Source organism: Megascapheus bottae, chromosome 7, assembly GCF_031878675.1.
Source record: "Megascapheus bottae isolate mThoBot1 chromosome 7, mThoBot2.hap1, whole genome shotgun sequence".
Classification (NCBI taxonomy): domain Eukaryota; kingdom Metazoa; phylum Chordata; class Mammalia; order Rodentia; family Geomyidae; genus Megascapheus; species Megascapheus bottae.
This window is the reverse complement of record NC_143515.1, coordinates 66,651,345-67,222,601: the sequence shown is the minus strand read 5'-3', so window position 1 is coordinate 67,222,601 and position 571,257 is coordinate 66,651,345. Positions and strand designations below refer to the sequence as shown.

At 45.7% G+C, this 571,257-nt stretch overlaps 13 protein-coding genes, 1 long non-coding RNA gene and 2 pseudogenes across 28 annotated transcripts; 11 read left to right on the top strand and 5 right to left on the bottom strand.

Annotated features, from left to right (window-relative positions):
* Positions 1-21,755: 21,755 nt before the first annotated feature.
* Positions 21,756-80,452, top strand: Rab10 (RAB10, member RAS oncogene family). The gene is made up of 6 exons (XM_090337340.1): positions 21,756-22,389; positions 55,439-55,499; positions 66,838-66,976; positions 69,526-69,615; positions 70,821-70,922; positions 77,957-80,452. Exons 1-6 carry the CDS (start codon positions 22,263-22,265, stop codon positions 78,038-78,040), a joined length of 603 nt encoding a protein of 200 aa, XP_090193466.1. The 5' UTR covers positions 21,756-22,262; the 3' UTR covers positions 78,041-80,452.
* On the top strand, positions 62,000-63,416 carry LOC150061007 (large ribosomal subunit protein eL42-like; annotated as a pseudogene).
* Positions 80,453-93,165: 12,713 nt separating the features above from the next.
* Garem2 (GRB2 associated regulator of MAPK1 subtype 2) lies at positions 93,166-104,973 on the top strand. The gene is made up of 6 exons (XM_090336200.1): positions 93,166-93,277; positions 96,084-96,224; positions 100,524-100,654; positions 101,227-102,276; positions 102,951-103,120; positions 103,510-104,973. Exons 1-6 carry the CDS (start codon positions 93,166-93,168, stop codon positions 104,495-104,497), a joined length of 2,592 nt encoding a protein of 863 aa, XP_090192326.1. The 3' UTR covers positions 104,498-104,973.
* A 1,690-nt stretch (positions 104,974-106,663) lies between these two features.
* Hadha (hydroxyacyl-CoA dehydrogenase trifunctional multienzyme complex subunit alpha) lies at positions 106,664-144,705 on the bottom strand. The gene is made up of 20 exons (XM_090337337.1): positions 144,446-144,705; positions 138,757-138,798; positions 138,594-138,664; positions 136,662-136,795; positions 133,121-133,259; positions 131,258-131,377; positions 129,859-129,961; positions 122,170-122,292; positions 121,672-121,790; positions 121,006-121,062; positions 119,566-119,675; positions 117,441-117,575; positions 115,082-115,253; positions 111,581-111,667; positions 109,955-110,095; positions 109,605-109,673; positions 108,589-108,784; positions 107,848-107,962; positions 107,261-107,406; positions 106,664-107,171 (listed from the first exon to the last, which is right to left on the bottom strand). The coding sequence occupies exons 1-20, from the start codon at positions 144,510-144,512 to the stop codon at positions 107,026-107,028; spliced, it is 2,292 nt and encodes a 763-aa protein (XP_090193463.1). The 5' UTR covers positions 144,513-144,705; the 3' UTR covers positions 106,664-107,025.
* Positions 144,706-144,811: 106 nt separating this feature from the next.
* Positions 144,812-182,269, top strand: Hadhb (hydroxyacyl-CoA dehydrogenase trifunctional multienzyme complex subunit beta). The gene is made up of 16 exons (XM_090337339.1): positions 144,812-144,918; positions 149,088-149,162; positions 149,247-149,291; positions 155,541-155,640; positions 157,958-158,002; positions 160,417-160,516; positions 166,986-167,073; positions 170,155-170,342; positions 170,757-170,937; positions 173,710-173,831; positions 175,518-175,597; positions 175,679-175,726; positions 176,909-176,996; positions 178,126-178,200; positions 178,355-178,519; positions 181,750-182,269. Exons 2-16 carry the CDS (start codon positions 149,096-149,098, stop codon positions 181,783-181,785), a joined length of 1,428 nt encoding a protein of 475 aa, XP_090193465.1. The 5' UTR covers positions 144,812-144,918; positions 149,088-149,095; the 3' UTR covers positions 181,786-182,269.
* On the bottom strand, positions 151,348-151,871 carry LOC150061003 (large ribosomal subunit protein eL6 pseudogene; annotated as a pseudogene).
* A 420-nt stretch (positions 182,270-182,689) lies between the features above and the next one.
* Positions 182,690-195,907, bottom strand: Adgrf3 (adhesion G protein-coupled receptor F3). Its single transcript, XM_090336199.1, has 14 exons — positions 195,824-195,907; positions 194,335-194,395; positions 193,870-194,010; positions 193,283-193,450; positions 192,582-192,800; positions 190,191-190,403; positions 189,611-189,754; positions 189,288-189,484; positions 188,766-188,945; positions 186,341-187,732; positions 185,179-185,220; positions 185,027-185,089; positions 184,536-184,589; positions 182,690-183,830 (listed from the first exon to the last, which is right to left on the bottom strand). The coding sequence occupies exons 1-14, from the start codon at positions 195,905-195,907 to the stop codon at positions 183,828-183,830; spliced, it is 2,961 nt and encodes a 986-aa protein (XP_090192325.1). The 3' UTR covers positions 182,690-183,827.
* A 14,711-nt stretch (positions 195,908-210,618) lies between these two features.
* On the top strand, positions 210,619-251,337 carry Selenoi (selenoprotein I). Its single transcript, XM_090337336.1, has 10 exons — positions 210,619-210,767; positions 224,082-224,150; positions 225,311-225,419; positions 227,415-227,489; positions 233,057-233,319; positions 234,327-234,435; positions 239,467-239,515; positions 241,583-241,763; positions 242,927-243,109; positions 247,102-251,337. Exons 1-10 carry the CDS (start codon positions 210,711-210,713, stop codon positions 247,198-247,200), a joined length of 1,194 nt encoding a protein of 397 aa, XP_090193462.1. The 5' UTR covers positions 210,619-210,710; the 3' UTR covers positions 247,201-251,337.
* A 4,837-nt stretch (positions 251,338-256,174) lies between these two features.
* On the top strand, positions 256,175-292,667 carry Drc1 (dynein regulatory complex subunit 1). Its single transcript, XM_090337335.1, has 17 exons — positions 256,175-256,385; positions 261,978-262,065; positions 263,272-263,384; positions 264,403-264,586; positions 266,313-266,450; positions 267,512-267,598; positions 268,574-268,696; positions 276,813-276,952; positions 281,726-281,860; positions 282,163-282,395; positions 283,562-283,674; positions 284,596-284,685; positions 285,675-285,761; positions 288,935-289,377; positions 290,706-290,849; positions 291,145-291,247; positions 292,451-292,667. The coding sequence occupies exons 1-17, from the start codon at positions 256,228-256,230 to the stop codon at positions 292,505-292,507; spliced, it is 2,436 nt and encodes an 811-aa protein (XP_090193461.1). The 5' UTR covers positions 256,175-256,227; the 3' UTR covers positions 292,508-292,667.
* A 1,115-nt stretch (positions 292,668-293,782) lies between these two features.
* Otof (otoferlin) lies at positions 293,783-369,160 on the bottom strand. 7 transcript variants are annotated; one of them, XM_090336195.1, is made up of 47 exons: positions 369,082-369,160; positions 358,401-358,459; positions 346,182-346,270; positions 340,806-340,905; positions 338,243-338,424; positions 333,904-333,948; positions 327,378-327,451; positions 326,029-326,155; positions 325,516-325,570; positions 320,175-320,306; positions 316,773-316,835; positions 316,337-316,421; positions 314,698-314,857; positions 313,942-314,128; positions 313,189-313,375; positions 311,796-312,019; positions 311,270-311,378; positions 310,656-310,836; positions 310,452-310,572; positions 310,084-310,184; positions 309,893-309,983; positions 309,617-309,733; positions 309,219-309,371; positions 308,820-309,009; positions 308,601-308,725; positions 308,228-308,362; positions 307,262-307,423; positions 306,944-307,063; positions 306,302-306,463; positions 306,043-306,205; positions 305,435-305,505; positions 304,421-304,450; positions 303,934-304,065; positions 303,545-303,611; positions 302,716-302,852; positions 302,484-302,618; positions 302,171-302,308; positions 301,821-301,948; positions 301,561-301,731; positions 300,610-300,770; positions 299,649-299,791; positions 299,256-299,344; positions 297,819-297,917; positions 297,463-297,704; positions 296,713-296,891; positions 296,527-296,627; positions 293,783-294,104 (listed from the first exon to the last, which is right to left on the bottom strand). In XM_090336195.1, exons 1-47 carry the CDS (start codon positions 369,158-369,160, stop codon positions 293,924-293,926), a joined length of 5,982 nt encoding a protein of 1,993 aa, XP_090192321.1. In that variant the 3' UTR covers positions 293,783-293,923. The 7 variants fall into 7 exon arrangements, with proteins under 7 accessions (XP_090192321.1, XP_090192320.1, XP_090192319.1 ...); XM_090336192.1 differs by lacking the exon at positions 293,783-294,104 and adding an exon at positions 296,012-296,192 and having other exon boundaries at positions 305,435-305,565; XM_090336194.1 differs by lacking the exon at positions 333,904-333,948 and having other exon boundaries at positions 305,426-305,565.
* Cimip2c (ciliary microtubule inner protein 2C) lies at positions 344,235-386,453 on the top strand. Of its 2 annotated transcripts, none has more exons than XM_090337327.1 (4): positions 344,235-344,322; positions 382,869-383,124; positions 384,563-384,675; positions 386,235-386,453. In XM_090337327.1, exons 1-4 carry the CDS (start codon positions 344,294-344,296, stop codon positions 386,377-386,379), a joined length of 543 nt encoding a protein of 180 aa, XP_090193453.1. In that variant the 5' UTR covers positions 344,235-344,293; the 3' UTR covers positions 386,380-386,453. The 2 variants fall into 2 exon arrangements, with proteins under 2 accessions (XP_090193453.1, XP_090193452.1); XM_090337326.1 differs by lacking the exon at positions 344,235-344,322 and adding an exon at positions 373,099-373,200.
* A 1,435-nt stretch (positions 386,454-387,888) lies between these two features.
* On the bottom strand, positions 387,889-481,695 carry Cib4 (calcium and integrin binding family member 4). Of its 6 annotated transcripts, XM_090337331.1 has the most exons (8): positions 480,501-480,733; positions 468,460-468,636; positions 437,060-437,094; positions 426,552-426,648; positions 395,994-396,135; positions 389,784-389,893; positions 388,901-388,989; positions 387,889-388,043 (listed from the first exon to the last, which is right to left on the bottom strand). In XM_090337331.1, exons 4-8 carry the CDS (start codon positions 426,582-426,584, stop codon positions 388,013-388,015), a joined length of 405 nt encoding a protein of 134 aa, XP_090193457.1. In that variant the 5' UTR covers positions 426,585-426,648; positions 437,060-437,094; positions 468,460-468,636; positions 480,501-480,733; the 3' UTR covers positions 387,889-388,012. The 6 variants fall into 6 exon arrangements, with proteins under 6 accessions (XP_090193457.1, XP_090193460.1, XP_090193458.1 ...); XM_090337334.1 differs by lacking the exons at positions 468,460-468,636; positions 480,501-480,733 and adding an exon at positions 481,306-481,695; XM_090337332.1 differs by lacking the exon at positions 437,060-437,094.
* On the top strand, positions 481,177-518,772 carry Kcnk3 (potassium two pore domain channel subfamily K member 3). The gene is made up of 2 exons (XM_090337328.1): positions 481,177-481,534; positions 517,707-518,772. The coding sequence occupies exons 1-2, from the start codon at positions 481,252-481,254 to the stop codon at positions 518,708-518,710; spliced, it is 1,287 nt and encodes a 428-aa protein (XP_090193454.1). The 5' UTR covers positions 481,177-481,251; the 3' UTR covers positions 518,711-518,772.
* Positions 518,773-539,728: 20,956 nt separating this feature from the next.
* Slc35f6 (solute carrier family 35 member F6) lies at positions 539,729-553,083 on the top strand. Of its 2 annotated transcripts, none has more exons than XM_090337323.1 (6): positions 539,729-539,862; positions 547,758-547,830; positions 548,527-548,698; positions 548,956-549,168; positions 549,815-549,925; positions 552,095-553,083. In XM_090337323.1, the coding sequence occupies exons 1-6, from the start codon at positions 539,786-539,788 to the stop codon at positions 552,562-552,564; spliced, it is 1,116 nt and encodes a 371-aa protein (XP_090193449.1). In that variant the 5' UTR covers positions 539,729-539,785; the 3' UTR covers positions 552,565-553,083. The 2 variants fall into 2 exon arrangements, with proteins under 2 accessions (XP_090193449.1, XP_090193450.1); XM_090337324.1 differs by lacking the exon at positions 539,729-539,862 and adding an exon at positions 546,697-546,864.
* Positions 553,084-553,089: 6 nt separating this feature from the next.
* Positions 553,090-557,679, top strand: LOC150060993 (uncharacterized). Its single transcript, XR_016536285.1, has 3 exons — positions 553,090-553,266; positions 557,106-557,336; positions 557,446-557,679. It is a non-coding gene; the product is annotated as an uncharacterized LOC150060993 (long non-coding RNA).
* Positions 557,680-561,389: 3,710 nt separating this feature from the next.
* On the top strand, positions 561,390-567,738 carry Cenpa (centromere protein A). 2 transcript variants are annotated; one of them, XM_090337322.1, is made up of 4 exons: positions 561,390-561,514; positions 565,243-565,340; positions 565,786-565,863; positions 566,133-567,738. In XM_090337322.1, exons 1-4 carry the CDS (start codon positions 561,406-561,408, stop codon positions 566,265-566,267), a joined length of 420 nt encoding a protein of 139 aa, XP_090193448.1. In that variant the 5' UTR covers positions 561,390-561,405; the 3' UTR covers positions 566,268-567,738. The 2 variants fall into 2 exon arrangements, with proteins under 2 accessions (XP_090193448.1, XP_090193447.1); XM_090337321.1 differs by lacking the exon at positions 561,390-561,514 and having other exon boundaries at positions 565,175-565,340; positions 566,133-566,295; positions 566,711-567,738.
* Positions 567,739-571,257: the final 3,519 nt, after the last annotated feature.

Below are 571,257 nucleotides of genomic sequence, written 5' to 3'. Positions count from 1 at the left end.
GTGGTTAATTAGAGATGAGCCTCACAGACTTTTTTTTTTTGCCAGTCCTGGGCCTTGAACTCAGGGCCTGAGCACTGTCCTTGGGCTTTCTCAAGGCTAGAGCTCTACCACTTGAGCCACAGCACCACTTCCGGCTTTTTCTATATAAGTGGTACTGAGGAATTGAACCCCGTTCTTTGTGCTTGCTAGGCAAGCACTCTACCACTAGGCCAAACTCCCGGCTACCTCTTATGGACTTTTTAGTGCCTGGGCTGGTTTTTAACCTTGATCCTCAGATCTTAGCCTCCTGAGTACCTAGTATTATAAGCATGAGCCACTGAACGTGGCTGCGGACATGGTTTTTGTCTTTCTCAGTCTGGCTTATTTCACTTAATATGAGGATACCTAGTTCCATTCACCTTTATGTAAGTAACATACTTTCTTCTCTCTTTCTGAATGATCTTCCATCTTGTGTGTGTCTGTGTATCACATTTTCTTTATTGCATTTTCTGTCTCATGGTATGAATTAGGTGCTGGTGGCTCACGTCTGTAATCCTAGTTACTCAGGAGTCTGAGATCTGAGGATCATGGTTCAAAGCCAGTCTAGGCAGAAAAGTCTGTGAGACTATTTTCTCCAATAAACAACTCAGAAAATCTGGAAGTGGAGCTGTGGCCCAAGTAGCAGTACATTAGCCTTGAGCAAAGAGAAGCTCAGGGACAGTACCCAAGCCTTGAGTTCAAGCCCCAGGACTGGCAAAAAAAATAATTGGGGGGGGGGGGAGCAGGAGTTTGGCTTAGTGGTAAAGTGTTAGCATGCATGAAGACTTGGGTTTGATTCCTTGGCAGCCCATACATAGAAAAGCCAGAAATGGTGTTGTGGTAGCTCAAGTGGTAGAGCTCTAGCCTTGAGGAAAGCCTAAGGACAGTACTCAGGTCCTGAGTTCATACCCCAGGACTGGAAAAAAAAAAAGAAAGAAAAAGAAAAAAGAAAAGAAAGAAAGAAAACATGAGTGTCTGAGTGTAAAATAAGGTGGGGGTGAACTGTTAAGGGGTAGAAGCCAGTGGAGTGTTAAAAAAGAGGGTAAAAAGAAGAGTATAAATATAACCAAGGATTTTCAGACACATATATGAAAATAGAGTAGTGAGATGGGCACTGGTAGCTTATGCCTATAATCCTAGCTACTTAGGATGTTGAGATCTGAGAATCAAAATTTGGACCCAGTAAGAGCAGACAAATGGGAAAGACTCTTATCTTCCATTGACAAAAAACTGGAAGTAGAGGCTTAGGTCAAGAAGTAAAGTGCCAGCCTTGAGCAGAAAAAGTTAAGAAACAATACTCAGACCCTGAGTTCAAGTCCAAGTACTGGCACACACACACACACACACAATAACAAAACCCATTAAATTGGGGCCAGAGGTGTGGTGTAGTCATAGAGTGCTTACCTAGCATACAGCAAGCCCTGGGTTCAATTCTTCAGTACAAACCAAAGTGGTGCTGTGGCTCAAGTGGTAGAACAGTAGTCTTGAGAAAGGACAGTAGTCAGGCCCTTAGTTCATGCCCAGGACTGGCAAAAAAAAAAAGAGAGAGAGAGAGAGAGAGTGAGAGAGAGAGAAGTTGCAGCAGGCAACAGTGATACTCACAAGACACTAGGTTGGAAATAAACTTTACAACTTTAGGGGAGGGGAGTTAGAGGGAGGGACAGTGGAAAAAAATATTTGACAGATTTACTCATTACCTTACTTATATAACTGTAACGCCTCTATATATCACCTTTACAATAAACCTGAATTAAATTAAAATTTAAAAATATAAAAAAGAAGCAAACAGAAAAACCCAACCACTAAATTGTTTTAAAAGGAAGGAAGAAGGATTTATAAAAAGTAATTTGGGGATGAATTTGATCAGAGTAGATTATATGTATGTATGGAAACATCACAATGAAACCCCTTGTCCAATTAATAAACACTAAGAAAAGAGAGAAGAAAACAAAGCAAATAGAAATAGCAGAATGGAAAGTGTGTACACACCACCAAATTGTTATCAATGGAGGCTTTATGGATGGTTAGAAATGCCTTTTGTTTTCTGTAGTTCCAAAATTTCAGTTTCCTTGTTCTTGTAAGGAAAGGAACTGCAGAAATGGCTTCAAGACCCTAAGTTTAACTATCCCCTCCTCAGGGAAACTTGCATAACCCTTTCTCTTCAGTCTGCCCCAAGGATCCCTCCGCTGTCCATTCCAGGTGTTAGTTCTCGCCTCATCTATGAGATGAGCCCAGAGACTGCTTTCCTAGAGCTGGGCCCTTCGGTCACATCTTACTCTCTTCTGAATCCAAGCCCCTAGTCCAATGCTTGGTTCATGGGAGGAGCTCAGGAAGTGAGTCAAAGGCAGGAATGGATAAGGTTATCAAGTCCTAAATCAACACAAAGGCCCAGGGCTATATCTGCAGAAGCAGAGTCAGGGGTCTTAAGGAAACTCAGGGTTTTTTTTTGTTTTTTTGTTTTTTTTTGCCAGTCCTGGACTTGAGCTCAGGGTCTGAGCACTGTCCTTGGACTTTCTCAAGGCTAGTGCTCTACCACTTGAGCCTCAGCATCACTTCTGGCTTTTTTTCTATGTATGTGGTACCAAGGAATTGAACTCGGGTCTTTGTGCATGCTAGGCAAGCACTCAACCACTAGGCCAAACTCCCAGCCCTGAAATTCAGTTTGTTTTGTTTTGTTTTGTTTTTTAATGCCAAACGGAAACACCAGGATACATGCCCCAAGTCCACTAGGATTCCATTACAGGTGCGTGTGTGTGCGTGTGCATGTGCGTGTGCGTGTGTGTCTGTGTGTCTGTGTGTGTGTACTGAAGCTTGAACTCAAGGCCTGGATTCTATCCCTAAGGGTTTTTCTTTTTTTCTTTTTTCCTTAACACTGGCACTATATCACTTAAGCCACACCTCGACTGGCTTTGAATCTCCATCTTCAGATCTCAGCCTCCTGAGAAGCTACAATTATAGGCATGAGCCCCAGACACCTCGAGGGTTACAGATTTTTAAATCTTTCTGGCAAGGAGGAGATGGGAGGTCTTGTACCCTGGTGTGGAACTCACACTTGGAGACAATCGATTGATTTGTCTCTCCCCCGTTCCCCTCCCTCCCCCTCATTTTATTTTTCATTACGAGTCACCAGTGTGGGCCCTCTCTGCAGACAGGAATTTTATCTAAGTCACAAGGGCTCTAACCAATGACTGGCACACAGAGAAAACTCAATAAATATTTGTTGAATCAACTCACTTAAACCAAACCCATGAGGGAGAAGCCAGATGCAGCGTTACGCATTCATTCTGTAAAATATAACTGACAATCAGCCTGAAGAAAGCTGGTCAGCACATTCTTTGCTCTGTGGGAAGTCAGACTTCAGAAGTTGACCATGGATCCAAGCCTTGCTTGGTTAACCCAGAGTCAGGCTGAGGGACTTGGGAGATTTTAAGAGACTGTGTCACTTTTTTGAGCTGTGGCACCCAGATGAGTCATGATTTCCCACATAGGGACAGACATCCTTTGCCAAACAGGATCCTGTCTTGCCCAGTGCTGGCATCTTCCCGCTCTCTGTGGGCAAAACACTGGCGGTCTGTCCTCTCCTACTCCCCTTCCCAGGGCTCCTTATCAGTCACAACCTTGTAGTCCTTTGTCTTCGTGTGTGGGCTTACTGTGTCCCTCATTCGTTACATTTTCCTTGTGGCTTCTCAATGAGATTTTCATCACCATTTCACTTATTCTGCTGAAGATAAACCCTTTAGGTTCCAGATGAAGACCTCTCACTATCTGAATTGTAAAGGCACTCAGCCACCTTCATTTCCCAATTTTTTTTTCCAATTTCCCTATCTTTTAGAAAACATGCTAACATTCTTCCTTCTATCACCTAGGGCTACAACACCTAAGAAACTGGAGATGTGAACTTGTCTCAGAAGTTGTGATTCAGAAATGGTGCTGTGGCTTGGGAGAAGAGTTCTCTAACATGTTTGAGGCTTTGGGTTCAATCTTCAGCACCAAAAACAGGCAAAAAAAAAAAAAAAAGGTGTGATTTGTCCAGGCGTCAGCAGCTCACGCTTGTAATCCTGGCTTCTCTGGAGGTGAGATCTGAGGTACGAGGTTCGAAGCCAGCCCAGGCAGGAAAGGTCATGAGACTCAGTTACTCAGAAAAAGCTGAAAATGATGCTATGGCTCTAGTGGTAGAGATCTAGCCTTGAGCATAGAGGCTCAGGGACAGTACCCAGAGCCCTGAATTCAAGCTCCAGGACTATACTTTTTTTTTTTTAATGTGATTTAATTCATAATTAAGGTTCTAGGGCCAGGCGCATAGCCTAGTGGTAGCGTGCTCATGTTGCATGCACGAAGCCCTGTGTTCGATTCTCTGGTACCACACACACAGAAAGAGCTGGGAGTGCTGCTGTGGCTCAAGTGGCAGAGCGTTAGCATTGAGCAAACAGTGTCCAAGGACAGTGCCCAGGCGCTGAGTTCAAGCCCCAGGACTGACAATCAATAAATCAAACAAAATTAAAGTTCTATACTAGGTAAGAATCCCCTTCCTCCTTCTTCTTCTTTTTTTTTTTTTTTTTGCCAGCCCTGGGCTTGAGCTCAGGGCCTGAGCATTGTCCTTGGGCTTTCTCAAGGCTAGCGCTCTACCACTTGAGCCTCAGCACCACTTCCTGCTTTTATCCATGTATGTGGTACTGAGGAATCGAACCCGGGTCTTGGTGCATGCTAGGCAAGCACTCTACCACTAGGCCAAACTCCTGGCCCCCTTCCTCCTTCTTTGTGTTCTTCTTCATCATTATTTGTGTGTGTGTCTCTGTATGCTCATGTGGGTGGTGCCAGTACTCAGGCTTGAACTTAAGGCCTCAAACTCTCACATAACTTTTTCCACTTAAGCCTGACACTTTACCACTTGAGCCATGCCTTCACTGGCAGCTTCTTGCCGGCTAATAGGAGTCTCACAGATTTGTCTGCCTCAGCTGGCTCTAAACCTTGATACTCACATTTTAGCCTCTTGAGTATCTAGGATGACAGTAGGTGTGTGTAATCACCATTGCCTGGCCATTTTTTTTTTTTTTTTTGCCGTCCTGGGGCTTGATCTCAGGGCTTGGATACTGTCCTTGGACACTTTTTGCTCAAGGCTAGTGCTCTGCCACCTGAGCCACAGTGCCACTTCCAGCTTTTTCTGTGTATGTGGTACCAAGGAATCAAACCCAATGCTTCGTGCATGCAATGTGAACACTTTACCACTAGGCTATGCTTCTGGTCCCCCAAGGTTGTTTTTTATTTATTTATTTATTTATTTTTTTTGCCAGTCCTGGGCTTGGGCTCAGGGCCTGAGCACTGTCCTTGGACTTTCTCAAGGCTTAGCACACTACCACTTGAGCCACAGCACCATTTCCAACTTTTCTACGTATGTGGTACCAAGGAATTGAACCTGGGTCTTCATGCATGCTAGGCAAGCACTCTTACCACTAGGCCAAACTCCCAGCCCTTTTTTTTTTTTTTAATTTTTATTGTTATTATAAAGATGATGTACAGATCGCTTACAGTTTCAAAATTCAGGTAAAGAGTACATTTCAATGTTTTGTTTTTAATAGCATTTAGGAAATATTTATTATGGATAGTGCTCCTTCACCATGAGATAAGCTGAGGTCCTTCCCCACAATCCCCAAGGAAAAAACAGTTGCTTTTAAGTAACTGGTTCTTTTGTTTTCTTTAATACAATATATACCTGAGACTAGACCTGAATATTTGGGCAGAAAAGAGAACTTTAGAAGTTATGTAGGGGGAGAGACAGAGAGGATACTGCAAGGAGAAAGCCGTTCGAGGGAACAGGTCAGGCTAGTTTGATAGAGGGATCTAATTAAATTTTGCTTGATACAGTAAGACATAATCTTTTCGATCTTCCTATGAAGTCTTTCGTAAATCACCTGAGTTATGAAAACTTTTACATTTGATTGAATGGGAACTGAGGGATTTGGACAAAGTGCTCTGTCTGGTCTTAAGGTGTAAAAGAGAAATAGAGGGGCCAGGAGTTTTGCCTAGTGGTTAAAGTGCTTGCCTAGCATGCACGAAGACCCGGGTTCGATTCCTTGGTACCACATACATAGAAAAAAGCGGGAAGTGGTGCTGAGGCTCAAGTGGTAGAGCTCTAGCCTTGAGAAAGTCCAAGGACAGTGCTCAGGCCCTGAGCTCAAGCCCAGGACTGGCAAAAAAAAAAAAAAAAAGAGAAATAGAGCCAAGACCAGTTAGCTTCTCATTATATTACCCACTGAGAGCTGGAGAGGTGAATGAAATGAGTTCCAGGGCACTTCCATCTCTATTCTAGAAATCGATTTATGGAACAGCTAGAATGTTGCTGGGAAATTCTTACAGGGTAAACTCAGCTGGGGCTTAGGGATCTTTTTGTTCTTGCTGTTGTCTGTCCTGGAGCTTCAACTCAAAGCCTGGATGCTGTTCTGAGATTGCTTGTTTAGTTTTTGATATTGCTCAAGGTTAGTGCTGTACCACTTGAGCCACAGAACTACTTATGGCTTTTTCTCCGGGCGGGGGGAGTTAATTGGAGATGAGTCTCCAGACTTCCCTGCCTGGACCAGCTTTGAACTGTGATCCTTAGATCTCAGCCTCCTGTGTAGTTAGGATTTACAGACATGGGCTACCAGTGCCCAGCTTGGGAAATCTCTATTTTAAAACATTTCCCTAGATGATTGCAAGACCGTCATTGTAAAAACATAGTCATTCCTTCCATAGTAAATTTAAATTTCCAAGAAAAGCACTCCTCTCTCTAGTATGCAATATTTCTGAATCAGTGATTAGGGTGTGCCTAGATAATATAGACTCATTAATATTATTTCAAGTAAATCTGTTTAGGAACAATCATGAGGAGCTAGGCACAGGCTTCAACTACAACATTTTAGGTTGTACATTCTATTGCTCAACCAACAGCACACAATACATTCCTTAGAATTTCTTTTGCAAGGGACAGAAATTCAGTTTAGAGTAATTTAAGCAGAGAAGACAATATATTGTCTTGCATAGCCAAAAAAAGACTTAGGTCATTGACTTTTTAGTTCAGAGTTTAATCTAGAGGCTCAAGTGATGTCATCCAAGAATCCCTTTCTTTCCATCCTTCAGGTCTACTTTCCACCATGTTGGCATCAGTTTCCAGCAGACTACTAGTGGTGACAAGATGGCCACCAGTTTCTATTAGCTTACATCCTTCCATTTGAACAGTAAAAGAACATGTCATTCCTAACAAAAACTCAGGACTAGACTCTGTGGCCTGGCTGGCCTGAGCCTGTGTGTGACTGTGGCGATATGGCGATCTTATTGACCAAGGCAGTATACAGAGAACATTTGATGTTGATGCTATAAATGTCAAAATTAGGCTATTTAAAATATGGGACCACGCCAAGTACCTGTGGTTGATACTTGCCCAGAGATCAGGAGGCTGAGATTTGAGGATTGAGGTTCAAAGCCAGCCCGGGCACTAAAGTCCAAGAGATTCTTATCTTCAATTAACCCTTAAAAAACCGGAAGTGGTGCTGTGGCTCAAGGGGTAGAATGATAGTCTTGAGCTGAAGAGCTCAGGGACAACACCTAGGCCCAGAGTTCAAGCCCTACAAATGACAAAATTAAAAAAAAAAATACAGAGGGAGATGTAGACTGCTTGCCTAGCATGTCTGAGCCAAATACAGGTTTCGCTCTTAGCACTGCTTGCGGAGGGGGGGAGGGGAGTGTTGCTGGGGTGGAGATCCCATCCCGGAGAGTGCCAGGTGAAGGTAATGCTAAGAACTTTGCATCCTGGCTTTTGCAAGGCACTGTGCAAGTCTTTCATGAGGTCTTTGTAAACAAAGATCAGATCATTGGATTGGGTGGAGTTGAAGTTCATTGACCAGAGCACTGGCTAATGGGTAAATATTGTGGATGTTGGTGGACTGGAGAGATCTGCTCTCAAGATTGCCCTGGGTGATCTGTTTATTAACACAGGCAAGATAGCAAATAACTTTTTTTTTTTTTTTGCCAGTCCTGAGGCTTGGACTTAGGGCCTGGTCACTGTCCTTGGGCCTCAAGGCTAGTGCTCTACCACTTGAGCCACAGTACCAGTTCTGGCTTTTTCTGTGTATGTGGTACCAAGGAATTGAACCCAGGGCTTTGTCCATGCTAGGCAAGCACTTTACCACTGGGCCAAACTCCCGGCCCACTTTTTCTATTATTTATATTGGATAATTTTGGACATTCACAAATGCAGACACTGTAGTAGAATAAGTCTTACATGAGTCTTACATGATGATCTTCCAACTTCAGTTCTTAATTCATTCCTCATCTTGCCTCTCCTCTACTCCCAACAATACTCCATGCCTCCCATTTTAAAGCAAATTTCTCTCTCACTTGCGCTCTCTCTCTCTCTCTCTCTCTCTCTCTCTCTCTCTCTCTCTCTCTCTCTCTCTCTCTCTCTCTTTCCTTTCGGTCTCTTTCTCTCTGTCTTTCTCTCTGTGTCTGTCTGTCTGTCTGTCTGTCTGTCTCTCCCTCCCTCTCTCTTTGTCTCTTGCTTGTGCCAATCCTGGAGCTTGAATTCAGGGGCTTGAACCTAGGCACTGCTTCTGAACTGTTTTTGCTCAAGTTTAGCATTCTGCCACTTGGGCTACAGTTCCACTGAGGACTTTTTGGTCATCAACTGGAGATTAGAGTCTCAAAGACTTTCTTACCTATGCTGACTTTAACCCACGGTCGTTTCATAAATGTAAAATGTGTTTTTAATGGTTATTGGTTTAACAGTATCCAACAAGTCCACTTCAACAGTTAAATTTCTTATTCTAGTAAGGGTCCCCTTTTTCTTTGCAGCTTTTTCAGGTTGGAGATATGGCTCAGGGTGAAAGCACCAGCCAATGAGCAAAAGCATCAGATACCAGGTTCAAAGTAGTAGGGGGGCTGATGAGGGAAAAATGAACCAGGACAATATTAAACTATTAAAGTTAGATTCTTTTTTTTTTTTTTTGCCAGCCCTGGGTTTGAGCTCAGGGTCTGAGCACTGTCCTTGGACTTTCTCAAGGCTAGAGCTCAATCACTTGAGCCTCAGCACCATTTCTGGCTTTTTTTTCTATATATGTGGTACCAAGTGTGGGGCACGTCACATCAAGGGTAAAAGGCCTATCTCGTGGCCCAGTGCTCACTTCCTGGTTTTGGAGATCCAACCATGCTGTCTCCTGGTTGGGAGGTTTGGCTGTGGGTTGTGATGTAAAATAAGGCTACCTCGAACCCATGGATTGGCCTCGCTGCCCTCTCTGACCGCACCTACCTCCCCCTGTCCTGCCTACTTTTATGCTAATAGATTCCTGCTTCTTACTTTAGCCCCTTGTATTTTCCCATTAAACGAGTCTGCTGTGACATTCTCCCTGGTGCGTCTGTGTCTTCCCTCTGGAGAGGGAGGGCTGGGTGAAGGCGGCCAGCAGGCCCTATCCTTTCTCAGTCTTAGTCGGGGCGGGCGTGTTCTCTTTGGCCTTCCTGCTGGTCAGGAGGCAAAGAGTGCTAAAAACCCCTACACCAAGGAATTGAACCCGGGTCTTCATGCATGCTAGGCAAGCACTCTACCACTAGGCCAAAGTCCTGGCCCATAAACTATTAAAGTTAGATTCTATAAAGCTGGTTGTGATGTACAAAATGTGAGAGACTTATATACAGTCTGTACTCCATAGAAAAGATCTAGGATTCTACTTTATCTCAGACCTGAGTTAACACTGACACAGGACTTTTCTTTCTTTTCTTTTCCTTCCTTCTTTCCTTTTTAAAAAAATGTTACAGGGGTTTGAACTCAGGGGCTTAGACTTGTTAGGCAACAATTTATTACTGGAGCCCTCTATGCACTTAGCTTGCATGTATTAGGACATGCATGTATTAGGAAATGCGCTTTCCTTTTATTATACTAAGCCAAACCATACCTGATGTATTGTGCCAGATCATGGCTCCTATACTTCAACTGAAGTATAGAAAACCTGGAGTACTTAGACAAAGCTTTATTTTCATGCGGGACATTCAAGTCAATGGGTTTTTAGACAAAGGCTAGACATAGAAAATTGTGATGTGAGAAGGGGTCTTGGAGCACATATTTAGGAGTCTGGTGGCAAAGAGCAAGGTAATGAGTTAGAATGCATAGACATGCCGAGTGTGTAGAATCATGAAGTCAGTACACTGGTGTGGAATGGTGTGGGCCAGCAGAAGAGACAATATGGGTACCTATGGGAAGTTAAATAAGATCATCTTGTTCCATCAAAACATGGGAGCTGGGGAGTACCTTGTCTCAGACCTGAAGGCTTGGAGGAAGAGCCAATCCCAAGGCAAGGTAAAGGATACTGATGTTTATTGAGCACTTACTGTATGCTCACATTACTGTGACCCTGTGACATTACTGTGACAACACTCCTGAAAGGTAGTCAATGTGTTCCTACATAACAGTCTACCAAAACCAGGGCCTGAGAGGTTACTAGCCCAGGGTCACAGAGGCCAAGAATCAGACCATGCTGGCCTGCATCTAAGAGAGGAGGTGTTATCAGGGAGAAGGTCTGGGGATGGGCACCAGGCCATCTGGGTCCTCCAGTCCCCAGTGACAGCTGGAGAATATGTATGTCAGTGATCAACTGTAGCTTCATGTGTAGACCTAGTAAGGGTGTAATAAACCAACCTATTAAAAACACAGCGAAAACAAACGGAGCAAAAATTTGATTTGTAGCTGGCTGTGGTGGTTGATTCCTGTAATCCCAACACCTAGGAAGAGGAGTCAGGAGAATCAAGAATTTGAAGCTATCTGGGTGTGAAGGCTCAAGCCTATAATCCCAGCTACTTGGGAGGTGGGGCTTGTGGTTCAAGGCTAGCCCAGGCATAAACTAATGCTCAGTGTGGTGGCCTTTGCTTGTCACCTTAAACCATGGGGAAAGCACAGTGGCGGTGCCGCCTGGGCTACATAGCAAGTCCTTGTCTCCAGGAATAAAAAAAGAAAGAAAGAAAGAAAAAGAAAAAAGAATCTGCTCTCCATTTGGTCTCATTTTCTTATTGCCCCAGTTCTAATCTCTTTCAGGACTGAACCTGGGACAGGAAGCAACTTGACATTTACTCCTGTTTTTCCTCTTAAAATGAATCCCAGAGACACCCAGAGATGGAAGGCTGGCAGATGGCGGGAGATGCTGATGTATCTGGTCTGTTTTTCTCCATTCCAGAACCCTGTCTATGTCTGTAAGGACTAGAGTATGATCTTCTAGCTCTTTTTCAGAGCTCAAGTTTAAGGCATGAGGTCACTGCTGTGGATGAGAAGGCCAGTACTGGGGTGGGAAGCCCAGGTGAGAGTCAGAGTAGAAGTTGCCTCTGGGGACCATGCTGGGATAGGGTAGGGCTGGGCTCATCCAACTGGTTTCGCTCAGCCAGCCAAGGGCAAGTCAGATCTGGCTGTTGGGAGGAGGATAGTGCTGACTCAGGGCCTGGCAGGTCAGGTGACAACTCAGGACAGCTGTTGCCTGGGTGTTTTTAGAAAACTCTGGCTTGCCAAGCACCCTCTCCTGGGCTGCCTCTGCACGTCCTCCAAAGCAGGCAGAGAAAACCAGGGCACACTCTCTACAATCAGCTCTGGCTGAGGAGAGGTACTATCTGGCTATATTGTATTGATCCCTCCTGCTAAGAATCCAGAATAAATGAGCAAGAAGTTTAGTCCAGGCTTCTGAATCGCATTTGAATTCTCTGAACATTACTTTTTTTTTTTCTGCTTAGACTTTGTAAGGCATCCTTCCAAAACTCAGTGTGGAAAGAAGCTAGGAAAGCAAGCAAAGGAAAAGTCCAAATATAGACAAATTATACATATTAGTACCAGGAACCTCCACATATCCATTATGTAACTTATCATCATCAACTCCTGGCCAATCTCATTTCAGCACTGAGCTACTACTCATCCTTCTTCCCACCAATTAGGTTGAAGGAGGACCCAGGAAACAGCTTTTCCCAACTGGAAATTGGGGATCAAAAGAGTTTCTACCTCAAAGTCTTCTTGTGGGGATCATGCCTAAGAGGACCAGAACAATGCTGGAACTTAGTAAATAAAAATTAGATGAGATATAAAATGAGAAGTCTTCTTGGGGCCGGGAGTTTGGCCTAGTGGTTAAAGTGCTTGCCTAGCATGCATGAAGACCTGGGTTCGATTCCTCGGTACCACATACATACAAAAAAGCTGGAAGTGGTGCTGAGGCTCAAGTGGTAGAGCTCTAGCCTTGAGAAAGTCCAAGGACAGTGCTCAGGCCCTGAGCTCAAGCCCAGGACTGGCAAAAAAAAAAAAAAAAAAAAAAGAGAAGTCTTCTTTATCCTCCTGTCTCTCTGCCTGTCTCCTTTCCCTCTTGGTGATTCTGAGAACCCTCTTCCCTGCTAGCACCTAGCCCTGTGTTGAGACCTCAGGCTGAATACAGGGTTCCTGAGGTCTGATGGGGGCCATTGTGAAGTAGTGGAGTCCCAGGAAAAGAAGGGAGCTGCTGTAGTCTTAGGGGAGAGAATGGCACACAGAAACCAAGTGTGAGCCCAGGTACAGTAATTCTAAAGGCCAATGGACCCTTCCATTTAGAAGCACAATATGCATTTATTGGAAAGCTACTAGAGTTGGGCATCAGTGGCTCATGCCTATAATCCAATTACTCAGAAGCCGAGATCAGCAATCAAAGTTTGAAACCAGACTGGGCAGAAAAGTCCTTGAGACTCTTATTTCCAGTTAACCTGCAAAGAGCCTGAAGTGGAGCTGTAGTTCAAATGGTAGAGCACTAGCCTTGATCAAAAAAGCTGGACAGCTCTCAGGCCCTGAGTTCAAGCCCCAGTATTGGCCCAAAGGGGAGGAAAAAGAATTGTTGAGCAGAATCAGGACAAAAATTTTGTGTTAGGTCAAAGGATGTACTCATCACTTTCCTGGCTTGATGTCGGGGGACGCTGCACAGAACCATGGCTCTCAGTACTGGGTCCAGGAAGCTGCTGCCTTACCACTCTGGCCCTCCATCTTCTTCTTCATAATACTTGGGTTTGCCAGGCAGGTGCTCTACTACTTGAGCTATCCTCACTTTTAGTTGGGTCTCATTTTCTTTCCCCTGGGAACCTCACACTTTAATATTTCTCTCCCTCTGCCTCTTCCTTCTCTTCTTCCTCCTGTTCCTTTTTCCTCTCCTCCTTTTCCTTCTTTCTCTCTCCTTCACTTTTCTTTCTCCCTCCTTATTTATTTATTTATTTATTTATTTATTTATTTATTTATTTATTTATTTTGCCAGTTCTGGGGCTTGAACTCAGGGTCTGGGCTTTTTCCTCAAGGATAGCACTCTGCCACTTGAGCCACAGCACCACTTTTGGCTTTTCTATGTATGTGGGACCAAGGAATTGAACCCAGGTCTTTGTGCATGCTAGGCAAACACTCTACCACTAGGTCAAACTCCCAGCCTCCCTCCTCTTTTATAAAAGAGGGTCTTAAGTTGCCAAGGTTGGTATGAACCCCTGTGTTCAACCCCTGTGTTTTCAACCTGAACCTTATGAGTAGCTAGGATTACAGCTGAATGCTGCTCTGCAAGGCTGAGCTGATGCTTCTAATTAGTAGAGCTCAGCTCATGTCCCTAAATCCTAGATGTGGGGTAGAGTTGAGGAGTGGTACTGGGAAAGCAAATATACTGGGCTCTGAATCCTGAAAACTCATGATGGAGAGTTTTCTACTCAAAGAAAAAGGGTTTGAACCTGGACAGCCAAAGATTTCACAGACTTCTAATATACAATGAATATAAATCAGAGAATAGCTCCTAGAGGACCAAAACAAAGAAACAACTTTCTATTGGACTATCAAGGACACTGGGCAGGCTTGCCTTGTGGGCACCAGCATACAGTGGCAAAGGGCAGACCCTGAGTTCAGGAACGTGGTCCAAGGGCTGGCTTGCTCTTAGGGTGTTCAGGTAAATAGAGATGGCTCTTTTGAAATATTCTCTAGCTCAACTGGCATGCAGTGTGAGGGCTTTTACCCACCTGCAAGCTCCAGGAAAGTGATCAGGAAGCTACATACAGCTGCATGCTTATTCCAAAAAGCTGGAACCAGACCGGGCAGGACAAGAGCTGACAGCTGTCAGCTGGAAGTTGAGCACTAAACTTAAGGAACACACAATTCCGTGAAGTCATGTGATCAAATAAATCTGCCATATTTTAAATTTTGTGTAATGGCTATTATACAATATGGCAATTAGACATAAAGAAACTTTGGTACCATACCTATGCCAGATTATCTGAACCAAAGAAATGTTTGATATAAACTTGTCTACAGGTTTACAAGGCACCATTCAAGCTGGAAGAGAAGCATTATATGTATTTCTTGGAGTTCTCCATTGTCTAAATGTCATAAATTGAGCAGTGATTAATAGTTGAATAGCTAACATAGAAAATATGTAATAATTTTTTTTGCCTGTTGTGGGGCTTGAACTCAGGGTCTCAGCACTGTTCTTGGACTGTTTTCTCAAGGCTAGAGCTCTACCACTTGAGCCACAGCACCACTTTAGCTTTTTCTATGTATGTGGTACCAAGGAATCGAACCAGGGCCTTCGTGCATGTTAGGCAAGCACTCTACCACTAAGCCAAACTCCCAGCCTAGATAACAATTTTTTTTTGTCTTGGATAATTCTGTTTTCTTAGATATTGAAGAAGAAGTTAATTTATAATGCAATGTCCTATGCAGTCTCTAGCCTGGTTAGGGTTCTTTTAGAGGAGATACAAAGTTGCAAAGTTGGATTTTAGGAGTCTGTTCTTCTATAGTATATGAGATATGTACCCCATGGATTAGTAGAATGCTTTCTATTTCTCTCAGTAAGTGACTTTCAAAATAAACAAATATACTATGTTGAAAATGAACTGTACAACTTGTGAGTGGGGATAGTAAGGAAAAACGGGGAGAGAGTGAGGGAAGGCGTCACAGTGTCCAAAAAGAAATGTACTCTTTACATGACTTATGTAATTGTGACTTTATGTAACATTAAAAAATAAACAAATAACCAAATTTGTATCCCTCCAGATTAGATTTTTCTAATGACCCTAAAATAGAAAAAAAATTAGTCAATGAGCCTGAACTAGAAACAATTTTATGGGTAGGCACAACAGTAGGTTACTTGCCTAGTATATGTGAGGCCCGCATCATTAAAAAAAAGAATAATTAAAGCCAAACACTACATTTAATTTAATCTTCACATATTACTATGACAGATTTTATTTTGTTCCCACTTCAGAGATCGCAAAACAAGTACAGACTGAATAGAGAGGTTAGGTAACTTACTCAAGGTCTCCTCAGTCAATGACAGATATAGAACCTTAGGTCTAATACACTCAAAAGCCCCCTCCCCCTCCCACCCCTCCTTCCTTCCTTCCTTCCTTCCTTCCTTCCTTCCTTCCTTCCTTCCTTCCTTCCTTCCGGTAGCATAAGATCCTGAGGGTTTTTTGTTTTGTTTTGTTTTGTTTTTTTGCCAGTCGTGGGCATGAGCTCAGGGCCTGAGCACTCTCACTGAATTTTCTCAAGGCTAGGGCTCTACCACTTGAGCCACAGCACCACTTCTGGCTTTTTCTGTACTGAGGAATTGAACCTGGGTCTTCGTGCATGCTAGGCCAAACTCCCAGCCCTGATCCTGAGGTTCTAATTCAAGGCCTCAATCAAGCCTTCAACCACTTCTTGAGCCTTCAACCACTTCCCCAGCCTTTTTTGCTGTATTTTTATTTTTTGTTTTTGTTTCTTAGATAGGGTCTGGAGCTTTTGCTCAGGTTGGCCTTGGACTCTGTTTTTCCTACCTTGGATCACAGGCATGAGCTCCCGTGCCCAGCTGGGTGTAGATATCTTCATTGTTGAATTCTGCTGCCTTCATTGAATTTCTTTCTTTTGGTCGCACTACCCCACCCTTTTTTTTTTTTGCCAGTCCTGGGCTTCAACTCAGGGCCTGAGCACTGTCCTTGGGCCCTTGGGCTTTCTCAAAGTCAGAGCTCTACCACTTGAGCCACAGCACCACTTCTGGCTTTTTTCTATGTGGGACTGAGGAATCAAACCTGGGTCTTCGTACATGCTAAGCAAGCACTCTACCACTAGGCCAAACTCCCGGTCCCTGGATTTTTTTTTTTTTTTTTTTTTGCCAGTCCTGGGCTTCAACTCAGGGCCTGAGCACTGTCCTTGGGCTTTCTCAAAGTCAGAGCTCTACCACTTGAGTTTCAGCACCACTTCTGGCTTTGTTTTTTCCATGTATGTGGTACCAAGGAATCGAACCTGGGTCTTCATGCATGCTAAGCAAGCACTCTACCACTAGGACAAACTCCCGGCCACTACCCCTTTTTTATTTTTCATTTTTCAGTGGTGAGGATTGAATCCAGGTTTTCTAGTATGTGAAGCAAATGTAATCTCAAGAGTGGTGCCTCAGCCCTCTCATTACTGTTTTTAAGGGTACTGGTAGATTTTTGCAAGTCAAGTCAATTTTAATTCCTGCTACTCCCACTTCAAGTAATTCTCTACCTCTTCTGACCTGTTTCTTTAGTCAGCTTCCTTTGGCATTGTTATTCCTCCAGAATGACTTGTTGCTTTGATAATGTATATGTTCTAACTTTACTAGTAATTTTGCTTTTTTGTTTTATTTTGTCTTATGTTGGTCCTGAGGTTTGAATTCAGGGCCTGGATGTTGTCCTTGGCTAGTGCTCTACCATTTGAGCCACAGCTCCACTTCTGCCGATATTTGGTGGCCTATTGGAGATAAGAATCTTATGTTTTTTGCCTGCCTGATCTTGTCTTTGAACTGCAGTCCTCAAATCTCAGCGTCTTAAGTAGCTAGGATTACAAGTGTAAGCCACCCTTGCCTAGCTGGCCTTAATTTTATGATCCTTCTGCTCAGCTTTCCCAGTACTGGAATTATAGGCATGTATCGTCATTCTTGACAAACTTGTGACTTTTCTGTTCTCTCCCCTCCCCACTTGGTCTTGTAATTCATTGGTGCTCAGTAAAAGTAAAAATGTTTATTTACATAATGTTTGCATTATACATTTACATGCATGCATTACCTTCTTTAATTTTTGAAACAGTTCTGTGAAGCACAATGCCCTTTGACACACAAGGAAAATAGGCTTAGGGAGGTAAAATGAATCACCCATTGTCAAAGAGCCAGTCACTAGCAGAGCTGGTTCTTGAAGCTAATTTATCTGACTTCAAGTTTAGTGTATTCCACTGTATCCCAGTTGCCCTATTAACCTTAACAGTATTTCTTGTTTACAGAAATCAATTGAGCTTTTCATGTATGTACTAAAATTAATGAATAATGGTTCAAAGATGTTATTATCTTTCCACTTGCTTTTCTTGAATTTTTAACATTTTAAAAACTTACTCAAACACCATAGGATGGCATACACAACAACAACAAAATAATAATCTAGTGTCTGTTTCAAGCTGGATATATGGCTTTGTGGGAGATCATGTGTTGAGCACATGTGAGATCTTAGGTTTGATCCCCAGCACAAGAGAAGAAAGGAGAAGGAGGAAGAGAGAAGGAGGAAGGAGAATAGTCTTCAAAATCAAGTACTCTAAGAAGAAAAATATCCATGTGGTTGTTCACAAAAATGCTAATGAATACTAATTACCTCTGAGGATACAGTTTAATTATTTGGGGATAAATAATGGAAGATATTATTGAGTTTTGAAAGTACTAAGGAGGCCAAGTGTGGTAGCTGACCCCTGAAATCCTAGCTATGTAAGAGGCAGACATCAGGAGGATTAAGGTTTGAGGTCAGTCTGGCTAGGAGTTTCTGGAATCCCACCTCAACCAATATCTATGGCTGATGGCACAGTTTGTCATTTTAGCTAAGCAGAAAGTGTAAATAGGAGGCTAGGTCCGAGGTTACCTGGACAATAAAGTAAGACCCTATTTGAAAAGTAACAAAAACAAAAAAGAACTGGAATTGTGGGCCAAGTGGTAGAGTTGCTGCCTAACAAGTACAAGACCCTAAGTCCAAACTCCAGTATCTCCCAAAACAACAGCAGCAGCAACTAAAATACCAGGGAGAAATAAGCTGTTATTTCTCAGCTGAAGGCTGAAGGGATGGTGCATGCCTTCATACATACAACCAGCCTTGACATCGGGAATTGTGGGAAAGAAGAATTCAGGTAGTCTACAGGGAAGTGTGAGGAAGCTTGGGCAGGACAAATATTGCTAGGGCCTGGAGTCCCTTAAGTGCCAACTGCTGCCATAATTTCAGAACTGAGGCAACCCTCGCAATGGACAAGAAAACATACATCCAGGGCAGGGAGTTTGGCCTAGTGGTAGAATGCTCGCCTAGCATGCATGAAGACCCGGGTTCGATTCCTCAGTACCACATACATAGAAAAAAAAGCCAGAAGTGGTAGAGCGCTAGCTTTGAGAAAGTCCAAAGACAGTGCTCAGGCCTTGAGCTCAAGCCCAGGACTGGCAAAATAAATAAATAAATAAATTTTAAAAAGGAAGAAAAAAGAAAAAAGAAAGCACACAAGGGACTGGCAGATTTATCGGCAATACTTTTACAGCAGGAGGAAACTTCATTTAGGATATATAGGCAGAACAGAAATTTGGGAGGCTACCGCACTGAGAACAGTGTTAACCTCTAAGCTGTCAGGTGTTTGCCTCCTGACAGCCTAACAAAGACCTTCCTCAAGGAAGTTCAGGCAAGAGATTGTGGGTTTGAAAAGCGGAAGTATGCAGGAAATAGGCAAAATTCCAGAGACTGGAATCCAATAGGTTTTACAGTAAGGTGATGACACAGCAGTCCTTGCCCTTTAAGGAAAGACTCTATTTCTATGAAAAACAAAAGAGAGCAAGGCTGGAAAGGTGGATAAAAGAGCAAGCACTTGGTACTAAACTGTAATGAAGGAGAGAACAATGGTAAAGATGATACTTCAGTTTTTGTTGTTGTTGCTTTGTTTTCCTTGGATCAGGTTCCAGCTAAAAGCTCAGGCTGGCTCTGAACATATGATCCTCCTGCTTCCATCTCTCAAGTGCTGGATTACAGGCATATTCTACTATGCCCAGCTAAAACTATTTCTTTCTCTCTCTTCCTACTTGCTTGCTTACTTTCTCTTCTTTTGATGCCAGTCCTGGGGTTTGAACTCAGGGCCTGGGCACTGTCTTTGAGCCTCTTTTACTCTAGGCTATCCCACTGCCACTTGAGTCACAGCTCTACTTCTTGCTTTTTTTGTGGTGCTTAATTGGTGCTCAGGCTGGCTTTGAATTGTGATCTTCAGATCTCAGCCTACTGAATAGCTAGGATTACGTGTGAACCACTCCCCACTTTAGCTACGTCCCTAGCTCCTACATACCTTTCTTGGCTTGAGCTATTTTTGGGAAAAAGGCATAAACCCTAAGCTATTACTAGATTTACTGAGTAAATACTAAATGCCAAACACTAAGTACTATTGACTGACTCAGTTCTTACAGACTTTATGAATTTAGTACTTATGCCATATATTCCTGGTTCTGCCAATAATAGTGTGATCTCTTGCAAATGCCTGACTTCTCTTAGCCTCAAATTCATCTGTCAATTACATGAAGAGGTTGAATTACGATTTCTAAGATAAGTTAGCTCTAAATTTCAATTTTTAGTTCCTATTGTTTCTCAAATTTGTGTGATGGTATTATTCCCCAAATTAAGCTTCTTACATTAAAAAAATCATAGCTGGACATTGTGGTCCATTGCTATAATCCCATCATGAAAGAGGTGGAGGCTAGAGAATCACAAATCGCAGGTCAGCTTGGGCTAGGTAGTCAGACCTTGTGGGAGGAAAAAAAACCCAAAACAAAAAACATTCTAACCCTTTAAAATGCTTTACAGCATTGGGGCTCAAGTGAAGCAAATTTGTTTTGAAAAAAAAAATCAAGCTAAAATTAATTGACAACAAACCAGAGAAGTCCTGACAATAGTTCACCTGTGATTTGTATAGCTAGTCTATTTTAGAATTGTTGCTGTGTGTGTGTGTTTTCATGTTCTGGGCGCTCTCTCTCTCTCTCTCTCTCTCTCTCTCTCTCTTCCCTCTCCCCCTCCCTCCCTCTCTAGCATTCTACCTCCTGAGCCACAGTTCTACTTCTGGATTTTTGGTGTTTAATTGAAGAGCATCTCATAGCCTTTCCTGCCTGGGCTAGCTCTGAATGGGGATACTCAGATCTGTCTTGAAAATAGCTAAGATTACAGGAATGAGCCATCCGGCACCAGGCTAGAATTGTTGCTTTTTATGAGGAAATTCACATTGGAGTAAAAAATGATTCAGAGGAGAGAAGGCTTAAACGGTAAGACTAAGAGGGGCCATCAGAGAACCAACGGAAGATAGAGAAGAATTAGGGAACATAAACATCTTCAGTAATTGAAGCTTCAGGAATGCTTGGTAAAGGAACACAGTGTAAGGCAAGTCTTTAGAGAACTTGAAACTGAAACATGATAACCAGAACTACCTCAAAGACTCATTTTAATTACATATCAAATACACAAACCTTGTGACAATGCTTGGTGTGCATGTAAAAAGGTAGACTTGACTTTGTTAATCTTTCTCTCCAGATGTCTCAAGGTTTTCTGCTGTGTCTTGTCTAAGCAGCTCACTAGGTCCAATCCCCAGGCAACACATCTTACCTACATTTACAGGCGCGATGGAGCACTTGGAGAATGCCAGGTCAGAAGCCTGTGCTGCCTTTCAACCAAAGAAGAGAAAAAGGGGGTGCAAATAAGATTGACGGTGTAAGAGAAAGGAAAAGCGGGTGATGAAAAGAAAATGTAAATACGAGTTTGGAATACAGAGTGACAATTATCCCAGCACAGGAGAGAGGGAAGCACGACGGTCCAGAGTTGGAAATCAACTTGGGCCACACAGCAACTGCCTCTCTGGATTTAAACTAAACGCACGTTATGCGGGCAGGAAGAAGCCGGCTGGGGTGCCGCAGCGTTCGGCACCTTTCTAGGTACGGCCCTGGCAGCGTGACTGTCACCGCGAGGGGAACCAGCGTGGAGCTGGGCATCCCAGGCCCGCCCGCCCCGGGGGGAGACCGCCGTGCATCCGAGGTTCCGCCTGTGCCCAGGAACTCCCCGGGAAGGCCGATTACATCACGGCAACCCCAGCAGCGAGGCCCGGTTTTCCATTTCGAACTTCTGCTCTGTCAAACGCCATCAGTCGTCCCCGAAGGCGTCGGGGACGGACTGCCTCGGTTTTCCCCGTCACGGCGCGCCCACTAGAGAGAGGGCCCTCCATCCGAGAGGCTTCGGTTAGGATTAAATGGCCCTGGGCGCTACTGTTCCCGGCATCTACGAGCTGCACCTATTCAGTCGCCAGCCGCTGCGCCAAGATCCGGCCCTCCACACCCTTGACAAAGACAGTGCGGGAATCCCGGCGCAGCCCGCGGGGGCCGCGGCCGCCAGGAACGCACTGGAGACCCGGCGGGGGGGGGGGGGGGGCCGGTCCGCTGTGCTGCGCCTGCGCAGTCCCTCTGCCAGCGCCTCCCGCGGGTAAACTCGCCGCGCACCCTATCAGGCGGTGGCAGGGAGCGCGCCCGCGGCCTCGCCCTCTCTAGTTCCGCCCCTCGCCCCTCCGGGTCGCGCCGCAGACTGGAGTGTGATCTCTACAGTCCTCGCCCCCGCGCGCACCCACTCCCTCCCGCGCGCGTGCGCAGAGGCGGCCCGCAGGACGGAGGCGCGAGGGAAGGGCGGGCGTACGTCCTTGCGTGCGTCTCAGGCAGCGCGCACGCCGGCGTGAGAGGGCACGGGGAAAAGGTGGCTCTGGCCGGGGCGGCTCGGCTTCCTGAGGCTATGTAGCTAGGCTCGCCGGCTCGTGGTCCTTGTTGGTTGCCCTCGCCGCGTCCTAGCGCTGAGCTTCTGTGGGGCAGAGGCAGTCCTCACGCCCGCCGCGCTCCCTGGACGGCAGAGCTCTCTCGCTTGCCCGTGGGAGCGTCCCGGCCGAGCTGCTCTGAAGGGGGAGGGGAGGCCATTTTGTCCCGACCGACTCCCCGGAACCGGGCGGAGCGGCGAGGAAGAGGCTGCGGAGCCTCGGTCGGAGCCGCCCTCGGAAGGCACGGACGCGGCCGCCACGGTCGGGGCTTCCTCGGCGAGGCCGTTCGCAGGTCTGCCGCTCCCTCTCGAGCCTGCCTTCTCCCCACGCCTCCCCAGTCCTCCGGCCCCAGAACGCCCGGGTGAGGAGTTGGCTGTAGTGAGAGGGACCGATCCCTTGGGGCCGCCGGCGGCGAGAGCCCGAGCCGCTCCTCCCAATGGCGAAGAAGACGTACGACCTGCTTTTCAAGCTGCTCCTGATCGGGGACTCGGGAGTGGGCAAGACCTGCGTCCTTTTTCGTTTTTCGGATGATGCCTTCAATACCACCTTTATTTCCACCATAGGTAAGACTCTGTGGGAGGAGGATGAGCCGGGCGGGCTCAGCAGCTGCAAGCCGTTTTCTTGTATTCCAGACATCTTGCTTCCCGTAATACACGCCTTTGTTCCGGGGATTCCGATTCCAGACGACAGACAGCTCTAAGTTACTGGTGGAATCGGCCTCGAGCTTGCTGGGGCGGGGTCTTCCCATGCTTTCCATCCGGTCCTTTCCGCTTTAAGTCTCCCACTCTGCTCAGTGCTTGCTGGTACAAAAGATGAAGCATTTAAACCACGTTCTAGAATCCTGTTTCTTTAAGCGACTTACTATTTTTTTTAATCTCTCCCCCCCCCCCCATATGTGTGTGGAGTTACTATACGTGTGCTATTGGTAAGGGCCATGTTTTAATGGCTGGGATTGGAGCAGTACTAACTGGGTGTGAAGGCCTGATTGATGAGGGGGGGGCGCAAAGAGACGATTCCATACGGTCTAACTTAGTAAACTTGAATGTATGCGAATGTGAAGGGTAATTAAAGCAGATTAGAGGGGAGAAGTGAGTTGGCAGCATTGACTGATGCACTGATGTGTCAGACAATCGGAGGCTCTTGGTGTTGGGGTGGCAATCTGTGGCACAGGCTTCAAAAGCTTCAGAGCTTTCGAAGACCTTACCAGAAGCAGTAATCTGAGGAAGATGATCAGTTTCTGTCCTCTGTGTGTCGGAATGAAGTCAGGTTCCCTTCTGTCTTACTTGACTAGAATTTACAGAAAAGTGTTTTGCTAGTCATAGCCATAGGGACTTCTTTCTTTTTTCATATTTTTTTATTGTAATTAATAGAAGGGTTACATTATATTTGCCAGATAGAAGGTGCATTACTTCACATACATTGAGGACGACTTTCTAATTTACTTTCACCACATGTTTTAAAATTACTTGGTGTGGAAGAACTAGTGATTGACCTTTTCGTTTGGTTTCCTGTTTCACAAAAGAAAAGGGAAGATTCCAAGAAAGTCCCTTTTGATTCTGGCATAAACATCAATTTTGCTGAAGTAATTGTAGGTGAAACCCACAGCCCCTCCCCCAACACTATTTCCTTAAAGGACACCTGATTGTTATTTGAAGCCCAGCTCTAGCATTGGGAGAGTGCAATAAAACCTGTTTAATTGTAACCAGTTTTATCATGAGAGTATTTAAAGGAACAAGTGTCATTTTCCTTGGAAATAGCTAAACCTATTTTAACCAATTTATAACATATGGAAATAGTTTGGATTTCTTTCTTTTTCCTTCTTTTTCCCTCCGACAGGATCTCACTGTGTGTCTCAAACTGTCTGGAACTGGCTTTGTAGCCCAGCTCTTCATCCTCCTGCCTCTGCCTCCTCAGTGCTGGGATTGGTTACAGAGCTGCACTAACACACCTGAATTGGTGTAGAGCTCTTGCAACATTGCGCCCCAGTCTAATTCATTCTCGTAATCCAAGTCATTGAAATTATCTTGAACAAATGATTCTTTAGGTTTTTATTTTACACACTGTTAGAGTAAGAAAAGTATGAGTGTTCTCTGGGATGCTTAAAATTTCATGAAACTTAGAATTTGTTCTCTGCCTTGTGGGTTAGCACTTCCTAGCACGAAGTTGCTTTTATTATTTCATTTTCTGCTATAACGGGGTGGGGTCAGGTCATTAGATAGGCAAATATTTATTGAGCACCTAATGCTAGGCACTGTTACAGGCGCTGGGGATAAGTGGTGGACACAATAGACCCCTTGAACATTCTGTTGAAGACAATTACAATATTGTGCAAAGTGTTACAATAGTAAGCACAGGGAGGAGGGGACTAGTCTAAATTGTAGGACGTCTGAGTAGCCTTGCTTGGCCTTGATGTGTAATGTGTAGTCTAAAGGACAAGTAGGAATTGGACCAGAAGGCTGGGATGTGTGTATAACATTTTTGGAAGAGGAAAGATTTGATTCATTGTGGTTAGTTTTAACCATTGAGAAAAGTGGTGTGAAATAGAGTTGAAAGCAAAGCTTGAACTCTGTTAGACTGTATGTGCATGCGTACGTATGTCCGTGTGTGTGTACGTATGTGTGTGTGTGTGTGTGTATGGAGGGAAATGTGAGGGGAAAACTTGTAATCCTGTAAAACAATTAGGAAATCTTAGTATAGGATTTCCTTTACTTAGGTAATTAATGGTGGTTTTGGATCGATTCTAGATTGGGATCCTTGGTTCCACTAGCTCTGTGACTGAGGCAAGTTACTTTACCTCCGTTTGCTCCAGTTTCTTTTAAAAAATATGATTGCATCTACCACATAGAGTAGTTGGTGAGTATTTTATGAGTCAGTAAAAGTAAAGCACTTAATATGGTGCTAGGCACTTGGTAGGAGCATAGTGTACACCAGCTGTAAATGGAATACAAATCCTATGCTTCTGAAGTGTAATAACATGTTGCTTTATAGAGAGAATGCCTGCACACATGATCACTCAAGTAGTGATGCTTTGTTGAACAACATCACTTCGGTCTCTGACATTTACTTTTTCAAAAAAAAAGATTATTGTAATGTATAGAGGGGTTACAGTTACATTTGCCAGATAGTAGGTGCATTACTTCTCACACATTGATACTACTTCTCATGTTTTTTCCCCATTTCCCTCCCCCCAAACATTTACTTTTTTTGACATAAGATTTTGAGTGTAAACTAAGAAAGTGAACATAATTGTGAGTGCAACTTAAAACACATGTATTAGCTTGATTTAGAAGTTTTCTATTGTCTTAAACTAGTGTTATCTGAAAGATGAGCTACCTGAAAGATGAGCTACAAACATTAACTTTGATAATCATATACAAATAGGATGTTAGATACAACTTTTTTTTTTTTTCCCTGGGTCATGGGGCTTGAACTCGGCCTGGGCACTGTCCCTGAGCTCCCTGAGCTCTTCAGCTCAAAGCTACTGCTCTAGCCCTAAGCCAAGCCCCACTTCCCATTTTCTAGTGGATAATTGGAGATAACAGTCTCACTGTCTTTAGTGCCTGGGCTGGCTTTGAACCTTGATCCTCAGATCTCAGACTTCTGAGTAGCTAGGATTACAGGTGTGTGCTACAACTCATGTGTGTGTGTACCAGTTCTGGGGCTGGAATTGAAGGCCCTGAGCCCTGTATTTGAGCTTTAGTGCTCAAAGCACATGAGCCTCAGCTCCATTTCTGTTTTTTTGGATGGTTATTTGCAGTCTCTCAGACTTTCCCTGCCCAGGGGGAGTCTACAATCCTCAGATGTCAGACTCTTAAGTAACTATGATGACAGGGGTGAGTCCCTAGTGGTAGGCCAAAAAGAAATTCAGTTACATATTTTAGCTTACATCTTAGATGTTACAATGTAGTCAATTTTAAGCAGTTGAGATATTAATAGTTTACTTCTAGTATGCCAGCATGCCAGTCATATCTACCACAGCTCATCTAAGTTTATATTAGGCATGTGACTAGTGGCTACCATATTGAATATTGAATGTCTAAACAATCTAGCCTGTTGATATGCAATTAACTAGAAATACTTTGTATACTTTTAAATAATCAGTTGACTAGAGGGCTTTTCCTTTTTTTTTTTTTGGTGCTGGGGTTTGAACATACGGTCTTGTACTTACAACACAGGTACTTTACTACTGAGGTACGTGTTTTTGTTGTTAATATATAGAGCCTTCTCTGATTACTTATAAAAATGTATGAGTTGTCATTTAGTTCTTACTGCTGCTTTTTTACGTGCTAGGGATTGAGCTAAGAATCTTGTACATGCTAAGCATGTATACTATCACAGAGCTCTGTGATAGCCCTAACATCTGAAGTTTGTATAGAAGTTACTATTTCACAGATATTATGAAGAGCCAAACCCAAAGTGAGCCTTCACTGCTTGTGTCACATTTTGGCCCTTGCATTTTTTTGGGGGGGGGCAGGTCATGGGGCTTGAACTTGGTCTGGGCACTGAGCTCTTCAGCTCAAGGCTACCGCCCTAACCTTGAGCCAAGCCCCACTTCCCATTTTCCAGAGGTTAATTGGAGATAAGAATCTTAGGTCCTTTTGTGCCTGTGCCAGCTGCCTTTGAACCTTGATCTTCAGATCTCAGCCCCTTGAGTAGCTAGGATTACAGGCGTGAGCCACCCTGCCCAGCTAACTTTTGACTTTTTGAAGGAAAAATTTTTATAGATTTATTGTGCTTGTACCACTCACTAAAATTACTATATTGAAAATTTTCTGTATATTTTCAATTCTCACTTATCCTTATGCAAGATATTTGTGATCAGATTTATTATATTTGAGTTGCAAAACCCAGTTACTGAAAAGTCCTATGTTTAATATCTAAGATGGTAGAATATATGAGGTTCCCCTGCCCAAACTTGTATGCCTATGCACTTAAAAGAATCCCTGCATTTAATGGGTGCACGTTGCATAGAAAAGAAGGGAGGGAAGGAAAGAAGGAAGAAAAGAAGGTGAGTTGGTAGCACAATCAGGATCCACTTAATATAGGACTGGGCCAAGTTCATTTTAATACTTCCTCTTTTTACCTACTTTCTGAATATTATAAGAAGTGAATATTAGCTGTTTGACAACCTGAGTAATTTTAGGGCAAAAGTGGTCTTAGAAATTCAAAGATTGTGCTGTGTAGTGGTGGTTTCCACCTGTATCCTAGCTACTCAGGAGGCTGAGATCTGATGATCATGATTCGAAGCCAGCTCAGGCAGCAGGAAAGTTTGTGAGAGTCTTATCTCCAGTTAATTACTAGAAAACTGGAAGTAACGTTGTGACTCAAAGTGATAGAGTGCTAACCTTGAGAGAAAAATCTCAGGATGAGAGAGAGGGAGGGGAGGGGGAAGGGGGATTTGTATATGTGTGGTGTGGAATTGAAAAGTAATTATTAGTCTATTACCCGGACACAGTTGCTCATGCCTGTAATCTAGCTACTCAGGAGGCTGAGATTCGAGAAGGATTCCAATTCAAAGCCAGCCTGGGAACTAAAGAACGTGAGACTCTCATCTCTAATTAATTACTAGAAAACGGGAAATGGTGCTATGGCTCAAGGAATAGGTAGCCTTGAGCTACTGGCCTATCCCTTGAGCTAAAGAGTTCAGGGACAGTGTCCAGGCCCAGAGTTCAAGCCCCATGGACCCTCTCCCCACTCCAAAAAAAAAAAAAGTATTTAAGAAAGTTACTCGTTTTCCATGTGTTTCAGTAATTGATTCGATCTTAACTCTTGACTGGCATTCCAGTCTCAGAAAAGCTTATCATTGTTATCAGAACTTTCCCCCAATGCACTATATCATCTATTTAGTGGTCTGCTTCTCCAGGATTTTTTTCTTTTTCTGTTTCTTTTTGCTTACTGGCGCTTGAACTCAGGGCCTGGGCACTATCTCTGTGCTTCTTTTACTTAAGGCTAGCACTCCAGCACTTGAGCCACAGCACCACTTCTGGCCTTTTCTGCTTATGTGGTACCAAGGAATCGAACCCAGGGCTTTGTGCATGCTAGACAAGTACTCTTCTAGGCATACTCCTGGCTTCTTCTCCAGGATTTTCTATGATGTGGTGGTGTTAATTCTATCTCCATCCCTAGATGGAGTAAAAAAAAGTAATAACTTTTTCCATAACAGATATCTTTCATTGGGAAATGGAGCCTTTGGGCTCCATATAGAGTCTCTTGTCCCTGGGAGAGATGTAATGCATTTTTTATATAAAAAAATTAATTTGGAAGTGTAGTTTGGTTCCACTAATCTACATGATTTAAGAACCAGGAGATCAACTTTTTAGAACTGAGCCCATTTTATGTAGAGTGCCTATGTTTTAGGAGAAACCAAACCTTAGTCATTAAATGTGTCTGAGCTGTGCTGTGATGCTCAAGCAGCAACTCATGCTGCAGGAATGCCAGAGTGCCTAAGGAATTTTTCTCCTTGGAACATGTACTTGCAGAGTCAATTAAAACTATACTTTCTCTAAAAAATCATGTGCAAATGGACAGTAAGTGTGTGAAAATTGATAACAACAATAATTAGGAAAATTAAATCAAAACTACAATGTGGCCAAGCACAGTGGTTCCTACCTGTAATCCTAACTAATGAGGAGGCTGAGATCTGAGGATCTCCATTCCAAGCTAGCCAGGCCACTAAACGGGAGACTCTTACCTCCAATTAACACAAGAAAACAGTAAGTGGGACTGTGGCTCAAGGGGTAGGGCGGAAGTCTTGAGCTGAAGAGCTCAAGGACAGTGCACAGGTCCGGAGTTCAAGCCCTATGTCTGTCTCTGTAATAAAATTTACCATATATATATATATATATATATATATATATAACACTATGGAATAATCAACCTTAAAAATAATGAAATTCTGGTAGGTGCTATAGCATAACCTTGAAATTATAAAATGTAATAGAAAAAAAAAACAAATGGGGGCTTGGAATTTGGTCTAGTGGTAAAAGTGCTTGCCTACCATGCACAAAGACTCAGGTTTGATTCCTTGGTACCCCACATATAGAAAAGCCAGAAGTGATGCTTTGGCTCAAGTGGTATAACTTTAGCCTTGAGAAAGCCCAAGAACAGTGCTTAGGCCCTGAATTCAAGCCACAGGACTAGAAAGAAAAAGAACAAATGCTCAGTGAAGTGTTAGAATAGAACATTTCATAGAGAATGTAGAATAGTGATTACTGGAGTATAGATGACAGATGAGGGAAGTTATTGTTCATTGGGCACAAAATTTTAGTTCATGAGAATGTTACGGAAGTAGCTAATGGTGAATATTGTATAATAGTGTGAAGATACTTAATGTTATTGAATTGTACTTAAACAGTTCTTGAAATGGTTAAAATGCACAAGAAGAGAAATACTGTATAATTTCACTTACATGCGTCATCTAAAGATGTTACTCATGGAAACAAAAGTGGTAAATAAGTTGTTTAATGAATATAAAACTTAGTTGGGTAAGTTCTGGAATCCGTTTCACAACTGGATTGGTTCCAGGATTCCACCCTTTCAGGACATTAAAATCTATGGATAAAGTCCCTTACATAAAACGTCATAGTATTTGCATGTAACTTACTGTACCTCCCATATTTTTAAGATGTCCCCAGTCTTTGTCTCTTCCCCTCCACGACCTCTGAAGCTCCATCCATCCTTACATTACTTTTAATGCCTAGTACTTTGTAAAGTGCTTTGTAAAGTTGCTATACTGTATTGTTTATGGAATAATGATAAGAAAAAAATCAGTTACTGAAGCATTCTTTTTTTTGCAGGAGGCCTGGGCGCTGTCCCTGAGTTCTTCAGCTCAAGGCTACCGCCCTACCTTTGAGCCAAGCCCCACTTCCCATGTTTTCTAGAGCTTAATTGGAGATAAGAGTCTTCAGGTTCTTTTGTGTCTGGGCTGGCTTTGAACCTTGATCCTCAGATCTCAGCCTCCTGAGTAGCTAGGATTACAGGCGTGAACCACCATGCCAGGCATGAAGCCCCCCCCCCCCCCCCCCCCCCCCCGTTTGTGGGGCTTGAACATTGGGCATGGGCACTTTGCCTAAGCTCTTCAGGTCAAGGCTACTGCCCTGTCTAGGCAGGAAAGTCTGTGAGACTGTGTGTGTGTGTGTGTGTTGTATCTCAGTCATGGGGCTTGAACTCTGGGCCTGGGTGCTGTCCCTAAGCTCTTCAGCTCCAGACTCTTTAGCTCAAGGCTACTGCCCTACCCCTTCCAGTTTTCTAGTGGTTTGGAGATGAGTGTCACTATCTTTAGTGCCTGGGCTTTGAACTGAGATCCTCAGATCTCAGCCTCCTGAGTAGCTAGGATTACAGGCATGAGCCACTGGGCCCAGCCTGTCGTTGGTCTTTCTTAAAGCTGGAGTTCTACCACTTGAGCCCAGCACTACTTCCAGCTTTTTCTGTGTATGTGATACTGAGGAATTGAACCCAGGGCTTCATGCATTCTAGGCAAGCACTTTTTTTTTTTGCCAGTCCTGGGCTTGAGCTCAAGGCCTGAGCACTGTCCTTGGACTTTCTCAAAGCTAGCACTCTACCACTTAAGCCTCAGCACCACTTCCGGCTTTTTGCTATGTATGTGGGGTACCGACGAATTGAACCTGGGTCTTCGTGCGTGCTAGGCAAGCCCTCTACCACTAGGCCAAACTCCTGGCCCTAGGCAAGCACTCTTTAACAGTAGGCCACACTCCCAGCCAAGTCTATGAGACTGTTATCTGTAATTAAACACCAAAAAAGCTGAAAGTGGAACTGTGGTTCAAGTGGTAGAACACTAGCCTAGAGCACAAAAACTTAGGTACAGTGCCTGGGCCCTGAGTTTAAGCCCCAGGACCTGAGGACTGGCAAAAAAAGAAAAAAAAATCTATTAGAAAATGGACAGAATTTATTCTGGAGATCAGAAGAGTACAATGTATCAGAATCAAAGTAGAAAACACTTTGATTCCATAGCAGAATACTGGATTTTGAATTTAACTCTGCCTTGTACATGCTAAGAAGTTGCTCTGTCGCTTAAACCATTCCTCCATCTGGCCTCTTTTTTTGCTTTAGTTCTTTTTGGATTAGAGTCTCAATGCTCTTTTCACCCCCATTTCCTTGAAGGGCTAGCCTCCTGTAGCTTGTAAGCTAATACCACCAAAATTTAATTTGAGATGAGAATGTCGCCAACTGTTTTGATGAACTGGCCTCCATCTATATGTATATGTATATCTCTACTTTGAGTTGCTAGAATTGCAGGATACTAAGTCGCTGAGACCTTTTTTAATGGAAGTTTTCATTAGGATAACTGAGATCCTTATGCAGCTGTAAAAAGATAATATAGGGAGCCGGGTGAGGTGGCTCACACCTGTAATCCTAGCTACTCAGGAGGCTAAGATCTGAGAATCACTGTTCAAAGCCAGCCCAGGCACTAAAGTCCAAGAGACTCTTATCTCCAATTAACCACCAGAAAACTGGAAAGTGGCACTGTAGCTCAGAGGGTAGGGTGGTAGTCTTGAACTGAAAAGCTCAGGGACAGCACCCAGGCCCAGAGTTCAAGCCCCACAACTGCCCCCACGCTACCCCAAAAAGAAAAGAAAGATAATATGAGGGATCTCTAATGTACTTTAACCAATTTTTACAAATGGTAACTTTTTAAGCTATAGTAAAATAATAAGACACTAGCAATATACCAATCTTATTATTAAACTTTCTGTAGTTTTGTCTTCATTTGTATGTGTTTGTGTTAACTCAATTCTTTGACACATAACCTGCCTGCAATCATCAACTTGCAAGGAAGAAAGATTTATTTTTACTTAAAATAAAATAGATTTCAGGGATTTTAGTTCATGATTGTTTGGCCCTCTTGCTTAAGAATTATAGTAGCCTAGGGCATCATGGCTAGAACCATGGCAGAGGAGGTCTGATCTGTTTATGTCACAGTAGAGAAAGGAGCTAAGTTCCCCTGTATCCCCCCTTTTTTTTTTGCGGGTCCTAAAACTTGAACTCTGGGCCTGGGAATTGTCCCTGAGCTTTTGCTAAAGGCTACTACTCTACTACTATACCACTCAAGCCACAGCACCACTTCCAACTTTTCATGAGTAGTTTATTGGAGGTAAGGGTCTCAGGACTTTCCTGCTCTGGCTAGTGTTAAACCCCAGCCCTCATATCTCAGCCTCCTGAGTAGCCAGGATTAAGAGTGTGATCCACTGATGCCTAGCTGTTCAGTGATTTTTTTTTTCTGTGGCGGGGGAGTCCTGGGACTTGAACTCAGGTCCTGTGTACTGTTCTTGAGCTTTCTCAAGGCTAGCACTTTACCACTTGAAATACAGCACCATTTATGGCTTTTTTTTTTTTTTGGCTAGTCCTGGGCTTGAGCTCAGGGCCTGAGCACTGTCCTTGGGCATTCTTCAAGGCTAGAGCTCTACCACTTGAGCCTCAGCACCACTTTTGGCTTTTTTCTGTGTATGTGGTACCAAGGAATCGAACCCAGGTCTTTGTGCATGCTGGGCAAGCACTCTACCACTAGGCCAAACTCCCAGCCCTATTTCTGGCTTTTTCTGTGTATGTGGTATCAGGAATTCAACCCAGGACTTCCTGCATGCTAGGCAATCACTCTACCAATACAGTACACTCCCACTCCTGGCCCTTCCTCAGTGACTTTTTTTTTTTTTTTTTGCCAGTCCTGGGCTTGGGCTCAGGGCCTGAGCACTGTCCTTGGGCATTCTTCAAGGCTAGAGCTCTACCACCTGAGCCTCAGCACCACTTCCGGTTTTTTTCTATGTATGTGGTACTGAGGGTCTTTGTGCATGCTAGGCAAGCACTCTACCATTAGGCCAAACTCCCAGCCTCCCTCAGTGACTTTTATAGTCAATGAAGACAAGATGAAACACAGGCTGTGTGGCCTGATTCTTTTTTTTTTTTTTTTTTTTTTTTAATAGTTGTGATTGTTACAAAGAAGTAGAATTTTTTTTTTGGTTGCATCATGGAGCTTGAACTTGGTCTCAGTGCATGCAGTCTCTGAGCTCTTCAGCTCAAGGCTACTGCCCTACGCCTGGAGCCACAGCACCACTTCTGGGTTTCTAGAGGTTAATTGGAGATGAGAATCTCATGGTCTTTAGTGCCCTGGCTGACTTTGAACCTTGATCCTCAGATCTCAGACTCCTGAATAGCTAGGATTACAGGTGTGAGGCACCGCACCCGAGTAAGAAGTAGAATTTTAATTGCTGAATTTAGAAGTAACATCTCATGTAAAGCTAAATAAGTCTTCTATTAATTTTTTACTTTACTACAGTATACAGAGTGTATTCAGAAATCCTCTAAACACATGTAGTAATTATTTTTTAAAAATGTGTTAATGACTGACTTTTAACTTGATATTATTAAGCTCAATTAGAAGAATCAAACTTTTGCTATCACATGGGTAAATGTCCACCTGATGGAAATGACACTAAGTAGTAATTTAGGGAGAAAATTTGCAAACATGAAAATTCAAGTTGTACTGCTTTATTATACAGTTACATATTTAAATTTATACTTATGATTAATGGTAAGAATTCTTTTTATTCAGTAGGTTTTGTAAAGGAAAGATTGTCTGATGTACTTTGAAGGCACAACAAGAACTACATAAATACTTCAAGGGTAATCAGTTTGATTTGTATAGAATAGTTTTATAAAATGTTATATAGGCCGGGAGTTTGGCCTAGTGGTAGAGTGCCTGCCAGCACGAAGACCCGGGTTCGATTCCTCGGCACCATGTACATAGAAAAAAGCCGCAAGTGGTGCTGAGGCTCAAGTGGTAGAGCTCTAGCTTTGAGAAAGTCCAAGGACAATGCTCAGGCCCTGAGCTCAAGCCCAGGACTAGCAAAAAAAAAAAAAAAGTTATATAAATGATTATAAAATATTGATTTCTTTCTTAAAAAAGAGAAAAAATGGGATGCCTCAGTGGAAAAGTGAAGCCTAAGCATGAATATAATACAACTATTATGAACTTCCATAAGGTAAACTTTAATACTTAATTCTTTTTTTTTTTTTTTTTTTTTGCCAGTCATGGGTACTGAACTCAGGGCCTGAGCACTGTCCTTGGACTTTTTCTAGGGGCTAGAACCCTATCACTTGAGCCTTAGCACCACTTCTGGCTTTTTGCTATGTATGTGGTACCGAGGAATCGAACCTGGGTCTTCGTGAATGCTGGGCAAGCACTTTTACCACTAGGCCAAATTCCTGGCCCCTTAATACTTGATTCTTGTTCTGAAGTACTAGGATCTTTAGAGGATTAGCAGATAAATTAGAATTTTATTGACTAATACGTTTTTTGTTTTGTTTTGTTTTTTGCCAGTTCTGGGCTTGAGCTCAGGGCCTGAGCATTGTCCTTGGTCTTTCTCAAGGCTAGAGCTCTACCACTTGAGCCTCAGCACCACTTCCGGCTTTTTTCTATGTATGTGGTACCGAGGAATCGAACCTGGGTCTTCGTGCATGCTAGGCAAGCACTCTACCACTAGGCCAAACTCCCGGCCTGACTAATATGTTTTAAGAAGTATTTTCTGTGTATTAAATGGTTCCAAAAAAGGGTCGGCAGAGATGTGTGAATGTCAGAGCCATAAATAGTGTCTTAGTGAAGCTGGCTTATACCTGACCTTTAAGATAGACTTCCAGGAAGTCAGTTATGCCTCCCTCAAAATAGTGTGCTTTTGGACGGTAAATCAGACAGGGTTTGGCAGTCTGTATAATAAATATTCTAGTAAAATACTAAATAAAATCTTAGTGTAGGTAATTATAAATTAAGTAACACATGGGCTATTTACTTTGTGGGGTTACTTGTGGCCAAAGGTTAATGTGTACTTAAAGGAGTGCATAATTTCATTATTACCCTGATAAATTCAGTATGTTAATTTTAGACTATAATATCATAGCATCCTTTAATTTCCTGTATACTTCCTGAAAATTTTCTCTTATTAGCCAAGTGCTGGTGACTCATGCCTGTAATCCTAGCTACTCAGGAGTCTGAGATCTGAGGATCTTGGTTCCAAGCCAGCTCAGTCAGGAAAGTCTAAGAGACTTTTTTTTTTTTTTTTTTTTGGTAGTCCTGGGACTTGAACTCTGGGCCTGGGCGCTGTCCCTGAAATCTTCAGCTTAAGGTTACCACCCTACCGATTGTGCCACAGTGCCACTTCTGGTTTTCTTGTAATGAATTGGAGATAAGAGTCTCAAGGACTTTTTAGTGCTGGGGCTTGTTTTGAACTGCGATCCTCAGATCTCAGCCTCTGCTCCCCACCAGTCTGTGAGACTTCTATATCTACTAAACTACCAGAAGAACAAAAAGTGGAGCTATGGCTCAAGTGGTAAAGTACTAGACTTGAGCCAGAAGCTGAGGACAGCCCCCAGACCTTGAGTTCAGCCCCACTACCAGCACATTTTTTTTTTCTCATGAGTACATTTTTCTTGGATTTTGAGTTTAATTAATTGGTAGAGTGTGTGAAGCCCTTGGTTTGATTTCTAATGCTGCTCCCTCTAGAACAAGTAAAAACAAACAAACTTCTATGTAAGAGTTGCAAATTACAAATTAAACTTTTTATATTTTTATTTTTTTGGCATCACTGGGCTTGAACTCAGGGCATGGGCCCAGTCCCTGAACTCTTTTGCTCAAGGCTATTGCTCTACTACTTTGAGCCATAGCTCCACTCTGGTTATCTGGCAGTTAGTTGGAGAAAAGTCTCATAGGGACTTTTGGACTTTTCTGCCCTGGCTGGCTTTTAACTGCAATCCTCAGATTTCAGCCTTTTGAGTACCTAGAATTACAGGTGTGAGCCACTGGCACTTGGCTAGTTTTGACTTCTTTATATAGCCCCCAACATGTACTTGCTTGAACTGATTTGCCTGTTTACTTGGTTGTGCTTTTTAGCAGGCAATATTAGCTATTAGGCCATTGGTAATTAAGTGTGTGCTGTGTGTGTGTATGTGTGTATGTGTATGTGTATGAATACGAATTCTTTTACCCCCCCCCTTTTTTTTTTTTTTTTTTGGACAGTCCTGGGCTTGAGCTCAGGGCCTGAGCACTATCCTTGGAGTTGGACTTTCTCAAGGTTAGAGCTTTACCACTTCAGCCTCAGCACCACTTCCAGCTTTTTTCTATGTATGTGGTATGGAGGATTCGAACCTGGGCCTTCATGCATGCTAGGCAAGCACTCTACCACTAGGCCAAACTCCCGGCCCGAATCCTTTTACATTTTTGTTGTAGATTGTGATCTTCATTATTGATAATGATTTCAAGCAACACAGACACACATAACAGCATCAGTAAAAATTTTTTTCTATTCTGTGAGCTATTGTTTCCAAACATTTTACTTTTATTTGTTAGTCATGGGGCTTGAACTCTGGGTCTGGGCCTGTCTCTGAGCTCTTCAGCTCAAGGCTACTGCCCTCCCTCTTGAGCATAGTGCTGCTCCTTGTTTTCTAGTGGTTAATTGGAGATAAGAGTCTCATGGTTTTTAGTGCCCGGGCTGGCTTTGAACCTTGATCCTCAGATCTCAGTCTCCTAGCTAGGAGTGCCACTTCCGGTTTTCTGGTGGTTAATTGGAGATAAGTGACTCATGGGATTTTTGTGCCTGGGCTGGCTTTGAAACTATTCTCAGATCTCAGCCTCCTGAGTAGCTAGGATTACAGGTGTGAGTTACCAGAGTCTGGCTTGCTTCCAGCTTTTTTTGTGTATGTGGTACCAAGGAATCGAATCCAGGGTTTCATGCATGCTAGGCAAGCACTTTACCACTAGGCCACATTCCTGGTCATATATATATATATATTTTTTTTTTAAATGACACATTCATCAGACTTAATGAGGCTAAGTCTAAGATTACATTTGATTTGATGTTTACAAAGGGCTCTATTTCTCTTTTTTGGTTTGTCATGAGGCTTGAATTCTGGGTCTGGCCAAATTTTTTTAATTTTTGTTTATTATTTGTATTGATCTGGGGTTTGAACTCAGGGCCTGAGCATGATCTGCATGATCCCTGAGGCTTTTTTGCCTGTCACTAGTGCTCTACTTCAGCCACAGCTCCTCTTCTTGTTGGTTAATTGTAGATAAGATTCTCTTTTCTGCGTAGACTGGCTTTGAACCGTGATTCTCAGATCTCTGCCTCCTGAGCTAGGATTACAATCATGAGCCACTAGTTGCCTGGCTTGGCTTTGTTTTTGTTGTTGTTTCTTTGTGCTTTTTGCCAGTCCTGGTGCTTGAACTCAGGACCTGGGCTCTGTCCCTATGTCTCTGTGCTCAAAGCTAGTACTCTACCACTTGCGCTGCAGCGCCACTTCTGGCCTTTTGTTTACGTGGTTCTGAGGGAGGGCTTCATGCATTTAAGCAAGCACTCTACCAGTAAGCCACATTCTCAGCCCTTGGCATTTATTTCTAATAGACAATAATTAGACAATAGTTGTGTGTGTGTGTGTACATACAGTGTAATTTGATGCTTTTATTCACATACATGTAGAATAGTAATAGTTAATTAACATTATTTTACAACTTAACATATTTTGTACTGAGAACATTAATGATCTGTTCTTGCAAGTTTGATCTCTCCATTATTATTGACGGTGGTCCCCTTAAACTGGGAATGCATTACTAGAACTGGTTCAATCTAACTGAAACTTGGTGCCCTTTTATCACATCCTCTCTTTTCCTACATTCACTTCTCCTTTTTACTCCTAGCCTTTAATAAACACTTTACTATGAGTTCTGTTACTTTTTTTTTTTGCCAGACCTGGGGCTTTAACTCAGGGCCTGGGCCCTGTCCTTGGACACTTTTTTTTTTTTTTTTTTTTTTTGCTCAAGGCTTGTGCTCTGCCACAGCACCACTTCTGGCTTTTTGTGAGTATGTGGTACTGAGAAATGGAACTCAGGGTTTTGTGCATGCTAGGTAAGCACTCTACCACTCACTACGCTATGCTCCTGGCCCCAGTTTTGTTTGTTTTTTTGTCAGGTGTGGGAGTTGAACTCTGGGCCTGGGTGTTGTCCCTGAGCTGTTCAGCTCAAGGCTAGCGCCTTACCCTTGAGCCACAGTGCCACTTCTGGGGTTTCTGGTGATTAATTGGACTTTTTAGTGCCTGGGCTGGCTTTGAACCGAGATCCTCATAACTTAGCCTCCTGAGTAGCTAAGATTACAGGCATATATCCGGCCAGTTATTACTTATTAAAATTACACATTGAGATTATGTACTATTTATCTTTCTGTGACTTGTTTATTTTACATGCCATAATATCTTCCAGTTTTATCCATATTATCATGAGTGACAGAATTTCTTTTTAAAATGCTATATGGTATTCCATTGTGAGGATACACCCCATCTTCTGAGTATACAAAACATTTTCTTTACCTTTTTTTTTTTTTTTTTTTTTTTTTGCCAGTCCTGGGCTTGAGCTCAGGGCCTGAGCACTGTCCTTGGACTTTCTCAAGGCTAGAGCTCTACCACTTGAGCCTCAGCACCACTTCCCGCTTTTTTCTACGTATGTGGTACCGAGGAATCAAACCCGGGTCTTCATGCATGCTAGGCAAGCACTTTAACCACTAGGCCAAACTCCCGACCCTTCTTTACCTTTTTGTACATTGATGTATACTTAGGCTGCTTACATATCTTGGCCATTGTGAATAATGTTGAAATGAATATGGAAGTGCCAGTATCTCTTTCATGTACTGATTTCAGTCCTTTGGATATATACTTTAGTGTGTGTGTGTGCGTGTATGTAACAGAGTTTGAACTTACCTGTAGCTTTTTTTTTCTTTCATGTCTAGAGCTCTACCTCTTGAGCCACAGTTCCATTTCTTTTTTTTTTAATTCAAATAATATATTTAAATTAGTATACTTGTTTATGCAGAGCCAGGACTTTTTTGTGTGTGTAACTAATAGAAGGGTTACAGTTATATTTGCCAGATAGAAGGTGCATTACTTCACATACATTGATACTCCTTCTCATGTTTTTGTCCCTATTTCCCTACCCCGAAACCCCCACAGTTCCATTTCTGGCTTGTGTGGTTGTTTGTGGAGATACAAATCCAACCTGCTCCTTCCCTCATTAGCTTCAGAGATTTGCAGATCTTAACCTCCTTGTAGCTATGTGCTTTAGCAGCACTTTGTTTAGACCTTTTTGTTTTTTAAGTTGCATCTGTTGTACAAGGAAGTTTAATTTTCACATGTCCATGTATGAATACAATGTGCCTTGATCAGACTTGCCTCCTCCATCACTTTTGTCCTCTTCCTCTTTTAATATACATGCCATAAACTTTAAAGAAAGCATCAAATCCAATTTTACTTTTTGGTCAATTATGTGTCTTAAACTTAGGTGCTGCCCTTGAGCAGAAAAGCTCAAGGATAGTGTTCTACTTATATGTGGTACCAAGGAATCAAACCCAGGTCTTGGTGCATGCTAGGCAAGCACTCTACCACTAGGCCAAACTCCTGGCCCTTGTTAAAGCCTTTTTGGGGGGAGGACAGGGGTTGGGGTGGTAGGTGGAGGGGAGAGGTGGTTGACTCTTCTGTACGACACATATTCCTGATGCGGTGGTTCCATGAGCCTGTTTGGTGTTATATGATATGTGATGTTTTGTGTATTTTGAAATGGACCTTGGAATAGTGTTACAGCTTGGCTATTTTCCTTTGCAATTTTGTCAGTTAACTTGTCTCATATAACTTGTCATGATCTGGGTCAGTGGTTGATTTTAGGCAGTATTTAGCCTTTCCTAAAACCATTGTGTAATTTAGTCTTTATGGTTTTACTCTTATTTGTTTTTTTGAAAGATGGCAAAGAATAAATACATTTTTTGAAATGTATTTCACTAAAGACAGTGAAACCTCTACCAGAAGAAGGACCTGGGAAGTGGCTGGAAATGCACAGTCTCTGGTTTCCCTTTGATCTGTTGAACAAAAAAACTCCGGCCATCTGCCCTCCAGGTGATTTGTTATAAAACTAAACTTTGCAAATCAAGGCTGATTAAATACAACCACATAAATAGTTACTACTAAGAGAAGCTTGACTATTGGACGTGTATTTGTTTTTCTAAAAATCTTCAAAATAATAAACACTACCTGTTAATATTTTAAGTTTAAGATTTTGATAAAAACTATAATTAGAGCTGGGCATTGGTGGTTCATGCCTGTAATCCTAGCTACTCAGAAAGCTGAGATCTGAGGATAACAGTTCAAAGCCAGCCCAGTCACTAAAAAGTCTGTGAGACTCTTATCTCCAATTAACCACCATAAAACGGGAAATGGCGCTGTGGTTCAAGGGGTAGGGCTGTAGCCTTGAGCTGAATAGCTCAGGGACAACACCCAGGCCCAGAGTTCAAGTCTCATGACCGACCCCCCCCTAAAAAATGTTATTATAAAATGTTATTAAAAATGTTATTATAAGGCCAGGAGTTTGGCCTAATGGTAGAATGCTTGCCTATGCATGAAGACCTGGGTTCGATTCCTCGGTACCACATACATAGAAAAAAGCTGGAAGTGGTGCTAAGGCTCAGGTGGTAGAGCTCTAGCCTTGAGAAAGTCCAAGGACAGTGCTCAGGCCCTGAGCTCAAGCCCAGGACTGGCAAAAAAAAAAAGTTATTATATGTACAGAGGGGTTACAGTTACATAAGTCAGGTAAAGAATATATTTCTTTCTTCCTTCTTTTTCCTCCTGCTCTCCCCTCCTTTCTCTCTCTCCCTTCCTTCCTCCCTTTCTCTTTCTCCCTCTCTCCCTCTCCCTTCCTTCCTCCCTTTCTCTTTCTCCCTCCCTCCTTCCCTCCCTCCCCTCCCCTTCCCTTCCCCTCCCTCCATCCTTCCCTCCCTCCCTCCCTCCTTCTCCCCCCCTTTCTCTCTCTCTCTTTTCTTGCCAGTCTTGGGGCAAAATCTCAGGGCCTGAGCCATTGTCCTTGGATTTCTGAAGGCTAGAGCTCTACCACTTGAGCCACAGTGCCACTTTCAGCTTTTGCTATGTAAGTGGTACCAAGGAATCAAGCCTGGGTCTTCGTACATGCTAGGCAAGCACTCTTACCACTAGGCCAAATTCTTATCCCCATGAACACATTTCACCCATCTCTTCTAGTTATGAGGTAGTTCCTTAAAGGCTCCAAAGTATAGTTAATGACATGTAACTGAAATCAAATGCTGTCATTTGTGTATTTCAAGATATGTAACATATTCATTCATGTATATGTAAATAAATCACTAGATTACAAATTTTATGTTGTGGTATACTATTGTAGCTTTTTTGCATGTAGTTATAAATAAAAAATATTCTGCATCATTCTAAGCCCATTTTTGTTCCATACGTTTTTTTTTGTTTGTTTTTGGTAGATGAATACCTTTTTCCCATGACACTGCTTTGCCTGAATTTTTATTTTCATTATTGTTAAAGCAGAAAATTTCAGTGGTATATGTTTTAAAAGTTAGGGAATGAGAGAGGAGAGGAAAAAGATTAGTTAAGATAAATGAAATAATGTGAAAGGGTATCAATGTATGTGAATTAATGCACCTTCTATCTGGCAAATATCATGTAACCCTTTTACTAATTACAATAAAAAAAATGAGTAAAAAAAAAAAGATAAATGAAATAGCCAAAAAATTTTCTTAGTGAAGAAGTTTTATCACCAGTCACCAGTGGCTCCCGCCCACAATCCTTGCTACCCTGGAGGCTCAGATCTGGGGATTGCAGTTTGAAGCTAGCCCTGGCAAGAAAGTCGGTGAGATTCTAATTTCCAATAAATTACTCAGAAAAGGCTGGAAATGGTGCTGTGGCTCAAGTTGGTAGCATACTAGCCTTGAACAGAAGAGAAGCTTGGGGTTAGGGCATTAGCCATGAATTCAAGCTCCAGAACTGGCATAAAAACAAAAACAGAAAGCAAAATTTATCAGGTTCAAAGAATTGGAAGAGTGCTTGTTTTGCAGGTGTGGCTGGAACAAGGCAGAAGTAATAGATATTGAAGAAGTAGGTTTTAGGCTAGGTCAGACAATCCATGTTCAAGATTAGGCTTCCATTAAAGTTGGAATAGGGATGTAATATGGTTGTATTCGGTTTTAGAAAGGTGGCTGAGCTGGTGGCTTATATCTGTAATCCTAGGTTGAAATCATAGACCTGGCCCATGCAAAAAAGTCTGACTCTATCCCAAAAATAACCAGAAAAAAGCTGGGCTGGAAGTGTGTCTCTAGTGGCAGAAGCATCAGTTGAGCAAGCTGAACAAGCATATGAGATACTGAGTTCAGATCCAAGTACTGCAAAAAAGGGAGGGAAAATAGTTCTAGACAAGATATGAAATGTATTTGAATTGGAGTTTTTCAACTAAAGGCCTGTCAAAGCTATGTTTAAACTCTGAGTGATATAATGCCAATAAATGATTTGTAGCAATGAAGTTTTAATATTTTTAGTGATTTTTTAGCGCCAAATATCTTAGGCAGAGTGGACCAAATTTTGATTACAGTTAATTTGTGTTTTAGTTTGATCAAGTTATTTAGCCTCTGATCCTCTTTATCTGTAAATTGGGCATGTTTAAGAAACATGTGTTTAACCTTAATTGTGTTAATCGCTTAACTCTAGTTCACATATGGGCTGAGTCTTTGCTGAGTCATTTTCTCAGACTATGTGGGTGAGGCCTAATTAAAATCAGCTAAACAGACTTAATGACACTGCGTGCCTTTTTTGTAGAATTTAGAACAAGGACTTGTTTCATGTATTGTGGTTTTCCTTTCTTAATTTTTTTCTTCCACATTTTAATTTAGTTTTAGAAATTTCTTGATTACTTCATGTATCTTTTGTAGAATTTAATTTTATTGTAAGGGTAATGTTAAAGGAGGTTGTAGTTACATAAATAAGGTGATGAGTACATTTCTTCCACCTCTTTTTTTTTTTTTTTTTTTTTTTGGTGAGTCATAGGGCTTGAACTTGGCCTGGGCGCTGTCCTTGAGCTCTTCAGCTCAAGGCTACCGCCCTATCCTTAAGCCAAGCTCCACTTCCCAATTTTCTAGAGGTTAATTGGAGATAAGAGTCTGGTCCTTTTGTGCCCTAGTTGGCTTTGAACATTGATCCGTAGATCTCAGCTTCCTGAGTAGTTAGGATTACAGGTGTGAGCCCCTAGCTCTCTTCCACATTTTTGAAACAAGATTATTAGGGCTAGCCTGAAATTTGAGGTCCTCCTGCCTCCTGAGTGATGTTATAGGCACCATTTCAATTTCTGCAGTAGAACCATGGTTAAAGTCCGTGGTCTTGTCAACAGCAACAGACAGGGGCCTGTAGCTGGCATCAGTAAAACTACATTCTGGCTTTGTATTTCTTTTTTCTTTTCTTTTCTTTTTTTTTTTTTTTTGCCAGGCCTGGGGCTTGAACTCAGGGCCTGAGTACTGTCCTTGGACTTTTCTCGAGGGCAGAGCTCTACCATTTGAATCATAGCACCACTTCCAACTTTTTCTATGTATGTGGTATTGAGGAATTGAACCCAGGTGTTTGTGCATGCTAGGCAAGCACTCTACTGCTAGGCCAAATTGCCGGCCCTCTAGTTTTTGTTTTTTTTTTTAAATTTTTATTATTATAAAGGTGATATACAGAAGGGTTACAGTTACATAGATCAGGTAATGAGTACATTTTTCTTTTTTGGGGAGGGGAGTCATGGAGCTTGAACTCAGCCTGGGCTCGGTCCCTCAGCTTTTTAGCTCAAGGCAATCACCCTACCCATGGGCCTGGGCATTGTCCCTGAGCTCTTCAACTCAAGGCTACAGCCTTACTCTTGAGCCAAGTCCCACCTCCAGTTTTCTAGAGGTTAATTGGAGATAAGAGTCTCAGGTCCTTTTGTGCCCGGGCTGGATCTCAGCCTCCTGAGTAGCTAGGATTACAAGCGTGAGCCAGTGAGCCCCGAGCCTGGCTTAATGAGTATATTTCTTTTTGAACAATATCACCTCTTCCTTTTCTCCCATTTTTTTTTTTTTTCTCTTCTGTTGGTGGGGTTTTCTTTTGGCAGTACTGGGTTTTGGACTGAGGACTTTGTGCTTGATAATCTTTGTGTTTAATGAGCCAGGCTCCACCTTGGATTCAGCCTTCTTGGCCACAATATTCTCTTGAGTTAGTTAGGCTTTCTGGATTTTTCACAGAGGACTTGGTTTTGCTTTTCTGAGTAGTTTTGAAATTAAAGTTTGTTACAGAATGACAAGCTTGAGAGCATTATGTTTTGAGCAGAGTAATATTAAATCTGGTTTAATCTGTTTTAAAACTGAACTATGTAAACTTTCACAATCATTTAAAGTGATTGTGTATTTTTTGAATGCCAAGGATGGTTTCTTCCTAGAACTGGTTTTTGCTTGTTTCAGAACACCACGTAAAATTTGTAAAAAATTTTAGAGTCCTTTGTTCTTGTGGACCTTTTACAATGTGATAAAGTGGGCAAGGTAGGTTAATTATGATAATTTTCTAGGTAAGGAAGCAAACTCTTGCCCTTGATTTTATGCCAAGTGTATTAGAGCCAGGACTTAAGCATGGTGGTGGGAAGCTTTGGAATTGGATTTATTTTTGGTTCTACTTTACATTTCTTCATCTGTTAAAAAAAATTGTCTTTTAGGGCTGGGATATAGCTCAGTGGCAAAGTGCTTACCTAGCAAGTACAGCATCCTGGGTTGGATCCCCAGTGCCAAAAAAGAAAAGACAAAAAAAAAAAATTGTCTTTTAAAGATTAGTGTAATGATGATGACCGAAGCCTGTTATCCTTGTTAAGAAAAGATAAGGTAGATTTTCTTTCTAGACTAATCCTGGGCAAACGTAAGTTTGTGCAATTCCACCTGAACCTGTAGTTGGGTGCTGTAGTACTCATCTGTTAACCTACTGCCTAAAACAGGCAAAAGTAGGATGACCACCTGGGGATAAAGTGAGATTCACTTTGAAAAAAAAAATCACTGTGAAAAGGGGCTGGAGGGGCTGGGAGTGTAGCCTAGTGATAGAGCATTCACCTAACATGCATGAAACCCTGGGTTTGATTCCTCTGTACCAAATACACAGGAAAAAAACTGGAATGGTGCTGGGGCTCAAGTGGCAGAGTGCTAGCCTTGAGCAAGAAGTAGCCATGGACAGTGCCCAGGCCCTGAGTTCAAGCGCAACACTGGCAAAAAAAAGTGTAATGCAAGTAGTAGAACACTTGCATTACAATGTAAGTAAGAGGCCCCAAGTTTAATCCTCAGAATCACAAAAAAATATAGCAAATAAATTAAATGCATAATGGAAACATCAATGTATTGTATGGCAAACAGATTCTTTTTCTTTGGCCAGTCCTTTCTCAAGGCTAGAGCTCTACCACTTGAGCCACAGCACCACTTCTGGCTTTTTTCTATGTATGTGGCACCGAGGAATCGAACCCTGATCTTTGTGCATGCTAGGCAAACACTCTACCACTAGGCCAAACTCCCAGCCCCGATTCTTATGTTAATGTATATTGGCTTTCTTCCTGTGGCTCCTTACAGATTCCAATATATATTCACATTTGCATTAATGGTATAGAGGCAACCTTTTGTAATTACTGGTATTAGCATGAATTAAGTCATTGATACCTAGCTGGACTAATAGTCATATTAAAACTAAAGATATAGGAAAAGAAACCCAAAAATTTCAGTCAAGAGTGGTCTTTGATTGAAGGCTAGATAGAGGCATGTACCTAAGTGGTGGAGTACTTACTTAGCTTGCTTGGTTCTCAGTTCAGTTTCCAGCACTACAAAAAGATAGGGGGAGACAGACACACATACTATAGGGAGGAGCATAGACAGATACTCATACACTCCCCTGTTTTTATTGAAACAGAAAAAATGACAAAATCTTGATTCTTAAGCACATATCTTTTTCTGTGACAAGATAAGTAAAGGTAAAATACTTATGCTCATTATGACACTAATGTTTCTCAAGGGAACAAAACACATGAAATTGTTTGAATTGGCCTTTTTTGTGAAACATCATTTATCTTTGAAAGAACATCTGGCAAACAATGGTTGTTTAAACTCAAGGACTTGGCAGCTGCTTTCTGAGTTGAAATAACAGTATTTATTGTAAGAAAAATCCATGGTTTTTATTATTTTTATTATTATTCCAGTTCTGGGACTTGAACTCAAGGCCTTGCAGTGGTTCATGTCTGTAAAACTAGCTTAGATCAGAGGATGGCATTTCAAAGCCATCTTGAGCACTAAAAGGTCCGTGAGACTCTTATCTCCAATTAATCACCAGAAAACCGAAAATGGCACTTTGGCTCAAGAAGTAGAGGGGGTAGCCTTAGCTGAAGAGCTCAGGGACAACATCCAGGCCCAGAGTTCAAGTCCCATGACTGATGAAAAGAAAAAGGAGGGGGGAGGGGAAAATTAGTGTTTCATCACAAGCCACTGCTCCATTTCCAGCATTTATTTATTTACTTATTTTATTTTTTGGTCTTGAACTCTGGGCCTGGATGTTGTCCCTGAGCTCTTCAGCTCAAGGCTAAAACGCTCTATCTCTTTTTGTTTTTTTTTTTTTGTTTTTGTTTTTGCCAGTCCTGGGCTTGGGCTCAGGGCCTGAGCACTGTCCTTGGACTTTCTCAAGGCTTAGCACTCTACCACTTGAGCCTCAGCACCACTTCTAGCTGTTTTTCTATGTATGTGGTACCGAGGACTCGAACCCGGATCTTCGTGCATGCTAGGCAAGCACTCTACCACTAGGCCAAACTCCCAGCCCAAAACGCTCTATCTCTTGAGCCACAGCACCACTTCTAGTTTTCTGAAAGTTTAATTGCAAATAAGAGTTTCACAGACTTTCATGCCCCCAGCTGTCTTTGAATCTTGATCCTTAGATCTCAGCCTCTTAAAGTAGACAGTATTCCAGAACGAGGCATCAGGTGTCACTGAGCTTCTTTTGCTCAAGACTGGCATTCTACCACTGGAGCCACAGTGTCACTTCTGGCTTTTTCTGTTTATGTGGTACTGAGGAATTGAGCCCATGGCTTCATGAATGCTAGGCAAGCACTCCACTACTAAGCCACATTCCCAGAGAGGAGAGGAAGAAAGAAAGGAAAAGAACTTTGAGTATTTTTTTTTTAACTTCAAGGATTTTTACATAAGCTGCTATAAAGTAGTTAGTACCAGACTAGTTCTTTGGCCATAAACTGCTAGGAAACTGGACAAACCACGTGAGACACTGGTTTTAGATATTTGGCGATAGCCTGAGTATAAATGTTCTCTTTGAAAGGAAAAAATGAATAAGTTGAAGACCTGTGACCTTTCTGTATTTCTGTCTGAAATTGAATTCCAGTTTTGATCCAAACTGAAAAAAATCAGTCTTGCAGGGCCAAAGAAAATCAGTACAAGTAAGATGATGGGATGGATAAAGTGGGTAGAGTTGACTACCATTAAAAATGGAATTGCAGGCCGGGAGTCTTGCCTAGTAGTAGAGTGCTTGCCTAGTATGCATGCAGACCTGGGTTTGATTCCTTGGTACCACATACATAGAAAAAAGGCAGAAGTGGCACTGTGGCTCAAGTGGTAGGGCTCTGGCCTTGAGAAAACTGCAAGGACAGCGCTCAGGCCCTGAGCTCAAGCCCAGGACTGGCAAATAAATAAATAAATAAATTAATTAATTAATTAATTAATTAAAAAATGGTACTGCACACTGTAAAATTTATCAATTTGCAGAATAGTCTCTTTAAATCTTTGGCCAAAAACAGTGAGGCTCCGTACCTTAAGCAGGTGACTATTAAGAAATTGGTAGAAGTATTTGAACTCACATATTAAGAGGCAGTTTACTTTTGATTAATTACAGTGGAGCGCCCCTATTAAATACTGAGCTATTTGAAAGGGCTGTAAAATACAGTCTTTAGCAGTGGAACTGAAATAACTATAGGGCTGTAGTTCACTTGTAGGTCATTTTCTTACCATGATTTTTGATCCCCAGTACCACAAAAAGAAAAAAAAAAAGGTATGTCAGTGCTCAGTTAATTAAAAAATCCATGTACATAAAATTTGTGATGGTATATATATATATACACATATATATGTATATATGTGTATATATATATATTCCTGTAATCCCAGCATTCCAGATTCTGAGCCATGAGAATCCTGCCTGAATTGCAGAGTGAGACTGTTTCAAAACAAAATGAGGGTGTGATGGGAAAAGAAAGAGCAATAAAAGGGATTAATCTGATCATATTACAATGTATACATATATGAAATGCTATGGTTATACATCTTTGTACAATATATACTAATAAAATGAAGTTACATATTCATCAATAATCTGTAAAATTTTAAGCATCCAATATCAAATTATTAACGAAGAAATGAGAAAATGTAAAACCTTAAGAAATAACAGATGGCCTGGTGTGATGGCTCACATCTATAATACTAGGTACTTGGGAGGCTGAGATCTGAGGATCACGATTCAAAGCCAGCCTGGGCACTAAAGACCATGAGACTCTTCTCTCTAGTTAACCACTAGAAAACTGGAAGTGGCGCTGTGGCTCAAAGGGTAAGGCGGTAGCTTACCTGAAGAAGAGCTCAGGGACAGCGCCCAGGCCCATAGTTCAAGCCCCATGACTGACAAAAAAAGAACAGATGTTAGGTTACAAGATAGGGATGGGTTGAAGTATTTTAAGTAAAGTATAACTTCAAGGAGACAAATATAAGAAGTGAAAAAGACCCAGTAGAACTTTTCGACTGAAAAATAGAGGATCTGAAATGAAAGTTCCAGTCAGGCCAGGTGCTGGTGGCTCATGCCTGTAAATCCTAGCTATTCAGGAGGCTGAGATCTGAGGATTGCAGGTCAAAGCCTGCCCAGGCATGAAAGCCCGTGAGATACTTATCTCCAGTTAACCACAAGAAAACTGGAACTGGCGCTGTGGCTCAAGTGGTAGAGCATTAGCCTTGAGCTGAAGAGCTCAGGGACAGTGCCCAGGCCCAGAGTTCAAGCCTTATGAGTGACAAAAAAATAAATAAAATAGGTAAATAAAATATAATTGGAGTCTAGGGAAAAAGGCAGTTTAGAAAAAAGTATTTGAAAAATCTCCTATTATGAAAGCTATAAGCCTAATGAATTTACATTAAAATAAAATAACACTGAAGCATCATATTGAAGTTATTAAAAGCCAGAGTTTAAAAGGAAAAATATTCAGAGGGACAAAGATAAGAACAGCTCCTGGCCAGCATCATCCTTATTGCATTAGAAATGAATAATATAACCACACTGAAGGAGCAGAAAATGGTTGTATTAAGGGTCCTTATAGACAGTACAGATAGGCTATTTTTACATAATTATAAGGGGGGGGATTTAGTAGATTGGCTTATATGATTAGGCAGACCCACACTGGCTGTCTGTTAGCTGGAGAAGTGAGAAACTAAGAGCTCCTCAACTGAAGAAGCCTCAGAACAAGAGAGAGTAATTTCCCTGGAGAGTTGCTATGTGAACATGTTTACCTGTGTGAGATACTTTCTGCTATCTGTGGGCAGTGGCAACAGCCAGAAAGAAGAAATCACAGTGCTTTCTCACCTCAGCAAGTATAGAGCTTGGACTGTATGGATGAGCTTCTACCCTTCACTTCTTATTTCATTTGGGGTTCCTATCTTATTAGACAGTATTGTCCATATTTGGAGTCTTTTCCCTTTAATTTGCTAACCCACACCTCTTATAGATGGACCCAGAAGTAGTATGCTTTGCAAGTAAGGAAAGTAGGAAGGCTGGAATGCACTCTGTTGTTGGATTGGAGTTCTTAGTACAAGCATATGAACAGGGTTTCCGGGAGCTAGGAGATAAATGCAGGATGATCCTGGAATATATTGTGATACTAAAACATAAAGTTGTTCTTTAGTAAAGCATGGAAGCCAACCTGAAGGCACTTCTTTCCAGTGGTCAAGGCCATTGAATGACTTGAATGGAATAATAATAGTTTTGGCTTATAACGAAAAGAACATAGTATTCTAAGTCTTTACTGGTAAAAATTAACAGTTAAATAAATGAAAGAGGTAGAAGGGACAGATCACAAAAGAATTTTAGTTGGGTGCCAGTAGCACATACCTGAAATCCTAATTACTTAGGCTGAGATCTGAGGATCATGGTTTGAAGCTACCCTGGTCAGGAAAATTGTGAAACTAGCAAAAGTGGAGCGCCAACTCAAGTAGAGCACCAACCTAGAGCAAAAATGCCATTTTATTTAGTTCATTCATTGTAGGCCATCTGAGCTGTTTCCGTAACTTAGCTATTGTATTGTGCAACAGTGAACATAGATGCTTCAGGTCTCTTTATAATATCCTGACTTATAATGATTGATCTGGATAGATTTGACCTTCCTATTGAGGTGATGAGAATATTTTGAAATTATGTAAAGGTTGTTGGTTGTTATAAAACATTGTATATTGCTAGTTCTGCCATCTGTTTTTCCTGTGACCTTAGATAGATTATCTCTTATGTTCTGTTTTGTAAAATAAGCATATCGGTATTTATTATCTTAGAGGATTTTTATGCATACTAAATGAAATTACTGACTGGGCATTGGTGGCTTACTTCCTGAGCTCTTAGAAGATTAAGGTTTGAAGCCATATCATATGGGCAGAAGCCCATAAAACTTCATCTCTGGTTAACCAGGAAAGGCTGTGGTGGAGGTGTTTAAGTGGTAGAGCACTAAACATGAACAAGTTCTGAATTCAAGTAGACCCTGAGTTTAACTAAGTGCTGGTAGCAGTTAAAAAAAATTATATATGAAGCACTTAGCATTCTTAGCAATTATCTAATAAATATTAGTCTTACTACTGTTTTTTGCTTGTAAAAAAATTTATTTCAGTGAAGTTTTGGATTGAACCAGGAGTACCAGTTCAGCATATACTCTACCATTGAGTCACACAACTAATGTCATTGTTCCTCATTTGTAGAATGGAAATAATAGAATGAAGATTACACTTACAATTGAGTGTTAACTAAGCTATATATAGGAAAGGAACTAGGATTGAGGCATTGATCAAGTCTGTAGAATACTTGCCAGCAAGTATGAATAAGTCCCAGTACTGGCTCCCTCATCAGGAACTTTATCATGTGTGCAGATAAACAGACACACACAGACAGAGATACATAGATACATATGTACATATATAGATAGATGTACTGATTGGCAAAAAGATGGACGTACGTTTGTACGTACGTGCATACCTGTTGGCAGCACTGCCTTTTCAAGATTTGTTAAGTTACAAAGCCAAGACTGGAACTTGGTTTCTTAAATTTCAGAATAAGACGAATTCAGAAAATGTAGATAAATCATTTTTATTTGTTTTATTGCTGGTACTCAGGGCCTGGGAGCTGTCCCTTAGTTTTTTCATTCAGGGGTATACTCATCCACTTGAGTCACAGCTTCATTCCCTACTTTTTTGGTAGTTAACTGAACATAAGAGTTTCAGTAGACCTTCCTGCCCTGGCTTTTTTGGGGTTGTGAGGGTAATACTGGGATTTAAATTTTTCTTGGTAGGTAGGCTGGCTATCTACTACTTGAGCGGTACCCCTGCCCTTTTTGCTTTTATTATTTTTTCCAATAGGGTCTCACTTTTTGCCAAGGCCGGCTTGGGCTGCAGTCTTGTGTAGCTAGGATAACAGGCACATGCCAATGAACCTGGCATTTATTGATTGAGATGGGATCACCTAAACTTTGCCTGGAGTGGTTTCCAACCATGCACATCCCAGGCTCTATTTCCTAAGTACCTGAAATTGCAGACATGAGCCACTGCACCCAGCTTGTGCTTCGTGATTTCTCTCTGGATAAGGTTTTCAGTTGGCCAAAGATATAGGTATTGGTCATTTCTAAAATGATAAAACTTTGTCAGAGTAGTTGTTTTACTCTGTGGCTACAGGTTGCAGTTAGCCCTCTTGCCACTGGATGGTGCTTGTGCAACATCATTAAGTCAAATAGGTTATCTCTTGAGCAGTGGTAGGTTTTTTCTGACTTGTCAGCTGAGTTAATGATTTTGTCTCATCCCTAAATTTTATCATACCATTTTTTTTCTGATTTTAGTTAGTGCTACTACTAGGCTTGAACTCAGTGCCTTACACTCTTGCTTGCGTTGCTTGTTCAGAACTAATAATTGGGCCACACTTGTAGTTTTGCGGGTTAAATGTAGATGAAAATTTGAAGATTTTTCTACCTGATCTTACTTTGCACCTTGATCTTCCACATCTCAGCTTAATGAGTAACTAGGAGTATAGATGTGGTTCTGTGTTTATCTTAATTAAAAAATTCCATACTGAGGAAAATGTGTATGGAAGGTATATGTTATTATATTGAAGGTATTTACTGTAAAAGGATCATAAACTGTAGGGACTGGGAGTTTGACCTAGTGATAGAGTGCTTGCCTAGCATGTGCGAAGTCCTGGTTTCGATTCCTTGGTACCACATACATAGAAAAGAGAGAGAGAGAGAGAGAGAGAGAGAGAGAGAGAGAGAGAGAGGGAGGGAGGGAGGGAGGGAGGGAGGGAGGGAGGGAGGGAGGGAGGGAGGGAGGAGAGGGGAAAGGGGAAAGGGGAAAGGGGAGAGGGGAGAGAGAGAGAGAGATGTGGTATTCTACCACATGAGCCATATATATGTACCTCCACGCCTGCTTTTTTAGATGGTTATTTTGGTGGTTGAGTCTTCCCAGGCTAGCTTCAAACTGTGGTCTTCCTGATGTCAGTCTACTGAATAGCTAACTTGGATTGCAGGCATATGCCACTAACGCAGCTTGACATTGTGTTTTGCTTGTGTCAATACTGTGATTTGAATTTAGAATCTTGTGTTTTTACTTGGCTTTTTTGTTAAAAAATGGTGCTCTACTACATGGGGTATATCTTTACTTTCAGCTTTTTGCTGATTATGGATAAGCATCTCATGGACTTTGCCTACCTGGGCTAAGTAGCTTTGAACTAGAATCCTCTGATTCTTGAGTAGTTATGATTAAAGGTATAAGCCACCAGCATGACATTGTCTACTTGTTTTCTGGATTCTGGAGCTGTGTTCAAAGTCTTAGTGCCCAGGCCCTGAGTTCAAGCCCCATAACTAATCAAAAAAAAAAAAAAAAAGAAAAGAAAAGAAAAGAGAAAGAAAAAGTTCTTCCTTAATAACTTTAATTACATCAAATAGTTGTTTTGTAGTCTGAAAATTTGGGTTTGGCTTATATTTGTGTGTGTTGGCTTGTACTCTGTTGGATTATATATGTTTACCGTTTATTTTCAATTACTAGTTTTTGTTCAGTAAGATTTTATTTGTGGAAATCCTATACAATCTGGTATGAACTGTAACTTTGCAGAGATCTTACATTTATTATTAATAAATGGACCTTCTCTCTTTTTTTTTTAATTGGTTGTAGGACTTGAACTTGGAGCCTGGGCATTGTTCCTGAGCTCTTTTGTTCCAGGCTGGCTGGCACTCTACCACTTTGAACCACCTTCTGGTTTTCTGATCATTAATTGGAGATAAGAGACTCACAGGGCTGGGAGTGTAGCCTAGTGGTAGAGTGCTTACCTAGCATGCAGGAACCACTGGGTTCAAGTTCTTGGTACCACATGTACAAAAGAAAGCAGAAGTGGTGCTATGGCTGGAGAGATAGAGCACCAGCCTTGAGAAAGCTCAAGGACAGTGCCTAGACCCTGAGTTCAAGCACCAAGACTGGCAATGAATGAAAAACAAAACAAACTTCATAGAGTTTCCTACTGGAACCATCATCCTGTTTTTAGCCTCCTGAAAAGCTAGCATGACAATCATGAGCCACCAGCATCTGGCTTAGGACCATTTTTTTTGTTTAGGATCACAGACTTGAAAGAAGCACAAGAGTTAGGTATTAGAGGCTTCCTTATGTCTCCCTTTCCTGGTGAGTAGATTTTGATTTTCTAGCAGACTGTCATTAAGATTGTAGTTCTTCTGGACACTTGTGGCTCATGCCATAATCCTAGCTACTCAGGAGTGTGAGAGCCAGAGGATCAGGGTTCAAGGATAGCCTGGGCAGAAAATTTCACCTCCAGACTTACCAGAAAAAAACAAGGTTGGGGGCTGGGAGTTTGGCCTAGTTGGGAGTGTTTGCCTAGCATGCACAAAAGCCTGGGTTCAATTTCTTGGTACCGCATACATAGAAAAGTCAGAAATGGTACTGTGGCTCAAGTGGCAGAGCACACACCTTGAGGAAAAAGCCCAAGGACAATGCTTAGGCCTTGAGTTCAAGCTCTAGGACTGACCCCCCCCCCCCAAAAAAAAAAAAAAGCAAGGCTGGTTGAGTGTCAGCTGACTGAGCAAGCTTGCTTAGCAAGGGTTAGATACTGAGTTCAAAACCAGTATGTCATGGTGGATTAGAAATAACAGTTAGATACTGTGACAAAACATGGTAGGACTTTGGCGTTTCATTTAAAGTTCTGAATTACAGTGTTCTGTGCTTAAAGGCTTTTAGGACCTTTCCTGTCTTTCCAGTATGGCTGTTACAAAATGGAACTCTACTACCTCTACAGTACAATTCAAGCCTGGTTTTTTGTTTGGTTTTGTTTTTCTTTTTGGTTGGTTGTGGGGCTTGAACTCAAGGCCTGGGTGCTGTCCATAAGCTCTTCAGCTCAAGGCTAGTGCTCTACCACTTAGAGCCACCATACCACTTCCAGTTTTCCAGTGGTTAATTGGAGATAAGAATCTTACGGACTTTTGAACTTTCGTGCCTGGGCTGGCTTTGAACCAAGATCCTCTGAGTCTCTTGAGTAGCCAGGACTATAGATGTGAGTCACAGGTGGCAAATCCTGTTTTGTTTGTCTGATTTTTGTTTTTGTTTCCCAGTCCTAGGGCTTTAACTCAGGGCCTGGGCATTGTCTTTGAGCTTTCCCAAGGCTAGCAGTCTACCCTTAAGCCACAGTGCCACTTTTGACTTTTTCTGTTTATGTGGTACTGAGGAACCGAACCCAGGACTTCAGGCAAGTTCCCTGCTACTAAGCCACATTCCCAGCCCCTGTATTGTTCATTTTCTTTTCATACTTTTAAAATAAATTACTGAGTGGGGTGTTAGAATGTTCCAACTATTAAGTTTTATTTTCTTAGACTTTCTTAGATTTTACTTTAATACCACTTTCTCTCTTTTTTTTGGGGGGGGGGGGGCAGTCCTGGGGCTTGAACTCAGGGCCTGAGCACTGTCCTTGGGCTTTTTTCTAAAGGCCAGACCTCTACAACTTGAACCACAGCACCATTTCCGGCTTTTTCTATGAATGTGGTACCGAGGAATTGAACCTGGATCTTGGTGCATGCTAGGCAAGCATTCTTAATACTATGCCAAATTCCTGGCCCTAATAACTCTTTGTAGCTGTTTCTATCATCCTAGATCTCATTACTCAGGCATATATTTACTCAAATTTACGTTCTTACTGATACCGCAAACTCTGTTCTGTTAGGACCTTCTTACATATGTTGTTGATCTTCTCAGTCCTCAAGCTTCTCGCAGCTTCCCATAGCTAGACTGAGCATTCTAAAGTACCAGTTCATCTTTGAACTCTAGCTTCTGGCTACTGTTCTCTTTGACCTCATCCCTCACTGTTTTAGTCCCATCTCTGTGGCCTTTTTACTCTGATAGATTTCATTATAGCCAAGCACAAAGCTATAGTTAGAATTTACCTTTCTTTCTTTTTTTGTTACAGGAATAGATTTCAAGATCAAAACAGTTGAATTACAAGGAAAGAAGATCAAGTTACAGATATGGTAATATTAATTAATTTATTTTATATATAGCAAAATTCCTTGTTAGTTAAAATTTGGCAATGTCATTCTTCCTTATTGTTTAGATTGTGTTATACTTCCATTTTTCAGTGGAAAAAATAATTGTTATGGACTTTGGACTCATGAGATCTATTTTTCCCCTTTGCTCTATAATCTTGGGCAAGTAATTTGCTCACTATTAGGCTTTATTTCATCCTATGTAAAATAGAACTAGTACCACCTGTCTGAATGTAGATTGCATGAAATGATGTGTGTAAAAGCGTTTAGTACTATATTTTTTGTTTTGTTTTTGCCAGTCCTGGAGCTCGAAGCACTGTCCTTGGGTATTGCTCAAGACTAGCACTCTACCACTTGAGCCACAGCACCACTTCCGGCTTTTTCTGTGTATGTGGTACTGAGGAATTGAACCCAGGTCTTTGTGCATGCTAGGCAAGCACTCTCCTGCCAGGTCACACTCTCTGCCCTGATACTATGGGCTTTCTGTTTAGTTGTTTGTTTTTTGGTTGTGGGACTTGAACTTTGGGCCTGGACGTTGTAACTGAATTCTTCAGCTCAAAGTTACCGCCCTGCCTCTGGAGCCACAGTGCCACTTCCAGTTTTCCGGTGATTAATTGGAGATTAGAGTCTCACAGACTTTTTAGTGCCCAGGCTGGCTTTGAACCACGATCCTCAGATCTCATCCTTCTGAGTAGCTAGGATTACAGGCGTGAGCCACCCTGCCCAGCTTTCCTTATTTATTTATTTATTTATTTATTTATTTATTTTGGGGGCGGCTTGTCAGGTGCTTGTACTCAGACCCTGAGTGCTGTCCCTGAACTCATGGCTGGCATAAAGAGAAATAAGCATTTTCCCTGCACATGATATATAGATTTGTGATGCATTCCATATTTTTAACTGCCAGGTGAAAAATTATGATGTTGGGAATAAAATGATTGTATCAGTGCTAAAATTGCTCAAGTAGATTGTAGTTTGGTTATTCAAAAGAGGCTTTTAATTTTGGTAAAAAACATAAATGATATACATAATTATAGGACATTGTAACACAGTGGTAAACTTTCTTATGTAGATAGATCTTTTTTTTTTTTGGTTGTGGGGCTTAAACTCTAGGCCTGGGCACTATCCCTGAGCTCTTCAGCTCAAGGCTGTTGCCTTAACCCTTGAGCCACAATGCTGCTTCCAGTTTTCTATTGGTTAATTGGAAATAAGAGTCTCTTGGATTTTTAGTGCCGGGGCTGGCTTTGAAACGTGATCCTCAGATCTCAGCCTCCTGAGTAGCTAGCATTACAGGTGTGTGCCACCATGCCCAGCTCATGTAGATCTTCTTTAAAAGGTGCTTCCTTGTAAGTCTTCCAGAGGCCTTTAAAGACTGATCTAGGCAGGCCGTGTGCCTAGCAAGTATGAAAGAAACTTTGAATTCAAATCATCATACTGTCCAAAAACAAAAATGCTGATCTATAAGAAGTTTCTACCATGCCTGAAAAACCAAAGCACAACACAGAAATGACATTTCTTAAAAGTTATTTTAGACCTTTTGTTTAATGCTGATCTGGGGGCTTGAATTTAGGGACTGGGTGCTGTTCTGAATTTCTGAGTTGTTGCCCCCTCTCCTTCAGGCTAGAGCTCTATCATTTAATACACAGTTCCATTTTCAGCTTTTTGATGATTGATACAAGATAAGGGTCTCCCAGTTTTTGTGCCTGGAGTGGCTTCAAACAGTGATCCTCATGCCTCCACCTCATAATCACTGGGATTACAGACATGAGCTACCAGTGCCTAGCTAATTTTAAGCGTTTTTAACAGAGTTCCCTGAGATAAACTACTTTTGCATGCTAACATTTCAGAGAAAAACCATGTTGCTCAAAATTAAAGACACATGAGAGAAACCCATAATAGTTCAGTAAGTCTAGTAAGCATAAAAATGCTAGTTATTCTAAATTTAGGATACCTTTAAATTCAAAACTTTTATCTTCAGGGGCCGGGAGTTTGGCCTAGTAGAGTGCTTGCCTGAATGCATGAAGACTTGGGTTCAATTCCTCGGCATTACATACATAGAAAAAAGCCAGAAGTGGTGCTGTGGCTCAAGTGGTAGAGCCCTAGCCTTGAGAAAATCCAGGGGCAGTGCTCAGGCCCTGAGCTCATGCCCAGAACTGGCCAAAAAAAAAACCTTTATATTTAGTGCTTTGCTTCCAATTGTTACCAAAAAGCTCAGCGATTTTCATCTAATTCAGATACATTCCTGTTCTCATTTCAGCATGAAAAAAAATGCCTGTTCAATAATAAAATATTGAACAGGAAACTTTTCAATTTGGGACAAAGGTTTATCTTTTTTTTTTTTTGCCAGTCTTGTGTTTGAACTGAGGGCCTAGGCACATTTTGGACACATTTTGCTCAAAGCTGACACTCTGCCACTTGAACTACGGTGCCACTTCGGGCTTTTTCTGTGTATGTCATATCAAGGAATGGATCCTAGGGGCTTTGTGCATGCTAGGCAAGCGCTCTACCATTAGGCTACACTCCCAGCATATGTTATTTTTCTTTATTTGAATTGTATTCAGGTCCTTTTCCCTCAGGAATCTGTCCACCTAACTAGGCCTAAATTTTTCCATAGCAAAGTAACCATGCTAGGTCACTTCATACTGACCTTTACATTGTTTATTAAAAACATGTTTTGGTTTTTGAAGGAGTGTCAGCATTTGTGTTTTGTATCAGCAGCAAAATTTACATCATTTAGTCACATAAATCCTTTGGGCAAGGATTAACCATATATCTCTGTAAGGTGCCATGATTTTTTTTTTTTGGTGGGGGTGGGTGGGGGTCCAGTCCTGGGGCTTGAACTCAGGGCCTGGGTACTGTCCCTGAGTCTCTCTGTGCTCAAGGCTAACAGTCTACCACTTAAGCCATAGTGCCACTTCTGGTTTTCTCTATGTGGTACTGAGGAATCAAACCCAGGACTTCATACATGCTAAGGAAGCACTCTGCCACTAAGCCACATTCTCAGCAGAGCCATGATTCTTCCTGTTCCCGTAATTCGCACACCCCATTCATTAGCAAAAGTCCTATTGATTCTCTCCCATAGAATGTATCTAGAATCCATAGATAGGGGTTTGTTTGCTTTTTTTTTTTTCCCCCCTATGGGACCAGTCCTGGGATCTAGGTACTGTCCTTGAGTTAGGCTAGCACCCTGCCAATTGAGCCACAGGAATTGAACTCAGGGTTTGATGCATGCTAGATAAGCACTCTACTACTAGGCCACACTCCCAGCCCTCATATACTTTTCTTATCTTTAATGTAACCCCTCGTCCTTGCCGCCTTTACCTCTTCCTTGAACTTTGTGGAGATTATTATATCCTAACAAATCTGAGCTCTCATTCTTCTTGTTCTTTCTTTCCTTTTTTTTTTTTTTGAATGGGTCATGGGGCTTGAACTCGGCCTGGGCACTGTCCCTGAGCTCTTCAGCTCAAGGCTACCACCTTACCCTTGAGCCAAGCCCCACTTCCCATTTTCTATAGGTTAATTGGAGATGAGTCTCAGGTCCTTTTGTGCCCGGGCTGTCTTTGAACTTTGATCGTCTGATCTCAGCCTCCTGAATAGCTAGGATTACAGGCATGAGCCACCACGCCCAGCTCTTTCTGTTCTTTCATTGCTTTCCCACATAACAGCTATATTTCTCTTACCCAAAGCAGTGTGATTGTAGCTGTCATTACTTCCCTTATGTAAGTAACCCATTTGATTGTTGCGTTTCAAATGCAAATTAGATTTTTTCCCTATAGTTTATAGTGAGTTGCTACCCAGCTTTCTGACCTCAGCTTTGTGTGCTGCTCGCTGTCCCCGTGTATACGATTTCTACCTCCCAACTGGTAACTTTTTTCATTTTGGCAGTACTGGAATTTGAACTCAAGGTTTCATAATGCTAGACAGGTGCTTTGTCACCAAAGTCATGCCACCAGCTAGTTTGCTTTAGTTATTTTTTTGATTAAGTGTTACTTTTTGCCCAGAGATAGTCTCAGACCTTGATCCTTCTACTCCTTCTACCTATGGCCTCCTTAAACCTTGATCCTCCCAATATCTTAGTCTTAAGTTGCTGAGGTTACAAGCAAGCACTTACTATGTCTGACCTACAACATATTCCTCTAATTCTGTTTACAGTATACCCTACAGATCCTTAAGCCACCCCTATGCTCCCATAGGTACACCAAACATTACAGAGCACTCCAGTCCATGTCAGATGCTCCAGGTTTTGCCTACTGTCCTCTTTGGTCTCATCTCTCACTGCTTTGCTCCAGCTATTATGGCCCTTTTTTCTTTCTTTTTTCATTCTCCTGATTATGCCAACGTATTTTTTTCTACTTGGGATACTTCTCATTAGATCATTACCTTGCTTGCTACTCATTCAGATATCAACTCCTATTACTTTCAGTGTGACCTTACATGATGCCTAGCTAGAGATCTAGTTCTTCCAAGTACCTATCACATTTTCTCTAACTTATCATTGCCATAGGACTTTGCAAGATCAGAAATTGCTGTTAAAAAAAAAATGTGTTTATTGAGTCTAGGCATTTGGCCTAGTGGTAGAGATGCTTGCCTAGCACGCACGAAGACCCCGGTTCGATTCTTCAGTACCACATACATAGAAAAAGATGGAAGTGGTGCTGTGACTCAGGTGGGTAGAGCTCTAGTCTTGAGAAAGCCTAAGGAGATTTCTCAGGCCCTGAGTTCAAGCCCTAGGATTGGCCAAAAAAAATATTATTTCCCCTTTAGAATGTAAATCTCACCATACAGAACATATCCAGGAAACTTTAGATGCTTAGTAAATATCTGTTGACTGAGTGACTTTGACTGGTTTCTCATCTTAAGCATCTCTTCTGTAGACAGGATCTTCCCTCCCTTTCTATCTAAATTACTTCTTCCCTCCTCTGCATCCCATTCTCTATCATTCCCTACTAACTTGCTAGAGATATAGTGCAAATTTTGATTGTGTATTTATTTTCTTGCTCTCCTGACCTCACTGAAGCTCTGAATGGGCAGGCTTTAATACTCCTGGGGCTGGGATGTAGCTCAATGGCAAAGCACTTGTCTAGGAAGAGCAATAGCCTGGGTTAAATTCCCAATACCCAAAACAAACAAACAATATATATATATATATACATATATATATACATATACATATATATATACATATATATACATATACATATATATATATATAAAATCTTTAAAGAAATCCAGGTTTTGTTAAACTGTACTCTAGGCCTGGCACTGGTGATTCATCTATAATCCTATCTACTTGGGAAACAGATTTTAGGATGGCAGTTAGTTCAAAGGCAGTCCACGCAGGAAAATCCATTAGACATATGTTCTATTAACCACAAGAAAACAAAATGGAGCTTTAACTTAAAGTAGTAGAGAAATAGTCTTGAGCAAAAAAATGCTCAGGGCCCTGAGTTCAAGCTCCAGGACCAAACCGCTCCTCCCCCTCCACAAACTAAAAAAACTAGGCACATGAAATGACATCCTTTTTTTTTTTTTTGCCAGTCCTGGTTTAGCTCAGGGTCTGAGCACTGTCCTTGGGCTTTCTCAAAGCTAGAGCTCTACCACTTGAGCCTCAGCACCATTTCTGGCTTTTTTTTCTATATATGTGGTACCTAGGAATTGAACCTGGGTCTTCGTGCATGCTAAGCAAGCACTCTACCACTAGGCCAAACTCCCGGCCCGAAATGAGATCCTTTTATAAAGTAATGAATAACATACTTTGTTACCCCCAGGACAAAACAAAACCCCCAAAAGTTACTAAGTTGTGGACTTTGACTTGCAAAACAGATTTTGTCCTGTTCAGTGTTGTCAGTGCCCAGACTAAAAATAACTGACATAACAGAGCCAGAGTATACAGCTTCCCTGACCCCACATGTGAGACTGATAAGGAAACAATCTATTTTAGTTCCAGGGGACATATCACACCTATAACATGTCACAGGGAAAAGTAGTATTTCACAACATTCAGCTGTAGCTCTTATTTTATATAATGAAAATTCTGCCATTTCTTTTCTTTTTTTTTTTTGTAGAGGTCATGGGGTTTGAACTCGACCTCTGGGCATTGTCCCCGAGCTCTTCAGCTCAAGGCTACTGTCCTACCCTTAAGCTAAGCCCCACTTCCCATTTTCTAGTGGTTAATTGGAGATAGGAATCTCAGGTTCTTTAGTGCCAGGCTGGCTTTGAACCTTGATCCTCAGATCTCAGCCTACTTAGTAGCTAGGATTACAGGCATGAGCCACAACACCCACTTTCCGCCATTGGTTTATAAAATTTTAGAAACCTGATCACATTAAGTAGATTGGGAAGAAATAATAGCAGACAACTGAATGGTTTTAAAAACAAGCATTGAAACCTGTATTGTGGCAGAAAAGGAAGTTGTAAAGGTATATAATTGTTCTTCAGACATTTAGCATGTGTTCAGGGCCTACTAATTTGAACTTACTGCTTGGATTAGGTTTGGACATATGTGTGGTACAGACTTAAAACCAATTTGTCCAGTATGCAAGCAGCTGTGGCCCTGAGATCAGGGTTACCAGATATCTAGAGGTAGTAAAGCAAGGACCCTTGTTTATTGGTTCAAAATAAGTTGTTGCCTTAACAACTGATGGAGGATGGCATAATGAGAGTTCAGGCACATGATTCAAAAGGATTATTTGAGCCTCTTCCTCAGAGAGATGAGGGGAGCAGCAGATGGTCAACGTACCTAAAACCAGAAGGGCTTTTTATAAGAAGTGTGGCAAGCATCAGCCTTACAAGGTGACCCAGTGCAAGAAGGGCAAAGATTCTCTGTATGCCCAGTGGAAGAGGCGCTATGATTAGAAGCAGAGCGGCTACGGTGGGCAGACCAAGGCAATATTCCGAAAGAAGGCTAAAACCACCAAGAAGATCGTGCTGAGACTTGAATGTGTTGAGCCAAACTGCAGATCCAAGAGGATGCTGGCCCATCAAGAGATGCAAGCATTTTGAACTGGGAGGAGACAAGAAGCGAAAGGGCCAAGTGATCCAGTTCTAAGCTTTCGTTTTTTCGTTTGTCTTAAATTTGAAAGGGGAAGATCTTGAAGCGATAGAATTACCTGATGGAAAACTAATAAATGACAGAAAATACTCCCTCCCCCCCAAAAATAAAAGGATTATTTGAGATCAAGAAAGTTCAACGAGGGCCGGGAGTTTGGCCTAGTGGTTAAAGTGCTTGCCTAGCATGAATGAAGACCCGGGTTCGATTCCTCGGCACCACATACATAAAAAAAAGCCAGAAGTGGTGCTGAGGCTCAAGTGGTAGAGCTCTAGCCTTGAGAAAGTCCAAGGACAGTGCTCAGGCCCTGAGCTCAAGCCCAGGACTGTTAAAAAAAAAAAAAAGAAAGTTCAACGTTATGTTGTGGGGCAGACACAGTTATGCTGAAAAGTATGCAAGTGTGAAATCTACAAGTGAAAATGGGATACAGAACAGTAAAAACAAAGGGGGTTGGTCATAGAAAAAGAGGGAAAATGATTAGGTGTAACGAGATTCTGAGAGATGGAGACAGCAGTTAAGGGATAGAGAAAGTAGTGTGCATGGATCAAAACAAACTTATGCTGAACACAAAATAGTCATTGCCTTTTCTGAGGAGCCAGTTTTAATACTTTTATATTGGTGTTTCATAACTCTTGGGATAGAAAACTAACTAGGTGCTATTGATGTAGCTTTAACTGAGTAACCATTTTTTTCAGTATCTACAATATAGTGGAGAATTTAGATGTAGATTTCACACAGAAATATGTATATAATTTGTTAATTGTGTGATGCGAGTGAGTGGGGAAGAAGAAGCATTTAACAGCCAGTAAGTGTTGGGATATCATATTCAGATTCAAGTTCTCTCCAAATACTTAATGCTTGGAACGAAATCAAAATGAAAATTGTCTTACACGTCTCGCACTAAAGTTGTTAGATACTACAGAAGCCTGGATCCTACACATTCTGTTTTAACTTGGTATGTTTCCAGCCACCATTGTAAATAGGAGAGTTGAGGCCGTCTCTCAAGAAGTAAACTCAAGGCCTAGGCGTTGTCTCTTGGTTTTTTGCTCAAGGCTGGTGGTGGTGTACTACTTAAATTACAGCTCCACTTTTAGCTTTGAACTGCTATCCTCAGATCCCAGCTCTTTTAATGTCATGAGCCACTGGCACCTTTGCTTATTTTAAAATTTGGCCATTTTACCATTGTTGTTGAGTTTAAATGTTCCTTGTATGCAAAACTTTCTTCTCTTCTGTGAGTCTTTTTTTTTTTTTTTTTTTTTTTGGTACTGGGGATTGCTCTTACTAGGCAAGCACTTCCCAGTGAGCTACATCCCACCCCATGAGCCTTGCAGAAGAGGTGATTAAGAAGTCTACTTGCATACCTGGGGAATGTATTTGTAAACTACATATCCAACAAAGGGCTGGCATATAAAACTTCTTACCAGGCATTGGTGGCTCATGCCTGTAATACTAGCTACTCAGGAGGCTGATATATATCAGTGTTGGAAGCCAGCTGGAGCAGGGAGGTCCCTGAGAATCTTATCCCCACCCAGTTAAGCAGCAAAAAAGCCAAAAGTGGCGCTGTAGCTTACCTGATAGAGCACTAGCATTGAGCAAAAAAACTCTGGGAGGTATCTGGGTCTTGGGGTCAAGCTCCAGGACTGACAAAAAAAATCCTTAAAAGTTACAAAAAGGAAATAATCCAGTTAGAAAATGGGTAAAATATATAAACAGACAGTTCTACAGAGCACAGATTATATAGATGTTAAATAAACACAGTATTCAGCATTTTCGGAGGAAATGTAAATTAAAATGATGGCATAAGCTGCGTGTGGCTCACTCCTGTAATCCCAGCTACTCTGAAGGCTGAGATCTGAGGATGAGGGCTCAAAGTCATCCCTGGCACAAAAGAACCAGAGACTCTTATCCTAGGGAAGTGGGGCTTCGAGGTAGAGCAGTAGCCTTGAGCTGAAGAGCCCAGGGACAATACCCAGGCCCAGGGTAGGGTGGTATCCTTTAGCTGAAGAGCTCAGGGACAGCGCCCAGGTCAGGCCGAGTTCAAGCCCCAAGACCCACAAAAACAAGCAAACAAAACAAGATGTGATACTGGCTAGCAGCCAGCCCTGTTCAAACAATTTTAAAAAACGACCATCTTGGTGGTGGTGTAGCCACAGAAGGACCTCACACATTGCTGGTAAAGTTGAGCACAGCTGCCATGAGGGCATGTTTCTTACGGCAGTTTCTTATGAAATTAAATACATACTGTGTGACTTAGATTATTCTTGAACATTTAGTCCAGAGTAACAGAAACATGTCCATCCAGAAACCTGTATGTGAATGTTCATAGAACTTCATCTGTAGGGCCAGGAGTTTGGCCTAGTGGTAGAGTGCTTGCCTAGTGTGCACGAAGACCCAGGTTCAATTCCTTGGTACCACATACATAGAAAAGCCAGAAGTGGTGCTGTGGCTCAAGTGGTAGAGCCTTGAGGAAAACCCAAAGACAGTACTCAGATGCCAAGTTCAGTCCCCAGGACTGGCAAAAACCAAAAAAAATCTGTAACTGCCCAGAACCGGAAACAGTGCATTTCCCATGGGAAATGATTAAATAAATTGTGATATGTTCATACCATATAGAATGCTGCTCAGCAATTAAATGTACTACTCATATTACATATACCACCACAGATAGTCTCTCAAGAGTACTCTGCTGCAAAATGGCTAAGTACCAGCGGTAAGGTAATGCCTGTAATCCTAGCTACTCGGCAGGCTGAGATTTGAAGATCAAGGTTCAGAACCAGGCACTAAAGAATACGAGACTTTTATCTCAAATTAATCATTTGAAAATGGGAAGTGGGAATGTGGCTCAAGGGTAGGGAAGTACCCTTGAGCTGAAGAGCTCAGGGACAACACCCAGGCCCTGGTGTAGGGTAGTAGCATTGAGCCGAAGAGCTCAGGGACAGCGCCTAGGCCGAGTTCAACCCCCATGACCCACAAAAAAGAAAAGAAAAAAAATTGCTAAGTACCATTTTGTATAGATAGCCTGCTATATGATTCCATTTGTATGACTTTCTGACACAACAAACAGACACAAAAATCTGACTAACTTGGAAACTATGGGGTATTGAGGGTGATGGAGCAGTTCTCTTTATTATGTTTGTAGACAAAAAGTAGGTGAGATAAAATTGCAGAGAATTATATATATATGAGTACATTGTTGTGTTTGTTTTTTTGTTTTGTTTTGTTTTTTAAAGAAACCTGGTCAGCAATGGTGGTGTATTCCTGTAATCCTAGCATTTGGGAGGTTGAGGCAGGAAGAGCATGGGTTTGAAGACAACAAAAGCCAGTGTATAATTACAGGAGCAAACTATTAAACTAAGACTTTAAAGCATTGAGCCATGTGAAAAATAAATACCATTTGCATACTTCTTATTTATAAATGTAGTTATATTTATAATTTGTTTTCAATGACTAAGGGTTGTTACACATTTTTTAAAATACTATTTGAACTTTTTTTTTTTAAACCCAGTCCTATGTGGTACTGAGGAATGGAACCCAAGGCTTCATGCATGCTAGTCAAGCACTCTACCATTGGGCCACTTGGTACAGTTTTTAATTGTTCCAAAAATTCTATGTTTTCATGTACCATATGCAATTAAATCACTAAAATGGATTTGTATGTTTTTTATTTTTGTTTTGTTTTTATGCTAGTTCTGGGGCTTGAACTCAGGACGGGGTGCTGCCCTGAGCTTTTTTGCTCATTCCTAGTGCTCTGCTATCTGAGACATAGCTCCACTTCAGACTTTTCAGGGGTTGTTTGGAGATAAAAGTCTCATGGACTTGCCTACCTGGCCTGGGTTTTGAACCATGATCCTCAGATCTCAACTTCCTAGATAGGATTATAGGTGTGAGGCAGTGATACCAACAATTCTAAGGATTTTTGTGGTGCTTATTGTATTTATTACATTTTAAGAGTTTTCTGTCATGTTTTGCAGTTTTCCTTTTCAAATTTTCATTCAATGTGATTAGGTTATTAGTTTATTCTCTCTATCATGTGTAGTCATACATGGTGTTTATGTCTGTAATTGCAGTATTCAGGAGCTTGAGGTAGGAGATTTCATGAATTTGAGGCTATCCAGGCCTCCAGAGACAAACTTTCTCAAAACAGAGATAAACTAGTGATTATGCTTTGATTTTGTAGTAGGTTTAATCTATTTCACTAAGGTTGTATTCTATTTTGTCTTTCCTGTGGAATACACTGATGTAAAAATGCTTAATACAGTTATTGGCTATTTATTTCAGGGACACAGCAGGCCAGGAGCGATTTCACACCATCACAACCTCCTACTACAGAGGAGCAATGGGTATCATGCTAGTATATGACATCACCAATGGTAAAAGTTTTGAAAACATCAGCAAATGGCTTAGAAACATAGATGAGGTAAGACCTAGAAACAGTAAATACTTCCTCAACTTTTGACAGTCTATCTAAAAATTCTGTTCAAGACAGTTACTAAGATATCTAAAAACTATCCAGCCATCTACCATGGCCTAAAGAAAAGTACTGACAGTGCTCTTTGCAATGCTTCTTGCTAAATGAATTATTTCTGAGTTTTTATTGCGTAACTAACTGGATGAAAATTACTACAGCATTATAAAAATGATCAAGTTACAGCAATGCAAAGTGCTTCAAGACAGTTTTAAAGAGAACTAATATAAAAAATTCTACAAAAAAAGTAGTGCTATGATTTTGCATGTGAAGATAATGGTTTTATATAAGGTAAAGTTGTCAAGTGTGTCTTTAAGCTTTTGCTGTAGTTAGTCCTTGTGCCTGTTGCTGCCTCTGCCCTACCATTTCCCTGGGACCAGCCCTTTGTCTGCTTTTACTGGATACATGAGTAGTGCACCTAACTACATTGTTAAATACTGTGAGATCTTAAGGGAAAGGTACTTTAAAGCCGGGCACGGTTGCTCATGCCTGTAATCTTAGCTGCTCAGGAGGCTGAGATTTGAGGATCATGGTTCAAAACCAGCCCAAGCACTGAGAAGTCCATGAGACTCTTATCTCCAATTAACCACTAGAAAACCAGAAGTGGCACTGTGGCTCAAGGGGTCCACCAGTAGCGTTGAGCTGAAGAACTCAGGAACAGCACCCAGGCCTAGAGTTCAAGTCCTTTGACAGACCAAAAAAAAAGATACTTTGCATCAGAGATGGTGTTAGTTGGCTATAGACAAATCCTTAAGAAACTTGTTCTCTTGTCCATTCTCAAATATCTTCTTGTACTCTTTTTGCTCTGATTTTTACCATGTAAGGCTTAAAAAAAAATTAACAGATTCTTGTTTGTATATCAAAACAACTCAATCCTGTGTTTGTTTCTATGGTAAATTATTGAAAGTATTGAAAATTTTGTTTGGAATTACTCAAAGTCTGTCTTGTTTAATGATGGACAGCACCCCTATCGAAAATAGTAGTCTCAGGGAGAATATTTGGCATCAGGGAAGTTATTTTTGTTTGTCACACTTGGGCTAAAAGGAGAACATTACTTGAATCGAATGCTGCTACATACCTTCCATGTAACAGTGTCCTGAAGTTACCTGGCCTCAACTGTCAGCAATGTAGAAACAGGAATTTTGCCATCTAAACTCATCTCCCTGCATAGTACCTTGGGAAATGAGCTGATTTTTCCACAGTCTGGAAAAATTTTTCACACTTCTACATAAGCATACTTCTTTATGAATCAAATCCAGGTCTTCATGTATGCTAGGCAAGCACTCTTACCACTAGGCCAAACTCCTGGCCCTATGCTCCTGGCCCTATGCTGTGTGCGTGTGTGTGCCTGCTTGCACTTTGGTCCTGAGCGCTGGCGCTGTCCCTGAGCTCTTCAGCTCAAAGGCTACCACCCTACCCTTGAGCCATGCGCCTGTTTTCTAGAGGTTAATTGGACAGAAGATTCTCAGGTCCTTTTGTGCCTGGACTGGCTTAAAACCTTGATCCTCAGATCTCAGCCTCCTGAGTAGCTAGGATTATAGGCGTGAGCCACTGGCAGCTATGCTCAGTTTTTATTGGATTGTTCTTATTAATCCCCTATCAAATGTATGATCTGTTTTCTCCTATTTTATGAGTTGCTTTTTTGCTCTCTTGATAGCATACTTGTACAAAAGAATGTATTAATTTGCATACATTTGTTATACAAGGCATTTCATTGTGACACTTTGCATGTTTATAATGTATTTTGATCAGTTTTGTCCCCTCTATTCTCTCCTGTTGCATAAAAGCTTTAAATTTTGATGAGGAGTAGTTCATTAATTTTTAGTGCCAATTCTGTAGCCTGAAGTCAAGGCCTGGGTGCTTCTCTTAAGTGTTTTTGCTCAATGCTAGTGCTGTACCACTTGAGCCACAGCTCCACTTCCAGGGCCCCCCTCATCCCTGTTAATTGGAGATAGGAGTATTACAGACTCTCATACTAGGGCTGGCTTCAAACCACAATCCTCAGACTTAGCCTCTTGAGTAGATCAGGCAGACATAAGCCACCAGTACCCAGTGCAATTTATCTTTTATTGCCTTTATTTTTTTTATTGCCAGAGCAGTGTAATGAAGCTTTTTCTGTCCATTTCCTTCTAAACAGCATATAATTTTGTGCCTTTTACCATTTAGGTCTGTGGTTCCTTTTTTCATTTGTATATACTAGTACTGGGGCTTAAGTCCATGGCTTAGGTGCTGTCCCTGAGCTTTTGTGCTCAAGACTGGGACCCTGCCACTTGAGCCATATCTCCATTTCTGGCTTTTGGGTGGTAATTGGAGATAAGAGTCTTATAGAGTTTCCTGTGTGGGCTGGCTTCAATCATCACCTCAGATTCCAGTCTGTTGGGATTGCAGGCATGAGATACCAGTGCCTAGTTGTGAGCCCTTTTTTTTTAATTAATTTTGTTCAGAGAATATTGACCTACAATTTAGGACCGTGTGCAAAAAATAATTTTCTTCTGTTTTAGCATGCCAATGAAGATGTGGAAAGAATGTTACTAGGAAACAAGTGTGACATGGATGATAAAAGAGTCGTTCCTAAAGGAAAAGGAGAACAGGTAAAAATGTCTGAAATTGTAATAGCAGTTATTTAATTATTTTGATAGTTGTGTAGCAGTTGAGTAAATACTTTTCAGTGAATACCCAACATGTATGGGGAATAAAAGCTGTGACAGGTATGTGTTTTTTTGTTTTTGTTTCTGTTTTTTGTTTTGGTCAGTGATGGTGCTTGAACGCTGGACCTGGGCACTATCCCTGCGCTCTTTAGCTCAAGGCTAGCGCTCTACCACTTGAGCCCCGGTGGCACTTCAGTTTTCTGGTGGTTAACTGGAGATAAGAGTCTCATGGAGGGCCGGGAGTTTGGCCTAGTGGTTAAAGTGCTTGCCTAGCATGCATGAAGACCCGGGTTCAATTCTTCGGTACCACGTATAGAAAAAAGCCGGAAGTGGTGCTGAGGCTCAAGTGGTAGAGCTCTAGCCTTGAGAAAGTCCAAGGACAGTGCTCAGGCCCTGAGCTCAAGCCCAGGACTGGCAAAAAAAAAAAGTCTCGTGGACTTTAGTGCCTAGGCTGGCTTTGAACCTTGATTCTCAGATCTCTGCCTCCTGACTAGCTAGGATTACAGGTGGGAGCCACTGACACCTGGGCTGACTTTGAACCTCAATCCTTAGATCTCAGTCTCCTGAGTAGCTAGGATTGTTGGCATGAGCCACCAGTGCCAAGCTGTGACAGGAATTTTTTTTTTTTTGTTTAGTTTTCAGGTTTGATTGTTTTTTCAGTCTATAAGTGAAAAATATATAAACAATTGATTCTAAGATTAAAACTACATGTTTTGATGAAATGTATCAATTAGTATGATTGCCAAACTTTAATAAGGAAACCTGTGAAACAGAAATTAAGTCAGTCATAGTAAGCTTCCCATTTTTCCCTCAGAATGAAATATCTGCTTTAGAATTTTTCTTTTCTTTTCTTTTTTTTTTGTTTGTTTGTTTTTTCCCGTCATGGGGCTTGAACTCTGGATCTGGGTGCTGTCTCTGAGCTCTTCAGCTAGGTTTACAGCCGTGAACCACCAGCGCGCAGCTTGCTTTAGAATTTCTGAATAAACTCTTGGAGTAAGGAGAGAATTATTTATAATTTCTGTTTTTTTGTTTTGTATTCTAGTTGGGTCACTACCTTTAGAATGAAAATGGCTATTTTTTCCTCAGATTTTACAGTCATTATTTGGTTACCCATTCTCGAGTTTATAATTTATTTGTTTTCATTTTAGATTGCAAGGGAGCATGGCATTAGGTTTTTTGAAACGAGTGCAAAAGCAAATATAAACATTGAAAAAGCATTTCTTACATTAGCTGAAGATATTCTTCGGAAGGTAAGCTCCTATTTTACTTTCTTGTAGACTGTCACAGTAGTATATTTTGTCTCTTCTTAAATACTAAATTTACATGTAAAATTTATGTTTGGGTGTCAGTGTCCCTAAAAGGTTAACCATTTGTTGTAGATAATCTAATCCTTCACTGGGACTTAAGGTATTTATAGCAAGAAGCCAGCTAGCTAAGGACATAGTCTGGGGAAATGGTTAGCATTCTCATCTGCACAGTTCCAGTTCCATGGTCCTGTCTCACTTACCTATCTACTTATCTGCCTTTGTCTGTCTGTCCATCCGTCCGTCCCTGTTCCCCTCCCTCCCTTCCTGTACTGGGAATCAAATCCAGGGTTTTCTAGGCAAATACTCTACCCCTGACATACATCCCCTGCTTCTTAATCTGCTTTTTCATTCTTGGGCTCATTTCTTTTCCAACACATAATTTAAGGTAAGAAGTGAATCTCTTTTGTGAGAAGCAGTCTGTGCTCACACCTGTAGTCCTAGCTACTCAAGAGGCTGAGATTTGAAGATTCCAGGCAGGGCAGAAAAGTCTGTGAAACTCTTGTCCATTTAATCACAGAAAAAGCCAGAAGTGGAGCTGTGGCTCAAGTAGAAGGGCGCTAGTCTTGAGCTGGAAAAGCTCAGGGACAGTGCCCAGGTCCCAAGTTCAAGTCTCAGGACACACACACACCTATAAAGACACATATGTAGAAAACATAAACTGTTAATAGACATGAAAAATGAAATATAAATCCAGCCAGGCGTTGTAGTAAATACCTGCAATCCCAGCTACTCAATAAGCAGAAATTGAGAAGATGATCTGAAGACAGCCTCAGACAAACCTAACTACCAAATTTGAGGCTCCGAGTTTAAATCACAGTACTTAAAAATATGCATAAAATGCTGTAAGTTTATGAGCAGTTACAAGAAGTTTAGTTTGGATATTTACATGGAAGTAAATTAAATTATGGAATCATAAAAATCAAACAACTTCAGTTTTTAGAATGAAAAATAGGTATTTTATTTGTAAATTATAATTAAATATTCAAACAGAACAAATAGTCACTTATTCAGAATGATCATGTTTCTAGTTCTGACAGCTTATATACGATGTTTAGAAAGTTGTCACTTCAGGAAATGCATGCTTGCCTGCCTTCTTTCCCTGATTCCCTTCTTCCCACTCCTCCATCTCACCTTCCCTTCCTGCATCCCTTCTCCCTCCTCCCTTCCCCTTCTCTCCTTTCCTTTTCCCCTTCACCTCTTCTTCCTTAACTTTCTTCTCTGTCACAAGGTTTTTCTACCATTATACCAAACTCCTGGCCCCATTATGACCTTTTCATGTATGAATACAGCATAATTTTCTCCTCATCTTGCCCTCTCTTCTCCACATCTTGCCTTTCCAAATAATCCCGTTTAGTTCATGTCCAATTTCCCCTCTTTTAGAGTTTTCTGAATCTGGCATACAGATTTTTTTTTTCCCTATGAGAATCTGGTGAGGTCAGAAAATAGATTTAAGGGCCGGGAGTTTGGTCTAGTGGTAGAATGCCTGCATAGTATGCCTGAAGACCCAGGTTCGATTCCTTAGTACCACATACATAGAAAAAAACGGAAGTGGTGCTATGGCCTAAGTGGTAGAGCTCTAGCCTTGAGAAAGCTCAAGGATAGTGTTCAGGCCCTGAGTTCAAATCCCAGGGCTGGCAAAAAAAAAAGTGAATTTGATTGGATTAGAAGGCTGAGATTGTGTTTAAAAACTAGCCCAAACATGGGGTCAGGGTTTGTCTCAGCGGAAGGCCCTTGCCTGGCAAGTGCAAGGCCCTGAGTTCAGGTCCCGGCTCTGGAAAAAAAAGCTATAAAAGACCAAAAAATTAAAAAAAAAAAAAACTAGCCCAAACAGAAAATGTCATGATACCCCCTTTTAAACTGAGAGCTGGAGCCAGTAGTGTACATTCCTGTTATCCTAGCTGTGACAGGAAACCTAAGATAAGGGATTGTGGCCCAGGCATACATGCATGCAAAGAGTGAGACCCTATCTCAAAAATAACCTGTATAAGCCAAGTGCTAGCTTACAAAAAAGAAAAGAAAAAATACAACCAGTGCAAAAACAGGAGGTGTGACTCCCAGACGCCATGGCTCACGCCTGTGATCCTTAACTACTCAGGAGGCTGAGATCTGAGGATCATGGTTCCAGCCCGGTCACAAAAGATTCTTATCTCCAGTTAACCACTGGAAAACCAGAAGTGGAGCTGTAGCTCAAGGGGTAGGCTGGCAGCCTTGAGCTCAGGGACAATGCCCAGGCCCAGGGGTAGGGTGGTAGCTTTGAGTTGAAGATTTCAGAGACAGAGCCCAGGCCCAGAGTTCAAGCCCCACAGCTGCCCCCCCCACGAAAAAAAGAAAGAAAGAACCTTCCCCATCAAAAAAGAATTATTATGGTATCATTAGAGAGCCGAGTATATAGCTCATAGATATACTACTTGCTTAGCACAAGGCTACCTAGATTCCTGTGTCCTTCCTCCCGCCCCCCTCCCCCCAAATTTAGACCTTGGTATGATAATGCCCTTCTGTGATCTCAGTTCTTCAGGGGCCTGCCATATGTGAGATCTTGGGTTCAATCTCCACCACTACTAAGAAAAGAAATTTGTTTTTCTAGAAAATGAGGGAATAATGATCATGTTTTTTTAAATTTACAACTAGGCCTGGTACAGTGGGTTATGTTTATAATCCCACCTAGTCTAGAAACAGAGATTATGAGGATCAAGGCTTGGACCAACCTTGGTAAAAGTTATGAGAACTATACATCTCAGTGCATAATCTGGGTGTTCATGTCTGTAGTCCTAGATGTATGGAAGCATAATTAAGAGGGTTATGTTCTGACACTGATCTGTGGGCAAAGATACCCTACCTTTAAAAAATGACTATAAAATGTAAAAGAAGGACTGAGAATGCCTGCCAAACAAGCATGAAATCTTGAGTTCAAACTGCACTGCTGCCAAGAAGATAAGAAGACAACCAAACACACCATGCATCCTCACATTTGGTTACATTTAGCATATAAGGATCTGGAAGGATAGACTATAAACAGAAACTACTCGGTTTAGCAATGTCTAAGGGCACGGACTGTACTACTTAAAAGTGTTAGTTTGGGACAACATTGTTTGAAATCCTACTCCACGTAGTAGATTGTGGAGCTGGGAGTACAGCGCGATGGAAAAGAACTTGTTTAGCAAGCAAAGGCCCCTGAATATTAAAAAAAAAATCTGCTTGAGCAGTGAAAAAGAGATACGTTTAATTAAATTAAAAAATGAAAAAGAGTGCCCAATGGTGTGTAGGTACTTTATATTTCAGAGATTAGTGGGTCAAGAAAAAAACAAATTTTTTATGTGTAGCTACTTTAGCTTTTTTATTCAAGGCTAGTGCTCTACCTCTACAGCTCAACTTCTCAATTCTTATTGGTCAATTGGAGCTAAGAGTCTCACAGACTTTTCTGCGCAGGCTTTTAACTGTGATCCTCAGATCTCAGCTTCCTAAGTATCTAGGATTACAGACATGATCCACAGACATTTGACTCACCAAGAAAATGTATTCGAGTTTTCAAAGTCGAGGTAGAAGACCAGGCAGTTATCTGTTTGTTTGTTTGTTTGTTTGTTTGTTTGTTTGCACTCTTGGGGCTTAGACTCGGTGTGAGCATTGCCTTGGGCATTCCTCAAGGCTAGGGCTCTACCACTTGAGCCACAGTACCACTTCTGGCCTTTTCTGTCTATGTGGTACCGAGGAATCTAACTCCAGGTCTTTGTGCATGCTAGGCAAGCACTCTACCACTAGGCTGTGCTCTTGGCCCCTTGTCTAGTTTTCTTTAACAAAGAGTTAAAGAAAAAAAAAAAAAGATCAAAGCACCTTTGTTTCCGGGTCTTCTGATATTCTCTGGTTTCCAAGTTTTGGGGCTTAAACTATGTATTTTACCTTTCACCAGTCTTGGCATTTTTTTTTAAAGTAGTGCTATTTATAGTCATTATATAATTTGAATCTAATTGACATAGAGCCTCTCTATTATCATATAACTTCTGAGTAGACCAGTAAATTCTCCTAGGTAAACAGGTCTACATAGTAGGTAGTGTTTTTATTATTTTTTGTGTATATCTTTTGGTTCAATATGGATTTTTAAAATATCATGTAAATTTGTTTTGCTCTAGAGTTAAACTGGGCACTAGTGTCTTATATCCATTTGGGAAAGCTAACTTCTAAGGATCAAGATTGGGAGCCAGGGGCCGGGAGTTTGGCCTACTGGTAGAGTGCTTGCCTAGCGTGCACAAAGACCCAGGTTCGATTCCTCGGTACCACATACATAGAAAAAAGCCGGAAGTGGTGCTGAGGCTCAAGTGGTAGAGCTCTAGCCTTGAGAAAGTCCAAGGACAGTGCTCAGGCCCTGAGCTCAAGCCCAGGACTGACCAAAAAAAAAAAAAAAAAATATATATATATATATATGTATATATATATATATGATAAATTAAAAAAATAAAAAGATTTGGAGCCATCTTGGGCACACAAGTGCAAGAGAATCTTCTCTCCCCTAAGCCTGCAAAAAGATGCAACTGGTGGAAGCATGGCTCAAGTGGTAGAGCACCAGCCACAAACAGTAAATGAACCTCAAGTGTTAGCTGGAGACAAAATTTAAACCCAAGTACTGATACCAAAAATAAATTAAGAAAGTGATTTTATAATTTTTTTATTATTATAAAGATGATTGGGACCAGGAGTTTGGCCTAGTGGTTAAAGTGCCTGCCTAGCATGCATGAAGACCCAGGTTCGATTCCTCGGTACCACATACATAGAAAAAAGCCAGAAGTGGTGCTGAGGCTCAAGTGGTAGAGCTCTCTAGCCTTGAGAAAATCCAAGGACAGTGCTCAGGTCCTGAGTTCAAGCCCAGGACTGGCAAAAAAAAAAAAAAGATGATTTACGGAGTTGCAGATATATAAGTCAGGTAAAGAGTATAATTTTTTTTGTACACTAATCCCTCCCCTCTCAGTTATTCCTTCCCTCCCCACCCACAAGTTGTATAGTTCATTTTCAACATATTGTCCAGTGAGTACTGTTGATATATTGTTCACCCTTTATGAGAGAGATTTTATTATATCAGGGCTGGAATATAACTTGATGATAGGATGCACTAAATATAGTAAGCCCAGAAAAGCAAAAAAAAAAAAAAAAAAGGATAATCTTAAATTATTTGCATAGATAATTAATTCCACAAAGATAAAGTATAAAGACTGTACTTGCTTAGCATGCATGAAACCTGGGGATTAATACCCAACTAAAAAAAAAAGTGAAATTAAAGTACAGAAAAGTTTGTCTAAGCCTTTCAGTTGCCATTAGTTTATCCATCTCTCCATCCATCACCAGTGTAGCTAATTTTTTTTGGGGGGGGGGGTGGTCATGGGGCTTGAACTCTGGGCCTGGGCCCTGTCTCTGAGCTTTTCAGCTCAAGGCTAGTGCTCTACCCCTTGAGCCATGGTGCCTCTTCCAGTTTTCTGGTGGTTAATTGGATATGAGTCTTACAGACTTTAGTTCCCTGGTTGGCTTTGAACCTTGATCCTTGATCTTCAGATCTCAGCCTCCTGAGTAGCTAGGATTACAGGCATAAGCCACTGACGCCTGGCTTGTAGTTAATGTCTTAATTTTTACTGTGAGTAATTAGACATGTTAAAGCTCACAAACTTACCCTAGTCCAATAGCATGCTGGTGCTGTGTTCTTCATGTGTGTAGATTTTATTTTCAGTAGTATAAACTCTATTGTAGTGCATATAATCATTTTGTATGAGCAAGTACAAAATATTCAGGACAGGTTTCTAGCAATGGCCAAAGAGCACAAATCATTTTAATAGGTGTTGTCATATTCTGTCCCACAGCATCTGAAAATGCAGGTTACTCATAAACATCCCCAGGATAGCATTCTACAAATCTCAGATCTTACCCGATCTTTTTTTTTTTTTTTAATGTAGGTCTAATGTGTGGCTTCCTTTTTTTTTTGGTCAGTGCGGGTCCTGAGCTCAGGGATGCACACTGTCCTTGGGGCTTTCTCAAGGCTAGAGCTCTACCATTTGAGCCATAGCACCACTTGTAGCTTTTTCTATGTATGTGGTACTGAGGAATAACAACCCAGGTTTGATGCATGCTAGGCAAGCACTCTCCACTAGGCCAAACTCCAGGCACCTGTGGCTCCCTTTATGAGTAAGGCTGAAACGTTTTTTTTTCTCTCTCCTCTATTGTAGGTCTTGAACTCTGGGCCTGGGCACTGTCCCTGAGTTTCTTCAGCTCAAGGCTACTGCCCTACCCCTGAGCCACAGGCCCACTTCCCATTTTCTAGTGATTAATTAGAGATGAGAATCTCACATTTTTAGTGCCTTAGTGCCCGGGCTGGCTTTGAACAGTGATCCTCAGATTTCAGCCTCCTTAGTAGCTAGGGTTACAGGTGTGAGCCTGCTCCTGGCTTAGGCTGAAACGCTTTTAAGATACATATGTAAGATAATTACTTGAAACCAGGCAGCCACCAGTGGCTCACTTGTGTAATCCTAGCTAGCTATTCCAAAGGCTTGAGATCTGAAGGTCACTGTTCAAAGCCACCCCAAGCAGGAAAGTCTATGAAACTGTTCTTTTCCTCCAGTTAACCAGGGTGATAGGGGTGGGCAGAAGTGGAGCTTCGTCTCAAGTGGTAGAGCGCTGGCCTTGAACACAAAAGCTAAGGGACAGACCCAGTCCCTGAATTCAAGCCCTGTGACTGCTGTGCATACATAAAAAAGGAGTTGCCAGGAAATGTCTATATTCATATTCACATTGACAGCTAGTAAAAGTAAAAGATTAAAAATTAACTAACAACTGAACATTAAAAACAGTGTCCACATCTTGACTCTGTACGGAGAGATGGCAACCTGTTTCATGTGATGATAATACTGTTTGTTGCATGAATGAATGTTGTGAATATTTCTGCTGAATCGTGGTTTATCGGTGGCATTGTTTTTATGGTTACTTTCCTTGTGTGTTTGTTCCAGACCCCTGTAAAAGAGCCCAACAGTGAAAATGTAGATATCAGCAGTGGAGGAGGCGTGACAGGCTGGAAGAGCAAATGCTGCTGAGGGCTCCCCTTTCCATCCGTTGCCATCTACCACCCGTTTCTCTTCTTGCTGCAAAATAAACCACTCTGTCCATTTTTAACTCTTAAGCAGATGCTTTTCTTCCTCATCTTAATTTCAGTCCACCTGTTTTATTTGTTCTTTCATCTGTGACTGCTTGCTGACTTTATTATTTTCTTCAAACAAAAAAATGTATAGCAAAATCATGTCTGTGACTTCATTTTAAATGTACTTGCTCAGCTCACCACTGCATTTCAGTTGTATTATATCTGGTTCCTCTTATCAACATTAAACCTATAGCAATCATTTCAACTCTATTCTGCAAATTGTATAAGAATAAAAGTTAGACTTAACAATTTTATTTTGTACAACAGTGGAATTTTCTGTCATGGATAATGTGTTTGAGTCCCTATAGTCTATGGACATGTGATAGCAAAGGAAGCAAACAAAAGCCAGAAAACACTCATTTTCGCCTTGAATCTGTAAGTGGGGTTAATTTTGTCCTGTGCCTTATGTGGAAAGGAACTTCTTTGTTTTTTCCTTTTTTGTTCTGGTGGAAGCATGTGCAGGAGACATATCATCTAAACATAAACCATGAAAATGTTTGTGGTTTGCTTGGCTGTAATTTTCAAAGTAGTTAATTGAGGACAAAGGGTGTTGCAGAAATGATAGCTTCGGTTTGCTGAGTCTCATTTACAGTGGCCTTGATATCTAAACTATTCCTGCCACCACTTCTCCTTCTTGGCCACTCACCCCGAGTCTCATCTTCCTGCATGCTGCTTTATTTCTCTCCCCTACACCAGTCTCCCCTCCCACCCCCTGCCATGGTCAGAGTTATTTAAAATGAAAGGAGCAAACTTGTAGCTTTGTCAAATTTAATATAAAGCACTGATTTAACTTACTAAGTAAACAGAAAGATAAATTCTAACTGCCTACTATCAGATGTCAGTTAGCTCGTGTCTTCCTCTCATTTCCTCCCCCTCAAACCTCTGCCCTGCTGTCTTCCTTCTTCCTTTTCCTTCCCTTTGCTCCCTTCCAGTCTATCCATCCAGTTTATGAAATGGAAGAGTTAATTGCATGCACTAGTGTTTGGAGGGTGTTGTGGTTTGTCTTTCTAATTAGGTATATATCCTATTCACTTTCCTAGAATAAATCTCTGAACCTGAATTTGAGTAGTCTCCATTTTGACAACTCCTCTGGCACTTTGGTAGCCCAGTAATGAGTTTAAAAAAATAAAAATAAAAAGGAGTGGATTTTATTAACATGGTTGCCAAATGTATTGAGATTTGGCCTCTGATGAACACTTATTCAGTGTTAAGTTGTCTTTACCTTAAGATTTAGAAACACTTTATAATATTAATTTTTTGTCCTATCCTTACATTTCTTGGAAAACTTGTATTACCATGGATCTACAAAAAGGACAAGAAAGGCTTCTCCTGTAAAGATAAGCTCTTCTAGCTACTTCTAACCCTGTCCTTCCTCCTCTTCATCTTTCTAGTTTTGCTTCATTGCTTATTGTTAGGATAGGGTAGGTTAAGTTTGCTGTGCTGCTGGCATCCTAAGATGATACCTTTGTTGAAATAATTGTGAATAGCATGATTCATTTCAAGCAGAGGCTGAGTTTAGGACAGCAGCATCCATTGAAAAGTCTTTCTGTGCCGTCATGCGCATTTTAATGACCTCTTGGCTCACATAAACAACAGCATGGGGACATATCTGCTACAAAAACCCATGAATTTTTCAGATAGTGCCCTAAAGACAATTTTCTATGCCTCACAGGTGGTTCTTAGATCTTTCCCACACTTGACTCTTATCATTGTTTACTAGTAAAAGCAGCATTGCCAAATAATCCCTAGTTTTCCACTAAAAGGAATAATGAAATGATGTTAAAGCTTTTCAAAAAGCTTTAGGGTTAACCTTACTGTTAATGTATTTGTTGCTTCCCTTTATCTGGAATGTGGCAGTAGTTTTTTGGTTTTGATTTTTTTTTTTTTAACCCTCTAATCCTTATTCAATGACTTAAGGTTTGAGAGCTGAACACTGGGATTTTTTGGGTAACAGACTGACCATTTTGTTGTTTGCATAATTATAATCGGCATTGTACATAGAAAGGATATGGCTACCTTTTGTTAAATCTGCACTTTCTAAATATCAACAAAAAGGGAAATGGAGTATAAATCAATTTTTGTAAAATCTGTTTGAACATGAGTTTTATTTGCTTAATATTAGGGCTTTGCCCCTTTTCTGTAAGTCTCTTGGGATCCTATGTAGAAGTTGTTCTCATTAACACCAACAGTTAAGTCCATTCTCTGGTACTAGCTACAAATTCGGTTTCATATTCTACTTACCAATTTAAATAAACTGAAATATTTCTAGATGGTCTACTTCTGTTCATATAAAAATAAGACTTGGTTTCCATCTGTGTGGCTTGGTTTTCATTTATTTGTGGAGTTGGAGGATATCTTCTGAAAGCTATCGAAGTATGAATTCAGCCTATAGAAAACTGGAAGACAATTCCAGGATTGTCTTTCATATTAAAAAAAAAATTTAATAGAAGACTGAAAATAGTTCCCAGACACTAACGCAGTCATCCTAGGATGAAATAATAGGCGTCCTGGCCTACCCGCCTCCCGCTGATGCTAGTTGAGTGTGCCAAAGCCAGCTGGATACCCAGGACACCCAGGGAGGCTTGCCACAGTGCTGCGAATGTTGACTCTGTCCTGGCTTTCTCTTTCCTGGAAACACTATTTCCTCCTCTCCTACCTTGTATATATTGGCAAATGTGTAATCCCATAGTAAGGCCTTAGTAGTTAATAAAGGAGAAACTTGTGGCTAAGACTGCTGGAAGGTTGATGTACACAGGTTGTCTTGTTACGCAGTTGTAATCGTCACATGCGTGTTTATTGCTGACCATTCCCATTTCTCCCACCCCATCACATACCTGTTGTGTGTGCAGGGAGAGACATGATTTGGCCTTTGAGACTAACAGAGGAAAATAGGATATGACCATAAATTTAACATCTGGCTTAAAAAAGCAAAAACCAACCAATTGAGCATGTATGCGAGCCAAGTAATCATGAGCCAAATTCTCAGTGCTACATTCCTAGAAGAGCAAATTTGGGCAGGGAGAGTAGCTGTATGGCTTTGAAAAGGAAGAAACACTCAGATTGGTTCTTAGGTGTGTGGACTGTTGAGCCAGGGCAGAGTAAAAGCATTGTAAGAAGCAAGACGGCAGAAGACCAGCTGGAGGGTATGATGGGCGCTTGGAGGGTCCTGGTAATCTCTTGAGACTGGGAGCAGTATATGTTTGAGGAAGACATCCAGATATGTTGGAAATAGAAAAACTGACAGGTTCCCCAGGTAAAGGCAGGTTGAATGGGCCTGTATGAGATGGTTGAGAGATAAGAGGCTGGGATGGTAAAGGAGTTGGGGGAGAGTAGTTTGTAAGCCTGCTATGGGTCTGCTGCACCTCGGTTACCCCTCACCACCTAGCTCATCTTGCTGTGACAGACTCCCATTTAGACCATTTTTCAGCTGTTCTTCACAGTTCTCTTGGCTCTTCAAGGCCAGCCCAGAGTCAGGCATATTCAAACTCCTGAGCAGAACCTTCTTCCTAGTAAGCATTGGGCTGCATAGTGTCATTCCCTAGTTTAACTTGTCATCTGGATGGTTTATCTCCTTAGCAGACTACAACTGTGTGGTGGGCAAGGACTCTCCTGCCGTCACTGTATCTTCACAGGTGTTGCTGCATGTCTGTCCACAGAGCAGAAGAGTAACAACTTAGCAGTGTTCTCCCCCTTCAGTCCAGCAGGGGGTGCATTGGTCTTGTTTTCTTCCCTTTCATGCGCTTTTTTGTGTGTGTGGCTTATGGGACTTGAACTCTGGGGCCTGGGTGCTGTCCTTGAGCTCTTCAGCTCAAGGCTATACTGCCCTACCCCTGAGCCACAGCCCCACTTCCTATTTTCTAGTCATTAATTGGAGATAAGAGACTCACGGTCTTTAGTGCCGGGACTGGCTTTGAGCAGTGATCCTCAGATCTCAGCCTCCTGAGTAGCTGAGATTACTGGTGTGAAACTCCCTGCGCAACTCACCTTTTATACATCTTTTTACTTAAGATCCTGGACCCAATCAGTCGTTCCACTTCAGAACTATATATAGTTTGTTTGCTTTGTTTTTTGTATTTTGTCGGTGGGCTGTGGGCCTCAACTCAGGGCCTGGCCACTCACTGTCCCTGATCATCTTTTGCTCAAGGCTAGTGCTCTTCCACTTAAACCACCGCACCCTTTCTGGCCATTTCCAACAACTGTATTGGAGATAAAAGTCTCATAGCCTTTTCTACCCAGACTGGCTTCAAGCTGAGATCCTCAAGTATTCAGCCTCTTGAGTAGGATTACAGGTGTGAACCACCATACCCAACCTAGGTTGTATTTTTATTTAATGACAACTTCAATTATGACTCTGAAGTTGAAGCCCAAGTCCATTCTTACTTTCTCCCAATATTGAATAAACTGGTTGATTCCTTACTATCTCAATTTCTTGTCTCTACAAATATGGACCAGGGACCAGGAGTTTGGCGTGCTTCCCTAGCACGGATATAGACCTGGGTTTGATTACTTGGTACCACATATGTAAAAAAAAAACCAGAAGTGGTGCTGAGGTTCAAGTGGTAGAGCTCTAGCCTTAAGAAAATGCAAGGAGGGGCCGGGAGTTTGACCTAGTGGTTAAAGTGCTTGCCTAGCATGCATGAAGACCCGGGTTCGATTCCTCGGTACCACATACATAGAAAAAAGCCAGAAGTGGTGCTGAGGCTCAAGTGGTAGAGCTCTATCCTGGAGAAAGTCCAAGGACAGTGTTCAGGCCCTGAGCCCAAGCCCAGGACTAGCAAAAACAAAACCAAACAAAAACAATAATTTAAAAATACGGACTAAAAAGCCTTTTGAGGCTCTGGCTAATGGTCTCAGTTCTGTGGATCTCAATGCAGAATTAGGGAGAATTTTTTGTGTTTTTTAAAAATATATTGTCGGGGGCTAGGAGTTTAGCCTAGTAGTAGAGTGCTTGCCTAACATGCACAAAGACCTGGTTTCAAATCCTTGGTACCAAATACATAGAAAAAAGCCAGAAGTGGTGCTGAGGCTCAAGTGGTAGAGCTCTAGCCTTGAGAAAGTCGAAGGACAGTGCTTAGGCCCTGAGCTCAAGCCCAGATTAGCCAAAAAAATAATAATAAAATTGTCAGGGTGATGTATAGTTACATATGTAAGGCAGTGAATACATTTCTTTTCAAACATCGTTACCCCTCCCGTGTTTTTCTCCTACTTCCCCTCCCCCTCAGCCCCTCTGGGCAGCACTCTTAATTCTTATCGGAGTGCATCACTATATGAAATGGAAATTAAATATAGGGTCACTGCGCCACCTTGTGATCCTTCTGGGTAGGTGCACTTCATTGTGCTGTGAAAGTTGACATAAATGCATCAAGAATTTACGTAGGGGGATGGGAGTTTGACCTAGTGGTAGAGTGCTTTGCCTAGCATGCACAAAGACCTGGGCTCGATTCTTCAGTCCTATATATGTAGAAAAGCCAGAAGTGGTGCTGTGACTCAAGTGGCCGAGTGCTATCCTTGAGGAAATAGCCCAAGGACAATGTTCAGGCCCGAAGTTCAGTGCCCAGGACTGGCAAAAAAAAAAAAATTAGGTAGGGCTGGGGTGGGGCTCCAATGGTAGAGCCCTGCTAAACAAGCTTAAGACCCTGAGTTCAAATCCCACAACTGGAAATTAGTGAAGAACTGGGATTGTATCTCGTGTTATGCAAAAATTGAGTATATATATATATATATATATTAAATGGAAAAAATGGATGATAATTTACTACCTTATGTTTTCGAAGAGGACACCAGAGAGTGAACAGATTTGCCCAGAAGGTCCCCAGGACTTTCAGGATTACTGGCACTAGACACTGGGAAAGCTAGGTGTGTGGAGGTTTAAGTGGAGACTGATTGAAATCTTACAGGAAGCAGTGGAGTCCCTTGGATTCCTCTTCAGAGTCTGGAGAATGGACCTCTAAAAGCTCCAGGCTTGAAGACTGTGGACAGGGAAAGGGATAGTAAGCCAAGATCACACACAAAGGGGTCTACTAGACCCCACCTGAGCCATGTCTCTAGCATGGGTTAGCATTATTTGTGAGAGGGCCCAGCCTAGGCTGAGATCTTCCTTCTTGTGCTCCCCTGTGTACTGGGGTGGTATGCGTACACCACCATGTCCAGTCATTATGCTCCCTCATACCCAGAAAAACATGATCATACCATTGTAACTATTAATTGAGATGGAGTCTCACGCTACTCCTGAGTCGAGATTCCCAGATCTCCATCTCTCAAGTAGTTTAGATTATAGGCTTGGGCCATAATGGTTAACTAGAATATCCTTTAAAAAGGGGATGGAGGGTGGAGGGGGAAATACAAGAATGAAAAACAGAAGAGAAACAACAATAAATACAAATGAGAACTTCTCTGACCTTAATACTCATTCAAGACCCACAATAGCCTCTAATCTTAGCTACTCAGGAGGCTAAGATCTGAAGACCAAGGTTCAAAGCCAGCCCAGGCACAAAAGAACCTGAGACGCATATCTCCAGTGAACCTCTAGAAAACAAGAAGTTGGCCTCGGCTCCAGAGTAGGGTGGTTGCCTGGAGCTGAAGAGCTCAGGGACAGCACCCAGGCCAAGTTCAAGCCCCATGATCCCCCTGCAATAAAAAAAAAAAAGACCCCACAAAATAACTGTCAGAAACCATCACCTAATTCCACAGTCCATTCTAGATGACTCACATTTTATTTAAGTTGCTCAATGAACAAACAGAATGAATCGTATCCTCTGTATGAGCACTTAAGCCATCACTGTAAGAGATATGAGCCATGATACTAGTTGACCTGCGATTCCAGGCATGATTCCCTTTGTAACTGGTACCTGTTTCTGTGCCCATTGTGTGCCAGAGTAGCGGGACTGCTGTGTTCACGAGCCCAGCTGCTCAAAGAACATAAGCAAATAGTGGGGACAAATGTTAAAACTATGTGGAAATTAGGAATTATAAGTGAAGTGAGAGTCAACTGTAAGCAAATCAAAAGGCTAAAAATGTTCCATGCAAATAATAAATGTCTCAATTTGAAATGCTGCCTAGAAACATACTTAAAACATTAAGTACACAGAATGAAAACTGAAAAGGAGACGAAACAAGTTATAATAACAGGCTACTAGAATAACAAAGGATTTCTCAAAATCTAAATGTAAGGAGAGCATAAAGGACATAATTCAAACCCTGAATAATAGTTGTCAACCTATCTAGGGTACCTCGCAAAGCTATCCATAATTACTGGAGGAATAAAATTCTCCCATGATATGCAAAAGTTAAAAGGATTCATAAGGGCCCGGGAGTTTGGCCTAGCGGTTAAAAGTGCTTGCCTAGCATGCACAAAGACCCGGGTTCGATTCCTCGGTATCCCACATACGCAACCAAGCCGGAAGTGGCAGAGACGAGACTGCAACAAGCGACAGAGAGCGAAAGCAAGCAAGCGGAGCCCAACCGAGTGGTGGCCGGAGCGAGCGGGGCCGGAGCGAGCAGGGCCAGAGCCAGCGAGGCCGGAGCGAGCGGGGCCAGAGCAAGCGGGGCCGGAGCGAGAAGGGGCCAGAGCGAGCAGAGCCAGAGCCAGCGAGGCCGGAGCGAGCGGGGCCGGAGCGAGCGGGGCCAGAAAGAGAAGGGGGCCAAAAAAAAAAAAAAAAAAGGATTCATAACTTCTAAACTAGCACTGTAGAAGATACTTAAAGGAATCCTAGCCACAGAACAAAATCAAAACCTCAAAAACGCAACTTGGTTTAAAAAGCTGGGCGCAGTGATTTATGCCTATAGTCCTCGCTACTAAAGAGGCTGGGATCATAGTTTGAAGCCAGCCAGGGGAGGAAAGTCCATGTGACTCATTTCCAATAAACTACTCTGAAAAAGCCGGAAGTGGTGCTATGACTTAAGTGGTAGAGCACTAACTTTGAGCAAAAGAAGCTTGGGGACAGAGCCAAAGCCCAGAGTTCAAGCCCCAGGACTGGCAAAAAAAACAAACAAACAACTTTTGTGCCTGGGAGTTTGGCCCTAGTGGTAGAGTGCTTGCCTAGCATGCACGAAGACCCGAGTTCAATTCCTCGGTACCACATACATAGAAAAAAGCTGAAGTGGTGCTGAGGCTCAAGTGGTAGAGCTCTAGCCTTGAGAAAGTCCAAGCATAGTGTTCAGGCCTTGAGCTCAAGCCCAGGACTGGCACAAACAAAAAAGCAACTTTTATTAAAAAGCAAGACTCAACCATTTGTTAACTACAGAACATCTCACTGCCGAAGACAAAGAGTTAAGATAAGAAGCTAGTCACCAGTGGCTCAAGCCTGTAATCTTAGCTACGCAGGAGGCTGAGATCTTAGGATCATGGTTCAAAACCGGCCCAAGCAGGAAAGTCCATGAAACCTTTCTTTTTTTTTTTTTTGGTTGGTTGGTTGGTTGTAGGTCCATGGAATGCTCATCTTCAATTCACCAGCATAATCTGGAAGTGTAGGTATAGGTATGGCTCAAGTGGTATAGCATCATCCTTGAATAAAAACGCTAAGGGGGCCGGGAGTTTGGCCTAGTGGTTAAAGTGCTTGCCTAGCATGCACAAAGACCCGGGTTCGATTCCTCAGTACCACATACATAGAAAAAAGCCGGAAGTGGTGCTGAGGCTCAAGTGGTAGAGCTCTAGCCTTGAGAAAGTCCAAGGACAGTGCTCAGGCCCTAAGCTCAAGCCCAGGACTGGCAAAACAAAAACAAAAACAAAAACACTAAGGGACAGTATCCAAGCCCTGAGTTCATGCTGCAGGACCAGCACACTCAACATGAAATAAATAGGAAAGTACATTTGTTAGCACATAGGCACTAAATAGCAGTGCACACACAACACAGACTCACTAAACAAACACTTTGATACTTTGAAACATAGAACTTACCCTGACCAATGGATAAGTCATCCAAACAAAAGCTCAACAAAGAAACCTCAGAACTGAAGTCACCAGAGATCATAAGGACTTAACAGATATCTTCAGCACCTGCTCACTACAAATTCTTATCAGCTCATGGAACATTTTCCAAAATTATATTTTAGGACATAAAGCAAATCTTACTAAAAACCAAAAAATTGAAATGACTTCCTGTATTTTCTCAAACCATATAGCACTTAACTAGAACTCAACAGCAAAAGACACGACAGAAAACCATCAAGTGTATGAAGAATGAAGAAACTGTTGGATTTCAAGTGGGTCACTGAAGAAATAGAGAAATCAAGAAACTTTTTTTTTTTTTGCCAGTCCTGGGCTTGAGCTCAGGGCCTGAGCACTGTCCTTGGACTTTCTAAAGGCTAGAGCTCTACCACTTGAGCCTCAGCACCACTTCCGGCTTTTTTCTATGTATGTGGTACCAAGGAATCGAACCCGGGTCTTCATGCATGCTAGGCAAGCACTTTAACCACTAGGCCAAACTCCCAGCCCTCAAGAAACTTTTATAACAATGAAAATGTACATGCAACCTACTAGAACCATTAGGATCTAGCAAGGCAGTGAAATTTACAGCTATGAGTTCCTATATTAAAACAAAACAACTGGGTGAGGTAGCTCACACCTGTAATCCTAGCTACTCAGGAGGTTGAGATCTGAAGATCAAGGTTCAAAGTCAGCCCTGGCACAAAAGGACCTGAGATTCTTATCTCCAGTTAACCTCTAGAAAATGGGAAGAAGACCTTGGCTCAAGGGTAGGGCGGTAGCCTTGAGCTGAGTGCCCTACCCTTGACCTGAAGAGCTCAGGGACAGTGACCAGGCCAAGTTCAAGCCCCATGACCCACAACAACAACAACAACAAAATAAAAACAAAAGCAAAAATACACCCAGCATAGGAATACACCTCAAGCTGGGTGCCAGCGGCTCATGCTATAATCCTTACTACTAAGAAGACTGAGATCTGAGGAGTGCAGTTTGAAACCAGACTAGGCTGGTAAGTTCATGAGGCTCTTATCTCCAGTTAGCCACTAGAAAACCAGAAGTGAAGCTGTGGCTCAAAGTGGTAGAATGCTAACTTTGAGCAAAAAGCTCATGGACAGCCTTCAGGCCCTAAGGTCAAACCCCATGATAAACACACACACACACACACACACACACACACACACACACACACACCATCTCAAGCTTCTAGAAAAACATAAACAAGCCAAACCCAAAAATGATAGAAAGCAATAATAAATGTCAGTACAGATATTTGTGAAATGGAGACTAAATGACTATACAAAGAATCAATGAAGCAAAAATTGGTTCTTTGAAAAGTAAATAAAATTAATAAACCCCTAAATAATTTCAGTAAAAGGAGAGACAAGATGCAAATGAATAAAATCAGAGATGAAAAAGGAATATCACTACAGATACCAGAGCTCTCCAAAGGATCATGAGAAAATATTTAGAAAACCTAAAATCAAATAAAATGCAAAATTTAGAAGAAATGGTGGCACTGTGGCTCTAGTAGAGCACTAGCCTTGAGCTGAAGAGCTCAGAGACAGCACCCAGGACCAGAGTTCAAGCCCCATGATCGACAATAAATAAACTAATAAGCAAACATATAAATAAATAAATTTACAAGAAATGGATGTTTTCTAAGTACAGTTGGCCTACCAAAATTTAACCAAGAAGATATAAACCACTTCAACACATCTACAACAAGCAATGTCATTGATGCATTAGAATCTCAACAAAGAAAAGCCCAGGACCCGATGGATCCACACTAGATTCTCTTTGATCTTGGAGAAGGACTAACTGATTCTCCTCAGGTTCTCTTCTGAACACTGTCAAAATCATTCTGTGAAGCAAGAACACTCATTCCAAAATGAGACAGGAGTGCAACAACAAAGGAATCACTGACTATCCTCACTGATGAACAGTGATGCAAAAAATTTTCAATGAAATTATTGCAAACAACACATTCAAAAGATACTAAGATCAAGTTGGTTTTACCCTAGGAATGCAAGTATGGGTTCAAGTACATAAATCAACAAAATGTAATATTACAGAAATTGGACCAAGGAGAAAAACATTCATGACCATCTCAATGAAGAAAAAGTCTTTAACAGAAGTAAGCACCTTTTTATGAGGAAAGCTCTGAAGAACTGAGGAACAGAAGAAATGTATCTGAACTTACCAAGGGATATTTATGACAAACCTGTAGACAACATCATAGTAAATTGGGGGAAAAGTGAAATTATTTCCCCTAAAGTCAGGTACAAGGCAAGAATGTTCACTCTCCTTATTGAATTCATAGCCAGAGCAGTAACATAGGAAAAAAGGTACTGAATAAATAAGGAAAGAAGAAGTCAATTTTTTCCAATTTGCAGACAATATGATCCTTTATAGACTCCACACACTCTATAAAAAACACTTCTATATTAGTTAGACACTTTCTGAAATATAGCAGGATATAAAACTGGCACTCAAAAATCAGGGCCAGGAGCGTGGCCTAGTGGTAGAGTGCTTGTCTAGCATGCATGAAGCCTTGGGTTCGATTCCCCATATCATATACACAGAAAAAGCCAGAAGTGGGGTCAAGAGTTTGGCCTAGTGGTAGAGTGCTTGCCTACCATACACGGAAGACCCTGGTTCAATTCCTCGATACCACATACATAGAAAAAGAAAAGCTGGAAATGGTACTCAAGTGGTAGAGCTCTAGCCTTGAGAAAGTCCAATGACAGTGCTCAGGCCCTGAGCTCAAGCCCAGGACTGGCAAGAAAGAAGAAAAGAAAGAAAGAAAGAAAGAAAGAAAGAAAGAAAGAAAGAAAGAAAGAAAGAAAGAAAGAAAGAAAGAAAGAAAAGAAAGAAAGAAAGAAAGAAAAAGAAAGAAAGAAAGAAAGAAAGAAAGAAAGAAAGAAAGAAAGAAAAGAAAGAAAGAAAAGAAAGAAAGCAAGCAAGCGAGCCAGAAGTGGTGCTGTGGCTCCAGTAGTAGAACACTAGCTTTGGAAAAGCCCAAGGACAGTGCTCAGGCCTTGAGTTCAAGCCCCAGAACTGGTCAAAAAAACAACAAGAAAGAACAACTCAGTAGCTTATCAGAGGATGGGATGAGCAGGGAAATTCCTAAAGTAATACATGCTACTTCCTTATTTCTTGGGGAAGGAGACCCACGTAGCTAGCTGGTAGAGATGACCACGTGTCCTCTAGCTGGGTGGAGTGGTGTTTACATGTAACTTGAGCCTGCTCACATCTTTTGCTGTGCCTTGCTCCAGTGACCACTGTGTGTCACACACAGGCAGCTCAGCCACCTCTGCCCTATGTGACCCATCTTCCAGGCCTCCAGATCACTGTTTTTTTTCTTGTGTTCTCTCCAACCAGTAGAGGACCACATTGTCCTTGTGGTTACATCCCTGTCAGAGCACATAGCAGAGCAGTGGCCTAGGTGCCAGTGGTCCAGCTGCTCCATTGGCCTTCAACCCTGCCTAACCATCCACAGAACTTCCTGGAGGGGCAAGCCCAGGCTCAGCTAATCACCATCAAGCTCCCTGGCTCTCTTATTACCACACCTGCCTGCCCACTCTGGCATTTCTGCCAGCAACTTCCTGCCTCATAGTGTCTTCCAGATCCTCCTTCTTGCCCAGCTGTCTCCCAGAAGTCTCAGTGAATGGAAGGGTTCCTGACTCGGATTGATGCTGACTTCCTTCCCATCAGGCTCCAGTACCACCAGTAAATCAAAGGCTGTCTGGTCCTTGTATCAAGGCCCTGGGGAATCTCCAACTGTTAAGTCCTTAAGAGGCTCTGGAATGTTCGACAACAGTGAGGACCATCTAGTTAAGTGGTCCACTTTGGTGTTTCTCATCTGGCTCCTAACCCAGCAAGGGTACAGGGTGTAATAAAGCAGAAAGGGTCGCCTGGAGGAGAGCAGGTGGAAGGAGAAGCCACTAGCAGGCTGGGAAAGCAGCTTTGAAGACAAGGGCTCCAGAACACAGTTGCCTGGATTTGAGACAGGTTAGGGAGAAGATCTGAGCTAGAGACCAGGAAAACAGTGATGTCTTCAGCTGGAGATGGAACCCAAGTGTGGCTGTTGAAATGAAAAATATCTGGGAATGCTTTGGTGGAGATACAGGTAAGCAGGAGTTGGGGTTCAGTGCTGAGGACACTGACCACAAGTGCGGTGTTGCATCCAGGGTTCAGAGACAAAGGGACTACAAGATTCATCCTGTTACACCCGCTGTCTAGGCTGGGTTATACCTACTGTTCTGGCCCAGCATGGAGGTGGTGAGCACCTTTTTCAGTTTCAAAAATGTCATTTGGGTCAGGCACAGATGCCTCACACTTTGTAATCCTAACTACTCTGGAGGCTGAGATGTGGAGAGGGCAGCCAATTTGTAGGCCAGTCAAGGCAGAAAAGTCAGAGACTTCATCTCCAAAAAGCAGGGCTGGAAAGGCATGGTTCAAGTTGTAAATTGCCAGCCAAGAAAGCAAGACCCTGTGTTGAGTACTGACAAGCAAACTAAATTAAAGGTCTCTATTTTGATAACATATGGCCATGTTACTCAAAAGAAACTCCATGGGCCGCGGCTGTGAGTATGGCCTAGCTGTACAGGGCTTGCCCAGCATTCATGAAGCCCTGGGTTCGATTCTTTGGTACCACATACACAGAAAAAGCCAGAAATGATGCTGTGGCTCAAGTGGTAGAGTGCTAGCCTTGAGAAAGTCCCAGGACAGTGCCCAGACCCTGAATTCAAGCCCCAGAACTGGCAAAAGAAAGAGAAATAAAGCAAGCAAGCAAGCAAACGCCTAGGGTAGGAAATACATATAATCATCCTCAGGCAAAATCCTTTTCATTCACCTGCTTTACCCTCTTTCCATTCCCTTCTTAGATAACTACACTTTCACCTTCGCTGGTTTCTTTGTCCCTGCTGCCATGTCTGTCTCTCCATCCTCTTTACTCCCAGGGAGTGGATCCATCCCCTCCTGCTCCCACAAGTCACTGGGCTGGCAGCAGGTGGTCCGGGTTGGGTGAGCACGGGCTCCAGACAGCCAGGGAAGCTGGGTGACGTGGGGGCAAAGCTCTTGCGCTCTTGGAATCTCAGTTCTTCCTGGGACAAACGGCCGTCAAACAAGTGACCCCAAATACCCCTAAGAATCCGCATCCATTCTATTCATTTGTCGGAATTACTAGCTACAGATGGCAAGAACCTCAGAAAAGAAAGTTGTGTGTGAGTGTTGGGGGGGGGGGGCCAGCGCCCCGCGCCGAGGCTGGGGCCGGGCTCAGCGGGGCCTTCGGAGAACCGACCCGCGCCAGGCCCGCGCCAGCCCCGCCGCCTGCAGAGGGCGCCGCAGACACACCGACGGCCGAGCGCGGGCCGGGCCGGGTGCAGAGCCGCCGCAGCTCCTAGCCCGGGCTTCCCAGGGGGGGGCGCCGGGCCGGAGCCGAGGGGGATGGAAGGCCGAGGAAAGAGAGCCGACGGAAAGGCCTGCAGCCCCCGGAGACCGGCCGCCACCGCCGACCGAGCCTCAGTTTCCTCGCTGATACAGTGGAGCCATCGACGGGCGCACTTCGGGTAAGGGGGCGCCGGGAACTCGGGGAGCGCTCCCCAGGCGGGGCGGAGGGGCGGTGGGATTTGTAGGCACCCCCGGTCCTGACGGCCCCCTGCCCGCCCTGTGCCCACCCCTCGCCCGTCTGCTCAGCAGAGACCTGGGTTCATCGCGGAGGCTCGGCTGTGCCAGGCCGGACACCTGAGCCGCTGCCGCCGCTGGGACCGCAGCTGCCCGACGCGAGGCCGCGCCCGGGCCGTGACCGGGAGTCCAGGCACACTTGGCGGGGCAGAGGAGGCGGAGGTCGCTCGCTCGCTCGCTCGCCCGCTCGGGGGCGGCGTCTCCCTCCCTCCGCGCCCGCTCCCCGCCCGCGGTCACCTGGCGCTCGGCGCGGCGCGGGCGGGGGCGCGCGGGGCGGGGCCGGGGGCGGGCGCAGCCCGGCGCCCCGCGGGAGGCCGGCCACGTGACGCCCGCCGCCCCGGCTCCGGCCCCTGGAGGTGGCGGCGGGCGCGGAGCCCCGGCCGCGCGGGACTGGCCGTCGGGGCTCCATGCCATGGAGAAGCTGGCGGCCGGGCTGGCCGGCCTGCGCTGGAGCATGGGCGCCTTCCCGCTCGACCTCATCGTCAGCCGCTGCCGCCTACCCACGCTCGCCTGCCTCGGGCCAGGTACTGGGGTGACTCGTGGAACGGGGGAGGATTGGGGAACCCCGAGGGCTCCGCCGGCAGGAGGTGGCGGGACCGTGCGCGGACGGGGAGGGCGCCCTCCTCGCCCTCCCTCCAGCGGCTCCTGGCGCGCCTCCCCGGGACCCCCGGGACCCCCGGGACCCCTCCTAGGTACAGAAGGGCGCCGGGGCAGAGACGGGCTGGGGCCCAGCATTGAGTTTTCCAGCCCCCTTGGGACCTGGAGGGCGGGCCGAGCCTCGGCGGCCGCCCCGTCGGGGCGCCCCCTTTCCCCCTCTCCACCAGCCCCCCGCCGGCCGCGCCCCTTTGTCTCGGCCTCGCTCCGACGTCCTCCCGCACCGCCGGCCTCCGCCGCTCCTCGCCTCCTTTGGGACGAGTCCACGGCCCTCGTTCGCGTCCCGGGAGCAGCAGCCTCCGGGGGGCGACCTTGGGGAGAGGCTCGGCGTCTCCCCCGGGACCCCCGGCCCTCCCCCGCCTCGCGCCCTGCTTCCCCGGGGGCCCCTGTGCCCCGCCGCCGCCGATGGGACCGTTCCTGGAGGCCGGAACGGGGCGCCCGGCGGCTGCGTGGAGCGGGGGACCGCGGGGGCGGGGTGGGGGAGGGGCGGGATCGGGGCTGGCAGCCCGGCCGGGGGTTTTGTGTGTGAGAAGAATAGGGTTTGGCCCGCGTTGGCACGCTCGCTTCCCTGAATGCTAATGGGGCTCTGCCCTGCGCCGCTGCCCCGAATCCCGGAGCATCCCCGGGCAGGGCATCGGGCAGCAGTGCCTGCAGCCCAAGCTGCGCCCTTCGGGTGGTCACTGCACAGTGACCCCGAGTCTGTCCGTGTGGGCCAAAAGGCCCTAGAGAACCCAAGGACCTGCTCTCCGGCCCTCTTCTCACGCACCTTCTTGGCCACCCCGACTCTTGAGGGTCATTTCTGAGTTCCTCTGTCCGGCCTGGGTCTCCTTTGTCGTTCCCTGACACCTTTGGCACCTCTGTCTCGTCCTCTGCTGGCCATTATAATGGTGCCTTTTTTGTTGTAGTACGCTGGCTGTCTTTGAGCAAAGTACTCTTGTCTCACAAAGATTATACGGACGGATCCACTGAATAAATGAATGAATGATGAACAGAGGAACAATGGAGTGACAGCTTAGCTGAATGTGTCTTTCGTCACTTTGGGAGTGTGAAGGTGTGGTGACATTTGTGTCTAAAGGATCCTGGGCCCTGCGCACTTGGATGGCTTCCCCCGTGGGACTTGTGTGTGGATGGCAAGCCCCTGCTAAATTGTTGGTGGTGCACACAGCTGTTAGTGCATCCCGCATAGCTTTGCACTGTGTTCCTGTGGAAATGTGGATGGGGCTTAGGCAAGTTCTAGAAAGAGATGGCAGAGTTGAGGACACCTTCTTCTGTCTCAGAAAGTGAGGAGGGGCGGCAAGTTTGGCCTAGTGGTAGAGTGCTTGCCTAGCATGCACAAAGAAGGGGGTGCGATTCCTCGAGTACCACATACATAGAAAAAAAGCCAGAAGTGGTGCTGTGGTTCAAGTGGTAGAGCTCTAGTCTTGAGAAAGTCCAAGGACAGTGCTCAGACCCTGAGCTCAAGCCCACCACTGGTTCCCCCCCTAAAAGTGAGGCGAGGATGAGAAGGTTTAGGCAACATCCTTCCTACACACACACACACACACACACACACACACACACACACAGGCCCTCCCTGCAGGAATTGAATTCTGCCTATCCCCCCCTCCCCCCATACACCTCTTGCATACATTTTATGAAGCCCTAGCCCCAGGCAGAGCCAACCATTCCCCATTTGGTCAGCTGGCAGAAATGTAGTAAGTTGCATGTGAGGGGGCTGGGAAGTGGGCATCCCCAACCCCCACCCGGTCCACCAGCTGCAGCCAGGAGACGCCCACAGCCTCCTGGAAGCTGGGCTGCCGCGCCTGCTCCCCTGGAAACGGTTGCTGGGCTTGGAGCCTCCAGCACCTCTGCCCCACTGCAGCTTTCTCCAGACCAGGCTTCCCCCCGCGTCCCCCCCACCCCCTGCTGCCTTCCAACCCAGCACCCCTCGATCCCCCAATCACGGTCCCTATGCTCTGGAGGCCCAAGAAGCAGCTTTGCTGAAATGGGCTTTATGGGGTGTCTGGAGACTCCTCTCCTGTCCTTTGAGGTTTCTGAATGTACAAGACTCACAGTGGCAGTGAGCAGAGAGGAAAAGCCGCATGTGACAGAGCCAGTGATCAGCTTGCTGGCCTGCGTAACCCACTCATCTCTCTAGGGAACTCTCACAGCTTGGACCCACAAAATATGCTTTCTTCTCTCTGCCCCAGTAAGGCTCTCCTTGCATGGTCTGGTCACTGACATAGAGGGAGGTGGAAATTCTCCTGGTCTTGTCAGGATGAAAGTGTCTCTCACCCTCTTCCAACCCTAGCCCACCCCCCCAGACTTTCTCCCATCTCCCCAGGGACTCAGGATGCCTGGAGGGCAGAGGCTAGTTGGGCTTATCTCTTGGGAATCTGCAGCCTGAGCCTAGGCTGAGACAGCAGCGCTCTCATGGATGATGAATGAGGGTCTTGGCTGTGCTGGTTGCTGAGGCTCCTTTGGGAGTCAGGGCTCTGAGATGCTTGAGCTGGATTCAGGGCCCAAAAGGCCACAGCTGGCAGCATGCCTGTCCCTTGGGTATTGCTGACCTGAACAGAGATCATGGGAAGCTGTCCCTAGGCGGGGTCTTGGTGAAGAGGTCACTCAGTCTGTACTTTGTACCCTATCTAACCTCTCCTTTTCCTTTCCCTCCTCCTCTGCCCTCTTCCCACTCAGGGGAGTACGCTGAGGGCGTCAGTGAGCGAGATGTGCTGCTCATCCACTCCTGCCGCCAGTGGACAACGGTGACAGCTCATGCCCTGGAGGAGGGCCACTATGTGATCGGGCCCAAGATTGACATTCCCCTGCAGTACCCAGGTGTGTCCAGCCAGGGCCAGATGGCATAAAGCCTTGGGGGGGGATAGAGTTGGGCTGCGCCTGCAGGTAGAGGGTATGCAGGGAGCACTGAGGATGAACAATGGGGAGAGGGAGCGAGGATGTGGCTAGCAGGGTGCCCACAGCGCCATGGTTAGAGGTGGTGCCCAGGGGTTTTCATACTGTTCTGTGCAACCTTGGGTTTCTAGAGAGGAGGCCCTCAAGTTTGTAGACCTTTGGTTCCCACCTTATTTTTTAAAAGTATTTTAAAGTAATGAGTAAGTGAGGTCTTACCACCTTCCTAGGCACCGGTGGCTCATGCCCCGCTACTCAGGAGGTTGAGATCTGAGGATTTGGGCTCACAGTCAGCTTGGGCAGACAGTTCCAGGAGACTTTCTAGTAGCAGAAACAGGAAGTAGAGGTGTGGCTCACTGCCAGCTTTGAGTAGAAAATGAACTCAGGGCCCACCCCCCATAAAAGTTAGAGGTAGAGGCAGGGCTTCCTGACCTGGGGTTCTGTCCTGGGCCTGCAGGGATTCAGAACTTGATCTGACTAGGAATTTCCTAGTCTGGCATTGGTTTAGGGGAGAGGCTCCAGATTTTCTTAGGACACACACACACACACACACACACACACATTCTTATGCATTTGGTGATAGACATCATTTGCAGAAGTGTGACTCATTGCTGGGACTGGGGTGACCATTTCAACTGTGCACTTAAAACTCTGGGAAACCAAGGCATAATAGTCCCCTAGGAAACCTTGTATGAGTCCAGACACCCCTCTTCCCTTCCTCTCTTTTGGTGCCCTCAGTGGGCATTGTGTATACAGGGGGCTGTGGGGCAACAGCTGGATAGTGGGAGTGGCTCTCCATGGGGGCGGGGAGGGTCCTGTCACCAGTTAACAAGGAGGCTGTGAGTGCAGCTCCCTGCAGAGCCTCTCTCCCGATGAATTAATAATGCCGCTTGGGGTGCAGTGGCCAGCCACTTGCAGACCCAAGGCCAGTGGGGGAGGGGATGTGGGAGGAGTGGGGGCGCTGCACAGTGACCCTTGTCTCCAGGCTGCGGTCAGCCTCACCACTCAGAGCCTGGGAGGTTAGTCCTGTAAGGTAGTCCCAGCCCCTGGTGTGGGGTGGGCAAGGGGCCTGTCATCTTCCCCAAGTGTGCCCGCTTTCCCAGCCATGGCCTTGAACTAAGGGAAATCGAAGCCCAGAGATGACATAATTTGCAGAGGCAAACTCAGCTAGTTGGTGCAGGGCTGGGATTCAGCCAGGACTGTCCAACTTCTAAAGCCCATGTTCCCACCAGTTAAAAATATTTTTTTTCAGTTGTTTTATTCTCCGGGGCTGAGTACTGTCGGGGCCTTAAGCATGCTGGGGAGTACCCTGCCCCTGAGGGGTGCTGTGGGTCAGGCCTGGGGAGAGGGGGGACCCATTTGCTGCAGTGCCCAAGGTGCTCATTCTGGACAGGAGGATGAGCATGAGGGCAAGGGGAAGTGGGGGCGCAGTCTCCAGAGCCCTGGGGGCTCTGAGAAAGCTGCTGGGCGGGGAAGGCTTCCTGGGGCCAGAGCATGGCTCCCTGGAGTTTCCCTTCCTTCCTCCCCGCTATGACCAGCTCCAGGAGGCTAAAGGGGCAGTGCTGGCTGCCATGGTTACATCGATCTTCCCAGCCACATCTCCGCCTCCCCTGCTCCAGCCCCAACTTGGCTCTACACTGCCCCACAGCGGCCGAGGACATTTCCCTTCCTGGCTGCAGGCATGGCATGTGTGTGTGGGTGTGTCTGTGTGCATGGCCGTTCACTGTCACCTGGCAGTACCCCTTCCCCCAAACCTTTTCCTCCAAGTGCCCTCCTTCTCTTGGCAGTGCTAGAGATTGAACTCAGGGATTTGCACTTTAAATAAGCACTTTCCTACTTCAACCATGCCTCCAGTTCTTTTGTTTTTATCTTGTTTTTCAGATAGAGTCCGCTGCTTATTGCCCAGGCTGGTATAGCTTGGACTCACCAATTCCTGCCTCTACCTCCTCAGTAGCTGAGATTACAGGCACATACTAGAATACCTGGCAAGGGTTTCATTTCTTTTTTTGTTTTGTTTTGCCAGTCCCAGGTCTTCCAGCATGCTAGGCAAGCACTCCACCACTAGGCCAAACTCCCAGCCAAGGTTTTCTTTCTTTCTTTTTTTTTTTTTTTGCCAGTCCTGGGGCGTGAACTCAGGACCTGGACACTGTCCTTGGGCTTTCTCAAGGCTAGAGCTCTACCACTTGAGCCACAGCACCACTCCTGGCTTTTTTTATGTATGTGGTACCAATGAGTCAAACCCAGGTCTTTATGCATGCTAGGCAAGCACTCTACCACTAGGCCAAACTCCCAGTCCCAAGGGTTTCATTTTTTTCTTTCTTTCTTTCCCTTCTCCTCCTCTTCCTCCTCCTCCTCCTCCTCCTCCTCCTCCTCCTCCTCCTCCTCCTCCTCCTTCTACTCCTCCTCCTCCTTCTTCTTTTTTGTGGGTCATGGGGCTTGAACTTGGTCTGGGCACTGTCCCTGAGCTCTTCAGCTCAAGGCTACCACCCTACCTTTGAGCCAGGCCCCACTTCCTGTTTTCTAGAGGTTAATTGGAGATAAAAATCTCAGGTTCTTTTGTGCCTGGCCTGGCTTTGAACCTTGATCCTCAGATCTCAGCCTCCTGAGTAGCTAGGATTACAGTTATGAGTCACTGTGCCGGGCCCAAGGGTTTTCTTTTTTTTTTTTTTTTTTTTTTTTTTGCCAGTCCTGGGCTAGAGCTCAGGGCCTGAGCACTGTCCTTGGACTTTCTCAAGGCTAGAGCTCTACCACTTGAGCCTCAACACCACTTCTGGCTTTTCCTATGTATATGGTACCGAGGAATCAAACCCGGGTCTTCATGCATGCTAGGTAAGCACTCAGCCACTAGGCCAAACTCCCGTCCCGGATTTTATTTCTTAAAGAAAAAAAAAATCCCCACATCTTAGCATGCCATTTGTAGTCTTTCTAAGTCTGCACAGCAGTCTGCTCCTTTTTCTGTCCTTTAGTCCTGCATAGTCTTGGACAGGCCATCTACTTTGTGTCCAGATCATTGCTGTGCCATTTCTTTGAGCTTCTTTGAGTGGCACACACATTCTCTAAAGTGTCTTTTCATCCTAAAGTATTCAATGATGCACACACAGTCTGCTCAGCAGGTTTCTCCTAACCTATAGGTCCTCTAGCTCTTTTGCCTTGTCTGCCTGAATGTGTGTTGCTCTCACTGGTACTCAAGGTCTCACCCACTGTGCCTGGCTTTCCTGGCATGTAGACTTGTTTATGCAACTGGTTAGTGCTTGACAGTGCATTCATTGCATGGATGTTTTTGGAGTACCCAAGTGAACTGTGATGAAGCAAACTTTGAATGTCACCTGCCTTCTCTCCATCTGTTGTTTCCTTCACCAGTTCCAGGCTCTTCTACAACACAAAGCCTAGAAGGAGGCCACTGTGGAGGCAGCCTGCTTTGCACTCATGTGGGTGGGCACAGTGGGTGGCCAGTGAGGTGAGAGTTCAGATGCCATGTCAGCTTCCTGTCTGTCAGCTTCAAGTCTGTGTCTACTGAGCACTTGCTGACTTGGCAAAATGGGCAGCTGCAGGTTAGGTCAGCTCCTCTAAGGCAGGAGGCTTTGTGGGCTCAGATCAGAAGCAAAGTGGGATTGGATGTTGGCTACTCGGGGTCTGTGTTCACAGCTGGGTGGGAATGGCTCTCCCTGAGCCTCCAAGGCTTGGGGCTGGGCCCTGATCTGCACAGAGCATCTGTGTGGACCTGCAACCCAAGGATGCCAAGAAGGCCAGAGCCAGGTAAGGCATATCTATCCCAGCCCTGTTAAAGGAGGACCTGTAGTGCCAAAGAAGGGGGAACTTTGCTGAGGTCACACACATTATGCAACATGGCCCCTTTGTGCACAGATAGCTGTTGGTGGTTTACAAATCTTATCCAGAGGTTGGGCTGGGACCAAGTCAGCTCCCTCATGCCATGCAAAGGCCAGCTACATGGCCAAATGTTTGGGGCTGGTCTGCGGTTGGGTGTTTAGAGGCAGGCAGGTACCCTCTCTGCACACCCAGAAAATGGACTCCAGTTGCTTTCCTCCTCCCTGAGGCTTGAGCCAGATGACCAGCCCCTTGTCACCTGTGAGAGTTCACACCTAACCACCTAGGATCCAGAGATAGTGGCAAAAGTGAGGGTAGCCACAAATATGGGTCACAGGAGCTCCTGGGATGCAGAGCAGGCCCCCTGCAGGAAAACCCACCCACAGCCCCTGTCCTGTGCAGGGAAGTTCAAGCTCCTGGAGCAGGCCCGGGATGTACGGGAGCCTGTGAGATACTTCAGCAGCGTGGAGGAGGTGGCCAGTGTCTTCCCTGACCGCATCTTTGTGATGGAAGCCATCACCTTCAGTGTCAAGGTCAGTCCTCTGTGCCAGGCACAGTGTGTCCTCACATTGGCCCCACCTCAGGGGGTGACTCTGAAATGTGTTGCCCTGTCTTTGAGGGCCTTTGGGACAGTTAGACCAGTCCCAGCGAACAAGGGTGTAAGACACTCTGGGAAAGAAGCAGCCTTTGCCGTCTCATTCACATTTCCTCCACATACCTTGCGGGTGGGAATCAGGGCAGGGTGAGGGTGGCTGTGATCATCCTTATGTGTTCAGAGAGCTCCTTGCTGTCCCTTTTCTTATCCATTTCTCCTCCAAGTAGCCTTGAATGAGTGGACCGTTAGTAACACTCCAGTAGTGAAGACAATGTAATAGAATTTGCTGCTTACTGAATGCTTTCCAAGTACCTGCATATATGTACAGTAGGAGTGATTGAATGAAGTAACCCGGAGTAGCTATTTAAGGCTGCAGAGATGGGGCCTTTACCAGGCCCAAGTTTGCTGCCCTCGAGGACTGCTCATTTGTCCTGGCTGATCCTGGGGGACAGGTGTGTGGCTTTCCTTGGGACTCTGCTTAATGCCTCGCTGGGTCTTTGGGATCCCCAGGTGGTATCGGGCGAGTTCAGCGAGGACAGCGAGGTGTACAACTTCACGCTGCACGCGGGCGACGAGCTCACGCTCATGGGCCAGGCCGAGATCTTGTGTGCCAAGACCACCAAGGAGCGCTCGCGCTTCACCACGCTGCTGCGCAAGCTGGGCCGCGCGGGGCCGCTGGCCGGGATGGGAGGCCCCGGGGCGGCCGGCGCTGCAGGCGGCAGCGCCAGGCCCATCAAAGGCAAGATGCCCTGCCTCATCTGCATGAACCATCGCACCAACGAGAGCCTGAGCCTGCCCTTCCAGTGCCAGGGCCGCTTCAGCACGCGCAGCCCTCTGGAGCTGCAGATGCAGGAGGGTGAACACACGGTGCGCGCCATCATCGAGCGCGTGCGGCTGCCGGTGAACGTGCTGGTGCCCAGCCGGCCGCCGCGCAATCCCTACGACCTGCACCCGGTGCGCGAGGGCCACTGCTACAAGCTGGTCAGCATCATCTCCAAGACCGTGGTGCTGGGGCTGGCGCTGCGCCGCGAGGGCCCCGCGCCGCTGCATTTCCTGCTGCTCACCGACACGCCGCGCTTCGCGCTCCCTCAGGGGCTGCTGGCCGGGGACCCGCGCGTCGAGCGCCTGGTGCGCGACAGCGCCTCCTACTGTCGCGAGCGCTTCGACCCCGATGAGTACTCCACGGCCGTGCGCGAGGCGCCCGCCGAGCTCGCCGACGAGTGCGCCAGCCCGCGCCGTGCGCGCCTCTGCCTGCCCGCGCTGCGCACCCCCGCTCTCGCCCGCGCGCCCGGCGCGCTCGGGCTGGTCCTGCCGGCGCCCGCCAGCGACAGCGACCAGGAGTACGTGAGCCCCGACTGGGCCGGGGCGCCCCAGCCCCCTGCGCCGCCCGTGGAGATTCCCTATGAGGAGCTCTGGGCGCACCAGGCACCCGAGAGCCTTGCCACCGAGGGCCGCGGCCGGCCGCCGCCAGAACCCGACCTCATCTCCTTCGGGGGCACGGGGCTCCCGCGTCGAGACTCTGAAGCGCCTCCGCCGCCTGTGCCCCCCAAATCCGAGGCAGTAAGTGGGCGCGTCCGGGGCCCACTCCTCCAGGGAAGCGGTTCAGTTTTTAGGGGGCTCAAAAAAAACCCACGGCCCTGAGAGGCAGAAACGTTAAGGTAGCAGGGAGGAGAAAGGGTAGAAACGTGCAGAGCGTTTGCAGGAATACTGGGGGCCATGGCATGGGTGCTGTGGGAACAGAGATGCTAAGAGGCCCAGCCTCCAGGAACTTGGGGGAAGTCTACAGAAGTCCCATGGAGTGTTCAGGGAAACAGGACGTTCCCGGCTGTCACTCCTCTGCTTTAGAATAGGGGCCCAGAGAAGCCCTGCAATGAGGAGAAGCGTTCAACAGTTGCCCAGTGTATTTGCGCACAGGTTGTGTATTTGCGCACAGGTTGTGTCCTGCCCATCCATCATAACACCTGCCTGTGCTCCAGTTACCCACTCTTGGGTACTTGACCAGTGACGGCAGGTCCTTTTCTTGACCTTTGTCCTGTCACATGTGTTTCTCCTTTTCTTTGAGAGGATATCAGCTTTCCAGATAGTTTTTGGTTTATTTACATCTAGGAGATGTGTGTGTTCCAGCAGGGCAATGGGTTGACAGTTGAGGTGGCAGGCAGCACAGTCTCCAACAGAGTGGGCTGGTCAGTCACAGACACGACGGGGGTGCTGGAGTCATGGCCCTCTACCTGCAGGTGAAGGAGGAATGCCGCATGCTCAACGCACCCCCGGTGCCTCCCCGGGGTGGCAGTGGTGGTGGCAGGCTCTCTGGCAGTCCCCCAGTGCCACCCCGCTTTCCGAAGATACAGCCTGTCCACTCACCCAGCTCCAGCCTCTCCTACTACTCCTCCGGCCTCCAGGATGGGTAAGTTTCTCCTTGAGATTTGGGCTGGCCTCAGAGGCACTGGGGAACTAAGACAGGGAGGGTTTTGGGCCCCACAGAGCCCAGCCTGCATTACCCCTTCCTGCCTCTGCTGCTAAGGGATGATGGCTTCCCTCCATCTCTGCTTCTCTCCATGCTGGAACTTAGCTGCAGGAGAGCAAGCTCCTCATGTCTGGTTTTTACTTAATGTAACATAGTTTATTTCCCTTCTTGTTTTTCATGACCTGGGTTGGGGGTGAGGGAAGAAAGAACAGGGCCACCTGAGGGGGTCCCAGACCCCTGGTCTGGCCAGCACTGCCTTGGGGTACTGCTCTGTGAGCATGGGCCTGTCTTCCCTGTCTCAACCTTACCCATCCTGTCTGTACCCACAGGGCGGGTTCCCACAGTGGCAGCGGCTCCCCATCACCTGATGCCTACTCTCTCTACTGTTACCCCTGCACTTGGGGAGACTGCAAGGCCGCAGATGCCCCTAGCCGCCCGCCTACAGGACCTCTGCCCTCCACAACCACGCAGCCCAGCCAAGCCTCCCGTGCCCTCACAGAGCCCCTGAGCAGTCGGGGGGCCTCCTTCTTAGGGGCTGACACTACAGTCAAGACCTACCATGGCTGCCCGCCACTATTCAAGACTTCCCACCCCCAGAAACGCTTTGTTCCCTTTAGTGCTCTCAATCCCTTCTCTGGGCCCACCTACCCATCCGGCCCTTCAACAACCCCTTCTGGGCCCACCCCGACCTCTGGCACCCTGGCTACCTCCAGCCCTGCACATTCCCCAGGGCCTGCCTCCCAGGGCCAGATCTTCTCAGCTGCTCCGCCCTCATCCCCATCTTCCTCTGAGTGGCAGGAACGGGCACTGGAGCCCTTGGATCCCTTTGAGCTGCGACAGGCCAGTTCTGAGCCAGAGCTGCTTTGCTGTCAGGAGCCCAGAGCTGTGGGGGTTCCTGGACCCCGTCTTTCACCTCTTGGTCCCCCTAAAGTCCTTGAGCCGGAAGGCTTGGTGCTGAGGCAGGTTCCTACTCCACTGTCACCAGCCACCCTGCAGGGGTCTGAGGCAGGAGGGGCCCGAGTCTTTCTCTCCCAAGGGCCTCCTGCCAGTCCTCGGGAAGGAGCAGCCTCTGGAGGCAGGGATGGCTCATGGCAGCCCCCTGCTGACCTGTCCGCACTTTCCCTGGAAGAAGTCTCTCGGAGCCTGCGCTTCATTGGGCTCTCAGAGGATGTGGTGAGCTTCTTTGCCCGGGAGCGGATCGATGGGAGCATCTTTGTGCAGCTCAGTGAGGACATCCTGGCTGATGACTTCCGCCTCACTAAGCTGCAGGTCAAGAAGATCATGCAGTTCATCAAAGGCTGGCGACCCAAGATCTGAGCCACCCAGCCCACAGCTACCCTATTGGCACAGCTACGGGGCTGGCTCAGGCCCCAGGGCCAGCACTCCAGAGGTGAAGCAGGTCCTGCCCGCAAAGAGACTGCTGAGGCCCAAGACATGGTGGGGAATCCACTTCTCAGGGGTGGACCCTGCAGGGTTGGCATGCTGTGGTAAATACCTGGAGAGGGGGCATGGCTGTGTACCTGGTTTGGTGAGATAGCGTGGTGAAGTGTGGGGGTCAACAGGTGGCCTTTGGGGTGGCAAAATACTACCCTTTGTCCTGCTGCAGACCTTCAGGGACATAGCATACTTTTCAGCCCTGTAGGTTCAGGTTAGAGATGGGCCTGTGACGTATGCACATACCCTCTCTTGCTCTGAAGGCTTTTGGCCTGCAGCTGCCCTGGGGTCAAGGGTGCAGTTTCTGGGTTGGTGAGGTGCCCTTCCTCCCTCTTCTCCCCTATGATTAAGTGCCTGGCCCTGAGCACCCGAGAGTTGACCATAAGCCTGTGTGTGCCACACAGAGAGGCTCCACCTCCAGGCTCTGGATTGAGGGTAGTGAGAGGAGACTCAGTTCTGCTGTAGAGCTACAGCGTTAGAGAGGTAGGTGCTCCCTAGTTTCTGTTCCAGCCTCACCACACCTGGTCATCTGACCTACCCAGTGAGACAGTCTCCAGAGACAGGCAGACCAGAGAGGGTGAAGTCAGGCGCAGGCTGCGGAGCGTCCCCCACCACCCCGCCAGTACTTGCTGATGGACATGTGGTAGGCTTCTTGGTTTCTGTCACTGGAACAAGAGGATGGGTTCAGCTAAGGAAGGAGTGTGGCTTGGGAAAACCTTCCTTTCCTCCTTGGAGTAGTCCTGCATTTGTTCACACACTTCATTCTCAAGCATGGTGACCTGCGTGGCACCCAGAACTATGGTCGTTATGGATAAGCCCCCTCCCCCAACCAGAATCCCATCACGTCTCAGGCCCAGCAGCATCAGAGCCCATTGAGTGAAGCCTTTCTTTGGCCTCACCTGGTCTACTTAGCTATTTATTTCACTAAGGCATGTTGGGCCCCTATAGACTGCCTGGGCTCTGAGGGAGAGGGTAGAGTAGGACACTGATTCTGTGATGTTTGGTTTTGTCCTTCAAGGACTAGGGAAATAAATGCTAGACTGTTGAAGAATAGCGAATGAACTTCCAGGTGTCAGTTGCATTCTTTTGGAGGGTAGTGTGTATGCTCTAGGCAGGAGAGGATTCCAGATGGTGTGTCCTCATGACCCACGCATGTGTCCAGCCTTCAGCCTTTCACTAGCCCCTCCCCTTTACCTCCCACTAAAATGTCAACTCATGCCTACCTGGCAATGAAACCTCAGTGCCACCAACCTGCACCCTGCATGGCAGATAGCCTTGAGGCCTCACATGTAGCCACCTGGTCAGGGCCTTGGTGTCTTTCTTGGGCATCTGAAAATTCCATCTCAGAGATGACTTGGTTGAAGACCTGGCAGTGTACAGCAGAGCCAGAGCTAAGCTCTGGCTTTCCCCCTGCCAGTCCCACAGGGGGGCAGAGGCCGGGGCACCGGAAATTGCTGAGGTTACCATGCAGTATGGTGTCACTTGTATCAGGATTCCACACACTTGTGACTGTGGGCCCACTTAGGAGTCCAGGGGCTTTATTGGACTGGGTACTGTGTACTGGGTACTGACACACAGGGGTCATGCTCCCAGGCCTTGTGCTGCTCCTCCCGCTTCTCTGCCCTCTTGCAGGTTCTTTTATCTCCCACACTCTGGGGCAACCAAGAGGTGCGAGATTTGAGTGTGAAGAGAAACGTTATCCTTCTGTTTAACCCCGACATTCTCACAAGCATATGGAGAAGCTGACAGGCATAGGCATCATTTCATGTGGCCAAGAAGAGAACTGGGTACTGGGGTACAGTGAGGGCTGTCTTTGGGGAGAAGTATTTTAGTTCCATGGCTCTGAATTGCTGTTGCTCTCAGGGCCACCTGCCCAACACATGCATGTGCAGTGCTGCCACGGGCACATAACAGCCCCCTTTCTGGCATCCCACTCATTCTGTTTGGTTGCTGCCTAGAACTTTCCTAACACATTCCTACCCCAAAGGCACAGTGTTTTGTCCCAAAGGAGGGGCTTCAATGAGAAAAAAAGGGACTATGCAGCAGGCTGATTGTGCAGTTTTTTTATTGTTATCCTGTTTGGCTGGCTACAGAATGCCCTTGCCTTCTCTGCCACCGCTGGCCTCCTGGGAGGAAGAGGAAGCAAAGATGGTTCTAGTGGGCTTAGCTGCTGCCTTGGGCCTTGAGGTTTATAAAAGGAGCTCAGGGGTTTCCACGCTTCAATATGCAGTATAAACTAATGCAGTCATACTTCCCCAGGAGAGAGATGAGGCCTGAGTGGAAGGCACTTAGTTTAGGAGCCCAGGCAGGAGCTGGTCTTCTTCTGCTTCCTGATACTTGTAGACAGCACGATGGGAGAAGCAGTTCTGCGGCAGTTAGTGCATGGATGGAGCGCATGGCAGGGAGGGCGGTCACTGGTAGAACTTCTTGCTAGAGCTGCTAGCGTGGTCAAGGAGCAGCTGGCATGGGGTGAACTGACTGCCATAGACAGCTTCGTACTTCCGGAGCCGGTCTACTACCTTCTGAGCACCATACAGATCCACGAAGCGGAAGGGCCCTGGACAGAGACAGAACACGGCTGAGGGAGACGGCCACGGGAGTGCCAGCATAGCACAAGCTCACTTCACCCGTAGACCCCAGACCAACCTCCGAGACAAGGCGGGAAGCCTAGCCCAAAGACGGCTCCAATGTCACCCTCTGCAGGTGTGGCCAAAATCTCTTCCTGCAGGCACAGGACTGCCTCATTCACGAACCTTGTCACCACACGGTACTGGATGTCTTCATCAGAGGAGCTACCAACAGGAAGGGGAGCTTAGCGGGAAGAGGGGAGGGATGCAGAGCTGGGTGCAGAGGGAAAGTGCATGAGGAGTCCCTCACTCTGTAGAGAAGACACAGCCTGGGAGGCCCCTTGGGACAAGAGGACATTACTCATCTTAAGGGACATGAAATCCGGCACCCATAAAAGGGCTTGGCACAGAGAAGATTGCTAGTATTTTGACATTAACCATGGCTAAGAGCTCACATTGGGAATAAAAAGCTGGAAGTGTGAAGGACTAGGATAATCCACCCTTCTAGCCGTTCTCTGGGGGTTCACATGCAGGCCTGTCCCAGGCGCCAACTGCTCACCTAGATGCCTGCAGGACTGAGGGCTCACACAGGGGTTTTAGACACACACAGCCCTGTGCCGCTTCTAGAAGAGGGTGAGGGAGTTTGAGTTGCTCAAATTGACTTACACTTCAGGCTTAGCAGGCAGTTTCAGATTTGCAAAAATATTATCCATGTCAGAATTCAAACTCTTGTTCTTTGAGCCCTCCTGATAGATGTAAAAGCCCTTCCCAGACTTGCGACCTAGGAGAAGCAAGAAGAGTTGGCATCACTCCTTTTCTCAGCAACAACTCCTGTCTGTGGGCTGCTCTGAGGCCCCGGGCTATGCTGACCCCTGAGCTCATGCACCTGTGATGAGGTGCTCCCTCATCACAGAGCTCGCAGAGAATGCTGGAGGCGGTGTGTCTGGACTTACCGTCAAGACAGGCAACACCAGGTCTCTCCTCTGTGAGAAAAAGCCAATTCTCTGCTTCCAGTTCTCCCGACAAGCGGCCAGATGCCATGGTAAAGCCGGGATGCAGAATTGGCTCTTGTAGCTTCAGGCTGTGGGCAGGATGGACATGCCTGCCCATCTGACATCATTTACGCCTGATGGTGGCAGAGCCCACAAGCCCAGAATTCTGCCTTTGGCCATAATCTATAGGCTTGGCTTAAGAGGAGGCTCTTGTGACATCCTTTTGTTTTGGGTCCGGGTTTCGTTGGCTTTGGAATGCCAGGATTACAGGCATGCGCCTCTCTGTCTGGCTAAAATCCTTGGAACTCCCTAGGACTAAGGCTGTGGACTCAGGAAACTTCCCTAATCCTGGCCTCAGGAAGTGGCTCGGTGCTGTAATGAATGGAGCTTGGTCCCGTCTTCTGAGGCTACTCACCCAGGAAGCCTTTGGCCACCATCTGTTTCAGTAGTTCTACATTTCCACCTCCAAACCGCTCCCCAAAGGCTTTGCCTAAGTCTTCAGCCACGTGTTGTGCCACATCCACACCCACTTCGTCTGCTAGGGTGGCAGCACCCACAGGAAAGCCGAAGCCTGTGGTCAGGGAATCCAGCTTCTTAGGGTCAACTCCTTCCTAAACAGGAAGTGAAGCAAGGACCTCAGGGCAAGGCCATTTCAGACTCCCCCCACAGAAGGGTCCCCAGATATTGCCTGTTCCAGATTTAGCCCCACAGCTAGGCCCATGAGCTGCCCTGTTTCAGGGAAGCGTAGTGGAAAGTTTGAAACCTCTCTATGAGGCTTTCAGGAGGTTTCAAGGTGGACCAATTGTTTCCTCATTGTTTGCAACTCTGAATCTCACCAGTGAGGAGATGCTGTGGCTGGCAGGACATTAGCGCTGCTGGGGACAGGGCTGCAGGGTGTCAGGACGCCCTTCCCTTCCTGCCAGGAATGACTTGGACGGCTGGGGTGACCGGAGGCTATGTATGGTTAGGTAGAAGCAGATGCAGCACCAGTCACACCAGCTGGGATCTGTTCTAGAAGGTCTCAGGCAAGGGCCGGGAGTTTGGCATAGTTGTAGGGTGTCTGCCTAGTCCACCCGAAGACCTGGGTTCCACTTCTCATTACCACATACATAGGAAAAGCCGGAAGTGGTGTTGTGGCTCAAGTGGCAGAGCTCTAGCCTTGAGAAAGCCTAAGGACAGTGCTCAGGCCCTGAGTTCAAGCCCAGGACTGGCCAAAAAAAAAAAACAGAAAAGTTCTCAGGCAAGAGGGGCCAGCCTGCCGGCCTGTAGGGATGAGGAGCTAGAGGGCAGAGCAATATTCTGCCCAGTGAGGGCAGCCTTAGCCCTATTCCTATGCAGGAGGAGGCACCCAGGGTCTTCCTGGAAGGGAGGGAACATCTCCTCATCTTGGCACCTTCAGTAGATGGGGCACAGGACTGGGGGAATACCCACCTGCAGGATTCGTATGACTTCAGACATCATGGGTGCAAGACACCTGGTGGTGTAGAAGCCAGGTCCATCCTGCCAAGAGAGAGAAGGTGAGCCCAGACGTCATTTCAAAGCTAAGGAGAAGAAGCCATCCCAGGCCAGTCCGGCCCAGCACGGCCTCACAGTCATGCCTGTCCCATCCCAGACATGTAGCACACCTACCTTCATGCAGCGATCAACACTGTTCCCACTGGAGACAACACTGGACACTCCCAGAAGCCACTCTACTTACCTCAGAACAGTTCAGAGACAAACCTAGAAGGTCAAGGAGTCTTTGGAACTTCTCAAAATCTGTTGCTGTTGTGGCTCCTTACCTTAACCACAATGATGACTTTCCCTTGCTTGAGACCAACGGCCACGGCGGAAGCAGTCGTATCCTTGGAGGTTTTGTCTGTTGTGATGATTTCCAGCAGCTGCATCTTGTCCACAGGAGAGAAGTAGTGCATGCCAATCACCTGGCAAGGAGAGCCCAATGCCAACAGTCACAAAGGCTGACAGGGGAGCCTAGTACCTTGCTCTTTATGCTGGGGGAAAAATGGTGAGAAAGCGGTGGGATGCGGAGGCAGCTGCTCAGCCCAGCACCCTGCCAAGGTCAGTACGTTTGGGGTGAGCTCACTGAATCCATCTTTTCTACTTGCTTCTCAGGACCTCTGATCCCACCAGTAGTCAATGCCAAAGTCACAGCGAATGGGCCAAGTAGAGTTATCAGAGAAGAAGGAATCAGGTTCTGCTCCCAGCCATGCCTAAGCCGATGGCTTAAGCTGAGAGAGGGGAGAAGGGCTAGGCATGATTCATTAATATGCTGGGCTGTTAGGCTGGCCCATCACCACGTGGAAATCCACCAGGATCGGCACCGGGGGATGGCAGGCCTACCCGTGTACTACTCACATCAGTCAACCCACACTGGCCGCAGCCCCCATCCTGTACTTTTACTTAGGTTTGAAATACTTAAAGTCTGAGTCTGACCCTATAGCTTATGCACAATAAGATGCACAGATTCCTTTTAAAGTTGTGCCAAATCCAACTACTCAACCTGGACAGCTAGGGCTTCCTCAGTCAGAGCACTGAGAGTCCTGTGTTCTGGGAATGCATGGAGACCTTTGGTCCTCCTCCTCCTTGGGCCCCTATGGCTTTATTTTCATAGGAACGATCTAAGATGAGCAGGTGAGAAAGCTCTGCAGGATGGTCCGAGGCTCAGGCTGCACAGTGCAGAGAGGAGGAAGGCACGGAGCAACTGTGTACAGAGCAGTGGACAGGCCAGATTGTCTTTCCTCGAGTCTGATGACTGCCTGCCACCTCTCCCTGACCCTTTCCTGCCTTCCTAAACTGCCCCTCACTTGGCGCCCTTCATTATCTTGAGTTCAGGTATACAGAACTGTTAGCATTTTCAGCTGCCTATTGAATTTCCTGCCTGTCTTTGGCTGGATCTGGTATTCTCCAGAGATGCAAGGTTTCTTTCTCTTTGAATCATTGCACTTTTCCCCAAGTACTCTGGTTGAGCCAAGGTGACTCAGCAGGCAGCACTCCACATACTCACTGTACCCAGCCCTTTCTCATTCTAGGTGGCAGGTCTAAGTGAACCATAGGTTTGACACCCCGGATCTCCATTTTCACACCTGAAGTTGGAGCCTTACCCATTCTAGACAGCACTAGTCTCTCCTTAGCTGAAGGGATTCTGTGGTACGGCCCTTGCTTGCTTTTGGGCTTACCTTTAATGTCTAATTGTAGATTAAGCCAGGTCATATAGTCTAAGCTTGAAAAATAACATCTAATGGGGTTGCAAACCACCATACTGACATCAGTTTTAGTTGGAGTCTACTTATTCCCTCATCTGTAGGCTATGACGTTTTCTGTGTCTGGTGCTTCACAACTCTGCAGGACCTTTTTCTACTCTATGCTCCAAGCCTTCGCCAGTGAGACTCAATCAGTGCCCCTATTACCTTCTCTGGTCTTTTGCTGACAGCAGCGATTTGACTGATCGGGAGAGCAGATGTGTTGCTGGCAAAGATAGAGTGATCGGGAACCACCTGCAGGGGAAGAGCATTAACTGTGTGTCATGAGGAACCTGCCCCCCCGCACCGCTCACACAGCTGTTATCACTCATCCACCAGGAAAGTCACACAAAGGCTTCTATGCTGGGGAATGTGTTGACTTGGTATTCACACCAGTTAAGCCTTCCCCTAGTTCTGGCCTACCATAATGTACCTAATCCTGACCTGGACACTGTATCTCAGCACTAGGTTAAGTACAATGTCTTAAAAAGCTGAAAGGATGGGCCGGGAGTTTGGCCTAGTGGTAGAGTGCTTGCCTAGCATGCAGGAAGACCTGGGTTCGATTCCTTGGTACCACGTACTTAGAAAAAGCCGGAAGTGGTGCTGAGGCTCAAGTAGAAGAGCTCCAGCCTTGAGAAAAAGGAAAAAAAAAATCCAAGGACAGTGCTCAGGGCCTGAGCTCAAGCCCAGGACTGGCAAAAAAAAAAAAAAAAAGCTGAAAGGATGGAGGTGAATGAGGTTTATTCATTTCAAAATCCAGAATGGGAGCCTTCTAGTTCGGGTATGCTCTCAAGTCTGATAGCTAATGGCACCCCTTAGCCTCATTCCTCACCTTTAAAAGAATAGGCTTTAACACTTTTATTTCCTTCTATACAGTGTGAATGAAAGATAAGAGATAATAGCCGGGCGAGGTGGCTCACATCTGTAATTCTAGCTACTCAGGAGACAGAGATCTGAGGATTGAGGTTCAAAGCTAGCCCGGTCACTAAAGAAAGTGAAACTCTTTTCTCCAATTAATCACTAGAAAACCAAAAGTGGCACTGTGGCTCAAGGGGTAGGGGGAGAGCCTTGAGTTGAAGAGCTCAGGGACAACGCCCAGGCCCAGAGTTCAAGTCCCATGATCAATCAAAAAAAAAAAAAAAAGATAGTAGATCATAATATTGATATCTAGACTGCACAGATGTTACTATTAGTTTTCATCAGTCTATAGACTATTAATGCAGACTATTAATAACCTAAAGTCTGTGATCCCAATATATTCATATCTTATTCAGATGCCTGGCTGAAATACAAGTCTGGGGCAGGCAGAATTAAACATCAGAGATGAAAATCAAGATTGAAAATGCATATAATACACTTAAAGGCTAAGTGTGGAAGAAGGTCAGTTACGATGGCATTAAAGGTAGGAGAAGGCTTGAGATTATACAAGCACACAGGCCCTTGATATCCAAGCCCTGGCCTGGTAAAACCTCATGAGTTTAATTCATCAAAAGTCAATATGAAGCTGGGTGTGGTGGCTCACGCCTGTAATCCTAGCTACTCAGGAGGCTGAGATCTGGGGATCATAGTTCAAAGCCAGCTGGGTCACTAAAGACCATGAGACTCTTATCTCCAATTAACCACTAGAAAAGCGGAAGTGGCTCTATGGCACAAAGAGATAGGGTGGTAGCCTTGAGCTGAAGAGCACAAGGACAATGCCCAGGCCTGGGGTTAGGGCGGTAAACTTGAGCTGAAGAACTCAGGGACAGCGCCCAGGCCAAGAGTCTAAGCTCCATAACAGACAAAAAAAAGGAAAACAACAACAACTAAAGTGGAATATGAGCTGGGCCTGGAAGCACAGGCAGACGAATTGAGGGTTTGAGGTTAGCTCAAGCTACACAGCAAGTTCCAGGTCGTTTTATAATCCTAGCTAGACAGGTGCAGACATGAGATGATTGTGGTCTGAAGTGACACCCTATATTAAAAGACAAGCTGTGGCTGGGTGCCCATGGCTCATACCCATAATTGTAGCTATTTAGGAGGCTAAGACCCTGACAGCTTGGGCAGGAGTCCATGAGCCTATTACCTTCAATTAACCACCAAAAAACTGGAAGTAGAGATTTTCCATAACTATTGGTTTCCTAATTCCGGAATGCCCAAATTCCCTTTGCAAAGGCAGATACCATGCTGTAGCCAGTAAGTACTCTTAGCTTCATACTGCCTGAGGAGAATCTGCTTATGCCTGGTTTAGCTGTGCACTAAGCCCAACGAACACCTTCTAAATCTCCGAGTTGAAGTGTCATTTAGCACAGCTGGGACACTAATAAGCTCTTAGGAATTTTCTCCCATGGTTCAATTTAGCATCACACTTTGCCTAAAGGGGTGGTGGTTGTTGTTTTTGGTGCTGGGACTCAAGAGTCTGGGTGCTATCCTTGGCTTTTTTGCCTAAACTAGCCCCCTACCACTTGAGCCACAGCTCCACTTCTGGTTTTTTGGAGAGAAGAGTCTTATAGACTTTCTTGCTTAGGATGGCTCCCCCCCTCCCGCCGCCCACCAAGTCCTTGGGCTTGAACTCAGTGCCTGAACATTGTCCTTAGGCTTTCTCAAGGCTAGAGAGCTACCACTTGAGTCACAGCACCACTTCTGTGTATGCGGCACCAAGGAATCGAACCCAGGTCTTCATGTATGCTAGGTAAGCACTCTACCACTAAGCAATGCTCCCAGCCCCTTGGGCTGGCTTTGAACCAAGATCCTCCGATCTTACCCTTTGAGTAGCTAGGATTACAGATGTGAGACATTGGCATCTGGCTTGCCTAAGGATTTTCTTTTTTTTTTTTTTGCCAGTCCTGGGCTTGAGCTCAGGACCTGCGCACTGTCCTTGGACTTTCTCAAGGCTAGAGCTCTACCACTTGAGCCTCAGCACCACTTCCAGCTTTTTGCTATGTATGTGGGGTACCGAGGAATCGGTATGCTAGGCAAGCACTCTACCACTAGGCCAAACTCCCGGCCCCTTGCCTAAGGATTTTGATGCTGTGTAATGGTGGCTCATACCTACAGTCCTAACTGTTCAGAAGCTGAGACCTGAAAGTTCAAAGTTAGCTAAGGTAGAAAAGTCCTTGAGACTGTTATAACCAAAATAATCAGCAAAAAGTATGGCTTAGAGATGTGGCTGAAGTGGTAGAGTGCCAGGAAATCAAGCAAGCCACATAAGCATGAAGCCCTAAGTTCAAACTTGAGTATGAACAAAAAAAACAGAAAGAGTTTGGATATATGTCTCCCCACCAGAATCTTTTGCCAATGGAGCTGCGTTCGTTTCTAAATCCCTGTGGAGCTACCTTTAGCTTCTTAGTAGCATGTCCTGCTTCACTTCTGCATACTGCTGCAGGCACCAGCATGCTGCCAAGTCAGTACTGTTTCCTATGGACCATTTTCTACCCACATTCTGTTTATTCAACTGTAAGCTACTTAGTTTTCTTCCCTTAGGATATAGATTTAGTCTTTCTAGCATATACAGTGTGTACAAACTCACATAAAACTCATATCTAAAATGAATAGCCTCTTTCTTTCCTTTTTGAGGCTCAGTCTTGTTATGTGACCCAATCTAGCCTAGAACTTACATTCTTCCTTCCTTGACCTCCATTTGTCAGGTGCTGGGATTACAGGATTTACACACAGCAGCCCCTTACTTACCGATTCTACTTCCTTTAGCACTTTGTGCTTAACACTAAGGTCTTCAAAAACAGCTTCAATCACCATGTCAGCCTTTTCAAAACCCTCATAATCGAGCTGCCCAATCAGGTTGCTGAAGATGGAATCCCTTTCAAATGATGTGAGAGCTTTCTTCTTCACTTTGTCATTCAATCTGGAAGAAACACAACCTTGGTCAGAAGGGAGATTGTCCCTGGGTCAGACAGCTGCGATGTGTGTCATCTGTGTGGGAAATGTTCAACTACCCACATTTTGAGGGGGCTGAGTTATTCCTAGAAGCTTCAAAGGAGTATGGTCAAACAGCCAGTTAAATATTCAAAGACAGGTCAATCCCCAAACATGCTTTCTACTACATAATGACCTGTAATGTTCAACTTAGACATAAACTGTATACCTCATAAAGCAGTTCGATTTTTCAACAGGAATCAAGAACTCAAGGATGAGAATGGCAAACAAAAATGCAGTTGGGTACCAGTGACTCATGTATGTAATTCTAGCTACTCAGGAGGCTGAGATCTGAGAATCCATTCCCACTAAACCAACAAAAATGCTAGACTGCAATCATGGCTCAAGTGGTAGGGTACTAATTGAGCAGACAAGGTGAGGGACAGTCTAAGGCCCTGAGTTCAAGATCCAGTGTTGGCACAAAAACCCAGAAGAGCAGTAGCTCTTCTAGTGTTTGCCTGCTGCAGGGTAAACAGCCACAGAGAATCCTAGACCATAGGATGTTACACTGGCCTGTGTCAATTTATGTTGTCTCTTACTATAGCTTCTAGTAGAACAAGCACTACTACTTTCTTTCTCCCTCCAGTGCCAGTGCATGGAGCCCAGGGCCTTGCTTGTGGAAAGCACACACACACACACACACACACACAAACACACACACACAATCACTGTGCAACATTACCAGCCAAGCAGTTCCTCACATTTTCCCCTGCTCCTCCCCCCCCCACAATCACTGTGCATCATTATCAGCCAAGCAGTTCCTCACATTTTCCCCTGCTCCCCTCTCGGCACCATGCAGCAAGGATGCTTGCTACTGAGCACTTTATATTGCCAAGGAAAACGGCCCTTAGATTCAACTGGACCACATTTCCAGAATAAGTAATCTAGGTGTCCTTTGAATGAAGACTGAAGCTAAACCCCATTAACCAACTTCCTGAACTAAAGGAAAAGCTAAAACCACAGGAAAGTTAAAAGAAGTATCCAATATCCAATAAAGGTCTTAAAAGCCTGCATTTGAATCTCTTGGTTTCTGAAAACCACAAAAACAGCAAACAAGAAACTAGTCAAGTGCAAAGCAAAACATAATTAGTTTAATACTAATGGAACTACTTCTGGGAGGAAACAGGAAACATTTTGTCCTGTCAGCAGTGGCAAATGCCAGAATGGAACCTGATGCTTTTAAGATGAAAAGGGGTTGTATCCTTCTAGAAGGGGGTCACAGGAGAAGGTCCCCCTGTAGCCATGAGCTCTCAATCTGATGATTGCAGGAGATGTTGTTTAACTCAAGAGGTAAGATGAAAATGGCATCTGCAGCTAGGTGCCAGTGGCACATGCCTATAATCCTAGCTACTCAGGAGGCTGAGAACTGAGTATCACGGTTCAAAGCCAGTCTGAGTAAAAAAGTCCATGAGACTCTTATTTTCAATTAACCACCAAGAAACCAAAAAGGCACTGTGGCTCCAGTGGTAGAGTGCTAGCCTGGGGCTGAAGAGCTCAGGGACAGCACCCAGGCCCAGAGTTCAAGGTCCACGACTGACAAAAAATAAAAAAAAGAAAAAGAAAATGGTGTCTGCACGCCCCAGACATTGGGGACTCGCCAGGAAATGGCTTTGTTTTGTCACCACAGCCAGGAAAGTCAGTCAAGAGCCCTGATCCCAGGTTGGCCTTCGCCCTGCAGTTACCCCATGGACACTGACATCCTAACCCCAGACAGAGCCTCACCAGACAGGGCCCTGCAGCCTTGGCAAATCATTACACTACAGCAACTACAGCAAAATCCACATATCTGGATTTCCAGACTGATACAAAAGCATAAAAATAAGTGACACCTAAAATATCTACTGAGAAAGAAAACAATCAAAACAAAACAAACATATCTACTTGAAGTTTTTTCTTCTGTCCTATAAGACTACAGACTCCAATGTTGTAACGGTCTAGGATATCTACAACACAAAGAATTTATGTTTCTACAAACCGAAGGCTTAATTATAGACCAGCGTGCAGCATCATATTCAGAAACAAGGAGTCTGTGATGGCAAAAACCTCCAATCAAAGCAAAATCACCCAAAAAGACTCCCAAACATTTTAACTCCCAGCATAATCAGAGCAGGCTTACCCTTTGAACACCTGTTGCTGTCCACGACCCAGCCCAGCCACAGTAGCATCTTTAAGTAGAGTCTTCATCCCCTTATCCACAGAGACTTGAGCAATGCCAGCTCCCATCAGCCCTGCACCAAGAACAGCCAGATGCCTGAAAGGGAAGGGCAACATGATCAGTAAACAACCCTTACTCATTTCAGTATCTGGGAGATAACCCCAGTTAGCCCACAAACCAACTACAAAGTGCTTTAAAAAAAACTCGATTTATACAAATACCACTTTAATAGGTGACTTTTTTTAAAAGTAAATGCAGAAATCTACTGGGTCTGCCCGCAAAAATAACACTAATTTTCAATAGTACCGACCCAGTCTCTCTTCTTCAGTACTGGTTTGGGATCTCCTTCTCATTAGACTCTTGTCTGCCTCAGCTACAGTTTTATCCATTTGTCTTGTTTTGGGTTACAATTTTATCATTAACATTAGCTGTCTCTCTGAAAGCCCTCATAGTAATTCAGTCAGAACAGGGCTCTTTTTTTTTTTTTTTTTTTTGCCAGTCCTGGGCTTGAGCTCAGGGCCTGAGCACTGTCCTTGGACTTTCTCAGGGCTAGAGCTCTACCACTTGAGCCTCAGAACCACGTCTGGCTTTTTTCTATGTATGTGGTACCAAGGAATTGAACCCGGGTCTTCGTGCATGCTAGGCCAAACTCCCAGCCAGAACAGGGCTCTTCAACTCAGCCACCACTGACATTTTGGGTGGGTAAATTTTGTGGGTCTGTGCTGTACATTATAGGATGTCAGCAGCACTCCCAGCCTCTACCGCTAGATGTCAGGAGCATTCCTTCCTCCACAGATGTGACAACCAGAGCTCACATTAAAAGGGTCTCAACAGGGGACAAAAGTGCCTAGGTTGAGAAGCACTGAGCTTAAAAGGTGTGTATCCAGACATCATGAAACTTAGGATGCTGAAAAACTGTCAGGAAGCAAAGCAGAGAAAAGGGCCTCTGATGAGATAGCTATGGAATACACAAGAACAGTGTGATTTCTTGTGTTGTTAGCTCAAAGAAGCCGTATCTGTAACAATTCCATTCCTTTAGAGGAAGAAGTATGTGTTCCAAGATGGTATCTCATGTCAGAGGGAGAAAGAAGCCCACAAAATACCAGCACATGTATTAGTTTCAGAATGGGGGACCTAAAGCAGACTGCTAGGGGACATCTATATGAGATAAGAAAGCTTTATAGAAGCTAGGCACCAGTGGCTAACACCTGTAATTTTAGCTACTGATGAAACAGATATGAGAATCATGGTTCAAAGCCAGCCCAGGCAGAAAAAACCCTTGAGGCCCTATCTCCAATTAACTAGAAAAATGCTGGAAGTGGAGGTGTGGCTCTAGAAAGATTTAGAGAAAATTCAGAATAAGTAGAACTTTGAAAGCCAAAATAAAAGGCTTAAGTTGAGAGCAAGACTAAATGGAGTCAAGTTGAAGTGGCTCATATCTATAACCCTTCCTACTCAGGAGGCTGAAATCTGAGCAGCAAGATAAATTTGTGAGACTCTTCAATTAATAAGCAAACAGCTGGAAGTGCAGATGTGGCTCCAGTGGAAGAGTGCCAGCAATGATTAGAAAAACACAAGACAGAGCTTAAGGCCCTGAGTTTAATTCCTCATATCAACATACAAAAGTAAACATGTAAATCTAGTTTCTGCTTGGCTCAGTGGGTCATGCTTGTAAGGCTAGCTACTCAGGAGGCTGAGTTTAAGAAGATGTTAGAGGGGGCCGGGAGTTTGGCCTAGTGGTTAAAGTGCTTGCCTAGCATGCATGAAGACCCCAGTTCGATTCCTCGGTACCACATACATAGAAAAAAGCCAGAAGTGGTGCTGAGGCTCAAGTGGTAGAGCTCTAGCTCTAGCTCTAGTCCAAGGACAGTGCTCAGGCCCTGAGCTCAAGCCCAGGACTGGCAAGAAGATCTTAGAGGCAAGTCTGGGCAAAGATGAGACTCCCCCTCGATGGGGGAAGCTGGGATACAGTGACGTGTGTCTGTTTTCCAGCTACAGTGGGAAGCATTTAACTGGAGGATCAAAGACATCTCAAAGCTTTGTACAGGGTAAAATTCACGAGGGCTTGCTAAGCAGTTTAACTTACTTAACATCGTTCTGCGGAGCTCCAAACTTATTTTTCTTGCACAAGACCTGGCCATTATAAAGTCCCATCAAGGCCTTTGATTCCTTAGTTAGTGCTAGCTCTCCAAATTTCTGAAAAGGAAAATTAAGTGTGTGGGTCATCAGGTCCTTCTGCTCTGTGGAGAACAGACACACCATGTGTTGGTTCCTTAAGGCCTTGAGCAAAGTCTGTGTGGACTGAGTCTAACTCCCACTGGGGGAGCTCTTCTCTATCATTCTCACCTGGGGCACTTTCCCACTACTGCTTTGAAAAGGCTTTGAAAGTTAAGGCTTTCAGATTCTTTACAGCACAGGCTGGGCACCTTTGTCAAGTACAGTGGACCTTTACAATCATCTTCAACCACCAGCTCCAACTACATACTGAAGAAGCCCAGGACATCAAGAAATTACCTCAAAATGGCAGATATGCACAATAAGTAATTCAGCATAAGAAACTGTCCTGGGCCTGGTGCTGGTGGTTCAGTCTGTAATCCTGGATACACAGAAGGCTGAGATCTAAGTACCAAAGTTCAAAGCCAGCCTGGGCAGGAAAATATGTGAGACTTTGATCTATAATTAACCATCAAAAAGTTAACAATGGGGCCAGGCATGGTGGCTCCTACCTGTAATCCTAGCTACTTAGGAGGCTGACGTGTGATGATCACAGTTCAAAGCCAGCCCGGATACTAAAGTTCGTGAGACTCTTATCTCCAGTTAACCACTAGAAAACAGAAGTGGCGCTGTGGGTCAAGAGATAGGGTGGTAGTCGTGGGCTCCAGAGCTCAGGACAGTGCCCAGACCCAGAATTCAAGCCCCATGGGAAAAAAAGTAAACAATGGATCAGGTGGTAGAGCTCTACCTTTGAGTTCAAGTTCATGTGTGTGTGTGTGCGTGTGCGCGCACACACGCGCACACACACACACACTAAAGACTAATCAAAAAACCAAACTGAAACAAAAACCCACCTCAAACTACCCATTTAAATCTGGATTACCACCAGCTTGCTAGAAAAGTGAAAGGGGTGTGACAGCTTCACATAACATTTCTATCTTTGTCTTTTGCTGAGAATAAAGCCTTGAAAATTTCTAATTCTCCAAGAGTCTGGGCTTCAATATTTTATTTCTAGCTTTTCTCTATTAATATGTGCATTTTATCACAACGAAATCAGCCCAAATGCAGAACCAAATCTTCCATAGGACTTATTTTGAAAGGATTTTGATTCTCTCCTGCTCTTCCTCTCAACAATGAGTCACCCATCTGCAGACCACCACCCCACTCGGTGTCAGGCGATTAGTCCTGAGACGACAACCCCTGGGAGAGAGAATGCTTCCTAGGTTTCATGCACATAGTTGCTCAGCCTTAAACAGATTATCGGGTCTTTAGTTTTCCTTAATGTAAGAGAAAAACTGAGAGGAAATTTTACCTGTGACTCAGCGAGATAACCAGCATCATTCCCTTGTTCGAGTCCAGTCTTTACTGCCTAAAACATACAAGGCCCTTGTTTAGTATGGGAATGTATTGATGAGATTAACATGTTGAATAAAATGGCCTGTATTGTTAGCCTTCAAAGAAAATAGATCACAAATCTAGATTTGTGAAATAGAGGCAAAGTGCTTGGCTGCTTCAGACTGATTTTCAACCGTTCATCTCCAAGGCTAAGCTGAAGGAGAGAGAGGGAGGGAGGAAGGAAGGGAGGGAGGGGGAGAGAGAGGGGGGAGGGAGCACGAGAGAGTTCTGAGGATCATGGTTTGAAGCCAGCTTGGGCAGGAAAGAAAGTCTGAGACTCTTATCTCTAATAAACTACCAGAAAAGCTACAAGTAGAGATGGGGCTCAAGTGGTAGAGCACTAGCCTTGAGCAAAAGCAGCTCACGGATAGTGTTCAGGCTCTGAGTTTAAGCTCTGGGACCAAAACTCATGCGTGTGCACATGTGCACATGTATATGTATATGTACACGTATACACACACACACTCACACACACTCACACACACACAGAAAAGTGAAGAACCTATGCGGTCCAGACAGCAGGAGAGCACCGTTTTGAAGGAGGGAGAAGGATGAGTAAGGTTGAATACCAGGCAAGACTTACATCTATAATTTTCAGAGGTGCTGGGTAGAGGCCTTTGGTCTGCTTCCGTACTTTTTCTTCTACTGTTTTGTAAATCTGTTGCCTGACAAATGGAATAGTCATGGCATATGACGTCAGTTCTGCAAAGTAAAATGTTTTTAGATACTTACTGGAAACAGCCTAGCCTCTCCTGTTAAGTTTGGTGTAAGCCCCATAAAAATGCAGTGATAGGAGCTAACTGAAAGCATTGCTCTTCAATCTAATATATAAAACCTAACCTACGCACTGCTTATCACACTACTATAACATTCTACTTTTATAATAATTTAAACAATTTTTGCAAACAAACAAGATTTTTAAATATGACTGGCCAGTGTAGGTTGAAGACTTGACCATGGGACATACCTTAAGGATAACTTTACACTGAAAGAATAAATTATGCATTTAACTCTTCCTTATTCTGAGTAGTAAATAAATGTAAAATTGCGTTCTGTTTTGTTCCTTAACAGTAGAACTCACTTTCTATCAATCCCTGGTTTTTCTTTGTAGAGACCTTCTTATCAGCTAGTCCTTTGGCAAAAGTAACCGCAATTTCTTCTAGGTACTCAATTGTCCTTTCTTCTGGAGGTTTTATTCCTGGTCCTGTAAAAAAAAACAACAACAAAAAAAAAACAAAGCAAAGCAAAACAATTATAACAAACTATAATACAAATCAGGTTAGATCATACCCAGAAAAATGGAACATGCCAAATCCAAAGACTACAGAATTGCTTTCCATTTCAGACTAGAGACAGGGAGGTGCCATTAATAGTGAACTATGGAGTCAGAAAGGGTAAACACTGAACAAGTACAGTAATACATCCTAGACAGAAACAAACTCTTAAACCCTTTCAGTCTGTCTTCTACTTCTGTAGGGTATGTCCTGTATGATCTGTGTTCTTGCTGGGAAACTGGAAAAAAATGAGTAAGCTGTAAAAGTATTTGTAAAGTCCCTACAGAGCTCCCATATTAACTAAAATTCCTGAGGAGAGTTTATCTTAGGAGAACAGATGAGTGTTTTTCATTTTCCTTTTGAGACATAGACTAAAGACATGGTTCAATGAATGTGATTGAGGTAGGAAGTGACTTTTTGGTGGTCACATTCAGCATATCAGAAGCCAGGATACCAGAGGCAGTTTTTCCATGGAGTTTTTTTTTTTTTTGGGGGGGTGGGGGGTGGTCAGGGGGTTTGAATTCTGGACCTGGGCACTGTCCCTGAGCTCTTTAGCTCAAGGCTACCATCCTACCCCTTGAACTACAGCACACATTGGAGATAAGAGTCTCACATTCTTTATTGCCCAGGCTGGCTTTGAACCATGATCTTCAAATCTCAGCCTCCTGAGTAGCTAGGATTACAGGCATCAGCCACTGCACCCAGCTAGAATTTTTTGTTTTTTAAGATTTTTTTTTGTTGGTTGTGGGGCTTGAACTCTGTGGGCCTGGGTGCTGTCCCTGAGCTCTTCAGCTCAATGCTACCTCCCTACCCCTTAAGCCACAGCACCACTTCTGGTTTTCTAGTGGTTAACTAGAGATAAAAGTCTCATGGACTCTAGTGCCCCGGCTGGCTTTGAACCTCAATCCTCTCAGATCTCAACCTCCTGAGTAGTCATGGAACGTTTTTTAAAGATCTAGGATGGTGCCAGAGACATAATGAAATCTCAAGAGGTTTACTACACAAAGCACTTTTTTTTTCTTTTTTCTTCTTGCCAGTCCTGGGGTTGGACTCAGGGCCTGAGCACTGTCCTTGGACTTTCTCAAGGCTTAGCACTCTACCACTTGAGCCTCAGCTCCACTTCCAGCTTTTTTCTATGTATGTGGTACTGAGGAATCGAACCCGGGTCTTCGTGCATGCTAGGCAAGCACTCTACCACTAGGCCAAACTCCCAGCCTCTACACAAAGCACTTCTATGGAAGAGGGAACCATAGAAGAAAAGATCAGGAAACAAATACATGGCACCAGAAAACATCCAGAATGAAAGAACAATGAAGACAAACCCAAAACTTCATTTTGGATGTATCAAATGATCTAACATATGTGAAAATGGAATCTCCATAAAGGGTATGAGGGAGAAAAAAATATTTAAAGGAATAGCCAATGACATTTCCAGTTTGGATAGGAGGAAAAATGTCCACATATTTTAGATATTCATTTCTGGCCTGTGCAGAATATGGATGGATATGGTAGAAAGACTGTGGATTGTTATAGACCTAAGCCAGGGTAACCACACTGAAACTGGCATTCCACACGAGGTTTCATTGCTTGCACATATGAATATAACCCCTTTTACCTGATATATAGTGCTGATCTAGCAAGAGCCTCTTTACTTGATACCTATTAGAACTTTCACTGTCTTACCTTAGGGATGGGTATATCAACTGTCCAGCCACAATTAAACAATTTAGAATCCATTGTCTTTCCTTTCCACAAGACATCATGCTGTTTTATGATATCAGTGGCATTCAGTGAGTGGATCAGGTGAGCAGGAAGTACCAACTACTCTAGGCTTACTGGTAAGACATTGGTATATGAAGACATGAGATATAAATCCCATAAATATACTATCTAAGACTTTCTGCTTTAATAAAATTTGTAGGGATCTAGTGGCACAGGGCACATAAGGATTTTTTTTTTTTGTAGGTCATGGGGTTTGAATTCTGGGCCTGGGCACTGTCCTTGAGCTCTTCAGCTCAAGGCTACTGTCCTACTCCTTGAGCCAAGCGCCACTTCCAGTTTTCTGGTGGTTAACCAGAGAAAAGAATCTTATGGACTTTAGTGCCTGGGCTGGCTTTGAATGGTGATCCTTAGATGTCAGCCTCCTGAGTAGCTAGGATTATAGGTGTGAGCCACCGCGCCTAGCTATAAGGACATTTTTTTAAGGGTAAAGAATAAGGTGGTACATATAACCCAACCCACTGTTCAAAAAGCAGGTACTATACCTAGTGGCCACTTTGGATTTCTGAGACAACAGAGCACTAGCCTATTTACTGAATAACTTTCAAAAGATGTTCGCTTGCTACATGTGGTAGTGCACACTGCCATCCTAGAACTCAGGAGGTCAAGGCAGGAGGATTATGAATTTGAAGCTAGCCTAGCCTATTGAGTGAGACTCAAAAAAAGGAGTGTGGGACCAGGAGTTTGGCCTAGTGGTAGAGTGCTTGCCTAGCATGCATGAAGACCCAGGTTTGATTCCTCAGTCCCACATACATAGAAAAAAGCCAGAAGTGGTGCTGTGGCTCAAGTGGTAGAGCTCTGACATTGAGAAAGCCCAAGGACAATGCTCATGCCCTGAGCTGAAGCCCAGGACTGGCAAAAAAAAAAAAAAAAAAAAAAAAAGGAGTGTGTGTGTGTGTGGGAGAGAGAGGGGCAACAACAGCAAACCAGCTGGTAATGTGGGGCATGAACAGGAGACACTGTCCTGCCATTTGGATTCCATGACTCAAACCTGATGTGCTTGGAGTGTGACACAATGCTGCAGGGTCTCTGCAGGCCCTTATACATGGTCAGAGTCCAGGCACTCAGAAGTTAGGAAAGGCCCTTATTATCCTCTGAGAATGATTGCTCTCCAGTTTGAAAATGGTTTGGGGTCTGTTAGTGAGTCTCAGTAGAAACTCAAAGCTGTGGATCATCACAATACCAAATGATCTGAGCTGCCTCTCATGAAACAGATGTTTCAAATCCAAGGAGCCATCAAGTTGGGATGCAGAACAGCACTTTACTACCAAGTAGAAGTGGTGTGCAGAAGGGGCTGGGAGCATGGCCTAGCTAGTGGTGGAGTGCTTCCCTAGCATGCATGAAGCCCTGGGTTCGATTCCTTGGTACCACAAACACAGAAAAAGGTGGAAGTGGTGCTGTGGCTCAAGTGGTAGAGCACCAACCTTGAGAAAGCCCAAGGACAGTGCTCAGCCCTGAGTACAAGCCCCAGGACTGGCAAAAAAAAAAAAAAAGTGGTGTACAGGACATAGCCAGCATGACCTTAATAGTACAAGCTGCATGAAGAGATGGCCAAAATGCCCCTTCTTCCCTTCTCCCCAGCTGCACCTGTACCCTCACACGTGGTCCCCTACAGCTAGTTGGCTGGGAAAGAAAACTCATGCCAGGTTTGTAGAAGTTGTGTGATTTGCAGGTTCCATGTGGAAATGGACTGCTGCTCCCCTCCAGTCCCTTTCTGGGGAATCTCTGAAGGATGGTGATGAAGGGGGGCCTTCCATCCAGCAGGATAAACTTCAAGCAGTGCCCCTGCTTAAAGGAAAAAGGTCAGCACTATAAGTTCATGCTGATTTATAGCCTATGGCCAAAGGTTTGGCTAGTGGTTAGGAACTTAAAAGGAACTTGGATACCAAAGTGGTGGCAAAAAATTATAGGCTGGGGAGACGCTGCTGCTGCTGCTGCTGCACGATCGCGACTGGGAGCATCTGAGTAATAGTTCATCAAGTCTACAATTAAAAATGGCCGCTAACAAAACTACATTGCAAAAAATGGGAAAGAAACAAACGGAAAGAGTAAAAAAGCTGAAGAAGCAGAGCCTGAAGAATTTGTTGTGGAAAAAGTACTGGACCGGCGTGTAGTGAATGGGAACGTAGAGTATTTCCTGAAGTGGAAGGGATTTGCAGATGCTGATAATGCTTGGGAACCTGAAGAACATTTAGATCGTCCACAATTAATGGAAGCATTTCTTAATTCTCAAAAAGCTGGTAAAGGATGGTACAAAAAGAAAATCTTTATCAGACAGCGAATCAAAGAAAAAAAGAAATACTGCTGACAAACCAAGGGGCTTTGCTAGAGGTCTAGATCCTGAACGAATCATTGGTGCCACAGACAGCAGTGGAGAATGGATGTTTCTCATGTAATGGAAAGATTCAGATGAAGCTGACTTGGTGCTGGAAAAAGAGGCAAATATGAAGTGTCCTCGGATTGTAATTGCTTTTTATGAAGAGAGACTAACTTGGCATTCTTGCCCAGAAGATGAAGCTCAATAATTGTTTGCATTGTTTCTTATATATATTTATACATATATATATATATATATAAAATCTGAGTCTTGGTTTTTGAATTAATGGTGTGAAACAACTACATTCTAATGAAAATCAAGTTTGATATGTTGGTTTTGAAAGTAGTATTGGGAGTTGTTGAGTTTATTCTCCCCCCCCCCCCTCAATAGCACTGGTTACTTTGAACAAATATAATTAAGGTTTTCTGTAGTTGCTTCCTTTATCAGAAAAGAATATTTAATACCATGGTATATGTTCCTGTATTCAGGAACAGATTTTTTTTTTATAAGGCAACTTTTTTTGGCCATTACTTAATCAGAACAACTTGTCTTTAACTGCTAGATTGAAGGACCATCCTGAATTTTTTTGTGTGTTTGTGTGTGTGTAAACAAAATACTTATATAGGTAGTTTTTTGTTTCAGAGATTTTGCTTGTTTAGAGGTGTTGGGCATCAGACCCAGAGCCTTGCATATGTAGGCAAATGATGTATCCCTGGCCCTTGTTTATTTTGTTGTTGCTTAAGACGGGGTCACTAGGCAGCTCAGGCTGGCCTTGAACTTACTAGGTAGCCAGGCTAGCCTCAACTTTAGGTCCTCTTGCCTCTGCCATAGATAGCAAATGCAATACATTTGCAAAATGTCATGAAAGGAAAAGTATCTATCAACAGCTTCCCTCACCTAGATGAGACAACTAAGATAAATTTTGATTTCCTTTCATTAAAAGTTTCTGTAGTGAGCATTCCTTTACAGAGTATTAGAATCTATATACTAAAAGCTCATAGATTATGAGCTTAGTCTCTGCTCATGGAAATGTAAAATCAATTGGTTAGAGATTTTGACTAGTTAGTACCTTTTAGCCTAAATGAGTGGACAAAATTTTTTAATTGTTGACCTATATGCTTTTTCTTTACCCTAACTCATTCCTAACATGTAGGCTCAATTTTTTTCAGTATTGGGTTACTGGTTCCACAAAAGCCAGAAAGACAACTTTGTAGTAATCAGAATGTTACCCAACTGTATATTGTTTACGTTATTGTAAATAATGGTGAACAGTGGTCAATAAATAGTTTTATATTCCTTTAAAAAAATTATAGGCTGAATTGTATCCTTGAAAAAGTCATATGTTGAAGTTCCAGTATCCCAATGTAGCTGTATTTGAAGAGGCAATTAAGTTAAAAAAGAGGTCATTATTATACATACTGCATAGTAAATTTACACATATACTACACACACATATATATATATATATTAAAGTTTAAAAGTAATCGCTTAAAAAGAAAAAGAGATCATTAAAGTCAGGCCTAATCCTACCTGACTGATAAGAAATATGGATACATAAAAGAGATACCAGTTAGATGGTAGTAATTCTTGAGTCAAACAAAAAAGCCTCAGAAGAAATGAACCTGCCAACACCTGTTTGTTGTTTTCAGAACTATGATCTTAACTGGTTTGCTAGTGTGTGGGTGGACACACATGCACGCACGTGTGTACTGGTTCTGAGTAGCTAGGATTATAGGGATAAACCACCAGTGGTGGTTCTCTTTTCTTTTGCCTCCCCCACTTCTGCCTCTGTCTTACTTCTGTGCTACTGGTATATGAACTCAAGGCTCTGCATTTACTAGGCAGGTGTGCTATCACCTAAGCTACATCTTTAAGCAGACCTATGAGTTTCAATCCATGTGTGGACTTACAGAGCCCTTAGCCAACATCATGGCATGCCACACAGCACTGCTTGTGATGAAGAAGCTCACTTCCCCACAAGTGAGGTGCACGGCAGTCTGTGCTCACCACACACTAGTGTGGACTGAAGTAGCAGGCTTGACAGGATGGTAGCACAGGCTTTGGAAGGCTCATTCCACTGCAAGTGGCTTTGAAGGACTATGTAGTGCTCCAGGACACTGTACAAAAGCTAGTCTCCAACATACGTTACTATTTCTCCCATAGCCAGGATTTATGGGTCTAGGAACTTACACTGCCATAACCTGTAATTAGTCAACAAAAAATGACAACCAAATTTATACAGGATGATTAGAGGCCTAGACTTTTTAGGATTGACGGTCACTCCGCCAGGCAAAGAACCATGCTGCGCTTCCTCCAGAGGGCCAGGGGCAAATGGCAATGGTAGTGCTCTTCTCATGCCGTACTTGGTGGGCAGCTAGCACATTGCAGTCCCTTGGGGAGATACAGCCAAGGACAGAGGTCTCTTGGGCTGGTTGTATTCCCACACATAGTTCTACTCCTAGCCTAGGCACTTTGACTCCTAGGTCTCTCCAGAGGTGGCCTTATCAAAGGAGGAAGGGGAAACCTTAAGAAGACTTTTTCCCTACTCCCAGTTCACCTTCCCCCTAGGGTCTATACAACTGCAGCAACCTCTTTTCCCAAGGTCCCTCACCAGTGTGATCCTGCCCCCCTCCACTCATGTACTAATCTACCAGATCCTCCTCCTGAGAGAAGAATGGAATAGAAAAGAGTTGGTGTGAGCTGGGCGCAGGTGGCTCATGCCTGTAATCCTAGCTATTCAGAAGGCTGAGATCTGAGGATAATGGTTCAAAGCCAGCCCAGGCAGAAAATACCATGAGAATCTTATCTCAAATTAGCCACCAGAAAACCAGAAGTGGCACTGTGGCTCAAGGAGTAGAGCGTGCTAGCCTTGAGCTGGAGAGGGACAGCGCCCAGGCCCAGAGTTCAAGTCCCATGACTGATAGGAAAAAAAAAGTATGGAAGTAAGTGGACGGAGATTTCACTGTTATTTTCATTTGACTTTTTGCTTTAATCAGCTATTCTGACATTTTATAGCTCAGCCTTCTATCAACTGACCTCTAGATAGACATAAGCATCGCCATGGTTACACTGCACTACTTCCCATTGTTATGAATGTCTGTAGGTAATTGGCCAAATACTTGTATTTTCTTTAAAAGAGCTCTTATTTCCTAATGTAAGATATATCAATAATAGCTTACTCTATTATAGCATTCACATACTACTGGAGATGACTGGTGGGGTTTTGGTTGTATGCAGGACAGTTGGATTGTTAGGTAAGCAAGATAGAGTACTAGCCTTTAGAAGCTCAAGGACAGTGCCCAGGCCCCGAGTTAAAGCTTTAGGACTAGCAAAAAAAAAAAAAGGAAAGAAAAGAAGTAATGTCATAAAGGATCAACTCTACAACATTGCTAACACTTACCCAAGGGCTCCACCAATTGGTCCACCAATCCCATTTTCTTTGCTCTATCTGCACGAATGTTCCTGCCAGTCAACATCATGTCAAAAGCAGCAGGTATTCCCACCTAATATATAATTAGGGTAAAGAATACGGCCAAAAAGTAAGGATCACAGTTAGAGTTTTAATACCCAGATTGAATTTAAAAGAACAGATAGAGACATTTTTGTTTCAATCTCCCTGAATTACTGTATAGAAGAAGTTCTATCTTACAGAATTAATAAGGTGGGAATTAATCTCATGTTAATTAATATTGAGCACTGTATCATTCTAAACTTGTTGTTCTATTATTTACAAAATAATTAGTGGAGACTAAGCATTTTGATAGTCTTTAGAAGTTTAGGTTCAAGGGGCCGGGAGTTTGGCCTAGTGGTTAAAGTGCTTGCCTAGCATGCATGAAGACCTGAGTTCGATTCCTCGGTACCACATACATAGAAAAAAGCCAGAAGTGGTGCTGAGGCTCAAGTGGTAGAGCTCTAGCCTTGAGAAAGTCCAAGGACAGTGCTCAGGCCCTGAGCTCAAGCCCAGGACTGGTGCAAAAAAAAAAAAAAAAGTTTAGGTTCAACAAAAATGGACCTTAGTTTATGAAGTATATACTAGAAAAATAACTTCCAGCAATATTGAACTTCCAATGAAAGCTAAAAAATAAACAGCATGTATTTTCAATACACATATATGCTTATTCTTGCTAAAAGAAATCTTTTTGTCACTTGTATGAGGAAATGTATACTATTTATTACTAAAGGAGAGTAAATCTTCCTGTGTGTGTGTGTGTGTGTGTGTGTGTGTGTGTGTGCGTGTGTGTGTGTGATGTATACTAGTCATCTTCCTGCAGAATATTTCTTCTGAGTCTTGACTTCACGGCCAGAAGCTATGATCACTAAATGCGATCCTAACATTTGGTGTCAAAATCACTCTGCAGTTTCCAAGTCCAACTCTCCTTTTCCCCGTATGAATCTGAAAGTCAGAAGCTTTTGTTGCTTCTGTAGAGTACAACAAGGAGGTGGTCCAAAGCAGGCAATGAAAGAAGAGGTCTGCCTCTTATTTAAGATGAACTATGAGCTTTTAATATTGAACCGTATAGAAAATAAACTAAAAGCTCTAGAAAATCAAGACATATATATTACATTATACTTTTTTGGAGACTAAAAAGGGACCCTGATCAGAAATTTTGTGAAACTGAAAAATAATTAAATACCAGAAATAAAAAGTTGTAATTGATTGCACATGCTCACAATCTATTTGTTTTCCCAACTTTATAATGGATGTGTCTAGTAGTTGATTTGCACAAGATGAAACACATTTAAAAAGACATTTACGTATTTAGGGTCTAGGTTCACAGGGTTGGGTGAACTTAACTCACCATTCTGGGGAGCCTTTGGGTTCCTCCTGCTCCTGGTAAGATGCCCAGCAAGACTTCAGGAACACCTAGTACCGTTTTTCTGTCTTTTGTTGCTATTCTGTACTGGCAAGCAATGGCAAGCTTCAAACAAATGAAAGAGAATTGGAATGTTAGAAAATGTAACTTTAGGGGTTAGGCGCATAGCCTAATGTAGAGTGCTCGTCTTGCATACATGAAGCCCTGGGTTCGATTCCTCAGCACCACATACACAGAAAAAGCCAGAAGTGGCGCTGTAGCTCAAGTGGCAGAGCGCTAGCCTTCAGCAAAAAGTATCCAAGGACAGAGCTCAAACCCTGAGTTCAAGCTTCAGGACTGGAAAAAAGAAAAAAAAAAAAAAAAAAGAAGGAAAGAAAAAAGAAAATGTAACTGTAAGCCAGGCCTCAAAGGCTCATGCCTAGAGTCCTAGCTACAAGAGATCTGAGGATCAAGGTTGCAAGTCAAAGTCAGCCTGGGCAGGAAAGCCTATGAAACTCTAATTTTCAACTAATCAGTAAAAAGCCACAGTAGAACTGTGGTTCAAACTGGCAAAGTGCTAGCCTTAAGCAAAAAATTTCAGGGGCAGTGCCCAAGCCCTGAGTTCAAGACTCAGAACTGGCACAAAGAAGAAAGAAAGAATATGTAACTTCATCACATCTTAGGACCTGTGAGAACATATGAAGATTATTTATAAAACAGGAAAGTATCCAAAACATATACTGAAATTCCTTAGACTGGCATTTGATATTTTTTATAGTTTACATTTCAACCTTTTAAAAAATTTCCCCTCATCTATTAAACTTTTTGGAGTGCCAGTATCCTTAAAAATCTGTTGTATAGAAGTTTTTGATAGAAGAATGAAAGCCAGTTGTAGGACTAGAGTCTTGTAATCCTAGTTATGTGGAATGCTGAAACAAGAGAATAGCATGAGCCTTTGATTTCAAGAACATTTGGAGAAACATACTAATACTCTCATCACATAAAACAAAAATACAACAAAACTATCATAATTTTAAGATAGGTAAAGTGGTGAATGCCTAACTACTTGGAAGGCTGAAGCAGGAAGATTGTAAATTAAAGCCTAGCCTAGGGGCTGGAGTTTGGCCTAGTAGTAGAGTGCTTGTTTAGCAAGCACAAAGACCCGTGTTTAATTCCTAGGTATTACATTCATAGAAAAAACTGGAAGTGGTGCTGTGGCTCAGGTTGTAGAGCTCTAGCTTTCAGCAAGCCCAAGGACAGTGCTCAGACTCTGAGCTCAAGGTTGTAACTGGCAAAAAAAAAAAAAAAAGAAGCTTAGCCTATGCAACATATCAACATCAAGACTTTGTTTCAGAAAAAACAACAACAAACAAACCACCACCACACACACTTATGGATCCCAGGTTAAGAAGTTCTGCATCTTCTAGTAGAGACAATCCTTGTTTTTCTGTTAGCCATAGAGTTTGAACTCCGGGTCTGGGCAATGGCCCTGAGCTCTTTGCTTAAGGCTAGGGCTCTACCACTTTGAGCCACAGTGCTACTTCTGGTTTTCTAGTGGTTAACTGAAGATAAAAATCTCACAGACTTTCCAGCCCAGGCTGGCTCCTAACTGTGATCAGATCTGATCTGATCCTCCTGAGTAACAAGGAAAAACCATTTAAAACACATATGTTACATTTTGTGAGCTCCAATCAAATGTAAGAACATGTGAGGACTGCACTTCTCAATCGTTTAGAACTGAAATGACCTGAACTGAAACGACCTTACAGATTCAGTTCCATCTTGGTTCATTTGCTCTGTACCACACAAAGTAAGAATAAAAGCTTGATAGCGGAGAGGAAAACTTGAGTGCTGAGAAGGCATTTGTACCTCCAGTCCTCCTCCCAAGCAGGACCCATTGATGGCAGCCACGATAGGTTTTGAGGACTTTTCAAGTTTCTCAAACATTTTCTGTCCTGCCTGTGATATCCGTGTTGCTTCCTGAGGGGTCTTACAAGCGGCTAACATGCTGTAGCAGCCAAAAAGCAAAGAAGAGAAAAGGCCAGATGAAATCAGTGTACTTTGTTTATTGCTTTACCATACACTTAACCATGATATAACAATATTTGGAAGCAAATCTTATGTATACATAAAACAAAACAAAACATGCTATACAATATATTTTTGTTCTATAACAAATTAGACTACAAAATTCTATATATAATATCAGCTACATATTTTTACTAGCAAATAGCAGTCAGATTTAATAGTAATCAAAATGATAGGGGAAAAAATAACCAATTTGTTCAAAAGCATCTAAAATGTTTAAACAAGCCAGGCCCTGGTGGTTCACGCCTATAATCCTAGCTACTAAGGAAGCTGAGATCTGAAGATCTGAGGATTCAAAGCTAGCCTGGGGAGGAAAGTTCATGAGACTCTAATCTCCAATTAAGAGCCCAAAAAGCCAGAAGTGGAACTGTTACTGAGTGGTAGAGTTCTAGTCTTATGCAGAAAAAGCTCAGGGACAGTCCCCAGGCCCAGAGTTCAAGTCCCATGACCGACCAAAAAAAAAAAAAAAGAATTTTTTGAAAAACTATGAATTTAACTAACAATGAGATGCCTATTTTATTTTTTAACTCATCAAATCATCAAACACATAAAAGTTGGGAAGTATGTGACAACAAGTAATTTGGAAATGAGAATAACAATTAGTATAGCTGCTATGGAGAACAATTTGGCAGCATTTAACAAAATTGAAAATAACACATACGATCATGTCATACATGTATCCTAAGCACATATGCTAAAGAAATTCAGAGCATAGCCTAGTGGTAGAGTGCTTGCCTAGCATGCATGAAGCCCTGGGTTCTATTCCTCAGTACGATATACTCAGAAAAAGCTGAAAGTGGTACTGTGGCTCAAGTGGCAGGGAGCTAGCCTTCAGCAAAATGTGTCCAAGGACAGTGCCCAGGCCCTGAGTTCAAGCCCCAGAACTGGGAAATTAGTTAATTAATTAAGAAATCCATACCATCTTGTTCATAAGGAAATGTGAGCAAGCATGTTCAGTACCATGCAGTTTAAAATTGTGAAGAATTTGAAATAAGCTAATGTCAGAAGGGAAATGGATAGGTAATATGACAAAATGATTAGATTCACAATGTGTGAGACCCAAAAAACATGTTAACTTGAAAAAAAAAAGTTGTGGAATATTTTATGCTTAAAGCTGGACACTGGTTGTTTCATCTTGCAATCGTAGCTACTCAGGAGGTGGAAAATCTGAGGCTCACAGTTTGAGGCCAGCCTGGGCAGGAAAGTCTGTCGACTCTTATCTTCAATTAATCACCAAAAATACCAGAAAAAGAGCTGTGGTTCAAGTGCTAAAGCTCTAGTCTTCAGCTATTAAGAAAACCTCAGAGACAACGCCTAGACACTGAATTCAAGCCCCGGGAAAATAACTAATACAGTTTAAATAAATGACTATGTATATACTATACATATAAAATCATTGCATTACTTTTTTAATAAGTTTGCATTAGTTATATGGGAGGGGGGGTTTACTGTTACATTTTCACACATTAATAATATAGTCTAGCTAATCTCATCCTTCTCATCCTTTTATTTTGTGTGCATATCTTCCTTCGTGTGTGTGTATGTGTATGTGTTTGAATATAAGACTTGAGTGCTGTCCTTTAGGGTTTTTTTTTGTTGTTGTTTTTTTTTCCCCCCTGGCTCTGGGTTTGGGCACTGTCCCTGAGCTCTTCAGCTCAAGGCTAGCACTCTACCACTTGAGCCACAGTGCCACTTCCGGTTTTCTGGTGGTTAATTGGAGATAAGAGTCTCATGGAGGGCCGGGAGTTTGGCCTAGTGGTTAAAGTGCTTGCCTGGCATGAATAAAGACCCGGGTTCGATTCCTCGGTACCACATACATAGAAAAAAGCCCGAAGTGGTGCTGAGGCTCAAGTGGTAGAGCTCTAGCCTTGAGAAAGTCCAAGGACAGTGCTCAGGCCCTGCGCTCAAGCCCAGGACTGGCAAAAAATAAATAAATAAATAAATAAAGAGTCTCATGGAACTTTGTGCCCAAGTAGCTAGGATTATAGCAATTAGCCACCAGCACCTGGCTGCCCCTTAGTTTTTTTGTTCAAGGCTGCTATTCTACCACCTGAAAAATAACCTCCTTTTCCTACTTTGTGTGTGTGTGTGTGTGTGTGTGTGTGTGTGTGTGTGTGTGTGTGTGTGTGTGTGTGTGTGTGTGTGTGTATGCTGCTTCTGACGTTTGAACTCAGGGCCTAAATGTCCCTGAGCTTTTTTGCTCAAGGCTAGCACTCTACCACTTGAGCTCTGCTTCCAGCTATTTGTTGATTCATTGGCGATAGTGTGTCATAGGCTTTTCTGAGTAGTTAGAATTACAAGCATGAGCCACCGTACCCAGCTCCAAAAATTCCTTTTAACAATTGTTTGAAAGTTCCTTAAGGAATGGCTATATTTACCATGATTCTTATTTCATCAGCTTTATTCTATCTACAACACCAAAACACTTCAAAAAAAATTTTTTTTTTGCCAGTGCTGGGCTTGGGCTCAGGGCCTAAGCACTGTCCTTGGGTTTTCTTAAGGCTAGAGCTCTACCACTTGAGCCATAGCACCACTTCTGACTTTTTTCTATGTATGCGGTACCGAAGAATCGAACTCGGTCTTTGTGCATGCTAGGCAAGCCCTCTACCACTAGGCCAAACTCTCGGTCCCTAATTTCTAAAAATTTTCTACCTCTGCCTTTTGGGTTTGATCCTGCAAATCATCTCACCTGAAGAAGGTAAGAAGGGGCAGAATGCAGAAAAACTGAAATAACTGATTAATGTAAATAAACATCTTGAATTAAATCAATCTGAAAGCCAGTGGCACTCACTTACAAAAGGATACCATGCAATGATTTACAATCAAGAAATGCCATGTCCTGAAAACAGAAAACTAATGTTTTTGTCATTGTTTTTGTAGTTTATCCTTGTTGTCTAATTTTTTTTTAAAAAGAAACAAATTTTATTGTCATATTTAATCTTTCCTTTTTTATTGTAATTAATTAAAGGGTTATATGATATTTGCCAGATAGAAGGTACATTAATTCACATATATTGATACCTTTTCACATGTCTTGGTCCCCATTACCCTCCCCTCTACCCCCACCACCCCCATCTTGGTTTTCCCCCCTTCCCTATCCTAATTTTATTTTTCATTCATTTATTTAGAATTTTTAAGACAGCATCTTTCTTTGTGCCAGCCCACCTGCTGGCAGATGGATAGCAAAGAAAGTCGAAACTAACTTTTGAAGACAAACTTTGAGAGAGCTGACTTCTACTTCTTTTCAAAGGAGTAGTGGCTAGGCCTAAGAAGCACATTCTCAGTCAAGATATAAGACCATCTTATGATTCCTAAAACTTACTTAATGTCAGCACCTGCAACAAAGCAGCCTGGCTTTGATGACATGAGGACAGCACTTCTGATTTGGTCATTACTCCAGATTTCATTCATTACTTCTTGGAATTCTGATTGTACTTCTTGATTCAGTGTATTTACCTGCATGGGGGAAAGGGATAGATAAATCTAGAGGTTGAAAGTGAAATCAAATGTACATTATCAACATCAAATGCTATTCTGATTATGGGAATGATGTTGATCTAGCAGACATACACTAGAAGAAAGAAAAGGCAAGAAAAAATAAACAAGAACAACAACAAAACCCCAAATCTAGTGATTTTCTGGTCAGGTAGCTTTGGCCAACTTTTATTACTGCCTTCTTTTTAAAAAATAGGTTTGGTAACATGCACTTGGGATCCGAAGTATTTGGGATATGAAAGCAAGAAGACAGTAAACTCAAGCTCAGGTTGGACTACATAAAACCCCAAAGTGTCTATTCAACAAGGAAATTCAAGTCACATTCCTCAGAGTTTGCATCATATATAGGGTATAAGTAAGTCTACAATCAGTGACATGGGAAAAAAAAAAAAAACCCAGAAAACAACATAATGAAGCCAGGCACTTGTGGCTCAGACCTGTAATCCTAGCTACTCAGGAGGCTGAGATCTGATGACTGTGGTTCAAAGCCAGTCTGGGAAGGAAAGGCCATGATACTCTTATCTCCAATTAGCCATCAGAAAACTAGAAGTAGAGCTCTGGCTCAAGAGGTTGAGTGCTAGCAAGAGCAAAAAAGCTCAGGGACAGCATCCAGGCCTTGAGTTCAAGCCCCAAAATAATAATAAAAAAAAAAAAAAACCTAAAACTAAAACCAAAAAAAAAAAAAGGGAAAAAAGAAATTAAAATTAGAAACCTAGTCTGACTTTCACTTGATGAATAATCGAAACTGGTTATCTCTGTGTTTGGGCTAGGTATGATGATTCTTTTCCTCATTATAGTTTTTCATAGCATTGAAACTTCTTGGGCTGGGAATGTGGTTTAGTGGTAGTGTGCTTGCCTAGCATGCATGACACCCTTGAGTTCTATTCCTTAGTACCACATACACAGAAAAAGCTGGAATCAAGTGATAGAGTGCTAGCCTTGGACAAAAAGAAGCTCAGGGACAGCGGCCAGGCCCTGGGTTTATTAAGCCCCAGGACTAGCAAAAAACAAAACAAAACAAAAACTTCTCTTTGTTCCAATGGCACGCATCATTTTTACTTGAGGTTAATGTGAAAAAGCATATTAACTTGATTCATTGGATACTAGATGCTAAGATGTACCCTGGGGATGGGAATAACTTTTCTGGCCATTAAGCTGTGATTAATTGTCAGCTGTTTTCATCTAGGTACTGTTTATGTCAACCAACTCTGAGTCTCAATTTAAAAAAAAATAAAAAAGTTTATGCAAGGAGACGGTGGCTCACGCCTGTAATCCTAGCTACTCAGAAAGCTGAGATCTGAAGATTGAGGTTCAAAGCCACCGGGTACTACTAAAGTCTGTGAGACTTTATCTCCCACTAACCACTAGAAAAGTGGAAGAGGCGCAGTGCCTCAAGGGGTAGAGTGATAGCCTCAGGGACAGCACCAAGGCCCAGAGTTCAAGCCCCACAACCAACAAAAATAAATTAATAAAGTTTATACTTAGTTTTTATCTAATAAATCACCACCTTAATTTACATTGTAACAGGATAGTCTTTTTAATTTGTGATATTAATCTGACACAGTCAATATAAAGGAATTCTTACACAATTCTTACTTTGCTTCAGAAAAATGCTTTCACTGGGCAATCTGTCAAACTATTCTATCAAAATAATAAATTCATGTTATAGGATTACCATCACATGGTTGGGTTTCTTTCTCATTCAGGACTGAAGTCATAAATATTATAGAAATAAGCTGCACAAACTTAAGTTAGGTACCTTTGAATTGGGTGAGTTAATCCGAATAACTGCCACATCCCCTTTGATTCCATAATTAACATGGGTTCTGGCTAAAAAGGAAGGAAATTTATTTATTAAAAAAAGTTTATTATGAAATCAATCTAAGAAGCAATGTCAGATTATCAACAAGAAAGAAACTTACTTAGCAAAGCAGAAGACCCTGTAAAATTACGGCAAATGCAACCTATACGAAAAGAGAATGCCAAAATTAATTGTCTTGTAAAACAGAAGTTTTGTAATATCTGTTAGACATAGCACAGGTGAAATTTACAGTAAGTTCCCAAATGAAAATATTGTGCTTTAGAACATTATTGTCACTTTTCCTACATATTTCCCAATTTAATGATCAGTCATATGATTACTCGGATATTAAACAAGGTAGGTAGAGGAATGGTCCCCTAAAGATAGGACCTGTGAATACGTTAGGCCACAGAGTAAAAGACTAATGTTGCAAATGAAATTAAGGCTGTAATCAGTTGACCTTATTAGAGGAAGAGTATCATGGATTATCCAAGTGGGCTCAATGTAATAACAAGAGGGGCAAAAAGAGGCAAAAGGAATCAGAGAATTAGAGGAATAACCTGGCCCAAGCTGCTGAAGACAGAAGTAAATGAGCAACAAGTCAAGAAGATGGACAGCCTCTAAAAGTTAGAAAAAGTTAAGACAATGCATTTTCCCTTAGACATCTAAAGTGAACACAGCTACATATATCTCGGATGTTAGCTTACTGAGACAAAACATATTTTGGATTTCTATCCTCTGTCACAAGTTAAATATTTGTTTCAAACCCTAAATTTATAGTCATTTGTTATAGCAATAATAGGAAACTAGTACAGTCAACAGTAAGTAATCTATAATAATACTTCCCAATATGTCCCAAATATGTTTTCCAAACACATCTCCTGTGTTTTTCTGGAAGGATGGATTTCTGGAATTATACAAGGGATCTCAGTGGGTACTATAAATAAAACATAATACTTTTTTCTATTTTAATTATTTCTAACTAAAAAAACATCTATCCTGTACCCCATAAGCATATTTCTATTCTCTGGATGTTAAAACCTTTCTCCTTTCTCCTAATTATTTTACTAGTTTACTCCATCATGACAATATAAAGATCAGCAGAGGGCTGGGACCTAACACAAGGACAAACTGCCGGCCTAGCATACTTGAGGCTCTTGCTTTGATCCCCAGCAATACAAAGGAAAAAGAAGGGGGGAACCTAGAGACCAACTCAATATGACCACAACTACTTTGCTCATCAGGTGACGTTGGAGAGCATTCTAACCCATTACTGAGGTTGAAAGACAGCCAGGCAGACCAATATGAGACTCTTATCTCCATTTGACCAAAAGGTCAAGTGGTAAAGCACCAATCTATGTGAAAAAAAAAGCTAAGAAACTGCATGAAGCTCTGAGTTAAACCTTCTTATCAACATACATATACACACAAACACATGTGAATTTATAAAGTGGAAATTCTAGTGGAAAGGAAATGATGGGGCATATATTGTGTGTGTATGTACTGGTCTCAGGGCTGGGGTGCTGTCCCTGATTTTTTGTGCTAAAGCCTAGTGCTCTACCACTTGAACCCCAGCTCCATATCTGGCTTTTTTTTTTCCAGGTGGGTCATGGGGCTTGAACTCGCCTGGGTGCTGTTCCTGAGCTCTTCAGCTCAAGGCTACCACCCTACCCTTGAGCCAAGCCCCACTTCCCTCTTCTAGAGGTTAACTGGAGATAAGAGGCTCAGGTACTTTTATGCCTGGGCTGGCTTTGAACCTTGATTCTCAAATATCATCTTCCTGAGTAGCTAGGATTACAGGTGTAAGCATGTCTGGCTTTTTAGTGATTAATTGGAGTTCAAAGTCACATGGACTTTCCTGCTTTGACTGGCTTTGAACATCAGTCCTCAGATCTCAACTTTCTGAGTAGCTAGGATTACAGATGTGAGCTACTGGCATTCAATAGGGCATATACTTTTAACTAGATCAGGATAAAGTATATTATAGTGGGAATAGAGTGAAAATAAATGTTAGGAAGGATGAGTTAGATAAGAAAAATAAATATGTTAAATGCTTAAGGAAAAAAAGAAGAGCAAACATGGATTGTAATTTTATTTGTTGTGAGACAGAGCATCTCATGTAGCTGAGGCTGTGCCTTAAACTTGACCCTCCAATCCCTCAGCCTCTGAGTTTGGGAGCCTCCGTTGAGATTACTTGCCAGGTGCTGCAAGCACAGTCATGTGCCACTATACCTGGCTGGGTTACATTAAGTACTTGCTACTTAAAGATTGATGTTCATTAGTCTATACTAGTTTTAGCATTGTAGTCAGTTTAACTCATGCCTATTAGCCTATCTTTGCTTTAAATACACCCACACATACCTAGACAAAGCCTCTTCTGAATCAACAGAGATAAAAAGAGACAGAAATCAGTAACTGTGCAAACATAAAATAACTCCAAACCACAGTCAACTAGATCAAGTCAAAGTACAAGGTAACTTTGCTTTTGGAATCCATCTTTAGCAGTGCTTCACCAGAGAGCTTATTCTCCAGTGGCAGCGTGAACTTTAGCCTACATATATACTATGCCAGCAAGAGAAACCTTTGTCCTACTTTCCAATCATCTTCATACTCAAGAGGTTATCTATAAAGCCACAGTCGGTGCAAAGAGCTGGGTTATGTCAACACACATTTCAAATTTGAAAATGTTATTTTGATTGAAGCAATAAACAGTTTTTCTCAAAAGTGAACCTGGGAGAAGGGATGGGATTAGGAAGTGAATAGTCAAATTAAAAAATACTACATCACCACCGAAGTATTTGCCTTTAATTTATTTCCTGAGAAGTTACTGCGCCACTTCCTAGGCGAGGACATTATATTTAGGAGGAATGGGAATAGAGAGATACTATGGTCAAGCTGTGATATTTACTTATTTGGCAGTAGTAAGGATTGATCTGGAATTTGCTAAATAGATACATTATAACATTTGATTTTAATCTTGTTTTCATTATTAGCTGGGTACTGGTAATAATGGTACTGGTACTAGCTACAGCTTATACCTGTAATCCTCGCTAAGGTCTGAGGATCATGACTCAAAGCCAGCCTGGACAGGAAAGCTACATGCTACACCCTATTCTAGAGTGCAGCTTAGCAGTTTGGTTCTCCCAAATAAATTCTTTTCTGCCTGAACCACATTGTGGTCTCTTTTCGGTAAACCTTACATCTGTCCCCAGGCTTCAGCTAAAGCCCCATAGCCAACAAAAATAAATACATTTTTCATTACTATATTTGTAATTATTGTACTTGTAGAGCAGGTAAGTGTTAAAGGAATTACATGTCAATTTTAAGAAAATATAGTAATTTCTCAAAAACTTTTAGTTTCATTCGGCAGTGCTTTGGAATAGACTTTCATAGTAAAAGCTCCATCTCTCAAGTAAAAATGGTAATCCAGGTGTGAAGATCATTTCATAACCACTTTTATGTATGTCTTTTCAAAGCTTATAGATTTCTACTAAAATAAGCAGTGACTGTAATGATATATTCTCATTAGTGAAAATAATGCAAAATATGTAGTCAATATATATATTCTATACAGAAATAAATCAGCAGTAGGCTTTTTACTTACAAATATAAACTGGACAAATCACAAAATTCTCAATTATATAAAATCATTATTCTTCAGGGCTGAGAAGAGTTAATTTTTTTTTGTTGTTGTTGTTGGTCATGGTACTTGGAACACTGGGCCTGGGCACTATCCCTGAGCTCTTCAGCTTAAGGCTAGTGCTGTCACTTAAGCCACAGTGCCACTTCTGGTTTTCTGGTACTTATTTGGAGATAAGAGTCTCATGGTCTTTTGTGCCTGGGGTTGGCTTTGAACTGTGATCCAGATCTCAGCCTCCTGATTAGCTAGGATTATAGGCATGAGCATCAACAGCTGGCAAGAGTTAATATTGATGACACTCCTACAAACTTTTATTCAAGATATACCCTCTTTAAACCCCACAAAAAATATTCTCTATATTACAAATGAGAAAATACCTACTAAAACACACTGCCACCAGAAGGTATAAGACAGGGATTTTTTTTTTTTTTGCCAGTCCTGGGCTTGAGCTCAGGGCCTGAGAACTGTCCTTGGACTTTCTCAAGGATAGAGATCTACCACTTGAGCCTCAGCACCACTTCTGGCTTTTTTTCTACGTATGTGGTACCCAGTATTGAACTGGGGTCTTTATGCATGCTAGGCAAGCACTCTACCACTAGGCCAAATTCCCTGCCTAGACAGGGTCTGTTTTAAACCCAGAATTAAGGCTTCACATTCTATTGCTCTGCCATGCTCATGGTGAATAAAGTCCAGTCTCATTCATTTTACAGATGAGGACTCAATCCCATTTAGATTAAGATATTTATCCCAAGTCACACAAATAGTTACTGACTAGGAAACATGTGACCTGAGTATCACTTCAGTGTTACACGGGCTGACAGTAAATACCTTACCAAAAATGCCTCACTACCTATGGCAGGGACAAATGCAGACATACATGAGTTTTCAGAAATATTAAATAACAAATATGGAAAATAGGAAGAAAGATAAACAGCAAGGAAACAACCAAATGCTAAGGGAAGGCATATAAAGGCAGTAAAAGATTTTTTTTAATAATCTATATACTAATCTTTTATTGCTAAATAGGTTGCTTAGGTGGTGCCAGGGATTGAACCCCAGGGCCTTGTGTATGTGAGGTAAGTGCTCTACCTCTAAGACACATCCTCACCAGAGAATTCCTTTTTCTTTTTTTCTTTTGGTCAGACCTGGGGCTTGAACTCAGGACCTGGGCACTGTTCTTGGGCTTTCTCAAGGCTAGAGCTCTACCACTTGAGCCACTGCACCACTTCTGGCTTTTTTTTTTTTTTAATGTAGGTGGTACCATGGATCGAACCTGGGTCTTCATGCACGCTAGGCAAGCATTCCACCACTATACCAAACTGAGAATTCCTTTTTCTTAATCCTTTCTGTAATGTAGTTATATTATGATTAGTATAACATTCCAACCCACTTTTTTCAGGAGGAGGAAGACAGAATTCATCTCACAAATTAAAATTCCTAATTGCATTGTTATTAAATGCATCATGCAATAATAAAAAAAATCACATTTGACCTTACAGATTTGGTATGGAAGGAAAATGCTGTTTTCCACACCCATCACCCTTTTACCCTTTCACTGCCAGTTCGAAGAGGCAACGGACAAAAGAGCGAATACGGGCTGACTGGGAATTGGATACCGTGCTTAAGAACGAACATTTTATTCCTTGACATACAGGTTTCTGCGTATGTTTCAAGTCTCTTCCAGCAAGCTGGAGGACTTGTCATTTCAATATTCTATACTGACTGTTAGCACCGCCAAGCTGAGCTCCCTAACTGAAGTGCAAAAACGGCTCAGCCAGGGCACACAGGGAGTGGCGGGTTCCCCTAGGCTGGTGGACGTCTCCTCACGAGCTGTGGGACAGCTGTGGTCGCCAGCAAAGTGCCCTGAAGTCTGGCAGGGTCAGGCGCAAGGCCACCGTCAAGGAAGGGTCTGGAACGCACCAGAGCGACGACACCCTCGCCAAGTGAAGGACTCAAACGTGAGGAGCGCCGGACTGGGCACCGTGTGAGAGAAGCGGACAGTCCCTAAGCGAGGTCACAGGAAACATGGGGGCCCAGTTTAGTTATCCCCCCACTAAAGGGTCCCTGGACCCGACTGCGTCAGGCCACCGCGGGAGCGACGCTGCTTCCGGCCGTCCCACGTCTGCCTGGTTCTGACAAGAGAGTTCAGATGCCTTCAAACCAGGCTCACCTCGGGAGCGGAGGATCTTGAAGGCAGGGAAGCGGCTAAGGCTGCCAATAGCCCGGGAGGCAACCATCTTGCAGGCGAGGACGAAAGTAGAGAGCGCTTCTAACTGCGGCGGCGACCGGGGCGAGGACTTTGCCTTCCCCAACCTGGACGGCCAGGTGCCCGACGCATTGCCTGACTAAAACCCAGCCGTTGAATTGTCGCCGGCCCTTTGACCCTCACTCGTCGCTCCTATCTAAAGCGGTCAAAAAGAGACTTTCTCCCCCGGGGAGCCGAGGCCCGTCGAGGAGGGGACGGAGCGCTTCATTTTCTAGTCAGGCGGGCAACGGACAGCCGGAGAGGCCACCTGCGCCCGTGGGCGGGGCTGAGGGGGTCCTTTCTGGACAGGACCCGCCCCTTGCTGGGGGCGTCTTGTCACTCCGGACGGGACCTTCGAGGGAGTCGGTTCTGTGCACCCACGACCTGAGGTGAAAAAGGTGGGTGCAGTGGGGTTTCCACGCAGGCCTTTCCTTCAGGAGATCCCACTTCCTTCCCACCTCGCTGCGCCGGTGCCGGCGACCACTTCTCTTCCCTGGGAGGGTCGCAGTTTGGGGGCTGAGGCCTGCGTGTTCCAGCTGTGGCCCAGAGCCGCGGTGTCACCTGTCCTAACTTATCACTTCAGGTTAGCGAACAGTCGGCGTGGGTGTCTAACACTCTTGGCGGTGTTAGGGGTGTTTGTGGTTTCCCCTGTGCCGAGCCTTGTGGCCGTCGACATTGAGAGCGCCACAAGTCCACCCTGGTTTCTGCTGTAACAGTTGGGACTCGGGCGAGGAAGAAGCCGAGGCACGGCTGCGCCTGGTGTCGTGATCCGGTAGGGACGCTTTCGGACCGAAGAGTCGTTCACCTCCCGTTATCGAGGAAGAATGAGGCGAGCCGCCGAACGAGGGCCTTTTCCAGTGGGTGGTGTGTGGTAGACTTAGATCTAGAACCTGGGTTTACATCTGATCCTGAGCTGTGCATTGAATGATAGCTGTTTTTGTGGCTGGAAAGATGGACTCCAAATAAAGTGGTTTCAGAAGAAAGTAATGTTCTCTCGGGCACTTTGCATCGTTTTCTTGTCTGTGGCACAGGAAGGATTTAGATATAAATTTCATGGTTTCCGAAGAAAATGAGGGGGAACCATTCTCTTCCATGGGCACCTTCACATTGTTTTACACATTTTCTTGTCTATGGCTCAGCAAGGATTCAGATATAAATCTGACTTGCTGTACACATCAAGTTTACTACCTGCAAGAGAAATGCCACACACACACACACGAAATGGCAGGCAATTAGACTGAAGTGAGAAATACGGAAAGAGTGGTGAGAACTTTCTGTTTTGGAACTCAAGTCTAATAGTGAGTTCTACATTGGCTGAAATACTTTACACAAAAATTTCAAAAAAAGATTCTTGACCTTGTAAGATAATTTACAGTTCAAAGTCTGCTTACTCCCTGTATGTTTCTTTCTTGTGCACTTGATTGTGCACTGCCCTTATTTAGGTTGTTTCACTTTTGTGGCCCCACTTTAATGTCTTGTATATTCTTTGTTTTGTTTTCTTTACCATTCTTTAAAGGCTAACATTGTGGCAAGGGTGTTGCTCAGTGGTAGAGCCCTTACCCAATGGTAAAGCCTTTGCCAAGTATGGGCAAGACTCTGGATTATTATACCCCAAGTAACACTGAGAGGGGGGGAGAGGGAGGGAGGGAAGGAGGAAGAGAGAGAGAGAGAAGAGAGAGAGAGAGAGAGAGAGAGAGAGAGAGAGAGAGAGAGAGAGAGAGAGAGAGAGAGAGAAGCAGAGAGGAAGAGAGAGAGGGAGAAAATATAAATAAAAAACCTATTCTTAGCCTGCCACTTGGGTTGTAGTTTGCAAACCCTGATTTGCTAGGTAACAGGAACCTGTATTTAATCCTCTCAACTCTACGTAGTATTGATCTATGTTTTACTGAAGGTCCTGGAACAAAAAAGTTAAATAACTTGTTTAAGGTTATACAGCTAGGATTGAGACAGGATTTAGACTTTGGCTTTAAAGTCTATTCTCATAACCTTGACATTGTGTTTTCATGTTATAATAAGCTCCTGGAGATTCTCCATCTTCTTTTATTTCCTATACGGTCCCTGTGCCTTCCTCTCCTCCCAGATACTTCTTCATGCTACTTAAGCCTGAACTTACTATCATTGTGTTTCCACACTTCATATGCCTTTGAAGCTTAACAAGTGACAGTAAAATCAACTCTCTCATATTATTGTTGGCTCTCTCCTTTCAGACTACGTTTTTTATTAATTGCCCAAGAACTCTGTAGTACTTCTTTTTTGGGGGGAGCATGAACTACAGAAATATCTAAAGAAAATAAGTACAACTCCCAATTCTATCATGTTTGGTAAATAGTGTTGATATTTTGCTATGTGTTCTGGATTTTTTAATGCATTTGTATGTTTGTAAAAGATACTGATGTATATATGTATTTTAAATAGAACTACACCAATAGTCTCTAAAGAATGACCTAAGAGATTTTATATTACATATTTCTGTGCATCAAATTATACCCAAATTTAGCATCTTATTAAAGCAATATATTTTTGCCATCTCATACATTTTCTGAGGTTCAGGAATCTGAGATGACTTAGTTGGAGTTTTCTGGTGTTGAAATTTCTCAGGAGGTTGCCATCAGTATTTTGGCTGGCACATAGTCATCTGAAGCTTACCTGCAATAAAGTATCCTGCTTCCAAGTTCAGTCATATGGCTGTTGGCAGGAAGGGGCAGTTTTTCGGTACATAAACTTCTTCATGGGGCTTGTGATCTGCCAGCTGGCTCCACACAAATATGATCTGACAGAGCTCAAGACAGAAACTGCAGTATTGTTTGATAGCCTAATCTCAGACTATGCCACCACACTTATTTATTTATTTATTTTTGCCAGTCCTGGGGCTTGAACTCCGGGCCTGAGCGTTGTCCTTGGGCTTTCTCAAGGCTAGAGCTCTACCACTTGAGCCATCACATCCTACTTTTTCTATGTATGTGGTACTGAGGAATTGAACCCAGGTCTTCATGCATGCTAAGCAAGCACTCTACCACTAGGTCAAACTCCCCGCCTATGCTATCACTTCTGACATACTCTTTTGTTTAAATAATCGAACTAGGCTTTACTGTGGAGGCAATCATACAAGAAAGAATGTGTATACCAAGATAACTGGGATCAAGATAGAGATCAGCCATTGAAAATCAGAGGTTTTTTTTTTTTATTTTTCCTTTAAGAATATGTTTTGAGATTTATATTATACACACAGACACACACATATATAAATGCACAGTGACAAGTCTTTCCACCTTTGTTGCCTAGTTCTTAGTTTTCTTTCTCTCAAATAGCAATTTTTAGTATTGCTGTATGTCTAGGGTTTATTTTCTACTGATATAGGAAATTTGCATGATTTTTCTTCTATAATGAGGATAGCTTACTTTTCATACTTTGCTTTCCCCCACTTGATAATATAGCTAAGAAATGCTTTCTGGGGCTGGGAGTTTGACCTAGTGGTAGAGTACTTGCCTAGCATTCACAAAAGACCTGGGTCCAATTCCTTGGTTCTATGTGCATAGAAAAAGCTGGAAATGGCACTGTGGCTCAAGTGGTAGAGCTCTAGCCTTGAGAAAGCCCAAGGACAATGCTCAGGCTCTGAGTTCAAGCCCCAGGACTGGCAAAAAAAAAAAGATAATTACTTTGCAAATATTATGCATATTTGCTATGCATAGAGATTGCACTAGTTCATACCATTGAGAGGGCATGAGAGTGACTCTTGCTCATACAGTGTATCTTAAACCTTTGAGTCTTTGCAACTTGACAGTTATATTTCTGTGGTTTAACTTGCATTTCTCTTATGACTGGAATTGAAGATCTTTTTTGTATATTTAAGAGTCACTTAGAGCTGCATATGGTGGCACATACATGTACTAGAGAGGCTGAGGCAAGTAGATTATGAGTTCAAGGCCGGACTCAGCTACATAGCAAGACCCTGTCTCAAAAAAAAAAAAACAAAACAAAACAACAAAACAAAAAAAGCTGGTGGGGTGTTTTTGTTTTTGTTTTTCTGTGAACAGTCTGTTCCTATCCTCTACCCATATATTTGCTTTAAGTCTCAGGTATAGTACTACAGTTTTTTCCCCCTATTACCAGTCAAAATTAAATTGCTGACATGGTTCTTCTCCTTCCCACATAAGTATTTAACATTCCCTGGTGTACAGACAGCGTAGCATTTAAAATGAGGAGGTTATACAGTCTGCTTCTTTGGCTTAAACTTTGGAGCTAAATTGCCTGGGTTCAAATCATGGCCCTGCCAATAGTAGGTCTTTGAATGAGTCATACAAACCCTCTATGGCTCAGTTTCCTCATCTTTTACAAAAGGTGTGATAAGCATGCCTATTTTATAGGATGTGAGGATTTGATGCTTATAGTGGCTGAGTTAGTAAGAAAAGTCAGTATAGCTATATTATTATTTGAAGGGTAGAGGGTAATTGAGCATTTTTTTGGTATTTTATAATATTCATGCATGAGATTGTCAGAGATCATGCACTGCACATAAGCTACAAATTGATAAGGTAATCCAGGATTCAATTTGTTCTTCTCTTTTTAGGTTTCATAATGGCTTCCATCTTGACTTACACCTTTAAGACCCTTCCTAGTACATCAAAATGGGCTCTCAAATTTTGTAAGTTCAATTTTTCTTTGTGGTTCAAAGATTAAATTGATAAGCATTTTACACGGACATTGAATGGTATTTTTTGTCTTCCAGCTGTAAGATCTTTGAGCTGTTCTTCACTACTACAAGCTGCCCCAGGTATAGTAGTTTTTTCCCTTTAAATATTAGTGCCTATATTTATGAATTCTAATAAAAACCAAAAGCAATTTTCCCCTTTTTATGAGCAACATAGATATCACTATTGCCTTCGTTTTAAAAACCAGTGTGGCTGATCAGTAACAGTATTATCTGTATAGATATTTTTTTTTTTTTTGCCAGTCCTGGGCTTGAGCTCAGGGCCTGAGCACTGTCCTTGGACTTTCTCAAGGCTAGAGCTCTACCACTTGAGCTTCAGCACCACTTCCGGCTTTTTTCTATGTATGTGGTACCGAGGAATCGAACCCGGGTCTTCGTGCATGCTAGGCAAGCACTCTACCACTAGGCCAAACTCCCGGCCCCTATCTGTATAGATATTGAAGATTAAACTTGAAGGCCTGGGGCTGTGACTCAAATGGTAGAATGCCTTCCTGACAAGCAAAAGGCTATAAGTTCAAACCCAGTACAAAAAAAAAAAAATATTGAGCTTTAAAAACCTACAGGAGCCAGGAGTAAGGGTAAGGAAATGTGTTGATTTGATATGGTCTCTTTGATCCCCAGTACATCCATTGTATTAGTCTCTTCACCATGGAAAATATACTTACCTTCAATGGTCAATTCTAAATTACTCTGACAAAATTTTTTAACGTATTTTTCCTTGTCTACCTTTCGTATAGCTGTATGGTTCTGATTTTTGTTTGTTTTGCCAATCCTGAGGCTTAAATTCAGGCCCTGGGCTCTTTCCCTAAGCCTCTTTGTGTTCAAAACTAGTGCTTTACCACTTGAGCCACAGCACCACTTCCTCCATTTTCTGTACCTGGGAATTAAACCCAGGGCTTCATGCATACTAGACAAGTACTCCACCACTAAGCTACATTCCCAGCCCTGATTATGTTTTATCAGGATACTTCTACTTGTATAATAACAATTTTAAAATGATACCTTCCAGGATTCAAAAGACTTCTGTTCTGTTCTAGCTCTTCCTCTTTCTGGGCAATGTGACCTTGAACTGGTCACCTTATATCCCTGGGTTGCAATTTCCTTTGCTATGAAAAAAATATAATAATTCTAGTCGTGTTAACTTCATGTAGTTATGAAGATATCTCAAAGCCTTTGAGAACTAATGTCAGTATAATTTCAAGATGGTAATGTTACATTTTTTTCACATAGTATATTCTCAGAGGTTTGTTTTCCTAATCTCAATTAGAGAAATTTCATGTTGTCAGTTAACAAATATGTTCCCTGTTGATTTTTTTTTTTTTGGTGGGTCATGTGGCTTGAACCTAGCCTGGGCACTGTCCCTGAGCTCTTCAGCTCAAGGCTTCTTCCCTACCCCTGAGCCAAGCCCCATTTCCCATTTTCTAGAGATTAATTAAGAGTCTCAGGTCCTTTTGTGCCCAGGCTGGCTTTGAACCTTGATCCTCAGATCTAAGCCTCCTGAGTAGCTAGGATTACAGGCCTGAGCCACTACGCCCAGCTTGTAGTCTTTTAATTCTGAGTAGGATATAGATTTCTATTGGCCTAACAATGAATAATTTCTTTCTGTCTCATGTCACTTTTTCCCTAATTCAAATGTTTGCCAGGCTTTTGCTTCAAAGTCACACAAAGGGACTTGATCTTCTTAATGCCAACAAGGAATGCATCTCTCTAGATTTAGACTTTTCTATGTTGTCCTTTAATAGTTTTTTTTTTTTTCTCCTGAACAATACTGTAAACTCTGACGAGACTTAACCTTTATGGGTCACTAATGTCTCCTATAAGTCATTTGTGTTAACCCTGATGATGATAATGGTACAAGAAGGCACTTGATAAGATAAAAGAATGTGATTGGCTGATTTGAGGACAGAAATGGCACATGCTGAGCAGGTTTTAGGTGACAATCCTTTTATAACTATATAACCTCTTGAAACTCATGTATTATTCCTGCTTGACAGAATGAGAGTTTAAGTGACTACCCAATACATAATGAATAACAAATCTTATTTTTAATGTGGCTTATAGAATTAGTCTAAGTACTTGTTAAAAAATGTATAAATGATTTAATTAGGCTCTTGTTGGTTTAGAACGCTATTTTGTGAGGATAAATTCCGTTTGTGAGAGCAAAAAGAGATCTCATGTAGCCTTGGAGCTGAGGAATAGCTTTGATTTTGGGTAAAATTTGTGAGTCCACAGCTTTCTGATCAACCTTGAGCTGCTCTGTAACCTCTTTTTTTCTCTTTTTCTATGTTAAAGATTTTGCCCTCCTAGTGTCTGGGCTTCTGCAGCTTCTTCTTAAAGTACTCGTCAGTTGAGGGGTTTGGGGATTTTTATCCTGCTGATATCAATTTTTGTGGAGGTGGCAATAATAAATTTCTGATGTGTTCTACATAGAGGAATATGATTGAGGGACAGAGGTCCAGTCACAAGTAGTAAGCCACTGCCCAGCTGCTGCAAGAAAACCACTCTCGCCTCTGTGGTGCCCAGTGAGGATGATGAGGACGGTCCCTGGAGTGATGCTGGACCACAGCCTTCGCCCATGCTGTCTGGCTCAGCATGGCTCAGCAGCTTCCAAGGCGCATCTTCAGTGGGGTAGGATGTAGGCATTTTTTTGGAAGCTTAACCACCTGGGTACCACCGTTCTTGTCACCACCAACTGGTTTTGTGACAGTTGCAAGAATCTTCTTTTTTTTCTTTTCAACCTTGGAATTAGCAGCTGAATATTTCCTCTTGTACATGGCTTTTCTGGAATACATAGCAGACCGGGAGTATCTGCCAATTCCTCAGACCAGTACAGTTTCATCTGCAGAGGGGGACACTTTCTTGGACTTTTTAGCCTTAGTAGTAGCCTTCTTCTTCACCTTGACATTGGCATCAGCCTTTTTGGCTATGGGTTTCTTCATCTTAGTGTCCGGCTTCTTAGCCTTTTACTCCTGCCATCTTGCAAGACAGGAAAGAGCTGATTATTTATTAATAAACTACATTGTTTGGAGTGGCTCATGTTTGCTCTGAAGGTGGCTTTAGACATTCAGAGCCAGAACTTTAGGTAAGACAGCTACTAGGGAAGGCTTTAGTAAGGGTGACATGTGAAGTAAGCTGGAAAGACAAGTAAGACATGTATGTAATGGGGCCATACAGGTGAAAGGGTTCCTGAATAAAGACAAAGAGACTGAAGTGAGCAATGTAAGGGACGAGGGGCCTGTTCATCTTATTGCAAGAGTAGTAGACAATACTTTTATATAGTAAAGGTAGAATCAAGTCAAGCAAGAAATTCATTTGAGGAATCAAGTATTTAAATTTTATATAATGAATTCTTAAAAAGCATTACATATATATATTATACCTTTTTTTCCTTTTTTGTCTTTTGTAATGCAAGGGATTGAGCCCAGGGTCACAAGCGAGAGCTCTGCCATTGAGCCGCATCTCCAGCCCTGTTTCTCTCTTGATTCTCCTACTGCCTGTAAAGATTACATTTTGTCTTATATCTTTGTTCCGTGCCAATGTAGGGAAATAAGTCTTTTTCTTGTGGGAAAATAAAACCCTCAGTTTATCCTCAAGTTAAGGATGATTGGGTTTACGCATTCTATAACTGCAATTAGAAAGGGATAAGGAACCAAGCAAGCATAGTATACTGTCTCAAAAATAAACAGAAGAAGGAAAGTGTAGAGACCCCCAGACCCAACCCCTTCAGTAAACCCAGAGGCTGCACAAACAGGAACTTCTGAACCCTAGTCAGCCATTGTTCGCACAGGTGTCCATAAGCTAAACCATAAAACTACTCTCTGACAGTTGAACGGGACCCAGCTGGCGTGAGAACTCTACCACCTGATGGGTGTGATTTTTACCTTTAAAAAAACTGTGTAAACCCTGATTAACGACTCCTCCCAGCCTCACTGCCAAGTGCCTGTGGACGAGTTCCCTGCCTGGCTTGTATCCCGCAATAAACCTTGCTTTTGCATTTTGGACGCCTGTGTCTTGGTGGTCTTCTTTGGGGGGACCCCTCCTCTGGGCACAGCAAAAACATAGAAGGAATGTTAGTTTTAAATCTTTATAGATTATTATTATTTCCTTTTTTTCTTTTTTGTGGGCCTCGGGGCTTGAACTCCTCAGCCTGGGCCTAGGCCCTGTCCCTGAGCTCTTCAGCTCAAGGCTACTGCCCCCCCTTGAGCCAAGCCCCATTTCTCGTTTTCTGTTTTCTAGGAGTTAATTGGCGATAAGAATCTCAGGTCCTTTTGTGCCAAGGCTGGCTTTGAACCTTGATCCTTAGATCTCAGCCTCCTGAGTAGCTAGGATTACAGGCGTGAGCCACCTTGCTTGGCTTTATTATTTTATTACTTAGGTTTTTTTTTTTTGGTGGGTCATGGGGCTTGAACTTGACCTCAGCACTGTCCCTCAGCTCCTCGGCTTGGGCACTGTCCCTGAGCTCTTCGGCTCAAGGCTACCACCCTACCCTTGAGCCAAGCCCCACTTCCCATTTTCTAGAGGTTAATTGGAGATAAGATTCTCAGGTCCTTTTGTGACCAGGTTGGCTTTGAACCTTGATCCTCAGATCTCAGCCTTCTGAGTAGCTAGGATTACAGGTGTGAGCCACCGCGCCCAGCTTATTATTTACTTTTAAAACATGTACATTTGAACATTTTCTTCCTTAATTTAGAGCAACTAAGTGGGCCAGTCTATTTATTGGGCTAGTCCATGCCTAGCTAACTGAGGATGGAAGGTCAGAAAGATTGCAGTAGGAGTCCAGCCTGAGCACAAAGTTCTGAAGAACCTGTCAAAGCCAATAAAAGTTGGACATTGTGGGTGAATAATATCCTAGACACATGGGAATTGTAAGTAGGATTACAGTCCATACTGGTCCAGCATAAATGTGACATTGCATTTGAAAAATAGCCAAAGTAAGAAAGACTGAAGGCATGGCTCAAGTGGTGGAGTGTCTGCCAAGCAAGTAGTAAACCCTAAGCTCAAAACCCTACAGCGGATAGAGTACTACCAAAACAAACAAAACTCAACCAACTGGGAGTGACCATACTTAGAATTCTAGCACTTAGGAGGCTGAGACATCATGAGGTTCAACAGTTGGGAGCCAGCCCAGGCTATAATAAGACTCTGTCTGAGAAGGGAAGGTTGCTATTTTGGTGTGAAACAGAACAATTCTAGGTTTTTGCAAAATAATGGTAGTCATCACCAATTAACCTTTATTTCTACAGAGTGAGGCAAGAATATCATGCTGTATGAAGAGAACAAAGCCAAATATTATGACTTCATATAAAAGTTTTGTGGGCAAATTTGCTTTTGATGTAGTAGGTTGTCAAATACTTACTATGGACATAGTAACAATTTTGTTAGTAGCATACATACCTTCTTTGTGTTCCTTAAATATGATTGAGAAACTTGAAAACCCTGTATTTTTAGCTTTTTAAGAAAATATTGAAGTTGGATGCTGAGCTGATAACTCATGCTTATAGTCCTACCAACTCAGAAAGCTGAGATCTAAGGATCGAGTATAAGGCCATCCTGGGCAGGAAACTCCATGGGACTCTTATTTCTGATTAATCACCAGAAAGCCAGAAGTGTAACTTTGGCTGGAGTATAGCTCTGGCTCACGTGGTTGAGCAGTAGCCTTGAAGGAAGAAAGCTCAGGCCCCTGAGTTTAAGCCCCAGGACTTGCAGGCACACATGTGCATGTGAACACATACACACACACACACACACACACACACACACACACACACACACACACACACCACACATGTGTGCTGGGTTCAGTGGCTCATACCTATAATCTTAGCTGCTCATGAGGCTGTGATCTGAGGAAGGCAGCTCAGACAGAAAAGTCCATGAGACTCTTTTCTTTCTAACCAGCAAAAAGTCAGGAGTGGAACTGTGGATCAGTGGTAGAGTGCCAGCCTTGAGTGGAAATATAAGTGAGAATACAAAGCCCTGAGTTCAAACATTAATACTGGCAATTAATAAGATTAATAAATGACGGTGCTAATTAACACTGAATTGTGTAATTATGTAATTTAAAAATATAAAAAGTCAAGGATATGATTGAAGTGGTAAGATTGCTACCTTGCAAGTGCAAAGCTTTGAGTTCAGCCTTCAGGCCTGTTCTTTCAAAAATGTAAAGTCATGTGACTATGTTATTTATGTATTTTAGTGGTGCTGGAATTGAAACCAAAGCCTTACATGTGTAGAGAGGGCTATACACTGAACTACACCTATGCCTCATTTTTATGTATTTTAATTAATAGTTCTTCGAATTTTATTTTAAAGCTGTCCAAACCCAATCAAAGAAGACCTTGGCTAAACCCAACGTAAGAAATATTGTGGTGGTGGAGGGTGTCCGCATACCATTTTTGCTGTCAGGCACTTCGTAAGTATAAAATGAGCCTTCTAATTTACTTTTTTTTTTTTTTTTAAAGATTCTGTCTAACGTGATCTTTGTAAATGTAGCCCAATAGATAATAATACCATTAGTGGGCAAATACATGGAGAGTTTCTCAAAGAAATTAGTATAGGATATGTCAAGTAAGCAGTGAAATATTAGAGCAAACTGTGTTTTATCTTTTCTCTTAACCAAATCTAGTATCATTTCAGTTTGCAACAGCTTGAAAATTCAGTGTTGGTCCAGATAGATTGTTTTCCAGAGGTGGAGCTTAATGCTACCCTTAAGAATAGACTGGAGGCCGGGAGTTTGGCCTAGTGGTTAAAGTGCTTGCCTAGCATGCATGAAGACCCGGGTTCGATTCCTCGGTACCACATACATAGAAAAAAGCCAGAAGTGGTGCTGAGGCTCAAGTGGTAGAGCTCTAGCCTTGAGAAAGTCCAAGGCCAGTGCTCAGGCCCTGAGCTCAAGCCCAGGACTGGCAAAAAAAAAAAAAAAAAAAAAAAAGAATAGACTGGAATTAGTGATTCACTTTTTTTTTTTTCTTTCCTTTCCTTCCTTCCTTTCTTCTATTGTGGGTCATGGGGCTTGAACTCTGGGCCTGGGAGCTGTCCCTGAGCTCTTCAGCTCAAGTCTACCACCCTATCCTTGGGCCTGGGTTTTGTCCCTTAGCTCTTCAGCTAAAGTGCTACCGCCCTACCTTTGCCCTTCAGCCTCACTTTCCTTTTTTTTTCTTTACTTTTTTTTTTTTTTTTGGCGGGGGCAGGGGCAATTGTGTAGCTTGAACTCGGCCAGGACACTGTCCTGGGACACTTTTTTTTTTTTCCCAGTCCTGGGGCTTGAATTCAGGGCTTGGGCACTGTCCTTAGACTATTTTTCTCAAGGCTAGCACTCTGCCATTTGAGCCATAGCACCATTTCTGGCTTTTTCTATGTATGTGGTATTGGGAATCGAACCTAGGGCTTCATGCATGCTAGGCGAGCACTCTACCACTAGTCCAAACTCCCGGCCTGTCCTTGGACACTTTTTCTCAAGGCTAGTGCTCTGCTGCTTGAGCCACAGCACCACTTCCAGCTGTTTCTATGTGTGTGTTACTGAGAAATTAAATGCAGGACTTTGTGCATAAGAAGTAAGCACTCCACCACTAGGCTACACTTCTGGCCCTCACTTTTAATAAGTTCATAGAGAGGGAAAAATAATAGCCTTATAGCAGAGAAAACTGGCAGGCACCAGATGCACCAAGTGATCTAGTGAACGTCACCTGTAATTAATCATCTTAATGTCATGTACCTGTTGAAATGAAGTAGTGAGAAGAATACTTGACCTCTGTGATGTTCTTTCACAAAATCCATAACCCAGGCCTTGAGAAGTGTCCGTCACACACACACACACACACACACACACACACACACACACAGGAAAGGTTGAAACGCGACTACAGTGTAAAAGAAGCTGAGGGGTCATAACTAAGTGCAACTTGGTATATTCTGGATTAGCCCCTAGATCAGAAAAAGGTACTAGTGGAAAAACTGGTGCTATCCAAATAAAATTAGTCGCCTAATGAATAGTATTGTGCTGGGTTATTTTCTTAGTTTTAATAAGTTAATAGAGGCTATGTAAGACAATGTTTCTTTTTTTTTTTTGGCCAGTCCTGGGCTTGTCCTTGGACTTTCTCAAGGCTAGAGCTCTACCACTTCAGCCTCAGCACCACTTCTGGCTTTTTTCTATGTATGTGGTACCAAGGAATCAAACCCAGGTCTTCGTGCATGCTAGACAAGCACTCTACCACTAGGCCAAACTCCCAGCCCATGATAATGTTTCTTTAAAGGAGTTAATTTATGACCGAAGGTATGATTCAAGTGGTAGAGCACTAGTCGCGAGCAAAAAAGCAAAGGGAGGGCTCAAGGCCTTGAATTCAAGCCTTGCTACCAGCATGCACATGTATATACACACATATATACACACAGTGTTAATGTATCTCTTCTCTCCTTTTAGGCAATACAAAATAGTGTGCTTTTAGAAATTTAACCAAAAAATGCTCAAAAGATGTGATTTAATTTTAAGGAATATTCCACATGCCATGCTGCATAACATAAAGTAGGCCATCATTTTTGTTAGATTCTCAGTGCCAGGTTTTTAAGGATTATCGATATTATTGTTTTGAACTGTTAAAACTTAGTAAATTTTAGTAATTTTCAGCAGGATATATAGTAATAACATGTAATCTCTAGGTGTTTCAAATAGAGTGAAAAAAAATCCTTTATTGGTTGGCTTTTGGTTTCAATTATCTGTTTTCTTCCTCCAGATATAAAGACCTGATGCCACATGATTTGGCTAGAGCAGCACTTTTGTAAGTAAATACAGTTTCATAAAGGCATTTTCTCTAGTGTTTGTACTTAAAGTACAATGATTCATAGCATTTTCATGTCTAGGATCTACTGTTTGTATGGCAAGAAAGACATACCAGTGGGGCCGGGAGTTTGGCCTAGTGGTTAAAGTGCTTGCCTTGCATGCATGAAGACCCGGGTTCGATTCCTCGGTACCACATACATAGAAAAAAGCCAGAGGTGGTGCTGAGGCTCAAGTGGTAGAGCTTTAGCCTTGAGAAAAATCCAAGGACAGTGCTCAGGCCCTGAGCTCAAGCCCAGGACTGGCAAAAAAAAAAAAAAAAAGAAAGATACCAGTTAGGTTTTATAAGATTATCCCTCCCCAGCCAGGCACAGGTGACTCACACTTATAATCCTAGCTACTCAAGAGGCTGAGATCAAGGATTACAGCTCATAGCCATCCCCTACAGGAAAGTCTATCTCTCTGTCCTTGAGCACAGAGAGACTCAGGGACAGAGCCCAGGCCCTGAGTTCAAGCCCCAGGACTGGTGAAAAAAAAAAAAAAGAAAGAAAAGGTTATTTGTCCCTTTAACTATGTGTGCTACACAAATTTGACTAGCTCATGAATACTAGAAATTTTTACTTTGCAGGCTATCATACGGTATTCTTTAATGACTAATCACCCAAAACAACACATGATGATTATCTTGATGGGAGCTTAACTATTGCTAAACTGATTACATAGGCATTTTTCCAGAATAAAGCCTAGCAAGAAACCTGAGGATTCATTTATTAATAAAATAAATATATAAAATTAGTGTGATTAAATGAAACTGAGATAATTGAACAATTTGATCAGGGTCATAAAATGTGTGGAAATAGAATGTAAGACATTCTTACATTTAGTTTTCAGTGACACCATTTTCACATTTTTACCTTTGCGCCTTTTCCCTTTCTTTCTTTCTTTCTTTCTTTCTTTCTTTCTTTCTTTCTTTCACTCTCTTTTTCTTTCTCTCTCTCTCTTTTTTTTTTTTTGCCAGTCCTGGGCTTGAGCTCAGGGCCTGAGCACTGTCTTGGACTTTCTCAAGGCTAGAGCTCTACCACTTGAGCCTCAGTACCACTTCTGGCTTTTTTCTATATGTGGTACTAAGGAATCGAACCCGGGTCTTCATAGGCAAGCACTTTAACCACTAGGCCAAACTCCTGGCCCCCCTCTCTCTCTCTCTGTCTCTCTGTCTCCCTTTCCCTCTCCCTCTCCCTCTCCCTCTCCCTCTCCCTCTCCCTCTCCCTCTCCCTCTCCCTCTCCCTCTCTCTCTCCCTCTCCCTCTCCCTCTCTCTCTCTCTCTCTCTCTCTCTCTCTCTCTTTCTCTCTTTCTTTCTTTCTTTCTTGTCAGTCCTGGGGCTTGAACTCAGGGCCTGGGCACTGTCCTTGGGCTTTCTCATGGCTAAAGCTCTGTTACTTGAGCCACAGCACCACTCCCAGCTTTTTCTACATGTGTAGTATGGAAGAATTGAACCCTGATCTTTGTGTATACTAGGCAAGCACTTTACCACTAGGCTAACCTCCTGGCTCCCTGCTCCTCTTTTTAATTGAACACTTTCTACCTACATGTTGTGCTTACTTATCTATACTGTCCTATTCAAAGTTATTTTAATTTCTTATTATCAATTGAAAATCAAATATTAACCTTAAATGTCTATCATTGATTTCTTCTTTGATAAGATGGCAAATACTTGTCAGAGATATAATCCTTGCCCTCTTAAATTCAGGCTTTTACCTTTTTGGTTTTTTTGTGATGCTAAGGAGTGAACTCGGGGCCTGTGTATGGTAGGCTTTCTTGACCCCAAACCAGGACTACCTAATCTTTTTGCCATTTTTTTTTTTTTTGTCATTGGACTTGAACTCCGGGCCTGGCCGCTATCCCTGAGCTCTTCAGCTTAAGGCGACTGCCCTACCCCTTGAGCCACAGCACCACTTCTGGTTTTCTAGTGGTTAATTGGAGATAAGAGTTTCATAGTCTTTAGTGCCTTGGTGCCCGGGCTGGCTTTGAACAGTGATCCTCAGATCTCAGCCTCCTGAGTAGCTAGGATTACAGGCGTGAGCCACTATACCTGGCTCTTACCTTATCTTTTTAGAGATCTTCAGTGGATATTTGGCTTTTTGTTTTGGTCGTAGGGCTTGAACTCAGGGCTTTTTTGCTCAAGGCTAATTATCTACTATTTGAGCCACAGATCTACTTCTGTTTTTTTGATGGTTAGTTCCAATTAGAGTCTCTTAGTCTTTCCTGTTCCTGTTGACTTTGCACCATGAACCTCAGATCTCAGCCTCCTGAGTAGCTAGGATCACAAGTGTGAGCCTCACTGTTTTATGTGATGATCTCTGGCACAACCATAATATGTGAAGAAATGTTTCTTTGCTTTGGACTTATACTTTCAGGGGATTATTGCATCGGACCAATGTTCCAAAGGACATTGTAGATTATATTATCTTTGGCACAGTTATTCAGGAAGTGAAAACAAGCAATGTGGCTAGAGAGGTGAGTAAAACAGATTTTACTGTGTTTAAACAAATTGATAAGAGAATCAGTTTGAATTTCAAATAATACAATTTATTATTTCACTCATTTATTTTTTTGTAGGATCCAGCTGAGGTCCTTGGGCATGCTAGGCAAATGCTCTACTATAAGCTATATCCATAGCCCAGAATTTACTTTTTAAAAGCCTTTAAGGGGCTGGGAGTTTGGCCTAGTGGTAGAGTGCTTGCCTAGCATGCACCAAGGCCTGGGTTTGATTGCTTGGTACCATATACACAGAAGAAGGCCAGAAGTGATGCTATAGCTCAAGTGGTAGAACCCTAGCCTTGAGAAAGCTCAAGGACTGTGCTTAGGCCCTGAGTTCAAGCACCAGGACTGGCAAAAAAAAAAAAAACAACAGCCTTTAAAATTCATTAATTAAATTTATATTTAATTTAAAGTTAATATGTGTTATTAACACAATAACATTTATTAACATTAATAGGTATTGTTAATTAACAGTTATATTTTTCTGTATTTAAAAGAACATTAGTGGCTCATGCCTATAATCATAGCTACTCAGGAGGCTAAAATTTGAATGTCTCAATTCAGAGCCAGCCTAGGCAGACAAACCTGAGAGATTCTTATGTCTAATTAACTGGCAAAAAGCCAGAACTGGAGATTTATCTTAAGAAGTAGTGCACCTGTGGTGCACAAAAAGTTTAGGGAGCCAGCCACTGGTGGCTCACACCTGTAATCCTAGTCACTAGCTATTCTTTTTTTTTTTTTTTTTTTTTCCAGTCCTGGTCTTGAGCTCAGGGCCTGAGCATTGTCCTTTTACTTTCTCAAGGCTAGAGCTCTACCACTTGAGCCTCAGCACCACTTCTGGCTTTTTTCTTTGTATGTGGTACCGAGGAATGGAACCCGGGTCCTCATGCATGCTAGGCAAGCACTCTACCACTAGGCCAAACTCCCGGCCTGCCACTAGCTATTCTTTAAGCAAGATCTGAGAATCATGGTTCAAAGCCAACCTGGGAACTAAGATTTGTGAGGCTCTTATTTCTAATTAACCACCAGAAAACTAGAAGTGGTGCTGTGGCTCAAGTGGTAGAGCAATAGCCTTGCGCTAAAGAGCTCAGAGACAGTGCCCAAGCCTAGAGTGCAAACCCCACACCAAAAAAAAAAAAAAAAAAGTGAGGGAAAAAGTATGAGGCCCTAATACCCATAGTACCACATTCACATATATCGACACAGTGGTATAAATCAATTGTACAGAATTAAGATATATTCATATTTTACTATAAATCAAATCACTTATTTGAGCAGTTTTGCCTCTTGGTTTAGGAAAATAGAAATTATGACAACTTAAGTACTTTTAGTAATGTTAGACATCATGGCTTATAAGTCAAAAATTCAATAGTTGGAGGTAGCCTTCCATGTGCATTGCTCCCATTGAGTACATGGTTACTAGGCAGTGTTTTTGAATATCTACTTCACAACCGTTTACTTTTACCCTAGTTGGCATACTGCCAGGTAGTGTTCATTGAGCAATGGAGATAATGACACGTCCCACAGGCATTTCACTGTGGATAGTTCAAACACGTCTTCTGGGCTTTCAGTATGAAAAGTGATTGTTGTAATAAAGTTGGCTACAAAGCATCGTCACATATTTGCTGGTTTATGCTTTGTGTCAGGTATGGTTATGAGAATAACTTTCATTGTTAGAGAAAAAAGCAAATGAGCAGGATCAGGAGGATGTGTCTGTTTTACCATTTTGATTTTGTCTGCCAGGAAATATTACAGCTGTTGAAGTCCTGGCCTTGCTCAAGCCCACAAAAAGTACCTGTTTGTTGTTGAGGGGCAGAAGTGAATTGAGAACAAAAAGAGAGTTTTGTTCTCTTCAATGTTTTGTTTTCTTTTGCATGTATACTTTTTGTGAGAGATGGTCTCTCTGTGTAGGTCAGACTTACCTGGAACTCCACATTGTAGCCCAGGCTGGCTTAGAACTCATGAATGTCCTGCCTTTGTCTCTTACATATTTCTGACTCTATCAAATGAGACAATTTCATGAATATATAAAGCCATAAAGATGTTGATAATATATTTTAACCTTTATATTCTGAAGCTAAAGTGACTTTTAAAGAGACTTTAAAAGCACATGTTCTTTCTATAAGTTTCAAATTTTCTACATTTTTATTCTTCCTTAAATCCAAAGTCATTTTCTTACATAATGTTTTGCAACTTTTAGAAATGCAAATCTCTGTTGATTGTTCCTCTCATATTATACTCCAGACAATTTTTGCAGTGACTACAGGGAAAGATTGAGTTGAGGGAATAATTATGAGAAATTTGCTGTAAAATCATAATGTAACCTAAAGAACTAAAATCTTCTGGCTAAAGAATTTCTTTAGGACCTGTTTCTGTATTAACATATATATAAAAACCTAATGGCTTCCTGACTTTGCTGAAAAACCTCACCATATTCCCCTGCTTTCCAGCTTCCCCAAGCAGCCACCTCCTGCCTTGAAAACTACTAAGATTTTAAATAGGAGCAAGCATGTGGACAAGGGTCACCAGCTACCATCTATTTAAAACTCCTTCTTCTGACCTGAGGATCAGTTGGGGCCAAGGGCAACATGTGCTACAGAGGCCCTCATGAGGATCAGGCGATTCCCACTTGAGTGCCCTTTACCTTTGCCCTACTTCTTACTCTAGAGCTCTTCCCTCTGACCTGAATACCTGCTTCTGGCATCCTTGTGAACTGGTTTAGGCTGAGAGGTTGACATGTAGTTGCTAGGCAGTAGAAGTTTGACTTTTTCTTTTTCTTTTTTTTTCCCCCCCACAAGAGTCCATGAGACTCATCTCCAATTAACTACCAGAAAACTGGAAGTGGCGCTGTGGCTCAAGGGTCAAGCCTTGAACTGAAGAGCTCAGGGACAGTGCCCAGGCCCAGACTTCACCCTGAGTTCAAGCCCCAGGACTGACCTTAAAAAAAAAAATGGGCCAGGAGTATGGACTAGTGGTGGAGTGCTCGCCTAGCATGCAGGAAGCCCTGGGTTCAATTCTTTGCTGTCACATACACAGAAAAAGCTGGAAGTGGTGCTGTAGAGCTTTAGCCTTGAAAAAGCCCAAGGATAGTGCTCAGGCTCTGAGTTCAAGCCCCAGGACTGGCAAAAAAAAAAAAAAAAAAAAGTACTTTTTAGGCAGTTTCTAAGCAAAGCCAATTGGGCACTCAGGATCAAGCCTACCTGAAACTACTAAAATAAGATCGTACTGGTATACAATATAAGATTGTACTGCTGTGACATATTTCTATTTCTACAGATGTTAATTATACAGTATAAAGGTAAAACTAAGGTGAGGAAATTAAGAAAATTTGTATTCTAAATATTAAGTAGATTCAGAAAAAGACCATTAAAATGAATTTCTTGTAATGGGATTTAGAATTTCATAATGAAAGGTATACAGAGTTAGGAGCTTATTTATTTATACTAGTGCTGGGGACTAGGGAGCTTCATCCTTAGCCATGGAGTTTTAATATTTTTTATTTTATTTATTTTTTTATTTGTGGGTCATGGCGCTTGAATTTGGCCTGGACGCTGTCCTTGAGCTCCTCAGCTCAGTGCTACCTACCCCTTGGCCTGGGCAGGCATTGTCCCTAAGCTCTTCAGCTCAAGACTACTACCTTACCCTTGAGCCAAGCCACACTTCCCTTGAGGTTAATTGCAGATAAGAGTCTCAGGTCCTTTTGTGCCTGGGTTGGCTTTGAACCTTGATCCTCAGATCTCAGCCTCCTGAGTAGCTAGGATTACAGGTGTGAGCCACCACGCCCAGCTTTAATATTTTTATTAAAGTGCAATTGTGCTAAGCACTAGTGTCTCATGCCTTTAATCCTAGCTGTGAGACTTTTATCTCCAAATAACCAACGAGAAGTAGAGCTGTAGTTCAGGTAGTAGAATTCTAGCCTTGAGCTAGACAGCTCCAGGATAGCACCCAAGCCTCAGAATCAGCCCCCACACAAAAAAAAAGTATAATTATACCTATGTACTCCTTATATAAACAAAAATTGAACCCAACATTAGTTGATTTTTTTCCAACAATAATCAGGAAAGCAACTCCTTTTGCAATAGTCTCAAAGAAAATAAAATAATTAGGAATTAACTAAGGATGTAAAGGACCTTTATGATGAAAAATTTAAAAACCTGAAAAAGGAAATCAAAGTAGAACTAAGAAAATAGAAAAACCTCCCATACTCCTGGATTGGAAGAATTAACATTGTGAAAATGGCAATCCTGCCAAGGGCTATCTACAAATTTAATGCCATACCCATCAATACCCCAGTGTCTTTCTTTAATGAAATAGAGGAAGCAATCCAAAAATTCATATGGAATAATAAAAGACCCCAATATCAAAAATAGTCCTTAGCAGAAAGAACAGCCCTGGAGGAATATCAATACCAAGCTTCAGACTATTACAGGGCTATGGTAATCAAAACAGCTTGGTACTGGCACAAGAATAGGCCTGAGGACCAATGGAATAGAACTGAAGACCCAGAAATCAACTCACAGATCTGTAGATACCTAATCTTTGATAAGAGAGCCAAAAAAATAACATGGAAGAAAGATAGCCTCTTTGGTGCTGGCAGAATTGGTCAAGAACCTGCAAAAAACTAAAACTGGATCCTTATATGTTACCCTGTACCAGAATTAATTCCAAATGGATCAAAGACCTTGAGGTAAAAGCAGATACCCTCAAAACTTTACAGGAAGGAATAGGAGATACAGTAGGACTCCTTGGTACAGGTTGAACTTTTCTTAATAAAGAAAGGTCCAGAAACACAAAAAATTAAAGAAAGTTTGGACAAATGGAACTGCATTAAACTTCAGAGCTTCTGTATGGCAAAGATCATAGCTAGCAACTTAAATAGAAAACCCCCCAGAGTGGGAGAAGATCTTCACTAGCCATATAACAGACAAGGGCCTCAAATCTAAAATATATCTACAGCTAAAAAAATTCAATCTCTTAAAAACAAACTCTCAAAGAAACAACCATCCCATTAAAAGGTGGGCTACAGACTTAGAGACTTCTCTGAAGAGGAAATAAAAATGGCCTATAGACACATGAAGAAATGTTCGACATCTTTGGCCATACAAGAAATGCAAATCAAAACAACTTTGAGATTCTACCTCACTCCAGTTAGAATGGCCATTATCAAGAAATCTAATAACAACAGATGTTAGTGGGGGATGTGGCCAGGAAGGATTGCTACTACACTGTTGGTGGGAGTATAAACTTGTTCAACCATTCTGGAAAGCAGTATGGTGATTCCTCAAAAGACTAAACAGAGCTCCCCCTATGACCCAGCAATCCTACTCCTTGGCATTTACCCAAATGTCCAGAAGCAAAGTTGTACTGAAGCTACTAGCACAATGATGTTCATTGTAACAATGTTTACGATAGTTAAGATATGGAACAACCCAGATGCCCCTCAGTAGATGAATGGATCAAGAAGAAGTGGTACTTATACACAATGGAATTCAGTGCTGCCATCAGAAAGAATGACATCACCCCATTCATAAGGAAATGGAAGACTTGGGCCGGGAGTTTGGCTTAGTGGTAGTGCTTGCCTAGCACGCACGAAGACCCAGGTTCGATTCCTCGGTACCACATACATAGAAAAAAGCCAGAAGTGGTGCTGAGGCTCGGTAGAGCTCTAGCCTTGAGAAATCCCAAGGACAGTGCTAGGGCCCTGAGCTAAAGCCCAAGACTGGCAAAAAAAAAAAAAAAAAATGGAAAGACTTGGAAAAAATCATATTAAGTAAAGTAAGCTAGTCCCAAAGGAACATAGGCTCTATGGTTTCCCTCATTTGTAATAATTAGTACACATTTAGGATTCTCCTAACAGAGGGCCACAGTGGCTCAAAAGCTGTGTACCTAAGGTCATACAGGATGAGACTAACTGAAATGAACTCTAGGTTAATGAAACAAGAGGTTTATCTTTGTGTTTGCTGTTCTTAATGTACTATGTGAAGTTATTTCTTTCTCTTTTTTTCCCATTTATGGTTAATCTCATGAGGTTACTGTATCTGAATTTGTATACTAGTATACTGTATAAACACTGGTTCATTTGAAATAGGGAGGGGAAGGGGGAAAACAAGATGACTGGGGGGGCGAGGGGAAGAGAACAAAAACATGAGGAGTGTCAAGTTTCGAGAAATAATGTACCTGATGAATGTAACTGTAACCCATCTACACATTATCCCAACAATAAAATAAAATAAAAACAATAAAGAGGAAGGGGACTACCAGGAATTTGAAGAATACTTGTAAATTATGTCAATGAATAGCTAGATAGAAAATTAATAAGCCACTTTTGTGATTTTGTTGACTTATAAAATGTTAAAACTTCTTCCTGATTTAAGTAGAGTGCAGAGCATCACTTTTGTAATACCTTTTCTTCACAATTGATCATCCTTCCCTGTGTTTCTTCAAGGCTGCCCTCGGAGCTGGCTTCTCTGACAAGACCCCTGCTCACACTGTTACCATGGCTTGCATCTCTTCCAACCAAGCCATGACCACAGGTATGTAAGGGTTCATGAGGATTTTCCTTCTTGGCTAGGATTGTGGCTTAGTGGTAGAGTGCTTACCTAACATGCATGAAGCCTGGGTTCAATTCCTCAGTATCACATAAACAAAAAAGGCTGGGAGAATTTTCCTTTTTTGCCTTTACATGATTTTTGAAAAATTAATCTTAATACAAGTAAATAGCCTAGATATCTTTGTGTGTGTTTTTTTTAAAGATCACATTAAAAATTGGGGATTTTTGACTGAACAATTAGAACATACACATGCATGCACACACACAGGGAATGACAGTAATGTAAAAACATCCTGTTAGGGTTGCAGGCAGTAATGGGAGGGGAGAAGGTGAACAGAGAGCGTGAGAGAGGACAAATATGGCCAATATACTTTATGTATATGTGTTCAAATGGAACAGTGAAGCTCATTGAGATTGATATGGGAAGGAGGGAGGGCAATAAAGGAAAATGACGGAGACGAGATATATAAAATTGTTCTGTGCAACTAGTTGATGATAGTAACAATAACTAAAAGAGGGTTTTGACAGTAGTTCTCAGCATATCGCTTACACTCCAAACCTGGGTCTCATAGCTGCTGGTGCAGTTCCTCTACCAGAACTAGGCTGGCTGCAGCAGGATTTGTCAGCCAGAGCTTCTGGTCTCTAGGAGGTTGCTTCAGAACTAAGAATACTTTGTAGAGAACAAGGGAAAGTACATTTCCAAAAAGAAATGTACTCTTTACCTGACTTACATAACTGTAACCCTTTTGTATATCACCTTTATAATAACAATATATATATTTTTAAAAAGCATAGTTTATATCCTGCTGGATTTGAAACCTAGCTAACTTTAACAGGATGATCCCCTTGATGCTATCTGCATTTCCAGCCCCTGTTTTAGAAGATGCAAATCTTCCCATTTCCCCCTATATCCTCGGCTTTCTGTAAATCATGGCAACTTTTCTTAACAAACTAAGTGAGATTGTGAAATGTTGTGTAGCATCAGCCATTAGTGTGACAAGGCAGACACCTGAAAGGCTTAGTATCCATATGCTGTTTTACTAGTATCAAGGCCAGGTTGAGCAGCTTAGTTCATGGGTGATGAAAGAGGATGCCAAAGACAGCCAGAGGCTTCTCTCCTCTGTGCAGCATGTGGCTAACTTCCAGTTGGAGCAGCAGAATGCTTGCTGGAACCATGAAGGAGATGGGCCTCTTTATATCTCAAAAGCCAGAATTTGTCTGGCAACTAGTAGAAATTAGTATCTATGGGGGGGGGGGCAATCTCTTTCTAAAAACTAATGCTGGAAACATAAAATGTATTAGATATTCTACTTTAGAATATTGTTTGTTTGAGTTGACTCTGGTTATATCTAGAAACTAATGTCCCTCAATCCTGAATAAACTTTCCTCTGATGTGCTATGGTGTACCAAAGCATTTTTAGTCTTTGTTTTTCCAGTCCTGGAGCTTGAACTCAGGGCCTGGGTGCTGTTCCTGAGCTTCTTTTGCTCAAGGATAGCACTCTACCATTTAAGCCACAGTTCTACTTTTTTTTTGTTTATGTGGTACTGAGGAATTGAAGCCAAGGCTTCATGCATGCTAGGCAAGCACTCTACCACTATTCCTAGTCTTATTTTATTTATTTGTTTGTTTGTTTGTTTGTTTGTTTGTTTGCTGGTTCTGGGGCTTAAATTCAGGGCCTGAACACTATCCTTGGGCTTTTTCAAGGCTAAAGCTCTACACTTGAGCCACAGCACCACTTCCAGCTTTTTCTGCGTATGTGATACCAAAGAATCAAACCCAGGGCTTCCTGCATGCTAGGCGAACACTCTACCACTAGGCCATGCTCCTGGCCCATTTTTTTTTAAGGTTAGTCCTGGGACTTGAACTCAGGGTGAAGTCTGGGCCTTGGCACTGTCCCTGAGCTCTTCAGCTCAAGGCTTGATCTCCCTACCCCTTGAACCACAGCACCACTTCTGGTTTTCTGGTAGTTAATTGGAGATAAGTCTCATGGACTCTTGTGCCCAGGCTGACTTTGAACTGCCATCTTTAGATCTCAGCTTCCTGAGTAGCTGGGATTACAAGCATGAGCCACCAGCCCTGACAGACTTTTTTTTTTTTTTTTGCCAGTCCTGGGCTTGAGCTCAGGGCCTGAGCACTGTCCTTGGACTTTTTTCTCAAGGCTAGAACTCTACCACTTGAGCCTCAGCACCACTTCCAGCTTTTTTTTTCTATATATGTGGTAACAAGGAATCGAACCCGGGTCTTCGTGCATGCTAGGCAAGCACTTTAACCACTAGGCCAAACTCCCGACCCTGACATACTCTTATCTCCAATAACTAGAAGTGTGGGCTGGGAGTGTGGCTTAGTGGTAGAGTGCTTGCCTAGCATGCACAAAGCCCTGGGTTCAATTCTTTGTTATCACATACACAGAAATAGCTAGAAGTGGTGCTGTGGCTCAATTGTAGTGCTCTAGCTTTGAGAAAGCCCAAGGATAGTGCTCAAGCCCTGAGTTTAAGCTCCAGACCCAGCAAATAAATAAAATAAAGAAGACTAGGAATGTGGCTTAGTGATAGAGTGCTTGCCTAGCATGCATGAAGCCTTGGCTTCAATTCCTCAGTACCACATAAACAGAAAATACTAGAAGTTGCACTGTTGCTCAAATTCCTCCGGTACTACATACACAGAAAAGGCCAGAATTGGTGCTGTGGCTCAAATGTAGAGCACTAGCCTTGATAAAGCTCAAGAACAGTGCCCAGGCCCAGAGTTCAAACCCTGTACTGGCCAAAAAAAAACCCAAAAAACTTGGAAGTGGCACTTTGGCTCAAGTGGTAGAGCGCTAGCCCTGGGCACAAAGTGTTTCAGGAACAGTGATCAGACCCTGAGTTCAAGCCCTAAAACTGACAAAAAAAATAATCAATCTTGAGCTTATAAGGCACACACATACCTCTCTGAAAAGACGAAAACTGGAGTTACAGACGTCCCAAGCAGAAAAACGTTGAACAAATTTTAAGTCAAAGTTTAAGTTTGAGTGGCTGGTTATTTTCTGTGAAAGTTGTTTACTTATGTATAACCTGTGCCCTATAGCTGTTGGCCTAATTGCATCTGGCCAGTGTGATGTGGTTGTGGCTGGTGGTGTCGAATTAATGTCCGATGTTCCTATACGTCATTCAAGGAAAATGAGGAAAATGATGCTCGACCTCAATAAGGCCAAGACAATAGGCCAGCGACTGTCTTTACTCTCTAAGTTCAGGTTGAATTTTCTGGCACCTGAGGTAAGACTTGGGAGCTCTATGTAAATTGTGTTGGCTTTCTATCCCATTACATACATTAGAATTCAATACAACAGCATAGACTCAGTCATAGTCCAATAACTAGATTCTCTTGGTTGTAGGAAAGGATAATTATTTGATCAAAATGGGGGAAAGGGGAAGTGGTGGGTAAAAAATTGGAATTTGTGAGCTCTTTCTAGAGATGCCTTACTTATGAGCTTCCCTTGTTATGATTTATCCTAGACTGGCATACATTTGTGGTTCTTCTGCCTCATGCGCCTGAGTGTTAGGATTAGAGGCATGTGCCACACCTAGTAAATGAATAGATGTTAAGTTTTCCAAATAATGTCAAACAATCTTATGTATCATATAACGCCTTTTAACAATGTACTTGCTTCTTGATATCTCCCTCCTTAGCTCCCTGCAGTGGCTGAGTTCTCAACCAGTGAGACCATGGGCCACTCTGCAGACCGACTGGCTGCTGCTTTTGGTGTTTCTCGAATGGAACAGGATGAGTATGCATTGCGCTCTCACAGTCTGGCCAAGAAGGCTCAGGATGAAGGACACCTTTCTGATGTTGTACCCTTCAAAGTACCAGGTGAAATGAGATTACTTCCTGATACTTATTAGGGAATTCTGAATGGTTCCACTTGATCCTAAAAGTAAAAAAAAAAAAAAATTCTAATTGATTTCCAGTTTTCCAGTGTAATAATTCTGCTGTGAAAACCCTCAGACTTTATCTGTTTATCTGTGTATGTGTATATGTGTGTGTGTATGTATGTATGTATGTATGTATGTATGTATCTATGTATCTATGTATCTATCTATCTATCTATCTATCTATCTATCTATCTATCTTTCTGCAATGAGGGCTTGAAGTCAGGGCCTGGGGACTGGCCCTGAGCTCCTGCTCAAGACTAGTACTTTACAACTTTGAACCACAGTAGCACTTCAGTTTTCTGGTGGTTAGTTGGAAATAAGAGTCTGGACTTTCTTGCCCGAGCTGGCTTTGAGTTGCCATCAGATCTCAGCCTCCTGAGTAGCTAGGATTACAGGTGTGAATCACCAGTGCCCAGCTTTAGTTTTTTTAGCTAGTATCATAGGCATGTACCATCATTTGTAGTTTGGGGGGATTTTTTTAGGTCCAACACTAGGACTCAAACTCAGTTGCTTTTGCTCATTTGCTGGAGCTCTGCCAACTAAGCCATGCCTCTAATCCCTATTGTTTTTTAAATCTGCTTGTGATTGAAGGGTTGTCTCACGAACTTGTTTTTTGTTATTGTTTGTTGGGTTGCTTTTTTATTTTGTTTTGTTTTGTTTTTGTCCTGGGCTGGCTTTAAACTGCTATCTTTCTAATCTTAGTCTCCCAAGTACCTACCATTATATTCACAATTCACTGTGCCCAGCTTCTGTTCTCAGAAGTAGTAGCCTCAAGACTACTACAATACCCCTGGGCTGGGTGTTGTCCCTGAGCTCTTCATCTTAAGACCACTGCCCTACCCTTGAGCCACAGCCCCACTTCCCATTTTCTATGGTTAATTGGAGTAGAGAGTCTCATATTAGTGCCGGGGCTGACTTTGAACAGTGATCCTCAGATCTCAGCCTCCTGAGTAGCTAGGATTACAGGCGTGAGCCATGCCCCGCTGTGTTTTGTTTTTGTTTTTTTGCCAGTCCTGGGGCTTGAACCAGGGGCCTAGCACTGTCCTTGGACACTTTTTGCTCATCTAGTTATCTGCTACTTGAGCCACAGCACCACTTCTGGCTTTTTCTGTATATGTGGTACAGAGGAATGAAACCCAGGGCTTCATGCATGTTAGGCAAGCACTCTACCATTAGGCCACTCTCCTGGCCTGTGTATCTTTTTTTAAACTTGTTATTATAAAAGTGACATACAGAGAGGTTCTAGTTACATAAGCCAAATGAAGAGTTCATTTCTTTTTGGACAATGTTACCCCTTCTTTGCTCTCTCCCAGTTTTCCCCTCATGTCCCCCCCTGCACTCAGGCTTTTATTGTAACACAGATAAGCCTTTCTATTTTTTTTTTTCTTTGCCAGTCCTGGCCTTGAGCTCAGGGCCTGAGCACTGTCCTTGGACTTTCTCAAGGCTAGCGCTCTACCACTTGAGCCTCAGCACCACTTCTGGCTTTTTTCTATGTATGTGGTACCGAGGACTCGAACCCAGGTCTTCATGCATGCTAGGCAAGCACTTTAACCACTAGGCCAAACTCCCGGCCCTATTTTTTTTTTTTTTTGGTCAGTGGTGGGACTTGAACTCTGGGCCTGGGTGCTGTCCCTAAACCCTTCAGCTTAAGGCTACGGCCCTACCCCTGGGCCTGGGTATTGTCCCTGAGCTCTTTAACTCAAGGCTACCACCCTACCCCTTGAGCCACAGTGCCACTTCCACTTTTCTAGTGTTTAATTGGAAATAAGAGCCTCCTGGTCTTTAATGCCTGGGCTGGCTCTGCACTGTAGTCCTCAGATCTCAGCCTCCTGAGTAGCTAGAATTATAGGCGTGAGCCACATTACCCTGCTAAAAGTTTTTTTTTTTATTATTATATCTTTTTTTTAGACCCTAATACATTTTAGTTGCTCTTAGTTGTTGTTTTTGAGCCCTTGCTGGGGTTTGAATTCAGGTCAGGACCTCCATCTCTGGTTCAGTTTTTTCACTTAAGGTTGATGTTCTACTACTTGAGCCACATCTCCACTTCCAGCTTTTTGCTGGTTAATTGGAAATAAGAGTCTCATATTTGTCTGCCTTTGTTAGCTTCAAACTATGATCCTCAGATCTCAGCTTCCTGAGTATCTAGGATTATAAGCAGGAGCCATCATGTTCTTTTCCTTTTGTTCTTATGTACAGGCCTATTTCTGATTCAAGCTGGGCTCTAGTGGTGCAACCTATAATCCTAGCTGACTCAGGAGTCTGAGATCTAAGGATTTTGTGGTTTAAAACCAGTCTGGGCAGGAAAGTCTATGAGATTCTAATCTCCAATTTAACTAAAAAAATCTGATTCATGTGACTCTGTATAAAATAGCCAAATGTGAATGAATGTATTAAAATAGGATGCTTTTAAAAAAAATAAAACTGTGGCTTCCCAAAAGTCTTCAGGGTTTTATTTAAAATGTGATCATATCTTGGAAATTATAAAAGGCTTTCTTCTGGAGCTGGGACTGTAGCTTAGTAGTAGAGCATTTGCCTAGTCTACATAAGACCCGGGGTTTGATCCTCAGCACTGGGAAAAAGAAAGGCTTTCTTGTAGTGAAAATTTTAATTTATTCTAGTAAACAAATTATATTTGTTTTAAAGCATTCAGTGGAGAATATAATACACCCTTCAAGCTTTTTAAAGTTAAAAAAAGTTCATATTTTTATAGGAAAGGACACAGTTACCAAAGATAATGGCATTCGTCCTTCTTCACTGGAACAGATGGCCAAACTGAAACCTGCATTCATCAAGCCCTATGGCACTGTAACAGCTGCAAATTCCTCTTTCCTGGTAACTCTCAGTGGTCCTCCCCAGGAATGTTTTGGGTGGTTGGTTATTTTTTAGACAAAGTCTCACAAGGAAGTCTAGACTAGCCTCACAACTCTGATCCTCTTGCTTTAGCTTCTTCAGTGACTGGCATTACAGGTGTGTGCCTCTGTGCCTATACACAATATTAAGTAACATATTATTAGTATACAGAAAATAAACTTTATTATGAATCATCACCTGTATTCCCATACTTTATCACCGTATAATTATATACTATCGTATTGTTTGTTCTTTTCAGGAATGCTGACTTACAAAAGTGTAGAATGCAATAGAACTTGTTCTGGTTTTCCATAGAGTAGTTCCTCTTCTACTTCATGGTGAACTTTCATGTCTGCAGCTCTTTCTCTTTTGAAGTAATGGTAAAGGGCTTTATTTATTTATTTATTTATTTATTTTTGTGGGTCATAGGGCTTGAACTCAGCCTGGCACTGTCCTGAGCTCTTCAGCTCAAGGCTACTACCCTACCAAACCCCACTTCCCTTTTCTAGAGGTTAGTTGGAGATCAGAGTCTCAGGTCCTTTTGTGCCTGGGCTGGCTTTGAACCTTAATCCTCAGATCTCAGCCTCCTGAATAGCTAGGGTTACAGATGTGAGCCACTGTGCCTGGCTGGTAAAGGGCTTTTTAAACCAGTGGTATCTTTTTTTGTCCTACTTCTTGTTATTTAGAATTGAATGTTTGAGGTATAGTCCAAAGAAATAAAACTGATTTTAATGTTTTCATTAGTCCACCCAATCTTCTTCCTTTGGTTGTCCTGTTATATAGTCGATGTGAACTCACCCAGAAGCCATGGGTAGGAAGCAGCTGAGAACACAGAAAATGTAAAGATAAATAAGTGAAATAGATTATTTTTTTCCTTAGAAATTAATAAAGTTCTTTTTTTTTTAAATCAGTCTTGGGACTTGAACTTTGGGCCTAGGTACTGTCTCTGAGCTCTTCAGCTCAAGCCTACTGCCCTACCCCTTGAGCCACAGCACCACTTCCATTTTTCTGGTGGTTAATTGGAGATAAGAGTCTCACAGACTTTAGTGCCTGGGTTGGCTTTGAACCATGATCCTCAGATCTTAGCTAGGATTACTAACATGAGACACCACGCCTGGCTGAGAAATTTATAAAATTCTAAATTTTCTGTGTAGGAAGCAAAACTTTTTCTTAAGTTAATTATGGATACATATTTCTTTTCTTTTCTTTTTCAATCATGGTGCTTGAACTCGGGGCTTGGGTACTGTCCCTGAGCTCTTTTAGCTCAAGGCTAGCACTCTGCCATTTTGAGCTACAGCAACACTTCCAGTTTTTGAGTGGTTAATTGGGCTTTTCTGTTTAGGCTGTCTTGGAACCGCCATCCTTAGATCCTTGTCTCCTGAGTAGTTAGGATTACAGGTGTGAGCCACTGGCACCTAGCTTATAGATACATGTTTCTAAAGTTACTTCTTTCGCCATACTTTTTGAGCATTTTCTTCTAACTTTGTCTTCCATGAATGGGTCAGTATATATGTTTGAATTGTGATTTAATGATGGATACAAGTAGTAAGTGCATTGGTAGAATCTCTTAAGATCAGTGAGCAGGCTCAGGAACAAGACTTGGAAGATGGTTGCCAAGAGAAGTCAGCCACAGAAAACCCTGAACATTGTTTTTCTGGTTAATTTCAGACTGATGGTGCTTCTGCAATGCTGATTATGGCAGAGGACAAAGCTCTGGCCCTGGGTTATAAGCCAAAAGCATATTTGAGGTAAAGTAAATGCTCCAGTGGAATGTTTCTGATTTCATTATTTTATTACTGAAGCTAACCCCCCTCTGTTCTTTTATCTAGGGATTTTGTGTATGTGTCCCAGGATCCAAAAGATCAGCTCTTACTTGGGTAGGTGGTAGTGTATATCCCCAGGCTTTCATCAAAAGTATTTGCCATATTTATTAAACAGATTTTAAAGACTGTTACATCCTAAATTCCTAATTTATGTGGTGGGATTTTCTTTTTATCAGTTGTGGAGTTTGAACTCAGGGCCTGAGTTCTGTCTCTGAGCTAGTACTTTACCACTTTGAGGCACAGCTCCAATTCCAGTTTTCTGGTGATTAATTTGAGATAGTTAACCATCAGATAGTCTGGATCTCACAGACTTTCCTGCCTTTGAACCGTGATTCTCAGATCTCAGTGTCCTGAGTAAAGCTAGGCTTACAGGTATGAGCCACTAGTACCTAGCTTGTGGGACTTTTTTTTTTAAAGTAATAGTATCCTTTTGGGGTTATAGTATAGTTCTAGATTTTCCCCTCATTTTTCCCTTATACATTTTTTTTTCTATTGGAGACCAGGCCCTAAACTCCCTATTTGATACTTTATATTCACTGGCAGATACCTTACCACCTGAGCCAAGCCTCCAAGCCCTTTTTTGTACATTATTTGTTACATGCATATAACTTCCATTCTTATTTTTAAAGATATCAGAGCATTTCTTTTCATATTGCTACACACTCTGTTCTAATCTTTTTTTTTTTCTTTTCTTTTTCTTGTGTGCTGGAGATTGAACCCAACACCTCACTTACGTGAATAAGTGCTGTACACTGATCATATCCCCAGCTTATACCATCTTTAATAGCTTTTCATAAAAACCTCCTGATACATAGACAATTTCCATCCCCCATAGGGTGCTAGCCTCACGGGCTTCCATTATGACCTTGAGACTACCTTGCCCTTTCCCATACCTTACCCTCTGTTCTTTTTCTGTTTATATTAACTTTCATTATTTACTTTATTATCTATTTCCTGTACTCTCCAATATAAATTTAATGAGGACATAGGGTATATCATTTAGTTTGTGTTATGTATACAACATTTAACCAATATTTGTGTACATATTGGGTACATATAAAAGTCAGTTTGGCTAAAAATTAAAGTTGAATTGGCTGTGGTGATACATGCCAATAATCTCAGTGCTGGGAAGGCTAAGACAGGGAGATCACGAGTTCCACGTCAGCCTGGTCCCCATAAACAGACCCTGTTACTAACAATAATAATATTTTAAGATACTACTTTTTTTTTTTCCAGACCAACATATGCTACTCCAAAAGTTCTAGAAAAGGCAGGATTAACCATGAATGATATCGATGCATTTGAATTTCATGAAGCCTTCTCAGTAAGTCTGTGCTCTTTAAAAATGTATTCGTGAGGCCGGGAGTTTGGCCTAATGGTAAAGTGCTTGCCTAGCATGCACGAAGACCTGGGTTTGATTCCTCGGTACCACATACATAGCAAAAAGCCAAAAGTGGTGCTGTGGCTCAAGTGGTAGAGCTCTAGCCTTGAGAAAAATCCAAGGACAGTGCTCAGGCCCTGAGCTTAAGCCCAGAACTGGCAAAAAAAAAAAAAAATGTATTCATGTGTATGGGAGTGGGAATTTGTATCTTAAATAATAAACTATATTGTGGAGAGTATTAGAGTTAAATCCTATGGTGCTGAAAACATATCTTTTTTGTGATGGAGTATAAACATTTGGATATGTAACAATGAGTACCTCCTACCCTTGTATAATTAATGTTAAGTCAATAGAAATTAATTTTCGAATTTTAAATGAACTAATGAATTAACTAAAAATACCTTTTGAGGCTGACTTTTAGAGCCTCTCAGAAGTACTAAATTACTTCTTTAGGAAATTTTCATTGAAAATTGACCTAAATTTTTGTCTGACTGCCTGGGAAGGTGGCTTAGTGGTAGAGTGCTTCCCTAGCATGCATGAAGCCCTGAGTTCAATTCCTCAGTACCACATACACAGGAAAAGCCAGGAGCGACACTGTAGCTCAAGTGGTAGAATAAAAGCAAAAAGCAGCTCAGGGATAGTGTCCAGGCCCTGAGTTCTAGCCCCATGGCTGGAAAAAAAAAATCGTCTAACCAGATCTATACCTGAAAGAAAGCCTAGAAGCCAGGCGTGGTGGCTCATGCCTGTAATCCTAGCTACTCAGGAGGCTGAGATCTGAGGATTGTGGTTCAAAGCCAGCCCTGGCACTAAAGTCCATGAGACTCATCTCCAGTTAACCACTCGAAAAATGGAAATGGTGCTATTGCCCAAGGGGTAGGGTAGTAACCTTGGGCTGAATAGCTCAGGGACAGCGCCCAGGCCCAGAGTTCAAGCTCTATAACTGACACACACAGAAAGAAAAGAAAGAAAAGAAAGAAAGAAGGAAAGAAGGAGGGAGGGAGAGAGGAAGAAAGAAAGAAAGCCTAGAAGAGGATTAATGACAAGGTCCTTTTTGAATTATTTTTCCTCCTAGGGTCAGATTTTGGCGAATTTTAAAGCCATGGATTCTGACTGGTTTGCGCAGAATTACATGGGTAGGAAAACCAAGGTAAGTTTTGATTTTTAAAAATGTATTTGATGTATCTAAGCAAGGTTAGTGTTTTCTCCTTTTATTTCTTTTACTTCCTGGACTAAGAGCCTAGCTGCTTCATATATTTTGTAACTTGGCCTTTACATTTCATCTTTACTTTTGTGGGAACCAGGTTGGCTTGCTTCCTATGGAGAAGTTTAATATCTGGGGAGGATCGCTGTCTCTGGGTCACCCATTTGGAGCCACTGGCTGCCGGTTGGTCATGGCAGCCGCCAACAGGTTACGGAAGAATGGAGGCCAATACGGCTTAGTGGCTGCCTGCGCAGCTGGAGGGCAGGTATGTTTGTTAGTTTTACCTTAAGGTATTCTTTAAAAAAAAATAATATATAGATAGATAGATAGATCTCTCTATATAGTATTTTTTACTCTTATCTCCAATTAACCACCAGAAAAGCAGAAATGGCTCTGTGGCTCAAGAAGTAGTGGTAGCCTTGAGCTGAAGAGCTCAGGGACAATGCTCAGGCCCAGAGTTCAAGTCCCATGACCGACAAAAATAAAAAAGACAGAGATTTTCCTAAGAGACTTTGAAACAGTAAGGGGTCTCTTTGTAAGTTAGAACATTTTGGAATCATAATCAGGAACTCTGTGTATCTGCTGGTGTTTGAACATAGGGCCTCACACATGCTAGACAAGTACTCTTATCATTGAACTATACCTTCAGGTAGAAATGCTTTCTGACCTTTGTAACTGCATCTACAGAATGCCTGGGTCATTTATAACTAGAGCTTTACCTCTCTGCACCTAGTCCAGGGAGAGAGACAACTCATATACAGCATTGCCCATAGTGCAGAGTCCACATAGCCACTGTCCTTTGGACTTAAATGTCTGAGTGTAAATAGTCCTAGATGTTTTTATGGATGAATGATAACATTCAGTGTATATTGAGTGCGGAAATAATGATCTGAGAAACTAGATTAAACTCCACATCAGTCCATCAAAAACCAGGATTAGTGGCAACATGATTAGGGAGCCAAAGAATATGTTGAGTCACAATTGTTTGTACTGTGTAATTTCGGATGTCTACTACATCCACTGAATTTCATCAGCAAAAAACTCCCCACCCTATATTGAATTTATTTGTATTTGGTTATTTGAAATTTGATAGGGAAGGGGGGAAAACCAAGACAGGGGGGAGGCAGGGGGGAGGGTAATCAGTACCAAGACATGTGAAAGGGTATCAATGTATGTGAATTAATGTACCTTCCATCTGGCAAATATCATGTAACCCTTTTATTATTTACAATAAAAGATATTTAAAAAAAACCTCCCTACCCCTCGCTTGCCCCATATAGACTCATAGTAGAAATAACCAGAAACATCTCTGCATAGTCACATGTCCTCAGGAAAGAATCAGGGACAAAAACATCCCTAGCTGAGGTTGGGATCATTCACGTTGGAGCATCAAAACAGAGTAGTCCGGGGCTGGGAGCGTGGCCTAGTGCTAGAGTGCTTGCCTAGCATGCACTCGGTACCACATACACAGAAAAAAAGCTGGGAGTGGCATTGTGGCTCAAGTGGCAGAGCGCTTGCCTTGTGCAAAAAGTGTCCAATGACATTGCCCAAGCCCTGAGTTCAAGCCCCAGGCCTGGAAAAACAAATAAAAAAACAAAAAAATAGTGTAATCAATGCTGGCCTCAAATTCTTGACCTTTCTGCTTCACCCTACCATAACTGAGATTACAGGCATGTATCACCAAGCCCAGCTTAAACCACTGTACTTCAAAGTTGGAGGTATATTCTACCTTATATATCCTGTAGGATAACTTTCAAGTCATTCTGTTCCCTTGCTGTTTTTATTTGTTTAGTCTTATAAAGTTCTTTTTTTTTTTTTTTTTTTTTTTGCCAGTCCTGGGGCATGAACTCATGGCCTGAGTACTGTCCTTGAGATTTCCTCAAAGCAAGCACTCTACCACTTGAGCCACAGCACCACTTCTGGCTTTTTTGATGTATATGGTACCGAGGAAGCAAACCCAGGTCTTAGTATATACTAGGCAAGCACTCTACCACTAAGCCAAACTCCTGGCCTTAACTTCTTGTTTTGAATCCAATGAATACTAGCTTGAGGAGAGAGATCTTGTAGCAAATCTTTTTTTTTTTTTTTGGTCAGGCTTGAACTCAGGGCCTGAGCACTGTCCTTGGATTTTCTTAAGGCTAGAGCTCTACCACTTGAGCTGGATCACTTCCAGCTTTTTTCTATGTATGTGATTTTCTGTGTATATGGTACCAAGGAATTGAACCCAGGTCTTTGTGCTAGGCAAGCACTGTACTGCTAGGCCAAACTCCTGGCCCATGTAGCATATCTTTAAACCTATACAATGTTCAATTTGTAATAGTTTGTCTTTTTTTAAAGGGAAATAAAACACTTTTTATTGGCATATGTGAGTTGTATGGAGTGGGGGTTCATTATTGTATTTCTATATATGCATAAAATGTGCCCTGATCAAATTCTCCCTCTATCACTTTCCTTATCCCTACTCTCCCATGAATAATAGTTTCTTAATAAGTTTTGGTGGGAATTGAATTGAACTTAAAAGTTGGCTGTTGACTAGTTTGATGGAAGTTAAAAATGACTAGTTATCAGATAGGATTTAGAATCATGAAATCATACGTGTCTATACTAGCTTAAATCAGAGTGGAACTAGTTCATTGCACTATATGCCATGACCCTCATCTCACTGGTGTAACTTGTGGCCATTACTGAACAGGGGTGTAGCTGAGGCTTTGGAGTCATCTATGCTATTTCTGATCCTGGCTTTGCGAATAGCTTTGAAATTTGGATGAATGACTTAATCTTTTTCATACTTAATTTGGGAGTGAAGAATATGATTCAGTGAGAGTATTATATAGTATGCATTAGGCTCTGAGTTTGATTTCTTAGCACCATACAAAATGATGGTGATGATAACTTTTATCGAGCATCTTCTTGAAATCAGGCTGCTAGACAGTCTGGGCATGTATGTATATTTATTTATTGGTGTTTATATACCAATATAGGTACATGTGTATATATACTGTATGTTGTCTGATTCAATGTCCAAAACTTTAGAAGTAGGTATTATTAATCCTAATTTAAGTGAAAAATTGAGGTTCCAAATAACTTATAACTTTTTTTTTCTTTTTCTTTTTTTGTTGGTCACAGGGCTTGAACTCAGGGTCTAGTCATTCTCTCTGAGCTTTTTCACTCAAGCTTAATGCTCTACTACTTTGAGTCTCAGTTTCAGTGCCACTTCCTGTGTTTCTGGTGCTTAATTGGAGATAAGAGTCTCATGGACTTTTCTACCTGATCTGGCTTTGAACTCCTCAGATCTCAACTTCCTGAGTAGTTTAGGATTACAGGTATAAGCCACCAGTTCCCAGATAGCTTTTAACTTTCCAGGAGCACACAGTAGTTGAATGGTAGAGCCAGGATCAGACTTCAAAGACTACATTCACCACTGGTCTCTGCTGCCTCTGTCCTGGCTGGCTTCTCACCTTCCGTTGCTGTAACTGAACTTCTTTTCTTTTGCAGGGCCATGCTATGATAGTAGAAGCATATCCGAAGTGATTGATTTAGAAGAGAAGACCTGGTTTCTGTGCAGCACTCATACTGGGCAATGCCATTTCAATGCATTACTAAGTAATACCTGTAGTTCCTAGCTCCTCATAGGAAAATGACATTTGTGGCCTCTGTTAAATACTTTGCCAGTGTTCTGAGCTTTTCAGTAATCACAGCTTACTGTTTTTTTCAGGGATTTCCAAGTAACCAGAATATCACATAGATATGTTAAACAGCTGCTTCTGGTCTCTTGTCATTGGGCACTAAATGAGTAGTTACAGTTCAGAAAAGAAGCAGCTGAGATTTGGAACCATCTTTGTAACATTTGCAAATTGTATAGTTGTTCCTATCTGTGTCCTAAAGATAATTATTTTCTTTGAAATACAAACCAATGTGCCTAATTATAGAAAAATAACTCACTGAAAACTTTCAGTGTTTAGATACAAAAATACTATATTGGGCAACCCTAATAAAGCAGAGAAATATTGGAGAACTCTGTCTGTTTTTCTTTAATTTTGTTATTATAAAGGTTATGCACAGAGGGGTTATAGTTACATAAGTCGGGTAAAGAGTAGTTTTTTTTTGTTTTTTGGGTTTTTTTTTTTTGGCCAGTCTCACTTCTTCCCTCACTCTTTCCCAGTCTCATTTTTATTAAAGGAGATGATTCTTTCAATACCGAGGCATGAAGACCTGCCTGTCTCTATGGCCTCTCATAGTCGGAAACTACGATGAGGCATAGAAACACCACAATGTTTACTTGAAAGCATAATTGAATCTAGTTATAGAAATATTTGGATCACTTTATCTACAACTAAAATATGCATACAAATTAAGTGAAGTTGAAGTATTTATAAAACTGTTTTCCAAAGCATATGATTGCATATTCGTTTTTATTTTGACAGAAAATGTTCCCATCCCATTTTATAAAAACATTCATATGACTTAAAAAGACTGACTCAGATCTAAGACATTGATATAGCTCAACATTTTCACAGAAGCTTCTCATCTTCTCTTGTAAATTTGGTTAATTCAGCCAGTTTCTTCTGTCTTCTGAAAACTTTTCTTAAGCTTTACTCCCCTAGGTCTAGTTTTAGCCTGATCCTGTCACTTTTAGAAATCAATGCTTATAGCCAGACATGGCAGCTCAAATTTGTAATCCCAGTATTTGGAGGCTGAGATAAGATTACTATTTTGAGGCCAGTTTGGGTTTCATAGCAAGAACCTGCATCTAAAAACTAAAATGAAAACTAAACAAAAAACAGTCACTACTCATACTCTGTTTTCCTTAAGTGAAGTCAGTCGGTGGCACATTTCTCTCCATTTCAAAAACTTTATAGGGGCCGGGAGTTTGGCCTAGTGGTAGAGTGCTTGCCTAGCATGCACGAAGACCCAGGTTCAATTCCTCAGTACCACATACATAGAAAAAAGCCAGCAGTGGTGCTGAGACTCAAGTGGTAGAGTTCTAGCCTTGAGAAAGTCCAAGGACAGTGCTCAGGCCCTGAGCTCAAGCCCAGGACTGGCAAAAAAAAAAAAAAATTATAATGAGGACCGGGGTATGATTCATATGATAGAAAACTTGTCTATTAAGCCAGGAGTTTGGCCTAGTGGTAGAGTGCTTGCCTAGCATGCATGAAGACCCAAGTTCAGTTCCTCAGTACCACATAGAAAAAAGCCAGAAGTGGTGCTGAGGCTCAAGTGGTAGAGCTCTAGCCTTGAGAAAGTCCAAGGACAGTGCTCAGGCCCTGAGCTCAAGCCCAGGACTGGCAAAAAAAAAAAAAAAAAGAAAAAAAAGAAAACTTGTCTATCAAGTCCAAGCCTGAGTTCAAGTTCAGTATCTCCTTCTCACACAAACAAATTAATAATGAAGTTCTTTCAAATGTGCTTGTAACAGTCCCCCTTTTATGCATACATAAAACTTAACAGTGATTTTTTAAAATACATTAAAAACAAACCAGTTAAGTTCAAGTTTTCCTAAACCTTGAAAATAGCCAGTTTCATCTTCCAATGTTTGGAAGATGGACAGTTTCTGTCAATTAGTCACCTTTTCTTCATCACTATCAAAAAGAACAAAAGAAATAATAGTTAAAACCATTTTTACCCACTCTACCTATAGTATGTTCTGTAGGTGAGTTAAAACATACAGTTTTGCTTGCAATTATTTACAACGCTTATTTTTGCCACAAAGGTAGGCTTCATTCAATCCTTAGGCAGCTTTAGCTGGGTTTTCATGCTATTCTTGCTTGAATATTTGAGGGATGGGGAGAAGTGAGCTCCAAGAGAAATCAGTGTAATAGCAATAAAAGCCTTCCTTTACTAAGGGAGAGAAGGGGTCCTGGGACGGATTCCTCAGGTTCTCATTCCTTGGTGGGGAGAGGAGAAGGAACAGGTGGCTGTGTGATTTGCCCTGAAGTGTCTGCCTTGCCTGTGGAGGAACTCACCCTGAGGCATGAGATTGTTGACAGGATATCTTGCCCAAGTTCTGCAGGCTACCTTCCCTGTTTAGACACCAAGCCCAGCCTGGCACTTCACTTAAGTCAAAGGTCTCTCCGGGGTAGTTTGCAACTTGGTAGAAGAGGGATTTTCATTGAGTTTGGCCCGGGTTTATAGATGTGCTTTCTTCTGTGAGGCCCATGTAGGAACAGCCACTCTTGGGGCTGGGCCAGGTCTGTGAAGAGGAGCTGTTAACAAGAACCTGGCTGGGAGTGAGGGGCCTATCATACTGGCTTCACTCAGTGCTGTTTCTGAGAAAGCTGACTCACCTCTTTTATACTTCTGCCTTTGCTATGTTCTGAGATACAAGTGTCATTTGTGGCCTAGGAAGAGGTGGAAAGGCCCAGTTACTACAGTCATCCCCTATTCAACAGGAAGAGGTTGTATCCATTTTGATCACCACACCCACCCTCCTGGGGTTTCTTTAGTCATCCTAGGAACTCTGCCCTCAGTTATATCAGTCCCTTGAGTTATATCTATCCTTTGCCTTCTGTTGCTGGCCTGAGTTTTAGACAAGGGAAACGAGAGACAAGAGCAACATCAGACATTCAGCTTGAAGTCAGGAACCTGAGAATCCAGTTCTGACTACTCTGGCTGGCTTGCCCCTCCGTGGTTATAGAGAACTTAAACCTGAAACCTGCTCATTCTAAAAAAAAAAAAAAAAAAAAAAAACCCTCCACCCTTCTAGCTGTACCTAACAGTACCCATTAGGAACTCGAGGGAATACCTGAGCTTCTGAGACTTTGAACCCAACACTCACCATGGTGACGGCAGAGTTGGGAAACTGAGTGTGACAGAAGTGTTTGCGTAAAGCCTCTTGTACCTGGAGGAGAGGTAAGTACCCCAGTTATGCCAGGTAAATCCTGCATTTCAGACTGCCAGGCAGCAAGGGGTCAGCTTGGGCAGACTCACCTTCTTGTCTGAGAGGCAACCGAACACTAAGATGAAGACACCCTGCAAAGTGAGACATAGGGAATCACAGGTCACATCAAGGAAGAACCAACCCAAAGCAACTTACTCCCTCTCCTTTTATCAGCCTTGGGTCTTTCATCTAATCCATGTCCTGAAGCTTCCATTTCTGCATTTCTATACATTAGCACCCTCAAGGTCTAGACTTCACTCCAGGTGTTTCCAGATGTGGGTTTTTTTTGTTGGTTTGTTTGTTTTTGTCAGTCATGGGGCTTGAACTCTGGGCCTGGGAGCTATCCCTGAGCTCTTCAGCTCAAGGCTACTGCCCTATTTCTTGAGCCACAGCGCCACTTCCATCCAGGTGCTCTAAAAAAAAAAATTGTTATAGTTTACAAGGAGGATCTCAAAAGATTGGATCCTTCTCTGCACAGATGGCTCACACCCATAATCCTAACCATCCAGGTGACTGAGATCTGAGGACTGTTTAAGGCAAGCCCAAGCAGGAAAACCCATGAGACTCCTTCATCTCCAATTAAGCACCAAAAAGCCAGAAGTAGAGATTGCTCAAGTAGTAGAACACTAGGCTTGAGCAAAAACGCTAAGGAATAGCATTTTGGGGCTAAATAGCAGATTGGACTAAAGTCCCAATATGGGCATACGTACACACGCACAGACAGAGACTGTCCATTTTCTGACTTTGACAGCAAAATCAGGTACTATTTTATTTAAAAAAAATTTTTTTATGGTCATAGGGCTTGAACTCAGCCTGGGCATTGTCCCTGAGCTCTTCAGCTCAAGGCTACCACCCTACCCTTGAGGTAAGCCCCACTTCCCGTTTTCTAGAAGTTAATTAGAGATAAGAGTCTCCAGTCCTTTTTGTGCCGGGACTAGTTTGAACCTTGATCCTCAGATCTCAGCCTCCGGAGTAGTTAGGATTACAGGCTTGAGCCACTGCTCCGCCCAGCTCAGGTACTATTTTACAAATCAAAAACCTGAAGCCTAGATAGGTTATATAGTTTGTCCAAGGACAAACGGGAATCTATACCTATGCCTTCTAGAATTCTTGAGCTTCCGTCTTTTCTTCATTGTTGTCATTTTTGTGTGTGTGCTCCACCATGCTACATCTTTGAGAAATGATCAGCGATGAAAGTTGACCAGTACTTACCTGGAGGGTGTTGAGCACAGTGAAGATGTAATGAGGAACTATGGAGACTTCCTCTAATAAAATGGCTATACCCAGTCCCCAGGTAAGGCCGAAGATGGGTGTGAGAATGAGGAAGGCTTTCAGTACACCCAGAAGAGCTCGGTGCTTCTCTACTGGCGGTCCCTCTGACAGCGAAGGTCTCAGCAACTTCAGCACCACTATAGCTAGTACTATTCCATTCACACCCACAATGGCCAGCACTGGCCCAGTGAAGGTATACAGTCCTACTCCCCTGCCATTCAACCAGCATTCTCCCTCCCACAGGTACCACCCTTTAGGCAGGTAGAGGCCCAGGGCAACACCTGCAAACCCCAGTGGACACAAGTAGCCAATGGTCACCATCATGAAGAGAACTATGTGCTTGGACAGATGATGAAAGACAAAAAGCACCTGATGAGCCAACACCAGCGACTGTGCCAGCATCCAGAAAAAGGTGGCCAGATAGAAATAATGACGCAGGAACGAAGTGGCCATACAGAGTGGACTGAAGTGTTCTAGAGGAAAGAATATGTCTCCAAGAAAGCAAGTATCTGCGACCAGCAAGCAGATCACCATGTTGAACAGGGCAGTATGGCGGAAGAAGGCAACTTTGTTCTTTACCACGACTCTCCACACCAACCTGTACACACCAAGGCACACAAGCAGGGCCAGTATGGAAGCTCCCAAGCCTATCTTAGTGATCAAATCCAGGATGAGGCTTTCTGGAACAATGTTTCGAGACATAAGGATGGAGAAGGCGGTGAGATGCTGGCAGATGCACTGTGTGGAGGAGCCGGCACTGGTTGCTTTTGCCTGGCACCCCTTTTCTGACCAGCCCCCATTGCCCTGAAAGAGATGGTGGTCCCAGAAGACACAATGCGTCATGCTATCTGTGTCCCCAAAGTCCATGATGACTTCTGCCTTGGTGAATGCTTGACCATCTGCCATGATAGAGATGACAAGGACCAGACCGGAAGTGCCATATCCAGAGTCTTCCAGCCCTTGTCCATAATTTGTGGGCAGAAAGCCATCCAGTTTCTTCAATACTAGGCTAGTGATGCTGATGTTGGTTGCATTATTAATCAGTGGTGCCAGAGAGTGTCTGGGAATCTGTGCCTGAAGGAGGGGCCACGTGGAGAAGGAGATTTGGTAGTCAACAGGAAATGTGGGTTCGAAGAGCTGGCTCTGCAGCAGCACACTGGATGAGTTGAAGGAAAAGGGGTGATCTTCCGGGCACAGGCTGCCTACCAGGGTCTCCACAGCCAGCAAGAAATCTGATGCTATCGAGGACTTGCGGGCCTGAGCCAGGGGCCACAAAGAGACCAGAGAGCTGGCATTCATGTCTAGAACCTTGTCTGTAGTGGCCAGGAGATCCTGTAGTACCAACAAAGACAAGCTTGATGTGCTAGAGCCCACTGTGTAGAGACCGAGGCATAACCCACCCCTGCCTTTGCTGCTCCAGAGCAAGACTAAGGGCTAGCAAGAAATGTGGAAAGGAAAACTGGCCTGTCAAGAGAACTTTCTGGATGGAAAGAATAGGGTGCTCGCCAGTCAACCACCTGGGACATCATCACCTAAGTCATTTCCTGATTCATACCCATGACTTTTCTTCCAGCCACCCAGGTCCTAAGTGTTCTCCTATCCAATGCTTTTTCTTTCTTTTTTTTTTTTTTTTTTTTTTTGCCAGTCCTGGGGCTTGAACTCGGGGCACTGTTCTTGGGCTTTCTCAAGGCTAGCACTCTACCACTTGAGCCACAGCACCACTTCCATCTTTTTCTGTGTATATGGTACTGAGGAATTGAACCCAGGGGATTGGGCATGCTAGGCAAGCACTCTACCACTAGGCCACACTCCAGGCCTCTTGTATAATTCTTTAACCTGTCTGGTTCTACAAAGCTATGGATGGTGGCCAGTGGCAGGGACACAGTGTTCTGAAGTTGACAGCCATCTGCATGTCCTTCCTGGACACAAAAGGTATGTCCTGTCATTCATTGCTCCTTAATAATCTGTTGGCTGCAGTTTATGGGCCACCCACCAATACCCCTACTATAAACCAGGCCAGGTGGGTCTTATCAAGTCAAGTGTGTTTGTCTCTCTGTATAGGCATAGTGTGTGTGTGTGTGTGTGTGTGTGTGTGTGTGTGTGTGTGTGTGTGCGCGCGTGTGCGCGTACGTATTTATATCTGCATGTCTCCAGCACTTTCCTGCCCTCCAGCCTCCCCAACGTGTTCCCACTATGAGACTTTCTCCATTCTCCATGGCCTTGGAGATCGGTATCTAAGAAGAAAGAAGGATCCAGAGCAGACACCTTGGAGTCTAGAGAGGTCTGCTTTGGGCTTGCGTGATGAGCAGAAGTGCCCATAGGTGAAATGCCCAGATGTTCCCCTGCTGTGGCTCAGAGGTTTCACCTGCAGGGCAGTGCGATTCAGCTGCACTCTGGCTCTGGCTACCACTTCAGCCAGTAATGTGACGGTACTCAGCAGTGCCTGGAAGTCAGAGGGTGAGCTTGCCAGAGTCACCTGCATCTGTAGCTGTTTCAGGATCTGGGGTACTTCCACATCAGGATTGCCCTGGCCTGCCTGTAGAAGCTGAAACAAGACAACAGCAAGGGGAGATGGGAGAAGGCTCTCTGGGGGAAGCTCTCCCAGGGGAGCTGGAAGCAGCGCAGGAAATGAGGAGTGGGCAAGTGGAAGGAATGCGAGATGACAGGTGCTTGATAGGTTGATGGGTCTATGGTTTGAGAAGAGCATCTCACCCTCACACAGAGATCCCACACCTGCTTCCTGGCCCTGCTGGAGCTCCAGGTGAGAGGAGATGAGCAAGTAAGCAGTGGGCTGGCCTTGGGAAAGGATCCTAAAGGTGGGTCCTGAGGGAGGGAGGGAGGGGCGGATGGGCATGCTAAGAGGGAGGCATGTGGATAACAGCTTTACCCTGGCTTTAGTACACAAGGCTAGGATCCTCTTGTCTGTGCAGTCACTCTGGATGGGCCCCCAGATTCCACTAGGTCCACAGGGCCTCTTTACCACTCCCTTCTTGTTTGCAGGACATGAGGCCTGGGCCACGTGGCCAGCCTTGGTGATGTTCCAGGCAATATCTGAAAAGTCCTCAGGGCAGGTGATATCTCCACCTGAAGAACAGAGATCAGAGGTTGACCTAGCAGCCTGAGCCTTTGGGCAGAACCCCATGTAGGCCTCCGTGCTTAGCCCCATAACCCAGGACAAGCAGCAGAGAGGTCAGTCCAAGCACTACTTACTCTGGATGATGGTGACAGAGACAGGAGCCCTGAGAGGAGCCAGGCCCTGGCTGCGCAGGACACAGTCATACGTGGTATCCACTGCTGGGCAGTGCTGAACAGCCAGCACGAGGCACTGAGTGCCTGACACGTTGTGTAAGGAGGCTGGGGGGAGAGATGGGGAAAGGCAACTTCACTGGCTGGAACAGGTCAGAACCCAGCAGGCCCTGTGCTGTGCAGCTGGTCTAGAAAATTCAGAAGCGGATGAAGCAGTAAGAGAACTGTGGGCTGTGATATCAAATCACAGAGCAGACTTCGAAGTCTGCCAAAGGCACTCAGGGTGAAGAAGGAGGTCTCTAGCGCCAAGACTCACTTTCCACAGTTACCTTCCTCATTTGTCAAATGACGACTGTCAACAAATTAGATGGATGTACACATGGTTGTGTTGATGTTAACCAAAGTGAGATTGCTCTTGATAAGGTGAAATTGTGTTAGACTTGGGACCCTCACCCACCCACCCACAACTCTCAGCCTAAACTGTAACTCACAACTCTCACAAGCTGAAGACTGGAAGAGATCAGCTGGGCTCTTTCATTCCTACCTTGGCTGGAGCTTTCCATAGGGCTCCAGGAAGCTCTGTAATTTAAGTTTGTCGTGGGGACGCAGCAGCTCAATTGGAAGCCAGAGAAGGTGGCACAGGAAATGGACAGCTGGTCCGGAAGTTGAGCTACATCTGCCTCCAGCAAGGGCACTTTAACTGTCTGGCTCAGCTTCCACGTGAATTCCTCGGCCTCGAAGACACTTAGATACTCACCTGCAAACATATACCTTTTGCACAGACCTGTTGGCACCCCACAATCTCTGTTACTCCCCAAGCCACAGCTCATGCCCTCCTGCTTGATTCCCTCTTCTGCTTCTGTTCCCAGCCAGAATGGTCTCGGGATGACCCTTTAGAAGGATGTTTCCTGTCCCCAAGAAGGACTTGTAGGAGGAAGAAGAGAATCCACTCTTCCTTCCTACCTGATGACCATGAGTTTTGAGGTGAGCATCTTTCCCCACGGCATGATACATCCCCTTTCCTGCCATTTAACATCTGGATTGAACAGCAGTCTATTCTCAGTTGGAATTGAGTGATTTCTGTTTTTTTGGGGGGGGTCAGTCATGGGGCTTGAACTCAGGGCCTGGGCACTGTTTTGGAGCTCTTTTGCTGAAGGTTAGTACTTTACCACTTTAAACTGTAGCACCACTTCTGGTTTTCTGGTGAATAATCAGAAGAGTCTCATGGACTTTTTCCACCCCGTTGGCTTTGAACTGTGATCCTCAGATCTCAACTTCCTAAGTAGCTAGGATTACAGACATGAGCCACCAGTGCCCAATATCTTTTTTTTTCTTTTTAAATGTGGTATTTGAATTTGAATTCACGTTTTGAGATTGGTAGGTAAAATCTGTGTACTTTTAGCCATACTCTCGTCCACAGTTGAATCTGCTTTATTTCCAGCACTCTCCAGATTATGCATTTCTTTTTGTTAACAGGAGTGCTTCTATGAACAAATAACCATATTTTCCAAAGCAAAATATAATTAGCAGAGTGACATTGTTCTATACTTTGCAATGGCTCTGTAATGAAAGTTTTGGCTGAGAATTAGGCCTCTTCCACATTCACTTGCTGTGATATGGCTACATGACAGCTTCCTATCCCAGGACAACTACTGGGACTTCCTGAAGTCCTGAAAGGGTCCAGATGTCCCCAGAATGTAGTGGAAATTTCTGTGGCTGTTTTTAAGAAATTCTCTACATGGAATGTCACAACAAAATCCTCCCATGCAACTAATATAATAAAAACTAATATAGGCTGGGCATGGTGGCTCATTCCTGTATTCCTAGCTATTCAGGAGGCTGAGATCTGAGAATCAAAGTTCAAAGCCAGCCTGGGCACAAAAGGACATGAGACTCTTATCTCCAATTAACCTCTAGAAAACAGGAAGTGGGGCTTGGCTCAAGAGTAGGGCAGTAGCCTTTAGCTGAAGAGCTCAGGGAAGCACCCAGGCTGAGTTCAAGCCCCATGACCCACCAAAAACAAAAACAAAACTAATGTAGGATAATAAATATATGCTAATAAAAATAAGTTTTAAAAAAAGAGCTGAGGGGCCGGGAGCATGGTCTAGTGGTAGAGTGCTTGCCTAGCATGCAGGACTCCCTGGGTTCAATTCCTCAGTAGCACATACACAGAAAAAGCTGGAAGTGGTGCTGTGGCACAAATGGAACAGCACTAGCCTTGAGAAAGCCCAAGGACAGTGCCCAAGTTCTGGACTGGCAAAATGATAAAAGAGCTGAGTGTTAGTGACTCAATCTGTAATCTTAGCTACTTAGGATTCTGAGATCTGATGAGTGCAGTTTGAAGCTAGTCTAGGCAGAAAAGGTCTGTGAGACTCTTACTTCCAATTAACCAGCAGGGGAAAAAAAGGTAGAAGTAGAGGTGTGGCTCAAATGGTAGAGTGTCAGCTTTGAGTGAAAAAGCCAACCAAAAGTGCAAGGCCTAGAGTTCAAGCCCCAATACTGACACAATAAATATAAAATAAGGCTGGGCACGGTGGCTCATGCCTATAATCCTTGCTACTCAGGAGGTTGATATCTGAGGATCTCAGTTCAAAGTCAGCCCGGCACTAAAAAGTCTGAGAGACTCTTATCTCTAATTCATTACCAAAATACTGGAAGTGGCACTGTGGCTCAAAGGGGTTGGGCAGTAGCCTTGGGCTGAACCTCTCAGGGACAGCACCCAGGCCAAGGGGTAGAGTGGTAGCCTTGAGCAGGAGAGCTCAGGGACAATGCCAAGGCCCAGAGTTCAAGCCCCATGACTGATAAAAATAAATAAATAAATAGGACGATGAGTAGGGAGAGGTGAGAAGGAAAGAAAGGGAAGGGGAGGAGAACAGGGAGTAGGGGGTGAACGGAAGAGAAAGAGAAGAGATGCCAGCAGGAGGAAGAGGGCTACCTGCCCAGTGGTGGGACATGTGCGTGATGCTGAGGGCAGCCTGGCCCTGGCTGGAGGTCAGGGACACCTGTGTTCCCGACTGCAGAATGATGAGTCTGGAGCTCCCTTGGGGCTTGAGGAACCACTTCACGTTGGCGGCCTGCTGGTTGGTGGAGAGCGTGAGGTTGAGTGTGTTGCCAGGTTTCTGTAGGGGGGAGCTCAGGCTCAGGTTTCCAGGCACTGCAGGGAGGCAGGAGACAGAGGCCTGGAGGAGGAGCTCTGGCTTTCTCTAAGCACCCACTCCTTCCACAGCTTCTGAAGCTCTGAAGCCCATCCCTCCACACCTAGCTTTTTGTTATTCCATGCATGTGCACGTGAGTGTGGCTACTGCAGTCCAGCCTGGAAGACCCTCCTGTTGGGAAGCCTTTGGGCCTATGACTTCTCCCCTGGAAATTGGGACTGCTAGAGGTAAAGAGCAGGGTCATAACTCCCCTTGTCCCTCTCTGTCCAGAGACACCATTCATTATTCTCACGCCTCGGGTCCCTAGCTCAGGATCTGTGATTTGCTATGATGGCTGATCTTATTTTTTATTTTTATTTTGTGCCCTGTCCAGAAGAGCAGCTGCTGAGCTTGGATCAGTGGGGAGAAAAACACAGAATGTCTTGCTGTAGGTATTGCTTTCACACAAGGATGCCAGTTTTCTAGTTCTCAAAGTTCTCACCAGGTGGCAGCAGCTGGCAATAGCCAGAAGCAGGATGGTGGAAGATGAGGCATTTGCAAGGCTGGTGGTGGCCGTAGCAGGGAGCATTTTGGGAACAGATTGTGTTGTTCCACTGGTAGCCAGAGGGACAAGTACAGTGGCTGTACCCCATGTGGTCCACATTGCACTCTGTGACAGTGAGAAAGGGACTAAGAAGCAGGCAGGCTGACAAAGCCAGGCAGCAGGACCTGAAATGGAAGGAGAGCTGAGAGGCATTACGGCTGGGCCTCTGCAAGTCCCAGGGGCCTTGGCAATGCCCCCCATCAGGACATCTCTGCAGCCCAGGCTCAGAGTGGCAGATTGCATGCTGGACAGGGGCCTTAGGGAACGGAGTAGAGAAGTCCTTCCCTACTCTGTCCTTTGTGCCCTGTGCCCAAGTGACAAGACAGGAAGGGGTAGGGGTCTGTCTGGTAGGAAGATGAGGATGGAGCTGGGTCAGGTAAATAGAAAGGGATGGGCATGATCTCATTCTGTCAAGCTGCCAGCGAGAGGGCTGGAAGCATGGTGAGCTCCCTTCCCTCTGAGGCCTCTTCCTACATCACTGTTACCTGTGGTCAGGTGGAAGCCAATGAGAGTTCTCAGGGAAGAGGAGGCTGAGGCAGGAGAGAGAGCCAGACTCCTGGAGAGGTTTGGTGGCCAGGTCCTGTCTTGAAATTCCAGATGTACATAGACGGAGACCAAGAGTGACACTATAGGAGCAGAGGACACAAGGCAAGGCTGGGGAGGAGGGGCAGCCAGTCCTTTTGCTTCCCACAGGCAACATGAGCCAATGCATTCTCCCATCACCTGTCTAGGCACACACATATGGACAATTTCTGTCCTAGCCAAAAGCATTCAGATACAGCGTCACCTTCCCAGCAACTCCTATGGCACAGAGGAATATGTTGTTCCAGTCCTGCTATAGGGACAGCAACTGCCTGACCCACTCAGAGCAAGGCCTCTCTGTGCCCTTCCTGGTCCTTCCTTTTCCGTTTCCTCTTTCCTCTTTCTTCTCTTTCTGCCCATCTACTTACCCTCTGCTCTATTGTCTTGGTACAGTTGTTGCCCAAATTCCCTTCCAGCCTGACTTTGTTCCTGGAACAGAGTACAAAGGAGATGCCTATAGCTAGGCACGGGTGACCCATACCTGTAATCCTGGCTACATTGAGGCTGAGATCTGAGGATCCAAGTTTGAAACCAGCCCAGGCAGGAAAGACTGTGAGACTCTTGTCTCCAATTAATCACCAAAAAGCTGGAAGTGGAACTGTGGCTCAAGTGGTATAGTGCCAGTCTTGAGCAAAAAGAAAAAAAGTGCAAGGATATTGCACACACACACACCCACACCCAGGAGAGGCTCCTGAGGGGAGATGACACTCCTCCCTGGTTAACCAGGGCTAACCTGAGTAGTTTGGTATGTCTTGGTATTGTGGAAGCTTTTCTTTGGGCTAGGGGAAAGCAGGCTTCCAGTAGGAGGTACCAGGGACACAGCCCCAGGGACCCCACCAGGGACTGCAGTCTCATCTGGACCCAGGAACCAGGCACACCCTTGGAGTCAACATGCTTTGTTTAGCTCCTTCCTGAATTTCCCTGGCCCTGGGCCTCTAGCCTAATTAAAATGGCAGGATTAGAACACCAACAGGAGGCTGTGCAGAGCTTGCTAGGCCAGGTTGCATAGAGACCTTATTGTTTCTTCCACAGGAAGGTGAGTGAGCAACAAGCATCTTCCATTAGTTTTAAGTTCCTGTGAATGATTTCCTTGCTTACTCCCTCCTCAGATTTAGGTAAAATCAAGTGGAAGCTGGGTCTGATAGGACATCTGTCGTCCCAGCAACTGAAAGACTGAGACAGGAAAATCACTTACGCTGACCTGAGTCTGAAAGCAGCTTAGGGAATGTATAAAGGTGCTGTCTTAATAAAAAATAAACACATAATTAGCAAGTTACAGTGGCTTGCACCTGTACTCTCAGCTCTGAGGAGAGGCACAGTAGGAAAGATCATAGTACTAGACAAAAAAAAAAAAATGAGTCTTTGTGGAAAATAACCTAAGGATGCATGGCCGAAATGGTAGAACACTTACTTACACAAGGCCCTGAGTTCAATTTCTGGTACCTTCAAAATAAATAAATAAAGTAGATTCATAGATAAGGATAAGATATAGAGTTAGATATTGATAAAGGTGTCCATTTAGATAAAGGTAGCTACAGAAATAGATTTAGATTTAGAGATAGAAATGTTTAGAGATAGGTATATAGGTATCAATGCAAATATCTTTCTAAGAGAAAACAGATGGAAACTATTAATCTAGGCTCTACCTACTTTTCCCAGATTCCATCCTAGCTTCTATACCAATGACTCCCAAATTTGGTAAGCTTTTCTTTCCTTTTCCTTTTTAAAATCATTAGCATGAATGAGAGAGCCTTTATCCAAAGAACAGTAGTTCCACTCATGGGAGCTCATAAAACCTGAGCTCTCTGCTCTGACCTCCTCAGACCCTCCCGAACTCCTTACCCCAGTCATACTTACAGGCTGAGATGTGGGGACAACCAGGGACGCCAGCAGGGAAAGAGTCATGGCCAGGAGCAGCCTGGGGACAGCTGGACAGACCATGGCTCAATGGAGCAGTCCCTAAGAACCCTCCTGCTTCTGCATCATGCAAATTTCCTTGCTGAAGAGCTGGCAGGCAGCACACAGATGGATGGGAGGGCTGAGTGGAAGGAAGCCAGGGCAAGCTGACAGAGGAAATGCTATGGCCTGTGACTGAGTCAAATATACATTCAGGTCACTGGAGCCTGTTGGGCCCCATGCACACAGTGTTTCTCTTGGAGTCTAGACCAGGAACCTTCTAGGGAAGAGAGAAGGTAGGGGTTTTAGGTCACAACCAGCAGTGTATGAAGAAGCCAGCTTCAGTCGATCTTGTTCCTCAAGATGTGGGAAATCTGAGTACTGGGACCCAGGAAGCTAGATCATTTAGCAAAGAACCAAGGCTCAAAAGGAAAAGATCAGCGCTGATTGCTCCTAATTTCTAGATATATTAGTGTTTTGTTTTAATTAGCATCTGTTAATAGTACAAGGGGATTTCATTGTGAGATTTTTGTTGTTGTTGTTGTTGTGGTTGTTGTTTGTGTGTGTGGCAGTCCTGAGGCTTGAACTCGGGGCCTGAACACAGTCCCTGAGCTTCTTTTGCCCATGGCTAGCATTCTACCGTTTGAGCTATAGTTCCACTTCTAGCTTCTTCTTTTTATGTGGTGCTGAGGAACCAAACCCAAGGCTTCATACATGCTAGACAAGCACTCTACCACTAAGACACATTCCCAGCCCCTATGAAGGCATTTTATACAGTTTCATTGACTCTTTACCACTGTCAGAACTCAGGTATACATCTAACATGAGATGAAACAATTTTCCTCTTTTGGAATAATTCTGAAACTGGAGCTAGTAGGAGCCTGAGGTTGAAGATGCAACAGATAAAGCTGTTTTTCCTCACACATGGACTGGTAATGTGGTCTGAGCTCAAAGGAAAGGTAAGTTACTATGTAGACAGAAAACGCGGGAACATGAGAAGAATGTCTTGATTCAGCTCTAGTTTATCCCTGATGATGGCCTGCACTCCTGAACTGAGTTCTATCAGAGGCTCTGTCTTAGTATTAGCCGAATACCACAGGCTAGAGAAGTTATAAGGGAATGAAATGTCATTCGGCTTCCTGAATATAAGGAACTGAATTATTGTTTGTTTCTATTTCCTGGAGTTCATTTTGGATAAACATTCTTTTACATGATCAGGAAATGAATCTGGTTTGGTTCTGGAGGCTGGGAAGTGCAAGGTTGACGAGTTGCCTCTTGTGAGGGCCTTCTTGCATCCTATGATGAGAGAGTACCCCCAGGGGACACAGGGACAAGCTTATGCTGCCAAGAGGGGCTCTGTTCAACTTACTCCTGTGATAACATTAATTTATTCATGAGCAGAACATCACCTCTTAAAGGTCCCACCTCTCAGCCCCACAGCCTGGGGATTTATTTTCCAGAATATGGACTCTAGGAAACGGGCTGGTTCTAATTTTTTCTATTTTTTTTTTTTGGTTGGTCCTGGGGGGCTTGAACTCTGGGCCTGGGCACTGTGGCTGAGCTCTTCAGCTCAAGGCTAGTGTTCTACCACTTGAGCCACAGCACTACTTCTGGTTTCCTGGTGGTTAACTGGAGATAAGAGTCTCATGGACTTCCGTGCCCAGGCTGGCTTTAAACTGAGATCCCCAGATCTCAGCCTCCTGAGTAGCTAGCCATTGGCACCCAGCTAAACACAAGGCTTCTTTTACCCAAAAATTAATTCTTCTAACACATACCTAGGCTTTTACATCTAATAGAAAAATCTTCACTTGAGAACTAGAAATGCTAAAGGCCTATACCTGTAATGACCATATTAAATAAATCAATTATAAAACTTCAATCTACTTATTCCTGCTGTAGTTCATTAATGTGTATGTCTTCTTTGTAGCAGCGTAGGTAGACTCTAGGGTTCTTTTTTTTTCTTTTGGCCGGTCTTGGGGCTCAAACTCAAGGTCTGAGCACTGTCCTTGGGCTTTCTCAAGGCTAGAGCTCTACCACTTGAGCCACAGTAACACTTCTAGCTTTTTTAATGTGTGTGGTACTGAGGAATCGAACCTGGGTCTTCATGTATGCTAGGCAGGCACTCTACCACTAAGCCAAACTCCTGGTACCTCTAGAGTCCTTCTTAATGCCTGATTCTTTTTTTCCCCCTTTCTTAATTTTTTATTGTAATGTATAATAATGTATAGAGCGGTTGCAGTTATATTTGCCGGATAGTAGGTGCATTACTTCTCACACATTGACACCCCTTCTCGTGTTTTTTCCCCATTTCCTTCCCCCCATGCCTGATTCTTTTAAGTTGCTCATTCACTTTCTCTCAAGTACCTACATATTCTTTTCAAAACAAACAAGCCAGTTGGTGCCTGCCTAAAGGCTGACTTCTCAAATTATCCCTTTAGCTTCTCATTTTCCAATCTCTCATGCCAAACCAGAAAGAGAAACCTAATACGTATGGCAGCTTGCGGGCTTATGTGGGGGACCCGTGACTGCCTAGGTACTGACAAACACAGGTCACACTACCAGCACTGTAGTCACACAATGTGTTAAACTGTGTTAGGAAGCAACTTATAATTACATTATTAGGTTGAACTTTTACAGTTCTAACACTGTATCTTTGTGTTAATTTTCTGATAAACTTCAAAGTACTAAATTTTGAACTTTATTTAAAAGCATAAGAAACCTCACAAAAAGTCAGAGGCTAGTGGCTCACACCTATAAGCTTAGTTACTGAGGAGGCTGAGATCTGAGGATTGCAGTTTGAAGCCCACCTAAGCAGGAAAAGTCCATGTGACTTCAATTAACCATCAGAAAACTGGAAATGGAGCTGTGGCTCCAAGTAGTAAAGCACAAGCTTTAAACAAAAATGCTAAAGGATAGCACCCGTGGCCTGAGTTCAAGCCCCACGACCAATAAAACAACAATAAAACCCTTACAAAATAAACACACATGCTATAAACTGGTGCTGGTGACTCACACCTGTAATTGTAGCTATCTCAGGAGGCTGAGATCTTAGGATCAAAGCCAGACTGGGCAGAAATATCTCCAGGATTCTTAGCTTCAAGGTGTGGTTCACATGGTAGAGCACCAGCCTTAGGCAAAAAATTTAGCAAGAGTGCAAAAACTTGAGTTCAAGCCTCAGTATTGGCATCTCATACACACACACACACACACTCATGTGGCTAGTATGTGTCAGTATTGATGGGGAGCAGTCAGCCACAAGCAATGGGAAAATATAAAGGCAATCTAAAATGTAATTAAACTTCCAGTTCACAGGTAGCTGCAGTGCTGTGCCCTGGACTTAGGGGTAGGAATTTCTCATAGGCCAGCTCAATGAACATTCAAATCCTAATGGTGTTGTTCTCACCACAAAGATACCCCACTTTCAGTGTATTAAAATTGTGCTGGAATCTGGAACTTAAAAGTATTTAATGAATTACAAGCAGGAGAAGAGCCTAGCATCTGTGTTTCCATTTTGTGTTTGTCATTGTTCTAAATCATTCTCTCCACAGTCACCTTGTAATAACCTTGAGTTCTAGGAAAAGTGGGGCTGATCTTTATGGCAAGGACTAAAACTACCCCTAAGGAACTGCAGACTCTTACAGGACAGACTACTCTCAAACATAGACAATTATTTGTAGTGATTGGGCTGTACCACGCAGCTGAAGGAATCTCATGGGAACTAGACTGATCCTTTCAAGTGATGATAGCAACAATTACTTTTCCAGAGCTCAGGAAACCTGAAGTGACATAATATGATCAGCCAGGCCATGTCTGAAACTGGGACTCAAACTAGGCAAACCTGTGTCCTCTGATTCTTACTATTCTTCTACTTAAGCCTGATGCTCAGGTCTGTCTGTACCCAGAAGATGGCTGAGGATGAGCTAAAGTACTGTCCTTCTATGGCATATCTATGCTATATAATTTCTTTTTCTGCACATTTTTTCCTAATAAATTTTCCTGTCATTTTACTGTGATCATGTCTTATTTGAATTCCTCTCATGCTAGACATAAAAATTGGGATGAATTAGCTGCACTAAATTTCCACTCACAGTAGATCATTTCTTTTAATGGCTGAATAATATTCCATTGTGTACATATTTTGTTTATTCATTCGTGAGTTGAAGGACAATTGAATTGTTTCCATTTGGGGATATTATAAATAATATAACTATGAGCATTGTAAGAGGAAAAGGAAAGTAGAGAAATTTTCCTCCACTCTTTTTTGGGGCATGGAATTGGAATAGGGTCATCTTATATTTCCTAGGCTGGTCCTGGACTCATATGGAACCCAGGTTGGCCTTGAACTTGAGATCTTCCTGCCTCAGCCCCCCTAAATGCTGAGATTAAAGGGGTTCATCACCATGTCAGGCTTTTCTCTACCTTCTAGAGTTTCACTAAGTATAAACTAACAACCTTTAAATAGGAGAAAAAGACATTTCAAACTTGTTAATATGCAAAAGGAAAATGCATGGGATAAAATTATAGGAATGTGGTTGCTCATTAGCCCTAAATTATTCAGGAGCTTATATATAGCTTTTCACAGGAGAGTGGGAGATGGAGAATCAGAGGTGAAGTGGGGAGAACAGACTTTTAGGGGAAATTATTTAGCTTAGAGAACATACAATGCTATAGGAAAAAAAAATCTGACAATTTGTTAATGATTCTCTATGGGACAAAAATAGAGGACAATTCTGGATGACAAGTTTATCCAGCTATGTAGATAGACTTTCCTTTTTCTCCGATATGAGTTTGGGAGTAAGGAATCTTTTATTTAGCCGAGAACAATTTATATACTTAGGATATCACTTGTGGACTATATAAATTATCCACTTAAAAATTAATCTGCTTGGTTGAGTACTGGTAGCTCATACCTGCAATCCCATCTGCTCAGGAGGCTGAGATCTGGGGCTTAAAGCCAGCCTGGGCAGGAAAGTTCAATACTCTTATCTCAAAATAACCAACAAAAAGGCAGAAGTGGATCTGTGGCTCAAGTGGTAAAGCGCTAGTCTTGAGCTAAAAAGCTCAGGAACAGTATCCAGTCCCTGAGTTTAGGCCGCAAGATTGGCTGGCACACACACACACACACACACACACACACACACACACACATACATCTTGTGCTAAATCAGTAATCTGATTTGAGATGGTTCTCCAAGTCAAGCTAACATGTTGAAACAATTCTATTTGGTGCAATAACCCTTCAGCAGCCACCATGCACATTCAGATTTTTCTTGTACTACCTAATTCATGTGAATCTGTCACTATGAGTGACAGCTGTGTGAAAGGGGCTTCTTATGATCTGAAAGTCAGCCAAGGAGCATTGGTTTCATTCTGATACATCTTCAGTCTCCCCATTCATTGAATTTAGCATGTTTTGAGCTGGGGTGACATTCCAGATTTTTTTTTTCATTATTGTTAATGTGTTACCACAAACGAGGCACACAGACTTGCTTTTACTTCTGTAACAAGAATTTGTCCATTTCTCTTGGAAAGATGGACATTCTGTACCAGCTTTTCTTTGCAGTCACTGTTTGGAAGATGTCACACCACTGTCACCATGTAGTATGCTTGTCACCAGAAACATGATAGTTCTGCTTTAATCATTGTTCTGATCCTGCAGTTTGAATTTGGATCATATCCAATATTTGTATTATTGGCTCTTAAGGTTTTTCTTCTATATACTGTAATTTCCATAATCTTCACCTGAGATTCAGGTTTGGGGAGGATTGTTGGTGATGGGTGTGTGGATAAGGTGGGATTGGAGTTATTAGCTATGTCAAGAAGTCTATAATGTTTTTAATCAATCAATCATTGAAGGAAGATCTTCAATGTCTTCTCTCATAATCCTGATCACTAGTTTCTTAACACTTCCACAACAGGTGCTGTACACTCCCAGCCCCTTGCGCTATCACCTAAGTCACCAACCCAAACACAGGCAGACTAGACCTGGGCAGCCAGGACTCCACATACTCCTATGTGTTTTGTCTTTCCGGTAGTGGGCATACCTTGCTTATCCTTCAAGATGGATATTGTTACTATGATTCATTTAGTATGAATTTATGTTGTTATGAAAAGAGCTCCTAGATTTATTGAATTTTGAATCCTCATGGTGGCTGCTTTGGAAAGGCCACACCAAATTATTTCATCAGTCTTATATGGCCCATGGGACAGATGTTCCCTACTTCTGGTCTAGCTAGTAAAAGCTCAATGAAGAGATAGAAGTGAGTGTTTCTTCTTTGGCAGGTGCATACCCTAGGTGGGTAAGGGAATTTTGCAGTCTCTCCCTTGAAAGTTAGGGAATGTGGTTCTGAGTTCAATGTCAAGGCTATTAGTATATTAAACTGCCAGTCTTTGAAGTATTATTTTCTGAGTCCTAGTAGCATTTGTGTTCAAGTTTTGGGGTAAATAACTATAACTATGAGAGGCATTGTTGGGGCATATGGCAATTCTTTTTTTTTTTTTTTTAGCAGTGGGGCTTGATTTCTGTACCTGGGGGCTGTTCCTGAGCTCTTCAGCTCAAGGCTAGAGCTCTACCACTTGAGCCAAGCACCACTTCTGGCTTTTTCTGTGTATGTGGTACCGAGGAATTGAACCCAGGGCTTCACACATGCAAGTGCTCTATCACTAGGCAAAACTCCCAGCCAAACCACATGGTAATTCTATGCTTAACCTTTTTGAGGTGTCACTAAACCTTTTTCTATACTCAGTAAGTTTATGTGCAATGCATGAATTCCATTTTTTTCACATCCTTGCCAACACTTTAACACTTGTTACTATCTGTTTCCCTCTTCTTGTGTATCTTTTTGGTTTCTGGGTTTTTTTTTTTAAATCACATTTACTGTGGGGTCTGGTTTGAGTATTTATTTATTAGGACATTTATTTGCCTGTATTTTCCCTCTGAAATTACAAATAATGCTCACTGTTGTGCTATAGGAAGAACAAAAATGTTTCTCCCATTTTCTCAGCTATGAACATTTCAGACACCATATGGGTGGGTGGGTGAGGGGTTCCCCGCACTTCAAGCAATCACTGCTGCAGCAGACACCAGCCAATGTCCCCAAATGCCATTCAATTCTGACACTGTTTACCTGGAGATAGCATCAGATCCCACTGGCTCACTAGCAAGATTTCTTCTTACTTCTAATGCCAGCATAAGCCTCAGGTTATTTTATCTGTGTGCTGGCCCCAGGGCTCTACATCAAAATTCCAACAGCTCCCTTCTTGCCTTCTTGGGTTAGAAGCAGCTCACAAGACAGGGATACACTTTTTTTTTTTTTTTTTTTTTGCCAGTCCTGGGCTTGAGCTCAGGGCCTGAGCACTGTCCTTGGACTTTCTCAAGGCTAGAGCTCTACCACTTGAGCCTCAGCACCATTTCCAGCTTTTGTCTATGTATGTGGTACCAAGGAATCGAACCTGGGTCTTCGTGCATGCTAGGCAAGCACTTTAACCACTAGGCCAAACTCCCGGCCCCAGGGATACACTTTTCTTACCTTTACTGGCTTACTAGTAAAGGATAGAGTGAAGGACTCAAACAGCCAGCTGGAAGAGACACCAGGTGGGTATGGGAAAGGGTGCTGAGCTTCCTTGTCCTTTCCTGATGTGTCAACCTCAGAAACCTCCATAGGTTCAGCCACCCAGAAGATACCTGAAGTTTCATTATATAGACATGACTGAATTATTGGCCCTTAATGATCATTCAGACCTCCTCTCCTTCCTGGGAGCTGGAGGGTGAGGGGAACTGAACGTGCCAATTCTCTGATCATGTTTTGGTCTTTCTGGTGAGCACGCCCTGTCCTGACGCTTCCTAGGGCCTAGGGCTGCACCAGCACCCATCTCCTCAGCATATTAGGCATACATTTCACAACATCACAAGCTCCTTGTAACTCTTTTGCAATGTCCTTCCAAAGTGAGATTAAAGCTCACTGAATCCGAAGAGGTTTATAGCACCGGTTGATGATCTCAACATATATTTATTTCCTCATGGCCCGGTTGGATTCAGTGAAAGCAGGTATAGAGGCCAACCTAACCAGTAAGTCAGGCTTGGCTGCACCTGCCTATCATCCCAGTTAAAGAGAAGGAGTAAATAGGCTGGAATCATGGACCCATAGGAGAGTGCTTTCTAAGTTTAATCCCCAGAACTGCCACTGAAAAATAAAGCATAAAATGGTGAATTCAGTGAGAGCTACTGAAGGCTAAGTATTAGGTACTGTGCAAGATCCAGGGTATAAAGATGTGGTTTTTGTTTGTTTGTTGTTTTGCCACTTCTGGGCCTTGAACTCAGGGCCTGAACACTGTCCTTGGGCTTTCTCAAGGCTAGAGCTCTAGCTCTTGAGCCACAGCATCACGTCTGGCTTTTTCTTTTTTTTAAAAAAACTGTACATGGTAGCAAGGAATCGAACCTGGGTCTTCATGCATGCTACACAAGCACTCTACCACTAGGCCAAACTCTCAGCTAAGATGTAGGGTTGTTCCCCCCCCCCCCGAAGGAGCTTATATTCCAACAGCTAGATGAAAAGAGATGATTTTCTAACTTATAAATGGTTATGTACAAGATGCCATGGCATACAGAGGAATGGAGGCAGCTCTGGGGGAAGAAGTGGAAGTAGGCTGGGACTGGGTAACAGGTTTCTTGGAGCACTTGGAAGGTGGGGGCAGGAGGATTGCAAATTGAAGGCCAGCCAGAGTCATATTTCAAGATCTTATCTCAGAAAGAAATGCTTGAAAGAATCTTACCATGATTCTTCAAAGCTGAGATGGGATTAATCAAGCATAAACAAGTGAACATGTATTTTCTATATATGCCCAGAATTTGTGATTTGAAGATTTGTGAAGAATCCAATATTCCTGGGAGATCCTGATGTCTCTGTGTGGTGGGGTTGGGGGTTTGGGGCATGGGGGGAATATACACACGCTCCCACTAGGATCAGGGGTAGAGAGAATATTAAAGATGGGTAATTCCAAGCTATTAAAGGAAGAGGCGGTGTAAATAGTAGTAGGCAGTATAAAATGGATCATGGGTCAAGGCCAATGCAACCAACAAGCCAGGCCTGGTGCTGCCTGCCTGTTACCCCAATATACGGAACTCCTAGATAGAAGGATCATAGCCTAGGTTAGCCAAGGCATAAATATGAGAACCTATTTGAAAAATGACTAAAACAAAAAAAGATTGGGGTGCAGCTCAAGTGGTAGTGTGCCAAGTGCAAGGCCCAAGCTCAAATTCTGGTAATCATCAGCATGACCACTATCCCCCTCCCAACTCCCCACCAAATAAACCCCTTGAAAGTGTGCGGAGTATGGAAGCAACATTTCAATGGAGGAAAAGTTGGAGTGAGGGATGGAAACCAGACAGGAGAGGGTTAAGGACTGTGTGTGGACTTATGAAGAATAAAGTCTGTGCCATAAATTTTTGTTGCTTTATTTTATTTATTTATTTATGTATTGCCATCTTTTTCCCCCTGAATTTAAACATGTCAGTAGTTTCCAAATCCTTTCTCTTTGTCTTTGGTCGTAATGGAGTTTGAACTCAGGGCCCAGTGCTAGGCAGGCTCTATCCCTCCAGCCCTCAAATCTCCTTAGTGAAGATACTTACTGTTCTATTTTCTTGTTTTAGAAGTATTATTTGAAAAGTAATCAGTGGTATGACTTCAACCATGTCATCTGTTAAGTGGATAGCCAGGTGCTTTGTCTTGTCTGAGAGAATGAAATATAAGCATGGTATAACTTCTGAGCTGCAGACTATTAGAGGCCTATAGTTTCTACATCCCAGTTTTATTGTAGTATAACTGACAGATAAAACTTGTATATATTTAAGATATACAAATATGAATTCAGTAAAAAATGATTACTATACACAAAGTAATTCACATATTCAGTAACACCAGAACAGATCCACTAAACCCAAGCCAAATTGCTGACCCCAGAGGCTTATGAGAAAATAAAAATGATTGTTACTTTTTTTTTTTTTGCCAGTCCTGGGACTTGAACTCAGGGCCTGGCACTGTTCTTGGACATTTTTTTTTCTCAAGGCTAGAGCAATACCACTTAAGCCACAGCGCCACTTCTGGCTTTTTTCTGTGTATATGGTTCCTGGGAATTGAATGCAGAGCTTCCTGCATGCTAGGCAAGCATGCTACCACTAGGCCATGCTCTCGGCCTCCATGATTGTGACTTTTAAGCTACTAAATTTTGAGTAATTACTTTTGACAGTAACTTTTACATCTGATTTTTTTCCTTTTTCATTAATGAGGGTTGAACCCAGGACTTTGCTCATACTACAAAAGTACCTTGTCAGGTAAGCTATGATGAGATAGGATCCTGCTAACTGGCCTTAAACTCCAGATTATACTGTCTCTGCCTTCCAAGTAGCTGGGATTACTCATGTAAACTATACATTCTAGGCAAATACTCTACCACTAAGCCACATTCTCAGCCCTTCACCAGTAAATTTTAATAAGGGGAGATGGAGTGGGGAAAGGAAGCAAAACAGAATTTGTGACTAGTGAGGTATATGATGGTACTGGTTATTCACAATAATTCACTATTTGTTATCATGTCCTATTATACTCCATTATTTCCAAGGCCTGTGGCAGTTTTTCTACATGATTAGTATTCAACAAGGATAAGTGAAGGGATAATGAATCAATTACCTTTACACATGGGTCTACACTTGCTTATCTAGTTTTCTAAAAGCAGGGGCAGAGTTCTGGAAAGTACAGGGCAACTTAAGGAGGATATCAAAGTTGTATGTAGTTAATTATATTGGCAGCTGTTGCCACAAGATTTTCTCCAGGAAAATGGATCATGAAAATATTTGTACTCTTGCCCCACTTAAGTTTTTTTTCTTGTCTCCCATCTAAACCAACCAGCCAATGGCCCCATGTTATTTGCAGGATTGTAAAAAATAAGGCCCCTTGCATAGCTGTATGTTCTAAGTGAAAAAAACAAAAAGACCAGGCACCAATGGTTCAAGCCTGTAATCCTAGCTACTTAGGAAGCTGAGATCTAAGGATCTTGCTTGGGGCAGAAAAGTCTATAACAGGGGCCGGGAGTTTGGCCTAGTGGTTAAAGTGCTTGCCTAGCATGCATGAAGACCCGGATTTGATTCCTTGGTACCACATACATACAAAAAAAAGCCGGAAGTGGTGCTGAGGCTCAAGTGGTAGAGCTCTAGCCTTGAGAAAGTCCAAGGACAGTGCTCAGGCCCTGAGCTCAAGCCCAGGACTGGCAAAAAAAAAAAAAAAAAAAAAAGAAAAGAAAAGTCTATAACACTCTTATTTCTAATTAATCACCAAATGATGCATTCAGGGTTCAACTAGCAGAGCAGTCAGTTATGATAGAGAAAGCTGAGTTGGGAGTTCAGGCCTAGCACAGAACAACAAAAGAAGCCAATGGTACTCTGGTTCCTTGTTCAAAGACTTGTACTTGGCCTTGAATTCTTCCTTTCTTGAGAAGGAAGTATGTGGGGAGCAGGTATCAATTCTTTCTTTGTTCATAACATACAGGCATTGGGTCTCTACCAGAACTCCAAGAATGCTGAAAAGAAGACTTTTCCTTAAAATCAGCATAGAGATAATGCTCCTACTTAACAGCTATCCTCATGAATAAACATTAAAAGGAACAATCGTTTAACTCTGAAACAAGAATGGCAACTATGTAGTGGGCCTAAAGGAGTGACTATATATGATTTTATCTTCTAATTTCACTGACTCCCCCTGAACCTCATGCTGCCTCTTTGAATCTGAATGAGTGTCACACTATATGATTGGTGCTCAAAAGTTGAGAGCACAAAAATGGGAAGCTGGAAGGCATGACAAGTCACAGAATAGTAGACATCTCTCTCTTTTATCCACATGGAAACAGAAAGGATGTTTGTACTGAATTTCAGTATATTGCACAAATCTCTTCTGTAATGATTGACAGCCCAGTAAGATTTTTCTAGAAATTCTTGCCTAGGAAGATTATCACTGAAAACTGTAAACTCTAACATCAACAAATCTCAGACAAAACCCCACTTAAGATTTACTATGTATAGTTATGAGATCCAATTTTTAAGAAACAAGCAACTTATCCCCAAATGCCTCCCAATCTTGATTAAAAATTGACTTACAGTCTGTGGCCAGTGGCTCATACCAGTAATCCTACCAAGGCAGATGAGATGTGAAGATTGTCGTTCAAAGCCAGACAGTCAGGAAGAGTGGAAGACTCCAATTAACTCCCCCAAAGCTAGTAGTGGAGCTATGGCTTCACTGACAAGAGTGTTAGCCTTGAGCACAAAAGCTTAGTGATATTGATTAGGTCCTCAATTTAAGCCACAGAACAGACACACACACACACACACACACACACACACACATTGACTTACAGAGTCTAGGACTATAGCTCAGTGATAGACCCCTTGTCTAGTGGGTGAGATCCTGGATCATCATTATCACAAAACATAATTTAAAAAATAAATTCTTCCTTGGTTATCTCATATTGTTACACTATCTCACTTTGTTACCTGATATATCGGATACATTTGTATTTGGTTACCTGAAATTGGATAGGGAATGGGGGGAAAACAAGAGGAGGGGTGGGGGTGGAGGGAGGGTAATGGGGACCAAGACATGTGAAAGGGTATCAATGTATGGGAATTAATGCACCATCTATCTGGCAAATATCATGTAACCCTTCTATTAATTACAATAAAAAATATATGAAAAAAATAAATTCTTACCATGGTGTCTTGTAGATGTGTCTTGGAAGAAAATTTATTAAACTAAAAAGTGGAAATTCTTCTTTGAACAAATTAGGTGGTTTGGGCAAAAAAAAAAGACTTTTCAATTTTGTACAATTCAGTCAACTCTTTGGTTCATGGTTCAGGGTTGTTAGTGTAATCTAGTGATGGTAAATGGCTTTGAGAACCACATACTGTGCGAGTGTGTGTATGTGTGTGTGTGTGTGTATTGATATACTGATACTAGGGTTTGAACTTGGGGCCTTGTGTTCTCAGTTGGTGTTCACCCTCATATCTACAAGGCTGGTGGGCTCCATAGCTTGTGCCACACCTCCAGTTCCTGCTTTCTGCTGATTAGTTGGTAGAAAAGAGTTTTACAGACTTTCCTGCCTGGGGCTGGCTTTGAACCTCCATCCTCAGATCTCAGTTTCCTGAGTAGGTAAGATTAGAGACAAGAATATCAGTGCCCCACTTGGTTATGATTATTGGCTTGTACTCAAGCCACATTTTATGGCTTTCTTAAATAACTAATATACTTTACAAAGTGTATAGTTTGTATTTTACATAGATAAGCAAAGGGCTTATATTAAAAGCATCATTTGGCACAACAGATACTTTGTATATTATTCCTTAAAAATGTCCCACTTGCTGGGCGCAGTGGCTCACGCCTGTAATTCCCTAGCTACTCAGCAGTCTGAGAGAGATCTGGGGATCACGGTTCAAAGCCAGCCAGGGCACTAAAGTCTTGAGTCTTAAACCGGAAGTGGGGCTGTAGCTGAATGGCTGGGCAGTAGCCTTGAGCTGAAGAGCTCAGGGACAACACCCAGGCCCAAGGGTAGGGCAGTAGCCTTGAGCTGAAGAGCTCAGGGACAGTGCCCGGGCCCAGAGTTCAAGCCCACGACCGGGGACGTGGGGGGGGGGTTATTCTTAAGGAGGGGAGACAAGACTCAGCCAGAATACAATGTAGTTGGCTATCTTGGGCCTCCAATATATGTTGGCTCCAAGGAACATATAAAGAAACCTCAAAATATCTGCCCTTGCTCGAGAGATCCAAAGAGCTGGGCGGACTCCCCAGGGTAGAGGCTTTAAGAATTACAACCACATTTCGTGTTGGATTAACCATTTCCAACCTGTGTAAAACCAAGTTACCGTGAGTAGGTTATGTACTTCTTGCCTTTCCCCTCCCAAGACACGGAGCAAGCCAGGCGAAGCTCAAGTACTGAGCTACCCTCGCAACCCTTGTGAGCTGAAGTTCCATTCCACTTCAAACGCTACTAAGAAAACTCGGCGCCCAAACCCTGGAGAGTAGCAACTGCTATTCTGACATGCACAGAACCACTGGCTCGGCGGTCATCTACAGTTAACTGCCCGTGGAGACGTAAACGCACTCCTCGCAGCCGCATTTGAGGCCGGCGGAGACAGCGTGACCTCCGCTTGCACGCTGTCGGGAGCGCCTCGAGGCCGCCCCAGGTCTTCAGGCCGCGGCGTCCCCAGGGATGCGTCGGACGGCCTTCCAAGTTCCGTTGCGGACCCCACTGGGCTTTCCATTCTCCTCCGCTTCACCTCAGGTTTCCCTACAGCAGGTCATGCTCCAGCGGCATGCACCCCAGGACTAAGGCACCCCAATACCTCCGCCCACACTCAGATGCCGGGAAACACGCATCCTCCAGGAGAACAGAAGTAAGGCCTGCCGGGAAGTTGACCTTTCCCCTCCTTTCTCGCCTTACCTCAGCTCACCAATTTTGACGCCAGCAAATAAAACCACGAGGAGCGCTGGAAGGCGGGAGTTAGCGTCGCCCGCTGCGCACCAATTGGGTTAAGAAAGCACCAGGGGGCGGGCCGTGCGGATGATCGCGCCCCTCCCCTCGGTGGGCGGGGCGAAGAGGCTGGCGTACGCATGCGCGCTGAGGCGGCGGAAGTGGTCGGGACCGCTACGCGTGCGCGGTGGGCGGAGCGCGGCTCCTCCACCTTCTTGCCCAGCGCTGTCTTTTTCCCAGCCTGGCCCATCCCGTGTGTGGTGCTCGTGTTTCCCCGCCTGGTCGCGGAGAGTCGCTGCGGCTGTCTCCCGAGGGAGCGCTCGGTGTCCAGGTCGTCATGGCTGGTTACGAATACGTGAGCCCAGAGCAGCTGGCCGGCTTTGATAAGTACAAGGTAGTGCGGGCGGGCGGGAGGGCGGGCGCCCCTCTCCCTCCTCGTCCTGGCCGCGCCCAGGTGGCCGAGGGGCCGGCGCGGTCCGTGTCACCTTGTGCCTGCCGCGTGGCGCCGGGCTTGCTGGCGGGAGCTGCTGCGGGGTCCTGTGGGTCCGGGGAGGCTTGGCGTCGGAGGGGGCGTGGGGGCATCCCTAGGCCCGCCGGCCCGAGCCCACCGCGCTCCCGCAGGGACATCAACGATCTCCCGGGGAAGCCCCCTCTGCGTCGGCGATCATCCCGTGGAGATGGACTTCACCGCGGCGGGCCCGTGGTGTTTCCTCCTCTTTAGCTCTTTGCTACTGTTTTCTTCCTAGCCCTCCTGAAAGGAGGCGGTTGCTTTCGGGGTTGTTTCAGTGGTCTCCGTCTGCGGGAACTTTCTTTCCACCTGTCTTCCTTGCATACAACTTCAGAGATGCAGATGATCAAGTCTGCCAGATGAGGCCCCAGGCAGGGGGACTGACTTACCGAGGCCTTGCTGCTAATGGCTGCACCCCATTTCTGCTTCCAGCCAAGAAGCTTCCCCTGCCGGAGTCCGTGGCACCGGGACTGACAGAGAAATATATGCGCCCTGGAAGGAACTGTTTAGTGCAAACTGCCCGTGCTTTCCAGTACATTGTGAACCTGATGCCCCTGTCAGGTTTAACTGGCCCCGGGCTAGCCATTTAATCCCGACTTGGCCTCTTATCTTTTTGTACCCATAACCTGGGAATATGAGTTTCTACCATGCGAAGTGATTTTTAAGCATTAGAGAAGCGCTTGCTACATAAGGAGCCCCCAGTACAAACCGGTGGTTAACTTCCAGTTTAGCTCTTCTGCATTGTCCTCTTAACCAGTGACTGGCTCAACTAACCATCCAGTTTTTCCAGGCCTGAAATTGTGGGTGTTAATCTCTCACTTCATAACTCGAATGTCATTTAACCAGACAAGCCCTTCCTAAGTACCCCTTTCTCTCTGCAATGCTCAGCCCATACGTGAAATTCTTTAGTGTGTCCCTTATGTAGAATGTAATGTCCAAATGATGAGACTTGCTTTACAAACTATCATATTCTGAGCACTTTGTGCTACTTTGTGTACTAGATCTGAACGCAGTAAACATTTGTGGAATGAATAGCTGGAAAAATCATAATAGGTTTTTGTTTTTTTTTAACTGGCATGGAAAAACTGGCCTTAGAAGTCCATATAAATATGTTTCTCTGCTTCCAAGCAATGTTGTGCTATATCATTCTGAACAGAGTTCATGACTTGTCTTAAACCTAAGTGGAGAATTGGAAATGTGGTTTAGTGGTAGAGTGCTTGCCCTGCATGCTTGAAGCCCTGAGTTCTATTCCTCAGTACCACATAAACAGAAAAAAAGCCAGAAGTGGCACTGTGGGTCAAGTGGTAGAGTGGTAGCAAAAAGAAGCTCAGGGACAAAGCCCTGAGTTTGAGCCCTAGGACTGGGGGGGTAGGGTTGAGGGGAGCCTCAGTGGAAAGAAGATCAGGAGCATTAATAACTCTGGCTAGGGTTCTATAACTTTCATTTTGTAAGGCTATTAACCCAGATAGCTCCTGTTTTGCTCTACCAACTTTGTGCCTTCTGTTCTGCACTGTAAATATTGACATGTAAAATATTTTTTTCCCTAGTGAGGGAGCTACTGTCCAAATAAGTACTGATAAGACAGTTTTTATTTGTAGCCATGTCTAATTGTGAATCTTTTTATTTATTTATTTATTTATTGATAGTTTGGTATCTTTTTTAAGGTGTGTGTGTGTGTGTGTGTGTGTGTGTGTGTGTGTGTGTGTTTTGCCAGTCCTGGACTTGGGCTCAGGGCCTGAGCACTGTCCCTGGATTTTCTCAAGGCTAGGGCTCTACCACTTGAGCCACAGCACCACTTCTGGCTTTTTGCTATGTATGTGGTACCGAGGATTCGAACCCAGGTCTTCGTGCATGCTAGGCAAGCACTCTACCACTGGGCCAAACTCCCGGCTCCTGAATCTTTTTCTTATAAGCAATCTTTTTAGATTTGTATTTTCAGCTACACAAAGTGTCCTACTTTACCAGAAATTTCAGTGTAATTTTTTTCTGTCCCTTTCTCTCTTCCCTTATCTGACTCAGTTCCTATGTCTGACAACAGATTTTCTTATCATCCTGGAAAACAAAGGTCAATTTAGCAAATGTCCAGTGTTCACTAAAATAGTTCGTTGGTTTTACTTTAGGCTTACTTGAAGCTTATTTTGAGGCTTCTTTGGGGAAAAAAAGGAGCACAAGCTTTTAATTGAAACATTTTAATAGTAGAGGATTCTGACTACTGTGTTCATGTTAAAATATGAATTTAGAGGCGTCTAAAAGAAGAATTTGTGTGGTCAGTTCTGTTGAAATGTGAATGGTATACAGATCTTTTTTGCTGTTACTGCATTCCCGTTTTGAGGTCTTGGGCTAATAAGTGCTTTATAAGCTTATTGAACTAGATAGAGCTGTTCTCCTCATCCCTATAGTGTATAGAGTCAAAACATTCAAAAGAGATTTTTATTTCCTGGTGTGACCCTTTTTATTAGAGCAAAGAGATGTAGAGAAAAATTGATTCTGTCAGAACAGCTGGTGGAAAAATTGCTCTTGAACCACTTTAATTTCTTTATCTTCCCTCGTGGTACATCTGAGAGCTACAGTTGGAAAGCTGGCACTCACACAGAATGGTGCCGAATGGGGTGCTCACACACAGAGGTAGTTAAGTTTCTGTAGTAAGAAACTGCAAGATGATTGGTATTTAGTTTAGAAGAAAGCCTGATATGGACTCTGTTAGATACTTTTTTTTTTTGTAGTTTATGCACTTTCTTAATACTTTTATTTCCTATAATGATATTTAGTGTATTCCTGTTAAACAGTTGAATAATTAATTGAATGGACATGAGCTCTAGGAAAATAGGGCCAATAGCTGTCTTGTTGAACGTAAGTTTATCTAGTATGAACGGAAGAGATTGTCAATCAGTATTGAAGGATGGAAATGGAAAAGAATATAAGCCATTTTGGAAGTGGGGCAAAAGAAGGTGTTTCTGTGAATATGGAAAGGATAGTTCGGCATTTTGAAGGCAGAGATGTCAACTACAACTACCATTGTTCTCCCTTGCTTCTTTACTCAAGTAGTTGTGTTGAGGAATTTCACCCCTTGAAGCCTTTCATCTCTCTGGAACCATTTAGATACAGGTCTTTGTGGTTGCTTGATTATCCTCTTTCTTTAAAGGTGAAACTGCTATCCTGTTTGCAAAACCCAGGGAAGGCATAGTTCTAATGTACAATGTAGCTGCTACTGTTAAATTGTTTCATTTTGTTTCAAAAAGTAAGTCTACTGGATATGCCTTGTTTGGTTTCAAGAATATAATTTCATTGTGAGTTGGAGTTGGTTTTTGCTGTTTTGGGTAGTTAATGAACTTAGCTATTAACAATAATTAAGTCTATAGGAATGGTGATACTTTTATATGTATTAGTATTACAATTAAGAGGTTGAAAAGAGAGACTGTTTGCATGTTGATGATAATGCTGAAGTACCAGAATTCGGTCTGGCCTTTTAACCTTCCTGGTTTGTCATTTGATTTTGTTTATTCTGTAAGCATTTATGGAGGAAACATTGGTTAGGCACAGAATTAGAGCTGCAAAATGAAGCTAAGCTGAAATTCCAGGTTTTAGAGAACCCAGTTGTTGGCATACAGGCATGTAAATAAACGGTTATAAATAGTAAGTGAAGTTAGTAGGTACTGAGTGCTGGGGGGACAAGGGTGGCAGCTTTCAGTGAGTGGAGGTTAGAGGGGGATTAGAATGGAGAAAGGCTTTAGATAGTATGGAGATGAAGAAAGTGGTCAGTCTAGAAAGATGAAGGCTGAATTTTACCTCCTAGGTGAAGAGAGAGAAGCAGCATCACCGGAGAGAGTAATAGAATGCAATTAGAGAGAAGTCTTGAGTGTTTTATGGGAACCACAAAAATTTGGGTAAGGTGTTTAAGCATAATGATGGAGTAGAAGGAGAGGAGTCTGAAGAGGTGTTGTCTTGGGAGAAAGGGACAGTTTAGTTGTGGATTCCGCCCCCCCCCCCCCAATCCTGGGGCTTGAAATCTGGGCTTGGGCGCTATCCCTCAGCTCTTTAGCTCAAGGCTACTGCCCTACTGCTGGGCCTGGACATTGTCCCTGAGCTCTTCAGCTCAAGGCTACCACCCTACCTCTTGAGCCAAGAGCCACTTCTGGTTTTCTAGTGGTTAATTGGAGGTAAGAATCTCACAGTCTTTAGTGTCTGGGCTGGCTTTGAACTGCAATCCTCAGATCTCAGCCTACTGTGTAGCTAGGATTACAGGTGTGAGCCACCAAGCCCGGCAATAGTTGTGGATTTTTTTTTTTTGGCTAGTTGTGGGGCTTGAACTCAGGTCTGAGCACTGTCCATGGGCTTTTCTCAAGGCTAGAACTCTACCACTTGAGCCACACCACCACTTCTAGCTTTTTCTATGTATGTGGTACTGAGGAATCAAACCTGGGTCTTCATGCTAAGCAAGCACTCTACCACTAGGCCAAACTCCCAGCCCAATAGTTGTGGATTTTTTCAAAAATCCAGTTTCTGTGGTCTAGAATTACTGGCATCAGAATCACTTGGAGGAAGTGTTTAGCAAATTCTATGTCCTCTGTGGGAGATTCACATTGGATAGATTGCATGTTAAATATCTCAGGTGTTTCTTAGGCAGGTGCCTAAGTTGTATGGTAGTATGGTTTTGTTGTTTTAATGATAGCAAACTTTTACATGCAATGTACTGTATTCCAGGCATGCTTGAAAGTGTCTCACATATTATCTTGCTGTGAGATGGAGGCACTATTTACCAGTTTAAGGAGTTGGCTCAAGGGTAATATGACGTTGACCCCAGGCAGTCTGAATATGATTCCATGTTCTTTAAGTTGTTCTGCCTCTTACAACTAAAAATGAAATAGAAACTGCCTGTAAGGCAGAGGCCTCAGAACAAAGACCTTCAGTTGCATGCATCAGTGGCATGTGTCTAATATTTGCAGGCAGGGAAGATGTTCAGTGGAGGAAAAAAACAGATTATTTTACCTTTCCCCCAGTTTTTAAGTTATTAGAAGAGATAGATGGGCTTGCATTTACTAGTTATACGTTTAGTGAAAGCTCCACACCCTCAGTGGATATCTTTAGCCTCAGATAGCAATGAACCTTATCTATCATTTGTTACTTTCTTTTTTTCTGAAACGTGGACTTGAACCCAATATGTCACACTTTCATTCACTGGCCACACCTCCAACCCCAACTTTCTTATACATAAGTACAATACATAACTTACAATGAAGTTTAACTTACAATTTAGGTACAGCAAGAGATTAACAATAATATAATTGGTCAACTATAATAGCATACTGTAATAAGTTATGCAATTATGGTCTTTCCAGATATTTTGTTTTAGATCCTCCATGGGGACAGAAGGGGAGGAAGAGGAGGAGGAGGAGGACATGTGTCTAGTGATGTTGTGTTAGAGCGCTGTGGACTAGTGAGTGAACACAAGCAATGTGATGCTAGTGTAGTGATAGGAAACTAACCCCATTACAGAGCAACTGCTGGGTGGATAATATATACGTGGTGGGTGTGCTGGATGAAAGGATGGTAGTTCACATTCTGTCTGAGATGGGTCAGGATTCCATTAAGTCAATGTTTAGTCCTCTGTTCAATACTTAGGAATTGTTTATTTCTAGAATCTTTCCATTTAATCCTTACTGACCATGGCTGACTAAAACCATAAAAAGTGAAAAATCACTGGAGCAGAGCTACTGTAACAGATAATTTCATTTGCTATTAGCTGTAATTGAGAGCTAGAGACTTTTGATTAAATGGTTTAGGGGTTAATATTTAATGGAAGAATTCATACATAAATTGATTTCTAGCAGGTACCTAATCTCTTTATCCAGCTTTCCCCATCTGTGAAATACATGGTACCTACTTCATAGGAACATTATTATTATTATCATAATCATCATTATTATTATTTATTCTTTTTTGTTGTTGTTGGTCATGGAGCTTGGACTCTGGGCCTGGGTGCTATCACTGAGCTCTTCAGTTCAAGGCTACCACCCTACTCCTTGAGCCACAGCGCCACTTCCAGTTTTTTAGTGGCTAATTGGAGATAAGAGTCTCATGGTCTTTAGTGCCTGGGCTGACTTTGAACTGAGATCCTCAGATCTCAGTCTATTGAGTAGCTAGGATTGCAGATGTGAGCCACAGTGCTTGACTATTTTTAAAGAATGAATTAGAGGGCCTAGAATGTGATGGCCTAGTTGTAGAGTGCTTGCCTAACATGCATAAAGTCCTGGTTTTGATTCCTTGGTACCACACACACAGAAAAAGCTGAAAGTGGTGCTGTGGCTCAAGTGGTAGAGCATTAAACAAAAAGAAAAAGAAGTAACTTTCTCCAAAGTCATTCTTTCTTTTTAAGAATTTTCAGTGGGTGTCATATGTTTATCAAATATTTGGTATTCAAGTTCTCAATAAACACTTTAGGTTTCTTTTCTAAGTTAATTTTCCTTTTTTTCATCTTTTTGTCTCTTGTTATAGCTTAATTACTAAATGAAACAGTTGGTTATAATGACTTAAGTTTGTCTCCTGGCTCTAACTTCTCCAATTGTCTTTCACCATCCTCTCTGTCTTGTTAGCAGATATAAATGGCAGTATTCACTGAAATGACATCTCTTTGCTCAGTGACAGTGAGTCATGTTCTCTGTGGGTGTAGTTGCATTGATGAAATATTCTGTGAGAAACTTAATTTGTGTTCTGGGGTTAATCTAACTTTTTATGTGTGTGTGCATTTTGAGTTTAGAGTTGGTGTTTTCATCTCTTAGCAGATCACAGTACATTGTTCTGTTGCAGAGTAGGTATGTAATGGATACTTACTGAATGTGATTATATTTCACTTCTTGGTTATAGTGTGGCATTTGAGACCACCATATAATATAGATATTGAACACTGAACTTGCTAGTGGCTCACAGTTCAACTCAGCAGCTATGGAGATTTGATTTATATTTAATCTGGAAAGAGCAGTATTCTGACATCAGAGCATCTGGAGCATCTGCTCAGAGTTCCAACAGGCAACAATTATAGGAGTCATCAGACTGTGTTCCCATCTAGACCTTGGGGTCTTAGTGCTATAGGAGCTTATTCAATGTCAACAAAACTTTTTTTTTTTTTTTCCAGTCCTGGGGCTTGATCTCGGGGCCTGGGCCCTGTCCTTGGGCTTTCTCGAGATTTTCATTCTAGCATTGAGCCACAGTACCACTTTCAGCTTTTTCTGTGTGTGGTACCAAGGAATCGAACCCAGACTTCATGCATGCTAGGCAAGCACTCTACCAGTGGGCCACACTCTTGGCCAAGAAACCTTTCTTGATTGCTAAAGTGATGCTTTATGTAATGATACAGAACTATGGAAATGACTTCTTGCCACCTTTACCATATAATGCATCATAGAAAAAGTAGCAACATCCTTTGCGTTTTCTATATTCTGGTTCTTACAAGCAAGTGAAGGTTCCTTCCTGGAGGTAGAATGAACCGTTGAGGGGATTGGTTATATAAGGGTATGAGTCATCGGGTTGTAGCTACCATAAGTTGGAAGAAAGAAAAATGAGTGTTGGAAGAACATGTGGGAATACTAATTTCAGTATGTTGACTCTGGGCAGTTGAATAATATGTACTAAGCCTGGGTAAGGTAGTCTGGTTCAAAGAAAGTGGTCAGTTTCATGGACGTGTTCTCAGACTACTCTATCCTTATTGGAATCTGAAAGCTTAGACCTTACTGTATTTGTGACAGTTGCTGAAGTTTATAACCTCTATTTTTAGAATGTAAACAGGAATAATTTGCCTTACCTGTTTTATAATCCTAACTGAGGCAATACAGTTTGTCCTTTGGAAACTATGAAGCATTATGCAAATGTAACACAGAATTCTTAATAGGGAACTAATAAGGGCAGCATGCCAGTGTGAAGTTAAAAGCTGAAGAAGAGCAGGCGCCAGTTGCTCACTTCTTAGCTGCTCAGGAGGTTGAGCTCTGAGAATCATAATTGGATTGGCCAAACAAATCTACAGACCTCTTATCTAATTAATCAGAAAAAAGCTGAGTGAGAGACTCAGACACATAAAAAGTTGAGTTCAAGCCAGAGAAGGGGCTAATACTGCCTCTGCTCATACCTGTGGCAGGGAACATGTGCAAAGCAGTCATTAGGTACAGGCTTTCCTAAACATTTGTTGAGCTCCTACTTTATGTCAGAGAGGAAAGAAAGTTGGGACACTCTTCATATTGCATTTTTCTTAATATTTCAGAGCTCTGTGAAATACAGTTGAATGTGGCTGTGTATTAAAGCAATATCTTTTGCCTATTTATTTATTTATTTTGAAAGAAGAGGGGGATCAGTCCTGGGGCTTAACTCAGGGCCTGGACATTTCAGCTCAAGGCTAGTGCTCTACCACTTGAGCCACAGTGCCATTTCTGGTTTTCTGGCAGCTTAATTGGAGATGAGTCTCATGAACTTTCATACCCTTTTTCACTAAGCTGTGGTTACATTGGCCTTCCTTTTGCAGTTCTGATATTTTTAGCTTTATGGTCTTTGTACTTTTTGCACATCTCTGCATGGAAGAAATAATCTTGGCACGTACCTTTCTTCCTCAGTGTGTGTGAAGTCATACATTTTTTCTTTTTTCTTCTCTCTTTCTTTCTTTCTTTCTTTCTTTCTTTCTTTCTTTCTTTCTTTCTCTTTTTTTGAGACAGGACTTAGTATGTTATTCAGGCTGAGCCCTTCTACCTCAGTCTTCCAGGCAGCTAGGACTATAGACATGAACTACCATAGCTGCTTGGTTTTTTTTTATTGTAATTAATAGAAGGGTTACATGATATTTGCCAGATAGAAGGTGCATTGATTCACATACATTGATACCCTTTCACATGTCTTGGTACCCATTACCCTCCCCCCCACCCCCCCACTTTGTTTTCCCCTCTTCCCTATAAAATTTCAAATAACCAAATACAAATAAATTCAATATATCAGATAACAAAGTGAGATACTATAACAATATGAGATACCCAAGGGACAGCAAAGGAGATGAGAGATAACCTGGTACATTAAGGACAACAATCATTCGTTATATGGCTTTTGTTTCAATATCCTGGAGGTCCTTTCAATTAGCTTCATACTATATGGCCTTATGTATCAAGGTTTTGCTCTATTACAGATCTCTGCTAGTAGAGCCCAAGGTTTCTACTGATTATGATAAATGAGGGAAACCATTGAGCCTAAGTTTCTTTGAGTCTGGCTTACTTCACTTAATATGATTTTTTCTAAGTCTTTCCATTTCCTAACAAATGGGTCGATGTTGTTTTTTTCTGACAGCAGCATAGAATTCCATTGTGTACAAATACCACAACTTGTTGATCCACTCATCAACTGAGGGACATCTAGGTTGGTTCCATATCTTTGCTATGGTGAATAATGCTGCAATGAACATTGTTGTGCCAGTGGATTTAGTATGCCCTAGATTCTGGATGGTTGGGTAAATGCCAAGTAGTGGAATTGCTGGGTCATAGGGGAGCTCTATGTTTAGTCTTTTGAGGAACTGCCATACTGCTTTCCATAGTGGTTGAACGAGTTTGCACTCCCACCAACAGTGTAGTAGTGATCCCTCCTGGCCACATCCCCTCCAGCATCTGTTATTATTCGTTTTCCTGATCCTGGCCATTCTAACTGGAGTGAGGTGGAATCTTAGAGTTGTTTTGATTTGCATTTCTTTTATGACCAGAGATGTTGAGCATTTCTTCATGTGTCTATAGGCCATTTTTGTTTCTTCTTCAGAGAAGACTCTCTTTAAGTCTTTGGCCCATTTTTTAATGGGATGGTTGTTACTTTGGAGATTAGTTTTGGAGTGATTCAATTTTTTGAGTTGTTGATATATTTTAGATATGAGGCCTTTGTCCGTTGTTTGGTTGGTGAAGATCTTCTCCCACTCTGTAGGCTTCCTAATTAATTTACTAGCTATGTCCTTTGCCATACAAAAGCTCCGCATTTTAATGCAGTCCCACTTATCCAGCCTTTCTCTGATTTGTTGTGATTCTTGGTCCTTATTAAGAAAGTTTCGACCTGTGCCAAGGAGGTCTAGTGTATCTCCTATTCCTTCTTGTAAAGTTTTCAGTGTGTCAGCTTTTACCTCCAGGTCTTTGATCCATTTGGAGTTAATTCTAGTGCAGGGTGACAAAGAAGGATCCAACTTTAGTTTTCTGCAGGTGCTTAACCAGTTCTGCCAGCACAACTTGTTGAAGAGGCTGTCTTTCTTCCATTCTATTTTTTTGGCTCCCTTGTCAAAGATTAGGTGGCCATAGGTCTGTGGTTTAATATCTGGGTCCTCAGTTCTATTCCATTGTTCTTCAGGCCTGTTCTTGTGCCAGTACCAAGCTGTTTTGATAATTATAGCCCTGTAGTAGAGTCTAAAGTTTGGTATTGAAATTCCTCCTGCGCTGTTCTTTCTGCTAAGAAGTGTTTTTGCTATACGGGATCTTTTATTATTCCATATGAAATTTTGGATTGCCTCTTCTATTTCTTTAAAGAATGCCATTGGGATATTGATGGGTATTGCGTTGAATTTGCAGATAGCCCTTGGCAAGATTGTCATTTTCACAATGTTGATTCTTCCAATCCAGGAGCATGGGAGGTTTTTCCATTTCCTCAGTTCTGCTTTAGCTTCCTTTTTTAGGGTTTTAAAGTTTTCATCAAAAAGGTCCTTTACATTCTTAGTTAAGCTAATTCCTAGGTACTTTATTTTCTTTGAGGCTATTGTGAAAGGAGTTGCTTTCCTGATTGTTGCCTCATTCCTCTCACTGTTGGTGTAGAGGAAGGCAGTTGATTTTTGAGGGTTAATTTTTTACCCTGCTACCCTTCCAAAGTTTTGAATCAGCTCAAGGAGCTTGGGAGTAGAGTCTATAGGATTCTTTAAATACAGAATCATGTCATCTGCAAAGAGGGATAGTTTTACTTCCTCTTTCCCTACTTGGATTCCCTTTATGCTTGCTTCTTGCCTTATTGCACTGGCTAGGAATTCTAATACTATGTTAAAGAGGAGTGGAGAGAGTGGGCATCCTTGTCTCGTTCCTGATTTTACAGGGAATGGCTGTAGCTTTTCGCCATTAAGTATAACACTAGCTGTGGGTTTGTCATACACAGCCTTTATTATATTGAGGAATGTTCCATGGATTCCTAGTTTCTCCAGAGCTTTTAACATTAAGGGGGTTGGATCTTGTCAAATGCCTTTTCTGCATCTATTGAGACAATCATGTGATTTTTGTCCTTGCTCCTGTTGATGTGTTGAATTATATTAATTGATTTGCGTATGTTGAACCAGCTTTGCCTCCCTGTGATGAATCCAGTTTGATCATAGTGTATAATTTTTTTGATGAGTTGTTGTAGACGGTTGGCCAGTATTTTGTTGAGAAGTTTTGCATCGATGTTCATCAAAGAAATAGGTCTACAGTTCTCTTTCTTTGATGAATCTCTGTCTGGTTTGGGGATGAGGGTTATACTGGCTTCATAGAATGAGTTTGGTAAGGAACCTTCATTTTCAATTTTGTTGAAGAGCTTGAGGAGTATTGGTGTGAGCTCTGCTTTGAAGACCTTATATAATTCAGCCTTGAATCCATCTGGCCCTGGGCTTTTCTTAGGTAGAAATTCTCTAATTGCCATTTCTATTTCAGAGCTTGAAATAGGCCTGTTGAGTTGGGTTAGTTCTTCTTGGTTCAGTGTGGGTATGTTAATATTGGCTAGAAATTCATCCATTTCTTCTAGATTCTCAAATTTGTTGGCGTAAAGGTTTGAGAAGTATTCCCTCATGATATTCTGGATCTTGGTAATTTCTGTCATGATATTATCATTTTCCTCTGCGATTTTGTTTATTTCGATATGCTCTCTTCTTTTTTTGGTAAGATTTGCTAAGGGTTTGTCAATTTTGTTAATTCTTTCAAAGAACCAACTCCTTGTTTTGTTGATTCTTTCTATAGTTTTTTTGGATTCCAAATCATTTAATTCTGCTTTGATTTTAATGATTTGCTTTCTTCTACTGGGATTAGGGTTGGTTTGTTGCTCTTTTTCCAGGAGCTTAAGGTGAGACATTAACTTGTTGGTTTGCAATTTTTCCAACTTGTTGTTGTAGGCACTGAGCGCATAGCTGCTTGTTTTTATTTTTATTTATTTTTTGTCAGTCTTAGGGATTGAACTCTGGGCCTGGACGCTATCCCTGAGCGCTTCAGCTCAAAGCTGGTGCTCTACCACTTGATCACAGTGTCATTCTGGTTTTCTAATAGTTAATTGGAGATGAGAGTCTCATGGACTTCAGTGCCTGGGCTGACTTTGAACTGCAGACCTCACTCAGATCTCAGCTTCCTGAGTAGCCAGGATCACAGGTGTCAGCCACTGATGTTTATTTTTATTTTTTGAGGTGCTAGGGATGGAACACAGGGACTTGCATAAGATAGTCAAGTACTCTACCACTGGCCTATACAAGCCTGTTCTTCTCCCCTTCCCACCCCCAACGCAATCCTGAGGGCCTGAGTTCTGTCTCTGAGCCTCTCTGTGCTCAAGGCTAGTGTTCTACCATAGCACTACTTCCAGCTTTTTTGAATAGTTTATTAGAGATAAGAGTCTCAAGGAGTTTTCTGCCTGGGCTGACTTTGAACCATAATCCTCAGATTTAGCTTCCTGAGTAACTAGGATTACAGGTGTGAGCCACTGGTACTCAGATCGTTGTTTTTCTTTAAAGCCACAAATTATATATAAACACAGATCTTACATGTTCTAAGTTAATGACTGTTTCTTCACATATATTCACTTATTTTTGTCCAAGTGATCCAAGTCCCACTTCTCTTCTCTCTTTCTCTCTCTCTCTCTTTTTTTTCCAGAGGGTAATTGGAGATAAGAGTCTCAGGTCCTTTTGTGCCTGAGCCAATTTTTTAAATTTAATTTTTGCTCAAGGCTAGCAAGCACTCTACCATTTGAGCTAAGGCTCCACTCCTGTTTTTTTGGTGATTAATTATAGATAGATAAGAACCACATGGACTTTTTTGCCTGGGTTGGCGTTGAAATGTGATCCTTGGATCTCAGCCTCCTGAGTAACTAGGATTACAGGCCTAAGCCACTGGCATCCAGTCTCCAGGTTATCTTTATACTGTTGTTTTCATTTGAGAAATTATATTTGCTAATATATACACATTAACTCAGAATATTTTGTTTTCTTAACAGTACAGTGCTGTGGATACCAACCCACTCTCTCTGTATGTCATGCATCCATTTTGGAATACTATTGTAAAGGTAAGATAAGTAATGGAAATGCTTTTTTTTTTTTTTTGCCAGTCCTGGGCTTGAGCTCAGGGCCTGAGCACTGTCCTTGGACTTTCTCAAGGCTAGAGCTCTACCACTTGAGCCTCAGCACCACTTCCAGCTTTTTTGTATGTATGTGGTACCAAGGAATCGAACCTGGGTCTTTGTGCATGCTAGGCAAGCACTTTAACCACTAGGCCAAACTCCCAGCCCTGGAAATGCTTTTTAAAAAAAAATTCTTTTTTCTCCTTAAATCGTGGATCTGGGGTTTGGGCTCAGGGTGTCATGCTTCCTAGACTAATGGTCTCTACCCCTTCCACAGCCTCAGTCTAAGCACAAATGTTTTGTTTTGGTAAGTTTTGAAGTACTTTTAATGTTTTTCAACTCAGCTTCAACTCTTAGCTTAACAAGATATCCAGAGATACTTCCCTTTTCTCCCATTAGTCACTACATTTATTTATTTATTTATTTATTTATTTATTTATTTATTCATTCATTCATTCAGTTGTGGGGCTTGAACTTGGGGCCTGGGTGCTGTCTTTGAGCTTTTTTTGGTCAAGGTTACTAGTACTCTACCACTTTGTACCACAGTGCCATTTCTGGTTTTTTGGTGGTTAATTAGAGATAAGAGTTTTCCTGTCTTTCTTGCCTAGGCTTTGAACCACGATCTTCAGATCTCAGCCTCCAGAGTAACTAGGATTACAGATGTGAGCTTGGCTACCTTTTTGGTTTATCTTGTTGCAATCTATAAATTCACACACTTCAATTTATCATTTTTAAGATTTTTTTTTTTTTTTTTTTTTTTTTGCCAGTCCTGGCCTTGGGCTCAGGGCCTGGGCACTGTCCTTGGGTTTTCTCAAGGCTAGAGCTCTAACTTGAGCCATAGCACCACTTCTGGTTGTTTTCTATGTATGTGGCACTGAGGAATCGAACCTGGGTCTTCATGCATGCTAGGCAAGCTCTATATATGTTCTTGTTAAGACTATAAAATTCTGTAGATTATACAATTATTAAAAATATAGGAGGTAGAAAGAGGAAAGATTCTAATTTACCTTTAATACATGAAATCATTGCATATAGTCTTCCAAAGTGATAGTTTTTGTTTTTTTTTAACTCAGATTTGTAAATTTGTCATGTTGTTTATTGTCCAGGTATTCCCTACTTGGCTGGCTCCGAATCTGATAACATTTTCTGGCTTTCTTCTGGTTGTATTCAATTTTCTATTTATGGCATACTTTGATCCTGACTTTTATGCTTCAGGTAAGAATTACTTTAATATAAAGTTTTTAAATGTCTTGGTAGAGATAAATGCGATGTCATTAGTTATTTTGTGTTTTATTGGGATGCTTATATTTTCTGAAAAATTAAGTTGTGTTTTTTACATTCTTACATATGTTTTATTAAGTTCTAGAAACATAGTACTATGTGCCTATTGATTTACATTTACTGCCTATCAGTAATGAAGAATAATTAAGCCGGATGTGGCAGCACACACAGGCAGGTTCTAGAGTTTCAAAGCCAGGCAGTGCTACATAGGAAGACATTAGTCTCAAAAACCAAAAACAAGCCAGGTGCTGGTAGTTCACAACTGTAATCCTAGCTACGCAGGAAGCTGGGATCTAATTAACCAAAATAAAAAAAAGGAAAATCCGGAAGTAGAACTGTGGCTCAAGTGATAGAACAGACTTCAGCTAAGGGACAGGGCCCTGGCCCCGAGTTCAAACCCCACTACCAGCACAAAATAAACCCAAAATAAAAATCAGAAGCAAACAATAATGGGGAAAATAATTAGATTAAAAGAATAGATTGTTATGAATTGAGGAACTACCTGAAAATGCTTATAAGCAAGGCCCATCATACCTATCAGTTCCAACCTATTAGTTTCCAGTCATGGAAAAAAAAAATCCCCCCCCCCACTTTGTTAGACCATCTACACATTTTTTTTTACTATATCTATTTTTTGTATGTGTGTGTCTGTGGTAGTGGGATTGTGTGGTAGGCCAGTGCTCTCTCAGAGAATTCCAACCCTTTTTTAAAATTTAGTTTTGAAGTCGGGTGTGATGGCTCATGCCTATAATCCTAGCTACTCAGGAGGCTGAGATCTGAGGATCTAGGTTCTAAACTAGCCCAGCATGTCACAAAAGGGCCTGAGACTCTTATCTCCAACTAACCTCTAGAAAATGGGAAATGGGGCTTGGCTCAAGGGTAAGAAGGTAGCCTTGAGCGGAATAGCTGAGGGACAGTGCCAGGCTGAGTTCAAACCCCAAGACACACACACACACAATTAGTTTCGCCTTTCTTTTTTTGTTGGTTGTGGAGCTGGAACTCCGAGCCTAGGAATGGTCCCTGAGCTCTTCAGCTCAAAGCTACCACCCTAACCCACAGCACCACTTCCTGTTTTCTGGTGTTTAGCTGGAGATAAAAGTCTCATGGACTTTAGTGCCCAGGCTGGCTTTAAACTTTGATCCTCAGATCTCAGGCATGAGCCACCACCCCCCCACTGCATTTCTTTTTTCTTTGCCAGTCCTGGGCTTGAGCTCGGGGTCTGAGCACTATTCTTTGGTTTTCTCAAGGCTAAAACCCTACCACTTGAGCCACAGCAACCTGGGTCTTCGTGCATGCTAGGCAAGCAGTCTATCACTATCAAACTCCTGGCCCTGCATTTCATTTTTAATCCTCTCTCCTGCCCCCAAATATGTTATTGCTTATTCAGGGCTCATAAGTAATTTTCAAGGCCAGATGAATACTCAGTTTAGAGTTATATCAAAAGCTAAGTGTAGATAGATACTTATTGTTAATGAGAGATGAGGTACCTGCATTATTTTTGGCAAAATTTTCTGGTAGGCTGGGCTTCATGGCTCACACTTATAATTCTAGCTACTCAGGAGGCTGAGATCTGACGATCGAGGTTCAAAGCCAGCCCGGGCACTAAAACTAAAGTGTCTGTGAGATTCTTATCTCCAGTTAATCACGAGAAAGCAGGGAGTGGTGCTGTGGTTGAAGGAGTAGGGCTGTAGCCTTGAGAGCTGAAGTGCTCAGGGACATTGCCAGGCCCATAGTTCAAGTCCCGCGACTGACCCCCCCAAAAAAAATTCCTGGTAAACTTTCCAATATGTTCAGCTGTCTTCAGCATACGCTGTGAAGTACCTGAATCTCTAATTAACAAATACTAGCATTTCTCATCAGCAGTAAATGTTATGATAAGAATGACTGAGATTAGACTGTATTAAAATTGTCCTTGCTTTCTTTTTGCAGCACCAGGTCACAAGCATGTACCTGACTGGGTTTGGGTAGTTGTTGGCATCCTCAACTTTGTAGCTTACACTCTAGGTAAGCAATTAATTGTAAATACTCATTTTAATCAGTGGTTGGTGAATTAGCAGTGAGAGCCACCTACCAAATTAACACTTTCTCCTCTATTTAATTTATTTTAACTAGCGTGTATTGGTGTTCTGTTCAACTTATAAGTATTATTTGGGATCTGTATGAAAAATACTGTCAGTCTGTGACTCAGGAGGTAGAGTGTCAGCCAGTGAATGAAACATAGGTACTAGCTTTGAGTCCTGCTCTTGGACAAAAAAAATAGAAAAACAAAAGAAAGCACTGCCTTCCCTGGTAGGAATTCACAGAATGAGAGGAGATGGGAAATTACTTGTTGCGGGGCAAATCTGGCCCACTGTGTTCCTAAGTAAAATTTTTACTGGAGCACAGCTGTGTACCTTCTTTTACAAATTGTTTATGTATGCTTTTCTGCAAAAAAGGCTTGAAAGAGACCAATAAAACCTAAAATATGCATTAGCTGGCCCTTAACACAAAGGATTTGACATTATTTTTGCTTTAGAGTTAAGTAAGACTGACATAAGAAAGAATAGCACATTGGTAAGAGATGTTACAATTAAGAATCATGAGAGAATAAATAAGCATGTTTGCTTCTTCCTCATAACAGGAGCAGTTAGGGAAGTCTACTGTGCTGGGCACATCCATACTGTGTTCTGCTAGAGAATTCTGGAACATTCCTCAGTTTCTGTATCCTCCTTCCCTGCTTTGTGTTTCTCCAGAGCATCTCAGCTGCCCCTTTGCCTACTTATTTGTTGTTCTTGTGTTCTAATTAAAATGTTAACTTCCTTAAGGGTATTCACTGCTGTACCCCCATGACCTAGTCAGTGCCTGACACATAGTAGGTGCTTGGAATGTAGTTTAGAATGTGCATCAGATAGCAGGTCCTGATTTCTAGTCTCTTAGATTTTCCAAAGGGAAATGACTTTTTTTTTTAACATTGTCATATTAAACATATTATTTGTTCATTAAAAAGCAGAAATAGTATACAAACAACAACAAAAAATTCTGTTTCCTGTTTTGTCAGTCCTGGAGTTTGAATTCAGTCTTTGCATTTGCTAGGCTTGAGTCATGTCTCTAGTCCTTTTGGCTCTGGTTATTTTTTTAAATTTTTATTTTTTAGTATTTTTTTAAAGGATTTATTAATGTTGATTTTTTACATCATATTTTAAATGACAAGTTTAACAAACAAGTGTTCAAGGAGGGAATCTCTATTTACAATCACTGGGACTTAGCATTTAGAACTTAAATCAAAATTAGGCTAAGGTTTTGTATGTCATAGAAACATATTAATTTAAGAAATAAAACATTATGTCTATAGAGTCATAGGTTTTTATGTCTATATAGTTAAGTTTATATTTCCATTACCATGTCCATAGCTTTGGGTATGCAGTTAAAAAAATCTAGTACGACCTGCCAGGTATATTAAATGCTGACATGGTGAATGGCCAGATTTTGAAGAAGAAAGAGATGAGTGAAGTCTAGAGGAATTATGAGAAATCTTACACGTCTCATATTTAGGGATTGTAGCCATGGCTCAAGTGGTGAGGCCCTGAGTTTGAATCCTAGTACTGCAAAAAAAAAAAAAAAAAAAAAAAGATATACTGAGTTGGAGGTTCTAACCTTCTGTTAGGAAGAATGAACAAGCTTTTAGATGTTGCTGATGGATTTGCAGTGGAGGACTGCTGTAAGGAGTCTGGAAAGATGGATAGCTTGTGGGCTCTCATTTGTAATAGCATTTCATAAGAGCCTTTTAATATGTGGAACCACTTACCTATTGTTTTAGGTCCATAGTTTTTTTTTTTCCTGCCCAAAATTCTGACCCGACTTGATCTGTTTGTTGCAAAACCTGTCTTAAACTAACATCAAGCAACTTAGAGTTGATGTCTTCGATTGCCTTTCTTTTACTTTTTTTTTTTTTAAAGACATAGTCTTACTGTGTATCACAAGCTGGCCTCAAACAACTTCTCCTGCTCTAGCCTCAAGAACTGGTATTACAGGTATATGCCACTATACCCACTTTTCATTGCTTTCACTCATTTTTTTCTTACTCAGACTTTTTAGTATTCTAAATTCCAAAACTTTTTAAATTAAATTAAATTTAATTTTTTGCCAGGCCTGGGGCTTGAACTCAGGACTGGAACACTGTCCTTGGGCTTTCTTAAGCATAGTGCTCTACCACTAGAGCCACAGCACCACTTCCATCTTTTTTTTTTTTTTTCCTATGTATGTGGTGCCGAGGAATCAAACCTGGGTCTTCGTGCATGCTAGCAAGCACTCTACCACTAAGCTAAACTCCCAGGTACAAATCCCAAAACGTTTTATTTTTTTAATTAAAGAATTTAGTAACATTGATTTTTACATCATATTTCAAATGACGTGTTTAACAAACAAGTATTCAAGAAGGGAATCTCTATATACAATCACTGGCACTTAGATTTTGGAACATAATTAAAATTAGGCTGAGGGTTTGTATGTCATAGATACATATTAATCTATGTAATAAAACATTATGTCTATAGAGCCATAAATTTTTAGGTTATGTAGTTGTGTTTATATTTCCAGTGCCATGTCCATAGCATTGGGTATGCAGATATTGAGACCTCGCTCTTGTACTGTTTGGATCTAATACCCACATATTAAGGATACCATGTGCCTTTTGTTTCTTTGGTCTTGACTTGTCTCACTCAACATGATTAGCTCTAGATTCATTCACTTCCCTGCAAATGCCATTATTTTATCTTGTCTGTTGGCTATGTAGAATTCCATTGTGTATATATATATAATATATATATATATATATCACATTTTTTGTATCCATTCATCTGTAGTAGGGCATCTTGGTTGTTTCCATTGCTTGGCTATTGTGAATAGTGCAGCGATGAACATGGCTGAGCAGGTGTTCTTATCATATCCTGGGTTATGATGTTCAGGATAGATGCCCAGGAGTGGTATGGCGGGATTGTAGGGAAGGTCTATTTTCAGTTCTTTAGGAAACCTCCAAACTGCTTTCCAGAGTGGCTGAACTTGTTTACATTCTCACCAGCAGTGCAGTAGGGTTCCTTTTTCTCCACAACCCCGCCAGCATCTGTCACTAAATCCCCAAACCTTTAAACTACCTTAACATTCCTTCTTTTTCTCTCTCTTTTAAAAATGTATTTATTTATTTATTTTATTTATGTGGTACCGAGGAATCAAACTCAGGGCTTCATGCACACTAGGCAGGCTCTCTTACTAAGCCATATTTCTAGTCTCAACGCTCCTTTTTTCATTTTTTTGTCAGTTGTCTAGCTTGAACTCAAGGTCTAGGTGCTGTCTCTGAGCTTTCTTGCTCAAGGCTAGCACTCTGCCACTTTGAACCACAGCATCACTGCTGTTTTTCTGCTGGTTAATTGGAGATAAAAGTCTCTTGGACTTTCCTGCCCACGTTGGCTTGGAACCGCAGTCCTTAGGTCTCAACCTCCTGAGTAGCTCGGATTGCAGGCATGAGCCTGGCAACCTTCCTTTTCTTTTCTGTTCTTTTCTTTCTTTCCTTTCCTTTTCCTTCCTTCCTTCCTTCCTTCCTTCCTTCCTTCCTTCCTTCCTTCCTTCCTTCCTTCCTTCCCTCCCTTCCCTCCCTCCCTCCCTCCCTCCCTCCCTCCCTCCCTCCTTCCTTCCTTCCTTCCTTCCTTCCTTCCTTCCTTTCTTTCTTTCTTGTTGGTTGTGGGGCTTGAACTCTGGGCTTGGGTGCTGTTCCTGAGCTCTTCAGTTCAAGGTACTGTCCTACTCTCGAGCCACAGCCCCACTTCCATTTTTCTAGTAGTTAATTGGAGATAAGAATCTCACAGACTTTAGTGCTGGGCTGGTTTGAACCTCAATCCTCAGGTGTTAGCTTCCTGAGTAACTAGGATTACAGGTGTGAGCCACTGCACCTGGCAGCCCTACTTTTCTTTAAGCATTGTTTTCTTCACATACTAACATCTAGTCAAAGTAAACTGGTTACATTTTCTGAATGTGCCCTGTGTTTTTTCATCTCAGTATTTCTGAGCGTGCATGCTGGCTTTCTTTTCTATCACCATCAGCAGCAGCAGCAGCAGCAGCAGCAGCAGCCCCATTATGTCAGTCCTGGGCCTTGAAGTCCTTGGGCTTTCCTCCATGCTAGAACCCTACCACTTGAGCCATAGCACCACTTCTGGCTTTTTCTGGGTATGTGGTACTGAGGAATTGAAACCAAGTCTTCGTACATGCTAGGCAAGCACTCTACCTCTAGGCCAAATTCCTGCCCTCTTTTCTATTACTGATGTTAGGACATTCTTTTGTCTCCTATCTGCTGAAATCCAACTTGTTCTTTATATCTCCACTCTTTTTTTTCTCTTCTAAAGCCATTCTAGATTACTGTAGACTGAAAGAGACCCTTCTCTTTCATAATCAGGTTTTATCCTTTTTCCAAATTTAAACATTCAAAGGGACAAGTTTAGTTCTTTTCCTTCTCATTTTTTTTCCCTATTTCCCTCCCCTTACCTCCTCCCCTTTCTTTTTTTTTTTTTTGTCATTGTGGGGCTTGAATTCAGGGCCTGGGCATTGTCCTTGGGCTTTCTCAAGGCTAAAGCTCTACCACTTGAGCCACAGTACCACTTCCAGCTTTTTTTCCATGTATATGGTACGGAGGAATCGAACCTAGGTCTTTGTGTATGCTAGGCAAGTACTCTACCACTAGGCCAAACTCCCTGCTCAAGTTTAGTTCTTTCTAAAATTCTGTTTATTTTTTGTTTTGTTTTTCAGTGTTGGGATTTACACTCGGGGCCTTGCACTGGCTAGGCAGCCAGGCTCCCATCCCCTTTTGCTTTTGGTATTTTTCAGGCCTCATATTTTTGCCTGGGCTTTGCTAAATGACACTCCTCCTATTTAAGTTTCTCTAGTGGCTGAGATCAGAGGCCTGGGCTGGTCTCAAGCTACGTCTCAGTAGCTGGGATTTCATATATACACTAGCATGTTCAATGCAGATTCTTGTTTTTTTTAACAGCATAGTAGTGTGCTGTGTAGGTTCAACAAATACGTTCTTATACTTGCTGAGCAACTACCGTGTGCATGCTTGAAAGCCCCTAAAATGGTGGGGAGTAGATCTACCAAGAATGATTCTCATTTCATAGGATGAAGTAAGTGTTAAGACTGAAATGCTTTTGGATCCTGGAACAAGCTGTGCATACATGAATTACAACGAAGAGCTGTTGAATGTTCTGTGGGAGGTTGAGAATTTGTGGCCAGTAGAACAAACTAGTTAGTAGGCAGATTTGGAACAACTCAGAGTCCAGTAGAATACATCTTTCTTTGATCTGAAAGGATACCATTTAATGTGATATAATATAGTTTCACTTTTCATGGAACTTTGGGAAATTACATATTTCTGAAATATTTAATTGTAAGAAAGAACTGAAGATTCATTTTTATGAAACTGACTTGGATCTACACTTAACATTCCTGTGATGCACTGATGTTTTTGTTTTTCCTATCCGTTCATTAAAGCTGACTTTCTCCATATTGGTGTATGTGTTGACTTTTTCCTGTGGTATGTTTTGTTGCAGATGGTGTGGATGGAAAGCAAGCCCGTAGAACCAATTCCAGCACCCCCTTAGGGGAGCTTTTTGACCATGGCCTGGATAGTTGGTCATGCGTCTATTTTGTTGTAACTGTGTATTCCATTTTTGGACGAGGAACCACTGGTGTCAGTGTTTTTGTTCTTTATATCCTGCTATGGGTAGTCTTGTTTTCTTTCATCCTGTCCCACTGGGAAAAGTATAACACAGGGATTCTTTTCCTGCCATGGGGATATGACATTAGTCAGGTGGTAAGTATGCATTCTGCCTTCACTTTTCAACATTGCTATGATAGTTTTAGAAAATTAATTGTCATTTCTTCTTTATTACTCGGGCATTTTTTTGGATAGAAATTGTACTTTTGAAAATTGAGGTGGATGCCAGTTCCAGTGGCTCGTACCTGTAATCCTAACTACTCAGGAAGCTGAGATCTGAGGATCACAGTGTGAAGCCAATCTGGGCAGAAAAGCCCATGAGACTCTTATCTCTAACCAACAGAAAGCCAAGCGTGGAGCATGGCTCAGCTGGTAGAGCTCTAGTCTTGAGTAAAAAAGCTCAGTGACGGCACGTAGGCCCTGAGTTCAAGCCCCCAGAATAGGCACACACAAAAAAATAAATAAAAAGTGGGAGTTGGGAGAATGGCTAGCAGTCCCAGCACCAAAAAAGAAAACCTTTTAATTAAAAAAAAAATTTTAGCTGGGCACAGTGGCTCATACCTGCAATCCTACCAACTCAGGAGACTGAGATCTGAGGATCGTGGTTCAAAGCCAGCCCGGGCACTCCAGAAAACCAGAAGTGGCCCTGTGGCTCAAGGGATAGGGTGGTAGCCTTGAGCTGAAGAGCTGAGGGACAATGCCCAGTCCCACGACCTACCAAAAAAATAAATAAATTTTCTTATTTAAGATCTCAAACGTATACAGAAACAGAGGCTCTCATAATGAATTTGTATGTATCCATTACTTAGCTTCAGCAGTTAGCAGTATTCATAACTAACTCTATTAGTCATTTCCCAGTGTTTTCAAGGAAATGTGATCAGTATTTTATTAAGTATCTCTAACTGATAACTGCTCCTTCTAAAATGAACATAGTGGCACTGTGGGGAAAGGAAGGAAGACCTGCCTCGTGCTGAATTTAAGCATACTTCCTGCTTCTGCTAAAACTGTTTGACTAGACTTAATGCTGCGCAAAGCACTGTTGGCTCCCTGTTTTTTTTCACCTGCTAATGCCTCGGTGTGTTTTGTCTGTATTTTCCTTCCAGACTATTTCTTTTGTCTACATAGTGACTGCAGTTGTGGGAGTTGAGGCCTGGTATGAACCTTTCCTGTTTAATTTCTTATATAGAGACCTATTCACTACAATGATTATTGGTAAGAAGCTCTGTGTGGAAGTGTATTTCACCATCTCTTTGTTTCCAAAAGCTAGTGTTTGACTGTCATAGCTCCTGCCCTACAGCAAGCAGATCTGAGTGCTACCTGTTTTCAGAAGAAATGTTTCTGTTGCCCTTTGAGGTAGCAAAAGGGATGTCTGGGGGTAACAGTTTTAGAGCACTTTTTAGTGATAGGGAGAGAGGAAAAGTTGGGCCCAGGAGTGATAGGGACTTGTGTAGAAATAAAAAGCTTATGTGTTTGCTACTGCTTGGTCCCTTCAACTAAGACAGTTCTGTCTCTTTCTATTTATAAGCCCTGATAATAGAATAGGAATATGGTAAGGATTAGATACTGTTAAAACGGTCTATATTCACTGCTTTTAGGAAGGGAGTGGTTTGGATCTTTTCCTGCAACTCTGGACAGCAAAAGATTTAAAAACTACCATGCAGTCTACTGATAGTCACTTTTTTGTATTTATATATAGACAGTTACTTCTTATTTTGAAAAGTTTTCATTTTATCTCTTTTTTTCTTTCTTCCTTTGAACTCAGCCTGGGCACTGTCCCTGAGCTCTTCAGCTCGGGGTTACCCCCTACCTTGAGCCAAGCCCCACTTCCTGTTTTCTAGAGGTTAGTTGGAGCTAAGTCTCAGGTCCTGGGCTGACTTTGAGACCTTGATCCTCAGATCTCAACCTCCTAAGTACCAGGACTACAGGTGTGAGCCACAGCATCCGGCCCGGTTTTTCTTTTTTTTAAAATAAGCAGCCTGCCCTATGGTGGCTCCTGCAGTGTACATTTATTTATTTATGTTTAGTTTTGATTATCTTAAGGTAGTTGTACAAAGGAGTTGTCATTGTGAATACAATGAACATCATTCTCCCTACCACTCTCAATTTCACCCCTTTCCTTAATCATCATTGAATTGTCTGACTGCATTCTTTCTTCTTTTCATTTGTCTAGTAGACCCCCTCCACATGCGTGTGTGTGCATGTGTGTGTGTGTGTGTGTGTGTGTGTTGACAGTGGTGTTTGAACTCAGGGCTTGGAACTCATGCAACTTTTTTACTCGGGCTTGTGCTCTACCATTTGAGCCATGCTCCTAAGTCTGGCTTTTTGCTGATTAATTGGAGATGAGAATCTCTCCAGTTTGTCTGCCTAGGCTGGCTTCTCACCAGGATCTTCAGAGCTCAACTTCCTCAGTAAATAGGGCTACTAGCTGCAAATTAATATTTTTAATAGAATGTGGGAAATTTTTGTTCCATTTCTTCAGTTCCCCCTCCTCCTTTCTTATTTTTCTATAGATTTGCCTGATATTGTTCTATAGGTGATTTTCTGAGAGTATGTTGTTTCCTTTAGTCTCTTCTGTATTTGTAGGGGATGGGTACTGGTCATTTGTCTTTAAGTTCATTTTTTTTTCTCATATTATCTCCAGTCTGCTGTTAAGCTCATTTAATGAATCTTTCAATTAAGTTATTGTGCCGTGGCTCATGCCTGTAATTTCAGGAAATAAGAAAAAATGATGTTCAAGGGCAAAACGTTAGTGACATCCCTCCCTCCCCCAACTTGATCACTAAGCTGGATGTGGTAGCATGTGACTGAGTCTCACCTTTGCAGACAGATGTAGATATAGAAGGATCATGGTCTAAGGCTGGCCCTGGGCAAAATATGAGAAACTACCTGAAAAATAATTAAAGTAAAAAAGGACTGGAAACATGACCCAGGTGGTAGGGTATCTGCTTAGCAAGTAAGAGGTTCAAAGCCTAGTTCTATCAGAAAAAAGTAAAAAGTATCTGCCACTTAGGAGGATCTAGTTCAGTGGTAGAGTGCTTGCCTGCGTGCATGAGACCCTGAGGCAAATTCCCAGCATCACACAAGGCAAAATGGGGCTATAGGTCTGGCTCAGGTGAAGTGCCTGCCTAGTATGAGGCCCTGAGTTAAATCCTCAGTCTCACAAAGCAAAACTAAGCAGTCAAATAAACCTTCAAAACAACAAAAAAAGAATTGTTGACCATTTCCTTTATTTTTAGAAGTTCATTATCTTGTCATAATCCTTTGTTTTGATATAAATGATAACTTCTTGTTACCATTTTTACTTGGTATATGTGTATCTGTGTGGGGTTTGGTCACGCCAGGGTGTTAACTCAGGGCCTCTTGTTCTTGCTTGGGTTTTTCCCTCATGGATGGGATTTTACCACTTGAGCCAGGCATCCAGTCTGCCTTTTTTACTGGTTAATGAAAGATGGATTTTTTTTTCCAACTTTCTGCTTGGGCTGGCTTTGGACTTCAGTCCTCAGATCTCAGTCTCAGATCTTCCTGTCTAGGTTACACGTGTGAACCACCAGCACCTGGCTACTTTTCTGACTGATTTATTGATCGATTCTGATTTTGAAATAGTGCTGAAGTTTGAACCTGGGTTTGAACTCAAGGGCGTTGAACTCAAGGTTGTGCTCTACTGCTTGTGCCATACCTCCAACCCCATCTCTCGTTCCCCTTGGTTATTTTCAGGGGTCTTGAGAACTTTGCTTGTCTTATCTGGCCTTGAACTATGAACCCTTCTGCTCTTAGGTTTGTGAGTAGCTAGGGTTACAAGTGTGAGCCACCAGCACCTAGCTTATAACCACATAATCTTTAGTATTACATTTCATTCCATTCCGTCTTTTCTTTTTTGTCTTTTTTTTTTTTTTTTTTTTTTTTTTTTGCCAGTCCTGGGCTTGAGCTCAGGGCCTGAGCACTGTCCTTGGACTTTCTCAAGGCTAGAGCTCTACCACTTGAGCTTCAGCACCACTTCTGGCTTTTTTCTATGTACGTGGTACCAAGGAATCGAACCCGGGTCTTCATGCATGCTAGGCAAGCACTTTAACCACTAGACCAAACTCCCGGCCCCTCTTTTTTGTCTTTCTAATGGACTTTCCTTCCTTCTTTCTTTTCCTCCCTCCCTTCCTCCCTCCCTCCCTCCCTCCCTCCCTCCCTCCTTCCTTCCTTCCTTTCTTCCCTCCTCCCCCTGTCTTTCTCTCCTTTCTTTCTCCTTTCCCCTTCCTTCCTTCCTTCCTTCCTTCCTTCCTTCCTTCCTTCCTTCCTTCCTTCCTTCCTTCCCTCCCCCTCCTTTTTCTTTCCAATCATGGGGCTTGAACTCAGGGCCAAGGTGCTGTCTCCAAGCTCTTTTTGCTCAGGTCTAGCACTGTCACTTTGAGCCATAGCTCATAGCTCCATTTCTGGTTTTCTGGTGATTAATTGGAAGAGTCATGGATTGTCCTGCCCAGATTGACTTTAAACCACCAACCTTACTTCTCAGCCTTCTGAGTAGTTAGGATTACAGGCATGAACAATCAGTGCTCAGCTTTTCTATAGCAAAATGTCTCCTATATTATGGAATATAGGCCTTTAATTATGGCAGTTTGAAAACCTTTGTGTGTGTATGTTTATATGTGTGTGTTTGTGTGCTATCATTGTTGAAATACAGTGTAGTTTTAAGTCTTTAACTATTAAGTACTCTTTACAGATAGCACAAGAATTTCTATTTAGAGACGAAATAGAAGATATAATCTTTTGCTCTGACAGCTCAGCCTTGAACTAGAGCAAGCTGCTGAAAGTTTCTGAGGATGTTTGTATTCTTCCTTCCCTCCTAAGATTGTCTGATCTTGGAATGAAGCCCACTGGAATAAAGCTTGAAATCATACACACACACATTTTCAGTGTCTTGCTATAGGCCAAGCTGGTCTGGATTTCAGGAGCTTCCTGGTGTAGATTCTCAAATGATGGGATTATAGGTGTGCAACCCAAACTTATTATATTTCATCTTTTGAGATAACATTTTTGTTGAGTTCCAGTCTTCTCCTCTGTTTTAGCCAACTATTTTAGGAATTTTGTGGTGGTGGTGGGATCAAGTCAGCGTCTCACTGTGTAGCCTAGACTGGTCTGGAATTCTCAATTCTCCTGCCTCACTCCCTCCACCTTCCACATACCACCAAGTGCTGGGATTACAGGTGTATGTTGTCACTATAACCAGTTTAGGAATTTTAAAGGGATGTTTTATGTCTTGTTAAGATGAGGCTGCCTCAACCTTCAAACCAAAATAATCAACAGGAGTCTAGAATAGACAACCTGGGGTAATACTGTTTTAGACATCTCAACAGAGAAGGGTTAAGAATTTATGTATGTGTGCACTCCACAATCTTATTTTTTTATTCTGTGATGGAGAGTAGATGCTCCATTTGGAATCGAGTGCCCCACTGGAATTTGCCAATGCAGACACACAGTGAAGCAGGCAGCTGCCTAGCAGGAACACTGGGAGAAGAGAATTGCAAAGGCCAAATAGGAAGAAATGGCAGTTAGTAGTCAGCCAAAAGGGATGAAAGTGGAATAGGAAACTTGGTAAATGTTTAGACTAATTTCTGCAGAGTAGGGACAGACTAAATAAAATGCTAAGAAATGAAAGCAACTAAAACTGATTATACATGAAAAGACAGGGTGCGATAGGGCAGCGGAAGCAGTGGCAAAGTCTCTTGGAAATGTCATCCTAGTTTTAGGTTTGAGAGGAGAGAATAATGGTGGGAGTAGGATGGAGAGGAGAGGAACAGAATTCCAGAGAGGTAAAAAGTAAGTCTAAATAGGAGAAGGCAGGGTCTAGCTACAGTGCCGCTTCCAGTGGTGCACACTTGGAAGTTACTACATGCCAGGTCTCTGTAAGTGTGGTTTGCTTGTTCACTAACTCCTCAGGGTGCTGTGGGTTAGTACTACTTATTCTTTTGTCTTACAAATGAGGCAGTGGAAGGTGCCCTTGCCTAAAATCACTTGTTATGTGGCCAGTTGATCTGTACAATCAAAGTTGAGGCTCAGATTGGCTCCTGGAATCCACTCTGACTCACCAAACTGTACTGCCACTCTCATTGTAGATGTTCTTCAGAAGGGCATTTAATTTTATTGCAGGAATAAACTGGAATGTAAAAATGATATTGGGCATTTTGCATAGATTCTATTATGATAATACAATCTCTCTTGACTAATTCATGATGGTTGACATATTCTTCCCTTTAGGTTGTGCAATATGTGTGACTCTTCCAATGAGTTTATTGAACTTTTTCAGGTAAGTACTTTATTTTTGTAGTAACTGTTATTTTAGGTAAATTTAGTAATTGTTATTTAGGTAAATTTAAGGATTGATTTGCCATTTAGAATCTGGATGTATTGAAAAGTTATTTAAACGTGTATTTTGAGTCTAAAGTGAGACTGGGATATTCAGGTGGCATGTGTGGCTACTGTAGCCAATTAAGGCATAATATAAGACTCCTAGTTCTTTTTTTTTTTTTTTTTTTTTTTTGGTGGGTCATGGGCCTTGAACTTGGCCTGGGTGCTGTCCCTGAGCTCTTCAGTTCAACACTACCACCCTACCCTGAGCCAAGCTCCACTTCCCATTTTCTACAGATTAATGGAAGATAAGAGTCTCAGGTTCTTTTGTGCCTGGGCTGGCTTTGAACCTTGATCCTCAGATTTCAGCCTCCTTAGTAGCTAGGATTACAGGCGTGAGCCACTGTGCTCAGCTAACTCCTAGTTCTTTGTGTTGGTTTCAGGCATACTAGTCTTCCACTTTGTCACTTCTGCCTGCAGGGAGGGAATTTTTTCTGTTGAATATTGATGTTTTAAAAATGCATTCTCTTAAAGTATATTAAAAAGATCATACAATAAAACTTCTGAATGTGTTTAAGTTAGAGCTCACTGATTTTTTTACTGTTCCTTCTCAGAGAACAGTTACATAGAAGCAGGGTTGGAGATGTGATAAAGGTGAAGTTTTATTTCTTGGCCACACAGAGTAGCTATGTGCTAAGTATATTAATTATTCTTTTTCAGTATTTTGCTGAGGTCATTTCCTCTACTACGTTCCCCTCTAGTTGAAGCACTTATTTCTTTTTAACATTTACTTTTCAAATATATTTTGCAGAATTTTCTTCTTCCCCAACCCCTCCCTCTCTTTTCTCCTCTCCCCTTTCCTCTTTTCTGTCCCCGTCCCCTCTCTTTTTTCCCCTCCTTCCTTCTCCCTTCTCTCTTTCCTTTCATTGAAGTAGGGTTTGAACTCAGGGCCTTACACTTCTAGGCAGACTACATTAAAGCCCTTCCATTAGGCCTTTTCTGCTTTAATTTTTTTTAGGTAGGGATTCATGTTTTTGCTGGGAGATGTCTTCCTCCTGGTATCTGTAATCATGCCACCAGATGGGCAGTCTCACTTCGTCTGGGTTGGTTTCAAAACTCAGTCCTCCAGTTCTATACTTTCTGGTTAGCTGAAATTATATGGGTGAACCACTATGACCAGCCTGTCTCTTACCAGTGTTAAGTCAGGCTCCGTAAATCACCATATTTCTTGTGGCTGGTGGCCCTTTATATAAGGAACCATTAATTTAAAGCACTGACTGTTGCAGAGATCATTTGAGTGATTCTTTTTCCTTTTTTTTAAGTTTTAATTTTAATTAATTTAACTTTTTGTTTCATAGTACTAAGGTATTGAACATTATTAGCACTAAGCCACATTTTCAGCTCAAGTGATTTTTTTATTTTTTATTTTTTGCCAGTCCTGGGGTTGAGCTTAGGGCCTGAGCACTGTCCTTGGACTTTCTCAAGGCTAGAGCTCTACCACTTGAGCCTCAGCACCACTTCTGTTTTTTTTCTATGTATGTGGTACTGAGGAATCGAACCCGGGTCTTTGTGCATGCTAGGCAAGCACTTTAACCACTAGGCCAAACTCCTGGCCCTTTTTTTAGTCTTAAAAATAATGAGGCTCTTAGGGTAACATATTGCCCAGGTTCATACGCTCAGTGTCTAAATGGAAACTAGAATCGAGGCTTTGCTCAGATGAACAAACACACATTGACTTACTTCCTGTGTGCTTAGAGACATTATATTTTGTATCTCACATAAGGGAAAACTTTTGTGTGAGAAATGTCATTCTAAGTTCTGTGTCGGTTTGTATCCAAGTGGTACTACTAGTATTTCATGTTCATTTTATTTCCACTTGGTATTACTAGATCTCATAGAACAAAGGCCAGGTTGTATTCATTCACCTTTACATTTCTGAAAACGGCAGTGGATGGGTGTAAAGAAGACAAGTGGTATACAGTATGGTTAATATGTAATAATATTCTCTGTTGATTTTTTTTTTCAGAAGCTATAAAAATAACACCTTGAAACACAATTCAGTCTATGAAGCTATGGTTCCCTTCTTTTCTCCATGTTTGCTCTTCATTTTGTCTACAGTGTGGATCCTCCGGTCACCTTCAGATATTTTAGAGATACATCCTAGAGTATTCTACTTTATGGTTGGAACAGCATTTGCCAACAGTACAGTAAGATTCTTACCCTCCTCCCCCTTTTCCCCTCTTTCTTTTTGCGGGTACTGGGGATTGAACTCAGGACCTGGGCATTGTCCCTGAGCCTCTTTGTGCTCTAAGCCAGCCAGCAGTCTACCACTTGAGCCACAGCTCTACTTTTGGCTTTTTCTGAGTAGTTTATTGGCGATAAGAATTTCATGGACTTTCCTGTACCAGCAGACTTTGAACCATAATCCTCCTATCTCAGCTTCCTGAGTAGCTAGAATTACAGGCATGAGCCTAGCTTTGCCCTCTTTTAAAAATCATAATATAGAGCTGGTAGAATGGCTCAAGTCGTAAGGTACTTGCCTAGCAAGTACAAGACTCCCAAGTTCAAACTGCAGTAAAAAAGAATCATAATTATATTAGGAATATACAACAGTTTGATAATTTAAGAATTCTTAGTATCTGAGTAAGGAAATTTTAATTTAGAGATAGTTATATAGAAATTTGAAAGAATAACCTCAGAGACAATGCACTGAAAGATTATTTTGACCTTTGAAACCAGTAGAATTCAGACACTTGGATAATTTACAAGTGCTTCACAAGGTTTTGCTTGTTAGCCATTATTTGTTGAATATTTCAAATCCTATGATTTGACAGGACAAAACTGAGCTGGAAAGCTCCAATACATTATATAAAACGTTACCTCCTAAAGAGTAAAACTGTATTTGAGTAAGGTGTTCAAAATAAAGGGAACCAAAGAAGTTTTCAGGTGCTGATTTATTATCTAAATTAGAGGTGCCGAAATTTAGTTGTGTGAGGTGTAGGAAACTATTCTGAAATAGAGTTGTAAAACTGAGAGAAAACGATTTCATCTAAGCTGTTTTTACTCAGTGGAAGAATGCCTTCTACTGCATCCTTCTTAAATTATCTGCTGGTCTCTTTTGAAACAGTTGTGAACAGCTTTGAACAGTTGTGTTTGGGGGTGGGGTCAGCATCCATTTGGATCTCTAAATCGTTATTGAACTTCCATAGTAGAAATGTGTTGGCTCAACCTAATTCCTTTTTAAGTGTTCATGTGACTGATTCTAGAAGTCCTTTGCTAATTTAATTTTCTTTTCTTTCTCTTTTTTATTCTCCTTGTCTGGTCTCCCCCTCTACTGTTCCCTCCCTCCTTCCTCATTTTCTGCCTTCAGTGTCAGCTGATTGTTTGTCAAATGAGCAGCACCAGGTGCCCAACTTTGAATTGGCTGCTGGTTCCTCTCTTCTTGGTTGTCATGGCAGTAAACTTGGGAGTGGCCTCTTACCTTGAGAGTGTTCTCCTGTATACATTAACAGCTGTCTTCACTCTGGCTCACATCCATTATGGAGTAAGAGTGGTGAGTAATCTAGAGCAAAATTATTTCTATTTGTTTCACAGTAGCAAGTAGACAATGGAAAATTTCAAAAGAAAGTTATTTACCATACTACCTAGGAGGATTTTAGGATATTCCATAGACTTCAGATAATATCCAGTTGTGTAATTTTAGATTTTTTTTTAAGTCATGAGGCTTATTCTCAGGACCTTGGCACTGTCCCTGAGCTTTTTTTTTTTTCTCAAGGTTAGCACTCTACCATTCTGAACCACAGTGCCATTTCTGGTTTTCTGGTGGTTAATCAGAGATAAGAGTCTCTGCCTGGGCTGGCTTTGAACTGTGATCCTCCAATCTCAGCCTTCTGAATAGTAGAATTACAGACATGAGCCACCAGTGCCTGGCTTAGAAATTATTTATTTTTCCTTATAATGATTATGTTACAGTAGCTACAAGTGGTTATAAATTGATCACTACTATAGGCTATTAGTTCTCATTTTAAGTGATATATATATATATATATATGTAAGCCACTATTTTTTGTTGAGTACAATTGTAAACTGTTCTATGATTTTAAATTTTGTGGCCACCAAAAAAATCGTATTTTTAATCCATTTCTTCCAAAATACTCCTTTAACATTGGGGAAATTTTTTTGCTCATTATAATTTGGAAAGAAATTAAATTTGGCTTTATACCATTTCTTTCTTCCACTCCAATGATATGAGCAATAAAGTAAAGGGGTTGCTAGAATTTCATAAAAGAAGAAGGCTTTTACTTTAATGGAGATTTTACTTCATGAGTCCTCATCAATAAAAATAATAAATGTGGAGGAAATGTAGAAGAAAATGTTTGTAAGAAGCATTTTGCACATTTTTTTTCCCCCAGTCCTGGGCTTGAGCTCAGGGCCTGAGCACTGTCCTTGGGTTTTCTCAAGGCCAGAGCTCTACCACTTGAGCCACAGCACCACTACTGGCTTTTTTCTAGTATGTGGTACTGAGGAATCGAATCCGGGTCTTCGTGCATGCTAGGCAAGCACTCTACCACTAGGCCAAACTCCCTGCCCCATTTTGCATATTTTAATAGTTTCAGGATGAAAAGACAAATATGATAAGTACCAAATTTAGTAATTTCACCCTAGTCACTTCCATAGTAATTGAGCTTTCACCATTATAGATAATGTTGCTGTTAGAAAGCTGGGAATAGCAATATTTTATCTCATTTTTTTTTTCAATTTTGATAAGTATTTTATTTAATCCATTATATGATTCATGATATCATATCAAGATATGATATTAAATTATTAATCATTTGAGATAACGCCCTCTATTCTTAATAAGTCCTCATGATCTAATATGATTTTTGACGTAATATATGTCAAATACTTGATGGTCACCCGTGCACAGAACACTGGGTAATATAACATAGATCTAAAAAAACTGGCATGGTCAGGTATTCAAGAATAGTTGTATAAATATGTATGACAATAATTTCTTGGGATTAGGGTTTTTCTATTTTTGTAAAATTGATCCAAACTGTGTTTTCAAACCAAAGTACTTTATTTTTTTCACAACAGAACTGTTTGTTTTGTCAGCTTAGGTCACAACAAATCCAGCTTCATAGCATAGATGTCTACATTTCTATAGCAGATCATTTAAATAATGTTCATGTAATATTACCTTACATTGAAAGAGTAAAAAAAAAAAAAAGCTGACAGTTCCAATCATCAACCATTTTCCCAATGCAAAAGTCAAATTTTCATGTTTTCATATGCTAAATTTCACCTTGCATTTCAAAGCTACCTTTCTTTTAAGGTCCTTGGTGAGAGAATGCGCCATACCCTGATCTGATTTATTTTCCTAGTTTTGCTTCTTTTTTTAATTACAGAATTTATTAACATTGATTTTTACTTCATATTTCAAATGACATGTTTAACAGGTATTCAAGAAGGGAATTTCTATATACAACCACTGGCAGTCAGATTTTAGAACATAATCAAAATTAGGCTAAGGGTTTGTATGTCATAGATACATAATCTATGTAATTATCTATTTAATAATCTATGTAATAAAACGTCTATAGAGTCATAAGTTTTTATGACTATGTAGTTGTGTTTATATTTCCAATACCATGTCCATAGCATTGGGTATGCAACTTTTGAGCAATATTTTATCTCGTTTTGTTTTTTGGGTTGTTTTTTTTTTTTTTTTTTTTTTTTTGTCGGTCATGGAGCTTGAACTCTGGGCCTGGGCGCTATCCCTGAGCTCTTCAGCTCAAGGCTGTTGCTCTACCACTTGAGCCACAATACCACTTCTGGTTTTCTGGAAGTTAATTGGAGATAAGTGTCTCATGGATTTTTTTATTTTGCTCATCTGACTTAGAACCATGATCCTCAGATCTCTGCCTCCTGAGTAGCTAGGATTATAGGCATGAGCCACCAGTGCCAGCATCTCATTTGTTTTATATTCAGAGGATAATTTCATTGGATGAGTCTATTTCCATTTTGTGTTGTTATCAGCTTCTGTTTTGTATTCTTGCTTTGAAAGGAATCCCCTGTGAGTCTGAAAAACAAAATCTCTTTACTTCTGAATTACTGCACTCAGTTTTTGAATGGGGGAAGACTGCTGCCGTGCTTGCTAACAACTTCATTCTAGTGTGTGTTCTTACTTAGGCTTCCTTTCCTTAATATTTGTCCCTCAGGTGGCCCTCATTTGTTAGGAAGAACAGCATGCTCACCTTATTTGTAGCTTTACTACTTGTGATTTTGACCAAGCACAATTGGAAAACTCATAATAATTTTTTTTAAATCAAAAGAAATGACATACTGCAAAGGTTAAATCTTCTCAAGCATCACATCGCTCAGTTGATGTGAAGAGACTCTCAGTTATTCCTGTTTGTCACACGATTTAAATAATTGTATGAACCACTGTGTGCCATTCATTCATTTTATGAAAATTTGTCTCTCCTTGGGGCCAGGAGTATGGTCTTTGTGCTCTTTTACCACTTCTGCAGCTTAGCAAAGGAAACCTTATAAGATAGTGCTTCCTCACGAAATAATCACCTGAACTACTAAAATATAAGAAATAATCACCTGAACTACTAAAATGTAAATGACAAATGATAACATGACATCCAGTAACTGACCCAAAGTAAGTTCTTCCTCTAATCAGAATGGCTTTCCCAAATTTATACATCCTAGATTTTCACTTAGGAATGATTACCTAGAAATGTTTTAACATGTTGAGTATTGACTTAGATATAATCATTTGACTTACTGGGTTTTGTGTATGTGTGCATGTGCCGCCAATCCTCAGGTTTGAACTCAGACAGGGACCTTTCTCTTACTTTTTTTTTTTTTTTTTGCCAGTCCTGGGCTTGAGCTCAGGGCCTGAGCACTGTCCTTGGACTTTCTCAAGGCTAGAGCTCTACCACTTGAGCCTCAGTACCATTTCTGGCTTTTTTTCTATGTATGTGGTACCTAGGAATCGAACCCAGATCTTCGTGTATTCCAGGCAAGCACTCTACCACTAGGCCAAACTCCTGGCCCCTCTCTTACATTTTTTGCTTAAGACTGCTGCTTTGCCACTTGAGCTACACCTTTGCTTCCAGCTCTTTGGTGATTAATTGGAGATTAGGGTCTCCCAAATATTCCTGCCTGAGCTGGCTTTGAAACAGGATCTTTACATATTAGCCATCTCAGTGGTTAGATGTACAAGTGTGACCCATTAGCACCTGACATGATTACTAGGTAATATAGGTCAGGTTTTTCAGTAGATCTCTATGAGTTTTTCTGGTCTAAAAGGCTCTGGAAAGACTACACTGTGGAATTAGTCACCTCTGGGTTCAAGTCCTAATTCCTATCACTTTATTTTGTTCTTTCTAGTTCTTTATCTGTTCTACTCCAACAGAACTTCATTATGTCTGATGGCTTTCATTGTGTCTGTAGTGGGTGCATTGTATGCTTTTAAAATAACAAGGCGCTTGTTTGTTACCACCTTGTGTCTGATTTTCCTTTCCACAGGTGAAGCAGCTGAGCAGCCATTTTCAGATCTACCCCTTCTCATTGAGGAAACCAAACTCTGATTGACTAGCAACGGAAGAAAAGAATATTGGCCTGTAATCTTCAGAAAGAAGTACTGTAAATAGATGCTTGTAAATATCTCATCTATCACCATTGAACCAAACGGATCAGCTTGACAGACACGGGATCTCAGTGTGTATGGTACATGGACAGCAGGAACAGAATGTGATCTGAGCTTGTGGAACTTTGGACCTTTCAACTTCCAGCTTACTTTATTTTTTATAGAACCACGTGACATTTGGCTTAAGTGTAATAATGTACCGTAGACCAGCAGTGTTCCCAGTGATTTTAACTTCATGAGTCCATAATGTCTTTGTTTTTTTAAAAGAACCAAATTGACTTTAGAACACTGATTACATTCAGAAAATCCCATGTTCTCAGAGTTGGTATTTTATAACAGGTCTTTATCAGTAGTCCAGACTAATAGAGAAGGAGAAAAAAATAAATCACCTTCAGCCAGAGATGCCAATGGTGGCAGAACAATATTTGCCAAAAGTCAGGTTTCTGTTTTTTCCATGGAAATGCCTTTGTCTTCACATGGTGAAAGAGTCTCTAGTATTCTGGCTATTACTGAACAGATCTTGTTAAATGGTCTATTTTTCATGTAATGAGAAATACTCTGTGGGTACTTGGTACAGAATGGATTTTGATTATATCTCATTGATGAGCACAGTTAATTGCTTAAGTATAGCAACCCTCCACTGAGGGATGCTGGGATTGGATATCACTGAGTTATCACTGAGAATGTATGTCTGTCCCAGCCTAACAGATAACTGCTTGTGAGGAGTGTAATGAAGAACCTTCAGAGAGGAAATGGAAATTGGAGCTAGGAATCTCATGAACTTCACTAGAACTGAAATTAGTTGTCTTGATTCAGTTTGTCTGTTCCTCTTTGTGTATTCTCCTCTTTGGGGATGAGGTGCTGGTTTGTTTCCCCCCCAATACAGAATAAAGCAGAGAGAAAAATCTCTCTTCTTTGTCCATTTCCCTCCTAGAAGAAAACATATTTGGTATTTATGCCTTACTGGGTACTTATTCCCTTAATATGACTCAGTAATTTTTTAGGTTTAGTAGCAACAAAAATCCCTTTAACTTTATTGAGGTTGTTTATAAATCACTTTTTTTCATGAATGTAGATATTTTCATCTCTTTTTGAGTTTGTCTTCATTTAGTTTGGTGGTGGTGAGATTTTTCTTGCTGATTTTCTTTTATTTTCCACTTGAATGAAGTTTGTGCTTGAATGAAGAGTGTATCTAAAATCCTTTTAATTTTTTTTTTGGATAGGTTGCACTTGGATAAAATAGGCACCACTATGTTAATATGTAATTAAATTTCATAATCTTTATTTATCTATGAGTATGACCATTGTTAAGTATTTGTAGTTTTTTGTTGCATTTCAGTTTTCTGCTTTGTATAAAAACAAAAAAACCTGTAATTGATACTTTAATTTTGAAATGTTAAGTTCTGATCGTTGTCATCTAGATAGATTATTAGAAATGAGTCAAGGAGCTAGTTTGATTTTGTATTCCGTTTTAAAAATTGTTTGTGAAAGTTCAGATGTATGTGATGACTTCTGAGACAAAACTGCACCCTGAAAATAGATGAGAAGTGGATGCAGGAAATGGTGGGCAGCAATTCTGTGTTTGCTAATAAATTGCCCTCATGGAGGTCGGAGAACTGAGAACGAGCCTGTAAGTGATGGGAGCTAGTGTATTACCTGCTTCTGTGTCATCTGTAAAAACCGAACTTCAGATAGTTAAGCAGACTGAGGAAAATAATTTTGCTTTATAGTTTCTCAGTTAACCATTTTTCTGTTTTATTGACCCTGACTACAAAAATGAGATTGATTTACATAACGACTGACATTTACAAGGTGACAGATTTGGACCAGTGGCTTTCTCTTAGCCAAGGCAGTTTTGTTTTGTTTTTTTAAATACGCTAATTCTGGCATTAGTGTCATGTCCTATAAGCTGGGGGCTCGCTCACTCTCTTTCCCTCTCTCTTCTTACTGCTGGTGCTTAAACTCTGAGCCTGCTGTTCTCGCTTGGCTCTTTTGCTCACTACCACTTAAACTGTACCTTTAGTTCTTGGTTTTTGCTGGTTAATTGGAGATAAGGATCTGCTGAAGTTTTCTTCCAGGGCAACCTCAAACTATGATCTTGAGCTCTGACCCTTCTGAGTAGCTAGGATTCCAGGTGTGAGTCACCAGCCAGTGCCCTGATCTCTCTCTCCCCCTTTTACTGCAGCAGGTGAATTAGAAAATTGTTTTGTGCCTACTTTATAATATTTCTTTAAAGTGTCAAGGAGTTATGCTGTAGTCAGTTTTATTGATGTTAGATAAAAGAACAGAGGCTGTCAGCAGGGAAAGAGAGACTCAGCTTGACTTTGAAATCTCTCCAATGCTGGTGACTTTTTCTCCTTTTAGTCTGCCACCCTGAGAGTGCATTTCGCAAGCCCCTACTTCTTGTACAGTAGTAAAGCAGCAGATGCAGGATTTAGATTTGTAAAAGCTCTGAGCATCCCTGTCAACCAGTTACTATAACCTGCTCAAAGTTGAAAGGCTATTCTAGCTTATGTATGATTCTTTGATGAGTCACATCCTAGCCTTTTGCTCCCCAGAATACACTAAACTGCCTTGTGGGGAGATCCTCTACTTGCAGAATAGAGTGCCTTAGCCAGGCCAGAAGTTTGCATTATGTTTCTGATTATCAAAGTTGCATAGACCTGTAAGAAGCTTCTTTTTAGGTTATGGTATGAAAACCACTCTTGTCAGAAAATAATTCTCCTACATTTGAGAGTGACAAGAGATAGAAAAAAAAATGGTTAAACATCTTAGAGTATGCTACCACCACCTTTGTGACCTTTTCATAATACCCATGATCGCATGGCAACACAGTTTAAAATTGCCTTTCCTCCATACATAGTAATAGATAGATTTTATGGGTTTTTAATTAAGGTCCATAGAGTAACTTTCAAATAAAAATAACTGTTCTTCCTTAACATTTTAATACTGTGATTAAAATACTTTTTATTGGCTGGGCATTGGTGGCTCACACATGTAATCCTACTTACTTAGGAGACTGAATCTGATGATTGTGGTTCAAAACCAGCCCAAACAGTTAAGTCTGTGAAACTTTTAGCTTCAGTTAATTACCAGAAAACTGGAAGTGAAGTTCTGGCTAGCCATGGGCAAAAAAGCTTAGAGACAGTAGCCAGGCCCTCAATTTAAGCCCCATTACTGGCACAAATCCTACCAGCATGCTATGTATTTTCAAATAGAGAAGTATCTGGAGACAGGGTGTATGTCCAGAGTTACCCAAATTGTAAGATACCAAGAGAGTATTACTTATAACCAGCGCTTAGGCCTTTGGAGACTATGCATAGGGGGAAGAATACAGTATCCTTTTTAAAAGGAAGAAAGGACCACCTTAGTACCCTAGAAGTATGAAACTTTCCTGAGTACTTAGTTTTCAAAGAATTGGTTTAGTTAGTAGTCAAAAATCATTTGGAATGTATCTTGCTTTTCACAGCAGATGGTTAGACTGAATACTCCTTTCCCTTCCTTTATTTTTAAATTCAACCCCCTTTTGTAATTCTTCTCAAGTCTTCACCTGACTTTTCTCTCACCTGGACACCTTGGACAAAGGTAGTGTACTCAGGCCTTTCTTTGTTGCTTCTGACCTTGCCACGTTCAAGTCTCCTTGATTGCTTTAGATCGGGATCTTGACCAGTCAAGGATGGGAACCGAGGAAACAAAATGAACCTCAGGAGCTGGGCTTTTGACTTTGGGTTCTCAAATAAGCCAAAACCTAATTCAGAAGTCTTTGCTTTTGTTCATGTCTGTGCTTAGAGTGGTCTTATTATGACCTCAGTTCTGGGCCTGATAAAATACTCTAGAGGAGATTTGTGAAGTCAGACCAGAATTTTCTTTGTCCCCTGAGATGGTCTTTGTAAGGCAGCATGCCCTTTTTTGAACACCCTGTGGGTGGTAACCTTACTGAGCTAGCTGCCAGAAAGTACTACAAGCTTCCAAGAAGAATGTTCACTAGTATGCTGCATTTGAAGCACTTCCACATGTACAGTTAAAGTGGACAGTCTTAACAGTAACATGGTGTTAAATGAATCACTGTGAAACTTGAAAGTGTGATGATGTTCTGGGCATGTCAGGAAGCAAATTTTATTAATTATGTAACCCATGTGATTTGTGTATTTTAGTCGTCATCTTTGATGGTGGTAAATGACTAATAAATGGCAGGCCGTTCCTTTAGGGCACAGGGTGAATCATGGTTGTCTATTTTTCCCAAGAAAGTGATGGTATGTTTGCTTCTTCCATGCATGGAGCCATTGGAACTGGATTTGTTGGCTGGTTCATTTCCAGTGTTTCATACAGAACAAAATAAATGTAACCTTACTTTTAACCTGCATGCTAGTAATATGCTTTACTCTTTAATAAACAAATATGTAAGAGAGAGTAATTTAGCTGGGTTTTGTCTAATTGTTTTCAAGTGTGGATCTGCTCTTTATGCAGACAGATCTTAAATGAGTTCATATTTAGGGTAGTGAAAGTTCTGCATTCTCTGCCCTCGCATGGGCATCCTGTGCAAGCAAGGGCATTGCGGTTCCATTCAGTCAACAACAGAAAAGCCAGGTTTCCTGAACTGCATAGTGCCACATGAACTAATTGTACAATGCTCTAATAAGGGCTTGTCTCTAGGAAAATTAGTTTGGGCACACGAGAGGATTGTTTAGGGCTTTCACAGATCATTCACATCATCTGTCTCTTTAGAGAACCATTCTTAAAAAGGCTGGGCTGAGAGTTGGACGTGTGGCTCAGTTGATAGAGCACCAACCAGTGAGCGAAAATGCCACGCTCCAAGTTTGGGCCTCAGTCTCTGATGAGAAGAAAAAGCTGCTTGTATAAGATCTCAAGAGTGAATTCTGGACCTGGGATATGTTGTTGAACTAGGACACAGCGTTAGTAACTATACTATAGAAAAGGCCTGATTTAACTTTGCCAGGTCTTTTTGAATTACTGTCACTCAATATGAGACGTTGAGCTACCAACACTTCTTAAAATAGTCTCATTTTTAAATAGGTTATTTTTGTATAGAAAACTTAATCTCAGCAGAACAGCCACCCAGGAGATGAAGAACCAGCTTCATGTAATGCTTTTTCTCTCTCATTTGAAAATATCCCAAGAAAGCACAATTCAGTTTGAACCCCAAATTCTACTTTTCCTTACAGGAAGGCAATGAATCATTGCCAAAGTATAAATCCCTGCTGCCTGCCTTCTCTACCCCTTGTTCCGTCTAATCTAAAGAAATTGGTGGCCAGTTGTAGAGAAAGCGATGGCTACTTTTCTGAGTAAGAGTTCATGCCCCGTGGAAAGAAAGGTGTGAATCAAGATTAAGTCACTTACTGAGCTGTTTGGCTTGGCCCTCTTATAGCTGGCTTTCTACAGGCTTCTGGGACAAGAATACAATCCCATTCCTTCTCTCAGGTACCTAGAAACAGCAGGTGAGACGTGTGAGCTGCATGTAGGAAACACATTGTAGAGTAGAAGATGAAGAGTATAAAATCTCCTTTTCCAATAGTTTAATTGAACAGCTTAGCTAGTAGCTGATCTTATGGGCCTTGCTGTGTTTGTGATAAAATAGCATTTATGTGGTTATGTTGCTCTGTGTATATAAGCATATTTTATAGGCTCACACATTCTCTGCTTGTGTATGTGTAGTGTATGTCTATGAGATCTAGTCTTATCAGCCAGATGGTAAGCCCTCATTAGACCATTTTGTGTGTGTGTGTGTGTGTGTGTGTGTGTGTGTGTCTGCTTATGCCTATGCCTGTGTGTGCCTGTGTATGCACACACAGTATTGAGGCTTGACCTCAGGGCCTGGGTGCTGTCCTTTTCACTCAAGGCTGATACTCTACCACTTGAGCAACACCTTCACTAGCTTTTGGCTGGTAAATGGAGTTAAGAGTCCCTTAGACTTTTCAGCCTGAGGCTGGCTTCCAGCTACAACCCTCAAATCTCAGCCTCCAGCGTAGTGAGGATTATAGATGTGAGCCACTGGTGTATGGCTCTTCTCATTAGACTCTTAATGTGGACCTGGCGTACGTGTTGTACACACCACACATAACTGAAGCCTCTTCCCCACCCTTAGCCACAACACATCACTCATTTTATCTCAGGCCTGGAGAACACCCTTTAAATCTTCCACTTGCAACTTCCTTTGGCCAGAGATGGTATGAGCCCAAAAGACAGCTTTCAAGGTTGATGGTGGCTCTTGGAGGTTTCTGGGTATGTGCTTGATGCTGGATTTATTTCTGGACAGAGGTCAGCTAAGCATTTGTACCCATGGACTTGATGGGGTGGGGGAGACTCTCGCTCTTATACAATTGAATTGCCCAGCTTGCTTGAAATTAACTGGCTAGCATCTTGTGGAAGAGTCTCAGATAATTCAAGGTACAATAGATCTTACCAGTATATTTATTTCCATGGTAGCATTGCATTATCTATTACTGTTTCCTGCTGTGAGCTCAGATAACTAAGACCTGACTGTTTTCTTATCACTGGATTCTGGAAGCCTTGACCTTTCAACTAGATATATGTTTATTTCTGCTGTATGAACCCCCAAAGTGATGCAATAGGCTTCGGTTTAAAATTGTTTCATTGTTTTATTGATCCATATTTATTGTAATAAAAATAAGAGTAAATAATTTTTAAATCCTTTTAATTGCTTTCAAGTTGTCTTGTTTTATCTTTCCTTGGGACCTACAAAAGGGGAGAGAGCTAGAGTGGAAAAGTAATGTGTGCTCAGTAGGAACATTGCCTCCCTCTACCTTTCCTCTTTCCCGTCTTCTCAGTTGTTCCTCCCTTCTTTTGGCCCCCCCAGGCACAGATTCTATGCTCCTGAAACTGTCTGACTCCTCTTTACCATTTCATCTGTTTTCACAAATTTCATGGAAGAAACTGTATCTGCGCCTTCCATTTTAAATGTTTGTTTCATGTTGAAAGTATCCCAACACTTCCAAACAATGTGATTCTTAGACATAGACAACCATACAACCCCTTCCCCCCTCTTTCCTTTTTTCGTTCTGCCTTTTCATACTCACAATGTATCAACACTGTCTTCCAACTCTTTCTTTCTTGGTGCTGCTGGTCCAGGGACTTGGGCACTGTCCCTGAACTTTTTTGCTTGAGGCTAGTACTCAAGCACACATTTCCACTTCCTCTCTTTTGGCCAGTTAATTGAAAACAAAAGTCTTGTATGTGTTCCTGCCTAGGCTGGCTTTAAACCACAATCCTCAGATCTCAGCCTCCAGAGGAGCTAGGATTACAGGCCTGAGCTACTGGTGCCCAGCTAGCCTCCAACCATTGCCAGTATCTAATTCTCTAATTTTTACCTCTGACCTTTTTTTTTTTTTTTTTTTTTTTGCCAGTCATGGGCTTTGAACTCGGGGCCTGGGTAATGTTTCTGAGCTCTTTTGTTCAAGGCTAGCACTCTACCACTTTTTGCACAAGAATATTTCGGGGGATAATAGAACAAAAAATAGCCAGGAAATAGGTAATGACCAGTGACTCATGTCTGTAATCTACTCAGGTTTGAGATCTGAGGGTTGTGGTTCAAAGCTAGTCTATGAGATTTATTTACAGTTAATCACCAAGATAGCTAGAAGTAAAGCTGTGGCCTAAATGCTAGAATGTTGGCTTTAAGCAAAAACAAAACAACAACAAAAAAAAACAGCTCAAGGACAGTGCCCAGGCCTTGAGTTCAAGTCCCAGGATTGGCTATCTAGCCATCATCCATCCATTGATCAACATGCCTGAACAACCCCCCCCCAAAAAAAAATATATATATATAAGTTGAATGCCTACTGTACCTGGTGCTGGAGTTCAGGATGTCAGTACTGTCCTGTCCTGGAGGAGAATGGAACCACCTGGAAGCCCACCACCTCCCTGTAAGTAGGAACCAGCCATTCTGGGTCTCCTCCAGGAACTTCCACCCAGAAAGGGGGGCTGTCCTCTGTAGCTAGTTTTAGTAGGCTTGAATCCTAAACCACCACCTCACCCTGGGAACCAGTCCCCTAAGACAAGGTTTGTTTCTGCCTTGAGGGGAGGCACAGGGTGCAGAAGGGAAGGAGGCAGGATGAACAAATACAGTAATGCTTTTCAGTATTACACCATGTGGAAAATGACCTGTGTAACTTGGGGGCAGAGATGGAAGGGGAAAGTGGGGGGAAAGCAAAGGAAGGGATGACATTGTCTAAAAAAAGAGAAATATACCTGATTGATGAAATGGCAACCTCTTTGTTCCTTAACAATAAAAATAGTTTTTTAGAGATTGAGGGGGAAATGGTGCTACACTGATCACAATGGCGCTTATATAGAAACACTGCTCAGAAAGACTGTTTCCTGGCCAGGTATGTTGATAGATCGACATAGAGCTGTTCTTTGTTTTGTTTTTGCTTAAAGCCAACACTCTAGCATTTGGGCCACAGCTTTACTTCTAGCTGTCTTGGGGATTAACTGGAAATAAATCTCACAGACTGGCTTTGAACCACAACCCTCAGATCTCCAACCTGAGTGGATTACAGACTCGAGTCTGTTTGTTTTTTGGCCTGGGTGCTGTCCCTGAGCTCTTCAGCTCAAGGCTGCCGCCCTAACTCCTGGAGCCGAGCCCCCCCTCCGGCTTTCTGGAGGCTGATCGGAGATGAAGGCTCAGGGGCCTCGGTGCCCAGCCTGGCTTTGGGCCGCGATCCTCAGATCTCAGCCTCCTGCGCAGCGCGCAAGGTGGAGGAGTACGATTGTTAGGAACCTTGATTTAAGAACGAATGAATGACGGATTAATCATTAGAGCAAGGGGTGCACCACTAAGTTGGCCCATCTCCTGGTGGTCTAGATTCAGACTGCTCACGGGGAGCTTGGGGACCACGGGGTGAGCTGGGGCCCCGGGAGGCGCCGCGCGCATGCGCGGGGGGTCACGTGACGACAGCTCCCTGGCAACGGCTTGTGGTTAGCAACCGGGCGGCGCGTCCGCTGCAGAAGGGCCGGAGGGCTTTGCCATGAATCCTCCGACGTCGATCCCCGTAGAGGTCGTGGTGGAGCCGAATGGGGAGGAGGCCACCCCGAGTCTGGGGCCCTCCATAAACTCTGAAAACCCGCAGGAGCGGATCCAGGCCCGGCGCCTCCGCATCGCAGCGCGCCTGGAGGCCCGGAGGCGGTGAGCGGGGACGGGGGGGGGGGGGGGGGAGGGAGGGAGGGCGGGAGGTCTGGACCTGTCCTGCTGCCCGAGCTGGGGCGGGGGCGTCCCACGCCGGAACAGCATGGATGAACTGGAAACTATTCCTTCCAGAAACTCAAGAGTTCTGCTTTGCTCGTGGCATCGGGGCTTGAACTCGGGGTCTGCGCGTTGTCCCTAAGCTTTTTGAGCTTAAAGCTGTCAACCTACACCAGCTCCCCCCCTGCTCCCCTCCACAGTGGGGTTTAAGCTGGGAGCTTGGACACTGGCACTGAGCTTCCGTGGCCACGGCTGGTGAGCCACAACTTGAGCCGTAGATCCACTTCCAGATTGTTTTGGTAGTTTATTATAGATAACAGTCTCACGGACTTCCTGCCTGGGCAAGCTTTGAGCTGTGATCTCAGATCTCAGCCTCTAGAGTAGCTGGGGTTACAGATGTTCGCCATTCAGGCTTCCTGCTAATAGAGACATTAAACTATTCAACAGGTGTCATTCTTGGAGCCATCCTTCCTTCTACAAGTATTTATTTGGTGTACCTTAGCTAGACTTCCTACTGGTTCAGTGGCTTATCCTGAAAGTGATAGAAATCCTTATTTCTGAAAGATGTGAGACCCCGAAGACTGTATCTTTCTCCGTCTACAGTTGCTATACTTGTCCCAGAGACCCCAGTAACTAAGAGGACCCAAGGCACCTGAATGCTCATGCCCTCTGTGCAACAGTTTGTCTACCTTCTCCTCTGCCCAGCAAGACCAGTTGCCCTATGGGGCGTCTCCTTCCTGTCTGCTAGTCATTGATTGTCAGGAGTCCACAGTAGCTGTGTTCTTTTGATTTTAAGATTAGATAGATTAATTTAGGGTCACAGCACTATTGAACAGAAAGTAGAATTCCCCTTTACCCCTGAATCCACACTATTAGCTACCATGGACTGCCGGTTGGGTCCCACAGAGGGCCATTTCTGGTCTCCATTGATACACTCAAAGCAAACCCCAAGTAGGGTGGTTCATACCCTTAACCTTAGCTCTTCAAGAAGCTAAGATCCAGAGCATTGAGGTTTGAAGTCCACAAGACGTCATCTCCAAAATAGCCAGCCAAAAGCCAGGCTGGAGATGTGGCTCACGTATTAGAAGAGCACTAGCCATGAGCAAGCCAGCGAAGCAAGCATTAGGCCCTGACATCAAACCCAATACCACCAGAGAGGACCAGTCCAGAAGATCTAGTGTCTCTTTTCTGAGCCAGAAGAAAACAATTGAAATAAACAGAAGGGAGAACAATGTCACTGGAGAATGCAAGACTTGTCAGCCCTGAAGAGCAGGAGCTTCCTGATTGATGATGTTCAGCACTACGGAGGAAAACAGACTCACCCTAGGAGTCAGTGGTATAGCTCAGTGGCAGAGCATGTATTTAGCGTGTACTTAGCATGTACTTAGCATGTGCAAGGCCCTGACTTCATTTTCCAATACCAAAACCCCAAACAAACAAGCAAAAGAGGGAAGGGAAGGGAAGAGATGGGAAAGGAAGGGAAGGGAGGAGATTGGAAAGGAAAGGAAGGGAATACCACTACCCCATCCCTCACCATGATACACAATTGAAGAAGTTCAGAATACAGAACAACCAAAAAGGACCTACAAACTTTCAAAGTGGAAAACCCCAAAAAACTGGTTACATACAAAGAGAGGAGTAAGAGACTGACTTGTTTCTCAAATATTACCCTGGAAAACAAGCATGTAAACAAATCAAAGAAGCCACATTGAAGGGAAATGATGTCCCATCTGCAACTTTAAACCCAGGCAAATAATTATAAATGCCCTGCCCCCTTTTTTTAGAATCTTGACAAAGGACTTTAGTCCTTTGTCCCATTTAGACGTAGATACAGTAACAGTGAGGAAACAGTTTCTATAAAGAGGATTCAGCCACTGAGAGGGAGCTCAAAGACTAACTCAGTACTAAACAACAGAAATATAATATGTAATTTTAATTTTTCGAATAGCCCCATCTAAATAAAGGCAAAAAGTAATTTTGTTCATATTTTATTTAAATACATACATTTTGATATTTAACACATATAACATTATAGACAAATACTTATACCCCAATATAAAAATACATATATAGATTTAATACATTACTCAATATATGAAAAATATCACTTCAACGTGCATTTGTAATAAGTGCTTAAAAGCTTCTTTTTTTTTTTTTTCTGCCAGTCCTGGGCTTGACTGTCCTTGGACTTTCTCAAGGCTAGAGTTCTACCACCTGAGCCTCAGCACCACTTCCAGCTTTTTTCTATGTACGTGGTACGGAGGAATCGAACCTGGGTCTTTGTGCATGCTAGGCAAGCACTCTACCACTAGGCCAAACTCCAGGTCCCTTAAAAGCTTCTTTTATTGAAGAGCACTGGCTCCCTATTTGGTCCACAAATTAATTCAAATCGGGAGATACGCTTGCCTGTCATTAAGCCTCCATTTGCTTGGAACCATTTTTCTTCTGCTGTTACTTTATGGACATCTAAGAAGCTAAGGAGCCAGGAAGGGGCACATGGGAAGCTGGGTACTGGCCAGGTGTGTGACTTATCCACAATTCTGAGTCAACAGACTCTCACATTACCTCTGACATTACCCCTGGCTGTCTCTGACCACCTCTAAACCCACTTGTCACTAGAACCATTTAACTATGTGTCTACCTCATCCCTTAGCCCTAGGTCAGATGGCATTAGTTTTCTAGGTGTGAGGCAATGAAACCAAGCTTTAGAAGCCTAATTTGTTGCCTACCCAGAAAGCTGGAGAAGAACTTGGTATCATTGTCTCCATTTTGTATCTGTCCTTGCTCTGACCTTGTGTCCACCTCCCAAGTCTTTTCAACGGGATCTTTAAAGTGAAATTCCCCTAGGGAAAGGAAGGACAGCCCACTTGCCAGGCAGTACCTACAGTTCTACTTCAGCTTTGGGTGGTTAATTGGAGATAAGAGTCTCGCGGGGTTTTCTGACTGGGTTGGCTTTGAACTGTGATCTTCAGATCTTAGCCTCCTGAGTAGTTAAGATAACAGGAATTTGGCCAACGCTCACTTTTCCCTTCTTTCTTTTCTTTTCTTTTTTTCTTCCTTTTTTTTTTTTTTTTGTTAATTGTGGGCCTTGAACTCAGGGCCTAGATGTTGCTATCCCTGAGATTTTTCACTCAAGGCTAACAACTCTACTACTTTGAGCCATAGTACTACTTTGTGGTTTCTGGTAGTTAACTGGAGAGTCTCTTAGACTCTCCTGCCTCAGGCTGGCTTCAAACTGTGATCCTCCTGAATGGCTAAGATTACAGGTATGAGCCACCAGTACTTGGCCAGCCCTGACTCTTATTGTAACTACTTATGACCGCCACTGACCACTGCATGCCTGTACCCGGGACTGCTTAATAACCATGTATACGTCTCCCTTGCCCCAATTCCTTCTCCTATTTATATCTAAAGCGAGTGTTTAATGGGTTGAAATGAGACAGGACAGATGGATGAAGGGATAGAGCAATTGTATTATTTTGAACAAGGGCTACACTCCTTCCTTCTTTCCTTCTTCATCCTCTTTTCCTCCCTTTCCTCCCTCCCTTTCTTTCTTTTCCTCCCTCCCTGCTTCCTTTCCTTCCTCCCCTTCTCTTTCTCCCTCCCTTCCTCCCTCTTTCCCTCCCTCCCTCTTTCCTTCCTTCCTTCCTATCTTTCTTGCGGTATTTTGAATCCTGAGCCTTTCTCCTTTATTTTTATTTATTTTGCCAGTATCAGGGCTTGAATTCAGTGCCTGAACACTGTCCTTGGGCTTTCTCAAGGCTAGAGTTCTACCACTTGAGCCACCCCACCACTTCCAGCTTTTTGTATGTATGTGGTACCAAGGAATTGAACCCAGGCAGGCACTCTTATCACTAGGCCAAACTTCTGGCCCTCTTTTTTTTTTTTTTTTTTTTTTTTTGTCAGTTGTGGGGCTTGAACTCTGGGCTTGGGCACTGTCCCTGAGCTCTTCAGCTCAAGTCTACCACCCTATCCCTTGAGCCACCACACAACTTCTGGTTTTCTAGTGGTTAATTGAAGATAAGAGTCTCATGGACTTTAGAGGCCAAGCTGGCTTTGAACCTCAATTCTCAGATCTCAGCCTCCTGAGTAGCTAGGACTACAGGTGTGAGCTACCTGCCTGGCTTTCTCCTTTATTAATACATTTTGTTATCTCTTACCAGTTTGTTACCTGTACTAGAACAAAGCCCCAGCTGTGGGGTGTCCCACAAAATCAGAGTCAGCCACCTTCCATAGATGGCCAGTCAGAGACAATGGACAGTGGAAGCAGAAAATAAGCTATGTTGTCAGTGTAGCTATCCTGGAAGGAACAGAGGTCTAGTGACCCATGTCTTTTAAGAGCTCTAAAAAGTTTTGGGGTTAGATTGGAATAGAGAACAAAGCTGGGGGCAATGGTCAGGCTTTTCCTGTTGGTACTGAAGTTTTGGTCTTGCTGTGGATGAAGTGACCAAGCCTTGGGCCATTATTTCCAGACTGGTTTGTCTAGAATTTTGTTGGCACCAAGAAGGTTCCTGATACTCAGAGGATAATCTGGGTCATTTGCTAGAAGGTGTCAGTCAGATTTAAGAGCTAAAGTGATTTCAGGAGAGATCAGTTAAAGAGCTAGTTAGGTAGGCTCCGGTGGCTCCCACCTGCATCCTAGCTACGCAGGAGGCTGAGAGCTGAGGATCAAGGTTCAAAGCCAGCACAGGCACGAAAGGACCTGAGACTCTTATCTCCAATTAACCTCTAGAAAACGGGAAGTGGGGCTTGGCTCCAGGGTTAGGGGGTAGCCTTGAGCTGAAGAGCCCAGGGACAGCGCCCAGGCCCAGGAGCAGGGCAGTAGCCTGGAGCTAAAGAGTTCAGGGACAGTGCCCAGGCCCAGTTCAAGCCCCAAGACCCACAAAAATAAATAAATAAATAAATAAATAAATAAATAAATAAAAGAGCTAGTTAGGACTAAGGACACAGCTCAGTAGTAGAGTGTTTACCTAGTAAGTGCAAGGCCCTGACTTTGATTCTTAGCACTAACTTTTCTCTCTGCCCCCCCCCCCCCCCAGAAAATAACACACTACTTAGCAAGGCAAGCTGGAGTTAGGACTTCAGGCTTAGGGCAAGGACTTATAAACTGAGCATACTTTGTGGGGATCTAGAACAGGACATTGTAGCAGCTGGCACCTGGCACTCGGTTGATTATGGTGTAGACAGATGTGAAATGAAGGAAGAACCGATAAGTGTTTTTTCCCCTTGCTTTCAGTTACCCATGGAGCATATTCAGGCCCAAGAGAAGAGTCAGTGCTTCCAGCAAAAGCAGCCTCCATGTCCCTGTCATCTGTGTATCCCCCCCACCCCGGACTGGTTTTAGTCATAGATGAGCTCTATGCTAAGATTATGCATTCTCCTATATTTACTTGTAGTGTCTTACTATTGTTTTAAAATAGTTTTATCTAAATGGAATGTGGTTATATGGAGGTATTAAATACTCTTGAACCTTGAAATTCTCAAGTTTAGGTACAGAAATAATTTGAGTCTCCCTTCCTTTTTTTTTTGTCACAGGGAAGCACTGGGAGAGTATTTAGATGGGAAGAAGGAGAGTGAGGAAGACCAAAGCAAGAGCTACAAACAGAAAGAAGAAAGCAGACTGGTATGGGCTGGTGGCAGGTGGTCTCAGGGCTGGCGGCCAGCATGGTCTGCACCGTTAGGCTGGAGGAGCATGTATTCTACGTCACTGTCTCTAGACACATCTAGACGGGACTGTCTCCATTTAGAGGTTCCCAATGAACCTGTAAGCTCTGAGAGATGCTACTTTCAAAATGATGGAGTGGTGTATAGCTTATATTAATAAGCAGTAAAATCAGTTATTGCTGTAAGAAAAGAAGACGAGCAGAGGGGGCTGGGAGCATGGCCTAGTGGTAGAGTGCTCACTTAGCATGCACAAAGCCCTGGGTTCAATTCCCCAGAACCACATACACAGAAAAAGCCAGAAGTGACACTGTGGCTCAAGTGGCAGAGTGCTAGCCTTGAACAAAAAATGTCCAAGGACAGTTCTTGAGCTCAAGCTCCAGGACTGGCAAGAAAAGAAAAAGCAGAAAGGGTGATCTCAACAGACCAACAGGTTTTATTCAGGAAGAAAGCCTGGAAAAGGCAACCAAATATCCATTAGCCTGACTGAAGGAAAACAAAAATGGTATGCCCTCTCTTACAGCTAGGGGTCATTTAAAATATTAGGCAGAAAAAGTGAAGTCAGGGGGCGGGGAAGGAGAAAGCCAGGTGAGATGAGACACAGCATCTGTGTCTGCCAGAAGCGGCAGCTTCAGGTGTGGCCTTTGTTTCAGGTTCTCTTCCAAGACCACAGGGTGTGTTTGTCCAGGGGGAGGGGTGGGGAGATGATTCAGTGGGGTCTGCCATACGTCTAAGACAAGGCAGTTGGAAGGGTGGGGGGAGGAAAGTGAGTGTTTTCAATTTCACCAATTGCTGAGTGTGGTAGCACACACGTGTATTCTCAACTACTGGCAAAGCAGAGACAGGAAGATTACTTGAGCTCAGGAGTTTAAGACCAGCACAGGGCTCTTAGAATATTTAATAGAGGACTTGGAAGTAGGGGAGAAACCGGCAGTGTAACACAGCAAGGCAGACCTGACCTAGGACCTGAGCGTTTCAAGTTAGCACTCCTTGAGCCCCACTTCTGCTTGTTGGCAGTTAATTGGAGATAAGACTCTCAGACTTTGCTGCCCTGGCTGGCTTCAAACCCTGATCATCAGATTTCAGCCTCCTGAATAATAGGATTATAGAATGTGCCACAGTGCTCTTATTTAACAAATTCCTATCTCTCCCCTGCCTCACCCCCCAGAAACTAGCTAAACTGCTGCTCTGTGGCACAGAGTTGGTAACCAACATCCAGGTGGCTACAGACATCAAAGAGATCCACCGGCGGGTGGAGGAAGAGGAGATAAAGAGGCAGAGGTGAGGAGATAAAGAGGCAGAGGTGAGGAGCTGGCCGCTGGGGTCTCCTGAATCCTTGCACCTTGACTTTGCTCAACTTAGCCATCTAGACTCCCCTTCCCTCTCCCTCCCACCACCCCTCACCTCTCTCTTCCTCCCTTAAGGGTTAAGTGTACCATCCTGTGTAGGTGCCATAGGTGTGAAATGGGGCATTTGCTTAGGGTCACATGGAAATACCCAACTGCAGTTGGTTGTGAAAGGAATATATAGAAAGAGTTGGGAACACAAGTCTCTGCTTATGCATGAAAACATGTTGCTAATAAATAAGCAGTTATTGCTTTAACCATGGTTCAGTAAGTGATTGCCAGGTGAGGGCACTTATGCCAAGCATTACCTTATTTAATTCTGAAGGGTGGCTGCGGAGAGAACACTTTCTTGCTGTGCTTAAGCAACTTGTCAAAGGTTGAGCTGCTTTGAAGCACTGTCAGGATTGGATTTTATTATTATTATTATTATTATTATTACTTTTAGGTCCTGGGGCTTGAACTTAAGGCCTATGGGGCCGTCTTTTAGCTTTTTCCTCTCAAGACTGGTATTCTCCCTCTTGAATCACAGCTTCACTTTCAGCTTTTTGCTGGTTAATTGGGGACAATTAATTAATTGTCGTGCCTGGCTGGATTCTACGTGTGATCCTCAGATCTCAGCCTCCTGAGTAGCCACCAGTGCCTGCCTTCCAACTGACTCTTGATTCATGTGTGTGGCGTGGATGATGAGTGATCATGTACCATGTGTGATATGTGTGTTGCATGTGTAGTTTTCATGTTGTGCTTTTTTTTTTGTCACATGCGCCTTTGTTTCCTGGGTCTGCTCTTAGGTCAATCATTTAACTAAAAGAAGCTCCTCCAGTGCGGGGTTTAGCTCTAGGCAGAAGTCTGGGGGCATTGCCCACTGCCTGGACCCTGCAGTACAGACAGCTCAGAACAAGTCTGTGCTGCTGGAAGGCTGTGCCTTTGAGCGGCAGCCATGTCTGTACTTGCAGAATTGAGAAGCTGGAAAATGAAGTTAAGACAAGCCAGGACAAGTTTGATGAAATCACCACCAAGTGGGAGGAAGGCAAACGCAAGCGGATTCCCCAGGAACTGTGGGAGATGCTCAACCACCAGCAGTTGCACTGCGCTGCGCTCATAGAAGATAAAAACAAGTTGATCAGCGAGTTACAGCAGGTGGGAGGCTGGGGCCCATCTAAGCCACCCATGGTCTTGTTGAGGGCCAGAACTGGGTCATTGTCTGCTTTACCTGCCTTACTTTATTCCTTAGAATGTTGCACAACCCAGGTTGATGCAATGGCTCACAGCTGCAGTCCCAACACTTGAAAGACTGAGTATTAAGAATTTGAGGCCTGCTTGGGATACATAACAAGACTCTTCACCCCAGTTCTAAAATATTGCATAGCTCAAGTGATACTCGTTTAAAAATTATTTTAATGATAAAAATTACATGCCATTGGGCTGGGAGTTTGGCCTAGTGGTAGAGTGTTTGCTTAGCATACATGAAGACATGGGTTTGATTCCTCAGTACCACATACACAGAAGTGGTGCTGTAGCTCAAGTGGTAAAGAATTAGGGTTGAAAAAGCCCAAGGATAGTGCATAGCCCTGAATTCACAAGCCCCAGGACTGGCAAAAAAAGTATGTACCATTAAATTTAAATAAAACATCTAGTTCAACGGTGTTAGTATATTCACATCATTGTGTAACAGATCCATAGAAAATTAAGTTTACAATACTGAAAGCCATTAGATACTAAATCCTTCTCCCTCTTTTTCTAACCACTAGTCACTTTTCTGTTTCTTTTTTTTTCTTTTGGTCAGTTGTAGGGCTTGAACTCAGAGCCTGGGTGCTGTTCCTGAGTCTTTTCTGTGCTCAGTACTAGCACTCTACCACTTGAGCCATAGTACCACTTCTGATTTTTGAGTGGTTAATTGGAGATAAGAGTCTTTTCTGCCCAGGTTGGCTTCAGATCTTAGCCTCCAAAGTAACTAGGATTACAGGTGTGAGTCCCACCACTTGGCTTCTCTCTTCGGTTTCAGTGATTTGGGCTGAGTTGGAGAGTATTTTCATGTGGGTGGGAGCACATGCATTAGGTGACTGGCTTAATGTCTTGGTTAGCCCTGTTGTCGCATATGATAGAATTTCTTTCTTTGTCAAGGCTGCATAATAATCCATAAAAATGTATCCTTCATTATCTTTCTTCTGTGAACATCTGAATCGCTTTCCTGGCTATTGTGAACATCATTGAACATGTTTCTCTGGAATCTTACTTCCAGTTCCCTTGGCTCTACACTGGCAGTGAGACTGCTGGATCATTTTGTGATGCCATTTGTACTGTGTGTGTGTGTGTGTGTGTGTGTGTGTGTGTGTGTGTTGTTTGCACATGCGCCTGCATGCTTAAACACTGAACCTCCCACGCTTCACTTCTGGCTTTTGGCTGGTTACAGGTAGATAAGAATGTCTCAGAATTGTCTTCCCCGGGCTGGCTTCAAACCAAGACCCACAGACCTCAGCCTCTTGAGTAGCTAGGATTGCAGGCGTGGGCCACTGGTTCAGATTTCATGGCTTTAGTTAAGGAATGAAGCTTAGAATGCATTCACTATGTTCCTGTGTCATACCCAGGACTTAGTTGTTAGCTGGGCTTCCTGGGAGCTTTACAGGGGGATTGTAGCTAGCAATACTCAGAATCTGAGCCTGCTTGACCATATTCTTGATGTGGTTCTAAGCTAGGTTATTTTCACACCCACCTTTGTTTTCCTGCACATGTTGAAAGACCCTTCTGAAGCTGTTTTCTCTCTGTGCACTCTTACTTCCTAGAGATTCGGATGAGACAGGACTGGGTGGGGGTGCTTGGCACTTGTTTCTTCCTCAGCATGGTGATCTCCATGCTGGTTTTCAAGGAATTAAAAGTAAAGGATGACCAGTACGTGAAGGACTTGAAGAAACAGTCAGATGACATCGCCCTGCTTCTGGAGAGGATGGAAGAGCAGGTGAAGAACATGATGAAAACTTTCCGCCAAGAGCTCTCTCAAATCGAGGTGAGAGGCCTACTCATGCACAGATGGGGGGCCGGGGGGGGCAGCCTGTCCTGATTAGACAAGGAGAGGCTTGAAGATCTGTGTGCTCTCATCTCCCTCTCTGCGCTTAGGTTTGAGCAATGCATTTGTTCATTCACTCATTCAAGCAGTAACCAAGTGTGTTCTGAGTTTCTGACACTGTTTACAGGGCAAAGGATGGGGCAGGAATAAGGAAAACTCCCTAGAACCAGTGTTCTAGTAGGAAATAATTAGGAATAATGTTTTTAATATTTAATTTGATAATTCCCACAGAAAGAAACACATGACAGAGTGCAAATTAGTGCCCTATGAGCCACCCATTTATTTGTTTACTTTTGGTAGTTGGGTGGGAGAATGAGGATCTGTACTTTGAAGTGTGTGTGTGTGTGTGTGTGTGTGTGTGTGTGTGTGTGTGTTGGTACTGGAGCTCATGCTCTTGCTTAGTTCTTCAGCTCAAGGCTATTCCCTCTGCCATTTGAGCCACAGCCCCACTTCTGGCTTTTTGGTGGTTAATTAGAAAGAGTCTTACAGACTTAACTGCCCAAGGTGGTTTGGAACCGTGACCCTCCGATCTCAACCTTCTGAGTAGCTAGGTTTACACTGGGGAGCCATGAGTGCCCAGCTAGTACCTTGACTTTGAATGAAACGTTGAGATGGAGATTTAGACCTGCCAGGATGGAAGAGAAGAGAACAGTGTCCTGACTCTGGGGTGTTGCACTCACTCCTGCATCCCCAGCTTGGGTAGCCGCATGCTGCCTTCACTTCCTGGGCTCTCTGCCTCCCAATCAAAGCTGCAGGTAGTTCATGCTGTGGTTTGTCCCATGGGGTGACCGCTAGTCAGCAACTTCTCAGCCTCCAGCTGTGACTCCTGATAGTGATTAATTCACATGTTCTAATTCCACACAGTTCCTTTGGCTGCATGAATTGCACAAGCAAGCTTATGTTTGGATGTGACTTTGTGTGGTTGGGGATGTGGCACTGTGGCTTCCCGAAAGCTCTTTGATAAGGGAAGAGACTCAAGGGGCCTTTCCGTCCTGATGTAGAAAGCTTTCGAGGTAGAACGCATGGAGCTGCTGACCAGCAACAAGAAGAAATGGGAGCGGGCGCTGCAGAATCACAATAACAAAGAGGTAAAGGCGAGCAGATGTGGGGGAGGATGTCTGGGGGAACCTGTGGAATTGGGGTGTGGCTGAGCTCCAGCCTCTTGGTCTGGGGTGGGAATACCATGGCATATACTTATTTCTGAACCATGTCATTCATCCTTGTGGCCTCTTTGTTGGCAAGCACCACCATTGCAGCTTGCTGTCACCCTCCTTGGGGATCTACCCAGCTGTGGTGTCAGTCCTGGAGCTTGAATTCAGGGCCTGGATGTTGTCCCTTAGCTTTTGTGTTCAAAGTTAATGCTCTACCACTTGAACCATTGCTCTACTTACGGTTTTTGGTGGTTAATTAGAGATGAAAGTCATGAATTTTCTTACCCAAGCTGGCTTTGAACTGGGATCCTCAGATCTCAGCCTCATGAGTAGCTAGGATTATCGGCATGAGCCATCAGTGCCCAGCTCAAACAAGGTGTCTTAAGACACACAGTGTGTGTGTGTGTGTGTGTGTGCGTGTGCGCGCGTGTGCACGCACGAGAGAGAGAGAGAGAGAGAGAGAGAGAGAGAGAGAGAGAGAATGTACTAGAGCTTGAACTTGTACTCTTGCTCACCTTTTTTGCTCATAGCTGGTGCTCTACCATTTGAATCACACTTTGTTGGTGGCTAATTGGGGACTTTTCTTTCCTGTTTAGCTTTGAGCCTTGATCCTCAGATCTCAGCCTCCTGAGTAGCTAGGGCTACTGGCATGAGCCACCCTGCCCAGCTGATTTTTTAATGGAAATTAAAACATTTAACTTTCTTAATTTTCTTAGGAAAACTCGAGCCAAGTCCTCTGGGAGTAAGAATCCCATCAAGCAATGTAAATCATGATCCAAGAGTTCAAACTCTTGGGATCTTTAGGCTTCCGAAAGCCACCAGATTTCTCCAGCTTTGATCATTGTCAGGCCACCTGAAGGACTGAGCTGGGCCAGAAGGGCCCCTGACTCTCCCTGTTTCACTGTGCTTTAGCTGGAGTACCTCATCAACCGCATGAAGAAAGTAGAGGACTATGAGAAGCAGCTCAACAAGCAGCGGATCTGGGACTGCGAGGAGTACAACATGATCAAGATCAAGCTGGAACAAGATGTGCAGGTGTGTGGCACTCCCTCACTCGTCAGCCCTGCCCAGTGCCCAGGGATGCCCACTCCCTAGATATTTGCTGATGCTCTGCTTTTAAAAATTAGTATTAGTATTGATTTTTGCCAGAGCCTGGGTACTTCTTGAACTTCTTTTGCTCAAGGCTAGTGCTCTACCACTTAAGCCACAGCACTACTTCTGGCCTTTTCTGTTAATGTGGTCCTGAGGAATTGAACCCGGGGTTTCATGCATGCTAGGCAAGCCCTCTACCACTAAGTCACATTCCCAGCCCCCCCCCTTTTTTTTTTTTTTTTGCCAGTCCTGGGCTTGAGCTCAGGGCCTGAGCACTGTCCTTGGACTTTCTCAAGGATAGAGCTCTACCACTTGAGCCTCAGCACCACTTCCGACTTTTTTCTATGTATGTGGTACCGAGGAATCGAACCCGGGTCTTCATGCATGCTAGGCAAGCCCTCTACCACTAGGCCAAACTCCCGGCCCCGCCCCCTTTTTTTAAATGATTTTTAGTTGGTGTGCATGTGTGTGTGTTTGACTGAGGATTGAACTCTAGCATGCTTAGGTAAGCCAAAGGCCGTCCTTGGAGCTCAGTCCTCTTAACCACAGCCTCTTATGTAGCTGAGGTGAAAGATAAACAGCACTTCTACAGCCTATGGGATCTCCCTGGCTTTTTGCCCAGGCAAACTACAGCCCTGTTCTAGCACGTAGACGTGAGCCACAGCAGTATTTAAAAATCTCGAACTGTATTCAGTATTTTGAGGCAATTGACCCCATAGTCACTGGTAGTAATATGAAAAAAATGACCAGGAATGAAGACTTCAGATCACGCTCCACACCATAGATGTGTGCTCTGAGTGACACAAACAGTGGCTAGTTGTGAGCCCATTGGCCATACTGCCAGTAACTCTTGGGCTGCGCCCTCAACATCCAGGCAGCAGCGGTTGTCCTGGTGCTGATGTCAGCGGGCCTCACAGCACTGGGGTTTGGTACATGGCTCTTGCTGCTGCTAATTCCCTAAGAATGTCTTCCTGAAAAGAACAGGAGCAAATGTTTGCCACACAGGAGATAAAAATGGGCCACAAATATTCAAACACAAGCTGGGCAGAGATGGCCCACACCTGGAATTCTAGCTCTTCATGAGGCTGAGATCTGAAGATTTCAGTTTAAAGCCAGCCCAGACTGGGAAGTGTGTTAGACTCTTATCTCCAGTAAAAAACAAAAGCTGAAAGTGGAGGTGTGGCTCAGTTGGTGGGGTGCTAGCCTTGAGCCAAAGAAGCTGAGGAGGTGGCACTGTGGCTCAGGGGTTAGAGAGCTAGCCCTGAGCAAATGGAACTCAGGGACGGCAATCCAGGTCCTTAGTTGAAGCCCCAGGACTGGCAGAAAAAAAAAAAGGAAGAAGCAGAGAGACAGTGCTCAGGCCCAAATCTCATGCTGTAGGACTAGAACAGAAACAACAAAAACAGTCAAACACATGTGAGCAAAGAAAAGCAAATCAAGTGACATGAGGATTTTTTTTTTTTTGGCCTGTGACATCAACCTAGAGTTGAGTTCTTTTAGGTCACAGAGAAAAGAGGTGGCCAAAGTCCTTCAGGCCAGAGTTTGGTGTCCTGTGTTCAGTAGGGTGGGGTAACACAGGTGGCTTATCAGTGCTAACGAGAAAAAAATGATTCCTGTGAATTGTTTTCTCTAAAAATAGTTTACAGCATACAGGAAAAATATATAGTCTGCAGTTATTATGTCACAATGTGCCTTTAAGAATGGCCTTTACATGCGGGGCACTCATGCCTGTAATCCCAGCTACTCAAGAGGCCCACACCTGGAAGATTGCTGTTCAAAGCCAGACCAGACAGAAAACTCCATGAGACTCCATCTCTATTTAACCAGCTCCTGGGCTGGAGACATGGCTCAGATGGTAGGGAGCAAGAAAGCTGAGCTACAGTATGAGGCCCTGAGTACAAATCAAGATAATGAAGAAAAGAGTTTTTAGCAGGTAGGCCAGTGGTGCAATGGATAACACATCTGACATAGAACAAAAAATTTACAAGAGAGTTTATGTGACAGAGATGGCATTCGAAGCTCCATGTTCTCATGCTATAAATATAAAAACAGTCCAATGGCCAAACAGATTTAGGAAAGTTTGGTGACTGTGGGGGCTCTGCAAGGGGGAGTCAGGTCCCAGAGAAGATGGGTGCAGAGTGACTGATTCCCACCCAGTGGGTATGACAGGGCTAGCGCTTTTTGGTGAAAAAATTTTTTTTGCCAGTCCTGGGCTTGGGCTTAGGGCTTGAGCACAGTCCTTGGACTTTCTCAAGGCAAGCACTCTACCACTTGAGCCTCAGCGCCACTTCGGGGTTTTTGCTATTTATGTGGGGTACTGAGGAATCGAACCCGGGTCTTTATGCATGCTAAGCAAGCACTCTACCACTACGCCAAACTCCCGGCCCCAGGCTAGCGCTTTTTGAAGCAGTATTGCTGGTCTCCATAAAAACAGGGTGGAAGGGGCCGGGAGTTTGGCCTAGCGGTAGAGTGCTTGCCTAGCATGCACGAAGACCTGGGTTCGATTCCTCGGTACCACATATATAGCAAAAAGCCAGAAGTGGTGCTGTGGCTCAAGTGGTAGAGCCCTAGCCTTGAGAAAATCCAGGGACAGTGCTCAGGCCCTGAGCCCAAGCCCAGGACTGGGGAAAAAAAAAACAAAAAAAAAACAGGGTGGAAATCCTTGTGGCTTTGTGATAACAATAAACCTTTAATGGTATGGAAAGTTCTTATAATTTTGAAGGAGAAAATTAGGATATTAAAATTCTAGGCAGAGTTTAATTCTGGGCAGAACCCAGGTTATAGCTCCTGAACTCATACTGTGCTCCAACATTTTTCAAGGACCTTTCAGCTCATGTTCACATCAGAAACTTCCACACTGAATGACCAGTAGTAGCTCCCCTCCCTCATGGCACCCTGTGCCAAAAGCCCAGTCATAGGGTTTCATTTCTTTCTTTCTTTCTTCCTTCCTTTTTTTTTTTTTTTTTTGGTGGTCATGGGGCTTGAACTTGGCCTGGGCACTGTCCCTGAGCTCTTCAGCTCAATTCTTCTGCCCTACCCTTGATCCACAGCCCCATTTCCCATTTTTTAGTGATTAATTGGAGATAAGAGTTTCTCAGCTTTGTATTGCCCAGGCTGGCTTTGAACCCCAATCCTCAGAGCTTAGCCTCCTGAGTAGCTAGGATTATAGGCGTGAGCCACTACACCTAGCCATACTTATAATCTTAGCTACTCAGGAGGCTGAGATCTGAGGATCATGATTCAAAGCCAAACTCAGGCAGAAAAATCTAGGGACACTAACAAGCAAAAAGTTGGAAGTAGAGGTGTGGCTCAAGTGGCACAGTGCAGGCTTTGGCAAGGCTCTGAATTCTGGCTCAAATACTGGCAGAAAAAATCAAACAAATCAAGTAGGTCTGGACTGGGCACTGGTAGCTCACACCTGTAGTTCTAGCTACTTAGGAGGCAGAGATATGAGGATCACAGTTCAACGCCAACCCAGAGAAGGAAAGTCTGTGAGACTCTTATCTCCAATTAGTCAACAAAAATCCATAAGTGGGGCTATGGCTCACAGCAGTAGAGTACTAGCCTTGAGCAAATAAGCTGAGGGACTGTGCCTAAGTCCTGAGTTCAAAACCCAGGACCAAAAAAAAAAAAAGTATGGGGGGAAGCTGGCACATTGGTGTGGTGGATAGTGGCTCTTATAAGAAATCCCAGGGCTGGGAGTTTGGCCGAGTGGTAGAGTGCTTGCCTAGCATGCACAAAGACCCAGGTTCAATTCCTCCGTACCACATACAAAGAAAAAAAAAAAAAGCAGCAAATGGTGCTGAGGCTCAAGTGGTAGAGTGCTAGCCTTGAGAAAGTTCAAGGACAGTGCTCAGGCCCTGAGCTCAAGCCCAGGACTGACAAAAAAAAAAAAAAAAAAAAAAAGAAATCCCAGCTATTTTAGATGCAGAGACAGGTAGATTATGAATTCCAGAAGGTAGCAATGAACCCTGTCTGAAAAAATAAAAATGAAACCTCAAAGCCTGGGTGTGTACTCAAATGGAAAAGTGCTTATCTTCACATGTATGAGGCGCTGGATTCAATTTCCAGTACCAAACAAACAAAATAAACTACCTTAAAGGCATAAAATACTCTAAAAGTTTTATATATCATATATACTAGAATTATCTTATAACACTGAAAAATATTCAAGCAATGTAATAAATAACTAGGAAAATGGTCAAGTATTATTGTGATATATGTGATAAATGTTTCATATATGATAAAATGATATATAAAATATTATGCACCAAGATGATGCCAGTAAACCTTTACTGGTATGGAAAGTTCTTGTGTTATAGTTTTTTTTTGTTTTTTGTTTTTTTTGCCATTCCTGGGCCTTGAGCTCAGGGCCTGAGCACTGTTCTCAAGGCTAGAGCTCTACCACTTAAGTCACAGCACCGCTTTTCTTTTTTCTATGTATGTGGTACTGAGGAATCGAACCCAGGTCTTCCTTCATGCTAGGCAAGCACTTTACCACTAGGCCAAACTCCTGGCTCCCGTGTTAAAGTTTTGAAGGAGAAAATTAGGATATTTATTTTTTTTTATTTTATTTTTGCCAGTCCTAGGGACTGAACTCAGAGCCTGAGCACTGTCCTTGGGCTTTTTCAAGGCTAGAGCCCTACCACTTGAGCCACATCACCACTTCCGACTTTTTCTATATATGTGGTGCCTAGGAATCCAACCCAGGTCTTCATGCATGCTAGACAAGCACTCTACCACTAGGCCAAACTCCCAGCTGAAAATTAGGATATTAAAATGCTTTTTATTTTTTGCCAGTCTTGGGGCTTGAAGTCAGGGCCTGGGCACTGTCTACCACTTGAGCCACAGCACCACTTCCTTTCTTTTCTGTGTATGTGGTACCGAGGAATTGAACCCAGGGCTTCATGGATGTTAGATGAACACTCTTCCACTAGGCCACACTCCCGGCCCAGGATATTAAAATTCTAGGCAGAGTTTAACTCTGTGGTCTAAAGAACGCTGAAGGGAAGAAGCATGTGTCATAGCCTGAGTTACCCATGGGTGGGCTGTGGGTGATTCTTCCTGTCCCTTCTAGCTTTTTTCCTTCTTCTTCATTTACTATACTTCCAAATTCTTCTAAATGTACAAATTTGCTTTTGAAATCTGCCAAAAAAATTCTTACAAAGGATACAAATACCTGGAAAAAAATAAATAATGAATATAACAAACATAGATACTGAGAGGTGTGATTAGTTACGGTTACATGAGGGTGTGTGTGTGTGTGTGTGTGTGTGTGTGTGTGTGTGTGTGTGCGCGCGTGTGTTCAGGGACTTGAAACTCAGGGCCTGGATGTTATCCCTGAGCCTTTTGCTTAAGGCTAATGTTCTACCTCTCTACTTCTGGCTTTTTTTTTTTTTTTGCCTGGGCTGGCTTCAAACTGTGATCATGAGACTTCAGCTTCCTGAGTGGCTAGGATTACAGGTGTGTGTACCTGCAAGAGCTCTCCCACCCCCTGTTAGATGACAAGAGATATAAGCTTCTGCTTTGAGGAGACTCAAAACCGATTTTGGAGTTGATTTTAAAATAGATAAAGCTAGTGTGTTTTTTCTTTTTTGGCTGTGCTGGAATTTGAACTCAGGTCCTCACACTTGCAAAGTAGGCCGCCACCTTTAGGGAGAAAGTTAAGTGCACCGTGGCCTGGCTGAATGCCTCTCACAATGTGAGGATCGTGGGGCTTATGGGGAGCAGTGACCGCTGGGTTTTGCAGGGCCCATCATGGGAATGCCACACCTCCCGACCTGATGATGTGTCACCTCCTTGAATATGACCCAGGGGGAGTTGGATGGTAGCCTGGAATCACTTTTTCTGCTGATTCTGTGGAGTCTGCAGCCTGCACAGGGTGTGGGAGAGCTCCAGTGAGGCTGCATAGGAAATTCTGATTGTGCTTAATTACTTTCTCCACCCCTGCCTCCTCCTAAGGCAGGTGCTTTCCAGCTAGTCTGTCTCCAGCCTTGCTCCCCACACACTTAGTTACGTAGTAACGTAGAATCTTGTTATTTGACCTAGGCTGTCCTGGAACTTTCTGTGTTATCTAAGCTGATCTAGAAATTACAATCCTGCCCTCCATCTCCAGAGTATCAGGATTATAGCTGTTGTGGCACAAGAGTGCTCTTTGCACAGGGCCTGAACAGATCATTATCTTCCTTCTCCCTTCTTCCTTTCTTCCTTTCTTTTGTTGGTTCATTACTTCCTTTTTTAATAGTAAGTACTAGGGTTTGAACTCAGAGTACTAACTTGGGTTTCTAGCTAGGCAGGCACTGTTTTGCTGGGTCATACTTCTATGTTATAGGCTTTTTTCCTGGTTAATTGGAGCTAAGAGCCTCATGAACTTTTCTGCCTGGGATGGCTCCAAACGCAATCCTCAGATCTCAGCCTCCTGAGTAGCTAGGATTATAGATAGGACCCATTAGTTCCTAGATGTACTCAGACAGGGTCTTGGTTCAGACCCAGGAGTGAAGCTGGACCTCCATCCACCAATATTAGGCTTCCCATTCTTGCTGGGATCACAGGGAAGGACCACGACAATGTTTTCCTCCATGGAGATGGAGGACTTTTCTGCCTCTCATCCTCCCATGTAGCTTGACACATACCACTGTAGCTAGTTGTAGGTTGAGAAGATAAATTTCAAACTTTTCTGCCTGGACTGCTGCATGAATGTCCCGAATGTGCTGCATGGTTGCCCTCCTTTGGGACCATCCTGGCTCACCTTCCCCACTGCTGGCATTTTCCCCAACACTTGCCTCCTCTCTCTCCTTCCTCCAGAGCTTACTCATTCTCCAGACATGCTAATGCATCTGCCCAAGGATGCCTCCCTTAATCCCTCAAGGCCTAGGGCAGTGCTCATCCTAGCGGTCCCCCGACACACTAGCCATTCACTGGTGCTTGCTTGGCTGTCTGTGTCCGATGGAGTGGGACTCTTTTGCCAGTGTTTTTCATCAGCAATTAGAAAAATGTCTCATGTATATTTGATATTCAGATTTTTGCTGAATGAATGGATCCATCTATAGACATTGAAAAAGAAGTCTGTTTTACTTATAAGTGAACAAACCTAGGTTGCTTAATACTAAGCTTATTCTAGAAGAACAAAGGGGCAGATTTTCTGGCTGGGTGGCAGACAGTGTGTTGTGGTCTTTGGAGTAGCTGTATCTGTCTCCACAGGGGCTGGAGCAAAGCATCAGGATTCTATGGGCTTGAAAGCTTGCCCAGGGAACTTTCTCAGTTTTGGGGTGTATAGGTTTTAGCTTGCAGATTCGTATTTTATCTGGCCTTTAATTTTTTCCTAGAATTCCCCAGGCTGGGCCTGGGGACATAACTCAGTGGTGAAGAGCTTACCAAGCTTCTCAGATGCCCCGGGCTTAATCCCCAGCACTCACTTCCCTGCTCTACCCCCAAATTAAAAAGGACCTAAGTTTCTTCTGGCGTGACTAGAACAAACCACTGTGGACCCCAAGTCTAAAAAATTATACCAAGGCCTTTATTTTGAACCTAGAGCCTTAGGCTCTTACTGGGATTTTTCACTCAAAGCGGGCACTCTACCTTTTGAGCCACAGCTCAGCATCAGGGCTTTCATTGGTTAATTGGAGATGAAAGTCTCAAGGAAAGGCCAGGAGAGTGTCGTGCTTGTCTAGCATACATGAAGCCCTAGGTTTGATTCCTTGGTACCACATACACAGAAAAAGCCCAAAGTGGTGCTGTAGCTCAAGTAATAAGCATTAGCCTTGAAAAAGCCCAAGGACAGTGCCCAGGCACTGAGTTCAAGCCTCAGGACTGGCAAAAAAAAAGTCTCAAGGAGTTTTCTGGTCTGGGCTGGCAATGAACTGCGATCTTCAGATCTTAGTCCTCTGGGTAGCAAGGATTATGGGCCTTAAAGGCTAGGATTGTAGGCTAGCACTTTTTTGTGTGCCCTTGCTGTGGCTTGACCTGAGTCTCTTGCTTTTGCTTGGCTTTTTCACTCAAGATTGGTACTCTAATACTTGAACCACATCTCCAGTTCGTGTTGTTTAATTTTTATTTTTAGATTCTTGAGCAACAGCTTCAGCAGATGAAAGCAACTTATCAGCTAAATCAAGAGAAGTTAGAATATAACTTTCAGGTACTAAAGAAGAGAGATGAAGAAAGCACAGTGATTAAATCTCAGCAGAAGAGGAAAATCAACCGGTAAGTCAGTGTGCAGTGCATCCTTCTTTTAGACTCTTCTACATGGAGAATGGGACGTGTAAGTGTCTTTCATTCTTTATTTTTTTGTGGGTCATGGGACTTGAACTCTGGACCAGGGTACTGTCCCCGAGCTCTTCAGCTATCCCTCAAGCCACAGCCCCACTTCCTGTTTTCTAGTGATTAATTCATTGGAGATAGGAGTCTCACATTCTTTAGAGTCCAGGCTGGCTTTGAGTCAAGAGCCTCAGATCTGAACCTCCTGAATAGATAGGATTACAGCCACCACGCCCAGCCGTTAGCTTTCATTCTTGAGGAGCAGAAACTCACCGAGAATATAGCAACTCTTCTTACAAGATTTTATGAGACCAGGCCCTAGTGGCAAAGATTCATGTCTCCAGTTTAGCCAGCAGAGAGCCAGAAATGAAAATGTACCTCAAGCAGTTCAACACTAGACTTGAGCAAAAAAAGCCAAGTGAAATGGAATTCTACATAGCCAAGAGACAAGATAAAATAATGGCATTCGCAGGGAAGTGGATGAATCTAGAGCAAATCATGTTGAGTGAGACAAGTCAAGACCTAAGGATTAAAAGGTGCATGGTATCCTTAATATGTGGCTATTAAATCCAAAGAGTACAAGAGCGAGGACTCAATAACTGCATACCCAAAACTATGGACATGGTAATGGAAATATAAACATAACTATATAGACATAAAAACCTATGACTCTATAGACATAATGTTTTAATGTTTCTATGACATACAAACCCTTGGCCTAATTTTGATTAAGTTCTAGAAACTAAGTCCCAGTGATTGTATATAGAGATTCCTTTCTTGAACACTTGATTGTTAAACTTGTCATTTGAAATATGATGTAAAAATATGATATTAATAAATTCTTTAATAAAAAAAAGCTAAGTGAGAGTTTAATCCCTGAGCCCAGTACTAGCACATAGACCAACACTAGTTGACTTTCCCAGTAGCTAAGATCTGAGTAGCTAGAATTACAGGTGTGAGCTACTCGTACCTGGCCAGTTGACCTTCTGATCATTACAAAAGAAAACAATAATGAAAAAATGATTTCGCCAGGTAAGCCTTGATGATCTGAGAAATGAGAATAAGAAGGGACAAAATTTATGGGGGTGGGGAGCCCACTATTTATCTGCTATAAGACAGAGGATGCCTCAGCGACATGGAGAGGAGGAGTTGTGTGAGGAAACCGCCAAAATGCCCAACAGTGATACAGGTAGGACACGGGTTGACAAAAGAAATGAAGAAAACCAGGTGAGCAGCGCAGTGGCGGCAACTGCAGGAGCAAAGGCAGGAGGAAGGCACTAGAAGTTTGCCGCTATCATTTGGCCAAAGAGAGACTGCAAGACAGGTATGTGTGGGAAGGGGTCTGAGGCCCAATGAGGCACAGAGCCCCAGGAAGAGAGGAGAGAGGAAAGGCACCAGCTCACCGCCCTGGATGCTCCCCTGCATTCCTGAACTTCAGCTGCCCTGCTGCTTCTCTCCAGGAGCAGCTCTCACTGCCACCTGCCACAGGCCTTTCTGACCAGCACCTCATAATTGGACTCCTGTCTTGAAACTTTTGTGCTATTAGAACCAAATGCCAGGTCATTAATAATGACAGTCCTGAGGCTGGAAGTCCAAGATCAAGATCCTGGCAAGCCATGTTCCTTGATGCCAGAGGGTAGAAGAGCAAGCTGGCATCTGTGGAGCACCTCTTTTATACGACCTGATGCCCATTTACAAGGAAGGAGCCTTTATGACTTGGTCACCCCTGGAAGGCTACACTTCTCATACTGTCCCACTGGCAATACCTGCATTTTGGATGATCACTTTCAAACTATTGAAAGTTGACAGGAACACCCCACAATTGGAAATAAGTGATGTTATTCTGGCTAAACACATGGTATCTCCACAGGCCTTCTCCTGTTATTGTTAGATACTGGACTTTCTCCTCTGAAGGGAGAGGGAGGGAGAGGGGAAGGCGGGAAGAGAGAAGTGTGTGTAGGGGGGGAGTGTTGGTCTTAGGTCTTGAACTTAGAGCAATGGGCTCTGTCCCTGAGCTTCTTGTGCTCAAGGCTAATGGTGATCCACAATCCTACTTTTGGCTTTTTGGTGATTAATTGGAGATAAGAGTCTCATGGAATTTCCTACCCTGGCTGGCCTTGAACCTCAGTCCTTAGCTCTCAGACTTCTGAGTAGCTAAGAGTACAGATGCAAGTATCCAATACCCAGACCTCCTTTGGTTTAATGATTAAATTGGCTCTGCTTTCTTAAATTATCTCCTGAGATAGTTCTGCTTTTTTTTTTTTTTTGGCCAGTCCTGCGGCTTGCACTCAGGGTCTGGGCACTGTCCCTGAGCTTTTGCTCAAGGCTAGCACGCTATCACATGAGCCACAGTGCCACTTCTAGCTTTTTCTGTTTATGTAGTACTGAGGAATTGAACCTAAGTCTTCATGCATAGTAGGTAAGCACTCTATCTCTAAACCACATTCCCATCCCATGCTTGTTTCTTAAGGGTATTTCTGGAATATCTGGCTAAGATGGTAGATGGAGCATTTAACCTTTCCAGGCTTGCAGAAGGTCCTTCAACCCTGTCTTGTGACCCCAGGTGTATCCCAGCTCAGTGCAGATTGAACACCCTGTGCCTAAAATGGCATTTTTTGGAGGAAAAGGCTGGCTCCCTTGTGAACTCTCCATGGTACTTGTCACTCTTCACTGTCATTCCTAGTAGTCTTTGACTAGACTGCCATCTTGTTTTCAAACATATCCCTGTCTTCCTCTTCATGCCTGAACATTTCCTTGGCTTAAAAGAGTCATTTTGTGGACCAGGAGTTTGGCCTACTGGTAGAGTACCTGCCTAGCATGCACAAAAATCCGGGTTCAATTCCTTGGTACCACATACATAGAAAAAAGCCAGAAGTGGTGCTGAGGCTCAAGTGGTAGAGCTCTAGCCTTGAGAAAGACCAAGGACAGTGCTCAGTCCCTGAGCCCAACCACAGGACTGGCAAAAAAAAAAAAAAATTAAAAAAAAGTCATTTTGTGTTGGATAAATGAGTAAGTATGTGAGTGAGTGAATGAATGAATAATGGCTTGTTAAGAGCATCAGCTTTTTTTTTTTTAAATCAAGACAACCACTCTACCACTTGAGCCACATCGCCACTCCTTAAAACTTTTTTTTTATGTCGATCATGGGGCTTGAACTTGGCCTGGGCACTGCCCCTGAGCTCTTCAGCTCAAGGCTACTGCCCTACCCTTGAGCCACACCCCACTTCCCATTTTCTAGAGGTTAATTGGCGAGAAGAGTGTCAGGTCCTTTGAACCTTGATTCTCAGATCTCAGCCTCCTGAGTAGCTACAATTATAGGCATGGGCCACTGTGCCTGGCTTGCTTCCTTGAAACTTTTTATTAAAACTTAGTTTTTACACCATATTTCAAATGTCATGTTCTACAATCCAGTATTCAAGTAAAAAAAAATCTCTATATGCAATCACTGGCACATAAATTTAAGAAGATAATTAAAATTAAGCTGAATCTTTGAATGTCGTAGATACATATCGATCTATATATATCACTATATGTCTATAGAATATATATCCTATCGTAGACCTGTATATCTATGTAGATAGATTTATGTCTCCAAATTTATGTCAATGACCTGGAATGCCTGAGTATTGAGTTGTTACTCTTGTATTGTTTAGATCTAATACCCACATATCAGGGAGAACATGCGTCTTTTGTTCCTTTGGTGTTGGCTTATCACACTCAACGTGATTTGCTCTAGTTTCATCCACTTCCTAGCGAATGCCATTATTTTATCTTGTCTGGTGGCTATGTAGAACTCCAGTGTGTGTGTGTGTGTGTGTGTGTGTGTGTGTGTAATATACATATATATATATATATATATGCATTTTTTGTATCCATTCATCTGTGTTGGGCATCTGGGTTGTTTCCATCCCTTGGCCATTGTGAAGAGCACAGAGACAAACATGGCTGCAGGTGTTTTATACATATCCTGGGTCATGTAAGAGCATCAGCTTTTGAGGATGGAAGCCTCATATGTCGTAGGCTGTGATGTCTAGTTACAATACTGACTTTGTTTCAGAAATGAGATGAGCATCTAAATCACAAGGAGACAGTCAAGATAGATTACTTAAGTATTAGAATGGGCCCAGATATGGACTCCTTGACAGATGCTGTTTTGAGGAACATTAAATACCTTTTGTGGGGGGGCTTTGGAGGGTGAACTCAGGGCCACATGCTTCCTAGGCAAGCACTCTATCTTTTGAACCTTAGACCAGTCCTTTGTTCTTCAGATAGGGCCTCTCACTTTTGCCTTGGCCAGACTTAGGCTGTGACTCTCCTCCATTCATCGCCCATACTTGGCTTTCACTTGTACACTTGAGTAGGTGATGGCCTCTTGATGGGCATGGGCTGTTCTGGGTGGTCCAGTTGCTATTGTTTTTCCTTTCTTTCATCACAGGATCTGGAATATGTGGGAGGGTTTTCTGCCCTTCTATACATCTAACTCCGAGTTTGCTGTAGATCTAAGGCAGGTGGATAAGAGTAACATTCTTTTTTTTTCTTGTGGTTTTTTTTATTATAATTAATAGAGGGGTTACAATTATATTCGCTAGATAGAAGGTGCATTACTTCACACACACTGATAAACCTTCTCATGTTTTTGTCCCCATTTCCCTCCCCCCAAGAACAACATTCTTTACCCCTTCCATTTATCTGTGGCTTTGCTTGTATCCCTTTACCTAGGCTGCATGATATACTTAATAATCTGAGATCAAAATATGCCAAGCAGATAAAGACGTATCAAGAGGAGAATCAGACTCTGGCCTCAGATTACCATCGGCTGATAATGCAGTACAAAGAGCTACAGAAAGCCATGAGGTAATTTTAGGGTAGAGGAGACAGGGTAGGGGGGCTGGTAGTGGCATGATAGCAGTGGTTTCATTGGATCTGAGATCACCAGATTTGGGGTGCTCACAGAGGCGCTGAAGACTCCTTTGCACTGTGTTCCCCTGCCACCTGTCTTGTCTTATTCCTTGTCGGGATGGCCCCGTTTGGTGCCAGGTGGAATCAGCTGCCCAGAGGTCGGCCAGACCCAGCACTCCCCCTGGCTCTACCTCGCATTCTTATCCGGCTGCCAGGATACGAGGTCAGCTGGCCATGCATGGGGCTGTCATTCACAGGCACCTTGCTCTTATCAACGAGGAGAAGTTTCGACAACTATGGCTGATGAACGAAGAGGAGGTGAAGGCCCTGGTGGCCAAAGCCTTTGATGCCGACATGGTGATCACTACTCAGCATCTGGGGCTCCCATGGACGCTGCCTGATTTCTGGTTCCTGAAGAACGTGGGGCCGCTCTCCCAGCAGCAGCGGAAGTCAGCCACGCAGATCGTAGAAGAGGTGCTGATGCAAACAGGTGATCACACTGGGGAGGTGTTTCCCCCCAACATTTGCTAACGAACACAACGCCAGGACGTTCACTTAGCCTGATCCAAGTGTGCAGCTGTTTCTTCTCAGGGCCTCATATTCTCACTTGGCTTTTTCACTCTGCCATTTGAGCCACATCTTCACTTCTAGATTTTGCTAGATTTGTCTGCCTGGGTTGGCTCAGTCTCAGCCTCCTGAGGAGCTAGGACTACAAGCGTGATCCACCACATAAATTCATTTTAATTTATGTACTTAAATGTTCCTGTATTTTGTTTGTCATGGGGCTTGTTCTCTGGGCCTAGGCATTGGCCCTGAGCATTTGAGCTCAAGACTAGTAGTGCTGTACTAATTTGAGCCACAGCACCACTTCTGGTTTTCTGTTGGTTAATTGGAGGTAAGAGTCTCATAGACTTTTCAGGCCTGAACTGGGCACTGAGTAGATAGGGTTACAGCCCTGAGTCACCTGCATCCAGCTATAATTTATACATTTTGTTTTGCCAGTCCTGGGGCTTGAACTCAGGGCCTGGGCACTGTCCTTAAGATTTCTCAAGGCTAGTGCTCTACCACTGGAGCCACAGCACCACTTCCTGCTTTTTCTGTGTATGTGGTACTGAGGAATCGAACTCAGGGCTTCATACATGTAAGATAAGTGCTCTACAACTAGGTCCTGCTCCAGCCCCAATTTTTAATTTTATGTAAGGAAATTCTTGGCTTTAGCTATAAACTCAGTTCTTGTGACAACACCCTCGTTAGGAGACAACTACTCTGCACTGGCTTCTCCTAACCTGGTCCACAGGGCCACAGCCAGGTGTGTGCATGGTATGTATACTATTTCCTGACCGGATTAGAATAAGTGCTAGAAAAATTTTAGGAAAGTCAATCTTATAGGCTGGTTGGGAATGGACAAGTTGTCCAGACAAACTCTGATTCCGGTCCTCAAGCTTTCACTCCCACATCCTAGATAGATTTGCTTTACACCCAGCCTCCACAGGGAGGCTTCAAACATACAGAGAAAAGGAAAGCCATCTCCTCTCAAAGTCAATAAAGTCTAGAAATTATTCTCTTTCTCTCTCTCTCTCCTTTCTCTCTCTCCCCTCCCCTTTTGTTTTCTCCTTTTTCCCCCCCTCTCTTTCTCTCTCTCTGTCTCATCTTCAGAAGATGAAGGGGGAGACGAATCAGCCTCTGATGTAGAAACTTACATGGACCTGCCCAAGCAAATTTCACCACAGACTACCAGAAAGATCCTGACACTTCTGTGTGATGAGGCGGTGAGGCCAGCCATGGGGTGATGTCTGAGGCCTCCGCCGGGCCTGGGTGGACTACAGTGAGGAGCTGCAGTTTTCTCCTTGCCATGCCCAGAGAGGGGGCTTGAGCTGTGGGACAGAGTTAGCTCCGGACCTGGGAGGCAGTGCACAGAGAGGCCTGGTCGACAGTGGCTTTTCCTATAATGAGTCAGTCACCAGGGGGGCTGCTGGTTCCGGCTGCATTCTGAGCTCCATTCCCACCTCCATGAAGCTTTGGTCAAATGTTATGCCCACAGCAGTGAATGAGGCCTTTCTCTGGAAGGAGTTAGCTTGTAGTGATTCATCCCAGTTTAGCGTTGGACATCTGGTATGTGTTAGAACTTAAAGGAGCTGGCTCAGCTGGAAAGCTGAGTTGTTGATTTGTGTATATTTGGGTGTTCGGGTACTGAGGTAGGTAAAGAGCAGACCTGGCATCCCCAATTTCCTTGGAACAGATAAGGCTGCTTTCTGTGTAGCATGGAGAGGGTGAGGACTCCTGCTAAGACCACCCCTGGATGAGGTCCTCCTCAGATTGTCCAGCCCAGAGCAAGTACTCAGCTCTATCTACATATCAGATGCCCTCTCCTCTCCTCAGGGCCTAGCTACTGCTGGGTTCTGTAGCCATCGGGGAGTAGGTGGGAACCGTCCCTGGGTCTGGTTCAAGCTGCTGTGTTGTTAAATGTATGGCTGAGGTAGAGGACAATCTAAATCCATGACTAAAAGCGACTCTGTCCCCTGGCCTCAGCCCCTGGGACTGGCTCTTAGGTTCCTCAATGTGGCCATCCCCCTGGAATCCCACGGTCCACACTCTCATCCCTGGGGGTTCTGTGGCTTGTCCCTGCAGAGTCACAGTAAAGGTGCCTAAGTCCTGTCCCTGACTGGGGCTGCCATCTTCCTTCTTCTCAGGGTTTCCTCATAGAGAGCAAGCTGCTGAGCCTGCTGCTTCCCCTGGAGAAAAGTGAATGCTATCTGCTGAGGTTGGACGCCATCTTCTCTGTGAGTCTCTTGGGTGGAGAGGACCTAGGGTAGAGACAGAGCCTGCCCCTCGGTCTTCCTGACACTGCCTCAGCCCTGAGACCAGACCACAGTGTCTGGTGGAGTTTTCCCCGAGCTCACAGTCACAGCCTCCCCTTAAGTGACCCTCCATATATCAGACTGGCCTCAGATTCTGATGCCTCCCACCCCTGTCACTTTCTCTCTCCCCCTCTCTCTTTTTCCTTTTTTTTTTTTTTGCCAGTCCTGGGCTTGGGCTCAGGGCTTGAGCACTGTCCTTGGACTTTCTCAAGGCTAGAACTCTACCACTTGAGCCTCAGCACCACTTCCGGCTTTTTGCTATGTATGTGGGGTACCGAGGAATTGAACCCGGGTCTTCGTGCATGCTAGGCAAGCACTCTACCACTAGGCCAAACTCCGGGCCCCCTCCTTTTTCTTTTTTTGTTGGTCGTGGGGCTTGAATTCTGGGCCTGGGAACTGTCCCTGAGCTCTTCAGCTCACGGCTAGCACTTGAGCCACAGTACCATGTCTGGTTTTCCAGTGATTAATTGGAGATAATTGGCCTGGACTTTTGAACCCAGGCCAGCTTTGAACTGATTCTGTTTCCTGAGTAGCTAGGATTTCAGGCAGGAGCCGCCAGTGTCTGGCTCCTTCTCCCTTTTTCTATGAGCTCTTTCCTTATGGTTATCCCCTGTACCTCAAACTCAGATATGGGTTTGGTTCCTCTTAGCACCCCTTTGCCCACTGGATCTGTACAGAGCCACTTCTGACTCAGCTTTGTTTCTCTGTTCTGGTATTCCTTCCCCCCCTGCCCCCACCTCTCACTGTAGTTTCCAGGTGCTGGACCAGTACCCTGTACTCTGGGCCGTAGGCAGGCTTCAGCCAGGGCTGCGGAGGGGAACAAGCTCCTGCGCTGAGGAGCTGAGACTCCCTCAGCATCCCTAAGTCTTGGTTGAGGTATTTGAATAACCATTCTCGTTTTCTCCCCCTAGGCTCTTGGAATCGAAAGTGAGGATGACTTGTATAAACTGGTGAACTTCTTCCTTAAGTACCGAGCCCATCAATTATCACCCAGCCAGGTGAGCAAGGCTGCAACTGCGGGCACCCTGCCTTTGAGTAACGCTTCCCAAGTGGGAAGCTCATGGATGGGGGTATGCCCAATTAGTACTAACTTTTCTTTTTTTAAAACTATATTTTTTGTGTGTTTTCTTTTTTGGTACTGGGCATTAAACCCAGGATGTTGCACTTGCAAGGCATGCGCTTTGCCTCCGGGCTCCATCCCAGTCCAGTACTGGGGTATGATGAGGGAGGTTCTTGGCCTACTGAGGACTAATGGCCAGCTCTTCCTCACAGCAAGGCTTCAGCCCCACCATGGTCTACAGAGTTTGATCCTTAACACTTTTCTGTAAGCAGGGATCGTTCAGAACACCCTGCAGTCATGTTTCCCTGTCTATACTCATGCCTTCCTCATTCCTCCCCCCTCCCCTTTTTCTTTCTTGGTGCTGAGATTTGAACTTCCATTCTTGCTTAGCTTGCTTGCTTAGCTGATTCTATATCACTTCAGCCAGGCTTCTAGCCTTTCTGCATATCTTTCTTCAACTAGTTACAGTATGAGCACCGAAGAAATATTCTGGAAAAGTCGTTTTATTTTAAATTGCAAAAAAAATAATAATGGAATTAAAATGATTTTAGCATTCTGAGTATCCTGATAGAAGGAATTGACTGAGATGACAAAATGGAAAAGCAATGGGGGAAAATGATATATTTTACATTAGAGTAAATTCTGCAGGGCAGAACTCATTACCAGCAGGGTTAAAAGGCAAATGACAGCTGGGAACTCATAACACAAAGACTAGTTTTCTTTTTCTTTTAAAAAAATTTAAAATTTGGGGACTGGGAATGTGGCTTAGTGGTAGAGTGCTTGCCTAGCATGCATGAAGCCCTGGGTTCAATTCCTCAGTCCCACATACACAGAAAGAGCCAGAAGTGGTGCTGTGGCTGAAGTGGTGGAGTGCTAGCCTTGAGTACAGAAAGGTGCAGGAGCGGTGCCTGGACCCTGAGTTCAAGCCCCAGGACCGTCAAAAAATAAAGTGCAATTGTTTTTTATAAAGGTGATGTACAGAGGGGTTACAGTTATGTAAGCTAGGTAATGAGTACATTTCGTTTTGGACAGTGTCACCTCTTACTTCATTCTCTCCCAGTTTTTCCCTCCCTTCCCCATCCACAAATTGTATAGTATACTTTCAACATAATTTCTAATGAACATCACTAAGGATAGTTTTCTTTTTCTTTTTCTTTTTTTGTCAGTCAGTGGGGGTTGAACTCAGGAACTGGGTTCTCTTCCCAAGCTCTTTTGTTGAAGGCACTCAACACTCTATTACTTTGAGCCATAGTTCTACTTCTGGATTTTGAGCGGTTAATTGGAAGTTAACCACTGCCTAGGCTGGCCTCCTGAGTAGTTAGGATAACACACATGAGCCACCAGTGACCAGTTTGGCTAGTTCTTTTTTTAATATAAAGAGCTCTGATAAGCCAATAAGAAAAAACACTACAAAGTCAAGGGAACAGATAATTACCAAAGAGACATTGCAGTGAACTTTTTTGGGGGGCCAGTCCTGGGGCTTGAACTCAGGGCCTGAGCACTGTCCTTGGGCTTTTTCCTCAAGGCTAGTGGTCTGCCACTTGAGCCACAGCACCATTTCTGGCTCTTTCTATGTTTGTGCTACCGAGGAGTCGAACTTGGGTCTTCGTGCATGCTAGGCAAGCACTCTACCACTAGGCCAAACTCCCGGCCCCTACAGTGAACTTTTAAGCCTATAAAACATACAAAAAATAAGTAGGGCTTGTAATAAGACCCATACTAATTTAAATTGTCTGATTCTATTTTTTCATGACAGAATCTTGGCAAAAAGCGAAATATTTGGTGACGTATAGTGATGACTGCTGTGTTGTAAATGAACACATTCGTAATTTGCTGATAGGAGAGTAAGTCCTTCAGTGAGGACAAGTTGACACTATCCATTGTGAAACTCTATGCACTGTACTCTGCAACTCTTGATAGGATTTTGTTCTGTAGGTATAGCTCAGAACAGCTAAAACAATGTGTTCATTAGAGCTTTTTCTTTTTGCCAGTCCTGAGCTTGAGCTCAGGGCCTGAGCACTGTCCTTGAACTTTCTCAAGGCTAGAGCTCTACCCACTTGAGCCTCAGCACCACTTCCGGCTTTTTTCTATGTATGTGGTACCAAGGAATCAAACCTGTGTCTTCGTGCATGCTAGGCAAGCACTCTACCACTAGGCCAAACTCCTAGCCCCTATTACAGCTTTTTCATCACAGCAAATTTTGAAATAGCAGGAGACTAGAAACAACCTAAGTATCTGTGAATGACACATCTATTTAATAATAGATGGTGAATCTCCACAATGCAATATTATGCAATATGAAAACAAAACACGAAGAACAAGGAAGTTCTCTACGTATTTATATGAGAAAAATTCTGTGAAGTTTTTTGGTCTGTGAAAGAAAAAGCAAAGTACAGAATGACATAGGTGAAAGTATTTATGTGAAGACATGAAGAAAAAGTAGTTTTGTATAGACATGCTACTTCTTAACTAAGCCTTAACTCAGGAGGCTGAAGCAAAGGGATCACAAGTTTGAGGCTAGCCCAAGATATATAGCAAGATCTTACTTCGTACTATTTCTGTATAAGGAGAAGTTTGATAACACTAGTTTGATTGTGGAAGAGAACCTGAATGAATTGAGAGATAGGAGGAAGAATCCTTTTTTTTTCTTTTGCCAGTCATGGGGTTTGAACTCAGGTCCTGAGCACTGTCCTTCTCAAGGCTAGAGCTCTACTATTTGAGCCACAGCACCACTTCTGACTTTTTTTCTGTGTATGTAGTGCCGAGGAATCAAACCCAGGTGCATGCTGGGCAAGCATTCTACTGCAAGGCTAAACTTAGCCCAGAAGAATATTTTAGTTAATCTAAAAATTAAAGCAAAATTTGTCAAATATATGTCTATTTATATGTTCTATGAATATTGATAACACCGAACATCTGTGAACCATTTAGATATCATTGTCATTGTCTCTAAGCCTCAAGTGCCTCTCCTAACAACTCACCCTTCCCTATCTTTCTCCTTTCTCTGCTTGTGGAATGTCTTCTTCTGAGAGTCTTCTAAGGTGATTCCCTGTCCATTTTTCACAATCCTGTATATCACCCACCTATTGTTAATCTTGCACCTTTCTCTAGGTAAGCCTTGGGGATTATGCAAAAATGGACCGAGCAAGCTTGCTGTCAGCCTTGGAGAGATCGAGCTTGATGTCAGCATTGGAGAGATCGAGCTTGATATCCGCATTGGAGAGATCGAGCTTGGTGTCAGCGCTGGAGAGATCAAGCTTGGTGTCAGCGCTGGGCAGGAAAAACTTACTGACCAAATTAAATCGTGGTCTCCCAGAGTCGGGGACCTCAGATCGGGAATTTTCAGAGCAGGAGACCTCAGATCGGGAGTTTTCAGAGCAGGGGACCTCAGATCGGGAGGCATCAGCACGAGAGGAGGCATCCACAGAGGAAGAAGAGGGGGGCCTTTTGGTGGAGGATGCAGAAAGGCAGACCTCGATTTCACCTGAGCTAATACACCCCAATGATGTTCTCAAGATTCTGGAGGCCTTCGTCATGGGTCTGAATAAACCTAGGTAAGCCATGTTGGAAGGCTTGTCTGAGACTTGGGTGGTGGGGTGGGCAGGGACAGGGCTGGGAACCAAGCAGAGTGAGAAAGGAAGTTGCTGGGAACAAACTTGGAGAAGGATTGGACACTGTATGAAAGAAATGAGGTACAGGAATGATTTGTGCTTTTTTTCTTCAGCATTCATTCATTCATTCATCCAATAAACACCAAGGCCTGTCATGTGTAGGCACCATGTCAAAATAACACCTTGTGACTGGAGCAACATTTAAAACCTTTGGAAGATATAATTTTGCTCATGGTAGGAAGTAGCCATCTCCATTTTGCATGGCAGAGAGGGTTTGGGAAGAAATGGCACCAGAAATGATTGAAATGGTTGTACGGTATGGGCAAAGGGTAGAGGAAAGGGCATTTTAGGATTCAATAGCTTGGAGAAAATGTTGGTATTTTCCAGAATCATGAGCAGTAGGTATGGCTGGAGTATCAAGGGTCTGGGAAGTAGGGACAGTAAATAGTGTGGATCTAGAGAGCCAAGTCGTATTTGGAGAGTCTTGTCTAAATGCTTATGATCTTTGTCTTTGTCCTGGTTGGAAACAGTAAACACTTCAAAGCCCTGGGGTAACATCTGGTCATATAAAACTATATATATATGGGCCGGGAGTTTGGCCTAGTGGTTAAAGTGCCTGCCTAGCATGCATAAAGACCCGGGTTCGATTCCTTGGTACCACATACATAGAAAAAAGCCGGAAGTGGTGCTGAGGCTCAAGTGGTAGAGCTCTAGCCTTGAGAAAGTCCAAGGACAGTGCTCAGGCCCTGAGCTCAAGCCCAGGACTGGCAAACAAAACAAAACAAAACAAAACAAAACTATGTGTGTGTGTGTGTGTGTGTGTGTGTGTGTGTGTGTGTGTGTGTGTGTGTGTGTGTGTGTATGCCAGGAACGTGGCCTAGTGGTAGAGCACTTGCCTAGCATGTAGGAAGCCCTAGGTTCAATTCCTCAATACCACATACACAGCAAAAGCTGGAAGTGGCGCTGTGGCTCAAGTGGCAGGACACTAGACTTGAGCAAAAAGTGTCCAAGGGCAGTTCCCAGGCCCTGAGTTCAAGTCCCAGGACTAGAAAAAAAAAGCCCTGGAGTAACTATGATTTAATCAAGTCCATTGATGCTGGTCACAGAAGTGATGAAGCTCAAACCACAGCACAAATACAAGCAGATGTACTTTCTGAGAATCCGCCAAAGTCTAGCAAGACTTGGATAGCTGAGTGGGCAAATGGCAGGTGGGAAAGTGGTAACTGCTTGAGGGGCCTGGGGAATCACAGCATGGTGTTCTTGGTCTTTAGGGACTTTCCTACAACACCAAGAAAGCAGAAAGGTGCCCGAGATGACTCCAAAGACTCAGAGTATTGGGAGGCTCTGACCATGGTCATCCCTCCTGCCAAGCAGAACCTCTGGAATGCGCTCTACAAAGCCTTGGAGAAATACCAGTAAGTGTGTCATCCTGGCCCAGCCGGGGAGGGGGCCGGCCAGACTGGAGGTGGGGGGCGGGGGTTGATGCTACAGTCAGAGTTCCAGAAAAGAAAGATGGCTTTGTGGAGTGGCTTGTGGCTGTTAGGTAGCTGGCCCTCCTAGCGTTGCCTTCCAGGTTCCTGCTTGCCTAGGTGGACGGTGGGGCTTCCAGGGGCTTCCTGGCCCCTGCAATGGCAGATACAAAGGTCTTGGCCCCTGTATGGTAGAGGCTGGAGGAGTCAGTGGGCCTCTAACCTGTTTTCCTGCCCAAAGCTCCGTGCTGACCGAGAGGGCCAGGCTGCTGAGGGAAAACAGTGTTCTGGAGAAGCAGAACTCGGACCTCCAGGCAATGCTGCAGCAGTACCTGCACTCCAAGGTGGGGAGCAGACGGAGAGGCGGGGCCCCGAGGGGGCGGGGCCCCGAGGGGCGGGGCCTGCGGCTCAGCTGCGGCTCCTGGAGAGGGTGGAGGGCGGAGCTCTGGGAGAGGTCCACTGAGTCTCTATTCCATGATGGGCCCCAGTGGTGGTAGGTGGAGCACTGTGGTTGACACAGCATGCAGATCCCCTTCCCCAAGGGTGAGGGGGAGCCTGGAGATGTAGTCACACCTCAGGTGGAGATAAGTACAGGCAAGGTCATTTTACCTGAAGTTTACTTCAGGCTACCTAGGTTGTGCCTTTGATCCTTATGGTTTTAGTACCACTCTGTTGGGATCACTTAAAAACAACAACAAAAACAGTAACAACAATGCCAAAGCCAGAAGTAGCTTCCCAGCTTACATTTTCTTTACTCCTAATACCATTCTGCAAGGGAGATGGGCAGAAGCTCCTCTCCCCATTGTACAAAAAGCAGAAACAGATCTTGGTGAGGTGTCCAGAGCCCTGGGCTCCTTCCACTCTGCCAGCCAGCTTGCTTAGCCTGCGATATGAGTGGGGGTTACTCTTACTTGAGAGGAGACCATGCTGGGCAGATGTGCACTGGTATTTGGCCAGAGGATAGAGGAAAATCCTTCCACCACAGCTGTATGCTCTGTGGCTGATGTAGCATCCTTCACATGATGATGGGCCCTCGGCCCAGGAACATCATGGCCAGGCATACATGTGGGAGGTGACCACGGCCAACCTTGTGTCTATGCATAGGGGACATGTGGCTCCCACTTGGTCTCAGGTCTTAGACCACACCAAGAGAGCAGAAAGGTTGACTCTTAGCATCATGATAGCCCCAATGGCCTGTGACAGGATTCAGATATTTTGGAATTGAATGGCCTCTGCTTTCTATGTACAGAGGATGGGGGTGAGGTGGGGGTGGGCTTGACTGGGATGCAATGAATGAAGAGCTGAAGGAGCTTATGGGAATGGATGGAGGAGATAAAAGTCTACCAGAGGTTGCTAGATGAAGGAAGTCCTGGCTTGGCTCAGAAGGAAGGCAATCTCATGGTCCCTGTGACGTCATTGGCTTTGGAGAGGAAATGCTTGCAGATATATCAAGGTTCTGGGAGAGTCAGTAACTGTACTTGACCCTCCATAGTCCAAGAAGAAGAGAATCTGGAGCAAGAAAATAACCTCCACCACTTCTTTTTCAGATAAACTCTGAACTGCAGGTTCCTCCAACTCAGGTGTTACGGATGCCTACACAATAGAGGCCAATCCCAGCTGATGCTGGTACAGAAACAACACCTACATATCTCCGGACGACTTGGTACATCTCATTTTCCAGAGATGTCTGTATCAGTATTTCAATGTCAAGGGGCAAGAATTGTTACCTGTATCTATAGTTTTCATTAAAGTCTTTTGATAGCTGAGGTGGTATCTCTTTTAAGGAAGCAGTGCTGGTCTAGTGAGACAGGGTCTTCTACCCCTCCCACCCCTTCCTGTGTGGTCTGAGGGAACTTTGTCCCTGGGTTGAGATGGTGACAGTGGCCAAGGCTGGAAGTATAGGGCTCCCTTCTTGCTCTTGGAGACATCTGGCTTCTGTGGATGAAGGTTGGAGCTTTGGGGACTTTGTGGGGTTGTGAGGCTTCAGATTGTCCTCAGATGTGCAGAGCTTTTTCAGCACTTGGGAGCCCAGATCTACCCTGGCATGCCCTTTGGTTTGTGCTGATAGGCTTCTCCTGTGAGAAATCGGATCAGGCAGCCCTGTGCCTGAAGTCACCTTGAATGCTGGGTAGCCTCTGGTACACAGGGTGTACCACCCCAGAGTGACCACTAACCCCGGTGCCCTACACCAGAGGCTCATCTTTCAGTGGGCCAATACAGGCTTGTCAGTTCACTGTTTATTTTATTAAGAGAAAAAAATCACACTCAAGAAAAATCAGCCACCAGAAACCCAGGTACAGGGTGGGGTTTGGTAGTTCAAATGCCTATTCCTGGCTGAGGTTGGGGGCAGGAAGGCACAGGGGCTGCCCTTAGGGCTGGTGGAGCTCAGGAGACACCCGCAGTGTTCTCCCAGCATGTGAGCTCTTCCCTAGGCAGAGAGAGCCCTGTGAAGGATGGAAACCCGCAGGCTGTGCACCTGGCTCACAGCAGGTGGCTGCCTGGGATGGAGGAGGAACAAGTGGAGTGTGGGCAGGAGCAGCTGCTGCCACAGCTGCAGGGCCTGCAGGTGGTTAGCAAGGCCGAGCATAGAAGGATGGCGTCACCTCTGCTCTCCAGGAGCAATGGTGGTTGCAGATGGGTAGTGGCTGTGCTTTGCACTCTCATTCTTCTGGAAGCCATGTTCCCGGGTTGATTTCATGAATGCTTTTTCTAGGCTTGGAAGGCCCAGGGGGAGGGTGGGGGTTGGCTTTCTCAGCAGGGTGATGTCTTAACAAGATGGGGCAAAAGGGGGCATGCGCTAGGTCTCCACCCTGTTCCAATATGCCCCATCCCCCAGGATGACTGGAGGAGCAGGACCAGACAAGCAGAAGACTGGAGGAGAGGGAGGAAAGGGTAGACTAGGAGTAGAAGGCAAGACTCCAGGCCTAAGGCTGTCAGGATGAGTGTGGGGGCGGGGGGTGTTCCTCAGTTCCCCGAAGGAATTGGGAAAGAGCCAGGGAGAAGTGCTAGAGGAGAGGACTTCACGCCCCAATGAGCTTCTTGACCATGTAGCCAGGGAGGCTGTAGAGGAAGAGGGCCAGCATGAGCAGCGCCAGCAGCGCCAGCACGATCTTGATGATGAGCCACTTGTACCGGGTGCAGATGAGGTACTTGATGGACTTGAGAGGGTTCAGGAACCAGACGAAGGCTGTGTCAGGCCGGCTAGAGAAAGAAGCAGAGGAGAGAGGCTGCTCAGGCAGTGGGCGCCAGCTGCCCCCAAAGGACTCCCAGCCCTCTGTCCTTCCATGTCCTGTAGTCCCTGTCATAGCTTCAAGCCTCGGAATCTGGGTAGAGGGCCGCTATGTGTGCATTAGATCTGCTGCTGCCAAAGCCTGTCCTTCCTGCGGGACCTCTGCTGCCCCACTCCTCCCTAGACCTAGATGGCGTTTTTGGCAGGTGAGGGGGCAGCTATCTGGCCTGAAGATGTACAGTGGTGGGCAGCTTACTGCCTGGGAAGATGGCCTTGGCCTTGATGGCTAGGTTGTTCTAGGGGCCAGGGCGCCCCTGCATTTAGCCGTTCATGGTAAAGGTTTGTGTTACTCCAGGTCCTCAGAAGATCAATCTGGCTCAACTTCTTCCTTTCCTTTCCTTTCCTTTCCTTTCCTTTCCTTTCCTTTCCTTTCCTTTCCTTTCCTTTTCTTTTTTTTCCTTTCCCAAAACTGAGGCTTGAATTCAGAGCTTTGCACTTACTAGTCAGGCACTCTGCCACTTGAATCAAACCACCAGCCCTTTTATTCTTCAATCATTTTTCAGGTAGGGTCTTGGATGTCTTGTGTGGGGCCAGTCTTGACTTTGATCCTCTGGCTTTCACTTCCCAGGTAGCTGGGATCTGGGTTGTAAGCTACCAAATTTGGTGCAACCTCTTCTTTTCATCTCGATCTCACTTCTCTTTTTTCTCCCCCCCCCCTTTTTTTTTTGCCAGTCCTAGGGCTTGAACTCAGGGGCTGGGTGCTATCCCTGGGCCTCTTTGCACTCCAGGTTAGCCCTCTACCACTTGAGCCACAGTCCCACTTCAAGCCTTTTCTGAGTAGTTCATTGGCAATAAGAGTACCATGGACGTTTCTGTCCAGGCTGGCTTCGAACTGTGATCCTCAGATCTCAGCCTCTGAGTAACTAGGATTATAGGTATGAGCCATCAGTGCCCAGCTCTTTTTTCCTGTGGAACACAAATCTCTGTCCCCACCAGGCCCTGACAGACATCTGAGCAGCCATAGCAAGACCCTTTGCTCTTACCAACCTGCCTAGCAGGTGCCCACCATTGTCTTCTGCAGAGCTTCCTAGCTAAGAAGCACCTGTCAAGTTTTACTCTGTGCAGTTTGTGTGACAAAAACAATAGATGCCATAAGATGTCAAGATACAAATGGACATATTGAAAATACTTTTTCAAACATACTTCCCACTGAGCTCCGGAGGATGTGGCCTCTACCCCCAGAGCAATTTCAAGTCCCAGCTGTGGCAGACAAGCTAGGTAAGCCTTTGGGCCTTAATATCTTCATAAAAATGGGCTGGTGGCAGTCCCTACTTCTTGGGGTCGATAAGATAGCCAGGTCTCTGCAGTGGTGCTCAGCCCGGATTGGGTATTGAATGGCTGGTTCTAGTGGAATGATTGTGCTAGGACATCACAATTCCTGGTGACAGGAGCTGAATAGACACATCTCTTTTCCTCACCCACATCTCAGCTTCCTCCTGCCAATGAAGTTAGATTCAAATCTAGAAGGAATGAAGCTGGCAGAAGAAGCATTGTGTTTGTGGGACATGGCATTGACCATTTAGTATCCAGATTGAAGTGCCAGCTCTATCCTTATTTGCTAGGTGGCCTTGGGGAAGTCACTTACCTTTCTAGCCAAGGTAAACATGTCAAATAGCCATTTCTAGTTCTGAGCATCTCTGAGTCAGCTTTGAAAGCTCAAGAGTTGCTGTGTCTATTTGTGTGGGCTTTTGGATATGTGCTGTGTGCATGTGTGTGCACGCATGTGCTTCTGTTGTGTGCATGTGTGTGTTGTACATGTTGGCTAGCCTTTGGCCCAGGGGTGGAAGGGGAAAGTACCAGACCCAGGAGGCTGAGGGGCTCAGGCCCCGAGGATCTTCTTGGCTAGGTAGCCGGGCAGAGAGTAGAGAAACAGGGCGAGCAGGAGGAGCGGCAGCAGGAGCAGCAGCAGTTTGAGGAGTAGCCAGCGGTAGGTGTGCCACAGGAAGTAGCGGGCAGACTTGAGAGGATTCAAGAACCAGATGAAGCTCGTGTCGGGGCGGCTAGAGCACCGAGAAGAGTAGGGAGAACCAAGAAAGGACAGGAGGGCAGGGGGCCTAATGTGGTGTGAACCCCCCGGCTCATGGGAACGTGCACCTGGGCTGACGGGGTGGAATTCAGGCACCTCCAGAGCCTCCTAGATGAGTCACTCCTCTGGTTCAGAGAGTGGAGGTGAAACTCAGGGGTGAAGGGGGGGCATCCCTACAGTGCAGCTGTGGCCCAGGAAAGGACAGAGAGAGTGCCCAGGTAGAAGATCAGAAGGTCTGGTCCCCCTCTTCTGGCCGCTCCCCCACCATGAGGCAGGGTGGCTGGGCAGGTTTCATGCAGGACTCTCACTTGGGTTTCTCTAAGGGGTCAGGTTCATTTCGGGCCAGGCCTACTGGATTCTTCTCCGCCTCCTCTGCTGTCAGTAAGTGCAGCTCAGCCTCTACTTTGCCCTGTAGCAAAGCACAGAAAAGTTCAGTGTCCAGGGCCAGCGTGGGCACCCTAGCATTGCCCAGGCAGAAGGGTATACCCACCCACCGTGAGCTCAAACTCGTCATTCTCATCACGAGCCAGGAGGGGCCACCAGCCCTTGACACGCTTCTGCTTGAAGATGGAAACCAGGGGCACATCCACTTCCCCTGTGGCCATCTCCATGGTACACTGCTTGGCTGTCTTTGCACCTCGTGGGAACCGGTTCAGGTCCAGCTCGATGGCCCCTGTGGCAAGCTGAGAGTCAGATCTGGGTGACCCTGGTAGGAGCCTCTCTGGCTGCCTTGGCACAAGGTCGGCTTGAGTGTAGATGCCCTAGCACGTTCCTGGCCCTCTGTCTCACACACTCATCCCCTCCTTTGCTCAGGCCCCTCCTTAGCCTGGCAGGGAATGGGGGAGGGGTATATCCCGGGGGTACTACCCCACTAGCCCCATGCTGGCACAACTCTCTGTGTATCTCACAAGCTTGCATATGAAGGTAAGAATTTGGGGTGAGGGAAATTTGGGGATACAGAGGTACCATCTGTGATCCAGGGAAATCTGCTTCCCTTAGGGAGACTTCCTGAGCCTCCCGCCACCCCAACATCATTTTCTCCTCCTCAGTGTCTCCAGGGAACACTTGTCCTGGTGATGACACTGAAGACCTCTGCTCCAGGGAGGGTTTTGGTGGGTAGGAACCCCGCCCCCCAATCCGCTATTTCTGACTCTGGAGACTAAGTAGAGTCTCCACCTGCACTCCCAGGATGGGCTCCGCTTGCCACTCCCCCACCCAGCCCCTCAACTGTGCCCTCTGTGCACCCAGAAAGTCATCAGCAGAGAAGTGGTCAGCATCCCAGATCTGCAGGGTGAGTCGAGCGGGGATCTTGTACTCCGTCTCGTCCCAGGAGAACATGGACTCCTTCTTAGAGATCACAATCTTCTCCTCCGCCGCCAGGTAATCGAAGGGGAACAGGTAGCGCCAGTTGAAGTTGCCTTCACCCGTGAGCGAGTGGTAGTGGACATCGGTGTCCTGCTTGTCCTCCTGCTGTCCCTTTAGCCACCTGCTGGACAACACACGCTCCAGATCTGTGGGGACACCAAGGAACTTGCCCTTTCCCAGCCTCCCCGTTCTTCTCTTTTCATCTGGAAGGTGAAGAGAGAGACCTCTCACCCACCCTCGCACAAAAATGTCGCTGGATTTCTCCCCAGTGAAGAAATCGTCATCCTCCAGAACCACCTCATCTGTGTTCCACACGATGACCCTCAGCTCATACCTGGACGGGGCAGGAACATGGATCAGAAAGTTGGGATGGGTGTTGTCCCAGATCCTGGGGCTGGAGACGGGACAGTGAGGGAAGGCTTGGGGGACGCAGGTTGGTAGGAGGAGGCTAGGAGTACAGGTAGGGAGCTGCCCACGGAACCCAAAGTGAGCAAGACTATCAGGTCCACAATGTACTGGCTTAGCGGACAGCCAGTCTGGCTGGAAGAAGAACCCCAGCATGCTTGTGGACAAAGCATCTGAGGATGGGCCTGGCAGCGGGGATAGCACTGGCTGCTAGGGTTAATGCTGCCTCCAGGCTTTAGTGTCAGATGTACCTCTTGTCTGTTTCCGGAGGCAGGAGTTCTGCTCTAGTACTAGAGGAAATTCTATAGTGAAGTCTAGTGGCCTGCACTGGAAGTCTAGGAATGCTATTTGCCTTTATGTCCTTGTCCCTAAAGAATGTTTTCCCCTGGAGGTTTAATTGTAATTATGAATGAGGCAGTTGCGTTTCAGCCATTAGTAGGATGAGTCATCCACTGAAAAGGTCTGGGAACTAAAAAGGGTTGTAATTCTCTGGAGTTTCAGGAACAGAAAACATACTGTTCCAGGTGACCTGTTGGGTTTGGTTGCCCCCTAGCGATAGATTCTAAAATAGCAGGCGCGCAGCCTCGGGCTTATTGGGTATTTTAGACTGAGCTAGTAGAAGAGCCCCTGCTTAAAGAAGTCATCAAGACTCTCAAAATGGCAATACCAGAGCATGAAAACCATAAAATGGCTTTTTGGATCCACGTACACAAGTTATTAGAGCTGGAAGCAACTCTACAGAGGGAGAAACCTGGGAAAAGACCCCAAAAGCAAAGTGGCCTGGCTGGAGTCCATTAGGAGAGGCAGATGGCATGGCTCCTCACACAGAGCACCTTCCTCTGCTGCTGCTTAACACGAAGTCACTGCTCTTGAAAGAAAGCCTGGCAGATTCAGTGAGGGATGCAGAGCAGGTCCTCGGCCTTTCTCTGCTTTATGTACGTGTGTGTTTCGGGGAGTACTGTGTGTGACCATAGGAGGGTGTGGAACAGCATGTCTACACAGATGTGAGGAGTGTGCTAGGGTGTGGTTCCTCTCGATCACTGCTGGCAGAGAGAAGGGCTAATGCCACCTCAGCAAATAGGGACCCACCCAGTACAGGCCTCACAACTCCTGGTGAAGCGTGCTCTGCTTTCCCCCGGAAGTCTTAGCCATACCTTGGGCCAAGGGACTAGTACCCATCCAGGCCATCTAGGCATGCGCCTTCTAAGAAGGACTGGGACAGATGGGGTGGGGTGGAAGGGGTTAGTTCCGACGCTTGGCAGCTCACTTCTTGGGTTTCCTGGGGGAGATGTCCAGAGGTGTCCCAGGGGCTGGCATGTCCATGGGAAACATGTCCACCCATAGCTCCAAGCGGCCCTGAAAGAGGGGTGTGGTAGATGTCCTAAGGAGTTTTCTCTTTGTTCAGTAAGGTCCACTGCTCTTCCTGGACCCATGTCATCAATGTTCATTTTCGGATGCCAGGAATTCCTTTGATGTCACAGCAATCACAGCTTCCAAGAGACACATTTTGCTCCTGTAACTCACTCAGAGTAGAGACATTTGCCAATAAAGTGAACTTTGGTGGGACAGGTCAGATGGGCTCTCAGGAATGTAGCCAGTAGCCTTGCTCTGTTTATGGGCCCAGTGGAAGCACCCCTTCACCTGGCTGGGTAGGCATTACCTGCTCAATGCCTGGTTTATCAGGGTTGAGAAGTGGCCTGGTCTCCACGTGTTCTGGCACCAGGCGGCAGCCCACTCGGGGGATGTCTTCCCAATGTCGCAGGGCAGACAGAGCCACATGCTCCTCTGTGGGCTTCTTCTGACCTGTGGGTGATACTAGATCAGTTGCACACATGGGCTTTCCATATGGTTGGCTTGATGGAGCCCACATCTGTCCACCTTCATTTTGCTATTGGGGAAACTGAGGCACAGAGGGAGAAGTATCTTGTCCAAGTTCTCCGTTGGCTCATGGCCCACAAAAGTCTGGACCCTTGGCTGGGAATGTGGCTTAGTGGTGGAGTACTGGCCTAGCATTCATGAAGCCTGGGTTCCATTCCTCAGTATCACATACACAGAAAAAGCTGGAGGTGACACTGTGTCTGAAGTGTAGAATGCTAGCCTTGAGCAAAAGAAGCCCAGGGACAGTGCCCAGGCCTGGAGTTTAAGCACCAGAATGTGCAAATAAATAAATAAAAAATAAAGTCTTGTGCCCTTGGTTTCCCCTGCTTAGGGAGGCTAAGCAGATAATCCTGCTGTGAGAGGTGACAGGGAGGGGACAATTCACTTCTCTCCCCGCACTGGGAGGAGGTGGCACAAGTTCCCTAGCTCCTGGGTCTCTGGGAAGTGTCTTATGGGAAAGGCTTAGATCCGAGGGTTGTGGACTCACGCCTTCATCCGGGACTTGTTGATCTCCACGTGCTCATGTGCAGAATGGGGTGACTGCTACTCCACAGGGATGAAGTGGGGAGAGAAGGCAGTATGTGGAGAGAGGGGTGTAGGGTAGGCAGACAGGAGGGAGCTCTGAGGGGTGGGGCAGAGGGTCACTAAGGTCGATGCTTAGGAGGGCTCAGGCTGGGCCTGCATGTCCTCTACAGGAAGCCATGGACCACCTGGTCTTTGAGGGGAGGGTCCCTGAAAGTTACCATTCTCATCCTCAATCTCTGAGGGCCCAGTGAAGACACGGTTAGCCACTTTCACTCTTCCAGGGGGTCCAAAGTGGGGGCCATCTACTTTGCCTTCTTTGCAGAGGCGGGTCAGGATCTGGCTGGGCTTCATGGGGTCCCTCCAGATATTGTAGCCATGTCTGGAGGAGGGGTCACAAGCTTTAGGGGCTCTGGCGGGGCCATTCCAGCCTCTTTACAATTGGCTGTTGTCCAGGGCCACAGGGCAACAGGTACCCTGGACTCAAGACAACAGGGCCACTAAAGGCTGACCCTCCTACTTTCTGCTTTGGTGCCCCAACCAAAACCACCATGTGTCCACTTTTCTGGAAACTCAAAAGCTTCCATGGAGGAACATAACCGCAGAGGTTAGGCCTGTAAGTGGCCGATGCTGGCCAGACTTGCAGAGGACTCAACCCTCTGCTGCCTGCCTCTTCTTTGTCCTGCCTCCTCTGTCCTGAAAATCTCTGGTCCTCTCTTTGCCTTGGAACTAACTTGTAGTCCTGACTCCCAAAGGTTCTGAATCCTGTCCTAAAATCAAGCTCAAGCAGGTGCCCCACCCCTTTCGCCAGCCCTACCCACACCTCCCATCCAGCCCCACGCCCTGCCCACAGGCCCCGCCCCGCCCACGACCCGGCCCCTCCTCGGCCCTCAGGCCCCGTCCAAGGCCCCGCCCGTGGCTCCGCCCACAGGCCCCCACCTCCGCCCCACGGTCCCACCCACATGGCCCCGCCCCCCGCCCATGGCCACGCCCATAGGGTTCCGCCTCCGCTAGCACGGCCCCGCCCCCACCCAGGCCCCGCCCCCGCCAGTGACCCCCGCCCCCCCGCCCATGGCCCCGCCCACAGGGTCCCGCCCCCGCCAGTGACCCCGCCCCCAGCCCAGGGCCCCGCCCCAGGCCCCGCCCCCGCCCACACGGCCCCGCCCTCGCACAAGGAGTAGGTCTGAGCGATGCCGCAGGTGGCCCGGTGCTTGCTGTAGAAGCGGTTCTCCAGGTCTATCTTGGTTTCTCCAATGAGGTCGTCGGTGCCCACCAGATCCCAGTCATACACAGCCACGGTCAGCATCGATTCCATGGGGAAGGAGGCCTCGATGTCGAAGGACCTGGGCGGCGCGGGTTAGGGAGCGGCTGAAGGAGCAGGCTCCGGACTGCGGAGGCCGGGGAGGCCGGGGCGGGGAGGGCACCGTCTTACTTCCCAAACACGGGGTTGAGCTGCTTGGAGATGTAGTTCTCCTTGTCTCGGATGTCGGTCTTGCCCAGGCGGATGGCGATGTACGGGTCAGCTTTGCCGTTGATGTCGGCTGGGTGCAGGTCGGTGGCCTGGGGTGGCGGGGGTGCGCTAAGCGGACTCCCGGGTGCTCGGGAGCCTCGCTGTGTGACCCTGGGCACGTTATCACGGTCTGGGCCTTGATTTCCTTCTCTAGAAGGTGGGAACCGGCCCAGATCTCCTCCCTGGTACCTCCCTGCCTCGCACTGCGGAGTTCACCGCTTCCAGAGCCCCTCGCGGGCCGGTGGGGCGGGGGGGTGTGAAGGAAGCCTCACCCGGACCACGTAGACGCGGACCAGCACGTTGATAGGGTCATTGCTTGGGATGCCCTGGAACATGCCGTAGGTCGGGTCATAGCCGGCTTCCCGGGCCATGTCCTCTGGAAGTGGCACTTTGTACACGCAGAGGGAGCCCTGGGGAAGGCAAGCTGCTCAGGTGGCAGGTTCTAAACTGAGGGCGGGTGTGAGGATGAAACTGGAAGGCCCCGGCAGGTTCTTAACCCACTGGCTGCAGGATCCTTGGGGGTGGGGGGATGGCATCGTGCGTGGTAGGGAGGCAACATGAGGTTGGGTGTGTTCTTCATCTGACCTTGAACCTGCCCACAATCCGTTCCTCCTCAGTGGAGCCGTCCTCATCATCCCCCGTCTTGCCTCGAAGCAGGTTGAAGGTGTGCAGCCAGTCCTCAAAGTTGTTGAACTCGGACTCTAGTTCCTTGGGGTACACCTGAGCCAGAGGGTCACTCCAGTCATGTCCACTGGCTTCCACCTGTCCCACCTGCCACCTCCCACTTCATCTGGGCAGTCTTCTCCCAGACCCTCACCTTAAGCTCATCAATTTTGGGTTTTTTCTTTTCAGAGGTCTCGGGTCCTTGGCTGGGGCCAAGGTTCTGGGTTTTCTTCTTCTTCTCCTCTTTGGCAGCCCTGGCCTTCTCTTTGCCCTTCATTGGCCCCTTCGAGCCTGTTGACAGGGAGCAGAAATGAGACTAGTCAGTTTGGGAGGAGGTGGGGTTGAAATGACCAGAGCACAAAAGTTCTGACTCAACTTCCCAGTCTCCATACACTGCACTGTGAGACACAAACAGTAGGTTTGTCTGGGAGTCTGGATGTACATTGTTGTCTGCCTTGATCAGTAGAGCAGGGAAGGAGCCAGGTCTAGAGGTAGAAGGCCCATGACTGTGCTGGCCTGCTTTCTGTCCTGTTTAGCCATACCCTGCTGGTCCATGGTATTCAAGATCGCCGTGTGTTAGCATGTTTCAAACCATATCCATGGAACAGCAGATGTAGGTGGTGATGGCAAACTTTAGGAGAAAGGGTATTATAGTGGAATAAGTTGCAGAAACATATACTGTTTCCCATATATACTATGGGATCTTCCTTTTGGAGATCTATTTGTATATTAAAGGCTCTGAGATGTCCTACACTGGAGGAACCTGTTTAAACCAGCATTTAACTGTTTGGCCCACAGAACCTTGAAAAAAGTTTGGATTCTAGCTCTGCTATTCCAAGCCTCTAAACATCTGCCCGTTGCTTGGGTTCCTGAGCAGACTGGTTAGGGCTAAAAGCAGCTCCAGATTTAAGCTTTTACCTGATCCTGGAAACCAAGTCTAGGGCTGGGGAAGGGAAAAAAGAGAGCCAGGGGTCCAGGCCCACCTTCAGCGTTGTCCATTTCCTCCTTCTCTTCCAAGTCAATCCCAGAGGCCTCTTGTTGCCGAAGTTGCTGCCAAAAGACAATGTGGCTTCCCTTACTCCCCAGGGTCTTGATTTGCCTTTGTTATTGCACGGGACCCTAAGCATCTGTCACACATTCATTCTGCCCAGGAGACGGAGACTCCTCAAGATAGATATGACATCCTATCTTTGGGTTGCCACAGCACCTAGCCCAGTAACATGGATGGTGGACTGGGCCACTAGCCCTGATCAAGGGAATTTTGAGTGGGTGTGAGACCAGGCGGGGCCAGCTCTGGATGAGGGGTGTGGGGAAGGGTCTGGAGAGGAGGCCGTGAGTGGGGACCCTGCTCCTTCTCAGCCCCAAGCCTCACCTCCTTCATCGTATCGATAGAGGAGAAGTACTTGGACCACCAGTCCAGCATGCTCTCATCTGGCTCCTCCTCCTCCAGCTCTTCCGAGGTACCCTTCTTTTTCTTTTTCTTCTTCTCCTTTTCGTCCTCAGCCTGAGGGTTGGCCAGGTTTACAGTTCTGGGGACTCCCTGGCTCTCTTCACTTCCTTAGAGCCCTGGACAAACTTAAGTCCTCCCTATCCTGTTAATCACCTGCTCTGGGAAAGCCCTGGGCTCCATGATGCTCTACAGGGCCACTGCAGTCAAAGGGGCAGGGCTTTGTTTTGTGGAGGAGGATGCCAGGGACCTGAGAGGTCCATGTCCCGCTCACATGAGCCACTAGCCAGGACAGTATTGGTATTCGTGGATAGGGGGTCAGTAAGTCCCAGAGCTGGGGTCTCTGGCCTGACAGCTGACTCCAGGGAAGGGTTCCCTCACCCCAGGGCTTTTGCACAGTTCTTACACTCACCACATCCACTTTGATGACAGCATCTGAAGTCTGCAGAGGAGAACCGAGTAGACAGGACAGGATTAGCCACGGGAAGGGCAGGCAGTGGCCAGCCCAGGGAGGGTTTGGAAGGTTGGAGCTGTCAAGGTGAGTGCAGGGATGGATGCCTGGTGTGTGCTGACAAGGCTCACAGAGAATGCTGCCTGGTGACACTGCTACAGTCTGCTTCTAGGCTGCTGCTGACATTTCTGCAGGCTTTCGACAGTGGGCAAGGGTTCTCAGCTCTGGCTGCCCACTAGAGTCGCCAGGGAACTTTTTTTTTTTTAATAAGTGATCAACGTAGATACCACTGTGGAGGGACTGGGCAGCTGTGCATTTAAAACCCAGGGGTTCCCTGTGTAGATAGCTCATGTGTGTAATCCTAGCTACTCAGGAGGCTGAGATCTAAGGGCCGAGGTTTGCAGCTAGCCAGAGCAGGAAAGTTGATGGGACTGTTAACTACCAAAAAAGCCAGAAGTCGAGTTGTAGCTCAAGTGGTAGAGCACTAGCCTTGGGTAAAAAAGCACCAGACCAAAAAAAAAAAAAAAAAGCACCAGGCCCTGAGGTCAAGCTCTAGTACCTACATGCCTTTGTACACATGTATGTGTGTGTGCATGCACATGTACACAGAGCAAAACTCCAACAACTTGGAGACTGGAGGTGCTCTGAATAAGCAGGTAGGGTTGCTAAGTGAGATCAGAATGGGTGTGAGAGCAGAGGTCAGTGATGTTGGCAAATGTGGTGGACTTCACTCTATTCTCTCTCCCTTACCAAGGCAGATGAAATGGACACACACGCAAACTGTCAGTGTTCTCACTGCCTTTTGTGCACACACATGCACACATGTACCTGAGTGTCAGAATGAGTTGTGTATACAGTGTGGGTTGGCCCATAACAACCACACTTTGTTCATGTAGAGTACATGGGCCTGTCTTGTGGGATGTGTCACACGCATGTGTGTTCCTGCCTGGCACAGGGCTGACCCACCAGCCTTACCGCATCCAGCTTCACCATGGTTTCCAGCTTCTTAACAGGCACCTCAGGTTCCATGCTCACCACCACCTCCCCTGTGGGGCGAGAGGAGGGGCCCCCATTGCACAGCATATGGCAGCCCCGGGGAAGCCTGACTGGACAGACAGACAGACAGAGGAGAAGCAGAGGCACAATGAGTCAGTGAAACAGGCAGAGTGGGAGGCTAAAGCTGATTCTAGAAACTTCTGAAAGGAGAGCAAGAATAGGGCAGTTGCAAGGAGGGAGAAAATGAGCCAGCGAGGAGTGAGCCACTGATGGAGAAGAAAGAGGCAAACAGCAGAGCCCTGCAGGGAGGTGAGGGGAAGGGCTAGGTCTTCTCCATACTTGACAGAGGGGGCCATCTGCCCTCAGTCCTTTGAGAGCCTGTCCAACACTGGCCTCCCTGGCTCCAGAGAAAGGAGCAGCCCTGGATAAGTCTTTCTGGTGCCCAGAATGGGAACCTGCCTTCTTGCCCTCTCCCTACAATCCCACAAGGATAGCCCCCAGGGAATCTGGTGGCCGCTGGCACTGAGCCAGAGCCCATTGGGAACCTGGGGCTGTGGGCAAGGTCTAGGCTGTGGGTGCCGCCATACCCGTGGTGTTCCAGTTGGGAGCTGAGCGATCTGGGGGCCGATAGATGAAGCGCCGCAGAGAGCTGACAGCGTGAGAGCCCACCAGGGTGTAGCGGCCAAAGGCCCGACAGTCCACCACGCGGATGTTTAAGGGTGGGTGCAGTAGCTCATTCTCTGGGAGGTCCTGGGGGGTGATGAGGCACACAGCCTGGCCTCAGGGAAGAGGGAAGGGGAGCAGCAGCACCCAGCTCTGCCCGCTTCCATCTGGACCCGCGCTCACCACTTCAAACCACTTGACCAGGGTGTTGAAGTTGGGGTTCTTCTTGTAATTGTGGATCAGTGATGACTGCACTCCCTTCCCTGCACACTCAATGTCCACCCGCGGCCGGTCCACCTGTGCCAGGTTGACTCGCTTCAGGTCCCGCAGTCCCCAGAACAGCACCTTGGAGAGGGTGGAGAAGGAGGGCCACTCAGTGCAGGGGCCAGTAGTTGCCAGGCAGGGCTACCTGGGAAGGACCCAGGCAGTGGGTGGGCAGAGGTGAAGGACAGACTCTCCTGGGCAGGGTAAGTGCCAGGAGAGGAGATGGGGTGGGAGTACCTGAGGGACAAAGATTAGGAATTCAGGGTGAAGGTGGGTATAGAGGGGCAGGACAGATAAGAGATTTAGGACTAGCCCTGGACACAGTGTTGTCTACACTCAGTGAGATGGAGACAGGGCCTTGCCCGTGTTGGAAGCCTGCATCTGCAGCTGGCTCCTGCAGTGACCTTAGTCAAGTGATTTCCCCTCCTGAAATTCAGGAGTGGGCTGAGGAAGCCAAAGGACTCCCCTACACACGGTAGAATGTGCACATGGGCCCTGGGGTGGAGGGGAAATGAGAGGCACAGGAAGTGGGAGAGGACACAGTGGGCCAGGCTGACCCACCTCCACACGGTACTTGCTGAGCACAGGCCGGATACCCACAGGCACGGGCATGATGGGCCCTCGGTCCACGTCCACCGGGCCATTGATGGGGGGTAGGTCAGCTTTCCCTGATGGTCCAATCTAGGGGATTAGGGGATCATAGGTCATGCACACTGGGGAGCCCAGGGAGAGGGAAGCTGTTTGCCACGAGATCTGGGGAGACAGGAAAGCTAGAGGACCCCAGGGTCCTGAGACCCTGTTCCCAGTTTAGGTCCTATTGGCCTCAATGCAATGGGGACGGGGGAGAGGCTCTAGCACAGCCCCCGCCCCGAAGCTCACCTGCAGAAGCTCAAAGGCAGCCAACAGGTCTCCAGCTGTGGCATTGCCACGGTAGATCTGATAGTATTCCAGCTGGGGTGGGAAGCGGGGTGGGCTGTAGGCTTCATCCGCCATCTTCACCAAGGGCTTGGCGAAGGTCCTGCCCATGAAATCAGCTTTGCCCTAGCACAATAAATAATTCAGATGGCTTTGAACCTGCTGTTAGCCAAAATGTTACTACTGCGAGCTTTCTCTCTCCTGTGTCCCTTTCCTTCTCTTTTGTTGGCTATAGAGCTTGAAATCAGGTCCTGGACACTGTCCCTGAGCTCTTTTGCTTAAAGGTAGTGCTCTACCATTTTGAGTCACAGCTTCACTTCTGTTTTTTAAGTTTTTAATTGGACATAAGAGCCTTACAGGGAATTTTCTGCCTGGGCTGGCTTCAAACCATGATCCTCAGATGTCAGCCTCATGAGTAGCTGGGATTACAGGCTTGAGCCACAGGAGCCCAGCTTGATCTCTCATTTAAGGGGCAAATCAAACCACCAACTGCTTTGGTTAAGGCCAGGCAGTGCATGACAGAACTAGGACTCAGAACAAGAAATCAGGGTCCTTTTCCTCTAGTCTAGAGCTTTTAGTCTTCCCCACAACTGGACTAATTTGTTATGGGAAGAAGTGGAGGCTCTGGAGAGGCTTACCTCAATCCTCCCTCCCTACTTCCAAGCACAGATTGTGCTTGGTATGCCCATGCAGGTGGCAGGGACATCCGGACCCAGCTCCCAAGCCCCCGAGCCCCACAGTGCAGGTCGTAGTGGGCAGGAGTAGAAGCACTGGGAGGGCGTGGTCAGCAGCCCAGACTCTGGGTTTAGAAAGCACTAGCCTGTGAGTAGCTGGTCAGGAGGCTAACAGAGCATTTGTGCAGGTTAGGGGTTGGGAGCCAGGGCAGATGTGATGCTGCCAGGGGTCCTCGGCCTGAATGTCCACTCATACCATGGCATCCTGGTCATAGATTTCAATGACAATGATGGGGGGATCGTCCCGCAACTCGTGAGCCTCGCCATACAGCTCCAGGTTGTCAAATACCAGCATCTGGTCCCACGTGGGACACAACGTCTCATTCAGCACCTGTGGCATGGGGTGAAAAGAGGAGCAAGTGGTGGTGGTGGTGGGGACACAGACACCTAGTTAGGAAAGCCAGGGATCCCTGACTTTTAAGGCCTCACAGGAGTCTGCCTCCAGTCCCTGCCTGTTCTCTGTCCTTTCTGCCTCATGGGTAGCGCTCTGGTCAAAGCTGAGGCCTTTACCACTTCAGAGGCCTCTCCATCATTTGTAAGGCAGAGGCTCCTCCCCACCAGGTCCTCACCTCTGTGCACTGGCTCTGATTGATGAAGAAGACCCGGGCGAAGGGGTCGGAGAGACCACTGCTGTCAGCAGCGAAGAGGCTGCGGGCCTGGTACATGTGGGCTCGGAGCTGGAAGGTCTGCTTCTCTGTGGGGAAGGGTGGGTTGAGGCTTGGCAGCAGGTAGCCCCCTCAGACCCTGCTTGGGGTGTGCATGGGGGAGGCCCAGGAGGCCTTACTCACTGGTGTAGACCAGGCTGATGGGTGGGAAGGAGTGCAGGCCCAGGCCTTGGGCTGCCTTGACTTCCTCAAAGCCACAGGGCAGGCCACACAGGAAATCCTTTCGCTGCTTACTGAGGCCCAACCACAGGTAGAGCTCCAGCTTAGCCTGCACCGTCCAACCTGCTGAGCCGAAGCCCCGCTTCCCTGGCAGCTGGAGACAGGCTTGGGGTCACCAGGAGCCTTTGTCTGCCTGGGGCCCACAGGATGGGGAGGACCAAGGGGCTGATCCACTCCAGACATCCCGCTGGGCTGGGCTGGGCCGGGAGGTCTGGGGGGCTGGGGCTGGGCAGAGGGGCTGGAATCCGCTCAACACCACACTGGGGGAGAGCTCTCCCCCATAGCTCAGGGCTGCTCTAGCACCTTGAGGAACAGGGTCTTGACCTTGGCACAGTCCTTGCCCAGCTCCTCCTCCACGATGGAGAAGAGCAAATCTTTGGAAGGCACGCGGGCATAGGCGATCCGCTTGTTGTTATTCATCATCCAGATGAAGACATCCGGGATGCTGTGCTGGGGCTGGGACAGGACGGAGGGGCACAGGTCAGGGAGAGCTGGCCTCTCTGTGGTGCGCCCCCCCCCCCCGGGTCAAGGGCCCCCCTGGGTCAAGGGCCCCCCCTGGGGGCCAGGCCTAGAAAAGGAATGGGGAGCTTGCGAGAAAGACTCTTAAGACCCTCACTCAGTGTCGTCCCCAGTATCGCTGGAGCAGGAGACGCCACCCAGGGTCTAGCCAGACCCTGTCTGTGCTGCCCCTGTACGCTCACCTCATCTGCCAGGAAGCGCAGCTTCTGCAGGAAATTCTGGCACAGCCTCATCTTGTCCCGCACCGTGTGCCGCTTCACCTGAGCGCGCAGGCTCTTAGCTTGCTGCCCCATGCTTTCCTACAGGCCAGGGTACAATGTGGCATTCAGCTGTTGGAGGGGGCCCGTGTGGGCCATGGGAGATTCTGACCCCAGAGCAAATGTCTCCTGTTCACCAGCATCCCTTCCCCCCCCCCCCCCCCCCCCGTCTTCCATCTCAGGGTCCAGCTGCATCCTCACCAGCTCCCTCATGCAGGACTTCAGGCGTTCTCGGTCCAGCTTTGTGCGGTACGAGTGGCCCTGGTCCTTGTCGGCAAGGGAGAGGAAACGGCTGGGAATAGACACAGGGCTTAGCTCCTGGGCACCTCCTCTGCCCAGCCCCAGCGTGGAGTCCCCTCTACATCTGTCCTCCTCTCTGCCCTTTCTCTTACTGGCAGCCACAGCTGAGCTCTTCCAGCACACCCCGCAGGCGGCGCTCCGGGTAGGACTTCTCTGTCTTGATCATTTCCTGCACATCATTCAGGCCTTCTTCCTGTAAACCAGGAGTGAGGGTGCAGACAGGGCCACAGCCTTCCCCGTCAGGTGTCTCCTCTCCATTCCTCCAGGGAAAGATGGACCTGGAGCCTTTCTCTAGGGCCATCCCTACATATCACGAGGAAGCATTCAAACCTTCATTCTGTGGTAGATCCCTAGACTGGGCCTGGCCATCCTGCTGGGACCACCCTGCAGTCCCCGCCCTCCCCAAGGCGAACCTTCAGACGGACACCCTGTCCCCCCAGAATCCCTGCCTGGCCCTGACCAGCTTGTCGGCGATGTGGTCCATGATGTTGGCGTTGTAGAGGCGGCGGCGCTGGTCAGGCCACCAGCTCTTGATGTAAATGCAGGGCTTGCGCTCCAGGTAGGGGAGGTGGAAGTAGTTCCTACAGGGAGGCCAGGGCAGGTCAATGACTGGGGCCAGGTGGGAAGACCGAGGCCCAGGAGACTGGGTGTGGGCGTGGCCTACCTGTCAGTGATCTGGGGCCTCATGGGGGATGTGGAGGACACGGAGGCCAGGTCCCCACTGTCATCACCCTCATCATCACTGGAGTTCTGGATCAGGTCTACTTCTTCCTCATCTCCAGGCTCCTTCCGGGGCCGAGGCCGCTGGGGTCTCGAGAGACCGTCCACTTCATTCCCATAGTTGCCTGGGCACAGAACAGGGTGTCAGAGAGCCTAGAGTGATTTCCCCCATGAGCCTTGTCTACTGTTCAATCCAGACACTGAGGCCAAGTCCGAATGGGGCTCAGACAAGAGAGAAGAGCAGTCAAAGAAAGATCCCCCATGTCTCCCCACCCCAGTAAGGTCTCGTGGAGAGTCTGGAGGATGTTGGAGTCTTAAACTTAGTCTAGTATCTGGCCTGGATCCCCCATTTCCTTCTCTATACACCAAGACCTCTCCCTTTCTTCCTCTCCATGATGCAGATGAAGCCATCTTTGTGTGTGGGGTGAAGGTTGTTTTTTTCTGGGGACAAGAATGACCCAGGCAGAAACAGAGGTCGGGGGAAGAGGTCAGCATTGGCAGTCCTCGGGGGCTGGGGCCCCAGAATGTGAAGACCCTCCACCTGAGCCAGGTACTTACCTATGGTCACCTCAAATGTGACTGGCTTGTCTCCATTTTTCCGGTCAATCATTGAGGCCTCTAAGAAGGCTCCAAATAGAAAGAATTCTTCCATCTTCCCTGTGCAGCTCTGTGGGAAAGGTGGTTTAAGCCAGTTCTAAACCTCAGTGGGCATCAGGCTGGCCCAGGCCTATTGATGCAAACAGATAGACCCTTTGGGGGGTTGGGATCCTCTATTGGGATGGCTGGGGGTGTCCTGCCCCAGCCTTAGGGCTAGGACATTTGTTTAGATAGTCCCAGTAGAACAGCGGGCTCTGAACTGTACTGCCATATTCAGAGGAGGGCAGAGGTAAAGGCAGCATCTTGGGAGCTGATACCACTGCGGGGCATGTGGGCAGGGTGTAGGCAGGGAGTGGATGAGGATAGAGGTCAGACTAGGGCCTCTGCTCCCTAGGGAGGTCTGACCTGGCAAACACTCAGAACTCCACTGCCATGCTGTGAAGAGGACTGAATGGAGTTCTGGGGATGGAAAAGCCCTAGGTCTCACCTCGGAGACAGGTGTGGCCTGCTCCACCTGCACCTCGGTGGAGCTGTTGAGTTCCGGATTGGAGGTGTCTAGAATCTCCACAGCCAGACCCAGCATGAGGCGAGCTCGGAAGGACACGCCTTCCCCCTGGCCCTCGTTCAGGTCCTGGTGCTCATCCAGCAGCGTGTAGTTGCGTGTGGAACCATACATGTTCACCCAGGCAGGGCCCAGGGTAGGCAGGAAGCCTGTAGGGTGGGGAGGGGCAGGAGGGAAGGGACCCTGTGATGGCCTGGGCTCATTCAGGGGGAGAGGATCTTTGTGGTGCTTCTCCGTAGCACCTCCGAGTTGCAGAACCCTAGGTTTCCTGTGTGCTGTGTGCTGTGTGCTGGGCATGCCCTGGGGGTCACCTCTCTGCCTGGAGCCTCCTAGATCGGGTTATAAGTTATTTCTGTCATGGGTAAAATTTGTTAGGCCCCATCCAAAAGACTCTCCCTCTGTAGATCCAGTTCCTAATTCTGCCCTTTGTATTCTGCTTTTTGTTTTGCTTTATTCTCTCCACCCTGCCCCCAGTTCTGGGATTTGAACTCAGTGATTTGTGCCTGCTAGGCAGGCGCTCTACCTGTACTCCTAGTCTGGTTCTGTTTAAAAAATTATTAATAGTACTTAAACATTCGAGATAAAGTCCACACAACAAAATTCCATTAAAATGTACATCTCTGTGGAGTTTAGTATATTCACTCCAGTGGGCACGATTGTCACGTTCTAGAACCTTCTTCCACTCCTTAAAAGAAACTTTGCACGGATGCAGTCAGCCTTAATTCTTTCTCCTTTGTCTGCTGGAAACACGGACAAGGTACTTGGCTTTGCCTGCTGTGGGTTTGGATAGCACTGGGGAATGGGACATCGGCATGTCACCTTTGCTGTCTGCTACTTGATGTTTTGACCGTGCCCCTCTCCTGAATCCCCAGCCAGCACTGGGAGGGCAAGAGCAGCATCTTATCTCAGTGCTTTGGTCCTGAGAGCAGGGGCAGGAGGGCGAGGATTCATTCATCAACACAGCCCCAGAGGGAGGTGGTACTGCTCTTACAGGCACTGTCTACTGTCTCAGATACTGTAATTACATCTATACAGCAGATGTACTATAATGATGGATATATCTGTACAGCAGTTTCCACACAATGGTTATTATTTTCACTTTGCAAATAAATACATAGGAGTGAGGTGACACAGTTAGCTGTCAGCTCTGAGAGGCCTGAGCTGTGATGCTCCTGCTTTCAGTCAAGGAAGGGGCTGTGGCTAAGGCCCTGGAGCCGCCCGTCAGGCTGACATGGGGTGGATGAGGGTGGTGAGGGGCAGGTTTTTACACCTCCTCATGCCCTTTTCCCACTAACACACGGGGACTGCTGCCGCCCACCTTTGTCTCCATCATTGGAAATCTTTCGCAGGTCAATGAAGTGGGTGCCGATGGCCACATCGTTGACTTTGTCAGAGTCCCGGATCTGCACCTTCATGCGTTTGCAGAGGGGCGGGAACAGGTCTGTGAAGACCACCTGCTCGTTCCACAGGGGCTCGTAGCTGCTTTTTTGCACAGAGGTCTTGCCCTGATGGGAGAGACAGAGTGAGGATTTGGGGACTTGCCCACATGTTGATGTAGACATCTGCCCTCCCCTTCTCCTGCCCTCCCTCTGGCTCCCCACCCTGGTCTTGATCAGAGGACCACCAGGCAGAAAGGATTCAGTAAACCCTTTTCATGGTTGAGGTGACTTCTAGCCTGGCCTTGCCTTCCCAAAGCAGCTTGACGCTTCTGATTTCTTTTCTTTTTTCTTTTCTGTCAGTTGTGGGGCTTGAATTCACAAGCCCCACTCACAAGGGAGCGCTGGCCCTGACCCTCTTTGTGTTAAAGGCTATTGCTCTACCACTTTAGCCACAGCGCTACTTCCAGTTTTTGAGTGGTTAATCGGAGGTAAGAGTCTCACAGTCTTTCCTGCTCGGGCTGACTTTGATCTATGATCCTCAGTTCTCAGCCTCCTGAGTAGCTAGGATTATAGGTGTGAGCCACTGCGCCCAGCTTCAGATTTCTCCTATGGTCTGGTCCAGGCTTCCATGTCCATTACCCACATATCTGAGGGCTGTCACCCCCAACCTCCTGCATCTCAGACTCTAGTACCTTCTGGCCGGCAAAGAAGACCTGCACGTAGGGGTCCACAAGGTCCTTGTTCTCGCCAATGAACGCTTTCTTCACGTTGGCCATGAGACTCGTGTTCATTCGGGGCAGTCCCTCCGCACGGTAGATTTTCACATAGAACCGGGCCCACTGGCGTTCTGCAGGCACGCCCTCGGGGAGCAGCAGGTTCCTGCCAGCAAAACCAGCCAGTGCCATGGTGGACAGTCCAGGGCCCTCACCTCATCCTAGTATCTGCACAACCCTGGGCCTGGCACAATCTGTGAAAGATGCTAGAGCCTTTGTGGACAGAAGGCCAGAAAACAGGCTCAGATAGGTTACAATGGATGAATGCTTTGTAATCTACCAGTCCCTGTATCATTATCAGTCATGCAGCTTCGTCCCCCATGAAGCCTCACAACTAGCTGTGGTCCCTTTCCTGGCTCCTGGATGCTGCTCTGCCAGCTTCTTTTCCTACCAACTTCCCCAGAATCAGAAGGCTAGATATCAAATGCTACCACTCTCCTTCCTCCTCCCAACAGGAGGGGCTGAGGCCAGGGCCTTGTCCACTCTAGGCAAATGCTCCTTGTTAGCCATCCTCCATCAACCCTGGAGAGCAGGGCTGTGAGGGCAGAAACAGGGCAAAAGTTGATGGATGGTAAGATGGTAAGAAGTCCAGGTCTGGGCCATGTCAGGAGCTTTCTTTGGGGGAAGGAAGGGGTAAGAGGAAGTCTCCAGAGGCTGGGGAGATAGGGGACTCACCCCTCAATGTCATCTTCCTCTGTCTCATTGGCCTTGTGGGGTGTCTTGATGTTGTCTCCTTTGCCCACCACGGCGACATCACATTTCACGTAGCCCTTTAGCCCAGCGGAGATGTCATCTGGGTCTGACAGGATGGCCCACTTGTGATGGAACTGGTGTTCTGTAATGGCCAGGAGAAGCACTGCACCCTCCTCCTGCGTCTCCCCGCTCCTGCGACTGAGCACCTTCTGGGTCCATAGAGCCCAAGCTGTGAGCCCCTAAGACTGGGAGCTACCTGCCCATAACTGGGCCAGGGGCACAGGGAGGATCTGAGGATGGAGGTTCGAAGTAGCCAGGGAGGAAAGTCCATGAGACTCTCTTCTCCAATCAACTGCCAGAAACCTGGACGTGGTACTGTGGTTCAAAGTGGTAGAAGGCTAGCCTTGAGCTGAAGAGCTCAGGGCTAGTGTCCGGACCCAGAGTTCAAACCTTACAACTGACAAAATAAAAAAGTAAAATTAAAAAATTAAAAAAAAACTTGAGATGCTGGGTGCTTGTAGCTCACATCACTTATCTTAGCTAGTCAGGAAGCTGAGATCTGAGGATCGCAGTTTAAAGCCATCCTGACAGAGAAATCTGAGAGACTCTTACCTTCGATGAAGCAGCAAAACTAAAAAAGTCAGAAGAAGTATGGCTTAAGTGGTATAGTATCAGACTTCATAAAAAAAAAAAGCTAAGTGAGAGGCTCAGCTCCTGAGTTCAAATCCTAGTACTAACAGAATAAAAATAAAATAAAAAGCAGAGGAGGGTGGACATCTTACTACATGTAAGCAGCGACTAGTTACCACCAAGAATACTGCTGAGGAGTCCCTGTGTAGTAAACACACAGCTCTGATACCTCCGTGTGGTCTCAGGCCAGGTGCAAGAACAACATGACAAGCCCATGGCAGCAGAGGGCAGCAGTGAGCAGCCCCAAGAGCCTGGTAAGTCCCGCCATGGAGAGGACAGGCTGCTGCCCACAACGCCTGTCTCCTGGGACAGCACTTCCATTTCTACCAGGACCTGACACCACCCCAAACTTCCCAGCAACACCCAGAGGTCTTGGGTGCCTGGAATTATCCCAATAACACCCTGGTATGGGCAGGAGGCGGGGACTCATGAGGCCGAGTTGAAGGAGAGGCCATCAGAGAGAGAAGACCTAGGTGCCTCACTTAAAGGGACAGGCTGGGCAACTTCAGCTGAACATGCAGGTTCAAGTAGGAACAGTAAGTCTGAGCATGGCTATGTGGTAACAAGCCTTCCAGGGCCCCCCTTGGGGTACCATCACCAGCTCCACATAATAAGGTACCTACAGAGCTGCCAGTCAGCCCCACACTGCTGCTCATCAGGGGTCTTGTAAAGTGTTGGTAGAGCCCAGGGTCCCTCAGGCGGTGCACGGACTGTCATTACCATATTTGGACCAGGCAGTGTGACATCCTGGGGTGTCTGGAGCACATAGAGCTGGTCAGGAGTGCTTCTCCTGACCAGCTGGTGACTGGGGCAAGACCTGGCACGTGTCAATGGGAGATGCTGAGCTTCTGGAAGAGTGGCAGGGGCTCTTCTTGTCCAGCAGGGACCAGTCCAGGCGGAGCATGGCAGTGTTGGAGAGGAGGTTACTTACCAGGCTGGGAGTACACCGTCCCCACATCCATTTTGAAGGAGCCCACGAGGGTGCCGCTGCGTAGCAGATTCTTGGAATGGATCACCTGACAGACAGCAACACCGGTCCTGTCAGGCTGGGTAGGGATAAGGCCTTCCATGGGGGAAGGGATGGGGGGGAGCTCACAGGAAGACATTTGGCAGGGGAGGACTGGCTCCTGAGGCCAGGGTCAGGCTCTCCTGCCTGTTGTTTTACTAGCTGTCATGCACAGGTGAGCAGGCTGCTCATTTTTCAGAGGTATTTGGCTAAGAGGGCTAGAGAAGAATCCACATGCAGCCTGTGCCCTCGTTTCTCATTCATGTGCCCAGGACTAGACTTGCCCTTCTGTGGTGCAGAGGGGGCACCTTTCACGTTGCACAATGCTGCAGCTTCATTTGGAGGCCTGCTCCTCACTCACCGAGATCTTGATGATCTTGTCGAACATGACATCAGGAGAGACGTGGAAGTCAAAGACGAAGTACTGGAGGGGGGAAGGGCCACGCTGTTGTCATTGGTGGGCAGTGCCAGGTCCCTCCCTCCTGGCAGAGCCTGTCTACACCCCAGCCATTTCCCCTGAGCCTCAGGGGTCAATGAGCAGCAGTGGTAATCCATCTGGTTCTGAGTGACCCCACCGGTGAGGGGGAGGCAGGGCTCCACCCTCAAAGCTAGGCCAGCTGCCACCGGGCCCGGGCGTGGAATGGTCTACAACCATGTGCTAAGCTCAAATGGCCCCTGGCTGGGGGGCCAGGAGACCCAGGCTGTCTACATGGCCTCGAGTAACACAATCTGTTCTCTGAATGCAAGGTTCTTGAGAGAGAGAGAGAGAGAGAGAGAGAGAGAGAGAGAGAGAGAGAGTGTGTGTGTGTGTTTGCCTATTGGTACTGGCCTCATGGTTTTACTTGGATTTTTTTGCTCAAGCCTGGAGCTCTACTACTTGAGCCATACCTTTACTTCTGGCATTTTGCTGGTTAATTGGGAAGAAGAGTTTTTCAGATGTGTCTCCCTGGTCTGGTTTTAAACTGAGGTCTTCAGATCGCAGTCTCTTGAGTAGCTAGGATTATAGGTGTGAGCCACCCATGCCTGGCTTCCTGAGTGCTTGTTTGAGGTGCTGAAGAGATAACTAAAACGTATGCCTGTAAATGGGGAATGTGATTGACTGAGACACACTGTGGTATGAGGCCACATAGACATTGCCATTAAATCACAGTGCCACCTGGCAGGTGATATTAAAAGGTAAAATAATCTAGGCACTGGTGGCTCACATCTGTAATCCTAGCAACCGAGGATCTCAGTTAGAAGCCAGTGAGGGAGGAGAAAGTAGATGAGACTCTTATCTTCAATTAACCACTGAAAAGCTGGATGTGGAGCTGAAGCTCAGGTGGCAAAGTGTCACCCTGGTCCTGAGTTCAAGTCCTAGTACTGGCACAAAAGCAACAAAAGGTAAAAGAGAATGGATGAACTGTGGTGTAGTGTGAGCATTTACTTGACTGTAAAATGAAGATGTGGTGTGACCCATCCTCATAGCTCATGCTATGAGCTGCTTTGTTCCGCTTTGGTCCCATCCGTGTCCTTTGGCAAGGTGCAAGGGCTGGAGATAAGGGCGGGGTCAGTGAGCAGAGGGGCTTCTGCTTTAGTCCACATGCAGGTGGGGGAAAGAAGGTAGCATTGTCAAAGAGATCCAGGCTGGCACCCCCCCCCCAAGGGCACACACGTGTCTGGCGGTGGACCCTCACACTGAAGCATGATGGGTAGAAGCACTAGCTTTCACAACCAGCCACATGTGGCTGTTACTGTTGGTTCCACCACTTCTTTCTTTCTTTCTTTCTTTCTTTCTTTCTTTCTTTCTTTCTTCCTTCCTTCCTTCCTTCCTTCCTTCCTTCCTTCTTTCCTTCCTTTCTTTCTTTCTTTCTTTCTTTCTTTCTTTCTTTCTTTCTTTCTTTCTTTCTTTCTTTCTTTCTTTCTTTCTTTCTCTCCTCAGTCATGAGTCATGGAGCTTGAACTCAGGGCCTAGACACTTTGCCCAAGGCTAACACTCTACCACTTTGAGCCACAGTTCCACATTTTGTCTGTGGTTAATTGGAGATAAGAGTCTCACAGACTTCCCTGCTTGAGCTGGCTTCGAACTACGATCCTCAAATCTCAGCCACCTGAGTAGCTACCATGACAGGTATGGAGCCACCAGCTCTCAGCTTCATCACTTCCTTTCTTGAGCCTCAGTTTACTCCTGTGTTGAGGTGTTCATGGTGTCAGGACTCCAGGGACTTCACATGGGGACTGTGGGTGAAGCTGTTAGGCTGACTTAAGAGGACCTGGCCAGGCATACAGATGAGCACAGGCAAAGGCTCTGAAAGGCTGGCTGGTGGTGTGCCCAGCCCAGGGAGCTCCAGGGGGTGCTGTCCGTGGGTGGCACAGTCCTTGAGAGATAGGTGGAGCTCTAGGTTTGGGGATCACCAACACATAGCAGTGTGCTGTGTGAGCCTCAGGAAGGAGGACATGTCTGAGGCCAGCATGAAGGAAGGGGCTCCGGGGAGTGAACAGTAGAATGGAGGAACTGGCAGCCAAGGCAGAGGATGACAGTGGATGCTGTCTTTAGAGCAAGGTTGCAGTGGTGTTGTAGGGGCAAGGAAAGCTGTAGAGACTAAAGTGAGACCGGGAGGAGGGGAAGGAGAGGCTCACGTGCTCACTGTGAACAGAGGAGGGAATAAAGTAGTCCCTGAAGAGGCACAGGGGATTGGGGATGGCCTTGATGGATGGATGGGTGAGTCCCCTGGCTGCTGTCCCTGAGCATCCATGGATTGTCATGGCTGGGCTTAAAACACTGTGTAGGTAAAGAAGGAGCAGAAAGGAAATGGCATCTAGCTTTAACTAGGGGGACAGGCCCTTGTCTGCACATGGCAGTCTGTCTGCTGGCCTTCATACCATAACCTGGTCCTCAGCAGATACACAGAGAATTCACACAGCAGAATGTTACCAGGCCTGACAAACACCTGCCGGCTCTGAGCTGGCCACAGCAGTGCAATGGAGGCCCCATACCACCAGGGAGACAGAGAAAATATCCTGCAATTCTAGATATCATTGCTCAGAGACAGAGGGTGCTGACCTCGGACCCAGAGAGGGCAAGAGAGGCTGTTCTGCAGAATGAGTATGAGTTTTCGGGGCAGCTACAGAACTGGGAATCTGCTCTGCACCTTGGAAGAAGGAAGCAATTTGAATAAAATATAAGACTCAGGGCCCGGTACACAGGGAGCCCTTGAGTTAGACAACATGGCTTTGCCACTGTCAAATAACCATGGCGGGCCAGGGTGGTCTCCATGGCCATTGGGAAATGTGGACTCGTGTCTAGGCCAGAGGCTTTTCCAGTCAGGATGTCCTGACATCAGGACACATCCAGCCCTAGTGTCCTAATGCCACCATCCTGAGCAAGGGACCTGGGGCCTGGGAGTCACACACCTGAGTTCAGCCAGGCTCAAGCTGAAGAATAGAAGGTGTTCAGGTTTTCTTCCTGTCCCCCTTGGGGACACAGGACACAGCTGTGTCACTTGGGCCAGCTCAGTACCCCTCACCACCTGGAGGCCCCCTCTCCCTCCAGAAGGCCTCCAGGTACCATCTCAGCCATCAGAGGACTGTGGACTGAACGAGGTCCAGGAATCTGGACAAGTAATGGGACGCAGTGACAAGCTCTGATGGTGCTGATACGCCTGGCTGCTTAGGAGAGTGCCTAGGTGGGGTAGGGTTGGTTGGCTGTTGACTCCTAGCTGCGCTGCTGGGCTGGGTGCCCGTCTCAGGATGCCCCTTCCCACGCAGCCACGGAACCACTGACCTCATTGTAGTAGGGGCAGTTAGTAGATTCCTTCATGGATGTGTACTTCTTGTCATCGCCCACCTCCACACACACAACCGGGTCCATGTTCAAGCCCACCAGCTGCCGAGCCTCGATCACGGTGATGCTGACCTGCAGGCAGGGGAAGGCACAGGGAGCTCCAGGACCCAAAAACCTGGGCCTGCTGGAGCCCTGGGGTCAGAGAGCCCGCCTGGCTCACACCCGGCCCTCAGAGGCAGCATTTACTAGAACTCCCTGGAGAGGGGGCATTTCCAAACGCAGTGCTCTTAACTAATTCCATCAATGGGGGAGATTCATTTCCCCTTCCCTCCCCCCTCCTGTCCCTCCCCCCTCCCTTCCCCTTCTTCTCCCCTCCTCTTTTGTGGCCCTGCCCTCCCCTTTCTCTTCTCTTCTCTCAGCTTCCTTTCCATCTCCCCCTTCCCTCTCCTCCTCCCCTCTCCCCTTCTGTCTGTTTCTCTTTTTTAGGGGAGTGTACTGGGGATCGAATCTACAGTTTGTACATCCTGGGTAAAAACTTTATTATTTGAGTCATACCCCCAGCTCTTTTGTGGCAGGTTTTTTTTGTATTTAAAAATGTTTTATTTTTTTACTGTTATTATAAAGGTGACGTACAGAGGGGCTAGTTTCAGTTAGTTAGTACATTTCTTCTTTGACAATGTCACCCCTTCACTCATTTTGCTTTTGAAATGGGTTGCACTCATTCCACTGGGTCTGGCCTCCAACTCTGTATCCTCCTGCCTCTACCAATAGATGTGTACCACTGGGCTTTTGCGCCCCTAGGCAATGCCTCAAAACCAGTTCTCCGCCCTACAGTTGTGTCTCAGGGAGGGCCACCAAACACACCTCAGCGGTGTCCTGTAGACAGGAATTAAGCCTCAAAGTCTTCATTCACTTGCATTAATTAAGGTGGAATTGAAGCAAACTTCTTCCCCTCATGGAACTTACTATAATTACTGGTTTATAGATCTTAAGCATCTGTGTGTATGTGTGTGTTCATGTGTACATGTGTGTGCATGTATTTGTATATCGATATTTATATATAAATACACATAAATATTTATGTGGACATTTATAAGGCCATATATAGTTAGAATATATATACAAGTACATATCTAAAACATATAACTAAAAGATATAAAAAGGCATATATATATGTATGTGTGTAGAGAGAGGGAGGGATGGAGGGAGGGAGAGATGGTTGTTTCATAATTTCTGATATGACTGCTCTTCAAGCTATTTGTTTCTGCTTTGGACGTTTAGGTGTCAGATCCCATTAGGGTGGCCATGGTAAAATAGAACTACAGACTTGGGATGCTGAACTTGACATTGAGCTCTGTTCAGCCCCTTACTCTGCCAGGTCCAAGTGGCGAGAACCATGTGGGCTTACTGAGAAACCATTTTCTTCAGTTACCTGAAGAGAGATTCGCTGCCCACAAGGTTGTGTGAGGGTCAAGCAAGATAATGGTGGCTCAAAAGGCTTCAGGAAGAGTGGAAAGCATGTGAAACACAAGCATTGTAGTAAGTGATCTTTCCCATAGACTCTGCCTCCAGACACGTGGATCTTGAAGTAGGCGGGGATGGGTGTGATGCTTAGGAATGTTCCACAGGACTCGAACTTGCACTGTACCAAAGCCTTTGCAGCCAGTGTGCTAAGGAAACCTAATGGTTGTTCTTTTATATTCTCACCTTGGGAAATTGGTATTGTAGTTGCTATGCTTCGATGCAACTTCTAAATACTATTTTGCTTGTGAGAATTATTTTGTCTTTTAGTGAAATAAAAAAGGATCAGTGCTAAAATTACCACCCATTGTGTCCATAAGATCTTGTAACTATTCTAAAGGCCAGGAAAATTTCACGCATCTGAATTAAGAAAATAGAAACTTCAGTTTCTATTACTCAGGGCAATTTCCTTAAGCCCACAAATCATGGATACAGAAAATGAAGACATTTATATGTTTAAGTCATCCTTGAACCATGAAAGCAAACATTCCTATTTGGAGCTGCAAGTAGGCTAGGGTGAAATCTTAGAATCTGTGCTTCAGAAAGTTTCAGTAATCACTGTTTCTTCAGGGAACTAAAAAGAAAGTTGGGTTCATTAACTTAGCTTTGATAAGTTTACTGTGAAGAGAGTAAACAGACACTAGAAGACCTTCTAGAATATTCTTTGTATAGTAGTTTATAGAATTTTAACTTGTATGCATCCTTTTTGGGGGAAGTGATTCTGGGGCTTGAACTCAGGGCCTGGCACTGTTCCTGAGCTCTCTTTCCCCCAAAACTAGTGCTCTACCACTTGAGCTACAGTTCCACTTCCAGCTTTTTGGTGGTAAATTGGAGGTAAGAATCTCATGGCCAGTCCTGGCTGCAGTTGGTTTGGAACTAAGATCTTTCATATCTCAGCCTTCTGAGTAGCTAGGATTATAGGTCTATGTTTGCTTTTTTTATGCTAGAGTTTAAAAATTCCATCCTTAACTCCAACTAGCTGCCTCCTCTCAAATAGCTGCTCTAAGCTGGGCATGGTGGCTCACGCCTATAATCCTAGCTACTCTGGAGGCTGAGACCTGAGGATCGAGGTTCAAAGCCAGCTTGGGTACAAAAGGACCTGAGACTCTTATCTCCAACTAACCTCTAGAAAACAGAAAGTGGGGCTTGGCTCAAAGGTAAGGCGGTAGCCTTGAGCTGAAGAGCTCGGGGACAGTGCCCAGGCCGAGTTCAAGCCCCATGACCCATACACACACACACAAAAAAGCTGCTGTATAAGCACTCATGGCTTTGGTGTGTACCACAGGTTCACCAGTGGTGATTAACCTTCCCCATGTTTAGAGCTTGGTTGGTTCTGGTGTCTTCTATCTTGAGGCTGGACCCACAATGACCCTTTGACCCCTCCCCTGTTTCAGGATTCATATTTTCTTCTATGGAGTGTAGCTGGCATTGGCTACCACAGCAGGTGGGAGGTGGATCTGAGGAGGAGAGAGGAGGGTCGGATGGTGCTGAGAGGTGAGTGAAGAGAGGACCCATAGGGCTTGTTTTGCTGGTTGGAGGGAAGCCTGAGAGTACATGATAAGGCCCTTAGGCATGAGGCATTGTGTTTGGGGAAGAAAGCCCCTGCTCCTGCATGCTCCTAGTCCTGCCTGGCGAGGTACACTGCATAGCCCTTGAAATGAAGAAAAATAATGGCCATTCTTTTGTGTTCTGCAGAAAGGGATGGGTCATTCTCATCAGCATATTAAGAAGATAGAGATGGGTGCTGGTCTCTCACATCTATAACCTTGGCTGCTCAAGAAGCTAAGATATGAAGATTGCAGTTCAAAGCCAGCCCAGGCAGGAAGGCCTGTGAGACTCTTTATCTGATCTGTGAGACTCATGTCTAATTAACCAGCAAAAAGCTGTAAATTGAGGTGTGACTCAATTTGTAGAATGAAAGCTTGAATGAAAAAGCCAAGCAAGACTACAAGGCCCAGTGGAGTTCATGCCCCAGTACAGGCACATGCACACACACACACACACACACACACACACACACGATAGAAACTCCACTGCCAATGGGAATAGTCCAGGAAAATGCTCTATTTTAAAGAAGAAGGGGAAAAGGGAGCCATATCTGGTACAACCTGACCAGTCAAGTCCTTTTCTACAGGTCACTCTACCATCTGCTTCTGAGACAAGGGTCAGAGTCCCCACATGGCATCATGAAAAGCCTCCCCAGGACAATGGCACAGCTACTCCTCTGTCTTAGAGGAACTGGAGAATAACAGTTCTCAGAGGCTTGCTTTGGGATATCTGATCATGCGTGAAGAACATCAGCTGGCAGCTGGAGATGAGAGTTAGTAAACCCCAGTTCTGCTCTTCTGACACATCCTCATCTCCCATCACCTCCGGGGTGACATGACCAGAGCTGCAATGGGTGACTGCAGTGGCGACAGGAGGATGGAGAAGGCAGTGTGAAAGTGGGGAGACAGGGGGAAGGGAAGGCAGCAACAGAGCTCAGGCTGGAGCCTCAGGTCAGCGGCTGGGAGATGAAAGCAGAGTACAAGCTGGAGAGAGATTTGGAGCTGACAATGTGGTAGCTTGGTGAGAAGAGAGGGAAAAGGAGAGATGCAAGAATGTCTGCACTGCCCTGATGGGGAGGTGAAGGTGGCTTGGTGCCTTTGAGGTGTGAACAGCAGGCCTTCACATGCTCCATCCAAGGGCGCAGGTATCTGGCGGGCTCATCCCCTCTAGGCCTCCTTCCAGTGCATCTTGCCTTCTGGAAGGTTCTGCACCCCCAGAATCCTTCCTGGACCCAGTTTCTGCTAAGACTCCCCCCCCCCCCCCCACCAGCTGTGGATGCTTTTGAGGGCTAATTCATCAGTTAAATTCTCCAAGGCACAATTTCTGTGCCTTTTGCCTACTGCTTTTTGTGTTAAATTTATTGCAAATGACTTCACATTTGCATATTAATAGCATTCTCTCTCTCTCTCTCTCTCTCTCTCTCTCTCTCTCTCTTTCTCTCTCTCTCTCTCTCTCTCTCTCTCTCACACACACACACACACACATAGTTGTATTGTGAATGAACCTATTAGGAGATACTTTATCATACTGTCAGGTTAAATACAATAACGGTTTCATTTATTTCACAAGGTTTTAAAAATGTTTGGAGCTATTCCAAAGGGTAACACCTGAGAACAGTGGTTCAAAGCCATCCCAAAGAGAACAGTCTATGAGACTCTTCTCCCTAGTTAATCACCAAAAAGCCAGAAGAGGAGCTGTGGGTCAAGTGGTACAGCACTAGCCTAGAGCCAAAAGTTCAGGAAAAGTCCTAGGCCCAGCATGTGCACAAACACGCATGCGCCTTCCTGTCACAACCTTTTTGTCTCTGGTAGAAACATACAAGCAAAAAAAAAAAAAAAAGGAGAAGCAAAAAGAAGGAGAAAAACTACCCATATTCTATTAAAAGAGAATAGGTTACTTTATGTTCAGCATTAGAAGAAGAACGGAGAACAACAATTTCAAAACTCATTCCGAAGAGCTTCCTTCAAAAGGTCGTATTTGAATTATGTGAAGTGCGTGTGTGTGTGTGTGTGTGTGTGTGTGTGTGTGTGTGGTTTCTCCTTGGTTCCTTCATAGCTTTAGTGAGTCCATCATCCCTATGATAACTAGGGCTACACAAAGAGAATGAGTAGAGCCCTTGCCTGAGTTTGCACTGGTCCACTTTGGTGGAAATCCCATCCAGGAACAGGTTTACTCAGACTGATTTGTTATGACCCTCAGATGTCGCTGCAGACTCTACACCTTAAACTACAGCAGGGTTGAACGCAGAGACTTGCAGGCTTCCACCACCTACCTGGTAGTCCATGGGCCGCCCAGAACTTGGCTCCATCTTGATATCTGGCTTAGATCTGAGGAGGAGAATGCACTGTTAAGCTTGAAGAGAGGGGTCTTCTTTGAGGGAGGAGGATACTGGCAATGGTTGAACCTTACAGAAGGGTTGAGAGACAGAATCATGGTCTGCAAACACTTAAGGACAACAGAATGGTGACTAGCTGCGCTCAAAGGCCCCAACAGAGAGGGATGACAAAAGTAGACGTCAACAGGAGAATGAACATTAGGCCAACAAGTTTCCTCATGGGCTGATCCCAGAGGGATTTAGTGACCCAGGCACAGGTCACAGCTGCTATTTTCTGTTTCACAGGGAGAGAAGTAGGAAGGATCTCTGAGGACAAGAAGAAAGGGACAAAGCTGGGAAGAAGCTGTCCTGGGCCTAATTTTCCTCCACCCAAATCCCAAACCTAGAAAGCTCTGTTATTCCTTCTGACAGCCTAGAGGCAGCTGAGGCTACAGACTACTGCCCACTCACCTCTTGTTGGAGACATTGGTGGTGAGAGCAGTGACAGAGGCTAGGGACACCGAGTCAGGATCCAGCCCCTCCCCTAGCCGAATAGCCAGGTGGTCCAGGTCTTCCATCTCTAGTACTGCCGGTTCATCTGGGGAAGGGCAGGTGAAGTGGGCAGAGGGAAGGGGCAGAAAGCAGAGAGACAGCGGAGTCAAATATAAAATTTACTTGTTAGAATCTACGTAGACTATTAGAGCCTATATATTTGTTGTGTTTAAAACTAATCTTGTTTTTTTTTTTAAATTAATTCATAGTCTGGTCTTGTTTTTTTTTAATTTTATTAAACACTACTCACTAAAGCACTGAATATTCTTTATGGAAAAAGGTAGGATATAAAGAACCTATATTTTCATACTTCTCCTTACAATAACTACCTTTAAATGAGTGGCTATTACACAGACCCAGCACAATGCCAGGCATATGTCTCTTTGGTCCTTATAATTAAGATCTGATAAGACAGACAGCACTCATGTGTCATAGATAGGGATAGAAAGACTTAAGTTACTGCGCCATGTAAAGAATGGTGACCAGAAGATAGAATTGAGGACTTAACCCGGCACAAGCTTGTATTATCCTAATGGAATGGAGTGATTCTGAAAAGCTACCCAGAAATGGTGGGTTTGAGTCTCATCCAATAGCTAGACTTGGCAGAAGGTAAGAGGTAGGGAGAGAGCTTCTGGGGCCAATAGTCCTCACAGGGGCTTTCAGGGAGCCCTGATGGTGTACATATAATGGGGGTACACACAGCTCCCTTCTCCACTCTATTTCTCCCCTTGTCTTCTACTTATCTTCTTGATCACCCTCATAAACAGCTGTTTTGTCCCATCTGGATGCTTGTGAGGGACCAGTGCCACAGGCCACCACATCTTCCCAGACCTGATCTGGCTTCTCTTCAGACCTTCAGGGCCTGCCAGTAGAGGCCAGTCTGGTGAGATGACAGGCCAGTGGGTCTTTCCCTTCAACAAGCACTCTTCCATCTATTTTCCCACCCCAGAAACAGGGAATTGGCTAAAGCACATTTCCTGCTATTCCCTTCTCTAAGGCTTTTCTGTAACATGAAGGAAGGATAGAGAGTGATGAGGTTAGGAAGAGTCTCCAAAGCAGGCCTACCTAGGCTCTCTGCGCCCCACCCTCATCCCCCTAAAGGACCACAGCTCACAGAGAAGGGCCTGGCTCCTCGCCAGCCAGTGGGAGGCTAGGACCTGCCCACATGGCTCAGGTTGATCAAGCCTGAGGAAGCTTGTTTGGAGCCACGTCGGGGAGGAGTTTGATGGAGATCAGATTGCAGGGGACCAGAAGGTGAGAAGTCCTACCTTGTCTTTGGGGCTCCTCCTTGTGGGATCTGCTCTTGCCCAGCTTCATGGCGGAGAACACACTCCTTCCTGCTCTGTGGGGGGACTGCCAGAGTGAGGTGGAGGGAGGCGAACACCAAGGGAAACACCCCAACACACAAGAGCCAAACACAGAGACTCAGAAAGGTACCCCAACTCCTTACCTACCAGACCCAAGATAAATTAGGGGTCTAATTTCCCAAATCAGAGGGGAAACCCACGCCTCCCTCTTTGACACCCTTTCACAAGACTGGGGGGAACCCCAGCCAATTGGGGGAGGTGGCTCAGAGCTGGAAGGAGGTCATACCTGGAGTGTCTTAGGGTCTTGCCCTTTTCAAAAGCCTGGCCCCCCAACCCACCTCAGTCCAGTCTGAGTTTTGCAAAGTATCCAACCTCATCCTCCCTGACCCTGCACCCTGCCACAGTGGGTGGAAAAGAAAGCCAGAAATTGGAGGCAGAGCATCAGAACTGAAGAGCAGGGCTCAAGGGTAAGTGGTGGTGGGGGGGGATGGAGAGGCTGAGGAGGTGGGAGATGGCAACATTAGCTATTCAGGTCTCAGCTCTGATGTGCAAGGACTGCCTGCCTGTCTTTCTCCACCCTCTCTGTGCCCAGGGATTCTCCTTGCTCCTCAGTATGGAAGAAGAAATGAGTCTTTCTCTGTCTGTCTTTCTTTGGTCCCGGCTTTTGTCCCATTTACTGTCCCATCCCTACTGCAGAATCCACCCTTTCTCCACCCCTCTGGAACTTATGGTAGACTCCATAGTTCCTACCTCTTCCTCTGGCTCGGTGGTGGCCTTGTGCCCTAGTGAAGGGTCTGCAGTCAAGGAGCCCCGGGGTGGGGTGGAGGTCCTCACTGCCCTTCAGTGATGTCCCTGCAGCCCAGTCCTTAGAGCCAGGAGGGGCCAACAGTAGGATCCGTGGGGTAAGGTGCGGTATTCCATTACCCCATCCATATTGTATGAGTGGGATACCTGACTCCCTCCACTTCCCATTCTCCTCCTCCTGGGTGTGGCTGTCATCCTGTAGGCCCGCAGGGAGGAGGGTGCTGGCCTATCCTGGGCTAGATTACAGCAAAGTCCACCAACCTTGGGTCTGCATCCCCCTGTGGTGGCATGACAGTGTATGTCTCTAAAGGGAAGTTGGAGAAAACACATATGTCCATGGAAAGGTGGTCTAGAACCCGCATGCCCCTCAATTTAGGATTGGGAGGCATATCTTACTCCCTGAGGCTGGCCCTATCCAAATCTTTACTATTTAAATACACAGCAGAGTCTGTTTCCTAGGGAGAGATAAGCAAGGATCATGTCTTTAATATGGTGCCAGCTCACTGGCATGTCTGTAGATTTCCCATAAGGAATGGAAGAAGGCTGGTGTGACACAGATATTCCTGCTGTCTGGCCCCATTTTCTGGGCTATAACCTAGAAAGAAAGTGAAAGATGACAGGGACTCTATAAAAGGAAATCTGATGTCTTTGGAACCATCTCAAAAATAACATTAAGAGAAGATAAGTTGTACATACATACATTCATATAAAACACATGGAATGGCCTAAAAGAGACTACATAACTTTTCTTAAGCAACTATTGTTCACCCAGACCGTTTCCAGATGTTCATTTGTCTCATCTTCTTACCAGTCCTGTAAGGGATACCTGTCTCTCCCAACCCAACCAATGGTAAAACTTAAGAGAGGAGAAAACATTGTGTGAGTGGCACCATTAAGAGAGGAGTACGATGCTCCTGTCTCCTAGGCCTGTAGTATTTCCACCCTGTCCTGTCTGTTTTGTCTCAATGATGTCTGACTACACTCTGAGTGAAACTCCATCCTTACCATTGGGAATTTTGGCAAAGAAAAGTTGCAGGGCCTGAACTCATAGGTGTGGCTATGGTTCCTGTGCTTGCACCATTTGCAGATTGGGACATTATCTGTACAATCCCACAGAAAAAGAAACAGAGGGGCCAGGAGCATGGTCTAGTGGTAGAGTGCTTGCCTAGCATGCACAAAGCCCTGAGTTTGATTCCTTGGTACCACATATACAGAAAAGGCCCAAAGTGATGCTGTGGCTCAAGTGGTAGAGCTCTAGTCTTGAGAAAGCCCAAGGACAATGGCCAGGCCACCGTCCAAGTTCAAGCCTGAGGACTGGAAAAAGAAAAGAAAAGAAAGAAAGAAAAAGAAACAGAGGGACAAGCTACAACTAGGCAAATAGGCACTGAAGACAATATAAATGTCCATAATAATATGAAACTTGTTTGATTTTGCTTGTAATCAAAGAAATGCAGATTTAAATAAATTACTTCTGTGGAACTAAAAAAAAAGTCCCACAGAGAATGAGCTTATTTAAAAAATAACTAGCCACATTTGGGAAATGACTGCCAAAAACCTAAACTAGTTGGTGATATAAGATGGAGCAGATCAGTAAGTGGATTAGAGACAAGTGGGAACGGTTCTCTGAAGGGAAGGCTTAAGAGAAGAGTTCCAACTGTACTCTAACCCCAGCATTAGGCCTTGCCTGAGGAAGCCTGGCTTTTACTCTATTCCAGGGGCTTCCGAGCATGACGTCATTTCTGCCATTGCCCACTGTATCTGATGGATCAGGAGTTCCCTAGAGAAAAAGCCCTTCTTGCTCATCAAGTCTGGAGAGCAGAATTAGCTGTACTTGGCAAATGGTAAAGGAAAATTAAGAAGTAAATGTTCATTTAGTCAGAAAAATACTGCAGATTATCTACTTGTATTAAAGATCAATTTTTAAAAAAATATAATTTGTTGATTAGATTTCTGTTATAATAAACCCTTGAAGATTTAGAATCGCATATGCTTCCTGCTGCTCCATTCAGTCACAGAATGATGCATTCCACTGGTAATTCTCTCTAGAAAAAAGAAATTTACAAGGCGTATGCTTATTGCAAACCCTTCATTTATGGATCTAATGATTTCTTTGTGCGTTCTATGACTCAGAAACATGCTCCTGGGTTCTGGGAGGCACTTGGGGTCCTAGGGAGAGCCTGACGCTCGCTAGGACCGGAACCTGTGCCCAAGTCTCCTGGTGACCTGAGTTGCTTTACAGATCCGGTGTTTATGGATTATTCCAGAAGTTGTGACTCAGAGGGATATGCCTGTAAATTAACTGCTTGATGTTTCTATTTCCTGCTCAAGGCTTCCATCTTTGGCCGGAACTGTCAGGGTTCCTCTGCTCAAGGCTCAGGTAATTGGGATAGACAAACTCCTGTCTAAGAGAAGTATGGGCATGTCTGTGGTATTTCTCTACATTGTTGTTTGTTTGTTTTAATGGGTGGTGGGGCTTGAACTCTGAGCCTAGGCACTATCCCTGAGCTCTTCAGCTCAAAGTTACCGCCCTACCCCTGAGTGACAGCCTCACTTCCCATTTTTTTCTAGTGATTAATTGGAGATAAGAGTCAGCCTGGGCTGGCTTTGAACCTTGATCCTCAGATCTCAGCTTCCTGAGTAGCTAGGATTACAAGCATGAGCCACTGCACCTGGCTTCATATTGTTTAAATAGCCAGATTTTCAAAACGTATAGGTATGTTTCCCTTCATCAGCTTCTTCTGTTTTCTCTACCCCAAGTGGAGGGAATCACAAATGGTTTTGAAAGCAGGTTAGTTAGAATAACTCCCTGAACATGAATCTGATGAACCTTTGTTTTTTAAAGTGCTGGAAATTGAACCCAGGGCCTTACTCAGGATAGGCAAGTACTCTATCCCGGCACATCATCTCTAGGTCTCTCTACAAAGACTAGCCTGTCTCCAAACTGGCCTGTTTGCACACATTTCTGTTGTACCAAGGAATTGAGAGACCCTCACGTACTCACCCTAATGCCAGGAGGGCCAGGAAAGCTGGCTTTTCAGTCTTTTCTGGGGCCCATTTTCCCCCCAAGTTAAAAAAGAATGGCATCCTGGAAATATGTTTTCCATCTCCCACAAAGCAGCCCCACGAGACCCACGTGACCGGGGAGCATCCATTCCTTCTGGGTTAATTGTTAAGGTTTCCTTATTGCTACTTCTGTTTCCACCTGGCTCCCTTTAGTGGAGATAGAAACCAATCTGCTTTGCAGCACCATCGCCTTCCACATTGCAAACTGTTCCTTACCCCAGGCTAAAAAGACTTTCCAAATTGTTCCATCTCTAATTAAAAATCCCATTTCCTTATGCTTTCTGTAATCCATTGCTGCACACATTAAACTACTACTACCCGCCAGCCTACTTTAGCTCAGACACGAATGTGAGATAGTCAACAATTAGAATGGAATAGGGCCATGTATGGCATGTATACCAAGTGTGCCACAATGAGGCATCTTGTACCCTCGCTGATGCCTGTCTCAGGGATCAGATCAGTGTGCGTCTGGCTGAGAACAGACTGGAGAGCTAGACATCACAAAGGTCTTTTGAACACCATCATCTCCATGGGAAACTTTCCCTTCATTTATAAGCCCCTAATATCTAGGAGGCCACAGAGAAACCTGGACTGTGGTGCCTCGCCTCAGAGAGCCTCCAGCTCAGCGGCCCCATCATCACCCACTTGCCTCGGATTCCTGCAGCTTGGTTCCCTCTCCAAGCCTTGCCACCCCATTCTGCCTCAGGCTTCTGGCTTTCCTGAGCACCTGTGAACATTTCCATTTCTCAGGTCCCTGCATGGAGCTGTGTGTCATGGCTAGTGCTGGTATATAAGAAGCATGACCGTGGGGCCGGGAGTTTGGCCTAGTGGTAGAGTGCTTGCCTAGCATGCACGAAGACCTGGGTTCAATTCCTTGGTACTACATACATAGAAAAAAGCCGGAAATGGTGCTGAGGCTCAAGTGGTAGAGCTCTACCCTTGAGAAAGTCCAAGGACACTGCTCAGGCCCTGAGTTCAAGCCCAGGACTGGCAAAAATAAATAATAAAATAAAAGAAGCATGACTGCAACTCAATATGCTTTCAGATGAGACCATGAATTCCCTGGGATCTTAACAATATACAGATTCCTCAGGCCCCATGTCGATGAGCTCAGACCACTATAAACACAATTGTAGCATTTCCCCCTGTATCCTCATTGCAAAATCACACTAGGGCTACAGTTCTGAATAAATCTTAGTGTCTCTGGGGCCCAGTTTCCATATCTGTAAGATAAAAACCACATCCTGGCTTTTTAGTTATCATTGGTTATATTTGAAAAGACTTGACTTTAGACTATAGTCATGTGCTTTCCATTTCCTGGGTCAGTTATGAGGATAGTAGCCAGACTCCCTGTGGTTTTTTTTTTTTTTTTTTTTGCCAGTCCTGGGCTTGGGCTCAGGGCCTGAGCACTGTCCTTGGACTTTCTCAAGGCTAGAGCTCTACCACTTGAGCCTCAGCACCACTTCCGGCTTTTTGCTATGTATGTGGTACCGAGGAATCGAACCCGGGTTTTCATGCATGCTAGGCAAGTACTCTACCACTAGGCCAAACTCCCGGCCCATTCCCTGTGTTTTTGCCCTACGTCTTCTCTGCTTTTCTCTGGAACTTAGATTCGTCATCTAAAACATTGGAGTTGGGGCGGGAGTTTGGCCTAGTGGTAGAGTGCTTGCCTAGCATGCACAAAGGCCGGGGTTCAATTCCTCCGTACCACATACATACAAAAGAAAAAGCCGGAATGGTGCTGAGGCTCAAGTGGTAGAGCTCTAGCCTTGAGAAAGTCCAAGGACCGTGCTCAGGCCCTGAGCTCAATCCCAGCACTGGCAAAAAAAAAAAAAAAAAAAAAAAAAATTGGAGTTGGCCAGAGGCCTCCTCCAGTGTGTTCAGGCCTGCTTGTGACGTTTATGAAATTCCCTATAATGCCAGTCGCCTCAGAGACAATGTGCTCATGGGGGCCCTATAAGGCCTGGCTCCAGGCTGCCAGGCTGGTCAGCCCCTTGTGGCTGCCCCTTCTCATCAGGGGTCCTTTCCTCATCTCCTCTCTCAGACAGCCTTATGTCTCCTTTCCCTAGAAAACCAGGGGGAGGGGGAGGGGGAATGGAGATTGTGAGGGCCAGCAGAGAATGGTCATCTCTCTTTAGCTCCCTGGGTCTTTATGCCACTGCCATGCCCTACAGCCACACAGTATCCAGAACTTGCCTTCTTTGGGGCCTCCTGGGCTATATGGATAATGCTCAGTCTTGTGTAGACTGGAGGATGGTAACTAACTTCTTGTGCCCTTCACCCTTGGCCTTGAGCCACTCCCTCCCTCACTGGGAAGCTTAGGGGCCTGACCTGCAGTGTTGGAGGTTGCTAAGCAGGGCAGTGGAGGGGGAACAGGACACAGAAAGGAGAAAAGAATTCCAAAAAAAGCAAGAATGCAAATCAGAAGGTCCAGCTACCTGTCCACCCACACCTTATCCCGCCCTGAGTCCCCCCTCCAGGATGCAAGGGGGAGACCTCCCATGCGAAGGCTGCTCCTCCAGGACAGCCCTTCCTTGCTATGTCCTTGCAGATGGCCCAGCCCACCCGCTGCAGCCTTGTGTGGGGAGCCAGCACCCCTGCTCTGGCCGGGGACACCTACTTGTGCTTGCCATCTCTGCCTCCCTGGGTCTTCTCTCTGCCTTTTCTGAGTCAGGGGAAGAAATGAGGAGACAAGGGGATATAAGTGAGAGGGTGTAGCTTTAGCCCCTTGCCCTGCTACCCCCACACTTCCTAAGGGGGGTCTCATCCCACAGATCCCTTACCCCATAACCTCTCCTTCAGCAAGCCCAGATCTACTATGCAAGGGTCCCAGGACCCTAGGCTCAGCTGAGTCTCCTTTCCAGGAAGAGATCTGGTGATGACAGAAAGGAGCTGCCCTTCCTGGGGGCTTGCTCCTCTCCTACTGCATCCCCATGTCCCCTCCAGGGGGGCAGGAGCTCCCAAGCTCTGGGGTCCTCCAGGAAAAGTGGGCTGCGCCTGCTTTGGGAAGGAGGAGGTTCTGCTAGGCAGAGTATTTGGCTGCTGAGAAGAAAGTAAGTGAACGATCTCTCCAGGGTTCTGAGCAGGGGAAGAATGATGCTTCCATCTTGCTTTAGGGTGGCTTCTTGCAAGCCTTCTAGAATGTTCTTTCAGTGCCTCCCCCGTGCTGTGGCAATGTGGCTGAAGAAAAGAAAGTGAACCATCACTACCTTTGTTTCCTCTCCTTGTACACTATCTTGGCACAGACAGACTTGATGCCATATCCAGCCAGTTGGGGTCCTTAAGGCCCCAGTCCAGTGAACCCAAGGCCAGCATTGGCCAGCCAACATTTGTTAAACTCAGTGGGTCAGACTTGTAACTCAAAAGGGTCTACATTAGTCAACACCCAGCTAAGCCCACTGAGCAGAGACGTTCATGGCAAAGAAGGAGAGGTGATCTCGGCTACTCTAGCTCTGACCTAGCTGGCTAGTTTGCAGTGGGGACCCCATTAGGATACTCGGTTAGGGCTAGTTCCAATGGAGCAGAGGCTCCTGGGAGCCAGTGGGAAACTGAGGTGGGAGTTTTACTGGTTCCATCCTCCTGTTCCTCCAAGGACAACTGTTTCTTTTATTTTTGTGCCATTGCTAGGGTGTGAACTCAGGGCCAGAGCACTGTCTTTAAGCTTTGTTTCTGCTCAAGGCGAGCACTCTACCACTTGAGCCAAAACTCCACTTCCAGCTTTGTTTGGGGGGTAATTTATTGGAGATAACAGTCTCGTGGACTTTCCTGCCCAGGCTGGCTCTAAATTGTGATCCTCAGATCTCAGCTGCCCTTTCCCCCAGGTACCAGAGAGAGGTCCCTGTCTCCCACAGATCCTCGCTGGATTTTCAGGATAACCCTAAGGAGGATTAGAAGAGTGGCTCTTGTCACTACTTACTTCTGAGAGAGACCCACCAGAGAGTAGCCCAGCAGGGAGAGAGAAGCGCCTGCACAGCAGAAAGAGGTGGGGGTCATGAAAAGTTGAAGGGCAAGGTCAGATAGAGAAGAGGAGAAAGTGGTAGAATGAAAGAATCTAGAGGTAAGTCTCCAGGCTCTAGAATTCAGCTCTAAGGTGAAAGCTTAGGCTCCTTTTATCCTAGACTCCTAGAGACAGTGTCAGCAACCCAGCCCAGCACCCAGTGGTATGCTCAGTTTCCTAATGACATGTGAAGAATGTGTGTGCAAGCACACAAGTACTCTGTGTGTGTGTGTGTGTGTGTGTGTGTGTGTGTGTGTGTGTGTGTTGAGAGCTGAGATCTTCTCTTTCTACATTGAGGTAGAGATATGCTGACATGCAGGAAGCTGGAACCCTGATTCTGGGCATCAAAGTAGCATGAACATGAGGTTAGCAATTCATTCTTCTCTGGGAAGGTAGGGGTAAGTGAGGTAGACAACTGCCCCTTCCTCTGCCCTTGACCTTGCCCAGGGTGGCTGAGTCTCCTGGGAGGGCAGCATTGGACAAGCCCATGGTATAGGAGTGCCAGCACTGAGAAGGGGCTGGACCAAGATGCGATACTGCTCAGGGTAGAAACAATTGTGGTATGACTTTTGTTTTTTGGTCATGGGATTTGAACTCAGGGCTGGAATGCTGTCCCTGAGACTTTCTGTTCAAGGCTAGTGTTCTACCACTTTGAGCCTCAGCTCCACTTCCTGTTTTCTGGAGGTTGATTGGAGAGTCTCATGGACTGTCCTGCCCAGGCTGGCTTCAAACTGTGATCCTCTGTCCTCTGATCTCAGCCTCTTGAGTAGCTAAGATTACAGGCCTGAGCCACGGGTGCCTGGCAATTGTGGTGTGAGTCTGAAGAAGGAAATGAAAGCTGTTTGGCACTATGGAAGTGTCTCATCTCAGTTCATCCTTACACCTCTGAGGGCGTAAATGAGGCCATCTTACAGATAGGACAGTGGGGCTCCAAACAGAGCTGGGGTCCCCATTGTACCTCACTGTCTCCTGACAATGTTTTTGCCTTCTGGGGATATTTTGTAGAGAGTGGGCAGAACTCTTGGCTGGAGGCAGGAGCTGGGAGCATGTTGGCTCAGAGGGTACAGGATGGGTCAAGGCCCAGAAGAGATGGAACCATGGGAGCAGAGAGTGATGGGCAATGGTTGGGTTGGGAGCTAGAGTCCTGCTGGTTGCAAAGCAGGCAGAAAGAGGGGTGGCATGGTGGCCACACCCATCCCCAAGGTGCTCTCAGGTCTGCACTGGCAGTTCTGGTGACAGTGAGAAAAACAGTCCCCACCCTCTTATTCTCTTCCAACCAGGACAGTGGTGCCAGACCAGGACTTCTATCTATGGCTGTCACCCTTGGTCAGTTCCAAGTCTCCAGATGAAACGCCTGCTGCTGCCCTGGAAAGGCCCACAATGTGGGGTCGGGGGAGGAGGGAATCTTTCCAGGGAGGGAGAAGGGGAGGAGCCATGGAAACTGGAGAGGAACAGGCTCAGCATTCCCTGGGTGACAGGCTCCCAACAGAGAGGGCCCTTTCTCCTCCAGAGGCCCCAGGAGAGTTCTTTTTCCCCTGGCTGCTGTCTAGAGGGCCTTAGCATCCTGGTTTAGGACAGTGTTCCTCTGCCTATAATGGGTGGTCCTCCTGTGGCTCCTAGGCTTATCCTCTGCAAGTCCTTTCTAAATCTACTTGGAACCAGCTGTGCCTGGCTCGTTCTCAGCTGGAGTTGGGAGATATAGACAGGTGGTAGCCATTGTGTCAGCATTTCATGTCCCCTCTGCTCCTCTCCTTAGCATTTTGATCTCCATTCCTCATCCTTTATGTGGTCGAAGACAAAGAAGCTGCCATCAGTAGCCTTTTCTGGGCTCCTCAATTGCAACTTATTTCTTTGAGACCTCCTTGATTTTCCCACAAAGGGCTGATGGGAAAAGGGTCACAATAGAGATTGAAGCAGTCAGTTCCAGGGATTCTTTTTTTTTTTTTTTTGCCAGTCCTGGGCTTGAGCTCAGGGCCTGAGCACTGTCCTTGGACTTTCTCAAGGCTAGAGCTCTACCATTTGAGCCTCAGCACCACTTCCGGCTTTTTTCTATGTATATGGTACCGAGGAATCGAACCCGGGTCTTCATGCATGCTAGGCAAGCACTTTAACCACTAGGCCCCACCAGGGATTCTTAAACCTATGTTTTGGGGGAAGGGGGACATGCAGTAAGGAGTGGGTAAAAGTGGTTCAATTTGTCTGATTATAGCACATATGTTTCATCAATTGATTGAGAACCTGCATGTTTTTCTGCATAAGGACTAAGAAAATTTTCCTGGGGAAAAAGAGGGTGGAAGGAGATTGGCAGGGAGGGCTCCTACTCTAACACATAGCCCAGGCATTGCCACTTCCTGACACCTCCCACATTTCCCCCTCAAGGACCAGGGATCAATGAATTATGTTTTGCTAGCCTAGATTCTTTTTCTCTGAACTGTAAGCACAAATGCAAGCACATTTCCTTTTTAGTAAAAATAGCACATGTAGAAAGAGCAGACTGGACACAGATTCCTGTCACGTGTGCATGGCAGGACATTTTCAGGGCATGGCCTACTCTTCTCAGCAGAGGACAGACAGACTGGGTGCAAACTGGGACCAATGGCCTCCCTCTGCTGAGAAGAGACCTTGGGTCTCATTTCACTGGGCCAGGGTGCAAGCCAGGCTGTCTGCCTGATAATCACTGCTTGGTTTTAGATCAGAAAAGCCAGAGGTTCCTCTGCTCCTAATTCCCATTACCCAGAGAGTGGCAGAAGGCCCAGTTCCTTTCCTTCACGTTAGAATGGAAACTTCCTTTGTTTCCCTGATGGTTTGGGGGAGGCCGGGCTCCATATGCTTGATCTGAGCCTCCATTGCCTTCCCAGTAGCCTCTGGGGTTGAGTGAAGGCTTGGAAGGCCTTCCAGGAGCTCCAGACCTCCTCCCTGTATCTTCAGGGGCCCTGGGCATACACAGGGTCTTGCTTGTTACCTCCGGAAGCTCTTCTCGCCGGGTGGTCGGGAGCTGGGACGGGAGCTAGGGAGTAGTCCATCTGTTTCCTGGCTGTCCTTCTCTTCCTCTGGAAGAGACTCATCTCCCAGGAAATCTCCATCATCCCAGGATCCCACTGTGCCATCAGTGGCCTGATATCGGATCTCCACACATAGACTGGTCTGGAAGGAGAGAGAGTGCTGTGAGTGGCAGGGGCAGAAGTAACAGCCTCCTGTGGGTTCTCTGATGCCTTAGGGGTGTTTACTGCAACTCACAGGAATCGAGTGAGGTAAGAATCCAACCTCTCCACTCTACTTTGTAGATAAGAAAACCCAGAAGGCGCTGGTGGCTCCTGCTTGTAATCCTAGCTGCTTGGGAAACTGAGATCTGAGGCTAGTGGTTCAAAGCCAGCCCAGGCATGAAAGGCCACAAGACTTTTATCTCCAGTTAACCACCAGGAAACCTGAATGTGGCAATGTGGCTCAAGGTGTTAGAGTGCTAGACGTGAGCTGAAGAGCTCAGGGACAGAGCCCAGACCCAGAGTTCAAGCCCCACAACTGACAGAAAGAAAGAAAGAAAACCAAGATGACATTCAGACTCCGCAGCTTAATAGACCACTGGTCCTGGTCCCTGATCGGTCTCAAGTGCAGACCCCACCCACCTCTGGTCCACTGAGCCTGGGCCTGAGCCAGTGCTCTGAATCAGCTATATGCACAGTTGAGAGTACCATTCACTGCCCCTAAAGACTAGGTCACTTCCTTGTCTTCAGAGCTGTAGCTATGTACATGCTTGAGACCAAATGATCTGGGAGAAGACCCAGGCCCTGGGCTCCCTACGAAGATCTCAAACCAGCACTTTTCCTACTCCCCACCCGCCACCCCACCCCCACTCTCCTGGGAGGCGGCGATCTTGGGAATGTCCTGGGCTTTTCCTTTGTGGAGAGTGGAGCTCCACGGCCAGGCTCCAGCTTAGCAAGTGAGCGATCTGTGTCTTTGGACCACTTTATCTCTAGTTTCTTGCCACATAGAGGAAGGCTCAAGTTTCCTTCTCAATACCCATGTAAATGGAAGTTTCCCAGACATAGCTGCCTTCGACCCAGATCTGGGGCGACTTGCTCTCGTGTTCTGACAGGAAGTCTTCCCTCAGCTTGGGTTTCTCAAAGGAAGAGGAAGGTACACCCATTTTCTGAGCTCTCATTTTGCTAGATGTTATGTGAAGATGCTTTCACAGATTCCACTGATTTCAATGCTTCAGCCTCTCCCACCTGACACAGTAGGAACGTAAGTTACTTGCCTGAAGTCACACAGTTAGGAGCTGCTGAGGCTGGGATTTGAACCTGCTTACCTGAATCCAAGTCCAATATCCTTTATCCTGAGCTAGTGTGACCAAATGTGTTCATGGAAACAACATGGTAGCCTGGATCTGGAAGCCCTGTTGTCTCAGGGCTGCCTCCGTTGTCTAAGCTTGAACAAATCCACTCCCCACCCAGGACCTCAGCACTGCCATTCATCAGCCTGTACAGTAGACCCTCCATGTCCCCTCCCTCACCTCACAGACCCTCAGTGTGATTCTGGAACTATAGATGTGTCTGTGTCCGTTGATCCATGCCCACATCCTGGTGCTTGCTCCTCTTACCTCCCACACTGTTCTCTTCATACAGACTGCCATGTTTTTCTCCAACTCTTTTCATTCCCACTCCTGTTGTGGCTTTTGCATCTCCTCCTCCCTTGCTTTGGTAGCTGAACCCCACTCCCTGACTTCAAGAAGCGCTCATGCCAAGCCCAGAAGCTCCTTGTTCTCACAAGGTTCTTGTGTCAGGCACTGTGGGAATTTCTGCCCCCGTCAGAACACTTTTCAGACAGAGGGTAGTTCCGTTTGGCTCTGGGAGCTATCGTCTTGACCCCACACCCAGGTTATGTCTGCCTAATACTGTGTAAGGCCATTTCTTATGGGGGATCATAGTAGACCTCCACTTACATGTGGTAAACTGAGAGTAGAAGATAATAGCTATTAATTTACACATTTATTGAGCACCTATTATGTGCTTACTTTCTCAGTACTTCCTGGGTATTCTCACTTAATCTTCAAGACAATCCACATTCTACTTTGCAGAGGATACATAGCGTCCCCTAGTGTGCATATGTCCACTGACGTGCTAGGGTGTGACAAGAATAGAAAATGAGTGCCTTTCCGTGCTGGAGGGTCTAGCCGCAGGAAGGGCACATTGGCTCTGTAAGGCTCAGCCTTGGCCTTTGGGTGGTGAAGGTCTCCTTAGCCATTCCTGAGCTGGGTCCTGTCAGAGAAAAGATGGCAGCTCCACTGCCGTCCTGGCACTGGCACTGTAGGAAGGGTAGCGGTCCATCTGGAAAGGGCAGCCTGCCCGTTGGGGCCCCAGGCTGCAGAGGAGCTCTGGCAGAGTCTCCCTGAGTCTCCTCCCTCCCCCCGCCCCGCAGCAGCACACATGGATCAGTCCTCAGACCTCCCTCCATGTGGAAGACAGGAAGTGAAGCGGCCCTCGGGTGACCCCATGATGGGAAAGCCGGGACGCTCTGGGCAAACCCACCTTGATAATGGCATTGTTGTCATCCATCAGTGTGTCGGTCACCTCTACGTGGTTGTCCTCCACCACCTTCTGCAGCACCATGCGGAAGGTCCCGACGAGCCTGTGAAGGGCAGAAGAGGCATGGGAGCTTCACAGATGAGGTCAGACAGAGCAGCAAGGCTGGCGAGGGTCCCTGGAGACAGCGGCTCAGGAGTCAGGGCTGGCCAAGGTTGCTTCGTGACGCCTCACACATGTGCATGGTTCTGGGAGTGAGGTGCTTGCCCTGTGATCTCCACAGATGGGGTCAGGACAGGGGGAGTGGGGTGCACCTGAGTCCCCACTGGACAGCCTCCAGATGTGTGTGGAGAAAGACTGAGACTTCTGGAACACAAGCCTACGGCCAGCCCCACCCAAAAACAACACACAGACTAAAAGCAGAAGGACGGAGACATGGCTCTTGTAGTAGCACACCTGCCTGGCAAGTGCAAGGTCCTGAGTTCAAATCCCAGTACACACATGCACATGCACGCACGCACACGCACACACACACATACACATGCACGCACACCCACCCACACATGAACACACACACTCCACACCCCCCCACACGCACACACATGGGCCTGCACACACACACACACACACACACACACACACCCCACAAGCACACACACGCACACACACACACATGCACACACACCCTCCCATCTGGATAGAGGATGTTTGGGAGCAGCCATGATGGATGGATTGTTTCCCCCAGGAGCTCAGAGCCATGTCTGCCAACCGGCCCACCAGAGTGACTCCACTACTCCTCCACGCCAAAGCCTAGCCAGGCTTCTAGACTCTTCATGGAGCAGCACAGTTGAGGGCCTGGATCCTAACCACGTCTCTCCTCAGCTGGGGAAATGCCTCAAAGAGAAATGCCCCTGAGTCTCAGCTTTTGTCCTTACAAGCTGAAGGATAGCTAGGACAGCAGACGCATGGCTGTAATCCTAGCTTCCCGGGAGGCCGTGCGCGGAGGACTGTGGTTTGAAGCAGCTTGTGCAGAAGAGTTTACGATTTGATGAAAAAAAAAAATGCTGGGCACAGTGGCTCACACCTGTAATCCCCGCTACTCAGGAGGCTGAGATCAGAGGATCAAGGTTCAAAGCCAATCTGGGCACAAAAGGACCTGAGATTCTTATCTCCAACTAACCTCTACTAGCAAATGGAAAGTGGGGCTTGGCTCAAGGGTAGGGTGGTAGCCTTGAGCTGAAGAGCTCAGGGCAGCCTTCAAGCCCCATCACACACACCACACACACACACACACACATGCGCGCGCGTGCGCGCACACACACACACACACACACACACACACACACACACAGCTGCGCTGGAGGTATGGCTCAAATGGTAGAACACAGACTGAGTAAGCAAGTTGAACCAAACTCAAGGCTAGATATGAAAATGCTTGTCAGAATATAGATAACAGGGACACCCCGGACCCTCCAAACTGTGCCCACTGGTGGGAGGTGAAGGCACTGCTGATCTGAGCCCTGAGCCACTTTCCGTGGCATTAAGCACTGCCACTGCCACCAAGATCCACCTTCTAAGGTGCAGTCCTCATACACAGAGTCCAAGGAGTCCGGTGCACACCACTGGCTGCCCCTTCAGGGGCTGCGTTGGCAGATGGGGTGCACCTGGGAACATGCAGGCCTGACAGGTGTCCAGGTGGTGCTGATGGGGCACAGTTGTGAGTGTTTGACCTACTCTGAATCTTTGCCAACTGGCTTTTCAGGTTGCTATCATTCCACTAGGATCTGGTGAGCTCCTTCTGTGAGCCCGCCCCTTGTGTCCCCATCCCTTAGCCAAAGGACCTCTCCTCGGTATCCACAGAGCTACTGCAGTGTGACAAGACACCCCCAGGAGGCAGGAGGGAGCTATTCCCCTGCAAGTTCTCCGAGAAGCCTCTGGTGGTATCCAGGTTTCATTGCCTGAGATTTTGGAGGGCTGTGAGAGGGGAGCTGGTCCAGCACAAATCCTCTGTGCATTCAGAGGCTTTATTTATTTATTTATTTATTTATTATTTATTTTGCCAGTCCTGGGCTTCCTTGGACTTTCTCAAGGCTAGAGCTCTACCACTTGAGCCTCAGCACCATTTCCAGCTTTTTTCTATGTATGTGGTCTTCGTGCATGCAAGGCAAGCACTCTACCACTAGGCCAAACTCCCCGCACTGAATTCAAGGCTTTTAAGCCTCTGCTAGACGTGCTGCTGGTGGTGACAGTGAGGAGTGGAGGCCTTCTGAACATAGCTCCCACTGCTACTCCACTGGCACTGGTTTCAATGCATGGCCAGCTTTGTTCTGCTTGCTAGCAAATCTCCATTCCTTGTGCTCTGGTCCAATTTCTATGTACACAGACTCCATGGTATCCCAGAGAGGATCAGTAGAGACAACAGAAGTGTTCCATATGTTGGCTCACCCAGCGGTAGCTAAGGGGTGTGAGTGGTGTGTGTGTGGGGGGAAGGGTTCTATCACCTAGCATCTGTGTGATTCTGGATTGTTCTCCAGCTTCTTTGAGCCTTGGTTTATTTCTTCCCAAACAAAATGATGTTACCTGCTTCCTTGGTGCTACCAACCCCTCCTCCTTCACTACTGCAGTGCCAAGCCTGGCCTCCAGAGGGCGCAGGAAGGGCTCTGGCTCTGGGTCCAGGCTGCTCCCTGCTCTTGCTGCTCTGCAGAACCTCACAGAGGCAGGACTTATGTGGGATCCCAAGGATGTGGCTGGGAGTTTGTACCTTCAAAAAAATGAACTTGCCGTACTCTGAGGGAGTGGCTTAAAAAATACCATCAGTTCTCTACTTTTTTCAAATAAAAATAAAAACTAAGCCAGTAGCTAGTGGTTAAGACCAGTCCTGTAATCCTAGCTACTCAGGAGGCTGAGGTTTGAATATCGAGGTTCAAAGCCAGCCTGGGCTGGAAAACTCATGAGACTTTTATCTCCAAGTAGATACCAAAAGACTCAAGTGGTAGAGCACTGACCTTGAGTGAAAAAGCTAAGCCTAGGTCCTTATTTCAAGTTGCGCGCGCACACACACACACACACACACACACACACACACATTTTTTTTTTTTTTGCCAGTCCTGGGCTTGAGCTCAGGGCCTGAGCACTGTCCTTGGATTTTCTCAAGGCTAGAGCTCTACCACTTGAGCCTCAGCACCACCTCTGGCTTTTTTCTATGTATGTGGTACCGAGGAATCGAACCCGGGTCTTCATGCATGCAAGGCAAGCACTTTAACCACTAGGCCAAACTCCCGGCCCCACACACACACATATTTTGAGGTGGAAAATAGATACTACCTTGGTCTTGTAAAAAGTATGAAGTTCCTCATTGAACTTTGCTCTTTTTCTAATCCAAAAGGGTGCGTACTTAAAATGCAGCTTCAAACCAAAGACCTTCATGGCACCTCCACCCAGCAGGCTGCCCTCAGCCCACCCTCTACAGAGACTCTCTGGAAAATGGAGCCAGAATGGGAAAGAGAGCCAGGAGCAGAAGCAGGTAGGGAAAGCCCCTGGCTTTGCCATTGTGTAACCTCAGAGTGATCGTGCCCGCCTCCACTATCCTCTGTGCATTCAGTGGGGTCCCCCTCCTCTAGATGGCTTAGTATGGAGGAGCTGTGCTGATCCCTGAACAGCCACATCATTTTCTTGGAAATGGAGGCGTGAGGCCATTCATTCTGTGAGAAAGATCACTGCCCAGGAGATCTGCCTCTACCTTGAACCTGTTGTATGATCATGGACAAGAGCCCTTGCTGGGCTTTAGTTTGCCCAGGCTGTTAGGTAAAGAATCTAGACGGTAACCCAGTCATCTAACAACTGCTCTTATGGTTCAAACAGAGCCCCATTACAAAGAGAGTACCCATGGAGGAGCCGGGCAGGCTGGGTAGAGGTAAGAGTCTCTGCCACCTACCCAGGAGGAGGCCTCGATGCAGATGGCCAGCCTACAGACTGACCACAATAGACCAGCAACCTGGCACCAGAATCTTGTCAATAATTCATCTTCTCCCCCTGGGAGCTGGTGTCAACTGACCTGGGCTAGGCCAGGCCTCCACTGTGCTCCTGGCTTTTGAATTATTCAGGACTTTTGGCATCATTGGCAGCTTCGAAGCTGGAAGCTGGGGCAGGCCATGGCCCCTCAAGGGTCTGAACAGGCATTGTGGAGGCATGAGATCCTCTGATTCCAACATCTTGTCCTCATGGAAACCTAAGATTCCTGGACAGAGGCCCTAGTTCCAGTTAGCTGAGCAATGTGAGGCCTCCAGGTCCCTGTTGAGAATGTTGTTCCATCATGACTCCCGTGGGAGAGGAGTGCCTGATGGGAGATATCCACAGAACTAACGGCTAGGACAGGGTAGGCTCTGGGAAAACAGAGCCCTGACTTGTGGATGGGGATCCCTGAGTCCTTCCTGACTCCTAGCACCCCCACCCCCAAGTGCCTCAAGTCTCGATGGACCAGTGTCTTCACAAAGTGGTCTTTCACCCCAGCTCTTGGCCAGTAGCATCCTGAATATTCTACAGTAGAACTCTTCCATTCCAGCCTATGCTTCCTTGTGGGACTTCCCACTCTCCCTTAGATGGGGAAAGAGAGGAGTTAGCTCTGGGATAGGAACCACTCCCCCTTCTATCCCCCCTCTGGAGTCTGAGCCTTTAGGATATCCACTGGGCCATGGGCCATCTCTCAATTTCTGGTTTGTTTGTAGGAGTGCTGAGGTGGTTAGGGTTCCCCACTGGTCTGTGGCTCGTCCAACAGAACCATGAAAGGATTTAATAACTTCAGCATTTCCCTCATCACTGCTCAAATGCTGGTTGTTGGGAGTTACTGGGGCACAGGAAGAGGACGTAGAAAGCATATATCCTAGCCCTGGCTCTTCTATTATCTACTTACATGACCTCAGTGTACTCTCTAGGACTCAGTTTCCCCTTCTGTACAATGAGAGTTGCACTGGCTGAACTCCAAGATTCTGGATGCTCTGACATTTGTGAACTGGCCCCTGGGGGGGTTTTGGATGCCTTTCCTGGCCTCCTATCCAGCCTCTCTTCCATGTCCATTTGATCTGCGTTAGCCTTTCTCGTCATCTTGGTTCCTGTCCTCATAAGTCATCAGGGTAGCTTACTCTAGAGAAGACAGCTTGTTACCCAGAGAGAAGGATGGAAGCCACCAGTAATAAACACCTCATGGTTCAGCCTTAATGTCACAGAACAGAAGCTCCCTGGGGGAGGGTACCTTGCTTTGCTGCTCACGACCGTTAGGCCTTTGGGGACTGATCCCAAACAGGCTAGAAGGCTAGGTCCCTATTGTAAGAAAGGGTAGAGAAAGGACAGGACGGACAGTCCCCTCCAGCTTCAACCCACACTTACTTGTTGCTGAAGACTTTGCTGTAGTTGAAAATCTGAACCTCCAGCATCTCATTCTTGTCGATGTCGCTGGCCACTGGCCACCGGAATGTCTAGAGAAAGAAGGACAGCTGTGCTCCTAGATGGAAAGAGCGGGTAGGGGCTGTGGAGGGGGAGAGAGGAGCCCCTAAAGGATACGGTCATTCCTCACATGGACTCCAAAGACAGTACTCAGAGAGGTTTAGCGGGCTGTCTAAGGCCACGTGGGCCTTGCAGGACTTACTGAGACCTCATCAAGAATTCCGGTTCCCCACAGGCTGCTCCTCACTGCCTCCCAGGTCCTTAGGGTGTGGTGCAGCCAGGATGAGGCAGGCCCCTGAGCACCAGCACACCGTGGTCGGGAGCCTGGGCTGTGCTGATGGAAACTGCGTTTCTAGCTCTCCCCATCAGTCACGCTGACTCTGCTCCAACTACCCTGCATTGCTCTTTCCTGCTAATGTCAGAGCCAGATTTTACTGTATGAATGCTATTGTGGTCAGACCCTGTTACCATCTCTTCTTCCCTCCCTCCCTTCTTCCTCCCTCCCTCTTCCCCCCCCTCTCCAGTACTGGGACTTGAACTCAGGGCCTCACACTCTGTCTTAGCTTTTTTGTTCAGGGTTGGTGCTCTACCACTTGATCTATACCTCCACTTTGAACTTTTTGTTGGTAAATTGGGGATGAGAGGCTCTTAGATGTGTCTTCTTGGGTTGGTTTCAAACCAGGATCCTTCGGTCTCAGCCTGCTGAGTAGCTAGGATTGCAGATGTGAGCCACCAGCACCTGCATTGCTCACTGTTTTAGATGTAGACTCTTGGGTCTTCCCTAAACTTGAGATTTTTCTCAACGCTCTCAAAGTAGCAACCACAGCCCAACTTAAAGATTAAAAGGTGCTGAACACCCCATTCTGCAGAAGATCCAGTGATGGGCAGAGCCAAGTGACGTCATACCCCAGTCCTCATGGAACCCTCCTTCCTGGATCATAACTCAGGCTGAGCAAGGGCTGAGGATCTGCTGGGGAAGCGGGGGGGAGGGGGTGGCTTCTGGAAGTCCACTGTGCAAGGTGGGACTTCTCCCACATTGGAACTCAGAGGGGTGGGGTTGAAGGGGCCATCCTGAGGGTCACCTCCCTTCTCTTCAGGACTGACCATGTCCCCATATCCTCCTGATGCGGGCATGGGAGGGAGGAAGAGGCGACTGAGGGAGGGTCACAGGGGTGGATAGGCTGAGAGGCTGAGCAGGGAAGATGGACCCCTTCCCCCACACCCAGAGACAGGTGGCCTGGTGGCCCGAGGGCCGCAGGCAGCTTTAGCTCTTGCTGTCTGATCCCTGTGGCAGCTCAGCGCAGCAGAGCGTGTGGTCTTCTTAATGAAATTGCTTGTATGGGGCTGCAGGGAAATAAAGCAACTCTGAAAAGCTCAAGTCATTAGCCATGGCTGAGGGGAGAGGGCGCCTGCAGACTAGCTTTCTTGGGAGGAAGGACCCAGGGTGCTTGATCTACTTGTGAGCTGGGATAAGGCTTGCATGGGAAGGCCAGAAGGATGGGGGGAAACTGGAGGTGACTGTAGAAATGGTACCCTCTGGAGGAGTGGTTGAATGGCCCCTGAACTGCACCCCAGCAGTGGACAAGCAGATGGAAGCTGTTGGGCCTCTGCTTGTCCACAGTTGGGGTGCAGTTCAGTGAATTTGGGGTACACATGGGTGAGCCTGCCAGGTGAGAGTATCCCCTGCCGGGGGATTAGGGTAATAATCCAGGGGGAAAGCACCTGGAAATGGGTTCACAGAGCCCTTCCAGGGACTTCTGGGCCAGAAGGGGTGCTTCCAGGAAGGAGCCACCAGGGGACCTGAAGACAGAAATGATCAGTACTACCAAGCCTTCTCAGAGGATTCCAGGGAGAGAAACAAGTCTCCAGGAGTCATGGGTTTGTCCTGCCTCTAACTTCTTCTGCCTCTTAAATGTGCCTCACTTTTCTCTGCCCATACTCTCTGCTCACTCCTCTCCTCTCCTGTTTTAGTCCTCATCACCTTACCAAGTTCATTTTATCTTCTACTGGTGTTTGTGTGTGTCTCTCTGCCTCTGTTTCTCTCTTACCGTGTTTCTTTTTCTCCTGGCTGCTTATTAGACTCATTTCCAGAAGCTATTAGAAATGCCAGGTCCAGCTGGGCATGGCGGCTCACCCCTGTAATCCTAGCTACTCAGGAGGCTGAGATCTGAGGATCACAGTTCAAAGCCAGCCCAGGCACTAAAGACCGTGAGACTCTTATCTCCAATTAATTACCAGAAAACCAGAAGTGGCACTGTGGCTCAAGTAGTAGGGTGGTAGCTTGAGCTGAAGAGTGCAGGGACAACGCCCAGGCCCACAATTCAAGTCCCATGACTGACAAAAAGAAATGCCAAGGCTGGCATTGAGAGTGCTTAACTGGCACGTCTGGGTGGCACAGTATGCTGCTTGCTCTGCCTCACTGTGTGTAGCCATTTGTCATGCTATGATGCAATCCCTCACCAGATGCCACACATACATAAGGCACAGAACCGTTAGTCAAATGAGCTCTTCTTCTCTATAAATTACTCTCTCTTAAGTACTCTGTTATAGCAACAGAAAACAGACTGAGACAAATATCTTTCTCACAGGGCCGTTGAGAGAACCAAATGGAAAGACATAGCTGACGGGCTTGTGTAAGGAACAGAGATGAGCAGTACTGCAGAAGCGAGAGGAATTTTTTAGTCTCTATTTTTCCCATGGGAACTTTGCGCGTGCCTGTAGCTGCCACATCTTCCTGGCCTTTCCTCTACTCTGCATTTTCTCTTCCACCCTTTCTTCCTCGGCCTGTTGATTTCTCTTGTTTCTAAAAGAGAGACATCAGAAAGCATTCTCATTCTGATTTCATTTCTCCGTATCTTGTTTTCCCTGTCACTTCGCTTTCCTCCAGCTAGAATACACACATGGCAGAGAGCACAGCAAGATGGGAAAGTCTGGAAGTTCAGGGGACCTTAGGGGTCCATTATACCATCCCCATGAAACACTCTGTAGGCCGTGGGCTCTCTTACTGATGGGAAAAGACTTCCTTCCAGAAGGTTTTCCCTCTGGGTGGGATTTCCCTGAATGCTGCTCCTCAGGAGCGAAGCCCAGCCACATGGAAAAGCAGCTCTTGTGTTTCAAGTGGAGAGGGAAATGGCACCCAGGGCATGCAGTTGGTTTCTTAGATTTTTCTGCTTAAGATGGCTGGGCACCTGGATCCTCGACCTCAGCCTCCTGAGTAGCTAGGATTACAGGAGCCATCAGTGCCCGGCTTGGTGGCAGACGCTGGACAGTTGCCTAAGGCATCGCTAGCATGAATCACTCCCTGGATCTACAACCTCTAAAGACGACATCTTCGATTTTGAGGAGTATCCTGAAAACTGGCAGCCAGGAAACTGGGTCAAGAGGGTCTAGCACTGCACCTAATGCTCCACTCCATCGCCTCCCCAAATCCCGGAATGTATGCTTGGTCCCACTGGAGAATTCAAGCGACAGCTAAGCCAGACATTGCTGCTTAAGATGTCACAGGTCGGCAAACCTCATTTGGAGGTACTGATTTACTGGGTACCATCTGTTTGCCAGCTTCTGGGCATGGAATATGGGGGTACAGGGTGTTTCTCAGTCCTGGGATACCCTGGGAGCAGAGAGGTGGGTACCCTGGCCTGGGGGAGACAAAGAGGAGCCCCAGAAGCCCAGGCTTGGCCTGACATGGCTGCTCCTGCCCAGGGTGCCGTGTTCCACATGCTATCTGCCTCAGGATCTGGGACTCCACACACAGGCTTCTCTGCCACGAACTGGAGAAATGACCTGGCTTATGTCCAGCTTCGTCACTGACTGGACCCGGTACTATCCTCAGTCAGCAAGAGAGCATCCTAAGGGAGAGTCTTCTATACTTTTTGGAGGAAAGGAAAATTCGGGCAAAGATGTGACATGTCATGGACAGAGGCAGTCAGGAGAGCCGAAAGAACTAGGTTCAAGTGCCATGCTTGTGGTTTTTGCTCACTGTAAGACAGTGAAGTTAAACTAAGTGGCCCACTGAGGTTCCGTTAAGTGATCCTATCTTTGACTCCTGATCTTGCCGGGCCAAAGCCAAGAGCTCTTGCATACGACCCCTCCTTCTAGTCACAGGATGGTAGTAACAGGTACCAGTCCATTCATGCTTACACTTTCAATATCCTCCCTGCCCGTGCCAGGCCAGGGATGAAAGGACCAGCACGTGCCTGTCCCTAAAGCTCATCGCCTCTGACTTCCAGGTACGAGAAAAAGTGGGCAGACAGAGCCCATCGTTAGCTGTCCATCTCACCACTAGGTTGTGTCTCTTCAGGGTAAGACTCAGTCTTTCTTGTCTACTGTGTAAGGCTCTTGGCCTGAAATCAGACAGTCTTGGGTTCAAATCCTGGCATGATTCCTTTTCAGGCTGATGATGTCCATTCAGTGAGTTCTAGTGAGGAGAGTGCTTGGCAAAGCTCTCAGTCCTCCCTGCCACATTTGAAGTGCTGAGTAAATAGCAATAGTTCTTAACATCATTACAGGATTCAACGACGGTTGGGATTCTGGCCTCCCCAGTGAGGTGTGCTCCACACAGAGCCTGTGTTTGATATTTGAGCCACACTAGATTGAACTGAAGTACACTGGGTGTAGCCCCTGATTCCTCTCAGGCACAAAGCCTGGGTTCTTCTCTGTGTCTGTGTGTCTGTCTCTGTTTCTCTTTCTCTCTCTTGGTCTCCCATCTAGAGTTGTAGTCTAAGTGGAGGCTCTCAGGTTGCAGCCTCTGGGAAAGGGGACACCACCTGGGCTCTGCCCGCCCCCTCAGCTCTGGCCCCCTCCACACTCCCCCACCCCCATTGTTACAGGAGCCTTGTCTTTCTTCTCCATCACTTCCTGCCTGCTCAGGTTGCTCAGCTCCAGCCCCTTGTCTGAGCCCAGGTGGGGTCTCCCTTACTTGAATCCATCTTCTTGGTAGGGCAGAGAGGGACATTGGCTTCCTTGCCCCACATTTCACTTGGGATACTCTGAGGTAGCTGGAGCAAGGGGACCTCCTATCCCACAGAAGGGGAGCCTGGGGCTTGGGGGACTGCCACAGCATGGGAGTAAGCTCTGGTCTCCGGACTCCCCGGTGTACAGACTTTATTGTTTTTAAGTCCATTCCAGAAAAGGCCCTGTGCACAGTGAGGGGGGAGAGGAAGGTTCTAGGAGGCTGGAGCCTTCTGGGAGAGCCATAAAAATTTCTCTCTCAGGATTATTCTGGAATCCTGACAGACTGGCTGTGCAGGGAGAGGCAGGAGAGTATGGGAGTTGGCTGCCAGGGGGGACAGGTAGAGCCACAGGCTCTCTTTGGGGGACGGGAAGCTCTCTAGATGCAGCACTAGGAAGCTTCCAACCCACTCTCTGGGTTGACCCTCTCCTCTGCAGCCCATAGGAAGGACCTGGAGATCATCATCTAGGGAATGTTTGCAGGAACTGGAAGGCAGAGGAAGGGCGGGAGGCTGTTGCTGTTGTGAAGAGGGCTAGCCTGCTAATATATGTCGATATTATGGGAGGCGAATTATCTCTTCAGGTTGTGCCAGGGGCTCCCCAGCTAGAAGAAGCCAGAACATTTAAATCCTCTCACATCCTGTCTCCACTTTACTGGGCACCAGTGGGTTCCTATGAGGAAACGAGGGCCTTCCCTTTCCCCTGGCAGGACAGGCCTTTTCCTACTTCATGGCCATTTCAGATTCTGTCAGAGCATCTGGCACACAACTCTCTAGGGGCAAGTGGCTCCATCCTATGATAGAAGAGACATCTCCATCTGACCCCCGATGGGCAGTCCAGGGAAAAGGAGGGACACGGTGATTAACTTTGAATGTCATGTGTGTGTGCGGCTCAAATGTCCCAGATGCACTGCATGGAAAGGGGTAGCAGTGCCCTTGGAAAGGGCTCAGGTTGCTCACTGGCATGTCCCCTGGGAGTCTCAGGAGGAAGGAGGTGGATGCTATGCCTTGCTGATTGAGGGCAGAGGCCCAGGGAGTAACTGGGCCATGGCCTGCCTAAGGAAATGAGGTGAGGGGTTGGGAGGAGTGGGGGGGGGGTAGCTTGAAGCTTCACAACAGCTTAGTATGCAGAGATGGTCTCTGCCACCGTCATCCAATTAGTCTGTTTATAGTCTTGCACAGCTAGGAGACAAAGGACCCCCTTCCCCCACACCAGTGCAGGTGAGGAATGCAGCTCTAGAATTGTTGGGGACATATGTTTCTGAACTCACAGCTTAGAAAAGCCCCATCTCAGGCTGGGAGTGTGGCCTAGTGGTAGAGTACTTGCCTAGCATGCATGAAGCCCTGGGTTCCATTCCTCAGTACCACATACACAGGAAAAGCTAAAAGTGGCACTGTGGCTCAAGTGGTACAGTGTTAGCCTTGAGCAAAAGAAGCTCAGAGACAGTGCCCAGGCCCTAAGTTCAAGCTCTAGAACTGGCAAAAAAAAAAAAAGTATTGATCAACCACTACTTCATGTCCTGTCTCAGGGAACAGCAGTTTTCTAAACATCTAGACTGTCTACTGTTTTCCCTCAAGAAGTCCATAGAGGAGACCCTGACTTGGGTAAAGGGACCTTTAGATTTCTGTGGTATCTGGTTCTCACATCTGCCCTCCTCTTCAACCCGGAGCCCCACACATATTGGCATTCTGTGCCTGCCTCAAACCTGTTACCTGACAGTGGTTGCTACTGGGAACTTGCTCAGAACAAAGACTTGAAGAAGCTCCCAGAGTGGGGACTGCACACTGGGAGCTGTTACCACCCACAGCAGGATCTGCAGAGTAAATGGGCCATCCAGAAATGTATTAGCAACACAAACCATTAAAAAGGACAAATGAGCAAATGAGAATAGCAGCATGGAGAACTTCCTTGGAAGGCAGCAAGAAAGGACTATGAAGCAAACAACTTAGAGATATGGCAACAGGGCAGAGAAGCCCTGAGATCTGAGGGTTCAAGTTGCAGGAAAGAAAATTATATTTAAAAAAATTCATGGAAAGGCTGAGTGCTGGTAGCTCACATCTGTAATCCTGGTGACTCAGGAAGCTGAGATCTGAGGATTGTGGTTGGAAGTGAAGCTAACTCCAGTTGATCACTAAAAAAGCCAGAAGTGGACCTGTGGTTCAAGTTGGACAACACCAGCCTTGAGGGAAAAAATTAAAGAATAGTGCCCAGGCCCTGAGTTCAAGCCCCATTCCTGACACATATGCACAAATAAGTAGAAGGAATATTTGAGGAAACAATGAAGATAGAATTGTCTACAATGACTGAAAGATAGAAGGCCATAGAAAGATGGAAGGCCATATACTTAAAAAGGTTACAAAAGTTCAAAACAGGAAGCATGAGAAAAACCTACAATTAAACCCATTATATATTAAAACTTAAGAATAGCAAAGCAAATGCCAGGCACAGTGGCTCGTGCATGTAATCCAAGCTACTCAGGAGGCTGAGATCTGAGGATCATGGTTCAAAGCCGGCCAGGGCACTGAAGTCCGTGAGACTTCAGAAAGCAGGAAGTGGGGCTGTGGCTCAAGGGGTAGGGCAGTAGCCTTGAGCTGAAGAGCTCAGGGACAGCACCTAGGCCCAGGTTCAAGCCCCATGACACACAGACACACACAGACACACACACACACACACACACACACACACACACACACACACACACAGAATAGCAAAGCAAGTGAATTATAATTTTCCTTTCTAGAGAAAAAGGGAAGCTCACCCACAAAATTCTCCAAATCAGCCTTCTCAGCAACACCAAGAAATAATACTTTTGAAACTGGAAAGAAAAGATCTTTGAACCTAGACTTTTATGTCTAGGAAAACTCTCAAAGTCGAGAAAATAACAAAAAAGAATCTCAGATTCACAGAACTTTGGAAAGCATGCTACAAAAAAAACTGAATCTAGGATACATTTGGAAGAAGTAGTCAAAGAAGAAGAGAAACAAATCAGAGAGAGACAAGATCTTCAAGACATCTAAGAAGTAGAGGTGATCAGAGATCTTGGCAAAGACTATGACCTTAAAAAAGAAGGCAAGAACAAATAGACCAAAAAGAGTCTACACATCCTTAAGAACCAAGGATCAAATCTGAACCCAGACAAGTAAACATGAAGCTGAAATGGGGGCAGGCCCAGAGGCATAAGAGTGTATTTAAATTTTTACTTTAGGGGAAAATCATAATGAGCGATTCCTTCGAATTCTCAACAATTTAGTTAGGGTGACTACTTTGAAAGCAAAAAAAAAAAAAAAGTACAACTTTCAACTAACAAGAGAAAACTTGGTCTAGTCAATGGCTACCTGGAAAAGAGAAAGGGCAAAGTAAGTTTGTTTATACTAGAAATTGAGCAATATAAAATAAGATTCTGATAGTAATAAGCTGAAGATAATAGAATGATAATAAATGATAAAAATGTATCAGTTAAAAGATACAAACACATAGGATACAGGTGGCTCATAGCCTACAATACTAACTACTGAGGAGGCTGAGATTTTAAAGATTGCAGTTTGAAGCCAGCCTGGGCAGAACAGTCTGTGAGACTCTTATCACTAGTAAATGACTCAGAAAGAGTAGAAAGTGGTGTTGTGGTTCACATGGTAGAGTGCTATCCTTGAGCAAAAGAAGCTTAGGGACAGTGCTTAGAACCAGAGTTCAAGTCCCAGGACTGGAAAAACAATACCAGCCACCCACCCGATAAATAATAAAGACACAAACACATTGGGTAAAGGAAAATTATATCTAATAGTACATATCATAAAAAGATATACATTAAGCTTTAAAAATATGTAGATATTGAAAATAATAATGAAAGAGATATGCCAGACAAATAAACCAAAGAAGAGATTATCAATCTTAACGTTTGATGACGTAGAAGTTAATGTAAAGAGTATATAAGGAAGAGATGTTACAGAGGAGTACCTGGAAAAATAGACAAGTAATTATAGCTATTCTGAATGCAAAGGCAAGTAGTAATACTTTTTTCTTTTTTGGTCTTGGGGCTTGAACTCACGTCTGGGTGCTGTCCCTGAGCCCTTCAGCTCAAGGCTAGCACTATGCTGCTTGAGCCACAGGACCACTTCCAGTTTTCTGGCAGTTAATTGGAGATATGAGTCCCATAAACTTTCCTGCCTGGGCTGGCTTTGAACTGTGATCCTCAGATCTCAGCCTCCTGAGTAGCTAGGATTACTGATGTGAGCCACCAGCGTCCGGCTATACTTTTTTTTCCTTCTAATACTAGGGCTTGAACTCAAGGCCTCAAACTCTAATTTGGCCTTTTTTCACAGATAGCTGGTGGTTCTATAACCCTTGAACCGTGTCTCCATTTCTTGCTGTTTGATGTTTATTTGGAGAGTCTCTGGGATTTATCTGCTTGAACTGACTTTGAACTGCAGTTGTCAGATCTCAGCCTCTTGGGTGGCTAGGATAATAGACATGAGATTATAGGCACCTTCATCAAAATCAGAAGTAATAAAACTTTAGGGAGAAAAGCACAAATCAAAATTGTAGTCAAGACTATGTTGAAAATGAACTATAGAATTTGTGGACAGGGGTGGGAGGGAAAAACTGGGAGAAGGAAGGGTGATATTATCACCCTTCAGCTGTCAGATGTGTACTCATCTGTACAAATCAGTAACCCCTCTATACATCACCTTCATAATAACAATAAAAATGTTAAAAATTGTAGTCAGAGATTTTATGACAAGTATTTCTGAGGCTGATAAGCCAAATTGAGCTAAGAAAACGAAGCAGAAAATGCAACTATTGAATAATATAATCAGCAAGCTCTAGCTTCATTAATATTGAATTATTTATATAACTCTATATCACATATATTCCTTTCAAGCAGAGGACACTTGTGGGCACGAATTGGGTCATAATAAAAGTTTAGTAAATCCCAAAGGATGGATATCAGGTAGACCAGATTTATTGATCACAATGTAAACTACAAATGAAGAAAATGAGAGCTTATTTGGAAACTAACATTTCCTTATAACTTTTGGGTCATCAAGGAATATAATAAATATTCAAAGTATAATAGTAATTACAAATGATGTGTCAAATTCATTAAGGTGGAGTTAAACTGCATACAGAGTAAAATGTACAGCTTTAAATATATTTACTAAAAAATAGGAGATGGGTGTTAGTGACTCAGGCTGATAATCTCGGTTTGAAGCCAGCCATGAGACTCTTTTTTTTTTTTTACCGATCCTGGGTTTGAGCTAAGGGTCTGAGCACTGTCCTTGAACTTTCTCAGGGCTTGAGCCTCAGCACCACTTCCAGCTTTTTTCTGTGTATGTGGTGCCGAGGAATCAAACCCGGGTCTTTGTGCATGCTAGGCAAGCACGCTACCAGTAGGCCAAACTCCTGGCCCAGCCATGAGTCTCTTATCTCCAACTGATGACCAAAAATGACTGAAGTAGTGGTATGGCCCAAGTAGTGCCAGCCTTAAATAAGAAAGCAAAAGCAGAGCACCTTGGCTTTAAGTTTGAGCCCCAGTACTGGCACACGTGCATGCTTGCACACGAGCACACACACACACACACGAAAAGAAAGGTTAGCTCATATCTAAAATATATCAACAGCTAAAAAAAAAAAGAATCACTCCAAAACTAATCTCCAAAGAAACAACCATCTCATTAAAATATAGGCCAAAGACTTAAGGAGAGTCTTCTCTGAAATAAGAATGGCCTATAGACACATGAAGAAATGCTGGACATCTCTGGCCATAAAAGAAGTGCAAATCAAAACAACCCTAAGATTCCACCTCACTCCAGTTAGAATGGCCAGGATCAAGAAATCTAACAACAACAGATGCTGGCGGGGATGTGGCCAGGAGGGATCACTACTACACTGTTGGTGGGAGTGCAAACTCGTTCAACCACTATGGAAAGCAGTATGGCAGTTCCTCAACAGACTAAACATAGAGCTCCCCTATGACCCAGCAATCCCACTACTTGGCATTAACCCAACCATCCAGAAACAAGGGCATACTAAATCCACTAGCACAACGATGTTCATTGCAGCACTATTTACCATAGCAAAGCTATAGAACCAACCTAGATGCCTCTCAGTTGATGAGTGGGTCAACAAGATGTGGTATTTATACACAATGGAATTCTATGCTGCTGTCAGAAAGAACGACATCTCCCCATTTGTAAGGAAATGGAAAGACTTAGACAAAATCATATTAAGTGAAGTAAGCCAGACTCAAAGGAACATAGGCTCAATGGCTTCCCTCATTTTTCATAATCAGTAGAAACCTTGGCTCTCCTAGTAGAGATTTACAATAGAGCAAAACCTAGATACATAAGGCCATATAGCATGACGCTAAATGAAAGGACCTCCACGATATAGAAACACGAAGCCATATAATGAATGATTGTTGTCCTTAATGTACTATGTTATCTCTCATCTCTTTTGCTGTCCCTTGGCGATCTCATATTGTTACAGTATTTCACCTTGTTATCTGCTATATTGTATATATGCGTATTTGGTTATTTGAAATCAATAGGAAATGGGGGAAAACAAGATGAGGGGCAGGGGTGGAGGGAGGGAAATGGGGACCAAAACATGAGAAAGGGTATCAATGTATGTGAAATAATGCACCTTCTATCTGGTGAATAAAATGTAACCCTTCTATTAATTACAATAAAAATATATGGAAAAAAAAGAAAAGAAAGGTTAGAAATAATAGGCTTTGTATTCAACTCAAAAAGTCAGGGAAAGAGTCACGAACTAAAATAATTAAGAAAGAAAAGGGTAGAATTTAGTGACTGCCTTTGTTGAAGCCCAGATGGGGTTCTGAGGCGCCCTTCAAGGCTTCGGAGAAGCACTGGGAAGGGTTCCCTGTTTCGCCCCATGAGGCCCTTAGCCCACGGCTTACCTTGAAGCCCATGAACAGGCCCAGACTGAGCAGTGGCCATGGAGCGGGGCCTGGCCAGACATGCTTTATGGGCCTCAGCTGGGCAGAGATTCCCGAGAGGGTTCTGCCTGGGGGATCTGCTACCCAGCCCACCTCCACCTTCTCCAGGAAGCTGCCAAGAGATGAGGTGCTCTGAGCAAGCCAGCCACTGGGGCACTGGAGCCAATAGACACCCAGAGGGCAAGGAGGGGTGTTTGTTCCTGTCTGGGTCAGGGCCACAGGACAGATGTCAGGAGGGGTTGCAGGTGTCCTACCTCATCGAAGTCAGCTACATCCTCGCAGTTCTCCAGGACCCGGGAGTAAAAGGACTGCCCTGTATGAGGAAGAGAGGAGACCCTGGAGTCAGACCTGTCTAGATAATGGGCTAGGGTCACACCTCCAGCTGGGAGTTGGTTGTTTTATTATGGGTCTTGAACTCAGGACCTGGTGCTCTCTCTTAATTTTTCTGCTTGAAGCTGATGCTCTACCACTTGAACCACACCTACACTTCTGGATTTTTGCTCCTTCATTCAAACTGATCCCCAGATCTCAGCCTCTCAAGTTAGCTAAGATTACAGATGTATGTATGGGGCCTGGCTTGGGAGTTATTTAACAGTATCTGACTCACAAAGTCCTTGGAATGAACTGGGACCCCATGGCTCCAAGACGAAGTGAGTCCCCTGGCAACCTCTCAGCAGCCCTTGAGGTCGGCAGGTCAAAGGCGATTCACTCCATCTTACAAATGGAGTCCTGGAAGGCCCAAGTGGCCAGAGTCAAGGTGAGAGTGGACCCCAGGGCTCTTGCATTACCCCGGGGTGCATTTCACACTCGGTTTGCAGCTCCCCAGCCATGCTGGCTGCCTTGGGTCATGCCATCACAGCAGAAATCTGGCCCAGTGGATATTGAGCCCTGGCTGTTTAATGGGGGTCTGCAGAGCTGCTTCCTTCTTTGACTCACCCCAGCTACCCCAGCGACTCCTTGTCCAAACCACAGCCTGGACAAGTGAGGCCAAAGAAGAGGGCCTGACTCAGTTTCCCAAGAGACTGTTCTGGGAGACTTGTGTTTTGTCCCAGAGGACTCAGTCCTCCTGTAGCCACTTCAGGTATCCCCACTTGGGATCTTGAGGCACCCAGCCTCTACCCATGAGAGCCCGGACAGTGCTGGTCCACCTGTGCCGGCTGACCGTAGGAGAGGCTGTGGCTAGTGGACGAGACACTGTGTATGCCAGTACTCCTATTTTTTTATGTCAGAAGTGTCCCTTTTACCCTGTTGTGCCAGTCTATGCAGCATAGCCCTAAAGAAAAGCCTATTTCGGATGGTTCCGTTTTGTCTGCTTGTGCTTCCCATCTTGAGTAGAGCAGACTGAGCTAGTTTTACCAAGTGGGTACCCCAAGTGGCCAGCAGCTGAGGCTGGTAACCCTTTGGGCAGTTTGTAGCCAGAGAATGGCAGAGAGCAATGGAGAGATGCTGGCTGCTGCTGGCTCCAGCTGCTAGGAGAGTGGGGCAGGAGGGTGGGGGTAAAGGTGAGGGGTAGCAGTAGGGTAGGGTACTATGAACACTAGAAGCCCTTACAGCTCAGAACTGCTCACACTAAAGGAGCTGCACTTCGCCAATTCAGGATTTTTGAGCAAGGTGAGCAGAAGAACCTTTGGCCAATTGATAAACAGTCCATTCTAGTCCCTTGTCCTCAAAACCCATGGCCCATAAGCCTGTCCTTCCCCCCTGGGACTTGGGGTGGAATAATGGCCCCAATCTATAGGACTTCCACCCTCAAGGGGCTGAAAGAGGAAACTAGAGGATTAGAATAGGCACCAATTCTAGCCCATATGCCACCTACCTTTTGATCCCAGCTTGTACAGAATACAGAAATGGCACAGAGAAGCAGAGGAAATGCTGCCTTCCATATGGGGTAGACTTTTTGAGAAGGAATTATGATTTTTTATAAGGAGAAAAATGAGAGAGAAAAGTATAGGTTAAAAATTATTCTTCTGGGGCATCAAGTGTGGCCTAGTGGTAGAGTGCTTGCCTAGCATGCACGAAGCTGTGGGTTCAATTCCTTAATAATATATACACAGAAAAGGCCTGAAGTGGTGCTGTGGCTCAAGTGGTAGAGTGCTAGCCTTAAGAAAACCCAGAGACAGCGCCCAGGCTCTGAGTTCAAGCCCCAAGACTGGCAAAAAAATTTATTATTCCCACTTAACTTGTTATTCTCTGTCAATTCTACCCCCTACCCCCCAAAAAAAGTAACATGACAGGGACCTGCTTATTTAAAAAATGTAATTCTGTTTTCTCTAAGAACAATTAAGTTGAAATCAAGAAATGTGGTTTCAAGTAATGTTTTTATTGCAGGTAGCTGGCTGGCTGCTCTGGGGTAGAAAATTAAACATTGATTTCTACTTAAATAAAAATTTTTTTTGGTTAGTCATTGGGCTTGAACTCTGGACCTGGGTGTTATCCTTGAGCTCTTCAGCTCAAGGCTACTGCCCTACCCCTGGAGCCACACCACCACCTCTGGTTTTCTAGTGGTTAATTGAAGATAAGAGTCTCATGGACTTTAGTGCCCAGGCTGGCTTTGAACCTCGATGCTCAGATTTCAGCCTCTTGAGTAGCTAGGATTACAGGCACCATGCCTGGCATTAAGTAAACTTTTAAGAACCCCCCAAAAAGGCATAATTAAATGAAGATATTTTGTATATACATAGGCAAAGACTATCAACCAGTAAAAGAGGTTATTCATGGGCAGAGCAGGATAGGAGGAGTGAAAAGATATCACAAGTGGCATCTTCTGAGTTTTTACTGTAGGGTGTGTGAATGTGTGTGTTACTAAAGATCAAACCTAGGGTCTTGCATATGTAGGTAAGTGCTCTGCCTTTGAGCTACTTCCCTACCCATAAAATACAATTTTTAAAATGATTATGCTTCATGTTTTTAATCAAAAGAAAAAAATATGCTTTTAAATCCCTACCAACGTGAAGCAGCCATCTGCTTGTCACTGACAGGCAGGGCGGGAATCTCAGGCAGGACCTGGCCTGGGAGGGCAGGCTGTGTCCTCTTCCCACACAAGTCCAGGGAGACCCAGCCTGACTAGCGCCCTGCCAAGGCAAGGTTGATAGCACCCCAGGGGACAGGGCTGAGGGCGGGTGGGGAAGGCGAACAGCCAGGCCTACTCCCAGAGAAACCCACTCCACTCCTCAGGCCCTCTGAGAGGCCTGCACCCAAGGGGTGCTTAGCATTCACAAGTGAGTCCTAGCTCAGCTCAGAGCCAGACCCTGATCAGAAAGATTGATGTGGACCCACAGAACACAATAAGGTAGGAGGAAATTGTGTGTGTGTGTGTGTGTGTGTGTGTGTGTGTGTGTGTATGTTGTGTGTGTGTGTGTGTGTGTGTGTATGTTGTGTGTGTGTGTGTGTGTGTGTGTGTGTGCGCGCGTGCTGCAATGAGTAAGAAGGCACAAAGCAGGAATATCCACACAGGAAACAGATGTAAAATAGACAAAAGGGAAAAGAGAATAGTTAGCACTAGTCAGGGACAGAACGAAACAAAAGCAAATGAATAAAAAAGTAAACTCTCAGGGCCAGGAATTTGGCCTAGTGATAAATTGCTTGCCTGGCATGCACAGTGACCCACGTTCGCATCTTCGGTACTAGATACATAGAAGAAGCCGGAAGTGGTGCTGTGGCTCAAGTGGTAGAGCTCTAGCCTTAAGAAAGCCTGAAGACAGTGCTCAGGCCCAGAGTTCAACCTCGGGACTGGCAAAAAAAAAAAAAAAAAGGTAAAATTTCAGTCATACCACTTCAAAGTAGCCAGCAGAGAATGATGAGAGATTGTGCCTGAGCTTCCTTCTGTCTCTGTCTCTGTCTCTCCTCCCCTCACCCCTGCCACACCACATCTCTCCCCCCACACACACACCACATCTCTCCCCATTCTCACACACCACAGATTGCCTGCCAGTTAGGTGAGCACAGCTGAGCACTGGGCTTCCCCAGGAGCTCCGGCTCTGAATAATCAAAGTCTGTTTCATCCTAGAAGGTCTTAATGAAGCTGGGATGTGGTGATACCCGAGGGCCTCCAGGAGTGAAAAGCTGGGGAGCCCAGGCAGAGGAAGATGGGGCAAAGTCCTCCAAGGTGATATTGAGTTCAAATGTGTGTAAAGCACAAAGGCTCAAACCATCCACCGATTACCCATTTCCCACAGCCACAGGAGAGAGGAAGAAAAATACAGTGAAATGACTCATTGCAGAGTTTATACATCACAGCTCTGAAAATGATCTAAGCCTTCATTCGCTTAAGCTCTGGGGACACAGGCCTGGAAAATGCTCCCCACAGGAGGGGCCAATATGCTTTCTCTTTCTGTCTTGTTTGTCTGTCTCTTTCTTGGGCTCTCTCTCCCCCTTTTTTTCCCCTCTCCCTTTTCCCCTCATATGGAAATGGTTTCACAGTCAATTTACTGAGGAAGCAAAATACCTTTAGCCATTTTTACAGTTTCTTTTGGTAGCCCTTTTGACTATGCTGGAACACAGCCAGAGGCTTCCATCCAGATTACTAATGAAACAAAGCCCATTTTATTTATTTATTTATTTATTTATTTATTTATTTATTTATTTATTTATTTATGCCAGTCCTGGGGATTGAACTCATGGCCTGGGCACCACCTCAGAGTTTTTTTTGTTCAAGGTTAGCATTCTACCACTTGAACCACAGCTCCACTTCTGGCTCTTTTTGGTGGCTAATTGAAGAGAAGGCTCATGGACTTTCGTGTTCTGGTCTCCTGAGTAGCTTGGATTACAGGCATGAGGCACCAGCCCCTGACTTAATCAACCCCATCTTGTTTGAAGTTCATTTCCACTTAATATCTGCTCTACCCATCACCAGACTTCATTTTAAATGGCCTTCAGATAAAATTTGGAAAAATCCCAGCACCCATTTACCTTTCTTGTCACAGGGAAGATGGCGAATAAATCTTCCTGGGGTAGAGAGGCTCTTTGTGGCTCAAGTGAGAAGGCTGGAGAAGTAACTTTTATGCCACTTCTGTTTAAAGGAAGAAGACGCCCACCCTGCCTCTAGCTCCCTGACTGCAGGTAGGCCAGGGTGTCATGCTGGCTTCTCATAGGAGGTGATCAGGGCCCACAAAATGCCCCATGTGCCCAGAACAGCCTCCCTTCTAGACAGTTTGACGTGATAGATTTTTTGAGACAAGACAGGCAGGGAAGGGAGTGACCCCGTGTGTTCTTTCTTTTCCACTAGCAGCAAGGGGGTCTTGCTCTCCAGCTCTGGGTTAGCCCTGCTATTTTACCCTGGAGGAAAAGGGATCAACACTGCCCAGAATGCAGTGGAGGCCATATGTAGGGGAAGAATCAACTCCTATCAATATCGTGGCCTTGTCAGCACTTGGTTCTCTGGCCACTGTCCAAGTGGTGCTTGTCTGTGCTGCCTGGTATAGAGCACAGTGCTCCTTACTACTTGGCCCTGCCAACTGTTCTTTATCTTCATTAAAACTAGCAGAGCAGATTGGGAATGTAGCTTCATGGTAGAGTGCTTGCTTAGCGTGCATAAAGCCCTGGGTTCAATTGCTTGGTACCCTATAAACAAAAAAAAGTAAGTAGCTAAAATCTGTTTTTTAAAAGCCAGCAAAGCTTCACTTTCATTTGTGTTGCCTGAGTGGGTAGTGCAGCCAGCAAGGTCCAAGCCCTTTTTGCCACGTCACCAGGAGTTCCAGTGCCTATTCTCGCTCTGTGCTTCCACGGGCCTCTGGGTATGATCTTACTGTTTCCACCTCTCCACTAGAGATCAGACTGTTCACCTGAAGTCTAGCTACTCCCACAGAGAACCAGGAAACAGGGGATAGGCATTCCAGCCTGCACGCAAAACAAAGAGCCAGGCCTTGTCAGCTGTGGGCCTAGCACTGCAGCTCATGGCTGCAAACCCAGGAACTGACTCTCAAGCTTTGGGATCTCAGCCCCATCATTTGTACAGCCTGTGAGCTTAGGTGCTAGGTCTGATGTGATGATCAGAAAGAGGAGAAGGATTCTGGCTTTCTTTTTCTGGAACTAGGGTTTGAACTCAGGAACTTGTACTCGGTAGGCCAGCACTTAATTATCTAAGCCATATCTATATTACAAGAGGCTGGTTTTGTTGGTTTCGTGTGTGTGTGTGCATGTGCTAGGGTTTGAACTCAGATCCCAGGTACTATCTCTTAGCTTTCCCAATTGGGCCACACTTCTGGCTTTTCTGTGGTCCACTGGAAATAAGATTCTTATGGACTTTGCCTGGCTAGCCTGGCTTTAAATCACAACCCTTGTACTTCAGCTTCCTGAGCAGCTAGGGTTGATTACAGGTACAAGCCACCAGTAGTTAGCCAAGAGAGGGTTTTTGAGACAGTGGAGAATCAATTCTTTATAGGAACACAAGGGGTTCCATAGAGCAGTTATGGCTCTTGGTACCCAGTGTCTAAAATGTTTAAATCCCATCCCTACCACTTGCTGTCTGTGTCCTTGGTAAAGCTGTTTCACTTCTTCTTTTTTTTGTCTTATTCTCTCCACAATAGAGGAGGTGATAATGCTTAGAAGCAGCATCTTCACTGTTGTCACTCTCAGTAGAAACCAGCTATGGCTGTGCCAAGGAGTCCTGGCTTTCCTTTATGCCTTTAAGTTGTGTGCTATATCTACAAATCGTCTACTTTTCCCTGAATCACTTTTGTAGCAGAATTTTAGAAGCATATAGTCACTATTTTTTCCTCATTAGCTGTAATTTTATTCAAGTTTTAGATATTTTAGCTGTGATTATCTTGTCTTTTTTTTTTTTTGTACTGGTCCTGGGGCTTGAACTCACAGCCTGGGTGCTATCCATGGGCTTTTTTGCTCAACTCAAGGCTAATGTTCCACAGCTCCATTTTCAGATTTTTTTGGTAGTTAATTGGAGATAATACCTGCCTAGGATGGTTTTGAACCTGGATCCTAGAATCTCAGCCTCCAAAGTAGCTAGGATTACATGAATGAGCCAGCAGTGCCTCGCTCGGCTTCCCAGTCTAGAACTTTCCGGGTTGTGACTCTCAGATATACTGTGACTAGAAGAGAAGGGATGGGGATGTCATTTCTGGACCTGACCGAATGCAAGTAAATACTACACTGTGATGCGTAAAGAATGACAAGAACAGACACATACATATTCAGTACAGATGCCATTCGATCCTCTGTTGGTTATATCTGTGGATAGAGAGCCAATTCATTCATTTTTATTGCTGTGTAATATTCCATTGTCTGGACATACTACAACTTGATTCATCCTTCTGTTGATAGACTTTGGAGTTGTTTCTAATATTGGGCTTTTATGAGAACGTTGTTACAAATATTCTTGTAAAAAATCTTTTTGTGGACATGTCACTTCATTTAGCTAGGGGAAATAGCAACGAGCACAGACAAAAGCATAGAGCTGTGACCAACAGCTAGCCATGAGCTGCACAAAGGGACTCCCCATCCATCTTTTCAGTGAGGTTGACCCCCACCCACATCCACTGAAAATGAGAGCTAGGCCATGCTGCCGTCCACAGGCAGGCTCAGGGTAGAGGCCCTACGCTAATGTGCTTCTTTCATCAGGAATAGCAGAGCCATTTCCAGATAGGATGCCTATCTATTGTCCATAAGGAGAGTACCCCCGTTTCCCTCCAATCTGAAGTGAGATCTGAGATGGCCCCCGCAATAACAACAGAGGGAGCATGGTTCTTAGGCCTGAGACTGAGCCCTAGCACAGAGGAGCTTCTCCCACCCCGGCCTGCCTCTCATCCTAGCCTCGCCTCTCTCATCCCAGCCCCTCCTTTCACCCAAGCCCAACTTCTCTCATCCCAGCCCCCCATCCCAGCCCCACCTCACCCATCCCAGCTCGGTTCCTTTCCTAAGAAGCTTCTCTGACCACCTCGAGTCTAGTAAGCCACATTCTGGAGCACACCTTTCTTGTCCACACTTGTTCTGCCCGCCATTATGCCTGCATTTCTCATCTCTCCTCCTTGCTCAGGTGATGAGATCCTGGCTCAGCCAGCATCCTGCACTTTGTGCCATTCCATAAAGGCTCAGAAACAGGATGCTCAGCAGGAATTCTTGAGAAAATGTGCCACATTGTTTTGCCTACCTACTGTAGGTCCAGCGGTAGTGGGGGAAAAAAAAAGAAAAGAAAACATATTCAGAAACATTAGGATGAAATCTATTCAGTGGAAATGTGGAGACATTTTCATGTCGTTCTACTTTTCTATCATCTCTTTGTCAGTTAATAGCTATAGGTCACAAAAGTTGGTGTCTGGGAATAAATGCTTGTATAATTAAGCTAAGAAAGAAAGAAGAGAGAAGGGAGGGAGGGAGGAAGGGAAGACAGTGCCAGAAGAGGGAAATCCACGTGTAGCCTCTCTTGCTTCCCACCTGTGATGGCAGCCAGACCACCCCAATATTTGCTGGGTGATGAGATCAGTCTCCCTCAGGGACTGAGGACTCTTGATTCTCCATTCCTGTGTCCCCTTGGATAGCAAATTGTGGGGAGAAGTCCTTAGTCAGGGAACTTAACCAAAGAGTGACAGTGCCACAATAGAAAAAAAAAAATCAAACCCATTGAACAGTGAAGGCCTCAGAGAAAGAAGCCATTTCTTCTCCTCTCAATGGTCTGATGGCACTCCACACAGGGCTCAGCTGACATATCTTCTGACTCCAGAGAGTTTAGAGGCTGGTGCCACACACACAAGTGTGACCACTTTCTGCAGCACAGTGAGCTGTGGCTTAGCTGCAGAAACATGTCCTGGGTACCCTAAGGGAAGGGAAAGCCTTCCCAGAGGAAGTGCCGTGAGCTGGGCCTTGAACAAACAGTATACACAATTCATGGGAACTCTTAAGGTGGAGGGTCAAAGCCATTGTAGGCCACAGAGGATTGGAGGCTAAAAAAAATGGTTGGCATCTCTGGGGGCTGGCTTGAAGCTCAGTATAGTGGGAAGGATTGGAGAAGAGACCTTGCTAGAGTGCTTGTCCTGTGATTGTGTCACCAGCCCAGGTGAAGCAGTGCAGGCCAACTTCCAGATATTGTCACCTTACATTTGGCTCAGGGGGAAGGTGAAGGTGAATGACAGTCCTTCTGAAGGTGTAGACAGCTCCTTCCTCCTGCCAACTCCTGCCTACTACAATTTAGAATTTAGAAATGGGGCCACCATCTGCAGCTTATGGCCGGGGGATGACGCTGAGGCCTTGAGCACGATGGGATGGAGTCCTTGCCTCCTTATTTCTCCTGTCTAGTTCAGTAGAACTGTAATGTCCTAGGAGATTGACAGCATGCTCCCCACCTCATTAGCTCTGGAGATAAAGGAATGCACAGGATCAAGCATCCAGGATGCATTACTGCAAGCTGGGCAGGGCTACTGTCCCTCTGCTAAATCCATACAAGTTTCTCCATTTGGATTTATGTGTCTACAGATGGGATTGGGTTGTCCGGCACAGCTGCAGCAGCATTGTGATCTGAGGCTGCACAGCCAAGCACCACTTCATAGATGAACGGTACACATAGTTTTGTTTTTGTTTTTTTCTCTAAAGCCAGCACAAGCCAGCAGGTGGGACACAGAGCCCCAGGATGCTGCAGAGAAGGCAGCTGTTGGGGTGGGAATCAGCAGGTGACCCAGCCCACTTTCCTGTCCCTTCAGCCTGCCCTCCTCCTGCTGTCAGAGTCAACTGTCATCTCCAGTCTGCCCAGCCCTGTGAACAACTCAGGACCTGTGAGGTGATGACACTGGTGTCCAGGGGCTTCTGTTGCAGTGTTGGATTGTGGGGGGGGGGGGTTTGCAGGCTCACTTCGCCCTCCTGGAGACCTGCAGATATGGTGCGCAGCCTAGGGCATGAATCTTTCATGGTTCCCTTTCTGTAAGGGGGGGTCCCCCACCCCATCCCTTTGATCAAAGGCTGATGGCCTAGAGGGTTGAACTGTGGCCAGACATAAAGATCAAAGAGCTGGACAAAAGGCAGAGGGAAGATGGCACTGCCCTTCTCTATTTAAACTGCTCAGTAGCTACCCCCTTGGCTTCTTTGGCTGTGTGGTCTTAGCTTTTGTGCCCTATCCAGTCTCTAGTCCCATGCAGCCTCTATCACTCCTGCAGGCCAGCTTTTCCCCAGCCTTAGGCATGCTGTTCTGTATGCCCCTCCCCACCCCATCATCATTAGGTTCTCTGTCTCCTGATGGCCCCTTAGATGACAGTTGCCTCCTCCTAGAAACGTCCCCTGATTGACAGCCCTTAGCATGGGCTAGGGTGCTCTTATCTCGACCCCTGTACCATACACATATACACTAGTGTTTCTGTCCACCAGATATGGCTCCTTGAGGCCAGGGCCTCAGTCACATTCAGCTTTCTATTTCCAGCACTCAGACCAGCTCATAATAAATGGTTACTAAACACATGAAATGAAGGAGAATTGGAAGAGAACTGGCAGAGACTTGAAGAGCCTCTGTTCTGGATGGCAACAGATTGGGGAGAAGGCATCCTACTGGGACCCAGAGAATCACTCCTGCCTCACTTTCCAAACTGCCCTGGGGGTTCCAGGTACAGATTTTATTTTGCACACAAGAAGCCAGCCTGTGGGGGTGGAGGAAAAGAAGGCTTGGGAGGGCGTTGCGCCGGCCCAGGACCCTTCCATCAAGGCCCCCCAAGCCCAAAGTGGGCCCCTTACTTTGCCTCCCTGAGCTCTCCATTCTGCCCAATAGCGGCACAGCAGCAAGTACAGGGTGAAACAGATATGGAAGGGAAAACCTAATTTTCAACAAATCTCAAAGCCAGCCGGGCCAGAGGAGGTAAGCACCCTGAAAAGACTCGTGGCTGGGTTCCTGATAGAACTTTCCCAGCCATCCTCCCAGCCCTGGGTCTAGCTTTACCAGCCTCCAGAACACAGACCGGGCCAGCTAGGAGAGCTATCTCAGAGAGTCTGAGACAGGGGCTTTCTTACCTCGGAAAGTCACTTTGGCAATCCGATCGCCCCTACCCCGAAGCTCCGAGACGGTCTTGAGGTGAACAAGCAGGGCCATGCTGGTGTGGGAGCCTGGGCACAGCCAGGCAGAGCAGCAAGGAAGGAGCTGGCTGGTGGAGTGAGGCTCACACGCCTCCCTCCTCTTCCCAAGCTGCCTCCTCCTCCTCCTGATGCTGCCCACAGAGACAAGGCAACCAAGAGCGAGCTGCTCCTTCCAGCGCCTCACAGAGCCTCACAGCCCTGCCAGCCTCCACTCCCTCCCAGTTGTCAGCCCAGCATGTGTATAACGTGTCTGTATGTGTGCATGTGTATGCGTGTGTGCATGTGTGGTGTGCACAGCCAACAGCCTCAGAATGCACACACACACGCACACACACACACAGAGTTGGAATTCATTATTCAACAGCACCAGCCCCCAGATAAAGCCCTGGCTGGCTTCAGGTGTCTTCTCCCAGCTCCTAGAAAAGAGGTTCCTCGCCACACTTGATAGTGCAGTGGGGTGAAGAATGGATGGAGGAAGGAGAGCAGGGCTGGGGCATGCAATCATCACTGGGGATCAGAGGCTTCACCAGCTGCCTGCCCATGAAGCTGGACTATGGCACTGGCGTTCGGGGAATGATCCATGCCACCTTCTGCTCTGTCAAGTGAACCACAAAGGCTGCCAGTGCTTAAAATGGTCAGGGAATGTGCACAGCCAGGCCTGGTTACTAGGGTTGGATCCTCTTACTCTGTGCCATGCACAAATCAAACCTACTAAGTGGAAAAGTAGCCTCTACCAGGCCACATCTGGGTGGCTCCTGGTTCTTCAAAATGAGTATTAAGAGAGAAGGGGTTATCTGACCTCCGATGTCCCACCCCCAAGATTGTGTTCCTGAGAGTGTGGGTTCTAATCTCTTATCCTAGGTTGATGGGATCGAAATCACAGGGGCCTAGGGTTGTTATTCAAGGGGAAATGGAGGCCCAGACCCAGCAGGACTGGTCACGCAAAGGCGACAGGGGCCTCTTTTCTGCCAGAGTGTGCATGAGATCAGGCACTACCCTAGCTCATCCCAGGGCTGGGGGACCTGAGCACTAATGTGCAGCTGTCTTCGAGAGACCTGTCTGCCCTGTCCACCCTCTCCTTTAGGACATAGGAGGGCTCTGAGGGCAGGGATCCCTCCACCCTGGGGCCTGGGCAGAGTTCTCTCACTCTTGCTATTCCCTCATAGTGGAATCACCCCCGCCTCCTAGCCTGGCCTTAGCTTATCAGGGACCCATACCTGGGGGTACTTCTGCAGTAGCATGGGGGGGTCCCTACTAAGGTCCTATTCTGGGTGGCTCCTGCACCTCTATATGTCTCAAAGCTGCTCCACTATCTCCCCAACTCCTCACCAATGACTCCAGGGAGAGGCTGGCATCTGGCATCTATGCATCCTAGAGCCTCACAGGGAATCCTGTACATAGTATTGCTAATTGATAATGACAAGAGAAAAGGGGGAATCCCCAAAACAGAGTTTGAATGTGTGAAAAACAGCTACTCGGTAGGTGGCTCATGCCTGTAAGCTAGTTATCTGGCTGGCAGAGATTGGAAGCTCACAATTTGAGGCCAGTTTGGGCAACATTAGTTCCTGAGGCTCTGTCTTGACCAATGCCTGAGTGAGGAGGGTTGCCTCAGGCCTGCACAGGCATAAAGTGAGACCCTATCTTGAATAAGGTTGACAAGGTAGCTCAGATGGTACAGCCCCTGCTTAGCCACTGCAAGGCCCTGAGTTCAATCTACAAAAAGAAAGGAAGATTCCTGCACACTGCTGTAATTCCAGCAATAACCTGTCAAGCTTAGCCACCACATTGTTTTTGTAAAAATGCTCCACCTGCTTGACCCCCAGCGTGTAGTTTTATCCTTGTGGTTATTGACTTAGGGCATCATAGGTGATGTCATGCGGTGATGACCACCTGCCTGGGTGTTCACCTTTAATAACTCAGCCCCACTGAAGCTCGGGACTGCTCTCTACCAGCCGAAAGGTGGAGAGCAGTGGCTGTGCCGCTATTAAAATGTCTCCTAGCTTGACTCACCGAGTGCTGGTGACTTTAGTGCAGTGGGTTTGAGTCCCATCTAAATCTGGGATACAGCACCTGGGCGGAGGCAGGAGATTCACAAGTTAGATATCAGCCTGCAGTGAGATATTACCAAGCAGCGAGAGCTTGGTAAAAAAAAGAAAAGGAAGGAAGGAACAAAATTAAAAAGATATTAAACTTTAACAATAAATTATTCTTTTTGAATTCTACACTGGGAAGCTATAAACTATTTCATAAGCTTACTTTCCTTTAGGAGGTATCCTTGCTACTTTGCCCTAGTTTTGTTCTTCTTTAGATTCTTTTTCCTTCTCCCCTTCAATTACAATTCACCGTGTGTATACATATATTTATATTTAATTAGAAAAAATCTCAGAAAATGCATTTATTGAATACAAGTAAATATCCAAAAGTGTTAAATATCAGGTAAGCTTAATGCCTTAAAAAAAAAAAAGCAAAACTAAATTCACCATTATTTGTCCATTCTGGTCAATAGGCATTAGAATCTGTTTATAAGGCTTGGCAGTACTCAACAGGGGGGAAACAATAATCTATCTCCCAGGGCCCTCTGCAGGTTTTCTCTTGCGAGGGAAGAACTCCATAAAGTCTCTGCCTTTTTAGGACAAGCCCTCAAACCTGCCCCCAACAGTTTTGCTGAACCTCAGCGTTCACATCTATGGTGTGGTTGCACACTTCAGCGGAATCAGCTGACCTTCTGAAAGCCAAACCAAACGCTAGGCCACACGCCAAGCCTAAGAGCCAGAGGGCTGCAATCTAGACTAGTGAACCCAGGGATATGGGTCCATGATCTGGAGCTGCCAGGACTCCAGGACTGGGAAAGAGTCTTCCTGAAAATGGGGGGTCTTCCTGGCAATGTCACCCACATATTAGTTTAGAGATGCTTTTTCAACAGCTTTTCCTAACATGTTTCTTATTGTAGCAGTGTTTCTCGGGGCCAAGACCTGAGTTCTGAACAATGGGTAGATATTCCTTTTGCCAGACTGATAACCACCAGTGACTCCTTCCTCACCAGGCTTTAGCTATTTCGTGGTTCCTACCAGACTTACTGTAATGCCTCTGTAACAGTATATCTGGAGAATCTGTGCAAGGGCATCTGGTGAGCTCATGAGTGCCACAGGCGGCTCTTCGCCACTGCCATTTGTACACTCCTGGGGGGCCATTTCCCCCACTCTGACACCAGCGTGCAAGAGCTGGTCTTGGAGCGATGAAGGCAGCTGCAGGTGTTCTTAATTGAGTTCAGGGTTGATGCATTGCAGCCTGGGAGGCAGGGTCTGGAGCCAAATCACAAAAAGGGAGGGCACCTTGAAGTTGGCCCTACATCTTCACTTGGGCGAGGCTCAGGCCCGGTCCTGCACATCATTTGAGGCTGGCGTGAGGTCAGATGAACAGCAGGACTGGAGACAAATGTAAAATCACACAACCGGCCTTCTTTTTTTTTTTAAAGGCTTTGCCTTTTGTCTCTTCCTTTTAAAACTACTCAAAGAAGAGATGAAGCAAATAGGAAATTGCTGGGGAGAGAGGAGAAGAGAATGATAAAAAACGCTCACGTGCCCTCCTCCTCAGGTCTCGGGGCCATCTAAAGCCATCATGCCAAGTGAGGCCCGCCTTGGGGTCGTTTCCTGGAACCCAGAACGTTCAGCCTTGGGATCAGCTGCTCCTGGGGCCCAGGGCTGGGCTTCCCGGACCTGTCTCTCGGGCCGTGATCTTCCAAAAGGGGTCCTGCGCTGGGTGCTGGGTGCGGGTCTAGCCTCTCCCCGCAGAGTCTATGGAGATGGGCGTCCTCTTGGGGCGCGCCCAGGGGACTTCTCCAGACCGGGAGGCGGTGGCCAGGGGGACGCGGGTCCCAGAACGCGCCGGCCGCTGGGGCTCCACTGGCGCCTGGCGTTGCTAGGAGACCCGCGCGTTGTTTACCGTGGGGGCGGAGCCGAGAACGCGGGGCTCCCGACCCACCATGGCCTCCCGCAGCGTGGGCACCTTAGAGACCGAGTTCAGTGCTACCTACGTGCCCCCTGCCCTGATACCCGGGTAAGCGGCCGCGCCCGGCCACCTCCACACCCGTCCCCTCCTTGCTACCCCCCACCCTCCCGGGCGCCCTAACCCTCCCATCTCCTGCCCCTGCACACTGGGTTCGCGCGCGCCGTCGCCTGGGGAGTTTGGGGGTAGGGCTGTGTGGGAGCGCGCAGGGCCCGGGCCGGCCGTTCTCCCGTGGAGAAGTCTGGGGGCCGCAGAACCAGCCAGGGTAACTGGACCGCGCCTGGACAGCGCCGGGCACTAGAGAGGAGTTGAGGATGCACTCGTTTTTGGTGTTTGGAGACCTCAACCCAGACGCACAGAGAGAGGAGCAAGGCAGTGCAGGAATGCCAGGACTGCGGAGAGATTTGTGGATTGGGGCAGGGAAGGAAAACACGAAAGCACCAGCTGGCGGACTCTGGCAGGACAGGATGGGCCAGCGCCCCCACACGCACCACCACTGCTCGCTAGACTCTTAGGCGTATTTCCCCCTGCAAACCGAATAGATGACGCAGCCCATTGTGTGTGTGTGTGTGTGTGTGTGTGTGTGTGTGTGTGTGTGTGTGCACACTCGCCCATGCACCCCAGTACTGGGGCTTGAACTCAGGAACTGGGTGCTGCTGTTCCTTAGCTTTTTCTCTCAAGGCAGGTCCTCTACCATAGGCATCATTGGTTCACTGGACATGAGCGTCTCATAGATTCTTATCTCTTACGCTCCTGCTGGCTTTGAACCATTACCCACAGACCTCAGTCTCCTCAGTGGCTAGAAGTACAGGCATGAGTTGCCAGTGCGTAGCTTGGCTTGTTTTTGAATAGAATAAGCAGGCTATGGAGAGGCTGACATAGTTACAGACAGAAGTAGCTGCAGCCAGAGCCTGGTGCGTTAGTTTCTGTCCATCCTGATCTTCTTCTCAGTGCTGGGCGGCTCAAAAACCTCTTCTGTTCTCACCAGGGGAAGTTGATTTACCAGGTCATCGTACTTCCCCTTGGAGAAACTAGCCAGGGGTGTCGGAACACTACATTAGGACTTGCCTATTCCTTCTTTCACTCAGCAGGCATTCACATGAGAAAATGTGCCAAGTGTTCATAAGTTGCAGGGTGATAAAGACAAAAGTGGGCACGGCCCTTAAGAAGCTTTAGTCCGACGCACGTAAGAGTTCAAATTCATCTCTGCAGCCTTGGGCTAATATATCTGACCCACATTCTGGCTGCCAATCATGGTTTGGTTTTCTACATTTCGGTTTTTGTTGTCTTTAAAATGCCTAACCCTTTGGCCATTTGCTATCTATGTTGCAAGGCCTGCGGCGCTCGCAATCCTGCCGCCCATGGTTCCCTCTCTTGGGGAGTGTGCTGTGGGTTTCAGAACAAGTCCCAAGTACCTCTCTATTCATGTCACTTGTGTGCATGCTGGAGCAGCAACCCTGTTCTATGATTGCCTTGGAAATGGTGATACAGAGCCTTCATAAGGCTTCAGTCTTGCCCTAACGCTGCCTGGTTGAGTAGCTGAGCCAGTGTCTGTTGCTTTTTTGTCTTGAGTTTTCTGGGAGGGATTTGCTCTTTCTCTTTAAAGGTCCCCAATAGGTAGATATGGTGGCTCGAGGATTGTGGTTCAAAGCCCGATAAGCAAACCTGTTCATAAGAGTTCCTCTCAACCAATGGCTGGACATGGTGGCACTTGCCTGTTTTCCCAGCTACGGGGAAAAGCATGGTAACTGGGTATAGTGGGGTTTGCTTGTCACCCCCAGAGATTCAGGAAAAACGTAAGTGGGAGGATTGCAACCCAGGACATAAAGTAAGACCCTCACCTTGAAAACAATCAATGCAAAAATAGGTTGTGGGCATGGCTAGAATGCCTGCCTAGGAAACATGAGGCTCTGAGTTCACTCTAGTATCACAAATGAAAAAGGTCCCCATCAACAAGGAATGAGTTGAGTCATTTGATGTCTCTGAATGCGTTCCTCATTAGCAATCTTCTTATTCCAAGAATCCAAGATTTCCCCTCTATCCTTGGATAACTATTTTTTTTGTGTCTTTTCAAACATTAACCACAGATTTTACAGCGTAGTCAGTCTCTTCTGACCCTCCAGTCACTGTTCAGTTTTATCACAGTGCAATTTTATCCACAGAAGCAGTGGATATTCATGCTGGCAGGAACCCCATAGGCCCCACAGTCCAACCTCTTCTTGTTCCAGACATGGGCTTTGAGATCACAGGGGGTCTTGTCTGAGCCTCATGCTGTTCCTAGTAAAGCTGTGCTGGAACTAGATCTCTGATGCCCAGTGGTGGCACCATAAATCTCTGAGGATGTGCCAGGCTCTGCGCTGGCCCTTTAGCCTAATTAAAAGTGGTCAAGATGAAGGATGAACATGTGTAAGCAGCTGGTTATGGCTGTGTAGCAAAGAAGTTGCTGAACCAAGTCTTTGTGACTTTAATTCCTTGGCTCACTTTAATATCTAGCCTGAACCCTGTTGCGATGTTTTCCTATGCCTCTGTCAATTATCAGGGAGGGACTAGAATCCACTGTGAGAGATATAGCCTGGAGTCAACACAGCTAGGTTCAAATCCTGGTTCTATTACTTTCTTGCTCTACGCAATTTATCTGTCCTCTCTATAACTCATCTACCTTACCTGTTAAGTAGGAATAATAACCATATTTAAGTTATAGGAGACTTAAAGTAATCAATATACAGGCTAGGCATAGTGGTGGCGCCTGCCAATAAGCCTAGTTATTCAGGAAGCAGAGGTAGGAGGTTTTATTTGAGGCCAGCCCAGGCAAAGTTAGCACAAGACTAGTTGGTCTGAAAAACAGACTGAAAGCAAGTCTGGGAATGTGGATTGAGTGGTGGAGCATTTGCCTAGCAAAAACAGTACTCTGAGTTTAATGCGCATGCACACACATACATTGGGGTTGGGGGGAGGAAGGAGGAAGGAAGGAAGCAAGGAAACAGCAAGCAAGAAAGGAAGGAAGGAAGGAAGGAAGGAAGGAAGGAAGGAAGGAAGGAAGGAGGAAAACTGGCAGGCAGACAAACTGACTGGCTTCATCTGGATCTATGGTCGAAATAAGCTCCAGCCCCACCCCAGAGCTTGAACATCAGTAGAGATCTAATTAATGAAAAAGCAATTCAAATGGCATCCCTAAACACCCTAGGAGGGAATGCACAGCAGGCAGTTATATAGCACAGTGGTCCCCTGTACCCACATTTCACTTTCTCACATTTCAGTTACCTAAGGTCCATTGTGGTCTCCAAGTGCTCAATGGAAAATTCCAAAAATAAATAATTCACAAGTGTTAGTAACTTTCAATTCAGTATTTTGTTATATTTGTTCCATTCTATTCGTGGTTATTGTTTATCTCCTTCGATACCTAATTTATAAATTAAGCTTGATCACAGATAACCTATGTAGAGGACGATAGTTCAGTGCGTTCCTGTCCAAGGTTTCAGGTGTCTGCTGGGGGGGTGGCATGCTCTCACATGTATGTGGACTGCAACAGCGCTGGCCACAGTAAAAGGATTCAACATTGGTGGGCTTTTAGACTTAACTTTGTTTTAATATGATTTGTTTCAGTATAACTTTATATAGCCTAATTTTTAGTTCTCAGTTTCTAAACAACAGGTTTGACCTATTCTTGAAAACTGAGTCGTTTTTTTCTCTCAAAGCTGATCTGAGCTCCTACTGGCTGTCTTAAACATGCCACACTGTCTACCCCTGCCAGCTTCCTCTGGCCTGTGGATTACCTTGCAGGAGAGGAGTGAGCAAGGTAGGGAGGGAAGGCTTACCCAGGGGATTTGCCTGTCACATGTCCCAGAGCACGTCCATTCCATCTGTGACACACAGTGCTCTCCCAAAATGGGCCAGTATATCCCAGCTCATGACACAAAAGCCATCACATCTGTCCAGGAAGACACAGAGGTGCTGGACACACAGATGTCAGCATCAGACTCTCATGGGGAGCTTTCTCCTTGGCAGCTTCCAGGTAGCTAATCGGACTGACTGCAGCACAGCCTTCAGCAAAGACAACTGGATGGTTAAGGAGGAGGAGACAGGGGTGGAGGGGTAGGTCAGGGAGGCTCCATGAAAAAAGGAGCACTTGAAAGATACCTGGCGTCTTGAAAGGAACCTGGAAGGAGATGGGTAAGATCACTGAGAGGCAGGGAGAGGAGAGGGGAGGAGAACCTTCAGATGGAAGGGTGGCTTGAGTGAAAGCCACCTTTCTTACAGGACAGTTTTTCAGCAGCAAACAGCCTTTGTGGTTAGAGTAGAAGAGCCAGGGTAGGAAGGCAGGTAACAAGGCTGGAAAGAGCCCCCCTCCAGCAGCTGCCCTAGTTTCTTCTTCATTGCAGAGGCAGTGGTGGGGAGGGGGCCTTGCACGTTTTAACCCAGGGGAAGGATTTGATCAGAAGTTTCTGCAGGAAGAGATGCTGTGAAGAGGCTGCTGCTTGTGGGATGGGATATGGTGAATAGTAACAAGCTAATTAGTTAATAAGGCTGCTCAGGAGATCTCTGATGCTCATGGTAATTAATTTTAATGCTAGCTATGGGGCCAGCCAGTGCTGTTAAAAGGCAGGCAAGGGACTCTCCTGGAATATGCAGGAATCCGTGGTAGGCTGTACAATCCACAGGGGATATCTGCTCAGAGGCCTGGCTTGTGTGTATGCAGGTGGACAAATCAAGAAGCACATGTGAGAGTGCCATTGGGATTGTTCAATGCCCAGTTATAAAGCCTGCTGCTTTCCACCACATTGGCCTGGCACAAGACCAACACAAACAGGGCAGCAGAAGGCTCTTCCCTTAGGATCATGCTTCTGGCTTGCAAATGCAAGCACCTTCAAAGGACATAGACATAGCTTTCCAAGATGTTCCCCACTGAGTGCTAAAAAAAATGGGGTCCTGCATACCTGTGCATGCGTGCACAAGTGTACTTACACTTCCAAGTTCTGAAGGGAAGCCAGGCAGAACTTGGGAGGGCTGTGGAGGAGGGGACTTCTAGTCTATTGGGATGTAAATATCTTGGCATTCAGAGACGGTGGAAAGACAGGAGCAGAGGAGGGAACATGGCGAAGATTTTGGGGGTGGTGAGGAGAAGAATCACAAGAAGAAATCAGCTCCTTTCTCAGCTCATTTCTTCACCCCAGCCTGATGCCACTTAGTGGGTGGGATATTTCATGTGCTCTGATGATCAGAGCCGAACCCGTGTTTCTGGACTTCTCCTTCAGTGAGCAGTTACTAAGCACTTGTCACATGCTAGGTGCTGATGCTCAGGGAGAACACAAATTAGCAGAGGAGGGAGACCTAAGGAGGAGAATTCTAGCATGGCCAGGTGAGTGCAGACAGGGGGTAGACGGGAAAGGCAGGGAAGTACTGACAAGCCCATGGTGGGAAGTCTGCCATGGGAAGGAGGCACTCAGTATGCCAGGTAACCAAGGAACTCTTGCTAGGCAGGGAGGCTTAGGGTACACAAAGGCCCTAGGGAGAACTAGGAAGGGCTGGGACAGAGGTGGCTTTGGCCTCTGCAGACTACAGAGCTGAACCTGGTCTAGAACACTAGGAGAGATCAGCTTGTCCAAGTGGGCACAACACTGGGAAGGAGGGGGGCAGAAGGGGAGAGTAGGAGTTTTCTGCACCTGCACCTGCATAGGACTAAGGGAGAGGGGATGTACAGAGCTGTGGAGGAGGGAGATGAGGGGGCTACAGGCTCTAGTTTTTCGCTCGAGTGAAGGGTTGGATGGTCAGAGATACAATGGAGAAGGAGGTGGAGCAGGCTGGTTCCGTGAGGATCTCCCGCCAGGAGAATGGCAGAGGTAGTGGGGGATCTTGGCATCACTGGTATACAGGAGATGTTGGGGGTTTCCCCTAGATAAGGTTCCCAGGCATGGATCCCTGGAAAGAGATGAGGACTCTGGAGTAACAACAAGGCTAGAAGATGAGCCACTCACACCCCTCCTCTCCAACCCCTCAAGGCCTCACCCCAGTGCAACCACTTCACAGAGTCCAGCCAGTGCCACCATGGAAATGGACCTTTCCTTCTTAACTGTGGTAGTGTGAGACCTGACCATGGTCTGAATTGGGCTCGGGCTGCTAGTGCTGTATGGCATGGCACTCAGGACACAGCTGTGACACCATTACTCCTGTAGGAGGGCAGGCGGTTGGTATTCCTAGCTCCTAGCATCACTGTGCCAGGCACACAGTGGGCTCTCAAGAAAAAGGACCTTTTAATGACATTAGACTCTCTTTTTGGAAAAATGGTATATAACTGGGTCCTGGGGGCTCATATCTGTAATCCTAACTAATCAGGAGGGTGAAATCTGAGGATCAAAGTTTGAAACTGTTCTTGGCAGAAAAGTCTGTGAGACTCTTTATCCTTTCTTTCCAGTTAACCACCAAAAAGCCAGAAGTAGAAGTGTGGCTCAACTGGTAGAGTGCCCGACTTGAGGGAAAAAGTTAAAGGATAGCTTTAGCTCTGAGTTCAAGCCTCAAACTGGCACACACACACACACACACACACACACACACACACACACTCACAGAATATGTATACAGAGCAATACATTTCCCCATAGCCAACACCCAGGATTAGTTACCATTTGTGAATATTGCTCCAGGTTGCCCCATCTACACATAAAAAAAAAAAGGACTGGGTGGAAAGATGGATGGATGGATGGATGGATGGAGAGGTAACTGTGAAGAGACATAAAATAATTTTATACAAATATGATCAGGTCAGATTTCCTACTTCATAATGAAAGGGATGAAATTTTAAGAGATTTAAGTTTTTGCTAGAATTTAGGAGAAAAAAAAGACGAAACACAATGGAGGAATAGATCGACTCTAGATAATTTCAACTTACCCCAAGAGATATTAATCCTTAAAGGATTCTTTTAAAGGAGGGTGAGGGAAAGAGAACAAAACAGTTAAAGCACAGAGGTTTTATGCTTTTTTTTTAAATGACACTTCTATTTTTGATGTGAAGGGTTGATGCATTCTTAGTAAGGATATACCCATCTCCCCTCCGCCCACCTCCCAATTTTGGTTGCTTAAGTTATTTTTACTTTGACAGGTTTCGTAACATTCCCTTGTATTCTGCAAGCAGCAATCACCTGGCTGCTATTTGTAGCTCTGCTCTTGAATAGAGGTGGCACTCACTACCTATCATGCTTGTCGAGCTCCTACAGAGCTGATTTGGGGTTCTTGCCCCCTGCTCCGCAGGGTTGGCCAGCCCACACTCCTTTCAGGAGGGACTGGCGAGTGCTTGCTTTCCCAGGATCTTTCACGCTAGGAAAGGTCTGGCTGTGTACCTGTGCGATGTCATCAGGTCCTGTGCACATGCGTGCTGCAGACTGTGGTGGACATCTTGTTCTGTTGCTTTATCTTCTTTTTATTTCTCCTGTCATCCCTACATTTTTTTAGTGAGTCATGGGACTTGAACTCTGGGCCTGGGCACTGTTCCTGAGCTCTTCAGCTCAAGGCTACCACCCCATCCCTTGGTCACAGTGCCTCTTGCATGTCATCCCTACATTCTGAACTGAGAAATGAGTGAGTGTGACCATCAGAAAATGCTGGCTCCCAGCCTGTCAAGTGGGCAGGAGTCTGCCCATTAGAACTTCCGGCATGGGACAGCAACATGCGCTTGCTTCCACTCCATGTTCCTTCTCCTCCATGCCCGAGAGCCAGGCATGGAGCTCGTTCCACACCAGGAATCATTCCTCCCTGCTGTCCCCCTTGTGTGTGACTTCTCAATTTCTTGATTATTTTTTTTGGAATCAATGCACAGCCTGAAGTACCGTCAGGCCTTCCACTTCTGCTTCCTTCCATGTGGGTTTCTTCATTGGTCAGAATATTGCAGAGTTGGCTAAGGGCACTGGGTGACCTTATATGATCTTAATGTAAAAGTAGAGGTTTACATTTAAATGATGAGTCATAAGTCAGCTTAAAGGAGTTGAAGAAATAAAGGCAGTAGACCCACGGCATTCCTTGGAGAGATTAGGAATAAAGGAAGAGAAATGTAGTAGGAGACAACCGAAGGCCTCCGGGGGTTTTAGATGTAGGAAAGGCTCACCCGTGTCAAGAAAGAGGAGACATTCAAAATTGCAGAAAGGAAAGATGGAGGCAGAGAGAAATTCCGAGAGAGATACTGGGACGACGAGGCCTCCAGTGAGGCCCCAGATCCACTTAGACCTAGGACGGGGTGATTTTTGGAAATGATCTTTGGACAAATCTTCAACTCTTTTGAAAGCAAAGAGCAGGGACGAGAGGGGGGTGGGCAGATGTGATCGACACTCCGATGGCAGAAGGCACAGGGCAGACCTCAGGAGAGGGAAGAGACAGAGGCTGGAGGAGAGGGAGAACAGATGAACTTTTTCTCGTGCAGGCCCGTGATGGCCTAGGAGTGCAGGGCCGCCAGAAGGCTGGAGAGGTAGGTGGCCCAGAGTCAGAATTCTAAGGCTTCAGCTGCATGGTTTGGCCAGGGGGAAGTGTAGGAAATGGATTGGAGGAATGTGGTGAGTACAGCTGGGAGAATAGGGAGGTTGCCAGGCCAGAGTCCCATGGAAAGAGACATGGCCGAGCTATGATGGTACGGGTAGAGGCACAGGACTCAGTGATTGACTGGCTGTGAGGGAGATGGATGCCCCTTGGGCGCTCTTGGCTGAGATGGGCCCAGGCTTTTGGGGAAGGTTTCGGGGGGGAACCCATGCTCCAGGGGCCTCCATGGAAGGGACATGGACTATCTACGATATCCTGAAGATAGCTCCAGGATTGAGATGCCCATCTTAAGGTGATGGCTAAGGTCACAGCCTGGATGCCATGACCAGGACAGACCTTGAAGGGACCCCCACACTTTAGATGTATGGATAAGCAGGATCAAGAGGACATAAAGAAGGAACCGTCAAAAGAAGTGGGTGGGAGAAAGCCAGAGATACCCAGGGTAACATTCCCAGGAGAGGCCAGCCTGTCCAGAGCCTCAGGAAGGCCCGAATGATTATTAGTAGCAGGCCGTAGTCAGTTGTTGGAGGGGGAGGCGTGAATGGGAGTCTGAGGGCTGTGCTGACTGGAATAGCTTTGTCCTCTTTGGCACCTACCAAATGTCAGGCACCTACAATGGGATGCAGGGAGCCCCCTGTAACCGAGGGGCTCTGCTTCCGCATCTCCTGCCCTTCCTACTCACCCCTGATGGCGGAGGATGACCAAGCTGCTAAAGGGCGCCTAGCACTCAGATCCATGCTCAAACCCTCCAGACCATCTACCTAGCACCTCGTAAGACTGTAGTGTGTTGGGAACTAAGTGGCACCATTATAACCCAGGCCCTAGTTTATAACAAATCTAACTCTCATGACATTTGAGCTCAAGGGTTCCACTCGTTTTCTCTTCCCCTTATCTGCTAATGAGCTGGGCACAGAATGCCAGAGATGGAGGCGGTCCCATAGCTTAAGGCCACCCCCAAGTAAATGGAGCCCAGCTCGGGACAGTGATTTGCCCACAAGCTGGCTCCTGGTTCCCAGGAGGGCCACTGGTTGGGAAGATGACCAGGCAGAGGTGAGAGAAGAGGCCCCAGATTGCTGCAGCAGCTCCCTGCACCGGAAGCCAGCCCCGGCCATGGTCCCTGGGTTACCCAGGGCCTCTCTTCCAGCCAGCCCCACACCCATTCTTCACAGAGCTGCATCTTCCCTTCCCCCATGCCACTGCAGGTACCAAGGCCATGTCCCCGGTCTGGCCTTCTCCTTCGGCTCCCCCTATGGCACCACCACTCTCAAGTACTTACAGGATCACCGCAATGCAGCCATGAAGGGCCGAGAGGGCTGCGTCCCCATGACCGACTCCTCCCACCCCACTATCTCACTGCTTAGCCACTCCAATACCTGGGAGCGCTTGTACAACGTGCCCCCCAGTAGCCGCTTCAACCTGGACATCGACCGCACCACCAGGCTGAATCACTTCAACCAGGTGGGCTGCCTCTCCCCACCGCGCCCCACGCTGGGGTCAGGGGGAGAACCTTCCCCCAGCAGAGCCACTCCCGCAAGACACCTGGGAGTTTGGCTAGGGAAGAGAGGGGCCCCGGACTCTGCTTTTCTCACTGCTCCCCACCCCAGGGGACCCTTTTGTGACCCTGTCCTTGCCCACTCCCACAGCTGCTAGAGCTGAGGGTCTTCAGTAACGCTCAGCTCTCACCTCCCTTGGCTTTGTGGACCTACCTTAAGGGCCCAGAATTCCCCTATGTGAGCACAGGCCCCACTTACGCCTCCTTCCTAGAAGCCAGCTGCAGATATGCCCACCAGAATCCCATGAGCTATCCCATCTCCAGGTCCCCCGAGATGGATGTCCTAGATCAGACCACTCAGTTCACACTAGACTTTTGGGGGGTGGGGAATAGAGGTCTTGGGTTGCTTGAATCTTTTTCCTCTGGGTTGCAAGCCATCCACAGTGCACCACAGAGATGATCTAGGGACCTGAGCCAGCCTTGTTTCCTTGTTGAGGATGAGGGCTTTTGCCTTGCTATGCTCCTGGAATACATATACATACGTATATGTATACATACGTATGTATATGTATGTATGTTCCAGCTTTAGTTCAGGACCTCACACTCTCACTTGGCTTTTTCACTCAAGGCTAGCACTATCATTCAAGCCATACCTCCATTTCTGGCTTCTTTTTTTTTTTTTTGTCAGTCATGGGGCTTAAACTCTGGACCTGAGTGCTGTCCTGAGCTCTTCAGCTCAAGGCTACGCCCTACCCCTTAAGCCACACATCCCTTCTGATTTTCTAGTCATTAATTGGAGATAAGAGTCTCACGGACTTTTTAGTTCCCCAGGCTGGCTTTGAACTGCAATCCTCAGATCTCAGCCTCCTGAGCAGCTGGGATTACAGGAATAAGCCACCAGCACTGGGCCTGAGTCCTATTCATTGTCACCTTGTCTCACAGCCTGGTTCCCAGCACCCAGGCACTGCTTGATGCCAGGGTGAGGACTTTCTGAGTCAGGTGGCTTCCTCAGGGGTAGGATGAGACAGTGCTCTGACTCCGGGGAGCAAAGAACCATCTCACTGAGTCTGTGGCATACCTGGCTTTCACACAGAGCACACCCTTGCATTATGTTCTGTTGCTGTGTTGGTGTGACAGATGTGTGTGTATCTGCTGAGCTGGGGTATCAGATTTGGCTTAGCCGCTTTCCATCTCACTCCTGGTAACAAAGCTGGGAGATGGGTGTGGGCATTGGAGGAGGGGTCATTAGCTAGACTAGACAGACGGGCACCAAGGCTACCTGCTGGTCAGCAGTAGACAAGCTCTGCAGACTCCTGCAGGGAAGATGGCCTACCCATACCTAGGCCCAGCCAGGCATAGACTATCCACTAACAAACTGTTATCTCTTCCTGGGTCGAGCTATAGCTTGCGCAGCAGCACCGGAAGTACTACCAAGATAAGACTGGCACAGTACCTCTGGTCCCCTACTTCGTGCTTCCTGTGCGGGAGCAAGACAGATACCCCATCCCCACTGACCTGTAAGTGCCTTCCCTCTCTTCATCCATGCGGTCAACAAATGTGTGTATCCATTAGGAACCTGCTCTTGCCAGAGCCTACAGGACACCAGACTGAGACACTAGTTAGCAACCCTGCTTGCCGCACAAAGTGACAGTTACAAAACAAGAAAGGATGGAGTTCTGGCAGCTTCAGTGGAGGGGGGAGATTTGCCAGAAGTGATTCCTCCCCTGGGAAATGTGCTGGGAATCGAGCACAGTCCATATAACCTTCACTGCACGAGGAATTGCTGCCCACTAGTGGACAATGCCAGCACTGCACGGAGCAAGGGCTGTGTCCAGTCAGATTGAACCCTGTCTGAGAGGGGCTGGGAACCCTTCCCTCACTAGGGTCTTCAGAATATCTTGCTAGAAAAACATGGAAGTTTCTTGCAGCCCGCCTCTCACAGCTGGGGGATTCAGGAGAGCTTCCTTTCCCAGGGAAGTCTTGCTCTGTTCCACAAGTAGACCCAAGCAAAGCTGTCCTCATCAGCATCCTCACCAGCACCATAAATCTACACCAAAGTGTCCTGTGGCTAGTATAGGGTGGTGGCTGGTGCCTAAGCTGGAGGACCAGCTCCCAATTTATTCCTCATTCCACCCCTACTCCTTCCTCTCTTGGTCTCGGGAAGAGACAGCACAAGGTCAGTGGACAGAGTTGGGGTTTCTAGTCATTGCTGACCCCTGCTTGCCTCAGGGTCCCCATCCTCAAGTAAAGTGGCAGCAACTCCCACTCAGTTCAGTAGATCGCAAGCATAGCTGCACTGCCTCTAGAAGTAACTCTCCGTCTGCATGATGGATCTGCTTTTCATAAACAGGGAAACTGAGGTTCAGCCATGGCCTCAGGGGCTTATGCCGAGTAGCTTTGTGATTGGAGGCTGGGATTGGAAAAGACCCTTGTCTCCCATGGCCAACTGAAGCCACTGGCTTGATCGTCTCCACCGTGTGGGGGTAGTGTGAGCCAGCATGTCCCTGGAGATAGAGACTCTCCTGGGACTGTCACCATTACCACCATCACCGTCATCATTACCACAATCATCACCTTCCTTATCAGCATCCTCACTACCATCACCACCACATCCTCACCAATACCACCACCACCACCATTATCATTACCATCATCATTACCACCACCACCACCATCAGCATAACCGTCATCCTCTCCACGATCACCACCGGCATCTCTTGTGGTACTGGAGGGTATCCTCCTTGTCGTGCTTTGTGTTAAATGTCCTCTATGCATAATCTCATTTACTCTTCAAAGCAGACACCATGACAGCAACCCATTGTTATATGGGTTCATTTTAGCAGGAGATGGGGCCAGACTCCATGCCACGTCTGACACCCATGTCTTCACAGTAAGCCACAGGACTCTGTGCAAATACAAATCACTTTCCCCTCAAGTCTCCATAATTTAGCAGATGCCACACAGATGAGTGACGCTGGGGCCAGCCAGGCTGGAGGTGGGTGTATGGGTCTATGATGAGGGTTCTTCACTCTCCCTTCCTGGTACACTGTTTGACAATTGCTCCGTCTCCCTCCAGGCCTCCTCTGAGCCCGGTGAATAAGTGGCACCTCTTTAGAGTCTCCCCTGACAACCTAAAGACCTACCAGACCTTTCCATCAGGGAAGAGGGTGTCCCCGCAGGAGCGCCAGAGGAGGGACTGCTACTATGAGTTCAGAGCATGAGACCAGGTGCCTGAAGCCTGACAGCCTCGGATCTCACCAGGTTGAAGTGCTTACAATAAAATCTTTAGCCATGACCTCTCCTCTGGGTCCTGGGAACTTGTCACTGTGGCAGTAAATTCCCAAGGGTTGGTCAGCATTATACCTTCAGAGCCTCTGCAATGCTCAGCTCAAGATGTCAAGCCAGGGATAGCAGTATCCCATCCCTCTGGGCCACACACCTGATTTCTTTCCAAGGTAGAACAGGTAAGGCCAAGACATATGTGGCTCCCAGTCTTCCTAAATGGCAGGTCACTGAGGCACGGAGACCTCCTGCTTCCATCGGGATTACTGAGGAGGCCTGACTGCTCCCTGTCTCAAAGTGAGGGAGTGTGGTCCAGAACAGCCACACTGACTGGGAGCAGAAGTTCTCACTGAAGTGTCATCTGCTTTACATGACAATGTGTGAGGGACACCTTATTACCCCACTCCCTTGATGCCTTTAAGCCACAGAGTGAGGAAGTGGTATAACTAGCTTTGCATTTAGGTCTGTTGGATTGCCAAGCCATATGGAGATAGAGGATCAGTCTTTGAAACCCTGAAGAATGCCGTGCAGAGAAAAGTGAATTGAAATAGCTGCTTCTGCGTTTGGCCACCCTGGCAGGGACAGGCTGACTTTGCCTGTACCCTTGAAGCAACTTCTAGAAGCTTCCATGAAGGTCTCCTTCAGAACCCTCCAGGCCAGAGGTAGACATGGGAACGGGTGCCAGGGCCACATGGCCTTGAAAAGTCCAGAGGGTCCAGCTGCTCTCCCGGGCTAATCCTGTGCCTAACCCATTTTCTGGAAGGGCAGAGAAGAATGACATAAGTAACCCCCATGCTCTAGGATGGGGACCCACTCCACACCATTCCAGCGCCCTCTGTGTTGGATGAAGGGTTCTCCAAGGATCTAGTGCACATGAGAACCACATAGTCCTTTGTCCACAGCCAGCCACGGGCCCTCTAGGTAACATCTGACAGTCCTCAGAAGTTCCTTTGAGGGGCATCTCCTGTGTCTCAGAGTCCCTGATGTTCTGGACCCCAAAGTGTCTCTGGAGTAGCCAGATTCATCCCAGAGCTTGGCTGAATAGCAAAGCATACAAGCCCTGCTTGTTGGTGACTTGTGGTATCCTGAGGGCCTGAGGAGGGGCAGAGTGGGAACCAAGATGTCTTCTCCATGGAGGAGGACAGGGAAGCCAGGCGCCAGCTGGAGTGACAGCTATGTACACATCTCTGTGCCCTCTTGCCCTAGGAGATAGGGAAGAGGGGTGGGGCTCCAGAGGGAATGGAGTATGAAAGCTTTTCCTAGTGAACTTTGTCCCAGTTGGCCCGTCTCCTATTCTTGACATGCAATGAGATTTGAACTCTGTCCTCAAAGATTACTGTCCCAGCTAGTGTGGAACAGTTGGCAAATTTCAGTCTTGGAATAAGTAGCTCTTAACATAGTCCTTGCTTTAAAGAAAAAAAAAAGCATTGGACTGACAGGGGAAATGCTTTTCTTGTGCTTTCTTTTACTAAATGATATTTTTAAGGAGAAGGGACAGGGAAAAGTCACACTCCAAATCAGATGCTTTTGGTGCCTGGTGGCAGCTCAGTTCCAGTGGTCTCCCTCTTCATATCAGCATCCCCAGAAGTGAATCCGAAAGGAGCTGCAAGAGAGAGTTACCTGTGATTGGGGTGGTCCTGAGGAGGGGAGCCCTCATCTCCATCCAGGTAGCTGGAAGGAGTGCACATCTGGCAGAGCGGCGGCATTACTTAGGAGTCACTGAGGGTCATTCCGAATCAAACTGAGAACAACTCGGCGGGAGGCTATGTGGCCTCCTGTCTGACCAAACAGGGATTTCTGGTTTGCAGTGTGAAGCTAAGTGGGGAAGGAGGGAGGTAAGAAGCACAGAAAGAGAGACAGATAAAGAGACTCATGGGTTGGCATTTTTCCTCACCTAGCCTGTGAGACCAAGGGGCAGAACTGGGACAGACAGAGAAGACGCATCAACAGGTGCCAGCTCAGCACATGGAAGGCCACTCTCATAGGGCCCTGCCGTCATAACAAGGGCCACCTCCAGAGGGAGCACATTTCCTATAGCTGGAGAGATACAGAGAAGACCGGTACCCGGGGCTCAGTGCGTCTGGACCAGGGAGAACCCTCCAGGTCCATCAGGGTGGGACTGTTGGCTTTTCTTGTCACGTTTCTTGTCTTCTATGAGCTCTTCCGCCAGCACCTTAACCTCCTATCAGATCCCTAGCTGCCGGTGTCTAGGCCGCTGGAGGACCACGCTCTTGAGGCTGGATTATCCAAAAGCCTGGAATCCGGTTTGCCCCTCTGTCTTTTCATGTCCCAGGGTTACCTAATTTCTCAGCAAGGCCAGTTTTGCTGATTCCAGAAGAACTGGCAAAGTACACTGTACCAGACACTCACAACTTTCTTGGGAAGATTGAGGTGCTCCATTGGCCAGGGGGAGGGAAACAGGGGCACCCCTTTGCTCCTTACCCCTCCAGAATGCCTTACGTCATGAAATCGGGAGACTTGGCCATCGCGTGTTCAAACTCTGAGAAGGAGAGCATGTTGTCGTTGTCCAGATCTGCCTCGCTCAGGACCTGCCCGGGGGATGGGAACCTGGTGTCAGATGAGAATGGGGTACCCCTCTATGGAGGGGCTGCCAGTTGCCAAACACTTGTCTCTTGGGACTCCTGGGACACCCTCCCCTCTTCTGCAGACATCAGAGACGAGGGTGTATGCTAAGGCCAGGGGCCTGGTGAGCTGACTTATTCCTAGGAAGAATGTCCCCAGGGGCCCTAGCATCAACATGGCAGGGAAGATGGCGCCATTACTCAGTCCCAGACAGGGATTCTGCACTACACGGGACCAAGGGAGGCAGGAGGCAGCGCTGCGTATGCCCAGCTCTCTTGTTCCTCTTTGGCTCTCTCATTCCTGTTTCTTCCCACCCAGAAACCCTCTGAGGTTTTCAGCCTCCTCCATGGTTTTCAGGGCTGTCTCCATGCCTTATCAATCTAGACCTCTGGGCATTGTGTCACTCTGGGCTAACATGAGCGACATTGTGAGACACACCTAAACTGCTAAGGACCTCCTGTCTGCAGCAGCACCTGTGGGCAGAAGACCCCAGATGGGATGGGTTGGGTACACTGCTCTGGAGACCCTGGAAGGTTCCTAGAAGAAGACCAGGGGAGCTGAGGGTTATTTGCCTCTAGTTCTGCACCCCATTTTGGGACCATTCCCATGATAACTGCTGGGAACCATGAAGCCCAACGACCAATGTTGCCATCTGCTCCAAGCCAGGCCCTGGGGTTCCTCCCAAGAATGTGACCTGACATCAGGGGCCTTGGGTGATGACCCAGCCCCCAAGTGCCCCCCTTGAGCCCCAGGTTCGCACGTGGTGTATGAGGTCCGTCATGAGGTCCTCAGACACGTCGTCACTGTCCAGCAGTCGGAGCACGATCTTCTGCAGATCCTCCTCATCAATGAAGCCATTCTCATTGAAATCTGCAAAGAGGAGACAGAACATGTGGTGAAGGAGCTGGGACCTGAAGAGTTTGGGGTCCACAGTGCAAATCTCCACCAGCCTTTGGGAGTCACAACAGGACCTGCAGCACGGCAGGCTACAGACAAATATGGGGCTAGCATGGCAAAAATATAAACATGGACTAAGAACATTGTGCATATACTCTGTGTACACTCAGTCCCGTCCTTACAACCCCCCCTCGTTTAAGTCGGTAAGTCCTCACACTCAACCTTAGCCTCTATGGGAAGAACCGGAGTCTCACAAGGGTTACACGGTTTATCTGTACTTCCTGGAAGTGGAAAGGGCAGGGATCCAAACCAGCTGAGCTGACCCCAGAGAACCATGTCAACCACGGTGCTATGGAAATCTCCATCTCCAAACTCAGAAGCCCTGGTATCTTTCGATGGCCAGGCACCTGGCTGCATGGGGAAGTAGAAGGCAGCCTAGATTTGGAGGCAGAAGCCCTGGCCACGAACCCCTGCTCCTCATCCTGGGCAGTTGCTGCATGACTGACCTGCACACATGCTTCCCCAGCTCTCAGAGAGGTGGGGAGGACGTGCCTTTGAGGACTCTGGATGGGAAGCAATGCCTCCTCCAGCCTCTCATCCCTAACTCAGGACAGAAGGAATCTCAATGAATCTCTAAGGTCACACTTCAGTAAGGGATGGAGACATGACTAAATCCAAGGCAGTCAAACTCTACAGGGACCCCATATTCCTTATCACCCATAAACTGCCTGTACCTTTTCAGAGGGGCAATTCAAAAGGTATGCTATATTTCCCAGCTTGCCTTGCTTCTAGCTGTGGTCATGTGACTCAGTTCTGACCAGTGAGTGTAAGAAGAGGAGCAGGTGACTTCTGGGAAAGTCAAAAGAGAAGGGACAGTGAGTGACCTTGGGACAGAGGATAAAGCAGGAGGTAGGAGGAACCTGAATCACTGAAAGCCACTGTGGACCACTGTATCTGGCCTTCTACATGTTACAGAAACACATTCATCCCCGGAGATAAATACATTAGCTTCCAGCCATCTTGCCTGTCATCTGACCATCAAATTTAATCCTACATCATTATCTTACCTCAGTTTCCCCATCTTTAGCATGGAAATAGTTGTTACGTGGGAAGGTTAAATAGGAACATACTTGGCCTTCCTCTGGAATATAGAAGATGGCCAGTACAGTAGATGCTTTTTGAACATGGTGGGATGCATCTGCAGATTGTTAAGTCCTAAGAATGAAAACCTAAGGGACCCATGACATCCCCCTGGCAGAATGGAAGGTAGAACTCTATGGGGTTGTGAAGGAAACTGAGGCCTAGCATCTGCTGCTGCCACAAGCTCCTTGCCAAGACCTGTCTTTCCAAAGGCAGGATGTGGGTGTGGAAAGATACAGCTCAGTTCATGGCTCCTTCCCTGTGAGCATCTCTAATCCCTGGTGCTTCTGAGCCCTCTCCCCGCCCCGTGCTGCCTCCATACACCCTGGGAAGAGGGCTGGGACAGGTGGAAGGAGTGGAGGAGCCGGGGGGCACCGGGCAGCCACAGTGACACTGCACTGCTGCTGAGAATCTCTGCAGCATCTCCAGAAGACCCCGCAGTGTCCCCAGACATTCTGCTGGCCCAGCTCCCATAGGCGGAGACTGCAGCAAATGACATGGCTTTGGTCCTAAGCCATCTGGAAACAGACTAATTTGCTAGAGTAAATGCAGTCCTGGACACTTCCTCTCCTTTGGGGGTGGTGAGGGCAGTGCAGGCTGGGAAAGGCAGGAGGGGGAGTCTGGGCTGCCAGCCCAGCCCTTGCCACCCCAGCCTGGGAACGGCAGAACTGCAGTGGAAATGGCTTCTCTTGTTCTTTCTCCAGGTTTTGTTTGTGCTGAATTGGGGTTTGAACTCAGGGCCTTGGGTGTTGTCCCTTAGCTTGTTGTTGTTGTTGTTCCCCCCATTCAAAGCTAGTACTCTATCACTTGAGCTCCACTTCCAGCTTTTTGATGGTTCAATTGGAGAGAAGTTTTTTTTACATACTTTCCTTCCCCAGGTTGGCTTCAAAGCATGATCCTCAGATCTCAGCTCCTGAAAAGCTAGGATTATAAGCATGAGCTACTGGTGCTTGGCAGTTTCCCATTTTTCGGGAGGTGGGGCAGGCTGAGCTCAGCCGTCCAGCCCCTTCACCATCACCCTCAAATCTCTGCCATTCTTTTTTGTTTTGTGGGTCATGGGGCTTGATCTCTGCCTGGGTGTTGTCCCTGAGCTCTTCAGCTCAAGGCTACCTCCCTACCCTTGAGCCAAGCCCCACTTCCATTTTCTAGAGCTTAATTGGAGATAAGAGTCTCAGGTCCCTTTGTCCCTGGCCTGGCTGTGAACCTTGATCCTCAGATCTCAGCCTCCTGAGTAGCTAGGATTACAGGCGTGAACCACCGCGCACAGCAAATCTCTGCCATTCTTAAGCCTTGCAATTTGCAAAGCACTGTTATCCACTAAGTGGTGGTGGGAGAGAGAGAGAGAAGGGAGAACACACTTTCTCTGATTCCAGTAAAAAGCAGGCTTCCCTCTGGGGCCTCTCTCAGCCACTAGCATCCCTGGCTAGGCCTAGTGCTGGGAAGACGGAGCAAGGCCTGCCACAGGTGTGCGGAGACTCCAGAAGAGGCGGGGGCTATGCTGACGGAGTGGGAAGGCATGGCTTGGATTTGGTCTCTGACAGATGAGAAGTTGGGGAGGGCTTAGCTGGAGACCTCAATGTCCCTCACAGCAGAGCCTGGAGTTTCATGGAGGTGTGGCTGATCTTACTGGATTCTTGGCCAACAGCTATTCTCGTTCAGCATGATACCATGTTCAGATTTAAATGCATAGCTCCTGAATCATCCTTGTAGCTGGAGGTAGCCACATGACATTGTGTGGCCAATGAAATACAAACCAGAGTTGCTGAGTAGAGATCCAAGAACTCTCGGGAAAAGAGAGCTAGTTTGTTTGTGCCTTTGGAGGAATGAATTTCCTTCTCCTATTCACTTCTCTTCCTGCCTAGAATGAAGATGAAATGTCTGTGGACATAGAAGCCATTTTGTGACCATGAGGTCACTGACAGATGAAGGCTTCTGAACCTTTGATGACTTCCATTGATCCAGCTCTGGGCATCCTGACCTCCAGACTTAAAAACAAAAACAAAAACCTAGGGACACTGTTAGGGCACATAACAATGCAATCTTGAGGTCATTCGAGGGCTAAAGCAATAGCTCTCAAACTCTGTTGTACAGGACAAGCACCCAAGCAACCAAGATCTACTATGACATCAAGACTCGGAGCTTGGGCCCCTATATCTGTGATCTTTCTTCTGTTCTTTTGTCTCACTCCCATATCTGCAGTATGTAAAAACATCTGAGGGCCTGAAGGGAAGCCTTGGGGAGCTTGCAAAGTGCAGGTGGATTGCTGGTTCAGAAGGGTGTGTGGGACCTAAGGTCCACATTTCTAACAAGCATTCTGGCACGTCTGATACTCCTGGGGCAGGCCACACCTGGAGTCCTCGGGGCTGAGAGTATTGAGTTCAGGTTTGGGCCTTCAGCTCAGACATGTCTCTGTGATTCTACCAGGACATCCTTCTGTCTTCCTCCTCTCTCTTCTTTTGATTGTTCCTCTTTTTTCTTTCAGGATGAGCCAGGCACTACTAGGCACAGGGGTCCTGAATTTCTCTTCTGATTGAACTGTGTGAGGCCACAGATCCTTCCAAGCCCAAAGGAAATACAAACAGCCTGGGCACGTGTGATACAGCTGGCATCCATCTGCACAGCTGATTTGTATGGAGGCATTGAGCCGCGGGGGTTTGTGCTTGCACTTGAAGAAGGAAGTCACATACGCTCCAGGGGCCTGGAGAGGGGCAGAGGAGACACACAGATCCTGGGGAATGAAATAGTGTGTGGCCCCTGACTTGAGCCCAGGCACTCCAACTGGCCTCTCAGAATTAGGGCACTCCCACCATTTTCGAGCGTTAGCACCGCCCTGGTACCTAGAAGCCTAGGCACAACTACCTTTCTTCTTCCCCAGGAGAGATTCGAGGATTCGTGTTTGGTTCTGGAAACCAAACAAAACAGTATAGCAGACACGTTTTGGGATATCTGAGGGTCTGCACTTAACAGAAGAGTCTCTACCCCCAAGAGTGCAGCCCCTGCAGCCATGTTTGTTCATGTGACTGCTTCTTTTCTGGCTGTGAGTAACTAAACCGGGCTGCTCCCCCAGCCCACGGCAGCAGCTCACTCGTTTGGCTCAGCTGATCAGCGCCTGCTGAGAATTAGAAGAAACAAATGTTTGTGTCTAGTCAGTCCATGGAGGCTACAGAGCACCACCCATGGGCAAAAAGGCATAGCATTCAGATCTGAGAAAGAAGAGGCTCACAGAGAGGAGCCAAGGTAAGAGGACAGGAGAAAGCAGCTGCCTGGCTTCCTGACAGCTGTTTTCTAGGTCCTGCTGTATGGAGAGGCCTGCTTCACTTGGTGTTCAGGTTGCTACCACTGGGCACACTCAAGGTCCCTTCTCCTCCCGTGAGCGACACCTCTTGAGGTTGATACCGTTGTATCACCTCGACTCCTCTTTTATGTGAGAGGGGATGGGAACTTGCTTCTAACCAACAGAACTGGGCCACGTGTAGCGCATTCCATTTTCATGATCGCATTATGTTGTATGTGACTCTATTCTGATGGCAGAGTGACTCAAGGGACATGTCCCTTACTGTCTTAGAAGACACAACTGGCCATGTTGGAGGGGGCAGGGAGGAGGCTGGTCAAGAAGGTGAGATCAGCTTCACTTCTGACAGCCAGCCAAGACTCTAAGCCCAAAGCTCTAGGGTCACCTGGACAATGTAGCTGACAACCCGAAGGGGCTTCTAGTGAAGCTTTCTGAAGTCAGGTATTCTCCAGCTGAGAAGGCAACCTAGATAGCAGTGACCAGTTTCCTGCAGCTCTAAGAGGAGTGACCCAACAATCCGGGCCTGGACTTTAGCTCAGGAATAATGTAACATTCACACACATTTGGTGACGTATTACTCAACAGTGGAAATGAGTATTCTGCTCTTCCTCATCTGCTGCATCTGAGACATGCAACCTGAACACTCTTGGCTGAGGCAGGAACACTGAGCGGTCCGATCCAGAGGATTGTGACAGGTGCCTGAGCCAGCACAGCGGTCCCCTGTGGTGACAAAGCTTACAGGGAGCAAGAGTGGTGAGTAGACCAGACCGTGTATTCATCAGGAACTCCTTGGGGTACCCCGAAATATTTCAGAGAAGGAAGGAGTCAGCTTTACTGGACAGGTAGGAGATGGCACTAGAATCACAGGGATGTGATTATATTTGTACTTGCTCTGCTAGGAACTCACTGTCAATTTGTAACTTACATCAGCTCATTCTTCAGATACCTTTTTCTCCACTCAGATTCAGATATCTTTTTGAAAACCCATTTGAAGAAGAAATATACATGTTTCCTCCATGTATATATCTCTTCTTTAAACATCTTCCTGCCCTTTCCTTCTGAGGTTATCGCTGGGGATATGATAGGCCTTTCTCTTGTCCCCTGAGCCTCTAGTTCTTTCATTCTCTTTGTATTGGTGCTACCCGTTATTCACACTAGATTATGGGGATCTGTCTTCAAGTTTACTGCCTTTCACTATTAATCCAGTGAAGTTTTATTCCAGGTGCTCTATTTTTCAGTTTTATACCTCCCATTTTATTCATTAAGGCTTGAACTCAGGCCTTGGATGCTGTCCTTAAGCTTTGTTACTCAAGGCTAGAGCTCTACCACTTAAGCCACAGCTCTACTTCTGGCTTACTTGGAAATAAGAGTCTCATGAACTTTCCTATCCAACCTGACTTCGAACCACAATCCTCTGATCTTTGCCTCCTGAGCAGCTGGGGTGACATGTCTAAGTTATGGGAAACCAGCTCTCTCAATCATTACTGTTATTTCACAGTACTTGATACATACCCGCAAAGACCCCAGTTAGCATCCATCAATGAACCCGTGTTGCTGGGTCCAGACTTAGTAGCTAGTCCATGGCCCGTCCCCCGAGGCTTCAGTCTCCCTCTTTCCCCTCAACTGGCCCATAACACGCACCATAAATACGGAAGGCATACTCGATCTTCAGGCTGGGGCAGGCCTGCTCACTGAACACAGATGCCATGCCCAGGACATCCTCAAAAGAGAAGACGTTGTTGTGGGAGAATACTTTGCAGATGCGGTCTCTGAAAGGGTTGACCTGGAGGTGGGGAAAAGGAGGAGGAGGAGATCTGTAAGAGTCTTGATTATTCCTCTCCTCTCTCATCTCACATGAGCCCTGTGCTCTGGGTTCAAGACAACCCAAATATTAGAATGGGTGCCAGATTATGACTCCAGACATGATGGGGACAAGACACTAAGGTTGAAAACCTTGCTTGACATCACTTGGGCCCTCCCCCTCCCCCACACTGCAATTTGTTCGTCTTTCATTGTTGTTTTACTCTTTTCTGTGGTCATTTTGGTGGTGGTATGATTTCTGTGGTCATTACATTTTTTTCAAGCTTGTAAAGAATATGTGGGAAATAGAAGTATAAAGAATAGGATTAAAAAAGTCTGTAGGTTGGGCTTGGAGTTTAGCCTAGTGGTAGAGTGCTTGCCTAGCATGCACAAGGACCCGGGTTCAATTCCTTAGTAGCACATACATAGAAAAAAAGCCAGAAGTGGTGCTGAGGCTCAAGTGGTAGAGCTCTAGCCTTGAGAAAGTCCAAGGACAGTGCTCAGGCCCTGAGTTCATGGCCCAGGACTGGCAAAAAAAAAATCTGTAGGGCTGGGAGTTTGGCCTAGTGGTAAGAGTGCTTGCCTAGCATTACCTTGGTTCAATTCCTCAGTAACACATATACAGAAAAATGCCAGAAGAGGGGCTGTGGCTCAAGTGGTAGAGGACTAGCCTTGAGAAAAACCCAAGTACAGTGCCCAGGCCCTGAGTTCAAGCCCTAGGGCTGGAAAAAAAATCTGTAATCAACTTCCCAGAATAAACCAATGCGAACATATTGATGTAGAAGTCAGACAGGCCTGATCTTTAGTCCTGACTTTACAATTTAAAATGAAAAATGACCTTAGTTTAGACAAATTACATACCAACCAAGGCCTAAGATTTCTTATCTTAGACAAATGGAATAAGAATTGTATCTACTTAGGGTTATCATGAGGATTAAGCAGGAGAGAATTAAAGTTTCACCCTCCCTGATAAATAATACTCAAACCAATAAGAGTTGCTAGTTATTACTTAACTTATAGATGCTATAAGCAGCATAGCAATTTCATGCTAAAACCAAACTATTGGAAGAGTTGAAGATGGTCTGAAATGCTGTCTTCCGGCAGTATGCCCAGACCACATGATAAATCTCTTTTTACCCTTTATTGCATCTATTTGGTGTACAGGGTCAAGTGAGCAGACCTGACCTGTGAAAGCTCAGGAGTTTAGCCTTTAGTCTGAAACTGAAATTTCAACTTTGCCAAGCCAACCTGGAGAAAATATGCCCTGTAGGCATGAGCCACAGATAGCAGCCTTGGCCAAAGAGGGAAGATGGAACTGGTTTCCTACAACCACTGGAATTACTTTTATCCCAAGGACTTTCTCTTTCTACTTCAATCGGCACTGTCTGCTTTTTCCTGTCATCTGATAAGGCAGAAAAATGAATATGTGTAAGTAAGTTCTCCCCAGCTGATGCACTTTAGGCCTTCTCTTTCCTTTTCCTTGTCTGCAGACTCTTCTGAACCACTTTGAGATCTGCTGAACCTAACTTTGGCTTTGCTGTGGGTCTGAAAAGGAAATTTGGATCCTTGGTATGGAGGCTTTTCTGACCATTTGGATTCATTTGAAAACTTTGTGCTGGCAATTATTAGGGAAGGGATGGAAGGTCCACAGAAACCTATGTTTGCATTCCAGATCTCTGTTGTGTTTGGCCTAAGAAGGAAAAAAAAATCTTTCTCCTTAGGGAGAAATCTAGTTGATCAATGTACTAGAAGAAAGGAGGGGTGGAGAGACAAAAGGACTATTTGTCTAAAAGTGTACTTTGAATTAGAGTAATTGTTTTGGTGTGCCATTTTGTGTACTTCTATTAGTCTGTGTCTATGATAATTGGTTTGATGGAGGCTAAAATTCTGGTGGCAGCAGGAACAGTCCTGTTAAAAAATTAACTCTTGCTTCAATCACCAAAATGAGCCCTAAAATAACAGAATTAGACACACATCCGTGTGTTCCTGAAATTCCTAGAAATAACTGACCAATGTGGTCAATGTGCCCAATAAATTTTTTACATTTTCTTGAGCTCATGTGTGTGTCAATTTGGGCCTGCCTAGTGTAAATCTTTTTGTGTATGTATGTGTATATAAACATCTTTAGGATATATTTTTCCTCCCTCCCTCTCTCTCCCCCTCCCTCTCCCTCTCTCCCTCTCTCTCTCTCTCTCTCCCTCTCTCTCTCTCTGTGTCTCTCTCTCTGTCTCTCTCTGTGTCTCTCTCTCTCTCTCTCTCTCTCTCTCTCTCTGTGTCTCTCTCTCTGTCTCTCTCTCTGTCTCTCTCTCTGTCTCTCTCTCTCTGTCTCTCTGTCTCTCTCTCTGTCTCTCTCTCTGTCTCTCTCTCTGTCTCTCTCTCTGTCTCTCTGTCTCTCTCTCTCTCTGTCTCTCTCTCTCTCTCTCTCTCTCTCTCTCTCTCTCTCTCTCTCTCTCTCTCTCTCTCTCTCTCTCTCTCTCTCTCTCTCTCTCTCTGTGAGTATGTGTGTCCCCCCTCAGGCTTGAGCTCTGAGCTTGGGCACTGTTCCTGAGCTTTTGTATTCAAGGTTAGTGTGCTACCGCTTTGAGCTACAGCATCATTTCTGGCTTTTTGGTAGTTAATTAGAGCTAAGAATCTCATAGACTTTCCTGCCTAGATTGGCTTTGAACCACAATCCTCAGATCTCAGCTTTCTGAGTAGCTAGGATAATGCTTATTGAAGAGTAAATGTAGAAGACCTATTGCCTCTCTTCTCTCTTCTGCTGCCACTTCTAAGAGAACTGATTACCCAAGTTCTTATCTTGACCAGGTCAAACTGAAATGCAGGCATTCAAGAATTATTTTCTACCTTTGTAGAGAAAGAGGATTTCATGGACAGAAATCGTGATCTGTTTCTTGCTGTTCTATGTGTCAGTTGGATTCAACTCTATTTTACAATAGACAAGTCCATTAACTGTGTTTTTATATAGAAATTGTTTAAAATTTCTTTCTTCCTGGATTATCATTAAAATATAAAACTACAAAGAGGAAATGGCACCGTGGCTGAAGTGATGGAGTACTGAAGAGGCCAGGCACAGTGTCCAGGCCCAGAGTTCAAGACCCACAATCAACCAAAAAAAAAAAACCCCAACACTACAAAGAGTATCTTAGTTTTTTTAGTTTGTTAGAAAAGAAATAAATTTGCTTATATTCCAAAGTTTGTGAAAGTTACTTGAAAATGTAAATTACAAAGAACAAACAAAAAGTATTAACAAGCAGGAAGGATATAGGAAGTGTGTAGGGACATGGTTTTAGAAAGAATAGTAAAAGAGAAAAGGAAATGTTTTCAAATGAGAAAGGATTTTGTAAAGGTGGCTTTATCCTAAAGAATTATTCCAAATAGAAAGAAAACATAACAGGACAAAAACCAAAGGCTCAGAAAGTTATACAAACTGTACAAACTGTGAAAAGTATTTAAAATAAGGAACTTATGAAATTTTTGTGTGTAAATCTGCTAACATTTTAAAAAATTACTTAATGACTTTTCTGCTGGGTGCTGTGGCTCAAGCCTGTAATCCTAGCTACTTGGGAGGCAGAGATTGAAAGAATCAAAATTTGAGGCCAACCCAGGCAAAAAGAAATTTGCAAGACTCCATCTCAACGAATGGCGGGATGGGGCTTGCACCTGCTATTCGAGCTCTGGAGAAAATAGAATGGCAGTGGTAAGCTCTGTCCCTGGAAAGTAACAGTCAGCCTGAGAGTAAAGTGAGACCCTATCTCAAAAATAGCCAATACAAGAAGGAGACCGGAGGCATGGATTAAATTTGAGGCTCTGTGTTCAAATTCCAGTCTTTCCAAAAAGAAAAAAGTATTTTCTAAAATTTAATGTATTGGATCTGGACACTAGTGGTTCCCATCTGTAATTCTAGCTACTCAGGAGGTTGAGACCTGGGACTGCAGTTCAAAGCCAGCCTGAGCAGGCAAGTCCATAAGACTTTCCCCACCAAAGCTTTACTGGGAGCTAGATTTGGCTCAAATGATAGAGCAAAAAAGCTCAGAGACAGTGTCCAGGCCCTGAGTTCTAGCCCCACTATTTGTACACATATACACATACATTGATATACTGCTGCAAAATTAAAACCTAGTTTTCTGTATGTATAATAAGACTGTCTTTAAGAATATTGTCCTGTTCTTAATATTTGCAAAAAATAAGGCTTAAAATATTATTGTGCTGTTTTGTTTGTGACTACTTAGAAAGGTTTTTGACTACTTAGAAAACTGAACCTTAATTGGCATCACAGTTCATTTTAATATCTTTTCCATGTAAATCATTTAAATAACCACCTTATTATCACTGTGGTCAAACTATTCTCATTTAAGTAATGTTAGTGCAGTTAGTGACCTATATATATGATTAGAGAGCATAGAGCTGTGTCTAAATTTTAAATGTTAAGCAAATATTTGCAGAGTTAAAATGTGTAAGTCTTGTATGCATGAAATGACAGGCTAATGCTTTTATCCAAAATACATTGTAGCTAAACCTTCTACACTAGGCATAAAATATTTTGGCATGCCTTCTTTTTGGTTTCTTCTGTTGTTGTTTTGGTTGGGTTTTGTGATGCTCCTGGGGCTTAAGCTCAGGACCAGTACAGTCCTTCGTTGCTGAGGGACTGAGCCATTTTGCTCAAGGCTGGTAATCTACCACTTGAGCCACAACTCCATGTTCATTTATTTGTGCTTGTTTGTTTGCTGTTGGCTAATTGGAGCTAAGAGTCTCTGATTTTCCTGCCCAGGCTGCTTTGAACCCAGAGCTTCAGATCTCAGCCTCCTCAGAAGCTAGGATTACAGATGCGAGCCACCAGCACTGGGCCATTTTTTCTCTTTGTAATTAATATCACTGGTGTGGGGGAGGGGAAGGCAATGCTATTTGTATAGTCTTGCTGTTCAAAACCTGGTCTACATGTATTTGTTGCACCTGTGAGGTGTGTGCATACATTAGGAAGTGTGTCTACTGGGGCTATAGACGCTGTGTGGACTTGTGTCCATCATGCTTGGCCAATGCCCCCAACTCTGTATTGCACACTTGTTAAGGAGATTGAACTCTTAGTACTGGGATTTGAACTCTGGGTTTTATGTTCTTTCTCAGTTTTGGGGTTTTTTTTTCCACTCAAGGGTGGTCCTCTACCACTTGAGCCACAATATTTTTTTGGCCAGTCCTGGGGCTTCAACTCAGGGCCTGAGCACTGTCGTTGGACACATTTTGCTCAAGGCTAGCGCTCTGCCACATGATGCCACTTGAGCCACAGTGCTACTTCTGGCTTTTTCTGTGTATGTTCAAGAAATCAAACCTAGGGCTTTGGGCATGCTAAGGGAGCATTCTACCACTAAGCCATGCTCCCAGCCCCTTCATGTGTGTATGTGTTTTGTTTTGTTTGCCAGTCCTGGAGACTGAACTCAGGGCTTGAGCACTGCCCTTGGGCTTTCCTCAAGGCTAGAGCTCTACCACTTGAACCACAACACCACTTCTGGCTTTTCTATTTTTGTGGTACTGAGGAATCAAACCCTGGTCTTTGTGCATGCTAGGCAAGCACTCTACCACTAGGCCAAACTCCGGGCCTAGTTTTTGTTTTTTGCTGCTTAGCTGGAGAGGAGCCTCATGGAATTTCCTGCACAGGCTGGCTTTGAACTGTGATGCTCAGAGCCTCCTGAGTAGCTAAGTTGATAGATGTGAGCCACCAGTATTCAGCACCAGTGTTTTATTAGAGTATTATAAGGAAAGACTGTGTTCACCATGCTGTTGTGTAAACATGCTATGAATTATACATATACCTATCTACATATGTGCATATGCATGTGTGTATGTGAGCACACACACAGTTCTTAGCCTCACCCTCAGATCCTGATTGTGCAGGCCAGCACTATAGATTTAATTGTGTCCCTTCCAAGATTCCTATGTGGAAGCCCTAGCCTACAGTACTCCAACGTGACTTTATTTGGAAGTTCAGTTGCAGGGAGAATGCACTAGGCTAAGGCGAAGTGACATGGGGAAGAGTGGACCAAATCTAATTGCTGTCCTTATAAAAGGGAAAAATTAGGACACAGCAGCACAGATTCGGGGAGAACGCCTTGTGAAGGCAGAGCAGACAACAGGGAGTTGCGTCTTCAAGCCAAGGAGCAGCGCACAATGCCAGCAAAACCCCAGATGCTGCTGACAGTCCTGGAACAGACCCTTCCCTGGCAGTCCTGAAGGAACCAACCATGGACCTGGAGCCTCCTGAGCTATGACATCAGCCATTCCTGTTGTTAAAGCCACATAGTGCCTGGAACTTTATTACAGCAACCTTAGGAAACCAACACAGCCAGGAACCTGTGTTGTAAGATTCCCTACATGATGCAGGCCTACTATATAATTATATACACATAGGTATATTTTTTCTAAAGGTAATTTTATCTTTCAACAAGACATTTTAGAACACGGAGCAGCTTTTTAGCACATTGAAAACTACCTGACTGCAAACAGAAACACTGGTAAGACTTAAAATAAGTATGATTTACAGTTTATATGTTCCAGGAGAAGCCAGAATTCAGAGGAATCTGTATGAGAACCCACCAAACAAGCTTCCCTCTGTGTGATTTAGCTATCCTTTAAAAATATTTTATTTTAATGTTTTTAGTACTAGTATTTAGCACTAACCTTATGTTGTCTAGGCAGGTGCTCTATCAGTTGAATCATACTCCTAGCCTTTTTGCTTTTGTTATTTTTTTTTTCTTCAAATAGGGTCACTCATGCTTTTTTTCCAGGCCAACCTGGACTGTGAGCTTCCTACTTATATTTCTGGCATAGCTGGGATGGTAAACATATGCCAGTGTGCTCAGATTTTTGTTGGCAGAGATGAGGTCCTGTGAAGTTTTTGCCAAGGCTTCCTAGAACCGTGGTCCCCTTGATCTCAGCCTCTCATATACTAGGATTGCAGCCTGAGCCACTGCCCCTGACCTGATTTAATCATTCTTTTACCTCAACATCCCCAGATATGCATAATTTTCCTCCAGTTAATGCTGATAAGCCTTATCTGTTGTGATGTGTTCCAGGTCACATGAGCCTAGTTAAGTGGCTTTGTAGATTGTGTAACCAAATTTTAACTCCGTTAACTCTTTTCACAAATGGATCCCTGGCTGAACAAGACACCTGCAAAGAAAACAATTGAAGCTGGTGTTTGCAATGCAAAGGCAAGGGAACAAGAAGGAAATGGCACTGCAAATACTTTTCCTACTCATAGTTCTTCCCTTCAAGGTAGAAGGTGAGAGACTAGTCAGATCTAACAAGAATCTCTGCATCTGTGCTCAGCCAGGTGCCAGGCCAGCCAACAAGCTCACTGCTGTGTGCATTTTCTGCTAGCAAATGGGACTGCAATCTTCTCAATGGAACAAGGTGGTTGCTGGGAGGCCAACATACTCTCTCTTCAGCCCCTCTCACATGACTCTTATCTACACACACACACATACACACGCGCACACCTTGTTTCCAGAACCTAGAAACCAGGCAGAGTGGTAGCTGATGACAGCAGAAATGGTACTCGGGAAGATGCAGAGATAATATTATTGCTGAAGATGTGGAAAAAAGCATTAGAACAATTTTATACTGCAGGAAGTTTGCTGAACAGCTAAGTAAAAGTATATTTTAGGGATAAGGATGGCGGGGTAGAGCAGTTGCCTAGTAAGCCCAAGACCCTGAGTTCAAACCAACAAAAAATTTGTTTTATCCAAGCTACTTAGGAGGCAGAAATAGAAGGATCACTGTTTGAGGGCAGCCTGGGCAAAGTTAGCACAATATTTCCATATGAAAAACTAGCTGGGTGCGGTGGCTCACACCTGTAATCCTAGCTATTCAGAAGACTGAGATCTGAAGATCAAGGTTCAAAGCCAGCCTGGGCACAAAAGGACCTGAGACTCTTATTTCCAATTAACCTCTTTAGTAAATGCACTATTTCTGGAAAAAACTGAGTGCAAGCCATTGATACGGAGGGTTGCTGTGTGTGATGGAAGGGGCGGTGAGGGGGAGGCAGGGTGTGGCAGAGAGATCACACAGGAGAAATCTATCCCCTGTGGAGTTCCTTGCAGCTAGAGTAGTCAGGAGTACAAAATACCCACAGGACATGCTGATTACTAGGGTAGTTATTTTATTTATTTATTTAACTTGGAACCCCAAGCTTTTACCTACCTTTTTTGCTCAAGGCATTCTACCACTTGATGGAGACAAACATTTCACAGACTTTTCTACCCAGGCTGGTTTCTGATCTCAGTCCTTAGATCTCAGCCTCCTGAGTAGCTAAGGATTACAGCTGTTAGGTCTATCCAGGAGAAATGGTCCCTTTTTGGGGCTTTCTTACCATGTACCCTAGAAGTCACCACCCACCACCTGTAACCCAGGCAACTGGTATGCCTAGGGACAGTGGGCTCTGAGGTCATTTCCCCAGCCTCTGAGGTCACCTCTGCTCTGGCTGTGGCCACACACCCCCTGCCATAATCCCTCTTGTTCCACTAGACTCCATCTTGTAAGGCTGGAGGTTTGCTCTCTCCCTCTCTCAGTAAACCCTCTCCCCTTCAACTTTGTGAGAGTTTTTTTTCGGCCACCTTAACAACAGTCATTAGTGCCTGACGGTTCTTTTTTTTTTTTTTAATAATTAAAAATACAGCAAAGATTGCACAATGATTTGCAATCAGTGATTATAAAAATCTTGAAAAGCACATGGAGGCTCTAATTTGCTGGCTATCTCCTACAAGAGCCATCAAACTTAAAGAGGAATTGTAATGTTTTTCCTGTGTTAAAAAACAACAACAAAAGAAACACAAATGCCTTGGGTTTGCTGATCTTTTGATGGTGATAAATGGCTGTGCTTGGTTTATTTTTCTAAATAAGATTTGCTAACAACTTTTTTCATTATTTATAATTACACACACACCCATGATTCACCAAGAAAATGAACTCAAATTCTTCTGTGTCTTCAGGATACATTAGGTGGCTCATTTTAACATTATTTCTTTTCCAAAGAAACTGCTGTTTGGAGAGAATATTTTGAATATGGTATTTTTGTTGCTAAAACACGTAGTAGCATCTATTACAATGTTTATATGGGCATACCTGCAACTATTAGACACAGATTTTTTTTCTAGTCTGTTTTGACATTTGTCTAAGTAAAGAATGGTGGTGGATTTTGAAGCTGCTTGTTAAAAAAAAAATATAAAAACACAATTCTTTCCAGCTAGAGCCACTGACTGACATAAAGGAAAACATAATTCCTAGCTTAATTTCAACACAAAAGGCTGTAGTTGGTGGTGGTAGATAAAATGAGCACTGTGGTTTAATACACTCAGCCAATGATACATTTTTTTCTCCTTCTCTGGATCAGTTTTGACAGCTATTAAAAATAAAATAAACTAGCTAGATCTCATAAAATAAGCACATTATGTGTCAATTTTTCAAAAACAACTAAAGGAGACCCAGACTGCTACACAGCTCTACTTCAAGGCATTAAAGCAAGATTTTAAAGAATATGCCCAGAATGAAGGCAAACACTTATAATCCCAGCATTAAGGAGGCTCAGGCTGAAGGATTACAAGCTCAAGACCATGTCTCTGAAATATGGATGCTGGATCTAACTAGCGCCATCTTGGCATCTTGGTGGATGATATGAACTTTCTGAAAACTCTCAGAGGTGAAACCCACCTCCAACCCGAGGTGATAGGCTTGCCTGAATTCCTAGAGGAAGAGGCAGGACTTGAACAACAGGTTCCGGGAGCTGCTGGATCATGAGCTCCTTGTGAAGACTATTTGAACTCTCCCTGTGGCTCTGCTCAGGACCCTACTTAGACCACAACCAGCTCAGCTGCATTGTGTCCTGTGTCCTGGCTCTCCTTAGGTCACCAGGTCCCACTTCATCTCTCCAGTAGAGTTGCTCTGCTTTGTTGAGACTGATTGTCTGCTCTTTCTAACAGGATTAAGTGCATTCAAGGGTGCAAGTTTTTGGGGTAAAAGTGTCCGCCCTGCCATCACCGGCTTTCTAACAAAGACTCCCAATTCAAACCTTTCAAAATGTGGCTTCTTTTTATCTTGCAATCGAATTCCTGTATAACTTCAGAACACACACACACACACACACACACACACACACTCTCTCTCTCTCTCTCTCTCTCTGAAAAAGAATATAAATTAAACTGCTTTTACTTACACAATTGTTACTAATTATATGCAAACAAAATACTATAATGAAGAAATTTTTTGTATGTAATAAAGACATTTTTCATGTGACTTTTCTAGCTTTAAATTTTTTTGTTTTGCATAGGTAGAGCATAATAACATAGTAGTAAACATATATAGTTTATTTAATTTTTTTGGTGGGTCATGGGAGCTTGAACTTGGCCTGGGCGCTGTCCCTGAGCTCTTCAGCTCAAGGCTCCTGTCCTACCCTTGAGCCAAACCTTACTTCCCGTTAATTGGAGATAAGAATCTCAGGTCCTATTGCTGGCAGTGCCAACAAAACTGTCTGACACCTCTGATCCTGAAAAGTCCTCATCTCCCAGAGGTAGAAGTGAGAGACTTGCCCAACATCACCTGGCCAGCAAGCCGGTGAGCCAGCAGAGGACCCAGGCCTCCTGAGCCTGCTCTGCTCTTTTGCCTTCTTGTGCTGTATGCCAAATAAATATCAAAAGAGAAAAGGTGCGGGGGAGGCTAGCCATGGGACTGCTCAAATGTGGAAAATCTCGAATGTAATAAAATGCTCAAAAAACCGCCCCTCCCCACTTCCAACAAAGTGCAAAAAATGGAGCCCAGATTTAAGCCAAAAAAGCAGCCATGAGAAATCAAAGGCTGGCCACAATGACTGCCACTCTGAAGATGAGAAACACTGGCTGGAGGAGGCTGCAGGAGGAAGAAGCCAGGAGGAGGAGGAGACAGGGAAGCAACATGGCTAGCCGGGCTGGGGAAGCTCAAATAGGCTGGAGCACAGAGCAGGAGACCCTGCTCCTGAGTGGCAGCAAGCTCTGGATCATCAGAACTGTGCTTGGGCCCTGGATGCCAAGGACCACCACCAGTCTGGCTCTCTGTGACACCTGGAAGTCACCTGTTAAGAGTTCCAACAAGGGGTCCCTTTCTTCTCTTCCAGGTTCCTTGCCTTATCATCTCCTCCACATGAAATCCTGTGTGGAGGGACACTTAGAATATTAACAGCAAAGGGACCAAGATGGAGAGGGCATGCAGACAGAGTCTAGGTACCAGCCTTGTGCTGCTTTCCTATTCTCTAGAGCCAGATGACAAGACAGCTTGTGTCTTGAGCTTTTCCAGCCCAACCCCCAAGGCAGACAGAAGCACAGCAAAAGGTGTAAGGCATTAGTAATCACTCTATTCCACTTTTTTTTTTTTTTTGCCAGTCTTGGGCTTGAGCTCAGGGCCTGAGCACTGTCCTTGGACTTTCTCAAGGCTAGAGCTCTACCACTTGAGCCTCAGCACCACTTCTGGCTTTTTTCTATGTATGTGGTACCATGGAATCGAACCCGGGTCTTTGTGCATGCTAGGCAAGCACTTTAACCACTAGGCCAAACTCCCAGCCCTACTTTTTTTTTTTTGTCAGAGAGATTCCTCCCCCCCCCATATCTGTTGTGGGGCTTGAACTATCACTCTGTGTGTGTGTGTGTGTGTGTGTTCTGAAGTCAGAACCAGTAAGTTTTGAGTCTATCCAGAGAGTCTGTCTGCCTTAAATTTCACATTCACGCCAGGCCCCAGTGGCTCATGGTTCTAACCCTAGCTACTCAAGAGGCTGAAATATGAAGATTGTTTGAAACCAGCCCAAAGAGGAAAGTAGAAAAGACTTTTCTCAAAAAAAAAAAACAAACCCTACTCAGAAAATGTCAGAAGTGGAGCTGTGGCTTAAGTGATAGAGCACAAACCTTGAGTACAAAGAGGCTCAGGGACAGTGCCCAGGCCCTGAGTTCAAGCCCCAGGACTGACTGAAAAAAGAAAGAGAAAACTTCCTACTCATTTAAAAGTCATCAATCTTCCAGAGGAAGAAAAGATAATTGACAAAGTAATGCTTCTATTTTAAAATACAGCACCTAATTTAAGGTGTTCTGAACAGGGGGAGGATGTATACATATCAGCAAAAAAGTTTACACAGGGAACTCCACTGTGTGAGCTCCGTCGATGCACAAAGAAGCCAGGGAAGATGAAAATAAACTCCTGAGGCTGAGAGATTTTTTGGAAACAGAAACTACAGTTTATTGACAAAAAAGATTGCATTCCTTGCCAAAACCCAGAAGTTGTGAGTGTGTGTGTGTTAAAGAAAAAGGTCTTCTCAAAGTTATTGAACAAGAGATTTGATTTGAGGATGAAAGTCAGAGGGAAAATATTTGGGCTTAGCTTAAAAATATCTCCTCGCCATTTCTCCAAATGCCTCATCAGAAAGAGCTTCTTACAGTTGTTAGAGGGGAAAAAACCACACAAAAATATGCCAGTGACTCAATAATGACATCATTGATGTACTTTGATTTTTTAAGATCTCACTTTCTTAAGAAAGAGTTCAAATACTATTTCATTTACATTTTGTACTGCTATTTAAAGTTTCTTAATGTCTGGGGTCTGTTATTTCTGAAGATATTTTTGTTCACTGTATCTGCTATTAACTCGTTAAATTCTGATCAATGCTTATTTTAACCATCTCTACTGCGTTTATCAAGGAAAGGGATGGATAGGTGAAGAGCTGGGAGGGACGAGTGACCAGCACTGTGGGGGTCTTCTTTGGATGTGCTCTTACTAGGGCTTCAACTCAGATCTTGGGAGCTGGCACTAAGTTTTCTTGATTAAGCCACGGCTCCACTTCTGGTTTTCTGCTGGCTAATTCGATATGAGTCTTATGGACTTTCCTGCCTGGGCAGGCTTTGAATTGTCATCCTCAGATCTCACCCTCCTGAACACCTAACATGCATGAGCCACCGGCTCTCAACAACACTTCGATCTTGAGTAGAGACTTTAATCTACCTGACCTGAAGCAGACTCACTGGGGGATTTCTGCATGTCAGGTCCCTCAGAGATGATCAAGTTTGACTGGGCAAACAGAGCATATGTTCAAGAAGGATATAGTAAAAACCTTTTGTGCGCTAGTATTGTCAAAAAAAAAAAAACAACAACAAAACTTCCCACAGGCCAAGCGCGGTGGCTCATGCCTGTAATTCTAGCTACTCAGGAGGCTGAGATCTGAGGATCGAGGTTCAAAGCCAGCTTGGGCACTAAAAACTGTGAAACTCTTATCTCCAGTTAACCACTAGAAAACTGGATGTGGCGCTGTGACACAAGGGACAGGGTGGTAGCCTTGAGCTGAAGAGCTCAGGGACAGTGCCCAGGCCCAGAGTTCAAGCAAAAAACAAAACAAAAACCTTCCCTCAGGTATACTGTATTTATGGATTGGAATGGAAGATGTTTATTCTTTCCAAATAAATCCATAGACTTATGACAATTCTAGTTATAGTCTTCCAGAGCTCCTCCTCCTGGCTTCTAAGCCAGGGTCCCTGGTGACAAGCTGTTCTATTTCCAGGTTATGTAAGATATGAACAATATTGACATAAGGAAGGTCTGGTGTAAGACACATAAAACCTGCCTAAAAAATCTTAAAAGCAAACATTGAAAGAATTATGCAACGGCAGTGAGAAATTACATTCAAAATCAAAGCTCAATAACATTTAAATAAATACAACAAAATCATGCAACTAATGATAGAAAATCTACAATACACAATATCTTATTAAAACTTAACAGAAAAGATCCACAACCAATAGAAAAATCAATGAATGGAAGCAGAGTCCAAGGTGACCCAAACGATAGCGCAGTCTCCAATGCTGCACTAATTAGTACAACTGCACAACCTAGGTCATTCAAGAAGGTAGAGGAAGACCGGGCACAGAGGGGTACACCTGCAATCTCAGCTACTCAGGAGGCTGAAGGATGAGGTTGAGCCCAGGAGTTTGAGACCAGTCTGGACAACATGAGGAAAAAAGGCAGAGGGAAACATACTGATGGAATTGTAATTCTTTCCAACCATACATTCATTCAAGACACTCCAATATAGCAAGTGGAAGAAAACATTTTTTAGCAGAATCAAATGCTAAAAATAGGGTAAAAGATATTTTCCCAGAAAAGGGTAAACACATACTACACAAGAAAAAAGACGAAAATGACAGTAGCCCTTTCATCAGAAACTAAGCAAACGAGAGGACAATGGATGTGTTAAGGAAATTTTCATCTGATATTCTATACCCAGCAAAAATATCCTTTGGACATAAAGGCAAAAGACTTTTTTTTTCTCTCTCTCTCAGACAAACAAAAGTGGAGCAATTTTGACAACAGCTGACTAGAACTACAAAAAAAAAGTAAAGAAAATTCTTTAGGTAAAAAATAGCAGAATGCAATCTGGAAACACACAGAGGAATCAAGAGCTCTAGAAATGAAAACTATGTCAGTGAATATAGAAGAGTTGTCCCTCATTTTAAGGCCTCAAAAAGACAATCCACAACTGTAGTTGGAGCTTTAACGTTTGTCAATAATTGATAAAACAAATAGATTCTCCCCACAAAATCATTAATGATGTAAAAGGTTTGAAAAAGGCTATCAACCAACTAGATCTAATTTTATAGAAAATTCCAACTAACACAGCAAAATAAATTTACCTTTCCAAGTGCATGTGGACTGTTGACCAAAATAGACCACATTCAGGGTTATAAAGCAAGTCTTCATGAATTTAAGAGGACTTAAATCATAGACATTTTCTTTGCCCATAAGAAAATTAAATTAGAAAACAGCAATGGAAACATATCAAATCCTTTAAAGCAAAGAAATTAGGAAGTATTTTGAACTAAGTGGAAATAAGAAGCATAAAAACGTGTGCTATTTAGTGGAAGCATGTGTACAGGGAAATGAGTTTCATTAAGTGCTTGAATTAGGGGGAAAAAAGATCCTTCACCTTTTGGTGAAAAAAGGTCTCAGGGGAACAGGTCCATTCCTAAGATGGTAGAACCTTCCAGCCCCACTGCTCCTGGCTACCTGCCCTTGCAAAATGACTCAGAGGAGACAGAGAAGTTTGTTACCAGGAGTAGTGGCTTGAAAGCCAGGTAGATGGAGCTGCTGGCTCATGAAGGATGGATGAATGGGGTGCCCTTTCAAGTAGGGTCCTTCTTTCTCCTTCCCTTTTACCAGGGAGAAATTCTAAGCTGTGGATCTGAACTCAGAGCAGGCTTTCATATTAGAGCAGCTCTACCAGAAGGTGGCAGTGTTGAGTCAGAGCCATTTCAGTTCATAAACCCAACACACCAGTGGGCATCTGACGTATGGAAGGCATTGAGCTAGGCTGGAACTACCTTGCAGGCAGGTGATAGGTAGACAGTGGACAGACCGAAAATAGCCCAAAGAGGGAAGTGACTTCCTAGATTCTAGGCTCCTGGAGCCCCAAAGAGCTATCAGGACCCAACTTCTACTTCTCTTAACTCCACTGGAAATTAATTCTTCCCCAAGAAAGTTTCTCGAAATCAGATTCCTACACACAGAGCACAATGGGGTTCAAGAAGTTACCATGAGTCCCATATTTTCAGTAGTTGTATGTGCCCAGGAGGTTGGGCCTTGTGGAGGTCAGAGAATGGACTCCCATCAACTGGGGACAACATAATGAAGATGTCATCAAGAAGACAAGGAGACACAAAGTTTGAAGTCCCATAATCTGAATTTCAAGTCCTTGTAGCAAATGCATAAGCATTCATTTCTTTGTGCTGGTCAGAACTGTCCCCCTATCCTCAGAGGATATGTTTCTAAGACTCCCCCAACAGATACTTGAAATTTCAGATGGTACTGGAGCCTATGTAAAAATGTGATGATATCAACAGTCACCCTGGATACTGAGAAGGCTGCTAATAACTAACAGGTGAATGCTACATACAGTGTGGATACAGGGAATAGATGACCGATGTCTACAGCACGACTGCGGGAGATTTCATCAAGCTATCTGGAACAGCACAAGGTTTGGAATGTGAGTTACTTATTTCTGGAATTTTCCACTTAATATTTCCAGACCACAGTTGACCGTGGATAACGGGGAGAGAAGCTGCAGATGAAGGAGGCTACTGTACTGGAGAAGGGCAATGACAAAAGCTAGGACAGGGCAGTGGGCACTGTCAGGTCAGATAAAAAGGGGGCCTAGAAGGGGAAAGGAAGAGGGCAGGGATTAGAGCTGGAGCTAAAGCCCGTTCAGGGAGGGAGGGAGATGGACCAGAAATCCAGGAAGAAGCCTTGCAGGGGAACAGGAAGGAAAGGCAGGGGGGTTCCCTCTGACATCTTGCTCCTCTGGCTCTCTGTCTCCTCTTCCAGGCAGCCTGGGTAAAACAGAAGGAGAAGGCCCCAGAGGGGCTGCACTCACGCCACAAAGGCCCTCAAAGACGCTGGTTGATTTGTGTGACCCTCACCAGACAGTGTGGAAGGTGAGAATTCGCACAGACAAAAGCCTCCCTGTGTGGGCCAGTCACTGAGACACTATTTCCACCAGTCTCTGTGTTTCCACATTCACCCTTGCTAAAGTCTGAAAACCAGAGAGGCCCTGGAGGAGCTGTCGCCTGGTGACAGATGGGCTGGCAGGGTTAGGCTGAGGATGTGTCCTGCTGGCAGCTGGAGGCAGATTGCTAATGGAACAAATAGGAGCGAAAGGCAGTGAAAACGTTAAATATTATTAAATAGCTGTGGGCCCGCACGGCCCGAGCTTGGCTCAGCTCCATCTGACCAGTCTATCCCCAGATTTGTACCTCCCACGGACCCTAGGAACCCTCTAGAAGAGTCACCTGCCCTTAACACTCTCCTAGAAGGAACACATGGAGTTGCAGGCCTGTGTTTTGGGGGGCTTCCCAGGGATCTGGCCCTGTGTAGTGGGAAGTTTGGGGTAAACAGGACTGAGTGGAGGCTTTAGAATCAGAATGACCCTAAAAATGTTGGTATGATAACTCTTTATTTGACATCTATAAGATTTTTGCTGTGCTGCAGCCTTTGACCAGTTTATATCATCTCAAATTTTTATTAGCACAACCTGTGCAAGCAAAGAAAGAAACAAAAGATGAGAAACTAGGATGCGAATGGCTCCTTAACTTGCTTATCAGCATCTATTATAGGCAAAACCAAACCTACGCATATTATTGATAGGTGTCTGTTCACACTTGCACATTGTCAGACACATTATACCACACACTTAACAACAGCAGCAAAATAAGACAAGTGACCCCTAGGGTAGACTGTGGGGTTTCTCCATTGCCCCAGAATCACTCTTTTCTCCTGGGGTTTTGTGGTTTCGGAGGGATCACATTGATCAAGCACATGCCATAAATATACACTCTTGTCTGGCACTGGCAACGCTGGTCAGCAGGGCTGTGACCTGGGCCAGCTCACCTGCCTGCCCCCATGATAACAGAAATGGGAATTCTCCTTGGGGTCAGCTGCTGAGCTTTGCCTGAGACATGGCAGCTCTAGCAGGCTGGCGTCACCTCCATTGAGTCTCCAGGTACTCCAGCAATGGAGAAAAAGGAGCTAACACTTTTCATGCACATTTGGGCCTGGACTGGTTTTACAGTTGGGGAAAGAGAACCACAGATGAGCCCTGTACTGGCCTTGTGTCTGGGCTCACTGGAGCATTCACTGACATCCTAACCTCACTGAGGCCTGATGAGTCTGGGTTGACTAAGAACCTGAATCTTACCAGGTACTACTGGTAGTTCACTTGTATAACACTAGCTACTCAGGAGGCTGAGAGCTAAGATTTGGGGTTCGAAGCCAGCCTTGGCAGGAAAGTCCATGAAATTCTTGTCTCCAATTAACCACCAAAAAAGGCAGAAATTGAGTTGTGGCTCAAGTGTTAGAGAGCTAGTCTTAAGCAAAAAGCCAAACAAGAGCACAAAGCCCTGAGTTCAAGTCCTAGTACAGTCACAAAATAAATATAGTACAATAACCTTTATACAATGACGTCAACTTGGAGGAAAGTCTCTAGTGAGGTGTGGTCAGGCTCTATTTTTGTCATTTATTGGGGTTAAGGATATTTAAACAACCCATTTTTTTTTCTTGTGTGTATTCTCTCTGCCTCCAATTCTCCATACTGCTACAATATTCAGCATGATTATCATTTTAATAGTTCAAATGGTCAGAATGTATGGGGCTATCTGTTGCCTCCTGGATATGTACAGTAAGAAAATAATTCCCCCCAAAATGGAGAACATGATACAGGAGGATGTTTACTGCAATTTTATTTATAGTAACAAACAAGTAAAGAACCCCCCTAGAAGCAATGTTAATGTCCAGACATGAGGAGATGGTTTAGTAACTCAGAACGCAATGCAATTATGCAACCATAAAAGGGTAATTACACAGACTATGTAGCAATGTGAAAAAGGCAATTTATGCTTAATGGGGGGAGAAAGCACAAAATGAAATTGTGTCGATGTATGTCTACAGCATGGTACACTAATGTTTGCTTAGGAGGAAAGATGGCAAAAGTGAAAACTTATGTTCAGGTGGTAAGGTGCCAAGAAATGCTTTATAAATTTTTTACTTGAAGGCCGCCATATTATTTTAACCATAAGTAAGAGGCGAGTTTAAAAAAAAAAAAGAGCATGTGCTAAGGAGATAGTGTGCTAAATAAGCAAAGTGACTTTTCTTCTTTGGGACTGGAGGCAGGCATTTGCTTGTCTTTTGAATTCACTTTCTGCAGGACAAGAGGTAGGCAGAGGTCAGGCTTGACAAATGGCTCCCAGAGCTGTTGAGAGGCTGATGGCTGTTCTAGAAGGATGACAAGAACCCAGCCCCCCTGAGCAGGACTCCCAATAAGAAGGAAAATTCAGTGGCACATGGCTTCAGCCCATTTCTCAAGCCTTGCATCTCTAGGTATCCAACTTTGTGTATACCTTCTAGAATGTTCCCTCCATGCTTGTGTCACTCTGAAGTAACAACCAGGTCTCTCTCAGATGCCATCTTCTATGAATGACCCCCCCCCCCCACATACACACACACATACACACCATTCTTCCTACTCGTTTGCCTGGAGCATTTCAGCCTCTCCACAGCCACCATTCCCCCAGCAGTCACAAAAACCCACCATGACAGAAAGAGCAGCTCTAATTACATCCATTTTTCAGATGGGGAAAATTGAGGCCACACACAAACTGCTAAATCAAGTACAGGAATTCAGTGCATTCCCCATAAGATTGGGAGACTTTCAGGGCTGCATCCTGGCGAATCTCATCCAATGACAGGAACTGAAAAGGGACTGTCACCGTGTGATGGCTGAGGCCAGAGTAAAGATCAGATCCTCAAAGGGTCTCTGTGTGACTAGGCCTTTCTCTCTACAGCTAACGAGTTCCTACCTCCCAGCTGGGTGGAGCAGAGGAGACCATCCCCTCCCCCACCCTCACCCCAAGACAGCAGCTGTGGCCACTGGGAAGCCCTTCAAAGCTGCAGGGCGTCTAGTCCCTGTGGAGGCAGCGGCAGGCCTGAGGCCGGCAGAGGGTCAAAAACCCTGGGAACAGAGCCCTTGCTTGCCCTGCCAGCACCTCGTTAGGAGGCCCGGAGTGGGGAGGGGGCACTAGAGGAATAATGTTGTTTATTTTTCTATTTTTAAACAAGTTGGAGGTCTCTAGGGGCATGAATAAAGTTATCAGCAAAGACAGGAGTGGAATAAAGCCTCCAGCCAGCAGGCTGAGAAGGCCCTGGGGACGGGGACGCTTGAAAAGCTGAAACAGGCTTTGTTTATCTTGTACTCTGAGAGTATGGGGCTGTGCCAGGTATGCAGGACAAGTATGTCCCCAGGCCCAGCAGCCCCTTCCCCAGACCCAGAGCTTTGTCTGTTTCCTTGGAGCAACCCGTGGGGAATTTGGTGTAAGCAATCCTTTGAGAGGATCCCATCAGTGTATGGTGTGCACTGGGGGGTGGGGCACAGAGTCGAGCCCTGCCCTGTGATAGGTCACACAGGCTGGCCAAGACCCCTCAGATGGCCCCTCAACCTTCCCACATGGTTGAGACAGGATTGTCTTAACTCTCACAAGAACAAAGTGTGGAGGGTGGGAGGAGGGAATGTGGGAGAAAAACATGAGAAGGGGTATCAAGGTACAAGAATGTACCGGCTACCTAACGAATGTAACTGTAACCCCTTTATACATTACCCCGACAATAAAATACAATTAAAACAAACAAACAAACAAAAAAACAAAGCAAGTGCTTCCAGACAAGCAATGGGAAGTTCTAGCCATCACCCCTTTGAGTGATATCACACATAGGGTTCAAAATCCCATCCCCAGTATAGAGCTGCTGCTCAGATAAGGAAACACAAAACGAGAGCCCAGAGCTTTTCCTGAACCTTCCCAAGCTTTCCTGATTTCCTGATGGGAGGTGTTTTTGTACCCACTTACAAGGAATGGACACTGAGGCCTAAAGAAAAGCATAGACATGCCCAATTACTGAGTGTCACAGTGAGGCCAGGGTGGAAGCCAGATCCGGGCCCTCCACGGCTGCCTGCCCAGCCCAGTATAGAGACTGCCTCCTACATCACTGAGCTTTTTTCTGAAACAAACCGCTTAATTCTTTGGCTGAATGTCTAAATAAGGATTTTTTTTGCCAATTCTGAACCCTGCTAACTGATGAAGTTGTCAGAAAAAGATCTAATGATGCTTGAAAATGCAAGGGAATGCGCCAGCTGCCAAATTGCCCTCCCAGTTCTGACTCGGCTTTGGGGAGCTGGGACCCACCCACTGGGCTGGGCGGGGCGTTGGGAGCAAGTGCTGGAGGCTGGGATTGGGCCAGGTTCCATCAGCTAAGGCCAGGATGCTTAACCCACTTTGCTCTGCTTCCCTGATGTAAAGGAGGAACCACTCCCTCTTCCCCCAGGTATCATGCAGAGTAAATGAGGCAGTGCCTGGGTCAAGACTTGCTGGTAGCTAGGCGGGAGCAGCCAGCTGGCCACCAAACTTTGTCAAATGGACCCAAGGGCCTGCTGCCCTGGGAGAACCTACAGCTCTGTTTGGGGAGGTGCTGGATCTCTGATCAGTCCCCGGTATTTATTTATCTCAGAGATCCAGCTGCTTCTGTCTGATGGGTGAAAGGCTCGGAATGACCTCAGGCCCTGGAGCTGAGGCCTTGGGGTGGGAGCCTGGGAGCCTGAGTTGGGCCCTTGGTTCTCTCTTCTTTCTCAGTGGAACACTTGTTCCACTTGGGAAGTTTCGGCATGAGGGGCGGAGCCCATCCTGGGGACTTGGGAATTAGACAATTCCCAGGCTGGCCACAGGAGCCAGAGAGACTGGGTGTTAGGAGCTGGAGGGGCCCTGTGTTTCTAAGCCAGACCTACATACAGATCACCCCAACACCCGGAATACACGCGCATATGATCTGCTGTCTGAGGATGGCTCCCATTAACTAACACACACACACCTCCCCTCCCCCACACATGTGATGCCTACTCAGGGGCCTTGATCTCATCTCCCTCAGAAGAGGGAGAAGACCACAAAGACAAGTCTAGGGTTCGTGTGGAGCTTTTTGACGATGTGGCCTTGGGTCAGGCTCTTGACTGCTCAGAGCCTCAGTTTCCTCATGTGTAGGCTTTGTGAAAGGCCATGTGTCTCACAAGGCAGCGTGTGAAACAACTTGTAACAATGAAGCCAGTGACCCAGGGCTGAGGAATAATGGAATGACTGTGCCTATCCAATCTGTTGTGTTTCTAGTTCACTGGAGAAAAGATCTGAGAGTGGGGTGGGGGGCTCAGGATGGTGGCCTAAATACAGCCTGAGGATTATCCCTGGGCCCAGCTGTCCCTGCCTGGACTGCAGTAGATCAAAGACACCCCCCTTCCAGCTGCCTCTGCCTCCGGCTGGCTTCTCTGCACTCTGGCTAGTAGTTCCAAGGCTGCCCTGGGCACCTGGGACTCAGGCTAGCTTCTCAGCACAGAACTTAACCTCAGATACAAGGCTGACTCCAGAGTCCCAAAACAGGGCTTGGACTGGACAACCTGAGCTAGGGAGGGGGCCCAGGGCCAAGCCTTGTCTCCACTTCTGCCTGGCCCTGCTACCCTGTGCCCGCCATACCTATCAGTGGCTTCTTCATAGGTGAAGGTCTGCGCACATATGAGAGGTGCCCTAAGGCAGTGGCCATGACAAAGCTGGGAATAAGTTGATCCTTAAGCATTCAAGGAAGAAGCTGGGTGCTGGTGGCTCACACCTGTAACCCAGCAGCTCAAAAGGCTGAGATCTGAGGATCGCAGTTCAAAGCTAGCCCAGGAACAAAAGAAAACTGGAAGTAGTGCTGTGGCTCGGAGTAGGAGAGTGCTATCCTTGTGCTGAAGAGCTCGGGGACAGTGTCCAGGCTCATGACTGACAACACACACACACACACATTCAAGGAAGACCTGTGGCATGTGAGTACTGTCTCCTTCCTATGCTACCCCCCACCTCAGGTAGACAGAGGATTCAAACTCCCCCAGATATGCCTTTTCCTGTGGAAAAAGGACCCAGGAACCCAAAGGCCTCTGGGAGTCCTTCCAGCAGGGGCTGTTATGTCAGTGATTTTCCCTGAGCTGGAGATCAGGGGTGGGCATCCAGCTGAGCTGGGTGCACTGGGCAAGTCTACGTGCAAGTGTCAAGAGCATCCATTTCTAGCCCAGTCTGAGCACAAGACATTCTAGAAGGATCTAGGTTTCCTTGAAGCCTCTCAACCTCCCAGGAAAAGAAGGGGATGCTGACTGAGCATATCCTGGGTGGGTCCTGCTGTGTCTGTCTAGGAAGGATCACATCCACCCTGAATCCTAGGTCAGACTGTGTAGACCCAGATTTTAGCACTAGGGTCCAGCCCTCATGGCTGGTGTTTCTCCTGCTTTTTCCCTAGAATTCCTGGAGAAGAGGCCTTTGTAAGGCTCAAGACTGAGCCAGTGCACAGTCCACCAGAAATACATGATAATGTCTTACAGTTGAGAACCAGGAGCAAGCCCCTCTTTGCACCAGACATTCTCCACCAAAACATCTCTCATCCACAGGATTTCCTCTCTGATGACAAAGCAAAGGATTCTCCTGGAAGTGAGGACTGGCCAGGAATGAGGCCCACACAGGAGCAGGGCTTGAGAGGACAATCAAGTGGAACAATTGAAGGCTGGGAATGGAGAACAGAAAAAAATGCAGGGAGTGTGGAAGAGGGAAGCTTTGTGATGTTTTACTGTATATCAGAAACAATGATCCCTTGCATCTAAATCACTCCTCTCCCTCCTCTCCCCAACATGTACTGAAATTAAAGGGATTTCTTGGAGGCATAACCCACAAAAACAGAAATCAACCAGCCATGCACTGTGAAGAAAGGGTGGGAGGTGATCGGCAAAGCCCTCCTGCTCCACGCTGGGGTCTGCCCTGCCTAACCCCACTGCCAGTCCTGGGCTTGAGCTCAGGGCCGGGGCACTGTCCTTGGGCTTTCTCAAGGCTAGGGCTCTATCAATTGAGCCACAACACCACTTCTGGCTTTTTCTATGTGTGTGGTACTGAGGAATTAAACCTGGGTCTTCGTGCATGCTAGGCAAGCACTCTACCACTAGGCCAAACTCTTGGCCCCATCCCCAACTCTTTAATTCTGAGCATTCAGTTACCAGATAGCCAAGGCAATGTGAAAAATCAAGGACCCAAAGCAGCAAGCAAAAAAAGCACCTTAAAGGAAAGCTAGGAAATGATGTATCCAGGAAAAGGAGGAAGATCTTTTAAAAAAAAAAATTCAGAGAACAAATATGAGTTCTTAGAAATGAAAATCATAATGGCTGGAGTGAAATGACACATTTAAAGCTGGAAGGTCAAGTTGGGAAGATTTCCCAGAAAGAAGAACTAAGAGAAGAAGAAGAAAATAGGAAAGATGAAAAATAAAGGACTAATCTGAGATGTTGAACTTCAGGATAGTAAAGTTACAGAAAACATAAAAGAGAAAATAATCAAATGAGTAACAAAAAGAAACCTCCCAGAGGTGAAGGACTTGACTTTCCAGATGGAATAGACTTCAATGTGCCTTGCACACAGCGAGACACCTACGGCAAGGAATACTGGTAGAAATTTAATAAGTACAGCAATCAAATAGAAAAGCTTGCAAGTGTCTAGAAAGAAGAAGCAAGTCTGAGGACAAAAAAAAAAATCAAGAAATGGAGTGGCTATGGATTTCTCAGTACCAATGGTGAGTGCTAAAACATAGTTGAATAGTGTTTTCCAAGTTTGGAAGAAAAATGATGTCCAACCTATAATTCAATTCCAGCTAAACTCTAAATTAAGTGTAAAAAGAAAATGAAGGTACGTTCAGATATTTAAAGTGTCAAAACATTTACTTCCCTGTACCCTTTTATCAGAAAGCTACTCAAGGATATGTTCCATCAAAACAAAATGAGGAAAAGGAGAGAGAGAGGAGAGAAATACAAGGTCCAAAGGAGAGGTAAAAGAAATCTGAGGGGCTGGGAGTTTGGCCTAGTGGTAGAGTGCTTGCCTAGCATGCACAAAGAAGGGGGTGCGATTCCTCGAGTACCACATACATAGAAAAAAAGCCAGAAGTGGTGCTGAGGCTCAAGTGGTAGAGCTCTAGCCTTGAGAAAGTCCAAGGACAGTGCTCAGGCCCTGAACTCAAGCCCAGGACTGGCCTAAAAAAAAGGGAATCCGAGATGAGTGGGACCACAACAGAAAATTTTGTCTTTATTTGAGCCAATCAGAAGGCTCCAAGGGAAGTCTGAGTAAGGAAATGAAATGTAAGGAAATTTCTGACCTCTGCATGTGTTTGGAGGAAAGACAGACAACTGGTAGAGGCTCAGTGTTCAGCTGATACACAGAAAACTAATCATAAGCAATTATATCATGGTGGGGGGGAAGCCAATAAAAATGTTCAAAAAGTGAGTAACCAAATTTGTTTCAAGGCTCAGCCTTGAATAGTAAATGCAGCCATAACAATCTAAACATTGTGCAGGTTTGTATTTGCAGTCATGACAAAACAACACTTGCTCAAGCATGAGTTTAATTCCCCAAGTTTTATGTTAATACTACTGAGAAGGCAGAAACTTAATCCCAGTACAGTGTTTAGAGGCAAGCCCTTTGAGAGGTGATTAGTCAGATAAAATTAATTAGGTGAAGCACCCATGATTGAATCTGAATGGCTTTATATGGAGGTGGGGGAGAGATCACTCAGACATAAGAGACAGACATGTCTTACCTCATGATAGAAAGTAACCAAAGACAGACTCGCACTAGAATCTACACTGTATTGTTCGGATTTACACACTCCCAAACTGAACTACATGCATTCTTTTCTCTATAAAGTAGCCTGCCTTGCCAGGTGCAGTGGCTCATCCTAGCTACTCAGGAGGCTGAGATCTGAAGATCAAGGTTCAAAGCCAGCTCGGGCACAATAGGACCTGAGACTCTTATCTCATCTTTAACCTCTAGGAAATGGGAAGTGGGGCTTGGCTCAAGGGTAGGGAGGTAGCCTTGAGCTGAAGAGCTCTGGGACAACACCCAGCTCCAGGGGTAGGTAGGGCGGGAGCCTTGAGCTGAAGAGCTCAGGGACAGCGCCCAGGCCGAGTTCAAGACCCATGACTCTCAAAAAAAAAAAAAAAAAAAAAAAGAGCTGGGAGTTTGGCCTAGTGGTTAAAGTGCTTGCCTAGCATGCATGAGGACCCGAGTTCGATTCCTCGGTACCACATACATAGCAAAAAGCCGGAAGTGGTGCTGAGGCTCAAGTGGTAGAGCTCTAGCCTTGAGAAAGTCCAAGGACAGTGCTCAGGCCCTGAGCTCAAGCCCAGGACTGGCAAAAAAGAAATAAATAAATAAAAAAAACAAAAACAAAAACAAAAACAAAAAAAGCAGCCTGTGTCAGGTATTTTGTTAAAAAATACCTAGTTAGACCTAGTGGTAGAATGCTTGCCTAGCATGCATGAAGACCCAAGTTCAATTCCTTGTTACCATATACATAGGGGAGAAAAAAAAAAAAGATGGAAATGGTACTATGGCTCAAGTGGTAGAGTTACTATGGCTCAAGTGGTAGAGTTGTAGCCTTGAGAAAACCCAAAGACAGTGCTCAGGCCCTGAGTTCAATTCCCAGGACTGGAAAAAAAAAAGAACAAATTGTTAACTAAATGCAACAGTCAATGATGCACACTAGTCCATATTATATAACTACACTGGGAGGATACAGAGCTGGGTAATAACAGCACTGGGGGAGTCAAAGGCTGAGCTATCAGGAAAGGTAATACACGAGTTCACTTTGGAGATATAGGGGCAAACGCAAAAAGAAGCAGCTAAAAGCTGAAATGGAAGCCTTAGAAAAGACAGAATGGAGGGAGTCAGCCTTGTATATGGAAAAATTCAACCTGAAAAAATAATTTTAATTCTTGAAAGGCTAAATAATTGTCAGTATTTTTCACTGCATTTCAGGCTTGGGAGTGATTTCTTTAGAAGCTCTTCTAAGCAGATGGGCTCTAGCCCATAAACAAAATTCAGAAAGACTCAAGGTCCGGGCTATGGCCAGATCACCAGGCTGAAGTATGCAGATGGGGAGGTGGAAGGAGACAGAGGCTGCAGCAGGCCTTCTCTACCTGCTCTGAGACAGTGAGCCCCGCCTCAGGCCCTGTCAGGTTGTCCCCTGCAGACACAAGGACACTCTGGGCCTGGAAACTGGAAACCTGAGTCACATCATGCCACACTCGTCATGTTTACAGAAAGCAAGATCATTATTTACAGGAACAGAAACATTGAGCTAATTGACTTTTAAAGACATGAAATACAGCAGACAAACAGAACACAGAAACTCAGCGTGTGAAAGAGGCACTGTGTCCCAACCCAGCAGGTGCCCTTGTCAACAGGTTCTTCCCTACCCCACCGCTCACCACCCCTTTTTACCCAGAACCTTCTCACGCCGCATTTCAGTAAAGGGCAGACCCTTCTGAATATCACAAATGCACGTTTTCCACGGAAAACCCAAATTAAGAAAACAAAACTTTCTTCCCAGACCACTCAAGCCCCTGAGCCAAGTCTCCGGAGCTCCCTGGGGCCCTGTTCTCCAAGCCTGTTCCAGAGAAGGTTCTGGGTAGTCGTGAGTCATGTGGCTCCCATCCCTGGGCTACAGGGAAGGGGGACCCACTCTGGGCTGCACCTTCCAGGAAGCCTCTCCTGGCTCCTTTTGGGAAGTGAGCGTTCTTCCTATCCCAGAGTTGGGATGACAGGAACAGGGACTTGAGCCTTAGGTGTAAGTGCTCCCAGACTAGGCCCAGGGCCCCGTGGCAAAGTTACTGACAACCAGAGACAAAGGCAGGATAATTAAGGACAACAGAGGAAACGTTTAGAAAGAACTGTTCTTTTTTTTTTTTTCTTTAATTCCTGGGTGAGATGCTTCTCGTGCCTTTGTTTTAAAATGAACATCTTTTAAAACTAAAATGATGGTGATTCTGCATGACATTTTATTTTTTTCAGTGTCCTTACTTGGCAAAATTGAAAGTTGATATCTCTAGTCTGTCCTCAAAATAAATGTTGTTTCTGGAATGAAATATGTCAGAGAGACCATGGTTGATATGAAAGAGAATTAAGACCCACTCCAGGGGCCAGAGCCACAGGTTCCGTGGGTCAGGAGGCCCCAGGTGTTTCTCCCTCTCTGTGGATAGCTCTGCTCATTTGAAAAACGTCTGCTTGTACATTTGAAAAACTTGGGCCGTCCTTGAGCCTGGAAGGACACGGAGACCACCTGCAGCCAGGCCTTTCTTCTTCCAAGGCCAAAGACAGCCATCTGCCCACTGGAAAACAGAACCTGCCCCCTGTGCCCCTCCTCCCCCCTCCCAGCCTTCTCTGGCTAACTAGGGTGGACCTGCACCTATGTCCCACCCCCACCCCAGTCATCCTCTGTGGAATCATGGTCCAAGATCCCACAACCAATGAGTTCAAACTCAGGCCCTCCACTCCGGGGCTGGTCCCTAACTTCTCTACATGTGGCAGTAGCTCCAGGTCTTCAATTCAAGAGACAGTTCTCCTCATTCCAGACCAGCTGGAAATGTAACAACAATAACACAAAACACTAGAGGTACCCGGAAATGCAAGACAGTAACAAATTGTCATGGAAGAAGTTCAGAGGAAATAAACCTTGGCTTATAAGGTCATGGCTGACATCCTTTGAAGTGAGCTAATGGATAGTTTTCTATTATTTTTGCTCTTCTCTGTATTCTACAATGAACTGGCCTTCATTTATAAAAAAGCAGAGTAAAATGATGACCCTTTAGGAAGGTTAAACAAGAAAAGTAAAATTCAATTTATGTTGCCCAAGACTCAACTTCCTAGATATTCTTCAATCCCTGCGACTGACCTCACCCCACCTGCCCTTCGTCTGTCTTCTGGAGCCTGCTGCCCCATCCCCAAGGACTTGTGCCCTGAAACACAGAAGAGCAGACGGAATACAAAGGAGGGGACAGAGAGGGATAGCTCATCCTGGGTGTGTGAAACATGCAAAATGTGATGGATTTGCCAGAGTTTGCTCCTTTGGGGTTCAATAAACGGCCTCTAGGCCCTCAGGGACAAGACTAGTACTATACAAGAGTGTTCTGGGGTCTAGAGCCACCAAGACCCTCCCTGCCAGCCCTCCAGGGTAGGCCTCTCCCCTGTAACCTCCCAGACACGTAGTCAGTGCTCAGCCAAGGCCTGAGTAGAAGTGAAAGCCCATGGGAGAGAGTCTTCCTGGATCCCTGGGACAGGATGGTCTTGTCTCTACCACCCATAGTCATAGACTAGTTTAACTTTTTGGGCTTCAGGTTTCCATAAATTGATAGCAGGGTGGAAAACGTCTTGAAGTGACTATACTGGGTGGTCTCAAGGTGTCTTTCCAGCCTCATAACATTCAGGGACTAACACACTGTTTGTCCCCCCTGGGTGGACAAAAGTACCCCATCTAGCCTTGCCTCTCTGGCTCCCTCAACCTGAGATTTAGAGCACTCTAGTACTTCACATACATGCACTTGTGTGGGTACAGGGTGATTTTGTATGGTTACTTAGATGTGGTCGTGTTCAGCACACCTGTCCCCAGGGTAGCCTCCACTGTCATCTGTATTTCAAGGCCAGCTTTGTGTTTTTCTGTCTGCACCCCTGATAAGGACTGTGACTTGGGGGTCATATAGTCATTGGTTGAATGGTTATATGTGTCCTCATGTCACATCTCCCCTTAGGAGCCAGCCCTTCCTCCACGTCCCTGCGGCTCTTCCTTGCCTGGGCCTTAGCTCTTACAACCTATCTGTTCCAGACAGTAGAGAAGGTGGGCTCTCATTGCACAATGACAAACTCAAATCATTATTCCGCCAAGATTCCAATGACAAATAGGGAAGTCTGACAGAGCTGTGATTTGTGAACCTGACGTCGCCTTCTCGGGATGTACAAATTTTAATTAAAATCTCGGGAGTGATTGGGGAGTCCTTTTAATGTGTACTTCTCGATCTGCCAGGCTGTCATGGGCGGGGAGGCCAGGGCTTCAACCTAAAAGGAACAAAGGTTCAGTCCCTAATGGACTGGGAGGCAAGGTAGGACCTGCCCCAGCCACTCCTTCACTCTACCCATTTTATAGGAGAGGGGCTCAAGACCCAGAGAAGTGGGCGCACACAAGAATTTATCCATATCAAGGGCAAGGTGTGTGTGTGTGTGCGTGTGTGTCCCCTACAGAATGTAGGATTCAGCCCTGGAAAAGAAGAGAAAGCCAGGAGACTGCATTTGAGACTACCACTCACTTTCTATCCAATGGGAGCTCCTTGCACAAGGAAGGTTGGCTAAATTGAGACAGAGAGGGTGGCGAGAACAGGAAGCAATTGTCCTTACTTCCTCTGGCCATATCCAGGGATGTTAGAAGGTGGGTTGGGAGGACAGTTCCCTGGCTCCAAGTCTTTTTTCTCCTGGATTTTCAGAAAAGAATCTGAGACAGACTGGAGGAAGATGAGCAGATGGTCCATGTGGCTCCTTGTCTTCCCTGACAGCCCTGTATGGGACCCAGAGGAAGGAGCTGGTACAGGGGTCTTGGGGCTGAGGGGTAAAGTTAATGTTGAGCAGCAGAGGCTCACAGGCAGACCTGGGGAGGGGGTGAGCTTCTAATTGAAGCTACCACCTCCAACTGTGAGACCTGGGCTGAGTGGCACACACTTGGTCCCTAGGCCTCACCTAAGGCAGAGCACATCTACCCTGCCAGAGCTGATGGCAGATGGAAGACAAAGCAAAGTATGTAAGAAAGCCTCTGGATCCTACATTCTGCTGGAAGGTCCCAGGCCCTGGAGTGAGGCTGCCAACTGACCACCCAATCTTACCCCTGCCACACCTCCCTCCCCCCACTTAGTGCCCGTGACGCTGGCCCCTACCATGGACTCACCCTCAAGGCTGGCAGGGAACTGACCTGCTCCATGGTCAGCGTGACCTCCTTGTAGCACTTTCCCACAGGGCAGAGCTTCAGGAAGGTATCGTGGATGCTGAGGAGAAAAGTGAGAGGAGGAACCATGACAGCTGTGTGGGGTAAGGAAAGGGGCCAGCCTCCCTCCCATGTGGGGGCATACCCCCCCCTTTTTTGCGAGTCCTGGGGCTTGAACTCAGGGCCTGAGCACTGTCCCTGAGCTTCTTTTGCTCAAGGCTAGCACTCTACCACTTAGCCACAGTGCTACTTACATACACAGTAGCACTGTGTGTACGGTACTGAGGAATCAAACCCAGGGCTTCATGTATGTTAGGCAAGCACTCTACCACTAAGCCACCTCCCCAGCCTGTGGGAGCATCCTTTTTAGAAGAAGAAGGGAACTGAAGATGAATTGATGTGGGGAAGGGGGCAAGAGCCAGGCATGGTGGCATATACCTGGGATTCTGCTATGAAAGAGGCAGAGATGGGAGAGGATCAAGGTTTGTGGCTGGACCCAGGCAAAAGAGACCTTATTTCAAAAGTAACTGAAGCAAAAAGGGCTGGAGGAATGAGTCAATGGTAGAGTACCTGCTTAGCAAGTGTAAGGCCTGGGATTCAGATTCCAGTAACACCTTTAGAAAAGAAAAACGAAGCGCCTACAACAAATCTTTCTACTGTTCTAGAGACACCCCACAGCCCTCTGGTGTTCCCAGCGCATCTCAGGATGCAAAACTAAATCTAGCAGGGCAAAGGTGACCAGCTGTGCTTTGTCATCTGGAACACTCCTCAAGTTCTAGAATGTCCCAGCTGGCAGGTACTTTGGTGATGGCTCTGTCTAATCCCATAGGTGCAGATGGAGAAGCCAGGATCCCCTTCCTGGCTATACATCCACCCCCATCTTCAGCACAGAGGTGACTTGGTCCTAGAGAGCCAGGATCAGAACTCTTGTCCTGGCAGCTCACAGCTGTGCCAGCCTACTGACAGCAAATAGACCCAGTAAAACGAAGAGCTGAATAGCTCTTCTGACTGGCCCCTGTCTATTTACTGGATCCCACACTAGCACAGTGGATTCTGCATTTAAGTTCCTGGCAAAGGATAAAATGGCTCTGTGATGTGACGCTGAAGAAGAAAAGAACAGAAGGGAATTCTGTCTTAGACCGCTAAAAGAGGGCCCCTCATCCGCTGTCCCTCACACCCCATCTTGAACACAAGTTCCTGTCTACTAGTAGTCTCTTGTATATACAAAATCAGGGACCAAGACAGCCAGTCTCATCATTTGGGATAAAGGATGACCAATATGTCTTTTGAAGCGCTGTGGTACAGTCCAATATGAGCAAGAGACTGTGTGTGTGTGTGTGTGTGTGTGTGTGTGTGTGTGTGTGTGTGTGTGTGTGTGTGTATACGTGTGTATGAATTAATCTTAGCTGAGTGCCAGGAGACAAGTAATTAAATCAAACTAATTCACACTAAGGAGTGAGTGACTAAAAGCTCCCTCAATGACATTTCCTGGTATGTGGTTGGTAAATTCGGGTGAAGGTTTAGTTGGTGCAATTAAGGGACATTTAAGGTATGTGTGACCAGAAAAGAAGTATGGAAGGAGACCTTATGCCTAGAGATTCAGAGGTAGAGGAGGCTCTCCCAGAGCCTCACAGCTGAGAACTCGGAGTCACATTCTGCCCCCGCCTCCAGCCACTCATCTTGTCACAGCTCGCTGCCTAGAAAACGTCTTGTTGGTCTCTGCCATGGGAGAGTGGAAAGAAAATAAGCTGTGGTTCTATTTGCCTGCCACCCTGCCCAGCTCCACACCCCAGGAGGTTGAACTCTCCCAACTGCAGCCTGTTCCCTAACCCTCAGCCTTCTAGAAGGTCATGGGAGAGGAGTCAGGAGTCCGTCCTGTGTCCTCCCAGGCTCTATCGAGGCTCTGGCCACATCTGTGTCCTTCCTGCTCAGACCTTAGAGGCCATCTGCCACCGCTCCAGCCCTCAACTGGGTACCTCAGGCCCAGGCTTTATGGTGGCTGGTCAGCCCTCAGCCTCTGAAGATTTCCTCCACTCCATTTCATCTTCCAGGACCCCTTGACCTGCTTGACCTTCAGTTTCCTTATCTGCAAAAGAGATAGTCATCCCTGCCTTGTCTGCTTCCTGCTTGGATGAGACAGATCAAGTGGACAGACACATTCAGATCCTGTCCATCTACGATTAGCTGTGTGACCACAGGCAAGTGGTTGCGTTTCTCTCAGCCAATAAATGTAGATTCTGATTTTGACCATCTAATTCCAGGTGATCATCTCTGAATGGCTTTGGCTGGCTCAGGGGAGGGTCTGGGGGACGAGTGGGAACTGAAATGTGTCATGACACTCAAGGACAGCATGACCCTGCTGGCCTCGTGAAGGGACCCCGTACTGTCACCAGAGGAGGCTGTCTGTAAGTTAGAGAGGAAGCTGAAAGCAGGGCATGGTAAGGTCGGGGAACACACTGTCCTGGAGGTGTGGGGATGGGAGGTAGGCAGTCAGTACAGAGCCGTAGGAGGCAAGGACAGCCATCTCTGCTGGGGACTGCAGTGGCCTCTAAAGGGCTGGCAAGTGGGAAATGGTTGGCTGAACCAATAGGAACCTACTGTCACTGTCATTGAAACTACTGGGGTAGTGATAATACAAAAAAGCAAATCAAATTTTGCTGGTTTATTAGCAGTTCCCGCTGGTAATGTGCAATATGCCCACTGTCCCCACTGCTGTATGATGCTGCCCTCATGGGCCTTCCTTGTCTTCAAGGCAAGCACCACTACCGCTGTTACAGAAGAGAAAACTGAAGGTGTTGAGGGAGAGGGGGATGGCTTGCCTAAGGCCCATGGTAGTGAGTGTTGCAGCCAGGGCCACAGACACCAAAGCTCTTGCCCAGGAAGAGAAGCACCAAGGGGAAGAGGCCCAGCTATTCCCACCACCCCTCTCATGATCACTCTCCACATGCTGGAAGCAGTCACATGCATGCAGACTACTGTGACAGATGGGGTGATCTTTTCTACAGACAGGCAAACTGAGGCCCAGATAGTGTGTCCAAGAAACAGTGGAGGACTGATTCTGAAACAGCTTCTCTTGTTTGTGCTGCCCCCGCCCAAGGGTCCATTCAACCCCCAGGCAAGCAATTCTTTTCTCCTCCAAAGCCTCTAGGTCTAGGGTGCTGGATGGAGAGGCCTGCCCAGACTCCATGCCTTTCCAAGCGATCATGGGACTGGCTGCCGGCAGATGAATTCTGGCTGCATCTCAGCTGCCACAAAATGTTCTCCTCCTCCAAATATGGATCAGCTGACTCTAAATGGAACTCCGAGTTAATCACTAATGGACTCAAAAGTCAAAGCCATTTGAGAAACTTACACATTCAAGCCTGCCAGCAGTCAGGCAGCCCAGGCGTGGCTCACTTCCATCCTTGACTCAGAGATTAAGAAAGGATCTACAAGGCTGGCTCCACCCCCCCAATTCTCCAAGTGACCTTGGACCTGTCATGCCCTTCACAGGCCTCAGTTTCCCCGCTACAATGACAGTCTCAGTGAATTCCATCTCCACTCCCGCTCCCTCTAGTTTGGTGCATCTATCATTCTAGATTTCTATTCACCTCATTATCTTCTAGACTCCTGAATTTAGAGCTTCCCAATGAGTTTCCCGAGACAAATCATGTATGAGTTTGTAAAATAAGATCTGTGCCTCCAAGATTCTCATTCAGGCCCTGGACAGGACTCAGGTATCTACGGGCTATAACCACAATTCCAACATAGACTCAATGCAAGTCTGGTTTCTACTCCTCTGGTCCCAACCTGGGCTCAGAATCTGGGCTTCTCCCCAAGTCCCCGAGTCAGCAGTCTATTGTTCTATGGTCTGGCCTGTGAATCTTTCATAAATGGCCCTTTGTGGGACTGGAAATACAACTTGTATTCTCCAGCTCCGCTTCTTCCCAGCTGTGTGACCTTGGGAAAAATCACTGTATTTCTCTGAGCCGGTTTCCTCATTTGCAGAGAGAGGATGATGACAGCTTCCACAACTCCAGCAATGAGTCGTGTGCCAGGCATTGCTCACACGATGACATGGATACCGTCATCTCATCTCACTGTCCTCCTGATGACTTTGAGAGATTAGGTGCTATGACTCATCTCACACAGTTTTCTAAGTATGGAAACTGAGGCTCAGTAGATTAAGACACTCTCCCCAGTCATGCACTAGTGTGTGTGGCAGAGCCCAGCCTCAAACTCAAGCTTTTAGCTTCTAGAAAGTAACTGTAACACTACCTACTGACCTCCTCGTGCTCTGGGAGGTCCCAGGAGCTAACAGCCAGGCAAGATATCATGTGGAGACTATACTGGGTGCAAAGAAAAAAACAAGTGACCTTGTTAGGGACCAGGGGCATAGCTCAGTGGTAGATCACTTGTCTAGCATATATGAGGTTTGGGGTTTGATTCCCTGAAAAGGCAGGGAAGGGAAGGAAATGGGAAGGAAGGGGAGGGGAGGAGACAAGAGCAGAGCAGAGCAGAGGAGACTAGGCAGGAGCTAGGAGAGAAGTTTTACATTCTCAAGCAGCCCCATTCTCAACCCAAAAGCGGAGTTAATCCAAAGAGCTCCACCCAAGCCTAGCCATCAGGCTCTGGATCAGGCTGTGCCCATGAAACCACCGTGTTCTCTTCATAGCCCCAGCCAGAAGGGTCTGAGCTCCTAAAAGGCTTTCTGGGAAGTAAAGGTTTCTGGAACATCCAAGAAACCAGAAGTCAGAGAAGGGCTTGAAGCTTAAACTGAAAGGGACCAAGTTCCTTCACAGATGGAAAGGTATGAAAGCCAGGCTGGAATTTTAGGGTCCGTAGACCTTTCTTTTTAGAGGATTGTGTCTGTCTTAAGTAATCTGTTCTCCCCAGAGGAATCTGGATCTATGGGTCTAAAGATTTGTACTGTCCTGTGACCTTGTGTGGGTCACAGTTCCTCCAATGAACAAGGCTCTGTCCAATCCTATTATCATCCAGACCACATTTCTCTGTCCCATTCATAGGAAAAGCACAACCTGTCATCAGATGTCACATAGTAAAATTGTTGTAAAGAATTAACCAGTTAGTGGTAAACTGCTTGCTTAGTATGCATGGAGCCCTGGGTTCCATTCCTCAGTAACATATAAACAGAAAAAGCCAGAAGTGGCACTGTGGCTCAAGTGGTAGATGGCTTGCTTTGAGCAAAAAGAAGCTCAGGGACAGTGTCCAGGCCCTGAGTTCAAGCCCCAGGACTGGCAAAAAAGAAAAAAAAGAAAGAAAAAGAATTAATCAGAGCTGGGCACCAGTGGCTTGTACCTATAATCCTCACTCCTCAGGAGACTTGAAAGCTAATCGAGGCAGGAAAGTCTATGAGACTCTTCTCTCTGCTAAACTACCAAAAATGCTGGAAGTGGAACTGTGGCTCAAGGACTAGAGTACTATCCTAAGCAAAAGAAGCTCAGGGACAGGCCTGGGTTCAAGCCAGGCCCTGGGTTCAAGCTCCCATGCACATGTGTGTGTGCATCTACCTATCTGCTTCTTACACACACACACACACACACACACACACACACACACACACACGCACGCACACACACACACACAAAGTAGCATCCTATGTGTGTATCCATCTAGCTTATCAAAGCAATGCAGTTAAGCAGGCTGACAGCACAGTTTATACTATAAATTTAGAACTCAAATGACCAGTACCCAGCACCCACACCACCACTCTACCTCTCTTCTCCAGAGGCAACATTTCACAAACACCATGCTATTTTCTCTTGGCTTTTCACTTAAGCGTTGCATAGTATTTCTGAATACTGTGGGACTGCCAATTGTCAATACAATTAAAGACATTATTATGTGACATCCTCCAATAAAAAGAGGATTTATTTCCTCTAGGTCTCTTTTCTCCAACCTCCCAATATAAAATAACTTGTGTGAATTGATATTCACTGTGCATTACTGTTCTGGATAATTGTTATTCAAAAACATTGTTTATGGCCAAGTTCCCCAGTGTCACAAGATTACTTTTTTTTTCAGCACAAGGATTTGAACTCAGGGCCTTGCACTTGCTAGGCAGGCATGCTACCACTTGAACTGCTCCTTTCACATTGGTTATTTATTGGTCTCATTTCCTCTTGTCCTGATTAGCCTGGACTGTGATCATCCTATTTGTGACTCCCACATGACTAGGGTAACAGGTGCATGCCACTGCACTCAGCTATTTTTCTTACCTTGTCACTTGGGATCACAGGTACACACTACTGGGTCCACTCACTGCTGGAGATAGCTATTGTTTGCTTTTTGGTCCAGGCAATCCATGGACCACAATCCCCTGATTACCTCCCCCAAGTATCTAGAATTACAAGCTTGCTTACTGGCCCTGAGCAATTTCTTTCTTGCAAGTCCTTTTTCTTTTCTCCAAGAGTTAATACTTAGGTTCCTGGGCCTTGGTGGGTTCTAGTCACCCCAAGCCTGACAGCAATTTGGCTTAGCTAAGTCTGTGTCATGTGTCTATCTGCTTTGCACTTTTTACAGTTTTCTTAACTTTTCTCATCTACTGTTAATCTCTTAGGTCCTTTTTGTCCCTGTGGTTTCTCTCTTTCTTTCCTTCCTTCTTTTCCTTTCTTTCTTTCTTTCTTTCTTTCTTTCTTTCTTTCTTTCTTCCTTCCTTCCTTCCTTCCTTTTTTTCTTTCTTGTCTCCACTCTTAGTAGAGAAAACAGAGATAGAAGCTTTGTATTTTTCAATGCTAACTGGAAGCTCCCTAAATTTACTCTCTGAATTTAATCATTTGCTTTGACACTTATTGAATATGATGCCTCTGTCTTTCTTTTTCTTGCCTTCTCATATTATTATTAGTGTATGAACTCAGGGTCTTATGCTCTGCTTATGGCTAGTGCTCTACCACATGAACCATGCTTCCAGTTCTGGCTTTTTGCTAGAGTCTCACCGACCTTTCTGACCAAATTGGCTTCAAATCACTGTCTTCTAGGTCTTAGCCTCCTGAATAGCTAGATTTATAGGTGTGAGCCTCTGATTCCAAGGATTCTTCTTTTTATCTAAGTCAGAATCCTGTTGACTGGTCTATGAGCATTGATGTAAGCATAAGGGTCATGTACAGTGCCTTTCCTATTTTCAACATCTCCAGGCCTCACCAGTTGTTCCAATCTTCAGCTGCTTCCAAGACCATGGTCCGAGTAGACCACCTTAAGACCAGGATAGATAGCTCAGGAGGAGGAGTTCCTGAGGATGACTTGTTTCCTCAGAAGACTAATACAGAGCAAAGTGTGTGTGTGTGTGTGTGTGTGTGTGTAGTGTGCGCGCACACACACATGCACAAGGGAAGGGGGAGAGGAGGCGAAGAGAATGTCAATGTTCAAGAATAGAACCCCAGATACCCATATTCATCCCTCTTCTCAGGTACTCATTATCACTACCCACCCTACCACTGACACATTTATTCCTTAGGGTTCAATGTTCAGAGTCCCAAGTATGGAAAAAGGAGCCTGGCCATGTTGCACGGATGATAGGACAAACCAATGTAACTTCTCGAAGAACAATCCTGTCACACTATCAACTTTTAAATGTATCTGCTCCTTGGGCCAGGAGTTTGGCCTAGTGGTAGAGTGCTTGCCTAGCATGCATGAAGACCTGGGTTCAATTCCTCAGTACCACATACATAGAAAAAAGCCGGAAGTGGTGCTGAGGCTCAAGTAGTAGAGCTCTAGCCTTGAGAAAGTCCAAGGACAGTGCTCAGACCCTGAGCTCAAGCCCAGGACTGGCAAAAAAAAAAAAAAAAATATCTGCTCCTTGCCCAGCACTTTAGTTTCTTTGTAAATTTTTTGCTTGGTTCTGGTTTTTTGAATACTAGGCCTTGAATTCAGGGCCTTGCTCTTACCAAGTTCTCCTATGTTCTGTTTTGGTTTTCTGATGGGGTCTCAAGCTTTTCCTAGGGCAACCTCAAACCATGACCCTCTAACTTCTGCTTCACATGTGGCTGGGATTATAAACAGGAGCTACTGCATCTGGCTTTTTTGTTTAATTTTTTTTTGTAATGTATAGAGGGGTTACAGTTATATTTGCCTGATAGAGGATGCATTACTTCTCACACATTGACACCCCTTCTCATGTTTTTGTCCCCATTTCCCTCTCTCCACCCCCTCCCTTGTTTAACTTTTTTTTTTGAATTTTTTTATTTTTTTTTTGCCAGTCCTGGGACTTGAACTCAGAGCCTGAGAGCTGTCCTTGGGCTTTCTCAAGGCTAGAACTCTACCACTTGGACCATACCACCATTTCTGGCTCTTTCTATGTATGTGGTACCGAGGAATTGAACCCAGGTCTTCATGGATGTTAGGCAAACATTCTACCACTAGGCCAAACTCTCAGCCCCTAACTTTTTTAAAGATAGGGTTTCTCTATGTTCTTCTGGCTTTCCTGGAACTTTCTATAAAGCCCAGACTAGCCTTGAACTCATAATCATCCCTCCCAGCAGTTCTGTGAGAAGAAATTTCTCCACTGGATTTAATCTTATCTGTTTGATAAAGCATTTTGTACATAAATGCTTAATATACCAACATTTATAAAAAGTAAAAACCATAAACAACTTAAGTACCTATAACAGAGGTTTGGTAATGAATGAATGATGGTTCATTCACACAGGAAATGACCCGTAGCCATTAAAAAAGAATGAGGCAGATTTTTATGTGCTTTGTGCAAAACTGGCTAAGAGGGAAGCTTTGAAGAAAAAAAAAAGGTGCAGAAGCTTTATCTTGTGTGATTGTTGTTCTTAATGTACTGTTATTTCTCTTCTCCTTAGTTGCCGCTTGGTTAATCTCATATTGTTACTGTATCTGATTTTGTTACCTGGTATATTGTATACACATTTATTTGTTTATTTGAAATAGGAAGGGAAAGGGGGAAAAACAAGATGCTTGGGAGAGGGTGGAGGGAGGGATATGGGGACAAAAACATGAGAAGGGGTATCGATGTGTGAGAAGTAATGCACCATCTAGTGAATGTAACTGTAACCCCTCTATACGTTACCTCGACAATAAAAAAGAAAAGAAAAGAAAGAAAGAAAGAAAGAAAGAAAGAAAGAAAGAAAGAAAGAAAGAAAGAAAGAAAGGTACAGAGCAGAATGAGTGGGAGGAAGATGTATGGTTACCACCGGGGGAAGGATGTGTATGAGTCTACTCATCAATTATTCTCCTGGGATCCTGAGTGATAAACCCACAGTGATCAAGGCCTGAGTCATAGAGGCCTGGGAAGAGAAAATGGAGACATTTACTCTTCTTATGGGACTTGGATCCTATTGAATTTCTAGGCATGCTCATACATTATTTCTTTTCGTTTTCATTTTTTATTTCTGCTTCAATAAGAATTATGTAGGTAGTAAAATATGGGTCATAAGGTGTCATATATTTTTGTATTTAATCTATATTACTTTTAAATGTAATCCTAGTTACTTAGGAATCTGAGATCTGAGGATTGTGGTTCAAAGCCAGTCCATGCAGGAAAGTCTGTGAAACTCTTACCTACACTAAACTACCTGAAATCCAGAGGTGGAGCTGTTACAAAAGTGGTAGAGCTCTAGCCTTGAACAAAAATGCCTGGGGACAGCATCCAGGCCTTTAGTTCAAGCCCCAGGATCGCCCCCCCCACACACACACACATGCAAAGGAAACAGCACAATCCCAAGTTTCCTGGTCTCTGTAGCTCCCGGTTACCTGGCCATCCCTCATCCTGTTTGTACATGGAGTCTCATACTTGTTGCCTCTAGGTTGGACACGGGGTAGAGGTGGGGTTAGCTCAAGCAGAGATGATGAGGGGAGGAAAAGGGACCCAGAGTCCAAAATCTCCAGGTGAGTTTGCTATGTACCTTCTAGGCTTTGCTAAGCACTCAGGCCAAATCCCTGCCACCTGTCATCCCACCCACTCTCTCAGCAATTCCAAGAGGAGATACCATGGCATCTCCATGCTGTACAGTGATTGTTTTTGGCTGAGAACTTTCTCCATCAGTCAGGGACCTGTGAGAATAGGGCCTTTGGCCAGTTACCCATGAGCCCACTACCTCTATGATGCCTCATATCCAGCAATCCCTAGAAAGAAATTTGGAGGGAAAATCTTAGAGACAGGTTGAGGGTCAGTGATGTATCCAACTTCCCCAGCCATGGGTGACCGGCATGGGCGTCGGCCCTACGATTCCTAAGGCCTTCAGCTTTTCACATTATCCCAAGGAGGCCCTGCCAGCTCTATGATACTATGTCCTGAGTGGCCAAAAAGACATCCCAGCCTGAGCTTGATGTCGCTCTAGTTGCAGCAAGGTCTCAGGGCTTGCATCCTTCCCTGCACACTGTCTACCTACACTGCAGGGCTGTGTAGCTCTGAGCAGGGACCATCCTAGGAGTCAGAGTGAGGCTGTCTCAGAGGAGACCCCAGCTCTGGGTGAGGTAAAGGGAAGAAAAGGGCATGGAGATCTTCTACTCACCACAGGATTTCATTTCTGGTCAGGAAAGTCAGGGCCTGCAACAAATCAAAGAGGCAACTTGGCACTTAGTCCAGTCCTGTCCCTGCTCCTTGGGGAGAAAGAAGTGAGGCACCTCAGGGCAGGGAAAGAAAAGCCTTGCTCTTGTCCCATAGCTAGGAAATAGAGGTACTCCAGACTGAGGTAGGAGGTGCCTGAAAGGGGCAGAGGAGGAAATGGTGCCCTGCCCTCCTCCCTATCATGTCAAGAGGCATCGTAGCACAAAGACAAGATCAAAGATAGAACCCAAACCTGTGCTCTGAGGCAGGAGATGTTGAGGGAAGGAAGCTGGAAGACTGATCTAGAACCTGAGGCAGGAGTTCCTGCTGTCACCCCATCTGTCCTGGGAGACCCCCACCTCTGCCCAACATTTCTAGCCTGCCCTACCCACCTGGTACTCTTCCAGGTCTTCCCAGTGCATCTGGTACCTCAAACACTGCCCCATGCCAACCCCAGCCTCTACCCTGCCAGCAGTAGAACCTCAGCCTAAGGGCTCATCAGTTGCCACAACCAGTGGATCCAGTTGCCGTGGTGACTTGCATTCTACTTTTTGCCCCTGAGTTGGCAGAAGTTGCTCCAGAGTTCTTTTGATTCCCCTGGGCTGCGAGACATCATCTTCAAAACAACAAATGGAAGGGGAGCCCAATAACAAACAGTCTTGAGAGACATGTGGATGTCTCAGGAGTCATCCTGCCCAGGACTGAATCCCAGATCTGCCACATGATGACCACGTAACCTAGGCAAACTACACAGCCTGTGCCCTCATCATAGGCCTGGTAGGGAGATTCAGTAAGTTGATGCTGAACATTAAGCCTGGCACATAGTAAGTGCCCAGGAAGTGTGAGTACCAGGTCCCAAGTACTGTGTTGGTTGTGGGATGGAAAGACAAAAAAGCACAGGTTCCCGGTGGCTCGGTTCAATTCGATGGCATGAAGTTTTGGATACAGAGACTCTGTACAGATGTGAGGTCACAGGTGGAAAGCCACTCAGGATAGCGTCCACTTGGGCCTCCTAACAACGAAGCTGCACCAGCTCTGACCAATCCAATAGCACCTGGAATGAAAGCATCACACTGTGCTCTCCCTCTGACCTCCTGGGAGACAGGGAGGGGATGGGGGGGCGGTGTTGTGGGAGAGAGAATGAGCAAATGCAACTGTGCACTATTTCCTTGTCTGTCCTCCAGGGAGACAGAGCCCTCCTTTCTTTACTTACTCCACAGCTGCTGGCTCCAGGGACTCTGGAGAGAGGTGACTAAATGCATTCTCAGTCCTCAGGAAATGTATACTCCACACACCCATGCATACATCATGCACACAGATCACACACATGGACATTCCAGTGTGTGTGCACAGAGGCCGGTGTCATGAGAGCTCACACTTGACAGGTACAGGTGTGCAGGGCAGGGAGTCTTCATGTAGACGGGAGCACTTAAATGTCTGTGATGCATGGTGCTTGAGATGGACTTTGAAATATTAAGTCCTGGCTGCCCTGCAAGCAAATCCTGAAGCCACTCCAAAGCCTTAGTTTCCTCATCTACAAAATGGAACTAATAAATTCTTATTTTTTATTATTATTGCAATGATAAAATTAAATGGTGATATAGGGAAAGCTCTTATTTAATAAGATATATGCTACATCCTGAGTACTCAATAAAGGGTAAATGATGTTAGTGTGTGTGTGTGTGTGTGTGTGTGTGTGTGTGTGTGTGTGTGTGTGTGTGTGTGTGCTGGCAGTGGGGTTTGAACTTGGGCCTGAATTTTGTCCCTTAGCTCTTTGTGCTCAACTCTGGCACTCTACCACTTGAGTCACAGCTTTACTTTCAGCTTTATACTGGTTAATTAAGAGCCTAGTAGTAGAGTACTCACCTAGCATGCACCAAGACATGGGTTCTATTCCTTGGTATCACATACACAGAAAAAAACAGAAGTGGTACTGTGGCTCAAGTGGTAGAGCACTAGCCATGAGAAAGCTCAAGAACAGTGCCCAGACCCTGAGTTCAAGCTCCAGGAGAGAGCACAAAAAAAAAAAAAAAAAGCCTCACAGACTGTTCAGCCTGGGCTGAACTCTGGCTGATAATACTTTTAAAAGTTGGAGCTGCAGCCAGGTATTCACTCCTGAAATCCTAGCTACTCAGGAGGCTGAGATCTGAGGATTGTGGTTCAAAGCCAGCCTAATCAGGAAAGTCCAAAAGCTCTTATTTCCAATTAACCTTCAAAATGCCAGAGGTTGATTTGTGGTTCAAGTGGGAGTGCTAGCCTTGAGCAAAAATAAAGCTTAGGGAAAGCACTTGGGCCATTCATTCAAGCCCCAGGGCTGGTAAGGGGATCCTCCCTGCTCATTCAGGGGAAGTTGCTGAGGTTAAATGATGTGTGAGGGCTGGGCAAAGTGCCTGTCTGAGGAGTCCCCCAGTGTGGGACACCAAAGGAAGCCAGAGGGTCTTCAGGACTTCATATAGGAAGCTGCTACTTTCTTGTTTTGCTCAATCCGCCCTCCTGATTACACAATTACTTGAGGTGTGAATGGCAGCTTGACACCAGCCTGTTGTGTCTTTAACACTCGGCTGATACTTCCTAAAAGGAAGACAACAGAAGCAGAGAGAACCATCCTGCAGCTTAGGGCTTTTAGCTGTTAACTCAGCCTCCATTTGTTGGCTGGGCAGCAGAGGCCCAGAAATAAGACAGACAACAGCCTTTCCTGCAGGAACCAGACACACATTGTTCATCAGTGTGCACCAGATACGCTCCTTCCACCAGTGTAGATTCACTGCTGTGGTATGTGTGTGAGAGGCAGAAATCAAGGACCAGCTACAAGCCAGCACGGCGGGGGGGTGGGGGGCCCTCAGTGGCCTCCAAGGGGGTCACTCCCTACTGTGAGCTGAGACCCTGCCTGAGAAGACCAGGACAGTGTTCCAGACTGCCTGGGGATCCAGCTAGAACTGGATAGCAGTGTCTGGGTTTTATAGAGTACCTTCCCTTCTAAAAACAATACAGGTTCGTCATTTACAACTCTGATATAATGTTTCCTTTACAAATATAGTCTTTTAATAAAAAGGAATAGGAGCCCATTTAAAGAAAAATATTAAGTAAATAGTTTTACTGGTGGTAAAGGAATGTGACAGAAATCACAAAGGTCTCCTTCCATCCCATTTCTCTGTCTCTTTTTGTCATTCTGTGTGTGTGTGTGTGTGTGTGTGTGTGTGTGTGATACACACACACACACACACACACACACACTCAGTTTGCCATCTCTGCTAACCCTGCTCTCTCCTTTAGCTTTTATTCTCCCAGCCTCCATCCTCTGCCACTCCTGCCCCCTCCACAGGTTTTGCAATTTTATTCTAGACAAGGTTTTTCATTGGTTCCCACAAATAACAATAGTAGCAATAAGAATGTCATCTTACATTTGCATATCTTTTTGTAATTCCAAAATGCTTTTTATGTAGTGTCTAATTTCCTTAAGAAAGAAAAGAGTATACTATTAAAAAAAAGAAAGAAAGAAAGAAAGAAAAATCCTTTCAAGTGATTCTGCCTTCAAGTCACTAACCAATCTGCATACCTGCAGCTCTCCCCCTCCAGCTTCTGTGCTCCCTAACTCCTCTTCTAAACATATCTGAAGAGGGTGAGAATGCGTGGTGAGCAGGCTCCTTCCCAAAGACCAGCTCTTCATCCTCCGCTCTAGCCTGCATGCTATGGGGTACCTTTTTTGCAAGGTTTCTGTCACCTTGTAATGAACTTTACAGATTCTCAAAACTGAATCTCCTGCCTCCATCTTGACTTGAGCATCTCTTATCACTCCACAGGCATTGAAAAAGAACTTGATTCAATAGTTGTAAAGCATTCTTGACCATTCAACAATAAAAAGACAAATGAGCTTTTTTATAAAAAGGGCAGGCCGGGCACAGTGGCTACTCCTAGCGACTCAGGAAGCTGAGATCTGAGGATCATGGTTCAAAGCCAGCCGGAGCACTGAAGTCTGTGAGACTCATCTCCAGTTAGCCACCAGAAAACCAGAAGTGGCACTGTGGCTCAAAAGGTAGGGCGGTAGCCTTGAGCTGAAGAGCTCAGGAACAGCACCCAGGTCCAGAGTTCAAGTCCCACGACTGACAAAATAAAGGGGGGGGGGGAATTGGTTGGACACTACCTGACCCATATCTATAATCTAGCTACTCGGGAGGCTGAAATCTGTGGATCATGAATCATGATACTGAATCAGTATCAGCCTGGGCAGGAAACTACATCTAACTGCTATCTCTAACCACCAAAAAGCTGGAAGCAGAGCTATGGGTCGAGAGATAGAGTGCTAGCCTTGAACAAAAGAGTTCTAATACAGTGTCCAGGCCCTGCATTCAAACTTCAGCACTGGTACAAAGCAGGGGGGGTGGGGAGGGAGAAGGGTGTGGGGGAGGGGAATAAATCTGAATAGATGATACTCCAAAGAAGCTACATGAATGGCCAAGGAGCAAGTGGCAAGATATGCATTAGCTAGCAGGTAGACAGATGTAAATCAAAGCTACCATGAGATACCTCTGTACATCCACTAGGCTGGATGTTGTCCAAGAGGAAAATGGGAAAGAATACATAAATGTTAGACGTGCATGCACAGCTGATAGGAATAATAAATGGTGCAGCTACCTGGAAGAGTCTCTCCATTCCTCCAAATGGGAAGCAGAGTACAACAGGAGTCTACAGCTCTACTCCTCTGTGCATGCTCAGGAGAAATGAGGACATGTGTCCACAGAAAAATTTCCACAATCATGTTCAGAGTAGCCTTGTTCACAACATTCCAACAGTGGAAGCCACCCAAATATCCATCAGCTGGCGAAGGAGAAATTAAATATGCTATACTCATAAAATGTAGCATTTGGCAATAAAAAGAAATGATCTATGGATTCATGATCAAAAAAAAAAAAAAGATGGCCAGGCATCAGCGGCTTGTGCCTATAATTCAAGCCACTCAGGAAGTTGAGATCTAAGGAGCATGGCTTAAAGCCAGCTTGGGCAGAAAAGCAGATGAAATTCTTATCTCCAAGAAACCAACAAAAAGCTAGAAGTGGAACTGTGGCCCAAGTGGTAGAATACCAGCCTTTAGTGAAAAAGCTCAAGGACCACACCTAGGCCTTGAATTCAAGCCTCAGTACTGATACATGTATGTACATGCACACATAAACACACACACACACACACACACACACACACACACTACTAAATAAAAGAAACTAGCCACAATTAGCCACAATTAGTGGTATATGATTCTCCAGCTATGGGGAAAGAAGACTGGGTCCCCCTAACGGGTGTAGAAATAGTAAATATGATCTAAAATTAGATAATGGGGATTGTGGAACATTTTGAATACCTAAGAAACCACCAAGGTATATACTTTACAAGCGTGAATTGTTTAGTATGTCAATTGTATCTTAAAACTGTTATTTTTAAAATGTGAAGAGGTGTTTAAATGCTAACTGAGTGCCTGGCACACCATAAGCCACCGTAAATATTATTAAAGGAATTTATAAAAGAGACAAGGCTGATCTATTTCCTCAGCACAGGCCTGTAGCCCACGGAGCTCCACCCACAGCAATCATTCAGTGCTGGAGCCTTGCGTAGATCCTGCTGGGACAAGTCACCAGCTAGCTCTGAACCTCGACTTTTGTGTAAGTTCCCAGCAGGCTGCAACACTGTGCTTTGTCAGCACAGGGGATTCTAAAATCCTCTAAATTCTTGCAAGAAGCAGCCATGGAGTGTGTGTTGGGGAGTGTGGTTTCTGGGTTTCTTTGGGGCATCTTGGGTAAGCAGGAAGGATATGGAGTCTTGGAACAACACAATAAGGACAAGAGGAAGACAGCTAGTCCATGAAGGTGCAGTAGGGTTGAAGGAGTGGACAAAGCAGAGCTCATAGCTTCCCTGGCCTGATGGCAACCTAACAGGAACTCAGACATTCCCACAAGCCCCAGGGATAAGGTGCAGGGAGCTGGAGAGCTCAGGGGCCTCGCCAAAGATGCAGAGCCCACTAAGCCCCAACTTTTGGAGCCCAAACTGAAGCTCATGGACAGTTCCTGCACACTATTTCAGGTAGGGAGAGTATGAACAATGTCCTGAAACATAAATCTTTATATTTTGTTGTCCCATACTTTCTCCTAAGAAAGTATTTTCACATTGCCAAGGGTAGGGGGGCAAGGAAACCAAATGTTACAGCAATGGGGTGGGGGGCAGAAGTTGCCAATTTCTTTTTTTTATTATTGTGTGTGTGTATGTGCCGATCCTGGGGCTTGAATTCAGGACCTAGGCATTGTCTCTGAGCTTTTGTGCTTAAGGCTAGTACTCTACTACTTGAGCCACAGCTCTACTTCTGGTTGCTGTTGTTTTTTGTTTTGTCTTGTTTTCGGTAATTAATTGGAAATGAGAGTCTGATGGACTTTCCTGCCTAGGCTAGCTTTGAACCACTATCCTCAGATTTCAGTTTCCAGAGTAACTAGGATTACAGATGGCCAGCCATTCTTATTCTTATTAATCCATCAGACTCTTGAGAATCAGAAGGGAAAGCTCAGGGAAGCAGAGACTACAGCTCATAAAACAAGACAGGTAAAGAAGGACCATGCCACCAGGGAGGCTGGCACTGCAGTTGTAGCAGCTGGGAGCCCCATTCAAAGCCCCCCAAGGGAGCCCACGAACACCCCTGCTGCCTTGCAGGCAGAGCATTCCATCACATCTCCCAGGCCAGATGTCACTCAAGAGTCTGCATAGCATGACAGCTGCTAGTTACCCAGAGCTTAACCCAGATCACTCACACACACACACACACACACACACACACACACACACACACAAATTTTCAATGACCACAGCCATTGAAAAACTCCTCAGAAAAAACAGTGAGGGTCCTTGACATTCATAGACAAGGCAGAGCGGATGGCACTGTGAAAGGAAACATTCTTGGCCCCTGAACAAGGGTGACCCTGACCTTTTCCGACTTGCATCAGATGCAATACCCCACGTCACACCCTGGGTTATAGCACTGCTGCTTGGACAGGTCCGCGTGAGCTTAGCTCCCCTCCCACCAACAAACAGCTGTGTCAAGGACTCTCAAACCTTCATTTTCTACCCTGGAATCTTCTGATTAAGAAACCTCAGCCTGTGGGCAAACAATGGTCCAAAAGGTCCCAAGTGACTGTCCTGGAGGACCTGTGGTATTTCTGGGAGACACGTGAAGGTTTCTGGGATTTCAGTAGGCTGGGGTTGAATCTAGGCTCTTAGAGGCAGAGGGGACCTGGACGGAACAGGGGACACAAAAGCCCTGTTTCAGAGCTAACTTATCTCTGTTGGCCATCTCTCTGTTGCTGGGACACTTCCCCCACCACTTGTGTTGAAAGTGAAGAATAGCTATTGGATACCCGTGGCTCTTGCCTATAATCTTAGCTACTCCAGAGGCTGAGATCTGATTGTGGTTCAAAGCCAGCCCAGGCAAGAAAATCCATAAGACTCTTATCTCTAAATCTCCATTTGCCACCAGCAAACCAGAAATGGAGCTGTGGCTCAAAGTGGTAGAGCACTAGTCCAGAGAAAGAGCTTAGCATCAGCACCAAGGCCCTGAGTTCAAGCCCCACCACCAACAAAAAAAGGAGAAGGAAGAGAAAGAGGAGGAGGAGGAGGAAGAGGAAGAGGAGGAGGAGGAACAACTAGAGGAGAAAGAAAACTCCTAAAAGCTGCCTTCTGAATCCAGAAGTTACAAATTTGTAATTCTGCTATTTTCTGGTCAAACCTTAGAGCTTATCTTGTTTGCCTCTGTACTTTATGGATGAGTTGACTGAGGCCAAAACTGAGAGGAGATTTGTCCAAGAACAAGGAGGAGACCAAATTCAGCTGGCTCTGGAGGCTGCCCGCCCATCTTCTCAGGCCTCCCCCACGGGCCTCTAAAAGCAGCTTGCTGGAGGTCACAGAGCCAGTCTAATGAGATCCTATCTGTGGAAATATCCCCTAAACCGCAAAGCACAACACAAAGGCCATCTGTCATGATTTGGGCCAAGCCTGGGACTGGAACTCAGAGCTGCCGGCTCCCCACCTGCGCTTCACACCCAGCAATATGACTGCCTTCGACAGCAATTTAGAATTTCTTACTCTCATGGTCATGCTGTCAGACACTTGCCAACAAAATGTCCTCTCCCAGACACCTTCTTGCTGTGTTTGCTGTCCTGCTTCTGCTGGGCAACTGGAGATTGCGGGTGGCCATCTTCTTCCGTCCTAGTCTTCTACTCACTGATTCAAAAAGATTTTTAACATAACTCTTTTGAGGTGTCATAGGCATTTTGCAAGTTCTACAGCTAGAGTAATGCCTAAGACAAACAGATGAGAGGAAGGGAGGGGGGGACGGTAGTCAGCAGTCAGTCGGTTAATCGTGGGGTTATGGCTGTGCTATGACCAAAGAGAAGTGGATACAGAAATAAAGGGAGATATACGAATATCTCCCTTAAAGAAACTTAGGGTGTTGTAGAAGCGAGAAGGTAGGGAAGAGTGCAGTGTGTCAAGGGCCAAGCTCAGAACGGGGCTTGGGACAGATCCAGCAGGGCCCTGTGTGGCTCCTTGAGGTTTACCTTCCAACCTTTCTGTTAACAGCAATGGGAAGTCATTGGAGGGTGTTATGCCGAGAAATGACATAATCAGATTTCAAGGGATCATGCTGCTTATGGGGTGGCTGGAGAATGTGTTGGAAGGAGGCCATGAGGCTCTGGGGAGAACCGTGAGGACACTACTGAATATCCCACAGGTGGGGTGAGCGCTGCTGGGACTCTGAAAGGAGAGAACTGGATGACTTCATGTGACATCTCAAGGGGGACTCAACTACCCCGGGGAGACAGAGGAGGGAGCAGGAAAGGCCAGAAATGATCCTCAAGATTTTGGCTGAGCAAGGATGGGAGGTAGAGTAGTTGCAAGTCTGATGGAAAAACAGGATTTCAAACCTAGGGGGTTAGGGATAGCCGTGCAGAGACGCATGGAGACGCACAGAGCAGTTAGCTAGTGAGGCTGAGAGGATTACAGCCATTTCGAAGCATTCAGGCCTAGGTGAGATCAGTCAGGGAGTAGGTAGAGCATCCACTTCCCAGGGTGGACAGGCCAGTCCTTCTATCCAGAATGAGCTGGAAAGATCCAAAGCCACCTGTTTGAGGGCAGCCAGGACTGAGTACATCAGGAGCCAGAAAGAGGAAGCACAGTGGAGGCAACACTCCATGTTGCTCTGCCCCTCTGGCATCCTTACTGACTTGTAAGTAGCAGATGATCAAGAAGAGAAATAAAACACTGACAAATAGATCTGCAAGTTTTAGCCCTGGGGGGTTGGGGGGTGGGAGGGGCTATGTGAAGAACTCAGATGACAAGGGAAGCCAAAGCTGACAACCAGCATCTCAGGAAGAAGAGAAGCACGTGGGGTCAGTTGAGGGCCTTCTTCTCGCACCCACCCAAGTGGTAAAGTCTAGCTGAAAGATGAGGAGCAGAGTAGAGTTGCTGGCAGCCTCGTGGAGCTTGTCAGATAAACGGGGAATTGAAAGCCCACCAAAGAGGAAGGGTCCCTAACGAACAAGCCAGACTGGCAGCAAGGACCCCGAGAAGTTAGGCATTAGGAAGAAGGGTGACCTAAAAATAGAGCAGCCCCCCCTCCCCCCCCCCCCCCCCCCCCCCCCGTCTGATGGCCAGTGTCACACCAGCCCAATCCCAGGCTGGATTAGGATGACCTTCCGCTTCTGCAACTGCCTTCCGGAAAGCAAAAAATAAATCCTCCGTGATGAAAGGTAACATCAGGCAGAGCCCGAAGCATCTCCATAATAGAAACAGCCCCACAGGGGATCCAGATCTTGGGGTTTTCTGATCCAGACTTTAAAATAGCTGTGATTAATATGGTCAAGAAAATAGAGGACAAGATGGAGAATTTCACGGAGAATTGGAAGCAAGGAAAGTCAGAGACCGAGGACGGTAGTTAAAATTTGGAAATGGATCTTTAAGAGTGGCAAGCCAGAGCCCAGGTATAGCTTAGTGGCTTGCTTAGCCTACATGAGGCCCTGGGTTTGATCCAGAATCCTCAATCCAAAAAAAAAAAAAAGCTAACATTTTGTCCATGTAGTTAGGGAGAAGGGCAGGCCAGGGGAAAGCAGGTAACCAGGAAGTTCCAGAGGGCCAGCCTGCAAACAGGAGGGGTGAGGGGTTGAGGAGGCAGACCCAGCAGCAGTGTTTGTTGGAAGAAAATTCAAGGGAGAACCACATCATGCTGAAACTAGGAGCTGGATGAGAAAATTAGAATTCTCTTCTGCAGACTAAACGTGAACAGCAGTCATGTCTGTCTGTTTGATTTTGGTCTGCTTCAGGGTCAATTTAGAGAAAGTAAGAAATTATATAGTTTTTTTAAAATTAGTCTTTTTTTTGTTCTTGGTTTTTGAAACATCAGGGAATACCATAACTCCACCAGTGCTAAAAGTACTTTCAGCTGCTTCTCCATCACTGGAGTACTTCCTCTTTTTGGCTCTAAAAAACTAAAATGTAATTTAAATATTAAAAAAAAAACTAAAAGGAGCCTATGGGATATTTTTGGGTTTACGACTATCACATTGAACTTTCAAACATTTTTTTGTTGAGCAAGATCTTTTCAGCTGGCTTATTTTGTCTTTTCTTTACTGACCTTGTAAACTACTTAATTGCGAAACGTGGTTTGTCTCAGAGTGCCTCTTAACACTGTATTCTTTAAAATAGGAGATTTTCCATTGCATGGGAGACCAAAAGCAACGTCTTCAAGGCACTTGTGCACAGACAGAGCAGGGCTCCTCGTCCCTCTTAGTCAGACATATGGTTTTCATCAACTACTTCTCTCCTTTTGGCAGCCACCATAATGTGATTTATATTTTATTCACCAAATAGTTCCCCTCCCTCTCACACACCAGTCCTCTATTTGCTGTTTTTTGTCTCACATGACCCCTACCTCTATCTTCACTTCCACAGAGCAACAGTCACCAGGCAGGAAAACGTAATGGACTGAGTAGCCTGCCTGTCAGACCTGGCCAGCAGAACCTTGATGCAGGAAGTCAGCCCAAAGACTTTGAGGAACTGGAATGGGTGTGCTGAATGGGAGCCACCTCTATAAGAGAAGAGGATTCCTGAAACTAGATTGTAGACCAATAGGGAGCTAAGGAGCTGTCACTCAGGAAAACTTTCTTCATGGTTTCCATTGTTCTTAGAATACGTACTGATGCCTCACCGTGGATTCCAAGTCTCTGATCTCATTCTGAGTGGCTCTCACCCACACCAACTGCACCTCAGTCAAATTCAGCCTGTCTAGTTCTTCAGGACCTCTCAAACCTGCCAGTCCAGCAGCCACATAACCTTCGGACCCCACTGGGGGACAAGCAGAGCCTCTGCTCTTGCAGGGGTGCTGGCTCTAGATACCTTCCTAAACTACCATAGATAAGACGGCTTACTTCTCGGAGCATCATCTGGTCCAATTTCTCATTTTTCAGATAGAGGGGCCCAAATAGGAGGAGGAAAGAGGCTTGGACAGCACTTGAGTAAGTTTTGAATAGAACTGGCCAGGCCTTGTCTGGCTTTTCAAACAGATCCCTTCACTCTTCCCCAGCTGCCTGGTAAGAAAAGGGGGACCCTGCGGGAGCCTAACTCCAGCCTGACTCTATCCCTCTAGAGCAAAGCATACAGTGGGGCTCTGATAGAACCAGGTAAACATTTCTCCGGTGCTTCCAAGGAGGTGGTACTTTGCTGGATTCTTTCCATCGCTAACACCCCCACCCCCTCACCTCCCACCCCCCCACCTCACAGTTTGAACTGCAAATGGAGAGGAGCTCAGCCATAAAGAGGAAGACTGATAGGAACTGACCCCAGGAGGGCAGAGGGCTCCAAGACCTAGTTTAAATTGGAGGGGGGGCATCCTCTAGCTCAAGGCTATGGCTGGTTCTCATGCTCAGGAAGTAGCAGGAATTGAGAAATGAGGGGTTGGGCTATTTCTAGAAAGTTCTCATACCTAAAAAGTGACTTGGGACCTGGGATGTGCAAGAGGGTGGGGGCCAGTGTGGGAGGGCCTCTCACCTAGGCAGCAGAGAACTTAGATAGGCAGGCAGAAGTGATGGAAACATCTCTAGGCTATAGTTAAATCTGAGCAGGGAAAGAAAAAGATGGTATTTGAATAACCAACAGAATTAGTCTAGGGATGAATTATTCAAATGAATCATGGATTTTTACGTTGCCTATAGAGACCGGTAGGGGAAGAAGTTTAAGACTCATAATTTGATTGTGGTAAAGGAAGAAAATAATTTTAAAACTAGTTCAGAGTGGGTTTCTGAGCAGGCAGAGACTGATCCACAGGCTAATGTGTATGTGTATGCACACACACGTGTACATACACACACACACACACACACAGACACACACACACATTTCACCCATGCTTAGATCTGATGCCATGCTTTCCTTCTTGCCACTTTTAAATGATGGATTGGCTCATTAACAGCCAGTTAAGATGACTGAGTGGCTTGATCCATATTTTAGGGCAGTCCTAGGATCTTTGGGCTATAAAGGAGGACACAATCATTTCTGTCCCATTTAGACTTAGAAACTCAGTTTGCTCCAGCTGCTGGCCTTAGGGTTCCCTATGGTCAGCCGAGTTGCTTGATTTTTTTTGTGTGTGTGGGGGAGGGGGTCTTGGGGCTTAACCTAGGCCTGGCGCTGTCCCTGAGCTCTTCAGCTGCAGGCTACCAACCTACCCTTGAGCCAAGTCACACTTCCTGTTTTCTAGAGGTTAATTGGAGATAAGAGTCTCAGGTCTTTTTGTGCATGGGCTGGCTTTGAACCTTGATCCTCAGATTTCAGTCTCTTGAGTAGCTAGGCTTACATGTGTGAGCCACCATGCCCAGCTTTGATTTTTCTTATAGAAGTATGGATATTCTAATCATATTTGTTCATAACAGGAGCTCGCCGCAAAGGCAGCATCTGACCACCAGGCCTCAATCTTATATCTTGATTTCTTCCTAGAACAGTCCATTCCTTAAATTTCCTCTAGGGAACCAGGGTAGATCTCAATCCAAAGAAAGATGACTACAGTGAAGAGATCTAGAAATGACTTCGAATCTGCTACCAACTGGCGCGACTGAATCTAAGGAAAAGAAAACCAGTTCATATAGCTGTCAGTGATGACGTTTGCTTATGAATGAGAGAAATGCCACAAAGTAGATTACATCAGAAAAAAAAATTGACTCATGGAAAAAGGAAGGACCAAGTAAGCTTCAGGAGTGGCTGAGTTCAGTCTCTCCTCGATGTCCTTGGGTGCATGTCCTCCAAATGCTCATTTCCACTTGACATTATCCGCGGCAGAACCTTGTGGCTCAAACTATCTCTCACATATTTTCTCACCACGTGACAGGAAGCCTTCTTAGTCACTGCTTGTTCTATATTTATATCTCATCCATTTAGAGACCCTGCCGGGATATGATGGTCTTTCCTAGCTATTCTGTTAGAAAAGTTCAAGGTCTAACTGGTTTGCTCAAACTTGAATCACAGGCTGGTCCCTGAAGCTTTGCCATGGCAAGAGCAAGTTCTCCCATTCATTAGCCCGGGAACATTGCAGTCAGCTCTACCTGTCTTTATACCCTTCTATGGCTCACATGATAGGACGCAGTTCCTTCTAGTAGCCTAAAAAATAAAATCCCGAGAGCTCTAGCCTGCTCCTTGCTCAGCTTCTCTCTCCACCATCTCTCCCCACCTCTTTGCCCCAAAACCTATCAGGCCTCACTCTCCTCCCAAAGCAATAGCCATGTTTTCTCCTAATTCTGTATACCCTGGCCAGAGATAAAGTAATGTGATTTCCTGAAACCTTGGGGGAAGAAAAATAAGTACCCACCAACTGACATCCAATCATCATTCTCAGAGGTGGCTATACCAGGAACTGACAGTGAAATCGCCCTCCTCCAAGTCTTTTCCTACCTTAGCAGGAAGTGTCTCTCACTACCACCCCATCTCTGGGGGCCAGGTGGTAGTGACTCCATCTCTATCCCAGCCCCAGGAAGTGGGGATGTGTTCCCTCTCTCACAGCCAAAATCTGCCTCCTGAATCACCTTCCCCATCCCATATTGACGTCTTGATTGCAATACTGATAACTAGGATACCAAAACAAATGCCCTCCTCCCCCAGGGCATTTCTGGGAAGCTGGGATGATCAAGTCAAAACAGCATCTCAAGGTGGGATGCCAACTCCCATGTCCAGATTGGGCTGCCCTGGCAGCTTCTGCCTCTTCTGAAGTAAGCTCTTCTCTCCCACATTCTTCTCCACCCTAGCTCCTGAGCTTGTGCAAACAACCGGTCCCAGAGTAATATACACAACTTTGCAAGAACACACCAATTTCAGGCATACGATAGTGTGATTCCAAATTAGGAAATGGCGGTGTTCTAAATAAAACAATCCTCGGTGGCATAATTCAACAAATTATGCATGTTACTAGAGAGTAAGCAATCTCTTCTAGGACCCTATCAGAGCCCTCCTGCAACCACCAAGACTGAGGGAGAGCCTTGCTTCAGACCAGCAGAACTCAAAGGGTCAACCCAAATGATATATTCCAAAATAAAAGAGCATCTCCAAAAAACGAATTCTTGTCTCCACTGAAAAAGGCAAACACAGCTTGCAATCCTAAAGTGTTATTTTTTTCTCAGTTAAAAAAAAAAACTCCCAACTTATAATTTTATAATTCCAGGACAAAGGACAACCACCAAGACAGTGAAGACTGACGTCAAAAAAAATTTTTTTCCCATGGGAAACCTATTAAGACATCTAATCAAAACAAAAATTAAATCAGACATGGGAATTTCCATGTTCCGAGCAGCAAAATGTTATGATTTTTTTTTAAATTTTCATTTTAAAACACAGCTAAGTTCAAAAGCAAATTCATAGGTACCAGAAATGAAGCAGAAATTGGTAACCATAAAGAGCCAACCCATAAAAGGAACAGAAAGAATGAAATTACCCTCAAGCAAGGCATGGCAGGCACACTCTTATAACCCCAGCTACTCAGAAGCAGAGAAAAGAGGATTGCAAGTTCAAGGCAAGCCCAAGTAAAGTTCTCAAGAGCCTATTTCAGAAACAAAACACAAAGTAAAAGAGCTTGGATATGGCTCAAATGTTAGTATTAGGCAAGTATGCCTACCATGAGTGAAGCCCTGAGTTCTATTTACAGAACAATAAATAAATAAATAAGGAAAGGAATGGTAAGAGAGAGATGGGGAAGGAGGAAGGAAGAAGAGAGAAAAAAAGAAAAAGAGAAGAGAAATTGTCTAAAGAGACCTTAATAACTCTGAGTGCTCTAGAACTCCTATGAAAAATAATTCCTGTTAAAGATGAGCTCACAGACAAAAATTATATACCACAGACACTAGAGACCATAAATTATTCTGAAAGAGGCCTTAGATTTGATTACGCATTTAAAAAGGTAAAAGGCGTTCTTATATAACAAAAATGGAAAATGACAAAATAAGGACAAGAAGATATACAATCTGTTTGTGGGTTTGTCCTTTCTCCTTTCAATTCTATCTCCCTTTGTTTCATGTTAGGTATGTAAATCATTTGTTATTACTATATCTTCTTAATAAATTCATTCTCTCTGTGACAGAACCCATTATCCGTAGAAATACTTTTTATACTAAAATCTGCTTAACATAACATTACAATAGCCACTCTACATACTATTATCAAATATTAAATATAAGTGGCCTAAATACCATAATTAAAAGCACAAATTTGTCAGACTGGATTTTTTAAAAAAAAATTTTTCTATTCCAGTTGTGGGACTTGAACTCTGGGCCTGGGCATTGTCCCTGAGCTCTTCAGCTCAAGGCTGCCACCCTACCCCTTGAGCCACAGTGCTACTTCTGATTTTCTGATGATTACTTGGAGATAAGAATCTTAGGTCCTTTTGTGTCCGGGCTAGCTTTGAACCACAATCCTCAGATCTCAGCCTCTTGAGTCGCTAGGATTATAGATGTGAGCTACCTTGCCTGGCAGCTCAAATTGGATCTTTTTATATACTTCCTACAAAGAAATATGCTTTAAATACCATAAATAAGCTACAAGTGCATTACATTCTTATATGTTGCCAACTTTTCTCCTGGATTACCTAGTTCTACTGCTTTATAGAGGATCTTTAGAGTGATTTTGTAAGTTATCTTCCAACCCACTCCACTTTTGAGATTGACTAATACTAATCTAGATGGGACACCAGAAAATCATGTATAAACTACAAGTTGTCTGAGAAAATAAGGATATGGAGTTATACCACTACTGTCTGTTATATCTGCTTCCATTTTCTTCAATATATAGTAAATACTTTAAAAAACGTTTGGAAACAAGATGTTTATCTTTGTGATTGTTGTTCTCAATGTACTATGTGAAGTTATTTCTTTTCTCTTTTTTTCCCCCTTATGCTTTATCTCATGTTGTTACTATCTCTGACTTTGGTACCTGGTATATTATATATATGTTAATTTATTTATTTGAAAAAGGGAAGGGGAAAAACAAAATGATTGGGAGAGGGTGGGGGGAGAGAAAGTGGGAGAAAAACATGGGAAGCGGTACCAATGTTGAAGAAGTAATGTACCCACTACCTGACAAATATAACTAACCCCGCTATACATCACCCTGACAATAAAATACAATTAAAAAAGATTAAATAAGGAGACATTAATAAAGACCACAAAAGACTTTTAAAAATGTTTGGGCATAAAGAAAATATTGATATTATTGTGGTTTGCAGAAAATTGCACCAAAAAAAGTCTCCATGGGCCGGGAGTTTGGCTTAGTGATAGAGTGCTTGCCTAGCATGCATAAAGATCCTGGTTCAATTCCTCAGTACCACATACATAGAAAAAAGCTGGAAGGGGTGCTGTGGCTCAAGTGGTTGAGCTCTAGCCTTGAGAAAAGTCCAAGGATAGTGCTCAAGCCCTGAGTTCAAGCCCTACGACTAGCAAAAAAAAAGTCTTCAGCCCTGCATTTTTAGGGCTACTTTTAAGATAGGGTCTTGCTTCCTGCCGAGAAATGTACCTGAGCAGTGATCCACTCGCTTTAGGCTCCCCATCACCAGGGTCATAGGCATGCCCCATTGCATCCATCTACTCCATGGAGAAGGAGACTTTGTGCAGAGGCTTAGTACTGCAGTCCCCCCACGTTCATGCTCCCACATAGTATGTGATGACTGTCACTCACTACTGCAGTCAGCTACAGATTGAGAAAAGGTCCTAAGAACTTTTATGCTAGGGCCTGCTTTGAACTGTGATCCTCCCATTCTCAGACTCCCAAGTAGCTAAGCTAATAGGTATGAACCACCACATGTATTAGCAATTCCCTAGTGAGATATGATATTGAGCATCTTTCCATGTATTTATATGCCACTCACATGTTTTCTTTGGTTAGGTGTTTATTTTACTCTTTTGACTGTTTCTAAGAGTTGGATTTTAAGATTCATTTGCATTCTGGGTAGAGATGGCTCATGCCTATAATACTAGGTACTCAGGATGCTGAAAGTAGGAAGATCATAGTTCAAAGCCAACATAAGCAGAAAAGAATGTAAGACCCTATTTCAAAAAAGAAATAAAGTAGGAGAATGATGAAAGGGATGGTTACTGGCCAAAATTCATACTCTTTATATGTCACTTTACTTAAAGATAAAAATAAAATATAAACCAATTAAGAAAAAAAAAGAAATAAGATAACTAGCAAAGTCAGGCTGGGCGCATGGTTCACATAGTAGCACACTAGCCTAGCAAGTATAAGACCTTGAGTTCAAACTCCAGTACCGTCAAAAAATTCACTTGTGGGGCCGGAAGTTTGGCCTAGTGGTAGAGTGCTTGCCTAGCATGCATGAAGACCCAGGTTTGAGTCCTCAGTACCACATACATAGAAAAAAGCTGGAAGTGGTGCTGTGGCTCTAGTGGTAGAGCACTAGCCTTGAGAAAGCCCAAGGTCAGTTTTCAGGCCCTGAGTTCAAGCCCCAGGACTGGCAAAACAAAACAAAAAAATTCTCTTGGGTATTTTGGACATGTTTTAACAGATAGATATATGTTTTGCAAAGATTTCTCTCCCCGTATATGGCTTGTTTTTTTCATTTGCTTAACAATGTCCTTGACAGAAAATTTATATTTCGAACTTACTAATTTTTAGTAGATCATGGTTTGAGTGTTGTATTTAAAACACTGTATTTAAGGCACTGGTGGCTCATGCCTGTAATCCTTGCTACTTGAGAGGCTAGGATCTAAGAACTGTGGTTTGAAGTCAGCCTGTGCAGGAAATTCTGTGAGACTCTTCTCTCCCACAAACTACTCAAAAAAGCTGAAAGTGGCACTGTGGCTCAAGTAGTAGAGCTCTTGCCTTGAACAAAAGAAGCTCAGGAACAGCACCTGGACCCAGAAGAAAAAAAAAAGCTATCTGGGCTGGGAGTTTGGCCTAGTGGTAGAGTGCTTGCCTAGCATGTACGAAGACCCGGGTTCGATTCTTTGGTACCACATACTTAGAAAAAGCCAGAAGTGGTGCTGAGGCTCAAGTGGTAGAGCTCTAGCCTTGAGAAAAATCCAAGGACAGTGCTCAGGCCCTGAGCTCAAGCCCAGGACTGGCAAAAAAAAAAAAAGGAAAGGAAAAAAAAAAACTATCACCAAACTTAAAGTCATCTAGATTTCTCAATGTCATCTTCTAGAAATTTCATGGTTTTGAATTTTACACTTAAGCCTATGATCCACTTGAGATATTATCAAATCTAGTACTTATATAAAAAGTACAGTATTGCATTTATAATATCAAATGCTGATTGTTTATTGCTAGCATAAAGGGAAGTAATTTAATTTTGTGTATCAGCCTTGTTTCTTACATCCTGCTCTGATTATTAGTTCTTGGTGCTTTGTTAATTCTTTGGAATTTTTTAAATATAAATCGTCATGTTATCTATCTTGCTTCCTTATCATTATGTATACCCGCTATTCTTTTTTTCATGTCTTATTGCATTAGCTAGCTCTTTCAGGATAATGCTGAACAGAACCTAAGAGACACAACATCTTTGTCTTCTTCCTGATCTTAACCTGAAAGTGTCTCATTAAGGATGTTAGCATTAATTACTTTCTTTAAAAATGTAAATCAGCACTCTTTCCCTGACTTATGTAACTGCAACCCCTCTTTATATCACCTGTAAAATAACAATAAAAATTTTAATGTAAAGCAACAAAAAATTTTAAAATGACTATATTTTCTACCTTTGTGTCTTTCTTTAAATGGTCTTTCCTTCTCCAAGGTTACAGAAATCTGTCATTATTTTCCTTCTAAATAACTGCAGTTTGGGATTTCTTACATATATCTCTTTAATCTGTCTGAAATTTGTTTTTTTTTTTGTTTGTTTGTTTTTTTGCCAGTCCTGGGTTTGAGCTCAGGGCCTGAGCACTGTCCTTGGACTTTCTCAAGGCTAGAGCTCTACCACTTAAGCCTCAGCACCACTTCTGGCTTTTTTCTATGTATGTGGTACCGAGGAATCGAACCCGGGTCTTCATGCATGCTAGGTAAGCACTTTAACCACTAGGCCAAACTCCCGGCCTGAAATTTGTTTTGAATATGGAATGAAGTAAGAACTGGTGACAATTAGATGCTGTATGGGCTGTCTAAAAATTTATACCTGTGCCCTTCTGGTATATGTTCCTGTATTACAGAGATTTTCTTGGAGCTAGGATTCCAGATGTAATGAAGATTCTCCCAGTTCAATGTCTACAAGATGGATCACAGTTCTGAGTGAAGGACTAACATGGAGAGGAAAGTAGAGTGTAGATATTTATTTCTTCCTACATGGGATTCCTCTTTGGGCAATCTTTGTGGTAGCCAAGATTTTCCTCAGAGCTGTGCCAGTCTGAGCTTTTTTTTTTTTTTTCCCTACCTAATCCTCCTTCCTTCTCTTCCTTTCCCAAAGGTCAGAACTATACCAAGACTGGGAAGCTGTCCTTGCCTCCTCTTCCCTTTATCGCAGCAATCATCTTTCCATGTCCTCCTGCTTCCATCCTAGCGTCTGCTTCCACACAGACCTAGGCAAATACAGTTCACTTGAATCTTCAAATAATATGAATACAAAGGAAGCACAGCCTTCACTTTGTGAGCACAGATCTGACAGAAATGGTGGAACTGTGGAGCGGCACCTGTATGAAAGTTGTTTCTACCAGAAAGCTTGCAGACACAGCCTGCAAGTCTTTGCTGTGGCAAAAACTTCATCCTCTCCTGCTGTTCCTCAATTCTGCCCTTGTGCCTTTGGAAGTAGCTCAACTCACTTTCGTTTGCATCTTTCCTATAATTCTGGCTTCTGTGTGTACTGTATTCATCTGTTTTCAGTTGCTGTAACAAAATTACTGAGATGGTAAGTTGTTAAAATGTTTATTTAGTTCATGATTCTGGAGGCTGGGGAAGTCCCAGAAAGTGGTTCCACCGCCTCCTCAGCTCTCAGAGGACTGTGCAGAAGTCAGAAAGACAAGTAGATGCATGGAGAAGAGGGAGGACACACCAATGTCCCCACTTGACAACGAATCCAGTCCCTGCAGAGTGAAAACTCTCCCTACTCCCTCAAGAAAGGCATAATCCTTCTTCATGACCAAATCACATTTGAAAGGCTTTATCTTCTAACTCTGCCACCATGGCAAACAAATTGCAACATGAGTTTCAGAGAGGGAAAATCATACTGAAGCCACAGCACATGCCTTCCCTAAGTTTCTCCCTGATTAAAATACCTAGAATGGATTCTTGTCTCAGAAATTAAAACCACTACCAGCATAATTAATTATTTCCCCAAACTGGAACTCGGTTGTCTCTAAATCATTAACTGACTTTCTCAAATAGTGACAAAAGGCCCTTTAGTATGGACGTTTCTTTACTCCACTACCTGTTCTTGAACCAACACCACCCTGCATTGATCACTTTATAGTACATGTCTGTTTATAGAAGGGACTGTTTCCTCCATATCATTCTGTGTCAAAATTTGCCAGGCTATTTTTGTCCATGTTTTTTTTTCTCTGCTAGATGATTTGGAATTAGCTTGTAAAATCATACTTTTAGACCTCTTGTTAAGTTTTTATTGGAATTTCACTGAATTTATAGATTGCTTTTGGAAGAATTTATGTCTTGACGATACTGGCTCTTCACCAGGGCCCATTCGTAATGGGGGGTTAGTTAAATGGCTTGGAGTAGAGTAGACCTGAAGCTTGAAGGCCCATGGACTGAAGAGCAGGCAAATCCAATATAGTTGGATTATTGCCTCCGTATCTAATACAGAAAACAAAAATAAAAACCAAAAAACCGAGTAATCCCCAAGGAGGACAGGGGTATTCCAGACAAACTTCACGAAGAGGCAGTATTTGAGCTGAGTCTTGAAAGGATGACTAAGTTTTCCAGGGAGAACAGGGTGGGGGGGGACTATATTCCTAGAAGAGCTAAACTGGGGCATGAGAAGATTTGCGGGGCAAGGGGTAGGAGGAGGGCTTCTGGATTCAATGAGTATTCATTCCTTTGACGGCAATGTGGGGGAGGAGACCTGGGACCCTTCTCAGCACTCATTCCTTGAATCTTGACCACATCACAATTAAGTTACTACTGTTATCCTTATTTTACATGCGAGACAAGATCATTCAAGAGGTTAAGCAAACTTTGTCAAAACCAAATGGCTGGAGCATAATGTAGGTAGGACCCAAGCCAAGGTGAACCGGTCCCCGGGGACCATCCATCTTCTTATCACTTCACTCAGGTATCTCAGGAAAAGCCTCGTAGGCTCCGCCATGGAGATGGAGCTTACCTTGTAAACAATCAGATTTATGAAACCAAGAGAGGAGAGATGGCTTTCTTTTGCAGAAAGCTCATTCAAGTGGCAACCTCAGGAGAAATGATACTCAGAAGAGACATGTAATGCTTGAGCCAAGACAGGAAACAGGGGAAAGAGTGGACAAAAGGAGCACTAAGACTTGAACTGAATTGAGTCTGCTCTCCAAACCATACTGTCATTCATTCATTCAGTCAGCCCTTATCAGACCTTCACCAGGTGCCAGGCTACCTGCCGGGTGACAGGATACCTTTGCTTCTGCCCCAGAAAATGACCCAAAGCTAAAAGGGTGATTAACCTGAATGGTTCTAACACCACCACATGTTTAGGGAACCCAGTGTCTGGCCCGCTCCTGGCTCGTCCAGCATCCCCCACTCCAACTGCCAGTGTGCAATTTCTTCTTCCTTCCTCTCCTTCTCTTTCCTTCTCTCTGTTCCTACCTCTCCTTTCCTCCTATTCACTTATAAAATAGTCACAAATTGTGACCTTCTCCAAGCCCGAACTAAGTGCAAGAGAGTCTACCAAAGTCTTACCCTAAAGGATTTCGGGAAGATAGTGGGGTAGGAGAGAAAGCAAAGATGGGAAAGAACCACCAGGAATCTGGGGACCATTGATGATCAGAGACCATTGTGATGGGGTGGGAAGAGGTAGCATTTCTTTGCAAAAAGTAGCTTCAGTAGCACTGAGAAGGTACCCCCCCAAAAGCCTGGAATGTTCTGGAAATGGAGAAACATAGAGTGGGTTTTTTTTTTAAGAGTGGGGCTTTTTTTAAGAGTGAGTTTTAAAGCTTAGCTTTTACAATCACACAAAGCAGAGTTTGGAATCCTGACTATAAAAATGCACTATCTGTATTAGCCTAGACAAGCAATTAAGCCTTCTGGAAACTGTTTCCCCATTTGTAAAATGCAGATGAGAAGATTTTACTTTGCAGGGTCACTGTGAGAATGAATGGAGAGATTTTTCTCAACCACATATCTTTCAGATTCCTGCTATGTGGCAGTTACTGCTCCAGGAATGGAATGCATGAACAAATAAACTGGATCAAACCCCTGCCCTCACAACCCCCCCCCACCCAACCACCACCTCTGTGCTCATTACAGGCTGCTTGAAAGACCACTGTCTTTATCCATGTGATGAAGAAAAGCTATTCTTGCTTAAATATCTTTCAAATAATTTTGAATGAAGGAAGAAGCCATGAAAAGGCTGCAAACAACATAAAAGTTTTACTCTTGATACCGATTTCTGAACCCCTGTTCCAATCTAGGGACTGGGTGAGAATTTTACATATGAGGCATAAGGGTGAGAACTACATGGCGGGGGGGGGGGGGAGGGAAATTGGGGACCGGGGAGCGCAAGGGTGCTGGTAGATGCTTCACTGCAGCCCACAGGGAGAGAAGCCTGAATTGTGTTTACTCGTTTCTGTGTTGACCATCATTTGGATGGCCCACTTCACAGTGACCCATCTCAAGTTATTGAATGAAGGCTGCAAAGAAATGCATACTATTTGGGCTTCAGAAGCTAGAACTTCAGAAGCTGGAACAATGGACCCCAGAGAGTCATTGACTATGTCTACTTTATTTAGAAGAAAATGGATGTTCAACACTGGCCCAATTCAAACTGTTGATATCAGCAGGACAGGATAGGAACCCAAGCCTAATTATCTACATGATTCATTCCCTCTTCTACTTTCTGCTGAGGCTGAGGGTATGTGCTCAAAGAAAGAACAAAGCTTGGGCTAGAAGAAGTGGGCTTGTTCCTGTAATCCTAGCTACTTGGGAGGTGGAAAATAAGGGACTGAAGTACAAGGCCAGCCCAGGCATATACATGCATATGTATGTGTGTGTACAGATATCATATATCTGTATCTATCTATCTATCTATCTATCTATCTATCTATCTATCTATATGTATATAACAGACTTCGTCTTAATCATTTCAGTGGCTAAGCATCTTGACATACACTTGTTATTCTGGTTACAGGGCAATAACAATGGCTGGGTGCACTGTCATATGCCTGTCACCGCCAGCAACATGGGAAAGCACAAACATGAGGATCACAGCCAAGGATGGTCTGGGCAAAAGAGACCCTGCCTTGAAAATAATCAATGTAAAAAAGGGGCTCAGAAGCACGGACCAGGTGGACCACTGTTTAACAAGTGGTCCTGACAATCCCTAGTACTGACAAAATAAATAATAATAATAATATTATAGTGAGGGGGAGGAAGAGGAAGCCACTTGAATGCACATGAAGCTTTCCCCCTCCTATTGTCTCAGTCACCTTATCTGTTAAATGGGAGAAAGAGAGGGTTTAGCATACACCATTTCTCTGTGGCTCTGACAAACAAGGCTAGGGCTTGTGGCAGACATGGGTTTTGCCACCCTACCACTTTTGTCCAAGGTCTGTAAGCCAAAGGCAGAAAGCATCCTCAAGCCTCTGCTGCAGCCCCACTCCGACCTCTTTCCTTCAGCCTCCTCACTCTCAGCAGCCCAGCACAGACCTCTGCCTCCTCCTCTTCCCATGAATCCCAGCCCAGCAGTAACCAGATCCCTTTCCAGAGCTGCTGGAATCCTGTGTCCCATAAATCAGGATACATCCTGAGCTGTGAGACCAAAGGAAGGCTCTGGGAAAGTATGTCAATCTCCGGATGACTGCTTTTAAACATCATTCCATAGCACCCAGACCTGTCTGTGGGATTAGGCTGCTTTCGGCTCCCACTCTCAGTGGGGATGAGAGAGGCTCTACCTCCTTTGCTTGCTTTGTTTCTGTATACCAGTTATGGGGCTTGAACTCAGGGCCTAGGCACTGTCCCTAAACTTTTTTTTTTGCTCAAGGCTAGCATTCTACCACTTGAAGCACAGCTTCATTTCTGGGTTTTGTTTTTTTTGTTTTTTTTTGTTTTTTGGTAGTTTAGTGGAGATAAGGAATTCACAGACTTTCTTGCCCAGGCTGGCTTCGAACCTCAATCTTGAGATCTCAGCCTCTTAAGTAGCTAGGATTACAGGTGTGAGCCCACCAGTGCCTGGCTCCTCTTCTTGATTCTTAAGCAGCATGGGAGAGAAGGGTCTAGGCTTGTGGACACCATGCCTTTCTCTGTAACTCACCCCAGAAAGCACTCTGCTGTCCTCTTGGAACCTGTACCCACCTGACCTAGCTAGCTCTAGCTAAGGGAGACAAGTCTTTGAGGACCTTTATATGAGGGAGATACTGTGATTTGTTAGGGGGGGGATACTAGGCTTATCTCCAAATTATGAGAGTTCACATATATGTGCACACATAGGCATACATGACCACACAACTGCGTATCCACCCCCATCTTATTTATTCTGGAGTGTCCTGAGATTTCAACAATGCACAGTGTGATACTGATTCTGGTCCTCAGAAAGGAAAAGAGATTTCTGCATGACTTGAATCCTATAGGAGCCTGCAGAACTGTAGAAGGGAAGGAAGCGTGGGTTGGAAGCTGTAAGAGAACAAGAACTAGAAAAAAGGAATCCTGAGTGCTGGCCTCTGGGAAGAAAGCTTGCCTGGAGCTCACTTGCTGGGCAGAACTCAAGCAACTGGGGCATATAGAGGGTAGCTTCGACCTGGAACTTAGAGAACCATACTTGGGATCTGAGAATGATGAGCAGCGCTTTTAAGTGGCTGGGAGAAGTTAAGGAAAGATCTCCAGCTTTCAACAGAAGGACAGAAGAAAGGATTGGTTCAAGGAGGCCTGGAATTCCCGCCACAATGGGCTGATTCAGGACCTCTCCAGAGTGACTTGTATGGACAGGGGTTGACCTTGTCCTGAGTGTCCTGTGTAATGCTATCGAGAGCTTTAAGTATACATCCAGAGTGGGACCATCTGAGAACATGCAGCACTAGCACCATACTGGGTAGGATTCAAGAGCTGGGGAGATCCTGCAGAGTGTATCTGTCCTCTGGGGGTTAGTGAACACTGAGAGACTCTCCCAGTGGGAATGTGACTTCAGAAGACCCCATCACAAACTGGGCCAGGAGGCCAGGAGTACAAGGTCAACCAAGGAACTTCCCATATGCCATTACCTGGTGAACAGAGCATTGTCCCAGATTGGGCTTGGGACAGCAAGAGATGACAGACTGCAGACCCGCCTTGGCCAATGTGTTCAGTCCTAAGGAAGGCACCTAACTCCGACACCCACTCCCAGGATTGTGTGAAGTTTAGGGTTTGCTCTGTTCTTGCTATGGCCAGGCCTCGTGCCTTGCCTGGCCCACAATCACAGCATGCAGCCTAGTCTCTGGGCATTGGGGAAGCTCAAGAACTTCCCTCGGTGCTGTTGGGAAAAACAATACAAGGCTCTCCTTTGCACCTGTCCAGGCCTGTCAACCCCAACTCTGGAGAAGTTGAGAGTGGGCACTGAAAACACTGCCAATGTCATTGTTCCCAAAGTTTCAGACAACCATTGGTGACCTTCAGATGGCAAGCGTAAGTCTCTGGACACAGCAGCTGAAAATTGTCTCCAGTCTGCCTGTCATGGCGCCTTGGCCTCTCCTGGGACAGAGATAAAGAGTCCCTCGGAGATTGTAGGTCCCCTCCAGGAGAACCTCAGGCTGATGAGGACTCTGTGCCACACAGACAGGGAGCCTGCAGCCCAGAAGAGGACACAGCTGCTCCTGCATCACAGAGCTGTGTTCCAGACCAATCTGAGGCCTGAGCCTCCCACTGCCCACTCTCTTCATCACTGTGTCACTCCCAGGACCTGAGACCTGGGTTGCTTCAGGGAAGGACCCCAACTCAGCCCACCTCACTTTTCCCAGGAGAAGTGTTGGTGAGAGTCAGGGGGAGCTCTGGCTGGGGCAGGAAAATGCTGTCTAAACACGCAGTGGGGCCTGTGTGTCTGGCTGGCTGTCACCCGGGCCAGGTGGGCCTCTGACACACAGCAGGAATTTTCCATTGGCGCATCCTCTGGCTGGTTGGGATCCAAGGCATTTTCAGACTTATTTTTTGTTCTCTCTCTCTCTCTCCTCTCTCTTTACTCCAGTTGTCTCCCCCACCCCACAAAGATCCACCCTGAGGCCCAGAGCACAAGAATCCTCAATTCTCAGCAAGGCTCCAGGAAACACAACCTTCTACCCACCTGTCAGTACCTAAAATACAGACACTTAGAATGTGGGAGAAGAGAAAGACTTCTACACAGACAATGAAAGCGAAGTTCAGAGACAAAAGCAATATGCCCAAAGTAGATCAAACACAGCTTTATCTAACCCTAAAGTTACTCTATTTTTACTATATTCGTTCCCCAAGATTAAAAACCAAGGTCACTGGGAGACATATCCTAAGCCACGTGAGAGAGGGCCAAAGAAGCTGCATTGGAGAGTTGAACCATCCCTGCGGGGAGTGGGCTAGGTCCCAGAAGTACCCTGAATGGACAGGTGAGGACACAGACACACACATTTCCCTATGCTCACGTCATTCCAGGCTGGCAGAGACAACTCCAGTAGCTCCTTCTCAAAGCCAAGGGGCCTGTGCCCCTCATCACAGTGGGAGGGGTTTCCTGTGTGGCCTCAGGTACACCTGAACTTGTTGAGAGCAGCCTTCGGCCATCATAAGGGCCTTGGCCTGATGAACCTGAATCTTGTGGGATCTTTGTCAAACTGTATGGGGCTATAGGGAACAAGAGAGGCTGGAGGCTTGGGGGTTTTTTTGTTTGTTTTGGGGTTTTTTTGCCAGTCCTGGACTTGAGCTCAGGGCCTGAGCACTGTCCTTGGACTTTCTCAAGGCTAGAGCTCTACCACTTGAGCCTCAGCACCACTTCTGGCTTTTTCTATGTATGTGGTACCAAGGAATTGACCCCGGGTCTCTATGCATGCTAGGCAAGCACTCTACCACTAGGCCAAACTCCCGGCCCTGGAGGCTTGTTTTTAAGGTTGTGTTCCTGGTGGTTCAATACCTGTGCCTGCAGGGCAAGTTCACAGCCAGAGGGGAAAAAATTACTCACACTGAACAGCATTCTGCAGGCTCCTCCAAGAGACCCTCGGAAACTTTTGCCAGGGTTCTAAGCAGTTTCCCCAGGGTCTGGACATTCTCAAAGCTGGACCTCTGGAGACACCAGCCTATTCTGGGAGGTATCTAGGTGGGGAAGGTGATGACAAGGCAATCTGGTGTGTGATCCCTCTCACGGGGCAAGTCCCCCGTTACCCACCCAGCAGTTCAAATGTATTTGAGAAAAAGGTTTCCTGTCAAATTGGTTTGTAAAAGCAAGGTAAGCCAATCCAGGTTCCTCAAAGGTTCTTGTAAATGTTTAGATCTCCTAGATGGTGGAACTCAATTGGGGGTGAATTTGTGTCCTGGGGAAGTTTTAGAGATGTAGTTAGACTTTTTTATTTGTCCACTAGTATTGGCATCTAGTAGGGAGAAGTCTGCATGGACTAATCTACAACAGCCCATAACAAAGTATGGAGTCCAAAATTTCAAGTGCTGAGATTGTGTAGCCCTGTCCTAGCAAATAACCTAAAAGCTGACCAGCAGCACCAGACACCTGCTCGCCTTGTCTATGTTTGAGGGTGGCCTCTGTATTACAGAGGCTGAAAGCGGCTTGCCCACATGGTCGTAGCTTTTTCTGAAGCTTGGAGAAAGCCCATTGCCTAGCGGTAAGGGTAATGGTGATAGATCCGTCTTTGGAAGTCCCAACAGTGCTAATGTTCTAGAGGCAGCATCCAGGACTAGTGAAGCTAGTGGCTGAAGTTAAAGTATTTATACTGCCATGAGACCTTCATCAGACCAGTCATACAATGTGACTTTAAGTAATGTGTCTTGCCACTGACCTTGGTTTTCTGTCTCTCCAGGAGAGTCTTTAAACTACCCAGGGTCTTTAGAATAAATCTGTCTAGGCTTAAATTAGGAGAGTTGGCTTTTGCAGCTTGCAATTAAGAGCTGAATTCTCCAAATGTATTTGAGTACAAGATTCTTTCTTGCTCACAGCATCTCAAGAAACCCTTAAGAGGGACATTAACAGAGAAAAAGTTGCCAAGAGATTCCCATAACCTCTGTTCCTGCCAGAGACAGGCCACTGCAATAGACCTAACTCTCCCCTAGACCCAGGACCCTTCAGAGACCCAGCACTTGTCTCCTGGGCCTGGCTGAGTCAGAGCTAACCTACAGCAATCCCCCTCTCCTATGCTACCCAGAGTCAAGAATAACTGCAGCTGGCTGCAGCCTCGAACCAAAACATAATCAAGCCATGGAAGAGAGATTGGGCTAGTCAGATGAAGGTGGGAGGAACTGAAAATGTGCGTGGAAAAGCTGTTGCTTGATTGGGGTGATGTTGTTGGCAGGTGGAGAGGAAGTTCAAAAAGAAATATAAGGTTTTAAGAATCTCAAAAAGTCAGGAGGGAGAAGGAAGAATTTTCCAGGAAGATCAGGTGTTCACTCTGAGGAGAATGATTCTATTTCAGGGAATTCTTTGTTGGATTTCATGGAAGTTACTCAGCCCCGTGCCAGGTACGTTTAAGGAGCAATTTTCAACACCATTCATTCATTTGCTCAGCATATACCTATCAAGCTGCAGGTGTTAAATAGGTGCCAAGGACAGTATGTGACATAGGTTGTCCTGTCTTTCTGGGGCCTGAGGTCTAGTGGGTGGGCAGACATCCAGTTCTCACAATGCAACAGACCTTCTAGTCTAGGTAATGTCAGCATTGGGAAAAAGTGAGGAGCCCTAAAGGATTCAACGTGACCAAACTGCCTCTGAGAAGAACTCTTTGGGAAGGGACTCTTTGGCCAGGGTATGATGGGTTTGCTGACCTGAGAGAAGGCTTCAAATGCCCAGATGAGAACTGTGCTGTGATTGCTAAGGAAACACATAAAGAAGGATCACTATTCAAAGCCAGGTCCGGGGAAAAGTTAGTACAACCCCATCTCAACCAACAAATCATGTGTGGCGACATGTGCCCATGGTTCCAAACTACTCAGTTGGTAGAGGCAAGAGGAATTTACTCTAATGCCCAACAGTAGCCCCTGAGGACCAGGCCTTCCAATCCTAGTGAGCTGAAACAAGAGAGCCAGAAGGCAAAAGGAGCCCCTACAGTAGGCCTGCTTCAGGAACTACATGGCATCTGGTAGCTAGCTCTGGATTCCCAGTGAGCTAGACTGGGACTCCAGGGCTCAGTATCACAGCTGGAGATAAAGCCCAGGTCTTTAGTTCTTCCTCTGCTCTTTCTGCTACTCTAGGTATATGTGTGTGTGCACATGCCCATGCCCATGTGTGGTGTGTGTGTGCGTACATGTGGCTGAAACAAGGCCATTCAGCTCTCTAGCCATTGGTAATCCAAGCTGGCTGTGAGGCCAGGATGAATTAAGATGTTTATAGAAATGAAAAAGAAAAAAAAAAAGCTTAGGGAAGAAGTTAATCTCTGCATGGAGGGAGGTGTCCAGTTTCAGAAGGTTAATGTCTTGACTTTTTTTTAATCCCTTTTCTGTTTTATTCAAAGAGGATTTGGTGTTCCTGTTCTAGCTGGGAGCTTAAGAAAACAGAGCAATGTTTCTCAGCCTGCTGGAGATCCCTGCAGCTCCACACCTTTCTTGCCAGACCTAGGGAGAAGGCGTTGCTCGAGCACAAAAGCAAAGGGTTTCCAGACACTGAGAGGGAAGCAGGATTGAAAGTCATGCTGTTGTGGGGACCTGTACTGGAGCTGAGGAACAACTACAGCTTCTGAGGGGTGCTCTGAAGACATGTGCAGAGATAGGACGATGCATAGTCCACAGTGTGTTGTGGGAAATGAGTCAGGTATCTTACCTCTGGCATCTATCATCTGCTTGAACACTGGAGCCCCCATTCTTCCTTGGAGGAAACAGGATGGCAGCGTGATCATACATGAACTTGAAGTGTTCTTAAAACTGAGTTTGGGGTCAAAACAGGAAGTATATTTCTGGCAAGTTCATTGACAAGTGGATCAAGGCCTTGGTATGGTCATTTGTCCTCCCTAGTCAAGCTCCTGGAGTCCCAGTCTCTCAGATTCATCAGATTCCCTACCCCAAACTCTCAGGCAAGAGTGTCTATCCCTCACTCCCCGCAGACACTGCACTCCTCCAATGTGACGTGGAACCTACCGCCTAAGGTAATCATGGTCCCAGAAACTGTGGCACAGCAAAACAGAAGAGGCTAGTTCCTCAACACATGTCCCTGCTCCAGCTCAACACTGTGTCACCATCTCTGTGCTATGCAGAGATTTTTCTGGTACTGAGGACTGAACCCACAGCCTGGTGCTCACCCTTAGTTTTTTCACTCAAGGATGGCATTCTAGCATTTAAGCCATAGCTCTACTTCAAGCTTTTTGCTGGCTAATTGGAGATGTGTCTCATGGGCATTTCTGCCCAGGCTGGCTTTGAACTCCCAATTCTCAGCATCTGTCTCCTGAGTGCTAGGATTACAGGCATGAGCACTCTGCATAGTTCTGCACAGATTTTTCTTACTAAGGAAAGCAATGAGTTTGAGCTCAATCAAGTTGGTATTTTGGCATCATGTCAAGCCAGGCATTGGCCTCTGAATTTCCAATTTCTTACCTGTTAAATGGGCCTTTGGACCAACTGAGCTCCTTCAACCCTAAGAACCGTGGCTTTCCCTGTCTTCATCTTCCTCCTGTTCCGGAGTACCAGAGGGCATATGTACTGGAGAGCAGCAGGGGAGGCCCCAGACCTCATGTTCACGTGCTTCCTCAGTCCCATGCTGCCTCCTTAGATCTGCTTTGGAGGGAAAAAAAAAAAAAAGGGCAGCATTCTCTGGCCAGGAGGCCTGTCGGGACTCAATTCATCAAGCATTTATTAATAGACCAGGGGTTTGCATGGCATGGTATTAGGGGGCAGAAAGGACCATGGAGCCTATGGGGTAACCGCCTTCCTTCTAGCCTGAGGGCTGGACTCAGTCCCTCCCCCAGGGCAGTGTCAGGCCATCATCAAACACCCGTGGGCCTCTGGCAGCCGTTTTCCCGCTTGTTCTTTTGGATCCAGCCAGTTACAGCTCATTCCTTTGGCGCACATTGTTCCTTAACGACATCACTTTTTCCATCTCCCTGACGGCTCTGTGCCCTTCTGCCTGAGCACTGCCTCCCAGCTGACCTCCATCTCCCTGACATGCGATGGCTCCCTTGGATCACTGGACAGTACCATTTCTGGACCATCGGAGATCGGCACAGCTCACAGACTGGTTCCCCTACCCCTACCCGGAAGCTTCCAGTCACCGGGAGGCCTAGAGACATCAGTCTTCTTCAGGCACACCAGATCCAAGCAGTTCAGCTAGTGCATAGACATGGAGATCTGAGGCCTGGCTTGGGCTGGGTGCCTGGGCACTGTGCCAAGGCTGGGCCATAGACAGCTCTGCTCCTCCTCCCATCCACTCTATTTTGGATGAGTCCCCAGATGCTCACTGATGGTCTTTACTTCCAGCTACTTGGTGAACTACAGTCACCAGATGAAGACCACAGATCCTCCCTACAGCCTACTCAAAGTCAAGCATGTGGGGGCAGGAGTTCAGCCTAGTGATAGAGTGCTTGCCTAGCATGCATGAAGACCCAGGTTTGATTCCTCGATACCACATACATAGAAAAAAAAGCAGAAGTGGTGCTGTGGCTCACATGGTAAAGCTCTAGCCTTGAGAAAGTCCAAGACAGTGCTCAGGTCCTGAGTTCAAGCCCCAGGACTGACAAAAAAAAAAGTCAAGCATGTGTCCCTTCAAGGTAAATTCGGGTGCTAGGGTCAGGTCCTGCCCGCCACCTTCCATTTTGAACTTCTCATTTACACATGGGGCAGCGTTTTCCTAAATTCTAGCTGTGTGCCAGACCAGCACTAATATCACCTTCTGTTATTCCCCTGTTGTTGTCTGGCTCTGTCCTCATTCTCTAATAAATGGTATGGTTCAAAGGGGAAAGCACAGACTGGAGTCATACTGAGTTGGGTTGGAATCCTGGGTCTATTTCAGTGTAAGAGTATAAACAAGTTGCTTCCACGTGTGCCTCAGTTTCCTTTTCTATATACCAGGAATGGTGCCTTTCCTAGATTGTTCAGGTGCTAAGTACACTCATACATGTATCTATTCTCATGTGTATTTCCAACATGAAGGTAAGAAAGTGCCTAGGAACTGCAAGGCTGAGCAAACATCCCTAAGGATGAAGCTGGCAAAGTGGGCTAGGTGGATCATGTAGTACAGACAGAGACTGGGAGGCCAGGATCTCATCTTTCCTATCTCCTCCAGCTAACAGTGCAGATTTCTCTGACTGGTATTCAAGGCTTTCCAACACACTCCCAGCCGACCTTCTCTCCTGGAAGAAGATGGGGAACGAAATGAGATTTCCTCTACAACCCCTCCCTTACTAAGTAATTACTGCCAGACATGAGGAGTAGAACAAACTAGGTCTACCTCAGCCCTACTACCTTCCTCCTCTTCCTCCTCCGTCTCTCCTCTAAGCTTTACCCAGGAGAATTAGTGCTCCTCACCCTCAGCCCCGGTCAAGGTTGCTTCTTGCCCCTCCCCCTCTGTATATGCCCAAGAGCAGCATGTGGCTTTACAAGGACACTGGTTGCCAATCAACACCAGGGCTCCTCTCCGAGGACAAACCAAGGTTCTTGTCTAATTACACGGGCACCAGCCATCTGAGATCACCAAGGCCAGAAGGAGCTAGAAGTCAGGTGGTCCCACAGTCTGCTCAGCCAGGTCACTACATTCCCAAAGCCGCAGTGACAATCAGCTCAGAGGGAAAGGCTGTGTGGGAGATGGTCCTAGCTGCTGTCACTAGTCTCACTGATTTGGCTGAATAGGAAGTGAACCCTAAAAAGGCTCAGGTATTAAAGGCATGGCCCCCAGTGGGTGGTGTTATTGGGGATTCTGGAAACTTCAGGAGGAAGTGGTCACTGGGGCATGCTTTGGTCGCAGTCCTCCTTCTTTCTCTGCTTCCTGTCTGTCATGAGATGAACAGCCTCCTCCTCCACGCATGTCCACTTCCAGAATGCTCTTCCCAGCACACAAGTAACTAAGCCACCATGGTGCGAAACCTCCAAAACTGTAAGCCCAAACACATCTGTCCTCCTTTATGTTGTTCTCTCAGCTATTTGTCGTCTTGAAACAGGGCCGTGTTTTCCTTTCTGTATTCACTACCTCACTGGTAGCTCCCTAGCACTACATGGGTGAGACTCGGGAAGGCTCCTCACCTCATCTCCAGGGATGCAGCAGATGATGGTGAGGATCACAGACAAACAGGACTTGTCCAACATTTCATAGTTGGTACCATAGAGGCCTCTGGCCATCTAGATCTTTCCCCTGGACTGTCCATCTGGTAAGTTTGGATCACACCAATAGCTTGGTACTAACCCTGAGTGCCAAAACACCCCACCTATCATCTTGACGCTATCCAAAAGCTTATCAAAGAGAATTCTTCCTTTGGAAAAGACTAATGTTACGTGATCCAGCATGGACAGGTGATCATTGCCATGGCCACAGTGTCTTCCCTGACTCCACCTTGTTTCTCCCTCATCTCCAGGACTCTTCTCTTCTTTCTTTCTCTCTCTTTCTTTTTTTTTCTCCCCCCCTTCTCTTTCTTTTGCTAGTCCTGGGCTTGAACTCAGGGCCTGGGCACTGTCTTTGGACACCTTTTGCTCAAGGCTAGTGGTCTATCATTTGAGCCACAACATCACTTCCTGCTTTTTCTGAGTATGTGGTACCGAGGAATTGACCCAGGGTTTCGTGCATGCTAAGCAAGCACTCTACCACTAGTCTACACTTCTCCCCTACTTGCCATTTCTTTACATTCTAACATGACCTGACTCTTCTGACAAATCTGAAACCCAGAAGCCGTTGAATTGTGGGTTTTTTTTTTAAATCATGGGTACTCAGAGGAGCATACATTTCATAAAATGTCTAGAGCAACTAAGACTATCAATAGGGACAAACATTATGGGGGCACACTTGTAATTCCAGCACTCAGGAAGCAAGGAGGTCATCAGATCCAAATCAGACTATGCTACACAGCAAGAACTTAGTCTTCTCCAAACAAACAAACAAAGGTATGTAATAGAACATCTATATACCTTAAAATATATTATTCCATTTTTTGGCAGTAATGAGTTTTTCACTTGCTAGGCAGTGAAGTGCAGTATGGGGCAGTATGGCCCCTCAGCCATACCCCCACCCCCACCCCCGTTTTTGCTATGTTGGTTTTGTTGTAGTTGTAGGGGGGATGGTTGGTGCCAGGCCTGGAGCTTGAACTCAGAGCCTAGGCAATGTCCCTGAGCTTTTATGTTCAAGGCTAGTGCTCTACCAGTTGAGCCACAGCTCCACTTCCATCTTTTTGGCTGGCTTCAAACCATGATCTTCAGATCTGAGCCTCCTAAGTAGCTAAGATTATAGGTGGGAGCCACCGGCCCGCAGCAGTCAGTTCTAGTTATTTAAGTCTCACTTCTTGACTTGGCTCACACCTGGGTCCCGGGACCTGTTTCTGGGATGAAAGGCACACATTACCATGGCCAGTTTCTTTCTGTTGAAATACAGTCTCACAGCCTTTTCTACTCCACCTAGCCTAAACCACAGTCCTCCCAATCTCAGCCTCCCACCTAGCTAAGAATGCAGATGTAAGTCACCAGCACCCAGCTTATCCAGTTATATTTTAAAACATGGTCTGAAGAATTTTATCCTAGAGTACATATTTCCACGTTCGGGGATTTCAGGTAGGTTTTCCTCTGTTCTGTCAGCTCACTTGAACCTGGATGAGAATCTGAATCAACTAGCCTAGATGGATTATAATGGATCCTCTTTAGTCCAGTCTATTCATTTGACAGATGAGAAAACTGAGACACTAGTCTTAGAGATACTCTCCTCAATAACGTTCATTTCCTTAGTGGCAGAGCCAACTCTTAGACCAGAGCTAGGAGCACTGTAGCCCTGCAGCAGCCCTAGACATAAGCACCTGGGAAGGGCTAAGGGGATTCATTTGGGAGCAGCCCCGGCCTCAGATGAGCCTGCCAGGCTTGCGTTCAGAAGGCTTTGATGTCCCAGCTCATGCATGTGTCTGGCTCAAATGGCTGTCCCTTTGGACTGCTGCAAGAGGCTGATTAGGTGTAATTGCTTTGCTGAGAGCGAGCTATCTACTTAATAGAATCAGCTCCCAGTAATTAGCCTGCCAGAGGCCCATTTCCTTTGCTGGAGCCCCAGGCCTCCATGAATGTTGCATGTTGGACTTCTGTAGGCAGTAGCATGCAGGAGGTGTGGGGGTGGGCTTTACATTTTGTTTGGGGAGGCCAAAGGGAAACGTACTGTGGAGGCTCAGCATTGAGAACCCCAGAGCAGCCTTTCAGGTGGCCTGTAGCCAAAGAATTACAGCATTCCTAGGCCAGAGGGACAAAGAACCTAGCATAGACAGACTACCCCAAAAATGTTAGATTGGGTCCAATTGAATTGCAGAGGGCATCTAACCCAGTCCCAAGTCTACCCATTTCACAAACAAGTCAAAAGTCATTTTGTGCAGGCACACTATGTGTCAAGCACTGTACTAGCTCTTAGAATCCTTCAACAATGCCCTCAACCCCAGGGACCAACCAGGTTATGACTGCATCTCTCTTGACCAGGAGCTCATTACCATCCTGGGAAGGTCATTCTTTTTCCAGGGGCACAGAGTATGCTCTATTCTATGATGTGCTGAGAGCTCCTTACTGGCTAGATCATCCCCATAGATCATGGACCTCTCCCAGGTCATGTAGAACAAAGCCAATTCCTCCTGGTGTGACAGCTCACATGTCCCCTGTGCCTTTTCTCCAGGCTGAACATCCCAAGTTCTCTCACTTGTGCCACATATATCATACTGGTGAGATTCTCCATTAATCTGGTTGACAGGCCTGGGATCTCCTCTGGCTTGTCAATTCTTTTCTTGAAGCACAGTTTGCAGCCCAGCAACCAGTGCTTCAGGACTCAGGAGTCCTGCCTTGCTGGGAACAACTGTTTTCCAGGACCAGACTATGACACATTCAAGGAGTGCTATGGTGGCCACTGAAGCCCCTCTGTTTGGAAGGACACCCACAGTCTGTTCACCAGAAGTAGTTTCCTCTTTGCCTGCTCCTCTGCCACCAAACACACACACACACACACACACACACACACACACACACACACACACACACCCTGCCATGTACGCTCAGCACCACTCAATACTCGCTGGCTGATTAATCATTGCGAGTGCTATTATAATTATTGTGTTTGGTGCTGAGAACAGACTGCCTCGGCTCGATTCTCAGAAGCCATAAACCTGCAAAGAAGGATTTCAAGATTTGTGAGCTGTTGATGACATCGGGCTCTTTTTTCTTTGGCAGCAACATGTTTTGTCAGGAAAGACACACCGGGGCCACTACAGAATCTCCAGAGGGTGATCTTAAAGGTCTTGATTCTTGCAATGGAAGGACAAGTTCAGGCAACTTAGCTTATACCTATGGGCTTAGAAGGCAGGGGAGCAAGGCATAAGTTCTAGATCTGGCCCAGGCGCTGTGACACCTGGTGGGGAAAGGTTCATTCTCCTCACCAGGTCTCAGTTTCCTCATGGGCATTAGGGGTCAAACACTTTTTCCAGCAAGTATTCTGTGATTTTCAGGCAAACACAGCAAAAAACACAGGTAGAAGGGGAAATCTGGAGGCTTGATACATAGAGGAAAGGATGAAGAGGAGAATAGGATCAACGCTAAAACTCTAAGGCTCAGAGCCTCCTGCACAGCCATGCTTATACGTGCATTCACACATAGGCACATGTGCAGAGCCACATATGCCAAGCTGGAGAGCAGAGGCTGATTAGGTCTTACCTTCTCCTCACCTGCTGGCTAGCTTAACACACCAGTAATAGCTAGCTGAGTCTATCCAGTGATACTTCCCCAAAGATGGAGACAAAGAGGGTTTTTTTGTTTGTTGGTTTTTTGTTTTTGCCAGTCCTGGGCTTGAGTTCAGGGCCTGAGCACTGTCCTCGGACTTTTTCAAGGCTAAAGCTCTACCACTTGAGCCTCAGCATCACTCCAGGCTTTTTTTTTTTTTTTTTGCCAGTCCTGGGCTTGAGCTCAGGGCCTGAGCACTGTCCTTGGATTTTCTCAAGGCTAGAGTTCTACCACTTGAGCCTCAGCACCGCTTCCGGCTTTTTTATATATGTGGTACTGAGGAATTGAACCTGGGTCTTCATGCATGCTAGGCAAGCACTTTAACCACTAGGCCAAACTCCCGGCCTGAGACAAAGACTTTTTGAAGGAGATCAGAAAAGTGAGTAATAAATCTGGGCCCTGGAGGCTCACTCCTGAAATCCTAGCTACTCTGGAGGCTAAGATCTAAGGATTACAATTTAAAGCCAGCCTGAGCAGGCCGGTCCATTAGATTATCTCCAATTAATCAACAAAAAGCAAAAGTGGAGCCTTGGGCTTAAGTAGTAGAACACCAGCCTGGAGCAAAAAACCTAAGCAAGAGTGTGAAGCCTAAATTCAAGCCCCAGTACCACGTGCCAATTCTGGTACAAAGAATACCAATTCTGGTAAAGAGAAAATGGCCAATCTCACCAGGCACAGTGGCTGAGATCTGAGGGTCAAGGTTCAAAGCCAGTCCTGTCACAAAAGGACCTGACATTCTTATCTCCAATTAACCTCTAAACAATGGGAAGTGGGGGTAGGGTGGTAGCCTTGAGCTGAAGAACTCAGGAACAGTGCCCAGGCCAAGTTCAAGCCCCATGACCCACAAAAAAAATGGCCAATCTCCTGTACCACTGGGAAGAATGAAAACCAAGGCAGCCATGCTGTGGACAACTAGACAGAATTTAGTGACAAGTAAGGTATATGGGTGTCCATTATAATTCTCAGCAGCTCTATACAAATACAAATACACACACACACACACACACACACACACACACACCCATGAGGATGTTCACTACAGTACTCCTAGAGAAAGGAGGCCCCTGAGAAGGACTGTCTAGGGGGAGGGCTGTGTCAAACGTGAGACATACAGATGTAGAGTGAGAGCTTGGGCTTTATGCAAATGATGGTCAGGAGCAACCCAGAGACAGTGATGGAGAGACATGAAGTCTGGCTGCTCCATTACTCCATTATTACGAGAGCCCAGTCCAATGGTGAGTGACAGCTAGTCTTGTACATCTTTGGCTCAGAGGAAGATAGCCCTTTCCTCAAGTCACACAGCTCATCAAAGGCAGGACAAAGGGCCAGGTGTCCAGTTTCCCAGCCTGACTCTCTGCAATCAGCTCACAAAGCCCTGGTTCACTAACAGTTGCCTCCTGTGTTTGACTTGGGCTTGAGATGTTAAACAAACAGTGGCTCTTGACAAACGCAAGCCGCTGCAGTAGGACGGTTTATGCTGTGTAAAGCAAAACTAATCCCTAACTTTGCTTCCTCCAAAGTTACACCAAGAAACCCCTCAGGCATACTCAGAGCACCCTAAATCTAACCAATCTGTTGTCTAAGGCCATGACTTACACTGTGGAGCTCTGTGTCATCCATTCTTTCTCTGAAGTTCAAGGGCCTCCAGAATCCTCTTTTGGGGCCTGCCCTTGCTGCCACTGGTATGGCTTTGGACCCCTTCCTACAGCAAACCATGGGCTTGGGCCCTGCCAATCTGCCAGTGAGATACAATGGAAGAAAGCTGCAGAGTGCTTTCTCTGCCCTAGCTACTGTGCTGTGCCAGGGCGGTGGGTGTGAGGGTGAGTGAAATCCGTCCCTTTCCTGCAGGAACTTATGATCTGCTCTAGACAGGATGGACCAGATCTTCCGCTGAGGCTCCCATTCAGCTCACAACCAAAGGGTCAGAACCTGAATCCAGCCTGTCTGAGGACCACCTCCTCCTGGCATTCCCTAGCCCCAGCTTTAGCTTTAGAAGTGTCTCTTGGCAGTCACAGAGACAAATGCCAAGGTTCTTTTGCCTGGGACTCAGCCATCTGTGATCCTTTCCCACTGACAGGATTCTTTGAGGCCTTCACTTGTGTCCTGAGGACCTAAGGAAACATATGGGGTAGCGCTGATGTGCAAAGCATGATGGGAATAGGTCGGGAGTTAGGCCTAGTGCTAGTGTGCTTGCCTAGCATGTATGAAGACTCGGGTTCAGTTCCTTGGTACCACATACTAGAAAAAGCTGGAAGTGGCTCAAGTGGTAGAGCTCTAGCCTTGAAAAAGCCCAGTAGGCAAAACATGTAAGATCCAACTAGTGCAGTATGGAGGAGAAGTAACAGGCTGGATTGAAGCTCAGGTGAGAGTCAGAAGTACAAAGAGCTAACCGTTCTAATAGGAAGCAACCAGGGAATGCTTTGTGAGAAACATGGCTTTTGGCCTGGGTCTTAAGCCTGAAGAAGAGGTTAACAGATAGAATATGGGAAAGTAAGGAGGTCACCCTAGCTGACCTACAAGCGAAGCATAAAAGTAAGCAGATATGTTTAGAGCTGAAAGATGAATGGAGTTAAGATCAAGCCAGAAAAATAATTCTATGTGATGTTCAGTAGATAATAAAATAGAGCAACTAATAATAAATTCTGTACTATTTATCCTAACTGCTGACATGTCTATACTCACAATATAGTCTACAAGACAGTGGTTTGCTCTCATTTTGCTTAATTTTGGGGAGAACTAAGGAAACAGACATAAGCAGGAAAGTTGAGGGATATTACAGTGATGAGAGTATAGACATTTTCTGGTTCAAAGCCTCCACACCTGGGTCTGCAAACGCAGGCAGAAGGCGGAAAGACTGTCCAAAATGCCATAGCAAACATGAGGCTGAGACAGGCTGACCTTAGTTAGGTGGAGAGAAGGCCAAGGAACCCCACAAAGAAAGAAATAGGCTAAGCTGATAGGTAATTGGCACAATCTAATCCAAATCACAAGAGGATGAGACCCCTGCTTGTGAGTTCCGAGAAGCATTCAATAACAGATTATGGCAGCAGGTCAGTTCTCCTCCACAAGAGACAGGATCAAGGAGACCTGTCTAGCTTGACCTCCTGGGCTCCTGGGCCACTGCTGGTGTTCTATGTACTAACAGTTTACCCAATCCAATACATTATGGGTGACATATGCCATGTAGTCTGGGCTTTGCTCTTCCCTCACTCGCTATATGACCTTCAGGCACACCTTCTATTCTGACCTCAGTTTCCTCATCCATAACCTGACAAGATTAGGTTACATGATCTCTAACAATCCTTCCAGTTCCAAAGTGCTGTTAGAACAAGCCTCATCCTAATTAATCAAAAATATCCTATAAGAGGGAGCAGTGGCTCATGCCTGTAATCCTAGCTACTTAGGAGACTGAGATCCGAGGATTGCAGTTCAAAGCCAGCCCAGGTACTAAAGACCGTAAGACTCTTATCTCCAATAGAAAATGGGAAGTGGGGCTGAGGTGCAAGGGGTAGGGTGGTAGCCTTGAGCTAAAGAGCTCAGGGACAGCACCCAGGCCCAGAGTTCAAGCTCAATGGCCCACAAAAAAATCCAAAATATCATATCACACTGGGTGTGATAACTCACACCTGTAATCCTAGCTCCACAGGGCAGGAGTCTGAGATCTGAGGATCATGGTTCAAAGCCAGCCTGGGCACTAAAGACGGTGAGACTTTTATTTCCAATTAACCACTAGAAAACCAGAAGTGGCACTGTGGCTTCAGGGGTAGGGCAGTAGCCTTGAGCTGAAGAGCTCAGGACCAGGGCCCAAACCCAGAGTTCAAGCCCCCCAACCAAAGACCTTTACTCTCATAATATTGCTTCATCTGTATACCTGGATATAAGCAACATTGTCACCCTGACTAGAAAGCCTGACTAGGACTAGAAAGCCACTCATGCCTCTAGACAAATTAAGAAACTGATTCTGGAATGGTTGTGACAAAAACATCACATCAGAACTGCATAGAACCTAAGTTGTATCTCTCACTTTGGGAATCTGGAAAGCAGATTCCAGGGAAGAAAGAAAAAACAAGCAGATGTCAGGGAAGAAAGCCTTAGTGCACTGGCAGAGTTCATGGCCAGAGGTCATGACAGCCTGTTTCTACAAAGAATCAAAAGCCTTCCTTTCTGGAGAGAGTGCAGGTCCCTCTTGTCAGGCTCTGCTCCAGAGACCTGAGCCTTAGGGGAGGAAAAGTCATCAGAGAGCCTCATATTTTCTCATTTGCACATATTTTCCCATTTGGTTTCCTTTGATCCTTTAAAATCAATTGGCTCAGGAAGTGGGTGGAGCTTTACAATGATCTAACTAGTGTAGATCCAGTGGTAGTATAATGAACTAACCCATTTGTTTTTTTCAGACTCAAGAAATCAAGAACTCGAGACTGGAAGGAAAATAGAATGAAGCCTCTTTTCAACTTTGGTGAGATAACTTTGGAGACTGTATTGTCTTCAACCTCAGTTTTTCTACCTACAAAATAGTCCGTGCAGGAACAGCTCTATCTTTCAGCAGGTGCTCGGGAAACCCTGCAGAATGAAGAGCTGAAGAATGAATGGGTTGGTGGCACTTACTTGCAAGGTGCTGTTGGGAAGGAATGTGGTGTGTGGCTATGACAGACCAGCTCAGCCCGTGGCAGATGGTGCCCCCACCCTGGCTAGTTGCCTCCTGAGCCTGCCTTCAGTCGTCAGGAGTCTTGGGCCTCTTCCATGTCTCTCCACATGGCCTATGCCAGGGTCCCGTGAAGGACTGTTTGACCCTTCCTGGCACTGAAGTTTGCATTCCAATCATCCTGCTCACTCAGCCAATCTAAGACCAGAGCTGCTTGGAGTTGAAGGACAGCCTGTGGGATCATCTGCCCACGACACCTTGTGGAAGAGAGAGGGACATGAGGCTCTGGAAGGGACACCTTGCCTGTGTGCCAGGCAGGCCCCACTGTTCCCCATGCATCCATCTTTGCAGATGGGCTAGTGGCATGGGGCGGCCATACCTGCAGGGTCCCAGGCAGGTGTGTGGGTACCAGGTCATGGCACTCCTCCGTGGCACTCAGGGGCACTCTGGGGGCTTGAAACACCCTCTGAATTGTGGCTGTGAGTGCTGCTTAAGGTCTTTCTGCCTAGCCCTTCTCAACAGGACAGCCACCATGTTAACAAATGAAGGGACTGAGGCAGAGGGGGCCCCACACCCCTGTTCCTCCAGTCTGGGTATACCTGCTCTGTTTCAGCTAGGTCCCTGTCCTGCTCTACTGTTCTACAGTGGCAACTGACACTCTCTGGCAGCCCAGTATAAGATTTACTGGGCACAGTGGTGCACGGCAAGAGCCATGGCTATGTAGCCAGCTGGAAACCCCTTGGGACCTGAGCAGGAGGCCCAGAATACCAGAGTTCCTCAGCCAGTTCCAGATAGGGGGATGACCTGAAGAGGGACAAAAGAAGGGCTTTCCCTTGGGAGTCTGCTTGTGTGTGCTCAGGGCCACAGCTGGGCCCTGCTTGTTTCTAAGACAGGAACAGGGGAGGGAGTGTGGCCTAGAGAGGAGGAAAGCTTGGATGAGTTCCAGCACTGCCACCAACTCACTGTGTGCCCTGCAGGTCACTTCACTTCCTGTGCCTCAGTTTCCTCATCCATCTAAGCGGAAGGAGAGCAAGGCCCAAGATCCCCACCAGCTTTGGCATGCTCTTACTTGGGTAGAGGCTGGAGGAAGGGCCTTCCCTCTGTCTGTCCTTTCTCCTTCCTCCTTTTCTGTCTTTTTCCACGCCACTGATTCATCTCCAGGTCTCCCTGTCTCACTCAGTTGGCTGCTGTTCCATCTTTTGCCGGGTATTTGCCTGCCTGCCTCTTCTTTTCCTGGGTTTGTGTGTCTACCTCTGGTTTGTCTCCTCCCTCCATCACTCACTCACACACACATCCTGTCCTCAGTCCATCTCCCCTGTCTTGTTAGTTATCTGTGTTTTCCGGTGTAGTTTTCTGGCTCTCTCTCTCCTCCCCATCTCCCTCTCTCCTCGTCTTCCTCTCCGGCTCTGCTCCCCCTCCTCCCTCGGTCCTGCCCGGGCTCTCTCGCTCGCTCCCCCTTCCCTCCCCTCGTCCAGCCCCCCTCCCTCGGCGCGCGGCTCCCCAGTCCTTATTTGGCTGGGCGGGAGGGCAGGCGGGAGGCGGCCGCGGCGGCGGCAGGCGGGGGGCGGGCGCGGGGGCGGGCGCGGGGCCGGGCGGAGGAGGGCGGTGGGTGGTGCTGAAGGGACAGCTCCACGGCGGCGGCGGCAGCGGCGGCGGCGGCGGCGGCCCCGGGCGCGGAGCGGGTGCCTGGCGCGGAGATCGGCGAGCGCAGCCATGCCCCAGGCCGCCTCCGGGGCAGCAGCAGCGGTGGAGGAGGCGGCGGCGGCCAGGGCGCGGGCCGGGGGCGCCGGGGGCCCGGCGGCGGCGGACCGGGGACGACGATGAAGCGGCAGAATGTGCGCACGCTGTCGCTCATCGTGTGCACCTTCACCTACCTGCTGGTGGGCGCCGCGGTGTTCGACGCGCTGGAGTCGGAACCGGAGATGATCGAGCGGCAGCGGCTGGAGCTGCGACAGCTGGAGCTGCGGGCGCGCTACAACCTCAGCGAGGGCGGCTACGAGGAGCTCGAGCGCGTCGTGCTGCGCCTCAAGCCGCACAAGGCCGGCGTGCAGTGGCGCTTCGCCGGCTCCTTCTACTTCGCCATCACCGTCATCACCACCATCGGTAAGTACTGGGCGCGCGGTGGGAGGGGGGGGCAGAGGCCGGGGCTGGCGCTCGGAAGGTGGCTGCGGCTGGGGGGCCTCCCCGGAGAGGTCCTGGGCGCCAAACCCGCGCGCACCGGCTCGTCCACCCGAGTGCAGCCGGCGGGTCTGCCTGCTGCGGGGGGACTGGTACTCCGCTACTCCTGGGAGGCGTCGATTCCTGGCTCTCAGCCTCCCGCCTGCCGGGCCAATCCGAACTTGACCCCGCCAGGCTTCAGGAGGACCCCTGGGGACTCAAGTGTGTGAGCCGGGCAGGCACCCGTGGAGGCTGGGGAAGAGGGGTGTGGCCGGCCTAGGCCCTGGAGCTGGGCGCCCCAGTGTGAGCGGCGGGTGCGCGACTGCTCCCCGTGCGTCCATCCCTGCGGATGGGCTATTGGCACCCAGGGTGGCCACACCTGCGGGGCTTCAGGCAGGCGTGTGGGTTCCAGGACGCAGCACTCAGGGCCACTCTGGGGGCTTGAAACACCCTCTGAACTGCGGCTGTGAGTGTTGCTTAAGGGGTGTGGGTGGGTATGTGGCTGTGTGTCGATGTGGGTGTGAGTATGTGTCCAATCTCCAAGAGTTTGGGCACCACCAGCCAGTGCCTGTAATTCTCTTAGGGAGGCAGTGCTGGTGCTGGAAGCTAGATAGATCCGCCCTGTCAGCTTCTTGCCCACTGTCCCGGCACAACTGTCATCCTACAAGAATGGCTCTACTTGTTTTTGCTAAGCCAGGAAAGATCATGGTGTCGGAAGCAACACACACAACTAGATCCTCTGGGTTTGCCCAGACACACATATGCTTGTGTGTGTGCGCGTACACACACACACACACACACACACACACACACACAGTGTAATAAAAAAAAAAGATGTCTGGGAAATGAATTTCCAGCCAAGTCCTCAAGTATCCAAACAGGATTAAGCACCTTTCCCAAGACCCTATGATTCCAGCCAGCCCCACCTCTACCCCACTGTATGACCTTGGGTAAGTCCCTTCCCTGCCTGGAACTTAGGCTCATGTCCAGACAGGGAGAGGTTGGCCAAAAAGATCTCAATGGCTCTTCCCAGCTCTGACGTGCTTAGATTCTGAGATTGGAAACCCACCTTTCCCCAGCGCTTTGGGATGCCTCCAGGAGCGGTTTCCTCTATCTTTGCCCATTCCTTCCACCCTGATCCCCTCCTTGCCTTGGCTGAGCTCCCAGAGGCTCACTGCCACTTGACTTGGCGTAGCCCATGACAAGATGGCAGTGTTTTCCTTGGAGTCAACAGAAGTCTGGGGAATAAACGGCAGATCTGGACACTGTCTGTTCACTGCAAGACTCTCTTCCAAAGCTCTGCCTCTCTTTACCTTTCTCTAGTGATCCATGTCCAGCCCAAAGAGGAGCCTGAAAAGAAGAGACTAGGTTTGGTCTAGGGTCCTTCCCCTCTCATACTCTCCTGCCACCTGCCTGAGTTTAGGTAGTGACTTAGCTAACTGGAAATCAGACTGAGCACGCTCTCCCTCTTCTCACTTCAAGTCCTTGCTTGTTACCCTTTTCATTCTCAGTCTCCTGGTTCCCAGCTCCCCTGTAACCTCCCAACAGACCTCCTCACCTACTGCCTCATTTCCCCCAGCAAATCAGGCCTCCCCAGCCAATACCGCCAGAAAACAAAATCTCCCAAGACCCAACTTCCACAACACTATTCCCGCCTCAGACACCAGCCATGGCTCCCCCACTGACCATAGAATCTAGCCTATGCTTCTTATTCCACACTGTAAAGACCTTTATGCCTAGTTCCAACCTCAATGTCTGACTGTATTTTCCACTTTGGAATTACATGATCCTTCTCCATGGCAGCCAAGTTGTCCCCTGAGAACATCTTAAGTGAGCGTGTCCAGCATGTCTTTTCCTGCATCTTCTATTTATCTTGTCTAAGCCAACCCTCTAGGCTCAGTGCAAATCCCATCCCCACTGCTCAGCCTCACAGACCACTGCTCTGGTTGGCTGAAGGATTTACTGTCAAGAGAACCTAGGCGACCCAGCATGGTTCTTTTGAACAGTTATTTACATCATAGGGAATGTGTTTTGTCTCTTTAATCACACTGTAATTAATCTCCATGTGGGCACAGCCCTGTAGGTTCCTGTGTTGCTAGTGCCAGCACAGGACTCAGTGGCTGTGAGCATTCAGAGAATGCTATCTAGGGCTTACTGTACAGAAATGACAGAGCATCTCCTCCACTCCTGCTGAGGCTTCCCAATGTTCTTGTGGTCCTCACCTAGGGAGACGCTAAAAGCTGAGGCTGGAGGCAAAGTATTGTTCTGGTGATTATTTATTAATACAGTTTCGGGTAAGAAGGAAGATACCATCACATCACATCCCAGTTCTGGGGGTCTTCAGAATGCCTACTCCATCCAACTTATCCTTGAATTTTTGTTACCTTTTATTCTGGTTATGCCACCTAGCCAGAAGCTGTCTTTAGTGGATCTGCTCTAAGAAAATCCTGCTTGAGCTATCTAAGCTAACTGGAAGGTAGATCAAGAAGCTAGTGGTCTGAAGTCCTTCTGGACAAAAGTACAAGATCCTAAGTGTGGCGCAGTGGCTCGTGCCTATAATCCTAGCTACTCAGAAGACTGAGAACTGAGGATCATGGTTCAAAGCCAGATGGGGCATGAAAGTTTACGAGGCTCTTATCTCCAATTAACCAGAAAAAAAAGGAAGTGGCACTGTAGCTCAAAGTGGTAGAGCACTAACTAGCCTTAAACTGAAGAGCTCAGGGATAGCGCTCAGGCCCAGAGTTCAAGCCCATGACCAAAAAAAATCAAAAAAAGACACAATCCTATATGAAAAATAAATGAAAAGGAAAAGGCCAGGGAATGTGACTCAAGTGGCAGAACACTCTCTCCTGAGTTCAACCTTCAGAGAGAGACAGCAAGAGAGACAGCGAGCGAGCGAAAGAGAGAGGGGGGGGAGAGAGGGACAGGGAGAGGGAGAGAGAGAGAGCACGCATGTGCTTGAGCAGTGATGGGATGATTGGAAGGGAACTTGTGTTAGACTATTCTTGAGCCAAAACCCAAGGGCAAAAGCCTTGTCCGGCCTCTTGAGCAGCTTTCATGGAACCCACTGGGATGGAATAATGACAGAGCCTCCCATGTGCTCAGTAGTGACCATATGCTTTCATCTCCTGGTTTTCCTCAGTGTTCACAACTCAGTGAAGCTGCCTGGCAGGTGTTGTTAGCTCTGTCATATGGGTGAAGGGGCAGGGGACAGGTAAGGCGGAGATGAGTACCCTTCCAAAGCCACCCAGCTGGTAAGTGGCAAAATCAGAGAGGAAAGCTGGGTCTTTTGACTCCAAAGCCAGTGCTCTTTCCCTGCTGGTCTCTTGGCTGCTTCCTTTTCCTCCATATGCTATCAAGCCCAGACTCAGCCAGGTCTGGCAGAGCCACCAAGTGCTCAATGATGCCAGTTTGCAGGGAACTCACAGGAAGTCCTGATTGGCTGAAGGTCAGCAGGGTCTGACTTAGTCATTCACCTGGTTAGTCACAACCTCCACGGGCTGCAAGGATCCCTCCCACTCCTTCATCACTGGCCTCCCAACCAGGGAACCCTTCCTTTATGTTTCCTAAGTTCACTACACACAAATGGAAACTTTCCTTAGGAAATCTAACCCTCCCTAGCTGTTGAGTCATCAGACTCCTCCAGGCCCCAGCCCCCTCTATTCATAGCCCAAAGCTGTCAGAGCAGGAAAGGGCCTGGGGATCAGCTGCTACCACCCCCTCCTCCCCCAGATAAGGAACCACAGAGGTGACAGGAGTCACACAATGTGTTTGTGCCAGAGAGCCATGAGTGAACAGGAGAAAAGCATGACTCCTAGGCCCCTGCCCCTTCTACTAGCCCTGGATGTCTTCTGTGTGTCTGTATACCTGTGTGCACATGCACCATTACTTGAGCTTGAACTCAATGCCTTGGAAATGTCTCTTAGCTTTTTAGCCAGGTCTGGCATTCTACCATTTGAGCCACACCTTCACTTCCTGCTTTTCACTAGGTAACTGGAGATGAGAGTCTCTCAGATTTGTCTGACCAGATTGGCTTTGTTTAAAATTGAGATCTGGGGCCGGGAGTTTGGCCTAGTGGTTAAAGTGCTTGCCTAGCATGCATGAAGACCTGGGTTCGATTCCTTGGCACCACATACATAGCAAAAAGCCGGAAGTGGTGCTGAGGCTCAAGTGGTAGAGCTCTAGCCTTGAGAAAGTCCAAGGACAGTGCTCAGGCCCTAAGCTCAAGCCCAGGACTGGCAAAGAAAATAAATAAATAAAATAAAATAAAATTGAGATCTTCCAATCTCAGCCTTCTGAGTAGCTAGGATTACAGGCACTAGCCACCAGGCACTTGGCTCAGGATGCCTCTTGCCTGTTACTCATATATCCATTTATTTACTTGTTTGTGTGTTTATTGTGCATTTCTGAGAACTGAACCCAAAGCCTCATATATACTAAGGCACTCTACTAACCACTATTATTTATCTATTTATTTACTGGCTTTAGGGTTTGAATTCAGGGCTTCATGCTTACTAGACAGATATTCTACTGTTCTAGCTTTGCTTCATTTTTGCTGTAGTTATTTTTGAGACAGGGACTTGCTTTTTGCCTGGATTATGCTTCCCACTGTAGCTGGAATAACAAGCATTCACCACCAAGGCCAGCTTTTTTCAGTTGCCATGAAGGTCAAATGAACTTTTTGTCGGAGCTAGCAATGAACTTCAGGCTTCCTGTCCTGATCTCAGCCTTGGCGTGGCTAGAATGACAGGTGTAAGCCACAGCACCAGGCTAGCCACTGTAATGTTTATTAACAACCGTGGCAGCAGTAACAGCAATAATCACAGTCACCATTTATTGTCCACCTTGGCAAGCTCTGGTCAGACACTTAATTCGTGTCCCCTCATTTAATTCTCAGCAGCCCTTCAGGATTGGCATCATTACCCCACTTTTCAGCTGAGAAACTTATGGCTCTCAGTGACTCATCCATGGCCTCAGAGATCAAAACTAAGACACCTGCCCAGACTTAGTGGGCCATTCTGACTTCTATGTCTGGATTTTCTACCCTTTCTTTATCCGTTTGAAGAATCTTTCCCAGACCTTGTATCTGAGGCATCAAGGAGCCCAGGCCGACTGATCAGAAAGATCTCTTGCTCTGGCTCCCTCTACCCAGCCTACTCCTTCCCCATAGCCTGGTAACTGACCACACCAGACCATGAACCAGATCTGTGCCCAGCACTAGGCTGTCATGGGCTCACAGATGCCCATTCTCCCACGCAGGTCCCAGAAGCCTTGTAGCTATAAGGCAGCAAGCTATCAGGTGACTGATCAGCTGATTGACACAGGGCAGAGAACCTGTTCTGTTCTTCCCTTGCTGCCAGCTTGTTGCCAGCTAAACATAATCCCCTCTTTGCTGTCCACACAGCCTAGGAACCCAAAGACTAAATTTAAGCATGTGAATATATTTAAGCTCATAGGAAAGCTGCATTTTTTGCATCTTTTTAATCATAACTAGCACGCTACCACTTGAGCCATGCCTCTAGTCTTTTGTACATCTTCTTGTGAAAGAAAGTCCACAAATGATCTACTAGCCTCTAACTCCCAGAGTCTTACCATAGAAAAGAGACGAAATCTCAGCGATCATCTGAACATGATGAGCAGCAAACAGCTTGCCTAAGAGTACACAGGAAGCTGAAGGACTGACTAGACCCAGGCCTTGGGGAGCCCAGAGTGGATTCTCTGTATTAGCCAGTCCCCAGCATATTCCACTACCTCGAAGTGAGACCTCCAGCACTTAAGAGTCCACCATTCTAGGGCCAGGAGTTTGGCCTAGTGGTAGAGTACTTGCCTAGCATGCACGAAGGCCTGGGTTTGATTTCTTGGTACCACATCCATACATAGGAAAAAGCTGGAATTGGTGCTGAGGCTCAAGTGATAGAGCTCTAGCCTTGAGAAAGCCCAAGGACAGTGCTCAGACCCTGAGCTCAAGCCTAAGACTGGCAAGAAAAAAAAAAAAAAGAGTACACCATTCTACCATTCTGACTTCTATCTTGGCCTCCCAGGAGCAATACAGGGCAGCCCAGCTTGAGATAGTCCCTCTCCTCTCAGTATTTCCTTTCCCCTGTCAACAGACTAGCCCCTTCGCTTTGACTGTGCAAGCCTTTTCTGAAGGGTGGTAGAGAAACACTGGCCCTGACTGAAAGCCAGAGTGCCTGGCTTCATCTCATTCTAACCTTCTATCCCACACCTGCCTTCCCGTGGCTATATAATCTTGGACAAGTTATTTAATCTCCCAGATCTTGTTTTGTCATTTATGAATGAAAGTGATAACATTTGCCTCCCAAGATTAAATGGAATCTTGCTGGGCACCTGTGGCTCATGCCTATAATCCTAGCTACTCAGGAGACTGAGATCTGAGGATTTTAGTTCCAAGCAAGTCTAGGAAGACAAATCTGAGATACTCTTATCTCCAATTGACCAGCAAAAAGCCAGAAAGAGGTATGACTCAGGTGGCAGAGCTCCATGCTTGAGTAGAAGAACCAAATGAGAGTATGAGGCCCTTAGTTCAAGATCCAGTACCAGAAAGAAAAAAAAATAAAGAAAAGTAAAGAAAGAAAGAAAAAAGATGAAATGAGAACAGGCAAAGAAAACATTGAGGAGAGCAAGAGTGTACACTTATAATCTGCGACCATTACTATTCTCACTATTATTGTGTGTGTATTATTACTTCCTCGTGGAAGGACTACCTCCCTAGGGTTACCATGGCAAATACCTCTGTCCTTTCCTAACAGGTGGAGACAGTGGGACTGAGGACCATGACGCTGCCTTTATTCTTCCATTCCTACTCCTTCACCCCAAGTTTCCCAGATCCTTCCAATACCTACAACCTGCCATCCAAATTCAGGTGCAGTGCGAGCAGACCCTTCAGAAACTAGTCCGGGCAGGGAGAGGGGGATTGCCCCATGAGAGGAGACAGTCCGAGATGGAAGGCAGAAGGTAAACAATCTAGTTCCACACAACTCACCTGCTGGTCCTCTCCAACCCTCAGTTTCCTCATCTACAAAGTGGGCATTTGGGGCCAGAGGTCTATCTACCATGCCACCGGCTCTACCTTGCCACCTGCCTGTAAGTCAAGTTCCCACACACCACATGGGATGGGAGGCACAGAGGAGTGGGAGTGTGAATAGGACAGAAATAGAAGGCACACGACTGGCCACAGTGGGGACAGGACAAACACAATAAGTATTTTCAAAGAAAACATAAACAAGCACAGATGAATGTAGCGCGATCACCACTATAAACAGCTTTCAGCTGGCAGCACACACTGTGGATCTGTGAGTTGATTTTGTAATTCAAAAAAAAAGTAAAAATTAATTCCCTGCAGCCAGAAGCAAGGGGAGAAGCCATGCTCTAGCCAAGACCATCGTCTAGGCCAGGAAAACCTCAGCATGAACCTTTGGCTGGGGTGGGCACCTCTGTCCCCACCCTCAATCCCTTCCTTATGCAGGAACTGACCGCTGTTGGCCAGACTTTGCCCTGGCACTTCTCATCATCAATTGTTCCCATGCTGCACTGCTCAGAGGTTCAGAAATTCACCCAGGTCTCTTGAATATCCAGGTCACCACCAGTATTGCACTCAGGATAACTTTCTCTAGAGCCATGCCACCGCTTCGCACAAAGCCTCTGCTAGTCCATTTGAATGTAGCAATGGAAGACGTGGTCTACTAGGAGCACTGAGACCATACAGAGAGCATTCAGTCCAAAGAGGAAACAGCTCTAGTCCTCTCCTGTACACAGGATTCAAGAACTGGCTTGCTAAAGATCACTCCTACAATTATCATCAAAGCTGGGCTGGGAACCTGTTCCCTGACCCCTCCTATAGCCACTGGTCCTCAGAGAGCCACACGACAAATGCCTGTCGTGGCAGCACAGAGATCAGCCAAACACCCAGCCACCACTACTGCCTCACCGTTCAGAAACTGCCAGGGGCAGGGGAGTGGGGAGGAGGAGGGCTCCTGGGATCTGCCCCTCGCCTGGAGCCATCAAGCCCTGGCTACTCTCCCAGCCACACATTTACTTACTTGCTAGAACTGACTCAGCTGTGCTCTCAAACAGGTGGGCACTGTACACCTCATCCATGCTCCCTCAACCCCTGTTCTTTTGCTTTTTTAGTTTGTCAGTCAATATGGTCTTACACTAACTTTTCCAAGGCTGGCTTCAAACCACAATCCTCTTACCTCTGCCTCCCAAATAGCTGTGAGCCACCACGTATACCCCACCTTGAATCTCAAGGTTCTTTTTTAATATGGCACATTTACTAAACCATCAATCAGAGTTCTTAGAATCCCACAGCCTGGTTAGATCCCTGCTCCTCCCTTTGGCATGTCTGGAAGAAAAGAAGCATGAGATGGAATGAGTCAAACTTGATGTGATTATAATTTTAAAAAGTTCAGGTGCCCAAAGTGGAGTGGCAGCTCCCAAACTGAGGAAATGGAGTAGCTGCACAGCCTTCTGCCCTCTTCTCCCTTAGTCAAATACACTTACTGGCACTGGGAGGGGGGTCGGGGGGGGGGAACTGGTCTTAGGGCTTGAACTCATATCCTGGATGCTATCTCTGAGTTTTTACTCAGGGCTAGTGCTTTACCATTTGAGCCACAGCTCCACTTTCAGCTTTTTTTTTGCTGATTAATTGGATATAAGAGTCTCAGAGACTTTCTTACCTGGGCTGTCTTCCAACCCATGATCCTCAGATCTCAGCCTCCTTAGTTGCTAGGATTACCAGTGTGAGCCACAGTGCCTGGTTCTTACTGGCATTTTTAAGAAGAAAGAGACAAACAAAACTATAGCCTTATTCTATTAAATAATATATATACATCTATTATTTTTAAGGTGGGTGAGGACAGCAGTGGCTGAGTAGCTAATTGAAAACTTGATGAGGGCAGGCTTACATTTTTCCTGTCCTCAGCAGGGCTCACACTTTAGATTGGCAAGGATGTAAAGATCCTGGATAGAGCCTGGATTCTGGGAATAGCCAATCCAGGTGTGGATTAAGGTTTTGATAAAGAATGTTTTGAACAGGAAAACCCCCTTAGGATGTTGGGAGTGGGACATCGGGGCTTAGTGACACTGGATCTTCCCCCGTCCCTTGGAGCCAGCTATGCAGTTTGAATGCCACCTACTGTAGCAGTATGGAAGGGTGGGGAAGGGAAGTATAGAGGGGCAGGTGGAAAGCAGAAGAAAAGTGAGCAAAGTGTTGCCCTGTGGGGACAGTGGACCATGAATCACTGGTCAGCCGTCATCCTTTCCCTTAGTGCCTATGGGGAAGTCCTTAGATCAATATAGAATTCAAAATGGGAAAGAGACTTCTCCCCCATGGCCTCTGCTGTCTGTCAGTTTGGGCTGCTAGAACCAAGGCCCACAGACAGGATGATGGATTGGCTTAACCGCACAGATATGTCTCACCACTTTGAAGATGGAGCAGCCCCTGATCTAGACAATTACAAATGCAGGGTGTCTACTCTGGTGTGGGCTGCTTTCTCTCTAATAGGTAGCCGTCTTGTGTCCTCACATGAGGAAGGGCAGGGGCACTTCCGACTCCTCTTACAAGGTGTCCAATCCCAGTTAGAAGGACTCCACCCAAAGCCTCCTCCTCCCAACACCAGCACACTGAAGAAGATGAAGTTTGAACAGGTAAATTTAGGAGGATATATGCATGCTATCCATAGCACTACCCAATGACCCAGGAGCCAGATGGCTCTATCTCCCACTAGAAGAGGCTCAGAATCATTTCTTCACTTAACGGAAGGGCTATCAAAGGACCAAGGCCCATAGTTCTGTGGTTGACTGTGACACTCAGCCTGTTGAGATGTAGGTATGAAATGTAAGTGGCAACACAAGTTTTCTTTGGGGCCTATCAGGTGTGACCTATGTGTGCAAACTTTAAAAAGGTCAGCCAGGAAGGAATGACAGTCAGAAGAGGTGAACAGCTGCCAAGTGAGGGACTCTTAGCAGACCAGGGGGACACCTGCAGACTCCTATGGAGCTACTATTGCCAGATGAAAGAACCTATCTTCTTCTGAGCCCATAGAACAGAATCAACACCAGCAGGTAGAATTCATAGACTTAATACAACCCAGTATAAAACATGACTTGATAATGCTGAAGTTGGCCAATGATGGCCTGTGATGCTTCAAGAGGTGGTAAGCTCTCCATCACAGGAAGAACACAATAGGAAGACACTTATAAACAAGCTACTGAGGTCCTCTGTAGCAGTCAGAGAAGCAGAACCAGTAGGAGACCCACATTACGCAATATACTACAAGGAATTGGCTTACAAAATGGTACAGTAGGATAGAGGAGGCCAAATTTCATAAAGCAGGCTGTCAAGAAAGGTGGGCTGGACTTCTCCAGGTGTGCTAATGCTGCTCTCCACAGGTAAATTTTCTTCAAGGAAGAATCTCTTCTTCTACAATCCATAGTCTTTCATCTGATTGAACCAAGCCTATGCAGACGATCTAGGATAATAGATCATTTCTTACCTAAAGTCAGATGATTACAGACTTTAATTACCTCTGCAAGTTGTCTTAGAACTATGCCTAGATGTATGGCTGAATGACTAGCAGATTTAGCCAAGGTGAATTGACATATCAAAAGATCATCACTCTGTGAATGGATCCTAACAGGAAGAAAAATAACATCTTAGGGGCCAGGAGTTTGGCCTAGTGGTAGAGTGCTTGCCTAGCATGCACAAAGACCCGGGTTCAATTCCTCGGTACCACATACATAGAAAAACCAGAAGTAGTGCTGTGGTTCAAGCACTAGCCTTGAGAAAAAAGACCAAGGACGGTGCTCAGGCCCCGAGTTCAAGCCCCAGGACTGGTTTTTAAAAAAAGACATCTAAAACATCTTAGATGTTTTGAGGGTGTTTGTTGTTGTGTATATGCCAGTACTAGGGCTTGAACTCAGGGGCTGGGCTCTTTCCCTCAGCTTTCTAACTCAAGACTAGTGCTCTACCACTTGAGCTACAGCTCTATTTCTAGCTTTTTACTGGATAAGCATCTCAGGGGCTTTCCTGTCTGGGCTGGCTTCAAAATGTCATCCTCAGATCTCAGCCTCTTAAGTAGCTACAATTACTGGCATGAGCCACAAGTACCTGACATCTTCTAAATTCTTTATCTTTAAGGAGTAACCTGGAGAGTTGGAGCACCCAGAGTAGAACCCAGGAGTATCCCCTGGCATTCCAAATAAAACTGGCTTTTACAACTTCATTTCAGGTCAGTTTACCAAAGTTCATTGAGCTCTGCGATTGCCTGTGTGCCAGGCTGTGCAGGAGGTACCAAGCAATCAGACAGCTAAGACTTACATCTTTCCCCAAGTGTTCTGGGGATAATGGAGTCCTGAAAGGCATAAGTTGAATGGAATGCATGTAGAATCCAAGAGAAGCTACCCTGGAGGGTCCAAGAAGAATTCTCCAGGTCAGCTTGATTTGTGAGTGAGGAGTATTGGGCAGGGTAAAGATTAGAAGCAGGATCTTCCAGGAGGAAGGCATCTTATGAGACAGGATGTGAGGCTGTAGGGAGAGGGGGACAGGACCAGATCCTTCAAGGAACTGGACTCTGGTGTGTGGACTTGAGTCGAGAAGCATGGGAAGTGAGAAGGACAGGCCCAGCCTCTGTGCTCCTGCCTGGCTCCTTGCCCCTGGAGTCATTGCCCCTTGACTCCAGTTGAGCCAGGGGTGATCCCTCCCTTCATCCTCACTCACTCTAGATACACAGCAGCCCTCAGCCAGCCCCTGGGGAGCACCCTCCTGCCCCTTGTGCAGTCCCTTTTCTGGATCAAACTCATCCTCATCAATGGTGCTCTTGGACCCCTGGGATGGCACTTAGCTGCATACCATGTTGTTGTCACCCACCCTGGACAAATATTTTCTGCAGGGATACCTGCAGCGCTACATCCTCTACCACATGCTGCCCCTAGCCATCCACATTTCCAGATCCCCAGCCTGATTTCTACTCCAACCTCCAAAGCTTGGCATGGACTCAGTGTCCCTTTTCAGGAATGTGACTTCTGCTCTGGTTCTATAAAGGCACACCCCAAGAGTCCCATTCCAGCCCGCCTGTCTGGGGTCTTTCCCCACAGATCCAAACTGTCAGGTGTCCATGTAGGGATAGCCCTGTCCTCTGCAGATGGCTTCCCTTGGATGGGGGGTTGAGGTGGGGGCAGCAAGGGACAGGCAGTTCCGGTCAGGAGCCAGTCTCCAATCAATGCAACAGATGGTTCAGCCCTGGGTTGCTCACTCATATCTCAGAACAGATATGAAGCAGCCGCTCCCCGCAAAGCCTGCCTGCATCCCAGTCATAAACCCAGGCTACCTTGGTTCAGGAGGTTATCTTGAACTGAGCTTTTGGTGTGCATTATCTCATTGGTCCTTACAAAACCACTTTCCATTTTACTGATGGGGTCCCCAAGGCTTTGAGGTCAGAAAACACATACAGAGTCACGGCTGCCAACAAGTGGCCCAACAGGGCTGTGTGCTGAGTGTATAGTACTCATTCATACAAGTGTCTTCTGAGCCTCAAGTCCACCCCCCTCAGGTCATGAACTCAAGATAAGAAGGCCACTTTCTGTGCTCAAGAGCGAGTCAATGTTGGAGCCGGAAGTAACATCCAGACCTTGCACGCTGGACATGATTCCAGTTATTCAGAAGGAAGAGACAGGAAAAGGACCAAGGCTCAAGGCCAGTTTGGGCGGACCCTATCTATAGGGTAGAACCCTATCTGAAATACATAAGTACAAAAAAGGATAAGGGGATATGGCTCAAGAGGTAGAGCAATTGTCTATAGCAATATACATACTTTCCTAATCTTAAAATGGAGCTCTTCTCATAAGGATACAAGTGTCCTCATATCTGAGCAGTGGTCAAAGATGGACCTTTCCCATTGTATGGATGCAAGGACCTCTCAGAGAGGCAAATCGGCCTGTGGAGGGCACAAAGGCCAGCATTGTGGGGACAGTTCTTTTAGGTACAGATTTGTCCATTCTAAACAAAGTGAAAAGCTGAGTGACAGATATTAGTTGGAGACACTGAGTGAGAGAGGAGCCTTGTCTGGGGGTGACTTGGGCCTCTCAGCTGTTCCCCAGTGTGTGTGGAAGGGAAAGGTAAGATCCATTGTGATGGGTAGGAAGGCTATCTAGTCCTTTGGAACCAGCTTGATGCATGTTAGGTGCCTCCTCTGGGAGATAATTCCATAAGGCTGGATGAGTCCACATGCTTAAGACTGAAGACTCCCAGGTGATGGGAAGCTGGAGCCTGGTGGAGACCAGGGGAAGAAGAAAGTGTGATAGGAGTCACCTTCTCTCCTTGGGAGGCCTGGCCCCCTGCCAGCCTCCAGCTTTGCTTTCTGGGTTTCCTTGGCATCTCAGAAACATTCAGAGGGTGGCTTAAGAAGAATCTTTGATAATTCCAAGCCAAAGCTCCTGGGTGAGCCAGGTGGCAGAGTCAGCAGGAGTTAGTGGATAGTCCCAGGAAGTCGGCTGCCCCACCTTGGGAGAGAAGGTCCAGTGGGCCTCCTGGGGGCAGGTTATGTCCCCTTCTTCATGGGTAAAGGTCTCAGCCTACTCGCAAAGTCTACCCTCAGAGGAGGGGATCAGCCCTACCGAAGCCTTATCAGTGAAAAACAAACTGGCGAGTTGGAGCCAGACTGACTCAGTGTGACTCGTCTCCAGCACGGCTCTGAGTTATAAATTTCCTACTAGGAGTAAACCTAGAGCTATGGACAAGGGCTCCTCTTGTCCTTGGCAGGCGATAAGCCTGAATGGAGTCTTCTCTCTCTTGGAGGCCTAGCTTGATGCCTGCGTCCTGAGCACTCATCTCCCTGGGTCCCCTCCTGCCCCTACAGCATGGGCCAGTAGAGTCAGAGGTAGGCTGTGTCTCCTTCCGATGAGCTCTGACGGAACTTAGCCTGGTGCTGCTGAGCTGAGGAACATGGAGCATGAGTGATGGTAAGGTCATCTCCAGTGAGAAAGGGAACTCACTGTCCCTCCACTGTCTCTCTGCTCCCACCTGGCTGCAAGACCCAAACAAGTCATACTTAATCCTGGCCCTGCCTTTGCAGGGTTGGGCTGGCAGAGCTCAAAGCCCCTGGTGGCACAGAGTGTCTCCACTGGGCCTTCCCTGGCCTCCCATCCCAACATTGCCTGAGACATGTGCTCTCTGGGAAGACGCTCTTGTCCCCACTTCACCCCCATGCTGCCCAGACCCTAGGGGAGACTTCCTCTGTGACCAGCCCCCAAAATAGAGCTCTGTTCAGGACCTCCAAGTCGCCCCTTTCTGGAAAGTGTTTCTGGCTATGGCCAAGGTCTTGCTTATCAGCAGAGTGAGGCTATTTGCCAAAGCCCGTGGGACCACAGGAATGTAAGAGCCTCCCCTCGGAAAGGGAAGAGAAGGCATTCAGGCCTGGCAGCTCCCACAGTGGCCCCTATACTGGAGTCAGGAGGGAGCACAACTGTGCTGAGAGCAGGCTAGCTCCAGTCAGTACTTTCTGATGGGTTGCCAGGATTGAAGCTGCAGACAGCGCCTTCTCTGTCCCAGACAATCCAGTATGTGTACAGATGGCCTAGCTTGCCAGGTTTGGTCTGAGGCTTCCCAGACCCTAGGCACTTACAACCTGCTCAACCTAGCTACCAACGTCCCACCTAGACCAATGACCTGCTGGATCTCTGAAGGGCCAGGGGCGAGCCCATGGATTCCCACAATGGCTGCCTCAAGATGCTATGGGACACTGTGCACCGACTGGAATACTCTCCCAACACCTTACTCAGCCTTGGGCTAGAACAGGATGTGTTTAGGGTGTCGATGGTGGCAACTCCTGCAGTATAAGGAGCGGACTTAGGTGGCTGTAGGTGACATTACAGCAATTTCTGGAGTCTTTTACAAGCTTTGACAACCTCTTGATGTGATCCTACTCCTCCCTGCCAGATACTGGCTGGGTGCAAAAGGAGATGGGGAGTAGCTTACCAACCATGCAGCAGCAACTAACAAAGCCAGGTCCTTGACACTCTCTACCTACCTGGTTGTTAGACACTCCCTACCAATCACCTGGTTGTTAGAACCAGGCTCTGTTCTCAGCTCCAAGGACTCAGCAATTCAACTATCAGCCCATATTTTCCTGGTGTCTACACACTGTGAAAATAGAAAGTCCCTAAAGGAAATCATTTTGTAACAAATGAATATAATCTCAGTGGTAAGAAGCACTGAGGGAAAGGAAAACAAGGGTCTATGGTAGACAGGAATGGGCACCTAAGACCATTAGAGTCTCCACCTCTCCAGTGAAAGGCAGTGATGAGAAAAAGCCTTCCAGACAGGGGACAGCAAAAATCTAAGAGCTAGGTAAGAGACAGAGACATAGAAGGGCTGGATGCTTAGGGCTAGCCTGAGGTCAGGATCACTAAAAGAACTATAATGTAATATGTCTTAAGTTTTTCCAAGGTCACTCTGACTTCTCTGTGACAGTCAGGTGGATATAATAGAAAAAGGGGAAGCAGACTTTGGGTGTCTGGGTCAGATGGTACTAGGGGAGGTAGAAAGCATAGGAGATTGAGGCTGACTACCTGGAAAGCCAGGTAGTCAGGACTTGCTTCTGGGCCAGGTATCTGTGTTGAGCGAAGCTGGGAAGATGTCTTTCGAGAGCTGGGGGATAAGAATAATTAAGCATGGTCCTGGATTTTTGGCCTGAACACTGGATAGAAGATGTGTATTTACTGGATGGAAAATGAAGCCTGGATTATAACAAACTTAGTAAGACATTCAAGACTTATGTCATAGATATCCAGCTTAATTTGGGAAAGCTCATGATAATTCATGAAAGCCCTTAAACATAAGGCCATACATGAAGGCCCAGTATTACTTCAAACTTCTTAAACTCAGGAGTTAGAAATCATACTGTCACAGCTACTCAGGAAGCAGAGGTAGGAGAATCTCTGTTCTAGGCCAGCCTCGGCAAAGTTAGTCAAGGCCCTAGATGAAAAATCTAAAAGCAAAAGACTGTGGATGTGGTTCAAATAATAGAGCATTTGCCTAGCAAGCAAGGACCTAAGTTCCATGTCGAGGACCACAAAAAAAGAAAAAGGAAAAGGAAAGGACGGGGAAGGGGGGAGGGGAGGGAGAGAGAGAGAAAGGGGGGCGGTGAGAGAAAGAGAATATGAATCAGGTCATATGCTAGTAAATTCAGGAGTTAGAAATAATATTGCAAGTCATGTGCTAGATGAGATTATTTGGGGAGAAGGGGAAAATGGGCAAAAACAAAGTTCCCTACCCTTTCTTCAGCAATGGGAGGGCAAGCAAGAAAGGAGAAAGGTACCTGGGGACAGTGATGAACCAAAGGCCAGAAGGAATGTTACAGTGAGGGAGCAATGAATGGTGCCAGCTGCTGGGGAGCCAAATCATATGACCATGGGGGAGCAGCCAGTGGATCTGGCCATCAACACGGTGGTCAACAGAGACACTGACTATGAAAACGCACATTCCAAAGCTTGTTCAGGCTCAAGATTAGGGGTGGGGTGTACGGCTGTCTTTCATATTTGTATAGCCTGAATTGCAGCAGGGAGGCTACATTGGAGAAGAGAGGAAAGCCTGGGCAGAGAAGCAACAGAAAGACAGTTCCTCCTTTGTAGCTAGCCATACTATGAATGCTTTGCAGACTTATCCCGCAGAGACCCAGATCCATTATGCAAATGATGCCCAAGGCTCAGGAAGGTTATTGGCTCAAGGCACACATTCAAAAACTGGTACAGGTTTGTATGACTTGAGCCTCTCCTCACCTGCAATATCTCCCCCCACCCCAACCTGCCAGCTCTGCTTCCCTCCCAACTCCCCAACATCCTGGTCCTTTGATCACTCCCGTCAGCTCCCAGCAGGCTTGGCCTCTGCCTTTCTCCTCTGGGAAAGCGGCTGGTTTTTTTCTCTTTGATCCCTGCCTGTCTGTTCTCAACTGTGTCCTCAGCTGGGCCCCAAGTCCACCTATGCCTGCCACTGCAGGATGTTTCTGTACCTGCTCCAAAGGTGGGGGCTGCGAAAGCCTCCAAGAGCCTTGGGGGAACATGGGCCTTTGGGAGAAGGCCCTGTCTCACTGCCTGTTGCCTGAGAAAGGCAGAGCCTGGCTGGGCATTCATCTAGGTCCAAGGTGTCTCTAGAGGTAGCCAGCAGTGGGCAGCCAGAAAGGCCCTGAAAACTTCCGCCTTCAGATAATAGATGGTGTCAACGATGGAGTCCTAAATAGGGAGTCAACTAGTAAAGCCAGACACTAGGATGTAACCATCATACACACCTCAGAGATAGGACAGGCTCAGGATCTCAAAGTTTCTTTTGGAGACAGTATAATACCAGTGGTAATACAGAGGAGATGCTTAAAGACAATATGGGGTCAAGAGATAATCCCAGACAGGAGCTAGGGCCTTGAGCTTTCTGAAATGCTGGCTCTGACTATGGGCCTGGCATACCCTGCCTCTCTATCCTGCTTCCTGTCCTGGCATCTGAGAATTGGGACATCATTAACACATCTCAAGTTGCTTTCAACTTCAACCCTGGAGGTTCAGAGACCCCAGATGATCCAGCTGTTCTGGCTCTACTGGAAGAGATAAGCTGAAAGAACCCAACCACCAGACACTGGAGGCCTAGCCGCACTCCCCACAGTCCTGACAGGGGGCTGCAGTAGTAATTAGCTCCTCACACATCCCCAGGGTTATTTTTAAGCCTTGTTCTTCCCTGGTTTATTTTTAAATAATACTGGCACGTGGCTGGCCGGCTGCCCTTCCCAGGTGCCTGGGCCAATTTGGGCCAAGAATGGAACAGGGCAAAATGAGCCTGTTTCCTCAGAGTCCCCCACGGAGGAATAGCATTAATCAACAGAGGGGTGGGTGGATGAATAGATGGACAGATGGATGGCTCCAGGAAGGTTCCTGCTTCACTGAAGCCTTGGCCCTAGCTTAGGGCAGCAGGTAAGCAAGCAGCAGAAAATATTAGAAGTCCCTATTAGGCATTAGGTGACCTTGTCACCAAGTCACCTCACCATCAGCACTCTTCCTCCTTTCTCAGTGAGATGGGCAATAGTGACACTTGTCTTACTTGCTGCCAAGAGTGACCCACAAGTGAAAACAATAGACCCATAAGAAATATTCTTAATTAACTCCCATGAACTCTCCCTTTCCTCCACTCCTCCCACTTGAGTCCTGCCTTTCTCCCTGGAGGAGTGACATCCCATGCATGAGAGTCCCCCTACTCACGTTTATCCCTCATTCATCTCCTGCCCAGAGACCTGCCTTCACATTCCCTGGTGCCAAAGAAAGCTGGAGATAGCACAGGCTAGAGCCCACCTCTGCCACGTACTTGCCATGTAACCTTCAGCCAGTACTTGACCTCTCTGTGGCTAAGTTTCTACATCTTTAAGTAAGTATAATAACAACACTAATGAATATAGTTGCTCATGAATTAAACGAGATACATATGTCAGCTCACTCAGAGCAGCGACTGGCACGTAGTAAGTGTTGTATAAATGTTAGTTAGTATTGTTTTGAATTGGGAGGAGGAATGGTAACAGAGGCATTTAATCATTTGAATAAAGTCAAGTGCACAGCAAGTCAGCTTGCCTGGATTCCACATTGGGACTAGGACAGGGAGAGAAAGAGGCAGCAGAGCCAGAGAAGACTAAGTCCTGGGAGAGGCTACCTGGATCCCAGGAAGACTTCCCAGCTTGGAGCATCTGACATCATAAAAAGCAAGCTTAAGACACCAACACATAAATAGGCATGCTGTATAGACCGAAGAGCCAGGAGATCACATGCCTATTAGGCCCTGGCTGGGACCATCTCTTGACCAATTCTGGGCTGTAAACAGCAGTGCTGCTGGAAGAGCCAGGAAGGTGGGCAGCTGTCAGAGGTCATCAGGAAGACTGAGAAACAGGAAGTCAGAGAGGGTGGCAAGCCCTGGTGAGTCAAGCTGGGGACGGGTGTCTCCCTCTCATCTCCAGTGTCCTAGAGGATGGGCCACGAATGAATAGCTGAAGCCCTGCTGTGCTTCATTCTGCAGCCATAGCTTTACCAGCTGGGTGTGGGATTGAGTGAAGTGTGTTTCTTTTATTTTTGTTGGGTTTTGTCTTTATTGTTATTGTAAAGGTGATGTAGAGAGGGGTTACAATTACATAAGTCAGATGGAGTACATTTCTTTTTGAGTGTGGAGTATGTTTCTAAGGAGAGTGGTAAGTCTTAAACTCTGAGAAGCTTCTATGTCCCCGAGGGGGCTGAGAGGAAGAAGATAAGGGAGGGATTAGATCCACACAGTTTGGAACTCCAGAGTCCTAAGAGGCCGCTTCTCCCTTATTCTAGCGCACACCAAGACTATCTGACCTGTACCACATGGTTCAGGCACTAGAGTCAGAGTCATATCAGGAGGTAACAGTAGAAGCAGGAACAGTGGCTTCACTGTGTCTGGAAATCTCAGCCAGGATTGAACCAGGATCCTGGTTCACAGCCATCCTGGTAAAAAAAAAAGTGAGACCACTCCCCTCGCCCCATTCTCAACCAACAGTAAGGCATGACATGCAACTGGAAAGGCCCAGTCCAGGCTGGCCCCAAGCAAAAGCGTGAGACCTTATCCAAAACTTAAAGTAAAAAGTACTGAGGACAGCAGGGACCAGTGGCTCTCGTCTATAATACTGGCTACTCAGGAGGCTGAGATGTGAGGATGGCAGTTTGAAGCCAGCCTGAGCAGCAAACCCTGTGAAACTCTATCTGTAATAAACTACTCAAAAAGCCAAAGTGGCACTGTGGCTCAAGAGGTAGAGTACTCGCCTTGAGCAAAAGAAGCTCAGAGACAACACTCAGGCCCAGAGTTCAAGGCCTGAGACTAACAACAAAAAAAAAGTGCTGGGGACATAGATCAAGTAGTAAAATGCCTGCCTGCCCTGGCAAGCATGAAGCTCTGCTAAAAATAAATAAATAAATAAATAAATAAATAAATAAATAAATAAATAAATAAAATAAAAGGCTCGGTGACTATGGGTAGTGTGTGTGTGTGTGTGTGTGTGTGTGTGTGTGTGTGTGTACACGCATGCACGTGCATGCTCTTGCACAGAATCTGTAAATGTGCAGGGTGGGGACCCCACATCTGCAGGCTGCCTTTGAGGCGAGAAGGCTCCAGCAGCTACCTCTGCCTCTAGGCTGAAGTCCCTGTTGCCTGGAGTCCCTCTTCTCCTGGGCACACAGCCAGCCTCCACCATCTGAGCTCCTGAGCCCTGGAGAGGGTGCCGAGCCTAAGAAAAGCCTCCCTTCACAGCTCCTGGCATCTGCTCCCAAAGTCCCTGCCAGCCCAGTGCTGTCTGGGCCACTAGCCATGACCAGGAAGAATAGGGAGCAGGTGACGGAGACAGGGTGCCCCAAGGCCTCCCCCCACACCAGGCCATCCATCAAGCCTGGCTTCACACAGCTGCTTGAATTCTGCTGAAGACACCAGACATAGAGGACTAGCAAGAGAAGAACCCACCTCTACTCGCTACCCAATGCCTGGCAGAGTGCTGAGGGCAGAAAGTAACCTTCTCCAGCTAGGGGACAGGGGAGTTAGCCAGAGAAAGTGGCCCTGCGTCAGGTCTTAGAGGGTAGAGGAGATAAGGAGGGAACGAAGTAGTGCCCATAAGCAAGTGCCCAGCGGAGCAGGTACCTGGGGAAGGGAGTGTGCAGAGCTAGAGAGCGAGCTCAGAGGAGGAAGGGCTCAGTGGAGAAAGGAGGCCCGGGTTGTAAGTGAGCAGTTTGCTGTATCAGTAACTCCTGACTCCACTGTGTGTCTTCCTGCGTGGTAGTGGCAGCTCCAAGCTATACAGGAAAAGGTGATAGCTATATGAATAACTGCTTCTACCTCTGAAACTCCCTTATATATATACACATGTGTACTAGGTACTTCACACACTGTCTAACCTCAAGGTCATTTGACCAGTAAAAGATAGGACCACAGAGGCAGTGTGAGTGGTAGGAGAAACGTCCTAGAACAGGAGATATGGGCCTAGTTCTGGAGTTGTAATGGTAGATGAGATGACAGTCTTTCCAAGTTTCATGTTCACTGACAAATGTCCACTGCCCAGTGGGTTGTCCCAGCCTCCACTGTGGATGCAGCAGGAGTGTTCCTGAATATAGAGTGCTGTGCCCATGTGTGTCTCCTAAAACCCAGCCAGGCCCTTGTTCTGTGCCACTCACATGTAGTGCATAGAACTGGGCCCTTGTGGACTGGCTGGGACTTAGCCTGGGCACAGTGTCCCTTTAGAGCAGAGCAAGTAAAGGGACTTCTGAAAGGAGAGAGGACTACTGGTCAAAGGCCAGCAGCCAGTCTCTATGCTGCACTCTTCCCTCTGCCTTGCTACATCATTCACTACCTTTTCTTTCCTATAACTCTGACTCACACATGGCTTTGATCCCATACCCTGCAGCTCAACCCACTACATAAACAACTCAGCCTACTACATAAACAGCTAAGCCCCGCCAGTAGTCTGGCATCCTTTTGGATCAGATATCCAACCTTGGTCAAATCCATCGCAGCATGGGCCAGGATAACAAGACATTGAAGGACTGCCTACCCTGTACCCTGCTAAACTAGGCGGAATGAAGGACCTCCAAAAAGGCAGGAAGAGGTAAGCTCCTCGCTCCCTCTGCCTTCCGGCCTCCCTCACATCATCTCCTGCTCTGTGGCTCCAAGGATTAAACAGAAAAGACTGGCCATCAGCTAGCAGACAGCAGGGACCAGGCTCAGGAGAGAGGGTTTTCGGCCCTTTATGACTTTGAGACGGCATCCTCGTCTTTACATTGTGGGGACAGGAGGGGGCCACGGTAGTAAAAGCAAGTCCTGCCTGAGGGGCTTTCAGTGATGGTTAGGTGGATGACTGTCCATGCTCTACTGATAAGGTGCATGACCCCCTGAGCGCTGTGGTCAGACATAGGACAGTGTCTGGATTTTGAAGGCTAAAAGATTCAAGATGAGTCCTAACTTGGTTGGTTTTTATCTGCTGGCCTTGGGCCAGTATATTTTACTTTCGGGAGCCTTAGCTTTCTCATCAAAATGAAGCCAGTACTACTCATCCAGAAGGTTACAACAGGCCCTTATCACTTATCACTGATCATCATCAATGGCATTATTAATAGAGGCAGAGAAGCCTGGGTTTTATTCTGGTGGATGGATGCCTACTCTTCTTCTTTCCTTTTTCCACTCCATCCTCTATCGTCCTACCTGCAGCCACAGATTCAGCCACAGAAAGAGGAAGCCAGGAGGCAGGAAATCAACCATGCAAACAGGCCTTGGCCCTGACTACCTCTCCAAGGCCTTGTTCAGGATCCAGTATGCCCTATGCTAGTAGCCAGCCATGTGTTGTGCTGCACAGCACAAGCAGAGCTGACGAAAAGGAGCTTTGTGCACAAAGGCATTGCTATGCATAAGGAGAGGTGGCTATGCTGGCCAGCATCACCAGGAGCAGCCAAGTGCATGGCAGAGATGGATGCTGCAGCCAGAGCTGGGAGAAGGGGATGCTCAGGGGCCTGCGCAGGAGAAAGGCTTCTCACAAGAAGCCCACAGGAGAGGGAGGAACACACAACAGCCAACACTACATCAACACAGGAGAGCCGCTGCGTGTTCCAAAGGGAAAGGGCAGGGCCAGGAATGTGGCCTAGTAGTAGAGCACTTGCCTAGCAAGTGTAAAGCCCTGGGCTCAATTCCTGGGTACCACATATACAGAAAAGGCCAGCAATGGTACTGTGACTCAAGTGGTAGAGGTCTAGCCTTGGGAAAGCCCAAGGACAGTGCCCAAGCCATGAGTTCAAGCCCCAGGATGAGAGAGACAGACAGACAGACAGACAGACAGACAGACAGACAGACACACAGAGAGAGAGAGAGCAATCTTCACAATGATTCTGTCATTCTAATACAAAGTTTAATCTTGCGTTTGGGACTTGGGTTTTTATGGTACTAGAGTTCAAACTCAGGGCCTCGTATTAGCTGAGTAAGTGTTCTAGCACTTGAGCTACTCTGCCAGTCCCATTTTGTGTTGTTTTCAACTCAGGTTCTCATCCTTCTATTTGGGCTTCCCTTTGTTGCCACGATGACAGGCGTGGCACTGCACCCAGTTATTATGCTTCCCTTATATCTTGGGATGACAGGCATGTGCCACTATGCCCAACCATTGCTGAGATTGAGTCTCTTGAACTGCTATGCCTGGGCTGATCTCAAACTCTGATCCCCTGCTCTTTGCCTCCTAAGTAGCCAGGATTATAGGCTTGAGTCATCATGCCCAGCTCTAGAACTAAGTTTATTTTTTAAAAAGTAAACAGACCAGAGCGGGGATGGATGGGGAACAGGGAAAGGAGGGATGAAAGGAGGAAGAGAGAAGGGGAGAAAAGAGCAAATAAAGAAAGGCAGGGGAAAGAGTCTAGATTCAGACACCAATCTTGACTAGAACCAAGCAGCTCTGCACACCTGCCAGGTATTCACACCAAGCCTGAGAGTGTTTACAGATGTTCAGGGACTTCTCCCCATGCTGTCAGGAGCAGGAAATGCTGCTTCTAGCCTCAGGAGCTTGACAAGATCGCTGGGCCCTCTGCCTCCATGTCAGGGTCATAGGCCCACCCTGCTTGTTTGGCTCCCACAGCACAGATTCAGAGCATCTGGGGACTAATCTTCCCTGCTGGTCTTCACCCCAAGACAGCTGGCTGCTCCCTGTTCCCAAAAGGCCAAACCCAGCTGTCTTGTGTCTGTATCCTCTTTCTGTACTTACCCTGGTGCCTGGCACAAAGGAGTAGGTGCTTAAGCAATGTTGGCTCAATTAATTAATTAAGGCAAGCTAAGAGGGAATGAAGCTCTGTTTGTCTCATTGATTTTCCAGCTGATATTCTTGAGACCAGCCAAGTGCTGCAACCTCCTGGGGCTTTTGCTTCCTGTTCAGCCTCCCTGGTGTCCCAGACCCTCTGCCAGAGGTTGTTGTCTTCTTCCAGAGGCTGCCACAACAGTCTCATCATGCTCTCCAACAGTCTGCACCAGACTCACCTGCTACCTCCTGCCGTTTAACTCTGGCTTGGTGAATGGAGGCCTACTCCCTTCCAGACCTAGAGCATCAGGAGAAGGGCCAGAGAGGAAGGAGGAGGAATCAAAGCTAGAGGGAGCATATGCCTACTTGTTCTGTTCAGATGGGCTATGGACCCCCACATGTAAAGGCCACTGAGATAAGATCAGAACCTGGCCTAGGAAAGCTCTTTTGCTACATGCTTGAGTGGCCTTGGGTCCATCCACCCAGCCCTTCAGCCAAGTCTCCTTCCTGGTCAGGACCAACATCAAAATAGGTGCTAGGGTGTGGGTATGAATGAGCTCTGGAGCTTTCTGTGCTTAGATTTCCTCATCTGTAAAGTGAAGATGATTCCTATCATAAACCGAATGAATAAAATACCATAGGTAAAAGCCGGCTATCCAGTGCATGGCACACAACTGCTTAGTGTACTACCGTCACCACGCTCAGCCCTGCCGCTGAGTGCTCAATACTGAGCTACAAAGTGTAGACTACTGTTCCATCCTCAAGAGCCTGAGTCCAAAAGGAGAACAGGCTATGAGGCAATAAGGGAGAGAGACTCAAGGGCCCAGAGAACACTTGCCAGGATAAGAAGGAGGGGCTGGACACTTTAGGCCCTGTGCACTGCAAAGAAGACCTCCCAGGACCCGGACAGGCACCTGCCTCCTCCCAGATTCCATGTGGCTGGTGGGCAGGAAGACTCCGAGGGCAGGACAGGAAGCTGGGGTTTGGGGGTCCAGCTGCTCCTGTGCTTCCGCCAGGGGATAGTACCACTCACTACAGCCTGGGAGAGTGGATCTGGTCTGATGTGTACCCAGAAGCTCAGCACACTGCTTTGGCTCAGAACCATAGAATGCTGAAGAGACTTAAGAAAATAACAACCCTTTTCTCATGTTCCAGAGGAGACCCTTGAATCAAGCACACCTGGAAGCCAACCCAGGTCTTCTGACCAGCCTAGTGTGAAGATTCATAGGTGGTCACCACCACCTAGGGATTTCAAGTCTGATTCTAACATTTGAAACCTGAGATAAAACTTGGTCTGCCTGTGCCTTGGTTTCCACACCTGTAACCTAGGATAGTAATAACACTTCTTCTATAGGACTATACACAAACTTAAACAATAGACCATCTATATTACTTTGTAATGGGTAAAGCCCTGCACAGATGAAACTAAAGGAAATATTATTCTAGAACTGAGGCACAGAATTAAGGACTCAAATGTTTGAACAGAATGAATGAATGTTTGAACAGAGAAGAGTAGTGAAAAAAATGGGCATTGAATTGGGTAGGTTAGATCAAGGAAGACTTCTCAGAGGGAGTGACTTTTGAGATGGTCTTTCATGGAGGAATAGAAGTTTATCAAACAGGGAAAAAAAAAATAGCTGAAGTATCCGAGGATACTTCAGGCTGGAGGATTTCTTTTCAGAGAAATCAAGTAAGTAGGTAAGAAAATCAAGTGTCTGGAATAGCATCCCTTAACAAAGACCCTAAAACTAGCTTGGCAAAATAAAGCACAAAGGCCAAATCTGGCCCACTGCTTATTTTTGTCAATAAAGTATTATTGCAACATACCCACATCCATTCATTTATTGTCCAGTGCTGAGTTGAATAGTTGCAAGAGACTCTTCCCATAGAACTGGAAAACTTAAGCCAGGTGGGGCACGGTGGCTCATGCCTGTAATCCTAGATACTCAGGAGGCTGAGATTTGAGGATCATGGTTTAAAGCCAGCCCAGGCACAAAAGACTCTTATCTCCAATTAACTTCTAGAAAATGGGAAGTGGGGCTTGGCTCAAGGGTAGGGTGGTAGCCTTGAGCTGAAGAGCTCAGGGAAAACACCCAGGCCCAGGGGCAGGGTGGTAGCCTTGAGCTCAAGAGCTCAAGGACAGTGCCTAGGCCAAGTTCAAGCCCCAAGACCCACAAAAAAAAAACTGGGAAACATAAAAACATTTACTCTCTGATCCTTTATTTTTAAAATGTTTGGGCTGGGGGCATGACTCAAGTGGTAGAGCACCTGCCTAGCATTTACAAGGCCCTGGGTTTAATCTCTAATCCCCCAAAAAGGTTAAGGTTGCTGACTTCTGTCCTACAGCAAGTCAATAGCAGAGCTAGGATTGGTGCCAGGCTCTTAACTTCTAGCAGGGTTCTCTTTATTTCCTGTGCTCTCCCACCCCACCTCACCTCCCAGGCTCTGTGCTACTCATAACGTTTTTTCCACAGTGACATTCCTAGCACCTAGGTTCTGGGCCCATTGTGGTGTTTAAGACCCAAAGGGCTTCCAGTTGACAGCAATTCTCCTCTGGGGAATCTGAAAAGGAAAAAGAGATAGCCATGTCCCATTGCCTTTTCTCCCATGGCAAGCTGGGCAAAGCCAGGGATCATGAATGCATTCAACTCTGGCTATTCAGACTCTGGTGTTAGATATGAAGAAGCATGAGGGGCAGGGAAGTAGAGGAGAGACTGGCACCTCGGGCCATCTTAAAAGAGAGTTGTAGAGAGGCTGGGAGTTTGGCCTAGTGGTAAGTGCTTGCCTAGCATGCATGAAAACCCAGGTTCAATTCCTTGGTACTACACACAGAAAAAAGCTGGAAGTGGTGCTATGGCTCAAGTGGTAGAGCTCTAGCCTTGAGAAAAGTCTAGGGACAGTGCTCAGGCCCTGAGTTCAAACCCCACGACTGGCAATAAAAAATTAAAGAAAGAGAGCTATAGAATTCCTATCTCGATGCCAGGCTGGTCCTGATGGATTCATTTCATTAAAACTCTGCCATGTCCAATTGGCAAGACATTCTGAGCTCATAGATGCCCTGTACAGATCACAAAGACAAGAGACACAGCCTGGGCCATGACACCTGATATGGTGGCTGCCCTTGGAGAGTCCACAGTCAGTGTCTTTCCCAGGACCTCTGGGGTTGTTGTCCACTGTTGTGGCCTACCTCCCATGGCCTCATATTCCCATCTGTCTCTCTGTCTCCATCCTGTCTAAACCTCATTCATTCTACAGGGATTTGGGTAAGGGCCAGTTTTGTCTCAAGCTCATTCCAACATGTTGGAAACATCACACTATAGAGACATCATACTATAGATACCTAAAAATACCTATCCCCCAGGAACTTACAGCTTTTCCCCAAATGCAAAGGCATCTTCCCCATGGCATATCCTTCTGCCCTCTTTGCTTTCCTCTCAACTTTCTCCTCACTTCTCCTCTTCCCTCCCTTTTCTCTCAGCTTTCCTTTCCCTCAGGCCTGACCACTGTATGATTTGACCATACTGAGATCCCCTAACAAATCTTTCTGCCCTCCATCTTCTGCCATGAATACCTCCACCTCACTTCCACCCACAGAGATGTGCCAGAAAACTCACCTGGGTACCTGTCTGGATGTATCCCTCCCCTCCTCAGGAGCTGCTAGAGGCTCCCCACTGCTGCCCTCCAGTGAAAATTTTCATTCCTTCCAAGCTCCTTAGCCTTGCCTAACTCAAGAACCCTCTCCTTTCAACCACTTTCTGCTCTAAGAACACCATGAGGATTTTCTGTGGTGGCTAGGTTTATAATATTCATCATTTTCTACTTATAAAAGTAATAGATTTTTTACAGAACATATAAAACATACAAAAAATTAAAATCAGTCATGATCCTATAATTCAGAAATACGTTCTCTAAAGCTTTCTAGTATATTTCCAGTTTCTTTTACTGTCTGTATGCATTTTTTTTACTTATTCAGAGTGGAATCTGGCCTTAGAGAAAGTCTTACACTTACCATTTCCAACATGATAGGAAGGTTTTTTATGTAATTAAGAGACTCAAGCACAGTACTTTAATAGCTGTGCAATATTCTACCCCATAAATACATCTTAATATGTTTAACTAAACTCTGTTGGTGTACATTTGAACTGTTTACAATTTTTCACAATGAAAATGTTGCTATAAACCTCCTTGTTCATAAATCTTTGTTCCAATCTCTGGTTATTTTCCTAACAGATTCCTAGAAGTGGCACCACAGGGTCCCGGGATAAATGCATTTCTAAGGTGCTTGCTTCATCTACATGAAGCCGCCTTCCTGAGAGGTTTCCCCAGTGCCCACACACTTCCATTTGTGAGAAAGCCACCAAGTCTGTTTTCTCAGCCCCTAATTCACCATAGTATTATTTATTTGCTTCAAGGACTCCAGAGACCCTGCATCTCCCATTGACCCTACAGAGCTCAGGGCAAATGCTACCTCCTCCTAGAAGCCCTCCCCAACATTCCAGCCACATCCAGTTTTCCTATTCCAGTTGTAAATCTCTTCCAAAAAACTGGCCCAACAGTGCCATGCATTTGGTTCGTGTGTGTAGTTAGCAACTTCTCTGGGTGGGACATTAATGATTCCAAAGTGCTTTGAGTGAGAGATCCCATCAGTTACTTCTAGACAGAAAGTGTGCTGAAGTTGGAGCCTTGTTGAGCCTCTGGTCTATTTCTGCCCGCTGTATCACCAACCTAACCACAAGCTGTCCTTGACCTAACAGATGTCTTTAACTACCTTCCTATTCCTTGGCTGAAGCTCTCTGGGGAGTCCAAGAGGGCAAGTGAGGACAGGGGGTCCTGTATTCCAGTCTTCACTTTGATGCTAACTTTCTAGGACTTGAGACGGATCCTTGTGCTTCCCTGGGCCTTGGTTTACCTATCTGCAAAATGGGCAAGTGGAACTATGAAGTGGCCCACACTACAGCACTAATCACTCAAAAGGCTTCTGCCCCAGGCACCCTGAACAGCCCTGAAGAGCTTAGGAGGCCCCTGCACAGGGCTGGCCTCTGGGATGGACAGAGGGAGTTAGTCCCAGAGGCAGGCCTGGATCCAAGCCAAGCTATGTCTGCAAACACTGACCTTGGCTGCTGAAGGGATTTTCCATGACACCAGCACCCTCCTTCTTAGCTCCCCACCCCCACCCCCACCCCCCACCCCCGCCTATGCCACGCAGGCCTGGAACGGGGGGAGGGGCATGGGGCAGTTCTGCACAAGAAGCCCCCAGGAACCAGTAAAAGGGACACCTATGGGTAGGGGCAGCTAAAGAGAGAGGAAGGCCTGCTGGGGCAGAGCTGAGAGGTAGTGGGAAGAGAAGTTTTGGGAAGGGGCAGGGCGAGCAGTGGAGCGGTGGAGTAAGGGATTGGGTGCTGTGCTTCAAGACTGTCCTTCCCCAAGCTGGAGTTCTAGCCTGGCAACAAACTCCAGGCCCAGCTTTGCATGCTAACCCGCTCCACACCCTCCACTAGCTCTAGGGCCTAGCTCTCGCTCAGCTACTTACTGTGGGGGGTGCAGGGGTTCCTTATGGGGTCAGAGAGTTGAGTTCATTTTGAATGGGGCTGGGCTGGAGGCCCTGGCAAGGACAGGCACACTCTGAGTTATCAGAGATCCCTGAAGCTGGGTGTATGAGAAAAGGGCCTCTCTCCACGATCACGGGCTAGAGAGTCCTCTAGAACTTTGGCCATAGCCACAAGCCTCAGTAATTGCTGAGTGACTGTCCTCACCCCACCAGACTCTGTGAATAACACAGGGGACTGGCTCACCCCCCAGGGGCTTACAGCATGCAGGACTCCTTTCTCATGGGACAGGCAGTGTGAGAGGCCCCACCATTCAGGGAAGAAGGTTCTGGAAGGTTCTGGAAAGGTTCGGGACATCTAAGCAGATCTCCCAGGTGGGAAGGAACTATGCTGTCTTCTCTGGCAGGCCCCAGCCCCTCCCTGCATCCTCAGAGGTAGGTCTGGAGACTCTGCCAGCTGTACTTCCTTAACCAATTCTAGTCCCACTTCCTGGCTCGGCATCCTTGTGCTCTCCAGCCCTTTCCCAGGTACCTTCTCTTAGCCAGCAGTCAGGCCCAGCCTTGCAGGCCCTGGAGCTGCCTCTCCCTGGAGCCTGTACTGTTTGGCAGCCCCACAAGCCCAAGCTTTCAAAGTCAGACCCTCTTCCCATGTTCAGCATCAGCTCAGAGTTCGCAGCCTTTGGATGTCTCAGGCCACAGGTCACCTCATCCATCTTCCCTCAGAACATGAGCCCAGCCAGAGAGGTCTGTGGAGAGGCAGGGTATGACTGCGCATTGCCAAGGGCCCTGTGATTATAATTCACCAAGAGACTAAAATCAAGAGAGTTTCAAGCCCAGAGACCTGGAAGAAGGACTTTAGAGAAGTATTTCCCAAATGTAATTCCAAGGTACATTTGTCCAGACATTTGATTGGGGGGGGGAGCTCTACCACCCAATACATGGAAAACTTAACAGTTTCACCCAGCTTCGACTGGCCCTACATGTAAATACAAGTATGGCCCTGAGAAAGCCAACACCTGAATCAAATGACAGTAGATCCTCTTTAGTCCAGCTCTACCCCAATTAATGTAACCAAACAACAATCTTTTCCTCATCCAATACTTACTAACTCCATAAGGCCAGTATTCCAGGAACACTAGAAAACACTGGTCACAGAATACTAGTGCTAAAAGAAATTTCAAAGATCATCTCATCTTGCTGATGTCAGCAACTCACACCTGTAATCCTAACTACTCTGGAGGCTGAGATCTGAGGATCTCAGTTCAAAGCAAACCCAGGTAGAAAAATGTGAGAGATTCTTATCTCCAATCAACCAGCCAAAAGCTGGACTGGGGTTATGTTGGCGTGACAGCTGTGAAAAAAAATGCCAATTCAGGCCTTGAGTTCAAGCCCCATATGCAGATGGATGTGCGCCCACACACAAAGACTTTCTTGAGGTTTCCCAAAATATTTATATTAATAATTTGTATTTGTTGCTACTGATGTTCTAAGCATTTTAGGTCTGCTAATTTGCTAAACCCCACAGCAAGTCTATTCGGAACAAACATCATTATCTCCATTTTAATGCTGTGGAAACTGAGGCAGGGGATTAAATAACCTAGCCAAGGGTAAAAGCTGTTTGGCTCCAAAGCCTGTGTGCATATCTACTCCACTAAACCACACAGGCCCCCACTTACTTTCAGTATTTGAACATATAAAGATAACTTACTTCAGCCTCATAGAACCAATTATCTTATGTTAAACAGATATTATGATTAGCAGATGCACTAATTAATTTTGATGAGGGAATTAATTGTTTATGGCTTTAACAATAATTTATCCAGTGCCTGGATAGTAAATACACTGTATTAATCAATGTATCATGTTGCATAAATGAACTCTCTCAAAATGGTGGGAGAAGAGAGAAGATTATACAAGGCATTCACAGCAGTGAGCAGAGGTGGGGAGCAGAGCACAGAGACTCACACCTATAATCCCTGATAGGAAGGAAAAAGAAACCAGAAAGATTGTACTTTGAGCCCATCCCAGACAAAAATTTCTTGAGACCCCTTCTCAATGAATAAAAGGCTGGGTACAGTGAGACGCATTTGTCATCCATTCCACCCATGTGAAAAGTATAAATAGAAGGAACACAGTCCAAGGCATAAATGTAAGACCCTTATAGGGAAAATGCCAAAAAAAAAAAAAAGGTGTGGTTCAACCAACCACCAAGTGGTACACCAACTAGCAAGCACAAGGCCCACAGCTCAACCCTACCACCACACAAAACAAATGCAGGGCAAGGGGGGGTGGGGGGGTGAGGGAAGAAGAAATGAGAGAATCTTATCCTGACCTGTCCGTCCATGTCATTTAGATGGAGAACTGAGGCCCAGAGAGGGAAAGGGACTGGTTGAGACACAAACCTGGTCGCAGCCAAGATCAGAGCAGACCTTTAACCTCATGCACTCTCCTCCACCCAAGTCTTTGGCCAATGTCCCCACCCCACAGCCAGCTATGCTATGAGTAGAAGGTCAGGCTGGCAAGCTAGCAGGCACTTGAGACTAATGGATGGCAGGTAACTGAGTGCAGCCAGCCAAGCCCATTACCAAGGGCTTGACTAGAAAGAAATATAGGCCACAAGAAGAAACAGTGGTTACAGAGAGGGTCAAAACTGACCAACCCCCTCTAGGCTCTGAATGTCCTAGAGGGAAGGGTTTTAGCCAATGTCTAAGCTCCTTGGCAGTGACAGGCAGAAAAGGAAAGAATGGAAGCCTGGAGCTTCCCATTCCATCTCTTAGTTTCTTGATACCCTAAAACAATTAATATTAACAATATTTATGCCCAACCACGTAATTTTTATGCTCAGCATCTGGCTTCTTCAAGTGACTTCCATGCCTCCCGTTAGCTCCTAAACCCTCTTAGTTAAGTGACTCCCAGGTAAGAGCTGCTGGTTGTGATTGGGTGTCACACCTGGACAGGTACAGCAGTAGACAAATCATTGGTTTTAGAATCCATTCAGGGATATTGCTCTGGTTCTTCTATTCCCCAGCTGTATGGCGTTGAGCGGGCTGCTTTTCCTTTCTGGTCCTCTGTTTCCTCATCTGCATAAGGACTAAAGCACTGGGAACCTTTGAATCTATAGTGGGTTCAGGGGAGCGAGTCAGAGAGAGGAAGCAGGAACAAGCCAAATAATCCTTACCTAAGAGTCACCTTAATTGGGTGGCTCCAAGAGGCAGCAGCTAGTGTCCCATAATTAAGACACAAGTTCCAGTGGGGCCTGGGAGATGACCCCTGGATGAGCCCAGAATGCAGCCCCCTGTGTGTCATTGTCAGAGGGACAGATGGAACTCTTCACACAGACACTTGCAGGACTAGACAGAGCAACACCTTTCGCCCTCTCTCTCACAAAGCCCCACGCCTGTCTCAGATGGGGCCCAGGCAGGCAAGAGCCTGCTGCAGGCAGACCAGGCTTGCCAAACTCCCAGTGACTTCCCAGAAGCCCAGGCCCCCTGGGACTGACTCCACCCTGGCTGGCTGTCCTCCAAGCTGGGCATCCACGTCAGCAGGTTGGCTCCCTCACCCTCTCGCCCAGTGACAACAGGACAATCTTACCCTGGCCCCGTGCTGGAAAAGTCTCTGTCTCCTCGGCATCACTCTCTGTACCACGGTGCCTCATCTTCTACTTGGAACAGCCCTCCTCCCTGGCCTCAGTTTCCCTTCCTGGGGTGACCCACTGTCTCTGGTACACTGGCATGAATGCTGGGTCAGAAAGGCCTGATGGCTAGGAGCAACTCACCAGGCTGCTCCTGAGCACGGCTGGGGGGGAAGCGCTCACCATGGTGACCTTATAAGAGGGTTTTGAGGATTCAGTGAAAGCGTGTCTCAAGGGTCAGAGCTTCTGATGAGTAGGTCCTGGCCTGTGGCCGGGAGTGAGAGTGTGCCTGCGTATCTGCTTCAGGGGGTTAGATCTGTGCAGGCCTTGGGTAGACTGATACTCCGCCCTGGTAGGAGCCTTTGGTCAAGCCTGGATGAGTCATTTGCTCTGAGAGTCAAGTTCAGTGGGACAGTGCGGGGGGAGGATGGTCACTGGTGGCTGGAGCTGGGCTTTGAGCTGCCTAAGCCAGCCAATGGAGGGGATAAGGGTGGAGGGTGTTAGAGGGGGAAGCACTGGTATGGGGCGCTCAGCATGTCTGGGTACATGGTGAAAAGTCAGGTGGCTACTGAGGGTTTGGAACAAGCTAGGCAGGGATGGTGGGCTAGAATCACAGCAGGAAGGGCGCGGGGGCTTTGAGGGCAGCCTGCATGGGCAGAAAGTCCAAGCAGTGGGCACTGAGTTTTCCTGAATGGTAGCAGTTACAAGCTATGGTAGAGCATAGAGAAAGTTGGTCAAAGTTGGTGGGGGTGGTGCTAGAGAAGGGGTACCCCGTGCCATGGCTTCCTGGCCCCACAAATGGCTCTGCTCCCTGGACAGCCCTCCAGGGTCTTTTCCTATAAGGTTCCATCATCACTGTTTCTGCCACTCCATGGGCTACTAAGAACTTTTCCACCCAGCAGTGTCTCCTTTCCCTGGCCCCCTGCTGGGCAGGCAGGGCAGGGATTACAAGCTTCAGCTCCACCACCCCTACTGTAGACAAAGCAAGCGAGCCCAGCATGTACTGAAGGTCACACAACAGAGCTCTGGCCCACACTCCTCATTCCCTACGGTGCCCTATCCCCAGTGCTATGCCCCTCTGTACACTGTGCAGTGCCACCCCTGGGGACAGGGCAGGGCGGGATAAGCAGCGGCCCTGGCTAGGGACCTTCACAGCTGTCGAGGTGAGTTGTGGTCTGGCTGGCAGGCTGGGCTGGCAGGCACAATCTGTTCTCACCCTGTTGGACTGTGGATGGCTCAAGCACCGCGGCTCAACAGCTCAGCTGCACAGCCCCTGGCAAAAGGGAGAGATGGCCAGATGCCATGGGGGAGAAGGGGCAGGGGAGTCCATTCTAAGCACAGCCCTAAAGCCTCCTCACCCAGAACAGCTGTCCCCGGATATCCCTGAGCTTGAAGATTCAGATAGCCTAGGCTGGCACACATGCCAGCTTTACTGAAACTCAGCTGCTCCCAAGCCGGGTGCTCTCTTGGAAACGTGAGAGTAATCTGGCACTTGGTTCATTATTAATCAGTCAGCAATTATTGGGCCCTTGATAAGTACCAGACTCCAGGCTAAGTGCACTGCATACATTATCTTACTTACTCCTCCCAAATCCCTGTTAAGGCAAGTGACTTACTAGCCCCATTTTACAGATGGGGAAACTAAGACTCAGAGCAGTTACACAACACACATACACATATGGTGGGGGGAGGGCGCATATGCTTTGAGCATACTCTGCTCATCTACATTACAGACAGGATTTGACACATGGTATTCAGGCCTGTAATTAAACCAAGCATATTTTGAGCTCCCAGGGAGGCACAAGCTATGGAGCACATACACCTTGGCAGTGCCCCTCAACGCTGGTGTTTAGTGAAATGCAGCTGGAGACCCCGGAGTTCACGGCTGAACATATTCCATGCCACACAAAGGCAGAGATCACTGTCAACTGTGAGGAATCCAGGAGGACTGCATGGAAGAAGCATATTTTGTGCAGCTTAGAAAAGAAAACATGGCAAAGCTGCCAACATTATTCCATTATCATAATGCTCTTAATAAAACTTGAAATATTTATTCCCATAAGTCTGGTGAAAGAAACAGGACCAGAGCAGTAGCTCTCATTTTTTAAATGAAAAACATGATCAGAGGGTGAATAATTTTCCCAAGGTCACAAAGCTACTAGTGACAGTACCAGAATCTTATGCCCAGAGCTTCTGAGTTCCCATCCAGGGTCATTTTCCCTAGCCAGAACTCAAGGCCATTTGATGGTTAGTTCAAAGAGGCTTGCTCTGCTTCAGTCCTGGCTCAGTGAAGACTGGAAGGGGGGGGGGGAGGGACACAGAGTCTAGCTAGCAGTGGTAACACACCTGGAGAGACACTCGGGGTTGATGCTTTGCCACAGGTAATGTCACATCCCACTGGGAACAGAGCCTACTTGGGTCAAGCAAGTCTACAGGAAGATGCTAGGGACCTGGTTCCAGACCAGGAGCTGAAAGCAACTCTGGAGAATCTGATCCAACTGGGGGTGGGGGTGTGGCCTCAGTTTCCCTCCCTGCACACTGAATCACAGGAATCCAAAGCCTCTCAGTCCAACCACCTCCCCTCACAGTCATGGTAACTAAAACCCAGAGAAGCCAGTGAGCACACACACACCCAGAGTCCACAGATGCAAGACTGGAAGCTGGGGTTCAACTGACACCCATGCTTCCAACGACCTCTGGATAAGATTCCCAGAAGCCAGATCCTTCCTAGGTAGTATATGGAACACTTCAGCTTTTTGCAGCGAACCAAATTCAAGTTCAAACTTCCATTGCTCTGCTTCCAAATAATTGGACCCTGGAAGAGTCAGTGAGCCCAGTTTCATCCTTTCTCTTTGCCCTCTGGAAGTGACACATACAGGGCTAGTCCAGGGTGCAGGGACATTGGTGGAGCCTGTGGGGGGGGGGGGGGGAGAGGTGGAAGAGGTGGAGGAGGGGAGAAGAGTGCAGGAGGAGGGAACGGAGGAAGAAGTAGAAAAGTGGAAACTTGGTGCAAGATGGGGGGGGATGCAGGGTCGGGGGGAGGGCGAGGAGGCCAGGAAGAGGGAGAGGAGGGGGGTCTCCACCAGGCCAGCCCCACAGCTCGTGTTTTCTCTCCGTCTCCCCCACGGCCCCCAGGGTACGGCCACGCGGCCCCCAGCACGGATGGCGGCAAGGTGTTCTGCATGTTCTACGCGCTGCTGGGCATCCCGCTCACCCTGGTCATGTTCCAGAGCCTGGGCGAGCGCATCAACACCTTCGTGAGGTACCTGCTGCACCGCGCCAAGAAGGGCCTGGGCCTGCGGCGCGCCGACGTGTCCATGGCCAACATGGTGCTCATCGGCTTCTTCTCGTGCGTGAGCACGCTGTGCGTGGGCGCCGCCGCCTTCTCCTACTACGAGCGCTGGACCTTCTTCCAGGCCTACTACTACTGCTTCATCACGCTCACCACCATCGGCTTCGGCGACTACGTGGCGCTGCAGAAGGACCAGGCGCTGCAGACGCAGCCGCAGTACGTGGCCTTCAGCTTCGTCTACATCCTCACGGGGCTCACGGTCATCGGCGCCTTCCTCAACCTCGTGGTGCTGCGCTTCATGACCATGAACGCCGAGGACGAGAAGCGGGACGCCGAGCACCGCGCGCTGCTCACGCACAACGGGCAGGCGGGCGGCGCGGGCGGCGGCGCGGGCGGCCTGGGCTGCCTGAGCGCCCGCCTCGACGGCGGCGGCGGCGGCGGCGGCGGCGGCGGCGGCCTCGGCCTGGCGCACGCGCCCCACGCGCTGTCCCCCATGGCGGCCCCGGGAGGCCTCGGGGTGCGCGGTGCCGGCGGCGGCGCGGGCGGCTTCCGCAACGTCTACTCCGAGGTGCTGCACTTCCAATCCATGTGCTCGTGCCTGTGGTACAAGAGCCGCGAGAAGCTGCAGTACTCCATCCCCATGATCATCCCGCGGGACCTGTCCACGTCCGACACGTGCGTGGAGCAGAGCCACTCGTCGGCGGGTGGGGGCGGCCGCTACAGCGACACGCCCTCGCACCGCTGCCTGTGCAGCGGGACGCAGCGCTCCGCCATCAGCTCCGTGTCCACCGGCCTGCACAGCCTCACCACCTTCCGCAGCCTCATGAAGCGCAGGAGCTCCGTGTGAACCACAGCCCCGCCAGGCCCCGACCGGGGAGAGCGGGAACCCGGGCTGGGCAGGAAGTCCTGCCCCCCCCCCACCAGGAGGAGCAGCGCGGGGGGGGGGGGTCGCTCAGGAGGGAGGCCACCCCCACCCGAAGCCTTTGGCCCAATGGGACGCCCCCTCCCCAGCCCTCCCACCCCTCGCCCCCAGCCCCCATCTCCGACTGTGCCTGCTCGCAGCGGCCAGCAGGAAGGCTGGGTTCTGAGGACCCCTGGAGCCCCCCCCCATCTGAGCCCTGCAAATGTGAAACTTGGTGGGGGTGGGAGGTTGGTGGAGGGAAGGTGGCCACCGGAAGCCTCCCATCCCTTTGGAAATCTAAGATGCTCCTAAGTCCTCAGAGGCCAGTTGGTACCCACCCACCCCCAACCTCCTGAGGGGACCTCTATTCCATGTACGTTTGCATCTCTATTTATACCTCTGTCCTGCCAGGTCTCCCACCTCCCCTTGGTTCCAAAAGCCAAGGGTGTCTTTGTCCAGGTCACCCCCCCCACACACACACACACACCTCTCAGTCCTGTCCCTCTCCACATCCCCTCACTGTTGTCTCCCAGCCTCCCATTTCCTTCTGTGTTATTTTGCATGGCTTTGCAGTTATGAAGAAAATGGAAATGCCAGCAGTCGCTAAAGCTAGTCCCCAAAAGGTAGGACAAAAAGAAAGGACTAGAAGACCAGGCCTGAGAGCAAGGGAAGCCAAGAGACAGTGGCTCCCAAGTCTTCGGGGAAGAGCCCCCTGGCAAGTAGCCGAATTCTCAGGGGATCTGGGGGACTCAGGCCCTCCTGACTCTGGTAGCCGAAACAGAAGACTGACTGCTGGGCCTGTATCTGCTAAGGATCACCAACTCAAATATGTAGGGTGACTTTTTTAGTGATTTTTTTTTAGCCTCAGAAAAACCTGCCCTGCCTACACATTCATTTGAGTGTCACAATATGCTCTAGTCACCAGGGCAGGGATCCTTATCCCCATGCTATTATAAATGAGGATATAGCGACATGACTTACCCAGGGTGATGCAGATTGCGAAAGGCAAAGGGGAGCTCGGAACCCACCTGCTTCTTCCCAGCCTGAGTATTCTTCCTTCCAGTATTCTTTCCCAGCCCAGTATTCTCCTACTCACTTCTCCCTGCATCTTGGGCCTAGCTTGGGTTGAAAGGAAACCAGAAGCCACAGCCTGACCCTTGAGGCTGAGACTTGACTATTCTGGGCCTCAAGGCAGGAACTCTGAACAAGCCTTTGTCTCTGGACTGCCTGATTACAAGCTGGGAAGTTCTTGAGACCAAGAGGATCAGAGCCCAGTACCTCAGAAGAAAGGCTAAGAGTTTGGGAATTGAGGGGAATCGTCTAGAAAGCTGGCAGGCATAGCCTCTGGAAACAGTAACTCTGGCCCTTTAGCCATGTCTGTAGTTACTAAAGATAGGCCGTGGCCAAAGCCAGGAACCTCTGTAGGCTGGAAGCTGGCCCTCTGCCAGGTGTGCCCTCTGCCTAACCCACTTACAACTCAGAAGCCAAGGAAAGGGTAACAAATGGAGGTGATGCCTGAAGCTTGTTGTTGGGGACCCAAAGCTGGAGCTGGGAGAATGAATTAGGAAGCAGCAAGTGTGGGCATGGGGCTAGAGATGTAGCTCAGTGCACAGCACCTCCCTCCCATGGGCAAAACCTTGGGTTTTATCCCCAGTTACTGTAAATTTTCTAAAAATGGGGGAGGGGCGGGAGGCTAAGGCGAGGAACCTCTCCTCCCAGTCCTTTCTTCCTCCATGCTGCTGAGCAAGGCCAGACGGAACTCTAGCATTAGGGAAGCTGGAGAGAGGAGCCTGCAGGGTGGTGAGCCTCAGGCCCCTTCCCAGCCATGTCCTCCAGTCCCTGGGTGAGTGGGAAGAAGTCTGGCCTGTGTGTGTCCTGTCTCCGTGTAGAGGAGCTGGCTGTCCACGTGCCCTGAATAGCAGGACCTGGAGGTATGCCCTCTGTATTTATGTTGGGGTGGGGGACAGTGCTGCTGCCTCTGTTCTATGTGTGACCCTGCCCTCGAGGGGTCAAGTCCTGTCCAACCCGAGGGAGCCATAACCAAAGTTGCAGAGAGAGGGTGGGGAAGGTGGCTGATGGCCCTGGGGCAGAGTGCAGTAGACTGCTGGTCTCTAGTGGGTTCTTTCCTAGGGAACTAGAAGGCTAATGTCACTTCCTGTCTCACCCCCTCCCATTGCAGGCAGCCTTTCTGCTTCCCCAATGCCTTATGCCTGGGCACACTGCCACAGAATATGCAATATGTGTGGGTGACATCACCCACACCCACCCCGGGCAGCCCCTGAACTCCCCAGGCTGTGGCTGCCCTGGCCCCCCCATCAGCTCCTCCCACCTATCTGTCTTCACAATGAGAATGGCACCTAATAAATGCTGTCTATGGAGACCAGGCTCAGGCTCCCATTCCTCTGTCCTCGTTCGCCCTTGTTGCTGTCAGAAGGAAGCCATGACCCCTCATGGGGTCTCTAAACAACATCTAACCAATCTCTTTATCTCAGGGCTGACTAGATTCTGTTTTGCAGAGAAATTTGGGAAGAAACTTGGTGGTCAACTGGCTTTGCTTTAGGGACTTTCCAGAACATCCAGTTTTCTTTAACATTATCCTGGATCAGACTAGGAGAACTGGACTTTAGAAATCACCTTGAGTAAACTAGGCTCCCAGAAGGGAGATCACACAGCTATGAGTGACAACTTAGGGTAAGCTGCTTGCCACACAGTCTGTAGAGTCTGATGAGCTTTGCTGACACCCCCGGGGACAGTCAGGAGTGCCATGTCCCTCTCTTTTAACAGGATCCCTTGCCTTGACAGCCAGATGAATACAAAAACTTTACATTGTTTGCCCCGATCACACTTTGTGATACGTTCATCTATCAAAATCTCAGTGATGGTCTGGGCATGGCAGGCACTCCTATAATTCTAGCACTTGGAGGCCTGAGGCAGAAGGATCACCAGTTCAAGGCCAATCCAGGCTACAAAGCAAGACTCTGTCTCAAAATAAAATTGTTTTAATCTCACTAAAGCTCTTATTTTCCCCTCTCTGCACTAAATTCTAAAATTTTAGACTGCATGTCAGTGACTCATGCCTATAATGCCAATGGAGATTAAAAGTGGTTCAAAGCAATTAAAAGTGGAGATGGCTTGGCATTGATGGCTCATGCCTGTAATCCTTGCTATTCAGGAGGCTGAGATCCTGAGGCTCTAGGTTCAAACCCAGCCCAGGCAGGAAAATCTGAGATTCTTATCTCCAATTAACCACCAGAAAACTATAAGTGGAATTGTGACTCAAAGTGGTAGAATATTAGCCTTGAGCAAAAGGAGCTCAGAGATAGCACCCAGGCCCTGAGTTCAAGCCTCATGACTAACCAAAAACAAATGGAGATGCGTCTCAAGTGTCAGAACTCCACCCTTGAACAAAAAAGCTAAACAAGAACATGAGGCCCTGAATTCACTCCCCAGTAACAGCACAAAAAATACATGAGTAAATAAGTTTTAACATATAAGTTCCTCTATAACTGAAGACAATAACAATATGAGATATGTAATGCTTAATTATGTGTCAGCTCACACCAGCATTCAAGACAGCTACTGGCTGCCCTGAGTCAAGCAGTGAGTTAGCAGCAAAGCAGCGACTTGAACCCACGCAGGATGGCCTCACTAACAGAGTAGATGCCCTTATCTACCTTGCTGTGTCCAGTTCCACAATGGCCCCGTGTGGAGTGAAGCTTTGGTAGAAGCCATCACTCTCTCCTGTGCTGGCTTCTCATGAACAGTCATGCTGAGAGGGGAGGCTGTGACAGAAACGAGCAATCCTTCAAAGACAATAGATTCTGAAGGAGCAGAGCAACCCTTCAAGTGCTCCTACCTCTGGGGCCCTGGAGCTCCCTCACAGGCTCCACCTTACCTCCTCAAGCCCAGCAGCCTCCCACAGCTCATGTCAGGAAGCCAGGACCAGGAAAGATGTAATCAAGATGGACATAAGGTAAGAAGGAAGAGCAACTACAAGCCAAGTGTGTTGGTGCATGCTAGGGAGTTACTAGGGAGGTGGTAATGGGAAGATCATGCATTCAAAGACAGCTTGAGAAAAAATAGCAAGACGGCCTTGAAACAGAGTAACTACCCATGATAGCCATGCTGAGCTACCTGCCCGCGGTCCACGGTGTTCCTTCCAGTCAGGAGGATGAGGGATCATTTCCTCCACAAGTCTTTACAACACCTGATTAATCTATTTGAAACTCAGTGCCTTCCTCCTGCCCAACCAATCAGGACCTTAGTGTTGGAACAATAGTCCTCTAGTTTTCATCACCTTTGGCAGAGGGTACAGAGAAACGTGCACACATGCACATGCGCGTGTATACACACACACACACACACACATGCATGCACACACATATGCATGCACACACATATGCATGCACACACACATGCATGCACAACCCCTTTCGATTGTTGGTCCAGCTCCTTTTTCAGAGAGAGGATTTAGGTTCACAGCAAAGTGACATGCTCAAGGTCATGAAGCAAGATAGTGTTGTAGACAGGATTCATCTCTAAATATCCTGACTTTTCAACACACACACACACACACTCATGCACATACATACATACATGCACAAGGGATCAGGCTTCTCTGACTGATTTCAGAGAAAAGCTGCTAATCTCAAGGATTGAGTCACTCTGATGCTAGAAATTTACCACCTCCACATCTGGACAAGCCCTGGGAGACTCACTTCTCCCCCTTGTTTCCCAGCTGCAAAAGGCCTTGAGGTGGCAGGGCTGTGATGGAACTGTCATCTGTTACCCCCAAAGTGGGTAAGCATGAACACCTCCTTCTATAGAAGACCATTGCCCTGCCCTGTGAGCAAAGCACAGACACCTCTGCATCTGAAGCATTGAGCAGAGTCTTGGGTGACTCTTGGTTACTGGTATACAGAGCCAGGCAGCAAGCCAGTCCCAAACTCCACCATTCACAGCTCACCAAACAGGTCTCTGGGTTGAGAGGAGGCCCAAGTGGAATGGTTCCTTGAAGTTATTTGCAAATGGGAACACAAGTTAGGAACCCTTCACCCATTTCACCCTGTATCCTGTACTTCAACTAAGGGTAACAGAATGTTCAGCCAACAACCTCTGTCCTCAGCTGGAGGGGACAAAGGCTCCTGGAGAAAGGTCATACCTTTGACCTCTGCCAACTTCTCACGTCTAAACTCTGTTCTTGTACTCCAGACAAGGGCACTTTGTGACCAGCACAGGCTACTGTGGTTGGACTCCGGGATGGAGGTGACAGGAGGAAGACCCACAGCTCCCGCTTACTCTGGACCCAGCTAAATGTTAGAGACACGCTGTCCCCCCAGACTGCCCAGGTCCAGTCTGGGAGCACAGAAGTATCCTGGAGCAGAGATTCTTGCACAGGAAGTATTGTGCTTTGGCCTCACTCTGGGCCTCTCCCCTTCTTTGTAGTAAATGGCCTCATTCTGCCTCCATCCTAGAGCCATCAGAGATAGCTCTAAGGGCACTTTTTGGCTGCCAGAAGTAGTGCCATGGCAGATGCAAGTGGGCTGCATGTGCTCATGAGCTCCCAAGGGCTGAAGCTTGGCCAGTCCACTACGCCTCCATGCCTGCAATGCACCGGTCAGCCCCTCCTTGTCCCTCACAGCTTCCCTAACAGGACAAGAGTCCTAGCTTAGCAGACCCCAGTCTCTGAGCTGCCCCTTCACTCCATGAGTCACTACTCTAAAGACACCCAATCTTATCATTCCACTGATACAAGGAGTAGAGTCTAGTCTGGATCTGCCCTTCTATCACTAGAAGGCAGATGGCTCCTATATGGCCAGGTGCCTCCAAGCCCCAGTTCTTCTAACCATCACCCCTTAAGTCAGGCCCCCTTCTTCAAAAAGTGTCAGAATCCTTCTATACCTATAACTTGATTATGCCGTTGGGGCATCTGCTGGTCCCACAGCCTCCTCTGTCCCTGCAACCAGGCCTCTGCAACTTTCCTGTGTCCCTCAGGACACTGGCACATCCTTTCCACACCAGACACAGGAAGAGCTGACAGCCCCCAGGGAGCCCTACCACCTCTGCCCCGTGTCTGTCACCCGATCATGGGCATGGAAGGTGACAAAAGCTCATGTCAAGAGTTGACTGCACCAGGCAAGAATATGGCCTCCTCCTTCTTACAGGGTCTTTGAGAGACTCAGGAGCCAGCTATACCCCTGCATGGTTAGGGGATGAGCACCCACACTCACCATGATCCCCACTCCTCCGTCTTAATTATCCAAGCAGGAGAGACCTGAGGACACCTCTCTTTCTTCGGCTATGCATTCCAATATTCAATTCTAGAGCAAGACAATGTACAAAGCCTGTTGCATGCCCTTAGGCAGGCTACTGGCCTGCTGGAGCCTGTCCCAGGCTCCTGATTATGCCTGTGCAAGACTGCATGCCTCCAGTGCTGTCCGGTGGTCCATGGTTTTTATAATACTCCAGTTGATGGTGAAGCCTCATTTGTCATTAAATTAATTCCTATCCACTTTCAACCATACATTGCCTACTGATTTGATAATTCAGCCTTCTGTGCCATTATTTAAACCTTTTATGAAAATTAAAAAAAAACCAGGACCCGATAGAAGGCTCTTAATTCAGGCTGACATTTATTCTGCATGTTCTTGGTGAACTGTTGCTGGCTCCAGCTACTCACCACTTCCTTTTATCTGAGCTCTAAATGTGTCTGTTTAATCGAAGCGGGCAGGTGGCTCTGCTCCAGTCACGTTAACACAGCCTCCCTAGTCCCCAGGGTGTTGGGTGACCTGGGCTGGGGATTTGAACTTGCTGAAAATAGCAGGGGCTTGCTCACCCAGATCAGCCTTCCGCAACATCCCCACAAGCCATCACCACCTTATCTGAGCTGCTTCAGTTCACTAAGCCTCTGTCCACCCCAGCCCCACTCCACTCCAACTTCTGCTCTAGACTTGACCCTTATCTCCTTCCCAGCTCAGGCTTGCCTCCTCTCTCAAGCAACTGGGCCAACCTTGAACAGAGACCACAAAGGGTTGAAACTGCCATAATCCTATCTGGAACACAATGGTTGGGTGCTGGGTTATGCAGAACAAAGAATATTTAGGAAATTGGGGCCAGGAATTTGGCTAGGAGTAGTACTGTCTCTGTACTTCAGGACAAGGCACGGTTTGTTCCACTCAGGGGCAGGAATTAAGAGTCAGAAAGGTCACCTCATTGCCTAAGTCACCTAACTAATAAATGGTGGATGGGGGAGGTGGGGAAGGAAATGGGGACAAAAAACATGAGAAGGGCTATCATTGTGTGAGAAGTAATGCACCTACTATCTGGCAAATATAATTGTAACCCTGTTATATATTACATTTTTAAAAAATGGTAGACCAGGTCTTGAACCTAAGGCTATATGGTTCCATCTTCCACAATGGCAAATACATTCTCTGCCTCTTGATGTCACCTGTTTCCTTTCTTTTTTTTTTTTTTGGACAGGTCTGGGGCTTGAACTCAGAGCCTGAGCACTGTCCTTGGGCTTTCTCAAGGCTAGAGTTCTACCACTTGAGCCACAGCACTACTTCTGGCTTTTTCTATGTACGTGGTACTGAGGAATTGAATCTGGGTCTTCGTGCATGCTAGGCGAGCACTCTACCACTAGGCCCCTGTCACCTGTTTTCTAGCCTCTCAGGCAGTTGGAGGCCTTAGACATGGCTCAGTAGGCTCTGGAAGAGATAAAATCCTAAAGCCCAGCAACCCCTACCCCACCCCCAAAGGGCTCGTCAGGTCAGGGAGTGATGCTGACAGCAGTCCATGGGGAGATCTCTCCAGTGTTGCTGAGACATCAGCAATCAGGGATTGTTCTTCCAGATCTGGCACCGGAGATGGGATGCAAACCTCTGCTTTCTACCCCCGCCCCACCATGGTAAAGAGCTGGGCGGCCCTCTCAAGATCTAAGTAGGGCACTTTGCAACTGCTGGGAGACAGAGGAAGCCAGTCCACTGAGGGGTGGGGACCAGTGGGAGAAAGTGGGGGTGAACCCACCCAGACCCACATCCCCTCTGCCCAGGGTGAGGCTGTCAGAATGAGCAGACATCCATCCCCGGCATGTGCATGAAGGTGTGGACAGCTTTCCAGGATTATGCAACCTTCTTGGCCTAAGCTCTCCAGAGATGACAAACCACAGAGCTTCCCTTCCATACCACAGTGAGCCTTGGGCTATATGGTAGGCAAAGCAGGCCAGCCTCCACCATTGGCCCAGTGATTGGGGTGGAGAGTAGGCCATGGTAACAGAGAAACAGAATTGTCAGAATGAGTGAGACCTTAGGAATGGGAGGTGATGGCTTCCTGTTTCAGAGGGAATAGAGCCTGGGGGACAAGCAGGGATGGGCACAGGTAACAGAGCCAGGACCTCAGGGCTTCCTGGTGAGTGATCTCTTCATATCAGCGCCAGGGCAGAAACTTATCTGAGACACACCACACTGGAATGAACCACAGCTCCAACAGCTAAAGTGATAAGTAAATTATGTGGGTCAAGGGATGCTACACAGATGGGAAAAAAAATAGCTACTAGTGCATGCAATAATGCAGATGGGGATCAATTGCTATCCTGAATGAAAGAAATTAGACAAAAAACATGAGGACGCTGAGAGTATGACTCTGTGGTAAGTACATACAGCCCTGGGTTCAATCTCTAGCACCAAACAACAATAATCATTTTTAAGAGCCTACACTGTAGGATCCCATTTATTCAAGCTTTAGAAAACAGACTTTATCTAGAAAGACAGAAAGCCCATCAATAGCTGTCTTAGGCCTCCAGGCATGCAACCAACACTTTCCAAGTGAGATGAGGCCCGGGAGAGGCGAGTACGACCTATCCACTCTACTCCAGCTAACAGCCAAGGATCCTCAGAAGGCCCAAGTCTCTCAGGATACCTCTTCCTGTGGTCAGCCCCTGGCTGGGAGTGGTTTAGACATAAAATGCTGGGGCTCAGATCCAAAGCCTGGTTCTGCTTCAAACATCAAAACTTTGAGACAGCTGCTCTTCTTCCACTCCATTCTGATTCAGGTAAGTCCTCAAAGCTGGCCCAAAACTTCACAGATGATGCTTCTTTCATTCCCTGATCCTGCGGAGCCAGCAAGGCAGTCACCATCATGCCCACTCCAGGGACAAGGACTCTACCTGTCAGGCTGGTAAAGTCCCCTAAAACTCCATAACTAACAAACAGGAAGACAGAGTTTTTGCTTCTTGGCCAGCCTCAAATAGTCTTCCTCAAAAACCCCATAAAGAATGGACCTAGCATAATGGTTTACGCCTCAATTCCCAGCTACTTTGGAAGCAAAGATCAGGAAGATTGGGGTTCAAAGCTAGCCCGGGCCAAAAAAAAATTAAAGAAATTTCTATCTCAATAAATAAGCTAAGCACAGTGGTGCACACCTATGAATCTATCCATACAGGAGACATATAGGTAGAAGAGTTGTCTGGAAGCTTACCCTGTGCAAAAATGCAAGATTCAATCTGTCACCAATGGCTCATGCCTGTAATCCTAGCTATTCAGATTTGAGGATTGTGATTTGAAGCCAGCATGGGCAAGAAAATCAGTGAGACTCTTTGAGGTTTTTGGGGATTGGTTGGTCATGGGGCTTGAACTCTGGGCTTGGGTACTATCCCTGAGCTCTTCAGCTCAAGGCTATCATTCTACCATTTGAGCCACAGTCCTCCTTCCTGTGAGACTCTTCTCTCCAATAAACTACTCAGAAAGAGTTGAAGACAGCACTGTGGTACAGTACTTGCCTTGAGCACAGAGAGGCTAAGGAACAGTATCCAGGCCCTGAGTTCAAGCCCCAGGACTGGCAAAAAAAAAAAAAAAAAAGCAAGATTCTACCCAACAAGACAACTAAAGCTAATTAATTAATTAATTGGGGGAGGAGTTTGAGAGTGGCTCAAGATAGAGTCCTTGCTAGCCAGAGTTCAAATCTAATAATATGTGTGTGATAGTTATATATATATATAACATAATATATTATATATTATATTTCTATATCACATATATATGTATATGAAACAGATCTTCAGAAAAATTCACCGAAGAGTTACTGAAGAAATTCCCAAAATCTGTGCCAGGAGCTTGGAGGGGGGGGGCCCCTCTGGTACAAATGGTATAACACAAAGGACAAATGCTGCCATTGCACCTGCCAGAAACCAGGCACCAGGCAAGACAGGAGTTGCTGTCCCCATTTTCCAGGTGGGAGCTTAGGAATAGTGAGGGACAGAGCAGAGCTCAGAGTCAATGTGCAATGTCCTCCCATCCCCTCTGCCTTCCTTCACCCATGGCCCAGCCAGCACCATGGGCCCTCGGCCTACTTCAGTGCAGTCCCTGCAGCTGCTACTCTGGTACCCCTGGATAGGAGAGGCAGTCAACTGCCCCCCACACCCCGCCAAGATCAACCTACCAGACCCAGACACACTCTGGAAGAGGCCCTTGGCAATAGGCTCTGGGAAGCTACATTTTAATGCGAACATTCTGGAAGCATTAATTAAGAGAAATAAAGACAGATCCTTCAAGAAATAGATACCGATTTCAAGAAAGCCTTTGGGTCTATTTTAGAGAAAGAAAAATAATAGCCACTAACACACACACACACACACACACACACACACCAGGAATAAAGCACACCATGGAATCTGGAAGAGCTCCCTACAGGTGGCACAACCTGAGCAGAGAATAAACAGCCTCTTTCGTAGGACAGTAAGGTGTCCCTTCCTCAAACATACACACACATATGCACCCAAAGCTGTACTCAGCTAGAAGAGAGAAGGAAGGAGTCAGACGCTTCCAGTTGACGCTCACCCACACAGCAGGCGTGAACGTCTCACTCCTCCCTCAGGCAAGGGCACCCAGTCTCATCTTCTTGCCTGTCTCCTCTAGGCCAAAGCTGAGTGGAGAAGAGGTCATTTTGCCCAAAGTCACTAAGTGCCCTACATTAACAGCCCTACTGGTTTCCAACCATTTCAAATTCAGGCTTTGGCCCAAAAACTTCTTTAAAAGGCCATCCTTCTTCCTCATTCCATAGCATTTGTTTTATAGCATTTAAACAGAACTGCTTTTAAGCTAAGATATGCACTGCTTTCCTGACATGTCCTTATAAAAAGAAAAATCTAGGGAACATCTACATCGCCAGCCAGGGACTTGCTCTGGAGTCCTAAAGCAGTATGAGAAGCTACTGGCCCCAGTCAGGGATCCCTCCTCCCAGAAGCCCTCGGGCTTCCTTCCTAGTGAGTTATGGGCATCAATCCCTTGGAAGGAGAATCCTCATTATTTAGAAGCAAGACAGCTATATTACAGCATCAGGGACAGAGACTACTAAAGAACTGCATGTTTGACAGGTTAACCCCATAAGGTAGCTATGACTGTTATATCCATTAGCAGATGGGAAACAAAGGTTCTATGAGGTCAACAGATGTCCACATCATCTCTGATTCCACAGCCCATGCCCCTCAAGGCTCTCTGCCTCCACCAAATGAGGCATCTAAGCTGGCACAGACTCTGAAGCTAACCACCAGGCCTGGGGACTAAACAACCTCCTAAGTGGGACCTCCCTGCCATCTTGATTGAGGACATAAGTGTCTAGAAAAGCTGAACCCTCAGCACTGTTTGGGTTCAGAGTTGTTGTTGCTGTTGTTGGGTTTCTTTCGGTTTTGGTTTTTGTTTGTGTGTGTGTTTTGCATCTCCCTACGCCCCTCCACTTCTTTTTTTCCCATATATTTTTTATTGTAACTGTAATTAATAGAAAGGTTACATTATATTCACCAGATAGAAGGTGCATTACTTCACATATATTGATACCCTTTCTCATGTCTCGGTCCCCATTTCCCTCCCCCCACCCCCACCCCTCATCTTGTTTTCCCCCCTTCCCTATCCGATTTCAAATAACCAAAAATGCATATATACAATATATCAGATAACCAGGTGAAATACTGTAACAATATGAGATAAACAAGAAACAGCAAAAGAGATGAGAGATAACATAGTACATTATGGACAACAAACGCCCTTCAACTTCTAATGCCCAAGGTACTGCCACCCCTGGGGAGTTGTTTTCTAGTATTCAATTTCCCTCAGGTGACCCACTATCAGCTGTTAAAGCTCGATAGGCCTCAGCAGCATCTCCTCTACACACAGGATCAGCACGCCATCTAGTGGCAGCAACGAAACTCACTGTGGCCAACTGCAGGATCAAGCCAGAGATACGGGAAGACTCAGAAGTCAGGTGGTCCAGCTGAGGTTCTGGGAAGGGAAGTGACCAACCCAAGTAGAATCCAGTCTCTAGGGCCACACACAATCCAGCTTCAGGCAGCAATTTTCCTCCTTCTGGAGAAGCTGTTTATCTAGAACAGACTCCTGGTTCTGGTAGCTATAAAACGTGGAAAGTGTCCCATTCACAGCTGTGCCCCTTCTTCCTGGCCCTGCACCCTCTACTCAGCTTCTCACCTTGAATAGGTGAATTTGCATATGCTATAAAGTACAAGAAGCACCAAAAATTATGCAGTGAAAATAAATCTCTCTCTCTCTCATCCCCAGCCTTCCACTACTCAATTATCAATATTTTCATGTCCAGCCAGATTTTGTGTATTTACAAGTGTACATACAAGTACTTTCTATACCCATGCTAGCATTTTAGCATCCTGTCAAACACATTACTTGACATGGCACATGAAGAATATCACCAGTCCTTTATAAAGTGACACTGTAGCCCCCCCCCCACCTCCTGATGTGGCCATATATGGAGGTGCCATCATTTAGTTAATCACTTTTTGTGTGTGTGGGTCATGGGGCTTGAACTTAACTCGGGTGCTGTCCCTGAGCTCTTCAGCCCAAGGATACCACTACCATTGAGCCAAGCCCCACTTCCCATTTTCTTGAAGTTAGTTGGAGATAAGAGTCTCAGGTCATTTTGTGCCCAGGCTGGCTTTGAACCACAATCCTCAGATCTCAGCCTCCTGAGCAGCTAGGATTACAGGCATGAGTCACTGCACCCAGCTTTAATCACTCTCTTTTTGACAAATGGTCCCCAGTGTTTTAAGTGCTTGTTATAACAAGCATTTTTAGGAACACATATTGGAATGAATTCCCAGAGTGAATTTGCGTAGAACTCCAGTTAGAATTCATATGTAGAGGCCTAGCCAGGCACCAGTGGCTCACACCTGTAATTCTAGCTACTCAGGAGACTGAGATATGAAGATCAAGTTTCAAAACCAATCTGAGGAGTGCGGTAGCTCACACCTGTAATCCTAAGTACTAAGTATATATGCACACACAAATATAGGTATGTATACATATATACACACATATATGTATATACAAATGCATGTGTATATATATATATATATATATATATATACATGTAGTGTACATATGTCCTGATTATCTCATGTTAAACAAGTCTAGCAGTAAATGGTTGCAGAGGCACACAGTTCCATGCCAGGGCATAGAATGTGCATATGTAAGTTTTGTAGACATTACCAAATCACTCTCTTCATAGGATTGTAGTGTCTCATTCCCTAGGCTTTCTCCTTTTGTGTTTATGTTTTTTATTGGGTTATGATTAGTTTTACTAAGATACATACTATAAAGTCACTCATAAACACTATATAACTCAGTGGTTTCTGCAAATTTGCAGGCTTGTGTAATCATGGCTGTTTTAAAACTAAACAAGTAAAAGCAGATTCCAATAAATAAAACACAGAGTCAAACAGTTCAAAAGTGACCACTATTGTCTTGTTTTGTTTGTGAGTGTTGAGGATGAACATGCTTGTCCATGATAGACCAGTCTCTACCACTGAGCTACATTCTGGCCACTATTTATTTTGGTGATGTGATGGTGGTTTGGGGTTTTGCTTTGCTGCATGTTGTTTGGCTGGTTTGGTTGGTTGGTTGAGGCAGTTTCCCTAGGTAGCCGAGGCTGGCTTTGGGCTCACAACTCTCTTGCTCTAGCCTTCCAAATGTTAACATTCCGGGTATATATTATTACACCAGGCTACAAGTTACTTGTTATTGACCTGGGCAAGTCACTTTCCTGCTTGGCCTGTCACAAAGACTTAAGAGATTGCTTTTGCTAAAAACATCGATTCTTGTCGGGCGTGGTAGCTCAGGCCTATAATCCTAGCTACTCAGTAGGCTGAGATCTGAGGATCACAGTTCAAAGCCAGCCCAGGCACTAAAGAATGAGAGACTCTTATCTCCAATTAATCACTAGAAAAAGGGGAAATGGGGCTGTGACTCCAGCGGTAGGGTGGTAGTCTTGAACTGAAGACCTCAGGGACCTCAGAAACAATGCCCAGGCCCAAGGGTAGGGCCATAGCCTTGATCTGGAGAGCTCAGGGACAGTGCCCAGGCCCAGAGTTTAAGCCCTATGACCCACCAAACAAAAAAAAAAAAAAAAAAAAACACCTCACTGATTCTTCACTTTGACCCACAAATGCCCAATAGGTAACTAAAAGTAGAAGAAAAGCTTGACTCTATCTGCCTCCCTTTTGCCCCCACCTCCTTTGTTCCTGAAGTCACCTTGAATTCCAAGATCTGATAGGTGAACATCTTGTGACAAGATGTAGCAACTTTCTAATTGAGAACAAGGTCCCTCTTGACTAATCCTGAGATAATGACCCACAAGGCCATAGGTGGCTGAGGCTGACTGACTACGGACTCTTGCCTCTCCTTTCCCTATATTAGAATTTGGGAGTTCATGTCAGTGCCCTCAAGACAGGGCTAAAGACATAAATCCCCTTGTCTCACTGGTAGAGATATACCAATTAAAGTTCTTTTCCTGTTCTGGGGGTGAATGGCCAAATTTGAATACTTAATTTGTTGCTTTTGTGCTTATAACACTTGAGATACACCTCCAGTTCTGTTTTTGTTGTTCTTGTTGCTGCAGAGTCTTACAGGCATTTTCTGTCCAGGTTGGCTCCTGAGAAACTAGGACTACAGGCTTGAGCCACCAGCATCCAGCTGAGCTGTAGGTTTTACAGAGAGGAGACTTGGGAGCCTGTTACAAAATAACTGTTAATGATTATTAAACGGATCTGGCCACAGGTGTGGTCCAGTGGTTTGGTGGCTTTTTATCTCAGGATTGGCCAGGTGGAGCCCTGTTGCTGGGCAGGGAAGAATTTAGTCTCCTCACTGGATGTTTACTCTTCAGTCCTGACCTTCCTGAGTTCCAAGGTGGTTGCAGATAACTGCCTGAGAGGAAGGCTCCAAGAACAAAGACAAAATGGAGCTAGAGATAGCTAGCTTTCATCCTGCTGTGAGTGACCCTTTGGACATTTGCAGGCCCAAATGAGAGCTTATGCTTTTCAGCTGCTTTCAGCAGTTTCTAATCTGTGTTCCCAAGCAGTCTAGGACATGCGCGCAGTGACAGGATCGCCTAGTGACACAGATCTCAGGATGCATCTGAGTTGTTAAGTGTATGGGACTGTGCTCTAAAAATGAGTCTTTGCTTATCTGAAATTAGATTTCATTTTATCTGGATCTACCTTGATCCTTCTTCCAGAGACTCGAAGCAAACACCAACTCCTAGAATCTAATAACTCACCCCATAGCTAGTGGTCATCTCTGAGGGAGGGGAATAGAGAAGATAAGAAAAAAAAAATTTTAAGGAAAAGAGATTTGAGAATGAAGTGTGAGGGCCTGAAGCTGGCAGGAACAGGTAACTCCTAATCTAATCATCTACGGTCACCATAGAAACCAGCTGTAAAGACAGCCTGAAGATGCTGGATGCGCCAGTGCTCACCCCTCTCTGCTTGTGTTAGGGTCCTGTCCCCCAATATTAGGGTCTGTGATCAAAGGACACAAAAGTGGAAGTTAAACAGAGTTTTATTCCGCACCTAGCATCATACTGACCGGTCAGGGCCACCTCTAAGATGTGAGTGAGAGAGAGACCCCGCCTGATTGTACAGGCTACTTTTATAGACCCCAGCCATGTGGTTGGGCTGACCATACACACAGGTGGCCAATGGAATTCAACATAGTTTATTGACGGCTGGGGCAACCACTGACACCTTTGCTGTTTGAATGGACCTATCATCTCGGTGGGCTTCTAGCGCACTGCTCTGACGACAAAGGAAAGGGAGGGAGTTTCCTGGCAGGCCAAGGGGGGTAGGGTGGGGAGGAATTCTGGTAACTCTACCTGGTTTAACCGCTCTTGTAATCTGAGCTGTTATCAGGGATTTTACAGCCCCTCCCCCAACCTTGGGTCAAGTACTCCTTTGTCATGAAGATGGGAGATGCCTATAGGGGATGGATTTTGGGGGAAGTCAAAAAAGGGGTCCCTTCATGTGTACAGTCCACACTCCCTTTCTACAGGACCTTCCTAGGCCTCGTTCATTTGCCTCAGTTTCTCTCTCAGGACCTAACCCACCCCTTTCCCCCAAGCCTCCTGCTCCCTTGTGCAGCCAAAACCTTGGTGGGGCCAGAGCATAGCTTAGTGGTAGAGTGCTCTCATCGCATGCACGAAGCCCTGGGTTCTATTCCTCAGTACCACATATACAGAAAAGGCCAGAAGTGGTGCTGTGGCTCAAGTTGCAGAGCACTAGCCTTAAGCCCACGGACATTGCTCAGGCCCTGAGTCAAGTCCCAAGACTGGCAAAAACAAAAACACAAACAAAACCTGGGATGGCTGTCCCAAGGTTATGCAGCAAAAAGTTATTGAAAATCTCAAGTCTAACATGGTCAGTTCGTACACATATCCCTGTCCTTTCCAGAGTACAGTAATTCTCTCTTAATCCAGACGGTGATTAATTCAATTGAGAACATGTTCAGTCTTTCAGACAAGCCATGGGCAGGCTGGCAGTAAGCTTTGAATACAAAAGCAGGATTTGCATTAAGCATTTTATTTAACTCTAGAAATTAGAGGGTTTGGGGAGGTAGCATGCAAATTGGTTGAAAACATGGCTGACTTTGGAAAAGCAGGCCAGAAGACTGGATTAAGTGTATGCAAAGCATGAAAAGTGCTCTGCATGGCACAACCTGGAATCTCTGTATTTCCAGCTGGTGGATAGGCCCTGATGTTATAACAGCTGTTTTAATTCTCTCTTGGTACCTTGCAGTAAGTACCCTTTGACATCTCTCTTCCTCTCCATACAGTATTCCTCCATACATAAGAATATTGTTTCCATGTTACAGATAGGAAAATTATTAAATGATCAAATACAAGTCACTTTACTCCAAATAGCAGACCCAATCTGAAGCTCATCCATCCTCCTTCCTTAGTCAGGGATAATTTGCGTCAATGCCATTCCACACCTGACGATTTTGTCTCTTAAAGAAAATGTATAGGAAGCTATTGTTTTGCAATACTGAAAGATATCTCACTAATTTTGGCCCTGGCAGGCCTTGAGATCGAATCTGGATTTTTCTCTTTGCTTCCCTCCAACCTGAATCTTTGCAATCTCCACTTGCAGAGTAGCTGGGATTACAGATGTGAACTATTCCTTCTCTGCTTCTTTTCTTTCTTCTCTTTTTAGTCATGGGGCTTGAACTTAGAGCTTGGGCTCTGTCCCTAAGCTTTTGTGCTCAATGCTAGCACTCTGCCACTTTGAGCCCCAGCACCACTTCTGGTTTTCTAGTGGTTAATTGGAGATTAGAGTTTCATGGTCTTTAGTGCCAAGGTGGCTTTGAACTGTGATCCTCAGATCTCTGCTTCCTGAGTAGCTAGGGTTATAGGCATGAGCCACCAGTACCTACCTAGCCGTTCTAAACTTTTTTTCCCATATATTTTTACTGTAATAGAAGGATTACATTATATTCACCAGATAGAAGGTGCATTACTTCACAAATATTGATACCCTTTCTCATGTCTTGGTCCCCATTTCCCTCTCCCCACCCCGGCCCCCCTTCTCCACTTCTTTATCCCACAAATATCCTCAAACTCAGTCCCTGGGGAGACAGTTAAGACTTGGATCTCCTATTTCTATGATTGGCCACTTTGCAAATGAACACTTTCTCTCTTAAAAATTCATGTTCTCAGTGCTGGGCATACAGTGGGTCAAGTACAACAGGCCTGGTTCAGTAACAGGGCTGTCATGAAGACAGCCGCAAAGGTCAAGCTTCAGGCGCAGGCCCAGTACAACCGGGCATCCAGTCCAAGATAGTTCTGATTATCGTTGTCACTCCCTGGCTGCCAATCCCCGTGAGGAATCCACTCCTTCATCCAAATCCCTCTGCCTCTTACAGGCTCTCTGTGTCCACATGGTTAATGCCATGCTCACCCTCTCCTCCACTGAATCCTGAACTCTTTGAGGACAGTGACCTTGCCTGGCTATTCCTGAGGGCCCTATACCTAGCTCCCAGCCTTATACTTAGTGGGCACCATGTGTACTTTTGAATAAATCCTCCTGTGTGCCAGACTCCAGACAGTTGTTTGATGAATGGTTAGAATATCCTGTTAAATTAAAATTCATTTTATGCTGTGGTTATAAAGACAGACAGACTGTGCTGCTAGTGACATCATGTCGGGCTGGTGACACCAATATCATTAGTAATGTTTACTTCAAGATAATATTCTTGGCCTGGACATATGTAGGAAAATAACCCAGAGCCCCACTGAGTGAGTCACTGAGGCCCAAGGGAACTGATTCCCATGGGGAGTGGCTTATCATCTGGTGTGGGCTTCTCCAGGCCATCCATTATCCTAATTGCAGTTAATTTCTAGCTACCTTTAAAAAAATCACACAAAACTAGAGGTACTGTGCAAACTTCAGGGAAAGAAGGTTCTAGATTGATCTGCTGATCTTAGATACCCTCCACACTTAGGTCATGCCTCTGAGTCATTGAATGCACCATTCCTTCCTGCAGGAAAGTTCTTCCTCCTCCTACCAAGACTCTACTCAGAACTCCTTCCCTGGGAGTCTTTCCACAAAAAAAAAAAAAAAAAGAGGTCTTGTTGAAATCTCTTGAGGGCTTTTCTCAGTCTGCATTAGCCATATTCACAAGTTCAAGGCAGTCTAAGGAGAAGCAGGAAGAAGTGGTAGTCAGGTCTGATCTCTGTACCTCCAGTAACAAGATTTCAGAAATAGGGGAAATGTGTATGCTGGGTCAAAGCAGTTCCTCAAAGGGTCTAGCCTCTGGTATACAGGGCCTGGGTACAGACTAGAGATTGGAGAACAGGAAGACAGAGAGCTATGAGAACCAGGAGTAGGATTACAAATCCTCTGAAAAAAAAAAAAAAAAAGCTGGGCACAGTGGCTCACGCCTGTAATCCCAGCTACTAAGGATGCTGAGATCTGAGGATTGAGATTCAAAGCCAGCCTGGGCACAAAAGTCCTTGAGACTCTTATCTCCAATTAACCACTAGAAAACTGGAAGTGGTACTGTGGCTCAAGAGAAAGGGCTGTAGCCTTGAACTGAAGAGCTCAGGGACAATGCCCAGGCCCAGAGTTCAAGACCTATGGCCAAAAAATTTCCTCTGCAATCCATCTAGAGCCATTCTTGCCTCAATACCTCTGAGTCCAAAGTCCACTGCACTGGGTTTCAGAGACTGGAGAATCTGAACCCTCCATTCCATTCATAAGCAAAACCCTGAGTTTAGTTTGAGCTGTAAAGTAGCCTTCCTGGCAACTGGAACCAGATTCCTACACCAATTTTTTGGGAAATGTGAGCAATGCAATAGTGTAAGACCCTTAGGGACAACTCCCTGGCCTATGGGGAGTTCCTAGAGGACCCTGGAGAAAGATTCTCAGACTGGATTTTTCCCCTTCAAAACTAGTCTAAGACATCATTTGGCTCAACCTGTCAAAACTGCTCTAACAAAGCAAGTTACCCCTGTTCCACACCTGTAAGCCTTGCTACTCCATAGGCTGAGATGTGATGATCACCACTGGAAACCAGTCCAGGCAGGAAAGTCCATGATACTGCTTTTTAAACGTTTTTTTTTATTAATTCACTTTATTATTATAGAGGTGATATGCAGAGTGATTACAATTACATTAGCTAGGCAATGAGTACATTTCCTTTTGTACAGTGTCTTCTATTTCCTCATTCTCTCCCAGTCCCATCTCCCTCCCATCTCCACCCACAAGTTGTATAATTCACTTTCATCAATGTCCAGTGAACTCCACTGCGGCACTTTTTCATCCTCCTCTCCACCCCCAGTCCTGTACCCTTCCCTCAACCCTTCTGAAGATGTACTTTTGAATGCACCATACATAACGTAAAGAAGACAAAATCTTCAAAACTAAAAACTAAAAAAGAAAGGGAGCGGGTAGGGAAAGGAAGAAAAGAGGTCTCATTTCCCATACCTTGGAGTTCGTTCACTGGAGTATGTATGTTTTTATATCAATAATGAAGAGGCACTGCGGCATTGCGCCTTCGTGTTTCCCTCCTGAGTGTTCCCCTTGGATCTCACTGAGTGTCTCTAGAATGATTATCATATCCCGGTGCATTTTAGCTCTAATTTCCACATGCCAGAGAGAACTTGCACTGTCTGAGATGGGCTTACCCCACTTAGCACGATTTGTTCTAGTTCCATCCATTTCTCTGCAAACAACATTACTTTATTCTTTTGGAGCGGGAGGGGGGTCCACGCACCTACTGTGGGGCCATCTGGGCTGATGCCACATCTTGGTTATTGTGAAGACTGCTGCAATGACAATGAAGAGTCCAGGAGACTCTTGTAATTAATCACCAAAAAGTGGAGCTGTGGCTCGGGTAGGTAGAGCGGCCAACCGGGCGTGAAAAGCTCCAAGGCCGCACGCGGATCCTGAGCTCAAGCCTCAGGCCTCAGCACGAAGTCCCGTGCGTTCAATCCCCAGGGCCCCCCAAAAGCAAGAAAGCCACCCCGCAGCGCGGGCTGCGGAACTGCACAACGCCCGCCCGCCATCCGCGCGTCCCGGGGGCGGGGCGCCCGGGCGGAGGGGCGGGGCTTCTCGGTCACGTGAGGCACGAACCGGAAGCTCTTGAAACAGAGCCCGCCCCCTCCCGCCCCACCCCTTGTTGACTGCAGCCGGCGTTTCGCGGTCTCCAGCGCGCCCGGCCTCCAACCACCATGGCCTGGACCAAATACCAGCTGTTCCTGGCCGGGCTCATGCTCGTCACTGGCTCCATCAACACGCTGTCGGCCAAGTGAGTGTCTGGACGGGTCGGAGGGAGCCCCGCCGCGCCCGTGCCGCACCCTCCGCTGTCTCTGGCTTTGAGTCGCGGTGCGCGCCTCAGTTTCCTCCTCCCGCCGTCTGCCCAGGGCGCACGCACGCCGGCCGCTGTGGGGCCCGAGTGGGTGGGCCGAGTGGTCAATCAGTGCATGGGACCGGCTGAGGGGGCCCACGACCCCCTCAGGGTCAGGAGGGCTTCACATTACGCTTTGATTCTTAGGTGGGGTTCTTTTTTTTTCTCAGGAGGCTGACACTGTGTTCCCTGTCTCTTGAAAGTTTCTACACTTCCACCTCCAGGCAGGGCCTTCCTTCCCCTTCCATTTGCCATCAGCATCCCTAGCAGTGCCCAGAGACTGACCCTTGGCCACACGGATTCCCAGTTTTACATGGACAGTGGACAATGACCTCCTCTGGTCAGGTTTAACTTCCACTTGGGCCCTACCAGGCTCCACTGTGTTGACTTGGGGAAGCTAACCCTCTGCACTGGATTGTAGGCCCCCTGGGTTTTGTTTTTCTTTTTGTTTTTTACGCATTTCTGCACTTTTTTTTTTTTTTGTCGGTCGTGGGACTTGTCGGTCGTGGGCCTGGGCTTTGTCCCTGAGCTCTTCAGCTCAAGGCTACCACCCTACCCCTTGACCACAGCCCCACTTCCTTTTTTCTAGTGATTAATTGGAAATAAGAGTCTCAGGTTCTTTAGTGCCTGGACTGGCTTTGAACCTCGGGCCTCAGATCTCAGCCTCCTGAGAAGCTAGGATTACAGGTATGAGCCACCATGCCTGGCCCATCTCTGCATTTTGAGGAACTTATGTGCCAAGTTTCTGAGAGAGGAGGGCATTTCTTACTCATATCTGAGACATTTGTGTCTGGCATAGTTGGTCAGTGATATGAGGTGCTTCAGAGGAGAGCCTGGGAGGCAGTATTCACCTTGGCACATGGTTCTAAAGTATCTAAAATGTGTGGAAGAGAAGGAGGCAAAGTGACCAAGAGAAGATTCCTGCCTATGAGATGCTTAGAATCTCGGGTGGAGGAAACAGATGTGTACACATGTGATCATCACAATGTCCACCATCCCCTGAAGGAAGGCACTGCCGCTCTGGGTTTGGCTGTCCTGGTCTTGTGTTTCTGACTAGCTATGTCTTGTGGAGAGAACTGCTGGTCCCCTGGGGGTCACTCCCTGTGCTGAACCCTTGATTATAAGGAGCCCTACTCAAAGGCCCCCATCTCAAGTCAGGATCTGAACTGATCTGAACTATATTCAGCTATCAAATAAGCCAAGGCTTGGTTAAACACTCAAGAGAGTAAGCGAGTGTACGTCTGCCTGGGCTGCTGTCTTCTGAGAGAGTCCAAATGGTCCCTTACCACTGGGGTAAACTACTGACTCAGCTCTTCCCTTTAAAAACTCCAGACTGGAATGGAAGGGCTCCTCAAACCCAGGAGACTCCAAGATGACTGACTATCTGTGAGTCAGGAAGGAGGCTCCCAGGTTAAAGACCTAACCTTTGTGTTTGTTCTTTGCCTTTTAACCTAGTATGGGGCCTTGAAGGAGCCTCCCATCCTGAGACAGGCCCCAGAGTTGGATCATAAACAATACTCTAAAGCCAAACTGAAGGCCAAGCATGATAAACTGTAATCCCAGCTTCTTAGGAGGTAGATGCAGAAGAATTGAGAAGTTGAAGCCAGCCCTGGCAAGCTAGTAAGATCCTGTCTCAAAAACTATGAAAACAAAAGGACTCAAGTACGGCTCAAATGGTCAGTGCTTGCATAGCATGTGTAAAGCCTTGCATTCAATCCCCCAGTACCACCAAAAATGAACATGAAAACATCTACACCATGCTCTTAGAGAAAGAATGTAGGTGAGCAGCATGGACACCCTGGTCTAACTATGGATTGGGAAGGCACTACAGGTACAGGCAGACAGCATGTGATCGCAGTTGCCATTGTAGCCAATACCCAGAGAACACCCAGTCTACCACATGCCAGATTCTGCTCTGCCCACTTTCCATGTGAACCCAGAATTCTCACAACTACCCAGCTAGGTAGACAAGTTCATTTTCCCTGGATAAGTCAATTGAGGTACAGAAAGATTAAGTTCATTGCCAAGTTCAGCTCATCTACCAGATGTCGGGGAAATGTATTTGAAATAACATAGCCTGGCACTAAATCCATGACTTTTTCTTACTTTTTTTTTTTTTAAAGACTAGAGACCAGATCTTACAATGTTTGAATATATGATCCTTCTGCTGACTCATCCTCTTGAGTGCTGGCATTACAAGCATGTGTTGCCAGGCCTAACTCAAGAGTATTTTTTTTTTTTTTTTTTGGTGCTTAGGAACAGATTCTGGATCTCAGTCATACTAGGCAAATGTTCTACCACTGTGTCATACCACCAACTAGAGTTCATGCTCTTAACCGCCAAAGGGAGTGAGGGTAGGGACTTCTTCAGTCATTTGGGGGCATCTGTTTATTTACTTGTTTTTCCTTTGAGACAGGTTCTCACTGGATATCCCAGGCTGGCTTTACACTCAGAATTCTCCTGAATTGCCATGCCCAAGTTCTGGGTGTTTTGTAACTGTTAGAAATGGAAAGCATCCAGTCGAATCCCCACAATTTACAAGGGAGTCTCCACAAGAAATGTATTTTGTGACTCAGATGGCTGATATGGAAATGGGGACTACTAGCACCCAAGTATTTAGAACTGTCGTGCCCCAAAGCCATACCCCCTTTCATCTCCCCAACACTAGATAAGCAAACCTGTGTGCAAAATGTGCCCTGCTCCCCACTAGTTCTCAGGGTGCTCTCCCCTTTGGTCTGTGCCTGGACCCAGGAATCCTGCCGTCAGCCTATTTAGTATCTTGACCAGCAGAAGCATAGTGCTGTCATCCTGGGTCTCAGGATGACTCAGAACTGGGGATGGGAAAGGGTGTGTGAGTATATACTTGCTGTGCTAGGACCACAGGCTGTAAGGAGAGGTCACATGCCTATGGGAAGAAAAGCTACCAGTCTGAGCTAGCCCTTTACTATGGGCTGGGAAGTAGCTGCTTCTCTTTTCCATGGCTGTTGATCATCTCTTTCAGACTTTTTCTTTCTGCCAGACCCAGTGCCTGTGATAGGCTGATGCCCATTTTGGAATTCTATTCTCCTAAATCCAGTACCCTTTCGCATCCCTTGTCTGAGCCTTCCTGAGACCCTGGCATGACCACACATTACACTCCTAGCCCAGAGGTTCTGCATTAGAGAAGGATTGAGGAGATAACCTAAGTTAGGTACAGCTTCCTTCTGACCTTAGACAAGCCATAAGGCCTACCAAGCAAAGGAGGGAATAGGTCTGATGCCCCTTTATTCCTGTGCAAGGGACCCTGCCTGGTAGTACCAGGCCCCTGTGTTAGAAAAAGCTCTTACTGTCCTTTCCATACCAGCTCCAGCTTTTTCCCTTGGCACCTGCCCCCACCTTCAGGTTCCGTGAACTAGCTTGAGATGTTGCTTCAAAGAGGTTGCAGGGCCAGCTGAAAGCCTAAGGTAATGCAGTAAAAGGGAAATAGCATGAGGCTTAGAAGCTGTGGGATGAGATGAGTCATCCAGCCTTTCTGAGCGTCAGTCTCTCCATCTGTAAAATGGACATGCTAATTTCTACACTGCCTTCTTCCCAGGCACTATACACTCTGCTGAGGAGGGATTTTCTCATCTATACAGATGACAAATGTCCTCTTATAAGCTAAATATCCCAGAATTGGAGAGAACTTGATCCTTCTAGATTGGTAGGAAAGAGAAAAAAGCTGACTCGCTGGGCTTGACTAGCTGGGGATGTGGAAGGAAATGTAGACATTCGGCAGGATGCATAGCTAAGCAGTCTGAATGTATCAGCTACTTCCCCGGTCTCTGCGTCACCCCTGGCCACACATGGGCATATTACCACCCAGAATGCTGAGCTTTGAGTGTGGTCAGGGCCTCCTGGGGATGACTCACACTCAGCAGGACTGCCCACTCCTCAGCTGCCTGCCTACACTCAGGGAATTTTGAAAGAAGCTAGCCTCTGCCAGCAGGGACTGTCATCTTGGGCTTCAGCCTATCCCCCAGAAATGGAGTCTACAAAGAATACCTCTGTAGGGCAGTAAGAAGTATCTAGTGTAAGAAAGTTATAGGAAAGTCTGGTATGGTGGCTCATGCCTATAATCCTAGCTACTGAGGAGGCTGAGATCTGAGGATCAAGGTTCAAAGCCAGCCGGCCACTAAAGGACCTGAGACTCTTTTATCTCCAATTAACCTCTGGGAAGTAGGGCTTGGTTCTAGGGTAGGGAGGTAGCCTTGAGCTGAAGAGCTCAGGGACAGCGCCTAGGCCAAGTTCAAGCCCCATGACTCACAAAAAGGAAGAAAGAAAGAAAGTTAGTTATAGGAAAAGGACATAGAAGTTAATGTTTCTATGCCTGATAAGCCCTGGGCCCTTGAACTACCTATAGACATGGGTTCTTCATTTGTCAAGGAGTTTCATGAGATAATGGCTGAATTATTTTCTAGTTCCTCATTTTGTGGCTCTGAAGTACAAGGACAATAGTCACCTCTGTCTCAGCTAACAGGGTGAGTTCTAGAGAATTAACATTTCTGGGATGGCTCCAGTGCTTGCAGGCTGGGGCAAAGTTGTGGCTGCACTTACCCCAATACATAGAGAGGTGCCATCTGCCGCATGGGAAAAAAGAGGGACAAGGCTCAAAAAAGGGTTCTGCCCTATTGAGTACTATTGACTAAGAGTCAGTAGACACTATGTCATATGCAAGACTGAACTTGCCAGATATTCTGCTGCCTAATGTTTTTTTTTAATATTGGAGTTTGAACTGAGGCTTTACTTCAGTTATTTTTCAGATAAGGTCTGGTATTTATGCCTAGACTGATGTGGCTGCTGACATTTTCTACATAGCTAGGATGGCAAGTGCATCCACCAATGCACATTTTTATGGGTTGAGATGGGGTCTTGCAAACTTTTGCTGGGCCAGGCCTTCAGCTGCAATTCTCCTGATGGCCATCTCCCAAGCATGTGGAAATACAAGTGTGAACCACTATACCCAGCTGCTGCTGCCTTTCTGACCCCAGATCTGCAGTGATAAATGAATAGGCCTAAACAGCTGTCTGCACCCTGAACCTCAGAGTTCTCCTCTTGAAATGGAAGGTCTTTTGAGGGTTCAACCAGGCAGCCTACAGGGCCTGGTCAGCACAGAACAGGACCAAGTCAGTACTCAAGAGTGTCTCTGGCTGGGATGTAGCTCAGTGGCAAAGCGCTTGCCTAGCAAATGCAATGTCTTGGGTTTGATCACCATTGCCAAAAAAGAAAAGACAAAAAAAAAAAGTATCTCTGAAACCTGGCTAGCAGCAAAGTGTGCCCTCCTGCATGGGTGCCATGGCTCTCCCCAACACACAGAGGCTGGATTTTAACTCTTGATTGTGAGACCACAGATCCTAAGCCTGCACAGTGAACCAAAGCCTGATATACTCCCTATGGTACCTGCAGGCCTGCGTATCTTCTCCCAGGCAAGAAGAGATCATTCTGAGCAATGCAGCTTTTCATGCTGACACCCAGTCCCCTCAGTCTGCTGAGTTCTTGGATACAAAGAGATTGCATTTCCCAGCTGGAAGCCGGCCAGTGAGGCCTGTCCAAACAGACCTGCCTCGTGGGAAAAGTCAAGACATCCAAGACTTTGGTGGAGAGGGAGCTCAGCTGAGCTGGCAGTTATCTTCCCATGAAGTTGGCCATGCTGAAGCAAGAACCCCCTACTCAGTAGCCCAGTCTCACCTCTGGCTCAATATGGTCCCCAGCCGGGACACCTCCCACTCCTCATCCCTATTGCATTCCTAGCGAGGATCTGGAAGGCCCATTTGCTCAAGAAAAATGCTTGGTTCTGTAATGGGTATTTCTTCCCAGACACTTGGTTGTCCTGTGGAAAATGAGCTCCCTGCTAGCCTATGAAGCTGCCTTGGACATAGCTGAGGTAGAATTTCTGGCCAAGAAAAAGCTGGTTGCCATCATCCCTAATTTCAGTTTGGACAAGATCTACCTCCCTGGGGGACCTGGCACTGTTCAACCCCAGCCTTCCCATGGACGTGTCATGCCACGTGCTGCCTCCTGCGTGGATGGATATGTAAAGGTTAAAGAAGCTTAAGGATCATGAACAAAAGGAGGAAACACTTAACCCCATGCCCAGCCCTTATTACATGGAGTTCACCGAACTCCTGTTTACTCATGCTTCAGACAACATCCCCAAAGAAGAGGCAATCTAGACCCTCGTCGGATCTGTGGGTCACATGCATGGCCAAGTCCTGGGTTTCTGCTAACAGCTTTGTGCAGCATCAGGAGGCACATGAATAACCTGACCTTAATGGAGATCAACCCCCAGGAGGCTTTTCTCACCCAAGTGCTCAGTCACTAACCCGCAGCCTTCACAATGCACCCAGTTTCAGGACTTCTAGAAGCTTGGCACGTGCTGGCAGACTTGATGGGTGATATAAGTGCTCAGGGTTTAGGAATGGTACTCAGGGTTCTGGAATTCTGATGACTTCTTTTTGTGATGCTAAGAAGCCAGTGGAAATATTTCTGAATGTGCAAAGAACATGGTTATTTTTTGTTTTGTTTTGTTTTTTGTCAATCGTGGGATTTGAACTCGGCCTGGGCATAGAGCTCTTCAGCTCAAGGCTACCACCTTACCTCTTGAGCCTCGTCGCCACTTCGGGTTTTCTGGTGGTTAATTGGAGAGAAGAGTCTCACAGACTTTAGTGTCTAGGCTGGCTTTGAACCTCGATCTTCAGATCTCCGCCTCCTGAGTAGCTAGGATTACAGGCATGAGCCACCATGCCTGGCTCAAAGAATTGTTTTCTTTTTTTTAATTCTAGTTAATAGAAGGGTTACATTAAATTTGCCAGATAAAAAGTGAATTACTTAATATTGAGTTGTGATTAGGCCTCCAACTCAGCTCCTGAGTGCTCAGTTCTCCAGGTAATTCTAGAAGCCAGCTTTTCTTCTGGGGTTTGGGGAAGTAAGTTCTCCTGGGTGTCATGCATATTGAGTTCAGGAAGAGACACAGCACCAGGGCCTTGTCCCTTCTTGGTCCTCATTTCTTGGGTTAAGCTTAGTTGTGCAAGTTACTCACACAGGGTGGCCAGTGGAGTAGCTGGACTTGGGACTGATTAGTGCTTATCAAATAAAAATGTGATCATCCAAAACAAACAAAAACAAAAAAGTTTTTTGTAGTAGTGTGCCCACAGCAGGCACTCAGAGTGTAGGACTGGCTGCTGAGTTTACTTAAACCTCGGTAAATGGGGAGCCAGAACAGGCCACAGGCATTGCTGCACAGACAGTGGCCCAGGGTGAGTTTTACTAGTGTTCTGTTAGATCGGGAAAGACTGTGTGTGTGTGTATGCCAGTCCTGGAGCTTGAACTCGGGACCTGAGCACCTTCCTTGGGTTTTCTCAAGAATATAGCTCTACCACTTGAACCACAGCACCACTTCTGGCCTTTTCTATGTATGTGATACCAAGGAATCAAACCCGGGTCTTCGTGCATGTGAGGCAAGGACTTTTACTACAAGGTCAAACTCCCAGCCCCATGAGAGACTTCTTGAGCTGCCAATTTGTGATTTGGCTGTGGCACCATGGTGACAGTGAGAAACTGGCTTCTGTTCCTACCACACCCCCTAAAGAAAGCAAGTGCTTGTCCCAAGGTTCCTGACGGGCCCTTCTGGACTCAGTAGCACCTCCCTTGTCCAGACCTGGTACCCTAGAGACTGGACCTTCTGAGAAGGAACTCTGGCTGAGGCTGAGTCTCTACACCAGGCCATGTAGAACATCTCTTACGTGCTATCAGAATGATCTTCCCTCTCTCTGATTCAGGTGGGCAGACAAATTCACAGCAGAAGGCTGCGGAGGGAGCAAGGAGCACTCCTTCAAGCACCCCTTCCTCCAGGTACTGGCCCTGCTCTCCCCCTTGTCTCCCATGCCACACATGGGGGCCCTGACACTAGGCTGTTTTCTAGCCTAGAGCCAGAGCTGCCTTGATCCCAGAAGAACCATCTGCCTCTCTCCCAGAACGAGGCCAGGGGTCTGAGAGCACCCCTGGAAGAAGGCCACAGATGCAGTCCTCCAGGGGAGGTCTGCCTGCACAAGTCCTAGCCAGGAATCCGCCCTCACTAATCTCAAGGCATGCAGAAAGTACCAGCCCCAGTGGCAAAGGCCTGTTCTCCATCCACCTGAGACCAGACCCCTACCAGGATGGGGCACATCCCATTAATAAAAGACACCCCTTTACTGGACTGGCAGTCTGCAGAAATAGATGTCACGCACCTGCCAGCACCTTCCAAGAGTCTTCAAGCCTCTTTGAGCCTCAATTTCTTCATGTGGACCACAGTGAGAGGTTGGCCTTATGGGAGCTGTCACACAGGGTCATACTACCTTAGAGCTTCCACTGGAATAGTTTGGAGGCTTCTGGACAGATCCAGGAGGCTATCTGGCCTTCCACAGCCACTCTTCCTTTGGGTGTTTGACATGTTGGGGTTCTGGGTGCGCTGTGGTCTGAAGAAAGCTTCCATGAACAAACAGTGCTGCTAAGGATGATCCCCAGGATCCCTGTAGCACAGAGCGGGGGGGCTTCTTGTGCCTGCAGGCGGTGGGCATGTTCCTGGGAGAGTTCTCCTGCCTGGCTGCCTTCTTCCTGCTCCGGTGCAGATCCACAGGGCAGTCAGACTCCAGTGTGGACCTCCAGCAGCCTTTCAATCCTCTTATTTTCCTGCCCCCAGCCCTCTGTGACATGACAGGAACCAGCCTCATGTATGTGGGTGAGTAGCCAGCCAGGCTGAACAAGGCTCAGTGAGGGCCAGGCCTGAAAGGACCACCAGTGAAACGATCCACAGACACCACACATAGAACCACCACACACACACACACGCACGCACGCACGCACGCACGCACGCACACACACACACACACACACATGGGTTTCCTGTGGACTCGATTTGTCTACAGTCCTGGAGAGCCCTCGGTGGCAGCCAGCCTTTGCCCTCAGGACTTAACTATCCTATCTCTTCTCTCCTAGCCCTGAACATGACCAGTGCTTCCAGCTTCCAGATGCTGCGGGGTGCTGTGATCATATTTACAGGCCTATTTTCGGTGGCTTTCCTGGGCCGGAGGCTGGCACCAAGCCAGTGGCTAGGTATCCTGGCCACCATTGCAGGTCTGGTGGTCGTGGGCCTGGCTGACCTCCTGAGCAAGCACGACAGTCAACAGAAGCTCAGCGAAGTGATCACAGGTGTGGCCAGGTGGGGACCCTGGGCTGCCTGTCCTGTCCAGTTCCCCCACTAGGAATCTAGCCCAGATTTGTCCCACAGACACAGGAAACCTTTTCCCTGTGTAGGTAGGTCAGGATAAGGGGACACACCTGTTCTCAAGGGATGATGAAAGTAAGGGAGACCAGAGAGGGGCAGGACTGCCAAGCAAGGGGTATAGCATAGAGGAGTAGGTAAGGCATGGAAGATCCGAGGAAGAGGCTGGGCCTGTGCTTCATGAATGCACATACGAACTGCTGGTCTGGGTAAGGGGTGGGAGGACCATTATGGAGCACTTACCTCAGGCCTGTGCATTCCTCATCCCAGTAGCTTTCCCAAAGGAATGACTTTATGATGAGATGACTGCCTTCTGTTACTCAGAGTCAAGATTAAGCCAGAAATGTCTTGCCTCAAGTCTGTTACTCCTTACATGACCTGCTTCCCCTATCGCACAGCAGTCCGGCCCATACAGGTCTTTGGATCTTCTGGAGCCTCTACCTGCTCCTCAGGCCAGGGTCATATGGAACCCCAGAAAGTTAGAAGCTAGCTGTTGTTCCATCCCTGGGGCCCTCCTGTCACCAACCCTTCTCACAGTGCAGCCCTGGTTTCACCTGGACCTCCTTTCCTCAGGGGACCTGTTGATCATCATGGCCCAGATCATCGTCGCCATCCAGATGGTGCTTGAAGAGAAGTTCATCTACAAACACAACGTGCACCCACTCCGGGCAGTGGGCACTGAGGGTACCTGTCATCACAGGGGCCGGGGACAGCCAGTGGTGTGAACTGCACAGGCCACACACAGGGCAGGTGCTGGCAACCACTGCAGAGGGCTAAGCTGCCCAGCCCGCGCTTTCCTTTTCCTCCATATGGGAGCTGACAGGTCCTGATACCTGGTGGGTCAGGCTGGGAAGGCAGCAGGTAGCAAAGGCCAGGCGGTACACTGGGCTTGGACCACAAACGTTCTGTCTTGAAGGTAGTGATGGATTCACATTTCCAACAGACAAGAATGAAGAGGAGGGGGGGCCGGGACTTTGGCCTAGTGGTTAAAGTGCTTGCCTAGCATGCATGAAGACCCGGGTTCAATTCCTCGGTACCACATACATAGAAAAAAGCCGGAAGTGGTGCTGAGGCTCAAGTGGTAGACCTCTAGCCTTGAGAAAGTCCAAGGACAGTACTCAGGCCCTGAGCTCAAGCCCAGGACTGGCAAAAAAAAAAAAAGAATGGAGAGGAGGGGACTCAAAACCCAACAAAGGCATGAGAAACATATGTTCAGTTTGGCTTATTATTGGGAAAATAATGAGAAATGAAGTATAGTAGAGAACCTTGATACCAGGTAAGTAGATTTAAATTAGATAACAGGAGCAACCAGTGAAGGTTTTTGAGTAGAAAAGCAACCAACAAAATTTTGCTTTAAAAGTATAGGATTAGCAATATAGATAAGAGTTGTAATGCCAGAGTGGCTGAGAGAAAAACAGCTGGTGGAGAGTGTGTCTGGCCCAGTGAACAGAGCCTGGCAGGTGAATGTAAATGAACCAATCCACTACCTTCTGGGGTACAGTTCTAGTTTTTACTCTTTTTTTTTTTTTTTTTTTTTTTTTTTTTTTTTTTTTTTGCTGGTCCTAGACCTTGAACTCTGGGCTTGGGCACTATTCCTAAGCTCCTTTTGCTCAAGGTTAAGCACTCTCTACAGCACCTCTTCCTGCTTTTTGTATGATTAATTGAAGATAGGAATCTCAAAGATTTTCCTGCCTGGACTGGCTTTGAACTGTGATCCTCAGGTCTTGGCCTCCTGAGTAGCTAGGATTACAGGCTAGTGTCCACTCTTGGTTTATGATAACTGGGGTTTGAATTCCAGGACTCATGAGCTCACTTGGCTTTTTTGCAGCTTAATCAAAGAGTTTCTTAGAATTGTCCTCCCTGGCTAGCTTCAGTCAAACCTCATTTCTCAGATCTTAGCTTTCTGCATAGCTAGGGTTATAGAGATGACCCACCAACACCTAGTTGCCACTCATTTTTTCTTGCAAAATTTGGTGAAACAGTGCATTGACTTGCATTCCAACACAGGCTTCTTATCGCAGACCAGTCATGTACTGGACTAGAGAGCTGTTTTCCTACTTGGTGAAAGCAATGCAGTGAGCTGGAACCAGCAGGGTTTGGGGTTTTGTTTTTTCCTGCTTAGAATAGAATTTAAATGTGAGTAAGCAGTACCTTGTAGGGTAGCTGTTGACCTGGGGACATGTGTACACCTATACTGGGTCACAGCAAAGTATTTCCTACTCGTGGGTCCATCCAAAGCTTCTAAGCCAGGTGCCAGTGGCTGATGTCTTTGATCCTAGCTACTCAGGAGGCTAAGGATCATGGGGCAAGGCCAGCCCAGTAAGGGACAGTTATCTCTAATTTAAAATAAATAAATAAGCTGATGGTGAAAGTGGAGTGTTGGGCCCAAGTGGTAGAATGCCCACCGTGAGTGAAAAACTAGAAAGTGAGAGCATCAAATCTTGTGTTCAAGTCTCAGAACCAGGTAGAGAATGAGGTAGAGAGCAGCCAGAGCCCACTGCCCTGGCCCAAGGGTCCTGGAGAGGTGGAGGATGGATCTCAGATAGATTGTGGATGCTAGTCAAGAGTAGCCTAGGGGGCCAGGAGTTCGGTAGAGTGCTTGCCTAGCATGTGTGAAAACCCATGTTCCATTACTTGGTACCTCATACATAGAAAAAGCCGGAAGTGGTGCTGTGGCTCAAGTGGTAGAGCTCTGTCCTTGAGAAAACTCAGGAGAGTACTCAGGCCCTGAGTTCAAGTTCCAGGAATGACCAAAAAAAAAAAAAAGTAGCCTAAGGTCAAAGACGCTGGGCCTGTGGGCTGTGAGGAGGCAGGGGCGTGGTAGAGATGGTGACCAGCCTGTTCACTCCCCAGGTCTCTTCGGCTTTGTGATCCTCGCCCTGTGCCTGATCCCCATGTACTACATCCCCGCTGGCTCCTTCAGTGGAAACCCTCAAGGGACCCTGGAGGATGCTCTGGACGCCTTCTGCCAGGTGGGCCACCAACCCCTAATCGCCGTGGCACTGCTGGGCAATATCAGCAGCATCGCCTTCTTCAACTTTGCCGGCATCAGCGTCACCAAGGAGATGAGCGCCACCACCCGCATGGTGCTGGACAGCTTGCGCACCGTGGTCATCTGGGCGCTGAGCCTGGCGCTGGGCTGGGAGACCTTCCACCCGCTGCAGGTCCTCGGCTTCCTCATCCTCCTCGCCGGCACTGCCCTCTACAACGGGCTGCACCGCCCACTGCTGTCCTGCCTGTCCAGGGGCCTGCGCCCCACCCAGGAGGGCGAGCATGAGAGACTACTGGGTGACAGCCGGACTCCCATCAATGAAGCCAGCTGAGCCTCCCTTCAGGCCTCTGCTGCCACTCCATGTTCCTTCTCCCAGAGGCCACGGGGACTGATGGGCTCACCCTCCTCCCAGCTGCTATCACAGAAGATAACCCCCGGGTCCTCTTGTCTTCAGGGACTCCAGGGTGGGTGCGACCTCGTCCCCACAAGCCTAAGCCTAGTGATTCCCCTCAGCTCTACAACCCTACTATTTCTGAATCGTAAACCAGATTATCATAATAGATTATCTAGTTTATGAGCCATAAGCTTCCGAAAGAAAAGTCATTGAATCAGTGTGCAGAGATAAGCACTGGGTGGTTGTTTTTTTTATTTTCAGTACCATGACTTGAACTCAGGGTCTTGTACTGTTACTTAACTTCCCACTGCACTACCACTGAAGCCAAGCCTCCAATATGGCACTTTCTGCCTGGGCCAGCTTCAGACTGTGTTCCTCCAGGTCTCAACCTCTTGAGTAGGTAGAATTACAGGTGTGAGGCACAGCACCCAGCAAGCATTGCATTTTCTAAAACTTAGAAGATATTCCTTAAACCTTACTGGAGACCTGGGTTTCCTCCCAAACACCACTGCAAACTCAATGTTCCTCCACTGTCTGCTCTGGAACATAGGAGCCTATACTGTGCCCTGGACTCCTCCCAGTCCCAGCATTCTGTGTACCTCTTGATTGTGACCAGCATGAGAAAAGAAGAGCATCTCTGTAAGCCTCCCTTCTCATGCCTGCACTCATACTCGTCCTCATTCACAAGGCCTCCCTGCCAAAAAGACTGCAAGCAGAGTTCCAGGTACCCTGGAATCATCCTTGTATGAATCTATCCTCTCCCCTCCTCTTTTCTCTTCTCTCTTTCCCTTTTCTGTTTTGAGATATGGTAGCCAGCTGGCTTCAGACTCAGACCCCTGCCTTCCAAATGCTAGGATTATGGGCAAGTATTAAAATGACTGGCAGAACTTTTTATTCAGGTCCTGGGGCTTGAACTCAGGGCCTGGACGCTGTCCCTGATTTTTTTTGCTCAAAGCTAGTGCTTTCCCACTTGAGTCATAGCTCCACTTCTAGCTTTTTGTTGGTTAGCTGGAGATGAGTCTCTAAACATGGGGCCAGGAGTTTTACCTAGTGGTAGAGTGCTTGCCTAGCATGCACAAAGACCCAGGTTCGATTCCTCAGTCATTCCTCAGTACCACATACATAGAAAAGGCCGGAATGATGCTGTGGCTCAAGTGGTAGAGTTGTGGCCTTGAGAAAGCCCAAGGCTAGTGCTCAGGCCCTGTGTTCAAGCCCCAGGACTGGCAAAAAAAAAAAAGTTTCTCAACTTTTCTGCCCGGAATGACTTTGAACCAGGATCCTCAGATCTCAGTCTCAGTCTCCTGAGCCTAGAAAGCAGCCGAACTTTTAAAGGGGAGGAGACAGGCACAGAATTACAGGTGGGGTCTCCTGCCATCAGCTCTACCTGAGAACCTGGAAGAGCCTCCCAATGTAGGCAGCCTCATGGCTGTCAGATGAGACCTAGAACACCTCTGGCTTCTGATTTCATAGAGCCCTGGCGTGATGGCTTTGCTGCTGTTCTTCCACTTAGTAGTGATTCTAGCATCCTAGGCAGTGGGTGAGGTGATTTTTTTTTCTTTTTCCCATCTTATCTTTAGTGGAGGGTGCAGATAAAATAAGGCCCGGGGAAGGCTCAGTGCCTTCCTCCTGGAGCCAGTGTTCCAAATCTGGAGCCCAGGTTTGACTCATTCCAGCCCTGTGGCTCTACCTACCTGCCTTTTGGGCCTCTGGAATTTTCAGAATGTGTTTCTGTAGCTGGCTCTATGGCTGTGGCCTCGCTTTGATAAGGATGACAGAATGGGAGGGCACTGGCAGCCTTAATTCCAATTTTGTTCCTTGGTTTGGTTTGGTTGAGTGGCATCTCAGTCATAAAACACCTAATACTTTTTTTTTTTTTTTTGCCAGTCCTGGGCTTGAGCTCTGAACCTGAGCACTGTCCTTGGACTTCCTTTTTTTTCATATATTTTTTATTGTAATTAATATTAATATTCACCAGATAGAAGGTGCATTATTTCACATACATTGATACCCTTGTCCTTAGACTTTCTCAAGGCTAGAGCTCTACCACCTGAGCCTCTGCACTACTTCTGGCTTTTTTCTATGTAGATGGTACCAAGGAATTGAACCCAGGTCTTCGTGCATGCTAGGCAAGCACTCTACCACAAGGCCAAACTCCTCCTCTCTCCCCCCAATACTTTCTTTAAAGCAGACTATGTGGGAAGGAGCCCTTTGAAGAGGGAGGCCTCACTTTGCATTTGATCCCAGCAGGTTATTACAGGGTGTCAATGGAAGAATTGGTGTATGCCTGCAATCTCAGCAGTTAGGAGACTGAGGCAAGAGATGAGTTTGAAGCCAGCCTGCACTACATATTGAGAATCTGTCTCAAAATACGAACTAGAAGGAAGTGATGCTCATTTGTTGAGGATGGTGGAGACAATGTGACAGTTGCCTTGCATAAAAATATTGTTTGTACTTTTAATTTTTAAAGAAGGAATGAAAAAATTGCCAGTCCTGGATTTCCTTGCTTCCTTTCTTTTGTAATGGCAGGGGCACACTAGGACAAGTGGGATAGCATCTAAATGCATAAAAATTCCTTACTCCCCCACTCATTTAGATGAAGACCCTAAGACCAGAGAGTAGAAGGGATTTCCCCACAATCACACAGTCAGGTATAGGCACAGACAGATTTCCTGTTTTCCATCCTTGCATACTCCATTCCAGCACGATGCATAGACTACAGCCCAGTGCCTGGGTTCGTGTCCTAACACTCACCTTCTTACTATGTGATTAACTACTTGGAGCTTTGGTTTCCTTATTTGCAAAGCAGTCATACAAATACATGTTAACTCAGCGTTGTTGAGAGGATTGGATGAGTTAATTCTGTCTGAAGTGCCCAGAGAAGGGTATGTTAACTCTGATTGGCTCTGTACTCTATCCTACAGTACAGGATACATGTGTATATATTATATACGTACATGCATGTATATGACATGTTTCCCCAACTGAAGAGAACAGGAGCCACACCCTGGGCCTCCATGCGCCTCTGGTTCTTTTCATAACAGGTATTCAGTGTGCTTTCAACCAGTTGAATACATGTATTTTCATAGATAGCCTTTTAAATTAGCCATCAATATCCTCCCTTTCATTAAGGGCAAAAATTTTGGTTAGTCACTAAGTATCACTTTAAGGAGGATTATAGCTGGATGGTACAGTAAGCTAGCAACAGCAAGGCTCTTAGTTTGGTCTCTAGCACTGCAAATAGACAAACTAAAAAAAGATCAAACAAAAAAAGAGGACAGATGATCAAGTGAAAAGTCAGTTGAGTGGGCCTGAGTCCAGAGGCTGGAGCAGCTGGATGTTAGTACCAGGCATTATTAGACCAACCTGGAATTGTCACCCATGCGGGGCTGACAGCCTACATCTTGCTTTCCCTGCTATGGTGGGTGCATTGTCATCCTCAAGGTGAAGGGGAGAATTTCTGCTGATGGCATTCTTCCTCTGCTCCTTGCTTTCTTGCTGTCAGCCTCTCAGTAGGAAGGCGTCATCACTACCACTACCCCCGCCCCACGACTCCAGTTCAGCTCGTGTCTGCTCCACCCTGTAAACTGATATGCATATATCCTGTCTTATGTCTTTCTGCTGCTGGTTTACCAACACACACCACACCATTCACCACACCCCAGCCTCTCTACTTATTGGTTATCATTTCCATCCCCCATTGATGCAGAAAAGGAGAGTAAGGATCCCCAAGCCATCAAGACTTGTCAGTGATGAATCTAAAACACACACCTAAGTAACCCCCCTCAAATTTTCTATCACTCAGGTTTCAGAGGAGACATGGCTTCCCTTCTGAAGTTTTCAGAGGAGAAATGAAAAACATCAGACAAGAATGAACAAGGAATAAAGCAAAAAAAGGGAGGGGCTCAAGACTAAGCCTGGTAGCTCATGCCTGTAATCCTATTTAGGAAGCTGAGATCTAAGGATCAAGGTTCAAAGCCAGCCGTGGGAGGAAAGTCCATGAGACTCTTCAGTTAATTACCAAAACAACATAACTGGTGCTATGGTTCAAAGTGGTAGAGCACTAGCCTTGAACAGAAGAGCTCAGAGACAGTGCCCAGGCCCAGAGTTCAAGCCTCATGACCTCCCCCCCTCCGCTCCCCCCCCAAAAAAAGGAGCTCAGGTTAAGCCATAAGGTCATTTCCAAGAACATAAATAAAAAGGAAGAGTAAAGATTCATAAAAGACCTCTATAATCATTGGAGGAAAATAGATTGGATTGTGGGAGGCTGAACAGAAGAAAGGAAACTGAGATGGGATATTGGTTAAAAGACAGATGACAAAAGCAATGAAGATCAGAATGAGAATTAAGGGAGGGGGGCAATGCTTTCTTTGCCCAGAGGGTGGCAGTGTGAGCAGTCATTGAAAGAACTTATTTTTCTTGTTCTTATGAGGCTTCTTCTGATTCTGACACCTGGAATTATTGTCTTCTCTTCCTTCTAGGTCTCCATAAGGGTTGTGTGTACATAGCCAAGAGGCCACAGACATAGTGCCAGTACCAGAGATAAGTCACAAGGGAGAAGCAAGACAACAGAAAGCCATCCACTCCCCTATAGATGGCTCATGAAGAGACACACTTTCGAACCACTAGCAGGAAATAGAAGACTTCATTTTACAGCTTGCATAGATCCAAGGTTACCATGAAACCTCCCTGATCCAAAACTCCGTGGTCAGGTGAGTTTCTGGGAGCTCTGCTCTTGTCTCCAGGCCCAGAAACCATCAGAACTAATCATCCTGACCATTGTCATCTCTCATTTCTCTGACTTGTTCATTTGCCAAGCAGAAGCAGAAGTTGTGAACCATTGTACAAAGATGGCTGGAGAACCAGGAGAAGCTGAGACTTTCTAGGAACCATTTAGATTCTCTTGGGTCAGAAAGGACAAATTGCACTCAATCAAGGCAGCAGGATGGGCTACAAAGATCCACTTCCATTTTATGTTTCAATTTCTTTTCTGATTTTTATTTTCATCACTGCAGGTATGGTCTTAAACACTGATATGCTAAAGAATCTTATAAAGATCAGGGATAAGCTAGGCACTGCTAGCTCATACCTGTCATCCCAGCTATTCAGAAGGCTGAGATCTGAGGATCAAGGTTCAAAGGTAGCCTGGGGAAGGAAAGTTTGTGAGACTGTTATCTCCAATAAATTACTTAAAAAAAAAAAATAAAAAGCCAGAAATGAAGCTCTGGCTCAAGTGGTAGAGTACTCACTTTGAGCCAAAAAGCTCAGGGATGTGCTGGCCTTGAGTTCAGTTCAAGCCTCAGGACAAGTCTCCCTCCCCCCCCCCAAAAAAAAGGGCCCGGTGGGGCCGGAAGTTTGGCCTAGTTGTAGAGTGCTTGCCTAGCATGCACAAAGACCCAGGTTCAATTCCTAGGTACCATATACATAGGAAAAAAAAAGTCAGAAGTGGTGCTGAGGCTCACGTGGTAGAGCTCTGGCCTTGAGGAAGTCTAAGGACAGTGCTCAGGCCCTGAGCTCAAAGCCCAGAACTGGCAAAAAAAAAAAAAAAAGTGGGTGCTGGTGGCTCACACCTATAATCATAGCTACTCAGGAGGTTGAGATCTGAGGATCAGGGTTCAAAGTCAGCCCAGGCAGGAGAGTCCATGAGATTCTTATCTCCAGTCAGCCACTAGAAAACCAGAAGTGACATGGTGGTTCAAGTGGTAGAGCGATAGCCTTGAGCTGAAGAGCTTAGCGATAGTGCCTAGGACCAGAGTTCAAGCCCCATGACAGTCAAAAAAAAGAAGTTAAGGGCCGGGAGTTTGACCTAGTGGTTAAAGTGCTTGCCTAGCATGCATGAAGACCCGGGTTCGATTCCTCGGTACCACATACATAGAAAAAAGCCAGAAGTGGTGCTGAGGCTCAAGTGGTAGAGCTCTAGCCTTGAGAAAGTCCAAGGACAGTGCTCAAGGCCTGAGCTCAAGCCGAGGACTGGCAAAAAAAAAAAAAAAAAAAAGAAGTTAAGGATATAGAATTGTAGATTTATTTCTTCTAAAATCTAATTTTGCTTTGCAAGAATACCTGAGAGTAATTCCAGCAGGGCTTTGCTGAGGAGGTCTCTGTTTCAGACATGATGGCATGAGCAACTAATTTTCTCCCTTCTCTTTCTCCTATATTGGACTACCCATTGCCCTAGGATCTATAAATTTTTGCCAGTTCTGGTGCTTGAACTCAGGGCCTAGGCACTGTCCTTGAGCTTTCTCAAGGTTAGTGCTCTACCACTGAGCCACTACACCATTTCCAGCTTTTTCTGTATATGGGGTACCAAGGTATCCAACCCAAGACTTCATGCATACTAGGCAAGCACTAACTTCTTCATCCTATTTTTTGTGTTTTATTTTTAAAACAGGTTTTCAATTCAACTGGATCAAAAATCAAAATTCAGCCTGGCACCAGTGGCATACACCTCTAATCCTAGTCACTCACAAAGCTGATATCTGGAGGATCACAGTTCAAAGTCTTCCCAGACAAAAAGTCTACTAGACTTCACCTCCAAAATAATAATCAAAATAATCATCATCTACCACTTGCTCAGGTGGTAGAGCACCAGCCAAGCATACAAGCTAAGGAAGCTCCAGGCCCTGCGTTCAGGCCTAATACAATCAATTAATCAATCAGTCAATAAATGGACAGAATATTTGGCTCAGTGTTACATTGTCTTAATATGTACCACACTGAAAAAAATATGTAAAAATATACATGTCAGTAAACACTATTCCCTTCTCTGCCTCCATCTACCCGTACTTCATAGTATTAGTTCCTTGTGAACTTCAGCTTCTGTTCTCTACTTTTTTTTTTTTTTTTTTTTTTTTAACAAAGGGCTGTCTAAAGTAGCATGAATTGATAGGGGTTTCTTTTGCTCTTCTTGCTTGAGCCATAGCACCACTTCTGGCCTTTTCTGTGTGTGTGGTACTAAGGAATTGAATCCAGGGCTTCTTGTACACTAGGCAAGTACTCTACCATTAGGCCATAGACCTTCTTTCAATGTTTTTTACTTGTTAATTCTCAATCAGGCCCATTCTGTGAATTCCCTCTCCCCAGGTAATGAACTTGAGGAACTAGGGAAAGTGGAGGCAGGATGTTTAGTTTCTTGTTGCAATTTCTTTTGAAACTATGCATTTTGGGGGCTGGGAGTTTGGCCTGGTGGTAGAGTGCTTGCCTAGCATTATGATGACCTGGGTTCAATTCCTCAGTACCACACATGTATAGAAAAGCTAGAACTGGTGCTGTGGCTAAAATGGTAGAGCACTAACCTTCAGGAAAGCCCAAGGCCAGTGCTCAGGCCCTGGGTTCAGTCCCCCAGACTGGCAAAAAAAAGAAAAAAGAAAAAGAAACTATGCATTTTTGCCACCTCCATTCCACTTGCCAGGCCAAGATGCTCTCCAGGTACCCTGGCCCCATAATAAAGTTGAGGAAGATTTTTTGGGTTTTGCCAACAAGAGCTCTTGGGCTCTTGTTTCTGGCCTGTGGTGAGCAGAACATCGTGGCTGGGAGGTGTAGGGAAAGCTACTCACCTTCTGAGGACCAAGAAGCAGAGAGTATTAACTTTTCTAACAAAGCCCAGTCCCCCCCCCCCAAAAAAAAAAACCTTCAAGGTGTGAATTCCTCCATGGATAAACACCAGGTCAGAGACCTGATGAACCAAAATTACCTCCTGAAGTCCCCACCTCTGAACATTAGAGCTTTTGGGAAAACATTTCAGATCCAAATCATAATATTCTTTTTACTGTTGTTCTTGGTAGCAGCTGTACTATATATTTCATTCCCCTGAGCATTGCACAATCAGTTCCTTGAAATCACTGATTTGGTAACTAAGGATTTTCCTGATTATGGTACATGTTCAAGTAGAACATTTAAAAAATGCTCAGGTCAGTCCTCAGACATGGCCAGAATCCATATTATTCCCTAGAGAAAAGGAAAAGATCGTTTTCTTGGAACAATTTCTTAAGCTATAACTTGACAACATAATGTACATGTTGTGTTAAAGCCTACCCTCCCTGGGTCATCTCTTTAGGGCTCTCCATCCTGGCATGCCTGCCCCCTCATCCTCTGTAAACACTTAAACGGCTTCTAGAATCACATGCATGGGTTGTCCTCGAGGATGTAAACACACAGACATGCACACTCCGACTCTATATGGGTTGTCACATTCTCTGTGGGTTTGTCTCCTTATCTTTAAAGCCCTTTCTGCATCAGTAGGGCAACATGAAATGAGGGACGTGATTTGTATACGCAAAAGCGTTCCACAAATGCAACATCCACATCTTCGTAGCTTAGCTTTCCTTATTGTCCTCCTGTTCTTCCGGTACTGAGGCTTGAACTCTGGGCCTGAAGCTTGCTCGGCTGGCGATCTTCGTGAGTGAGACACACACCCCGCCCAGGAGCTCCGCCTCCCAGGAGCTCCCGCAGCTCCCATCCACAAGCTACGGGGTGGTTTCCTTTCCGTCTCCAGATGCTCATTGGCTGATTCTGCGGTAGCTACGCCCTCTCCTGACTCTCGCCCTATCACCGCCACCGTCTGTCTCCGTCTGTTATGTCATTGGTCCTTCCCGCGATCGCTCCACGCTCTGGCATCCAGAGTCAGCCACTAGAAAGTCTCTGCGTTGGGGTTTTAAAAGACGCTGGCGGCAGCGCGGGCGGTTTGAAAGCTCTAGCCGGAGTTGCTCCGGCTCACGAGGCTGCTCTCCCCGCCCTCCGGCCGCTGGTCCCTAGGGTCGGACGCCGGGACCCCCGTGGCCCGCCATGGGCCCGCGCCGCAAGCCCGAGACCCCGAGGAGGCGCACCGCGAGCCCGACGCGGACCCCCAGCACGGCCCGGCGCTCCTCCCGAGGTAACCTGGGCGTGGCCGGGAGCGCGCGGGCCGCGGGCCGGACGCCGCCGCGGGAAGGGCTGGGCGGCGCGCGGGGTGCGTCGAGCCTGCGGCATTCTCGCCACTTTGGGTTGGGCCCAGTGTGCAGCAGTGGGAAACGGAGGCCCAGCCTGGCCAGGTCCAAGTCCTAGGACAAGTTGTGGCCCCGCAGCGTGAGGGCGTCTGCGTGTGTGCCTTTTATGGTGATTTCTTAGGCACCTTTTCTTCCGTGGGTGTCTGTGGTGGCTATCCTGCCTTCCTTCGGCGAAGAGGCAGGAGCTCGAGGTACAGAAACAATCTCTGGGTGGGGACTGGACGTGGCAGGTGCCTGAACGGCACATGGCTTGTTATTTATCTCTGTCTCTCTGTCTCTGTCTGTCCCGTCCCGTCCCTCTCCTCTCCCCTCCCCTCCCCTCCCCTCCTCTCCCCTCCCCTCCCCTCCCCTCTCCTCCCCTCCCCCTCTTTTTTTTTGCCAGTCCTGGGGCTTGAACTCAGGGCCTGGGCACTGTCCCAGTGCTTTCTCAAGGCTAGCGCTCTACTCTTGAGCCACAGATCCACCTCTGGCTTCTTCTATGTTTGTCGTACTGAGGAATCGAAACCAGGGCTTCGTGCGTGCTAGGTGAGCACTCTACTACTAGGCCACACTCCTGGCTCCCTCTATTTAAGTCAGGTTATGAATGCAGTACTTCTTGATCAGTGTCACCCCTTCCAGCCATCATCTAACTCCTATTTTAAGTGAACAGGCTCTGTTTATTTGAAGATAAGGTCGATCATCAGGTTTGCTTCAAACTCTCTGTCCTCCTTCCTTAGCCTGCTGACTAGCTGCCTTCACAGGCAAGTGCCACCACATCCAGTCTACCTCCAAGAAGCACGTGACACCATGAGCCACCTTCTCCGTAAAACAGTTTTCTCTTGGTTTTCCTGGTACCATGCATCCTGGCAATTCCTGCTTGATGGTTTGGACTGCTGTGTCATCTCTCTCCTGCTCCATGATGTTGGACTTCCTCGGTGTCCTTCCCTTCAGCCCTCTTCCAAGGGATCTCATCTCCACTTCTCTGCATTTCAGTAAATGTTACAACCATGCACACCACTTTGGAGCAAGAACCAAGAGGTTCTTTGTTCTTAATGCAATATCCGACCAAATGCAAATTCAGACAATCCTGTCTACAAATTGCATACTTAATATGCTATCAGCATCTCTCTCCTCACAAACCTTCTGTCTCTTTTACACACACACACACACACCACACAGTTGGAGCCTCCAAACCAGCCACTGCAGCTGCAATGAATTGTGTGTGTGCATGTGTGTGTGTGCGCGCGTGTGCTCGCGTGCTAGATCTGGGGCTTGAACTCAGGGCCAAAGTATTCTTCGTTAGCTTTTTTGCTCAAGACTGACATTCTACCACTTGAGCCACATCTCTAGCCTTCCCACCCCTACCCGTAGGCAGGCTGACCTCAAATTCAGGCTATTCTTGCCACCGCTCCCGAGTACAGGGATTACAGACATGAACCCACCACACCTGGATGTGATCTTTAACAGGTATCTCTTTTCCTCATCTAGTTAAAAGGAAGTCCCAACTCTTAAACTCTGTTTAATCTCAATTTCTTCATGATATCGCTGATTGGTTACTTTTCAAAACTGCTTTTTCTGGGCCTGGAGTTTGGCCTAATGGTAAGAGTACTTGCCTGGCATGCACAAAAACCTGGGTTCGATTCCTCAGTACCACATATATAGAAAAAAACTGGAAATGGTGCTGTGGCTCAAGTGGTAGAGCTCTAGCCTTGATAAAGCCCATGTTTTGTTTTTTTGTTTGTTTTTTCTTTTTAAATCTCTTGCCTTTCTAAGGATACTATACGTTTCAGTCCATATCCCTCTGGTCCAGGCTCCTCTGGTCCAGGTTATTTTGATTCTTGAGTTGTGTTCCTTTCTTTCATGGTATTGGTCTTGTTTTTGACCATTAGTTGTATTCATCTTTACAGGTTCTGTGACTGCTTATTAAGAGTAGCCTCCAGAGACTGGGGTTGGCAACCAGTTGTGGGAAGGGAGATTGCTGCAGCCCATAACTTATCTCCCAGGAGTCAATACTCACTCCTCCTGTAAATGCCACCAGTCCCTTGGGCACTACCCTGTGTCTTCTGTCCTGCTCCCTCACATCATCTAGGCTAAAGTCTGCACTGCCAGCTACCTGGCCCCAGCCATTTCTGGGTTGTCTCCCTTTCCCTATAGCTCTTGGTGAGTCTTCTGCTGCTTGGTGAGGATTCTGTTCTTTTGGCTGGCTCTTGAATAGCCTTGCTGTAGCTCATTTTATCCCTCAAGTGCTGTCTTTGTATGGTATTTTTTTCCTTTTTTGATCCTTGTGTTCAGCTTAAGAGGTTTTTTTTGTTTTTGGGTTCTGTTTTGTTTTGTTTCCTTCTCAAGGCTAGTGACAGCTTTTTGCAAGTAAATTAGAGATGAGTCTCTCAGGCTGGGCACTGGTGGTTTACTCCTATAATCCTAGCTACTCAGGAAGCTGAGATCTGAGGATCACAGTTCAAAGCCAGCCAAGACAGGATTTCCATGAGATTTACCTCCAGTTAACCACCAAAAAAATGGGAAATGGTGCTATGGCTCAAAGTGATAGTGTGCTAGCCTTGAGCAGAAGAACTCAGGGATAGTGCCCAGACCCTGAGTTCAAGTTCCATGACCTACAAAGTTAAAAAAAAAATCAGGGGTCTAGGAGTTTGGCCTAGTGGTAGAGTACTTGTCTAGCATGCACGAAGACCTGGGTTTGATTCCTTGGTACCACATACATAGAAAAGTCAAAAGTGGTGTTGTGGCTCAAATGGTAGAGTGCTAGCCTTGAGGAAAGCCCAAGGATGATGCTCAGGCCCTGAGGTCAAGCCCCAGCACTGGCAAAAAAAAAAATCAGATTTTTCTGCCCAGACTAGCAAGGATCCTCAGTCCTCAGATCTTAGCCCCTAAGTAGCAAAGATTATAGGCCTCGGCCTCTGTCTGGCACTTGGCCTTGCTTTCTACTTTTAGAGATTATTTTTTAAAGGATTTGTTTTTCCTTTTGTTGCTGTTGAAACTAGAATTTGAAACAAAATCTGTAACCTCATTGCCCTAGCACTAGCACTGAGTTATTAACATTTGCGGTTCCCCACCTCAGCCTCTGGTGAACTTTAACAAACTGCCTTTAATTCTCCACACTCTAGGATAATCAAGACAAGGAAATTGTGCTAAATAATAAGTTTACAGTATAGACAGTATAGATGAGAAAGATATTGTGGGAGGGGTCTAACCTGTCAGTAGGGAAATGTGTAGGAAAGAATTCATTGAAGAGTTAGCATTCAAATCTCAAGGCTCATCCATTCAGTGAACACATATTTATTTACCTAGAACCTATCTGCTATTTTCTAGTTCCTACAAATAGCAATGAATAACGTAGACAAAAGTCCCTGCTCTTGCTGGGCCAGTATTTCATGCTTGTAATCCTAAGCACTTAGGAAGCTGAGATCTGAGGATCCCAGTATCAAGCCAGCTCAAGCAGACAAATCTTCAAGACTTAACTCCAGTAAACCAGAAAAAAATCCAGAACTGGGAGGAGGTGCCAGCCGTGAGTGGAAACACCATTGCAAGTCAAGTCTAGTGACTTGAGTGTCTGTCTTGCTGTCTGTGCCTGACCCAAGCTACAAGGGCACCACCAGTTTTGCACTACACATTTCCTTCATGAGCCAACTCTCTTGCGTAGGCACTTCCTCCCGGCGGAGATTTATCTGGCTTAAAGAGATCCAGAGGTTGCAGAAGAGCACACACCTCTTGTTAAGGAAGCTGCCTTTTGCCCGCGTGGTAAGCCCCAGAGAATTTTCTGTCACCCCATGCTTCCCTCCTTTCCCTGCCAACTCTGACCCAGATGGCTGATGGGCATCTCTAACCTGGAAGGAGCTCCTCCTCTTCTGAAATCAGCTCTCCAGGAGCACCTTGCAATTCCTTATGGAACTGATTTCTCCCCATTTCCTTTGAGACGGTGCCCTGTGATTGCATCACTAGAACCCCCTCATGACACTACCCTTTGATCCCGTTTCCTGCCCTGGAATTTTTCTCCTCATCATTGGTGCTCCCCACCACCAGTCCCAAAACTCACAGGAGGTGACACCGGAGCCCTGCCAGGCCCTAAGATGAAGGGCCTGGATGGAATGATGACAGGAAGATTTCTGGAGAACCTTGGAGAAAGTCCATCTCCCTTGCATGTCATTCTCTACTCATCCCCACCCCAACCCCATTCCTCCACTAGGCAAGAGAAATATGCACTAAATTCACTCGTGGTATCGACTTCAGTTGGCAAGCCCAAGCACTGTTGGCCCTTCAAGAGGTAAGGTTCATGAGGGTGGAGGCTGAGTGGGTGGGAGAGCATTCTAGTTTTCCTGAGCTGCCTGAGGAATGTGTGTCACAGGCTGCATCTGGGCTCCTGAAAAGAGCCAGGTGAGTGTTCACAGGGCTTCCGTGAGGTGGCAGAGTTCAACCTGGTTCCTTAACACTTCCCTTTAGTCCTTTGAGCCCTCAGATTCAAGTGAGCATGTCTCCAAGGAAAAACAGTGTTGGTTCTTCTTGTGTGTCAGTGTTTCTGTCCTTGTGTCCCAGGCGGCCGAAGCATTTCTGGTTCACCTTTTTGAGGACGCCTATCTCCTCTCTTTACACGCTGGCCGAGTCACTCTCTTCCCCAAGGATGTGCAGCTGGCCAGGAGGATCCGGGGCATTCAGGAAGGACTGGGCTGAGCACGGGAACGTCTCCTGCAGTGTCTCTGTAAGTCTCTCGCACCAGCCTCTGGGGACAGGATTGCTCCATCTGTAGCTGCCCTTTACTGCCATGTAAAGGTTTCACCTTCAGCTGACTGCTGGAGAAGTCTATGGCTGGTGCTTTTTTTTTTTTTTTCCTGTACAATTTTGAATAAAGACTTTCTGTTATCATGTTCCCAAATGCCAAATGTCTGACAGAGACAAGTCTCACCATTTTCCAAGGATCCAATCCCCTCATTTGGATGGAGAGAAGATTTTCTTGGTTTTGGAAATGCTTTGCTAGTAAACATGATTCCTGAATTCCAGGGATGATCCCCTGGGATGTTGTGGAACCCTGACTAGATCCAGTGGTATCGGAGGTGCTGCAAGGACTCCGCTGTCTCACTGTGTGCATGTTGCTTCTTAAACTTTCTTTATTGAAGAGGAAGACTGAAGAATTTTCTCCTGTAACAGAGGTATTAGAGAAGACAAGTCAAGACAGTTCAACAGCTTGAAAAGTATTTGCAGATAGAAGACTCCAAAGCCAATATTTAATTTGTGACTACCCAGAGGACTGTTGAAGGACTTTAAAGACATCTATTATGGGAGAAGCATATTGTTCCTTTAAATCTCTCTGTACTATGCATTTTAAAAATCATATGTATATTTCTACTTTTATTTAAAATATAAGGGGAAAAAACAAGAGGAAAAAATACTTTAATCTGTTGCGGGGAAGCAACTGGCATGCCTTGCATACAAATCTTATGTATGAATCTTCCAGATTCTTCTCATCAGTAGTGCCTATCAGCAAGTGTATAGCTTTTCAAAACTTAACTGGAGTTGAAATTGAAAATCTTTTTCTTTTAAGTCTTTCCAGCTCCTTCTTGTAACTTCCTACTGAAATCATGCAGAAATTTTAACTAGGGATGTACTCTTATTCTTAATTATAAGTCATGCAAGATAGATCAGTTTAGGATTATACAGTGGTTATTCAGTGTTTTCATAGGTGTTTTTAAAGGTATTTTTATAGCTTTATAGAGAAATAATCAAAGTAATTCTTTAATGAAAAAATTAAAGCAATGTTACTGTTACAGCATAAGGAAAGTATAAGTGGTTTATATGTTAACATCTACAGTTTAACTTTACGCAGTCACAATTTGAACAAGAGAATTGAGGGTTGAAGATTTCCCATGATGGAATAGTGATAAATGCATGGACACCTTGCCCTCTGTTGGAAATGAAAACAATGTGAGAAGTTTCTAGAGAACTGGGACATGCCTACTGAAAGACCAGAGAAAGGGAGACAGTGAAAATAAGCAGGGAAAACAGACCAATTGTTTTAATGTCTACCACTGTATGTAGAGACGGACTAAAGGAAAAGTCCAAGTTCTAACATTGAATAAGCATTGTAAAACTTGGAAAAAATTTACTCCCACTTTGATATCAAGTTGTTTTTATGTAGATATTTAAATAAAGCTTATCCTATGATAAGTTTAGTGTTCTTGTCAGAGTGTTATTAATTAGAAGATCATACATAGTCTTTCTGTAGTTTTCTTCACATGGATACTTATTTGCTCTTAAAACTGTTTTCACCAGCTGGGTGCTGATATCTCATGCCTGTAATGCTAGCTAATCAGGAGGCTGAAATCTGCGGATCATGGTTCAAAGCCAGCCTAAGCAGGAAATTTCATGAAACTTATTTCCAATAAACTACTCAGAAGAAGCCAAAAATGGCACTATGATTCAAGTGGTAGAGCACTATCAGCCTTGAGCAAAAGAAGCTCACAAAAACAGCGACCAAGCCCTGAGGTCTAGCTCCAAGACTGGCAAAAACAAAAAACAAACAAAAACTTTGAGCAGGTTCGGTGGCTCATGCCTATAATCCTAGCTGCTCAGGAGGCTGACATCTAAGGATCTCGGGTCAAAGCCAGCCCGGGCACTAAAGACCATGAGACTTTTCTCCAGTTAACCACTAGAAAACCAGAAGTGGGTGTATGGCTCTAGGGGTAGGGCGGTAGCCTTGAGTTGTGGAGCTCAGAGACAACGCTTAGGCCCAGAGTTCAGGCTCTATGACCAACCAAAAAAATCTTTGAAGCCCTTTGGGTATCTACTTTGTGGGGCCCATGGTGCTTTTAGTGTCTTTACTTGTTATGGCTGCAGCTGTCACTAGAGATAGATGATTCTGGAAATGGACTTCAGTTTCAGTTGGAGGTGGAATTTGTACAGTGTTTAGCCAGACTGAATTACCTAAATTTTCTGGCCTAAAGAGGTTATTTGAAAGAGTTTTTGATAACTATCTTTGCTATTTGTTTTACTGAAAAGAACCAGAATATGCCAAGTTTAATTTTATAATCCAAAATATATGTACCTTTTATAATAATAATAAAGTTCCCATGCTGCAATGCATGTGTGTCACATGCAAATGCCATGCCAGATGTCCATGATAACTAATGCTATGTGACATTAAAATTTACTGTAAGTTCTAAGAACTTATGGTGTTGAAGGTTTGGGTTTTTTGGGGTTTTTTTTGCTTTTTTCTCTTAGGTTTTTTATTTTGTTTTTCCATTTTCTAGTTTTGTTGTATATTTCAGAATTCAAACTCATAATTCTGCCTCTGTCTTCAAAGTTCTGGAATTACAGGAGTATACCACCTCACCTGTCTGAACTTTACCTTTCTCTAATTCCTGAGTGGTACAGTCAATATTGTTTTCTAGACTTTCCATTCAACTTTATTTCTGCTGGCACTTCTTTAATATCCAAGAAGTTTTTCCTATTTTTTAGATGTTTTTATATTCCATCTCAATGTTTATTCAAAGATAGATGGAAACCGGGGCCAGGAGTTTGGCCTAGTGGTAGAGTGCTTGCCTAGCATACATGAAGACCCACGTTTGATTCCTTGGTACCACATGCATAGTAAAAGCTGGAAGTGGTGCTGTGGCTCCAGTGGAAGATTCTATCCTTGAGAAAGCTCAAGGACAGTGCTCAGGCCCTGAGTTCAAGGCCCAGGACTGGCAAAAAAAGAAAAGAAAAAGAAAAAAGAAAGAAAGGAAAAAATAGCTGGAAACCTCCAATTATTTCAAAGAGGGAGATTTGATGGGAGGTTGACTAGAACTCGGGAAGGCTGGCTGACTCACCGGTATTGTGACTCTGCAGGAATCCTAGCCCTGCCCTCATTGCTCCCAACTGTCCGCAGCTTTGGCCAAGGCTAAAACACTATCATCCACTGCTGCTGCTTCTGCCAGTGGCAGAACCTAACCACAAGCAACTGCAAGAAGGTCTGGGAAAGTATGTTACAACTGTGATCCTCAAGCTCAGCCTCCTAAGTAGCTAAGATTACAGGGGTAAGCCTCTGGTGCCCACTGTGTTGTTCTGTTTTGTTTGTTGTTGTTGTTGTTGTTGGGTTTAAACTCGGAGCCTCTTGTTTGCTGGGTGGGTACATACCACCAAACCGTATCTCCAGCTGCAGTATTTTAAGGATTGTCATTTAAAACGCTGTCTGGTTTTCCTGCCATTGCACAGTTACTGTTTTCTGCTCCTAGGGTCTGTTCTGATCTCTGACTTCTGAGATTTTTCCAATTCTTGCATTTAAGGGGGAATCCCAAAGAGTTCTAAAGGTGCTGAACTTTTCAGCACAATGGTCAAATGAGGCTTGTGAGGGGTGTCCTCGTCTCAGGCTAGACACCTGCCTTGAAGATAGTCACCTAGCCTACTTCTCATAGAACTGTGGATACCCAGATCCAAAATACCCTATACACAAGACTGCTTAATACCCCTGGCTTTGCCTTTAGGACAACACAATCCTCCATCATGTGCCAAGGATAAGTAAATGTCTGTGGGGATGGGAAAGGTGGCCATCCGTGAGAGAAGCATCTAATGATTTGGTTGTTTCCTAGACAGCTTGCAAGCAACCATCTATTTCTTAGCCAGTGGCCATGCCCCGAGTTGCACCAGCATTTGCTGTTGGTTTCTAAACTGTGTGAAAATTGTGCTGTGTAGATTGCATTGGTGCTCAGTTTTTCTCACGCTAATTTAGGTCTGAAATCAGTGTCTACTTGTCCAACTGCATTTTAACTTTCAAAAAATTGTTGCTGCTTTTGCCTCTCTTGTACTTCTCATTTTTGTGAATTTATGCTGATTTTCTTACTCTGTACAAAATTGTATATTGGCAGTTTTCTTTCTTCACATTAGAAAGCTGATTCCATGATTTGTTGGGTTCTGGTTTTGTTATTGAAATGTTGGTCCCTCTACTCCTTTGAAACTAATATTATTTTTCTGATTTATTTTATTTTAAAAGATTTTCCCTTGTTCTTGGCATTCTGCAGCATCATTATACCGTTTCTAAGGGTGGATTTCCTCTTTCTCCTCCTCCTTCTCCTCCTCCTTCTTCCTCCTCTTCTTTGGCTTGACTTCCATAGGACTTCTTGAATAAGGACTGATATCTTTTCATGAGTTCTCAAGTGTTATCTTTGAGGTACTGCCCCTCCCCATTTTCTCCTCTCCTGCATCTCCAGTTATCTGCTTGTAGCCCTTTCACAGGCCCTTTGCTTCTTTCCTTTTTCATCTTTTTATCCCATTCATGCTAACTGTTTCTGCTGCTCTCCCCTTCCTAACTCATTATTTTTGCTCTTCAGCTATTTCTAGCTTCCTTTTTTTTTTTTTGTCAGTCATGGGGCTTGAACTCAGAGCACTGTCTTTGGGCTTTCTCAAGGCTAGAGCTCTACCACTTGAGCCACAGCACCACTTCCAGCTTTTTTCTATGTATGTGGTACTGAGAAATTGAACCTGGGTCTTCATGCATGCTAGGCAAACACTCTACCACTAGGCCAAACTCCCGGCCCTAACTTCCTTTTAAATTTGTTTTCATTTCAATTATTTTACTTATAATTTTTTACATTAGCAGTTCCCTGCTGAAAATTTCAAGATTGGCCCTTTTGCTCCTTTAGTACAAGAAGCAGAGTTGCTTTCCAGACTGTGATGTTTCTAATATATT

Coding starts and splice junctions, on each gene's coding strand:
- Rab10 (XM_090337340.1), top strand. CDS start 22,263: ATGGCGAAGAAGACGTACGACCTGCTTTTCAAGCTGCTCCTGATCGGG. Junction 66,977..69,525: donor GGCTTAGAAACATAGATGAG/GTAAGACCTAGA, acceptor CTTCTGTTTTAG/CATGCCAATGAAGATGTGGA. Junction 70,923..77,956: donor CTGAAGATATTCTTCGGAAG/GTAAGCTCCTAT, acceptor TGTTTGTTCCAG/ACCCCTGTAAAAGAGCCCAA.
- Garem2 (XM_090336200.1), top strand. CDS start 93,166: ATGGAGAAGCTGGCGGCCGGGCTGGCCGGCCTGCGCTGGAGCATGGGC. Junction 102,277..102,950: donor TGCCCCCCAAATCCGAGGCA/GTAAGTGGGCGC, acceptor CTCTACCTGCAG/GTGAAGGAGGAATGCCGCAT. Junction 103,121..103,509: donor TCCTCCGGCCTCCAGGATGG/GTAAGTTTCTCC, acceptor CTGTACCCACAG/GGCGGGTTCCCACAGTGGCA.
- Hadha (XM_090337337.1), bottom strand. CDS start 144,512: ATGGTTGCCTCCCGGGCTATTGGCAGCCTTAGCCGCTTCCCTGCCTTC. Junction 138,665..138,756: donor AGGGTCTTCTGCTTTGCTAA/GTAAGTTTCTTT, acceptor CTTCCTTTTTAG/CCAGAACCCATGTTAATTAT. Junction 133,260..136,661: donor GTTGCAGGTGCTGACATTAA/GTAAGTTTTAGG, acceptor TGGCTGCTACAG/CATGTTAGCCGCTTGTAAGA.
- Hadhb (XM_090337339.1), top strand. CDS start 149,096: ATGGCTTCCATCTTGACTTACACCTTTAAGACCCTTCCTAGTACATCA. Junction 149,292..155,540: donor ACTACTACAAGCTGCCCCAG/GTATAGTAGTTT, acceptor TTTATTTTAAAG/CTGTCCAAACCCAATCAAAG. Junction 178,201..178,354: donor ACATGGGTAGGAAAACCAAG/GTAAGTTTTGAT, acceptor TGTGGGAACCAG/GTTGGCTTGCTTCCTATGGA.
- Adgrf3 (XM_090336199.1), bottom strand. CDS start 195,907: ATGGTCTGTCCAGCTGTCCCCAGGCTGCTCCTGGCCATGACTCTTTCC. Junction 189,485..189,610: donor CTCTGTCACCATCATCCAGA/GTAAGTAGTGCT, acceptor TCTGTTCTTCAG/GTGGAGATATCACCTGCCCT. Junction 184,590..185,026: donor CCAACTCTGCCGTCACCATG/GTGAGTGTTGGG, acceptor ACCTCTTCCTAG/GCCACAAATGACACTTGTAT.
- Drc1 (XM_090337335.1), top strand. CDS start 256,228: ATGAATCCTCCGACGTCGATCCCCGTAGAGGTCGTGGTGGAGCCGAAT. Junction 268,697..276,812: donor AGCTGGAACAAGATGTGCAG/GTGTGTGGCACT, acceptor TTTTATTTTTAG/ATTCTTGAGCAACAGCTTCA. Junction 282,396..283,561: donor AGAGGTGCTGATGCAAACAG/GTGATCACACTG, acceptor TCTCATCTTCAG/AAGATGAAGGGGGAGACGAA.
- Otof (XM_090336192.1), bottom strand. CDS start 369,160: ATGGCCCTGCTTGTTCACCTCAAGACCGTCTCGGAGCTTCGGGGTAGG. Junction 338,425..340,805: donor ACAACAATGCCATTATCAAG/GTGGGTTTGCCC, acceptor CTCTCCTTCCAG/ACCAGTCTATGTGTGGAGAT. Junction 325,571..326,028: donor ACCAATGTCTCCAACAAGAG/GTGAGTGGGCAG, acceptor TCTCCTCCTCAG/ATCTAAGCCAGATATCAAGA.
- Cimip2c (XM_090337326.1), top strand. CDS start 373,127: ATGGCCTCCCGCAGCGTGGGCACCTTAGAGACCGAGTTCAGTGCTACC. Junction 373,201..382,868: donor CCCCCTGCCCTGATACCCGG/GTAAGCGGCCGC, acceptor ATGCCACTGCAG/GTACCAAGGCCATGTCCCCG. Junction 384,676..386,234: donor TACCCCATCCCCACTGACCT/GTAAGTGCCTTC, acceptor GTCTCCCTCCAG/GCCTCCTCTGAGCCCGGTGA.
- Cib4 (XM_090337329.1), bottom strand. CDS start 437,540: ATGGGGCAGTGTTTGAGGTACCAGATGCACTGGGAAGACCTGGAAGAG. Junction 426,649..437,059: donor ACCAGAAATGAAATCCTGTG/GTGAGTAGAAGA, acceptor TTTTCTCCTCAG/CATCCACGATACCTTCCTGA. Junction 388,044..388,900: donor AAGTCTCCCGATTTCATGAC/GTAAGGCATTCT, acceptor TCTCTCTTGCAG/CTCCTTTCGGATTCACTTCT.
- Kcnk3 (XM_090337328.1), top strand. CDS start 481,252: ATGAAGCGGCAGAATGTGCGCACGCTGTCGCTCATCGTGTGCACCTTC. Junction 481,535..517,706: donor CACCGTCATCACCACCATCG/GTAAGTACTGGG, acceptor CACGGCCCCCAG/GGTACGGCCACGCGGCCCCC.
- Slc35f6 (XM_090337323.1), top strand. CDS start 539,786: ATGGCCTGGACCAAATACCAGCTGTTCCTGGCCGGGCTCATGCTCGTC. Junction 548,699..548,955: donor AACCAGCCTCATGTATGTGG/GTGAGTAGCCAG, acceptor CTTCTCTCCTAG/CCCTGAACATGACCAGTGCT. Junction 549,169..549,814: donor GCTCAGCGAAGTGATCACAG/GTGTGGCCAGGT, acceptor TCCTTTCCTCAG/GGGACCTGTTGATCATCATG.
- Cenpa (XM_090337322.1), top strand. CDS start 561,406: ATGGGCCCGCGCCGCAAGCCCGAGACCCCGAGGAGGCGCACCGCGAGC. Junction 561,515..565,242: donor TAACCTGGGCGTGGCCGGGA/GCGCGCGGGCCG, acceptor TCTCTTGCGTAG/GCACTTCCTCCCGGCGGAGA. Junction 565,341..565,785: donor AGCTGCCTTTTGCCCGCGTG/GTAAGCCCCAGA, acceptor TTCCTCCACTAG/GCAAGAGAAATATGCACTAA.